Source organism: Lissotriton vulgaris, chromosome 3_1 (genome assembly GCF_964263255.1).
Source record: "Lissotriton vulgaris chromosome 3_1, aLisVul1.2, whole genome shotgun sequence".
NCBI lineage: Eukaryota > Metazoa > Chordata > Amphibia > Caudata > Salamandridae > Lissotriton > Lissotriton vulgaris.
Genome location: NC_141689.1, coordinates 1316164738 through 1316741453, shown reverse-complemented (window position 1 = coordinate 1316741453; position 576716 = coordinate 1316164738).

Sequence of the window (576716 nt, the reverse complement as noted above, 5' to 3'; positions counted from 1 at the left end):
CAGCGCCGGAATCGAGGCACGCGCAGACGGAGACAGCGACACACCTCGAGGACCGGGTCGCCGACCTTGGACACGGAAATCGGCCCAACCCCGGAGCAAATACAGAATGAACAAATGGAAGCCGTCCGCATAACAGCTGTGATCAGCGGGTCGCAATCGCCTCTACTGCTATCCAAAGCCAGCCCGCGTTCACGCGGGAGCGAGGACGACGACTACATGTACGGTCTACCAGACGACTCGAACCCAGGGGGCCTGCCAGACGTCACCCCCCAAACATCAGATCTGATATCGTAGGTGCTCCTCCCCAACCCAGCCCTGGCTGGACCAAAGCGACTAGCACAGAGGAGCGGTCGGCTCCCCCCCATCGATGGCCCGATCGGGGAATTACATAGATGCTTCTGAGGGCCTGACGACCACGGCCGCCGCCTTCTCCGAGACCTGTACTTTGCTGCCGAACCCCGCTTTCCGGCTTGTCACGGAGCTACAGTGGCACCGGGTGGGGGGCCCGGGCTCCTCTGTTGGAACATCTCCGGGACCTTGACTCTGGAGGGGTGGACGGACCCCTAGAGGTGAGTGCCCCTCCTCCGGGGGAATGAAAGATGGGGCCCCGCCGAGGGACCAATGTTCTGGGTCAAGTGACACTGGGAGCCCTAAACTGGCCGCAGACACTATTACTGGCTCTTGGTGCTCTTCCGGCCCACTGCCCGTGGAGGGGAGCCGCTTCGGCTCTTTCGGCATAACGAACTACCCTGTTTACTTTCAGTGCTGTACTTAGTCAACCCCCCATTGAACTCACGGATTGATTGAGCTCGATAGAGCGTTTGGGCGACGACTTGTTTTTGTTGTTGCCCTTTTGGTATTATGTTTATGTTCAAGTTACTTCTTATGAGACTAGTGTTGGTACTGACTTGCTATTGTGTGCATCTTTGGGTCTGTGGGGAGGGGCGTGAGGTAACAATGCTCATTATTCACCGCTATTGTGTGGGTGTGGGCGAGGCGGGTGGGGGCCTGGAGGAGGGGAGGTGGACACTTGGCCGCAATCAACACTGTGATGGCTACGTTTAAATGTTGTACCTGGAATGTCAGAGGCATGCACACACCCTCACGTAGATACCAGGTATATTCCTATCTTAAAAGGCATCAGATCCAGATTGCACTGCTACAGGAGACACACCTAGTTGCCACAGAGGTAGCCACACTTCGCCGTAAATGGAGGGGACAGATATTTGCCACAACCTTCTCGGCGTTTGCGAGGGGGACCCTGATCTGGGTCCGGCCCGGGGTCCCGTTTGCGCTAACACACAGCAACATTGACACTGAGGGACGCTACGTCTTCATACAGGGCAGACTTGACGGGCAGCAGATGGTCATAGCCTCCATATATGCACCTAATGTAGAACAGGGGAAATTCTTCACACGACTGTCGACAGCGATAGCGGCATGGCCAGACGTACCCCTGATGGTGGGCGGGGATTATAACTGCGTGTTGAATGCCTCCCTTGATCGCTCATCTCTCCCAGTGACAATCGCCCCAGTACAGACGACCTCCAAGGCCCTCCTTGACTGGGCAACACAGTGGAACTTACAGGATGCCTGGCGCGTCAGGAACCCCACCGCCCGGGTGTATTCTTACTACTCGGGAGCCCACTCACTGCATGTCAGGCTGGACAGATTCATGCTCTCCCGTGACCTGCTCCCCTCTGTGTCCGACACTGACTACCTCGGTCGCACCCACTCGGACCATAACCCGCACACGCTGGTATATGGATGGAAGCGTCCACACCCGCCCGTACCAACATGGCGCCTGCAACCGGACCTCCTACTCGACACCCCATTCCGTGAGGAAATCTCCGGGAAGATCCTGCAGTACTTCGAGGACAACGCAGACTCGACCTCCTCCCCGAGAATCGAGTGGGACGCCTTTAAGACGGTGGCCCGGGGAAGTTGCCTCAGTGTACAGGCGGGCCTGCGTAGGCAAGTAGAGCGAGACCTGACACAGGCGGAAAGGGCACTGCTGGGTGCAGAGCAAGGGGCAATGGGGGGTGATGACTACCAACTCGTCTCGGCCAGAGCGGACCACGCTGCCTTGATGGAACGCCTCAAGAATATCAACTTCGCTGCGCACTCCGCGCGCACCCACAGCACGGGAGATAAGCCTGGCAGACTCCTGTCGTGGCTGGTGCGACAAGACACACAATCCGCATCGGTCCTCTCTATCCGCACAGCCCAGGGCGTTGAGGTCTATACCCAACAACAAATCCATGATGCGTTCACATCGCATTACAAATCCCTGTACAGCTCGCGACTACGAGCCACGGTAGCGGAGATCACAGACTACCTGGCGACACTGCAGCTCCCGACCGCCACTGCTGCCCAACAAGCAGAGCTGGGAGCCACGCTCACTGGTGAGGAACTGCGAGAGGTGATTTTTTCCCTCTCCAATTGCAAGGCGCCGGGCCCCGATGGGCTCCCGGCGGAGTTCTACAAAGCCTACTCTCTGGTGTTAATACCGGAACTGCTGAAAATGTACAAGGCGGCACTGGAAGACGCTGAACTCCCGTCGTCCCTGAACGAAGCAAACGTGGTTTCCCTGCTGAAACCAGGTAAAGAAGCGAACAAACTCGGCTCGTACCGGCCGTTAGCGCTCCTCAAGACCGATTATAAGATACTTGCAGCAGCCCTGGCCCGGAGGCTTGCACCACTGGTCCCCACTCTGGTACACACTGACCAGAATGGCTTCGTACCCACACGGAGCACGTCCCACAACCTACGCCGGTTTTTCAGGGTCCAACGTTACGCGACCCCGACCTGGCCACGCTCGGGATGTATCGTACTTGACTTAGAGAAGGCATTCGACTCGGTGGAATGGCCGTATCTCCTCCGAGTCCTTGAGAAGTACGAGCTGGGGGACACCTACGTCCAGATGGTGGGGCTCCTCTATCAAACACCTGAGGTCCGGGTCCGGACCGGACGGTTGTTCTCGGACAGGATCCGCATTGGGAGGGGCACCAGACAGGGCTGCCCCCTCTCCCCCATCTTATTCGCCCTGGCGATGGAGCCACTAGCGGAGATGCTTCGCACTTCCGGAGACGCCTGGGGCATTCCGCTGGCGGACGGCATTCACTCGGTGTCTCTGTACGCCGATGACTTGTTATTATTTGTCAGAGACCTCACGCGCATACCGGCGGCGTTCTCGGACACCTTTCGGACGTTTGGAGACATGTCGGGGCTCCATGTCAACTGGGCCAAATCAGGGACCTACGCATTCGATGGCGAGTTGCCACAGTGCGATGTGCGTATGATGGGGGAGACACTCCGATGGCACCCGACGGTATTTAGGTACCTAGGGATCTTGATGTATCGGGACCCTACGGATCTCCTGGAGGGGAACCTAGTGAGGGCCATCTCCTCGCTCACAGCCCAGGTCACATTCTGGAATTCCCTCCCTTTAAATGTGCCAGCCAGAGTGGCCCTGACCAAGATGATAATGCTACCCCGGCTTCTCTATTATTATACTAATTTGCCAGTGTATGTACCGGCGCGCATATTTAGGGAGCTGGACACCCTCACCAGACGCCTCATCTGGAATAAGGGGAGACCCCGGGTTGCGCTAAGGACCCTGTATGCACCCACAGACGCTGGAGGCCTAGCGGTTCCCAATCAGGAGCTTTATTACTTAGCAGCACAGCTACAGTGGGTTGCCTACTGGTTGAGCGGTAAGAACCTGGCGGACACGGCCACGGCCGATACTATCCTATCCCCTGTACAGGCGCTCACACTCTTCCACCCACTGACAATGGGCCGGTCCCCCACGCAGGTCCATGTAGCAGTGGCAAAGCGATGCTTCGCACGGAGCCTTCGGCTCACCAGGCATACGGTGCCCTATGCTCCGAACCTACCCTTGCTAGGGACACCCCTGGGCGCGGGCATACTGTCCGCGGCTGAGCTGCGCAGCTGGACTGCAGCAGACCTGGATGACCTGGGCGGCCTGTACAGCGACGGAGAGCTGATGCCATTCGAGACCTTGGCTGCGGACACTGAGCTACCGGTAGGTCAATTCCTGACACACGCCAGACTCCTTCATGAGCTGGCAAAGGCGTGGGGTGACCTTAGCCACGAGCCGCCCGCTCACCTGCTCATTCAATACCTGCATGTGATGGGAGACGGGTCCCACATTGTGCACTGGCTCGCACAAGCCTTGCACAGCCATACGCAATTTTCTTCCCAGAAATTGAGGGAAAAATGGGCGACCGACCACGGCTCAGACTGGACGGACAAACAATGGAATGCTATCTTGGCAGGCGCAAGGGTCATTCCCCGTAATGCACGTTTCAAGATTATCCAATACTACATCATCCACCGTGCATATCTGTCTCCGGACAAGCTGAACCGCTACTTCGGGCTCACTTCGTCGGCATGTCCCAGATGCGGCCTTCTGGACTCAGACTTCCTGCACGCACTTTGGAGCTGCGCCCATCTTACCTCGTACTGGTCTGCGATCGCGGATATGCTAACAGCGGCGACGGGCGGAACCCTCCCCGCGACGTGGGAAGTATGCCTATTGGGACTCTACAAGAGAACCAAGCAGACCAAGCTACGGGCACGCTTCTGGGACTTGGGCCTAATTACGGCCAAGCGTCTCATTACGCGGCGATGGAAGAGTCCCACCCCGCCACGCCCTGCAGATTGGCGCCGCTCTTTTGCCAACTGGGCCTGTGCGGAGAGTGTGTCGCTCCATAGAGAGGAAACCGCGGGTCTACGGAAATACCCGATCGCCCAGGATTGGGATGCTGCCCTGACTACATATCACCGCGCATGCACCCAAGCCGGCATAGAGTACCGACTCGACACAGAACAGGGAGGGCCCACCTGATTGCTGTCCGCACCTGGCACAGACTCCACCACCCCTCTCCCCCCCCCCCTCTTCCCCCCCCCCGTCCCCCCCGTCCCGCGTGCTTACTTACCTCCCCAACCCCCCTCCCGGTAACAGGGGTCTTGCGCGATGGAGTTGTCCCCTGCCACTTTCGCCCCCCCGCCGCTCAGTACCCCCCCTATTGCCCTACAGTCACGGCGACGCCGCCTCATCCATTATCTCTGCCCCTACACGGCCCACACAGGATACACCACACACAGCTGGAAACCTAGATGCACTACCACACGCACGAATGCTAGTCTAACAGTTATTGCAATGTTCCTCCCCCACCCCTTGTTTTCGGCTACCCAGTTAATTCTTTTGGTTGACACAGAGGCCGTTCATACTATGCTTTTGATAACGCCCGAGTACCCTTCCTTGTCTGCATCTTATGTAAAGCTGCTTAGATGTGCTCAGAACTAGGAAGCGGGCACCCAGCGACCCACTAGACACCGGAGGGTATGATGTGGCCTTTCTCCCCTGCTACAATGACCAGGGAACTCCATTTCAAACAATGACTGTTGGCTTTTCGTTTTGGACACGCTGGTTCCTTGTTGCAGTGCTACGAACCGTAGACACTGCACCACATGACATTTCCTGACACCGTCATTTATGAACTGATGCACTTCCACCAGCAACTGTTTGTTTTCACTCATGTGTACCTGAAATGTCGACATGTACTATCTGCTGGATTAATGTTTGTAACGATACTCCGTGGTTCTGACACTGTATGATTAACTACTGGCTTATTTGTGAAACTGAATAAAGTTTGGGACCGTTGGTCTTAAAAAAAAAAAAAAAATAGTAGAACACGTCCAAATGTACTTTCAGGGATTAATGCTAAGAATGAGAAAGATGTGAAGTAAACTAATAGTGGGAAGGATGAGAGCCAGCTAAGGAGAACACACACCAGAGAAGTATGGTGCAAGATGCATAGATATCGCACTAGGTTACATTTGGCCAACAGCAAATAATAAAAATAGGAAATGGGGGTCACCACATGAAGGAACATCATAGAGGGGGACAACAAAATCAGACAAATTACACAACAATTATAAAACATATCAAAAGGGAACATTAGAGATTAAGATTAAGCATGAGAAAGATATGAATAAGGTTAAGGAGTGAGAGAGATGACTAAAGAGAGTAAACATCAAATGAAATAAGGTGCAGGATGCATAGATAGATAGCTAACTACAGGATAAATAAAAGGTAAGAGCCACCTAATCAGTAAAATACAATAATGATATATAATACAACATTCTGTACAGTGAAATACAAAAAGAGAAGCAAATAAAAGCAGGTTAGAAGGGGGTGTGGTAGAGGGGTGGCAAAATAAGCGCACTAAAAATACAATTGTATAGTGTAGGAATAGAAATGATATTTAAAATAGATGGGGGTAGAGTTGAAAAGAGGTAAAGAAGAGAGCATCTGAAGGACGGGTAGCGAGATCATGAAGAAAACATGGGCAGGATAGTTGGGGGTGAACAAAGATAGGAGAGATAAAATAAAGGAGAAGGATAAGAGGTAAAGAGATGGGGATGATTTAAAGTGAAAAGAGCAACAGGATTGAAATACCAGTGGAGTTGTAGACGGAGCTCCATTCAAAGATGGCCACCAAATTGTGAGAGAGAGGGGCAAGTCCTTTTTCGATCTCCTTTGTTTGTGTTTGGTAGCGTGCTGTGTCTATTAGTGCTATGTCTTTGTCCATGAGGTGATGTGAGGTGAGTGGTCCTTTGTTTAATTAACGTATAAAGTTTGCCATTTTGAAGTTAATCTGTTCAGGCACAAAATGGTGAGGCTTGTACTGATCAATCAGGGTGTGTCCACCCAAATCACCACTGAATTGGGGGACCACAAATGAGGGATTTGTTTCCCAAGGGTCAGAAGTAGTGAGATCAAAAAGATTATTTGCGTGAGAGCCGAGGGTAGAGCTTGCTTGTTTAAAAGTTTAAAAGTGGCGGCTCCTTATCATTGGTCTCTGTGCGTAATCTTCAGAGCCCCTCAGCGTGAGAGCACGGTTGCCGCGAGGAGATATTCAGCGCATGAGCAGGCACCCCTGTTGCAGGGGGGCCAGCGGGCGCATTGATCATGGGCTTGGCCTTCCGTGAAACTATGTGCTGGGCGCGCGGCCAGGTATTGTGAGGGAGGGAGCGTCGGTACCTGATCAAAATCCTATGGCGTAGATCGAACGATGGTCCAAAAAGACTGCCTCATGATGTGCGGAGGGCGGATTGGCAAGCTTGTGGTTTAAACCTCGGCCATGCCCCATTTCGGTTCTGCCCGGTGCTTCAGCCGTTTGATGGGGTCCCGGTCCGCTCCACTCCTCCCGTATACGTGGGCCAGGGCACAAAGCCCCTGCGTGCACTCTCCAGACCCTGGTGCCCTTTCCTTAGCGATCCCTCGGGGGTCAAGTGCCTACCGCGGGCACCGTGCAGGGGATCACCACGGCGGCGCTGCTCCGCTCCGGGCAGTGGTAGTGTCCAGGCCTCGGGCCACTTTTATTTTGAGTTTTTTGGTTCCTGAGCCAAATTGTGATCCGGTGATTGTGCCCGCCGTTTTCGTGCCTCTGTTTCCTTGCTTGTGATCCGGTGATTGTGCCCGCCGTTTTCGTGCCTCTGTTTCCCTGCTTGTGATCCGGTGATTGTGCCCGCCGTTTTCGTGCCTCTGTTTCTCTGCTTGTGATCCGGTGATTGTGCCCTCCATTTTCGTGCCTCTGTTTCCCTGCTTGTTGTATGTTGAGCTCTTCCACTAAATAGCTACGGATTCAGCATCTGTTATGTGCTTGCTCCCCTGGCTGTGCTTGCTCCCCTGCCCCCTGGCTGTGCTTGCGGGTGAGCGATTAAGCTATTGGCATTGTAAATGACAATGGCATTTATTTAACAATTAAGCTATTGGCAATGTAAATGACAATGCCATTTATTTATGATTTAAAAAAAAAAAATCATGAGCAATGCCAATAGCTCTACCTTTAATAATGCCGAGACCATTGCATGGTAAATGCTTGTTATATATGCTGCATTCTGGTGAATTTCTGATTTCGTCTTTCATGTAACGCAGCAAGCAGGGCCGGACTGGCCATAGCGGGCACCGGGCAATCCCCAGGTGCGCCGCACGGGTGGGTGTAGTGTAGCAGTCTAGTCCTTTGCGGGCACGTGATGACGCGGCACGCAAGGAAGAGATCGCATGTGCGAGCGATCGGAGCGTGATTTGTAAGACGCCCGGCACTCCTCCTGTGATCTGCTAAACGCAAATAAATATAAACCTTCCCTAAGAATCCACAGAGTCTGCCTCATCTTTCAGGTGATCTACAAACATCACAGTGGCGACGAGGAGTGGGATCCCCCACGAGAAGCCCTAACTGTTTCATAGGAGACTAAAGGCATACAGAGGAGCAACAGACATTGGGACACCACTGCATTGTACCAGTCAGGGGACAAAAAGGAAAGAAGCACAGTGGCAGAGAGTCGCAGGAGGAGCGTGGCAGAGGCGCAAGGAGACAAGACGCTCCCACCAGGGCCAGGAACTGAGGCGAACAAGGAAAGGAAGCACGGTAGGAGGGTAGATACGCCACCACTGAGGCCCTGGCGGGACGGGGAGAGAGAAGAGAAGGGGGAGAAGGAGAACCCCGACTCAACACGGCACAAGGCGGGAACGCATGCACGCCTGGTAGCCCTAGAAGTCAAGGAGGGGAACCGGAAGATCAGGCCAGGATGAGCACACAAGCATCTTCCCTTACGGCGCAGATTCCTTTTCTACCTAAACCAGGTGAACCCCAGATGAAATGGGAAGACTGGAGGGAATATTTCAAGAACTATTTAGAAGCTTTGGAAGACGAAAATGGAGAACCCTTCCCCAGTGCGAGGAGAAGAAGGATACTCCTACATAATCTAGGTCCGGAAGGGATAAGAGTTTTCACGAACCTAGTGCCCATGACTAGACCAGCGGCTGATGATGACGTTTTCTGGCATGCCTTAGAGATCTAGATAATCATTACCGGCCTGCAGTGTGCGTCTCCATTGATCATTTTAACTTCCAACAGAGGAAGTAAGAAGCGGGAGAATCCATTGACGACTATGTCGCAGCGTTGAGAAGATTGGCGATTACATGCAAGTATGGGACACTACAAGACGTCTTCATAAAGGACCAAATCATGATGCACACCACCAATAAGACGGTGCAGGATAAGTTGTGGGCGCATGGAGAGGCGACGCTAAAAGAAGTAATAGCAATGGTAAAGAAAGCGGAACTGTCGAAGCGATGTGCTGTCGCAGCGAAACGGGAGAACACCCAGAGACCCATGGTGAACAGGATGGACGATGCAGAGCAGTCAGGACGAAACAGAATGACGCCCGGGGATAATAAAGGAACCAACAGATGGTCGGGAAAGTCAAGTCAGACATGGAAACAGTCCACGGATAGCAAAGCCACGTGTTACAGGTGCGGAAGTGCGAACTACGTGGCCCAAGATAAACGTTGCCCAGCATTTCAGGCGAAATGCATGTTCTGTGGCCTAATAGGTCATTATGAGAATGTATGTCACAGGAAGGGGAAGAAGACGGTCGTGAAGTACGTGGCACAGGACCGGCTAGAAGGAGAAGAAGAGGAACAGGAAGAAGAAGACCTGGTGTTGTGCATCGAGGAGCAAGTGCTGGGAATAGAAAACAAGCGCTCGAGTAAACCACAGGCCGACATGCTGATAGGAGGAGTGAAGATCAGGATTGCTATAGACTCAGGATCCCCATACACCATAGTCCAAAGATCTGTATGGGAGGAAGAGTTCAGTCCAAGCCTAGGCCCCTAGTTAGAACCGCCAGACATTCGGTCGGTATCACATACAGACACCCCGATTCCCATGGTGGGCTATAGGGTCCTGAAGTTTGAATTTAGGGGAAGAACGGCAGACTGCAAACTGTATGTAGCAGAGAAGGGCCCATCGGTGTTGGGGTGGAGAGATCAAGGAGATCTAGGGATCAAACTGGACCCAGGAGGCAGTGAGCAAGTGTTGATGACGGATTGTGAGTGCTGGCCGAATCCACAGAAAGTGAAGAGAGAATTTCCAAAGGTATTCGGAGGGAAAGTCGGCAAGCTAGAGACAAAATCTTGCTCAAAGAGAACTCCCACCCAGTGTCCCACAAGTTCCGGAACGTACCCATCACGGCGAGGGAAGCGGTGCAACAAGAGCTACACAGACTGGAAGAACAAGGGATAATTGAGCCCATAGACAGTTCGGAATGGCTATCTCCCTTAGTCGTAGCACGAAAACCCAACGGCAAGGTGCGTTTGTGTGTGGACCTGCGAGAACTGAATAAATGCTTGATAGTGGAGAAATTCCCATTGCCTAGGATTGAAGAAATGCTAGCCAGAACAAGGGGAGTGAAGTGGTTCTCCACCATTGACCTCGCGTCCGCCTATCATCAGATAGACTTGCATCCATCTAGCCGAAAATTCATGTCCTTCATAACACCGTTTGGATGTTATCAATTTCGCAGAATGCCCTTCGGGCTGGCATCGGCCGAAGCGGTGTTCCAAAACCTGATGCACCGCCTGTTCAAGGACGTAGATGGCATACAATATTTCCAAGACGACATCTTGGTGATGGGAATGGACCGAGAAGACCATGACAAGAAACTGTACAAAGTACTGAGCGTGTTGCAGGAGAAGGGACTGACTGCTGAATGGAACAAATGTCGACTGGGAATGACATCTGTCACCTACCTAGGTCATGAAATTGGAGGAAATGGGATCACCACTAAGAGGGAGAACGTGAAGGTGATTTGTGATGCCAGAGCCCCCGTCAGCAAGGAGGAAGTGAGATCCTTCCTAGGGATGGCTGAAAACTATAGTAAATTAGTTTAGCACTTCGCGACTAAAACACATCAATTGAGACAGCTCATAAGAAACAAGACGGCGTTCCATTGGGATGAAGAAGCACAGAGGGAACTCGAAGTGTTAAAGACGGACATTAGCCAGGCGGTGCCTTTGCATGGATATGATCCTCTTGGACAGACCATACTGACCACAGATGCCAGCGAAAAGGGGCTAGGGGTGGTTCTCGCACAGGAGAGAGAAGATGGTACTGTGGAAACCCTCAGCTTAGCATCCAAAGCGTTATCCCCCACAGAACAAAAGTTCAGTGTGATTGAGAAGGAAATGCTGGCGGTGGTATGGGCCATGGGGAATTTCAGGCAGTTCCTGTGGGGCACGAGATTTCATCTGCAAATGGACCACAAACCGCTGGTCAAGGTACTCACCTCGAGTGGACATGCAACTGCAACCCCACGCATAGCCGAGATGACGCTGAAGCTGCTGGAGTATAGGTATGATGTGGAGAACATACCGGTGACACGCAACAAAGTGGCTGACTACCTTAGTCGAGCTTCGGCCATGGAGAAGGCGCCAAATTCGTCATTGGAGAATGAGGAGATGATAGCTGTGATGAAGGATTCAGAAAAAGACATCAGCAAGCAAGAATGGGCACAGGCATATGAGGAGGACGAAGACATGAAGGAGGTCAAAGAATGTGTGCTCGGAGGCTGGCCAGAGAAAAGGAGGTTGAACGAAGTTCTCCGAAAATTCTACGAAGTAAGGGAAGAACTATCGGTGAGCGACTCCGGAATCTTCTTACATCGAGGTGAAAAAGTGGTGCCCCCCACGAGACTAATCCCGCTCCTGCTGCACCAGCTACATGAAGGACATCTCGGTATTGTGTAAACCATACTGTGAGTGAAGCAAATGTATTGGTGGCCGGGACTGGACAATCAAGTAGAAAGGCACGTGAGGGACTGTGACCAGTGCAAAGGAGCCGACAAAATATTGAAGCCATTGAGACCTCTATTGGGAAAGTTCGACCAACCGCGCAACCCGTGGGAGGATGTATCGATTGACATTCTGGGACCAGTGCTGGAGAACTTGACACCCCCCTAGAGTAATGAACTGAGTCCGATGAGGAGCGGAATGTTGAGCCCTATGGGAGATGGTGTCCGAAAAGCTTCTACCCCGGTAAGGCGCACACGTGCAGGGAGAGCGGTGGTCATACCCGCTCGCTTCAGAGACTTTGAATTGGGGGATGTTGAAATAGTGGACTCTTAGCATCTCTTTGTGTGTGCACAAAAAGGGGAGATATGTAGTGTAGAGGTCTAGTCCTTTGCGGGCGCGTGATGACGCGGCACGCAAGGACGAGATCGCGAACAGTGGTGCGCATGCGCGAGCGGCGAAGCGCGCATGTGCGAGCGATCGGAACGCGATTTGTAAGACGCCCGGCGCTCCTCCTATGATCTGCAAAACGCAAATAAATATAAACCTTCCCTAAGGATCCACAGAGTCTGACTCATCTTTCAGGTGATCTACAAACATCACAGTGGAGGCCGGTTTTGGGCCCCTGGGGGTCGATTTTGTTACAGGGCCGTTTTTGCAGCATAGCTGCAAAATCGGCCCTGTAACAAAATCGGCCGAAAACCGGCCCGGCAAAGAGCTCGGCGGCACCTCCAACCCCCCGAGTGGGGAGGGGTAGCGGCCGAGCACTTTGCCAGGGCCTGTTGTGCTTCCCAGTCCGGCCCTGGCAGCAAGTTTGCTGCAACCCTGCATTGTGTGAAATGTACGTAAACATACTTGTGGCACAACACAAATGAACTAAAATGCTCTAATAAAAGCTGGTTCATACAATTTGAGATACTACTATATTATTTTTCCTCTTTAATGCTAAAACTATTCATCAAGAGTCTATAACGAATGCTTACCCTACAGCTATTCTCAGTACGCTCCGTCACTCCGATTCTTGCAGATTATTGATGTTTTATCCTTTGAGAGTTTCACTGAAAGAAAGCAATGTGCACACTTTCGCTCCTGAAGAGAAGGAAGTCCCAATAGCCATCTATAATGCATATATTGTTGGCACAAAATGTCAATGTTCAATTGAAGCAAACAGTATGAAAACATTAAATTGTCATGAATGATGCTTTAGCAACCTTAATTGTTGGTACGTCCTTTCTAACGGAGCTTTGCCTGCGGTGTGCTTCTCTAGCAAAGCTTTGTATTAATATACTTTGATAAAAAGAAGTTCGTCCAAATAATAGCGTGTCGATTTTCACTGAACTTTGTATTCACAGAAAAAGTGAGCAAGCCCACTGATTTCTCTAACGAAAAAATAGCCATAAAATCAAATGAAAGTCGTTTGTAGGATAAATAAAAGCCAACAGAAAATAAAATCATTTTTCTACAGTCTAAAGAGTTACTGATGCAGGTTTTGAACATCTGAGCGAAAGTATTTTACTACTAATAAAAAACCGAATGTGAAATAGAACGTCTACTGAGTATACGTTTCAGAACAGAAGCAATTCACAACAAATTGTACTTTTGCACTGCAATAGTCGTAGTATTCTGCGATAGCAATAGCATACATTTTAACTCTGTCAAGAACAACAGAAACATGGACCAATCCCCCATGGAGGAGGGCATGAATCCCTAGTACCATAAAGACATCACGCACTATTCACTATCACTACCATCACACTCCCCGTCGTTTCATTTATGTTCATCGATCAAAAACGTGCATAATTATTGTTCCCTACCTGCGCTTCATGTCACAATACTAATTTTGCTCTAACCTTTACACAATCCAGCATCTTTTGAACGATTTTCTCTAAACATGGTAAAATGCACAGTATGATATTAGTTTCGTGAAAGAAAAATAGCAATATGATAACAATGGTAATACAGTCACAGAAACAAGAAGAGCCAAACTCTTTCAGGGTGCATGCAAGCAAGACATAGACAATTGTAAAGGTGGCTCAGACTAAATTTATCGAAATATATGCAAATGCTGAGGATAAGGAGGCAAATAATTTTGTGTATGAGATGAAGGTGGGTCATGGTAACTAAATGAAAAATTAAACTTCAAAAAACTAAAAAAAACACTGCCTGAGTAAGAGTGGGTGGTCAAATGAAAATATCTAATCAGAAAACAAATCTAGAACTAAAGATACGATTGTGAGTTTGATGGACGGTATACTTCAGCGTTCAGGATGGTGGAAGACAATACCTGTGCCATGCTAATGGACTACCGGCCATGAGATTTAGAAATGACTACCAGTCCAGCAGTCATCTTTGTAGATTGAAAGGAACAGCAGTTGCTAAAAGTTTGATGGAAGGCCGTTTTAGATTTTTATGGCTGTTCACAAAACTTTTTCAATGTTTTTTGTTTTACCCAAAGTGGATGTTTGTTTATAAAAAAAAAAGGAAAACAACGGATGGTCCCCACAAACTGGGAGATTTCTCCCAGGGTGTAGAGGTCATTATTTTTCCTCTGTTCCTTACCACCATGTTTTATCTGGATGTGACAGACCGAAAAAAAGACATTACTCTGTCTAACTTAAATATGGCAGTTGGTGTAATCTCCTTCTTCTGCCAGCAGGGGGGCTGGCACGGATCATGGGTGGGAGAGGAAGAATGCGAGGGGGGGCTGCATTGAAAAAAAACATTGACCTTGCCGCCTCCGTGTACCGCGTCTTCTCTCCGGCACACCAGTGTCCGACTCCAGGTCAGAACAGGAAGAAGGCAACCAGGTTACAACCCCATAGCAAATCACAATGCTGCAATGCAGCATTGTGATTGGTCTGAGCACCGTGTCATGGCTCTCCACCAGGGGCTGGAGGAGTGGGCATGTTCTCCATGCAAGCTGTAATGTAGGCTAGAAAATGAACATGACTGGTCGGGCAGCGCGAGAGGGCCGACCAAACAGTCATTATGAACAGGAGTGTTCTACCACTCCTCCCCTGCTCTGCAGCTCCGCCCACCCTCTCACACACATTGCCACTGCAGGAGGGCAATATATAATGATAATGACATTCCGTTATTATCATTTTATTTTTTACTTTCTTTTGCTGCTTCCTGGCAGAGGGATGACCCTCCTCTGCCTTAGCAAAGGAGCTGCCACTGTCTGCCAGCCCCTACTGCATCAGGGCATTAGAGGAAGTTTTCTATCAACGGAGCCTACAGGGGCTCCATCCATAGGATACGTAAGGTCTGCCCATCTCTAAATAATATAGGCAGACGAAGGGTTTGGCAGACAGGATGCTCTTTTACTTTTGCGACAGAGCACCCTTGACAATAAATTACATATAGCCTTAAATGTTTATTTAAGAAACTTCACACATTTCTATTCACACATGACATCATAAACTACAAGGCTTATTTTTCTCATAATAATGCTTAGAAATTGTATATAAGGTCAGGTCAATTTCAGATGTATTCCACAGCAGCCTGCACCAAGATCTTGAACTGGGTACACTGGTGCTTGGCGATGCTATCTGCTTCTCGAAAGAACAACATCATAGCATATCCACAGATTGGCCTTGCTTCTTTCAACAAGCACCAGACTGGAAAAACACTCTGTTATGAGCAGGTATCTATGGAGGAACCACTTAGGAAGTTCCTTTTCTTGGGCAAGATTTTGGTGCTATTGAAGATATTATCTAAAGCTAGAAAATAAGGGATTCCATCATATATTTTAGCAGAAGCCATCTACTATTCAACTATGTAGCCATAGTAATCGTTTTTACATGTATTGCCTTTGTAGTATTGACTATGATGCCTCATTTATATATTCAACACTAAAACAGATCCTTAACATATTAATAAAGCCTTTTAATATAACAGAGGGAATTTCTTCTGTGTCCATCCTTCAGTGAAAGGTGTTTCACCACCCTCATTTAAATACACATATTCCTAGCAGTTTCTGGCAGTATTGGTAGTTACCCACTATGCATTATATCCAGGTAACTGATGGTAGATGTGTGGGTTACAACCTGTCTATCCCATTCAAGTTGGTAAACTGGTTCAAACCTCTGCTTGCGGAGGTCTACAAATATAAGGAGGTTGGGTACCACAAACCACTAGAAACTACGCCTTCTTTTTTAAGTCCCTCTGCAGGTTCAGAATGTTGATAAGTGACCTTGAACAACAGAGGAAGGACTAGCATAGCTGAAGTATTCCGTCTTGAGCTTGGGGTGTACATACTCTAGACATGTACAAGTGGGCCTTCAAGGACTTTCTCCTGAGCTCACCACACCACATCCCTAAAGCTGCCCTAAGTCAGATGGTGGATGGACTTTCTTTGAACCCTGAAGGAGGAGGTCTGCTACACATCTGTTGAATTGTTTGGTGGGCTGGTCTAGTTGTGGTACCCTCGGAGTGGGCACTAAAACTCAAGTTGTTGTGCTCAACCACCCTACAAGTGGTGCAAGATGTGGGTGGCTGGAGAGTGCAGGAAAGGATAGTGGTCTGATGTGGACAACCCTAGGTTGCTGTCATGAAACACCCAAGATAAAGACTTCAGTTGGGATGGACAGTAAGATAAGCTCAGGCCCATACAGTTAATTTGTTATTAAAAAGAAGAATGCAGTGGTGTTTGAGGATCTAGAAGACTTCTCAAAATACTTTGGGGATCAGAAGAGCCCTTGAGAGCCAACCTGATGAATGGAGCATACCACCAGGACTCTAACTTTGAAACCCCTGTCCATTTGGTTGCAGACTTCTCGAGGTATCCTTCTGTGAATTCAATGGTCAGGCGCAGACTGAGGTGAGCTGCAACAGGTGCTCCTGATCCAGGGACATCAACTGTAATTGTAAAAACTTTAGTGTGAGTGCCTTTTTCATTGAAAATCCCATATTGTGGGTATGGTAGCCACCGTGAACCAGTATGCGTTCATGCATTCTTGATCAATCTTCCCCTTAGAGGTGGGGGGGAACCCTGTTAAGGCTCACTGTCATCTACAACATTCTGAACATAATTACCCCATCCCATCGGCTCCACCGCTACCAGTACCATGTCTCAATGAAATGGGTTTCCCACTACACCAAGGACATTGCCCACTTCCTGCACCATGAAGAAAAGGTGCACTGGAAGAGCGGCCGCCATCAACTTGCCCACTTGGTATTATAGAGTATTTGGTTCGTGGCAAGGGAGTTTGCATTTAATGAGTGGCCCAGAGAGGCACAGCATGGGCCAGGACATCTTCATGTTGGGATCTCAAAACATCAGAGGAATGTGCATCATAAAGAAACACACTACCAAAATGAAAGCTGCAGGGGAACACCTTAAACCTCCACACAGTGAGAAAAATGTGAAAAATAGTGGGGTTGTCTTAAAAAAAGACAGGGGCACCCACAATAGTGCAGAACAACACTGGGAAGTGCCAAAGCAGTGGCTTCCCTAACTAGTCCCCAATGCATGGAGAAAATCAGGTGCACTAAATATCCAAAGCAGAAGAAGGTGAGTGGGCATAAAGATCAAGGCACCCTGGCAAACAAGGCAATCTGTAATTTAGATTTTCCACAGCCATGGTGTGCTGAAAATCTGGATTTTATTAAGGACATGGGGCCAATATTATGTAGTAAATCCCTTTATTGCCACCACTCAACAGCATCTTTAAAGGTTATAGAACTTGGAATCTTTAAACATTCCAAAACATTATAAAACTCCCCAGAAACTAGTCCTCATCCTACAATTATGAACTGAAAACTTGAACTGTAAAGATATCTGCAAATAAGGCCCACAACTTGAACAAGGATCTTCTTCTTTAACCCCTTCCCTGCGGGAGTTTTTCACCTCCTGTGCGGGGGGAGGGGGCCGCGCATGGTGCTGCCATGCTGGTGACGAGCTCAGCTCGTCATGAGGCACAGCGGAGCTGCACTCATGACGAGCTGAGCTCGTCACGGCCACACACGTTTTTTCAACGTTCCGCACAGCGCGGAAATTATCCCCGCGTGCGAACGTTCCAACGGCCGTGACGAGCTCAGCTCGTCATGAGTGCAGCTCAACCGTGCCTCATGACGAGCTGAACTCGTTATTAGCACGCAACGGGTTAAAAAACAATCTCTTCCGCTGAATTGCAAACTTCTATCCACCATACAAGCCTTTGAAGCAGCTGTACCTTTCACAGAATGTGCACTAGACAGACCTACATCCACACCATATCCTTGCATTATTTCTTACACCCATCTAGCCAGAGTTGGAGGGGAAAACACCTTATGAGGATGTGTGAATGAAATAAGCAAAGTTCCACTCCAGTCAGTCTCAGCAAAACCGTTCTGTCCTTATACGCCTATACACACCACACTACACATACCATCTGTCTATCAAAATGTGGATAAAATATTGATGAAGAATTAGTCTTAGTTTTCTGTCTCAAAAGAAAACATACACCTTCCTGGGGTATATGATCTAAAGGACACCTCCAAAGCACGAACATAAGACACCCTATGAAATGACACTAAGGACAACAGCATTGTCAACTTCAAAGACAAATCCCTCAAATTCAATTCTCCATCATCATTCTATCTCTGTAAAAATCTTAGAACCTTAAAAACATCCCATAGGGCTGTATATCTAGTACTTGGACATTTAACAATTCTAGTGTTCCTTAATAATATCTTTGTCATTACATTGTGTCCTGCAGATAAACCATTCACCAAAACATGTCAGCTGCAATTGCAGATCTATACATATTGACAGTTCTGTATGCCCGGCCCTTAGCTATCAATTCTGTCAAAAAATTAATTACTTGAACTACATCAACTGAAATGGAAACAATATCCTTTTTCACACACCATTAAGCCCATTACCCCAGGCCAATCTATATGACTTCCTTATTCCTGATGACCATGATTCCTCAATGAGTCTAGAAGCCTCTGATAAAAGTCCTGACTTCTTCCATACTCCCGGAAAGACTCCATGCCACCAACATTAGCTGAACTGCACAAACTAGACTGTATTTCTTCCTGAGGACATCTTAAAATCTCTGGAAACATCAGCAGCAATGCAGGGAAATCTACACTCATCTCCAACATGATTGGATACCACACTTAGGAGCTCCACAAAGGAGTGACTACTACCACTGTCTCCTTCCTTCTGTGAATCATCAGAGATGTAGATTTTACAAGGTACAGTAAATAGGCAAGTTTTACTCAACTGTGAATAGGCATTGCCAAATCCAACACATTTGACACACAAACATGTTTTGAGTACACATCATTGGCTAGTTGTAATGTGGTCTTTTAAAGTTACTTTGGGGGGACCGACTCTGACAGGGAGAAAGTCAGGGGGGCCAGTAAGGTCCTCACAAAAAGTTGCCTTAGTAGTTGAAGCAGTATTTAGTCAGTTACAGGCACTTTTGTCATTTGCTGTAGGCTCTTAAAAAAGTGGTCCTGATGCAAGGGATACAGGATGCTAAAGATGCTTAAGGGTGATGTGGGTGTGATGCGATGACAGGAGTCTTCCTGCTGTTATTTATCGGTCTATGGAAAAAGTGGTCCTGGTTAAGGTGGCAATGTCTCTCGAGGTCCACCAACGTCCTTTGTAGAATCCCGGTTGCTATTGGACTACCAGTAGCCCAGTGTTTCAGTCACAGCCAAATCCTTCCTTGGGCAATAACTCATTTCTGGGTGACAAAGCTGTACTCCAACTACTCTTGCAGGTCCAGCAGACTTGGGTGCAACCCGGAGCCTCGCATCCTGATCTCTGGTGCTGCAAAGTAAGGGTTGGTGGCGGTGTGAACTTTCTGGGTTATTAACTTGCTCCAGCAGGTTTCTTCAGTTCTTGCGGCCCTTTGCTGCAAAAAGGAAGTCAGACAACTGACCCTTGGAGTCTGTTTCTTTGGCTGGGCCCTGGAGATAACTTTTCCAGGATCAAGTCACAGCATGTGCAATCCATTCTGCTTTGCTATCCAGCAGGTTTGGCAGGTGCAGTTGATGCTGGTGCAGCTTCATTTTGCCTGCCGTTGGTATAGCATGGCAGTTCTTCTTTGGTCCTTCTTTCAGTCCAGTCAAGATCTGAGTTTTGGGTGCCAGTGGTGCCCTTTTTATGGTCAAAAAGTGCCCTCAGGGTAGAGGTGGTCAGTAGCCAATAAGGTACTAGGTTACCTCCCTCCTGATAGCCACTTCCTGGGAATTGTGACATCTTACTATCCCATCATGCCTACTCCCAACATGGCAGAATCCCTCTCTCTGCATCCAGAGCTACTTAGCCCAACCCAGAGGAGTGGCTACCAAGAGGGCTACAGGCCTCTGGAAAAGCGGTTTAGCAACAGACTTCCCCTTCCCTGTCCCTAGTGTCATCCTATCTGCCTAATCAATAGAGCAGCTCCTCCCCAATTTTTTCCCTTTCTCCATTCATAGGTGGCTTCTCCTTTGAATCTTGCCTATCGGGCTAACACGTGTGTGGCTTCCTGCAGGAGGGAGGTAACACATCTCTCCTGTGCATGCTTTTATTGTTAGCTTTCCTGGGAGCCATAAGTACATCTACCCAGGAGCACAAAAAGCAATCCAAGAGAAAAACAAATTGAAGCCATTAAGTGCACAAGAGACTAAAAACAACAAAGTGGCAACTTTACAAAAGTTGCACACTGCAACAAGTTACATTATTTTCAACTTGAGTATCAAGTGGGGCTTAATGCAATGAGTTGTTTGATACTTTGGAGTATTACATTTAGTCGCGTTGTTCCAGAGTTAGTACAGCTGAGTAGTGAGCATGTAACTCTGTATTTGCCAATGGTGCAACCAAGTCTATCCAGAGTAAAAAAGACAGTTTAACGTTTTTGCTGTGAGAACAAGTCAAATACTTTTTCTGCCTGAGAAATATGCTGCTTCCTGACTTAGGGCACGTTAGGCCTGCCATAAATGGTGCTTACACAAAGGTTAGGGGTAAGTCTGGTTTTGCAATAGCTTTAAATGGCAATGTAGAGTTAGCAGTTCAACGTACTCTTCCACTTTGCAATGTTGGACTAGGAGACTCGTATTACCTGTGTCACACCCAGAGTGGCACAACCAGTAATGCAAACCATGGGGGTGACCTTCCAACATAACTGTCCTGGGTATACTAGGCACCTTATACTAGGATCTTATAGCTATGCCAGTTGGATATAAGCCAATGTAACATGCACATTTTAGGGTCAGTGCACTGGCACTAAGGTCTGGTTAGCAGGCCTCAATGTACAGAGTTAAAAAAAACAGCAGCATCAGTCCAAAATGTTAGGATGACCATGCAAAAAGAGGCATCCTTCCAATCAGCATCAACAGCATTCTTCTGACTGTAAATATGGAAGTGTTGCAGCTCACTCCGGACAGTTCATTGTTTTGGCACACTCTGAGGAGCAAATTTACTGGAATTGTGGTGAACGGCAGCACAGCCAGTTCCCTTGCTACGCTGCCCTGCATTACAGGAAAAGGACATGAATACACTGTATTTATCCAATATGGTTCAGTTCTGTCCTTCACCTTGTGCTGGTGCCATTTTGGCAGCCTAGAGACAACACAGGTACCCTTGCACCATGGGACAAGGGTGCCTGAATTACAGGCAGGATTGTTTTTGTGCAGGACCTGCACAATAACAATCCATGGAGGCAAAAATAATGAGAAATAAAGATATGTTATCTCACTACTCCTCACCTGGGGAGGCATAAGATGTTGATGCATTCTCAGGTTTACAACTCCTTGTGAATCTGGAAACGCGTAAAAACCATGGGAGCTGCATAGGAACACCCACCGCAACGCCCATGGAATGTCTCCCTTGTGCAGAGTAAGGCAATGCAGTGATTTGCACTGCAATGCATTACTCTACATTTGTAAGGCCACTCAAAATCATGCAAAGTGGCTTTGTGTGGTTTAATAGGTATGACTGGACTCATGCATGTACCATGTTGCATGTGTGCAAACATGATGCAAAGCCCTCATAAATATGCCAATAAATGTCTTTGAATTCCGAAATTTGTGAGAAAGAACTTACGGCTCCTTCTGTGAAGTTTAAGTTGCAAAATTCTTCAAAAGCACACTTGCATAGCACTAACAAATATGTATTTGCACTTACTTTTTTGGGGGGTTTCTTATTTAGGATAACCTTTCTCATCTGGTTTCCAGATTCAAGACAACAATGCATGAAGACAGGGCTTAGGTGTTGGGCTGCGTTGTATTATGGAGAACAGATTTCATAGAATTTGGCTTGGCTGTAATCCAGGAGATGGGATCACGTATGCGTGACCTATGGGTGACTTTAGAAATAAAGAACATTGGTTATTAGGTATGTTTCAGAGCTAAAGGGAAATATGGAGGCGTCACAAAAACGTCTTCATAAACGAAAGGTTTTGTCAAAGGTTGTATACATTTCTTGTTTAATGATGAAAGCTGATGTTGAATCACCTTTTACCATTCACCATCGATGTCCTATTTAAATGTGATTATCCTGAAAAGGCCAGCACGTGTGACTTTTGAATAGTAAAAAGCCTTATATGTTTTTATCATAGGTAATTAAAGGGTTATTAGAGTTACATGGAGGTATTGGTGTTTTTATGGCTAAGACCTGGTGATGCAAAATGGCAGCATGTCATGGAAACAGACTAGACTTACAGTATGTTGACTCCGATGGTATTCCTTAAGGGTGGGTGACTTGCGGTCTGTTTATTCTTCCAGATCCCTTAAGAAGGAATTCCCAATTTGAAATTCAACCTGAACTCTTTCCCTTTCTTTTTTTTAAATACAATCAGTGACAAAGCCAATTATTCTGGCTTTAATATGCTGTAATATGCCACTGTGGACATGTACACATACATTTCAGTACATTAAAGCCAGACTTATCAACATTGCAAATACTGGGGAAACAAATTGGAAACATGGGATTGCTTTAAGTGAGTAATGCACTTAGGCGATACCGAACTAAATGTACCGTGCAATGACTAGGTTTACTTTTCAGATGCAAAAAAGAGTATCATGCATTTCAATGAAAGGCAGAACGAACGATACATCAAACAGTCAGTAGCTTGAGGTAATGAGAAATACATTTCTAGCCAGAGCCAAAGTCTACTGTTTGTATACTGTAAGGAACTGGTTATTCTGTCAAGACAGACCTAAAAAGCACTTTCTTAACAAGGATGTATTGAGTTTTCTAAGCTCTGTCTTGAAATTCCGAAATTCATTGCCTTGTTAAACCTTTTAGCTTTAGTATATTACAATCTTTTAAACTTTTGAGCTTATTATGTGTGTGTATGTATGCTTTATTTTAATGATTATATTTGTAATCAAACCAAGTATTGTTGACTGACTGATTTACTGAATGTTATTTTGTTAATTGGTAGGTTCCTCATTTATAGCCTATTTGCATCTCCCTGAATGAGACTTGAATTACTCTAGCTCACGACCTTGGGAGTCAGTTGCTAAAAGGAATACTTTGTCCACAGGGAGGACTCACTGCATAACTTGAGTAATGATGACTCTAAGGGGCATATTATCAAGAAACGCTGTTAACATCTTCGCCGCTTTAGCAGCAGGAAACTGCAGCTAAAGCGGCAATAATGGGCTTGACAATATGCCCTTGTGAGTTCCCATAGAAGCCCATGTTCTGGTGTGAACATGGGCTTCTATTGAAATTCTGAAGGGCATATTATCAAGCCCATTAGCTCCGCTTTAGCAACAGTTTCGTGTGGGTAAAGCGGCAATCATCTTAACACCGTTCTTGATAATATGCCCCTAAATCCCTTATTCAAAAAAATTTCTACAGCTGGCATAGGAAATGGCAGTTGTTTCCCTCTTTTCCTCAGGAAGGATCTAATGGCAAGAAAGTGGATTACAATAATTACTTTGACATGGGCAAGCATCCCATTAAAGCTGAGTGTTGGTGACATTATCGCCTGCTCCCATTGTGCTACCACATATAGTGTCATGTCTGGAGCAAAGCAGCTCCTTCCTATTACCTCTTCATCTGACATGCAAAAGAGTGTGATACTCTGCCTGCATGTCCTCTATCCCCTCCTTTTGTCTCTGGTCGCCAGCTCCATGACAGTCACCACCTCACAGGAACTCTTTTTTTTTTTAATTAAATTTGTTTTTATTGTTGCAGTGAAGTATTGCAGTACAGTATAAACAGACCGCCGACGTGGCCTCAACATTCAGCCACGAACAGCTATGTGTGCAACGTTTTCTTACTATATAGAACTGGTACACATAAACATGACTTCGGTGAATCAGTGCATTGTAATCATGTAAAGGCTCCTGCAGGCTAAAAGGTGATGGGACGGTATCGCCATAGGGGCGATGAATAAGATCAGATGGGTACTTTCATGCCGTTACAGCGCCGGATCTAGATCTGTACTGTGCACACAGCAGTGTTACCAGTGAACAGGGGGGTAACGGAACCGTGGGAGGGAAGCATGTAGGCGCTAGCAGGGTCCAAGTAGGGAGATAATGGCGGCGGGCGTCGAGGGGGGGGGGAGAAACCCATGGGTGGCCGGACATGCGAGTGGTTGCCTAGGATACAGGGGATTATCGGGGTCCGACTCCGGGGTGGCTCACTTCAGGTGAAGGCTACCGGTCTTCTCGGGTGGGGGGAGGGGAAGGGTCAGGTGGGTCTCTAGCCTGCGTGGACTGGCGGAAGCTGTGAAGGAGCATGGCCCATTCCATGGAGATGGGAAGCTTACGCGCGCCCTTGGCTTCTTCTTCCCTTAAAGCGTCTTCCTCCGCTGCTGCCCATTTGTTAACCGCCCCCTGCCAGTGTGCTATGGGGGGACCCTCTGGGGATCGCCAGCGCATGGTTATACATCTATTGGCTAGTAGGAGCGCTAAGGACACGAAGCGCCTATGCACCGGCTCACGTTTAGAGATGTGGAGGATGCCTAATGCACTGGACTCCCAGGTGGCTAGTGTAGTGAGACCCGTGAGTTCCAGTAGTGTGTTGTGCACCCCCTGCCAGAAGGGTTGGAGATCGGGACAGTCCCAAAACATGTGACGGAAGTTCGCAGCTGGGGAACAGCATCTGGGACACAGGAATGGCGTGGAGGGGTAGAACTTCTGTAATCGCGCTGGGGTGAGATATGCCCTGTGTAATATATAATATTGGATATTTTTGAAGCGGGCATTTCTAGAAACACGTTTAGGGGCCTCAAGAGCTTTAGTCCACTCCGAGTCGTGTAGAACACGGCCTATGTCTTCTTCCCAAGTGGCCCGTAGGGTCGTCAGGGGGGTGTATGAGAGTTCCCGGATGGATTTGTATAGCCATGTGACCAGGTGGCGACCCACCCCCATATGCAGGATAGTATGTATTACTGGATGCGTGTCTGGCTCGCCATTTTGGAGATTGAAATGGGGTCGGTATCCGTCGAGCAGTTGCCTATATCTGAGGAATTGGCCTGGGGGGAGCCCGTATTCTGCGACCAGGCGGTCCAGCGGTTTCAGCTGACCCTCCTCGAAGAGTGATTCTAGATCTGTGATGCCACAGCGGGACCAGTCGGCGAGTAGTGGGGCCGCAAAGTAGGAATCCTGTTTGGGGCCGCCTATTAGCGGCAGCAGCGGGGAGTATGGGGGTCTAGCGGGAGACAGCCGGTGAATCCGTAGCATACATCGGCGCGCTATCGTCACCTGGAGGGGGTAAGTGCGCCGTGGCTTGGTGCCCGGGAGGAGCAGACGGGTGAGTTCCGGAGTCATGATTCTACCAGTAGGGGTAACCATCTCCTGAGGATAACGGTCCGCTGTCCAGTAGGACAACCACTGGAGCTGTGCTGCGAGGAAATATGCCTCGAAGGATGGAGCTCCGAGTCCCCCCTGTGTTGTGGGGAGTTGAAGAGTTTTCAGGGCGATTCTGTGGCGGCCTGCTCCCCAGATGAGAGTTCCTAAGAGGGAATCAACGTCGCGAAAGAAGGATCTGGGTGGTATCACCGGCAGGTTTGTGAAATGGTAGAGGAGCCGGGGGAGCATCACCATTTTAGCAAGGGCTATCCGTCCAATCGGGGCCAGTGGTAACTTATTCCAGAAGGCGACCGTCGGGCGCAGACTCTCGAGTACCTTGCGGTGATTGCCCTCAAAGATGTCCGTCGGAGAATGGTATAAGCGGACGCCGAGGTATCGGGGAGCTTCCGTGGACCATGAAAGCCTATGTGGTCCAAGGTCGATGTCTCGGGGGGGTAGGTCCGGGTGTAGGGGGTAGACCGTGGACTTGTCCCAGTTGACTTGTAGACCCGAGGCAGTTGCAAAGTCCGCCAATGTGGCCCCTATGGGGGTTAGGTCCATTTCAATGTCTCGGACATATATGAGGAGATCATCCGCGTACATGGACACACAATGGGTCCCGTCTGCAAGCGGTACTCCCCAGTCCATCCCCTCCCGACGCAGTCGAACCGCCAGCGGTTCGACCGCTAGCGCGAACAGGAGGGGCGACAGGGGGCAACCTTGTCTTGTGCCTCGTCGGACTGCAAACGCCGGTGAGATACGTTTCCCGATACGAACTCGAGTAGTGAGGTCGGTATATAGGAGGCGGGTGTATGCCAGGAGCGTCGGGCCGAGATTAAGGCGCCGCAGGACCGAAAATAGGTAGGGCCAGGTGAGGGTGTCAAACGCCTTCTCTAGGTCCATAATGAGGCAGGCAGCGCGGGGAAATCTGTTGCGTACCTGATCTTGGATATGGAAGACTCGGCGGAGGTTCTGGGAGGTATTCCTCCCGGGGACGAAGCCGCATTGGTCGGGGTGGACCAGCGGGCGTATGACCTGCGCATAACGATCAGCTAGGATCTTCCCCAGGATCTTACAATCAGCCGACAGGAGTGTGATAGGTCGGTATGACCCCATGTGAAGCGGATCTCTGTGGGGCTTAAGAAAGGTGACAATCACGGATTCCCGTAGCGACTGGGGTAGTTTCCCCAAGTGGAGTGACGCCCCGAACACCCGTGACAGACGGGGAACCACCAGGGGAGAGAATGTTGCGTAGTATTCTAGTGGGAAGCCGTCCAGTCCCGGTGCTTTATTTCGGGACATGGCGCGTATCGCTTGGGTAATGTCAGAGGGGATTATCATGGCGTCTAGTGTGCGCTTGTCGGAATCCGATATCGTGGGCAGCGTCAGAGGGTCTAAAAACTGATCTGCGGTGAACGGGGTACAGCATGTCGGGGCTTCGTATACTCGTGTATAATGGCGTTGGAATGCTAGGAGAATCTCCGCTTGTGATTGCACCAGTACACCCTCCGGGTTGAGAATGTCCGTGATCGGCTTGATTTCGGTGTCCTGCTTCGCCATCCAGGCCAGAAGAGCCCCGGTTTTGTCTCTGTCTTTGTGCACCCGAGAGGCGTATGCCCTGAAGTTATACTTACGGAGGTCAGCGCAGGCAGTTTGGTATTCCGTTTTGGCCTCTGCCGTGAGCACGGCGTGTTCCTCCGAGTCATCCGGCCGTTTGGTGAGAGCAGCTAGAGCTTGTTCCGTCTTTAAGAGCGACCGTTCTAAGGTGCGGCGGACCCCCACTATCTGTTTGATGCACCCTCCCCTTGCCACCACTTTATACGCGTCCCACTCCACTAGTACCGATGACGCTGTGTTCTCATTGTGCATAAAGTAGTCGCTTATACTGGTTTTGTGCGCGTCCCTGAAGACTGGGTCCGTTAGGCAGTCTCTGGGGAGGCGCCAGGTGGGGACCGGTGGATGCGGGGGGCGCCAGGTAAGCCGTATTATGTGGGCATCATGATCTGAGAGGATCCGTCCCAGGTAATCTGTAGATGTAACCTTAGGGAGGATCGGAACAGAGCAGAGGAAACGGTCTAGGCGGACCCGAAGGTTGTGTGGAATCGAGTGGAAGGAGTAGATGCGAGCCAGTGGGTGTAGGTGTCGCCATGCATCAGTGAGCGCCCAGTGTGTGGTCCATGCCCTGAAGAGGGCCGCCTGCCGAGGGGCCGGGGAGTGCGTGGGGGGGGATGTGAGCGGTCCAGTGAGGGGTCTAGTGTGCAGTTAAAGTCGCCTCCCAGCACCCATGGGACTGTGGTGAACTGGGCCAGGACTCCCGTAAGGTGATCCCAGAACCGGTCCTGATCCGTATTAGGGGCGTATATGCTGCCAAGTAGTACCCCTTGCCCATCAAGAATTCCCTCTAGAAGCGCGTATCTGCCCTCTCTATCCACTACTCGCCGGAGCGCCCGGAAGGGAGTACCAGGTCTCACCCAGATTAATGCGCCGCGTGCGAACGCCGAGTATTGTGTGGCGCAGATGGTCCCTCGCCATTTGGCTTGTAGGCGAATGAGTTCAGTAGCGTTAATGTGCGTCTCTTGTAAGAACGCTATGTTGCCCGCCATGCGCCGTATGTAGGAGTATACAGAGTAGCGCTTGCTGGGTGTGTGTAGGCCCCGTACATTTAGTGTAAGGATACTAACGTCAGAGTGGGGGACAGCCATTGCTAGGGTGTCGTGGTTGGGGGGGGGCCCCTCTACTGTTCCCGTGTGCCGCCTAGGTGTGCGTGTCGTGTATGTTCCTGCGCGCCAAGCTTCCTTAAACGTGGGGGGGGGGACTGGGGAGGTGAACAGTAACTAGAACTTCGGGTGGGTAACTGTCCCAATACTGAGGATACGTCACTGGGGGTGGCATATCCAAACTAGTGTCCCACTAGGGGAGAAAGTCAACGGTAGTTTGCGGGGGTGGCAGCATGTGTCTACGCTGGGCCTGTGCGCGGGTCGGGCTCTAGTAGGAGAAATATCTATCGCTCGCTGGCGCTTACAATTATCTAGTAGATCAGTCCAGGCTTCTAGGCGTCGCGCATCATCACAGGCATTCAAGAAAAGGATATGTCAGGTGACAGTTCAGGTGTTCACGAGGAAGTGACAGGTTGGCTGATGAGGGCAACGTCCAGAGTTTGTGCCACAGCAAGGGGGGAGGAGATCGGGCCAAATCCCGACATGGTTCCATCACTGTCTCGATCCTTCTCCGGGGTGAATAGGTGTGGCTGACCTTCCAAGTCCGAAGCAGGGGGTGACGAATGTAGTTCAGTGACCGCCCGCAGGGCGTCTCGTCGTTCCTGCATGATTTGGGTGAGATCGGGTGAGCCCGCTGGGGAGGACGTCTGGCTCTTGGGGTGGCCAGATCGCTCATGGTTAGCGCCACGTCTCCTGGATCGTCTGGAGTCATTATTGCGTGCCTTCCGGGGTCCGGGTTTAGGGAGCAGCGGGCAATGAAATTCGGTCCAGTCCTGTGCGTCCGCCGCCGTGTCGAAGAAGAGGGCTTTCCCCTTGTGGATCACCTTGAGGCGGGCAGGGAATAGCAGGGAATATTGAAGTTCGTTTGCGCGGAGGCGCCTCTTGACTTCTAGGAACGTGGATCGACGCTGTTGAATCTCCCTGGCATAGTCTGGGAATACCATAACGTGTTGGTCCTCCACCTGCAGAGGGCCCGCCGTCCGGGCCGCACGAAGCACCGCATCTCGGTCCCGGAAGTGCAGAAACTTGGCCAGCATGGGCCGCGGGGGAAGACCAGGTTTGGGTGCCCGGGCCGGGACCCTATGTGCCCTCTCGATGGAGAAGTAAGGTGACCGGTCACAGTCCAGGGTGAATGATTTAGTCCAGGATTCCATGTAGGTTAGAGGGTCCGAGTTTTCTATCCCCTCCGGCAGGCCCAGGACGCGAATGTTGCAGCGTCTCGAGCGTCCCTCCAAATCCACTGTGCGTTCCTCCAGGGTCGCCACGCGGCGTAGGATCTCCTGCATATCTGCTGCCTGCGATTGCACCGTTGGCTGCAACTCAGTCACGATCCGCTCACCCTCCTTCACTCTGTCCGCCAGTTTACGGTGCTCATCTCGGATCAGGCTAATGTCTGTTGCCAGGGTGCCTAATCTCTCCTCCATCGAGAGGCGAGACATTTCTATTGCTGCCAGCACCTGGTCCAGCTTCGTTGATAGCGTAGGGTCGGCTTGCGACGTGTTGGACTGTGTCCACGCCCTTGTCTGGGGCATCTTCTCGACAGCCGTTTCTGGGACTGCCGACCCCTGGGTGTTCCTCGGCTTCATCAATTACAAAAAAAGTTAAATTGATATAAACTTGAGTGCTCCTCTTTTTTTGTAATTGATTTATCACTCTTTTGGCTCCCAAGAGGTAGCACCACATTTAGTTAAATATTGCATTTATTGACACGAGTATGGCATCATTTGACAACATAACACGCATCACAGAGAATAGAGCCGAAACCTTGACATACTCCAGCGAAGAGGCTACGGGTATCTATGCGCTTATCAAAGAAATTCAGCTAGTTGATACACAGGGAGGATCCACTATTCAAAGACTCAAACAATTAGAATATCTTACACGAAGACAACTCAATCAAAGACTCCATGCCTCAACTTTGGTACAATACCATCGAGCCAAAAGAATCCCACGAGGCCTGAGGATAGCTTTACGACCCATGCTGTTTAGATTTCACTTAAACTCCAAGTTCATGGACAAATGGTTCGCCATTCTCAATAAATGCTCGCTTGATCTCATCTTGTTGATTATAGAAGAGCTGTCCAACACTATCAGAGATCTGGATGAAGAAATCTTTGATCTCAAAAAAGACTTGGAAACATGCATTGATCCACAAATTTGGACAAATACTCTTGAAGACCTCAATACCAAGCTTGATAGATACAACAAAGAATTGCAAGAAGGCAAAATCAGGAAGTATCGACGAGATACGATAGATTACAAACTGAACGAGGTCTATACGTGGGCCGAAATTTACGCTAAAAAAAGATTTTCCAAACCTAGAGTCAACACATCGAGTGAAGAGAGTATCACCACAGACCAAGATATAGCCGCCACCAGACCACCGGTTTCTACCATCACCTCAGACACACGTAGTTTACCATCTACCCATAAATCAGTGAGAGTCACAACAGCACCCGGTCCTTCAACCACCACGATGTCTTTTTTATCCCAGGTTCCACTATTAGGACAACCACCACCACCCTCAGTCAACTTACAAGAACAACTGACAGCAGAACCCGTAAACGACCCACCAGGCGAGGACAGGGGAAAAGTACTAAGAAGTGGGAAGAGTGTAGTCTGATCATTAACATTTCTTCGAAAAATCTCACTAGACAACAACTTATGACTCTCAATAAAGGTATGAGTTTTGTACCCACCAATGATACCACTTTGTTAGACACCAAGGTAGCGCTTTACAAATTGACACGCAAATTAAGACTTCGCCACTACTTCTCCAATGTCCTACAAGTATGCGAAGATGTCAACATGGACACTGATGAAAGAATTTTTCGTCCCAAAAGCATTTTTCAAGCCCCTGTGTCGCACAAGATTATCGATTTTTTCGAGGAAACTGTCAAACGTGACCTTAACAAGATCCGTTACAAATCCACTGGTAAATCCAATTTCAATCAATATGAACAGAGAACGATTCAGGGAATCTCACAAGATGAAACTCTCACCCTTAAACCAGCAGATAAGGGAGGTGCCCTGGTTGTTATGGATACTGACTACTATGAACGCAAAGTTGATGATCATGTTCATGACCCCCATACATACACTATCTTGGTTAATGACCCCACCAACACTCTACAAAGCATTTTGCAAACATACTTGCAGAAAGCCATACAAGATGGCATCATCACCGATGTAGAGAAGTCTTTTCTTACCACACCTAATCCCAAGAGACCGCGTCTCTATATGACGCCCAAGATTCACAAACACCCCACGGATCCTCCCTTCCGCCCCATTGTGGCGGGGTGTGGATCCATTTTTGATCCTGTAGGTAAATATCTGGACTACTATCTCCAAAAATTTGTGCAATCATGGTGTACTTACACCAGAGATACCACACATTTTCTTAACAAAATCGAGACCATCCAAAGCATGTATAGTCGCAAGTGGACATTATGTACCATAGATGTTACCGCACTATACACGTCCATAAATCATCAGGAAGGCATGGATGCTACCGAATGGGCATTGCTCAAACTGGATCTCCCGAAGGACAAAAGCATATTCATCTTGAAATTACTGCATTTCTGCTTAAATAATAGTTATTTCAGATGGAAAGACAATTTCTATGGCCAACTGACAGGGACGAGCATGGGATTTTCTGGGGCTCCAGCCTATGCAAATATATTCATGTCCAAGTTTGAAGACGAATATATTTTGACCAATGAAGAATGGCAAATGGGTCTCGTCCAATACTGTCGATATATCGATGACATTTTTCTAATTTGGAGCAAAGACACCACTGAACTCCATAGACTCATCACTGAACTCAATACCAGGAACTTGAGAATACAATTTACTCACTCTATGAGTGAGATTGAGGTCAATTACTTAGACGTACTGATTAAGAAAGATGACCAGTCACGGAGGTTACATACTGACATTTTTTCAAAGCCCACAGACCGTAACAGCACTCTACTATTTTCCAGTTTCCATCCGAAGAGTCTTATCACCAACTTACCCTATTCGCACTTTCTGAGACTGAAAAGAATTTGTACTGATGACGATGTACTAAACGCACAAATCCCCAAGCATCGCAACAGGTTTGAGAGTAGAGGCTATCCCACAGAAGTGCTTGATCACACAATTGAAAGACTGTCAACGGTAGATAGACAAATACTACTGAATCCTCCACCTAAAGCACAGAAGTCAGGAATTACATTCGTGTCTAAATTTTCCACTGTGTCCAATCAAATCAAGAAAATTATTCTTAGCAGATGGGAACTGCTACAAAACGAAAGTGACTTCAGGAATATTTTTGCCGATAAACCTATTTTTGCTTATACCCGAGGCAAGAACCTAATGGATAAGTTGAGAACTTGCAATACCAAAGCAGCGACACTACCACATTCAGGCACAATGCGCTGTCAAAATTGTGTACATTGCAATAACATTATAACAGGTAACAGCATGACGCACCCCACTACAGGCAAAAAGATTGAGTTACGTCACTCTGGGGACTGTAACACCATGAACATTGTTTACTGCCTAAAATGCCCATGTGGCAAATTATACATAGGCAAAACTGCACGTAAATTCAAGACAAGGCTCACTGAGCACAAAAGCAACTTCAGGTGTAAAAACAGAACTACCTCAGTAGCAACACATTGGATAGAGTTCAAACACAGTATTGCTCAACTGAGAGCGCAAATCATTGAAGTTGTACCTAAACTAGAAGGCCAAGACAACAACGCTAAACTACTGCAAAGGGAGGTATACTGGATTGAATATCTCACCACCTTGATACCCACAGGTCTTAATGACAGGGTTGACTACAGTTGTTTCTTGTGAGTCTTAGTATCCGTTAAGCATTTCAAGTTCGTGTTGCAAACTCATTGGCATATTTATTTCACACATTCATCTCACAGAATATACTGTCCCCAGTTAGGTTCATGTATAGTTCGCTTTCTTCGGTTATGAGCACCACACTTATGGTGTTATTCATGCTGCTTGATGTTTTCATTAATTGCATTCCTTCAGGTGTTTTGGAATCTCGACATGGCGATGTTACCACATTATTATGCATTTACCATGTTATATGTTTATAATTGATTAGCGTATCTAGTTTCACCATTGATAGAAACCAGTAAACACTCGCCACATGAATAGAATGTAACTACGCATGTAGAGGGACATTACACATCACTGAAGTCAGGACAATACACATCGGTATTTTGAGACTGTGGTCTTCTTCTTTTTTTGTGATTAAGTACGCAGTTGTCCCTAATCTGAGGCTATTAATTATTTATTTTGCACAGCACTGTTCAGTTTTGTAAACCATCAACTCATTAATGTGGTTTTTCATTGTGCCTGTAAGTTTTATTACATCTCCAAGTTCTGGTTATCGAGCTTATTTAAAGAGGGTCATTTCATCAGGAGTTGTATTTCTTTGTATAAGCCCCTGTCACTTCAGTCTTTTACGATACCACGTTAGTCTTAGTACTTCATTTCCCAGTAGTCCTGTTAGTCTCACACGTGTTTCACCTAGGAACTATTTAAGATCCTGTATGGTATCCCTCCGCTAATTTCCGCATCAGGATTCCACCGTCGCGTGTGTCGTCGCGTTCTCCAGCTTTTCGGTAAGACCCAGTGCAGCGCTCGCATTCTTCATTTTCCCCGCAGCGGGTTACCGTTTGACTAAGCATTGAACCGTTATGTATTCTCTTTTATAGGCGTCGACCTTAAATTTCACGAGGACAATTCCGAGTTCATGACAGAACCGGTAAGACTCGTTGCAGCGCTCATGCCTTAACAGTCACAGTGCATTAGACATAGCTTCTAGCCCTGTTTTGCATTTCCCTGTAGATTCCCTCTCTATAACGAGAAGAGCTTTTCTACGCATTTCACAGAACGGTCCGGTGTAAAGCATAATTTACTGGATCTGCCTATAGTTACCCAAAACTCCAGGTACTCTTCTTATTTGCTTATTTGTATATTGTCAGTGTTACTTTTAATTCTATTGTAGGGGACATGCTTGTCCTATCTCCATCAGGTCATTTCCAATAGCCGAGTTCTTGCACTTTTGTAAATGTTACCCATGCGCACGTTCTTTGGCTCATGCTGATTATAACACAGTCATTTCTATTTAATACATTGAGATTATCCTTAAAACATCATTGTCTTAAGGAATATCGTTAGTTTATTCGGTGTCCATTTACCTCATGTCTCCACAGTGTTTTAACGTGACATAGACCAGGAAAGACCCAGAGAGCGGATTATCTCCCCAGCTGGTAGGTTTATTATTCTCCCATTCTCCCGATCGTGTGTATTGGAGCTAGCATAAACGCACTGATGGTTATTCAGTCCTTGTGACCTCTACTGAAGGTTATGATATATACTGGCTTAACTTACATGGAATTTGCTCGGTTGTGTATGTTTACCCACAGACCACGCACAAATACTTAGATGTTTTTACATGTTATTGTTCTAGAACAATGAGCGGTGTTTTCTGCTTATGTATATTTACGCAGGCTGACTATTATTCTGTTCTACCACTAGATGGGCAGCACTACAACATAAGATGAATGTTTTTACTGATTCAAACTATGGGATATGTACAATGATTCTTCTGCTTAACACAGTTGATATGCTTCAACGATTGAATGTCTTTTTAATGACAAATTTTGAAAGCGATTTCTTTTTTCCTCCCTGTGTATATTGTTTATTTATCTGCAGTTGAATTTTTTTGACACATACATTTTTCTGTATTACATTTGTTTTAGGTACTCGCCCCTGAAGAAGGGAACAGGGCTTCCCGAAATGCATCGGGCGACAACTTGAAATTACATTGAATGTTATCTCTTCATATGGATTAACTTGAATTATAGTGGCTCATTAAGTCACACATATATTTGTATTTCGCTATTGTTATCAACCATATAGATTTATGTAAAGATAACATTGTACGATCAACAAGATGAGTTGAAAAGGCAGGATTATTACTGAATAATCACTGTGAAAAATAAAATTTATGTTGGCAATATCCAGGTATATATCTTTTGACTTATTAGCAGTTTATTATTTGTGTACTTTGGTGAGAATAGTTTCTCCTAGGAACAGTGCATCCTGCATGTAGGCTCTGCTTGCATTTCCAGTCACTGTTCCTCGGCTTCCCCATGGGTGCTGCTGAGGGGAAGAGGGGGGGGTTTCCCCTCGGTCGTCGTGTGTCCTGCGGGTGGTAGGTCGCCGCCACGTGGTATCGGTGGGTGAGTGGGCCGCCACTCCGGTTCCTCCGGGTCCAAGGCGAGGCTCGTTTCACCCCGGGGGGCCACCACCAAGGGCGTCAAGGGTGGTACGCGGTCACCGGGGTCGGTGGATTCGAACGCGTGGGGGCCTCTGCATCTCACAGGGCGGGGTCCCGTGCTCGCGCTGACCGGCAGGGCAAGGTCGGGTGGCGTGAGCTAAGGAAGGCGCTGACAACGTCTCCAATGCAGGTGGGATGCTCTCGTCCCCAAAGCGGGACTCGTGGCTGTTTCTGGTGTTAGGCCTGCACAGGTGCCACGTTAAGGTCAGGCACTCGGATCCACTGGGCAGTTTGTACATGTGAGTGCGAACTGGGTGTTCTGGCCGGGTGGCAGCGTGCTCTGTGGCTGTCCTCGTGGGTGGACGTGAAGAGGGGGCCACCGGGGTGCCAACCTGAGATCCTCAGGGCGCAGGAGGGGAAATGGCAGCACAGCACTCACCGATGGTAGTGGCGGGGTCTCCAGAGCGCTCAGCTCCGTGTGAGTGGCGGTCCTCCTGTAGACCGCGGTGGCAAGCTGTCCGGGTTTGAGGGCCGATCAGGCTCCCGGCAGGGAAACAGCCTTGAGGCGTCGGAGCTCCGGGGTGGCGGCCGCCATCTTGGGAGCCGGGGCTCCGGGGTGAAAGAGGGCTCCGTTCGGTGTTCTAGCCCTTGCAGGGGTGGCTCCCGGTCGCCGGCTGGCCGAGCTTCCCGGGGCTGCTGTGTAGTTTCGTGATCGGCCAACCCTCACCTCACTGCGCGTCCGGGTAGGTGGTAGCCCGATGCTGGTAGGCCTCTCCAGTCCCGCTCGGGCTCCAAGCGGCCCCGGCCCACTCCAAGGGGGTCTCCCCACCAGCCCGGGGTGTCAGAGGTGGCTCGTCAGGGCCGGCAGCGCCCGGCGCCAGGAGGTCGTGGAAGTGCCCTCTCCCTCGCTAGTGTACAGTGCAGAGTCGGTGCCCGACCGGCTGGGTCAGGTGGTATCGGCCCAGGGGGGGGCGAGGTTCGTGCTGTTCTCGGCGCCTAGGCCTCCGTGGGCGCCATGTTAGGGTCAGGCACTCGGGCTCTCCACCCAGCCCCCAACGCAAAGTTCTTCGGTTCCCTCTGTCCGGTGGCTATGTGGGCTGTGCACCCCTGCAGGGCCTCGAGTAGGTGGGGGGGGCCCCGCCGGGCATCGGTGTCGGGGCTCCGGGGGGGGGGGGGGGGGGGGGGAGCGATTGGCACTCACCGCCCTCGAGGAGAGTTGCGGGTCCCCGGAGGCACAGCCCCGCTCTGGCGGCGCTTCCGCTGGTCCCTCGTGGTCCGCGGTGGCGGGTCGGTCGGTGTCACGGCCTGATCAGGCCTCCGACGAGGTAGAAGCGCCGGGGTTGCGGAGCCTTGGTGCGGCGGCCGCCATCTTGCGCACCGGGGGTGTAGGGGCAGAATCGAGCGCCGTCCAAAGCGTACCTTCGAGGGCCGGACCCACAGCTTCCCCGGGATTCCCCACCGCCGTCAGCTGGCAGTATCTCCTGTGGCCAACGCTGAGGGTGTCGGCTCTTAGCGGGTTCCGCGTCCGGGAGACGGGGCTGCGCCCGCCATTTTCAGCGTCGGCGCTCGGCTCCGGTAGGAGACTCTCCAGGACGCGCCGTCCGTCAGCTGCTTCTGCAGGTCGCTTGGGGGATGCCCCAGGGCAGCCCAGGTGATGTGTGTGGAAGTTGAGGCTCCCGGCGATCACAGGTAATGGGCAGGATGCTAGCCCGATCGCGGAGCCTCAGCAAGACACAGCCGCCATCGTGGCTTGCTTAGCCACGCCCCCACCTCACAGGAACTCTGTTACCATCTCTCTCACTACTCCTGCGCCTTGCGTACAGGTGGACCTGTAACAATGTATCACTGTGACTTCTTTTACCTTCACAGGTGAGAGCATAATATGTGCTGACAGAGGGCCAAGCACCTTCTGAGGGGTGAGTCACAAGGGAGGAAGTCTTTAAGTGGTGGCTTGAGGGAAACTGATAAAGGCAGTGCATGGAATGAATGTGATAGCCTGAGCGAGGATGGACTTGGCAGTCCAGGAAGACAGAGGCAGGTCATGTCAAGATATATCTTAAAATGGCTGCCACCCAGCACTTGCAGAACCATCAGTCAAGCCCTCATCACTGGCAAGCTGGACTACAGCATCATTCTCCATACTGGACTCTATGTTCAACTGACCAGAAAACTCCAGACGATACAAAACTCAGGGGCCAGTCTTACCCTCAATCTTCAACCCCACACTCACATCACCCACACCTCTAAGAGCTCCATTGGCTCCCAATCTGCAAATGAGCATGCTTCAAACTCCTCATGCATCGAATCAAAGCCTTACACAACATTGGCCCCATGTACCTCAGCAACAGCATACATTTTCACAAACCTACCAGACACCTCCACTCAGCTGAACTCTTACTCACATACATCCCACTGCATACGCATAACCAGATTCAGCAGTCCTCCCTCTCCTACCTCACACCGAAAGTCTAGAATGACTGGCCGCTGCATACCAATTCCGAAATATCTGTTTTAGGGAGCGAGCACTGACACAGTGTCCTGGGCAGCAGGCTCCCATGCAATTTTAGAGGCATAACCATCAGCATTGGGGCAAAAAGTGGGGCACCTTCCTGAAGTGTTAAAGAGCAACTCTGTGGGGCTGATTCACAGAACTAATCTGAGACAAAATCCTAAGCTTACTACTTCTGGTATTCACAGAAGGCATTTAGTAGTAGTAAAGTTGGCATTTTGTCTTAAATTAGGATTTTGTCTTCAATTAGGATTTTGTCTTAAGCTTTTCTTAAGTTGTGGTCCTAACACAAATTTCTCACTTAAGACAAAATCCTAACTTAAGACAAATCCTAACTTAAGACAAAATGCTAACTTTACTACTACTAAATACCATCTGTGAAAGTTAAAAGTAGTAAGTTTAGGATTTTGTCTCAGATTAGGTCTGTGAATCGGCCCCTGTGTGTAAATGACAGGTGACGACTTGTGCCCATTATGTTTCACACACGTTTTTTGGTTCTGTTGAACAAGTTTCTAACAGGACAAAGATTCTAAATAGTAGATGCTAAGTATTGTAAGCACCTAGGATTATTAGACAGAATCGTTGTAGCATTACAATTTCTCCATAACATAGAAGACTGTGTGCACCAGGTACTAAACAATGTACATGCGGTTGTGTAGCTTCAAAGGATGACCTACCTGTAAAGTTTTGCCACAGTATGAAGACTACAGAAGTATGCGCGTTAGCACCTTCAGGCCTTGCTTATTTAAAGCAAATAGTGTCTTTTTTGAGTGTACACTGTTCTAAATGGATGCTTTTTTAATACGCTGTAGTGTATTTCTCATGAGAGTTTTACTGTCTTAAAACAGTGTGAAACATAGTAAACTCTCTCTATAAAGTAAACACTGTTTACAGTACCCAATGTTCTACTCATATCAACTTAATTTCTCTATGTAAATTTGGTGACTGTGAGGGGTTCGATACAGATAAATGCTGTATGTAGTACAGCATCAATTTTAGAGCAGTCGTTGAGTATTTTGAGCAGTTGCATAGATATTGGACACCATGTGCAATGAGGGTTTCCCATATATCTGTGGCTGATTGCCAATTTGAACTAGTCTGCCTGTGAAGTTTAAGGTATGGGTTCAATGTTTCACATAACACATGCTTGCTACATCAAAGGAAGCTGTATCTGTGATGTCATTAATGATGCATGAATCAAAAAGAGGGGGACTAGGAGCCAGATTAAGGTCCACTGTCTGTGCTCCTCACTATAAATGACACGTCTAATCAGTATGGGCACTTGTTCCGATATGGAGAGGGTATCGAAAATGTTAAAGAAAAGGTGTGGCTGGAATATATGGTTCCAGGGGATCTTCCTTATTTGGAAGTGTTGCCCTTACACTCCTTTGTGGGTGCCATGCTTCATCATTGGGCATTTTGCTCCTTGTGGGGCTGGCGCTGCAATGCCGCATGGGCACCGCAAGAGGGCTCTTTGTCGGAGATCTTTTCTTGCATCAGCTGTGACGGTGCATGTAGGTGTGTGGGGTATAATGTGTAAGGTGGAGAGTATGATCTTAATATTACCTAAAGGAGATCAAATTCTATTCAGAGACCCTTTGGTAAGGTTAAAAACTAAGATGCGGAAGTGTGCGCAAGGTTATGATACGCCACTACTCAGTGAGTGTGTTGTAGTGAACTACTGTGGTTTCACTATTCAGATCATTAATGATGCTTCATATTATTCTAAGCTATTTTGTAGTTAATTTCAGACCTCTAATGCCTTACTAGTTTATAAAGTAATGTGTATAACAGAAGCTGAATGATGTCATCAGTGACACACATACACTCTCATACAATCAAAAATATGAACTTTCTTACATTAAAAAACACATACATTCATATACATACATACCTACACACTCACTTACAAAACATATAGGACACTACAATAAACATTAAAATATATACACATCCATCACATACAAAGTTAAAAAAATATGATACGAAAATATGAATGTCTCCACATTCACCTGACCTACTTTTTAAAATAAGTATTTTTTGTTTTCCAAACTTTTTCTAATAATGTTGCATTACTTACAATTTATTTTGGGGTTGAACTTTGAAAAAGTAGGGCAGGTGAATGTGGAGACAGTAGAAAATGGAAAGAAATCAAATTCTTCTTGGGATATTTACAGTCCTTTACTAGTTATGTCTCTAAGAGATAAACTGAGTTCCCCAGCAAAGGCAATTTGGCAGCACCGAAGACATCACCATAACTTCATATTCACGCCTTATGCTAGTTGGAAGACTTGAAGTGGTGCTTGATCACCTTCTGCTATAGAAACTGTGGGGGAAAGTAAGCACCAGAAAGAAACTAGAAACTGACCTTATTCGCTTTAGGGAATACTAAACTTCATCCCTATAGGATTTGAAATGATAAATTATCTTTAATATTCGAACAACATGAAGGAATACAGAAAATTGATGGGGTTAAAAACAGAATGAACTCACACAAGATTAATTATGTGATGTTCAAAACATTAACAAAAGAAACAATTGATGGACCGAATGCTGGACAATGCAAACACTCACCCCCAGTCACAAGGATCTGGGTTTAATCCATCATTCTTATGGCATGGTGAGCAAAAAACGATGGATTTCGGCCCAGATCTTTGTACTCGGGTGAATGTATGACATTGTTCTGCATTCTGTCCATCAATTGTTCTTTTTGCATTGTCACCCTGAGTGGGACGGGTATGCCCAGGTGTGGGTCCTGTGCTCTCCATGCCACTGTAGTCAAGCTATCCTGGCTGATGAGGAGTGAAACCCCGGAAACCAGTCCTAGGATGCTTTTTTCCAGTCGAGAGAGGACCTGGCCTGTTCCCATTGGGCGCAGGGTCAAGACTGAGTTGCATATGCCTGGGTTGAAACTGGAATGGCATGGTGAGCAAAAAAACGATGGATTTAGGCCCAGATCTTTGTACTGGGGTGAATGTATGACATTGTTCTCCATTCTGTCCATCATTTGTTCTTTATGCGTTTAAAACATTAAAGTATTTTAACAACATAATGTTCTCTTCCAGGAAGATTGATGATTTTTCAGTAGTATTGAAAATGCATGACACATGCAAGATTTTGTAATCTCATTTCCAAATGATGTTTAATACATTATTCTTCCCAGCTCTGGCATGGTCTAAGGAAAACGAATCCCAAAGGCATGTGGAGAAAAGTCGATTATGTTTTTACCAGACCATTCAAAGTATGTAGAGACTGCAGGGCTCGGTGAGTAATATATATTTTTCTTTCTAAAAATTATATTATTTTCTTTTGTTTCAATTAGCATGCTCTCACTCACAAGTAAGTTAAGTTAAGGTGGAATTTAGCTTTATTTACCTTACTCACAACCACTAGTTCTTGGCACATTTTTTGTTTTTTGTAGGCACACCATTCACTAGAATAAAAAGTGGCTCATCTATATCTGTGTCACATCCACTGTTTCAATGTTACATGTATAATCCAAAAGTAAGTACACAAATCTACCTTTAAGGTCTTTCTGTAGCTCAGTCGTGGTAGTTTCCCAGTCTTTGGATCCAAACGAACTATTACTTGAAAAGGGTGTACAGATTGTATCAGTATTGTTTCGCAAACATTTAGATTTCAAAGTTCCTCTGAAATTTGAACCAACTCTAACTTATTATGTATTGCTCTCACAGGCATTTTGTTTTTCTCTAATTTGTCATAGCAATACTTACATATGACCTGCTGTGTTGACAAATCAAACTGTTCCTACCCAAATAAATGCTCAACAAATTCTAACCACTTATTTCTTTTTTTTGCTCAGTTTTTTAGAACAAATCTACATTTCACAATGTTTTTTTTTATAAATTACATTTCACAAATTTGACTTTCATAGTAAGTGCGTTGACAACATATGCAAACATGGTTTGATTTCACTGTAGAAACTTAATTAAAATTAAACTGCTATTTCTCGTTCTGTTATCAGTACTAACATCTGTGTTCTCTTCCTTTATACCTGAACATGCCAAGCTTCCATTTTGCCTAGACTTCTCTTCAGAATCAAAAAAGCGTAACTGAATATCTTCACAAACATTTTCAACCTCTGATACTGCACACAGAACAGTGCTTTGTTAATTTCTCCTAAAGTCAATGCAGGTCTTTTTTTTACAAAGTAAAGTCTTCTGACTAAATTTCGCATTTTTGAATGATTAACTAAAATTCTTAAAATGATGAACGGTACTTGTGCACACTTTCCTGGATAGGCATGCAAGTGAGTGTCCTTGTAAATTAGGGTAATTCCTAACTTTGCATGGATCTAAACCATGAAAAATAGCAATTTTCCATTTCACACTTCTATCCGGAAATTGACATAGAACATGTCTTAAAAGATCAATTGATTCCTGTCAAACCGTACAAATACTACCTCAGTCCCATGTATACACTGGGGCATATCTACGCCTTCCTTGTACTTCTTCTGCTATCTCTTCCTCTACATTTCTAGGAACCGCCTCCTCTTTTGGAATAGGAGTACCATCTCTTAACCCATAGCATCGTCCAGTTGTTTAAGCTGCATGCACTGATATGTTCTCTTGCAAGTTGCTTTCTTCATAAAAGAGAGCCTCAGTGCTATGATTCCATTCTCCTTTGAAAAGGCTGCAAAAATTACTTTCATGGATAATCCTTTTCTTTTTCTTTTTCCCTTCATCCACAACACTGCTTTATCCAGTATTATCAGTCTGTTTAGTATCAAAGTATATAGTTTTCCTTCAGGGCAAATGCTTTAACAAGTTTCAAAAATGCTGTTTTTGCTTCAATGCAGTCTTTCTTCTCTTACTCTCCCTCATATTTCATAGCAAATTGTGTATTACCTTACTTTTAAATATTCCTACTCGTATTTACTTAAATTGTTTCTGTCTTCTTCTCAAACCAGAATTGTTTTAGAACATTTTCTACTTTCAGTATGACTTACTCCTTCTCAATAGTCACTTGATTGTAAAGCTGTTTTTTTCATTGAAAGCTTTTTTTTCCACATTTTGCATTTCCTAAATACTGTTTTAACAAACTCCTTAGTTCTCTTACCAGCAGCCCTCTTTTTTATGAGTACATTTTCCACATTGTGTGCTTTTTAGTTTCAAGCAGATAGTAGTGTTTCCTCTGTTTTTTTCTCCTTTCTTTCTTGGCATTGCAAATCTTCTTCTTTCAACACATGAAAGAATCTGAAAAGCAAACATTAAATAATGTCACTTTGTATTAAATACTACTATATTGCATACTATAAGTACATTAAATCATATATAAAAGTTTATCTCAGTGCGTAACAGGTGCTCTAACGCCATAACTATAAGTATATTTTTAAGTTTTTCTACAGAAAAGCGTCTTGGTGTGTTACTGGTCCAATGTCTATCTTAGTAATTGTACTGATTATGTTATTTCTACATACATAACTGCTATGTGGGTAAATGAGTGATTGGGCAATTGCTTCTGTAACTATGTCACTGGGTTTGTTAGTAACTGTTTGGTTTTCTAATTAGAAATAAGAGAAAATGTGTGTGCAAGTGTCTGTTTACCTAATTGTCTGAGTGCTGGATATATGAATGGCTCTATAGGTGAATAAGTACATATAGCATTGTCAGTGTGGAACCCTGAATTACTACGTAAGTGGATCTATAGGTAAAAACATTCACATATAAATGCTTTAATTGGTGCATTTGTGAGTGTCTAAGGGACTGTTTACTTATATCAGTAGTGGGTACATGCATGCTTTTCTGCTAAAGTAATGGGATGTACTAGTTACTACATCACTATGTATAAGCAAATGAGTCTTTTCATAACTGGATATGTGAGTGCACAAGAGCCTAATGTAAGTTTCTGACTACACATGTGGAAATTAGTATCCTAGGTCTGCTTCGTTATCATGTTAATCTGTACAGTGTTAGGGCCTGTGTTTTATCTCAAGGTTATAACTTAAATCACTCACCATAATAATAAACATTTTTAATTTGTGCCAAAATACCCTTCTGATTATACATGTACTTTAAAAATACACATATTCTGTTTAGTTATGTTGGTGCTTATTTGGTGGGTGTGTTATAATATGAGTAATGTAGTACATAAATCCAGCCTGGGTGTGTGAGTGGATGTTTAAGTGCCTCTTTCACTCTCTCAATAAGGGCCTTATTATGAAATCGCTCCAGAAAGGCTCCGACCGGTCGGAGCTTTTCTGGGCCACATCTCGGTTTCATTTCCGACTGCAACATTGCAATGCTGGCGGTCGGAAATTAAACCGGACGGTCATTACAGCTGGCTTCCGATAGGCTCAAGGAGTCCGTCGGACAGTTGGTGGCTGGCCCACAATTCCAAAGGGCAGCCTTTCCGCCCTTGAGATTGCATACTCTGTCTCCGACGGGCTTTCCATGTTGGGCTTTCTGACATGGAAAGCCTGTTAGAGAGTGAGTATGGGGGCCTCTAGCAGGGCCCCCTTGCCTCTGGTTGGGGGCTGAGGGGGCACCCTGTGTGTCCCTGCGTGGCAGGCACCCTGTGTGTCCCTGCGTGGCAGGCACCCTGTTGTGCCTGCCATAATGGTGCAGGGATAAACACAGACTCCCATTCCTCTATGGGAGCTTGTGTTATTTCCATTTTAGGGCTGTAACCTGGGCTCTCATAGGTGAATGGGAGTATGCAACTGAACAGTGTTTGGTCCCATAGTGATTAGGCTGTCCTCCGGTCTGCCCACCTGAGGCAGGTCAGTCCCATTTCCGCATCGGTGTTAGGCGGACGTAAGTCCCCCGACATCGTAATCACCCCCTGAGTGAATGGCTCTATGATAGAGTTAATAGGTGTATGAGTGGCTGTGTGGGTGGGTGTCCTCATATATAACTGGGTGTATGGCTGTGTACAACACTATGTAACTGAGTGAGTACTGGGTACATGAAAAGCTTTATATGTCTCTGAGAGGATATCACAATATCTCCATACACGTGTGAATCAGTATGTAAGTTGAAGTATAGGTGAATAAATGGGTGTGTAAATGGTTTTATTGATGTCCCTCTCAATGTGTCAGTGTCTATTGACCTTTATCGCTGGTGGGCACACACATGCTTTCTTGGCAATATAATTGAGTGCTTGAGGGGCTTACCTAAAGGTGTGTGTTGGTGCAAAACATATACTATCAAATTATATAGTGTAATCAATAACTGACGTCATCTTCCAAACACAATCATAAATTGCAGCTTAATAAAATAACTATGGGGCTGATTAGGGTGGCGGGGAGACCGCCACCGACAGGCTGTCAGTGGCAGTCTCCCCGCCTTCCTAAGCAGCTTTTTTGACTGCCAGATTTTGATGGTGAGCGGTGGGCAGGCAGACGAATAGCCTGACTGCCACACATCTGACGGGCTCCTTGAGCCCCCAGGTGCTGTGGAGGGCCTCCCAATCCCTACAATGGTGACGTGCCTATCAGGCACTGCCGTAGGGATTAGGATGGTCCCTCCCCAGCAGCTTTTCCATGGCGGTTCACTTGCCATGGAAAGGCTGGCAGGGATGGACATTGGGGGCCCATAGCGGGCCCCCCTTCTCTCCAGACCCTTTTCTTCGTACGTGTGGGGGCACCTATGGTTCTCCCCAACATATCCATGTACTAAGTGACAGGCACCACATCCCTTTTTTCCACTGCGGCGGGTGCTGCAGCCAGCAACACCTACAGCAATTGAAAACCTGTACAATACGACCGCCACGATGGTGGTTGCATAGTAGTTTGGCCTGTAGGACCCCCAATACTATGTTGGGCCGTCCCCATCTCCATTAGGGTGGCAGGCAGACGTGAGTCCACCCACCATCTTAATCAGGCCCAATATTCTGTCTTCAGATATTTTTATTCCTCCTTTGCAGTTCACTATGGTTGTACTTCAACATTCTTGCACCCTTGACAAAGCTGACTTCCAAGAAGCAGCCAAAGAAAGTGATTTGGATTGACACCTGTCAGAAAGCTTAGAGACCCTGAAAACTGCCATGTGCACGGCGCCCATGCTCCTGGCACCCAACTTCTCCAAAGAGTTCCTTGTGCAGACAGATGCTTCAGAGCATGGCGTAGGGGCAGTTCTCTCACAGATGATTGAGTAGGGCTTTGACCAACCTGTAGCCTTCATCAGTAGGAGGTTACTTCCATGGGAGCAGAGGTGGAGTGAAATTGAGCGTGAGGCATTTGCTGTGGTCTGGGCACTGAAGAAGCTAAGACTCTACCTGTTTGGGACTCACTTCCGGGTTCAGACAGACCTCAGGCCCCTCAGATGGTTGATGCAAATGAGGGGTGAGAATCCAAAGCTGTTGAGGTGGTCCATTTCCCTACAGTGTATGGATTTCACGGTGGAACATCGCCCTGGTTCCGACCACGCCAATGCTGACGGTCTGTCCAGATTTTTCCGCCTTAGTGATGAGAACTCCCTGGGGTAGGGCAGTTCTCCCCACATTTCAGCTGGAGGGGACACTTGTTAGACCTGGCCCCATTGGTGTGGGATCTCCCTTCTATTTTGTTGCTGTTGCCTCATGTGTTTTTGCTGGTGTTAGCTGCTCAGAGCACTGTGCCACTGCCAATCAGTGCCACAGTGCAAGTGGTCCCTGTATAAAATGTATATATTGATTGGATCCCCTGATTGGCTTATTTGGTTTACTGTCAGACCCCAGTAATGTGCACCAGAAGTGCCCAGGGCTTGTAAATCCAAATGCTGCTAGTTGGCTTGCAGCACTAGTTGTGCCACCCACAGAAGCAGCCTGGTAAAATGTGTCTACGGTCTGCCATTGCAGAACCTGCATGCAGTCTGGTACTGTCATGCTGACTGGACAAGTGCACCCACTTGCCAGTCCCTAAACCTTCCCTTGACTTCATATTAGTCACCCCTATGGTAGGCCCAAGGGCAGGGTGCATTGTAAGTATAAGATAGGATAAGCCCTGATGTGTGTGGCATGTCCTAATAGTGAATTACAGCGATTTTCATTTTTCACTATTGCAAGGGTACCTGTTCCCATAGGCCAGAATGGGATGTTGGAATTGTTACATCCTATGATCCCAGCAGACTCAGGGAACATGGTAGAAATTCGAGTTTAGTATGCCTGAACTCAGAATAATAAAATACATCTTTTAGTAAAGTTTATTTTAATATTCTGTGTTTGCAAATAGAAAGTTGGTATTTGCTTGCCTAACCTTTTCAGCCCGTCTCTGCTAGGATGTGTATCTGCTGTCTGGTTTCTGTGAGTGACAGGGCTGGGGAATTCCAGGAGACAGGCTGGGGCAGCCAGGTGGTGAATAGGAAGATTACATCCAGATGGGTGGGAGGAGTGCCCCTGGACCCTGAATAGGGCTGTGCTCTGCCACCACAATGCTGGCTCCACCTCCTGTGGAGCATCTGATGTCTCTACCCTGCACACTGAAAAGACAAGCCAGAGTCCTATAAACAAAGTACTCCGGAACTGGGCTGAACTGGGCAAAGGCCCCCTGGCCTGAAAGAACAAAAAAATTGTGGTATACATATTGGGACCCTGCTCCCAAGAAATCAGATCCTGCTGAAACAAGAAGAACCTCTGCCCGACGGGAAGGAGCTTGGAAAGCTGTAAGGAAGAGTACTGTCCCTGACCTGGGGGATTGGCCTGCAGTGGTTGCCTTGCTGCTGAAGGAGAGGGAGAAAGACTGGAAAATACTTTTGCTCAACTTGTGCTTTTAGAAAGATCTCCAAGGGCTTGTGGGTGAGCTTGACCCATGAACGGAGTCCCAGGACTATTAGACTCCCACCGCCTTAAAAAGAGCTGCTGGAAAACGCTGTTTTCCCCGTAACGCTGGAACCGTGATCTGTGTGCGCCTCAAAGCTGTGAAGCCCTGTGGCCGGCGTGCGCCCCGAATGAAGTGACTCCACTCCCCCACGAGCTGTAGTTCGCACCATAAGAAAAGGGCCCCGCACCGCACACCGCTTCACCCTCCTGTGTCGAACCGCACTGTTCGCTGTGTCCCCTGCCGCTGGCATTCTAGTTACGAGCGCATCGAAGGGCTGAGTACAGCTCGCACAGTTGCAACGTACTGTTAGCCTCGCACCGCGTTATCCGTGATTGAAAGGCGCCCCACTCTCAAAGGCATGACCTCGCATCAACGACTGCACACAAGCCGGGGCTCGCACCGTAAGGATCGACAACGCAGCTGCATCCCCTCCTGTTACCACGCCTCGTCCGTGCCGGACTCCTCGAACCAAAGGTACTGTGAAACGACTTGCACCCCAGTGGTGTACACCTCGGACCGGAGTGTCCGCAGTGCCGGTTAATCCTGTTAGTCACTTTTTCCAACGCTGTGAGAGTCGAACAGAGTGTGCGAAGCGCACAGAACAAGAAATTACGCATTTTAAAAGAACTCTTGATTTCTAAATAGTATTGTGGCCATTTTATTGTCGTTAATGGGTCTTGTGCTACGCCTTTACATAAAAAATAATTATTTTTGATGCAAACCTAGCAGTGGCGGCTGGTGACATTTGAACCTGGTGAGGCAGAAAATGATTTCCGCACTGTAGCTCGCGAGTGCAGCGCGCGTGCCCGAACACCCCCGGCAATTCTAACCCCCCACCCGCCCCCCCGCCTCCCCCACCCCGAGAAAAATGTGAAAATCGAGTGGACAAATGGTGCATTTGCAAGCAATTTTGAGAAGGAAGGAAGGTTAATAAAGAAATTGTGAAAGTGCAGTTATGACAGTAATAAAGAGATGTCATACAACATAGGTAGCTACTTGCTTATCAATATGTGGCTTCATAACAGACTTTGAGATACAATACATTTCTGACTACCTCACAGAGGTTTTTTATTTAAAAACAAGTAAACAGATCGCAAACTAGCAGAATTCACCGTATAGTTCCCTTGAATCTGAATTGAGGCCTGGCAGCATGGCATGGGAGCTTTGACCGATTTCATAGAGTATGGCGTAAGGAGAATCCCCGAAAAACAAAGCCTGCTATGTTTGAAAAGGTACATCTTTCAATCAACCAACCACACGGAAATCAGTGTCAAGAATGCAAGTCATTTTAGCAGCAGCCCCATGCAAACTACAGCTATCCGGTACCGCCATCCATGAGCTTTAATGGGGCAATCTTAGCTTAGATCATCTTTTTGTAGTTTTTCTCTGCCTGATGTTTGTAAATATTTAAGAATTTCATTTTAAGTAGTTAAAAATAACTGATGTCTTAATTATTTTTTTTTTTTATTTAAGTTGTCCTTTGATTTTTATTTTACTGTTACTCATTCTTTACTTACCTCAACCATTTTCCCAATTATCTCATGGAGTTATTTCTGGCAGGAATGTACCAGCAGTGTTAGAGCTCATCCATGAGTGACGCACTCTGAACACGTTTGATAAATATATCAGTTTGCTTGAAAACGACTCCCTTTTAATCGGCCCCTGCTTACATTAAATGTTTTCTTTGATTTCCTTGGCGCCAATAAAAAAGCGGCACCACTTTGTTGCTCCTAGAAGATAACATCTGTCCTGATTACCAAGGTCGAGGACGTCAATGCGTTATTTTACCAAAGGGCAAGGGGGTGAGTGGGAGGTCTGACATCTGTGAGGCTTGTGTGACCGCCTAACTCTGTTAAAAGGCCAAAGCAGATTATTTTATTTGTACGTATTTACAGAGCACAACATGTTAATGTTAATTACAGATGACACTGAATTAAATCAAAAATTAATAGTAAAAGACGGCATTTGAAGGCTACTCGAAGAGAGAAAAATTAGCGGGTTGGAACATGTAACATGTAACAGGCCATAGTTGCTGTTCTACGGGTGAGTGACTGAATGGGGTACACTCGGGAATGTTTTGCTTTCTTGTTAACTTTCCGTGTGACATTTTTTTGGGGTTAATTACTTTGCCGTTAAATCTAATGCGGTGAGTCACCCACCTGCAACCTTCAAAGTGGGGTTTTCAAAATGTAAAAATGTGATTATGCCGCCAACTGCCACGTATTATCTATCAATTGTTGCTCACATTATGCATCACAACTGTTTCGATTACATCTTGTCCTTTTTAGATGTGTGTGTGCTTGTGTAGTTGAGGACAGGTCCTATCAAGGGGCGCAGCCGCATCTGGCTGGAGCAGCCAAATTCCCCGCCCCATTAGGAGGCCGGGGCTGCGGCATGAGGCAACCCCCGGTTTCCCAAGGGGGTGGGCTAGTGCGCATGATCCAGCTGGGCAGGAAAATGGCCTGTCCTCTAGGCGCACTTGCGCCGCGCGTCTGCACAGCCCCAGCCACCCCCCCTATTCCCAGGGCTCGAGTTGGGGTATCACGTGGGTGGACTGCGTCCCCCCACTTATTTTACCGGGGGACGCCATCCCCCCTGCCAAACAGCTAGACTTCACTCTTTGGCCTCTCTGGGATGAGGCGCTCGGCACCTTTCGTGGCGTCACTTTCTGTCGTGATGTCACTTCCGATGACAGCGTCCCCCCACTTATTTTTTCAGGACTTCTGCCCTGCCTATTCCCGATGGTTTCTGGTCCGGCCCGGTGACCGGCCGGCCAGAAACTACATGCTGAATTTGTGCTGAGCACAGAGTGTGGCGGTCGCGGGATGGCGGCAGTGCGCATTGGGAGGGCAACGCCCTAACACCCCAATGGACGCACCGCCGCTGAAACCTAGTGTGGTGTTCATCTGTGGTGTTGTCCCAGAGTTGCTGTGTGTGTGTTCACAAATGCTTAACCTATACCGCCTCTGAGAATAAGTCTTGTCTGCTCGCGCCAAGCTACCTAGAGGGTGAGCAGGGGTTATTTTAAGAATTTAATCCCCTTATCCTGACTAGAGGAGAGGGTCCCTGCTTGTCACAAGTCCTTACCTGTGCCAACCAGAGACCCCCCATTCTAACAACTACTCACAAAATCCCAATGTAGGGCTACGCACTAAATCCCAAATTGGTATGAATTTTAGAAAAGTTTGTGCGCCATTCTCTTGCAGTCATAATGGGGCTGTATGAAACATGGGAAATTATTACTTTGGAGTGATGAGTGCCTGTAGTAAGGCCGAGAGTGGAGAGGGGTGCCACTAATCATCAGGGTAAATACATGCATTTAAAGTACTTCTTGGATATTGCATTTGTAAAAATCAGTGTTAGCGAATGATGTGCATGTGTAAGAAAGTGTGTGTGAGTACCTACATGTATGTGTGTCACAGATGTGCACCATGAGCTGATATGTAAAACAGCTATTCTATTTCAGCAAATGATGCTGATAACATTTCAGTGCAAAGAGTTCAGTGATGCATTGGCTGCTCATCAACACATAATGATTAGGGAATGCCCAATGGAAATATGAATACTACCTTATATATTGGCACAGTGAAGTTATAGTGAGGCTATGCACAGCACTACATAAAACTCGTACATAAATAAATTAATACTTACCGTGAAAATACAACCTTATATCAACTATGCGGCTTATATAATAATTCTTCCAATCCACAACCTAAATAGTTCTTTAATAAAACAATGTAACTACGTATGTTACAGAAGGCACCAGGTGTTAAGGGAGGGTACTTGCACTAGTTGAGCTATGCATGTCAGCCCAGAAGGGATGGGTTTTATGGCTAGGACGTACTTCCTAAGAATGCTTCTCTCGCATGTCAATAACCAGTTTATTGCTCTCTGAAGGCTGTTTCTTAGTGTTGGAATACATTTACTTATAAGCTGCATCTTACTGCTCTTCCTGCTGGTCTTGTTCCACTGATCTCATCCTTGAACACAAAGCCTGCAAGATATGTTTCTTCTGCAGTAAATTTACATTTATAAGTCTGTTGTTCTTCAACTGCACCCCGGTGTGTCTGAAAAGGTGGTAATTTATTGTGTGTCTATTGAAGACTTTCATAATAAATTCACTGAATGCAGTGATGGCAAATATGTATTTTAGGTCTGAGAAAAGAGTCTGTGTGAAAAATTGTGGAAAGTGCTGGGGGATTTAAGCCTCCTGCCCTATTTACTTAATGTCTTGATTAGATTGCATGTTGGAAACTAGGCTCAGGTTAGGTGTGGGAGACATGGGGATCTCTCGGCCCGTCTCCCTGTATCTAGGGGTGTCCGACAGGGGTGCATCCTGGCCCCCACACTTTTTAGCCTTTTCATCAATGGCCTTGTGGACTCCTTAAATGGTGTAAAGGATAATGATGCTCCCTGGTTCGCTACTGGTCGGGTGCCCGCTCTGATGTTCGCAAATGACACCCTGCTGTTATCCAGAACATCAACGGGCATCCAGCGGGTTCTGGACGGGTTTGTAACATTTTGTGCCTCGCGGGAATTGGAGGTTAACCTGGAAAAAAACAAGTTCATGATCTTCAATCCCACGAGGCACACCCGTCCTAACCCTGTCCTGAACAGTATTCCCCTGGAACAGATCAAAACTTTTGTCTACCTTGGCGTCACTCTGCCAGAAGATTTTGATTGGGGTCACCAAATTTCTAAATCTTCCCTTAGACTTTCACAGATGGGGGTATTGGTAAACTTCATAAAACATCGGATTTTAAACCTGTTGCTCCTGTCCTTGAGATCTATCGACTCCACGCCAGGACAGCAGCTATGTATGGCGCTGAACTCTGGGGACATAAGAATACATCGAGTCTCCTAAGGGTTGAGCAGTCCTTTATGAGGAATTTGGTGGGCCTACCACAAAGCACACCGCTCACACCCTTGCGATTAGATCTGGATCTGGAGTACATTAAGGAACTGGTAGCTGTCCGGCCCTTGCTCTACTGGAGAAGGTTCTGGTCTGTACCGGAACTGTCATCCTACAGAGCGGAATTTTTGGAGGTCTGGGGACAAATAAAAAATAAAAATATTCCTTGGTTATCCCACATCAAGGCTCTTACCACCTATGTAGGTTTGCCCCAGCTATGGGAGACTCCTGAGCTGACCTGCCCGAGGACACATAGGTCACAGTTGCTAACCTTGGTGAGGCACCAAAACCTTCTTGCTCTACAACGCTCAACAACCGTGGGCAGGCTGTCCGCAGAGTTTCGCTAGTAAAAATTGATTCTCGGAGGGAGGAATTCCTAGATCTAGTGCAACCCCCTCTCGCGAGGAAACTATATACTCAACTGAGGCTTGGTTGCCTGCCAATCAGGGCATTTACTTCGAAATGGGCCAAAACAGAAAATGGAACTTGCCCAGCTTGTAATTGCACTTGAGAAGATGTTGTTCATGTTATGTTTTTCTGCCCAGCGCATAGTAAAATACGAAAATGTTGGCTGATCCCATTATGTAGAAATTTGGGACTTAGGCAATGTGTGCAGGCGTGTAGAGTTTTAACGTACGACACCTCACCCCCTATTGTCTTCGCTGTTTCCCGTTTCCTACATGGTATGTGGCGTAGAAGGAAAGGTTTTGTTTAAGGTTAATGGAATCAATCTGGATCAATTGTTCTTCTTTTAAAAAAATACTTTTGTCAGATTTGCCTTTGATAACTTACTATCTTAATATTAACTGCTCATATTTATTGCTTTTATTACCATGCTTTGTTTGTATTTTATCTGCACTTTTAATGGTCTATGACCGAAATAAAATTATCAAATGAATGACATTTATAAGTCTGTTGTTTTTCAACTGCACCCCGGTGTGTCTGAAAAGGTGGTAATTTATTGTGTGTCTATTGAAGACTTTCATAATAAATTCACTGAATGCAGTGATGGCAAATATGTATTTTAGGTCTGAGAAAAGAGTCTGTGTAAAAGAGCACATTCATTCAAGGGGTCAGTATTTCAAGTGGTCAGTGTATTGGCAAGGGTTCAAAGACATAATGTCAACCAAGAGTGCCCTTGGAAACGCTGGGATATACGTCCATGCCTGCAGGGCAGGACTGGGAACCACAACCGGCCCTGGCAAAGTGCCCCAAAACCGGCCCCCACCCGTGCGGCGCACCGGGGGATTGCCCGGTGCCCGCTATGGCCAGTCCGGGCCTGCATGCCTGATTCTACAACCAGGGCCTGTAATATCCCCCTTGTGTTTTTTAGTGCCAGTGTCGTTGAAGTAATCTGAACCTACCCACAAGGCGGGCAATCTGCTCGACCCTATTCTATCTAATTTGGATGCAGTATCCTGTAAGCTCCCCTTACCCGTCCCGTGGTCGGACCACTTTGTACTAGAATTTTCCATTTCATTTGCGCACTCCTTTAATGACCTAGCTATCGCCCCTAAACCTAGAATGACCCGCAACTGGAAGAAATTAGATTCCAGTAAATGCAACTCTACTTTGTCTAACTCTATACCACTCACTGAGATCAGTAGCATTAATCAAGTGGACGTCATTCAGCACTGGCTCACATCTGCTGTAGACATCTGTCTCCCACTTCGTAAGCAGACATTTAATATACATCATCCTCCGGCCCCTTGGTTCAATGATCAACTAAAAAAAAGAAAAAACCAGCTGCAAACATCTTGAGCGGAAATGGCGCTCAGATTACGACCCTCAAGCTAAACTACACTATAAAGCTGCTCTAACTAAATACCATTCTCTCTGCAAAACTGCCAGAACAGAATATGTTAATTCATCCATCCTGAACGCTCAAAATCGTCCTAAAGCCTTGTTCAAGGTAGTGCAGGAAATCTCGGGTGCCACCAGTCAACCCAAGGCCCCTTGTTTGGATAAATCACAATGTGATTCCTTAGCAGACTTCTTTGTCTCCAAAATCGAGAGTATATACTCCAACTTTGGTCCATCTAATGCTTGTCCAGTTTCTGAACCTTCTGCTTCTATGGCCGCAGACTTCTCTCAGCTGGAAGGGGCGGAGATTAAGGTCTGGGATCCACTTACTCCTTCCACACTACTTAATTTAGTGAAAAGCATTAAATCTGGTTCCCCTCTTGATCCCTTTCCTCCTCAAATCTTGCTTACCCTTGACCCACCCTCCCTAAAACTCATAGTGGATCTATTAAATACTTCTCTTAGGGAGGCTAAGGTCCCTAGTTCCTGGAAACATGCGATGGTTGTACCATTGCTCAAAAAGGCCAATGCTGATCCTAGTATTTCTGCTAATTTCCGACCAATTTCTCTGCTTCCTGTCTATTCCAAGATCCTGGAAAAACATATAAATATGCAACTTACCAGCCATATTGAATCTCACAGCATTCTACATCCCTCACAATCTGGTTTTCGTTCTGGTTTTTCCACAGAATCCACTTTGCTGGGAGTCTCTGAAACCATTCGTCATCTGGTTGACAGAGGGGAGACCGTGGCACTTATTCTACTAGATTTAAGTGCCGCATTTGATACGGTCTCCCATCCCATTCTGATTAACACTTTAAGAACATCTGGCATCTCTCACTCTGCCCTTGAATGGCTCATTAGTTTTCTGTCCGATCGGACATTTCAAGTCTTTTCAGCTACATCTATGTCAAAAATTCATACATCTGCATATGGTGTCCCACAAGGCTCTATCCTAAGCCCTCTTCTTTTTAATTTATATGTTCGACCCTTAGCGGATATTGCAGAGCAGGCAGGGCTCTCTATATTCTCATATGCAGATGACACACAGATTATTTTTTCCCTCTCCACCAGTCATCTTTCCACCACATCGTCCCTCTGTCTCGGACTCAATAATATTGCGTCTTGGATGTACAATAACAAGTTAAAACTGAATGGAGGGAAAACGGAACTCCTCCTATTTGGCAACAATCCTGCCTTATGGGGACCCTCCCACTGGCCTGTTCAAATGGGCACCTCTCCCAACCCTTCGAAAACTGCTCGTAACCTGGGAATAATATTCGATGATCAGCTGTCCATGAGACAACATGCCGTGAGAGTCTCCTCCATTTGCACAACTATCCTCAAATGGTTGAGGAAAATCACCTGGATGCTTCCTCTTGAAACCCAGAAAACCGTAGTCCAGGCGCTAATAACATCTCGCCTCGACTATGGCAATGTTCTCTTCCTGGGTGCGGGCAAAGAGGTAATTCGAAAACTACAAACGGTTCAGAACATGGCAGTCCGTCTCCTTTGTAACCTACCCTACAATTCCTCCACTTCCTTGCACCGTCGTAGTCTTCACTGGCTAAACATTGACAATCGATGCAAATTCAAGGCTCTTTGTTTTGTACACAAAATTAACACTGGCAAAGCCCCCCAGTATTTGAAATCTCTTATTCATCCGTACCTTCCTTCCCGCACTCTCCGTTCATCTAGCCAACATAAACTTCGGATCCCCAGGACGAAAAGAGCTAGAATGGGAGGTCGATCTTTTGCTTTTCTGGCCCCATCCCTGTGGAATTCTCTTCCTCTTTCCCTTCGGACGGAATCCAACTATCTAAAATTCAGAAGGGATGTCAAAACGTGGCTCTTTGATCTTTAATTTCTGCTACTGTACACTCTCCTTATTGGTTTAGCGCCGGGAAACCTCAGGGTAGCTGTGCGCTCTATAAAATTAAATATAATAATAATAATAATATACACACAATATCTATTTCCCCATCGACATTCCCAGATGTACTCAGAGAACTTCTTGATCTTATTGGATGCTGGCACCTTGCCCCGCCCCCTAACCCCTCCCAAAGTCCCGCCCATGTCCACAATTCAATTTGATGAGTACCTGCACTTATTTTTTCCCATTTAAAGCACTGGAAGTGAATATCCATTTCAGATGTTTTGAAGCAGTTTTAGGATCATTTTAGAGCTTCTTCCTGGTCAAAGGATATAGTTCCTGAAATGGATCTCTTCACATGTACTTCTTTGCTTTATTTTACTCATGAGAAATTGTCACTATAACTGTCACATATTTGGTCACTGAATGACACGTATAACCTCACTGAAACCGCAGAAATGTAACACGCACAAGCCATCTGAAAAGTTTGCAGCTATAGAATTATATTACATGGTGACTTTGGTTTGAGTCTTGGGCAGGCTGTTTACAGAGCAGGAGTTCTCTGTTGACTAGCTGGCTTATATTGTTGTTTGTTTATTCAGTGAAGTGCACTCTAAACACCTAGCTCAGATTTACCAAAAAGTTAAACAATGCAGCTGACAAATTGCTGCACTGCATAACAGGGAGAAAGCAGACATGCGCCATACATACTAAGGTATGAAGTGCTCCTGACCTCTCCCTGTGCTGGTGCACCTAGGGTTAACTCAGACCCCCTTGCACCATGGTGCAAGGGTGCCGGTATTATAGGCAGGATTACATTTGTGCAGGAAGGAACACCTTCCTGCAGAAAAAGGATCTGTAGAGGCATTTTCCTCTTTCTATGTGTGCTTCAGAATGCAGCTAAAGTGTATAAAGAGCAAACAACGATGAGAAATAAAGATATTTCGCTTAATTACGCCTCTGTTGGGAAGGCATACCATTTTGACACATTCTCAGCTTCACAAGTATTTGTAAATCTGATAATGGAGCAAAATCCATGGGTGGATCCATGGCAACGCCTATGTTCTACCCATGGATCGCCTTCACAGCGCAGAGATAACGCAAGGCAGTGATTTGCACTATCTTGTGTTACACCGAATTTCCTAAGCCAGACAGAGCCATGCGAGGTGGCTTTGCACGGCCTAGTAAATCTCACTTTAGCCCTTGCATTGCCTTGTGTCCCCTTACATTACACAAGAACAACACAAGGGCAATGCAAGGGATCAGAAAGCCTGGACCCAGGTCTCTGCCGCAGTTGTGCTCTGTCTGGTGTGTTAGAAGCTGAAAAAGTGGATTTATGTTCTTTTTGCACATTACCACAATCCTCCTTATGTGGTGCGGTGGTAACAGGGGGTTGGTTCAAGCTCTGCCTTAACTTACCAATACGGACATGAAATGGCGTCATCTAACAATATTTTGTGATCCGGAAATAAGGACCCCAATACGATGGTGGGCGGACATCGTAACAGAAAACGGGACCAACTGCCAGAGGTATGGCGGTCCCGCAAGGCCAATTAGGATGCGCCCGGCACACTGGCGGGCGCATTCTTGCCATTAACATTGCAGTAGGCGGTGCTGTACACAGCACCCGCCGCAATGTTAAGGGAACATGTTGTGCATTGCAATGCACAACGTGACAGGCACCTCGTGGTGCCTGCTACCTTGTGCGTGGCAATGAAGTACCCCCCAGTTTAGCCACCCAAAACTCCGGGGGGCCCCAACGGGCCCCCAATGTCATTCACTGCATGCCTTTCCATGTCGGAGTCTCCACCATGGAAAGGCATGCACTCCGCACGCATCATGATATGGATGGCTGTGCCTGCAAGGCACCGCCACCATATTGTGGTGCCTTTTCCGCCCGGCCGGCAGAAAAGCAGTACCCACTGCCATGCTAATGTAGCGTAAATGGGTTTATGATGGTGGCCGGATCGCAACAGCCCGGCCCATTGTGGCAATCCCCCCGTGATCATAATGGGGCCCTATGTCTCTATTTAGCAGCTTTATTTTATATATGTTGTAGTAAAGCCATAAATACCACACATATATTCACTCCAGTTAGTGTGAACACTTCAAGAACACACTTTTATTTCTTCAGTAAGCGTCAGTTCACATTTATACACCATCTTGACCCTAAAGGCATACATTCTTTGTATTATTCCAACCAGGAGTAATTATTAATAGTGTATTTCCTTATGTAAACAAACAACAAAATGTTTATTCGGTGAGAGAGATGGGGTACGGCAAGATTTCTCTAGGTTTGTGTGCTGCTCCTTGTCTTCTTACAACATCGGTATCCCCTCTTCTCCAATTATGATGATTTGTAGCGGAGTCCTATTTCCAGAAAAAATTGTACATTTTTGAAAACGAGGTTGGCGTTCTGTTTGAATAAAGCATTAACCCGCCAGCACCTGTGTTTCATTTGCTCGTGCTTTCATTGCTCCACATCTCCCGGTGCCCCCGACCCTCTAGGTCCCACTGAATGATCTATGTGCACATTTGCAAATTGAACTCTACGCATAGCTGGACCCCCGGCCTGCAGCCACTCATGCAGATAATAATTGCAGCTCGAGTCACTTGCCTAGAACTCCAACCTTCATTAGAGGAATAGATTGCCATGGAAATTGTTTTAGCTGTTTAAGAATTTAATCGCGATTTAAACACAGAATCATAAAATCACGCTTATGTCTGCTGGTCGAAGTACTTGATATGGTTGAAGTCTGGACGCGGCGACTTTAAAGGAGTCTTTTTATAAATGAAACTGCGGTAATTCTAACTGTAAACATTTGAAACATGTTTGCGTGCTATCGATGCTTGTGTGCAACCGTCAGTTCTATAAATATGTCCACGGAAGCATTAGCAATACGTGTGACATCACTCAACTCGCTCGCTCGGTCAGCATAAAAGAAGTGAAGATTAACAGGCCTGTATAAAACAGAAGCTCCATTCTCATTCTTTATTCGGCTGGGAGACGGAAAGGAGGGGGTCTAGAGTACTAAATTGAACTTACATTTACATTAACGACGTACACAATGAGATTCTTCAATTCCACCTTTTTTTAGTCTGTGGTTTCCATGTTTCTAATTCCCATTCGAAATTGCGTCCTAGGTTGATCCTGCCTACGTCGTTTCAAGCAAGCAGCCAGACAAAAGACAATACCTAGACACTGTTACCTGGTGAATATGTACAATCGGGAGCCTTGCCAGCGTCATATGTAGGACAGCTAAAATATTTTATTGATTAGTAGCTTACCCGTCGCGCGTTGCTGCGATCTCAGAAGAAAGGAAATTTAAGGAAACTTGTTATGATAACATTCAATTTACATTGTGTCATTTTTATTGAAACGTATTAATTATAATATGGAAAACATTTTAAAGTGCTGTTTTAATTCTGTTTATTTATTCGAGTGCTTGTGGATACACAGTATTTTTTGTTTTTCCGTCTGGTGCGTACACAAATAAATCCGAATGTTTTCCGACGCGTGAGCTGACCACATACAGTTGTGCATGTGAGAAGCACGGATTCTCCAAATGTAGTCCACACACTTGCAGCGATTGTCCTTGTGCTTTGTTGATGGTCATTGCAAAAGCGAGTCGCACCGTAAACTGTAAACGTTCAGTATTGGAAAGATTACGAGGGGCCTGGGGGGCCAGGGGGCCGATATTTAACAAATTCTTTTTATTTTTATTTTTTGCCAGAAACCTTTGCGGGAGTGTACTCAACAACTTTTAACACATTTTTTATTTATTTATTTTTTTGCCAGAAACCTTCGCGGGAGTGTACTCAACAACTTCCCAAAGTTTCATGGCGATCGGATGAATGGTGTAGTAATGCATAAAGGACAAACAGACATACTTTCGTTTTTATATATATAGATGTGTAATTCTCACCGCTGTCACTTTAGTTATATTTGAAAAATAGAAAAAGTTCAATCAATCCCTGTAGCAGGTACACAAAGACAATGTATGAGTGCAAATCAGAGATCATCACAATAGGTGAGCCTGAGGTGAGCCTGCATTATCTATTTCAAGATGGGGGCGTGTTAATCTAACCCGCGTCCTCCCTTGTCATCAGTACGTAACTTCGGACAGTCAGGTCATGGTTTTCAATTCAAGCCCTCCATATTTTCTGAAATGTTCTGATAGCAGACCCTCTCCCCGCAAACACCACTCTATCATCTTCCAGACAGTGGCGTTTTCCTGTGTAACATTTGTCTCTTGGTGGCATAGATTAGCCCACTCACCTTTCTACACTCCCATTTACGACAATTATACCCAAAGGAGCAAAGGGCCAGTTTCAGCCTCAACAAGTCAATGTCATTCGGTTATGAATATTATGAACAGGTGTGTCCTCGGAATAGCAGTTCCCAGTATCCTAGACATCTTCTCTATCACTTCCATTCTGACCAAGTGATTTGCTTGCAAGCCCTATTTAGCATAGGCATGAACAGACCACCCCATAGATCACCTCTCCCAGCCAGTTGGCGTCGCCAATGGCATAAAGTAACAATGGAGGATCTACAGACAGTATGGAAGAAACCAGTGATTTTAGAAACAGACAATGTGGAATCTGCATTGCTCAAGTTTATTAACTCCCTAGCAGAGGCAATTAACTACCTGGCCCCCCTTAAACTTCATAAACAACACCCCACCTCCAAACAAGAGATCTGGTATTCAGAACAACTTAGAATAGAGAAACGAGGGTGTAGAAAGCTGGAGAAGGTATGGAGGAAAACCCGGACGGAGGAAAGCAAGAAAACATACTTAGAGGCTCAATCCAGTTACTACAAACACATTAGATTAGCCAGAAGGAATTGTATAACCATGCAAATAGCTGAAGCAGGCAATTCCTCTAAAGAATTATATAAAATTCTACAAAACTTTGTTAAACCTGGAGCTTGTGAAAGCCCAGATGACTTCTCCCAACCCCTCTGCGATAACATCTCTATATTTTTTTGAGAACAAAATTGAGATGATATATGGAAAAATAACGTCCTCCAGACCTAGTAATCATATCATCACTGATACTCTGTCTCAATCATTCACTAATGATGATAGCTCGCTAATGATGTTCCCTGAAGTCAATGACTCTGATTTTACCTCTCTAATTAGCCACATTAAAACAGGATCTCCTGATGATTTTATTCCTGCCAAAACGGTTGCCTCCCTGAACCTATTGCTCAGGTCAGAGATGCTATCGATAATGAATCTCTCCCTTAAGGAGGGAAAAGTACCCTTAGAGTGGAAGAAAGCTGTGGTGAACCCCATTCGCAAAAACACAACGCTACCCTGGACAGACCTTTCCAACCTCCGCCCCATCTCCCTTTTGCCATACCTTAGCAAGATGACCGAGAGGCATGTAAACACCCATCTGTCTAAATACATCGAGGCAGCGGGAGGTCTGGACTATTCCCAATCTGGGTTTAGACCTAATCACAGCACCGAATCTGCCCTCCTTTCCGTGACCGATAACATCAGGATGGCACTGGACAGTGGGGGCTCTAGGATTCTGATGCTGTTAGACCTTTCCGCTGCATTTGACACGGTGTCACATGGCATTCTTCTCGGTCGTCTGCGGAAGGTGGGGATAGGAGGTCAGGCTCTGTCATGGCTGGAGAGTTTTCTCTCCAATCGCACACAAAGTGTCATGCTAGGCTCCCTACGTTCCACCTCTAGGGAGCTCACCAAGGGGGTGCCACAAGGCTCATGCCTAAGCCCTACACTCTTCAATGTGTATGTGGCTCCCTTGGCGGACATTGTGAGAGCGTATGGGTTCACCCCGGTATCATACGCTGACAACACCCAGCTTCTGTTCCCGTTTCAAACCCTCACACCCTCAGTCAGGAAATCTTTTGCTGAGGGCATGAGAGCAGTGGCAGACTGGATGGCCTCTAATTGCCTCCAATGCAACGTAGGCAAAACTGAGGTCATGTTGTTCGGGGAGGCACCTCTCCTGTGGTCACCAGACTGGTGGCCTTTAGACCTGGGACCAGCTCCGTGTCCTAAGCAGATAGCAAAGAATCTTGGAGTACGTCTAGACCAGGCCTTGCTACTAAGAGAACATGTTAATCAGGTGACCGGGTCTTGTTTCCAGACTATCGGACTCTTAAGACGAATCTTTCCATTCCTGCCTGATCAATATAGAAAGACCCTAGTTCAGACCCTTGTAATAAGTAAGTTAGACTACTGTAAGGCCTTTATATCTCTGCCAATGAGGAACAACTCAGTAGATTACAAGTGGTCCAGAACACCGCAGCAAGACTGGTCCTTAATGCCCCGGCAAGATCCCCCTCCCGTCTCCTCCTTGATACACTCCACTGGCTACCAGTACGACAACGTATCAAGTTTAAGATTTGCTGTACTATTTTTAAATGTCTCTCTGGCTCTGGACCAAAATACCTGACAGAAATATTTATCCCCTATAGGCCTGAACGTGTTCTACGCTCCAGCAACCAAATGCTCCTCCGGGTACCACGTGTAAGGAAAGTAAGACAGGGAGGTCGAGCTCTGTCCTACAAGGGTCCCATGCTTTGGAACTCGTTCCCCTTTATTTTGAGACAGGGTACCGACTTCCAGAGTTTTAATAAATCCCTCAAAACCCATCTTTTCCGATCCATGTAATCACAGCACACCTTCCTGCGCAAGATTGGGTAACATAGCTTTGGCATAAGCGCGGAGATACCCTCTAGGGGGTCGATTCCTGCGCTATATAAGAAATAAAATAAATACATAAATAGGAAATTACCGATCAACACCCCGCATCTCTGTAATGTCTGATTTGCAGCTAGATCCATCTTAATCAAATCATGTTGTAGTGTCCTTAATTTGTGCCAGTGGTTTCAATTCCCGCACTCTATTGTCAACTCCAGTGCTTGTGAGAGTCTGCCACAAGTTAGCGAGGTCTGGCTAATTTACAGATGACCACAACAGTCAATTATTAATTCAATGTACACTAAAAATTACTATTACCTGCTGCCCAAGACCTTCGTATAGCTTTGGAGTCCTAGAGTAGTCCGAATTGTCACACTTGTGTGGTGGAAAGATACGGGCGTGTACCGCCACACGGAAGACACGGACACAGTGCATTGTTACAAGATTCTTTAATCTCTGAGGGGGGCACATGCATTTCTCATCTCTCTCTGTCTCTACTCCACGATCTGCCGCCTCTCGAGATACCTCAAAGAGGGGCCGCAGATCACGTGGGTGCAGAGGACTAGAACGCAACACCACATATCTCCCTCCTTCACTAACAATGCAACAGGCATATGAACAATTGTCCCAACTACATAAACGTCTTGTCGGTAGCTTTTGCGTGAGCACTAGTGTACCCATTTTGTGCGTGGTGAGCCCTCAGCGGAAGAGTCCTGGGTGTCTGCGTTGTCAGAGATGAAAGGATCTAGTAACAACGCACTGTGTCCGCGTCTTCCTTGTGCCAGTGCACGCCCGTATCTTTCTACCACAGACTGGCGACGAGCTGCGGAGGACCCCGCCGTCATTGCTGTGCCCGCGCCGCACCCTGTGACAGCCGCGGCGTGGCATACAGACTCTCAGAGGGGGGGGGGCGGGCACAGCGATGACGACAGGGTCCTCCGCAGCTCGTCGCCAGTCTGTGGTGAAAAAATACGGGCATGTACTGGCACAACGAAGACCTGGACAAAGTGCATCGTTACAAGATCCTTTAATCTTTGAGGGGGGGCACAGGCATTTCTCATCTCTCTCTGTCTCTGCCCCATGATCTGCCGCCTCTCGCGATACCTCGAGGAGGGGCCGCAGATCACGTGGGTGCAGAGGACTAAAACGCAACACCACAACTTGTAGGACTGTGATGCTTAGTAGTTGTGTTGTTACTATAATTGGCACAGGCAATGTGTGGCACGAGCTGCAGTTGCCTCTGCACTAGAGCCCTGGCACTTATTTGTTTTCAAATTAAGTGTCATGTGAAGAATCTTTAATTCAATTAATCTAACACAGACTTGGATAGCCACCTCTATCGAATGCAGCATAACCACCTCCCAAATCAAATCCTCCATATAGCCTATATCCCTTTCCCATTTGCTCCAAGCTTGACCAAGCAGTTGTGTTATTATCGAGGGATTTATATATGAGAGGCACCACCCATTTCTACAACTGTTCCTGAAGTACTCTTGTTGCAAAATGGGCCCTTTGCAGAGTCACACTCAAACTTTTTGCCTTCCTCCTCCTACTTTTTGCTGAATTTGTTTTTGTTGTCCTTACGACTATGAGCACTTTACCACTGCTATACAGTGCTAAAGTGCATGCACTTTATCCACTAAACATGGTAATATTGGTTCTCACCCAAGTGGCATATTTAATTTACCTAGAAGTCCCTAGTACAGCGCACTACATGTGCCCACTGCCTGTAAATTAAATGCTAATGGTGAACCTTCAGCACTGTTTGTGTCACCCACTTAAGTAGCCCTCTAACCATGTTTGATGTCTGCCATTACAGAGTCTGTGTGTCAAATGTACACTGCCTTTTTGACCTTGCAACATAAACCTTTTGCCAGTCCCAAACCTTCAATTTTTATACATACAAATCACATCTAAGGTTGGTCCTGGACAATCCAGAGGGCGGTGTGCAATGTATTTTAAGGGCAAGTTTGACATCTCTTGGTAGTGAAAATCTCTTAAATTCGTTTTTCACTACTGCAAGGCCTACATCTCCCACAGGATAACATTGGAACTACCCTATTCCATTTTATAAATGTAATTTCAAAATAGGAACTTGTAACAGAAATCTGTAAAGTTAATTGCATATTGTGTGTGGTTAATTGAAACCATACTGTTTTTCAAACATGCATACATGATAAAAAAAAATTGAAATCATAAGAAAATGCACACCCAAATTAAAGCATAAGCGTAAGCCATGGTATATAATAAACACATATGTTTGATAAAGAGTAGGACTATGTGACCTTCAAGCTTATCACAATAGGCTGGACTATGGGCTTTTGTTAACCGTCAAAACAAAATTACGAACCAAAATGCGAGTGAAAAAAACAGATAATGGCAGCAAGTTATCACAATGAAACTGAGTTGTTCAGCTGGACTAGCAAAACAACCCGGTGATTTAAAACAGTCATTGTAACATGAATACTTTTCAAGAGAATAAAACAATCCATTATAAGGTGACAAAGGCAGGAAGGCGTCTGAATCTGCGATAAGGTGCTAGTGCAAAACCAGATATTAGCAGAGGTTCCTCGAATGAAAAGTGCAATCTCACAAATTTACATAACACAGGTATCATTGACATGTATTGGGGAACACACAAAGTCCAGTGAATTGCAACAATTCCTCGAATGAGAGGTACTATCTCGCAGATTTCGATGAAAAAAGTCAGAGCATCGTAATACGGCCATGAATTTGCGGCGGTTGAACCACATCCAGCATGAGGTACAAGGCATGGAGGAGCAGATGGTCTTGGTCTCCATAGATTTGGCCAAGGCATTTGACACTGAGACTTGGGCTACCTCCGGGTGGTGCTTCGTCTATTGGGCTTTGGACCGCACTTCTCCCGCTGCGTGCAGATCCTCTATACCTCCCGGACCGCTCGTGTCCGTCTGGGAGGCGCTAGTTCGGAGGAGTGGAAGTTGGGCAGGGGCAAGCGACAGGGGTGTCCTCTGTCGCCTCTACTCTTTGCTCTTGCTATAGAGCCGTTTGCTGTCAGAGTACGCACGGAGTTGCGACAATGGGGCATTCAGGTGGGGGATAGGTGTAATGTCATCTTCTTATATGCGGACAACGCATTATTTTACCTGGCAGCACCCAGGGAGGCGCTCCCGCAGTTGCTACACCTTCTGGATCGTTTCGGGGAGGTGTCGGGCCTGCGCCTAAACCACAGTAAGTCGCTGATCTTTCCATTGTCGGGCTTCGACGCGGTGCCCTTAGAGGCCCTGCCGGAACTTGGGCTCCGCTGGTAGCAGACTAGCTTCCCATATTTGGGCATTCACGTCACCTCACGGGAGACGCAGTCCCTCGCCCGAAACATGGATAGGGTGCTTGAGTCTCTCCGGTCGTCCGTCACATTCTGGAATACCCTGCCGCTGTCCCTCATGGGGCGTCTGGCAGTCGCAAAAATGGTGATGCTCCCGAGGACATTGTATGTCCTCCAAAACTCGATGTGTCCCCTACCGCCTAGGGTCTTTAGGACTCTCAACACATTGCTCACGTCCCTGCTCTGGGCGGGACGTCGTAGTAGAGTTGCCTTGAGTACAGTGGTGCGCTCTTGTGAGGAGGGGGGTTTGGAGGCCCGCGGTTTGATCTTTATTATTACGCCGCGCAGCTCCTCCCGGCCGCGCGGTGGTTTGTGGGTGTGGAGGTCTGGGAGACTCAGTTGCTAGCAGGTAGGACCACAGTGCAGGAGCTCCAGATAGCTCCGATGCAGGGCTCTGGGGCTAGTCCCAGCCTCCCCTATGTGGTCAGACACACGGCTGCGGTGTGCCAACACTTTGTGGAACGGATCCTCTGCACGACGCCCTTTCATAGGGAATTGCCGGTCTGGATATTGGCACCCATAATCCAATTGGAGCACCATTTATATTTCCGTAAATGGAGAGATGGAGGATGTGAGGTCCTCGCGGATCTATACCCCTCGGAGTTCTTTCTCTCCTACGAACAGGCGGAGGAGGCGTTTGGCTTGAGTGGTGGACATTATTTGCATTACCAGGGCCTGCGTTCCGTGGTCCGTTCGGTCTGGCCGCAGTGCCCGGAGATTCCCCCGATGACCCACACTTTACATATTTTGTTGTCCTGTGGAAGAGGCCGGAGGCTGATCGCCTTGCTCTACGCTGCGATGAAACGCGACTCGGTTCCCCCGGTGCCGCCTTCCTGGGTGGCTTGCGAGGCGGACGTGGGAGTCCCTCTGGATCAAGGACAGCACAGGCGTGTGGGGGTGTTACCGCGCCGGGTGTCTTGCAATGCCCACTTTAAGCTTATTCACTTTAACTTTTTACACAGCACATACCTCACCCCGCTCTCACTTATTCGCTTTTTCGACAATAACAGAGACAATTGCCCCAGGTGTGGTGTGAGGGGAGCCGGGTTCCTGCATCTGGCCTGGGAGTGTCCGCTGGTTGCAAATTTCTGGGCGGACGTGGTGGTCAGTATTCGGACCACTACTGGTCTCCGTGTTGCGCTCTCCCCCTTGCACTGCCTGTTAGGGCTGATGCCCGGGCCCAAGGGGTGGAAGCTCCCGTTTAATTTGTTACAATTAATGCTGGTCCTGGCCAGGCGGAGGGTTGCCATTACGTGGATGGGACAAAGGGCCCCTGAGGTGGATGTGTGGCTTAGGGATGTGAGGGAATGGACACTTGCGGAGGAAACGCATATGCAGCTCTCTAGAAAGGATGAGAAGTTACAGGATGACTGGCTGGCTTGGCGGGTTATGTGTGCGGAGGGTCTGAGCACAGAGGGTCACTCGTCACATAGTGACTCGGAGGGGACTAGTGCCGAGTTATTTTCAACACCCGAGCAGAGGTCCGGGGGGGAGGGGGAGGAGGACAACTGAGGGGGGTATTCTGGGGTATATACCTGATGTGGGGCCTGGCCTGAATCTCACTTACAATGTCTTTGTTAATTGCTTTATGTGATGCTGACCCGTAACTTTTTGTTTTATCCCTCTTATCATTCAGAGACTGTCCTAATCCGAAATGTGCCGTAATGAGTCAGTCGCCCTGTAAGCAACTGTTGTTTTTTAATATGCCTGGGGGGGGGACTTGTTTTTGTATTCTATGAAACTGAAAAAAAATAAAGTTTTGAAAAAAAACAAAAACATTAGCACATTACAAACCATGGCACCACAGAAAATGCCCAAATTTACAGAGAGTGAGTTGTCAGTCATGGTAGATAGGATAATCAAAGTAGAACTGGTTTAAGTGGAGAAGCACTCCTAAATTTTAATGTTTTGATATTTAATGCCACTTCTCTTATAGAATTTATTTGTTTATTCACAAGCGTGCTGCGGAAGTGGCACGTCTGTCCGCATACCGTGCCTCAAGAATGAACTTCCTAACTTGAATGGACTGGCCACTCAACCTCTGCGCACTGTTGCTATATGTCTCAGGACAGTGCCAGAGGTATCGACAGAGAGGGCGGTGCCTCCCTTGACCTGAGTCAGTGCCAGGTGAGGTGAGGCCTGTTACCTCACACAGGATAGGTATGAATAACCATCCATCCTGCATAGAGGTACTGTGATTGGTCACATATAATGATATTGTGATGCTTACTAAGTTTATGTTATTTGGTTTATGTTTTCACCGATTTCAAAAATTGCACTTAATGCAGTAGCTACCACCACTGGGTCCTGAAGAAAGCCGGGGTCCTTGTGCCCACTACGGCTGAAACTAGTTGACCTTTTCTTCTTCGGCAGATTAATTCAAGGCCGATACTGTGTTTTTTAATCAAGGTCATCAGTGGTCACCAATAAATATGTTTTGGACCACTGCTGTATCTTTTATAATTCACCCACACTCACATTTTCTCCCTGTGCTGCATTCTTTCTAGTTTGGTCAGTATACCTTGGAGATACTAAGCCTGTCATTTTCTGTATCATTGGTCTCTTATCACGCCTAGTCCACAAGCTTTTGGCTTGTTGCCAGAGGAGCTGAGGTGACAGGGGCACTCTTGGAGTTCTAAATGATGACACTGGCCACAAAGGGCAGTTGATGGAAATCCTTACTATTTCTTTCGCCTCCTCAGGGTTTCCTCTGTCACGAAGTTGCACTTGTGCCAGAAATTCTTCGCCACCACTAGCCATCATATAGACTAACGGTTTTGTCTTTGGATCTTGCCTCTACCCTTGTTCTGTGACAATTTTACATATTCCTTTTCTAGACCACCAGTTTCGATGTGTTTTTTCATATGTGAAACGTTCACAACAATCTCAACCACTATTTCTCTGCTAAATAATATTTTACACAAGATACTTTGAACTTAGTTTTAAACCTTTACAATCTTGTACAAAAGCATATACTCTGCTTTTACTCTCCAAACGTAGTTTTAATTTGATTTAAGTCATCAACTCAGAAAATCAGTAACATATTTCAATTGATATCACACATTATCTAGGTTTAAGAGATGGTTCCATTAGGTTTTTACTCCAGGTTAAGATGGCGTGAGGTGTTAGACAGTAGGTTGAGAAGTCCGCTTTTCATGTTGTTAGCGGAAGTACCTGTGAGTTGTGTGCAGCGGAGGTTATCAAAAGCGGGGAGACGTTGGAGGAGCTTGTGAGGAGCGTTAGTGAATTTTGGTGGAACGAGAGTGAGCATCAACTTGGCGTACATAAGGTAACATTTTGATGTTATGGGGTAGGGTAAACTTGGGTTTACGAGGAGGATGAGAGGTTGAATAGTGTGTCCCGTTCTTTTAGGTGTCGGAAGATTGTTGTTTGGAGGCAGAGGTTGACGGATTGAGACTCAGTAAAGACCGAGGTAAGACGTGGTGACGTCTTTGAGTACATGTGCCCATTAAGTTTGTAATTGATCGTAGTTTCATTTTCTGTAATTTTTTGCGTTCTTGACAGACGGTATATATATATCTTGTCCGGATTGTGAGTACGTTTATGAATTGTTTTTCACAGACTGTGGTGTGGTGGTGGAATTTGCACACATTTTTCAAATATTTATTTTAACAAAAGTGAATTTTTGTATTGCCTGCTACATTTAGAATGTTGTGAAAATATAGTGTTTTACTTATGCAATGTATATATTCAGTTTCAGGCCCCGGGGGAAGAGTCCTTTGGGACTCGAAATGCATCGGGCATCATCAGCATGTTACACCTTCATGAAATGAAAAGTTGTATTATTTACAAATGTGTGATATCAATTTGAAATATGTTACTGATTTTCTGAGTTGATGACTTAAATCAAATTAAAATTACATTTGGAGAGTAAAATCAGAGTATATGCTTTTGTACAAGATTGTAAAGGTTTAAAACTAAGTTCAAAGTATCTTGTGTAAAATATTATTTAGCAGAGAAATAGTGGTTGAGATTGTTGTGAATGTTTCACATATAGCAAGAGTGCGCAGAGGTTGAGTGGCCAGTCCATTCAAGTTAGGAAGTACATTTTTGAGGCACGGTGTGCCGACAGGCGTGCCACCTCCGCAGCACGCTTGTGAATAAACAAATAAATTCTATAAGAGAAGTGGCATTAAATATCAATACATTAAAATTTATGAGTGCTTCTCCACTTAAACCAGTTCATTTTGTTACATTGTCCGAAGGAGTAGAGCACCCGCACCCAAAAAATATGTCGTTTGATCAGATTTCCAGGGCTAAAACATTAGCTTATACATCAGAACAAGCAGCTGACATTTATTCTTTAATACAAGAAGCAAAATCTTATGATGTGCAAGGCAATACAGTTATACAGCAGTTGAAACAATTAGAATTGTTGGCAAAACGGCAAGTCAGTCAGAAACTTCATGCATCAACCCTGGTGCAGTATCATAGGGTGAAGAGAATTCCTCAAGGGTTGAGAATGTCAATAAAACCGATGTTATACAGATTTCACATGAACAAGGAGTTCATGGATAAATGGTACTGCATTTTGAATAAATGCTCACTAGATTTGATTCTACTGTTGATTGAGGAATTGGCAAGAGTTATCACCGAATTGACCAACGAAATTGATGAAATCAAACAAAATTTGGAGAGCAGGATGGACAAGGATGATTGGGAGAAAGTTTTGAATGATATTAACACCAAATTGGATAAATATTCCTAAGAAATTCAAGAGGGTAAACTAAGGAAATTTAAAAGAGATACGCTTGATTACAAGCTAAACGAAGTCTATACCTGGGCGGAGGTGTACCCCCAAAGAAGAGTGTTTCCTAAAAAGAAAGCACCGACAACATCTGAAGAAAGCCTAGTGTCAGTCACTGTTCTCAGTGCAAATAGACTATCAGCACAAACACAAATTTCTGGAACATATGGATTAGTAGAAACCTTAGAAACTGCTTCAGCTTCTGGAACACCAAAGTCTTCTTTTCCCCAGGCCGGGAAGCTAAATCAACCACCAGGAAAAACCAAAACAAAACAAGGAGAGGCGAAAGAAGGAGCACGAACACGGAGCAACAAATAAATTTGGTAATGAACATATCGAAAACGGAATTAACAGATGAACTAAGAGTTTTAAATCGAGGATTGGGCTTTGTCCCTACCTACGACACGAACATTTTGGAATGTGAAGTAGCTCTCTTCAAATTCATGAGAGTCCTTAGATTAAGGCATTTTTTTACGAATGTGGTTCCAAAACAACCAGAAAAGGAACCGGCAGAACTAATGGAGTTTAAACCTAAGTCCAAATATCAATCTCCAGTTTCACATAAAATTCTGGATGCATTAGAAAAATCAGTGCGTAATGATCTAGACAAATTGAGCTTTCGGAAATCCAAAACCAAAAACCTCTCGGATTATGACAGAAACATCTTGAAAAGTTTACAGAACAAAGAAAAGATATTTATCCAAAAAGCAGACAAAGGAGGTGCTATTATCGTTATGGATAAATAATTTTATCTACAAACAGTCAATGAACATGTCTCTGATGAATTAACCTATTTGAAATTAGATGAAGATCCCACCAATGAATTGGAAGCAACATTAAAAACAATATTGGATCAATCCTATGAATTAGGTTATATTTCAAACGCCACGAAACAATTTCTCACTGTTCAACATCCAAGGCGTCCTTGCCTTTACATGCTCCCTAAGGTCCATAAGGACAAATACAATCCACCTATGAGACCTATTGTAACTGGATGTGGCACTATTTTTGAGCCATTGGGTCAATATATTGATACATTTTTGCAACAGTTTGTGCAGAATTGGCCTTCTTACATTAAAGACACCAATCATTTTCTACTGAAACTCAAGGAAATTCCCATTACTCAAAATCTGCTACTTTGTACAATAGATGTTAAATCTTTATATACATCTATTCCGCACCAATCAGGACTGGACGCTGTGGAATGGGCTTTGTTGAATCAAACAAACATGAGAGCTGAAAAAGTATTTATTTTGGAACTTTTACATTTTTGCCTGTACCACAGCTACTTCCAGTGGGATTCTAAGGTCTTTTTGCAGCAGAATGGAACTTCGATGGGATTTGCTGGGGCACCAGCATACGCCAATACATTTATGGCAAAGTTTGAAACAGATTTTATTTATACAGATGAAGATTGGCGAGATAAAAGCATTCTGTATCAAAGATTCATTGACGATATTTTCGTGTTATGGTCAGGAAGCAGAGAAACCCTGGAACAGAAAATTGATCTACTAAACACACATGTTGAGCAAATTAAGTTCACTCATACCATTAGTGATCGTGAAATCTCATTTTTGGATGTGGGCAATTAATTTAAAGGAAGGAACAATTTGTACTGAAGTATTTCGAAAAGAAACAGATGTGAACAACTCACTCTTGTACCAGAGCTTCCATCCGCAAAATCTCAAAGACAATTACCGATGTCACAATACATGAGGATTAAAAGGATCTGTTCAGAACCTGAGGAATTGGAGAAGCATTTAAATCTACAACATCTCAAATACACTGAAAGGGGTTACCCCCAAGAGGTCTTGGAGAAAACTAAAGAACGGATCAAAGTGTACGACAGAGAGAATCTTCTCAAACAAAAACCTAAGAAAGTTCAAGAAAGGCATGCATTTGTCTCTAAATTCACAACCAGTTCTATGAAGATTAAAAACACTATCACACGGCATTGGGAACTTCTACAACATGAACCTGACTTTGAAGGGATCTTTTCACAAAGACCAATTTTTGCATATACCAGATCAAAAAATTTGAAGGAGGAGGAGCCAAGATGGCGTCCAGGTCGGATGTGTAGTCTCTCGGCTCCGGGGACCATCTCCTCCTTCGAGACTATCCTGCCGGAGATCCTGCACTGAAGTGGCCGATTGTGATAGCGGATGTGCTCCGACGACCTGCTGCGAAATCCTGGGGCTTTCGCTTCCCTGCAAGTGGGAGAAACGCTCGAGCGCAGCTGGCGGCCCGCAGCAGCACTGCAACCGGGACCTCGAGTGGATGTCGAGGCCGGCCGCCAGGCTCACAACATCGGGCTTTGGCGACTAAGGAGCATCGGTCGGGACTTTACCGAGGGGCAGCCGAATTTGCAACCTATGCCCCACTGCATCGCTGACACAGAGACAAGCGAGCCTGGCGACCTGATTGCGGGAATTATGCGACCATAGGAGCCCGGACTGTTGTTTGCCAAAGTTCTGCCTGCGCACTTTCCCGCTAACGGCGGGGGCTCCCGAATTTACCGAGCACTCGACATCTAACAGGACGATATCTTGGGTGGACTATGCTCATGGCCTCATCCCTGCTTTGTCAACCGTTCCCCGCGACGCGGAAACCTGATGCCCTATGGTGCGCAGCCCAATCTGATTCGGAGTGTCTCTGCCTGATACTGTGAAAGGCACAACATAATGCATCCTGAGGGGTCGGGTACAACTTGTGTTCACGGACGTGTTGAGCGGGGAGACATGCATGGAAGGGTACGTGATAATGCTCAGGGCTATGGTGCTCTACTGGCTGCTGTTCTTTCCCTTCACCACGATATGGTACACTCCGTTTGCACCCTGATCAGCAAGATGGACGACATGCTGGGTGTATCGGGTCACGTGAAAATGGCTGACTCGCAGGGTCGCAGCGTCTTTCCTCGCTCCACGACTGCCTGTGACAAGATGGCTGCCTTATGTGATAGTGGCACCTTTGGGATCCCGAGCCTCGTAATGATTCCCGCTGCGGATGGTGATCTCCCGAGACGATGTGCGCCTCCAGGGTTTTTATCGCGCCGGGAGTTTTCTCCCCGCATCGTGCTCGCAGTTCCCCGAGATCCGCCCCAGAAGGAGCTAGACATTGAGATCTTCTTCCCTGACCCGGTTGTGCTCTACAAAGCGAAGATGGTGTACTTTGTACCCTCCCTGGGACCACTGGATTTACTCGTGCTGGACAAGTCTGGGTGCTCACACCACAGGGACACTTTTGGACTACCGAACACGTCTTCCTCAATTGCATTGGTTTGCGGCGGCGATAAGGAGAAAACGGGACAGGGATAAACGCTTCTTCCTACGGACTGGCAGATTCCTCGTTATTGACCGTGGCAGATGGGTGGCGTGCTGTTATTTCTGATGGTGCGGTGTGTTGACTTCGTGCTTTACACTGTTTTGCTGCGAACTGTTTCAGGTCACCGGACTACCTACCTTGTGTTTATATTGTACTTGTGGGAGGGCGCAGCCGAGGGGCGGCTTTCCTTTGGATTTCCATAGTTCGCAGTGGTGGAGTAGAGAGAATGGGTCAGGGGCGTGCACTTGTGCTTATGGTTTGGTGGTTTCCTTGTTGCTGCCCTAGACATGTGGGCTGTGTGTTGCTACCATTGACTACGCTGTGCGCTGCTTCTGTGCTTCCAACTTCTTTTGCTTGTCATGCATACCATCACCGGGCATCATACTTTGTGCTGTCACTGGCCTTACGGGAGGGTGGAGCCGGGGGACGGGTGGTGGGATCCTCCCCGCCTTTCTTTATTTACTGAGAGTTTTAGATTAGGACCCTTTTCTTACTCTCTATATTTCGGGACTCCTTTTATTGGGCGACAGGCACACTGCTAGGGGGGGGTAGGCCGTAGCCAGCTGCAGGGGTGCAGGGTGGGGGGTGGATGGGGGGGGGGGTTGTTTTTATTTTTTGGTTCTATGGGCCTTCTATTCTTTTTCTTTTTCTTTCTTTCTGGGATTAGACGTTTATCTTCTGGGTGGTGCGCAGCGATTCCGGCATTTTATTACATTGTGTGTTTGTCTATCCTGATCGTACGAGGCGGGAACCAACTTGTTGTGCTCCAATATCCTGCTCCTGTCTATCCTCCAGAAAAAACTTTAAAAATTAGGCCTCAGTATTTCTGTAACTGATCCTTTACGCTTTATTATGTTGCAATGTGCTGTATCTGTGAGCCCTTGGGCTCTTTGCTGAGTTGTATTTGCGATTTTCTATCAATAAAGGTCTTCCAAAAATTAAAAAAAAATAAATAAATTTAAGGAACTGTTAAACACACCATTGACACATCAAGAGCGAGTTCAAAAAGGGATGAAACGTTGTAAGAATTGTGTTCATTGTAACAATGTCATTATTGGGGCAAATTTTCATCACCCACACACGGGTAAAACATTATCACTATATTATGACTGTGATTGTAATTCCAATAATTTGATTTATTACATCAAATGCCCATGTGGTAAACTTTACGTTGGAAAAACCGAACGAAAATTAAAACTCCGAATATCGGAACATAAGAGCACTATTAGGAATGCTAACACTAAGAGCAATCTCGCAAAACATTGGCTGGAAAACAAACACAACATCTCCCAGATACAGTTTTCAGTCCTGGAAAAAATTAAACCACGAGAGGGAGTGGATCTGACCAGATCCCTCCTCCAAAGAGAAATATTTTGGATAAAAAGATTAGGGACCCAGGAGCCAAAAGGGCTCAATGAGAAAATTGATCACTCATGTTTCTTGTAATTATAAGGAGGGTGCACCCACAGTGTAGTGCATTTGTAGGTTTCAGACTGACAAAAAAAAGTGTTTGATGCATTGCTGTAATGTATATAATGTGTACTTTAGAAAAAATTTTATTATTATTTTTTCACACTCTATCATTTATTTATTATTATTTTTCACACTCTGTCATTTATTTTTCTTTATTTTTATCACCGTTGCTCTCAGATGTCTGTTTCAGGCATCTACACTGTACTAAGATGGCGTATGGATAGTTGCGAGGTGTCTTGGGCACAGATAGTAGAGTCCAGCGTTGTGTCACGAGCGGTAGGTTCATAAATATTGTTTGGATGGGCGAGGTGTTTGTTAGACATTTACGCTGTGTTGAGAGACAGATTATCTAGGTTTAAGAGATAGTTCCATTAGGTTTTTACTCCAGGTTAAGATGGCGTGAGGTGTTAGACCATAGTTCTTCAATCTGTGGGGCGCGCCCCCCCAGGGGGGCCTGACACCATCCCAGGGGGGGCGCGCACTCCACACTAAAATCTTTCCTTTGTTGGGGTTTTGCTGTCCCAGTCGCAAGTCTTCACCCATTTCAAATGGGATTTTTTTATTTATTGTAGAGCTCCGGTAACAGAGGGCTGGAGGGGGGAGGGCGGGGAAATAGATTAGGCATGAAGAGTGTGTTTTTGTGATGTAAAGAGCTGAGTTAACTAAGTTAACTGTCCCAGGAGGGGGTTAATTCTCAGAGCTGAAATGCTTCAGCTGCAGTGGGAGGCACTGAGTCTCCTGCTAAAAACGAAAGCGAGGAAAAAGACAGTCCTGTTCCTTCAGGTTTGATTTCATAGCTGAGGAGAGTCCTAGCCTCCCACTGAAATGACCGTCTGTTCCTTGCTTTCAGTTTTAGAAGAGGAGACATCCTGCCTCCCACTGCAGCTGAAGCATTTCAACTCTACAAGTTTAACCCTGTCCTGGGAAGGTTAGCTCTTAGCAAAAGGAATCAAAGTTTCTTGTACATTTACACAGGGCTTCAAGTAGCCAAAAGAAAAATGCCAGCCAGCCATGTGTTTAAACAGCCTGCAAATTCATTGTCTGTGCTTGCTGTGCTTGAGAATGTGTGCCTTATGCGTGTGCCGCTTTGATTCTATGGCATGCTATTTTTATTTGTTCCATTCCTGTAACAGTTCTCTCATGTAACGTAACTGGTTCTATTGTACATTGCTCTGACACATTCGGGTAAAGGCCGCGCTTTATAAGAATGCATTAAATAAAATAAATAAATAAATAAAATAAATAAATAAAATAAATATGCTTATATAGAAGTATGTATACATTTGTAATGTCACTTTTCTGTCTTTGTTCAATTTTATTATCAGTCCTGCATCATTCAGGCAGCCCTAGAACACAATTAACAGTGCTTCTATTTATATATGCTGTTCAAGGTATGCACACACAAGTGCTGACAGTACAGCTTTTGGTGACTATTTTTTATTTTTGTACTGCCTGGGACATCAAAATAATGAGCTGGCAACCGTAATCATAAAACTGGAAGTTTGTTGTAAGATCAGCACATTTATTTCCTCCACCCTGATCCCTGGTTAATGCCATAATAGCAATAGTTTAACATATCCTAAACCCTACGCTGTCGTCAGTAGCATGCTGAGTTACTGCAAGTGTCCAGTAATGTACCCTGCATTCGGACAACTTACTCTTCATTCTCGCCCTTCACTTTCACGCTCACCTTGCACTCACAGCAATCACAATGCACACACTGATCACCTTGCACTCACACAATTCACTCGATCAATGCACTTGCGCTGTTCACCCTGAACCTCACCCTGCAGTCACACAAGCAAACTACTCACCCTACACTTATGGGACACTTCATTCACCTCTCCTCCTTACTGCGCAATCTGCAATCTCACGCAAATAAGACCATTATTAACCATACATTCATTCGTCCCACTCTGCACTTACATCCGCACGCAGATTCATATGGTCACCTCACACCCTGCAGTCACTCTTCTTACCCTATCACACTGTTGCATGGCTCACCCTGCACTCACATGGTACTCCTGCCACCCATACATCACAGAGGGTTAATATACCTGCTACAAAGAACGTGTCCTATGCAGATCAAAGAACTGAATGTGAGTAAACAATGAGTAGTGCTATAAAAATAAAAATGTTTTGCCAGAAAGGTGTAAATACCGTTTTGTTTCATTTCTTTTTAATGTGATTGATGTGAGAGTCTATTACTATTTGCAGAGAAATGTTTTTGTTTTATGCAACAACCATAAAAAAGTTTATTTTAGATCAAAAGGAGTCCTCACATATGAGAAATTGGAGGATATCACAGATATTGTTTGCTGCAAAATTTGTGGTCTACTGCTTTGTTACAACAGTGAAAACACTCATCACTATCTCTGAATATTAGATGTAAACACTTTTAGAATTTCGACCATAGCGCCTGTGCACTGTTAGTAGCCTGGCTAAAGATGGTATGGCTGAGCTGAAAGTGAATCATTTAATCTCAAAGCTTCCGAACAGGAGCCCCCAAAATAGTATTGTCCCTGGGCACCCAAAATCCTTAACATGTACCTGCAACCACAAAGGCTGTCAGACAACATTGCTCTGAAGTAAAATAGGCAACATCATTCAATTATTATCAGTTCTATTTTTTTTAAACATAAGCCCGACGTACCCTAAACCCCCCCTGCTTCAGGCAAGCAACTTATCGTACCACTTAGGAATTCCCAATTAGGTGCTCGTTCAGCGCCCTCTCTGCGAACTTTCACCTTTGTCTTCAGGTCCATAACTGATTGGTGGGCAATTATCCCATTATAATGCTGCCTAAAACGTTTGTTAACGGTTTCTAGAGAAGAATTGTTTCTCGTGTGCCCACTCTGAGCTAGGGAGTGCTTGAAAAATCTGATAACACTGTCTCCCTTGCAGTCAATGTTTTGGATGAAAATGTCTGCAGAATATTCAGCTTTGAGAGAAACTGCAATCAAAACTCCCTTGCATTTCAGCTCGTCCTATTTATATGAGATTAGGTTCTCATCACTTGCGGTACTAAAGATTAAGGGCTCCATTATGATGTCGGGCGGATCGCCTCCGCCATGGTGGCGGTGGCGATCCGCCCGACAGAAATGCCCGACCGCCACCCTTTTCCCCCCGCCACATTACAATGGCGGGGGGGACCACAGCAGAGGCAAACACCGCCCGCCACTTTTCCGCCCCGGTCGCCTTGCGGCCGGGGCGGAAAACGAGTAACATGCAGGCGGTGTGTCAGACACCGCCCGCAATATTACAATGGGCATATTTCAATGCCTTTCCGTGGCGGCAATGCCGCCACGGAAAGGCATGCGGTGTTCACTTTGGGGGCCCCCTGTGGGCCCCCGGAGTGAAGGCCAAAGGGGGGTGGCACACGGGGGGTACCTGTGGTACCCCCCTGCATTTACATAATCAAAGCGGTAGGCACCGCGCGGTGCCTGCCGCTTTGATTATGTAAATGCTGCAAAGCATTTTTAGTATTGTGGCGGGGGGAGCACAGAGCTCCGCCCGCCACAATACTATAAATACAGGATGTGCCCGCCACTGTGGCGGGCACATCCTAATGGTGCGTGCGGGACCCCCGCCCTTAGGGCGGGCGGTCCCGATTTCCGATAGGATGGCGGGCGGGCAAAGCCCGCCCGCCATCCTAATGGGGCGCAAAGTGTCCTCCAAGACTGGATGTGGAGCACAACCTGAGGATGGCAGAAGCAAAAATCCATCCACAGATTGACAGTCTATGTGGCTAAAAAACGGCACACCCGTCACATTCATGTTGGTGGTGTTATTAATAATCTATGTCATGTGTAAAACAAAGCATCCTAGTAAAAAGAATTAGCACACATTTTGTCTTGGAAAATTGTGTTTTGAGCTGTGTAAAAAGCCTCTGTCATTTCACCACACCCACTCACAAACCTGCAGTTTACTAAACACTCTTATAGAGTTGAACATTATTTGCTGGATATGGCCCGTGATATGCGTGTGGCGGTCAATTATGAAGTGTACCAGATTCCAGAAATTTTCGTCAGGTGATGAAGCGGGGGCCCAACATCTAAAAAAATTCAGCTGGGGGGGCTCGACCTACAAAAGTTTGAAGACCTCTGTGTTAGACAGTAGGTTGAGAAGTCCGCTTTTCATGTTGTTAGCGGAAGTACCTGTGAGTTGTGTGCAGCGGAGGCTATCAAAAGCGGGGAGACGTTGGAGGAGCTTGTGAGGAGCGTTAGTGAATTTTGGTGGAACGAGAGTGAGCATCAACTTGGCGTACATAAGGTAACATTTTGATGTTACGGGGTAGGGTATACTTGGGTTCACACGGAGGATGAGAGGTTGAATAGTGTGTCCCGTTCTTTTAGGTGTCGGAAGATTGTTGTTTGGAGGCAGAGGTTGACGGATTGAGACTCAGTAAAGACCGAGGTAAGACGTGGTGACGTCTTTGAGTACATGTGCCCATTAAGTTTGTAATTGATCGTAGTTTCATTTTCTGTCATTTTTTGCGTTCTTGACAGATGGTGTATATATTTCTTGTCCGGATTGTGAGTACATTTTGAATTGTTTTTCACAGACTGTGGTGTGGTGGTGGAATTTGCACACATTTTTCAAATATTTATTTTAACAAAAGTGAATTTTCGTATTGCCTGCTACATTTAGAATGTTGTGAAAATATAGTCTTTTACTTATGCTATGTATATATCCAGTTTCAGGCCCCTGAGGAAGAGTCCTTTGGGACTCGAAATGCATCGGGCATCATTAGCATGTTACACCTTCATGAAATGAAAAGTTGTATTATTTACAAATGTGTGATATCAATTTGAAATATGTTACTGATTTTCTGAGTTGATGACTTAAATCAAATTAAAATTACGTTTGGAGAGTAAAAGCAGAGTATATGCTTTTGTACAAGATTGTAAAGGTTTCAAACTAAGTTCAAAGTATCTTGTGTAAAATAATTTTTAGCAGAGAAATAGTGGTTGAGATTGTTATAATCAAAGTAGAGCCACAAGTGTTTGGTAGCCTGGTCCAACAGACACCATTAGCCACAAGAGCACAAATGTGGGCAAGGATAGTTGATAAGCTCCAAAAATAAAATTAGGAAGCAGTGGCAGACCTGAAGACGGTTTTCAAACAGAAGAAGAACAAGAACCGTGAGCTAGCTCAGAGGACAAACAAATGTAAACCATTACACTGCCATGTACTGTTCTGCACACCTAAAAAGCTTCACCTCCTAGGCCCAAGTACAGTCATATGCACTAAAATACCCAAAACAGGTACAACAGATGTAACATCCACTCCATCTAAACATCCCAAAGGTAGCCTGCAATATTCCCAGGGTTTCATGTGTACAGGCAGCTAGCACAACAACTCCCAGCATGCAGCCCTGTCCCACCCCTGAGAAGGATGGAGCACACCCTCCCACCCAGAAGCATGTGGCAGCCATTGCATTGTTCACTTCAAACTAACAGGTAGGTAGCCATTTTCCAAGGGTGTTCTGTTTGTGGGTGGGAGGCCTACACTACCAATCCCACCATGACCCCTTGTTCCCCAGCTCATCAAGGTGGAACACTCCCTCTCACCCAGAAGCCTGTGGTAGCCATTGCATTATTCACTTCAAACCAACAGGTAGGTAGCCATTTTCCTTTTTTAAAAAATATTTATTTAGACATCCGGTACATATAAATAGTTACAATACAGTGTTAAAGTAAAAGCAATACAAAACATATGCACAGGATGTCCCTTATTTTTCTAAGACCCTCCCACCACCCCCAGAGCCGCCCCCCACCCTATTCCCAAAACCATAAGAAATTGAATTTTGCTTAAGATTAATCACTATCTGCCCTGTAGTAGCTATACTTTCTCCACAACAATCAACTTCAACATTGCCTCCCTGTATCAAGTGGTTAGGACGTGAGTTCGTTAATCCAGATACTAATTGGGGACCATATATCGACCCCTTTTTTACTAGCTCTCAACCCTCTACATTTATATATTTCTTTCTCCCAACGATACGTAGCTAGCAATTTTCCCAGCCAGCAATGAACCGAGGGAGGTTCTTTATCCAGCCAAACAGTAGCCAGGCAGAGACTAAAGACTGCCATCATAATGAAAAGCAAAGTCTTCTTAGGGACTGTCATAGCCTGATTGCTTACCCCCAACAGAATTACTTGCGGTGACAGCTCAATCTCACAGTCCAAAATGTGTTTGACGTAGTAGCCCATCTTTCCAACTAATCCTATTAATCGGGGACATGTTGCGAACATATGCACACTGTTTGCAGCAAGACATCCACAATGGGAGCAATGTATACCTGACGAACCTCACCACTTAAAGATCCATGCCGGGGTAATATGCAAGTTCAGCCAAGTTTTAAAGCATTGAACCTGTATGTTTGCAGATATAGCTGCAGTTTAGCTCAACAGTAAAGAGTCCTCACAAACCCCCACCTCTGCTTGGATCTGGTCTTGCCACCGGTCAGTGTGCTTAATAAGATCATCCTCCATACTGTTGCTAAATAATATGTAAAACCTGGAGATTGGTGCACACTGTGCTCCTAAAGCCACCTCCAATAAGGGGGTTTTGTGGCCCTGAATCAACTTCTTAGAAAGAAAATCCCTCACTTGTAAAAATTAGAAAAAATTATTACTTCCCTCCCCAAATGTTTCCTTAATTATATCAAACGTGAGTATTGTATTGTATCTTATCAAGTCTCCAATATGTCTAATACCTTTCTCCCTCCAGGATTCCATATAGCCATTGTGAAAGATTTCTGGCAGGAGTTGGTTATTTTTCAGAGGAGTATATCTGTGTATCCTATTCAATTTAAGTTTTTTCCTAATAGATGTCCATATCTTAAAAGCCCCCAGCAAAACCTTAAACTTAACTCTTTTAAAGTAAGCAAAATCAATATGCCTCATCAAACACCCATGGGCCTCATCCCCGAGCAGCAGGCTATATATAGAGGGATAGGCTACATCTACAGCATTGGACAACCCTTTCCCCCAAAAGATCAGTCATCTGTTGAAGGTTTGCAGCCCAGTAAAAAATCTGGATGTCAGGGACAGACCACCCACCCCGGTCCTTAGGTAGGGTCATATATTTCAGTGCTCTACGTGGATGCTTCCCTGCCCATAAAAATTTTGAAATAACTTGATTGAAGGCAGAAAACCAAGTTTTATTAACCTCAAGTGGGATGGCTCTGAAGACATATAAAATTCTGGGTAAAAACAACATTTTAATAATATTGCACCTTCCCAGCAGTGTCAGATGTAGGCCATTCATTCTATTGAAATCGGTTTTAGTCTTAAGTAGCAAGGGCTCCAATTTAATTTGGACAATTTTATCCACGATGGCGGAGATCTCAACGCCTAGAAATCTATCATTCCCTGCTACCCTAGTGTCAACGAGGTCCGCCTGGGGATTTTTAACAATCATTGTCTTCTCTCTATTCAAGAAATAGCCTGAAACTTCACCAAATCTTTTGGTCTCCCTTTCCACCTCCCTTATTGCATCCGCAGTGCTAGTTGTTGGTATGGCAAGGTCATCTGCGTATGCTAGGATCTTTGACTCATCCCCCAGGGTTTGAACTGCCTGAATCCTGTTTTTCTCCACAATCTTCCTAATCAAAGGGTCTATATACAGTGCGAATAAAAGTGGAGAACAAGGACACCCTTGCAGTGAGCTGCGAGTAATTTTAATTATATTAGAAGAGGCGCCCATCGCAGTGATCCTAGCCACAGGATTCTAGTACATACAGCAAATTGCGCTGATATAACCCTTACCCAAACCCTGCCTTTCCATGATTGCCCATAGAAAGGGCCAGGAGACCCTATCAAAGGCCTTCTCTGCATCAAGAAAAATGGGTGCCAAAGGTATCCTGAAACCCTAACAAGGTCAAACAAGGTAATTATATGTCTTATATGCTCTGTGGTCCCCCTGCCCGGTACAAATCCATGCTGGAACGGAGAGACTAGCTTTCTGATAACTGCAGTCAGCCTGTTTGCCAGAATATTTTAATATATCTTCACATCACTGTTAAGTAGAGTAATTGGCCAGTATGATCCCAGTTCCATAACTGGTTTACCGTTTTTTGGGAACACAATAATATTAGCCCCTTTCCAAGAATCCGGTGTGGCCTGATCAAGTTGTGCCCTTCGGAAAACTTCCAGCATCAATGCCAAAAGCTGTTTTTTAAACTTTTTATAAAACTCCCCGGGAATTAAGTCTGGGCCTGAGGCTTTGCCCGATGGGAGATGATCTATGGCTGTTGACAATTCGTCCATAGTGATTGGCTCATCTAGTCTATCTCTTTCCTCTACTGAGAGCTGACCCTGGGCCACCCCAATAAGTATTCCTGGATTTCCCGGCTCCCAGCCTATGTGTCTTCGGTATACAGATTTTGATAACATTTCTGAAAAGCAGTAAGGATAGCGTTAGTTTCGGTCACTAGGCCAACACCCGGATCCCTGATTTCTCTAATCCAAGATTGCACCGTTTTCTCCCTTGTACGTATTGCTAATAGATGCCCTACTCTCTCGCTGCTCTCATAAGACCGGCTTCTCCACGCCAGAAATTTACCAGCTGCTTTCTTTGATGAGATTTGCGTAATTGCAGATCCGGCAATAGTAACTTTTAACTGACTTGCCTCTGAATCTACTCCAGCTGATAATATCTCTATCAATTGAGCCTCCGCCGCACCTAGGTCCTCATATAATATATGCAACAAAGTTTTCTCTTGTCTCTGTGATTCCCAACCGAACCTGTTTGTTTCTCCTCTAACCCTTGCTTTTAATGTGTCCCACATGATGCATAGGTTTGCGCTTCCGTAATTCTCTTCGATAAACCATGGAATCCAATCCCCTATCTGCTGTGTATACTCTGCATCACTTAATAATGCCCTATTGAATGACCACCGTGACTGCAGGGGTGGGAACTCAATATCCAGCTCGATCGCCAAGGGGTTATGATCTGAAATGACCTTAGGATATTTATGAATAACACTCTGCAAGGCAAGTTCCTGCGATACTAGGAAGTAATCCAGCCTAGCATGTACTTTATGTGGAGCAGAAAAGTATGTAAAGCCTAAGTCGGTTCCCCTTTTCAGAGCCCATACATCCTCTAACCCATGCAGTGACTTGAGTTGTGACAGTGATTTATACACTATGGGTTTCCTGCCCTGATAAGGAGCCTTCTTAGTAGCAACTTGGCAGCTTAAATTAATATTCAAATCTCTGCAAAAGATCAAAGGTAAAGTCCAACCTACAAGTTCAGTTTTTAGCCAATCAAACAAAGCTGGATCATCCAACACAGATCCATATACTGAGCAGAGAGTGAACATTTTATTTTCGATGCAACCTTGAACAATCACCCATCTGCCCATTTTGTCAACCAGGCAGCGAGAAAAACTAAGAAATCTACCCAACCCTTTCCGAGGCAATATAGCCACCCCCTTAGTGCGACTTTCTTGTGTCGTATTTGCTACAGTTTGGTACCCAGACATCTCCACAAGCCATTTCCTACCTCCCTCGATATGAGTTTCCTGGAGGCATAGAATATCAGCCCTTAAAAATTGAACATCCACGCTGACCCGCCTCCTTTATTGGTGATCATTAAAACCACATATATTAACCAAAGCTATTCTTATTTTCCTCATTTACAAAAGAAAAAAAAGAGTCAGAAGCATTCAGCACAACAAAATGAAAAATTGCAAAGACCATTTTTCTGGATAACTTCTTCTTCTCCCCTTGCTCCCATGGTTCCGGCCCCCTTCCCCTCCCCCCAACACATCCCTCCCCCTCCCATCAAAACGGCAGAACAGGTCCCTAGACCCTTGTGATGCCTCCTGCATGTGGTTGCGCCCCTAGCTGCCCCCTACCACGACCCAAAAAAACCAACAAAAAAGAAAAACTATTTTAAGAAATGCTGCCTGAATTCATCTTATAGCTCATCTCCTAACCTAGCTGTTAGTGAGCTCTTGCAAATACTCCTGGGCTTGAATCTCAGAAGTGAACACTCTAGTTGTGCCTTTACAGATAACTTTAAGCATAGCTGGATTCAATAAAAATACTTTACACCCCTGTTCCTGAAAGGGAGTAATTAGAGAGTGGAGTCTCCATCTCCTCTCCACCGTTGAATGATAAAAGTCAGGTTGGACAAAAAAGGAATGTCCTGCAGCAGATCTTCTGGCGTCCGGCCGAGCCTTCTCAAAAATAGCTTGGCGGAGGAGAAAGTTGACGAAAAAAATTAAAATAGCTCTGGGTTTTTCTTCTTGGCCTGGCTTTCTTTTAAGCATCAAGGAGAATCTAATGACCCTTTGTACTTCAGTATCCCAGTTCCAGTGAGCCAGCTCCGGAAAGGCCTCTTGCAAGAGCTTTAAAACAAAGCAGCAAATATCATCTCCTTCCACTTTTTGCGCGATTCCCAATAGATGCAGATTATTCCGTGGTTGTCTATTTTCGAAATCCTCCAGCTTCCAGAGAACGTCAGACATTCTGCTCTCGTTAGAGGTGGACTGTTTATCAGAGTTGTCCACACTTGCCTCTAGTTGTACTATGCGTTCTTCTAGCGCCGTGGTACGTTCATTAATCTCCATGCAAGCTTTGTTAACTTTCCGGACCGTGCCCTGAAATTTCCTGGTTGCCGCTTGAACCCTCTTGTGCTCCTGACGGGCCTCTGACTGTATTTGTTTCAATGTAGCATAAATTAGTTCCATTGAAGGTTGCAGCATCTGAGCACCTGTCGCACTGTTTGTACCATCAGTAGGAAAGCCTTTATCTTTTTCTGACCCCCTAGTGCTTTTCTTTTTGCTGCGAAAAGGGATGCGATTCTGAGTATCAGGCTTCGTGAAAGGGCTGCCACTGTCCAAAGAGTTTCCATCAATGCTGTTTTTCCAACTGTCATCCGATAACTCGGATTCATCTGTCATTGAATAAAAATTATCCCCATCTGGAGTCACTGCAGGGACGCCTTCAGCCTGAGCCGTCAAGCCAAGTATTTCCTTTACTGGAGTGTGTGGAAGATCCGAGCTATTGCAGTCCAAACCTGCTTGTGACATGTCATCCTCTGGAAGCACCTCCTTATCGTGCCCCTGTAGTGCATTTACTGGTCCACTGCTAAAGATATTGGCTAATTCCCCTCGGATAGTTTTGCCTGAACTCACAGGACTTTAATTAGTCTTATTTTGAACCCCCTTATCAGCATTCAACTTTTTTTCACATTGTCTTTAGGCATTTTAACATTCAAGTTACCTGCGCTTTTGCTTTTGGTTTGGAACATTTTTCAGCTTGTAATGTTGAAGTTGAAGTGGAAGATCCTCTCCCGGCAAACAGTACCGGCACCGTTGGCCCCTTAGAGCGAGCACCTTTCTGTCTTTTGTTCGCCGACTCCGCTCACCGCTGTTTTCTCTCTCGGTGAACCTTCCCATCCCAAACCAGGCTGCGGAGCATCCGTGCTGAGATCCAGGATTTTACCTTCCACAGCACAACGACTCATGGATGCTGACTTGGCCCCTCCGATCGTGCTCAGGTCTTTCCCCAAAGGCTTTCCTTTTGGAGGCATTTCCAGAATGAAACAAGCAGCACTGCACCTCCTTACGGAGCCTTCGGTCAAGCTTTTTGAAACAATGTATCGGCGAATTCCACTCCTTTCTGGCCGCCACACACGTCTGGCCGTGGCTGCCGCAGTAGGAAGGGCTCTCAGTGCTCGCGTTGCCAGAATCACTGCATCCAAGAAGAGCCTCATCCGGATCCGCATCAGTCCAGTTTGCAGTCTTAGACTGGGTACGTTTTTTAAAATCCCGTTGTGAAATATGCAATGTTTAGGCAGTCATTCTGTGGCCGTGGTAGGGAGGCAGCTGCCCGCAAAGCTCATGCAGCTGCCATCTTGCCACCCTCTAAAACTGTGGATTGATTGACAGGTAGGTAGCCATTTTCTAAGGTTGTTCTGTTTGTGGGTGGGAGGACTGTACTACCTATCCCACCATGCCCCCTTGTCCCCCAGATCAGCAAAATGGAGCACTCTCCACCCACCACGAAGCATGTGGCAGCCATTGCATTGCTCACTTCAAACTAATAGGTAAGTAGCCATTTTCCAAGGTTGCTCTGTTTGTGGGTGGGAAGCCTACTCTACCAATCCCACCATGCTCCCTTGTCCCTCAGCTTAGCAAGATGGAGCACTCCCCACGCACCATGAAGAATGTGGCAGCCATTGCACTGTTCACTTCAAACTAACAGGTAGGTAGCCATTTTCCAAGGTTGTTCTGTTTGTGGGTAGGGGGCCTGCACTACCAATCCCACCATACTCCCTTGTCCCCCCAGCTCAGCAATATGGAACACTCCCCACCCACATTGAAGTATGTGGCAGCCATTGCATCCCACCATGCCCTCTTGTTTGCCCATCCAGGTGGAGCACTCCCTCCCACCCAGGTGCATGTGTCAGCCATTGCATTGTTCACTTCAAACTAACAGGTAGGTAGCCATTATCCAAGGTTGTTCTGTTTGTGGATGGGAGTCCTGCACTACTACTCCCACCATGCCCCCTTGTTCCCCAGCCCATTAAGGTGGAACACTACCTCCCACCCAGATTCATGTGTCAGCCATTTCATTGTAACCTTCAAACGAACAGGTAGTTAGCCTTCTTATGCTCTCTTGTCCCACCCCTGAGCAAGATGGAGCCCTCCATCCCACACACACAGAGATGTGTCACATATTCCATCCAAATGTGACAACAGAACCGGTAAGTAGACAGTGCATGCACCCAGCCATTCCTCTCAAAAAGTATGGTGAAATATGACAATACCAGCCCTCTCATCCCACAAAAATCCACACAGATCCAGTTGCCACTTACAGTGTGCAGACAGCTAAGCGAATGTAACTGTCACAGCAACCAAAGTGTGACTCACTAATTCACATATTGAAGAAAGTCTGTGCACAATCATGCACAGCACTGAATGCTAGGCTGACTTGGAACACCAATTGCATAATCTTAGAACCACTGAAACTACCCCAGGGCCTATATATGTGTGGGAGAGAACCTCACATTTCCACAGCTCCCAGAGCCTGCGGCCTGACACCCCACACCACCAACTGCTGCTGCTCCTGTCTCCAGAGCCTGCTGCCTGACACCCCTCACCACCAACTGCTCCTGCTGCTGTCTCAGGAGCCTGCTGCCTGACACCCCTCACCACCAACTGCTTCTGCTCATGTCTCCAGAGCCTGCTGCCTGACACCCCTCACCACAAACCACTACTGCTGCTGTCTCTGGAGCCTGCTGCCTGACACCCCTCACCACAAACTGTTGCTGCTGCTGTTTCCAGAGCCTGCTACCTGACATCCCTCACCACCAACTGCTGCTGCTCCTGTCTCCAGAGTCTGCTGTCTGACACCCCTCACCACCAACTGCTGCTGCTCCTGTCTCCAGAGCCTGCTGCCTGATATCCCTCACCACCAACTGCTGCTGCCCCTGTCTCCTGGACACAGTGATGGTGAGAACTGAGAAGATCCGGGCCAGTCCCTTCACCACCGAGGAGCTGGAGGTCCTGGTGAACGAGGTACTCACACAGTATGGGAGGCTATATTGCACACATGACGTTGATCTGCTGCAGTATGTGCCTGAGAGTGTGGGGTTGTGTCATGCACTGCCTAGCATGCTGTCACCAGGGGAAAGGTGTGTGTAGCCTATTTCAGACTTTTCCCTGCCTGCACATCAAAACTGGAGGGACATGTATTGAATTGTTAGCCATACAATGACACAGCAAGTTGGTAATACAGGAGTCAGGACAGTAATTGCTTATGTGAATGGCTGTGTTGGTCCCTGATGTCATTCACATGCTCATCTGTGGCCTTAGCAAGGGTTTAAGTCCAGAGGGTAGTGATGGAATTGTGTCTGACTCAAAATCATGTATAGGTCAGCACTATGCTCAGGATTTTAATACCAGAGGGTGACACTCTTGGTGGGAGTTCACCTATGACATAGCAAATTGTCGTACTTTTGAGGACAGCTCCTTCCATTTCCACCAGCATGTGTACTGACTGGCATGTGTATGCTCTCAAATTGCCCCTTCATGTGACATTTCTGATGCCGCACATTGGACCTCAGTGTGATCCCACCTGGCCTGCACAGTCACTGCCCAGTCTGACAAGGACACATCACTGAATGTACAAAGTGTAACATGTGTGCTGTGCTGTTTGCTGGACTATCCATCAAAGAGCCATCTCAGGCCTGTAGATTGCACACGACAGGCCTTGTGAGAAGGGTGTGGGATTGTAAGATCATGTCCCCCAATGTGACCTCCATGACACAGTGAGCCATCCACAAGGCAAGGACATTGTTGGATGGACAGTGTTTGACACAGTGAGTCTGCCCCTAACATATATTGAAATGTAATGTATGTTTTGCTCACCCTCAAACTGGATAGTAGATGTGGGAAGCCTACACATAGCTTTCTGTGCTGGCATCCTGCATGTGTATGAGATGGGAAGGTATTGTTTCCACCCTCATACCTGCATGCATTTTTGTATGGTTGTATGAGTACACATTAAGCTATGTAGTGTCAAGTGCAGATGAGGAGAAGAATGAAATTGATACTTACAAAGAGATAAAGGAAATTCATGCATTTGCAAGTAAAGAAGAAAGAAAGCAGTGGGTAAAGGAAGGATATTATTTTGACACACATTTTGGGGCTTGTATGAATACACTTGGGAAAAAGAGGGTCTTGCCCGATAGTTTCCTCCTACCCATGCTTCAGATGGTCCGCGGTCCTGCACACCTGGGAGCTGATGGGATGACAAATACTATCGAGAAAATATGGTAGAACAAAAATATAAGAAAGACAGCTGTCAAGCTTTCTAAAAATTGTATGATCTGTGCTCTTCATAATGTGGGAAAAGGTATACAAGTACGACCTGGTCATTTCAGTTTGCCAGAATACCCATTTGAATGTCTTCAGATGGATTACATAGAAATGCCCCCTGCCAATATAAAAAGATATGTTTTAATTGTCATATGCAGTTTTAGCAATTGGGTGGAGGCATTCCCTTTGAAAGAAAATACCGCATTAAGCACAGGGAAAGTGCTGCTGAAAAAATACTTCCCTCGCTACGGCCTGCCCAAAAGTCTGTGGAGTGAGAACGGGGTAAATTTTTTGAATAAAATAATGGAACTAGTATGTCAAGTATTGGGGCTAAAGCAAAAATTTCATTCAGTTCATCATGCAAAATCAGCAGGGCTTGTAGAGCGTTGCAACGCTACATTAAAAAATAAACTGCACAAAATATGTGCATCAAGTACTCTCAGTTGGGTAGATGCTTTGCCAATAGCCTTTTTTCCATGAGAACAACTGTTACATCCAAAAACAGATTCTCCCCATATGAGCTTGTCATGGGGAGACCCGCAAATGTATATGGGTTTGCCTCTCCATCAAAGCTGCAAGAATTGACACATTCTGCTTTATTTGATTATTGTAAAAAACTAACTACTGCTATTCGCCAACAGATCACAGATACTTGGTCCCCGCCTCTGGAAGGAGAAGTACATGACATAAGGTCCAGAGACTGGGTCCTGACCAAGAACGTTGTAAGGAAGAACAGCTTGCAGCCCAGATGGAAGGAGCCATCTAAAGTTTTGGTAGTCACACAGACAGCAGTGCTATGTGAGGGACACAAAAACTGGATTCATTTATCAAATGTGAAGAAAGCACCACAATTCTGGCCAAAATTGCCCCCAGAAGAGGACCATTCTGATCGAAGCACTGTTGACTGCACTCCTACAAACATCGACAATCAACAACCTGTATCAAGATACACTCTACCCCCAAGGAAACTGAAGAGTGCTTAGGACTGAGCAAGCACCAAATGCCATGCACTGAATAGTGCCAACTTTAAAGGACTAACTCGTGCAGTGAGGTTAGTAAAATAAGGACACTGACGACTTTTTCATTGGATGCCTCCAACGATCTGAACGGAGAATAAAGGAATACCTCCCAAGCCCAAAGACAGATAGGAGGAGAGGGCGCAAGGTTGAATTCTGTCAACTTGTACCATATACATATACATATACATATATTCACCGCGCCAGGATACTTGTTAGTAGTAGAGCACGATATAAAAGATAAAAGTTTTTATAACATAACATACAGAGCCTGTAACAGTGAGGCCTATAACGAACACTGTTGAACTGCCCATATGTGAGATCATCCAAAGTCTTAAACATTTTTTTTAACAGTATTGCTATTTTGGAAGAACCACTAAACATATTCCTTTGCTAGATATGGAGATACATATTCCACCCTTAAATTGAACAAGAAATGCCAATGGTACTCAAAACTATGCATAGTATGTGTGTTATTGTGTGTAATGTCTTTGGTAATCGGCTTACTATATCTTCAAGAGCTCTACCATCCTATAGCAAAAACAGCCCCACTTCCCTCTGACTGTGTCCCCTTAGTTACAGTAGCACCCGAGATATGGATCACAGGGAGGAAATGCGTCATGATTCTTTTCTAACCCTACTTCATCAGACCCATCAAATAATAGATAAAAATGACTGCTGGATATGCATTCCATTTCTGGCCTATGTAGACGAAGGAATACCTCTCCTCCAAGTTCCCCTGCCATTCGAAGCGTCTTGTTATGCATTACACATTGTGATGTTGAAGGTTGAGGTAAAAGGGGTCCTCAAAAGCTTGGTCACCTCCCATTCTACCACTAGAACATCAACTGCATCACTGTACAATTGTTATCAGGATAACATCCTCCAGGCAGGGAATTGCACTGAAGTTGTCATGCCTAATGCAACGTTCCCCTTTTCTAACATATTTTTGGGAACAAATGAAAGTATACCTTCGCTTGATACGGACACCACGAAAATACCTTTTTTGAAAATGAGGCAGCGTAGGGTGCTTGGGAGTATATGTATTAGAAGTAACGGTACTGCCAACATGGGAAATAGTACCAATTGCAATATGACTTTTGAGATGGCTTCTCGAGAAATAACTATTCCACTTTATATCGGCGACTCAGTTTATTTCATTTGTGGTTCCAGGGCCTATATTTGGCTGCCAGTGAATTGGGGTGGTTGTTGTCATCTAGGTCTTGTAACACCAGCGATTTCTGTCAAAAGTACAAAGGAAGTAAATCGAGCCTCCAAGACTCTAAGGGGTAGGAAGAGTGTTGATCAAGGAGATACAGTATCTGAGATAGCTGGTGATATACTGAAGGCCTTTTGTTCCTGGCATGCCCCTGCCATAAATTCAAGAAATATACGCAGGTTATCCCGTCTATTGGAAGCAACTGTAGAGGAGACAGCAGGGATCATTGGGAACATCACATTGGACCTCAAGGTTGTCAGATTAGTTTCCCTTCAGAACCGGATGGTTCTAGACATGATATTGCCAGAACGGGGTGGAGTCTGTTGGGTGATCGGGGCCTCCTGCTGCACATATATACCTGACTCCTGGCACATCAGTTAGGGAAGCTGTCAAAAGACTGTATGATATAGGGGCCCAAGCCCATAGTGATGTTGGCTCATGGGATCCTGCAGGTTTCTTTTGGAATGCTCTATCAACATGGGGCTGGAAAGTGGGGATGTTCTTAGTAGCTATCTTTCTTGTAGTGATTGGGTGTTGCGTTCTAATTAATTGCATACCGATGTGCTGTCAGTGTTTAGGACGATTGCTGGAACTACCCCCAATGCCCCCAGTGATACAGGACTAACGTTCTTATAAAGAGGGATATTGTAGCTCAGCAATTGATGGATATTGATATTTCAGATAACGCCCCTCAAATGCAAATACAGCTGATTATGTTAATGAGCGCAATGAGGCCCACTATTGTAACAGCCGAACTATTTATGGACAAGTGCAATAAAGGTGCAACTAAATGTTGGACCTTGCGCCCAAACGGTCGGTTGTGGAAATACAGGTTTTATGAATGGAGGAAAGCTCCTCCATTTCGTATTTTTCAGTCACCATTTTGTTTTAGCCTTTTATTAGCCTGCCTCCTCAGCTCAAATAATGTGTCCACTCCATCTGCATGAGGAAATGTTGATACATCAAATGACCTCTGAGCATATGTTTGTTCTTTACTTGATAGCATGCAAGTAGAGCAGAGTGCATTGACAGAAGGTCAATGACTCATTTGTTTAACTTTCCTATTAACTAAAGTCAAATGTGTCACCACTAACAAAAGACTGCTGATGGTAACAAATTATTGTTAATACAAGATTTGTGACCTTTTGTTCCATATCTGGATGATTAATCAAGTGAGTGCCTGAATCTGTAACCACAGGCGTCTATGTTTATAGCTCTGGAACAAGTTATGCACAGTTCTCCTTTATTTCTGTTGACCACGTGATTACTGATGACTGATGGGATTTAGTGAGTAATCTTTATATTTGTGTTCTGCATGCCATGTATACATTTTTCCAGAGGAACTGGTCCCGACCAGTACGTGATACTGTCCTGGGATCATTAATAATCTTTGGTAGTTGCTAATTTATCATATCCATTCTCACCTGCGTTTGTTCCAGCACAAACATATATGAGGCTGTCTATTACTGTGTAGGTTGTCCACTTCTCTCATAGCCACATGGAGCTGTGAGGCGGTGTACCCGCTTGAGCGCAATAAATCTTTTTATATTACAGTTACCTCCGACTGCTGGTCTTCCTTGTTGTGAACATACCTGTGAGAGGTTGGAAAAGGACCACTTCCACACCTTTCCACAGTTTTGCTGCACAGGTCAGGTCTAGTCTTGTTGTACTTCTGTGTAAGTTGTTATCGAGTTTTGTGTTTGGTTGTTGTTTTTGTGCCAGCATTGGTTCAGGCATCCCTGAGTTTGTGTGTGTTTGTGTGATGTTTGTGGATGCCCCCCATGGAGTGTGATTGTGTGCCAGTGTATTGGCTGGACATAATTGGTACCCTTCTGTGTGTTTGACACTGGGGTTGTGTGCTGCAGGTGTGAGGTTGTGGGAGGGTATGTGTGAAGGATCTAAGTTGGGTTTGACAGTCATGGAGTGTAACAATGGGCCCTGTGTGTTGTGCTGCTGACATACACCTGTCAAATAGTCAGATAAAGATGTGTGGCTGTTCACTGTTTGACTTCAGAGACTTCCTTTCATTCCTGTGCCCATACAAGGGCTGCCTTGCTGTCCCCCTGAGTTTATGCACAGAGGTGACTGTGGTTACATTTCACTCACTGTGCCAGCCATGTGTGATGTGATGGGCTCAGGGTGTTGGTATATGTTCCTTCTCTTGCATGTGATGTACACATGCTTAGTGGTTAGCTCCTTGGTCTTCCATTTGTGTGCACATCACTTTAGCTTTCCTATGTGTTGCCCTCCATTTCTGCTGACATCTGGTCTTAGGCTGTGTGTCCGATTGAGTGAATGTTTTGAATCTGTATGGGTGTTCATTTTGTGCTTGGACTGAGTTTTCCTGCCATGAGTTTGGTGTAGGTGTGGTTTGAGGGTTGCCCTGGCCATGTGCTTCTGTGCTGTGTGTTCCTCTGCAGCCCCACGTGCTGAGATAGTTTCCCTAGTTATTTGGTGTGTGGTGCAGGGTGTTGGTTCACCTGGCTGGTTATTGTGCATGGGGGGGCACAGGAGAGGCACATGGCATGTCCCTTAATTTTTGGGGGGGGCCTAGTGTGTGGAGGTGTGGCCCTATGATCTTTGTGCACTGCCCATGCCTGGTGCTGGCCCTGCCTTCTGCATTGTTTGCATGTTTTCCCATGTCTTCAAAGCTGCGGTGACGTGACCGGGACATTGCATCAATATCGCAGTTGGTGGGTGACCTGGATGCGGAGGGGTGATTTGGTGACAGGTAGGACATGGGTGGGTACACTTGTGGATGTGTTCCTGTCCCTACCAGGGTGTCTGTTGTGGACAGGAACCCTATATAAGCCCATGAATTGTGTGTTGTTGTTGTGTACAGAGTTGTGTTATTGCGTACCTGCGGTGGCATCCACGAAGGTGCATAACTTGCTGGTAGTGTATCGGGTACAGCACCGGGAAGAAGCGTAGAGCTGGGTCCATTGTGGTCGGGACCGGGTGGAAGGGACCGAGAATCTGGTTTAGTGCTCCGCAGTCATGCTTCCGCCATCTCTGGTTGGGCGGTTTCTCCGCTGCTGTGTGACTGGCTGTTTGGAGAATCCTGATTTGTACAGTCGATGGGACGTCCGTACGCACGGCAGTGGGTCTCCATCGGCTCCCACCGCCATGGTGGTGGGCGCATTTTGATGGCGTATTCCGTCACCGCCAGCACCGGGGTGGTGCCTCCACCCACCATCCTAATGGGCCACTAAGTGTTTAATAATATTTAATATTATAATTTCCAATGTCAAAAAACATATGATGTATTTAAACAAATAAGGTACAAATTGTAGTATTTTAATTAAACATAATAGTAAGATTTATATCACCTATGACATTTTTAAAATGAAAATGCATTTATTTTATATGTTTAAAGCTGCCATATTTATTTGGGGCTTGTATTTTGTAACCGCTCGCTTTTGTTTTGGGTTATTTCGAAGGGGAGAAGCTTGCGGTTGGGAGCTGCTTCACATCGGGCAAGGTAAGAATACTTTTCTTTATTTAAACTACATTTTTAATAGAATTTGAAGGTAGTTAGGTTGTAGTTAGTGTGTGTTGAGTTAGGTTTCAGAAGTTATGGCGTTTTTTATGCATTAGTTAGGTATCGATGATTTATGTACTGTTATGTTTCTGAGGCCTAGTTAGAAACCTTAAAGTAGAGTTGTATATGTTTTACTATTGTGTGTATAATGTTTGTAAGATTGCAATTTTGTATATTATGGGCCTGATTCCGATCTTGCTATGAAAGTCCTACGGCTGACTCTCGCACGTAGAGCTTTCTGAGCGACCCAGGCTCCTGTGCTCTGAGCGTCAGAGTACGATGCGCTGCATCTCTGATGGACTCGGGTCGCTCAGAGCCCTATTGAAGTCTATGGGAGCCTGGTGTACGTTGCGTACCTAGGCTCCAAAAGACAATAAACGCACGTCGCGGACAAGGGCGCCCCCTGTTGTTGGGATGCCTTAGTCTCGCCCGCACTGTGCATGCATGTGCCAGTGATCGAGTCATAGGGGCCGGGTGAAGGAGGGCCCGCTACGGATCCCCGAAGTCCGCTTCCCTGAGCTTTTTTGAGTCAGAGGCTCCAACTCGATCAAGCTGCTCAGTGTGTGCACCGTACTTGATCGTCCGGGAATCCGCCCTGTTGCACTGTGCTTGTCGGCCATGGCGTAGTCGTCCAAAGGGGATCGCTGACGCGTATGAGTTGCATGGCACGCGAGGCGATTATCGCATCATTCTTGCTCGCTCGTACAGCTATACGAGTTGCACAGAAATCATGCGTACGACTCGGACTTGCTACTGACGGATGCCATCAGGAGCGCTTCCGAGCGAGATCGGACTCGTGCCCTCAGTCTATATATGTGAGGGTGGTAATGTTTTTACCAGGCGGGTTTTAGAGAAAAAATCAGCACAATTGATCAGGTGTTTAGATTTTTATGGATCAATGACATAATATCGTCGACCACAATATCGAGTTACAAAAATATCGGCGATAAAATATCGACTACAATTATATCGACATCCAATACTTATTTAAGAAACTACAAAAATATCGACTACAAATTATCGACTATAATAATTATCGAAATCAACAATATCGAAAGACAAAATATAGAATAAACAAATATTGAGTATTAAAAAAATAAACAGTACACAACAAAAATATCGAAAGCAAATATATAGATAACACTAATATCAAAAATAATGGTATATCGACACTATAAAAAATACCTAAAACATTTTAAATACAATACAACTATATATTTTAAATATATAATACACTCCAAAAGATATATAATACAGATAATAAACATTTTTTGAAAAACATACAAAAAAAGAAACATTTTAACCACATATCATCCGAACATTGCAGTGAATTTTAAAATAAACATAATGCTTTTAACATATAGTTGCTAAATATCATTACATATATTTTAAATAGAACAAAGAACAAACCAAATTTACTGCAAAAGTCTTAAGTCAATAAAATTTCAACAACACCAAACAAAGCTATTAAATTGAAAATAATTTGAACCAACCAATGAAAATCTCCCACTCTTAAATCATCCAATCAAATGAAGCAACTAATCAAATACACGGTATAAAAGGATTATTTTCCTACTGCTATTTCCTGCTTCTAACTCTAAAGAAAGAAGAAGGTGACATTCTGACCAACTGTTTCCTGAGAAAACTACTTTTCCAGACAAGACTCCTACAGAAATAATTCAAGTAAGTTAAACTAATTTGTAAATAAAACAAAAGTATTAGGCTAAAAGTTCAACTATTTCTCAAAAAAATTTAAATAACATTTCTTTATTACCTTTTACATTTCTTCTACAGACATCTCCAAAACACAGCAATAAACCTTTAACAGATTATTTACTACAAAATTCTAATTATTCTATCTTCTTAACAGAAATTTTGAAGACATCCAAAAATTACTCCATCAAAGCTAAAGATTCCACAAATTAAAAAAAGTAAGTATATATTTTAAAGTATTTAAGAACCCTAAAATGCTAACTACAAGACAGCTTCCCCCTACCAACCTCTCAAAATGTTTTAAAAGAATAGAATAACCAAGTTTTTTAAATTTCTATCAACAGAAATAAAACAACGAAATAGAAGAAAAAGCTTGAAAACACCTTCTGAACATTTCAAATTACAACAAACAATAAATGTAAGTATAATCATTGAAATATGAATGCATTAAAACATGTATAGCAGTATTTTAACTTAAAATGTATTTCTTTCTAATCTTTCCTAGCACAACAAATATAAACATGACTGAAGGTGCAGAGTTTGTTATGTCTCAGAAAAATAAGCTATTACTATGTTATATGGGGTATGTGTATACTCAAGAAAAACAGTCAGGACGTAAAGTATTTTGGAAATGTAATAAATACTACTCTAACAAATGCTATGGTAGAGCTACAACTGAAGAAGCTAATGTACTATCTACCAAGGAACACAATCACCCCCTAACGTAACTGAAATTGAGGTCAGGGAAGCCCTTGAAAGCATAAAAGAAGCTAGTACAGGGACTGACAAACCAACAACTCAAATATTAAAAGAGGAACTTTTATAAGTTCCTCAACATGCTTCTGGGCAACTACCCTCAATTGACTCCCTAAAACGAACAATTACAAGACAAAAAAGAGTCACAACAACAACTAATCCTAAAACGTTTGAAGAAGTTGTCATTCCCCCTGAACTGAATATAACTCACAATAAGGAACCATTCTTACTATTTGACAACAAATGCCCTACAAACCGAATTTTAATGTTTGCTACTGCAAACAATTTAAGAGAATTACAAGACTGCCAACACTGGATGATGGATGGGACTTTTAAAACATGTCCTAAACAATTTTACCAGCTCTACAGCATACATGGACTGTACCACCATTGTAACATCCCATTTATTTACTGTTTGTTGCCCAACAAACAACAAAATACATACACAGAAGTCCTAAATACAATAAAACAGGAAACAAAGAATTATTTTCCACAGAAAATAATTATTGATTTCGAACTAGCAATGATCAATAGTATATTTAAAACTTTTCCACACACAGCAATACAAGGGTGTTATTACCATTTTAATCAAAGCATTTGGAGACACCTCCAAAAATCGACATTACGCATACAGTATGCTACAGACAGCAGTTTTGCACACCAAATCAAAAAATTAATTGCCCTATCCTATGTCCCTGTTACAGACGTAGCAGAAAATTATAACATACTAATCGATAGCCCATATGTTTAAAAAATGAAGAAAAATTAGCACCACTCCTCGACTACTTTGAGGACACATGGGTGAGAAGGCTACATGGATCTGGCCACAGACGCCAATCTAAATTTCACATAGCTTGGTGGAATGTATATTTAAGTACACTCAATCAAGAAGCTAAAACTAACAACAGTGTCGAAGGATGGCACAATGCATTTCAAGCTACCACTAGCAGAGGGAAACCTACCGTCCAAAAACTAATCGAAGCTTTACAAAAAGAACAAAGCTACCAAGAGCTACGCATACAAAAATCAGTAACCCAAATAGGACCTAAACTAACTAAACAGACTAAACAAATGTTTAGACTACTCCAAAGCCAAGTCACCTTATATCCTCCTACACGAGGCCTAGACTACCTATCCCTAATAGCCAAAAGCCTACTGTGAATTATGTACACACAAATAACAGTACTCTACTTTATTTATACAAAATATGCTAAGTAGCATAACATTTTTATATTATAACAAATATTCTACAATTGTCGTACATATTTATGTGTATTTAAAAAAAACAGGATGTAGACAATTAAACAATATTTATTATAATATAAAAAATATCAATAATAATAACAATAACATTTCCCACCCAAATAAAATTAAATTAATAAACTTACAATTCATGTTGCTGAAGAATATGTAATCCAACCACTTGTAATCCATGTCCTCCACTGGTAATCCATTACAATTCCAATGTGTGGAAACCCTCAAAAACCCGAAAACAAGTAAAATTGAAAAAACGCTCCAGGAAATCCCGATAAAAAAAGTGTTGTAACTTTATTAATTAAAGTGACATACACACACTTTTAGTTTTAAAATAACGCATGATCTTCTCCAAAATCCAATTCGATACCCTTAAAAACTCAAAAACTAGTTTAAAAATTGAAGAATCGCTCCAGGAAACCCCGACAAAACAAAGTGTGGAAACTTTATTAATAAAAGTAACATACACACACTTTTAGTAAAAAAGAACGCATGGTCTTCTCCAAATCCAAATCGATACCCTTAAAAACCCGAAAAATTGTTAAAAAGTGTAAAAATCGCTCCATGAAATCACGAGAAAAGGAAAGAGAGTATAAAAACATTAATTTGCTAAACTAATACACTCTTCTCTCCCAAAAAAAAAACGCATCCTTCTCTGGAACGAAACGATGAAATCCCGTAACCTGTAAAAAATATCGAAAACAAAACCACCCACACAAAGCCCCCAAATATTACAAAATAAACATAAACATTAATGTAAAACATTACAATCAACATATGTTTAAATCAAACACAGAAAATACACTAGGCCTCAAACACTCATGACACCTCCGTAAAAAACAACTAACACCTAAAACATACCAAAACCACGACAAATACATAGAGTAATACTACACACCTCTAAAATACACTCAAACACTACTACTCTCTAACATATAATAGTTAAAATTCACCTTACCTTTCCCAACGCGACGCAGCATTCAACCGCGAGCTTCTCCAGTCCTGAATGAAGCAAAATAACCTTACGCTGTAAAAAAAGAGTCCAATTTAGATAATAATAGAAACTTAAACATATTAAATACAATGTTCTAAGTAAAAATATAATATACTACTAAACTTAAAATATTATACATTTATTTCTATCACTTATGAAAATAATTTTAGATTAATTCTCCTTAGTAAATTAATAATAATGAATAACAACGTATTATTAATGATTATTAATACTTCAATTAATATATAAACAGTCTAATAAATACATAGAACAAATTAAACTTGAGTTTATATGTAATTGACATTTATGTATTATTTTTCAAGTTACTATACAATTATGTAACATTTGTAAATTAATAATAATAATAAATAATAACTATAATTATTTATTATTATTAATCATATTTATGTAAATAAATTGTAAATAAATACAGAACCTAATTTACACTTGAGTGAATATTTTTCCAAAAATTTTGCTATTTGTTAAAATATGTAATAATTAAATAACCTATGTAAATTAATAATAATAAATAATATTATACTAATTATTATTAATAATAAATGTATCTATGTATGTAAATAATTTAAAAATACAAATCAAACATTGTACCTCACTGTATAAATTATTTTCTTTTTTCTATTGTATTAGGAATTACTTTTTAATTAAATAACCTTAGTATATACTTAATAATAATTAATTAAAAATATTAATTTTTAAGAACATTGTATTTTATATGTATAAATGTTTTAAAAAATATAATTTGCATTTAAAAGTAGCAAATATGTACTTACCTGTTTATTAATTTTTGTTCATGTAAAAATGCTAAATATTTAATCAATAAAATGAATATGTTATATATTAACATTATTAATTAAATATTAAAAATACAAACAATCTTAGTAAAAATCTTAATAAATGTTAAAATTTGTTTACAATGTTTATAAAAATTCTGAAACAAAACTGTATATATTTTTTGAGAAATACTGCTAAAAAATATATTTTTTGAAATGTAAAATATTTATGACTGTAAATAAATGTAATGTAATACATTTTATTTACCTAACAATGTAACAAAAACAATATATATTTTTTATTCTGTACTGTACATATTATAAATAAAATCTGTTAATAAAAACTTTCAAACACTGCATCTCTACTTATTTTGCTAATAATAATAAAATGTTATTTTTAAAGTGTGATTATTATGATAATATTTATATATCTACATCTATCTTTTTCCATTACAAATATTGAATCTGTAAGTATAATATAAAATCATATATTTTGTAACATTACTTTTATGATTAAATTATAAAACATATATAACTTACTATTCCCACTCCATTCAAATAACAGTTAAAGAATGTGTTGGACACTAACCCCATTTAATTTACTATTCCCACTCCAATGAAGTGAAAATCAGGGAAGGTGCTGGACACAGACCCATTATAAAATACTATTCCCACTCCAGTCAAATAAAAGTCAGGGAAGGCGCTGGACATTAACCCAATTTGATTTACTATTCCCACTCCATTCAGATAAAAGTCATGGAAGGTGCTGGACACTTACACAATTTAATGTACTATTCGAACTCCAGTCAGATAAAAGTCAGGAAAGGTGCTGGACACTAACCCAATGTAATTTACTATTCCCACTCCAATGAGGTGAAAATCAGGGAAGGTGCTGAACACAGACCCATTAAAAATGACTATTCCCACTCCAGTCAGATAAAAGTCAGGGAAGGTGCTGGACGCTAACCCAATTTAATTTACTATTCCCACTCCAGTCAGATAAAAGTCAGGGAAGGTGCTGGACACTAACCCAATGTAATTTACTATTCCCACTCCAATGAGGTGAAAATCAGGGAAGGTGCTGGACACAGACCCATTATAAATTACTATTCCCACTCCAGTCTGATAAAAGTCAGGAAAGGTGCTGGACACTAACCCAATGTAATTTACTATTCCCGATCCAATAAGGTGAAAATCAGGGAAGGTGCTGGACACCGACCCATTAGAAATGACTATTCCCACTCCAGTCAGATAAAAGTCAGGGAAGGTGCTGGACACTAACCCAATTTAATATACTATTCTCACTCCAGTCATATAAAAGTCAGGGAAGGTGCTGGACACTAACCCAATGTAATTTACTATTCCCACTCCAATGAGGTGAAAATCAGGGAAGGTGCTGGACACAGACCCATTATAAATTACTATTCCCACTCCAGTCTGATAAAAGTCAGGAAATGTGCTGGACACTAAACCAATGTAATTTACTATTCCCAATCCAATGAGGTGAAAATCAGGGAAGGTGCTGGACACAGACCCATTAGAAATGACTATTCCCACTCCAGTCAGATAAAAGTGAGGGAAGGTGCTGGACACTAACCCAATTTAATATACTATTCTCACTCCAGTTATATAAAAGTCAGGGAAGGTGCTGGACACTAACCCAATGTAATTTACTATTCCCACTCCAATGAGGTGAAAATCATGGAAGGTGCTGGACACAGACCCATTATAAATTATTATTCCCACTCCAGTCAGATAAAAGTCAGGGAAGGTGCTGGACACTAACTCAATGTAATTTACTATTCCCACTCCAATGAGGTGAAAATCAGGGAAGGTGCTGGACACAGACCCATTATAAATTACTATTCCCACTCCAGTCTGATAAAAGTCAGGAAAGGTGCTGGACACTAACCCAATGTAATTTACTATTCCCGATCCAATAAGGTGAAAATCAGGGAAGGTGCTGGACACCGACCCATTAGAAATGACTATTCCCACTCCAGTCAGATAAAAGTCAGGGAAGGTGCTGGACACTAACCCAATTTAATATACTATTCTCACTCCAGTCATATAAAAGTCAGGGAAGGTGCTGGACACTAACCCAATGTAATTTACTATTCCCACTCCAATGAGGTGAAAATCAGGGAAGGTGCTGGACACAGACCCATTATAAATTACTATTCCCACTCCAGTCTGATAAAAGTCAGGAAATGTGCTGGACACTAACCCAATGTAATTTACTATTCCCAATCCAATGAGGTGAAAATCAGGGAAGGTGCTGGACACAGACCCATTAGAAATGACTATTCCCACTCCAGTCAGATAAAAGTGAGGGAAGGTGCTGGACACTAACCCAATTTAATATACTATTCTCACTCCAGTTATATAAAAGTCAGGGAAGGTGCTGGACACTAACCCAATGTAATTTACTATTCCCACTCCAATGAGGTGAAAATCATGGAAGGTGCTGGACACAGACCCATTATAAATTATTATTCCCACTCCAGTCAGATAAAGATCAGGGAAGGTGCTGGACACTAACCCAATGTAATTTACTATTCCCACTCCAATGAGGTGAAAATCAGGGAAGGAGCTGGACACAGACCCATTAAAAATGACTATTCCCACTCCAGTCAGATAAAAGTCAGGGAAGGTGCTGGACACTAACCCAATTTAATTTACTATTCCCACTCCAGTCAGATAAAAGTCAGGGAAGGTGCTGGACACTAACCCAATGTAATTTAATATTCCCACTCCAATGAGATGAAAATCAGGGCAGGTGCTGGACACGGACCCATTATAAATTACTATTCCCACTCCAGTCAGATAAAAGTCAGGGAAGGTGCTGGACACTAACCCAATGTAATTTACTATTCCCACTCCAATGAGGTGTAAATCAGGGAAGGTGCTGGACACAGACCCATTATAAATTACTATTCCCACTCCAGTCAGATAAAACTCAGGGAAGGTGCTGGACACTAACCCAATTTAATTTACTATTCCCACTCCAATGAGGTGAAAATCAGGGAAGGTGCTGGAAACATACCCATTATAAATTACTATTCCCACTCCAGTCAGATAAAACTCAGGGAATGTGCTGGACACTAACCCAATTTAATTTACTATTCCCACTCCAGTCAGATAAAAGTCAGGGAAGGTGCTGGACACTAACCCAATGTAATTTACTATTCCCACTCCAATGAGGTGAAAATCAGGGAAGGTGCTGGACACAGACCCATTATAAATTACTATTCCCACTCCAGTCAGATAAAACTCAGGGAAGGTGCTGGACACTAACCCAATTTAATTTACTATTCCCACTCCAATGAGGTGAAAATCAGGGAAGGTGCTGGAAACATACCCATTATAAATTACTATTCCCACTCCAGTCAGATAAAACTCAGGGAATGTGCTGGACACTAACCCAATTTAATTTACTATTCCCACTCCAGTCAGATAAAAGTCAGGGAAGGTGCTGGACACTAACCCAATGTAATTTACTATTCCCACTCCAATGAGGTGAAAATCAGGGAAGGTGCTGGACACAGACCCATTAAAAATGACTATTCCCACTCCAGTCAGATAAAAGTCAGAGAAGGTGCTGGACACTAACCCAATTTAATTTACTATTCCCACTCCAGTCAGATAAAAGTCAGGGAAGGTGCTGGAGACTAACCCAATGTAATTTACTATTCCTACTCCAATGAGGTGAAAATTAGGGAAGGTGCTGGACACAGACCCATTATAAATTACTATTCCCACTCCAGTCTGATAAAAGTCAGGAAAGGTGCTGGACACTAACCCAATGTAATTTGCTATTCCCAATCCAATGAGGTGAAAATCAGGGAAGGTGCTGGACACAGACCCATTAAAAATGACTATTCCCACTCCAGTCAGATAAAAGTCAGGGAAGGTGCTGGACACTAACCCAATTTAATTTACTATTCCCACTCCAGTCAGATAAAAGTCAGGGAAGGTGCTGGACACTAACCCAATGTAATTTACTAGTCCTACTCCAATGAGGTGAAAATCATGGAAGGTGCTGGACACAGACCCATTATAAACTACTATTCCCACTCCAGTCAGATAAAACTCAGGGAAGGTGCTGGACACTACCCAAAAATAATTTACTATTACCACTCCTTTCACATAAAAGTCAGGCAAGTCGCTGGATAATAATCATATCAAATTAACTATTCCTATTCCAAAATATTAAAAATCTAACAAATTCATTTAATTTAAACAATATATTCCATATCCCATATAAAACAAACCTCCCATTAATAATGTATATATTTTATTTATAATTTTTTACAACATTTTATATAAAAAATATTTTTAAAATAATAAAATTTTCAAAATGTCAATTTTTTTAACATTTATTTTAAATTACCCAATTTTTTTTTAAGTACATTTTTTTTAAATATCAATACCCACCATTAAACACTATTAACCCAAATTTTGGTTAATAATATATATGTTTTAATTATTTATAAATTTAAAATGTAATATTAAAATTTGCATAAAATTAACTAAAATATAATTTGCATGATATATATTTTTTAACATACGTTCAAACACTCCCCACCCTTATCCCCTATTAACCCTACATCCCACTCCTAAAATTACATTGAAAAATCTGAAATTTTGATAAATATTTTTTTTAATAATTTCAAATATTTAATTTAATTTGCATATTTTAAACTTTTCTTTTAATTTTTTTATAAACACTCCCCACCCTTATCCCCAAATAACCCAAAATCCCGCTCCTAAATTTACATAAATAATTTAGAATTTTTTATTTTTTTTATTTTTAATTTAAACATTTTTATTTTTTAATTTGCATATTTATAAAATTTATAAAGAAAATTAAAAACACTCCCCACCCTTATCCCCTAGTAACCCAACATCCCGCTCCTAAAATTTCTAAAAAATATTTAAAATTTACAAAAATATTTCGAAAATTTATTTAAATTTTTATTTTAATTTGCATATTTTATAAATTTTAAAAAAACATTATTAAAACACTCCCCACCCTTATCCCCTAATAACCCAACATTCCGCTCCTAAAATGTAAAATATTTTTTTTTTATTTATTGTAAAAAAAAATGTTTATACATTTCAATTATTTTAACAAAATGTAAATTTTTTTGAAATGTAAAACTAATTATTTTAAAACACTTCCCTCCCTTATCCCCTAATAACCACACATCCCGTCCCTAAAAAATTAACATAAAATACACAATTACAACATTAGTTACATTTCAAATATTTCCAATTCAGAATAAAATCAACAAGATTAACATATTTTTTATATTTATATTATTAACATTATATATATTTTTTCGATATTTTATACTATCTATATTTTTTTCGATATTTTTTACATTCTATATATGTTCAAACGATATTTTTTACAACAGTAACAAATCGATATTTTTGACTCAATATTATTTACTTCGATATTTACTTAAGTAAAACTAAAACGATATTTTTAACATCGATATAATGACATTCGATATTCCACTACACTCGATATTTTTGCCTCGATATTATGCCCATTCGATATTTTGTGGTCAAAATTATGCTCAGTTACCGATTTTTATGTATCATCTGGAAGTATATTAAAATAAATCGGGCACATTTATATGTGGGTTTTTTTGACCTTAGGGCAGCTTTTGACCTTGTCCCTAGAAACGCACTGTGGTCAAGATTGAGGGACCAGGGTGTCCCTGGGGAAATCTTGAAACAGATTGTCAGGCTGCACGAGGACAACTACGCCCGGGTGAGATGGGGCCCAAATGGTGAACTGACTGACCGTATTAATATAAAGAGAGGTGTCAGGCAAGAATGTGTGCTGGCACCGACATTGTTCTCTTTGTATGTTAATAACATACCAGACACCCTCTTGGGCTGCGAGCATGACTCTCCCAAGTTGGGTGGTGACCATGTGCCTGCATTGTTATTCGCAGACAATACTATTTCAATATCACAGACACCCAAAGGATTGCAAAACTTATTAGATACCTTTTGGTCTTACTGTGACAATAAAGGATTAGAGAATAACTCGTCCAAAACTAAGTATATGGCCATTAATCGCCATAGAACTTTTAGAAAAACACTGACTGTTAATAATGAAATGATAGAATATGTGCAAAATATTTAACTATCTGGGTATTACTCTAGACACTAAACTGAATTGGAAAACTCAAATAGATAAAAGTAAAACAATCCTCAAATGGACATGTAGGGGGGTACCTTAGGAACCCCCGAAGTGCACCCCACACCCCCTCGGGGACCCTCAATGGGCCCCCAAAACAAATTCCTGCCAGCCTTGGAAAGGCCTTGAAATCCCTTCATCCTAATATGGATGGCAATGCCTACTAGGCACCGCAATCATATTTGAGCCCCATCTCCTCCCAGCCAGCAATTGTAACAATTGCAAAATAGCAGAAAAGCAGTAGATGGACTTTCCGGACGCCACGATACCCACTGCCATCGTAATATGGCAGTGGGAAATTCACATTACTATGGCGTAACGGTCGATCAATACACCATCATAATCAGCCCATTAGTGTAGATTTCTGTAGGTGTCTCCATAGACACTGATGAAAATGATAGTAACAGCCTTATATTGATGTATGTAGGTATGATTTTAGAATAACAGTTATCATAGCCTGCCTAAAATCTATAATTATTTTCTATGGAAAGCAATTATTTGTCTCTTGTTTCATTTTATTTAGTATTTCCATATATGTTGAATTCTGTTTATTGGGTAGCAAGGCTTAAATAAAGGGGATGTTGGTGTTCTGATGTAGGCTATGGATAGTGTATAATTGGTAGAATGGCTTGGGGCAGATTTTAAAAGTCCCATCCATCATCCATGTTTCAGATTGTTGAAGCTTTATTAAATTGTTTGCAGTAGCAAACATAATTCTTCGTCTTTCTTTGCATTTGTTATCATAGAAAATAAAGGGTTCCTCATTGTGAGTTATAGCTAGTTCTGGGAAAATGATCACCTCTTCAAAAGTTTTAGGAGTAGGTATGGTAGTTGTTGTAGCTTTCTTTGTGCGAGATATAGTTCTTTTTAATGAAGCAATGGAGGGCATTTGTCCAGTTGCTTCTTTGGGTACTCTAGGCAGCAGCTCTTTAGGTATTACACTGGTAGGTGTTTGTGAGCTAGTGCTAGCTTCTTTAATGTTATCAAGGAATGTTCTAACTTAAATTTCTGTTACATTAGGAGGATGGTTATGTTTCCTTGTATACATAACAGTTGTTTCTCTAGTAGTTGCACAACCATATTCTTTATTTGAATAGTACTTGGTACATTTCCAATTGACTTTTAGTCCACTTTGCTTTTCCTGCGTGTAGACATACCCCATGTAACATAACAAACATTTCCTTTTTGGGATGTTATAAATTGGGCGCCTTTTGTCATTGTGATGTAGTAAGTTCTATTATAAATGTATATGAAAATTATTAAAAAGGATAATATACATGTATACATTTTAATAAATACACATTTTTATTAATATACTCACAAAGTCAGTTTTCAGATGCTTTTAAATGGAGATGTTATTTCTTTGTTTATTGAATCTTGTTAAGTTGTTGGTTTTTCTGTCAAAAAAGAAAAACATATTTTTATTTATTTTATTAAATTTGTACATGGGGTGGGGTGGGTGTTTGAGATGGTGTTGGGGTTTGGATGGATCTTTTAGATATTTTTGAAAGGTGTTTTGTTGAATACTTACTTTATCAGTTAGATGGTTTTAGGAAGCCATCTGTTCTTTTCTGGTTGTTTTGAGAATTAGATGGAAAATAATAGAAAGAAATATATAATTTAATTATTTGGGTAGGAATTTAATTATTTTTTTAACATTAGCTTAATTGTTATTTTTTTAGATGGTAATTTACTTACTTTTAGAAGAGTGCAATAGCTTTTGCTTTGATAAAGTCCTTGCTTGTGGTAGAAATCTGGCAGAGTTTCAGCTTCCTTATTGTTTTTGGGTTAAGTTGTAAAATAAGAGTAAGCTTTCTTTCTTTCTTTATATAGTATTTATTTAATTGTTTGTTTAATCTCATTGGTTAATTTAATATTGTGTATTTTTATTGGTTGCTTTTTATTGTCTTAATTGTTTTGGTAGTTTCAAATTTCTTTCTTTATTCAGCCTTTTACAGAAACACCATAAAAGTACAATTTAAAATAACAATAGTATACATGTTTTAAAAAGTACAAAGATTATTCCTATTACAATTCATTGAGCCCCCGTCCAACCCCCACATATTACTCATGATTTCGGCTGGGCTTCCGTCAACAGATCCCTTTAGTCTCTCTTAATTTGACCGCTAACCTTTAAAAAACTCGTTATAGCGTGCCTACATTTGTGTTTTTTTTTCAGCAGACTGACTAAAAAACGGTGCCTGGGCAATGAATAAAAGGGGCATAGTGGTACAAAATGAAGGTTATCCCGCCCAGATCGTTGATCGCAGACGCAGGGACCCTAGGACTCAACTGGACTAGTAAAACCTACCGGGTCAGCCAGTAGATGATGTAAAAGGTTGAGCCTAAAACGTGTGATTAAAAATCTGTCCTGGGCATTATGTATGAGGGCAAGGTACGGTTCCATTCCTTCACAGGTCCTCACTAAGCCGTGAGCTTTGACTGACTGTTTGCCCCATTCCCTATCTTCTCTAGATGAGGCTTTATAGTTAAAAAACATCTCCTTCACTCTGTCCTGATCCCGACCTATAATTCCGATCAGCATTAAGAAGAGATCCTTACAGCCAATGATTTAAAAAATGACCTTTATATGCTTCAGCCATGGGATATTCATTCCCCTGTCCCTACCCAGGCAGTCCATGATTATATGCCTGGTCAGCATGGCCTCTGGGTTAACACAGATCTTAAGCCATGCTAGCAAGGGCCTAACCTGCACCTTGTCCCCTATAAAAGCTCCACCCAGTTCTTCATGAGCGATGTAAGAGGGAACACACTGTGGGACTTTGAGGAGCCTTCTCAAGTATTTGTTCTCCTCGACCTGGAGTTTGTCGGAGTCGACGAACCCCCAATGTTCTGCCCCATACACAGCTTTAGAGTAGCAGATTGAGTTATATAGCTTCATCATTTGTTCCGGGGACCACCGTCCTAGTCTGCGGCCAAAATTCATAATTGCCCCTGTGCTAGACACTAATTTATTACAACGCTCCTCAATTAATGCTTTAAAATGTAAACCCCCATCAAATAAAATGCCCAGGTACGAGAAGGACTGCACCTTCTCTAGGCTGTTTTGGTAGTTGTTTTCCTTATATGGAAAAAGCTAATTAGGAGTCAGCCCGTTTTTTTCCTCACATGTTGAATTATTTAGATGTGCATTATATTATGTATGATATGCAAACAAAATGTGTTTATATCATGCTAGTCTATATTTTAAATTGTTATTAATAGTGTGTTTATTATTCTAATGATTTAATTATGTTTTACTATTTTCAAAAATTATGTCTTTGGATTTATTTTATATGCAATGTATGTTTATGTATTTAAGTGTATTTATGGTATTTAATTTTGTGTTTTCTCTATTTTTGAGTTGTCGATATTGTTTAAAATACAGGAATAGGGGGGCGTGGCCAAAATGGCGGGGTGAGCGGACGCTTCTTCCCGCAGCTCCCCCGGCCCGACTGAGCCCAAGCCCTTTTTCGTCAGCTTCTCTCCCCCCGCTGAAGCTCGGTGGCCGAGGGAAAGGTGGCGGAGACCCTGGGGCACATTTTGGTGCAATTTTGGTCCCGATCGCTTAGGCGGAGGCACGCTTAGAGACCGATAACCTAACTGCGGAGCGCCACGGAGGCAGAGCGGTGCGGAGCGCTGGCCGTGAGGCTCGAGAGGACCCTGATGCTGGTGTCTGGTGGCCTGGCGCGGAGTTTGCTTGCACACTCGCATCAGATGGTGCCCGGTGTGGTACGCCGGATGGATAACTACAGCGAGCTGTCGAGAAGGGAGAAGCCTATTGTCTGATTGTGGAGGCATTTGGCTTAGCAGCGGTGGCTTCCTACATTGTGTGAGCCCCGGCCTCATCGCCAGTTTATGACAGTGCTCGGGATCTGGGGCCGGGTCAACTATCTCCCTTATTTGGTTCGTCGGCCCTGGAAGAGTCTCATCCAGTGAAACTGACTCTTGGCGTGGCCTTGACGGCGCTACCGGGCTCGACTGGTCTACCCGGCTACGCCCATCCGCCATCTTGTCTTCACAACGACGGTGACAAAGCCCTCCAACAGTGTCACCTGGGCACAGCTCCTACGCCCCTGGCACTGCATAGCCCTGCATAGCTCTTTCTCCAGGAGGGAAGCTGCGGTCTGGGTCCCCCCTGTGGTGGCCAACGTCCGAACTCTGGTTGGGATGCGAGTTGCCCTCTGCGACAGGCCTGGCCCGCCATTTTGTCCTCGGTGGAGCTATCCCTTTGGTGTCCCTACTTCAGCGGGCGTTCCCCCCGACGGCGCTCTTCCAGCCGTTGGAGACTCATCGACGCCAATACCTGCTGCTAGTGGCCTGGGGTCCCATAACTGGTTGTGTGGAGTGTGGCAGCCTACAGGGCACGAATGTCGGGGAACCAAGGATCGAGGAAGGGGGACCGCACCCTGCTGGACATGCTCAGCAGAGCCCAGCAACAGCGAGACAGGGCGCAACCGTCCCCAAACTCATCTAGAGCCGCAGCGGACCCAGCCGGGAGTGAGCCCCCCGTCACGAGGTCCTTCATGGAGGAACTGTTCAGTTCGCTTAAGGCCGACTTTCAGACGCTGAAGCAGGAGGTGGCCAGCGAGGTACGCGAGGTCCGTAGAGAGGTGGAGGGCCTGGGTGAGCGGATGGAGACGGTGGAAGCAGCGGCTCAACGGCGGGACGACGCGATTGTCCATTTGCAGCAAGATGTTCTCCGTCTCAGAGAGCAACATGTCGAACTCCAGGCACACAATGAGGACCTGGAGAACAGGTCGAGAAGGAATAACATTCGGGTCCGAGGTGTGCAGTCCGCGGATGAAGGGACAGACTTGACGGGCTACCTGAAGGACTTGTTCAGGGAGATCCTAGGAGAGCCCGCGGACTTCCCGATCCGCATCGACAGGGCCCACAGAGTCGACAGCGACAGGCGACGGCACCTCCACCGGATATCTTGGCCTACCTCCCGGATTTCCCGGTGAAGGAACGCATCATGGCTGAAGCCCGCAGGAAACAGCCATTGACCTTCCGCGAACGGCCTGTGGCGCTGTTTCAGGACCTGTCTGCTATCACCCTACAGAAGCGCAGGTCCTTCAAAATAGCAACGGATTTCCTGCGAGAGAATGAGACGCCGTACTCATGGGGGCATCCCTTTCGCCTGATATTCCGCTGGAACGGAGTGCTACACCAGCTGCGTTCCTTGCAAGATGTCTGTGGTGTCCTAGGTCTCACGGCCGCGGAAGAGGGCGACACGACGCCGGGTTGGAGGCGTTCTGATCGAAGAGGACGACAGCGGTCAGCGAGGAGGAGATCGACGGCGAGCGCTGGACAGCCGGACTCACCCACTGTCAGGGCGGACATGGCCAGCGCCTTGAGAGAAGCGGCCAGGGACTCGGCCGCCACGAACTGTGTCGCCACGACGGCATAGACCCACTCCCGGGGGAGATGGACATAGCTTCTTCAATGCCAGGTTTGGGGGTTGGAGGGAGGGTCGGGGGAGAGACGGGGAGAACGAGTGGCCGGACGTCCACTTTTTGTACTTTCCACAGACTTGTCCGTTTTGGGACATGACTGGGACAATGGGTTGTTTAAGCGTGGGTGGGGAATTGGCTAGTTGCCATGGGTCCTTTTTGGTTGGGGTTGGGAGTTGTTTGGGGGTTGAAGGGGTACCGTCCAATGTCTCAAATGTTATTGCTTGGTTCTATTTTGCTTGCCCTGCGCGGCTGTCCCGCGCCGCCCCCGCTCATTGACTGCCCGCGGCTTAGCGCTTCCGGTCCCCTGGGGGTATGTCGTCACTGAAGGTAGTGACCCTTAATGTTAAGGGTCTGAATAACCCTGTGAAGCGTAGGGCGATCCTGTCTCTGCTGGAGGGGACACAGGCGGATATATGCCTCCTGCAAGAAACCCATTTGCTATCACGGGATTGTCACAGGATGCGCTCTGCTAAATTCCCAACTCAGTTTTTCTCCTCTGCTGCTTCTAAGACTGCGGGGGTGGCCATTCTGCTAGCGAGTTCCTTCAGGGGGGAGGTGTTATACAAATTTGCGGAACAGAAGGGGAGGCTATTGGCGTACCGCCTCCGGCTGGGGGACACAACGTTCACTATTGGCTCAGTATATAGCCCTAATGACTACCAAGAGCGCTTTCTGGACTCGGTGCTGGTGGACGTGACTGCCTCTCCTGATTGACATGTCATTCTAGGGGGCGATTTGAATATAGTTTTTGATTCTATACTCGATAGGTCAGCGCAGCGATACCCGCAGACTGGGGAACTTTCACAGGCTGGGAGGGCTTGAATCACTGACATGGATCTGCATGATCTTTGGCGCACGCTCCACCCCACGGATAGGGACTATTCCTATTATTCACATGCGCACCGGACCTACGCACGGTTGGACTACTTCTTGGTTGGTGGACCGATGCGTGCTGCTGCTACGGCGGCGGACATTGGTGTCCTGTTGCTGTCTGATCATGCGCCGGTCGTGGGCGCATTTGTGCTGCCGACGGCCTCCCTCTCTCGGGGGGTGTGGCGCCTTAGAGACACCCTCCTGCACAAAAAAACGGTTGTGAAGCATATTGGGGAAGCGATTCGGGACTACCAGGCACATAATGCAAACTCGGACACCTCTCCAGCGACACAGTGGGCGGCGCTGAAGGCGGTTCTTAGGGGGGAGTTCATTTCCATCTCCTCAGCTGAAAACAGGGAGAGGCAGCGCAAGAGGGAAGAGCTGACTTCCCAGGTCCGGGAATTGGAACAGGTCCATCGCCGTACCGGAGCTCCTAGGGTGTGGAGGCAGTTGAAGGCTGCCAGGAAGCTTCTGTCGGCATTGGACATGGATAGGGCGGAATACGCGGCGCTGCGTCTAAAACATGTGTTTTACACGGGAGGGGATAGGTGTGGCAAACTCTTGGCAAATAGGCTCCGTATCGCGCACCAACATAACGTGGTGAAGGAACTGCTCAGCGCTGACGGGGTGGCGGTCTCTGATGACGCCCCGGTGGCAGAAACGTTCTGTAGTTTTTATGAAGCGCTCTACGCGGAGGAACCCCCCTCGCCACAGGATGCCACGGAATATTTGGAGTCAGTAGCCCTTCCGGCGCTGGACCCAGCACAGGCGGAACACCTCGAACGTAACATCCACGTGGAGGAGGTGATATCAGTGATAGCCAAGCTTAAACACAGGAAAGCTCCAGGCCCGGACGGTTACACGTCTTTGTTTTATAAAACTTTTTGCCCGGTCGTGGCCCCTATTCTCACCCGCCTGTTTAACTCCTTTTCCGAGCCGGGAGCCATCCCACCGGACCTGTTAAGGGCAACGGTCTCAGTGATCCCGAAACCTGGGAAAGACCGGGCCCTCTGCGGCTCATACAGGCCTATCTCGCTCCTGAATGTCGACCTTAAGCTGTATACAGGGATTCTAGCATCTAGACTGGCCCTGCATCTGCCGGGTCTGGTTGAGGCTGATCAAGCTGGCTTTGTGCCTGGCAGACAAACCGTCGATAACACTAAGAGAGTAGCACACATTTTGGAGAAAGCTTCGCGGATCCCGGGTGAACGGATGTTGTTGGCGGTGGATGCCGAGAAGGCATTCGACCGGGTTCACTGGCCTTATCTAGAGCAGGACCTCCGGAAACTGGGCGTTGGAGACAAATTCTGTTCGATGGTCTTCAATTGCTACAAGTACCCTTCGGCGACGGTGAGGGTTAATGGGTGCAGCTCCCGCAGTTTTGCGATCGAACGGGGCACTAGGCAGGGATGCCCGCTTTCCCCACTCCTCTTTGCTCTCTACATGGAGCCGTTTGCCCAGAGAATTCGCCAAAACCCGGATGCAATTGGGATCAGGATGGGGCAGTATGTCCACACGGTCAGTCTTTATGCGGACGACGTCCTGTTGACCTTGGACGATCCTAGACGGGCCCTCCCCGCTTGTATTCAGGAACTAGACGCTTTTTCGAAAGTGGCTGGTTTTAAGATGAACATGGCCAAGTCGGTGGCTCTGGATGTGTCCCTGGCCGCGGATACTAGACAAGATCTGCAGCGGCTCTTCCCCATGTAGTGGTCATCTTCCCTGGTGCCGTATCTGGGGATTCTGCTAGCGCCCACGTTGCCAGCAATGGTAACGGCCAACTATGCCTCTCTTAGTAGGAAGATCAAGGAAGAGCTGGGCTGCTGGAGTAAAAGCCTGCTGTCCTGGCTCAGCAGGATTGCGGCGGTCAAGATGACGGTCCTGCCCCAGATTCTATATCTCTTTCGGGCCTTGCCGCTCCAGCCTCCTGTGGGCTGGATTAGACAGACACAGGCCGACATCACTCGCTTCATCTGGCAAGGCCGCAAGCCTAGGATGAAGAGGGTTCTTTCCACGCTGGCCCCGGAGGTGGGGGGCCTTGGTATCCCGGACCTCCGGAAATACATCCAGCCGGCGCAGTTGCGCTACCTTGTGGAGTGGAGCAGGTGGGAGTCCGACAAACACTGGCTCTTTCAGGACCAGGCGGTGGCGGGACGCACCCTCCAGGAGGTTCCATTCTTGCGCCGGATTCACCGCCCCCCAACCTCTACGCTTCTTTTGTCACGCGAGTCCCCTTGAGGGTATGGGACGCAGTTAATGAGGTTCGCGAACTCACCACGTTCCCTTCGCCTTTCACGCCGATAGCGGACAACCCTGATTTCTCCCCCGGGATGGAACCAGGCGCTTTCTCCCACTGGAGGGCGGCGGGCTGCCGAGCGCTCTTCCAGATATATGGACCGGAGGGGGTGGTTCCCTTTCAGCAATTACAACAGGAGTTCCAATTGCCCGAGTCAGATAGGTTGCGATATATGCAGGTTAGGCATTGGGCGCTTCAATCTCAGGTGTGGGGCTCTGCTGACCGCCAGATAACGCCATACGAGCGGTGGTTGGTGACCCGCGCCTCTGATGCCAAGCTAATCACCGATCTTTACAAGTTCCTGCAGCCCCCTCCGTTTCATTTCTATAACCCGGGCAGGGAGCGCTGGAATAGGGAACTGGGACGGACACTTAGTCATAAAGAATGGGATCAAATTGCGCACCGAGCGAGACACTCTGCATATCACACAGGTCTCACAGAAACACTCACCAAAGTGTCCACGTACTGGTATTACACCCCGGAGAGGCTACACGAGATGAATAGGCATATCGAGAAGGAGTGCTGGAGGGGTTGTGGTCGGGTGGGGACCCTTACACATATACTTTGGGACTGTCCCTTGTTAGAGGCTTACTGGCAGGAGGTTCTTGACGAAATTGATGTACATTTTGAAACTGAATTGCCACGCTTCCCGGCGTATGTATTGCTGGGCCTCCCGAATGGCCTGATGTACCCGCTGAAGTCCCGCAGGGGCAGGCAAATTGCGATAGCGCTGGGCTCAGTGATTCAGAACATTTTGATCCATTGGCATACTGCCACGGTCCCCTCCATCACAGGTTGGCTGCACAGGCTTTGGCATGTGCTGGGTATGGAGAAACTATCGCTTATGGTGGCGGGGGACGTGGCCCAATTTGATGAGCTATGGCAACCTTTTCACGCGCTTTTAACTACAGAATTCAGGGAACTCACCTGCCCGAGGTACCTCAGACTTCTGAGATTGACGCCACCGGTGCTTCCACCTGACTAAGGGGACACAAGATCTGGGCTCACGGGGAGGGGGGTGTGGCGGGCGGGCAGGTTGCGTTATAGCCGAGCATTGGACGGGGGGGAGGTGGGTGGGGGTTGGGGCGAGTTGGGGTGTTTGGAGGGAGGGATTCTGGGGGTTGGTGGGGTTGGTTTATTGCATTGTTGCCCTTCCTTTTCTAGTCTGCTGAATGGTATCGACTGTACTCAGCTTTCATCATTTTGCCATTGTTTATCGTTCCTTTGCAGTAGCTTTGTCCACTATCGCACTCGTAGATCTATGCTCAGCTCATCACTTGAATGTATGTAACCCTACTCCCCATGTTTCCTTACCTCCTATGTTTTGTCTTAATAAAAAATGCTTTAAACCTAAAATACAGGAATATTGCTGTCTACATTTTTGTTATCAATATTTTGGACATGTTGTATAATTTTAATGAATCTTCGACAATTATGTGTTCAATATTTGTGTCATCTATAATTTTACCATTTTGGGGTTGATAATAGTGTAGTTTTTAAAATTAAGTGTATAGTATCGGTATTAAGGTTGTCGATTTTTTTGTGTCAATAAAAATGTAGGTCGATAATGTGTGTATTGATATTATGTCCGTGATTTGGTCTGACGTGTGGGGTGAGGAGACAACTGGGAAGGGAGCTTGTGGACAGAGAGGCAGACATGGTGAGATTGCAGGCTGGGAGTTTAAACTCAAAAGAGGGCAGCAGGGAGGAGGCGGTGATGCATTGCTGCATAGCAGTACTCTGGTACAGGCTGAGGAGGTATAATTTTAAGCTGTATAGGCAGCGCCTCCAAAGAGGGCGTAACACGTTTGATGGCAACTAGACTGGATTTTAAATAGGGAAGCAGTGGCAGATATGGTTGTTCACTTGAGGGCCCAGGATGCTACATTGCAGGTCTCATGGTAAGTGGTGGTGGGCCCATTCAAACTACACCTAAAGGTGGTGTATGAAAAAGAGCCAGGGATTATGCAGGTAGGGAGAAAGACCTTCCTTGGAGGGGTTTGCAATCCCCACAATGAAGGACGGGGTGCACCTAGACTTGAAATTTGACTATACCCTAGAGGAGTTGAAGGCAGCCTTACAGCTACTTCCCAAGGAAAAGGCTCCTGGAGGGGATGAGTTTCCACCAGAGTTATATCAGACTTACTCGACTGCTCTCAGAACAAGACCCCTGTAAGTCATTTTTGAGGCTCATGGCGAGGGGATACTGCCCCCGACCATGAGGGAGGGAGAGATATGTTTGATACTCAAGTGCTGAGGGGATGTGATAGTCCCAGTTGCCTGCCAGCCACTTACCACGAGGATTGCAACATGGGTATCAACTTCAGATGGCTTAACCATATACTGCATGAGTAAGGCGATGGCCCTGCTTGCTGCAGATATAGAAAAAGCATTCAACACAGTAGATTAGGGCTACATCTTAGAAGTACTGGAGAGGTTTGGATTTGGTCTGAAATATTGAGCCTAAATCTGTTTGCTACACACAAGCCTGAGAGCCCGGATAAGGTTAGGCCCACTATAATCTGAGAGTTGAGAGTTGGGAAGTTGGGGATGCCTGCTATTGCACATGCTGTTTGCTTTGGCGATGGAGCCCTTAGCAATCAAAATCCTCAGCAATATGCAGCAGTGAGGCATTCATGTGGGGGAGGGGACAGGTCACCTGGTGTCACTATATACAGATGATGCACTGTTTTAGGGGCCCGCATGAGTCCCTGGGAAAGCTACTGCTGCTCGGAATTTTGGAGCAGTAACCAGTCTGCGTTTGAATTGTAGGAAATCATTATTTTTCCCTCTCTCAGCATTGGTTGGAATCCTGGTGGAATGTCTCCCTGATCTGGGCCTTAGTTAAATGCTAGATAAATTATGTTACCTGGGTATTATGGTTGCTCACTCGAGAAAAGCCCACATTCAATATAACATTAATGAAGTCTTGGACTCTCTAAAGGCATCTGTTGCTTTTTAGAACACATGCCATTCTCACTCATGGGCAGGATTGCTGTCTCAAAGATTGTTCTTCTCCCCCGCTGTCTCTACACTGTACAACACTCCCTTTGCATTCTACCATACACTCTTAACATCCTTGATATGGGCGGGGAGGTACAGTAGGGTGGCCAGAAGAACTCTGATGAGGAGCTATTAAGATGGTGGCACTGTGATTAGAACTAGGCATGGGCGATAAACTCCGCTCATGGAGTTGGCAGAATTCAGGCGCTCCGCAGAGGACCGCAGAGTTACTGAATTCCACCTTTCAAGTGCGAAGCAGAGCTTTTTTCTGTTTACACCCTTGAGTTTTATTTTGCCACTCGTGAGCATGCACAAGACTTCTCCCGCTGCTAGTGAGCTCCCGCACATCTTTGCACTCAGTCGCACGGCTTCCGACCATGGCGGTACCAATCAAGACCAGCTTTTCTGCTGGAGATGCAGATGAGAGACTTTTGCAGTGGATTTTCTTCTCAACTGGCTTTTGCAGTTGTTTTTGTTTGTGTTAGAAGCCTTTGAATAAAAAATTTTTTTTCAAACAGCAAGGAAGTACCCCAGAGACTCCAACTTCCTGTTCCTGACCAGCAGGCTCCTCCCTATGCGTTTTCCCTCTCCTGATCACTTTTCATTGGGATTTAGAGTTGGAAGGGTTACTCTTCTAGTCTGCTGCATATATACTATTGGATTTAAGGACTTTGTATTTAATATTTCACAAGTAAGTTAAACAACTGACATATAAGGGTATTGTTTGTTTGATTGGAGGCATGCACCTGGATTTATTTGTGAACGTTTATTTATTGAGATTTTCATGGTACACAGAGGTGCAATGTTAGTATCCAGCGAGAGACCAAGATTCAAACATCTCAGAATATATTAATCAAAGCAAAGCAAATCAAACAATAGACTTGATGCAGAGTTCTTCTTTAATATAAAAAATAGACATCACAACCATACGTCATTCTAAACATCCTGTCTATAGCTATCAATTCTTAATAGTTGTATATCCTGTGTATTATCTCCTAGGACATCCATAGCTCATTAAAGAAGACAATACGGGACGCGCCTTTAACCATCTCCCCTTCTAGAATCCCTTTACAGATCCATTAACATGCCTCAGTCTGTGTGCACAAATCCCCCCTCCTCCCGGTGGCTATCTTACATCTGTGGTACCAAGAGATAGCATTCAATACACATCCTGCCCCCACCCCCCAGGGGAGAGCCCAATAATTAAAAATCCACACATAATTTTTCGTCAATCTCCAGTGGATACGCCTACACGCAAGCCAAATATCCTTCGGATGCACCGTCGGCAGTTGCAATGTGGCATATATGTCACTGGTATTATCACAATATATCAGGTCGTGAATCCAAACCTTCACGGTCAGGACCTGAGATTTACCCCAATGTAGTGAGACCTGCCTTTTCGCAATGAGCAAGGCAATGACAGTGAACTGTCACATTCCTTTCTGCAAGGGCTTAATGCAACCCAGCAATGCTGGTAGCGGTGTGGCTTGTATTGTATGTTCTACCATCAAGGACAGCAGTTGGAAGATCTTCCCCCAGTATGCCAATATGGGTCCACAATTCCAGGCCAAGTGCGAGAAACCTGCTTGATCTACAACACATCTGGTACATGTGTGTGGTATTCTGGGATCCATTTTGGCCGGAAGATATGGTGTGTTGTATGCTCTGTGTAAGTATTTAAAGTGTAATAATTTATGACAGTGGTTATTCGACACCTATTGCTTTTGCACACAACAATATACCCATACCTGGTCTGTCAATGGGAATCCTACGTCTTGTTCCCTGGCCAGACGCGCTTTTGATAGAGTAACTCGGAGGAAGCCTAGAGATGTGTGGTAAAGTTGTGACACTAAAATGCATCCCATCTGATGCTGTAAAGGTCAGTATGAGTGGTGGGAAATCTGCTTGTTCCATCGCTGTGATTGGGAGTCCCCCATTTAGTGAGCAGTGCACCCTGCGCAGGATAAATCTATCCATGTATGACACATCTCTATTTGAGGTTAGTTACTCTGCAGTGCGCAGCTGCAAATCCTTAAAAAGTAACCTACTTTATGTAACCCATATTGAGCCATAGTGTGTTTAGTGAGTGTTTCAGTTGCTGGGGGCACCCAAGGGTTGTAGGCTAGCCCGTAATTGAGGAGAATCACCTCAGGAGCACTTCAGTGTAGGGAGATGCCCCATTATTTGGGCGAGTCAGTGCACCACCGTAACGGAAATTCTATATCAACCTGGATGGTGGCTGTGGTCAACAGAAAGACCTCCAACTTAGTCTAATTGATAGTCAGTCCTGAGTAAAATCCAAATCGTACCACCTCACGCAACAATGGAGAGAGGTTAACATTCGGTTCCCTCACAAATAGCATTACATTGTCCACAAAAAATGAGGCCACAAGTGGCCCACAATGGAGTTTCAACCTGCATTGAATATTTCTCTCCTTGATGTGGCTCACAGGGGATCCATAGCAAGAATGAAGAGCAAGGGCGAGAGTGGGCACCCTTGCCTGGTACGCCACGTGAGAGGGAATTGAGTAGCTATCTCGCCATTCATTTTGAGGCAGGCTATCGGGTTAGAACACAGGAGCCGAATTAGACTGGTGACACCTACCAGGATCCCCAGTTTCTGTAATACTGCGTATAAAAAGGACCATTCCAAAGAATCAAATGGGTTTTCAACATCTAATAAGTTTGCTGCTGCTGGGAGAGTGGGCTCCAGTTGGTAAATGACCACAAAAGTTGTGCGCAAATTAACCGTGGTGGACCGGTTAGGGACGAATCCTGCCTGAAAAGGGCATATGATCTTATGAATTAATAAAGAGACTCTTACCTTTTCTGAATGCTTCCTTGCCACCCTGCCGCTTTGCACAGCCGCCTCCTAACAGTCCCGGAGGACTGCAACGATCACTGCGCGCCAGGGACTCCAGTCCCCAGAGTCCCTTGAGGCGCCAGCAGCCAGCAGCAAGCGTCATTGTTTTGTGCCAGGAGGCACTTAAATCAGGGCCAGGGCTCCCGCAGCGCGGGCCCCTTACCTGTCCCGAACGCTTCCTTGCCGCCCTGCCGCTGTGCACAGCCGCCTCCTAACAGTCCCGGAGGACTGCAACGATCACCGCGCGCCAGGGACTCCAGTTCCCAGAGTCCCTTGAGGCGCCAGCAGCAAGTGTCATTGTTTCGCGCCAGGAGGCGCTTAAATCAGGGCTAGGGCACCCGCAGCGCGGGACGCGTGTGGGCGTGCCCGGGCGCTGCCCGGGCAAAGCCATGTGCCAAGGGCGGGCCCGTCCGCGCCGGTCAAAGCCCAGAAAAGGCCGGGCTGGGCTACACCTGTTGGTTTTACTGCTTTAATCCAGCGTAAGGACTTCATTTATAACTTGCGGTAAGACTGAATAGATACAAGTTCCTCCATAGGGAAGGATATACTTAGACTTTCTATAAACCTCAATGATGATACTGAAAGTGTTTTTTTTAATGTTATGTAAGCATCTGAGATTCACTTTTATATAGTTCTTAATTATACATTTTTTCTTAAAAGTTTATTTGAATTTTGCAGTTCTCTCTATAATTCGACTCTATTGTGGGGGGAGCACTTGTTACTATTATTGTACCTACACAAAAGAAGTAATTTTGATCTGGGTAGCCGTTCCTTGCATGTTGATACCTTAATTGTATCCATATCTGTATCCCATCTTACTCAAATAGCTGAGCCAGTTCTCCTTTCTATAATAGAGAGGGTGAAAATGGGGAAAAGGAAGGCAGCTGAATTGATTACAGGGAGGAAAAAGATTGCAAAAACACTAAAGCCATCAAAATCAGCAGCTGAGAACTGCACCCTTGATGCTATTGATGAATTAATTGAGGAGGTAGAAAGCATGTTAACATCAGGGAAAGCGAACAATGATAAGGGAAAGGGTAAAATCTCCTCTTACTATAATACGAAAGAAAAGGCTGGTAGGTTAAAGCCAACTACTCCTCCAGATATTGTGCATCAATCTCATAGGGAAGAGTTAAGTCAGACTCCAAATGCGTCCCCAATAAAGAATGGCCAGGGTACAGGTACAACTCCATCGCCGGCTATAAGTAATTGTATAAGTAATTGTGGAAGCATGGGAAGGGGTCGGAATAGTTTATCTGGCAATGAGGTAATAACTATAGAGTGTTCTAATAGATACATCCCACTAGAGGTCGACAAGGAGGAAACCCATGTGGACTGCCCAGTAACTAAAGTTGCGACCGGCCACACTGGACTGTCTCTTTCAAAGGAAGACTTGCAGAGTGCTATAAATCCTACCTACAAACTGGTGCAGGCTCTTTTTGAAAGACTCAACACTGTCCAGGATGAGGTCACTGCAATTAAAAGAATGATTGAGGCACTTACGAGCCGTTACTATCCGACCAAGTAATATCTCCTGTTGATTGTGGGGCAAAACGCTTATAGGGAAAAAATCAGATCCCCCTAACATAGGTAAGTGGGTACCTAACCCACCTGTTAGAATCATCGAACAACATCACACAAGCAGGATTGCTGATGGAAGCTCTTATTCAACGCAAAGATTGCATATGAGACCCTTGCAAAATGGGGGGCTCCCTGAAAGATCGAAATTTACTGAATCCCTTCATTCCTCATGTGGATCGACCCTAATGAGACCAATAGCTACTGGGGGACCAAAATAGATATGCAAACAGGTACCTGGACACTCAATACATATTGCCTCTAGGATTGGGGGCATCTAATGTGGGAAGGCAGCCTGGTGCCAGTGAGGGAAATCGAAGAGTAAGTCATACCCGCCACACTTCATATAATGATGAGCAGAAATTGAACAGTGTTTTTTTAACTAACGTATCGAGGCTAGCCCCTAATCATAGAGAAGATAGGCAGTCCCTTGTGAATAAAGTTATACACTGGCTTAGGAAGGAAAGGCAATGTCGGTCAGTCATTAGAACGGATATAAAAAATGTGGCAAGGATCCCTCAGGAATCAGGCAACCTAGATGGCATAAGGGTATCTTTTTGGTCCAAAGATATCCCTGAGAATCTAATTATTATGAATCTAAGATCCCATCTTCTTTTTAATTAAAAAATGAGTATTAGACTGTGTAGAACACGGGGAAACATAGTCAAACCCTCCCCAAAAGCACCACCTATTGATTGTCCAAAAGTGCCTCTACCTTGTGAAGATAATTGGATTGATGGCAATACAATGGCTGGTGGATGGGCTAATAATCCTCATTAGTAATTGCTCTCAAACTGAACAATACAGGGATTTCCTAACTAAACATAACAGCTCTGATCTCCCAGCATATGGCTCATCCCAATGTAGTCTTAAGATGATATCCTGGAATATAGCCGGGCTTGTAAGGAAAATGTACGAACCAGATTGGCAGGCATATACTGACCTTTTTGACATTTGTCTCTTCCAAGAATCATGGGCCAGGGAACCTCTTTTTAAAACTGGCTACAGGACTTTTAGCCTAGAGGTGCGTCAATCCGTTAGAGGGAGACCGTCTGGAGGCTTATTAGTCTGGGTAAAAATTACATCAATGCAATTGTAGACATAGTTCCCACTGGTTCCGATGATATCTTGGGTCTTAGCCTTAAATTCCCAAACAAGTACCGGATGTATTTGTTTAATATATACATAAGACCGAGGGAATCCTCGCAGGAGTCAATAATTGTCACCTTGCTAGAGGATGTTCTTGACACTCTTCATCCTAAAGATCTTGTGATACTTGGAGGTGACTTCAATTGTTGCTATGAGCCATTGCAGGGAGTAAGCATGATTATTGAAGAGCAGGACTCGGCAATGGATATTCCTGTATTGGAGACAGATGAAATGCTGAAACCGCCTGTTTCTGCACTCCAATTGTTCAACTTTACCATTGAGAGGGGATTAAGATCATGCAATGGCTGAAGCCAGTTAGACCCCAAATGCTCGCGCACTTTTTTTAGAGGGTCATCCTCTTCACAAATTGACTATATCATGATAAGTATTGGCCATTGAGACCTTATCCAGGGATTTAAGGTAGATTGTAGCAGGAGAGATAGTGATCATTTCCCTCTGTGTTTGGATCTCACGGGGAACCCATTCATGCTACACTGTCCTCTTCGACTAACTAGGGATCCAGATGTGATCCAACCACACGCTTCCAATAATAGGAGGGCATTAAAGTGGCCATCCATCTTGGGTAATACTGAGCTCTTAACACAAGTGTACAATATTTTTGCCGATTTAGTAACACACTTCATAGAAAGGCGTTCATGTGGCCAAACGATAACTCAAACTTATCAAACTTTGATGGAGGGTATAAAGCCCCATTTAACTAAACCTGTTGTTAAAAACACTAAAATTAAAAACAAACTGGAGCATCCCGACTCTTGGTTTTACTCTGACTGTGCCCTTGCAAAACAAAATTTATCAAAAGCTCTGGACACAAAAAACATTGTCTTGAATAGGGAAGCGAGGGGTGCATACCATAATGCCCAGAAAGTTGCGTGCAGGAGATGGGATGATGATAAGCGGGAGGAATTGCTATTAGCTTCCAAAAGAAACGATCAATTCCTGTTTTGGAAAATCATAGCAAATGGCACTAAGGCAAACATCCCGGCCCAAGATTGTAACCTGGATCCCAAGTCCTGGTATAATCACTTCACCCGTCTTTATGCCGTTCCAGGCCATACAAACGAAGCCCCCTTAGCCACCGTTGATACATCTATGTTATTTACAAAGGCTCCCCCCTCCAATTTAGCATGGCAGAGACATTGAGGGCAATTGCTGCTATAAAACCTTCAAAAGCACCTGGTCCTGATAAGATCCCGGGGGATCTGTTTAAGCATGAGGTAGATGTTTGGGCCCCCTACATAAATCTCCTCTGTAATGGTATTGCCAATGGTCAGCCCATTCCTGACTCATGGAAAGGAGTGGAGATCGTCCCAATTTACAAGAAAGGTTCTAGCAACGATCCCGCAAATTATAGACCTATCAGCTTTTTAGATATAATACAAAAGGTTTATGCAAAACATATTCTAGATAGGCTAAATGATTGGATTATGGATACCAATGTACTCTCTCCCTGCCAAGCTGGCTTCAGAAAGAAAATAAGCACTATAGACCAAGTGCTGAGGCTAATAATCATCTCATGGAAGTATACAAAGCTGCGTGATGGTCATTTGTATGTAGCCTTCATAGATTTGAAGGCAGCATTCAACTCTATTCCTAGAGATCATCTTTGGGCCAGCCTTTTACATCAAGGGGTTAAAAGCAACGTGGTATTTCAGTTAGTCAGGTTACATGAGAACACATATGCAAAAGTGCGATGGGGGAAAGCGGGAGAACTGACAGAAGAGATTCCCGTAAAAAGGGGTGTGCGCCAGGGCTGTGTCCTGGAGCCAACCCTGTTTCTTCTGTACGTTAATGATATGGTTATGACCCTCAAAAAATGTAACCATGATTCCCCGAAATTGGGTGGCGAACACATCTACGCGCTAACTTGTGCGGATGATACCATCCTACTTTCTCAAACTCCCAGGGGCCTCCAAAACCTCCTAAATGCGCTAGATGTGTATTGCAGATAAAAGGGGCTTGAAATCAATCCAATAAAAACAAAGTATATGACCATCAGACCCCATAAATGTTTTAAAAACAAGATGCAATCAAATGGAGTTAGTCTGGAGCGTGTCTCAAATTTCGTAAATTTGGGGGTGACCATTGATTCTAAACTTTCATGGAATCCTCAGATTGCGAAATCAAAATCTATTCTTAGTCAAAAAGCTGCTCTAATTGTAAAAAAACTTTTTTTGACATCATCAAAGGTAATTACTCCTGCATTATTAGTTTATAAATCCGGGGTCCAACCAGCTGCATTATATGGTTCTGAGTTATGGGGAGGGGGGGCACTCTCGCCACTAACTTTAGGGGAGAACAAAATCATGAGGAGACTTACTGCCCTTCCACAAAACACTCTGGTGATTTCTCTGATGTTGGATTTAGGCATTAAGCGGATCGAGCATAGGGCCATATGGATGTCGCTCTCATATTGGATTAGAATATGGACAACCGAAGAGTTACATATATATAAGCAGGCATTAAGTGAATTGATTGCCCTTGATACTTTCACTTTTCCATGGTTGATCCATATCCGTAGGTGATTTCTGAATCTGGGCTTGACTAGGTATTGGGAACACCCGGACCAGCTTACCCCTGATTCAAAACAGGAATTTAAGGCCATATATTGGAATTTTATTGATCAGAGTGTTATCTTTAGCCTTAGACATGGTTCATTGATTAGTCAGTTTCTAAGTTTTAAAACAAGCCCCTCCTTTGAACCATTTCTGGATGAGATTGAGCCCCTACTAGCCAAAATTTAGATATGGCACGTTACAAATTAAGAAATTTACATCTAGGTGGGGTAAAAAGGCTGGCAAGGACACTGATTGTATCTGTACCAAATGTTCCCTTGGAAGAGAAGAAGATATTGTCCATGTCTTATTCTTTTGTACACTTTATGAAACTCCAAGGAAAAGGTGGATACGACCCTTGGCAGGAATCTCGGTATCAGACAGTATATCAAAATGTTGCGCATCTTAAAAACGGATACCTCTAGATTGGTTGCATTTGGAGTAAGTAGTTTTTTACTGTCAGACAACTTTATTAGATTAAAGCGAGGTTTAAAATTCTAATAAGTGAAAGAATATGTCAAAGCATGATGTTAGTGTCTTGGTTAAGAATTGTAATCCTACTTATTCACCTGTACTTGTATATTTCGGAGCCGAATAGCCTATAGTTAAAGGCCAAAACTATAGTTGATGAAACCGGGTAATGCTTATGTACTTTATACATTTATAGTCCTGTCATTTATATTCATCCTTGATGTTGAAGAATATCTTTTTCTGATGATTTGTGAACCTAAAGTGTTATAATCATCAAGAGTTTGCATGACTACATAAACGTTTATTCTTATGCTGCTAAAATTAACGAAGTTGCACTTTTGTTTGTATGTGAATGTCAGGGAATTGCACTTTACCAACCAATGTATACCTTGCTAAATATTGCACTTTATATATATTGTCTTTTATCCTATTTATGTACTTCTTTTAATGGAAACAATGTGTTCTTTTTTACTGCTTTGATGATTCTGTGAATCGAATAAAGATGCTATACACATTAATAAAGAGAGGTGGGTGGCCAGAATTTTGGCTAAGATTTTGTAATCTTGGTTGAGAAGTGATAACAGCCTATACGATGTGCAGTTTTGGGGTGTTTTACCTGTTTTAGGTAGAAGTGTAACAATCACACAGAAGGGGGCCCCTGAACTGATACCTGGGCAAGGGTACAGGGATGTTTGATTATTAAGTAGGAGTGTAATTATAGGTTTCTGCATAGTAGGGGGAGAGAGCCCTCCTTCAGAGCTTCCTCATGCACCTCTAGTAATCGAGGGGCCAATAGGGTCTTGTATGCTTTGTAAAATGTGCATCTTAGGCCAGCCGAGCCGTATCTCAGCTGCCATCCAGTCCATCATTTGCTTGTTTATTTTTGTCCTCACCGATAGGGGCGGCCGGGAATTGGCACTGCCCCTCATCTATCCAGACCATGGCTAATTTTCCAAGTAATCTGAAATGGCATTTCCCAGCAGGGGGTCACATGTGGTATAAAGTTTGGTATAGTAGGATAAGAATTAAGCATGGGCGCATTTTGCGAATTTGCGATTCGCGAATTTGCGTATTCACGAATTCGCAATCCGCAAAATTTGCGAACTTTCAGGAATTTGTAGATTTTTTTTTGTGTTCGCAAGGGTTTCTGCCAGTTCGCAAGGGTTTTTTACCAGTTTGCAAACGCGAACGTACTTGTCGGGTCGCAACGGTCGCGACCATGTTGTTTCTACGTCTGGTTCATCACAGCACCCTCTGTTTCACCACTGCCACCCTCTGGTTCACCCATGCCACCCTCAGGCACATCACTGCCACCCTCTGGTTCATCACTGTAGATTATGGGGGGAAAAGCACACCTGCTCGGCCTCAACTGACATGAATTAATTTGGGGCTGATGAATGTGTCACTGAATTTGAGCTGGCACCTGCTTCCTTAGCTGTAAGTGCTTCCTGATTAATGATGAGATTGAACTTTTGCACCTGCTAAGTGCTTTCAGTTTTGCAAAATTCGTTAGCACACCTGCCCTGCCTCAACTGACATGAATGAATTAGGGGTTGATTAAAGTGTCACTGAATTTGAACTTCCAGTCTGGCACCTGCTTCCTTATCTGTAATTGCTTTCTGTTGCAGTGTAATTTTTTTTAACAGGACCTTTGTGGCATACTTGTAGCTATTCTCTGAGCCTGCTGTGAGGGTCAGAGCAGGGTCATAGCATAGTTGCAAGTAGGCAACTGAACTCTGGAGGGGCCCCTCAGGAAGCACTACAGGGAATGGTTAATAATGATGAGCTTGAACTTTTGCACCTGCTGAGTGCTTTCAGTTTTGCAAAAATAATTTTTCTGCAATTTCGCGGGATTCGCGGGGCGCGAATTTGTGCAAGATCGAATTTGGAAGCCGCAAATTCGTGCAAAAATATGCGATTTGTTTTTTTGCGGCGTGTTAGTTCGTGTGTTTTTTTGCGTTTTTGCAAGCCGCTGGTAGCGCAACGACACGAAGTTACCCTAGCGGTCGTACATGGGCGCGGCCATCTTGTTTGCGTGACATATTTCCGTTTCCGGGCACTATGTGTAATCTCGCAAAGTGTGCGGCTCGCTACTATAAGTTCGTGTGTGATCGCGGGGGAAATCTCCGCGAACTTACCCACGCGGTCGTGAACGGGCGCGGCCATCTAGTTTTTCATTCATTGCTATGGTTCTGGGCATGCTTTCTGTATCCTCTCTCAATCTCTGCCATCCTTTGCTTGTTTGAAGTTTTTTTTGATCTATTTTACTTATTATCTATCCCTCTATTTTTCTAGCTCTATATTTTTGTCTTTTCTGCTACTTTTGGTTAATTTTAAACTACTTTTTTAAACTCTTTTCTTTTCTTCTTCCCTATTCTATTTCTTATTTATTATTTACCTTCCTTTCTGCCCAGACCATGGTAAAAGGAGCCAGGAAGCAGCCCGAGAAGGGGAAGGGTCCCGCACCCCGTGCCCTGCTCCCGTGCGGGTGTTTGAGGGGGGAGCTAGTGATGCCACAGGAGATCAGTGCCGCCTCCCCAGGACCATCATGGCAGGTGGAAAGATCGCAAGCGGCTACGGGCTCCGGGAGCGCCGGAAGCGGTGGGAGAAGGTGTGCCGGGCCATGTATGAACACTCTCGGGTCCGGCGCACCTACAACCAGGCCACCCACCATTGGACAGATCTCCTGGACCGGGAACGCGACCTGCTCGACCTGCTCGGCGTCGAGATCCCCGGGCTTGGTGAGTAGTAGTAGCTATTTCATCACTACTCTGTTTTCTCCTGCTCTGTGTGTTATTATATTGTAGGTAAATTATATTTCAAAATCTTCTGTGCATTTCAGGTGCACTGCTCTCCTTCTCAGTAACGTTGCTACTATGCTTATTTGTTTTCGATTTTGTGTTCATTTCATTGGCCTGAGAAATTATGTATGAGTGTAGTTTACAGAACTGCGTAATGCTAGACACTAAGGGGCAGATTTGCAATTACCGGCGCATCCCTGCAAAGTAGCAGGGATGCGCCAGTAATTGTGGGCCACGCCACCACCACCCATGGTGCGCCGTATTTACAATGCGGCGCACCATGGGCCCAAAACGTCACCGAAGCGTTACGCATCTGTGCCGTAAAGGCGGCGCATTTCTGGAGTTGCGTCGCAACGATGGGGCAGCTCCAGCAATGCTCTGGGGTGCCCTATCTCCCCAATGCTGCTTGAAGCCGTACGTCTGCTTCAAGCAGGCGCAGGGTTTGAGTGACGCATCATTGTCCTAAAAGTGACTGATTTAAATCTTGTAGATTTCCCTCAGCCACTTTTAGGATGCTTTCCTGCACAGGAACACCCTCCCTTGCGCCGGAACGCCCCTGATGGCGCAGGGCTTTACAACGTGATGCATCTCCCATATGCGTCACGTTGTTAATATACGCCGCACCATGGCGCCTCTTTTGTTCTGCCGCTACGTCACAAAAGTCACGCAACAACGGAGCAAAAGAGCCACAAGGGGCTTGTAAATCTGCCCCTACAGACTCAAGTCCAGTCCTTCCTTTGTACACCTGGCAATAAGAAGAAATAGTGGCGGTGGATTGATAGTTTGAGTATTTTAATGACTGGTTAATGTAGTAGGAAACTTTTTAGTGTTGTCACACGATGGCAGTCCTAGGTGAACCTTTTTAGTAGTTCGTTTAGTGAGTTACATAACTTTCCAAGTCAACGGTCCGCAAATCAAGCAATACTAATATTGTAGTAGACCACATGAAATAGGTCAATATATCCCGTGGAATAGTTGTCTATTTGCTATTTTGACAAAATATTTTGCTATTGTTCTTTTGAAATGTTTGATTTGGTTGACAACAATCATCCCTGTTTTCGGGTCTTTCTTTCTTTCATGTTGTACATCAGCTCCCCCAGGGGCAAGAGGACAGAGGAGGAGGTGTTATTGGCTGCTGCTGCTATAGAAGGCCAGGATCGGTCAGGCGAGGGCTCCTTTGCTGGCCCCGGTAAGTTTTCATTTTAATATAGAGTACCTATTTTTTCCTAGCGTTCCTCATTCGATTTTTTCTAAATCGTCTTTGATCTTCTTGTAGACTGTATCTAAATTCTTTCTTTCTTATCCTGCCTCTACTATGACTCCCTGTGGTATTACTAGATTATTCTTAGTAGTCTGTCTGTGTAGCTAACTAAGATTGCACAGTTGGCAAAAGGTGTTAAACTAAACTCCCATTCTAGTCAGCAATAGCTCTATGCACTGAGTGCAGTCCTCTGGGATTGTCCATAATGTCTTTTCAAGTCTTCTAAATGTGTATGCTTTGACAATTCCCAACAATAAATGTGAATGACCACCAAGAAAGAATAAGATACTACTTTACTTTTGGTTTGGATCGGAGGACAATCCATACTACTACTGTCGCAGGGACAAATCTGCACAAACAGAACTATGGACACTAAATAGTGCATTGTTTATCCATTATAATAGGCGCATGTAGACTTTCCACATACCTCAGTGATAACAGACTTTGAAGAACCCCCAATCTCCTTACTGACTAGATAGTGTGGCAGAGTCATTTAGCTCCCGAATTCATCGATGATTGATCCCCAATCATGATTATCCAATGCAGGACAAGAGTACGGAGTCAGAGTCCAGAAGTGTCAGAGGCACGGACTCATGCTTGCAAATTGCAAAACCTTTTGCTCAGTCACTCTTGACCAAAAACCACAGAGTCTATTTAAGTTTTAAAGCTTTATTAAAAGTAAAAACATTTATTAAAATCAAGTTTTTCATAAAACATAAACGGTTGATTAAAAATGGAAAAGTGCTTAGTGATTTAGTTCACACACATTTATTGTGGGCGAGCTGAGCCCTCACCTGGTTTGAACTTTAATTTTTCTTTTTAGTGCTGCATCATTGGTCACTCCGTCCTAGTGATGATGATCTGATCTTGCTCGTGTTCCTAGAAGTCAAGCTTCTGTCTGTTATGAGAAAAATGGTTCGTGTTAAAAAGCAAGCATTCATCAGTTGTGCCAAAAAGTGCAGCAAGACAACACCATTCCCTGGAAAAAGGGACATTTTTACTTTAGAGTAGACAGTCACAAATTATTAGATTGGTTTCTGTATTCACATTTCTTCATTCCTAGACAAAATACTAGTGAGTGGTGTATGTCTATGACATCTAACATTCTTAAATGTATTTTGTAGGTGGAACATCTGGTGCCGGGGCCAGCGCGGAGGTGGAGGAGGACACTTCTGGGGAGGAGGCGGTGCAAGTGCCGGAGGAAACTGTTGTGAGGGTTGCCACAGTAGTGGCGGGCAGTGGTAAGCTCTTATATTCCTTACTTATTGAGATTGCAGACTGCAGAGTGTGCTCTCTGCACGGGTGTAGTATATATGTTGTACAGTTAAGTTACTATGCTGTTAAGAAGACTTTCAAATTTAGAACAAAGTTTTTATCAACCAGGTAGTAGCCTTCTCTAAATTTACTTCAATTTTTTTTCGAGAATCCAAATCAGATCTGAGATGAACTTGATGGATGGGATGAACGAAAAGCGGAAGAAGGGTGTAAGTAAGTGTGGAAGGACGAGCAAGTTAAAAGTAATGATGACTGACAAAGAAGAATGATACGTGTTTGATTGGTGCCCGAGGTGGCTGGGAAGGAATATGATGCATGGCTGGGTGAAGGATGAAGCAAGGATGGGTGGAAGGAGAACAGCCTGGGTGGGTGAAACAGAAACTGTATGTGTGCACAATATATCCTTTGGTTGAAATTCAAATGCAAGTCAAGCACGGATGTATGGCTTGCAGTTTCCCAAATAAAATGAAAAGGTTGTTTTCCCGTGAGAAAACGTAAGGTTTGTCCAGATGAGAGACATGAAGAACAATGATTGACATATAGTTTGAATGGATGGATGCCTGGATCATGGTACTATCTGACTCTTAGATAGCATATGTGTATCTAGAGAGAGTAGACAATCACTGGATGAGCTAAGTGTTACTTTGAAGAGCATGTAACACCGCACCCGCACGTCCGTTCCAGTGTAGGAAAGGCAAGGAAAAGAAGTTTTAATTTTGTCCGAATACTACCATGAATATTAGCAGTAGTTTGTATTGCAGGCACAGCATATATCCGGCTATTACGATGGCCACTCACTACCTCTGTTAATACGTTTAGTAGAACTCGGTCATTCATGTGTGGATGTATCACTGTTCACTCAATAAAAAGCAAAGCACCTAAAGTCATCCCATATGTAAGCAAATACATACCATGTGCATTGATAGATAATCAGATTATTTATCTTCTTCATTTTCCTTTTCTAGTATTCATTGGCACTGTAGGGTGAAAGTTGTATCAATTAAGCAGTAGCCCTTGTAACAGAGTATTCTCAGTACCACCCGTAATAGAAAAGTAAGAGCATCACCACCTGCATGTACTGGACCGGTACAGTACCGCAAGTCTGTCTCACTCATCATGGCGGGCGTCTGTTTTTCTCGGGTGCAAGTTGACTGCGCTGGCATTATGCCGGCTGGCAGAAGTTAACGTACCAATTGTGCTAAACAAGAGAGAAGAAGAAGAAGAAGACTGGTGTACTGTCATAGTCGACTCTAATGGAGTGAGTCCATAGTGCTCGTTGAATTTATTGCTTAAACTCCCACTAAAGTTAGAGCAAGGATGAAGAAGTGGGAGGTTAGATAGATACTGGCCACAATAGTTATGTACTACGCTTGCAAGTTGCTAGTTCTACTGTGACACAACTTTCTGCTGAATCATTTTGTGTTAATCTTAAAGAGCATTGGTTACAGACTATGTCTTTCTTTCTTCATATAGATGCTCCTTCCAAACCGACCGGATGGAGCTGGCTAAAATGGCCCGGCAACGGAGGCTGGAGGCGACTGTCACCGAATAACGGAGGCTGGTGGCCCAGGAGGAGGGGGACACGCAGTCGACCACAACATCAACCGGGACAGCTGCATCCTCCTCCGCACTCCCTGGGTCAGCCAGTCAGCACAGCAGATCTCCAACTGTACAGAGCCGGGGTAACGCAGCCACCCGCCACCGCCGAGCAGCAAAAAAATCAGCTGCTCCCACAGCAGTACCAAAAAAAGGTTGCACCGCCTTTCACTCAGGGTGTCCTACCTCGAGCAGGAGCTGTTGAACACCAAAACCCTGCTCGAGGCCCTCCGCAAGGAGCATGCCAACCTGGCTCGAAAAGTGAACAGCAGCCAGCAGTAGGAGGAGACTGTCCCTTGCCCCTTTTTTAAAGACTTCTGGGGCTGGGAATTGGGAGTTGGGTTTTTTGGACTTTTCACGGACATTCGTTGGGGTTAGGGAGGGGGGGTGGGTTGGGTCTTGCGGGAGAATATTTATGTTAGGGATACAAACGCTACCTGCAACCTCGCGGCCGGGCTCAGCTCCGCCGCAGCACCAACAGCAAAGGGCAGGGCCTTGCTCCGCCTGTCTCCCGGCCGGGCTTGGCTCTGCCGGGGCCCCTCCCACCACCAGTGACGCCCTTACCAGCGCCAGGAGGTGCATAAAGGCAGCGCCAGGACTGTGAACAAACCGGGGGACACAAACGCTACCTGCAACCTCGCGGCCGGGCTCAGCTCTGCCGCAGCACCAACAGCAAAGGGCCGGGCCTTGCTCCGCCTGTCTCCCGGCCGGGCTTGGCTCCGCCGGGGCTCCTCCCACCAACAGTGACACCCTTACCAGCGCCAGGAGGTGCATAAAGGCAACGGCAGTCCTTCGTCCCACGGGACGCGCGCGGGCGCGCCCGGGAGAAGCCTGGGACAAGGGCGGGGCCGTCTGTGGCCGTCCGGGGCCGAAGGAGGCCGGGCTGGGACACCCCGCTAACATCTACCTCAGCAAATGGGTAAGAGGAAGAAAAACCTGACCATGGGGGAGGGGGGCAAAAACGCTAAGGTGCCTAGGCATTCAAATTCTATTATGTCATACCTTTCCTCTGCTGCGGGGGCACTAACAAAGGAGATTGCCAATGCTGAGCAAGAACTGGGCATCGCTCTAAGCTCCCCTCGAACAATAGTATCATCTCAAACAGTGGAGGCTGTAGTACCCATTCCTATTAATACATCCTGTGTTCCTCTGGAACCCCTTGTTACCATTGTTAATCTCTCCCCTCCGGCCCAAACAAGCAACGATACTATGCCTACTCCATCTGTTACACCCCCAAGCGCTCCCCCCCAGCTGGCCCCACAAATAAACAAAAGCAAGAAAGGGAAAAAAATCAACACAACGCCTGCTATTGTTGATAAGTCGGATAGTTTGGAGGACAAACTAGAGGAACTTTTTGTGGCCAGGATTGAACCCCTCCTGGTGGGTATTGCTAAAGACATTGAGGACACTTTAAATCCGTGCCTGGAAGGTCTCTTAAAGAAATGTTCCCTCATTGATAGAATTGTACGCTCGTTACCTTCCAATTTCGTGTTAACAAGCGAGGATCAATCTGAGGAAGTGGGCAGGGGTGTGGAACCAGCAGGCAACTTGCTTAATATTCTCCCCACAAGTGGCACCATGCATAAAGACATCAGGCCCCAGGCTCTAATCACAGTTCCTCCCCGGGTGTCGGTTAACGCTCCTATTCTGGGATCCCAGCCTCTGGCACTGTCCCAGAAATACCTACCGCCTCAGAGGAGGGTCACCCCAAGTTCAAACAAACTTAACCTTCCCCCAGAGGCGTCCCCACTGGTAGCGGTGTTTATTGGGGTAGACCCTCTTAGGGAAGGGGAACGGGAATCAACCAGGGAACTCATGGCCAAAGTGAAGTCTTGGTGTGCTGAGAAATGTTGTGGGGAGAACATTGCAGACATGATCATTCACGCAAGGAGGGTGGGTTGGATTGGTAAACAACCGAAAACTACATATGGTGATTGCGTGGTTATAAATTTTTGCAGGGCAGACGTGGCTGATAGGCTGTTTTGGGAAGGCTCAGCGATATCAACTGGGGACCATCTGAGACCAGTTCCCCTGGGCTTCTTTTATCAACCCCCAGCCTACCCTACACCCATAATTAACTATCAAGCCAGATGGCAGGGTTTGAGGGCAGCAGTGGCACGCAGAAATGCTAACGTTTGCACACGGACACAATCAGCATTAGCCCCAAATGCCCCTTTGATAATGATCCAACAGGAGTCCCAGGATATAACAGAGGAGGGTGGGCTGAGCTTGAGTAACGACTATGCCCCTCTGTCTGGCTTGGATGATATGGATTGACTATCAAATGCAGAGCCAATTCCGATTACTGATGAAAGCAGGGCAAATGTAGTAGTAGGTTGTAAAATTCTTAGTTGGAACATCGCTGGCATTAGTTCGAAAATGAGCGACATTGAATGGGTCAGTTTCATTTCAGATTTTTTTATTTATTTTATTTCCAGTATTTATAAAGCGCGACACTCATCCCATGGGATATCACGGCGCTATAAAACGAGGGAGACTACAGATGGCTATGCTGGGTGATTTAGTTTTTTGGGACAAGGTGAGTTTTTAATTTTTGACGGAATTGAAGGTAGCTAATGGTAAGTCTGAGATCTACAGGTAACTCATTCCACCTTTTGGCTGCCAGGTATGAGAAGGCGCGTCCACCCGTTCTTGTCTTATGGATGCGTTTAGGTTTAGCCAGGGCTAAGTGATTTGATCTTAGGTTCCTGTTGGGGACGTAGAAATCAATTTTCCCTTGGAGGATGGTGGGGCCAGTTTTATAAAGAGCTCTGTGTGCATGACAGAGTATTTTGAAAGTGGCCCTCTGGCGCATCGGTAGCCAGTGAAGTTTCCGGAGACAAGCGGATGCTGAGTCTCGCTTGCCTTTATTGCAGACCAGCTTGGCCGCCTGATTTTGTAAAACCTGTAGGCGGGAGAAAAGTTGTTCGTTCATTCCTTCGAAAAGTGCATTGCCGTAATCAAGGCGGCTGACCAAGAGGGCTTGAGTGACTGTACGTCGACAATCCAGGGGTATCCAGGGAAAGATTTTTGCCAGAAGTTTGAGTATTGCAAAGCCCTTGCCCCAGAGTGATCTATGTGGTCCTTCATGGACAATGCATCGTCCATGATGATACCTAGATTTCTGGCGTGCTGTTTTGGAGTAGGGGCTGATCCCAGTGTGGGTGGCCACCATGTGGCGTTCCATGTCAGTTTTGCTCCTCCAAACAGTAGTATCTCCGATTTGCCGGCATTTAATTTTAAGCAATGGTTATGCATCCATGATGCCATTTCGGTGAGACAGCTGTGTAGCTTTTTCTTTGTTGTCTCCGACCTTTCATCCATTGTCACCATCAGCTGTGTGCCGTCGGCATAGGAACATATGCCGATGCCCCACTTTCTACCAATGTCAGCCAGAGATGAAACATAGACATTGAAGAGAGTGGGGCTCAGCGAGGCCCCTTGTGGGACCCCAAGGCCGATGGGACAGGGTTTCAAGTGAAACTGGCCCATGTGCACTGCCTGGGTACGATTGCTAAGAAACGATCTAATCCAGTTTAGTGCTGTGGATTGCACTCCTTTACTCAATAGAGTGTTTAGTAGACAGTCGTGTGATACGGTGTCAAACGCTGCTGACAGGTCAAGCAGTATCAGAGCCACCGATCCACCTTGATCTGTGGTGCATCTGATACTGTCCGATACTGCCAGCAGCGTTGCCTCGGTGCTATTATTGGCTCTGAAGCCGGTCTGTGAGGGATCCAGGAGTGAATTGTTTTCCAGATATCGAGATAGTTGTATATTGACCAGTTTCTCCTAAGCTTTGGAGAGATACGGGAGCTGAGAAATTGGCCTGTAGTTCTCCGGGTTGGAGATGTCAGATCCGGCTTTTTTCAGAAGGGGAGTCACGGATGCGTGTTTCCAGGCTTCTGGAAAAGACGCGGTGGTGAGTGATTTATTGAAGAGTTTGGTGATGAGAGGGCAGAGTGTCGGTAAAATTTTGGAGAACACGAAATGGGGGCAGGGGTCTGCGGGAGAGCCGGATTTAATTGTTTTCAGAACTGCTGATACCTCATCTTCAGAGAATGGTTGGAAGCAGGTTAGGCAAGGTGTGTTGCCTGAGTCTGGTTGGTTGTTGCATTTGTCTGTTATTGGGGTGAGCTCTTCAGGATTGTCAGGCAGGGTGGGAGTATTTAGACGGGTGAAGGTAGCGTAAATTTTGTTAATTTTATCAACAAAGAAGGTGCTGATGCGTTCACAGGCCTCTGTTGATGGGGTAAGGGTTTGTGAGGTGCTGGACGGGTTGCTGAACTCGTTCACTATTTTGAACAATTCTTTAGCGGAATTGTGGTTCTCATGAATTCGTTGAGTGAAGTATGCTTTTTTTGCGTCTCTAATGGCCAAAAAGTATTGTTTACGTTTGGTGACATAGGCTGCTCTAGTTTCCGAGTCTTTTGTTTGTCTCCATCGATGTTCGTCTTTTTGGCATTCCTTTTTGAGGCTCTTTAGGAGAGGGGTATATCATTTCTCTGTGATAGTCGTTTTTTTCCTTGATTCCCGCATAGGGGCTAGTTTGTCTAGCGCTTGGCGAATTCCAGAATCTAAAAGAGTGACATTGTTACTGATAGAGGGGTCTTCCAGTAATGTGACATCTGTCTCAAGGAAGTGGGTTTGAAAGTTAGAGTCATTAATTAGTCTCCAGGCTCTATTGGTGACGAGAGGGGTAGATCTAAGCTTCAGGGGTTTACCAGGAAGTTTAAATGAAAAGAATAGTATGGAGTGGTCGGACCAGGACAGAGGGAGGATTTCTTTTATGGTAGTTGATTCAATATTGGTAAAAAGAAGATCCAGGGTGTGCCCGGCTAAGTGCGTGGGGCCCTCGACCCACTGTTTGAGTTGTAGGATTTCCATATCGTATTTCAACTGGGCGGATCCGGGGGCGTCTGTTTTTTCGTAATGGACATTGAAGTCGCCGACGAGCCATGTAGTTTTCCTGTTTTAAACATAATGGTAGCAGTTGGTTCAGTAGTTTGGCGCTTACACTGGCTTGCTGCCCTGGAGGGTTGTAAACAACTGCGCCAGCAAGAATGATGAGGCCCTGGGATAAAATTTTGAATGGTAATATCTCATGTTCAGGGTACACAATTGTGTTTTCCGCAAGGCATGTCAGATGATCTCTAAAGATCACGGCAACTCCGCCTCCTTTTTTCTTGCCTTGTCTGTTTTGTGTAATTATTTTGTATTCGGGGGGAAGGGCATTAGCGAGGTCTGGGGTATTAGAGTCCGATAGCCATGTTTCGGTAATAAAAACTATGTCCGGGGTCCTGGATGTCAACATGTCCCAAATATCTAGGGCATGTTTAGGTAAGGATCTGGCATTAAGGTATAGGCATTTCAGTTCTAGCTGATTTTTGGTATAGTTTATGCGGAGGTCAGTTGGGGGTTGGCCCATACTCGACCAGCGACAGGCGAGACAGGAGAAAGGTCCATACGATAGTCCGGGGCCGGTTTGAATACAACGGTGAGATCTAACATCCGTGTTGAGGGCTAGTAGTTCGCTACGTGTATACTGGATAAGTGTCGGCGCGGATGGATTAAGGCCTGTAGGGGGTATAGCCCCTAGTCCCGGTCGGTCGCGGATGGGCGCAGACGGGCTTGCCTTAGGCGCGCCTACGGCGCACAAACGTCGCGCCCGCTGCGCTCGCCCGCTGCGCGACCGAGGATTGCACATATTTTATACTACTCTAGGGTTGTGGGACGGGGGGGCGTGTCCTGAAAGGGGCGTGGCCTCCGCTCGTGGCGCGAGGGGGAGTATGCGTGTAACGTCAGCGCTGGCTCCGCTGCGTGCACGGCTGTATTCCGGTGAGTGAAATTAAAACACAATTAAGTCTGTGACAGTAATTTCTTAAAACATTAGTAATCTGTGACACAAAATTTAAAATACAATGCTGCCTTACTCCCGGCTTCCGCCTCAGGAGTCAACTCTCAGTTTTGCCCGATAGTCTAACACGGCGCTTTTTATGCGCGGGTGTTTGGGGGCGTGTCCTGAAAGGGGCGTGGCCTCCGCTCGTGGCGCGAGGGGGAGTATGCGTGTAACGTCAGCGCTGGCTCCGCTGCGTGCACGGCTGTATTCCGGTGAGTGAAATTAAAACACAATTAAGTCTGTGACAGTAATTTCTTAAAACATTAGTAATCTGTGACACAAAATTTAAAATACAATGCTGCCTTACTCCCGGCTTCCGCCTCAGGAGTCAACTCTCAGTTTTGCTCGATAGTCTAACACAGCGCTTTTTATGCGCGGGTGTTTGGGGGCGTGTCCTGAAAGGGGCGTGGCCTCCGCTCGTGGCGTGAGGGGGAGTATGCGTGTAACGTCAGCGCTGGCTCCGCTGCGTGCACGGCTGTATTCCGGATAGTGAAATTAAAACACAATTAAGTCTGTGACAGTAATTTCTTAAAACATTAGTAATCTGTGACACAAAATTTAAAATACAATGCTGCCTTACTCCCGGCTTCCGCCTCAGGAGTCAACTCTCAGTTTTGCCCGATAGTCTAACACGGCGCTTTTTATGCGCGGGTGTTTTTGATGGCGTGTCCTGAAAGGGGCGTGGCCTCCGCTCGTGGCGCGAGGGGGAGTATGCGTGTAACGTCAGCGCTGGCTCCGCTGCGTGCACGGCTGTATTCCGGTGAGTGAAATTAAAACACAATTAAGTCTGTGACAGTAATTTCTTAAAACATTAGTAATCTGTGACACAAAATTTAAAATACAATGCTGCCTTACTCTCGGCTTCCGCCTCAGGAGTCAACTTTCAGTTTTGCTCGATAGTCTAACACCGCGCTTTTTATGCGCGGGTGTTTGGGGGCGTGTCCTGAAAGAGGCGTGGCCTCTGCTCGTGGCGCGAGGGGGAGTATGCGTGTAACGTCAGCGCTGGCTCCGCTGCGTGCACGGCTGTATTCCGGTGAGTGAAATTAAAACACAATTAAGTCTGTGACAGTAATTTCTTAAAACATTAGTAATCTGTGACACAAAATTTAAAATACAATGCTGCCTTACTCCCGGCTTCCGCCTCAGGAGTCAACTCTCAGTTTTGCCCGATAGTCTAACATGGCGCTTTTAATGCGCGGGTGTTTGGGGGCATGTCCTGAAAGGGGCGTGGCCTCCGCTCGTGGCGCGAGGGGGAGTATGCGTGTAACATCAGCGCTGGCTCCGCTGCGTGCACGGCTGTATTCCGGTGAGTGAAATTAAAACACAATTAAGTCTGTGACAGTAATTTCTTAAAACATTAGTAATCTGTGACACAAAATTTAAAATACAATGCTGCCTTACTCCCGGCTTCCGCCTCAGGAGTCAACTCTCAGTTTTGCTCGATAGTCTAACACGGCGCTTTTTATGCGTGGGTGTTTGGGGGCGTGTCCTGAAAGGGGCGTGGCCTCCGCTCGTGGCGTGAGGGGGAGTATGCGTGTAACGTCAGCGCTGGCTCCACTGCGTGCACGGCTGTATTCCGGTGAGTGAAATTAAAACACAATTAAGTCTGTGACAGTAATTTCTTAAAACATTAGTAATCTGTGACACAAAATTTAAAATACAATGCTGCCTTACTCCCGGCTTCCGCCTCAGGAGTCAACTCTCAGGTCATAATGTCATTGCTTTGCAGGAAACGTGGGACACGACGTCCCGCTTTTGGTTGGACGGTTTCGTAGGTTTTGCTGTAGCGGCAAGCCCCAGTAATGCAGGTAGACCGAGGGGGGGCCTCCTGACTCTTTTTTCACTTGATCTCAGGGGACCACTGAAACAGATTAAATATGACTCCCCGAATTGTCTAATCGTAGAAAGGGAAATTAGTCCCACAAAGAGTACCTTGTTCATTAATTTTTATAACTCTGTTAATAAGGACTATGGTGGGGACAATATTGCTAGATTGGATTCGTTTTTAAACTCTGTCAGTCAAAACATCCATATTAGCTATGACTATGTGTTAATGGGCGATTTTAATATTCATCCCTGTGATTTTAGTTGTGGTCAAATCGATTGCATGGAGACACTGAACCTGGAGGGCCCTCACTTGGAGCACACTAAGGCAGGTGAAGAATTGGAAGACCTCCTGGCCAACTTCAACCTCTTTGAATTTAAGATGAGGGAGGGGGAATCTAGAATACCAACTTTTAAGAGAACAATGCCTGGGACAGTCATTGATTATATTTTTGTGACCCCTGTTATCCTTAATCGAACTATTTCCTATCGTACAGTCCCTTCCCCCTTTAGTGATCACAATCCTGTCCTTTTGGTGGCAGCCTGGGGGGATTCTATGTGCCCCAAGCCGGGACAGGTCAGTCCTGGACCTGCTTTACGTTTAACTGACCAGGGTAGACGGCTGAAGTGGGCGAACATGGTCCCTGGCGAATTTTATGCTGACATTAGTCCGCAGATAAAAGACCAGATCACGATTTGTCAAAACTCATCCTCACAAGGTCATGACATCATGGATGCCTTTCAGTTAATATGCAGTAAAGTTTCTTCTAACCTCACGGTTCAACGGGGGAAGGGAGATTTCAAACACGGTCTATGGTTTGATCCTTCCTGTTCTAAAGCCCTTAAATCCCTAAAATTGTCTCTTAAAGCAAACCCTAGGGACAGGGCTTTGGTTGCAACTATGCGAAAAGATTATAGGAAAGCTATTAAGAGTAGACAGGATTGTATCAAACAGGAGGCTTGGGAAAACCTAATTTCTACCGACATCTTGCGGGATAGCAGGCAATTCTGGGCTGTAATTAACCATCCTTACTTCTCTGAGTCTTCCAACCTCGATACGGACTGTGTCATCCCAGATGACAAGTGGTTGGCACACTTTAGTTCAGTTTATGGAGTTAGCGGTACCACCACCCACCCACTTAACATGTCCCTTTTGGAGGCCATGCCTTTGCACTTTAACAGTGCCGAGGTTGAGAAAGTAATCTGTGCAACCACTAGGAATAAAGCCCCTGGCCCGGACGGGGTACCGGCTGATTTTTATATACACTCGCCGAAATTATGGGCCGGTATCTTGGCGAATGTGTTTATAGCAGCAAACAGTACCCTACCCCCAACCACATGGGCGACCTCCACAATAGTTCCCATATATAAAAAGGGCCAAAGGGATGATCCGGGGTGTTACCGGCCTATATCCCTTTTGGACTCTGCTATAAAGATCTTGGGCAGAGTCCTTTTGGCTAGGCTAAGGGACTGTCTGGAAGGCTGTGGTGGTCTGGCCGACATCCAGAACGGCTTCTGAGAGAAAAGAGGCACGATTGAACAGTGCTCAAACTTACAACTGTTGATCTCCAAGTACACGGTGGCCAAGGAGGGGTCACTGTACCTAGCGTTTATGGACCTCTCCTCGGCCTTCGATCTGGTCAACAGGTCTAAGTTATGGGAAACCCTCCTGAGGATGGGGATTGATGAGGCCCTGGTTGGGTTTATAGCCTCACTCCACCAGGAACTTTTTGCTGTAGTGAGGGTTACAAAAGAAGGCAGATGGAAGTCCCGCTTTAATTCGAAGCGGGGTGTTAGGCAGGGCTGCATATTAGCACCCCTGCTATTCACAATTTACATCAACGGCCTAGGCAACCATTTAGAGGGGGCTGCGAGAGACGTTCCGTGTGTAGGAGAAGTTAAGATCCCTGCTCTCCTATACGCGGCGTCTGTCTCCAACAGCTATTGGATGCATTTGGTTCCTTCATGGACCGGCTTGATTTGAAGGTTAATTCCACTAAATCCCACACTATGGTTGCTGGACGGCAAAAGAAAAGGGCCCTGGTGAAAACATTTTTGTGTAAAGGAGAGGTAGTCTCTAGAGTCCCCGTCTTCCCCTACCTTGGTGTGATTTTTGACAGCAAGGGTACCTGGGGACCTCAGAAACGGGCCAAAAGCTTAGCGGTGATAAGGACATCTACGGCCATCCTGGGTTTCGCCAAAAAATTGGGCCATAGACCGATGGAAGCCATCCTAAAGGTGTACAACAGTAAATCCATCCCTGTGGCACTATATGGTGCTCCTTTATGGGGCTACGTATGCTTGGAAAAAATTCAGAAGGCAGAAAATAGATTCTTATGTTCTCTTTTGTGCCTTCCTCAATCGACACCAACTTTTTCCATTCATGCGGAGGTAGGATTGGACTATGACCAGGATAGGTTGAGACTGGCACCCTTAACATATTGGCTCAAGACATGGTTAAATACAGAATTAACCCTGAACCACCTGATCATGAGGGATGTCATGAGCCTGGAGCACAGTAGTACAATCCCATGGCTGGCCTATTTAAAAAAATCTTTTATGGACCTGGGACGACCAGATTTATTTACTGATCCCTCTGGCATTACAAAACAGGATGTGGTTGATATTAAAAAGCAATTTATGGTAAGGGAAAGATTGATTCGAGAAGAAACAGAATTGTTAAAACCCACAGTTAGACGCCATTATTTGTTAGTACATTCACCTGCACTTGAACCCTATTTATGTTTTGTCACCAATCCATTTCACAGGTTTCTTTTAACGAAATTTAAGTTTAACCTTATCCATTTTTACTTGGGCAGTTTTAATTTCTGGACAAAACCAGAGCTAGCACCACCCTGTACTTGTGACAATTTTTCAGTTCAAGACACCATGCACTTTATTATGTTCTGCGATTTCTTTTCGGATCGGAGAAAAAAACATTAGTTACCTGTTTTAAGGGAAGCGGGCTTCTCCCAGGTGAGACCAGCCTTGCTTTATCTACAATCATTGGAAAATATACGCATTACATTCTCCATGGCAAATTTCCTAGTGGCGGCGGCTAGATCAAGAAGAAGCAAGAACCTTGTAATCCCCTTTGTATAAACTGCTTTTAGTGATTTTTTAAACCCTGTTTTTATTGTAATACCATGTCATATGAATTTGATTGAAATGAAATTGTTTAATTATATTTTACTTGTATATAATGTGTTTTTAATGTCCTTTATATGATTTTTAACTAAATCGAATAAAGTTAATTTGACTGACTGACTGATGTTAGGTATATAAATATACTTTAAACTTTATCTTAGCATACGTGTTTTTTTACTGCTTTTGAGGCTGGTGGGTGGGGGTTTAACAGTAAGTTTGTTTTCCTGAAACTTGAGTGGCATCTTGATTCAAGTTTTGTAAGTAATTGCCCAAATGTTTTCAAAACGAAGTGCCTCTCACAGAGTAAGTGAATTCAATAGTCCTAGGACTTTACTAGTACTACCGTCAGTCTCTCGTCTCTCCTAATACTCCATTATACTACCTCCCCCCAAACGCTTATCTTACCTGTAATTTGTGTTTGGAAATAGGGCTAGGCACAGGGCTGGCTGCACGGGAAATGGTGATTAAGGTTGGCAATCCTGGGTGGATGAAATGTCATCATTGCGGTGGTACTAGTGGTGTTACACAGTGGCAGTTGCAGCATCTGAAAAAAAGAAAATGAAACCTTGTTTGTCCTTACCGTAGCATTAGAACGGTACGATAGAGAATATAGCAGATGACAGTACACTAGAACAGTGCCACAATGTAGCCTAACAAATGGTAAAGTATTGAAAGTATAACTACTACTTGCGTTGAATTTCTTTGACATTGGCTACTACTACAAGAAATAGTACTGAAGGTGAAGGACACAGCAGCTTAATCATTTGCCATGTCTAGGAGGAGGATGTTCTTGATGATCAATCAAGTTGATGGCGCACATGAAAATCTGCTTTCATTTGCCAATAGTCATGGGTCTGTGTCAAGCTGAGTAAGAATATATCCTCGGATTCCTTCACCAGCCTGTTGCTATGACCTTATCCTCCCCAGCAAGTGTGTGGAATTATTGCTGTCATTTAGTCACACATCAATCAAAACAACACAGCCCGGGGTAAGAGGGTTAGAGTTTGGAAAATGGATGGGAATGGGGGTTTTTGGGAAGGTTTTGTTGAGAGAAGAAAAAAAAGCACAGCATGGACAAACAATAATTGAAGATAAACAAATCTTTGGGTACAAAGCTATCCATAAATCTTTTAAGTGACATAAAGGAAGTGCATGCACTACTGCATGCATAGTTACTGAAAAGTAGGTAGTACTTTCGACAACCGTGAATGAAAGAATGCGACAGTACAGGGCTGCAGTAGTTATGCGTTTACTTTTCACTTGCCTATCTCTGCACTCAGAGAAACACTTCGTACATTAAATTAGGTTTGAAAAATAGCAGAAGTAAAACCTATACAATGGCTGTAGGGATGAATTTAGAAGCAGAGATCAAAGAAATGCAGAGTCTTACTCATAGAAGTTCACAGCAATAACATTACTTAAAAGATAATTAGAAAAGAACGGATACTGTCTCTGTATGTTGTTGTAGTTGTCCTGTTGAATTTGGGAAGTTGCATGCATCCAACCATTCCTCTTATTAGCGGGACTCCTCCATTCCATTTGACACTCCGTCCATCAATGTTGGTGACCAGAAGACACCCTGTCCACTGCCTGCCTGGCGGATGCTGAATTGTGGCTCGCTAATGTGAAGCCTGACTTCATACTTTTTTTCCCATTGCACAGGCTGAAACCCGGCCTGTAATTATTGATGGAAAAACAGGAAGTGCTATTAGAACACCACTGACAAATAAATATAAGGTATGTACGCTGTGTAGTGCAAAAAGTCACACTTTGAGTTTCCTAATAGACAGTACCATATTTTTGAAAGTGCGTACAATGTCTGAGTCTCCATTTGAAGGATAAATAAGCATGGGAAAATTAATTTAGCGGATCTTTCCCCTCAAGCTAGGTGTACTGTAAACTGTGGTTTAGAACAAAATTAGACCTTCCCAGCAGTGCTCCCAGACCCTAACTAAACCCAGTCGCAAAAATGTAGAAGACCCCCAATCAGATCTCAAAAAACGTGCGATACTGCTACCTGTCAGAGTCCTAGTAGAAAATGGTGACAAAACGTACTTTGAAAGTAAAGTAGGCCCTAATCCCCCCTTACCCACCATGGATTGTATTCAAACCACTTGCAAGCAAGCAAAAGTATCCATTCCCAGCATTGCTCCAAGACTCGCAAACCCCCCCACAAACACCAGGAACCCCCACAAACAGCCCCCCGAAAACGGTAGAGTGAGCGAAATCTCAGAAAATGCAAAAACTTTTTCTCCAGGGATTGTCTCCAAAACACTTTCTTTCGCGTATTAGACCTTCCCAGCAATGGCCCCAGAACTGTCAACCCGGGCGAAAACAAGTTTAACACCCCCAACAAGCCAAAAGGCAAAACCCGGGAAAAGCCACACTTAGGAAACTTTGGGCCTACCTGTAATTCAGTCCAAATGCGCTCTGCAGCTAGGCCCCAACTCCTCTTTTCCACCATGGATTTCCTGTACAACAAATGCAATCAACATTAGAATGTGCCAGCAGTGCTCACAGACCCCAAAACCCACCCCTAACAACCTAAAAACCCCCCAAACAGCACCCCAAAGACAGGCAAGTGATCAAAAGCACAAAAACGTATTCTCTCCGATTTTCTCCAAACCACTTTTAGCCGGTATTACACCTTCCAAGCAAGGCCCTCAGACCCGTGAACCCGGGCAAAAACAAGTTTCACCCCCCCCCCCCCCAAAAAGCCGAAAAGCAAAACTGGGAAAAGCCACACTTAGGAAACTTTGGGCCTACCTGGAATTCAGTCCAAATGCGCTCTGCGGCTAGGCCCCAACTCCCTTTTTCCACCATGGATTTCCTGTAAAACAAATGCAATCAACATTAGAATGTGCCAGCAGTGCTCACAGACCCCAAAACCCACCCCCAACAACCTAAAAGCCCACCAAACAGCACCCCAAAGACAGGCAAGTGATCAAAAGCGCAAAACCTTTTTCTGCTCCGATTTTCTCCAAACCACTTTTAGCCGGTATTACACCTTCCAAGCAAGGCCCCCAGACCCGTGAACCCGGGCAAAAACAAGTTTCACCCCCCCCAAAAAGCCGAAAAGCAAAACTGGGAAAAGCCACACTTAGGAAACTTTGGGCCTACCTGGAATTCAGTCCAAATACGCTCTGCAGCTAGGCCCCAACTCCCCTTTTCCACCATGGATTTCCTGTAAAACAAATGCAATCAACATTAGAATGTGCCAGCAGTGCTCACAGACCCCCAAACCCACCCCCAACAACCTAAAAGCCCCCCAAACAGCACCCCAAAGACAGGCAAGTGATCAAAAGCGCAAAAACGTTTTCTGCTCCGATTTTCTCCAAACCACTTTTAGCCGGTATTAGACCTTCACAGCATTGCCCCAGACCTGTCAACTCACCCGCAAAGAAGTAGAACACCCCCACAAGTGCAGAGTCTTTCTTCATTGGGCGTAATCCAGCCACCTGCTTTGAGGGAAATAGGAGTCTGGAGGAGGAGGATAGAGGAGCATGTTCTTGTGAACTTGTGAACCTGAGGAATGCAGACTGCGGCACCTTCAAATCAATAAGCAAATAAGTGAAGACAGTTCTGCTGATGGGCTTGTTTTTGTGATTAGGTGATTAAAGTTTTTTTTATATAGATTTTGCAAAACAAAGAAAGACAGACACACAGGAATAAAAGTGAATAAGGACGAAAAAGAAAGTTAGTGATTCATTGACTCATTTTCAGGGCTCGGTGTCAGGGAAGAAGAGCTCGTCCTCAAACTCTGCGAATTCAGACGGGAGTAGGTCAGTTAACAGAGAAGAACTTCCCTCATCTAAGTTGGTGTCCTCCTCGTCTTCTTCCTCCGTGCATTCTCGTATTTTGTAATCTGGTGGTATGAAGTGCTGATTCATCTTGATCATTGTTAACCTCTCCACATTTTCGGGTGAGAGGTGGGTCCTTTTGGAAGTTACAATGCCACCAGCAGCACTGAAAACACGTTCAGAAGACACGCTTGCGAGTGGGCAAGACAAGTAATTCATAGCCAGGTTGGTGATCTCTGGCCACACAACTGTTTTCCCATGCCAATACGCCAATGGGTCATCATGAACATAGACCTCTGTTGAGTCATTCAGATAGGCCTGCACCATCGACTCAAGGTTCTCCAGGGTTCCTCCACTTTGCTTACTTTTTTCTGGGACCTTTTGAGAAGCAAACCCAAGCTGAGTTATCCAATCCTCTTCTTCACACAATATTACTGTTGTGTCTGGTGCAGATGATACGGTTGCTGGTGTCGTTAACGGCTGAGAGGGAAAATCACTCACTTCTGCCACAGCCACAGATGCAGAAGTGGATTTTTTTTACTCCGGATGGCCTGCTGATGCTGATGTACTGCCTTTTCCTTCAATTTCCTGCCGTTCTCTTTCAAACCGAGTGGCTGACACAGCTAGCCAATGTTTGTACTTTGTAACATCTGCGTCATCAAAAGGAAAGAATACTCTGCCTGCCACTGCCTTTTTGTACAGTGGCTCCAGAATAGTAGCAGAAATGTAATGCTGTTCTGTGTGGATCTTTTCAAGACGTTCATCGCGAAGTAGGCGCTGTAATAACTTCTCCGCTAACTCAAATGCTTCTTGCTTTCCATCTTTTTGAAACGTAGAAGACACCGCCTTCAGTTGGTGCTCTAGCATGCGCAACAATGGGATAGCTTTTCCCAAATTACAGTCCTCCCTGCTGACTGCACGCGTGAAGACCTCAAAAGGACAAAGCATGTCTGTCAGGCTTTTAACTAGCTCCCATTGCTCCACCTGTATCCTCAGGTCTATCATAGGTGTACCCAGTTGAAAGAAATACTGATCGACTACCGCATACTGCTCATACAGACGCTCAAGCATGTAGAAGGTTGAGTTCCAACGTGTTACCACCTCCTGAATGAGTGGTTTCACTGGCACTTTACGTTCATGTTGCAGGCACCTCAGCTGCTTCCGGGCCTTAAAAGAATGGTTGAAATGTGTGCACATTCTTCGGCAGGTGTTCAGTAACTCGTAGACTGGACTTTCTTCACTCAAGAATTTTTTAACAACCAGGTTTATACAGTGCGCCAAACACGGCACTCTGAAATAGTTACCCTTATCCATGGCCTTAACTACATTGGCGCTATTATCCATGGAAACATAACCAATCATGTGTTTTCTTGGGGACAGCCATTGAAAGACCTTTGTGTTAAACTCATGCAAAATGTTTTCTCCTGTATGATTTTTCTCCATGGCAAACATGGATAGTGTTGCATGTTTCCGAGCAGCTTTATAAACGTTGTCAGTGTCAACACCTGCGTTTATCTTTGCTTTAACCCCTGAAAAAGAGACCCAGTGTGCAGTAATGCACATGTAATCAAGGGCTCGGCAACTGATCCACGTGTCTGTTGTCAGATGTATAGTGTGAACAGGACTCTTCTGCAAACCTGCCCCAATCACCTCCAGCACATCTTCATGTAGTGCTGGAACAGCAACTCTGGCAAAATAGAACCGGCTAGGAACCTTCCATTTAGGGCAGAGCGTTCCCACCATTTCAAGAAAACCCACCCCTTCCGCAAAAGAAAAAGGGAGAAGGTCCAGCGCTAGCATTTTAGCCAGCTTAGTGTTATACAGACGCGCCATTGGGTGGTTGCGTTCAAATGGCGCATCTGAAAACAACATGCTTCTAATGGTGGGCTGGACCATTTTACGGGATGATGATGACTTCTTCGACCCAGTTACTCTCAGTGATGATGAACTTTTTTGCATTGGTGTCTCACTCTCTCCCACACTCTTTATTATTATTATTATGTTTCTTATATAGCGCCAGAATCGACCCCCGAAGGGGTATCTCCGCGCTTGCCTTGGGAACCCGTCCTGGCTTTTCCCTGTGAGATAGCCCCTACAGGGCATCCCCAAGGTGAAAGCCAGGCATCCCGCCGCGGAGGGCCGTTGTGGAGATTAAGCAAGCTTAATGCCCAGAGTTGCAGAGTGTGAACCCATGATTAGGTCAGGCACCGAAGCGAGAATTATCGAGTCCATGGACATTTGAGCTCAAGACCCTGCTGCGTCGGGAATTGAACCCTGATCCCTGGTCTGACCTCTGCTTCAGGGTCTGCCTGCTCTAACCGGTGAGCCACACTTCTCCTCTTAGTGTGGCTCATATATCTTGCAGGGGGTGTGCTGCTGACAGGGGTACTGGGTGTAACTGAAGAAATGTTTGACGCTTCTTCCTCCTCGTCATCATCAGATGAAACATCAACGGATACAATTTGTTGACTTGCAATTCGGGCTGCCTTGATCTCCCTTAGGTGCGCATGCCATTTGACAGTGTGCTGTCTCTCAAGATGACCTCTCTGGCCTCCGGTACCATAGTTGGTACCAAGCTTACCACGACTAACTCGAACCTTACAAATGGTACAAATGGTTATGTTTTCCCTTGTTGGTCTAACACTAAAGAAGTCCCAAACTGCGGACTTCAAATGTATGTGGGGGGCGGAGGAGGCGATACTGGGAATGCTAATGCCAGATGAAGTGGAGGATGTGTGTTGCCGAAATTTACTACGTTGTGCACTTACAGCACCACTAATTGAGGAAATGGAGGTCGAGGTGGATGGAGGTCCCTTCTGGCGAGAAAATATGGAAGCTGTAGGTGGTGGTGTACTAGTTAACTGCATTGGTGGTGGTCCCATTGACACGTCGCCAACATCACGCTCAGCAGCATTTCGGGATAGGGTAAAAATGTCTGTTTGCTGCATGCCCGCTGAGGCTGGAGTGACGTCTATGATGACTGCGTCGTCGTCGTGAGAGTCTTCATCAGCAGGAGTATACGCCACTTCTTGTTCAGCGTCATCATCACAATCCATAACTATGAGACTTTCGTGGACGTTCCTTTTAAGCTTAGCTACCTTTGTCAGATCATGGTGTGCCTCACTCTCAGACGGCACTGGTGGTTCCCAATTTTCATCCATATCATCAGAAGGAAGGGGGCTTTAAGAAGATGTAGACACCATCCTTGTTCTTTTCCTTGCTGGGGATCTGGAAGACAATGAATCATCAGGAGGAGTGGCTTCCCCATATGATACCTCGGCTTGAATGTCGATTTCCTGATGTGCCCCTACTTCGGGAGGAACAACTATTGTGGGCACTTGTGCCGCCCAATGCACCTCTGCTTGGGCCTCTCCTTGCGCCGCCTCTCCTTCCACATGTACTTGGGCTTGTACTTGCACATGTGGTTGTTATTGCGGCTGTGGCTGTTGAACACTCGTCAGATGAGTTACAACAACCTGTGTTGATTGAGGGAAGCTGCTACTTTCTTGCGATGAGCCAACATCACTGGTCGATGGTGATTGAACAACTATACTGGCTGCCTCTGCAGCACTCAAGGGCTTCCACCTAAGTTGGAGTGGTGGTGGTGGCACTGAGCCCAATGGAGCGGAGGTGCTGCTCCCAGCTTGGTCCCCAGCAGACCCCGCTGCTGCTGCAGGCGTACTTTTTTCCCCAAAAAATGCGGCGGTCGGCACACCAGTCTCCTTTGTAAGTGGCGCCACTTGCTTCTTCTGCTCCTTACTGGGAACTTTCTTGCTAGAGGAGCTACGGGCTACTTTTTTTGGGGCCATCTTCTTCAGATGTCAGAACAGCAGGCCACAGTTGCACAAGTTGTAGAGTTGTCTGTGGCCACACATGATGTTGTGCTGCACACACCGCAGCAGGACTTGGCACTGATGAGGAACGATGAGGCTGATGATCCGTCTTTCTGCATCTAAAAGAAAACGAAGCCAGAGGAACATCAGTTAAATAAATGTTGCATATGTAGCGCTTCAATTAATAGTTTGCAAGTAAGACTTTTTTATTATACCCACCCCCCAAAATGGAAAGACCAATAAAATGCACCACTGACAGAGTACCCCTGGGCATAATGAATGAAAGCATGGCATACTGGGTGCAGGCCTATGGCACAACAAAGCACACTGCCTGGCTTCAAAATGGCCCCTAGACCCCCACCACATGGCCAGGCCCTGCCTGTACCAGTCCTCAAAATGGCCCCCACCCACATGGCCATGCCCCATCAACACTCCAAAAAATCGAAAAACACACAAAAATCACCACAATCCAATGCCATCCATGCCCTCCATGATGTTTACATTAAAGAGACCCCACAGAAAGACTAGGCCCATGCACCACTGAGTAACCCTGGGCATAATGGATGAAAGCAAAGCACATTGGATGCAAGCCTATGGCACAAAGCACACTGCCTGGATTCAAAATGCCCCTTGACCCCCACCACATGGCCAGGCCCTGCCTGTACCAGTCTTCAAAATGGCCCCCACCCACATGGCCATGCCCCATCAACACCCCCAAAAATCGAAAAACACATAAACATCACCACAATCCAATGCCATCCATGCCCTCGATGATGTTTACATTCAAGACACCCCACAGAAAGACTAGGCCCATGCACCACTGAGTACCCCTGGGCAAAAGGCCCCAACAACAGCCAAAAAATCGAAAAACACATAATAATCACCACAATCCAATGCCATCCATGCCCTTCATGATGTTTACATTAAAGAGACCCTACAGAAAGACTAGGCCCATGCACCACTGAGTAACCCTGGGCATAATGGATGAAAGCAAGGCACATTGGATGCAGGCCTATGGCACAAAGCACACTGCCTGGTTTCAAAATGGCCCTTCGACCCCCACCACATGGCCAGGCCATGCCTGTACCAGTCCTCAAAATGGCCCCCACCCACATGGCCATGCCCCATCAACACCCCCAAAAATCGAAAAACACATAAAAATCACCACAATCCAATGCCATCCATGCCCTCATTGATGCTTACATTCAAGACACCCAGCTGAAAGACTAGGCCCATGCACCACCGAGTACCCCTGGGCAAAAGGCCCCAACAACAGCCAAAAAATAGAAAAACACACAAAAATCACCACAATCCAATGCCATCCATGCCCTCCATGATGTTTACATTAAAGAGACCCCACAGAAAGACTAGGCCCATGCACCACTGAGTAACCCTGTGCATAAAGGATGAAAGCAAGGCACATTGGATGCAGGCCTATGGCACAAAGCACACTGCCTGGATTCAAAATGGCCCCTTGACCCCCACCACATGGCCAGGACCTGCCTGTACCAGTCGTCAAAATGGCCCCCACCCACATGGCCATGCCCCATCAACACCCCAAAAAATTGAAAAACACATAAAAGTCACCACAATCCAATGCCATCCATGCCCTCCATGATGTTTACATTCAAGACACCCCACAGAAAGACTAGGCCCATGCACCACTGAATAACACTGGGCATAATGGATGAAAGCAAGGCACATTGGATGCAGGCCTATGGCACAAAGCACACTGCCTGGATTCAAAATTGCCCCTTGACGCCCACCACATGGCCAGGCCCTGCCTGTACCAGTCCTCAAAATGGCCCCCACCCACTTGGCCATGCCCCATCAACACCCCCAAAAAATCGAAAAACACATAAAAATCACACACAATCCAATGCAATCCATGCCCTCAATGATGTTTACATTCAAGACACCCCACAGAAAGACTAGGCCCATGCACCACTGAGTACCCCTGGGCAAAAGGCCCCAACAACAGCCAAAAAATCGAAAAACACACAAAAATCACCACAATCCAATGCCATCCATGCCCTCCATGATGTTTACATTAAAGAGACCCCACAGATAGATTAGGCCCATGCACCACTGAGTAACCCTGGGCATAATGGATGAAAGCAAGGCACATTGGATGCAGGCCTATGGCACAAAGCACACTGCCTGGATTCAAAATGGCCCCTTGACCCCCACCACATGGCCAGGCCCTGCCTGTACCAGTCCTCAAAATGGCCCCCACCCACATGGCCATGCCCCATCAACACCCCAAAAAATCGAAAAACACATAAAAATCACCACAATCCAATGCCATCCATGCCCTCCATGATGTTTACATTCAAGACACCCCACAGAAAGACTTGGCCCATGCACCACTGAGTAACCCTGTGCATAATGGATGAAAGCAAGGCACATTGGATGCAGGCCTATGGCACAAAGCACATTGCCTGGATTCAAAATGACCCCTTGACCCCCACCACATGGCCAGGCCCTGCCTGTACCAGTCCTCAAAATGGCCCCCACCCACATGGCCATGCCCCATCAACACCCCAAAAAATCAAAAAACACATACAAATCACCACAATCCAGTGTCATCCATGCCCTCCATGATGCTTACATTCAAGACACCCCACAGAAACACTAGGCCCATGCACCACTGAGTACCCCTGGGCAAAAGGCCCCAACAACAGCCAAAAAATCGAAAAACACACAAAAATCACCACAATCCAATGCCATCCATGCCCTCCATGATGTTTACATTAAAGAGACCCCACAGAAAGACTAGGCCCATGCACCACTGAGTAACCCTGGGCATAATGGATGAAAGCAAGGCACATTGGAGGCAGGCCTATGGCACAAAGCACACTCCTGGATTCAAAATGGCCCCTTGACCCCCACCACATGGCCAGGCCCTGCCTGTACCAGTCCTCAAAATGGCCCCCACCCAAATGGCCATGCCCCATCAACACCCCAAAAAATCGAAAAACACACAAAAATCACCACAATCCAATCCCATCCATGCCCTCCATGATGTTTACATTCAAGACACCCCACAGAAAGACTAGGCCCATGCACCACTGAGTACCCCTGGGCAAAAGGCCCCAACAACAGCCAAAAAATAAAAAAACACACAAAAATCACCACAATCTAATGCCATCCATGCCCTCCATGATGTTTACATTAAAGAGACCCCACAGAAAGACTCAGTCCATGCACCACTGAGTACCCCAGGGGAAAAGGCCCCAACAACAGCCAAAAAAATCGAAAAACACACAAAAATCACCACAATCCAATGCCATCCATGCCCTAAATCATGTTGAAATTCAACAAAACAGTTGTATCATGCACCCATAACTAACCCTGGTCCTACTGGATACTACTGTGGCTATCCACAATATATTTTATTTAATGTCCTGAAAAAGTTCCAAAATTGTAGTTGCAGCAACTGTAATGCCCCAAAGAAATTTACTTGTGAAATTTCTAATCCAAAAGTGATCCAAAGAAAGTCAAAAAGGCCTCAAATCCAAATATCCAGCAGCATCCACAAATAGTAATCCTTCCAGGTCAAGATCCAAATCAAAGTGACCAGGACATGAAGAAAGTACTGGGAGGAGCCTGCTGGATAGGAACAGGAACTTCTTGCAAAAAAAAGTGCAGGCAAATGTCAACCTGAGGAGTTATTCTGATAAAAATCATCATTTTCAGAAGGTTTATGCTGCCTGCTGGTGGATTTCTTGTGCAGAATTGCAAATTTTGCAATTTCGCAAACGCGAGATTGTCGCTGCCCGCCGCATCTACGTGTTCGCAAGTGTTTACTCCCGCGATGCGTGATCACGGGCCTTGCAAACTCTTGCTGTGTAAGGTGGTAAGCCGCGATGACGTAAACGCGGTCGACAAACTCCCGCGGGATCCCGCAGCAAGATCCAAAATGGCGCAGCACACGCAAACATGGTGAAAAACAACTCTTCAAACGCTGAATGACGGTAAGTGAACGCCGCACGCCGCAATATTGTATTTGTCAAGCGCGACCAAGCAAAAAAATCCACTTCGTGCGAATTTGCGAATTTTCTGCAAATTCACGAGAGTTCGCTGAGTGCAAATTTGCAAAAAATCGTCAAATTCCACGAGCGAAACTGATTTTACGCCCATGCTTAATAAGAATGCCGCAGTGATTTCATTTCCCTTCAGTAAAGTTGTCCCGTCGTCTAAGTCAAGCTGTTTGATATACATCGATTGGTGCTGTGTGCGAAGTAGTCTGGCGAGTGTTCTACCGGGATGTTCACCTTTGCCGTATGCTCCTGCTCCAGCATACTTTCCCAGATAGTTTACCTCACGCACCACTAGTTCATTGAGGTATGTCAGTAGTGTTGCTCGGTCATGCAGCGAGGGGGGTCAGTCGTCCTGGCGGCTGTGTCTATATCCAGGAGCTTTCCCTTCACCATCTCAAGTCCCCTGTGCATGTGTTGCAAGGATCCTGCTCATAAACAGAACTGTGCACAGAGCCCTAGGACGTCAGTGAACTGTGGTGTACCAGAAACTTACCTCCGTACCTAGAAAAACCCCAACCAGCTAGCATCAGTGTCACATTAGCTCTTCGTCCTATAGCAAAGTAACCAATGATTAGACAACCTAGAACATGCGACTTAGGACCATCTCAGGAATGGTGGGAAGTGAGAACACTTTTGTTATTCTCTCATACCAGTCTACAACAGGAGTAAATAAGAGACACGGTAAGGTTAAAATATTTATTTTAACGACGTGATCCCATGTGCAGTATTTTAGCCAACATAAGCAGACATATAATTAGAACTAATATGGTCAGCATGGTTACAATTCTATAAAATACAAAAGGAGGAATCATATTACAATGATGGTGAAAACAGGTCCTATAGCGCCTCGTTTTAACACCCTCCCTATATAGCAACTGTGTATTATAAACTTCAGACGGTCTCTTAGGCTTGTATTGGGGGACCCCATTACCTTTCCGCTCAGTAAGAGTAAATTACATCTGGATCAGTATAGACTCTCTGCATCCCTGGAAACGGAAATCTTCCAAGTGTCTGAAATCATGGCTAGTGTGTGATAATAAGGACGCCAGAATCTTACTTGGCTCACAGCTGCCAAAATGGTGTGTCTAGAAAACGTTACCTGAACATGTCGAAAAACAACGAACATGTTTTGATAACCTTGACAGCTTTAGCACTCACTGTGCAGACTAGGGGCACGATGTAAGTCTAGAGATGTTGAAAACAAACCTTTTCTTATGTGTAGACCTTCGTGAAGGCTAACTTACAAAGACAGCTATGCAGAGTCGCGTGCAAAAGCAGCAAAAGGTAAAATGGCGTTTAAACTTCTAATAAGCCATGCTAACATAACATGCACGCAAAGCAGGCCCTAGGCCATACTACAACCTCCCTTGATCGTGGAGCGCACAATAAAGGGGGCAAGATTCATAGAACGCAGAGTTCAAGTTCGAATGAGACAGAACCAAGTTCAGGAATTTTGCCAAACTTGATAATTGGGAATAAAATCCAAATTAAAAACGAAACCAAGTTAGTGAAAACAATCACGAGTGGCCATGGTGTGAAAAAAGGCTTAAAAAAATTAAGAAAAACATTAAGGCAGTACATGGGGAGAAAAAATTCTTCACAAGTTCAGTACGTGTCTATGAAGCAGAAAAAGTCACACTTCAATCCAACAGCTTATAGGCACCAAACGTTGCAACTGCCTCCAATAGGAAGTAGTTGTCATCATCCATTAACATTTCAGCCATCCAATTAAGTAATGGAAATGAACATACATGCTCTTCGATTGCCGCAGCCTCTAGCACCATCAGAGGACAACTCGGGCTTACTTCAATGTAACTGCGCGCCAGAAAGTCATTGGCAGAAGTCCAAATGTTCCAATTGCCTAGAACTCCATGAGCTGCTGCGCAGGCCATAATCCCGAAACTAGAACAATCTATTTCATGAGCAACTAAGGGACTCATTAGTAGATTAAAATCCAGGTCAGGAGACACCGTGTTGCAGAGACACAAATCCAGGACCCATTCAAATCCAGGCAATGGAAAACAGGCTGCACGCAAGTGAAGAATGAGAACCGGAAAGATAAACCATACGTCACACTCAGAGTTGCCAGAGGCAGCAATCCATAGTATTCTAGCATCCGGTTACGAAGCTGGAGCAGCTGGGGGAGATCTTCGTGGGGCACAGATTGTGCATCCATTCTGGAGTAAACAAATTAACAAGTAGTATGCCCGCTCCTAAAGCGAGAATTAACGGGAAACCGCCGAAGACAGACCAAAAAATCAAATGAAAAAATGCAGGGATCACACCAAATATAGTTTGAAATGAGGTCACAAGGCCAAAACATACAACTTTACAAAAGTGTGCCAGGTCAGTGGTCGACGAGGCATTAAAGATTGTGTGAATCAGAGCACCAAAATGCAGGGGCAGGTCTGTGTTTAATAAGGCATTCATCTCAGTATGAGTATTTGCAACATGAAGGACGAATGTTTCACGTGCAGAGGTAAGGGGGACTTCCTTCTGGGACAAAAGAGCTCTTATTCGACTCATCTTGTTGAACTCTGCTTTCAAGGTCGGGATAAAAGGCCAGATAGAAACATCGAGCCTCCCATGTGGAGGAGGAAACAAGACATTCTTACAGCAAACCACACGCTGGGAAACTGTAACGATATAAGGAATACCGGCAAGCATACCACAACAATCCTCATTATTTACCATTTGCAAGCAATGTGAAAGTCGGTGTAATAGGTGTAATTGGTGCCTGGACATTGTAAGAACCGTGCAATTGCAGATTTCTACAGACTAATGAATGATCTGGTGTGGATGTGCAATCTTTACCTTTCAAATAAACTTCCTTTCCTTCCCTCAAGCACCTATGTGTGAACGGGAGATTCCAAATTTCATGAAGATAAGCACTACCTAAAGATTTAAATCTACCTATGGCATAGTGTTTCATGCAAGATTCAAATTTAAACAGGAGAAAAGGTAGAGTTATCAACCCATGGATGAGGCAAACTGCAGAATTCGACTCGGCCACTGAAAATGGTAACGGCTCCAGTTTTTCAATATGCAACAGTGAAAGTGTGGCATCCTTCATTGACATAAATTGTTGTTTAACAGTCAAATTAAAAGGCAAAAATAACAAACTTGTGTTCATGTAATCCCAAGGCACTTTGCCATTTTTCAATGTTTGAAGAGTCCATGTAAACTGCATAACAGAACACAATTGATTCTGCCCATGGTACAGTACAGCAACGTCTTCTTGCACAATATAAACAACAGATGAAACAGTATTGTCAAATGTGTAAATGCGGAGGAAAGGGTGTTAATGCTATTATCTACAACGGCAAGCTCTTTTTCTTAATTGGCCTGATCTATAGCTCTGAGCCTAGAAGCAGCTTCAATCTGGGACAGTTTCCAAACCTTGTTGTAAGCAGCACATATCCATCTTTTCGATCTGCCCGCTGCAGGACCTTTAACAAAATCATTCAAGTCGACGTTGTGTCAGTCAGCTTGGATAAATGCAGCTTAACAGACGCTAAGGTCGAGTGTCTGAGCCAACTCTGACATAATTTGCCTACAGAATAGGTGGTGACTGAATGTTGAGTCTGAAAACGGGGATCCACTCTAATTGCTGTGTAGCGAGGGGTCAGACCCAGAAAACGGTGCTGGCAGGAATCTGCACTTTTTTTGGCATAGCACCCAGCCTTCGGGATTAATGCTGGAGACATTAAAAGAGGAATTTTTCAACAGGGCGTGTAAATCACTTAGGGAAGTACTGGTGTAATTATTCCAATGGGGAAATTCACCCAAATCAGGAAATGAAGGAGCATTTAATTTTTTAGTAGCCAATCCAAAGCAGGTGGTTTGTGAAATAGTAGCATTCAGAAACAACATATGGTTTGGGATGAGGCATGCACGATGCAAAGCCTCAGTGCCTTGCACTTGCCAACCTTTAGAACCCCAAACAGATTTAAGATCAATTGTATCTTTCCACAGTTCATAGCTCCCAACAGCCAACTGGTCAATAAAGGACTTTGAATACAATAGTTTAGTGTGGGTAAGCCTAACCTTGGAAGAGGACTTCTCAGTCAACTTAAAATAAAATGTATCAGGGTTGGATTGATTAAAATCAGTAAAATAAAATAACTTTTTCAAAAGCGTTTTTGAGCTGCCTTCCACTGGTGCAGGACAATGTTCCCACTGTGTGTAGTTAACCACATTTCTAAATGAATTTGTTTCATGCAGAAAGTTATTGCCAAAATGCTGGTAACAGTACAAATCACCATAGGTTGCAGACTCTAAAAATAAATCTTCAGCATCAAAGGCAGCATAATATTTCAAATCAGAAAACAAAGCCTCTAAGGCCTGGACGTCGCAATCATCAGAGCGAATATTGTGTTTAACCACATCCCCCATAGAAACACAGAGTAATTGGGAACATTAATAACATCTGTGGGACCATGAATCTGAAACTTTAAAGCATCCCATACAATCCCATCTACAACGGGCCAAGCAGTTATATTCACAAATGTCTGGTCCCTCTTCATTTTGTGTGAAGAGGAGTGGGGGACCCAAAGTTCCATCAATTAGTCTAATGGAAGTTCTTTCTTGAACGTAGTGTCCATTAATAAAACGAAAAAAATACACCACAAAACCAATGGACATGAATAAAAAAATTGCAAAAAGTACCAGCCAAATGTAAGTCTGAGGGGGTATCAAAAAATGTTTTTTAAACCAGGCAGCAAAAATCGAAACTTTTGAAGGGGCCTTAGATGTTGTAGAGCCAGTGTCAAATGAAAAACGGGATTGATTAGCCACACGGATCTCCAAATCAGGCATAGACAAGTCACTTGGGTAAGTATAATCAGTATCATTAAGAGGGTCACCAGCAGTTGAATTCAATAGAGGATTTGCAACTGTATGCATTTCAATGACAACATCAGGCCTGATGGCAGGATCCAGGACTAAAACAGAGTGTCGCACCATTGTTGGACATGCGGCCCACATAGGGGACAACAACAGAAGGAGTCATACTATGAAGAATCGGCCACCCTGTGTAGTTTGACATTGTCAATGGATATGTACCAGTTTCCCTTTTGCACAGGAAGAGGAGGTAAAATGACTGTTCTTTTTTTTAAATTATTTTTATTGAACAGTAGGAAGCAAAATCAGAAGGCAAAGTTCAATACATTCTCATTTTGTATAATGACATGGTTCTCATTCTGATAAATGTACACAGTATATTGACCACAAGTGACTCGCTTCATGCCAACAATGAATCATCCTGAGCTGGTACCAATGGCGGAGTGCAAATACTCCCTCTGTACTCATTCCAGTCGTTCCAGATGCTGGACCATTTTTTGGGACATCCCCTTGCTACATATACATACTTTTCATGAAACATACACCAGTCCATGTCCCTTTTCCATGCAGACCGTTGGTGCCCGCATTGCCCCCCATGCCTGAGCAATGTTACGTTTTGTCTATCATTAACCCCAACATGACTCAGGTGATTTGTGTCTTATTTAGGTCTGTGGGCTCCCATACGTTTAGGAGACACTTCTTAGCCTCCAGAGGGAGAGCCTGTTCCAACACTTTGCCCAGCACCTGATGTATCTTCTTCCAGTACCTTTGAACAAAGGCGCACTCCCAGAGTATGTGGAGGAAAGTGCCCTCACCTTCACAGTCCCTTCTACACTTGCCATCCACCGCTTTCCCCATCTGTACCATTCCAGGTCCCGTAATGTAGATCCGGTGCAGACTTTTAAGTTGCACCAGCCTCAGTCTCATTGCAATGGCCACCTCCCGAGGTGAAGCTAACACGGTTACCCAGTCCTCGTCATTTAATATTATACCATCCCGTTCCCACTTTTCCCGCAGCTTCCCCAGGGGGTCCCCAGAGTGATTCACTAACTTCTTGTACGTGAGCGAAATGGCTTTCGTTGGTAAGTGGCCATTGGGGAGTCTGTCTTTAAGAGGCATGGACTTTGCGGGGGTCTCTCCCCTTTGAAGACAGGAGTGTAAGGCATGTCGGGCCTGTAAGTATCTAAAGTACTCTGTGGAAGCCGTAAGCAAGGTCCGATGCACACAACAAGTAAGTGTGATATGAATGATCACAAGCAAGTAACAAGGATGGAGTCGCACAGATGTGTTCTTTTTGTGTCGTTTTATTGGAATACATATATTAGGAACATGAGACCAGCCGACATGTGTTTCGTCAAGAAGGGTGATAACCCGTGACTCTTCAGGGCGGGAGACCGGTGATATTTCCAACCCGGTCCTGGTCAGGTATTTCACAACGGGTGAGCATACTCAATGGTACGTGTTGTGTGTCTCAATTTAGACAATGTCGGAAAAATCTACAAGGCTGTGCTGGCGGCGTATAAAGCCGTCTTTGGTTGCAGCTGTTATTTTTAAAGATGGGGTTCGCAGGAGATACGGGTATCATAGGTAGCGGGTGTCGCCGGGTCTTCTCCGTACCCGGTATCACCGTTCCCCCGCCCTGAAGAGTCACGGGTTATCACCCTTCTTGACGAAACACTTGTCGGCTGGTCTCATGTTCCTAATATATGTATTCCAATAAAACGACACAAAAAGAACACATCTGTGTGACTCCATCCTTGTTACTTGCTTGTGATCATTCATATCACACTTACTTTTTGTGTGCATCGGACCTTGCTTACAATTAACCACAGGGCAGGAATTCCTCCACCCCTGATTTTCAGAGTTTAGGGTTCTCTCTGATCCAGTTGCACCAACCACAAATTAACTTTTCTTTTGACCCAACCACTACCTGTTGTGCGCCAATCTATTTCTGAATACTCACAACCCCCTCGCAGAACTTGAATACTCTGTGGAAGCCAGTTCATATTCCTGCTGCAGGGTGGAAAATGGCTTTACCTCACCTTTGACCCATAGATTGCCTATTTTGGATATGCCTATGAGGTCCCATTTGCCAGAGTTAATTTGTGGTCCCACCCCACACTTCTGGTAGCTGCCTTGCAGACCTGCACCGATTGTTTGTTTGGATTGGTGAGGTTATTTCCCCCAGCATTTGAATAGAGTGCTCTGTTATAGTTCCCTCCGAGTAGTACCCAACGATCCACCGCATAGCCCGGGTCCCCCTCCTGCCTATAGATGCCTTGATTAATGGCCGCTAGGTGAGCTGCCCAATAATATTTTTTAAGATCGGGGAGGGCAATCCCTCCGTCGTACCAGGTAAGATTCAATTTGGATAGTGCAATACGTGGCTTCCCATTCCAAAGCAATCGGCGCAGTAATGTTTTGATCTCTTTGAAATAACTCGCAGGAACAAGATCTAATGAGTTCTGTAGGACTTTGAGGAACCAAGGCAAAGTCATCATCTTGAAAAGGGAGGTTCTACCCAGCAGCGAGAGCAGGAGCTTCATCGATCTTTCTGAGTCTGTCCTAAATCTCCACAAGGGAGGGAGTAGGTTCTGGCCGAAACTGTATGCGGGTTGAGAGGTAATATAGATACCGAGATATTTGAAGCCTTGTGTAGTAGTTTGTTTCGGGCAGTTCCTAGGGAGCCCGGTGAGAGGTTCCTTCAGGATATACAGTACCGATTTGAGCCAATTAATGGAATACCCCAAATATCTGCTAAAGCTGGCAAAAATATTGAATAATGAGGTGAGCCAGAACTTCGGGGACGTCAGCAACAACAATATGTCATCCCCATACAATGAGATGCGGTCCTCCCAGGTCGCAGCCCACTTAAAGCCATGAATCACCGGTTCCCTCCATACCCAGGAAGCCAGGGGCTCCAGAGCCAAAGCGAACAAGAGGGGAGAGAGTGGGCATCCCTGCCTAATACCTCTGCCCAGTTCGAACACCTCAGATTTCTTATTATTTACAACGATTTGGGCTAGTGGTTTCGAGTAGAGTAGTTGCACCCTTTGAATGAATTGGGGCCCAAAACCCATTTTTCCAAGAACTGCAAATAGGTATGGCCATTCAAGCATATCGAATGCCATTGACGCGTCTAGAGAGACCAACACCGCCTCCTCCTGTATAGTGTCTACCCTCCCATCACTCTGTGCACTCTGCGCAAGTTCAAGATCGTATTACGCTTGGGGCATAAATCCGGATTGATCCGGGTGTACCAGGGTATTATTGACTTTGATTAGCCGAGTGGCAAGGAGTTTCACTAATATCTTTGGCTCGGCATTCAAAAGTTAAATTGGCCTATAGGAGGAGCAGTCTGTCCGGCATTTGCCTTCTTTATGGATCGTCACTAGGTTTGCACTTCTTTGATCTCTAGGTAACTCACCCAGCTCCCTACTCTCCTCAAACATTTTACACAGGTGGGGGGCAAGGGTGTCTATCCCTAGTTTATAAAGCTCAATCGGTAGACCATTTGGCCTGATGCTTTCCCCGAGTTAAGCCCCCTAACTGCCTGTGCCACCTCATCTTGTGTGAGTGGCCCCTCCAGGTATTTCAACTCTGGCTCAGAGAGTTTAGGCAGTGATATATCTCGTAAGAGGTCGACAGAGTCTTGTACCGTATATGTGTTCTGGGAGGTATAGATCTGTTTGAAATGGGCAGCGAATGTGTTTGCAATGTCCTGAGGGTCCGTCAATATATGTGTGTCCTTGTCGATTAATTCCGGTACCAGTCTACTTGCTAGTTTTAGTTTATCTAACCATGCAATTAGTTTCCCTGCTTTGTCGCCCTGGTCATATATTCTCCTAGCGTTTCCCTTCCCAGTTCCTTGGCTCTATCTGTCACTAAGGCCCTATAACTATCCCATTTTTACTGCAGGGTGTGTATGGTGTCTGGATGAGGTCGTTCCAATGCTTCCCTTTCCAATTGTAGGATCTCCCTCTAAAGTGCCTCCTCTTCCTAAACCTTTTCCTTTCTTACCCCCACTATTTGGGAGAGTGCTTGGTCCCTAATCACAGTCTTAACTGCCTTCCATAGTGTCTGATACGAGCCCACCGAACCCTCATTTTCTAGGAAATACTGTTCAATCGCAGTATGAAGTGCTTTGGGTACTACCGGATTGCGGAGATACCAAGGGTTGATGGGGGCCACTCTTCCCACTCTATATTGGACCACTACTAGGTGCATCCACAACAGGGAGTGGTCAGATATGTCCCTCACCATGTGCCTAACGTCATGTGTGCATTGTATATGGTCTGGGGGAACCAGCAAGTAATCTATTCTGGATTGGGTGTTGTGGGCACCCGAATGGAAGGTATAATGTGTGGTACTCGGATGAAAGGAGTCCCTTTGGGGTTGTCAACAGGATAGATCCCAAGTCTTTTAGGGCCAATTCTTGGAGAACCAGTAGCACATATACTGACATGAGGGTCAATTCCTTCCCTTTCCATTGCCCTGTAACACCTGCATACCTTCCACCGGCATCCACCCATGTAGATTTAATCATCAGGGGAAAGAAGTTCTTCAGTAAAATGCCCATCCCTCTGGATCCTGAGGTAAAGCCTGAGTGTACCACAAGATTATATCCCCATCTGTTGAGGGCTTTACAAGAGTTACCCTAAGGTGTGTCTCCTGCAGCAGCACTACATCAGGGGCATGCCTCTTCCCATATTGGAGGACCACCGTTCTCTTAGCTTTGTCCCCCTAACCATTCACATTCCAGCTCATCAGTTTAAATCCTTTGTCCCAATGCGTACTCATTGACATTTACGTGTCACCTGCGTGTCTGTGTTGCCGGATTGTGATGCCTTGTCAATTCCTTAAAAACATACAACAATACTGACGCCCCTCCCAACTCCCCCCCTCCCTGCTCCCCCGCACTCTGGGCTAAAAACTGCCCATTCTTACAACTATGCAGAGTGCCTGTCGCCCGCTAACTGGAACTAAGTGAAGAAAATTGGGGGTATACACTCCTCCCGCCCTCCCCTCCCTCTCACCATTTTGCAGGCCCGAGGTGTCCCTATGAGTCCAACCCATATGTAATTAGCAACATTCTTGTCCATTGTGTCCTTTAACGAATGATCACCTCCACTCTGTACGTTACCACCATCCAGATACCGCCTTTCGGTCAGTGGCGTTCCAACCATTCGGCCGCCGCCTCTGGGTGTTCAAAGAACCAGGCCCTGTCGTCTACTTCCACTCGCAGCCTGGCAGGGAAGAGCATGGCATATTTGTACCCTTTGTCTCTAAGTGCCTACTTTATCCCCAGGAAGGAGCGTCTTTGCCTCTGAACCATTTGAGTAAAGTCCAGAAAGAAGGTTATCTCTGAATTTTCATACCGGAGAGGCTGTCCCTTTCTGGCATGCTGAAGAATCACGTCCCGGTCCCTGAAGTTCAAGACCCTGGCTAGGATAGGACGCAGGGTAGGCCCCGGTTTCGGTCTACCTCCTGGGACTCTGTGACCTCTTTCAACGACGAAAAGTCTTCGCAGCCCCTTGGGCTGCAGGTGCTTTAGGATGAGGTCTTCTACAAAGAGATCAGTGGCTTGCCCCTCCGCTTTTTCCGGGACACCTAAAATGCGAACATTGTTACGCCTCATCCTCCCTTCATAGTCGTCCATCTTAGCTTCTGCATATTTCCGGAAGGACTGAAGTTCCTTAATATCCAGTTGCAGGTGCGAAGTGTCCTCCACCAGACTCGCCGTCGTGAGCTCCACTTGTTTGACCCTTTCACTATTCTTGTTGTGGTCTGCCCTGACCAAATTGTTAGTGCGTCCATCTTGTGTTCGAGAGACATTTTGATACCTGCGATTGACGACCATAACGTCCTTGAGTGTGGGTTCTGGGTCTGTGACTGCTGGGACTCCCTCACCCTTACCCCCTGGTAAAGAGTCAGGCAACAAGGTTTTAGGGAGAGTGTAGTGGTCCAGTCTGTTCTGCTGCACCGCCTTATTGCTCCTTGATGACGCCATTTCAGCTCCTTGCACTGGCCCAATTCGATCACCCCATCCATGTCCGCAGAGAGGGGTACCCAGCCATGTTCGGGGTTGGGCCCTCACCGAGCTGCACGGCCACTTCTCAATCTCACAGTAGTGTCTAGGCCAGTTCGATGAGATGAAGCAGTCAATCGCGATGAGCAAGGGCGCGGTCGATGTTGGTAGCCCGTAGTAGCCCGTAGTAGTGATGGCTTTCCGTAGGTCACCATGTGTCACTGGCGTCCACTCCTGCTCCGGCTCACTATTAGGTATTAGCCCAGACGGTCAGCCTACAATGAACATGGTCCCTTGTCCGTGGGACACTATATGACACTATCTCTGTCAGGCTGCCCGCCCCTGAAGTAGCCACGCACAGTGTAGCCGCTGGATTGGAGAGCCGCGGAGGCTGCTGCCCCAAGGATGGATTGTTGTAGTCAGCTGCATCTCGGCCGCTGTCGCTCCACTCTGCCTCCGGGCCCCCACCAGTACAACCAGTCAGTCAGCGCCCACAAACGAGCCCAGCATGGGAGATATGGGTCCCAGATAGTGTGGGGATGACACCAGGCTCGCACCCGCCTCAGGCTTGCTCACGCTGACATTGTCCGACTCGCGGTGAACGGCCCCTGGGTCCTGGATTGGTGTTATGAGGGACTCCACTGGCGCTATAGGGCAACGCTCACTCCCCGGTCTACTTGCACAATGTACTCAGTGTCACTTACTGTGGGCCGCTGTGTTGTCCAAGGGCTAAAGTCTGCCGCTCCCAGTCCCGGGCAGCCCTCAAAAAATGGCAACTCCTTTGCGGCGTCTTCTCTGGCAACCTCGACCCCATCGTCGCTCCGGGCCCTGCCCAGGCAGCTGTGTCTCTGGCCGAGGAGGTTCGCCGACCCCTTTCCCAAGCCTCTCAATCAACTGTGGTTGCTGGGGTGATCTCTGATGGTGACCCGCTCGAACCGGCGTTTGCCCGTCGTTCAACTTTAGTCCCCGGCCTCCCCGGTGCTCGGAGGCCTATATGGGGATATTCAGCCCAGTTGGTGCGGTCGCTATGACTCTGGGCAATGGGGATCACTGGTGCCTTCCCACGGTTCACTGGCCCGGGCCTTGGACCCCCCACGGAGGCACAGGACGCTCGGATTACGGAGTCCGCCGGGCTCGCTGTCTGCTCACCCCACCACTCGAGACCCCGGCTGCTCCTCCAGCTGTAGGCTGGGACTGTCCCTCTGCCTAGAAACTGCGTTTTTGTGGGTCCGGCTGATCGGGGTCAGGTCGCCGGGTCTTCCAATCATGGATGTCCACCTGGGACTGCCGGATAAATGTCACGGATAAGCATGAGGAGAGGGGAAAGGACAAAGCTACACTAAGCCGCCGCTATCTCTCTTCGCGGCTCTGCCCCGCCCCCTCTAAAATGACTGTTCTTGTACCCTGCATGCCAAGCACGCCAACTGGAGCTCGATAGGAAGGACCGAATTCTTTTTTGTTGTCGATCTTCTCGCGGACCAGTTCTCCAACTTGGGGTAGCCAGCCGACTACCGGAATCTGCAGCACAGCTTCTGATATGGAGGACAAGTGTTCATTTGCAAGACTGTCTCTGGTCTTTAGTAGGTTCTGCAAAACATTAGAATGTTCATCTACGTCAAAGGATGCGGCGGCCGCCGCCATGTCTAGACCATCAAGGTCCGTGAAAAGCATTTTGATGCCAAAGAGCATTTTGTATGGGGCCTGCCCACCCAGAGCCCTTCTAGGGAGATTATTTAGTGCACGCTGTACGCTATTGAGGTGGTTAAGCCAGGCTCTGCCAGTACCTAATACCTTAGCTGTCAAGGATTGCTTTAAGTCACGGTTCATCCGCTCCACAACACTATTACCCTCAGGACGGTATGGAGACGAACATTTGACCTGGACCCCCAATGAAACCATGGCATCCTTATACACCTTAGCGGGCGAACGCTGGACCCTGGTCTGAATGGAAGGTACCACACGCAAAAATTCCCACAAAGACACGCAAATCCCTTGCGACAGTCCTGGAATCAATACTCTTTTGAGTCCATAGCCACACAAAGTGCGTGCAAGAGTCAACTGCTACTATGATGTACTTATACGCAGTATCAGATGAGAAAGGATCGCAGTGATCTAAATAAACACACGCAAGTGGTTTATTAGATATGTACAACTGAGTTTGGGGCAGGCGTGCAGCAGAAGAAGGTTTAATTTGCTGCCAAATGCCACATTGAAGGGCATAATCACGCGTTTGTTTGTACAGACCCCGCCACCAATATTGTTGCTGGAGAAGAGATACAGTAGCTGGCACACCGGCATGCGCCAAAACCATCCCGGCGTGGGCTGCTTTAATCAAAGCCTGCCTGCGGTCCACGTTGGGTATTAACCTGTCACCAACATTGTTAATTCTCACATAAGGAACTTTATCAGGGCTTAAATGATAAGATTATTTAGAATGGAAACCTCTTGGGTAATTGCCTCCCTTCTCTGTCGCAGCAATAGCTGCCAAGATGTCATCATCAATCTTACTTTTGGAATGTGTAACTGCTGCCACTGCATATGTTGCAACTGCTGTCTTCGCAGCCTTGTCTGCGAGACAGTTGCCAACAGCGTGAACTCCAACACGCTGGTGACCCAGAGTATGAATTACAAAGACAAGTAACAGCCTCTCTTTAAGTTCAGCCACTCGAACCCAGATCATTTTATGTTTTATTGTGCACCCCTTGGTGTCACGATAATTATTTTGAGTCCAGAAGGTCTGTGTACTCCAATGCAAGCATCAAAGCACGGAGCTCTGCCAATTGGGCGGTACAGTCCCCTAATGTGTGTGTATGCACAACATCAGACTTGAATTCACCATCCACCATAGTACCAACCACAATTGTCCATGCCGAAGAATATGCTTGCTTTGAACCCGTAGAAACCTGCGCGCTTCCGTCTGTGTAAATGATACAACGGAAATCCTCAAGTGGGCGCATAGTCAGAGGAGCAGGATGAACAAATTCATACTGTAAGTACTCTTGAGTCTGCAGTGAGGAATCAAAAATGAACGTAACATCCGGAGATGTCAAAAACGTGGCCCATTGTATCCACCGACGGTGCAAAGCTTTGAAATTTGGTACACTGGCTTTCGTCACTGCCTCTAAGGCAGGTTATGGAGTAACAACCAAAATGCGTTTTCCCTGCGACAGTGCACATTCCTTAAGAATCGCCATTTGCACTGCTGTCAAATTTTTTCCACAGTGGAAAACCGCAACTCAGCCGAAGTGTTCAAGTGTGAATTGTAAGTGATAGGGACTGTGTCACCCTCATTAAAGGTGAGGTACGTGAAACCCAACGCCCCAGGGACGATTCTTATCACCAGGTTGTTGTGGTTATCACGGGTCAACACGAATTTAGATTCAAGTAGATCAGCCTGCAAGGATTGCAAGATGGCTGAATGTTCAGGCAGCCAGCACTATTTGCAAAAAGAAGGTTGTATCAAAGCGTAAAGAGGCTTGATACGCTGGGCATATTCGGGAATATAGGTACGGCCGAAATTCAAAAAGCCCAGTAAAGATTGTACTTTCTTTAGTGCTGTGGGAGCTCACAAAAGTGTGCATTTCTCCAGGAAGTGAGGAGCTAAACCTCTACCTTCATTGTTCATCTCTCAGCCCAGGAACAACAATGTGTACTCTGCAATGTGAGATTTCGCAAAGTTAAATTTGTAGCCAAAATCCGCAAAATTGCAAATTGCAAAATCATTTGATTGTCAAGAATTCCAATCTGATGCTTGCATCAAAGGGGAGATAGTGTACCTACCACCATGTTTGGATTGGACCAGGTAACCATTGCACCAATAAGTGATCAGATTATCAAGTGACTTTGAGTGATGTTTGATGTAGAGGCTGACAGTGAGGGAGGGTGTGTTGAACTGTAATACGGGAACATTCTTGAGATGATTGTTGATTTTCATTGTTTGGAGCCTGAGTGATGGCTTCAGGCGATAATTTTTTCCCTGGAGGTGATCTGCACTTTCACACTTATCCAGATTTGAGCGCAGGGTCCTCTCCTTTTTTTCTGGTTCTTCAGAGACCAGAACAGTCACTTTAGTTAACAAACAAAAACCTATGCAAAATACTGAAATACATATATTTTTATAATATATAACTTGTGTGGTGTCCTTTCATTTGGTATTAAAAGGATTGCATATGGTAAAACAGCTGGCTTCACATGCCCTCTTGAGTTTAGCCTAAGACTGCTTTGTCCACGCTACCATTAGGATAGCTGGTCTATAAGGTTGACTTACAACCAATCACCATAAGGGTCATTTGGACTGGTAAAAGGTGCTCACTAGAATTAGTGGTCATCATATACCAGGCCAACTTCTCACATTGGTGTGCAGCGGTTGGGATTTGAGCTTGCTGTTTGTTTTACCAATTGTAATCTTTGACAATATCATTTGAAAGATCACATCAAGTACCTTAGGTACATATAAACACGGCTTAACATACTTAAGTTCTTCTGAACTTAGTGGTTGTAGACCAAAGGGCTTAGCACACCCTGACTACAACCTCTAGAGAGGTTCCAGTAGGTAAACACCTAGTGTAGGTAAGTGCATCACTTACACCTCACTAGTCATGCCTGGCACAGGTGAACCATCCAGTTCTCTATCTGTGGGTGACCCTCACAAGGCACCAGCCAGTTATGAAAATCTCAGCTTCAAGGACTTGAGTGCCTTGTGCACTGCAAGGGGGCTGAAAAATGGTCACAACCCTACCATCCCTATCCTCATAGCAATCCTAGCGAAAGCTGATCTTCAGAAGGAGCCTGAGACAGGTCCATCGGGTAAGGTAGGAAAAGGGACTCCCAGAGAAGATGAGACCCATACCCCAGAAGTTGATCCTGAAGAGGTAGACGATGATGAGGATGGAGATGAATCAGATGATCAGGGGGATGACCAAGTTCAGGTTAGAAGCTTGAGCAGGGCCAATGTAAGCCTACATGGGGATGGAGAGGTGTCCCACCTCCCCAGGCCCAACAGTAGACTTAACCCTGGCAATAGAAGGGTTAGATCTCCTTCCAGGGAATCTAACCAGTCTAATGCCTCCAGGGGATCTCAAAGGGGAATGACTTCCCCCCAGAGAAAAGAACATGAGGCTAGGATGAGAGCTGTGCACTGCAAGGGGGCTGAAAAAGGGTCACAACCCTACCATCCCTATCCTCATAGCAATCCTAGAGAAAGCTGATCTTCAGAAGGAGCCTGAGACAGGTCCATCAGGTAAGGTGGGAAAAGGGACTCCCAGAGAAGATGAGACCCATACCCCAGAAGTTGGTCCTGAAGAGGTAGACGATGATGAGGATGGAGATGAATCAGATGATCAGGGGGATGACCAAGTTCAGGTTAGAAGCTTGAGCAGGTCCAATGTAAGCCTACATGGGGATGGAGAAGTGTCCCACCTCCCCAGGCCCAACAGTAGACTTAACCCTGGCAATAGAAGGGTTAGATCTCCTTCCAGGGAATCTAACCAGTCTATTGCCTCCAGGGGATCTCAAAGGGGAATGACTTCCCCCCAGAGAAAAGAACATGAGGCTAGGATGAGAACTGTCCAACTCCAGATTGAGAAAGAAGGGATAGCCCTGGCCCAAGCTAAACTTGCTTTAGCAAAGGAGCAAAAGTTAAGTGGATTAGATTCCACTGGTGGCAGCAGTATCCCTAAGGATAAAGACAGGTCCTATGACAATAGACACCTGAGTAAGATTGTGCCCCCCTACAGAGATGGGGATTACATCCACAAATGGATAACTGCTCTTGAGAGAGCCTGCATGGTACAGCAGGTTCCTCAGGATCAGTGGGCTGCAATCTTGTGGCTCTCCTTTTCAGAAAAAGGGAGAGACAAGCTCCTCACTGTTAGACCTGAGGATGCTAAAAACTACTCTATCCTGAAGAGTGCTCTTATTGAGGGGTATGGCCTAACCACTGAGCAATACAGGTTGTTGTTCAGAGATACCCAAAAAGCTCAGACTCAGGACTGGACTGATTTTGTTGATTGTGCCACTAAGGCTCTGGAAGGTTGGTTGCTGGGAAGTAAAGTCACAGACTATACAGGATTGTACAATCTAATAATGAGAGAACGGATGTATGACATTACAACGCATGCTTTTACATCGCATGCTTTTACAACGCGTTTTTTACAACGCATAGTGCTTTGGGGCGCTGGATAGTGAATAGTTTAATTTACTATTCCAACTCCAGGCCCCGTGGATAGTAGGGAAGGTGTTGGACAGTAAAGTAAACCTATTCCCTATCCTAGAGCGCCCCCCAGCGCAATGTGTTGTAATGGTTTGGGTTGTAAAAGTTGCGTCGTAAAGGCACTGCGTGGTAAAAGTTGCGTTGTAAGTGATGTTTCCCGAGAGAACAGATCCTTAAAAATTGCCAGAACCAGTTGTTGCATCAGCACCTGATTGACTCAGATCTGACCTCTCCCCAAGAATTGGGAAAGAAGGCAGACAAATGGGTCAGAACCAGGGTTAAGCAGAAGCCCCAGAACCAAGGTGTTGATCAGAAGAAGGCAAACCAGAAGGGTGGAGATCAGAAACAAAAAGACCAGAAGTCTTCTTCAGGCCCCCAAAATAATACTAAGGAGGGAGGGTCCCAAAATGGAAAGAAAAAGAAGAATGATGGCCAAAAGAAACCTTGGTGTAATTACTGTAAGTCAGTTTCTCACTGGTTTAGTGAGTGCACTAAGAAAGGTGGAGCCCCTGCCACTGCAGCCCCTAAGGCTACTGCACCCCCTAGTACAGTCAGCAGTGTCAGGCCACAAACTAAAGGTATAGTGGGGTTAACCATGGGTACTGAGATGGAGTCTGGCCTTGTCAGAGTTCCTACTCAGGCAGTCTTGATCTGTGAGGGAGACATGGATATGTCCCCTACTATGAGTCCCAGTTCTATGGGCAAGTACAGGCAGACGCCTTTGATTAATGGTAAAGTGGCTCAAGCCTACAGGGACACATGTGCCAGTGTCACTATGGTGACACCTAACTTTGTGGACCCTGGACAACTAATACTGGGTGATAGTTACCTGGTGACCAATGCTAGCAATGTCACTACTCCCCATAGTATGGCAATTGTTAATTTCTCCTGGGGAGGGGTAACTGGTCTCAAGAGAGTTGTGGTAAGTGCAGACCTCCCAGTTGACTGTCTTTTGGGCAATGATCTAGAGGACTCTATGTGGTCAGAAGTGGAGTACAGGACTCATGCAGAGATGCTAGGTATTGCAGCACATGTCCTTGCTGTGACCAGGTCACAGGCCAAACAGTGCTTACCTGAACCTGTGCTGGATCTTGGAACAATAAACCAGACACAACCCAAGAGAAAGAGCAAGAGGGTAAAGGCAGTGCCTTCCCACTTGCCCCAGGTTGAGGATCAGTCCTCACAGGAGGCTGATTCTGTGATCCAAGAGGAGACTGTCCTGGAAGAGCTTTAACTTGACCAGGTTGAGTTTCTGGGGACAGGGGGACCCTCAAGGGCAGATCTGGGGCAGGCTCAATTAACTTGCCCTTCTCTTGAACCCCTCAGACAGCAGGCTGCTGCTGAGGCTGCTGGGAATGCTCCAGGTACCCATAGAGTGTATTGGGATGATGGGCTCCTTTATTCAGAGGCTAGAGACCCCAAGCCTGGTGCTGCCAGGAGGTTGGTCATACCTCTGCAATTTAGGGGCTTCCTTCTAACCTTGGCACATGATATTCCTCTAGCCGGACACTTAGGCCAGAACAAGACTTGGGACAGGCTTGTCCCTCACTTTCACTGGCCTCACATGTCAGAAGATACCAAGGAGTTTTGTCGCTCCTGTGTCACCTGCCAAGCCAGTGGCAAATCAGGTAGCACCACAAAGGCCCCCCTTATACCACTACCTGTGGTGGGGGTACCCTTTGAGAGAGTGGGGATAGACATTGTTGGACCAATGGACCCCCAAACAGCATCTGGGCACAGATTTATACTGGTGGTAGTGGATCATGCCACCAGGTATCCAGAGGCAATTCCCCTGAGGACCACAACAGCTCCTGTTGTGGCAAGGGCCCTACTTGGAGTATTCTCCAGAGTAGGCTTTCCAAAGGAGGTTCTTTCAGACAGAGGTACCAACTTCATGTCTGGATATCTAAAAGCAATGTGGAAAGAGTGTGGTGTTAACTACAAGTTCACTACACCCTACCATCCACAGTGCAATGGGCTTGTTGAAAGATTCAACAAGACCCTAAAAGGGATGATAAAAGGGTTACCTGAAAAGCTTAGGCGAAGATGGGACATCCTTTTACCCTGCCTTCTCTTTGCTTACAGAGAGGTCCCACAAAAGGGGGTTGGCCACAGCCCTTTTGAGCTTTTGTTTGGACATCCTGTAAGGGGTCCCTTGTGTCTTGTGAAGGAAGGATGGGAGTTACCTCTCAAAAAGCCTAAACTTGACATAGTGGACTATGTACTTGGTCTCCGCTCCAGGATGGCTGAATACATGGAGAAAGCTTCCAAAAACCTTGAGGCTAGCCAAGAACTCCAAAAAGCTTGGCATGACCAAAAGGCTGTGCTGACTGAGTACCAGCCAGGTCAGAAGGTGTGGGTGGTGGAGCCAGTGGGCCCAGCAGCTCTCCAAGACAAATGGTCTGGACCCCATACCATAATTGAGAAAAAGGGAGAGGTCACCTACTTGATGGACCTTGGCACCCCTAGGAGCCCCCACAGGGTGCTCCATGTAAACAGATTGAAAGAATTTGTGGACAGGGCAGACATGGGCTTGCTCATGGCTACAGATGGGGAGCAGGAGGAAGAGAGTGACCCTCTCCCAGACCTGTTATCTCATAACCCTGATGATGGTTCAGTTGATGGTGTGGCCTTAGCTGGCAGCCTCACTGACCAGCAGCAGCAGGACTGCAGACAAGTTCTACAGTCTTTCAGACACATGTTTTCATTGACACCTAGTCAGACTAACTGGTGCACCCATGAGGTGGACACTGGTGACAGTCTGCCTGTGAAGAGTAAAATCTACAGGCAACCTGACCCTGTCAGGGATTTTATAAAGACTGAGGTGCAGGAAATGCTTGAGTTTGGAGTGATTGAGCCATCAGAGAGCCCCTGGGCCAGCCCAGTAGTCCTTGTGCCAAAACCCCATACAATCAATCAATCAATCACGGCATTTGTCGAGCGCGCTACTCACCCGGGAGGGTCCTAAGGCGCTGGGGGAGAGGGGTAAGTTACTGCTCGAACAGCCAGGTCTTGAGCTACTTCCTGAAGGAGAGATGGTCTTGGGTTCGCCGTAGGTGGGTGGGGAGGGAGTTCCAAGTCTTGGCTGCCAGGTAGGAGAAGGATCTTCCTCTGGCGGTGGCTCTGCGGATGCGTGGTATGGTGGCGAGGGCGTGGCTGGTCGATCGTAGCTGGCGGGTGGGCGTGTAGAATGTCAGGCGGTCGTTGAGGTACTTGGGTCCCAGGTCGTGGAGAGCCTTGTGTGCGTGGGTGAGGAGTCTGAACGTGATTCTCTTGCTGACTGGGAGCCCGTGCAGATCTCTCAGGTGTCCGGTGATGTGGCTGTGTCGAGGGATGTCCAGGATGAGTCGTGCGGAGGCGTTCTGGATGCGTTGGAGTCTTTTTCGAAGTTTGGCTGTGGTTCCGGCGTAGAGGGTGTTCCCGTAGTCCAATCGGCTGGTGACGAGTGCCTGGGTGACGGTCTTCCTGGTTTCGGTGGGGATCCATCTGAAGATCTTGCGGAGCATGCGCAGGGTGTTGAAGCATGAAGATGAGACGGCGTTGACTTGTCTGGTCATCGACAGGGAGGAGTCAGGATGAAGCCCAGGTTGCGTGCGTGGTCCGTTGGTTTGGGAGCGGTGCCCAGGGCCGGGGGCCACCAGGAGTCGTCCCAGGTGGAGGGTGATGATCCCAGGATGAGGACTTCCGTCTTGTCTGAGTTCAGTTTAAGGCGGCTGTTCTTCATCCAGTCGGCGACGTCTTTCATCCCTTCGTGTAGGTTGGCTCTGGCGGTGGTGGGGTCGTTGGTGAGGGAGAGGATCAGCTGGGTGTCGTCGGCGTAGGAGATGATGTTGAGGTTGTGTTGGCGTGCGATGGCTGCGAGGGGGCTCATGTAGACGTTGAAGAGGGTTGGACTGAGTGAAGATCCTTGTGGTACGCCGCAGATGACTTCGGTGGTCTCGGATCTGAACGGAGGGAGGCGGACTCTCTGGGTTCTTCCGGCGAGGAACGAGATGATCCACTCCAGTGCTTTCTCTCGGATTCCGATGTTGCTGAGGTGTTGAACTAGGGTGCGGTGGCAGTCAGTGTCGAACACAGCAGAGAGGCCAGGAGGATGAGGGCCGCTGTTTCCCCGTTGTCGATCAGGGTTCTGATGTCGTCGGTGGCTGCGATTAGGGCGGTCTTGGTGCTGTGGTTGGCCTGGAACCCGGACTGCGAGGGGTCGAGGGATCCGTTTGTCTCAAGGAAGGCGGCAATCTGTCTGTTGACGGTCTTCTCGATGACTTTGGCCGGAAAAGGAAGGAGCGAGATGGGACGGTAGTTCTTGAGGTCGGTGGGGTCCGCCGTTGGTTTCTTCAGGAGGGTGGTCAGCTCGGCGTGCTTCCAGCTCTCCGGGAAGGTGGCGGTGTGGAAGGAGGAGTTGATGATGTCTCGGAGATGGGGTGCGATGATGGCGTTGGCTTTGTTGAAGACGTGGTGTGGGCATGGGTCGGTTTGTGATCCGGAGTGGATGGAGTTCATCGTGCGGGTGGTGTCTTCGGTGCTGATCGGAGTCCAGTTGCAGAGAGTGGTGGTGGCGGGCATTTGTTCTGTGGTAGGGTGCGTGGTCTGTGCGTCGAAGCTGTTGTGTATGTCGGCGATCTTGCGGTGGAAGAACGAGGCGAGTGAGTTGCAGAGGTCTTGCGAGGGAGTGATGTCGTTATTTCCGGCGCTGGGGTTGGAGAACTCTTTGACGATGCTGAAGAGTTCCTTGCTGTCGTGGGCGTTGTTGTCCAGTCATTCTTTGAGTGCCGTCTTCTCGGTTGCGCGGATCAGCTGGTGGTGTTTGTGGGTGGCGTGCTTGAGGGCGGTCCTGTTGTCTGTGGTCTGGTCGAGCCGCCAGGCTTTCTCGAGGGTGCGGCAGTTCTTCTTGGATTCCTTGAGTTCGTTTGTGAACCAGGGGGTTTTCTTGCTGCCGGGTCTGCTGGGAGGGTTCTTTAGTGGTGCGAGGTTATCGGCGCAGGCGGTCAGCCACTTGGTGAGGTTGCTGGCTGCTTCGTTGGGGTCCGTTGTGCTGGTGGGAGTGTTCTGGTTGAGGGAGGCGGTGAGCTGTTCGGCGGTGATCTCGCTCCAGCTTTGGCGGGGAACCTGTTGCGGGTGGTGGTGGGCAGTAGTTCTTCTGAAGCTGAAGTGGACGCAGCTGTGGTTGGTCCAGTGGAGTCCGGCGGCGTGGCTGACTGAGATGTGCTTGCTGGATGAGAAGACAGGGTCAAGCGTGTGGCCGGCGTAGTGGGTGGGGGTGTTCACCAGTTGCTTGAGTCCAAGGTTGGCGAGGTTGTCCAGCAGGACGGTGGTGTTTCTGTCGTTGTTGTTCTCCAGGTGGAAGTTGAGGTCCCCTAGGAGGATGTAGTCGGCGGAGGGAAGGGCGTGCGGGCTGATGAAGTCTGCGATGTCTTCGCTGAATTGCATGCGTGGTCCTGGTGGTCGGTAGATGAGGGTGCCTCGGAGGGTGGTCTTGGGGTCGGTGTGTATCTGGAAGTGCAGGTGTTCGGCGGCGGTGAAGGTTTCGTCGGAGTTACTCGAGATGCGGATGGTGTTCTTGTGTACGATGGCAATGCCTCCTCCCGTCTGGTTGACGCGGTCCTTCCGGGTGATCTTGTATCCGTCCAGGATGGCTATGGCGATGTCGGGCGCTGAGAAGGTGTTCATCCAGGTTTCGGTGAGGAAGGCGACATCCGGTGCTGTCGTGTCGAGCAGGTCCCAGAGTTCCACGGCGTGCCTGTGGACGGAGCGGGTGTTGAGCAGGATGCACTTCAGGTGGTTGCTGCTGGTGCTCGACTTGGCGGGGGTGGTGCAGGTCCGGTAGCAGGTGAATCGGCAGGCTTGGCAGGCGAAGGGTCCGTGGGTGCGTCTCGGGGTTGCTCGGTAGCAGGCAGGGTTCCGGCCGGTATTGAGTACGTAGAGAGTGGCGGCGTCGTAGGTCTGTCGGGTATTCTTGCATCGGCGGCTGGGGCCAGGGGTTCTGGCGCTGGGCGCGGTTCAGGTGCGGACGTGAACGCTGCGCGTGCGCGGGGGTGACATAAGAGGGCAGCCGGGAGGAGGGTCGGCAGCGGGTCGGCCAATGGGCTGTCGGGGGCGGGGCCGCAGGGAGGCAGCAGCGGGAAACTCTGGTGCTCTGGCGCGGGCGGGCGGCTCAGCGGCGGCTGGGTCGCCCGGGCGAAGGCAGGCAGGCAAAGTGGAAGGCAGCAGGAGGAGCGTGGGGGCGGCCAGGCCACAGGAGTGGCACAGTGGACGCTCCCGAGGGTTGGACGCGGCTCCCTTAAGAGGGCAGCCGGGAGGAGGGTCGGCGGCGGGTCGGCCAATGGGCTGTCGGGGGCAGGGCCGCAGGGAGGCAGCAGCGGGAACCTCTGGTGCTCTGGCACGGGCGGGCGGCTCAGCGGCGGCTGGGTCGCCCAGGCGAAGGCAGGCAGGCAAAGTGGAAGGCAGCAGGAGGAGTGTGGGGGCGACCAGGCCACAGGAGTGGCACAGTGGAAGCACCAAAGATGGAAAGAGAGAAATGAGGTTTTGTGTGGACTATAGAGGTCTCAATGCTGTCACTAGGACAGATGCTCACTCCATTCCAAGAGCAGATGAGCTCATTGATAGATTGGCTTCTGCCAAGTTTCTGAGCACATTTGATTTGACAGCTGGTTATTGGCAAATCAGGTTAGCTGAGGAGTCCTAGGCCAAAACAGCATTCTCAACCCCTGGAGGTCATTATCAATTTGTGGTAATGCCCTTTGGCTTGAAGAATGCATCTGCCACTTTCCAAAGGTTGTTGAACCAAGTTCTTTCTGGGTTGGATGACTTTTGTGCAGCTTATCTTGATGATATTGCTGTCTTCAGCTCTACCTGGGAGGATCACCTGATCCACTTGTAGAAGGTTTTAGAGGCCCTGCAAAAGGCAGGCCTAACTATCAAGGCAACAAAGTGCCAGATAGGGCAGAGCAAGGTTGTGTACCTGGGCCACCTGGTAGGTGGGGGTCAGGTTCAACCACTGGAGAGTAAGATCCCGACCATACAGGACTGGGCTCCTCCAACCACCCACACACAGGTCAGAGCTTTCTTGGGCCTGACTGTGTAATACAGGAAATTTGTAAAGAACCATGGGTCCATTGTGACACCATTAAATGATCTGACATCCAAGAAGATGTCAACGAAGGTTCAGTGGACAGTTAGCTGTCAAAAGGCATTTGAAGACCTGAAGAAGGCCATGTGCTCTGCATCTATCCGAAAGAGTCCTGACTACTCCAAAGAGTTCATTTTCCAAACAGATGCTTCTGAGTTGGGGGTGGGAGCTGTGCTTTCACAACTTAATGTAGATGGTCAAGACCAGCCCATTGCTTTTATTAGCAGAAGGCTGACCCCTAGAGAGAAACCTTGGTCCGCCATTGAGAGGGAGGCCTTTGCTGTGGTTTGTGCCCTGAAGAAGCTGAGGCCATACTTGTTTGGCACTCACTTCAGAATTCAGACAGACCATAAGCCCCTCCTGTGGCTAAATCAGATAAAGGGTGAAAACCCCCAACTGCTCAGGTGTTCCATTTCCCTACAGGGGATGGACTTTACAGTGGGGCACAGACCAGGGACTGACCATGGCAATGCAGATGTTCTCTCCAGGTATTTCAACTTAGAACATGAAGACTTATCTGGTCAAGGTTAAGTTTAATGTCCCTGCGTTTGGGGGGGTGGGTTATGTAAGAGAGTAGGGTCTGCTTTCCTATGGTCACCCCATTTTTTGCTTTTTGCTTCACTGGTTTTCAACTTAATGTGGCTTTGGGCCTGCTAATCAGACCCACAGCCTGCTGTTCCCTCTCTAAATTCACAACCATGTACTTTAGGTACATTATCAATTGGGTATTGGGTCACCTTATCAGCCCCTGTACAGTGTACCATAGGTACCCAGGGCATAGGTGTATCCAAGGCCTACCAGGTGCTGTATGGCTAAGGAACAACAAGGGCACCCAACGAGTCAGCACAGGACCTCGGGGAACGTAGTCTATACTTGGCAACAGTGGTCCTATGCGTAAATAGTTACGACCAAATGAATATAGACACAATGGAGCTATATTAGTTGACGTGATTTGTCCAGCCGGACAGTGATCACAAAGAATTTTTACTATTTGAAAAGTTGGCAGAGAGGGTATCTTACATTCACAAAGAGTGAGACACAAGCCTGTGCCTTCACGCTTACAAATTGGCAAGGTAGAGTGATAGAAAAGGGCAAAGAGAGAGATAAGTTAGGCAGAAAGTGAGCGATTTCTGAGAAATGGAAAAATAGCAGAAATTCAGTTAGACCATTAATCACAATTTAAATATACATTTGCATATATGGCGTAAGAGGTCGACGACGTTTCGATTCCATAAACAAAATACAAGGAATCATCATCAGGACAAAAAGTTTTGTGCCTAAAATTTGCATAACACAATAGCCTAAAGAAGAAGGGAAAAATGGAATATATCAGTGAGGAAAAACATAACAGCCTTCATTTGTGGCATCATGTGAAATGGGTGAATAAAATTCCTTAAGGGAACAACTAGTGGTGGCACGCGTGATAGATCTAAAAAGGTTCACCACCTGCGCAGATGCACGCACTGTGCACTTACGATCGTATTACTAGTGGCACTACTGCAGGCAAAGGCATGTCCACGTGTGATTGCACTCACAGACGTATTCCCAGCGGCACTCTCCATGTTTCGAGACTCTCCCGTTAGGCGAGCTCCTAGTGTTCTGACCCATACTGGCACCAGGCCCATCGTTCTTCTCACTTACACGGTAGACAACACTCGCCGAACCTTTTTAGATCTATCACGCGTGCCACCACTAGTTGTTCCCTTAAGGAATTTTACTCACCCATTTCACATGATGTCACAAATGAAGGCTGTTATGTTTTTCCTCACTGATATATTCCATTTTTTCCTTCTTCTTTAGGCTATTGTGTTATGCAAATTTTAGGCACAAAACTTTTTGTCCTGATGATGATTCCTTGTATTTTGTTTATGGAATCGAAAGGTCGTCAACCTCTTACACCATATATGCAAATGTATATTTAAATTGTGATTAATGGTGTAACTGAATTTCTGCTATTTTTCCATTTCTCAGAAATCGCTCACTTTCTGCCTAACTTATCTCTCTCTTTGCCTTTTTCTATCACTCTACCTTGCCAATTTGTAAGCGTGAAGGCACAGGCTTGTGTCTCACTCTTTGTGAATGTAAGATACCCTCTCTGCCAACTTTTCAAATAGTAAAAATTCTTTGTGATCACTGTCCGGCTGGACAAATCACGTCAACTAATATAGCTCCATTGTGTCTATATTCATTTGGTCGTAACTATTTACGCTTAGGATCACTGTTGCCAAGTATATACCAGGTGCTGCAGCATATCTTTTGCCACCCCTGGCTGGCTATCCAAACTGACACAACTGGCTGATCACTCAGCTGGGGCAAGGGCGTGTAATCACCCCTTGCTTAGATTTAGTATACCTATATCTAACCCTATATCTGGACACATATATACCTATAAGTCACTCCTATGGCAGGCCTTAACAATCCTGGAGGCAGAGTGCTTGGTTTTATGTGAGATGGTGCTCTAGCATGAGCTGAGCCTGTCTGCAGCTTTAGGAACCAAGGCCCTTAGCTGTTCTGGGCATATACTCTTAAGTGCATTATAATCCTCGCGGTTACTTGCTAACTTTGGTTTGGCTTTATCAAAACATGTTGTGTAAGGTGTCATACGCTTTGGAATACTATCCCCTTGCCAGTCCTGGTGACGGGGGTAGCATTCCACCCTTCTAGAGGGAGAAGACATGTTAGTTTGCTTAAACGCAGTTAAATCTAGCCAGAGCCCCAGCATCACAAAATGGATGCTTCTGCCACAGACACGAGTCTGGCCTCCTGCTGCTGACCGAAACTCCGGCAGGGAAGGCCTGGACAATAGATTTCCTGTCACAGGGAGGTGTTACAACACCCCAGACAGGAGATAGTGGATTGCAGCAGGGAGGGTTGAATGAAACTAGACACTGCTTGGGGCACACAAGGTGTCCCATGCAAAGTCCTGTTCAAACCGGTGCTGGGGCAGTCCAGCCCCAGCTCTGGTGCGAACTTGACAAAGGGAAAGGGGTGTAACCACCCCCTTCCTGGGTCCCACCCATAGGAGGGACCTAGCAGGTGATCCAGCCCCTTGATTTGGAATAAAGGTAGGATCTGTGCCAATGCAAACTAGATCATCCTGACTGAAACTTTGAAACAAAACTCTGGACCCTTCGACATCCTACTCAACGTAGAAGACTGAAGAATCTCCCTTGTGGTCAAGGAGTGGCCACCCTGTGCAAACAGGCACCATCAGCACATCAAGACTTTGTTTGCTGTTGCTCCCGCCGGAGCTCGAACAACAGAGACCAACAAGACCTAGACTCCCAGACTTCCAACAGCCCGATCCACTGTCCTAGCACAGCTTCGACCCGTGGAGGCGACGTGAGATGTGGGACTGGTCATCTTGAAAAGTCAACAAAGTGCTTCCTGTGCAGCTCCCAAGGCACCCTAGATGCTGTGCTTTAGGGTTTGAGAAGCCCCAGCCCCGAGCAGCCTGTGCTCCAAAGATTACCTCTCCACACTCACCGAGTGCTGCGAGGGGCCCTTTTGCACTTTTCCTGCTTGACGCGTTGTCCGGTCATTTGCCCGTTGGCTAGTGGCCTCTGTGACGATGATCCATCAAAACTACACTGCTGGTCTGGTTGCTCCAGACTGGCCCCAGCTCCCCTGAAAAGGAGCTACTGATCTGACCTTCCCGGTCCGATCCAGAAGACATCTTCGAGTCCTGCATGGGTTGCATTTGCCAAGGCTTGGTGACTCCGATTTGAGAACCGACACCGCCAACAGCGAGAGCCTTTGTGGGACAGCCCGTGTTCAACTCCTGGTCATCGTCGATACTTCCTGGTCCACGTGGCAGCGGAGACAAACACCTCGACATCACCTGATCGCAACCCGACATCGCCTGGTTCCTTCCTGGTTCTTTGCTGGTCACTGGCTAGTGACCTGAACTCTGTCCCCTCTGCTTTCAGGTACTCTACATCTTTGATCCACCCTTGGATCCAACCGGACTCTTCCCTCCTGACCGCCTGCAGCATCTTCATCTCCAGGCTCCATAGAACTTCACAACGAAACCAGACACACTTTGGCACCTATGCACCCGCTTCCTGTGGGTGAGGTAACGAGTTAACTCCTGTGCTCCTATAGTGGATTACACCTCTAGTGTCCTAGTTTTAAGTGGCTAAGTTCTAGTCCAGTCGGAAGACTCCTAAACCTATAACTTTCTGATTTTTACGCACCATTGACTTGTATGGTAAACGCGGTTGCCTATAGACTCTGAACCCGTATCCTGTGGGCCTCCTAAGTCCTAACCTTTGTTAGTCCAGTGTAGGCCCAGCGATTCCCCAGGCCCTAGGCCTGTTCATTGTTTGTGACGTGGTTCTTATACCACTTTCTTAATATATGGTTTGAGTGGCCACCCGGCCTATCCATAATTGTGCAGCTTATTGTATGTTATACTGTGTTCTTTGTTTAACGCTTGTGCTTCTGTGCTCATAAAGAGTATAGGGGAATATTCTAGTAATAAATACATTTATTTTTGTAATATATAACTTGTGTGGTGTCCTTTCATTTGGTATTAAAAGGATTGCATATGGTAAAACAGCTGGCTTCACATGCCCTCTTGAGTTTAGCCTTAGACTGCTTTGTCCACGCTACCATTAGGATAGCTGGTCTATAAGGTTGACTTACAACCAATCCCCATAAGGGTCGTTTGGACTGGTACAAGGTGCTCACTAGAAGTAGTGGTCATCATATACCAGGCCAACTTCTCACAAACCCAATATAAAAGTGGACGTAGTATAGCAAGGTGGTCTGTGCGTTTTAGGTTTAGGTCTAAAAATAGCTGTAAAAGTGGGGTACGTTTGGGCAATCTCAGAATACTTCTATAAAAGTTGTTTTTGTTTTTCATAAAAAGATTCCCGGCATTCATACCCCAGATTTCTGCACCATATAGAGCACCAGACTGGGCCTTAAATTTAAAAACTTCGAGTGCAAGGTGAGATGGATTTATTTAGACTTGCCCCATGTCGCTTTACAATAGGTAGGGTGTTCTGGGTAAAAATAGTTTTACTTTTTTCAGTTTGTGTTCTCCATGAGTTTTTGGAGTCTAGAGAAACACCCAAGTATGAAAAGTTTGGCACAAGTTCCAGTTTTTGACTGTTCAAGAAAAAATTCCCCTTAAAGGATTTGTGGGGATTAAGGGCCATACATTTGGTCTTTCTTGTGTTTATTTCTAGGCCTTTCTTTTCACAATACAATTGGAAGGAATTTAAAAGGGTTTGCAGACCAATGGGCGTTTGCGAGATCAGGATTGTGTCATCCGCAAATAAAAGTATGGGTACCCTCTCTCCATTCAGCTTAGGTGAGTCGTTATTGCTCTTATCTAAATATGCTGGAATATCATTAACAAATAGTGAGAAAAGCGTGGGAGCCAACACAACACCCTTGACGGACTCCCCGCTTTATTGGGACCTGTTTGGTTAATTCCTCATTTGGACTTCAGCGCACTCTAGCAAAGTTGTTATCATGCAATCTCCTAATCTGCTGGAGTAAACAAACTGGTAATCCCAGCAAAAACAAACAATCCCATAAATGATCGCGCAAAACTAAATCAAAAGCTGCCCTAAGGTCAACAAAAGCTACATAAACGTGTCCCTTTAATAAAAAAACTTACTTCCAACAAATACAACAGAATCTGAAACTTGGTCAACTGTACTGGTATTGCTTCTAAAACCTGCTTGGAATTTAGTAAGGATCTCATTCTCATTAATCCACAAATTCATCCGATTTAAAAGGTGCCTGGAAAATATTTTTTGTAAAATATCTAAAAGACAAATGGGACGATAGTTAGAGGGATCGTTTCTATCTCTCTTTTTGAAGATTAAAATAATTTCTGCACCCCTCCAGCTATCAGGTAAGTAACTAATATATTAAAAAGTGGATTGATGTATTGTGCCCAGACTCTTAACTCATGCTTGTACAAATCCCCAGGTATTTTATCTAATCCTGGGGCTTTACCATTTTTTACTGAGCTAATAGCTTGCTCCGTTTCTTCTAGACTAAAGACCATGGTATTTGTACCTAATGCAAGCCATGGGCAATCTTCTGTAGCTAGCTACATATTTTCCGGGGCTTCATATAAGTTGGTAAAGTGGTTAACCCAAGTTTGTTCGTCGATGAACACATCATGTGTTGTTTTATCACCCAATTTCTCATTTGCAACTAGTTTCCAAAAACCCACATTATCCTTGGCCTTTGCAGCTAGTAACATGTTCTCCCAACAATCCTCATCCCAGTTAATTCTAGCATTTTTCTGAATCCTGCTGTATTCATGCCTTAACGTCCTAATCGTATCCGGTGTTTTATTTTTAATTGCCTCCACAAGTAAACCCTTACATAATCGACACTCTTTGTTATACCAAGGTTTAGTTCCAACAGAACTCTTTTTTTTAACCTCTTTCTTTTAGGCATTTTTGACACATAGGGTACAAGAGATGAAAAAAACCCAGTATGCAGATCAATAAAGGCATTACCCTCTACCGGTTGGGATAAATGACTTGCAAATGTGTCAGCAAAGAGTAAATAAATGCTAGATAGTGCATCCCCATTACCCAATAGGCTAGCCCATTTAAGTGAGCGCCTATTGTTACTCATTAGAGGTGCATCATGAGTATTATTACCCTGAACATAACACTCCTTCCCTGAACTAAAACTTGGCACCAGTCGATAGTCTATGGACAAATGTAGCGGCCGATGGTCACTTTCATACCTGGGCATAATTTCAAAATCTGTCAAGTCAATCAATCAATCAATCAATCAATTTATATAGCGCGCTACTCACCCGCTAGGGTCTCAAGGCGCTGGGGGGGAGGGGTCCGTTACTGCTCGAAAAGCCAGGTCTTGAGTGACTTCCTGAAGGAGAGATGGTCCTGGGTCAGCCGTGGGTGGATGGGGAGGGAGTTCCATGTCTTGGCCGCTAGGTAGGAGAAGGATCTTCCTCCGGCGGTGGCTCTGCCAATGCGTGGTACGGTGGTGAGGGCGAGGCTGGTCGATCGCAGCTGGCGGGTGGGCGTGTAGAAAGTGAGGCGGTTGTTGAGGTACTTGGGGCCCAGGTCGTGGAGAGTCTTGTGTGCGTGGGTGAGGAGTCTGAACGTGGTCCTCTTGCTGACGGGGAGCCGGTGCAGGTCTCTGAAGTGGGCGGAGATGTGGTTGTGGCGGGGGATGTCCAGGACGAGTCGTGCAGAGGCGTTCTGTATGCCCTGGAGTCTTTTCTGTAGTTTGGCTGTGGTTCCCGCGTAGAGGGTGTTCCCATAGTCCAGTCGGCTGGTGACGAGTGCCTCGGTGACCCTCTTCCTGGTTTCGGTGGGGATCCATCGAAAGATCTTTCGGAGCATGCGCAGGGTGTTGAAACAGGATGACGAGACGGCGTTGACTTGTTTGGTCATCGAGAGGGAGGAGTCCAGGATGAAGCCCAGGTTTCGTGCGTGGTCCGTTGGCTTGGGGATGGTGCCCAGGGCAGGGGGCCACCAGGAGTTGTCCCAGGCGGAGGGGATGATCCCAGGATGAGGACTTCCGTCTTGTCTGAGTTCAGTTTCAGGCGGCTGTTCTTCATCCACTCGGCAAGTAGGACCAAATGTCAAAAGATACCAGGATATAATCGATACGGCTTTGCGAGAATCGGATGGGAAGCGGCCATTACAGGCCCTCAGTCCATGTAGTGTTATTAATCTTATTATTTGGACTGCTAGTGTCGTACAACGCACTCCCTCCGTATAAGATAGGGATGGGATATTATTTGCCCTGTCCTCATCTCCAAAGACATCGCCAAGCCCTATAATGGGCTCGAAATTACAATTAAAATCTCCACCCACTATAATACTTGGTGTGTCTACATCGTTAATAAGGAAATTATCTAATTTTTCCAGAATTGCAGACTCTTTCGACAACCCACAAGGTCGGTTGTATACATTAAATACAGAAATACACCTACCATCCTTCAGTTTGACTACTAGCCCCAATATGTCAGCTGAATCAATATTTAATAGCGTAATGCTTACATCCAATGACACTTTAACCCATACTGTAAGCCCCCCAGATGGCCTCCCACTGGCTGATGGTACTGCCCCTATATTAAAAGTCCTAAATCCCACTCTATGTGGTATATCAAGGGCCCAGGTTTCCTGAAGAAGGCAGATATCACTAGAATCTATATAATTAGACCAATCGGGTCACAAAGATTTTTTGACAGACCCGCGATATTCCAGGATATCAGTATTAAGTTAGGGTCAATATTTGGTAGTTTTCCTACTATTAGCATCCCATTGTTTGAAACTTCACGACTACATGTCCCTACAATAGGAGATATTGCTGGGGGGTGATGAACAACATCCTCAATGCCTGTAGTTAAAACACTTCTTACATGGGAATCAGCTCTCACATGGTTAAACCCGGCCAAGGTCAGTTCTTGAGTAGATTGCTTCACGGTAGGTATAAGTGCTGGTGATTCTACCAAAGCCCCAATGATTATAGGAGATACCAGATTTATTTTTTAACTTAATCCTGGAGTCTCCATCAACAACTGTTGAAACTTTACATTGGATTCATAACCACTAGCAATGTTCCCCTTATATGGGCTAACCTTATCCTTAAAATTTAGATCCAGGGGCAAAAGTTTAGGTAGTCAATCAACCATCTCTAAGGATGACAAATCCTGAAATCTGTTCGAAGTAATAATGGGTGCTGGGGAGCCCGCCCTAAAGGCCAAACCTTGAGTTGACGGGTGATAAAAGTAGCCAAGAGAGAGGGCATGTATGTTAGTATGGGCCTTCTGGGTTTCATCACGTACACTCAAGAGATGACGTACTGTGTTGGGGCGTTTGAAATTAACAACAATACAGTCCCCCTCAGTAGCTTTCCTCTGTTCACCCACCCAACCCACTCTCCGAACCATGATGATTTCATTTATTTTTGAGTAACTTAAACCTTTAAACTTTTGCAACCAATCTGCAATCTTATTTCTTAATGTGTACCATGTTTCATATTGGCCTGACCTAAGTGCAGGCACCCCTGACAATATTAAGACATATGGGCATGCTGCTGGTGGCAAACTCAGATTATCATTATTCGGGGTGCTGTTAATTGAACGCTGGTTTGGGTTAGGCATTATTGGTTTACAGGTACTAGTATCTAGCGAGCTCCCTGTTAATTTAGCCTGCTTGTCACTACTTATACCCACTTTATTGCGGACTATGCCCCTCTCAGTCGATGGTTCACAAGTTGCACTTGGGACTGATTTTTCATTGGAAGGAGCAGCTATCACTGGCGATGTTGTACCATTTCGCACACGGGAACCTTCATTGAACACATTAACACACCCAATCGCCCCATCTAAAGCTTTAGAGCATTCTTTAAATACGTCATTCCCCTTTTTTATCATGTTTTCCAGTTCTATAAGGCCCAAGTTTAGACCTTTAATTCTTTCGTCCAAGTCTTTGGATCTAGAGACCAAGAGATCATTCACTTGCTCCTGCATGGAATGTAGTGTGGATTTAAAAATATCCGCTACTATCAGTTCAAGTGAGTCTATCATACTGTCCGACCCAACGCTTGGCACGGCTGAAGCTACTTCTGTTTGAGTGCCAAATGATCTACTTTTGGGGGTAGAGTTGCCCGTTTGAACCATCTGTGAAACTACTTGTTTCGCATTTGCCCCCACCACACCTTTACTTTTGTATGATCTTTTCCTCTGTTGTGAAGGTTTTGCCTTGGAATTTTCCTGGCCCCCTTTACGAGCCCCTCTTTACCTAGTCATCATTGGTGGCGTCAAGGAAACGTCCGAGTCTATCAATGCTATTTGTGATGTTTGGGCAATATGGATATCCGTATCCTCTGGCGTCACAGGGGGTGATGCTGTTACTGGCAGTGATTTACAAACTGGTTGAACTACAGTCAAGAAACCAGGAGAAATGTCTACCAAATGCGACGACAATGTAGATGGATCCATGGACATCCTTTTTTTTACACGCGCAATTTCATTGCTAATGAGCGATTCCGCCCGTAAGAAAAAAACCATCCAGAGTACCACTTAAACATTTCCTTGTATCCTGGGGCCAGGAGTCGTAAAGCCCTCAGGCATATCACTAGCCATCAACAAGTATAAAAAGGACCTACTCTCACCAAGACACCGCTGAGCATTAAATTTCGTTTCTGTCCTTATTACACTTGATAAGAGAATAGACAGTACCTGGATGGTCAGCCAAGGGGAATGGCCCGGCCCGGCCTCGTCCGTCCCTGGACGGCCACAGATGGCCCGCCCTTTGCCCGGGCTTAGCCCGGCGCTGCCCGCGTGCGGACCCGTGACGCGGGTGATGAGTGCAATTTAAAGCGCCTCCAGGCACGCTGTTGTCGCTGACGGCAAGCCGCAAGGCAGCCTGGGGCTTGTGGTCCTCCACACGGTAGCCGCGGACTGCGGCGGCGGGAGGGCAACTGAGGCAGGTTGAGGATCAGAAGTCATCGGGAGCGTGCCAGGAACAAGCGGTAAGGATTTCCAAAGCCCCAGGGTTTGAAGCGCTACACCCCGCTCCACCGGTGATGAGCGCAATTTAAAGCGCCTCCATGCGCGCTGTTGTCGCTGACAGCAAGCCGCATGGCAGCCTGGGGGTTGTGGTCCTCCACACGGCGGCCACGGACTGCGGCGGCGGGAGGGCAACTGAGGCAGGTTCAGGGTCTGAGGTCGTCGGGAGCGTGCCAGGAACAAGCGGTAAGGATTTCCAAAGCCCCAGGGTTTGAAGCGCTACACCGCGAGTCACCCTCTTGTTTCTTTGCTCTGCCTCTTGTGTCTTCTTGATCCACTCCTCATGAAGCTTACCTTGGGAAACATCCACTACAACACAGTCATTGCAACAACCTACCTTTACAACGCAACCATCTTTATATCGCATGCTATTACAATGCTTGCCATTACAATGCATGTCACTACAATGCATGCCATTACAACGCATACCATTACAACGCATGCCATTACATCGCATTATAAGGTAAGTAATGGAGATTATTTTAGTATTAGGGTGGTTATGGGTTTAGGCGTACACGGGAATAGTAAATGTTACCCCTACACTATCTAACACTTTCGCTACTGTTGCACTCACTGAGTCGGAATAGTAATTTTTACCCCTATACTATCCAACACTTACCCTACTGTTGCACTCACTGGAGTGGGAATAGTAATGTTTACCCCTACACTATCCAACACTTACCCTACTGTTTTCCCTAAAAGTATTATGTGTTGTAAGGGTATGTGTTGTATTGGTATGCTTTGTAATGGAATGCGTTGTAATGGTAGTTATTAAAAATGTGTTGTAAAATCATGCAATGTAATGGTAGTTGCGATGTAAAGACTGTGTTGTGAAAGCATGTGTTGTAATTGCATGCACTGTAACGTCATATATTCCTTACCTTCCTTCTGTCCTTCTTCTTGACATTAAAGTACAGTTTCTACTTTATAATCCGCAGGCCTTCTTCTAGTCTCCTGCATGAATGAAAGGCGAAAGCTAGCTGACCTCAACAACACTCCTGCTTACCAACCGGACCAGTCCAGACAGGCACCAATGAGTAGACATTCCTGATGAGAATGCAGGTGCACCACCTAATTTTGCAATACGGTATCACTTTTCTTTTAACAATCATATTTAGAGAACTGAGTGGGTGGGTTCAATCTCCACCATCGAAGACAAAACATTTAGATATATGATAACTTGGGTCTCGGAGGCAAAAGGACCGTTTGCAATGCATTTATCTGTAGTCTGTCATACTCATTCCTTTGTTTCCTTCCACAACAGATTGATGGCTAGTGATGTGCTGCTGCTCTTTGCCCATATGAAAGTTGTACGTGTATTGTAATGTTTGTCTTTGTTAAACCTTTCCCATCCATTCATCAAACCCCTGACCCTCTTCCCTTGGGCTGTGTGATGATTTAGATATAGAATTAAGAACATCAGTCGTCAGCATCACCATTCAGGCCTGGTGTTGTGTAACAGTAAGTGCCTAACCTAAGCTTGTCCACTCCAGACTTTGAGTCAAATTTTTATAACTTAAGGATTTTACAAATAATACTATTAGCTCCACAATAGTCAAAAACTATTAGTATTGCTATTTTTTGTATTTTAGCACTATCAGGCATTCTTGTTGTATCATCATGTAGTACTAAGGTGGTGTCAATTCTTTGTAAAGTGTTGATAAAATGTAACCTACTAACAGAGTCTTTCTATTTCCATTTAGTTGCCTACAATGGATAATCAACCATTCAGATTAATCCTACAGGTGGGACTCACCTGGGTGGAACTGGAAGTGGGACCTCGCTTGTAAGGTTGTGATGCCTTCCCTGTTATTGCTTCATCTATATTTAGGTAAGATAACTAGTATGGATGAAATTGAACTAGTTAACTTAGTAAGTAATTAACTAACTGCTACTATTGTTTATCTAGGTTGTTATAGACAATATAGGTCATCATGGCAGCATTCCACCTAATGGTCAAGATAGTTAGAGAAGAATAACTCTATAACTTAGCGCTACACTCTCTCTTAAGTTATGAGCATATAAACAGGCTGTTCAAAACTAGCTGAATGCATCAGTGCAAAGTAAAAGTAAAACAAGCTACTTAAAGCATACATTTAGATTTAATAAAATAGTTTTCCCCTTAATTTATTTACAAAGAATCCCACCCTCTCAACCCAAACAACATGCCCAGCACTCTTCCTAAACAAAACTGACCCAAGCCTCAAAACTCAAAATGTCCAAGGAAACACTCCAGTCTTAATTTCCTTTCCACTCTCTCCACCCAGCCCCAACAGACAAGTCCCACGCACCCAAAAAATAAAAAAGAGCTAGAAGAGGGCATTATAGATGCTGGTCTGGAGCTGGTCCAGGCTCTGCTCCATTGTGGGGAGCCTGCCCCCAATGGTGTTCAGCCGCTGCAGGATGTGGGGCAGCAATGGCCTGTTGGCAGTGTGGTGGAGGCGGCAGCAGTTGACTGGTGGCAGCACCAGCAATGGGATGGGCGGGAGGCTGGATGCTGAGAGGGACCAACTGCACTGGGGCCCTGCTGAGGTGGGTTTGTATCCTCCCTTCTCTTCCAGGGCCACCTGCCACCGCAAATGGGATACTATCTCCTGCCTGCAGGGTGGTACGGTTGGACCAGCAGGAGCAGCTATATTGAAAAAAACAAAAAAGACAAATTGTAAATCATTTTTTGTGCAAAAAAAATCTAATTACTGTTTGGCACAGTAGGAGTACATTGCTGGTCCCCTAGGGCCATTGGCATTTGATGTGATTATGATTAGGAGTGTCACAAGGCCAATTTTATGTTTTACCCGCACATGCCTTGCATAAACAAGTCGAGAGAGTGAAGGTCCCGGTCCTGGCGTCGGCGGCGAAGAGCGCGATAGGCGAAAGTTAAACTCTGAAGCAAGAGCACGAGCAATGTGCCCACGGGGGCGGGGGAACACAGATCGGCCGTAGAAGTGAGCACAATAGTGGATAGAGAAGGGAGGGAAGCATGGCACACCGCTGGCGGCCTCAACGCTGCATTGCTCTACTAGGGTCTCGTTCCGCACACAAGCGAGGACTGGGGCCCAGACGGTGTAATGTCTAAAGGATCATTCAGATTTAGCAGGATAGGAAAGGTAGGATGGAGGGCGTGGGCAGCCGGTGTGTAACATGGATGTGCTGGGGGAATATGACGGCTTTCTGCAAATGGAACGAAACTCCTTCCGAATTAAAAAAGTACATAAGACAGTTCATTCTATACCCTTCACATGTAGGATGGTATTCAACGCGTGCTGCTCGACACAACTGATACGCTGGCTGCCGTTAGTATTTCGTGTTCGCTTTGGTTACATTATTGCTGCAGATGCTCAGTAACATTGGTTATGGTGTTTTAAGAGTTAATGTTTTGGGTTTGAATGCTCTTTGTAGCATTAGGTACAAGTCTTTTAAATTGAAATGACGTCAAAAGGAACAACACAACAGAGAATGCCTACAAATGTGTTTATTGTTTTTAATGGCAGAGGCGCAAGTCACGGTGGGGTGGGGGCTAATACGAGACAGAAATACGAAAATGCAAAAAGGGCTGTTTAAGGGGGATGCGTATGGCGACAGAACAAGTCGAGAGAGTGAAGGTCCCGGTCCTGGCGTCGGCGGGGAAGAGCGCAATAGGCGAAAGTTAAACTCCGAAGCAAGGGCACGAGCAATGTGCCCACGGGGGCAGGGGAACACAGATCGGCAGTTGAAGTGAGCACAATAGTGGATAGAGAAGGGAGGGAAGCATGGCACACCGCTGGCGGCCTCAACGCTGCATTGTTCTCCTAGGGTCTCGTTCCGCACACAAGCGAGGACTGGGGCCCAGACGGTGTAATGTCTAAAGGATCATTCAGATTTAGCAGGATAGGAAAGGTAGGATGGAGGGCGTGGTCAGCCGGTGTGTAACGTAAATGTGCTGGGGGAATATGACGACTTTGTGCAAATGGAACGAAACTCCTTCCGAATTAAAAAAGTACATAAGACAGTTCACTCTATACCCTTCACATGTAGGATGGTGTTCAACGCGTGCTGCTCGACACAACTGATACGCTGGCTGCCATTAGTATTTCGTGTTTTCTTTGGTTACATTATTGCTGCAGATGCTCAGTAACATTGGTTATGGTGTTTTAAGAGTTAATGTTTTGGGTTTGAATGCTCTTTGTAGCATTAGGTACGAGTCTTTTAAATTGAAATGACGTCAAAAGGAACAACACAACAGAGAATGCCTACAAATGTGTTTATTGTTTTTAATGGCAGAGGCGCAAGTCACGGTGGGGTGGGGGCTAATACGAGACAGAAATGCGAAAATGCAAAAAGGGCTGTTTAAGGGGATCGGGATGAACATGCATGAGATGCGGAGGTATGCCTCGATTTCACATCTGGACTATTATCACTCAAATGGCCTCGCAATGCTGGCAAATGGCTGGAGGGAAGCCAAATGGGGGCGGGGGAGCCTGGTGGGGGGGGCGGGAGAGCCTGGTGGGGGGGGCGGGAATGCGAGCGAGGGGAGGAGAAGTGTGGCAGGCGGATTAGGGAGATGCGCGGAGTGAAGCCGGATGGGGGCGGGAGAGCCTGGTGAGGGGGCGGGAATGCGAGCGAGGGGAGGAAAAGTGTGGCAGGCGGATTAGGGAGATGCGCGTGCTTGTGTGGTCATGTGACCCGCTTTTGTGGTCACGTGACTCACATGCACTGTGGAAAAACCGCAGTGGTTTGACGAGTCGATCGAGCACTTGAATTGTCGCCTATTACATTCGCAAGCGAATGATAATAGGCGAAACCTAAAAAGCACTGACTGTGGGGCAGAAAAGTATTAAAAAGCAGAATAACATCATCAGATAAAAAAACATAATTTGATTATTATTTTCTTCGAAAGGATTTTAAAGTAACCATAAACAGACACTTTGAGTTGAAAAATAAATGACATCTCATTAATGAGAACAGCATTATGCACTATAAGAAGTACAAGTTGTGTGTTGTGCTTAAATAATGAAGCCATGCTCACTGCTAGCTAGTGCATCATGTAGTTTGCTACTGTCTGCAGCTTGGGCAGCTGTAGTTGACAATTATCTATTTTTAATTCCAATGGCCCTGCTTTTCTCTAAATGTATTTCTCTTTCTACACGGACTCCAAAGAGGCAGATGAATAATAAATATGGCACTATGTAACACATATCATTTATGAAATGCAGAGTGTATTATTATCCTGTCTGCCATAAGTAGATGTTGGGGAAAATGAATCTGATTGACTGCACTACATGGAAAGGAACCGGCTATATAAATTATATTTGGCACATTTGTCACTGTGTTTCCATATGCCATACCTGACCTCAAATCATGCACCTACTCCTACTTTACTCTGTGGCCTCGCCAACCACCACATATTTCCAACAAATGTATTCACTGGAAGTAAGCAAGGTAAGGTAACTTGAGGATTTACTCTACTGCAGGGGTAGGGTATAGGGATTAGACAGGTAGGGTAGAGCTTTTTTTTATATAAAATAGAGGGGCCACTACACTGATCATCAATTTGTCATCTTTGGCTTATTCAGTCACTGTACAATTTGAAATGGAAAAATATGAACAAGTGAAAAATAAACCTTTTATGGTAAATCATTAAATACAGTCTGGAATCACTTCACTTCACATGGTTATAAAATGAAAGTGGCACATGCCAAGAATGGATTTTACAATTTGACAGGCTGGGATGGAAGAACTTAGGAAAAAAATAAAGGAAGTAAATACTAAGGGGTGACAGAGTGAGGGAAGGGAAACAACACACCTTGTGTGTTCAGTTTGCAATGCATTGAAAACATTGCAAATACCACATTAACTGAAGCAGACGCACATTGCACAGCCAACACTGCAGTCATGAACTGACCGATACTGCACTTCGGCCATAGGTGGCAAAAATGCCAGTGGCAGTGAGGGGGCAAGGGAGGATGAAGAGTGGTAGGATGGATACACATGGCTCACTTAACAAATACAGCGAGTAGAACAAAGAATAAAAAAAACACTTAGAATCATAGCTTAGAATTATACCCTTAAATAAACCTAGTAAGAAAGTGAGCAGCATGCTCCTCATTAGAAGAGCTGCCTTGCTTAATTATCCAAACAATCCAAAAATGAATGTATCCTTTCATTCTAATTCGCCCATAGCCACCATTATTAAGCTTTACTTTCTCTTATCCAGTCTTTCACCAAAAATTCCAATCCATTATTCATCCATTCAATGAGCACACTTTCTTTAAACATCTTTTTGCACATCCATCTCTTTAGCCACCCACACACCCTTTCACCCAATCACCCTTTCACTCATAACCATTTCCTGTCTTTTAAATTTCCTTTTTTGCATGTCTCCCTCAAGCCATCAACGCTAATTATATGAGCTTATGCTGAGCTGCAGATAGAAGAGGCCATAATAATAACTCACCCACTGATGTGGCTTGCAAAGCTGGGGGGTTCACTTCAAAATCATATGTTGATGACAACGCCCTGGCGGGGGCGTGGCTATGCACTGAACATGGTGGTCGAGCTTCGGACCTGGGCCTCCAACATCCTGATATAGATCCGCCAAATCCACACAACAAAATCTGTACCGGACTATATAACCACCAGTGAGATAGTGGGACCCGACTCTGCCGCTGGCGATACGACAACTCGCCGAGATCCGGAACCCCGAGGTGCGGGCCTGGCGTCTCAACTATCGGGAGGAGCCATCTTGAATCTGCGGTGGGGAGCCTTGGAGATGGCCGCTAGCCGCTGTGGACCTGCGGCAGAGAGGCGCTGCTGTGGTGTGTATGCTGACCAACAATCAGCACCGGGGAGTGGAGGTGGAGCGAACGTCGGCCTGCGGGTGACACGAGAGATGAGGGACGGGCCCCCATGACGGACATCAGAAACAAGTAAGGCCGGGGCTGCGAGGCGGCCTTCCTCTCCCGCCTCCCTCCTCCCCTCTCTGCTGCGACGTGACACTGGGCTGAGGTGCAGAGACACGATTGTGGCGCTTACTGCTTCCCACCCTCTGATCAGCGTGTGCGGGGCGGCAGCTGCGGAGTGACTTTGGATCCCGCACTTACGCCCGGCCCCTGAATATATAGTTGCATCGGGGTGGCGGCTACGCCCTGGACTGCGGCCGCAGAAGGCCCATATTCCACCGCTGGGGTTGTGCTCCCAGCCGAGGTGACAGAGCATCACCTAATACCCGTGTCTGCTCCCCGGGACGGCATCGGCTGTGTCTGTGGTGAGCTCCGGCGCTGTGGATGAACCCTGGCAGACCCCGCTGTGAGTTCGCTCTGTGAAGCACTGGAGCCCATTTCTAGACCCCTGCGTGTTTTAGGGGAGAAGGGGATTCTCAGGACTCATTGAGCGAAGCAGGATCCACGCGGATATACCTCAGGCTGGAGTAGCGGATTTGTCTAGCTGACTGTGGACTTCCTGGGGTGAGGAACCTGGGGCAGGAGAACCTACAGAGACTGGGTTTAGTACTTTACCATCATGGCGGTTAGGTATCTGGACCTGAAATATGCACTATTCTTTCCGGCACGTTTAAAAATAATACACAAGCAGAAATCTTATTTTTTTTAAAGCCCTGGGGACGTCGAAGACTGGCTGGAGGTGATGAAACTGACCAACGCTGTGGAGACTTCCACACAACTCAAGGACAGGAGCAGGCCTTCTGTTGGCATTGCCGAGGGTCATAGGGATGGACGGCTGCACCGTACTCCGGCCCGTAAATATGTTACCTCGCAGCAGATACAGCTGAACAAATCCCAAGCGATTATTGCTACGGCCACCTTCACGAACACCCCATGGCCAGACACTAAATCCTCCTCAGAAGACGACATGCCACGTGAATCAGACTCTGAGGGCAGTGTGGCCCTGTTGCCTTCAGCCACCCCGCAGCTGATTAATGATTTGTTTGGTTAACTGGACTCGTGCAAGTATCTTTTTCTCTTTGTAAATGTAATATGTATTCCTGGTTGACTCACTTGTGGTACTAGCAGATTCATAGTGGAAGGCATAATAGTATTAAGGCCCAGGGTGCCGTAGAAGCTTCAGAGTACTACTAGAAGAATTAATCAATCCCATGCAAAGCACTAGCATGGTCCCCCAAATGGCGAAGGCTCTTCTCATGACCATTATGTTTTTATTGGTTAAGTTATGTTTTATGGTCCGATATAGTTTGGCGACCAGACCGAGTATTGGGAATGTTGGTGGGGGACGGTCTCAACTTGCCTGTCATTTTAGACATGATAACCTACCTGGGTACCATATTGCTAAGTTATTTCATACAGTTATTTGATGTTCTGTCGTATGCCAACCACACCCAAATCCTGGTCTCTCTCACACAGTCTGTGAGTGATTCTGCCCTGAACTTCAGGAACTGTATGGAGGCGGTCTCACACTGGATGATCCAGAACTTCCTGAAGTTAAATGGGGAGAAGAGAGAGGTCTTGATCTTCGGGGGCAATCAGGACATCTGGTCAAGTGACTGCTGGCCAGCTTCCCTTGGGGACTGTCCCCTTCCCTCTCAATTTGCCAGGAATCTGGGGGTACTGATAGACACCTCACTCTCTTTTGACCGTCAAGTCAGCAGGACTATTTCTACCTACTGCGGTATCATCAGGATCCTTAGAAAGATCGCTCACTACCTTTCCCCCGACGCCCGTAAGCAAGCCACCGTTTTCTTTTTTTTTGTATGTTCTTATATAGCGCTCGACTACCCGGAGGCATCTCGGCGCTTGCCTTGGGAACCCGTACTGGCTTTTCCCTGTGAGATAGCCCCTAACGGGCATCCCTAAGGTGAAAGCCAGGCATCCCGCCGCGGGGGCCGTTGTGGAGATTAAGCAAGCTTAATGCCCAGAGTTGCAGAGTGTGAACCCATGATTAGGTCAGGCACCGAAGCGAGAATTATCGAGTCCGTGGACATTTGGGCTCAAGACCCTGCCGCGTCGGGAATTGAACCCTGGTCCCGGGTCTGACCTCTGCTTCAGGGTCTGCCTGCTCTAACCAGTGCGCCACACTTCTCCACTGCACTGCACTTGTTTCTTCAAGACTGGACTACTGCACCGCACTTTATGTGGGTATCAATAAGAACCTTATACATCGCTTGCAGATAGTTCAGAACGTGGCGGCGAAGATGGTCCTCAATCTCCCCAGGCTTTCCTCAGCAACATTGGCCAGAAGAGGCCTGCATTGGCTGCCTATCCAGTCTAGGATTTCTTTTAAGATCCTCTGTCTCGCTCATGGGGCTTTGTACGGTGCTGGCCCCGAGGGTATCAGGTCCCTCCTCCACTCCTATTCCCCCAGTAAAGCTCTCTGTTCATCAAACAAAAATCTTCTCTCAGTTCCCAGACTTACAAAAGCAACATGGGGAGGTAGAGCCTTCTCTACTTTAGCACCTAAGCTATGGAATTAGCTTCCCCCTGAACTTGCAGGGCAACCCTCCCTTGTGCTTTTCCGTAAAGCATTAAAAACTTGTTTTTTTGTTGAGGCATACCCGTAGTGGTGCACTAGGAGAATTACTGACTGGACGACCTGTTTGGCACCTTGACAGCCTTGGGCTAAGTTGCGCGGTATAAATCTCCCTTCATTCATTCATTCATTCAGACCATGTTGCGATGCATACATTGGGCAAATACACTGTCATAACATGGAACATACGGGGTATGGGCACAATACAAAAGCTAATACAAGGCTACCCCTGATGAGAGGTAGACCCCCCAGTGCACAGCGTTGAGGTGACACACAGGTCTAATGATTTGAAACAAATTAATAAATGTTCAATCCAAATGATTTACTAGTTCGTCATGGTTTTAGTATATATACATTAAGTTCCATGTATACAACATCGTGATCCAAAAGCAAATGAAGTTTGACGTCAGCAGAATAATAGTCCGAAAATTAAATATCCCAATGCATTTCGGGCTACAGCAAAGCCCTTCCTCAGGGGATCGCTCTACAAACAAAGGAAATGCCATAATCAAATCAAGTATCATCAACAACCTACACAAGCCACAATAACTGGTATCACATGAAAAACACATGAAAACTAAAAGTGTGTTCAATGGAATAGCCAAGATACCCATGGTGCGTGTGATAAAAGTGCATGGAGAAAATGAATGACAAACTGATCAAGTTCAAAACGGAAGGCCAAGTGAACTCAAAGCCAGGAAAGCTAGAAATACCCTGGTGTCAATCGCGGGAAAAACCCAGAGAATCACCGTGTAAATGTCGAACAGTGACTGGAAATGCGACGCAAATGTGCAAAAGAGCGTGAAAGAACCCGCTCGCCAAAGTGTAAGAGAAAAATGCAGTCAAACAACAATGCGACGCTAATGTGTAAAGGAGCTCACACGTAGGTCTACTGTAGTCCAACTTTTATGTTTACATGCCTTCGCATATATTGACAATGTCCCGGCGCGTCCGCTTCGTGATCCGGGCTGTTGACTGTAACATGCGTTCTCAACGCACACTGTGAGTACCTCGGGTCGGGGGACGCATTTATTGTTTATTAGCATTTTGCCCGCCTGTGATGATGTTAGACTGTATCTTTCTCTTACACTTTGGTGAGCGGGTTCTTTCACGCTCCTTTACACATTAGCGTCGCATTGTTGTTTGACTGCATTTTTCTCTTACACTTTGGCGAGCGGGTTCTTTCACGCTCTTTTGCACATTTGCGTCGCATTTCCAGTCACTGTTCGACATTTACACGGTGATTCTCTGGGTTTTTCCCGCGATTGACACGAGGGTATTTCTAGCTTTCCTGGCTTTGAGTTCACTTGGCCTTCCGTTTTGAACTTGATCAGTTTGTCATTCATTTTCTCCATGCACTTTTATCACACGCACCATGGGTATCTTGGCTATTCCATTGAACACACTTTTAGTTTTCATGTGTTTTTCATGTGATACCAGTTATTGTGGCTTGTGTAGGTTGTTGATGATACTTGATTTGATTATGGCATTTCCTTTGTTTGTAGAGCGATCCCCTGAGGAAGGGCTTTGCTGTAGCCCGAAATGCATTGGGATATTTAATTTTCGGACTATTATTCTGCTGACGTCAAACTTCATTTGCTTTTGGATCACGATGTTGTATACATGGAACTTAATGTATATATACTAAAACCATGACGAACTAGTAAATCATTTGGATTGAACATTTATTAATTTGTTTCAAATCATTAGACCTGTGTGTCACCTCAACGCTGTGCACTGGGGGGTCTACCTCTCATCAGGGGTAGCCTTGTATTAGTCTTTGATCTCGCGCTGACGGTCCAGACAGCGTTTACCCCTGGTTGCACGCTCCACTGCCCAACCTTGTTGAAAAGTTGATCACTAACAGCTGTGCAAATACCTCCCCATCATACTTTGTGAGTCCACAATACAAAAGCGCCACGGGATACATGCACACCTACATCGCTGTAAGGCGCAGATAGTGTACCTTCAGGAGTCGCGTATGGTGTAAAGTGAGGTGGTGAAACTCCGAAAGAAATGGAGGGGTCAAATCTTTTCAACCCTTTATTCTACATATGCGAGGGGGGGCCACAATTTGGATACATCACGGAGTGCCTTTTGTGGCACAGGAACAGAGTATTGACAAACTAGAGAGATATGTATTTGTGAAAGGGACATTAGACGGACAATTGGTAGTACTGGGTGCAATATACGCCCCTAACTTTGATCAAGATAAGTACTGGGATGTAGTGAGCGGGGCACTGGCAGAATGGGAAGCAAATCCATGGATAGTCGGAGGGGTCTGCAACACAGTAATGGATGTATCCTTGGATAGATAGCACTTGCCCTTACATGGCACTGGGGTATTCAAGCAGGCCCAAGCATTGGGAAGGTGGACTGAGGGATGGGGCTATGTGATGTATGGCGGATGAGACATCCTACACATAGGGAATACTCCTTCTGTTCCACAGTACACGATCTCCACACTGGAATTGACAGGATATTTTGCTCTGATAGAATAGCCATGCAAGTGCTTCAGTCTACGTATATCTGCTCAAAACTTTCTCAGATCACAACCGACTGGAGATAGTTATCACATGGGATAGAGTGCCTACCACGGTCCCTACATGGCGTCTCTGGCCTCAGATGCTTGAAGACCCAGTGTTTCGCACTGACTTCTCCGACACTATAGAATGTTATTTTGCTGAAAACAGCAATACGGCCAAGAGCAGACTGGTGGAATGGGATGCCTTTAAGGCAGTAATAAGGGGGAAAGCAATTAGTATGACAGTGGGAGAACGACAGGAACTGCATAGGTCTCTCATGGAAGTGGAAGAGAGAATGGGTAGATTAGAGCAAGAAGCAGTGACTGATATAGAGCGAAAGGGCCCATTGCAAGAGGTGCGAATCAGGCATGCTGAGCTTTTAGAATCGCTAAGGGTCATAGATTACAAGGCATATACACAACGTGCGCATGCTGAAGCAGACAAGGCAGGAGCACTACTCGCTAGACTGATTCAAGACACTCCCCCAACAGTGGTTATACATGAAATTAACACAGGGAATGGGACCACAGTGACCAGTCAGGAAGCTATCAATGCAGCATTCAGGGACCACTATGCCACACTATACGGGGCGTCCGATTATGCCACAAGGGAGCAAACAGAAGCTTTCCTGTCCACCTTAGCATTTCCAGAACTACTGATATCGGCTCAGAAAGAACTCACGGGACACGTCACACAACATGAGATCAAGGTTGCTTTAAAAGGTCTCCCGAGTAATAAAACCCCCGGCATAGATGGACTCCCCATTGAATTCTATGCAACATATGCAGGAGCCCTAGTGCCCCAGCTACTGGAGCTGTTCAAAACAACAGGGGACAAGGGTTCCCTACCCCTCACCACAGCGCAAGAACTTATCATATTGCTTCCAAAGCCGGGAAGAGACCATACCGATATGGATTATTACCGCCCGCTATCGCTATTACCCACTGAATATAAAATATTGAGTAAAGTGCTGGCTAATAAACTACTACCACACTTATCGAAATTGGTTCATATAGATCAAACCAGGTTTCTGCCGGCACGCAGCACCTCACTAAACATTAGGAAACTACATTATCTGATGACAGAGGCTCTGAAACAATACCCTCATGCAGGCTGCATCTCATTAGATCCAAGGCAAGCCTTCGACTCCATTAGTTCGGAATGTATGTTTCAGTCGCTATCGAAATTTGGGATACCGGAAGGGTACATTTCCTGGCTGCGCTTTATATACAATGCCGCAACGACACGCACTAGAACAAGGGGTCACATTTCGGAAAAATACACCATACATAAGGGGACCAGACAGGGTTGCCCTTTGTCGCCTCTCATCTTTATTTTGGCACTGGAGCCTTTAGCCATAAAACTAAGACAAGATTTCCTAGATTGGGGGATATCGATAGGGAACACGACCCACTTATTCTCGGCCTATGCCAATGACATTCTTATGTATATACATGATCTCTGCCTGCCCCTGACTCCAATGTTTGAGACATACCGACACTTTGAATTCTTATCGGGCCTTGCTTTAAACACTACAAAATCGCATGCATTTTTCTTCACAGACCATGCGGACATTACTGACGCAGAATTTGGGGATACCAGAATTCAAGTAACACCGTCCACGTTCAGGTATTTGGGCATCCATATATACAGGACACATGAGGATATGCTACATGGCAATTTAAACAGAGCAATCAGAGCTTTACGATCTAGTGTCACTTTTGGACTACGCTGCCATTGTCTATCATGGGAAGAGCAGCAAAAGGAAAAATGGTCGTCTTGCCAAGATTACTGTATTACTTTACAAATTTACCACTGATGGTGCCACAGCCCACAGGCCACTTTTAAATTGCTAAACACTCTGGTCACAGACCTTATATGGGGAAGGGGCACAAGACGTATTAGTCTGAAAAAACTGCAAGTGGGTACTGGTATGGGGGGTCTGGGTGTACCGGACTATTATTACGCCTGCCAATTACAATGGTTGTCATATTGGACGGCGGAACGTAATTTGCAGGAAATACATTATACAGATACGGACATTGACAATGGGGCGTTACACGCCTTGATGTTGCCTGGTAATAGAATCCCCAGTGATCTCCCCCCTTTATTAAATACAGCGCTCAAGTGCTGAAAAGTGGTGTTACAGTACACGAACACACCTTCTGCATACAGGGGCAACATACCGCTATTAGGTATCCCATTGGCGAGCGGCAGGCTCACTAAACGCATACTAACCCCCTGGATGGAAGTAGGTATTAGCACAGTGGCGGATTTATTCGGCAACAAGACACTGCTTGACCATGATACCTTTATAAATGAAACGGGAGCCCCAGCACAACTGTATTTAACACATGCTGCACTGATTCAATACATAAAAGCACATTGGGCTCCATAGAGGAGAGTACCTCCCGATAACGAGCTGGTCAAAATGGTGCATTATGTGGGCAGGGGCCGTCACTTAATCCAATGGTTATATGCTGATATTTGCTCCCACACGCGAGTCTCCTTGGACACGCGGAAGGCTGTATGGGCAGCGGACATAGGTAGAGACCTGACAGACAAGGAATGGTCGGCAGTAATTAAGCACCCCAGGAAAGTCTCGGGAAATGCCAAATTTAAATTTATCCAGATAATGGTCCTACACCACGCTTACCTGACCCCGAGTAGGCTAGATAAAATGTTTCCCCAGACACAACACTCATGCCCGAGATGCATGTCAGAAGGGGCGGATCTACTTCATATGTTATGGGAGTGCCCGAAGGTAAGGGGATACTGGGATGCAGTTAGAAGAATAACTGGGAAGGCAGCACATCATGTCATCAATAATAAAGTTGAGGAATGCATTTTTGGTCTCCATGTTCATTTATCCAAACATAAGGTACAATACCGGTTCATAGACCTTGCATTAATACTGGCTATCAGAACCGTTACCATGAGATGGAAGTCACAGAAATGTTGCGGAGGAGTTGTGCAGAAGGTGCCGCGCTGCCCAGGGAAGAGATAAGAGAGCTGCGAAAAACGGCAATAGCGCTGGATTGGGAGCTATGTTAGAAGAGATGAGATTACTGGATACAGATCAAGAAGGTTAAAAACATTGTACGCTGTCACAATAAAGGGTGCCCATACCTCAAACAAATTGTATACCAAGAGGAGTTGTGTAGCTATGTATGCATTACTTAAGAGTATATGATAGCAAAGATGGTTCATGTATATTCATTGCAGACAGACTGAGACCGGGAATTAGAGGGTGGGGGGAGTTGGGTAATGTTTTATAAGTAATAAAGATTGTGTGTACAGGTACAACATAAATACACGGCAGATCCATAACGAGTTGCAGAGTTGCGAATAATGATTATGGTTTGAAACACTGATATTATTGTAACTATGAGAAGCGAATATTGTACGCCGATGCATTACGAGAAGGACAATGTATGCCGATTATTTGACATGCTGATGTATGACACACCTTGAAAAAACTCAATAAAATGCGTTTTAAAAAAAATAAAAAAATAAAAAAATAAAATGACAACACCCTGGCACTACCTAATTAGCATAGTAATTACAAGAAAATAGTTGACTTACCAGTGCCCGTCCCTGCTGCCACTTCTCCCTCTCCAACTGATGTGTCTCCTCCTGCAGCAACACTGGAGATGGCATCACCAGTGTTCTGTGTGGCTAGAATACATCTCAATAAATAATTTAGATACTGGATACACAATCCCATTTACAACTACAATACAGCACTGCAGTTCAGTTAGCAATGCTGTATCTTCCTAATATCACTCTGGGCATTTGATTGGTTGGTCCACAAAGTTAGACAAGCCAGGGTGGAATAATGGTCGATGAACAGCATATAGTGTTGGTTGGCAAATGCAAAGGCAGTGGGATGTCATACTTTTTTTTCAGCCATGCTTCACTGTCATTGGTATACTGTAATTATAAATGAACGAGACAGCAGCACACTACATTGGGGGTGGGGTGGTCTATGATGACCATGGCCACTCTCTTGTGAACTCAACTGTGTTAGAGCATGAACAGGAAAAATAAAGCCTTCTCAGCAAATATACATGCTACATTTTATTTATAATACTAGCTTACTTGGGCCTGCAATCTGAATATTCACAATAGACATCATTAACATTCTACTACCCCAAGATTCCACCCTAAGAATTCCACAACAATCATAAAAGGACTTACTGGGATCAGCAGAGCCCTCTGCTGAGGTGCTGGTGGTCAGTGCTGGCTGACCAACTTCTCCCAGACCCTCGACAACATCCCTAATCTTGCCCTTGGGTGCTGATGTAAGAAATTAAGAAGATGACAAAAAAAAGATTTGTGATTCAATTAATAATCACCGCAAACATTTTTATAACAAGCAAACGCAGTAATTTTGTACTTCGCTAAAACAGATCGCCTATAGTACTACTAGTTTCGACTCAAGTCTATCGAATATCTTTGAGTTGCCCATCCCTATTCCTGAAATCCCTATCTAAATTTCTTTAACAAAAACTACATTTGGAACTAACACATTGCAGTGAATGATCTTAGATTCTATTCCAATTTCTCAACCCCCTTGATGGACCAACTTAGTCTCCCTTTTTTGCAATGTATAGATACATACTACAAATTGCTATGAAATAATTAACTTGGAACTGTACTAACTACATAAACAAAGTGACAGAGAGAATGCTGAAGGAGCCGAGTTCCCTGTTCTAGATTTGCTCTAGAACTTCGAGTCGATGGTACTTTTCTCAGCATGAAAGCGTGGGGTGGGAGAAATCGTTAGCAGATCAATTGTTTCAGTTCTCATTTACTATGACTCTTGAGGATCACAGACTACCATAAAGCTAAAGTGCTTGTTCTAAGGTGCTCACTCTCTCATGGCAAGGGAAAAGTCACCAGACACTATCTCTAGTTACGATACATCAATAGTACAGATAGTGTCTCAGGGTCCTTTGCGGATCACGCCATCCAGTCCGGCCACCTCATCATAGGTAATTTTCCAGTAGACAGGGATGCCCCCAAGCCTGATGAGATGACCTTGATTCCCAAGTTTGCTCCAAGGAGAAAGTACAATAGTTCTCCACTATCAGTATCAACGCTCAATGTATCCCCTTCTCTCCATGCCTAGCTCCTAAAACAAAGACATTATTCTAACTAACAAGGATGATTCTTCCACCTGCAACAGAAACGTGAAAAAGAATAAATCCAACATGTACATGAAGTTCAACTATTAAATTCTAATGCAAGAGCTTCCAGGGAAAATGCATTTCAGGCCTACGGTATTCGGCCAACAAATGAAAATGACACCCATGCCTTACGAAATTACAGATAAATGTACACTCTTTACTAAGCACTTTTAAATTAACATGTTACATAAACACAGCAAATACACAAATAATTGTCAGTAGTATACGCAAATTCTGTACGTTGATTTCTTCACATTTACATTGAAATGTCCCTAATCCGTCACGATTCATATTATTACAGTTCACGTTCTAATATCTGACATTAGTATAACAAAGAAATATATCTGCATGCAAACTACTCGTGATTATGAAGCACCCCTACAATTGAGAAATTAATTTTGTGCTACATCAGTCCCCCCTACTTATGGCATGTGTCATCACACTCATCACAACTCCCTGCAGAGAGGATCGATCTACACAGATGTCGTAGCTGATCTCCCCTGTCAAAACTTCTCCAAGTGCTTAAGATTCTCATAGAGACTGTCCTGCAGTTTTTCCATTCTCCTTTCTTTAATGGAATTCTCTGCTTGCCTTGACTGGTGCCACTAGTCGGCCCTCACTATTCCCAACAAGATGACAAAGACCACGATTATCACTATTGGTTTCAAGATATAACCAAGGATGCCTTTCCCAAGATTCGCAAACCAACTTCTAACCTTTCCAAAAACGTTCCCAACCTTATCTCATATTCCCTCAGTTGCCCAATCATGTATCTTATGATGTATCTCAGTGATGTTACTTATGTACTTCCTAAGATCCTTACTGTGGTCTGGCATATAAGTACAAAACTGTTGGTTCTTTAACCTTTCACAGACTCTGCCATCTTTTGCTAACGTCACATCTAAAGCAAGACGGTTTTGCATTAACATAGCTCTTATTGAAACCATCTCTCCATCTAGGAGCAACAATGTCTGAGCTGTATTGACTGACAACGTATCTACTATATTTGACAACCTTCTAATCTTGAAATCATTTAAGACCACTCCCAAACTAGGTATCATTGCTCCAAACACGTCTTGTACAATATCCCTTGTACTCGTTCCACGTGTCTCTCTATAGAAGCAGGATGCCTATTGCACACAACAAAAGAGTAATTTATTTTCTATTAAGTAAGTTTGTGTCTCAATGGACACTTTAACAACAAATTAAACAAGTGTAGCTGTCAGAGAAAGCACAAAATCTTGAACGCAATTGTGAAAGATCATCTTCTTTAATATCTTTAGCAGCCAGACGACACGTGTTTCGTCACATCATAGTGTGACTCCTCAGGGCTGTATACTTCGCTTGAGAGAAGAAAGGTCGCTTGGTCGGTGATACTTCCAACCCGGCTGGGCTCTAGACCATGTGATGCGAGGGGAAACATCACTTACAACGCAACTTTTACAACGACATACCATTACAACGGAACTTTTACAACGCAAAAACTTTTACAACGCATGTATTTACAACGCATGTATTTACAACGCAATGTACCTTTACAACGCATATCATTACAACGTAAGTATTGGTAAGTATATAATTATATTTTAAAAGTTATATGTTTGGGGTAAAGGGGTATTTTTAGGGTTCAGGGTCAGTTTTGGGTTTTTGGGTAAAGGGGTATTTTTGGGGTTCAGGGTCAGTTTTTAGTTTTTGGGTAAAGGGGTATTTTTGGGGTTCAGGGTCAGTTTTTAGTTTTTGGGTAAAGGGGTATTTTTGGGGTTCAGGGTCAGTTTTTAGTTTTTGGGTAAAGGGGTATTTTTGGGGTTCAGGGTCAGTTTTTAGTTTTTGGGTAAAGGGGTATTTTTGGGGTTCAGGGTCAGTTTTTAGTTTTTGGGTAAAGGGGTATTTTTAGGGTTCAGGGTCAGTTTTTAGTTTTTGGGTAAAGGGTATTTTTGGGGTTCAGGGTCAGTTTTTAGTTTTTGGGTAAAGGGGTATTTTTGGGGTTCAGGGTCAGTTTTTAGTTTTTGGGTAAAGGGGTATTTTTGGGGTTCAGGGTCAGTTTTTAGTTTTTGGGTAAAGGGGTATTTTTGGGGTTCAGGGTCAGTTTTTAGTTTTTGGGTAAAGGGGTATTTTTGGGGTTCAGGGTCAGTTTGGGGTTTTTGGGTAAAGGGGTATTTTTGGGGTTCAGGGTCAGTTTGGGGTTTTTGGGTAAAGGGGTATTTTTGGGGTTCAGGGTCAGTTTTTAGTTTTTGGGTAAAGGGGTATTTTTGGGGTTCAGGGTCAGTTTTGGGTTTTTGGGTAAAGGGGTATTTTTGGGGTTGAGGGTCAGTTTTGGGTTTTGGGGTACAGGGGTACAGGGTAAAAATAAATTAAAATTAAATTTAAATTAAATTACATTAAATTATATTTTTTTTAATTAATTTACGATTATAAAATTAATATATATTTACCAATACTTACGTTGTAATGGTATGCGTTGTAAAGGTACCTGCGTTGTAAAAACATTTGTTGTAAATACATGCGTTGTAAAAGTTTTTGCGTTGTAAAAAATGCGATGTAAAAGCATGCGTTGTAATAACATGCGTTGTGTCATCATATATCCAATGCGAGTTGGTTTCAACAGGGAATGCGCCGGGTTCCGATAAACTCGAGTGCAAGTAGATTTTGAATTACTTCCAATGTAGCGTCGCAAAAATTTCTGAAGAGTTGCCTCGTGAAGATAATGATTCTTGAGGCTAATAAGTGATGGATCCGCTGTGTGGATAAAGCTGGCAGCCACGAAAATAACGTGTCTCTCTATGTGATGACTTCCCTTCTAAACTCTTCAAATCTTCTACGTGGTATATCTTGGGAATACAACTGCCACATAACAAGTACCATACCAATAGTTCGGCAGTCAGAAATACTGCTTCTTACAAGAACTTCTTGTAAGAAACATCAATCATAAATGTGTGTTTACATGCACTTTGTCCCACAAAAATAGTGTCATAATGCGTCTGTACTTGTCGAATGCAAAGCTTTCCTTGTTGTTCCCAATCTAGAGCTATTGGACCGTAACTTCCCTTAGACTTGTGGGCTAATTCTTCCTAGTCCATTTGAAAACTTCCTTCCTACTATCAAGTTTAACTCTTAATCCTCTATATCTCTCTTCTACTTGGTCAACATACGTTTCCTCTATCTCAATTACTTTGTACATGTCCAGTTGTGTCTATGTGCATAAGCTGTGTCTAGTGGAATAGCAGCCGCAGAATACTTTCCCATTCTCTCCTCCTGTGTAAAGTAATCATATTTGTTCAGATGTTTGTAAACTGTAACTTCTGAAAGCACCAAATCATAATTTGAAAAACAGTACTTCCATAGAACATACTAAGAAGCAGACTACAACTAATGCCATACGTCAAGGGCAGGTGATGGTACCTGATACCCTCCTCAACTGAGACAGGCAATTGCATGCACACATATCAGTCTCTCACATCCATGGTATCCACATACTCATACAGCAATTTCACATAGGCTTTCAGTGTGTAATCACCTTTAGGCAAGTTTACATGCAGAAACTGACTAGTTTTCTCTATTAAAGCACTATCAGATCCTAATGTTCCCTCTTTTGTGCTACAGGCGATAAGTGTGGATGTCCCATGTACTTCCACTCCAAAAACCTCCGCTTCGGGTGAATTTATAGTGGACATAATGATAACTACAGCTATTACTATAATTACTCCTACAAAAAGTGTACCTATTATACATTTGTGCCTACATTTCAGATTTCCAGACTGTATTTTCAAATTGGTTCGTATTGTGGCTGTAAAAGGAAAAACACAGTGTTTCTTTTTCTTGCCTCTTACTGTTACAAAAGAAAGTTCTTGAAGAGTTTATCAAAATCGTGGAAAACAGTTATCAGTCTCTGGCACAATATTTACACAGCTTGGAAGACTTCCCTAACCCTCTTTCTTCTTCTATGAAAAAGTCACTATTTTTATTTTCTTCCACTAAGGCCTATGTGTTGAAAGTAAATACCTCACAGGAGTCCAGGTAATAATTCCAGGAAGTATCTTTATTCAGGGTGTAGTTACAGAGAAGGTAAGTAGGTAGGTCAGGGTAGTAGGTAGGCCAAGATGTAAGTTTTAGGAAGGCCTCACCAGGAGCTGCTTCCTCCAGCTCAGCCAGGAATCAACTGATTCACATGAGTCACCCCACATTCTGTGAAATCATGCAACATTCTAAATGTCCCCAGACTGAACAAGGAGGGAAGACAGGGTGGAAAGAAGGAAGACATGAAAAGACCTTACAACACTAGGTTATCTTCTTCCTCAAAAGGGTATTTTTTTATAGTTCAAAGTTCAATTTACATTCCTTATGAGATCAGAGCCACATTCATTGATAACTTGCTGCTGATCCAGCGCTGCTCCAAACCAAACCTCCAAACCATCACTATAAATCCTAGGAGCTATCACACTTTATTCGTCGGTGGCGCCCATAACACCGCAAGTCACTCATTCACACAAATCAACCTGCTCCCAAGATCAGTGAAAACCCGAGGATGAGCTGCTGAAATAGTGGAGTGTCCTACTTCATCTATTTAATCTAAATTCTATACATTATATACATCTGCAGTTTATTGGATCTTATCATGGTTTAACTCTTAAGAAAACATTAAGAGACCCCACTGTTTGGTCAATGGATCAGCTAGTAAAAGTTAACTAATGGACAACAAGACCAGCTTAATTCTTCATTTATTTAATTTTTATTTAAGGATTTAATCTCCTAGCATGACCTTATTTTATTTAACCTTTTTATTCGAATACCATTAAACTTTTATAAGTTCACATAAAGAAAAAGAAGATTAAATTCAAACAGTTTACATTTATTAGCGGAATAGTTCAGAAAAATGAGTCAAGGACATATTACCAATCTTATCGGCAATGAGAATCAGGGTTAAAGTAGAAGAGTTCCCAAAAACAGCCTCTCTATTCTTTCTCGATGTTCACCTCCCATCAGGACTCTGTCCTCATCAAAAGTTAAAGTCAGGAAAATGTCAAAGTCTTTGCACCAGGGAAAAATCAATCAGTCCGACAGCATGTCTAGGTGTGAAAAATAATTCAAAAGCACTCTCCTCTCTTTCCTCCAAAGGACCTCTTTTATACCCTTTATCCCTAACTATCTAACTAAATGTGAAACTTTTAGGGTCCACATTCAATCCTCATGTGTCCGTTCAAGGGGAGGATGAGGATAACCTCATCTCTTCACTGACCATATTTCCGCCTAGTCATTGCTTCATACACAATAAGGTTCCGATTGTTCATTATTACACTCCTTCACCCTTGTCCTTTAACTTGTCACTTTCAGATAGATAGAAAATAACAGAAGATTAAACAGAGCTCATCCAATAATTATTAAACATTCAAGACAAGACTTAAATAAAGATTACCACACCAGAGTACCGGGTAGGTCACGCCATAATAAGAAGAAATAATAAATAAAGGTGCAGAGAAAAGATAAGAGATAAATCTTGTAAATATGTTTTGCAGATGTAGCAGATATTCATTACTATAAGAAAATTACATCAGGTACAAGAAGAGAGGCAGGTTACTAAAGTACCTTGGGAGGGTAATTGTAACATTAGCTCCAATGATGACGACCACAGGGAAGAGGTGAAAGGTGTCTTTATTTGGTCCGTAAAGATAATAGACAAAACGACCTCAGCCACAGCTCCGAACATGAGCGGATGACAGCCTGAACACACACAGCGGCGCTCGCCCTGGAATGTTGGTCGTGGTGACATTCTAAGTGATGTCGCCACGAGACGTTCCACTACGCGCAGCGCTATGACAAGGGGGGAGCACAGTGAATGGGAGATACCACACATCCCCCTTCCCTACAAAATGAAACATCAGAAAAACATGGTACACACAAGAGTTACATCGTCACGTATTGCTCCAAATGTCTGGGCGGCCTGATCACTCTCCGGCTCGGTCTGCTAGCCGGGTGTGAGACCTTCCCCTGTTCCCTGGGAGGGGTTTCCTTGCCCACCAATGATTTGTTTTCCCTCCCTTCCTCCACACTGGTATCCTGCTTAGGAGGGCAATACCTCACAACTCTTCCCAGGTTCCAGATCTTACCCTCCTGGTTTTTTACAGCATTCTTAAACAATTTAACAATCTTTGTGGGCCTGCTGTATTCCGACCAACTCGCCCTGCCAGTAGGTGGTCTGATTTTAATGTCATCCCCTACTTTGAACCCCGCCTCTTGTGTGGAGTGTAGTCTATCGAACCTTTCTTTCCTCTCTGCCATGGCTCTGTTTTGTCTCACTAGCCCCCTCGATTCTCTGGAGTGGTCTGACCATCCCTTGTGCCACCCCATCCAGCCTGGTGATAGTTTAGTGTTTGGTACTCTTGCTCTGAGCAATTCAAAAGGGGTTACGCCCGTCGTCTGGTGCGGCGTTAACCTGTATGCATCTAGCCGTTTCCACACTTCTTCATTCCAGTTCAGGCCGCTAGTCTTCGCCAACTGTATGCTCTCTTTGAGAGTCTTGTTGAACCGCTCGACCATCCCATTGGTCTCCGGGTGGTACAGAGCACATCGTTTGTGTATGATTCCCCGCTCCTCAAGGAACTCCTTCATTTCCTTCGAGCACAGTTGCATTCCATTGTCTATGAGTAGAATGCTAGGTAGCCCCTCTCTGATGAACAATTCTTGAAGGAACTCAATGACAGTCTTCGTAGTGACTTCACTTACTATCTTCACCTCCAGCCATCTTGAGTATAGATCCATGAGCACTAGAATGTAGGGTGTGCGCACCTCTCCCGTTAGTGGGCCTACGATGTCTAACGCCACCTCCTCCCACGGCCCTGATGGGGGTGGCCTACACAACATGGGTGGCGTTTGTTGTCTCACAACTTTGTCGCTAACACTGCACGGGATACAGTCTCTTACTTTCCTATCGATTGCATGGTCCATGCATGGCCACCAGTAGTCTTCCCTTATCCTTTGTTTGGTCTTGGTGATGCCCAGGTGACCGTCATGAGCTATGTCTACCAGATCTTCTCTCACCGCTGTTGGTGGGACCAGCCTCGTCCCTCTGAACAGGCAATCGTCGACCACTGACAGTTCATCCTTGACCATCCAAAACGGCCGTAGGGCTTCGTCTCGTTTGTCTTCAGGTCTCCACTTACTTTGTACTCTCTCGCACACTTTAGGGATGATCTCGTCTGTCTTAAGTGCTTCTTTCCATGGTTCTTCACCTATGGCTCTTTGGGTTATCGCGCATACATTTTCTGTTTGGTAGTCCTCCTTTTCTTCATCGTCTTTTCCTTCTGCCTCATCTCCATCTTTTTCCGTCACTAACCGCGACATGCAGTCTGCAGCCAAATTCCGTGTTCCAGGGACATATTCAACGCAGAACGTGTACTCTTGGAGACCTACTACCCAACGCCTAATTCTGCTAGAGATCGCATCAAGCCCCTTCTTGTTGAACACCTCTACCAATGGCTTGTGGTCCGGAAGACGAATGAACCTTGTTCCCCAGAGGAAGTCCCTGAATTTGCTCATGGCCCAGTATACCGCCAAGGCCTCTTTTTCGATCACGGAGTAGTTGCTCTCTGACTTCTGCAGTGATCTCGACGCAAAGGCTATAGTTTCCTCCCCGCGTGCTCCTACTTGAGTGAGGACCGCTCCGAGCCCTTTAGCACTTGCGTCGGTGGTGACTACTGTCATCCGATTGGGTATGAAGGACTTGAGGCTGGGGGCTTCTGCGAGTGCTCTCTTCACATCCTCAAACTCTTTTTGGCTCTCCCCACTCCAGCTGAACACTGCATCCTTTTTTAGCAACTGGCGTATAGCAAACGTCCTTCCAGCAAAGTTCTGTACGAATTTGCTGTAAAATTCCAGCATTTCCATGAAGGACTTGATTTTGTCTTTACTCTTCGGAGGCATCAAGTTCGTAATAGTGTTTTGAAGTTCTGCTTTTGGACGGATTCCCCCTGCTGTCACCTTGTGTCCCAAGAAATCCAGTTCCTTGCAGCCAAACTTGCACTTTTCTCTTCTCACTGTCAGTCCTTGTGACCTAAACCTGGCTAACACTTGTCTCAACCTCTTGTTGTGTTCCTCGTTGTCTCTTGCAAATACCAGCACATCATCTTGGTAGCACAGGACACCCGGGATCTCTCTCAAAATGTTGCCCATGAGTCTCTGGAACACGGCTGCAGCCGATACTAACCCGAAAGGCATCCTCTTAAATGTGAATGCACCCATGGGCGTCACAAACGCCGTAAGTTCCTGCGACTCCTCATGTAGCTTGATCTGGAAATAGGCTGAGGTGAGATCATGTGTTGAAAACACTTTTGCGCCTTCCAGCATGCTCATCATTTGAGTGATGTTGGGCAGTGGGAATCTATCAACCACAACCTCTTTGTTCAAGGGCCTACGGTCAATGCACAAACGAACCGACCCATCCTTTTTCTGAGCTGCTACAATGGGCGCCAACCATTCTGTGGCCTCCACAGGTTCGATGACTCCTGCTTTGCACAGTTTCTCAAGTTCAATCTTCACCGCTTCCTGGATTGCTATGGGTAGTTTCCTTACTTTGGCTACGACTGGTATCGCGTTTTCTTTAAATTTGATCTTGTGGGAGTAATTCTTCAAACATCCAAGTTCTTCTCTAAATACCTCCCTGAACTCTGCCACTATGTCTTCCCACGTTTCTTGCACTTCTTGTATTAGAATTTGAGGGTTTTTGTTTGGGTTTAGATAGACCCCTAACTCTTTCTGTGCCTGCCAGCCCAGGATGTTGTCACCAACTGTAGACACATAGATTTTTGACACTGTTGCTCTATTCTTGTACTCTACTGTGTCTCAGAAATAACCCTTCATGGAAATAGGACGACCTCCATAGCCCCCGGGCCTTACATCCATCCTTTTCAATCTAATCCTCCCCTTGAACACCAGTGAGTTAAAATTCCTTGGTGTTAATGATCGTTATTCTGGAACACGAATCAAACAATGCTTCTACTTCAGTGCATTTAACTTTTATGGTGTCTTTAGGATTGCTGACCTGATCTCTACCTACTTGCAAGACTATTTCGTCACACACTGTGTTAGTCCTGTCCTTACTCTGCTTGCCAAGCCCCTGACCACTCCTGCAGTACTGCCTGAAATGGCCTTTCCTGCCGCACTCGTTGCATGTGAATTTGAGTGCAGGGCACTCCTTGTCATAAGCCATGTGTCCTTGCTTTCCGCATCTTTAGCAGGTACCCTTGAACGACCATCCTGTTTTGCTCTCTTTCTGCTCTTTATGTACTATCTTCTGTCCCTTGACCTCTGACACGCCTTCACATTCAGTCACAACTTCGCTTAATTTGATTTTGTCTTCGCTCACCTTCCCACCACAATCCTGTTTGATTTCGCTAACGCACTGCAACATGTGTTCCACCTGTTTTGAAACTATTAGAACTTCCCTCAGCGGTGGATCATCTTTCAACCACAACTCCTCACGTACGCGTTCCGTCCTACACGCTAGCACAAACTGGTCCCTGATTCTCTCCTTGCATGCGCCCCCAAACTTGCATGTTGCAGCCAGTTTACGTAGATCCGATACAAAATCTTCTACTGATTCCCCTTCTTTCTGTACTCTCTTTCCGAAATGGTACCTTTCCATTATGGTGCTAGTCTTGGGAAGGAAGTGTAGATCTAGTTTCTTTAAGCTAATTTCTAACTCATTCAATCCTCTCGCTTCCTGCACACCTAGATCTGGGAGGTGTTCTAACACCTCTTCCCCCTCTGCTCTTAGGTAGTATGACAGTAAGGCTACTTTCCACTCTAACCCTAGATTGGGGCCCCATACTGTCGCATAATTCAAAAACACCTTTTTCCATTTCTTCCAGTGTATCATAGGCTCCCCAGGTTTAGACAGAAAAAAGGGTGGAGGCGTCACATTCTGCATTTTGATACTTGTACCTAAAAGTCTACTCTGAATCAGAGAAACAACTACCCTAAATATGTAAGAGGGAAGAAATGAGTGCCAACTTATTACACCCTCACAAAGCACAGAATGATTTGCATGTGAATTACCACAAAAATCGCCCTTTACACATGTCTAACTGTCTCTCATATTCTGGTGGATAAAAACAGTAAATTCCTTGTCCACTAGGTGGCACTGTGGCGCCAAAGTCAGCTCTCCTTGTGAGGAAATGCGCTTGAAAGTACGCCGGTGCTTCCCTTCCCCACAGGACACCACTCTGTCCAGCAACCGGAAAAACCGATTCCAGTGTCTCTTCAAAGGAGGTGAGATGCGCTACTAAAGTCCCTATCTTCGGTGGTCACAGAGCAAACAGCCGCAAAGGGGACAACACTTCATTCATCTGCTCGCCGGCAATAAGGTGAGAATCCTCCTCACGTCGCGTTCAGATTCCACTTCTTCTTGTTCCCAAGCCGTCAAGCCTCAGACACCAAAGATTATTCTCCTCACGCTCGCGCTGCTCCCACGCCGTTCATTTCCGCATAACCTTCACGCACCGTTCTTCCTCATTTCTCTTAGTAATGCAATGCTTACGTTCAGGCAGAGTCCACCTGCCACCGCACTTTTTCGGCTACCGTGTTGACACAGTCATTCAACAGCTTCGCCATCAGAGACTCACCGCTGGCTTTCTTATCACTTCGAGACCTTATAGTGCCCTGTGACATGCCGCTCTATTCTTCACCGTCCGATTACTCTTCTTCTCCGCTCCGCACTTCGCTAATGCCACCCCAGTTATCTGCTTACAGCTTCACTCCTTTGGATCGTCAGAGTTTTTTCATCGTCCTCCTTTCGACTTGCGTGTTGAGGTCGTTGTCCAGGGTAGACCCTCGTCGCCAGTGTAACATTAGCTCCAATGATGACTACCACAGGGAAGGGGTGAAAGGTGTCTTTTTTTGGTCCGTAAAGATAATAGACAAAACAACCTCAGCCATAGCTCCGAACATGAGTGGGTGACAGCCTGAACACACACAGCGGCGCTCGCCCTGGAATGTTGGTCGTGGTGACATTCTAAGTGATGTCACCACGAGACGTTCCACTACGCGCAGCGCTGTGACAAGGGGGGAGCACGGTGAATGGGAGATACCACAGTAATCTTACAAAAAATAAAAGATAGAGACAGAGTAGAGTAGAGAAGGGAAAACTTATAATGGTTGTGTGTGCTTAGTTTCCTTAGGTATCTTCGGTAGGCTGATCGATAGCTGACAGAAGTGCCAGACAGAAAACCAGCGGGTTCAGGACCAGTCTCTTCTCTGTTCTTTATTATTTTATCCAATTTCCCCCTTCCCCCTTTCTGATCAGTTAGCGCCAAGATACTAATTTGGCCCTGAGTGATTGGTAGTGAGAGTCGGGAAGCTAGCATCATCTGTTCCTGTGCAAGAATCCAGATATCATTGAATGGTAAGCAAGTGAGGCCTGACAGAGCTGCACCAACTCCCACCAACCACGCACCCAACCTAGGAGTCATCCTGGACTCCGCACTGTCAATGACCCAGGACTCATTCTCGACATCCCCCACCACAGCCACATCACAGCCCACCTGAAAGACCTGCACTGGCTCCCTGTCAACAAGAGGATCACCTTCAAGCGCCTCACCCATGCTCACAAAGCTCTCCACAACACCGGACCAGCATACCTCAATGAACAACTCACCTTCTACACCCTGTACTGCCAGCTTCGCTCCGCTGACCTCGCCCTCGCCACCGTCCCCCACATCCGCCGTGCAACCGCCGGCGGCTGATCGTTCTCTCACCTCGCCGCAAAACCTGGCACGCCCTCCCTATCCGCCTATGACAGACCCAGGACCTGCTGGCCTCCAGGAGACTCCTCAAGACCTGGCTGTTCGAGCAGTAGCAGCTCCCCCGCCCCCCAGCTCCTTGAGACCTTCACGGGTAAGTGGTGCGCTCTACAAATGTACTGATTGATTGATCAGATGCAAGGCACGCACAGGTCAAGGCAATGATTTCAGTCACTTGTGCGGAGTATACTCCCTGTAAACAAGCAGCTTCCGCAACTCCAGAAATGGTACAGACAGCAAAAGCTGCTCTTAGGTAATCCTCATTCTACCTGAAACATGAACCAGTCAGTAATGGTCCTCAGAGTCTTCCCCATCAGGTTTTGGAATAGGCAAAAAGGTAGCAGAATTCAACTCAGATCATCGCTTCAGGTGACGTTTTCAGCCGCAAACAAGATTTGTTCATACCTTGCTAGGCTATTATTCATCAAATGCTGTGTTTTGGTTCTCATCATCAGAAGCTCAACTGAGTGTGGAACATATACAGTAAGTGAATGACCCATTACAATGCTTTCACATCTTTCAATGCTGACACCTGCTGCAGCAACGAATCTGAGACATACGGGCAACCCTGAAGCTACAGGATCTAACGTAGCTGAGAAGTAGGCCATTGGTCTGCGGACACCCCCATGTATCTGGGTGAGTTAAAAAATAGCACAACCCTCCCTCTCACAACGGAATAGCAAAATCACTTTCTTGTAATCAGGCATTCCCAAAGCTGGATTACAACAAAGGCACTTTCTCAGCTCTAGGAAGGCAACCAAGCAATCGTTATCCCATGGTACTGGATCGCTCACATCTTTGTGAGTAAGCCTCTGCAAGGGCTTTGCCTTCAAGGAGAAATTTGGGATCCATTGTCTGCAGTAACCAACCATTCCCAAAAACATCCTGACTTCCTTTTGGGTGGTAGGCGCATTCATTTTTATGATCGCCTCTATGTGGCCTGGTGACACCTTTCTCTTGCCTTTCTCAGTGCAATGACCCAAGTACTGAACTTCTGATAAGTAGTACTGAAGCTTGTTCGGTGACACCTTGTGTCCATTTTTAGCCAAATGGTTCAGTAAGGCAATGGTATCATTCCTGCAAGCCTCTTCTGCCTCCGATGCAATTAGGAGATCATCTATTTACTGCACTGGCACGGAATTCTGGCGCAATATCTAGCTCTCAAGGTTCTTTTTCAGAATTTGGTTAAAGATAGATGGACTTTCAGTATACCCTTGAGGGATACGACACCATGTTGGAACACGATTCTCCAGCCGTAAAGCAAAATAAAATTGGTATTCCTTACACAATGGGGTGGAGAAAAATGCTTGGCACAAATCAATCACTGTAAACGATACAGATTCGCAAGGTATCTGAAACAGGACCACAGATGGATTTGATTCCACGGGACAACATGGTATAACAATTGCATTGATCTTCCTAAGATCCTGAATTATGCAATATTTTCCACTCAGTGAATTGCATGGGCTTCCAAATATCTCCTTCACCTTGCACAATCATAGAATCAATCATAGGTGTAATCCCTGCCACCATCTCCAGGGGCAGGTTGTATTGGGGCAGTGTTGGAAATTCTGCATTCGGCTTGATTTGTATACAGACTGGCTCAATTCCTCAAATCAGCCCTATCTCTTCTCCGGTGAAGTCCCACAACACTGGAGGGAATGTGTCTCTCATATCCAGTGGCATGTCCTCCACTGTCAGTACGGGAAATATGTCTACGCAGTGGTACAGATTTGACAACTTGAACACAATGTCATCATCATTAGTCTGCAGTTCAATACCCTTTGGTGTGCAATAAATTGTACAATTCAGTTTACACAAGAGATCACACCCTAAAAAACAGCCTGGACTCGAATCGCATGCCACAAATTGGTGCCAAACCCGAAAGGTTCCTTTTTTCACTGCTACCTCTTCTGTCAAAGGCTTTGTCATTCTCCTATTGGCAACTCCTACAACTTATATTGATTTTCCTGAGAGGGGTAGGTTTGGGACTACTGCAAATCTTACAGTAGAATGGGTAGCACCAGTATCAATTAAGAATGTAATGGGATGACCGCCTACATCTGCTTCCACATACAGTCTACTCTGGTCTACCTCTAAGACTGCTCCAAGGGTACAGTCTTCCTTCCCACTCAGGCTCTGTCATTGTGATAGGTCCTGATGAAGTCTGTCTAATGCTTTCATAAAGAGCATTTGGTGGTACGCTCAAATATTCTGAGGAACGCTTGGAGGTTGTGGCACTTGCACTAACTGATTTTGACTCCCCGCAAGTGTAGGATCTTGGCCTTGTCACAGGATTTATCACACACTTGGACTCACTCTCCCTCTTGCATCTGATTTGCTGGATTTAATCAGAGCTTCCAATGCCCGATTTTGTGTCAAAAATGGCAAGCAGTCATTTTCTTTAGCATGGCAATGTCTGTTCCTGTTTTGGGGTCCCTGTCCAGAGTGATTCAGAACGTTCTGAAACCCTCCTTGAGTATTCCCCTGATTCTGACCCATTGTTCCTCTATTTGTCTGTGCCTGATCTACGCTTTACGCATTCCACATTTGGATCGACATCAACTTGTCCTTTATCCTCCTGTGCTTAGAATCTACCTCATCAGTGCACTACCTAGCATACCGTAAAATGTCATCCACTGGCTTATTTTACCAGCAGATCAAAGGTTATTGGCTCATAATGCTAATCTCTGGTCTCAATCCCATCACAAATTTGGAAACAAACTGTCCCATGCATTTAGAGTCAAGATTATATAACCCACTGTATTGCTTGAAGGCTTGCAAAAGACGTTTGTAGTAAGCATGTAGTGATTCTTTAAGTTCCTGGATTGTTCGATCTATTATAACCCAATGGATATCTTGTGGGGCTATTTTGGACTGCAACCATACAATCACCTGTCTGGATTGTTTTATAACCAAGGGTGAAGGACCGTAAGTTATGGGATCCCTCTCTAGTTCAGCAGAAGGCCAATCAATAGCAATTTGACAAGCGGACCATAAATCATTGGGAAGCACAATGTCAAACAACATGCTCAGATCTACCTTTGAGATCCTGAAAAAGCAATAAACTTGTACCATTCAGCAGGCTTCTTCCTCAATAGAGGAAAATCATGTGTGAACGCAGCTAGATCACCCATACTCCAAGAAACATTTACATACCCTCCACTAGGCACCTCCCCCAGTGGATAAGCCTCAACTTCTGCTGTTCCCCCTTCTGAAGGTGGCGTTTCTCCCATCAACTTCCTAATGTTCTTTTTCTTCGACCACCTTTCCTCCCATTTGTGAAGCATACTCCAGGCACGTATCCCTATAATCAGCTCTTGAATGTGTGTTTTAAGCCTTTTCTCTTCCAATCCCTGATCACTGTAGTTTAACCTATGGTTTCCTTGCAGCATTTTTGCTTTTTAAAGATCAACATCATATTTCTGAGCCAATACCGTCAATATCTCATGTGCTCACCTTGCCTTACAGGTGATATCGTTCACCACAAATAATAGCTTGTCTTGCTCATCAGTCTCTATCTTCTCCAAAGGCAAGTTCCCACTGATTATTTCATACACCTAAGCCTTCCACCTCACCACATCCAACAACTTTGCCTTTACCGCAGCCTTGAACATGCCCTGACTCGACATGCTATTTTATACCTCTCTATCACTATTTCGATTTCTTAGCCAATTCTCTTAATTTGTAGTCTCTAGGACCTGCTGGTTTCCAGAGGTTCCTGTGTTTGCTTTTGATGTTATCCCCATTGATCCCCTCACTGGAGCTTCCCACATCCTCAAGTCTGAATGTGAGTTTGGTAAGGATACAGATCAAATAATACTAGCCCCAATGGGTATTCTTGAAGGTTCTGCAGTTGCCGGCAAAGGAGTACTAGATTCCACAGGCACCAGAGACCAGAGACGTACTGTTTCCGTTCATGGTATCATTTCCTTCTAAGACGATTCTCTCCTCCAACCCTAACTGCTGCTGACTAGGGTTTCCCCCTAAATTTGGGTCATACACAGAGACTACAGGTCAGATGGAGACCGATACCATAAGGGCTTCTGGTAATCGTAAAGCAGCATTAACTCCACTTGACTCTGTACTTCCCAGAGCAGGTATCCCTGTTCCTTCTACTCCAGTGTCAAAATCCTTCCCACTATGCCCACTCCTGCACTAGGGCATGTCTGGGATGTTAACACTCTTTCTGTATTCCCTGCATTAACCAGTTCTCACATTCCCTCTTCTGAATGTGGGTTGTGAGGTGGAGGATGCTCCGATAATAACCTATCCAACAAGCTATCATCCATATCACTCCCATCATTTTCATTTTCTCTTTCATTCCTATCCTGAGAATTTCCCTCTCTCACCAGCATCAGGTACAACCTATCCCCTCAAATGTGTCTACTCTCCATCTTTTGAGTTGTGCATCCCATCATGCATCCTGATATGCCTTCAATGCTTTCTTCATCTTTCCTTGATATCTCTCCCTGTTCTTTGCATGTGCTGCTTGCTTCCACGCAGCTAATGCCTCAAACTGTGTTGGTCTAGGCAGAAACCGCAGCACAGATACCTCTACACTCAACTGGCACAACACCTCCAATGGAAATGAACCATAACTTGGAAATGCCAAATACCCTTCTTTTTTTCAGTGATTTTATGCCACTTTTGTAGCCAAACTATAGTATGGAGTCCCACATTTGTCGTCAATATAATGTGCTGCAGTATACTCTGGTCGTGCTTCCTCACCCGCTCGAGTAACAACTCCCTGATCTCCCGTGAACAAATCCCGCTACACCCTAAAACATCTCATGATTAGATAAAAAATTTCCCTTCAATAGATAAACTTTCTCAATCACATCTTCCTGATAACTACCAACCAATGCCAGCGCCCCGTTAAACCAACCAACCTATTGAAGTGCGGCACAGTCTGACGTTACCTTCGCTCCTTGCAGTTTCTGTTCACGTTCACTCACACAATCACAATTCTGTAATTGTCTGCCTTTTACAGGATCGATAGAATTCAATCACCCAAGAACATTCACATACAGTGACCCTAACCAGCGCTGGTCACCTGAATCGGTATAGTCCACCCCTATACAGAAAGTTTACCACACAATTTGCATGCTCCCATTCACACAAGGTTCCCTGTCTTAGGTAGAACTGCCGATGACGTCTCACGACAACTCCTGAAATTTGTGGTCAGACAGTCACAATAGCTTGGTGTCTTCTAAACCATTTAATATATCCCAGCATCTTAGGCCACTTCGGGACCTGAAACTCATATTTCATTCCTTGGACCATGTCCGGCCAAAAACCACATTCACCCGACTTTCACACAAACATCGCCTGACATCAATTCACCACCCCATCACTCTTCAATGAAGCACACAAAGCTGTTCTCACCACACCATCAGACTCTATTGGTCTCCGTCAAAGTCAGTCACTCTCCATTCTCAATCATTGGCCTCTATTTTGGGGCTCTAGGGTTTAAAGTCTTTTTTCTAGATTTTTTGGATTCTCTCCCTCTTTATGTGAGAACCATCCTACTCTGCTACCAACTGAAGGAGCTGAGTTCCATGTTCTAGATTCACTCTAGAACCTCAAGTCAATTGTACTTTTTCTCAGCATGAGAAGGTGAGGGGGAGAAATCGTTAGCAGATTAATCATTTCAGTTCCAATTTACTAGGACTCTTAAGGATCAAACCAAATATGATTAGTTGATTTATTACAAAGCCAAGAATAACTGGATGTAGAGGCACCTAAAAGTGAGGGTGAAGAAATACATTGGAACTAATATAAAGACAAATCTACGGATGAAGTTAAGGTGGTGAAACATGCACAAGATGATCAGTTCAAGGATCAGGATACACAAGATTATGGAACAGACATCCGGGTTCCCCTTCATCAGAAGGTCATTGGTATAAAGCATTAATCTGTTCCTACACTAGCACCAACGCGACATCCCTACATAGCATTTCCCAAGGCAAGATCAGTTAAGGTGTCAGAGTTAGAAGCCTTCCTAAGAAGTCTCCCCGCATTAGTTGGGTCAAGCAGCATAAAGCTACAGAGCTATTTCTAAGATGTTCTCTCTCTCTCAAGGCAAGGCAGAAGTCTTCGTACACTTTTCCTAGTTACAACACATTAGTAGTACAGGTAATATCCCAGGGTCCTTTGCGGATCACGTCATCCAGTCAGGCCATCTCCTCATAGAAAATGTTCCAGTAGCCAGCAATGCTCCCAAGCTTAGGTAGATGACCTTGATTCCCAGGCTCCTTCCAATGCGAAAGTACACAGTTCTCCACTATCAGTATCAACACTCAATGTATCCCCTTCCCTCCATGCCTAACTCCTAAAACAAAGAAACGATTCCTACAAACAAGGATGATTTTTCCACCTGCAACAGAAACTTAAGAAAGAACAAATCCAACATGCCATGTGTGAGAAGTTGGCCTGATATATGATGTCTCCAATTCTGGGGGCACCTTGTATCAGGCCAAACAATCCCTTATGGTGATGGTTGTGGTTGTAAGTCATACTATTTCCAACGGCCGCGGGACGCCAGCAGCTATCTTTTGCAGCGCCTGGGCGTTTATATATGCAGCACACGGTTCTTTTCATCGACTCTTGTCGAGTGAATTTTAACTAGGAAGGGGAAGCAGTAACCACCGTATGCGACGTTGTGGCATTGCTGTATGCAACCTCTAATAATCTTATCGGAACCGATTGATGTCTGCTTGAACAGAAAAGTGATGCAGATATTTGAAATATACACGGGAGATCGATATCCGTTTTTATGAACAATTAGTTCCCCCAGCGTTGAGTAGATTGGACTCGGTTGTCAGCTGAGGTTAAAGTAATTACGTTTACATCAACACAGAAATTAATCATGGGAAAAAGAAGGTGCTGTTTTTAGTTTGAATATCATAGTGAATCGATCGCCTTAACGTTAGTACTGGATAGAGATTGTGGCTCCTGAAGAAGGCGTTCTTTGCAACGCCGAAACGCGCGTCGGAAAACATTGATTGCCACTATTTTGTTTTTTAATATTATGTGATTATATTGCATTGAAACTGTATAAATTGCTTTTTTAATTTGTGTCCATATTGTATAAATTGCCTTTTTAATTTTTGTTTTATTCTTTGTTATATTAGTGTTTATGATGGTTGGTTTTATATGAATACTTATTAAATGAAAGAGAGTTTTGTATATTCTATCGATTTTGTGGTTCCTTTATGTATCTATCTTCCCTTTGTCTTGCCAAAATTATGCTATGATATGCACACGATGGTTGTAAGTCAACCTTATAGACAAGCTATCCTAAGGGTAGCATGGACTAAGCAGCCTTAAAGGCTTAACTCAAGAGGGCATGTGAAGCCAGCTGTTTTACCATATGCAATCCTGTAATATCAAATGAAAGGACACCACACAAGTTATATATTATAAAAATATATGTATTTATTCTCAGAAGAATCCTCAGTACTCTTTATGAGTAAAGAAGCACAAGCGTTTGAACAAAAGCACAGTAAAACATATGAAAGTTGCACAATTATGGATGAGGCCGGGTGGCCACTCAAACCATATATTAAAAAAGTGGTATAAGTACCCCTTTTCGAACAGTGGCCAGGCCTAGGGCCTGGGGAATCGCTGGGACTACTCGGGACTAGCAGTGATGAAGTCAGGAGAAGCCCGCGGGACTCGGGTGCAGCGCTAAAAGCACACGCATGCACCAATGCAAAGTCAATGGTGCATAAAAGTTATAAAGTTACTGTTTTAAGAGTCTTCCGACTGGACTAGGATTACCAAACTTTAGACGTAGACACTAGAGGTGTGTACCAGTGTAATACCACCGGCGTTCATAAGTTACCTTACCCACAGGAAGCGGGTGCATAGGTGCCAAAGTTTGTCGGGTTTCGTCACGCAGTTCGATGGTGCCTGGAGATGAATATGCTGCAGGCGTCCAAGAGGGAAGTGTCCGGTGTGATCCAAGGGTGGATCGAAGATGTAGAGTACCTGAAAGCAGAGGGGGCAGAGTCTGGGTCACTAGCCAGTGACCGGGAAGGAACCAGGAAGGAACCAGGCGATGTCGGGCGCAATCAGGTGGTTGTTGAGAAGCTTGTCTCCGCTGCCACGTGGACTCTGGGGCACCGAGGATGTCTTGGAGTGGATCACGAGCTGTCCCACAAAGGTTCTCACTGTCGGCGGTGTCGGCTTTCGGATTGGAGCTAACAAGCCTTGGCAAAGGCAACCCATGCAGGATTTGAAGATCGCTTCTTTCTCGGACTAGAAAAGTCAGAGAGGGTTCTCCTTTTCAGGAGAGCGAGGGCCAGTCTGGAGCAACCAGACTAGTAGTGTAAATTCAAAGGTTCGTCGGTACTGGGGCCACAAGTCAATGGGCAAGCAACCGGACCAACGCATCAAGCAGGAAAATACAGAAGGGCCCCACGCAGCACTCGGAGAGTGTGGAGGGGTAAGCTTTGATGCAAAATCTGCTCGGGGCTAGGGCTTCTCAAACCCTAATGCACAGCTTCAAGGGAGCTTTGGGAGCTGCACGGTCAGCGCTTCGTAGTTTTTCCAAGATGGCCGGCCTCACGCTTCAGGTCGCCTCCATGGGTCTCAGCTCTGCAGGGACTGTGGATCGGGCTGTTAAAAGGCAGGCAAGCTAGGTCTTGTTGATCTGTGTTGCTCGAGTTTCAGCGGAACTGCAACAAAGCAAACGTTGAGGTGCTGGATGGTGCCTGTTTGCACAGGGTGGTCACTCCTTGACCACAAGGGAAATTATTCAGTCTTCTACATCGAGTAGGATGTCGAAGGGTCCAGAGTTTTGTTTCATAAGTTTCAGTCAGGATAATCTGAGTGCTGGGGCACTGCTCCCACCTTTATTCCAAACTGGGGTGCTGGATTACCTGCTAGGTCGCTCCTATGGGTGGGACCCAGGAAGGGGGTGGTTACACCCCTTTCCCTTTGTCCAGAGTCGCGCTGGGACTGGGGCTGGTGTGCCCCAGAACCGGTTTGACCGGATTATGCAAGGGGAAGCCTTGTGCTCCCCAGGCAGTGTCTAGTTTCTTTCAACCCTCCCTGCTACAATCCACTATCTCCTGTCTGGGGTGGTGTGATACCTCCCTGTGACAGGAAACCCTTTGTCCAGGCCTCCTCTGCCAAGTTTCGGTCAGCAGCAGGAGGTCAGACTTGTGTCTGTGGCAGCAGCATCCATTTTGTGATGCTGGGGCTCTGGTTAGGATTAACCGCGTTTTAGTAAAGTAACATGTCTTCTCCCTCTAGAAGGGTGGAATGCTACCCCCGTCGCCAGGAATGATGAGGGGGTAGTATTCCAAGTTGTATGACACCAAACACGACATGTTTTGATAAAGCCAAACCAAAGTTAGCACATAACCGCGAGTACTATAATGTACTTAAGAGTATATGGTATGGCAATATCCCGGAACAGCTAAGGGAGTTGGTCCCGACATCTGCAGACAGGCTCAGCTCATGCTAGAGCACCATCTCACATAAAACCAAGCACTCTGCCTCCAGGATTGATAAGGCCTGCCATAGGAGTGACTGATAGGTATATATGTGTCCAGATAGGTTTAGATATAGGTATACTATATCTAAGCAAGGGGTGATTACACCACATTGCCCCAGCTGAGTGATCAGCCAGTTGTGTCAATTTTGGATAGCCAGCCAGGGGTGGCAAAAGATATGCTGCAGCCCCTGGTAGGCCTTGGATGCACCTATGCCCTGGGCACCTATAGTGCACTGTACAGGGGCTGATAAGGTGACCCAAGCCAATTTAGTTATGCACCTAGGGTACATGGAATCCATTTTAAAGAAAGAGAGCAGATAGCCTGGGGCCCTGATTAGCAGGGAACCAGGCCAACTAAGTTGAAAACCAGCTAAACACAAGGCAAAAATCTAGGGTAACCATAGTCAGGTATCCACCTTCCTACACCATGAAATTCAACAATTACGTTCTAATGCAAGAGCTTCCAGGGAAAATTCATTTCAGGCCTACAGTATTAGGCCAACATAGGAAAATGGCACACAACCCTTACGAAATCACATATAAATGAACACTCTTTACTGAGTTCTTCTAAATTAATGCATTAAATAAGCACATCAAATACACAAATATTTGTCAGAGGTATGAACAAAGTCTGCATGTTAATGTCTTCAGCTAGTTACATTTAGTTTCAACATTGATTTCTTCATGTTTAAATTGAAATGTCCCTTAATACACCACGATTTATATTATTACAGTTCACTTTCTAATATCTCATGTTAGTATAAAAAAGGAATTTATGTGGTTGTGAACTACTCGTGATTATGTGGCACCCTTACAAATGAAAAAATAATTTTGCGCTACATTTTGCTCACTGATTCACTATAGTGATAGGAAACAGTCTGCAATGGTTTCTTAATTAATCAGACAAAGCAAGCGCTAATGATTAGTACGTTTAGGTAGCGCTGAGCACCTGCCTAGCAGAAACTAGTAACTGGAAACTGGATCACACAATAATACGCCAGCATAAACTAAATGTAACATACCTCTGAGCGTGAGTAGCATGATTTTCGGAAAAGAAAATGTTAGCACTAAGAAATACAAACAACAAATAATGAGTAATGAATAATCACCGAGCTCCGGAATTAAGACCTGTAGCAGGTCAGGTCGGACCTGTTACTGTTACAGAATGCCCACCCAGTGGTGCTTCGGCTGCTGGGCAGTACGACAAACGTGGCTGGTGCACCATATGCACCAGCGCTCCAACCCCAGCGCCACCAAAGCTCCCACAGGGGGTATCCACTACCGGGCCTGCCACCTGATGCCATCATAGAGAGGAGGTGGCTCTGCACAAACAAAACCAGTGCTGCCACTTCCTCCTCTCTGAAGATTGCCTGGGGCTGCACACCTGGGTGGCAGTAGCACCCACAAGGAAGCCGTCCCTGTGACATGGCTCTGGGTGGGGCAGAAAAGAAGGGAAAGTAAAGAAGATATAAGGAATTAAGGGAACTTGATAAACAACATTTAAAAAGTCATGAAAAATACAAAAAACTTACCGAAAACATAAAATACACAAAGACACACCCTAATCTAAAAAATAAAAATGAGGGGTAGATATGTTTTAAAGCAGAAAAACAAGATTGGCATGCCCATGCGGACCGTGTGGTGCCTTTTGCATGTGATTTAAAACACAAGAAGGCACTTGAGAACTTCATAGTGCTGTTCATGTGAGATTCGGAGTGCGAGGGTGCACGCTGCGCTCCTATCACAACGCGAACAAGCATGCAAGCAAACTCTGCCTGCTAGCGGAACTCCACGTAATGCAGTGGAGTTTCTTTTCGAATCCACGGATTACCGCATAGCAAAGCTCCGCAAATTTCGCTCAGGCCTAGTTACAACTTTATTACTTTTCTGCAGTGCTGCAGCATGAGGCGCAATGGCTGATGAATGGAGACAATCTGGAGAAACATTTACTGGCAGGTTGCGTAAGCTCAGAAAACCTACTGATACTGTTAATGGAGGGCACCAGAATCTTTAGGGACTGTCCATATGTGGCCTGGCAGACATCCAGAGTGTGGCACCGGATGGTACATATGGTGCTACACAGGGCCCCCTTCCATAGAGTTACTGATGTGGATACTTGCCCCTCTTTGCCGCATGGAGGACAGAATGACATACCAGGCATGGTGGGATGGAGGCTGTTAGGCCTGGGGAGACCTGCACCCGAACGAGCTCTTTATCTCCTTTGTGTATGCCCAGTAGGAGTATGGTGTGGGGCCTGACATTTTCTTTCAGTATGCAGGACTGGCCACGTTTCCCAGGGAGACTGGGAGGACCTGCCTGTTCGCCCCTCCTGTATCTCGCACGCTGGGGGTGACTTGAGGCACACTGTAACACTTGGTATCTCTCTTACATAAATCAATGGGGCAAATGTAGTACATGAGATGCTTCAGGCAAGGAAAGCTTGGGATGCAGACCTGGGGACCCATTGGCAGATGATGACTGGGCCAGGATGTGTGCGTTGACCGTTGAGGTTTCTAGCAATTAGAGGATTACGTTTATTCATCTGAACTTCCTTCATCGCGCTGATATAACACCCATAAGACTGAGCTGAGTATACCCTGCCCACTCCTCTTCTTGTTTTCAATGTAACATTGAAGGGGCTGATATTTTGCATTTGGTGCAGGGTTGCCCATTAGTGCATGACATTTTGAACCACGTTGTGGATAGGCTTACTCACGCAAAAAACCGATGGATTTAGGCCCAGATCTCTGTACTGGGGTGAATGTATGACTTTGTTCTGCATTCTGTCCATCAATTATTGTTTTTGCATTTGTCACCCCGAGTGGGATGGGTATGCTCAGACGTGAGTCCCATGCTCTCCACACCACTGGAGTCAAGCTATCCTGGCTGAAGACGGCTGATAGCCAGAAACCGGTCCTAGGATGCTTGATTCCGGTCCAGGAAGGACATGGCTTGGCAGTTCGGGCTGGACTGTTCCCATGAGGCACAGGGTCAAGGCTGATTTGCATATGGTCATGTCTGAACTGGGGTGGTGTGGAGTGCAAAAAAACGATGGATTTAGGCCCAGATCTCTGTACTGGGATGAATGTATGACATTGTTCTTCATTCTGTCCACCAATTGTTGTTTTTGCATTTGTCACCCCGAGTGGGATGGGTATGCTCAGACGTGAGTCCCATGCTCTCCACACCACTGGAGTCACGCTATCCTGGCTGAAGACGGCTGATAGCCAGAAACCGGTCCTAGGATGCTTGATTCCGGTCCAGGAAGGACATGGCTTGGCAGTTCGGGCTGGACTGTTCCCATGAGGCACAGGGTCAAGGCTGATTTGCATATGACCATGTCTGAACTGGAGTGGTGTGGAGTGCAAAAAAACGATGGATTTAGGCCCAGATCTCTGTACGGGGGTGAATTCATGACATTGTTCTGCATTCTGTCCATCAATTGTTTTTGCATTTGTCACCCCAGTGGGATGGGTATGCTCAGACGTGAGTCCCATGCTCTCCACACCACTGGAGTCAAGCTATCCTGGCTGAAGACGGCTGATAGCCAGAAACCGGTCCTAGGATGCTTGATTCAGGCCCAGGAAGGACATGACTTGGCAGTTCGGGCTGGACTGTTCCCATGAGGCGCAGGGTCAAGGCTGATTTGCATATGGCCATTTCTGAACTGGGGTGGTGTGGAGTGCAAAAAAACGATGGATTTAGGCCCACATCTCTGTACTGGGATGAATGTATGACATTGTTCTGCATTCTGTCCATCAATTGTTGTTTTTGCATTTGTCACCCGAGTGGGATGGGTATGCTCAGACGTGAGTCCCATGCTCTCCACACCACTGGAGTCAAGCTATCCTGGCTGAAGACGGCTGATAGCCAGAAACCGGTCCTAGGATGCTTCATTCCGGTTCAGGAAGGACATGGCTTGGCAGTTCGGGCTGGACTGTTCCCATGAGGCACAGGGTCAAGGCTGATTTGCATATGGCCATGTCTGAACTGGGGTGGTGTGGAGTGCAAAAAAACGATGGATTTAAGCCCAGATCTCTGTACTGGGGTGAATGTATGACATTGTTCTGCATTCTGTCCATCAATTGTTGTTTTTGCGATAGGCTTACTCACACCACAACGCTACAGGGAACCCTACCACTGCAGCTTTGACTGATGGGTAGTATGGCTAGACCCAAGAGGAGAAAGATGTCCTGTAAATACCTGCAATTGGCACTGCCCTTGGCTAGGAGACGAGTGGCTATTACATGGATGGGGCAAAGGGCGCCCTTGATGACCCACTGGGTAGGGATGCCATTGAGTGGTTTCTAGCTGAGGAAATTCATATGAAGACCAGGGTGGTTTGTGTGGTCATTTCCTAGCTCCTGATATTGTACCAAGTGACGAAGAAGGCGACACAGATAGTTAACAATGTATTTGATTGTATTTGACTAATGTAAGTCTTAATCTACTCATTAACTGTATTTCCCTGTTATTCCAATGTCAAGCAATGTGTAACAATTAACTATGATTTTTCCCTGTATCGAGAACTACACTATGTGATGTGGTGAGATTTGTCTGACCGACAACCCTATACACATCTACTCTCTGACTAGTTTGTGCACCCAAGTTTGTATATGTGTTGAAAACAAGTCTGTTTAAGCCCCAAAAAAATGCACAACTCCCATACAATGGTGTATCTGACAAGATGTCGGCAAAATAGCCAGAGATAGTCTGTGCAAGTACAGGAACATCACGGGACAGTATAGAACGGGTAAATAACTCCAAAGGTTGATTATAATAAACAACGTTGTTGTTATTTGTGGCAGCCAAATACTGTGAATTCACATATGGTGTGGGTATGGTGTTGGTGATGTCATGTGTTCCAGTTAGGCCTAGAAGAAACATTGCCATTTTACATGAACACAGGTCTTTTCTAAAGTTGCCTTCACTTTTTCACATTGACTTTTGACACACATTTACATGCATGACACTTTGGGTTAGGTTCCTAGAAATGCCAACCTTGCTTTAGTGACTCAATTTCGCAAGAATACTATTGTATTGCCTTGACACTATGTACAAGGCCTACACTTAAATTGTGCAAATGCGCTTGTTATTTTAGTCCATATGACGACACACCTATCTGTAGCACACAAACAATAGCAGCCTGATCACAATCTCAGCCCAGGGCAAGATGGCTTTTGTAGTAAATGAGCATCTATTTCCAGGTGTAGGCAGAAGAGGCACTTCTGCTGACATCAAGAGGTCTCTGCATGCTGACACTTTTGCCCAGCATCTGACTAACATCACTGTGAGGGGTGTCCAGCCCATGAACAAGACAGGGTCCCACATTCTTATCCACCAGTTAATGAGATTGGATCACCCAGTAAGTGGATTACTTTTGCCCAGCATCTGACTAACATCACTGTGAGGGGTGTCCAGCCCATGAACAAGACAGGGTCCTACATTCTTATCCACCAGGTAATGAGATTGGATCACCCAGTAAGTGGATTCTTGCCAGAACATACACATATACTTTAAACACGCAGGTTAAGGTCCGCATAGTAGAAGTACACCAGATTGTTATATTATTTCATATGCTTGCATATATACGTTGTTTCAGCACATTGGTGGAACTTTGTGAACTGTGAACTGTCTGCTTCTTATAACTTTCACGTGCTTCTGTCTATTGATCATTCCAGCACGTATATTCTGTACAAGAATTACATTGATTAAAAAGCATTGAAAACTGCCCTTTGAATATTTTTTGTATCATTCTCTGGGCAAAAGAGAGCACAAGTGGATGTGCGAAAGGGTATACATCTGTCACCTTAGTTCTACTGGGAACAGGGCTGTCTTGTTTAGTGGTTGCTAGACTTTTTGTTCCCTTTCCAGGTTAGAGGGGCTTATGGTGGCACTGTGAACTAGCTGGTCTACGGGACAACACACACTAAGGGGGTGCACGAGATCAGGTTGATACCATCCCAAAGTTTATGTTGTTCACAAACGTGCAGTGGAAACTACATGACATGGCACGGCCAACGTTGGTTGGGTTTTTATTTTGCATGGATCAATTGAGTACTTCAATCGTGCCTTCTCAGAGAGCCCTACATCTTTTTTAACCAGAGACATCAGTGGTGGTAGAGAATTTCCTCCTCAGCTGAGTAGGTATATCCTATCTATTGGCTATTAGTAGTTCAAGCTTGAAACAATCTAATGCCCACTGTGATAGCCTACTCTGTACTTCATCTCCAAATAATGCCACAAAACATCTCTGAGAACTTCAGATATGCAGTCACACAGAAACTACTACAAAATGGTCTCACACTAACTGGTGGGGACTTTACTCACATGGCAGAGGCACACAAAGCATATTTTATTCTTGGGTTAAATCCTCAGCTGAAGATGCTGTAACATTAGTATTTCACACATACATCATCATCCCAAAGTTTCTGTTGTCCACAAATGTGCAGTTTCTACTGATTAGTGCAACTACACAACAGTAGTTGTAACTGGAAGTAGCAAAACTTCAGTGTTTAATATACCCCACAGGGGTGTAGAAATGTCAATATTATTTAATGCTTGTAAATTAATTTCCTATATGGTAATGAGAGGAGACAGATAACTATCCAGGAGCCCTCATGGCCTACTGTTTAGGACTGGCCATATCATGTGTTTTAATGAGATCTTTGGATACAAATCTCTTGTGTTTATAACTAGCAAGGGTTGACAAAAAGTACCTTTCTGATACCTTCAACTGCCAGGACTAGCACCGAGCTCTCTATGGTGTGCCAAATTCCTTTCTGTCAAAAATCTTCTCTCAAACTAGATCCAAAATCTTTGGAACCCAGACATGATTTGCTGGTTGCACCTTCACGTCTCCATTGACAGAACACTTTGGGGCACGTGCATCAAGGTAGGCTTTTGCAATTCCTTAATTGCGATAATTAGGGAATCACATTTATGGAATCGCAAAAGCCTTTGCATGTAGGAATCGCTAACAAAATAGTGATTCCTACACATTCCTTAATTGCGATTCACGAATTGCGAGTCGTGATTAAAGAATGACTTCCCATTTATTCCTATGGGCCTAGAGGCCCATAAGATTGAATGGGAATTGCATGCGCAATTTGCGAGTACCCAATAGCTACCCCCAAATTGCACATGCAATTTCAAGGGTGCAAGGGTACCAAAAGGACACCCTGTTGCACTCCTGAAATATGCATGTCTGCAGATTTTGCACACACACATGCCCCAAGGGCATGTTTGTTTAAAATGGAACTTTGAAAAATTCACTTTAGTACATTTTTCTAAGTTTTTTCAAATTACCATGAAGTTCAAATTGATGGTAATTTGCAACCCCAGATAGCGAAATCGCTATTTGCGATTTCATCATGCCATTGCATTTAGGGAATCGCAATTTGTGATGCCCTAAATGCAATCGCAATTTAAGTAATCTCTATTTTAGCAATTACTTAAATTGCGATTTTTGCATTTGGTTTGATGCATCCCAAATGCAAAAATACCAGCCGCAAAGAGTCTGCCTGTTTGCAACCGTTTTTTCGGTTGATACGTGGGGCCCTTTGTGTGTTCACTCAAACAGTCATCTAAGTTTCTATGAGACAGCCAAACGTTCATTGATGTGAAAAGGCATATCCATTGCCATTGTACCAGGATTATCAAGATCTGCAACCCATATCTGGATGTCGAATAGGACTTCATAGGGAGTCTGGCTGCCCAAGGATACAGATGATGGATCTAACTGCAGCCTGAACCTAATACTCTATTCGTTCAAGACTGCTTTAAGTCACAGTTTTACCTCTCCAAAATTGAATTTCCATCAGGATAATATGGCGAGGAATAATGCACAACCACACCCAGGGTGCCCATGGAATCCCTGTAAGCCCTAAAGGCAAACACTGGCCCCTGGTCCCGGTGGAATTAATCTACTGCATGTGTCTGGATGAAGACTTACAGATCGAGTTCGAGCAACAGCTGATCACTGTGGCTATACCAATTGGAATCTAGAACACAAATTCACTGCTAACAGGATGTATTTAAAGGAGCCGGTAGAGTTTAATGGCATAGATTAGTTGAGATACACGCAGGCCAATGGCTTGTTAGAAACTAGGAGATGTGTCTGTTGTGAGCATGTTGTGGTGGATGTTTTTATTTGTTGACAAATGCCACTTCTAAGGTCATGTTGCTTGGTCTGTCTATAGAGACCTGGCCACCAATAGCATTGCTGTAGTATTGAAACTGTAGCCACCACAACTGCATGGGCAGAAGCTAACCTATCAGGAGCAGCTATGATCAATTCTAGTCTGTGGTCTGAATTTGGAATCACTCGATTCCTCACTCTGGGAATACAAGCAAACGGTATGTTTTGCACACTCAAGTAATTAGGAGTATTTTGCTAGATTTCATTTGGTAATTGAGTGCCAGTGCATCAAGCCTTGACAGCTACCATGACGTCTCCATCCACTCTTGTATTAGAACGAGTAATTGCAGCTATGAAAGCAGAATGCTGCCTTTGTGGCTTCATCAGCCAATGAATTCCCCGTAACATGCATTCCAGAACGCTGGTGACTCAATGTATGAATTACATGAGCCTGTGTCAAGCATTCTTTCAAATGTGCCACCTTTCCTTAACACAGCATGTACTTGATAGTATTCTTGTCAGAGTCTCTGAATCCATTCAGGCGCCAATAGTGCAAGTGCTCATTGTAAGACTGGGCACAATACCACAAATCACATACTATATGTGTGGGTAATTTAGGAGCTGTATTTTCTAGTGTCAGAATTAGAGCTTTGAGTTCAGTTAACTGTGCAGTGCAATCAGCTAGTGGTTTTGTAGGTGTTTTAATAGGCTGGAAGAATCCAAACCTCATTCCTCTCACTGCTGGTCAAACGACGGAGTATTGATGTTTAGTTCAACTGTAGGCTGGGCAGAACCATCAATATAGACTATGAAGTCGTACTGGTCAAACGGCAAAACGTCAAAGGGCACAGGGTATTCTCATATGTTAGGAATTCTTGTATTTGTTGTGTAGGTTCAAAGAAATAGTCTATGTTAGTAGCTGTTAAAGAGGTGGCCCAGTGTATTCATCTAGGATAAAACGTTTTTGTGTTAGGAATGCTGGCCTTTGTAACAACCTTTAAGGCTTGAATGGGAGTTACGACAGTCATACATTTCCCCTTGAGCCAGCGATCTCTCCTTTATAACAGCCATCTGAACGGAAGTCAGCATTTTTCATTAGGTGCTCATTTATGTATTGGAATATACATGCTATTTATTTGAAATTGGTACTGTATCACCTTTATTGAAAGGGGCATATGTGTAGCCTATGGTGTTAGCACATGTGTGTAAAAGTTTTGATGCAAGCATATCACTTTGCTGTGATCTCAGAATCTATGCATAAGCTGGTGTCCAATGTGTGCTTGAAAAGTCTGGATATATTAAATCATAAAACAGTTTTACCCATTGTGCATAAAATGGTATGTATGTTCTACCAAAGATAAAAAAAAGTCCAAAAGCGAATGTCCCTTTTTTTATTGTGCTTGGTAAATGTAGAAGTGCACATTTCTCTAAGAAATGTGGTGCTAGGCTCTTCATTTGAGAAGTTGTATACCAAGAACAGGACATTGAGGTGGGCAATTTTAGTTTTTGGGAAGTTGAATTTGTAGCAATATTCAGCAAATCCCACAACAATGGTATCTACTCTGGCTAGATGTGTTTTGAAGTCATCGCTAGTAATGTATATGTGATTGAAATAAGTCAATGCTTCTGCATCAATTTCCAGTACAATTGATGTTACTAGCCTGGGGTGTTCTCATACCCCTGATGGAGTAGACAAAATCATTTTTGTGGCCTGTGCACGGTGAATGCTGTTAGATCTCCCTGATACTTTTAGACATATCAGCGGCGTTTGATACCGTCAGCCATACCATACTCCTGGATAGGTTGGCCGGGTTTGGGTTTCGGGGCTCTGCTTACCTCTGGCTGGAATCCTTCCTGTCCGGGCGAACCCAGAGGATTCAGCTGGGAGAGGAGGTATCAGGAGCAGGAGACCTGACATGTGGGGTACCCCAAGGCTCTGCCTTGTCCCCCTTATTGTTCAACTTATACCTGCAACCACTAATAAGCACCTTGGCCGAGATGGGCTGTCGGGTGTTCAACTATGCAGATGACACCCAGTTGTTGCTGAGCATAGATGACACCGTACGGGCCCAGTCATTGGCACAGGAGATTCTTAGGTACACAGTCAACTGGATGTCCAGGAATCTCCTGAAGATTAACCCCGAGAAAACAGAGGTGTTAATTGTATCATCCACTTGTTCCCCCTGGTGTGACCTCTACTGGCCCCAGGAATTAGGGCCCACCCCCAAGCCAGCAATCGTGGTCAAAAGTCTTGGCATTAGAATAGACGGCGCCCTCTCAATGACCAATCAAATCTCTGTGGTAGTAGGTACCTGTAACGGCATCATAAGACAACTGCGCAAACTTGTTCCACTTCTTTCCCAGTCCACGATCCGCACGATAGTTTCTGCCACCATACTGTCGAGGCTGGACTACGGAAATGCGCTCTACCTGGGCTTACTAAAGCCTTAACAAACAGACTGCAGGTAGTCTTAAATGACGCGGCAAGATTAATCTTCAGACTTCCAAGGAGATCACATGCATCCCCGCTGTTACTTAATCTTCACTGGCTACCAGTGACGCAAAGGTCGGCTTTCAAGAGCCTCTGCATAGCCCACAAGGCCATCTATGGGCAAGCCCCTTCCTATATCACGGAAAGACTAGTCATATACAGGCCCGAAAGAAGCCTAAGGTCCTCCGAGGCTCAGTTGCTTGTATGTCCTCGGTTCAGGCTAGCAACAAAAGGAGGGAGATCCTTTTCGGTCCTACTGCCCAAAATGTGGAATGAGCTGCCGGAAGCTCTTCACAAGGAAGGAAACCTGTTTCGCTTTAGGAAAGCCCTAAAGACAACCCTATTTAGAACAGCGTTGAGCTCAGTATAGACCTAGCTCGCCCTCTGTTGCTGCCCGAGCTGTGATGTCATTGCGGTCAAAAGCGCCCTGAGACCTGTCGGTGACTTGTCGCTATATAAACCAACATAAACATAAACATAAACATAAACATCTCTGCTTTCACGCTCTGCATTTTGGCAGAAAAGGTCATTTGAAATGCCTAATGTTGTTTTATATTTTTTGTGCACAATATTGTTCATTACTGTGGTGCTGTGTGAATACTGTACTGCGAATGTGCATGTCTGACTGGTAAAATGTCTGTAGTCTAAGACTATGCAATATGAATGATCTCATTTCGCTACTGGAAAAAAAGTATTGTTTATTGGTGAGGTGCAAGGCTCAATAGCGCCTTGATATTCAAGTTGTGCTAGAAGTTCCATAACATGTCATTTAGCTTCTTGCCTAATGGGATATTGTGGTTGAACTTGTGGGCTGGCCCTTATCGGTATGACTTGATAAGGTGAATCTTCATCCCAGCCTACATGGTTACTGTATAATGTCGGGGCTTGTGCAAGGGCCCACTCCGTGGCATACGCATGTTTAACTCTTTCCGGAACGAGGATGGAGAGGCATGGTATTATCATGTCTTCCCAATGTGGGACTTTTCTAACAAACTCAGGTAGCCAATCTGATTCAGCCAGGAAAATGTCATAGGCTAGGGTCAAATGTTCCCAAAAAAGGACATTAATGGCGACATTGAGATACTGGTTTTTAAAGTTGGTCTCACGCCCCTATCTTATTGGAAGGGAGCATTAGTGTACCGTCCTCCGGGCCCCTACACTGAGGCTTCGTCTATCCTCCTGGAGACTCTAGCCCCCCATATCAAATCTGGAACTAATTTTGTAATCCTAGGGGACTTCAATGTTCACAGCGAATTACCTGACAACGCTGATACTCGCAACTTGCTGACTGATCTATCTGCCCTAGGCTTCAAACAGTGCAACCATGGCCCGACGCATCAGGCCGGTCATACCCTCGATTTAATCCTATCGAACTCTCATTCCTTGACCTGTCACCCCCCTTTACAGGTGGAATGGACCGACCATTTTATAATCCACTTCCTCCTCCCCACGCTCTCGGAGAAACGCCCCAACCCCACTCCCCTGCCGCAATGGCGCAGACAGTGGCATAAGGTGTCCGTTGACTCCTTTAGTAATGCCTTCATCCCTCCTGATTTTCTTCCCTCAGACTCCCCCAACTTGGCCTTGTTCAAATTTAATAATGCTCTGAGCACAGCGGTCAACAAGATCGCCCCCTTAAGACACTGTAATCAGCGGTCGGACCGTAAACAAGAACTATGGTACTCAGACTTATTGCGCGCGGAGAAAAGAGCTTGCAGAAAGCTGGAGAAATCTTGGAGACTTTCGCGAAGCACTGTTGATAGAGATAGGTATAGCTCAGCAATGAGACTCTATCATAAAAACATCAGAGCTGCCCGCAAGTCCCATATCATCTCCCAACTCTCTGGAGCCGGTCACGACCCCAAAATGCTGTATCAGGTGTTATGCACATTTACTAAACCTGCCGCCTGCGACAGTGCAGAAGTGCTAACACAAAAACTGTGCGATGACACGGCCGGTTTTTTCTCGGATAAAATTGATGCCATCTATCAAAAAATTTCTCAATCTAGCACAACCGTGGAGGATAATGTCCCCCCTTCAAGCTCTCAGCCTGGAACAGTCGGGGCTGCCCCAACCTCACTATCATTTATCCCTGAGATCACCTTAGACCAGGTCAACTCTCTGATCGGGACCATTAAGTCAGGTAGCCCAGTAGATCTCGTACCTGCCCGGGTTATGCACCACATTGGGAGTGTCCTCAGCCCCTGTATTCGGACGGTGATCAACCGTTCCCTATCTGAAGGGCTGGTCCCCCGGGTGTGGAAGGAGGCCATAGTTAAGCCCATCAGGAAGAACACCGCCATCCCTTGGTCAGACATGACCAATCTGAGGCCTATATCCCTTCTGCCATTCATCGCCAAATTGACGGAGAAGCATGTCAATCACCATCTCTCCTCCTTCATTGAACAGACTGGCAGCTTAGACCATTCTCAGTCCGGGTTTAGGCCCAGGCACGGTACTGAGACCGCCCTCCTCTCCGTTACGGATGCCATACGCATGTCTCTGGACAGAGGGCTGTCTGTGGTGTTGGTGCTGCTGGACTTGTCCGCAGCATTCGACACCATATCTCATGCCATTCTCCTTACCAGGTTACAGGAGATAGGCATTGACAAAGCTGCCCTGGCATGGTTTACCAGCTTTCTTTCAGAGCGGACACAGACGGTGAACATGGGCTCCTTTAGCTCCTCCTCGGCCAACATCATCAGAGGAGTCCCGCAGGGCTCATGTCTTAGCCCTACGTTGTTTAACGTATATGTCTCCTCTCTGGCCAACATGATCAGGCCCTTTGGGTTCATGCCTATCTCCTACGCTGACGACACGCAGCTGCTGTTTACTTTTAAGACCTTTACTCCTGAGATTAGACAAGCTTTCTCTAACGGCATGACTGCAATCGCCAGCTGGATGGCCAAAAACTTCCTACAGTGTAATGTAGGAAAATCTGAGGTCATGTTATTCGGAGAGGCGAGAATCCTCTGGACCCCAGACTGGTGGCCTCCAAGCTTGGGACAGGCTCCGCTCCCCAAACAGGTAGTCAAGAACCTGGGAGTACGTCTAGACCAGGACCTTACCCTTTCTCACCATGCCAGCACCACTGCAGGGTCTTGTTTCCACACTATTGGCCTCCTTCGGAAGGTGTTCCCTCTTCTACCTGATGACACCCGGAAGACCCTGGTCCAGGCCCTCGTTTTAAGTCGGCTGGACTATTGTAATGGCTTACTCCTAGCTGCCAATGAGGGAGTGCTCAACAAACTGCAGGTGGTGCAGAACACCGCAGCACGGCTGGTGACCAACACCCCCCCCAGAACTCCGTCCCTTCCCCTCCTTAAGGCCCTTCATTGGCTTCCTATCCGGAAACGGATAGAATTTAAGATCAGCTGTGTGATACATAAATGTTTATACAATCTGGGACCACATTACTTGACAGACAAATTTGTTTTTCACCGTCCATCCCGTAGCCTCAGGTCCTCTAATCAACAGCTGCTTCAGGTTCCTAGACATTATAAGACCAGACAGGGAGGCCGTGCGCTATCCATCATGGGTCCTCGTCTATGGAACAGTCTCCCCCTTTCCCTCAGGGAATGCCAGAGCCACACAGCTTTCAGGAAACGTCTAAAGACTGTACTATTCTAGGAGGAGCCTTCCGACCTGTTCATCTCACAGCACCGCGCGGAGATACACCTTCGGGTGTGATGCCGGCGCGTAACAAGCCTATAAATAAATATCACCCTCAATTTGGCTGTCCAAATCATATAATCTACCGCCAATTGGTTCGTGCACCGCTGAAAGCAGAGGAGCCGCGCACATGGTTTTATTTGCAATTCTTTTAATCTACTGACACCAGACGCGGGGGAGAGAGCGCCAGAAGGCGAGATAAATCTGCTGATACCCCGGCAGAGCGGGGGAGAATTACTTACCGCCGCCACCGCCGAGAGTCCACAGAGCAGACAGAACATTGTGCCGCCACCGCCGAGAGTCACTAAGCCCTCAAGCATCGCGCCGCCGCTCCGGGGACTACAACACCCGGCAGGCCTCGCGGCGGCGCGCAACTGACGCCAGACGCGGGGGAGAGAGCACCAGAAGGCGAGATAAATTGGCTGACACCCCGGCAGAGCGGGGGAGAATTACTTACCGCCGCCACCGCCGAGAGTCCACAGAGCAGCCAGAACATTGTGCCGCCACCGCCGAGAGTCACTAAGCCCTCAAGCATCGCGCCACCGCTCCGGGGACTACAACACCCGGCAGGCCTCGCGGCGGCGCACAACTGACGCCAGACGGGGGGGAGAGAGCGCCAGAAGGCGAGATAAATTGGCTGACACCCCAGCGACGCGGGACGCGAGCGGGACGCCCGGGGCTAAGCCCGGGCAAAGGGCGGGCCCTCTACGGCCCTCATCGGCAGGAAGAGACAGGGACAGGGCCTTGACCTCTGTCCAAATCGCTCAAGTAAGTTATATTCTCACAAAAATAACTGTAAGTGTCTGTGACATCATTTTCGACTAACACCCCACGGATCTACATAGACGCTACTTGGAAAAGTTGCCTTTCAAAATGTCAAAAACAAAATCGATTGCCCGCCTCAATACCATAGACAATTATATGGTTCAGAAAGTTGCCAAAATTAATCATGACAGGAGATCATCTTTGGGGTTGAGTTATTCACCAGAATTGCCTACTGACAATACGCCTTTACCTACTCCTGCTCTTGATATTAGCAACGAGGTGTTCCAGACCCCGGAGAACAATTCACTGACCCAGCTCCTAGTAGCCATTGCCGAACCAGCTCCCGAGAGCACACAGGACAAAGAAATTATTCTCTTAGAAGAGGAGGCCCCTGCACCGGTCCCAGCACCGAGAGTAAAGAAGGGGGGGGAGAAGAACATATCCAAACGGGGTGGCCTCCGATCAAGCAAAAAGCGTCTCGATGCATCCCCCCTGGAAAATAGTGGTGATGATACAAGGGATACTATAGGAGGGAAGGTACACTTAAATGAAGATCAATTCAAGAAGTTGCTAAACGCCGTAGATAATAAGATCAAAACTATAACCAAACCGCTCCTAAGTAAAATAGATCAGCTCACAGAAGAGGTGAATAGGCTAGGGGGTCTCCTGCAAAAATCATTAGAAGAAAAAGCGAAAACCCCATTGCCAAAAACACTCATAGTCGAATCAAAAATTACCCAAACTGCCCCCAGGTTAGATCTACTTGCAAATACTCCTTTGACCACCATGGAGAGTACTGATCTAGGGAGGGGGGGCTTGAGGGATTTAGATTTAGATATTAACAAAGGGGACTCTGCAGGGTCGAGCCACAGAGGCGGAAAAGAAGATGCTAATCTAGAGAAGTCAAGTCAAGTCAAGTCAAAGAATTTATATAGCGCGCTACATACCCAGAGGGTCTCAAGGCGCTTGCAGAGGGGTGGGGAATTACTTGTCAAATATCCACGTTTTAAGTTGCTTTCTGAATGCTAAGTGGTTCTGAGTAAGGCGAAGGTAAGTGGGAAGTGAGTTCCAGGTTTTAGCTGCCAGGTACGAGAAGGATCTACCTCCCATGGTGGTTTTGTTGATGCGAGGTACAGTGGCAAGGGCTTGGTTGGATGATCGTAGCTGGCGGGAGGGGGTGTAGAAGGACAGTCGTGTGTTGAGGCATTCGGGTCCGGTTTCGTAGAGTGCTTTGTGTGCGTGGGTTAGGAGCCGGAAAGTGATCCTCTTATTGACGGGGAGCCAGTGGAGGTTTTTCAGGTGATCAGAGATATGTTCTTTACGCGGGATGTCTAATATGAGCCTGGCTGAAGCGTTCTGGATTCGTTGGAGTTTTTTCTGGAGTTTAGCGGTAGTTCCGGCGTAGAGGGTGTTTCCGTAGTCCATTCGGCTCGTGACCAGAGCGTGGGTGACCATTTTCCTAGTTTCGATGGGGATCCAACAAAATGTTTTTTTGAGCATGCGAAGAATGTTGAAGCAGGATGAAGAGACGGCGTTGACTTGTCTGTTCATCGAGAGTGAGGAATCCAGGATGACGCCCAGGTTCCGTGCGTGGTCCGTCGGGATGGGTGCTTTTCCAAGGGCTTCTGGCCACCAAGAGTCGTCCCAGGCAGAGGGGGAGGTACCTAAGATAAGGACTTCTGTTTTATCTGAGTTCAGTTTCAGACGGCTGTGTTTCATCCATTCGGCTACTTCTTTCATTCCTTCGTGTAGGTTAGTTTTGGCGGTGCTTGGGTCATTGGTGAGTGATAGGATCAGTTGAGTGTCATCCGCGTAGGAGATGATGTTGAGGTTGTGTTGGCGTGCGATGGCCGCGAGGGGGCTCATGTATACGTTGAAAAGGGTGGGGCTGAGTGAGGACCCTTGGGGTACGCCGCAGATGACTTCAGTGGCTTCTGAGATGAATGGTGGGAGGCGAACTCTCTGGGTTCTTCCGGTGAGGAACGAGGTGATCCATTCCAGTGCATTTCCTTGTATTCCGATGTTTCTGAGACGCTGTAGAAGGGTGCTATGGCAGACTGTGTCGAAGGCTGCGGAGAGGTCAAGGAGGATGAGGGCAACTGTTTCTCCATTGTCCAGGAGAGTTCGGATGTCGTCTGTTGCAGCGATGAGGGCGGTTTCAGTGCTGTGCTTGGCTCGGAAGCCGGATTGTGAGGAGTCGAGGGATTTGTTTGTTTCAAGGAAGGTGGCGAGCTGGTTGTTGACCGCTTTCTCGATGACTTTGGCCGGGAATGGAAGGAGCGAGATGGGGCGGTAGTTTTTGAGTTCGGTGGGGTCAGCTGTGGGTTTCTTCAAAAGGGCGCTGAGTTCGGCATGTTTCCAGCTTTCCGGGAAGGTTGCGGAGTCGAGGGAGCAGTTGATGACCTCTCGGAGGTGCGGTGCTATGATGGAGTCTGCTTTGTTAAAGATGTGGTGGGGGCATGGGTCTGTGGGGGATCCTGAGTGGATGGAGTTCATCAGACGGATGGTGTCCTCAGTGGAGATTGGCTTCCAATCATTGAGGGTGTTCAAGGGAGGTGGGGGACCTGCAGGGGGATGGGTGGGTTGGTCTTCGGGTTGGTTGTCGAAGCTGTTGTGGATGTCTGCAATTTTGTTGTGGAAGAATGAGGCTAGGGAGTCGCAGAGGGCTTGGGAGGGGGTGATGTCGTTGGAGTTGGCCGAGGGATTGGTGAATTCTTTGACGATGTTGAATAGTTCCTTGCTGTTGTGGGCGTTGTTATCTAGTCGGTCCTTGAAAGCGGCTTTCTTAGCATTTCGGATCAGTTGGTGGTGTATGCGGGTGGCGTTTTTGAAGGCGTCCTTGGTGCTGGTGGTTGGGCCTTTTTTCCAGGCCTTCTCAAGGGAGCGGCAGAGTTTCTTGGATTTCTTAAGATCATCGTTGAACCAGGAGGCCTTCTTGATGCCGTGTTTGATTTGTCGTTTTTTCAGTGGTGCTAGGATGTCGGCGCTGTTGGATAACCATAGGGTGAGGTTGGTTGCGGCTTGGTCGGGGTTTGAGGAGTGGGCTGGGGGGTTTAGAAGAAGCGATGAGGAGATCTGGTCGATGGTGATTTTCTTCCAGTTTCTTTGCAGAGTTGGTTGGGGGTTGTTGTTGGGTTTGGGCTTGTTGTAGGTAAAGTGAACGCAGCTGTGGTCAGTCCAAAGGAGATCCGTGGTGTGGCTGAAGGAGACATGATTGCTGGAGGTGAAGACAGGGTCGAGTGTGTGACCTGCGATGTGGGTGGGGAAAGTGACAAGTTGTTTAAGTCCGAGGTTGGCGAGGTTGTCCAGAAGGGTGGTGGAGTTGCGGTCGTTGTTCTTTTCAAGGTGGAAGTTGAGGTCTCCTAGAAGGATGTAATCTTTGGAGGGGAGCGCGTGTGGAATGATGAAGTCCGTGATGTCCTCACTAAATTGTGCGCGGGGTCCTGGAGGTCTGTAAAGGAGGGTGCCTCTGAGTGTGGTTTTGGGGTCTATGTGGATCTGGAAGTGAAGGTGTTCAGAGTTGGCGAGATTGACGTCTGAGCTGGTTGAGATGTGGATGGATTTCTTATGGACGATAGCGATTCCTCCTCCTGTGTGGCCGATACGGTCCTTGCGTATGATCTTATAATCTTCAGGGATGGCAATGGTGATGTCTGGAGCAGAAGAGGCGTTCATCCATGTTTCTGTTAGGAAGGCGACGTCCGGAGAGATGGTGTCAAGTAGATTCCATAGATCTATGGCGTGTCTGTGGACCGAGCGGGTGTTGAGCAAGATGCATTGTAGGTGGTTGGGGTCGAGTATCAGTGGTGTGATCGTAGCGGAGTTGTTGTCGGAGCCGTTGAATTTGCAGGACTTGCATGAGAAAGGTCCGTGGGTTTGTCCAGGAGCAGCTTGGACGCAGTTGGGGGAGCGGCCGGGGTTGAGGGCTAGGAGGGTGGTGGCATCGTAAGTAATGCGGGAGGGGTGGACATTACGAGGACCAGGGGCTCTGGCGCTGGGCGCGGTCCAGGCGCGGACGGGCATAGACGGGCTTACCTTTGGCGCACCTTCGGCGTGGCCGTAGCGCGTGGACGCTGCGCGTGGGACCATCTGACATAAATGGACAGTGGAGGGGGCGGAGCGTGGGAGGGGCAGCAGGGAGGCGGTAGTGTGGCTGAGGGGCGGGCCTGGGGAGATCAATAACAACAAAATGGAGGGTCCGAGGGGAGGCAGACAGGGGTAACAGTTACAAAGATATAGCGAGTGAGCAGCAAGCACAATCAAAACAAAAGCGCTACACAAATACAGCGGCAATGACACAAATACAGCAGCAATGATCCCAATAGCGCTGACGGAGGCAGATAAACAGCAGAGGCGCTACGCGTGTGAGGCGTCCAAATACAAGCACAGCAACAATGATCCCAATAGCGCTGACGGAGGCAGATAAACAGCAGAGGCGCTACGCGTGTGAGGCGTCCAAATACAAGCACAGCAACAATGATCCCAATAGAAGGGGCCCGTAGAATTAATTGTAGAGGCATCTCCATTAATATTGGTTTTAGTAAACGTCCCCCAGCTGGAACCAGGGCAAGTAGAGAATATTCCTTCCTTGATAAATAAATCACTGCATTGGTTATCAAGGAACATGGCTTTTACTCCGAGAGGCAGGGATCAGTTGGCACAAGAAGTAGTTAAAGCTAGAAGAGTTGAATGGATCGGGGGTGGTACTAAAAAATTCAAGGGGGATTGTGTGGTGCTACATCTTTCTGATCCAGACGTTCTGCCAAATATTCTAGCTAACATATACCCCCCCCCCCCAGCGTAGATCGACTGAAATAGTGTCACTAACTTTGGACTTCTTTTATACAAAAAAAGGTAATACTTTAAATCCAACAGTGTTGAAAACTAAATGGAACCCTGTACTAAAAAAGCCAAAACCCTTGATAATAGAAATAACTGGGGAATCCCGATGGAAAATAGGTTTACGGCCCTTTCTGGTCTAAGTGAATGTGATTGACTGGAAGAATGGACGAGCACAGGAAAGGTCAAGGTTGTAGAGTTTCATGACAGCGGAAATGATGGTATTATAAAGCACCTAGAAACAAATTGTAGTGAGGGTAAGACACCTAACCCCAGGGAACATATTCCCAGTATAGTAGAGCACACCCCACTAAATACCTACACTATTGTATGCAATGAGGAAGGTAGTCCTTCACCCCCCTTGTCCCCCCCTAAACAGGGCATACCATCACAAGAGTGGACTACTCAGATGAAAGGTAGCATTAAATTTATTTCTTGGAATTTAGCGGGAGTTCACCATAAATTAGAAACCCCCGAATGGTGTGAGTTTATTGACTGCCATGATGTTATCATGCTGCAGGAAACTTGGGCAGTGGCACCAGTTTTTCGGCAGGGCTTCTTAAACCTTTATGTACCTGCGAAAAAGAATACTAAAGGGCGGCCCTCAGGGGGTCTAACTATTTGGGTACGACAATCCTTACATTGTACCATCAAGCAGAGACCCATTAGTAATTGTGACCTACTCCCACTAGTGTTCACCTGGGCTGATGGCCATAACTTGGCCTTATATAATATCTATGCCAGGGGAACTCAAGGGGGCATAGCCTCTGATGTGATAGGTGCATTAGATAATGACTTAGAGACTCTACCCACACAGTACACTATCCTAGTGGGGGGAGACCTGAATACAACATTCGAACCACTAGGTTTTGAGGATAACGAACTGACCCTAGAGGAAGATACTAAATGGGGAGTTCCCCAATTGGATCTGCTGTTGGTAAAAAAGTGGACAGAAGTGGCAATACAGGTTAAGAGTCTATGCCTGGCCAGGGGATTGAGGGCAGTAAATGGCCGCACCCCGTCTGACCCACAGGGCAAGCACACCTTTGATAATTTGAGGTCAAGTAGCAGGATAGACTACATCCTTATAGATGTTAGAGACTGGCATAAAGTGGTAGATATGCAAGTGACACCGAGATTGGAGAGTGACCACAACCCGTTGTGCCTGCTCTTTAATCTGGAACTAGGCGAAAATTCAACTAGCCTGAAAAGGGGTGTTACGACACTAGACGTTGTTTCAACTAATAATCTCCACCACATTAAATGGGCAACTTTGGTAGATAAACCCGGGGATATGCAAGCCTTAGAGGAGATAGTCACCGAAGAGGTCACCAGACTACAGATTCATATTAATGAACTAAATTTTAATCAACTGATTGAAGAGTCACAGCCAACGTTTTTTGCTAATTTACAGAGGTTATTCTTCAAAAAAAAAACAGCAGAGGAAGGGTCCTAGACCACCGATAAAGAGAGGGTGGTATGACCACTCCTGCAGAAAAGCGCGACAGAAACTCAGTATAGCGCTGAGGACTAAAATAGGAGTACTAAAGGCCGGTGATGATTGCTGGAAAGTACAAATTAGGGCAAAAAGACTGTGGGATGAGAACATATGGCTAGATCTGAAGAAAGCATGTGCAGCCAAACAACAGAAAGAGTTTTGGGCCATCTTAAAGTGGGGCAGTGGGGGAATAGCAGACTGCCCGAAAACTCATGTAGCAAAGGAAGCATGGGTGGACTTTTTTAAACCACAATACGCAGATAATCTACCTCCCCCAATTGAAACGCCACCAGAAAGGGTATTCTATACTTATGGAATATTCTCATTGAAAGATGTAAACGAGGCAATGGACGGGGTAACTAGAGGAAGGGCGCCAGGAATTGATGGAATACCGGCGGATGTGTTTTTATCCGACAGGGCCAACTGGTGTAAATATTTTGTATGGCTTGGTAACGCCATCGCACAAGGAGCAATGATCCCAGCAACATGGAAGGGTGCGGAGATAATACCAGTTTTCAAAAAAGGGGATAAGGCTTTACCGAGTAACTACAGGCCCATCAGCCTTATCGACTCTGCACAAAAATTGATGGGCAGGATGATACAAAACAAAATACAAGCCTGGATAGATGATAAGGATATCCTTTCCCCGTATCAAGCTGGTTTCCGCCCATTAACTAGCTCTGTTGACCAGGTATTCCACTTCTTAACTATGTTCTGGAAAAATGAACCCTGACAAATGGCCCATTATATGCTGTTTTCGTTGACCTGAAGTCAGCGTTTGACTTAGTACCCGACAAAAACTTTGGAATGTTTTGCGGGATCTCAGAATAAGCCCCGAATTGCTGACTTTGCTCGTGAGGATGCGCGAAAACAACTATGCCCGGATTAGGTGGGGTGCCCAGGGAGATGTCACTGAATCCTTCCCTGTGGAACGAGGGGTAAGACAGGGCTGTGTCCTGGCCCCCACCCTATTCTCCCACTACATCAATGGCATAGTTGACTTTTTAAAGCAATTTCCGACAGATGCCCCGATATTAGATGGGGAGCGAGTTCCAGTACTAATGTTTGCTGATGACACCTTGCTGGTCTCGCGAACCCCTAGTGGCCTACAAAAGACAATCAACGCTTTTGGTGACTTCTGTCGGATTCGGGGTTTGGAACTAAATACAACAAAGACTAAGTTTATGAACCTGAATCCTGCCAAGAAATTCAAGGGGAAAATGCATTTTAATGGATCTTTATTGGAGGAAGTGAATGCCTTCACCTATCTAGGTATTTCCCTACAGGCCAACATGAATTGGAAATCCCATATGGACTCTGTGGTGCTAAAGTTCAATCAATTGGCCGGGGCAATAGCACAAAAACACAAATCTTCATTTACAAAACCCATTCAGCCAATAATGGAGATTTACAGTATGAAAGTGTTGGGCGCTTGCCTTTACGGATCAGAGATATGGGGCTTCACCAACTTGAGTACACTAGTCGTTGCAGAAAACAAATTTCTTCGTCGATTGACTGGTGTCCCACAGAGCACCCCATCGATCCCGCTCCAATATGATCTTGGGAGGAAAAAGATCGAGGACATGGCCAGATTGCGTCCCCTCCTATACTGGAGGCGAATAAAAACTACTCCTGAATTGGGACATTACGCATCTGCCCTCACGGACGTTGTTAGCTCTGATCGGTTTCATAAAATACCATGGCTTAAAGAAATTAGGAACTTGCTCCAAAAATTGCACCTAGATCACTTTTGGACTGCAGTAGACCCACATGCCTTTCCATCTAAGGCATCATTGAAAAAAATGTATTGGGACATGATACATAATACTGTTCTGACCTCCAATCAACCATCCACGTTGACATCCCAGTTCTTGGATTTTAAAATTACCCCTAAATGTGAACAGTACTTGGATTTGATTTCTAAACCCCTAGATAGGAAGCTATATTTCCAGTTTAGAATTGGCTCTCTACCCCTTAATGCCTTCACTGCCAAATGGTCCCCTGACAATGTAAATACTTGCTCTTATTGTAAAGTACATGTAGAGGACATCCCACATTTTCTGTTTGCCTGCCCATTATATGCTGCCCCAAGAAGTAGATGGCTAAAACCGGTTTGTAGGAATTTGGGGACAAGGAAATATCTAGAGGCACTAAGGTTATTAAGATCAAACTGTGCTCCCAATCTTGCAATCGCTGTAGCCAAATACTTGGGGTGGGCCTGGATAATACGCACGCGCACTTTAAAACTGTAATTAATTAAGGGAAATGTAATTACAATGACAATTTAATTCGCCAAGGCCTCGTGCTGTGATTCGGATTTTACAATGTATGAATTTTATAAATTGAAATATTCGCCAGCACTGTATAAATTGATGGTATTTAATATGTATTTTATCTTGTTCTTAAAATCTTAGCGTAGTATTTATTCTGTTTAGTTTAGGGAAATAGGCTTTTATGACAATGCTGTCGAATAAAGTATTTAAACTTGACTTGACTATAATCTACCGTGAGAACTAACTCTCTGATCTGGTGTTTCCACCTGAACAAAATTATCTGTTGCTCTTGCCACCCACCGGAAACTATTTAGAATTCTTGCAAACTATCATGACCTCTGCAACATTATCTAGCAGTGTCTGCACCCACTATTGTTTCAGAAGCAGCGTCCTCAATAAGGGAAATACCTGCCACTTTCATCTTCTTGAATTGCGACTTCTGTTGTGGAAATTTCACTTCCTTCTTTATTATGATGTGAGATGAGTGTTGTGAGCCCTTTTCCACTTTCACAAACTCTTCTGATCTGCACTCTTATCATCCTCATCTCTCCAAGCTTTTTACAGATATTTCCTGAAAGGAAATAAGAGGACGTGTATTAAATTTTTGGTAGTTTGCACTTCTGATCCACTAACGAAACCTGTGTGAGTCGTTGGCGTACTGCCAAAGCTGCTGCTTCCCCTTTGATATTCATTAAAATTATTGGGCCCGATTCACAAAACTAACTTAAGACAAAATCTTAAACTTACTACCATTTTCGTATTCACAGAAGGCACTTACTCCTTTTGGTATTCACAGAAGACACTTACTCATTTTGGTATTCACAGAAGTTAGGAGTCCTAACTTTAGGACTCCTAAATGCCTTCTGTGAATACCAAAAGTCTTATAATTCGGATTTTTCTCAGTTTAGTAGTAGTAAAGTTGAGAAAAATCCTAATTTTAAGACTTTCGGTATTCACAGAAAGCATTTAGGAGTCTGAAAGTTAGGAGTCCTAACTTTACTACTACTAAATTGAGAAAAATCCAAATTTTAAGACTTTCCGTATTCACAGAAGGCATTTAGGAGTCCTAAAGTTAGGAGTCCTAACTTTACTACTACTAAATTGAGAAAAATCCTAGCTTTAAGACTTTCGGTATTCACAGAAGGCATTTAGGAGTCCTAAAGTTAGGACTACTAACTTCTGTGAATACCGAAATGAGTAAGTGCCTTCTGTGAATACCAAAATGAGTAAGTGCCTTCTGTGAATATCAAAATGGTAGTAAGTTTAGGATTTTGTCTTAAGTTAGTTCTGTGAATCGGGCCCCTAGAGGCTAATGTGGCATAATTGCCAACTAAATGTAATCTACAAATGCTGGGCAGGGGCAGCTCCATATTCATTTTGAATCTGCTTTAGCACTTCAGGCAGAATCAATAAGGTTGATTTACCATGAGTGATTGTATACATTTGTAGCAAAAACTGTCCCCCAAGTGGCACATTCATCTACCAGGGGAAATATCCCTAAAGGTAGGCACATTGTGAGAATTCTATGTTTATCTTAGGGTGCCTTATGGGGAAATACTGCTTCAAGCTGATTTGATTTTTGTGCAATTCAGAACTAAATTCCTTCCCGTCTGGTTCGAACCTTTCCCATTATTCCGTTAATAGTAACTGGACTTATTGTAGGCATTGCTAAATGTGGCTGTGCAGTTTGAACAGCCCTCACTGGGTTTGTTGTTATTGTTTGCATAAGGAACTGTTTTAATCATCTGTCTAGTATTATTAGACCTGTGTAGAGTGTATGGAAGCTGTGCTACTGTGAGGGTTTCTATTTGTGGATATGGTGTGTAGCTGGCTAAGACTGGCAATGTTACCCCATCATTGCTGAGGGACCCAGTCATACATTTGCTAGTGGATGTGGTAGGAAGCCTTGGAATCAATTTGTGTGTTCATGAGTTTTTAATGATATTTCTAAATCTTCGTTGGCTCTGTATTGGCCTGGTATTGGTGTTTCTGTGTATGTATGTAATAGTCTAGTGTTGGCATCTGCTGCGGAAAAGTGACCTATGATTAGAATACTTTTTATACCATGAAGGTGATATCTACTCCAGTAAGAGGAAGCCCTTGCATGTCTGAAATGTTGTGGAATAACCACTGGTGCTGCATTCATCACTTTAACGAATGGAATTCAGAGAACGTAAAACTAAAGGCTAGGGAGGTCGTCCTCAAATCTGGAGATGTGGGTTTCAGTCTCAGCAACAACGCTCAATATCCTGTGATTCTGTGCAAATCACTTAGTCTCCCTGTGCCTAACAAAATTGAATGTAACGCAACTGGTGCTCATGTACAGTGCTCGGATACCTTCGGGTCAATTTTCTGCTATATAACACTTTGAAAGAAAATATATAGTAGGGTGATCTTTTTTTAAATGTTGATGCTTGAACAACCTACAGATAAAAATGGGGTTCCCTATTTAGCTGAAGAGGATTATTTCCTTACATCACTGACATCTCCTTATAAGTGGCTATGAGCTTTGGGCACACCTAAGAACTACTCAGGAGACCCATTAAATAAGTACCCGACCTGTTAGGTTGGTGGCGCCATGTCGTACAGTTCCTACTAATCAAGTAAATCAAATATGGACAACATGTGCGTCAAAATAGCGGGATTGAGTACACGCATATATTCAGAATAGCCTAATTCCTGGCTAGCTCACAGTGTGCCATCTGGCCCCCTAAACCTGACACAGTTCCGGATGATGTCTGCAACCTTAGAACATGACCATTCTGACCCCCCGAAGGAAATCGTGGAAACATATCTAACCTTTTGTGGCTACCTTAGGCATGCTCAAAGAGAGATGCAAGAAATACGCAAACTGGCATTCCAAACATTTATTGGATATATTGGATTCTTGTGTAAAAAACATGTGCTGCAATCATTAGTAGAAGGAAACAAAGCATAGTTACCAGCATTACAAGAATGGTGAAGAAGATGAATAATTAATTCATTATAACGTTGCAGTGATTATATAAACTTATGAATATATATCAGAATGATAACCCTACCTAACACCAACTAGAACAGCTTTACTTCCCATCTACCTGTATGTGTGATGCATCCGGAAGCCAGTCTGGTGTAGTCAGCCAGGCTGGCAATCAGTCTCAGGTGAACTTGCTGGATAATTCAAGGAAGTGTTCCTATGACAAGCTAAGTTTCAGAAACAGTTTATTTAATAAAACTGGCTCAGTTTGCACTGTGTCTGCAGTCCTTTGCTAAGTCATTGTTTGTATTTCTGATTCGGAGTTGTCTCCAAACGGGCAACAACATTACTAGGGCAGCATGTGCTGTGTACCTAATCCATGAACATAATGTACTGTGTTGTGATAAAATGCTTACGAAGAAATGGGTATTGCAAGAAGAACACTTTCTGAGTACAATATGATGTACGTGCAAATTAAGTTAAAAGTCACTGTTTAAAAAAGACATTACGTTTAAACATGAATTTGTAAAATGGAAGCCTTTGTGCAATAGCCCTATTGAAACACACATGAAAGGTAAGTCACAACACACTCTAAATTATCATGTTTTCACCCTCTAGTAGTTTGGCACAGAGCAGTCAGGCTTAACTTAAGAGGCAATGTGTACAGTATTTGTGCAACACTTCAAATAGCAACACAGTGAAAACACCACAAACAAGACACCTTACTAGGTGGTAAGACAATTATAGATAACTTTTATAAATAAAACAAGACTAAATGGACAGAAATCCAACAAATAGAAGTTGAGATATGAATTTTCAAAGAATTAATATAAAATAGCACTTAGAATCAATAAGTGCTTAAATGGGTTATCCGGTTGCTCTAGACCGGGGCAAAGTCAAAAGTTCAGGCGGACCACAATGGAATGTAGGCTTGATACAGGGACCCACTTGGGCCCTAGAACCAAAGTTCCTTGATATGGTATGCGTCGATGGAGATGCGAGGTGAAGCTGAAGCAACGCTTTGGTGTCAGATGCGCAGTAGACTGGATATGTGAAGTAATGCATCGTATCCCAGTGTGAAGCCGGTTCCGAATGTGATATGCTGCTGCTGCTCCCACAGCAGGTGATACATCAATTCCAAAGACAGTGCATTGGTCCTGAAGGCGATGTGCTGAGTCTGCTCCACACAGCGACCAGGATGAGCTGGTTCTGACTCATGTAACGTTGAAGATACAGCAGTTCTGTTGAGAATGCCTGGTTTTGGATGTAGAAGCAACGTAGTCCTCACATTCAAGGGTCAAGGACAGGGTTAGCATCACTTGGCAGGGTAGACTCACAGTTTGCAGAGTCCAGATGCAGATGTAGATAGTTGAAGTATTTGGGTTCAAGTTATGCAGGTACAGTCCTTCTCATCCATGCAGGAGAACAGCAGGCATCAGCGCAGCTCAGCACGGCAAGAGTACAGTAAGGCAAGAGGCCAGCAAAGTAGAATTCCGGCAGAGTGGCAATCTTTTCAGTTCCTCAGCAGTTCTTCTCCCTGGCAGAGTGGTCACAGGTCTAGGAGTGTACTGAAGTAGTGGTGCCAGAGGTGCAGTACCTAAATCTAGTTGTGCCTTTGAAGAGGGGGAGACTTCAAAGAAAGCATTGAAGTGCACAGAGGTCCTCCCTTCCTGCCCTGGCTCCAGACTAGCTGCAGGTTTTATGCAGTCCTTTGTTTGGGGACAGAACACTGCCTATTAAGGTGTAAGTGTGAGTCTGTGCCCAGCTCTTCCTTACCATCTCCCAGGGAGGCCCATCAAGACACAGTGAGACACAACATCCTCGGGAAGAGGATGTGGTCTAACGGCTAGGGCAGTCAACCTCAAATCCAGAGATGCAGGTTTGAGCCTCGGCAATTACGCTCAACATCCCCTGATTCTTGGCAAATCACTTAATCTCCCTGTGCCTAACATAAATGAATGTGTCCTTGTGTAACCCAACTGGTGCTCATGTAAAGCATTCTGATACTTTCTGGTCAAGTCACGCTATAATAAACTTCAAAACAAAAACTATGCTCCCTTTGTGTGTAGGTATCTAGAAATTATACATAAAGCCCATCTGTTATTCACCCAGACTGAACAGACAGGCACCATGTAACAAATGGATGAAGTAAGTAAATGCTAACTTTGTAAACGTGGCATTTACTAACCTGTTATTTAAAATCCAACATCACCATAAGTTGTAATTTTAAATTAAAGTCTGGTGACACCAAACCTGAACATTCTATCTCTTCATAATTGGCAATTACACTCAAAAGATGTAATAAGGTAATCCCAATGTTATCCTATGGGAGAGGTAGGCCTTGCAGTAGTGAAAAATAAAATTGGATATGTTTCACTACCAGGATAGGTAAAACCTAAAAGTACATGTCCTGTCTTTAAAATACATTACATCGGGCCCTGTAGCTTAGACAGGGCCAACCTTAGGGGCAACTTCTATATATGTGAATCCTCACATTATCTCTGTGACATTTGGATTTTCTTTCCTATAAATTGTTGGCCCCCAATCTCTGGATAGAACTTCCCCTCTCTGTGATAATTGGTCCTTCCTCAACTATTTTTAAGAAACTGTTGAAGGGGCATCTTTTTTGTCATGCAGTCATCCATTCCATTCTACAATAATTGTGTATTATATTTATGTGTATAAGCTCTTTGTATCAAATCCCTAAAATAAACGTGTAATTGCTTTTCACTTTATTGAAACCCTGGGATCAATGTTTGACCCCTCTCTGTGTTCCTGTCATCTTTTCTCCATTAAACGTTCCTTTCACTGGATCCTTTGCAGGAAGTCCTGGTTAAAATTTGTCCCTAAAGATGTCTTTCTCATAGTAAGTCAGTTGGGTGAGTTTGATTCCCTGCAATGTTATCCTCACTACTTTGAGACTTTGAGAATCATGTGATCTTTTTGATGGTTTTGTGTTTCTTCTTAAATTTTTTCCAGTACATGTCATGAGATATAGACACAATGTTGAATTTATTTCACATGTTGATGGTTGTGCAGATTACTGCCACAGGTTTGTAGAATATAGGTGTAGTTCAGAAATTGGGTGTGACCAGGAAGAGGATTTGTGGGCCCCTGGGCAAAATACATTTTGCTCCCCCCTGTTTATAGCAATGTAAAATGTATTACCTCTTTTGACTCATTCAAGCCATTGTGGTGGCAAGCAAATTAAAACTGTATGTTAAACCTTTAAAAAAGGGTATACACCAAAAAGGGCCAAATCGAAACCTGACTCAAGTCAAATAGTACCAAAAGCAAGCTTGAACTAGCTTCGATAAAGCCATTTTTTTAGTTTGGATCTCTGGGCCTGATTCATCATAATAACTTTATTTCGACTTTTTAAGTCGTTTCGTTTCGTTTCAAAAACTTTATTCGATACATAAAATGAATCATAAAAGTATTGAACATACAATTCATCATGCCTCATAGGATTAAAAAGTTCTGATTTAAAAAGTACGATTTTTCCAGAATTTAAGAAAGACATTAGAAAGACATAATAGTGACCATAAAAGAATATACAAGACATGATTTTTAACAGGAAAAATTCTATACAGATAATACTACCCATAAGTCTTCCTAATCTTTAGTGAGATTCTAATAAAGTTTAACATGGAACAGCAGATTTCTACGGAGGATAATGATGACAGATTTTCGTACCCTTCCTCATAAGTGCAAGGCTGCCTCCCCTTCAGGATTGGTTTGATAAACCGGAGTCTTGGCTCCTTATATAAGGAGCAAAAAAGAACCAGATGTAAAGTGCTTTGTCTATCCCTATTATTACAAGGGCAAGGGGGCAGCCTCTCACACCAACCCCCTTGTTTCGGGAATGCAAACAAGAAGTGCAGAATCTCCAGCCTAAACCTTGTAAGAAGGAATCGCCATTGCACATTAACGGTAAATGTTAAATAAAACTGAGGTTGGGGTTTACAGGCATAGGCAATAGCATTGTCAGTAACATTGACTATAGGCGGTGGGTTCAGTATTTTCCAATACCTTGCTTTTATATCCGCCTTATAGTTTCCTTCAATTCTTTCCGGATTGTCATAATATGACCCCAGTCCAATCTTTTTCAACATATTATAGACATAAGACAACCAGGGAATCTGTTTTGAGTTTTCTAAAGCCATGCAATCGGTAATAATGTCTTTGGTAAGTTGCAGGTCTTCAGATTGCCAATTTTTACCCCATAACAGTAGAGGGGACAAGCGAATTATATCAGAAACACAGGCCATACCGATTTCTTTGTGGCAGAAAATATTTGAGGAACCTTTAGGAACTGATAGGACCCTTTTTATAAAGTTATTTTCCACCACCTGGATCACGGATGGTATTTCGGTCCCCCACACCCCTGCCCCATAAGTGGCTACTGATAAACATTTTGAAGTGTAAACGGTTCTGAGGTGCATAATATGTTTTTGCCCTAGTTTACTACAGAAACGAAAAATACCCTCTATCGCCCTTGTCATGTTCTGGGCTCGAACCTTCATGACCGGTGTCCAACTTAGATTGCTGTCAAACAGGTTACCAAGGTAGTTAAAGTTTCCCACTTTTCCAATTATGCGATTGTTGACCACAAATTTCCTAATAGTTGATCCTTTAGGGCCACAAGACATTACAAAAGATTTCTCAAAATTCACCTTTAGATCAAGATCAAGCATGAATGTATTGAAAGCATCTAGACACACTTGCATGCTATTTCCTGTCAATGTCATGAGGACAGTATCATCTGCATAAGAAAGCATGGGAATACTTTTACCATTGATTTTTGGGAAGTCACAACCCTGGTTTAATAGGTACTGTACTAATCCATTTGTGTAAACCAGAAAAAGAAAAGGCGCCAGGATACACCCTTGACGCACACCTTCAGTTGAAGGTATTGGTTTTGTTATTTCCCCTCCAGAACCAAATCTAATAGATACAGTTGTTACTTCATGTAACCTGCGGAGCAATGTGACTAAAGGTTCCTCAAAGCCCATACCATCCATCATCCGCCACAACTTGTGTCTGAAAACAGTGTCAAAAGCACTCGTCAAGTCCATGAAGGCAATATGGACAGAGGATTTTTTTGCCTTCATGTACTTGCCTAAAATTAGTGCCAAATTAAGGCACTGCTCGTTTGTCCCCTTTCCACGTCTAAAACCATACTGAGAGTTAACTATGAAACCTGTAGAATCTGCCCAACTTTCTAATCTCGCCAAAATTACCCTACCCAGTATTTTACATGAGGCATCTATTAAAGAAATCGGGCGGTAGCAGCGTGGGTCAGACCTATTGCCCTTCTTAAAAATCGGCACTACAGTTGCCTCCTTCCATGTACCAGGAATACGCCCAACCACAATAGCCTTGAAGACATTCAGTAAGATGGGTGCCCACAGACTGACATTGGACTTAAAAAGGTCCAGAGGGACAGCATCTGGGCCTGGGGCTTTTAGTGATGCTCCTTTCCCTAAGGCTTCCTCACTCTCAATCAGTGTAAGTGAAGAGCTGAGGGTCAAAGCCGAGGGAAGTGCCACCAGATCCCCTGTCCCTTCGGTACTTGCCATTATTGAGATAGAATTGGGGTTAAAAATCTTAGTAAAATGTTGAACCCATTGATCAGCGGTAACCTGCATAACTATAGATTCTTTATTGTCGCTCTTAAAGAGAGGACGATTTATGACCTCCCAAAAGAGCCTACTATCTTTTAGTTCTGCAGCCTTTTCGAGATCATCCCAAGCACTGACTTTTAAGTCTTGCTTTCTTTTTGCAATAGCATCCCTATAAGCCTTTCTGCTAGTCCTTACAAGCTCTTTATTTCTTGGCTTTTGGCGCAGGGCTAGTTTTAACGATCGGTGTGTAGCAGAACACACAGAGTCAAACCATCTAAAGGCCTTTTGGCCTCCCTTCCCCTTGGGTTTTCTAAGGTGCTTTGCTGCATGACCACACAACTTCTCGAAGCTTTCAATAACCTGATGGGGGTCAGATCCTGGGGCTAGACATAATTCCATTTCTGTTTCACAATTAACAACAATGTCTTCCTCCAGTTTTGTCACATTTACCTTCCCCCATTTCAATGTGACACCCTGATTCTTATTATACTTAATTGGCTGTTCCCAGATCCTTGGTGATTCTTTTGTTGGCACACACAATAACAGCATTGAGGGGTTATGATCACTTGCAGGATTTGCCACCACCTCCAACTTATCAACATACTTGAAAAAGGTGCTGGATACCAAAATAAAATCAATTGTGCTCATCTCCCCCCTCGTACCCTGAAAGGTTGGTATATGCAGGGTATCTGGGGCAGACCAAGGGTCTACTACACGCAAATCATTTGTGATAATAATATTATTCAAAGCATCCCCCTGAGGTGTATGTCTAAAGTGGGTCAGAGGCTGGGCATTCAAGTCCTCTAGTCCACAAACATTCGAGCCTCCAAAACTGCACAACGTACAGTTGAAGTCGCCGACCCAAATGGAAGACGATGTAGGGTGCCTATTGCGTGCTTTACCCAATGCATCCTCCAGACTTTGGATTATCGAGATGTCATGTTCGTTGAAGATGTTATAATACAAATTAATTAATAGAACGGGATCTGGGAAGAGATGTTCTAATAACAGCACTTGGTACCAGTTTGTCTCCACCAGTTTCGAGGTTTTCAGCTCCTGTAGTTTTGTAGACAATGCTGTCATTATTCCACCTTTTGCCCTCCCCGATGTAGATGGAACAGCCGGAACAGTAAATGACTGAAAACCCTTGATGTCACAAGTGGTCCTAGACCACGTCTCCTGTGAACACAGGATTCCATGAGCTTCCACAAAGACCAGCCATGCCTCATCTTCCAATCTACTCGCTAGTCCGGAAATGTTCCAGGATAGTAAGGATAATAATAATGATGATGATGATGGCCCTTGTATTCCATGGATGCTTCCCAAAGCATCTCTTGTGGCGGAGGTGCTTTGTTCAAGCAATAATGACCTATTCCTCTCATAGCCCATGGAGATGGAGATGTTTCCCACAGGCATGACAGGAGTCCCTGGCTGTGGAGGTCCAGTATTCACATTGTCACATTCAAGAGTCACCAACACTGAATCATCATTGATGCGTGTCCCTAAGTCTTCATTCTTTCCCACATTCAAGATAGTTGGTGCAATGCCTTCAGTCCCGGATGGTAGTCAGTCTACCCCATCCATACCCATTAAAGGGTCAAAACGATTCCTCAGGGGGATATTATTGTTATTATTTGGGAACCAACCAGGATAATCTGCACCCTGAAACCTTGGTCTTCGTGGGTTATAAGGGACTTGTGTGAAGGGGCCCATACTTGGTGACCCCATAAAGCGAGCTGTCTCATGCCAAGGGGTATAATAATTTTGCGGGCCGTGATTCATATTCATGTTGTATGCCCAGCCCATGTGATGTTTGCCATTTGTACTATAACCACGATGATAGGGATTTCGGTTTGGGGTAGTCTGGTAGAGGTTGGGATAAAAATATTCAAGACCCACACACTGAATATCCCCCACCCTACCAAACCTCACCTTACTGCAAATGATATCCTTAACCCAGTTGTCTCTGAAGTTAATCCTTTTTTAATCATAAAAGTACAGAGATTAAAATATAACAATTTAAATTAATACATCCATATCTTAAATTGCGGTTGTGACATTACAAAAAGCAGTAAAAAGCAGCGAAGGCCCTAGTATTCACAGAATTTAGACGGTATCGTTTTGGGTCTCTTTTTTTTTTATATATTCTTTTTTTTATTGAAGTCCTTGATAACATAATTATTCGTACCATACAAAGAAAGTTAGCAAAAAAAAAAACATAGCATAAAACATAGTCTTGTAGCAAAATCAGCGGAGGAGACTGCCAGTCATGACATTCATTTTTGATTTAAAGAAAAGCTTATAAGCAATTAATCGAAAAATAATCCCCACATTTTTTCAAATTTTCTCACCCGCCCAATCCTCTGAGCATACATTTGTTCACTTTTTCTAACTCTTTTTACTTTCTAGAACCAATCCTGAACCGAAGGAATCAGATCTGAGCGCCAATTCTGCAGTAACAATGACCTGGCCACCGCCATTACGATGTACACAAGTTTTGCCAATTGATCTGGAAGTTTAAGGTCCAAATCGAAACCCTAGAGCATTAATTTGACATTCAGGAAAATCATAATCTTATAATAAGTTCGAAGAAAAAAAAGATTTTATCCCAAAATGCCTTAATTTTAGAGCAATGGACCATTATGGAGGTGGAGTGGAGGTGGAGTGGTGTGGCTCACTGGTTAGAGGCGGCAGACCCGGAAGCAGAGGACAGCCCGGGACCAGGGTTCAATTCCCGACGCTGCAGGGTCGTGGACCAGGGTCAGCGGACTCGATAATTCTCGCCTCCGTGCCTACTCTAACCAGGGATCACACTAGGGAACTCTGGGCATTAGCTTGCCTCATCTCCACAACAGCCCCCGACATACGCCGGGGATGCCTGGTTTCACCTTGGAGATACCCAGTAGGGTCCATCTCACAGAGAAAGCCAGGACGGGTTCCCGAGCGGTCTACAGCGCCAAGATACCCCATGTGAGGTGATTCATGCGCTTTACAAGACATCATTACATTATATGAGACCAATTTGCCGGGGCATAATGTAAACAGAAGGAGTATTGGTGTACATTTTGGTGATAGCCGCCGGAGTACGATACAGAAGCCATTTACTGAAAAATAAAATTCTGCGCCAATTGGCTCCCCTTAAAACACTAAAATTAAATGTATTAATGGTCTTCCAAGTACTCAGAGATAGCGCATGGTTTTCTTGTTCCTGCCATTTTCTAATTACTTTTAAGCTTAAATACATCTCCCTACTCTGTGCTAAGCAGCATTTCCACTCCCCAGGCTTCTTTATCAATTGATCAAAAAAACGCTCATTAGTCAATTTAGTAGGAGGGCTAATCTGCATTGGGTCCATTTGCGCCAAAATTTTATGAATCAAAAAGTATGAACCCAACAGCAGGAAATTCCCCTGAGTTAACCGTGCCATCTCTGTCAGGGTTATCCAGAAATCGTTCTTGACAAAATCCATTAGCTTAGTGAACCCTGCTCGCCCCCAGTTTTCCACTACCTCTGATCCTATTTTGATCCCTAAGAATGAGAATGCACTGTTCAGGGGAGATGTTAATTTGAAGAGGGGAAGAGAGTATCTTTTAAGCATAGCAGCACGTCGCTTAAAAAAACAGATCAATATCTTATAACAAACAAATTTGGGTGATTTAAGTACTTGAAGGGGGAAGGATATCTGAATCTCCAAACAAAATAAATCAGAAAAGAAATTTAAGAATAAATTCTGACTATAAATTAGATTTTTAAATCTTGCCAGATACTGTGCGAAATATGCGTTGTAATAGTCCCTAAGATTTGGTAGAGAAAGATCTCCTTTCTCCCTGTCCTCGTACAAAGCCCCTATTACTATTTGTGGTGTCTTTTTTGCCCAAACAAAAGCTGAGAACAAAGATTCTACTTTAGAAAAAAAGCAAGGGATGGTCGAGAACAAAAAATTGAATAGGGGAAGGATGGACATTTTTATGAGTGCGACCCGTCCAAGAATAGACAATGGGAGTAAATTCCACCGTGCCAGCATTGTACAAACCTTTTGAAGAAGAGGATCAAAATAAAGTCTATACAAATCTCTAACTGAAGCAGAAAAAAAACCCTAGATATCTTTTAGGCCTATTATTTACACAACTACCTAAATCAGGATGAAGTTCGGGATCTATACAGCCACAAACCAGAATTTCAGTTTTCTTTTTATTAATCCGATATCCTCCCAAAGCCTCAAAACCTTCAAAAATCTGTAGTGCCTGAACTTGAGATTGCATATCCGGTTTAATTAACAACATAATATCGTCAGCATATAGTTTAATCTTGGCCATAAAGGTGACGGGAGGAGAAATATTTACGGAATTCCGAATTGCAACGGCTAGTGTCTCAATAAAAAATGCAAAAAGAACAGGTGATAGTGGGCATCCCTCCCTTGTGCCCCGCTTGACTAACACTGATCCCACCATGGCTGTATTGATAATAATATTGGCTTTGGCACCCATGTAGAGATTCTGAATTAGATTGATAATTTTTTCTGGGATCCCAAAATGCTGTAAAATAATAAAAAGTGTTGCCCAAACCACCAAATCAAAAGCTTTTTCCGCATCTAGTAACAAAATTAATGCAGGGACCCCCCGTGTCTCAAAATAATCTAATGCCTCAGTCAAATAGTGGGTATTAGTTATCAATTGTCGGCCTGCAATGAAACCATTTTGATCAGGATGGATCAAATCTGCTGAAATAGAATTAAAGCGAGATGATAGTAGTTTTGTAGTAATTTTATAATCAGAATTTAATAATGTGATGGGTCTGTATGAATTTGGATCTTTAGGTTCTTTCCCCTTCTTCAAAAAGCTCACCACAGTTCCTTCCTGAAAAGAGTCTGGAATTAGACCGCCATCCATCAAAGAATTTAATAACTGTAAAAAAAGATTGGAAAAATAACATTCTGCGCCAATTGGCTCCCCTTAAAACACTAAAATTAAATTTATTAATGGTCTTCCAAGTACTCAGAGATAGCGCATGGTTTTCTTGTTCCTGCCATTTTCTAATTACTTTTAAGCTTAAATACATCTCCCTACTCTGTGCTAAGCAGCATTTCCACTCCCCAGGCTTCTTTATCAATTGATCAAAAAAACGCTCATTAGTCAATTTAGTAGGAGGGCTAATCTGCATTGGGTCCATTTGCGCCAAAATTTTATGAATCAAAAAGTATGAACCCAACAGCAGGAAATTCCCCTGAGTTAACCGTGCCATCTCTGTCAGGGTTATCCAGAAATCGTTCTTGACAAAATCCATTAGCTTAGTGAACCCTGCTCGCCCCCAGTTTTCCACTACCTCTGATCCTATTTTGATCCCTAAGAATGAGAATGCACTGTTCAGGGGAGATGTTAATTTGAAGAGGGGAAGAGAGTATCTTTTAAGCATAGCAGCACGTCGCTTAAAAAAACAGATCAATATCTTATAACAAACAAATTTGGGTGATTTAAGTACTTGAAGGGGGAAGGATATCTGAATCTCCAAACAAAATAAATCAGAAAAGAAATTTAAGAATAAATTCTGACTATAAATTAGATTTTTAAATCTTGCCAGATACTGTGCGAAATATGCGTTGTAATAGTCCCTAAGATTTGGTAGAGAAAGATCTCCTTTCTCCCTGTCCTCGTACAAAGCCCCTATTACTATTTGTGGTGTCTTTTTTGCCCAAACAAAAGCTGAGAACAAAGATTCTACTTTAGAAAAAAAGCAAGGGATGGTCGAGAACAAAAAATTGAATAGGGGAAGGATGGACATTTTTATGAGTGCGACCCGTCCAAGAATAGACAATGGGAGTAAATTCCACCGTGCCAGCATTGTACAAACCTTTTGAAGAAGAGGATCAAAATAAAGTCTATACAAATCTCTAACTGAAGCAGAAAAAAAACCCTAGATATCTTTTAGGCCTATTATTTACACAACTACCTAAATCAGGATGAAGTTCGGGATCTATACAGCCACAAACCAGAATTTCAGTTTTCTTTTTATTAATCCGATATCCTCCCAAAGCCTCAAAACCTTCAAAAATCTGTAGTGCCTGAACTTGAGATTGCATATCCGGTTTAATTAACAACATAATATCGTCAGCATATAGTTTAATCTTGGCCATAAAGGTGACGGGAGGAGAAATATTTACGGAATTCCGAATTGCAACGGCTAGTGTCTCAATAAAAAATGCAAAAAGAACAGGTGATAGTGGGCATCCCTCCCTTGTGCCCCGCTTGACTAACACTGATCCCACCATGGCTGTATTGATAATAATATTGGCTTTGGCACCCGTGTAGAGATTCTGAATTAGATTGATAATTTTTTCTGGGATCCCAAAATGCTGTAAAATAATAAAAAGTGTTGCCCAAACCACCAAATCAAAAGCTTTTTCCGCATCTAGTAACAAAATTAATGCAGGGACCCCCCGTGTCTCAAAATAATCTAATGCCTCAGTCAAATAGTGGGTATTAGTTATCAATTGTCGGCCTGCAATGAAACCATTTTGATCAGGATGGATCAAATCTGCTGAAATAGAATTAAAGCGAGATGATAGTAGTTTTGTAGTAATTTTATAATCAGAATTTAATAATGTGATGGGTCTGTATGAATTTGGATCTTTAGGTTCTTTCCCCTTCTTCAAAAAGCTCACCACAGTTCCTTCCTGAAAAGAGTCTGGAATTAGACCGCCATCCATCAAAGAATTTAATAACTGTAAAAAAAGATTGGAAAAATAACATTCTGCGCCAATTGGCTCCCCTTAAAACACTAAAATTAAATTTATTAATGGTCTTCCAAGTACTCAGAGATAGCGCATGGTTTTCTTGTTCCTGCCATTTTCTAATTACTTTTAAGCTTAAATTCATCTCCCTACTCTGTGCTACGCAGCGTTTCCACTCCCCAGGCTTCTTTATCAATTGATAAAAAAAAGCTCATTAGTCAATTTAGTAGGATGGCTAATCTGCATTGGGTCCATTTGCGCCAAAATTTTATGAATCAAATTGTATGAACCCAACAGCAGGAAATTCCCCTGAGTTAACCGTGCCATCTCTGTCAGGGTTATCCAGAAATCGTTCTTGACAAAATCCATTAGCTTAGTGAACCCTGCTAGCCCCCAGTTTTCTACTACCTCTGATCCTATTTTGATCCCTAAGAATGAGAATGCACTGTTCAGGGGAGATGTTAATTTGAAGAGGGGAAGAGAGTATCTTTTAAGCATAGCAGCACGTCGCTTAAAAAAATAGATCAATATCTTATAACAAACACATTTGGGTGATTTAAGTACTTGAAGGGGGGAGGGTATCTGAATCTCCAAACAAATTAAATCAAAAAAGAAATTTAAGAATAAATTCTGACTATGAATTTGATTTTTAAATCTTGGCAGATACTGTGCGAAATATGCGTTGTAATAGTCCCTAAGATTTGGTAGAGAAAGACCTCCTTTCTCCCTGTCCTCGTACAAAGCCCCTATTACTATTCGTGGTGTCTTTTTTTCCCAAACAAAAGCTGAGAACAAAGATTCTACTTTAGAAAAAAAGCAAGGGATGGTCGAGAACAAAAAATTGAATAGGGGAAGGATGGACATTTTTATGAGTGCGACCCGTCCAAGAATAGACAATGGGAGTAAATTCCAACGTGCAAGCATTGTACGAACCTTTTGAAGAAGAGGATCGAAATAAAGTCTATACAAATCTCTAACTGAAGCAGAAAAAAACCCTAGATATCTTTTAGGTCTATTATTTACACAGCTACCTAAATCAGGATGAAGTTCGGGATCTTCAGTTTTCTTTTTATTAATCTGATATCCTCCCAAAGCCTCAAAACCTTCAAAAATCTGTAGTGCCTGAACTTGAGTTTGCATATCCGGTTTAATTAACAACATAATATCGTCAGCATATAGTTTAATCTTGGCCATAAAGGTGACGGGAGGAGAAATATTTACGGAATTCTGAATTGCAACGGCTAGTGGCTCAATAAAAAATGCAAAAAGAACAGGTGATAGTGGGCATCCCTGCCTTGTGCCCCGCTTGACTAACACTGATCCCACCATGGCTGTATTGATAATAATATTGGCTTTGGCACCCGTGTAGAGATTCTGAATTAGATTGATAATTTTTTCTGGGATCCCAAAATGCTGTAAAATAATAAAAAGTGTTGCCCAAACCATCAAATCAAAAGCTTTTTCCGCATCTAGTAACAAAATTAATGCAGGGACCCCCCGTGTCTCAAAATAATCTAATGCCTCAGTCAAATAGTGGGTATTAGTTATCAATTGTCGGCCTGCAATGAAACCATTTTGATCAGGATGGATCAAATCTGCTGAAATAGAAATAAAGCGAGATGATAGTAGTTTTGTAGTAATTTTATAATCAGAATTTAATAATGTGATGGGTCTGTATGAATTTGGATCTTTAGGTTCTTTCCCCATCTTCAAAAAGCTCACCACAGTTCCTTCCCGAAAAGAGTCTGGAATTGGACCGCCATCCAACAAAGAATTTAATAACTGTAAAAAAAGATTGGAAAAATAACCCAAAAAAACCTTAAAAAAATCGGCAGGAAGCCCATCGGGGCCACAAGCCTTCCCATTTGGAAGGTCTTTCACCACCAGCTCTATTTCTTCCCTTGAAAATGATCTCAACATTGACAACTGGTCTACTTGAGAAAGAGTGGGCAATGCGTGTCTGCCTAAAAAGTCAGCTAATTTTTGATGATCTATAATGTGTTGTCTACTATACATCTTCTTGTAATGGGAAAGCATTAGCTGGCCTATCTCAACCGGCTTCGAAGTCTCCTTATGAGTGGCTGGGCATTGTAAGGAACAAATCAAATTTGCGACAGCTTGTTCTCTGGCCTGCCAAGCTAAAAATTTCCCTGTAAAGTTACTTTCTTCATAGACTTTTTGTGAATGCCTGCGAAAGATCTCTTCACTCTGGGCATAAAAATGTGCGCTTAATTCCCGCTTGGCCTCATTCAATTGGTTTTGAACAGTGTCAGAGGGATTCTGCTGTCGCAAATCTGTTAGAACCTGTATTTTCCGTTGTAACAAATGCTTTATATCCCTTGCAGCAGAAAATTCTGCTGCATCTTTCCCTATAACTATACCCCGAATAAAGGCCTTCAGAGAATCCCAGACAATATTAAGAGGAGCCCTATCAATATTAGGGACGATAAAATCTGTGATGTCTAGTTTTAGTGATGCGACCCATGCTTCATCATACAAATATTTTTTATTGAACACCCAGCGTTTAGGGACTCTCGAATTTTCCCCCAAAGCAAATTCGATGACTAACATCGCGTGGTCAGAAAACCCATTGTGCAAAATATTTTGATGAGAGAAGTTAAGTTGTCTCGATACGAGAAAGAAATCGATGCGGGAGGAGGACTTAAACCTCCCTGACCAACAGATAAACACTTTTTTAAATGGGTTTTGCCGACGCCATGGGTCGCAAAGGTCCAGTGTTGTCACGTTATTGGAGATGGATCTAAATGATTTAGGTTCGAACTGCTTCTTTGAAGAAGTAGTAGAATCCCCCTTAAAATTCATGAGAATGTTAAAATCGCCACCTATGACGCTATCCCCTCCGACCATCAGTAGGGATTGAAACAGATCCTCATAGATCACAGAGTCATCATTAACTGGGGCATAAAAACTAACAAAAGTAATAGGTCTTGGGCTGTTTTTAATTTTACATGTAGCCCAGCACCAACGACCCGAACCACACTCTTCTGTCTGTGTAATTTCAACATGTACATGCTTACTTAAGAAGAGCGCCACTCCTCGCTGAGACTCATTACACAAAAAATAGCCAAGGTAAGAAGCCCATGATTTAAACATAGAGAGCTCTTCGATTTTAGTAGCTGGAATGTGAGTCTCTTGTAGCAATATTACAGCAGGGTTTTCAGATTTAACCCATGTTTAAATAGCGCACATTTTTTTTTATTGTTTAGCCCATTAATGTTGAAAGAAAATATTTTGAGACCCATTCTAGTAGATATTCAGAAAGATTTAAAAAAATTGTTTTAGAGGAAACCTTGCGGAAATACTACCCATTTTTTGTCTATCCAGGCCCACTCGTATCCGGCAAAGAAACTCCACAATCAAAAGAAAAAGTAATCTCAAGGACTTCAATTTTTTGCCTTTTTTTTTCCACCCCACCCACCCGGGCCCCCAACCCCTGCACCCCTCCCCTATCCTGTGGCCAATCTCCTGCTCCTACTTCCCTCCCCCACGCAAGCCACACGCCTTAACCCCTACAATTGAGGTGTCGTGTTATTACACGCCTTAACCCCCCGAGCAACCTGCCCCGTGTCCGTCCCCCTCCACAATCTTCTAAGAGCACATTATCAGCAAAAAATTATATAACTTGACAAAGTAGAGTAAAGCCCTTTTAGCCATGAGAAATCTCTGTTAGCAGCTCCTGGGCTTCTGCAACATCTGACAAAATATAAAATTTGCCCTTGACCAAAACTTTCAACTTTGACTGCTGAGCAATCGTGGCTTGAGCTCCCTTGGCTTTAAACAAATGCAAAATTTTTACAAACTCCTTCCTTCTATGGGCCGCGACCGTGTTTTTGGGTCTCAAATATCTAAAAAAATAAATTAATATAAAAAACATAAAAAAATTATTAAACATTATATTAGAAGTGATTAAAAAACACTCCAGAGTGAAACTGCTAAAACTGAAAAGTCATAATGTTTAGACATCAATTTCTAGAAGTCGCCCTCGCTTTATCCACATTTCCTGGAGAAATTTAGAAATTGCAATGACAAACAGTAGTTCCATTTCAGATTTTAAAATTCTGAGTGTGACAGAGTAGTCCCTTATTGCCCAGGTTCCTGCATAATTGTACGATCCATTTTTTCCTAGCCTGCTTATAGGCCGGGCAAAAAAAGACCACATGGGCTTCTGTTTCTTCCTTCACATGGCAACCAGGGCAAAGATAACAAGACTCATCTGTCCACTTGTTTGTTGTTGCAAATAGCGGAAGGGTGCCATATCTGAATTCAAAGAAAAGCCTCCTTATCGATGCTGGATGTATTACATCCAAAGCCAGTTCGAAAAAATAGCCAGATTTGTGGTTCAGAAACACCCAAGTCATGCTTGTGGTGGAATACACTTGACTTAAAAGCAACAGGTTGTAATCTTTCAGCAGTTTGGATAGGGTTTTTTTCGGGGTAATTGCACATGCTTCCTCAGGAGTTGCCCAAAGATCCTCTCTACCAATTGCCTTAAAGGAATCTCTTACAAAAGAGAGCCAAGGTATTTTTCCCACCGCTCCCGGTAGCTGTAAAAACGGCCTGAGCTCCTTCCTGTAGTGACTTAACTTAGCTGTACTCTATTTTCAGTTATCGTTAGTGTTTTGATTTTACTGTGCCCCAAAGTTCCGCCCAGTACAAAGCCGCCGAACGAGCTTGCACTTTGTAAATCTCCAATAGAGGACTAATTGCCTTCAGTGAACAACCATTATTAACTTTCCTTATCCCACCTATTGTCTGAGTAAGCCTCAGATTCGCCTTTTCAATTTGGGGAATCCAGGTCATTTTGTCATTCAGGGTCAATCCCAAATATTCGAAAACATTGACACGTTCCAGCGGAATATCATTCATAACTGGGTGAGGATAGGAAGAAGATTTGGCGCTAAACACCATATATTTTGTTTTGCTGATGTTAACTTGGAGTTTCCTCTTTTTGCAAAATTCAGTAAATTCCCATAGTACTCTCTGCATCCCCACGGGTGACTTTGAAAGGAGCAGGGTATCATCCGCAAACATCAATGTGGGAAATTTACGGGAACCTATTTTTGGGGAATCAAGATCTTTTGCATGATATAGATCTTCCACTAAACCATTGAAGAAAAGTGAAAAGAGGGTTAGTGCCAGTACACAACCCTGACGGACCCCCTTATCAACCGGGAATGGGGCCGTCAGTTGTGCGTCTTTTACATACCTCACTCTGGAATAGGTGCCCTCATGAAGGCATTGCAATTGTAAACAGAGATAAGATGGAGCCCCCATGGTATCCAAGATGTTCCATAACTGGTCTCGGACAACCATATCGAAGGCTGACTTTAGGTCAACAAACGTAAGGTATAAACTCCCCTGTTCGAGTATTACATGCTTCCAGTGGATCAGCTGTAACCTAAATAATTGATCCACCGTGGACATCTTGGCCCTGAAGCCTGCTTGTAATGGGGTCAGTACAGCCTGGTCTTCGATCCATTCCTGCAATCTCCCCAACAGTAACCTCCCATAAAATTTTTGCAGAACATCAATAAGGCTAATAGGCTTATAATTTGATGGTTCCAATGGGGATCCCTTTTTATAAATTGGGACGATCTCAGCACCTGCCCACGTTGGTGGCGCTAGGAGACCATCCTGGATTGCATTAAAGAATGCTAATAGATAAGGGGCCCAGATTAGCTGCTCGCTTTTAAATAAATCACCCGGGATTTTATCCAATCCTGGGGCTTTATTAGGCTGCAATTTAGCCAGGGCAGATGCCACTTCTCCCATTACAAATGGGGGTGCATCAAGTAGGCTTTGGGAATTAAAATTACAAACTGGAGTGTTATTGGGATTTGGTTCCGAAAGGGAGGAAGAATACAATTCCTGAAAATACGAGAATCAAGCGCCCTCATCAATATTAAGGTCAAGTGTGGTTCTGCCTTCCGCTTTCCCATGGTGGACAAGATTCCAAAAACTTTTACTATCTTTGTGATCAAGGGCCATCTTAATTTCTTGCCACCTTGCTGTTTCCCATTCAATTTTCGCATTTAAAATGGTACTCTTGTAGGCCTTCCTAGCTTCCCTAATACGCAAGTGGTCGGACCCTTTCAATTCTGTCAAGAGGGCCCGTTTCACTACCCTAGAAGCTTTCGTGTACCATAAGTTCCTAGAACCGCCAGATTTAAGATTAGTCATGCCACTCCTAAAAAAAAACAGCCAGTGCCTCAGTAAGTCTTTGATGTAGAGTTCCTATTTCACTATCAAAGTCGGGGTATGTTGGTTTACCAGCCAGATCACTAGCTCTCTCTAATACTGGGATGACACTAGCATACAGTTTCGGTAATGATTCCTCGGATTGTTTTACCTTGGTCCATCTTATCCGCCTCCCCCCCTCTACAATGACAAGATTGTTTTGAAACGCCTCTTCACTGATTTTATTACTGCCAGACCACTGGCAGTCCCAAGTCATGACTGAAGGGTTATGGTCGCTCTCACATCTTTCTCCTATAGCAAAATCAGCCACGTTTTGCCATAGCTCCATACTAATCATGATATAGTCAATGACTGAGGACTGTCCAGGCCTCTTAAACGTCGGCCAACCGGGGCTGTCAGTTAGAAAGCTGCTATTGCAGGCCCTTAGTGCAAAGTTCAGGGTCAGAGATGTTATCTGGAGGGCTAACGGAGTCCATCGACTGATGGGATACATATTTAGGGGGGGGATTGACCAAGTGGAATCCTCTTCATCGGTAATTGCAAGTATATCTCCGCTTAGCGGCTCGAAGTGGCAGTTAAAATCAGCGCAAATTACAAGTTTCAAATTTCCTTCCAGTCTGCCTAAAAGGTTTGACAGACTGATAATTGTTGGTGAAATCCCACCATACTTGATCGGGCGGGAGTAGGCATTTATGATTGCAAATTTTTGGAGGTTCTTGTGGATCAGAGTGATGCAGGTTATGTCTGGTGAGTGCGTCTCAATTCGCTTAACCTTACAGCCAAGGTGTAAAGCAACCCATACACAGAGCCCCCCTGATGGTCTCCCCATTGGGCCCTTAACAGCCCCCTCGCAATAGGCCACAAAGCCTCCCCTATATTTTGGTTCTACCGCCCAGGTTTCCTGGAAAACACATATTTCATGGGAGTCAATATATTCCCCCCAATCTGGCTGTTCAAGTTTAGAAGTAAGGCCCGCAATGTTCCAGAACAATATTCTTGAGCCAACAGTAATTGGCTGAACTGATAGCCCTCCCAATCCTTCAGTCAGCGAGCTAGGTATGCCAACACATGGTAAATTACTATCTGTGGTGGGTTCCCAGATTTGCCCGTTTCAAAGGCGGACAACACATTACTGTGCTCGATTGAAATCAACTGTATTCCAGTAGTACAACAGGGAATTATTCCACAAGTAGGGGCACTTTGCTTTATATTGTAATTAGACCGTTCACTATCCAAGGGCTCTCCGATGGTGCTCATATTTAAGTCTATTTTCTCTCCCACACCCTCCTTAGACAGCTTATGTTTCAAATTACAGGTAAGTGAACGCAATTGCTTTGTGTGAAATTTTCTCTTATTCATATCCTTGTCTACTCCTGCAAACGAACCGTTCACCATTAGTGGTTGTCCCATTTCCTGGCCTCTAAGTCAATCGACTCCCTCCATCCTGTATAGCTCTGCAAAACGATTAAAGGTGGGGACAGAAAAATTTGTTTTAAACCCTTCCAACTCCCCCACACTTTGCATTCCCAAGGATTTATACAATGGTTGTGCTATATGGGACGGACGGTAGAAGTAACTCAAATCATAGGCATTAATACCTCTCCAGTCCCTTTGGAAGTATTGATTAGTAATGAAACCAACTACTCGGCTGTCCCTAAAGTTAACTATAATGGAGTCCCCAGATATATCCTTACGTCTATGCCCCACCCAGCTTGCTCTTCTTACAAACAAAACTTCCCCACTGAAGTCTCGGAAACTGCAACGCCATTTGCCAGACTTCACGCCATGGAGTAAGCCATGGGCTCACTTAACGCTGGGGACTGCAAGTCCCACACTCCTTCTGGCCACGACCCCTGACCAGAGCTACATAGTGTCATCACAGCCTAACTGCGTGGGCCACAACTTGGCAAAACCGGAGCCCGAAAGAGCCTGGGCTGATTCTACCCTCTTGGCTTATAGGCATTTAAAGGTATTGTTATTCATGTTCTTTATTCATCGATTGATAACATCTTGAGCTTTTCTTAGTCCCATTAAAACTGTGATCTACAAATGGCCTGACTTTCCCCATTTTGCCTCAGGAGTGCTTGCTGACTTTGTATAACAGGTCGCACTTTATGAGATACTCCTCTTGTAATAAAATCCATTAGTATCAACTGAGGTTCTGGTGTTTGGGTTGCCATTGTATAGAGGGGCTATTTGCATTTTTCTTTGCATTATGCGCAAGTGTAAGTCATCTGAACAAGTTCTTTAGGTACTGCTAAACATCGCAACAGCACTTCCAAGCAAGATGAATGCACCCTTAAAGAGATTGATTTTCTGATAGAGGAAGCTGAGTCTCTTTTGGATCAGATCCCCCAAATCAGGATGCTGCTTGGTCATTTTCAAGTCTGAGGCCACTAAAAAACCTCATGCCAATTCAGCTACCACCGTAAAAAAAATCTGCTCACGTATCTTAGTCTGACGCTGGCTCTAACGTCAAACAGAAAGCAGAAGCCTACCCCATATCGAAATTATTTAAAACTCACTCACCCAAATTGTGCAGGTCTGATATTTTGCAGCCTGTGGCCACTACTCAGTTGGCCCACATGTCTGAAACTCCAACACATCAATTCTCTCACTCCTCGAATCCCTTGCAGCAATCGTTTTTCTTTATTTGCAGATCATCCACAGCCTTTATTGTCTCCTATGGCTAGTTGATGCCCAGATACTCCAAAGTCTCCACCACCTGTTCCCCTTGCTAATATAGCTTTGCTTATACAGCAAATAAATGGCCATAGAGGAGAGGCAGGGGAACGTAAGGCATTGGTGCTAACCCTCACTTCTATAATAAACCAATTAAATGCAAACTCTCTCAACCTCGCAAACAATGGCAATCTCACCACTATACATTGCCTGGACAAACTGCCATTAGATAGCATTAGAGGGCAAGTCGACCCCACTGCAGCGGCTTTCCCTTGTGCCCCCTCCGTTAGTAATAGAAAATAAGAAAAGGGAATTGAGTACCACCAAAGAGCATAGCCCTAGGATGTCCCTATGTTCTTTGCAGTCATCAGCCCAATTTGGCACAATGAAATATGATGAAGCTTGACCTGCTTTGTCCTGCAAGCAGTGTTCCACAAGCCTCACATCTCAGTAGGGCATCCAGGCTTCAACTTGTAGTCACTCATTTAGAACGAAATATGGAGGACCTGGACCTAACCCGCTCCACCCACAATCACAGCAGGCCATTCAGGATCCAAACCGTAGTTGCTTTATTTTTTTGACCAATGTTCCTAAACTACCCTATTCCGTTTACACTGAACGCAAAGATGCTCTCATCAAAAAATCCCACTTGTTGGATTCATAGGATAAGGGGCTGTTGAAAACTCGGGAAGATATCCTAGGAGCCAGAAGAGTCCCTCAAATTGGTACCGACTACGATTGTATTGAGTTAATTCTCCCAAACAGGGGTCTTGCAGACAATCTTGCGGCTTTTGGTGTATGAACTGCAGCCCTTTTCAATACCAATATCTGATTTAAGTACAGGAGGCCTGACCCTATATTGGTTAATGCTACCCATAATCCTTCTATTCATACTTTTTCTGATTCTCCCAACATGGACATAGATTGACAACCATTGACCACCATAGGCACTTTAAACTCTGGTCGGTTAACATGTATTCGTAAATCGTTGGCTTTTAGTACTACTTACAATTCCAGCTTTTTGTGCATAACCAATCTCAACAATACAGCAGAAGCTCCTACCGCTCCTCTAGACTTCCAACCACAATTGGCCCTTTCAATTCCATCTACCCCCAATATAAGAATAGACCAGCCTGAACACATGAAATTAAGTGGCCCTCCTCTTCTATCCACCATTGGGCCACCAATCGCCATGGTAGCAAAGATTGTGTCGAACGCTGCAGTCCTTAAATCAAAGACCGCTCTTCCGGATTGGAATAAGATACATGACAAACACCATATGTTTCAGGAAACCTGGTGCATGAAACCTCTCCATAAACCTGGATATTTAAACGTCTCAATTCCTGCTACAAGTTGCCCAGTTGGCCGTCCATGAGGATGGCTTACAGTTTGGATTAAGCAAGGCTTAGATTGTAAACCCTCACAATCATTTTTTGACAGTCATGATATTTTGGGCATTCGATTTAAGGTGGACTCCAGTACCAGTATTGCTGTCAATAATATGTACTCAAAAGAGGCAAAGGGAGGTTTGAAGTTCAAAACAATTATGCTTTTAGACGACCATCTGGAAAATAATCAGTCATTCACCTCTATTTATAGCAGGGGACTTCAATACAACTTTTGAGCCCCTTAAGTGATGTTGTCAACCTGGCCTGATAGTATACCAACAGACATCTTCTTGGAAGACAGGGAGAATTGGTCCAGGTACTTTGTTGTTTTGGCTGAAGCCTTAGCATCCAGGGCCCCTATTCCTGTAGCTTGGAAGGGAGCAAAACGTATCCATATCCACAAAAATGGAGACAGGGGTTTGCCGGTCAACTAAAGGCCCATTAGCCTAATCGATTGTGCCCAAAAGGGTTTCATACATCTGGTCCTGGCTGAAATCCAGGAGTGGATTTGTAAAAAAGACATTTTAATCCCACTACAAGCAGGGTTCCACGAGAAAATAAGCACTATTGATCAGGCATTTCATTTCCTCTTGCTACATTGGCAGACGGTGGTGATTGGAGGAGGCAGTATGTATGTAGCCGTAGTCGATCTCAGAACGGCTTTGACATTGTTTCCTGTACAAAACTATGGCAGGTATTATTTGAAATGGGCATCCCAACATACTTGCTAACATTGGTAATGAGATTGCATGAGGACAACTTTGTCTAAGTCCCCTGGGGTGCCCAGGGAAACCTTACAGAACGCTTTTCTATTGATAAGGGAGTTCAACTGGGTTGCATCCTGGCCCCCACTCTTTTCTCCCTATTCCTAACTGACATTGTTTATTTTCATTCTGGTATTTCCAAAGACGCTTCTGCACTGGCTGGCTAAAAGATACCCATACTGTTGTTTGCGGGTGACGCTGTTGATCTCTAAGGCACATAGCGGCCTGCAGCAAGCATTGTCATGCTTTGAGGACTTCTGCAGATCGTATGGCCTGGAGATGAATGCTGATCTTTTAGGGATACAATGGTCCTTAATGGTGTTCCACTTGAGAGGGTAGAAGATTTTAAATATCTAGGTGTCACCTTCTCCACAACTATGTGTGAAAACACCATATAGATACAATGTCCTTGAAGCACAAACAAACATCTGGAACAATTATTTAAGAGCAGAATAGCGTATTTAGCACATCAATAGCATCTGCACTCCAGATAAACAACGCAAAAGTATTGGGATCAGCACCATATGCCTCAGAATTATGAAGGGCTCTCAAACATCTTCTCCCTAACTAACTCTGAGAACACTGTTTTCAGAAGTCTGGAGCCCCTCCGCCCTGGTACTCCGGTAAAACACCTGTTGTACCACATGGGTATAAAGAAGGTATCTAGTTAAATAAGGCTGCTCCCATTACTATTCTGGCAAAAGCTACGGGCAACACCTGAACTGGTCCACTACTCAGCTGCCCTAAATGATACAATGGATGCTGACTAAAATACTAATATAGAATGGCTCCAGAAAATTTAAAAATCGTTTATTGGCCATGGAATGAGGGAACTATGGGTAAACCCTTCTCACTTACCAAATCCTTCAGCTGAGTTGTTGAAAAAAGAACTACTTGTCCTGGATCACCCTTAGGTAACTCCCGGAGGCAGAAGGCTACTCATTGACTGGGAGGGTATTTGATTTCAAAAGCTGCAGTCTCCTTGAACCCTATTATAATATTATTACCCTGCCACTTGATAGGAAACCATATTTTCAATTCAGGGTAGGCACACTCACACTAAAACCATTCACTAATAAATGGGCCTCAAATGGGGACCTGTTATGCCCTGCATGCCAAACCTCAACAGATCCAATAGCACATGTACTGTTGGCCTGCCTGGGCTTTGCTAACCTATGCCAAAGATGAATCAAACTGCTTTGCAAGCTACTGGGGACATGATGCAGCTCTAAAGTGCTGCGTACCTTAAGGTCAGATCCCCAACCCCTGTACGCCTGCTCCATTGCCAAGTTTCTTGGTCCATTCTGGCTATTAAGAACTAGGCTTCTCACCCCCAAATATACTGGAGTTTCACTGAGTTGGCTGCAATTTCTATTCTTATGCTTATGCTTATATTCCATGTCTCTGTTTTAGATTCCTTTAGGATGTCTGACTGTTATGGCTCTGTTTGTACAACACATGAATTGCTTCTTATTCTTTCTTTTAATTACAGAGCCACAATGACCTATTTTTATTATGAGCATAATTGAAGTTTGGATTTCTATGTATGCTGCGATGCCTTGGTTCTCAAACAAGAATACATTGATATCTTTTTTGTCAAAACATTTTACAGCTTATCTTATTTTAGCTTTTTAGGTTGTCTATTTTACGGTCTTTGTTTGTACAAAACAAGATTTGAAATAGGATTGCATTTTATAAATCACAGGCCAACAGTGATGTATTTAGACTTTGTCTCATCATCATATTTCTACTGCTTTTATGGCCTAGTGCTGAAATTAAGCTATTTTGATCATGATAATTAACACAGGCATTGTTCTGTTTTAGAGCAACTGCATAGGTTATTGTGCTGCATTGGTTATGTGGAAGAAAGCATTGCACAGTCATATTTATCAAAATAAAAGGGCTTGCTGCTGCCTACTACCTCTGTGCCTGGAGCACAAACAGGCTGTCCAGTGCAAAACATAGCCTTAGTACCATGGTGTGAATGTGTGTGCGTGTCTGCTTTCTAACGCAGGATTTGTACTGGAAGCATACTCTTCCAGTGCAAAATTGTATGCCTAACCTACTTTCAAGCATTGCACACATTGCCTACGTGATGTACAGTTCAGTCCACATGGAATGTGTGGAATATTTGGAGACATGAAGACATTTCTTTATGTTAGCTCCTGCTTCAAGTATCCCAGGTCAAACAGGATTACTTTAGAAGCCATCCCAGAGTCACTGGATGATCATTCAACTACCTTAGAAGTAATTTTCACGTCATCACACATCATCAACCTCCTGAAGTAATCAGCAAAGCTTTGAAACCTTTGCTTGATGACTTGCAGATGACTCGAAAATGAGTACCTGATTACTTTGTAAAACAAGATTGTTCTTGAAGAATTGAGGATGATTATCTGATTACATGACAAAATGAGATTTTTCCTAATGACCTGAGGATGATTTGAGATTGATTTGTTGATTACTTCATGAGCACTAACCTTTTGTTTTTATTTGAAATGTTTGTAAAGAAAAATCTGATGATTACTTTACAAGCATACCAACCATTTTGGATAAGTTTAGATTAGTAAAGAAGAACGTGTGCTGAATGATTTTACAAAGGCTTGCAACACACTTCGTGGTGGGAATTGTTTTGCATTGTATGCAAAAAGAAAGTGCACTATTTAAACTGTGTGAACCTGCAGATTACAGGCTCCAATCATATGAAATAGCTCACTGGGGAGAAGAGAATTCAGCTTCTTCAGATATCTTTGTGTAGCGTACGGGTTACAAATTGCATGCACACCTATATAACTTGCATTCATATGCTCCGACAATAGAAAGGTGATTAGTGACTTACAGTAGCTGCTGTTGAGATCAGTGTTTAGCCTTCAGGTCATGCTCCAACCCACTGGATTATACAGCCGGAGAGGGCCAAATTGTGCGGCAGGGTTGACTAAACCATGCTGCGAGAAAAGACAAATAATGCAGCATAACGTGGCACATGTTCTGATTGTATTTATTCATTAATTTGTCATTTTTAGGTCTCATCTGCCAATGCGCTTGCGCATTGCTGGCGAGAGATATAGAGGGCAAACCAAGGTCTGAAACCATCACGGATTTCGGACAGTTCGTGTGGTGCACTTGTGCGGAAAACGCGTCCACATCAAACCCATCAGCCTCCCTCCCTCGGGCATCTGAAGCTTCCCCAGCGGCCTCAGGCATTCACCCCAGCGCGTGCTCGGCCTCACTTCTCCTCCCCCCTAATTACATCCCTGCTGTTTCACTCAAAGGGATCCGCTCCCCCGCCTCCCTAGTTTTCTCTCTTGTCCAAATTATACCTCAGAGAAGGGCTTTGATCTGGCCCGACCCTCTCCGTCTCTCATTTCCAATTCGCACGCTCTTTCCGTCTACTTTGAATTTATAAAGTGGCGAGACACAGAGGCTGAGATGCATTGCATTATCCTCCCCAGATGAACTAATGAAGCACTCTGTCACGTTACAGAATGCCGCTTTAAATGACAGTGACCGCTGAATGTCTCTTGCTTTCTTTGACTGCCTGTCTCTCTTTTTCTTCCATTGACATTGTCTGCCTGTCTTTTCTACTTCGCTCCTCTTCATGCTTCTATCTCACTCCACTGCCTGTCTGCCTCTCACTAACCACTGCCTTGCTTGCCTCTCTCTGTGACTGCCACTCTTTGACTGCCTGTCTCAGCTTCTCGATCTCTTTGGCTGTCTCTCTCTCCTCTACCCCTCCCGTGCGCGCTCTCTCTCCTCTGAGTCTGCTGCCGGTCTCTCTCTCTTTGACTGTAGGCCCCCCCCTTGCGCGCTCTCTCCCCTCTATAGCCCGCCTTCTGCCTTGCATCCTCCCCAGATGAACTAATGAAGCACTCTGTCACGTTGCAGAGTGCTGCTTTAAATGACAGTGACCGCTGAATGTCTCTTGCTTTCTTTGACTGCCTGTCTCTCTTTTTCTGCCATTGACATTGTCTGCCTGTCTTTTCTACTTGACCTCGCTCCTCTTTATGCTTCTATCTCACTCCACTGCCTGTCTGCCTCTCGCTAACCACTGCCTGGCTTGCCTCTCCCTGTGACTGCCTCTCTTTGACTGCCTGTCTCAGCTTCTCGATCTCTTTGACTGTCTCTCTCTCCTCTACCCCTCCCGTGCGGGCTCTATCTCCTCTGAGTCTGCTGCCGGTCTCTCTCTCTTTGACTGTAGGCCCCCCCCTCGCGCACTCTCTCCCCTCTACATCTCGCCTCTGCCTTGCGCTCCATGCTGCAGTCTTTCCCTTTATCTTTCATTTATGGCCGAGGAGCCGCCAGCCAGAACCAACCTCAGAAATATTTTTGAACGGGGCAAAGGATTCTGCGAGTAAGCTTTCCATGAAACAAAGCCACAGGGAGGGGGAGCTCACACCTCACGGGCGAGTTTATGGCACCCCAAAACATTTGTCCCCCGCTCTCACACCAGAAAACCATGTGGAAGGCTGTAAACGGCCTTCAAAGACCATCTTCACACCTCAGGACATGCTTGGGGGGCTATTACGGGGTGGGAGTGGTAGGGTCAGTCGCCAGTGCCTCCATACCAGCTGTCCTACCAGATTCTGGCGTGGACTCAGCAACCGTACCTATGTTCATAAAGTGCGCGAGTGTGTGTGTGTGTATGCGCCCGGCAGGCGTCTGAATTGTGGAGGTGCAATCTGTATGTATATATCGATGGTGTTGAGCGCTTTCTTCAGCAAAATGTATAACCTACAGGCAGCAGGTCCTGTTTGCTGAAGTGTGGACTCTTACTTTTAACTCTGAAGGTAATATAAAAAGTGACGTAGTGTGGAGAAATAACACCGGCCATTGCTCAAGTACTAGTAGGCAATTCAGTTTGTGATGTGTGCTATAATAAAGACCTGTAGCATTTTTTATGTAACAGTCCTCGCTCGAGCGCCCTCCCCCTCCACTTCTTATCCAGGTCACAATACTAAAACCACATGCAGTGATCCGAGTTTCTCAAATGAAAACAGAATTCAGCACACCCACCCAACCCCCTCGGGTGTTTTTCTTTCCCTCGTGAAACAATCCTTTGCAATGCAATAGGTCTCGCAGTTACACAAGTTTAAGCTATTGGCATTCTAAATGACAATGCCTTTTATTTGTTTTTAAAACAAAAACAAAAATAAAAGGCTGTTATTTGCAATGTCAGTAGCTCAAACTTGTTTTAGATAACTTCGATTGTGACCCGAGCAGATGTGGACAAACACCAATGCCACGACATTCTCACCCTCTTATTCATCAATCAATCAATCAATGACATTTATAGAGCGCGCTACCTACCCGTAGGGTCTCAAGGCGCTAAGGGGGGGGGGGCGTTACTGCTCGAACAGCCAGGTCTTGAGCTTCTTCCTGAATGCGAGGTGGTCTTGGGTCAGACGCAGGTCAGCCGGGAGGGAGTTCCAGGTCTTGGCGGCCAGGTAGGAGAAGGACCTTCCTCCTGTTGTAGCTCTGCGGATGCGTGGGACGGCGGCGAGGGCGTGGCTGGCTGATCGGAGGTGGCGTTTGGGTGCGTAGAAGTTGATTCGGTTGTTGAGGTAGCTCGGGCCTTGATCGTGTAGGGCTTTGTGTGCGTGAGTGAGGAGCCGGAAGGTGATTCTCTTGTTGACGGGGAGCCAGTGCAGGTCTCTCAGGTGTCCGGAGATGTGGTCGTTTCGTGGGATGTCAAGGATGAGTCTGGCCGAGGCGTTCTGGAACCGCTGGAGTCTCTTCTGGAGCTTGATGGTGGTTCCGGCGTAGAGGGCGTTGCCGTAGTCCAGTCGGCTGGTGACGAGGGCCTGGGTGACGGTCTTCCTGGTCTCCGTGGGGATCCACCAGAAGATCTTCCGAAGCATGCGCAGGACGTTGAAGCACGACGAGGAGACGGCGTTGACTTGCCTGGTCATGGAGAGGGAGGAGTCCAGGATGAAGCCCAGGTTGCGTGCGTGGTCTGTCGGTTTGGGTGCGGTGCCCAGGGCGGGGGGCCACCAGGTGTCGTCCCAGGCGGAGGGCGAGGAGCCCAGGATGAGGACTTCCGTCTTGTCTGAGTTCAGTTTCAGACGGCTGGTCGTCATCCACTCGGCTACCTCGTTCATCCCTTCGTGCAGGTTGGCTCTGGCGGCGGCGGGGTCGTTGGTCAGGGAGAGGATCAGCTGGGTGTCGTCGGCGTAGGAGATTATGTTGATGTTGTGTTGGCGAGCTATGGCCGCGAGGGGGCTCATGTAGACGTTGAAGAGGGTAGGGCTCAGCGAGGATCCTTGAGGGACGCCGCAGATGACTTCGGTGGCCTCTGACTTGTACGGTGGTAGGCCGACTCTCTGAGTTCTTCCGTCGAGGAAGGAGATGATCCATTCTAGTGCCTTCTCCTGGATTCCGACGTTGCTGAGGTGCTGCACTAGGGTGCGGTGGCAGACAGTGTCGAAAGCTGCGGAGAGGTCTAGGAGGATGAGGGCCGCTGTTTCTCCGTTGTCCATCAGGGCTCGGATGTCGTCGGTGGCGGCGATGAGGGCGGTCTCGGTGCTGTGGTTGGCTCAGAAGCCGGACTGTGAAGGGTCGAGGGATCCGTTCGTCTCCAGGAAGGCGGCCAGCTGTTTGTTGACGGTCTTCTCGATGACTTTGGCTGGAAACGGGAGTAGCGAGATGGGGCGGTAATTCTTGAGATCGGTGGGGTCTGCTGTGGGTTTCTTGAGTAGAGCGCTGAGTTCGGCGTGCTTCCAACTCTCGGGGAAGGTGGCGGCGTCGAAGGAGGTATTGATGATGTCCCGCAGGTGGGGTGCGATGATAGCGTCGGCTTTGTTGAAGACGTGGTGGGGGCAGGGGTCGGTCGGGGATCCGGAGTGGACGGAGTTCATCATGCGGATGGTGTCTTCTGTGCTGATCGGAGTCCAGGCTCGGAGGATGGTGGTGGGCGGTGTTGCTGTGGTCGTGGCGTGGGTCGGTTGAGTGCTGAAGCTGTTGTGAATGTCTGCGATCTTGTTGTGGAAGTATGAGGCGAGGGAGGTGCAGAGGTCTTGCGATGGGGTGATGTCGTTGTTTCCGCCGTTGGGGTTGGAGAGCTCTTTCACGATGTTGAAGAGTTCCTTGCAGTTGTGTGCGTTGTTGTCCAGTCGGTTCTTGAAAGCCGTTTTCTTGGCGGCGCGGATCAGTTGGTGGTGCTTCCGGGTGGCGATCTTGAGGGTGGTCCTGTTGTCCGGTGTGGGCTCCTTTCTCCAGACTTTCTCGAGGGCTCTGCAGTTCTTCTTGGAGCTCTTGAGTTCGTCGGTGAACCATGGGGCCTTCTTGCTGCCGGGTCTGCTAGGCGGGGTCCTCAGTGGGGCGAGTTCGTCCGCGCAGTTGCTGATCCACTTCGTGAGGTTGTCGGCGCCTGGCTGGGGTTCGCTGAGCTGGCCGGAGGGTGCTGGCTCAGGGATGCGGCGAGTTGGTCGGCTGTGATCTTGGTCCAGCTTCTTCGAGCAACCTGTTGCTGGTGGTGGTGGATCGAGGGTCTCTTGAAGGTGAAGTGGACGCAGCTGTGGTCCGTCCAGTGGAGTCCAGTGGCGTGGCTGAAGACGATGTCCTTGCTGGAGGAGAAGACGGCGTCGAGTGTGTGTCCGGCGAGGTGGGTGGGGGTGGTCACCAGCTGCTTGAGTCCGAGGTTGGCGAGGTTGTCAAGCAGGGAGGTGGTGTTGCGGTCGTTGTTGTTCTCCAGGTGGAAGTTGAGGTCCCCGAGGAGGATGTAGTCAGCAGAGGGGAGGGCGTGCGGGCTGATGAAGTCGGCAATGTCTTCGCTGAATTGAGTGCGTGGCCCCGGGGGTTGGTAGATCAGGGTGCCTCTGAGGGTGGTCTTCGGGTTGGTGTGGATCTGGAAGTGCAGGTGTTCGGCGGTAGTTAGGGTGTTGTCGGTGCTGGTCGTGATGCGGATGGTGTTCCTGTGGATGATGGCGATGCCTCCTCCCACCTGGTTGGCGGTGCGGTCCCTCCGGGTGATCTTGTAGCCCTCTGGGATGGCGATGGCGATGTCGGGTGCTGAAGAGGCGTTCATCCAGGTCTCCGTGAGGAAGGCGACGTCAGGGGCTGTGGTGTCGAGGAGGTTCCAGAGTTGGACGGCGTGTCTGTGGACGGAGCGGGTGTTGAGCAGGATGCACTTGAGGTGGTTGCTGCTGGTGCTCGGCTTGGTGGGTGCGGGTGCAGTGCACGTCCGGGTGCAGGTGAACTTGCAGGAGTGGCAGCTGAAGGGTCCGTGGGTGCGTCTTGGCGTGGCTCGGTAGCATCCCGGGACTCGGCCGGTGTTGAGTGCGTTGAGGGTGGCGGCGGTGTACGTCAGTCGGGTCGGTCGGGGTCCTCGTGGGCCAGGGGTCCTGGCACTGGGCGCGGTCCAGGCGCGGACGGGCGCAGACGGGCTTACCTTTGGCGCGCCTTCGGCGCACAAACGGCGCGCCCGCTGCGCGTGACCGCTGCGCGTTCGCACGGTCGCCATTTAAGGCGAAGTGCGCGGGTGGGCGGAGCAGCTGGGAGGCGGGAGCGGGGAGGGTACAGTAAGAAAAGGGGCGGGGTTAAGGGAGATGGCGGGAAGCGGGGAGCGGGGAGGGATGCGACGAGGGCGGCAAAAACGGCACAAGTGGGGAACAAAAAACCAAAAAATACACAAACAATACCAGGGCAGACAGGAAGCACAGTCAGGGAACACAGGCAGCACTACAGGACGGATCACGCCGCCCGAGGGCAGGGGGCGTGGTCACGTGGCAGAGCCGGGCAGCGAGGCACCAGGAGAGGGGGCACACGCAGCAGCTGGTGGCCGTGCGGCGCGGGGGTGTCCTAGAACTAGGTCATGTGTGCATCGTATCCTCTGGTGTTTCTCCGTTATATTAACAACAACAAGGGACCCCAAATCAGCAGGGGACCTCGGGGAACATATTTTTTAGAACAACAGCGGTCCCATGCATTCAAGAATATATGAGACAATAAATATAGACAGAATCAAATCTATATTTGGAGCGACATGTCCAACCGGACAGAGGTCTTTAAGTTTACTCAATGAACAAATGATCCATACAGAGAAAATACCTTCAACAGTTCACCAGTGTGGTACACAAGCCTGTGCCCAACCACTAACAGATCAAATACAGAAGGTAGATTACGAACATAGAAGGGCTTTTTTAAGGCAAACAAACGTTTTCTGTTTAAAATTCAATTTTACAGAACTATCAGTAAAGCACCATTACATTACATAGAAATCAAGTTTTGTATAGGGTGCTAGACAGGTCGACAGCGTTTCGGTCCCCCTACTTAATCATGGGGACCATCATCAGGACATTCAATGAATGCCTTAACGTTATTTAGCCTCTAATTGCCTAAGGAAGAAATAGGGAGAAAGATATATACATTTAGATACAGCGACAAAAAGTCATCTATATACTTAATCAAGTGACTTAAGGTGAACCTATTCGCTTTATTTACACGTGAATTAGGGTGCTTTTTCTTTTCAAAATCAAGTGAAGGTTTACAGTGGTGGTGTCGCTTTAGAAAGTGGCTTCGATTGTTCCGATATTGTGCAAGGCGGCAGGAGTGTTGCCGATGTGGTGATCGAGCAAGGAATGGATTCAATGCAGGTGCCAGTGTTCAGGCAAAACGAGGACGATCTTCCTCAGTCATTCCTATACAGTGGTGCTGGCTGTTCAAGTGATGCCGAGAACAAGAACTGCTAGTGCGGGCAGTCAAAAGGAGTGAGTTGCGTTGCTGCGAGAAGTGAGAATTACTAGATCGTGCCTATATGGTGGGAGGCGCAACGGGACTGGCTATTCGAGTGATACCATGAGTGTTTAACGAGCGCCAGAGCGACAGGTGCGGGTAGTTTACACGGCGTGATTAACGTCGTAGCAAGGAGTGCTTTGTGACAATTAAAACAGGCTTACCAGGGCAGTGCACTGGTACGTAACCGGCAAGGAAGTGTAGCCTGTATTCGGTTCGGCAGCCCTGTAAATTGGGAAGGTTGTTAGAGGAGGGTGAACCAAAAATGGGGTAGACTGACCGCGGGTGGCCGTGAGAAACTTCTTACCAGAATCAGGTGCGTTTAGACCGCGTTACAATAGCGTAATCCGACGGTGCCAGGATACTACCTGTCGGAAAACACGGTACATCAAAATAATGCGGCTTAAGCAAGAACGATGTAGGAGAGCTATGAGCTGCTTGGAACTTACCGTGTTAGTCGGTAGCTCAGTCTGTTCCCTGGGGTGCTCGAGGTGAGGGAGGAGAGGAGTGAAGAATGAGTGGAGGGAAGCCGATTGGTCGGTGGTCATGGGGCGTGCCTGGGCATAGAAATAAACTACGGCCACATAACTGGGCGGCCATACTAGGTGAGACAGAGTGCACTTAACCTAGGGGGTGGTGCACAGTGCAGGGTGAGAGTGACTCAATATTAAAATTCAAATTTAAAAACACAATAATTAAAGATTGGAGAAAAAGCTACACAGGAAAAACAATGTAAGCGACTATTCAAACCAGGTCAGAATTTTTGGGTTCAAGATTGCGAGTCAGATTTCAAATGAGGGGAATCCATTCCTCTTGAAGGTTCAATCAAGAGTTCAAACTGTCCGTTTTCAATATCCATTTAAGCTCTTCTCTGTTGAGCATTCAAGTCAAGTCACCGCCTCTGGGTGGGATGATGACTTGAGTAATCACAGTCCAGCGGATTTCATTTTCCGTGTGCCCTTTGTTGACAAAATGTTCGACCAAAGGAGCATTAGGTGTTTTGCACCGGATCCGACTTCGATGTTGAGATATTCGCAGCTTGGTTTTCTGCTTGGTCTGGCCCACATAAATTAGGTCGCAGGGACAAAAGATAGCATAGATGATGTTGCAACTATTACAGTTAGTAAAAGTTCTTAACTCATTATTTACTTCTTTGTATACAAACTCTTTGCAGTCTGTTGAAAAATCACACACAACACATGATCCGCACTTAGAGTGACCTCGGAGGGGTGGTAACGACCAATGGTCGTGGAGTATGGTATTTTTTGCATTTACAGAAGGTAGGGCTGCCCTAACCAGCTGATCTTTAAGATTTTTGCTTTTTCTAAACGCAAAGAGGGGAGTTTCCCAGTTAAGTGGACCTGAGTTCAGTATGTGCCAATTCCTTTTTATACTTTGTTTGACACAATTGGAGATGGTAGAAAAGGTAGTGACACATACCATTTTGTCAGCGGTTTGGCTCCAAAAGGGTCTCACGGGGGCAAAACCAGGCCCTTTTCATTGAGTTTTTAATTAGGCGCCTTGGATAGCCTCTAGTTCTGAGTTTGTCAAATAGGGTATTAGCCTCACTGAAATAGTCCTCCTTCTTGAAGCAATTTCTCCTTAATCTGAGGAATTGGGAGTATGGCAGGCTGTCCCTCAGAGCCCTGGGGTGACAACTGCCATAACTAAGCAGGGTGTTCCTTTCCGTCGGTTTGCGGAAAAGGGATGTATACAGTACCCCATCTTGATGTTGGATAGTGAGATCTAGGAAGGAAATGCTAGTCTTGCTATGGGTTAGGGTGAATGTGAGGCCATTGCAATTGTTATTGAGCCAGTGTAGGAGTCCCGGGAAATCATCAGTTGACCCACCCCAAATGAGGAAAATATTGTCTATGTAGCGTTTCCAAGTATGCAACTCCTAATGGAATGGGTTGCTGTTGGAGAGAATCGTGTTACACTCTAGCCAGTCCATATACAGGATTGCCAGGGTTGGGGCAAAAATAGCACCCATAGAAGTGCCTCGCACCTGCTGGTAGTATTGTGAGTTATACATAAAGAAGTTCTGGGTGAGACAGATCTCAAGGAGTTGTACTATAAACAGAGTAGGAACCCTGTGGGGACGTGATCTGGTGTTTAATATGCTTTCCATAACGAGGAGTGAGTCTCTCTGAGGGATATGTGTATAAAGAGACTCCACGTCTAGTGTACATAAAGTCTCGTTTTCATGATTGTAGGGATGATGTTTGATGAGATTAATCATATGCATGCTATCTCGAATGTAGCACTCATCTGCTATCACCACTCTAAAAAATAATACCAATCTGATTATTAAACCAGCAGATAAGGGTGAGGGAATAGTGCTGCAAGATATTGGAAACTACAAAGATCAGCTCCAACGTCAAGTCTCTAATACGGACCATTATTGCAAACTACCTTGCAATCCTACTAAAGATATACAAACCTTAATTAAACTACTGACCACGGAAGCCTTGGATAATGGTTTCTTAAGCAAGCATGAGTGCAACTTTCTTAACATCACTAACCCAAGAACCCCGGTCATTTACACGCTGCCCAAGATCCACAAAAGATTGGATAATCCCCCGGGTAGACCGATCGTGTCTGGGTGTGGTTCTGTTCTAGAACCGTTGGGTCATTATGTCAATTTCTTCTTGAAGGACTTTGTGCCAGTAACCAAATGCTACATTCGAGATAGCATGCATATGATTAATCTCATCGAAAATCATCCCTACAATCATGAAAACGAGACTCTATGTACACTAGACATGGAGTCTCTTTATACAAATATACCTCAGAGAGACTCACTCCTCGTCATGGAAAGCATATTAAACACCAGATCACGTCCCCACAGGGTTCCTACTCTGTTTATAGTACAACTCCTTGAGATCTGTCTCACCCAGAACTTCTTTATGTATGACTCACAATACTACCAGCAGGTGCGAGGCACTTCTATGGGCGCTATTTTTGCCCCAACCCTGACGATCCTGTATATGGACTGGCTAGAGTGTAACACGATTCTCTCCAACAGCAACCCATTCCATCAGGGGTTGCATACTTGGAAACGCTACATAGACGATATTTTCCTCATTTGGGGTGGGTCAACTGATGATTTCCCGGGACTCCTACACTGGCTCAATAACAATTGCAACGGCCTCACATTCACCCTAACCCATAGCAAGACTAGCATTTCCTTCCTAGATCTCACTATCCAACATCAAGATGGGGTACTGTATACATCCCTTTTCCGCAAACCGACGGAAAGGAACACCCTGCTTAGTTATGGCAGTTGTCACGCCAGGGCTCTGAGGGACAGCCTGCCATACTCCCAATTCCTAAGATTAAGGAGAAATTGCTTCAAGAAGGAGGACTATTTCAGTGAAGCTAATACCCTATTTGACAAACTCAGAACTAGAGGCTATCCAAGGCGCCTAATTAAAAACTCAATGAAAAGGGCCTGGTATTGCCCCCGTGAGACCCTTTTGGAGCCAAAACCTAAACAAACCTCTGACATAATGGTATGTGTCACTACCTTTTCTACCATCTCCAATCGTGTCAAACAAAGTATAAAAAGGAATTGGCACATACTGAACTCAGGCCCACTTAACTGGGAAACTCCCTTCTTTGTGTTTAGAAAAAGCAAAAATCTTAAAGATCAGCTGGTTAGGGCAGCCCTACCTTCTGTAAATGCAAAAAATACCACACTCCACGACCATTGGTCGTTACCACCCCTCCGAGGTCGCTCTAAGTGCGGATCATGTGTTGTGTGTGATTTTTCAATAGACTGCAAAGAGTTTGTATACAAAGAAGTAAAGAATGAGTTAAGAACTTTTACTAACTGTAATAGTTGCAACATCATCTATGCTATCTTTTGTCCCTGCGACCTAATTTATGTGGGCCAGACCAAGCAGAAAATCAAGCTGCGAATATCTCAACATCGAAGTCGGATCCGGTGCAAAACACCTAATGCTCCTTTGGTCGAACATTTTGTCAACAAAGGGCACAGGGAAAATGAAATCCGCTGGACTGTGATTACTCAAGTCATCATCCCACCCAGAGGCGGTGACTTGACTCGAATGCTCAACAGAGAAGAGCTTAAATGGATATTGAAAACGCACAGTTTGAACTCTGGATTGAACCTTCAAGAGGAATGGACTGGCCTCATTTGAAATCTGACTCGCAAGCTTGAACCCAAAAATTCTGACCTGGTTTGAATAGTCGCTTACATTGTTTTTCCTGTGTAACTTCTTCTCCAATCTTTAATTATTGTGTTTTTAAACTTGAATTTTAACATTGAGTCACTCTCACCCTGCACTGTGCACCACCCCCTAGGTTAAGTGCACTCTGTCTTACCTAGTATGGCCGCCCAGTTACGTGGCCGTCGTTTATTTCTATGCCCAGGCACGCCCCATGACCACAGACCAATCGGCTTCCCTCGAATCATTCTTCACTCCTCTCCTCCCTCACCTCGAGCACGCCAGGGAACAGACTGAGCTACCGACTAACCCGGTAAGTTCCAAGCAGCTCATAGCTCTCCTACATCGTTCTTGCTTAATCCGCATTATTTTGATGTACTGTGTTTTCCGACAGGTAGTATCCTGGCACCGTCGGATTACGCTATTGTAACGCGGTCTAAACGCGCCTGATTCTCGTAAGAAGTTTCTCACGGCCACCCGCGGTCAGTCTACCCCATTTTTGGTTCACCCTCCTCTAACAACCTTCCCAATTTACTGGGCTGCCGAACCGAATACAGGCTACACTTCCTTGCCGGTTACGTACCAGTGCACTGCCCTGGTAAGCCTGTTTTAATTGTCACAAAGCACTCCTCGCTACGACGTTAATCACGCTGTGTAAACTACCCGCACCTGCCGCTCTGGCGCTCGTTAAACACTCATGGTATCACTCGAATAGCCAGTCCCGTTGCGCCTCCCACCATATAGGCAAGATATAGTAATTCTCACTTCTCGCAGCAACGCAACTCACTCCTTTTGACTGCCCGCACTAGCTGTTCTTGTTCGCAGCATTACTTGAACAGCCAGCACCACTGTATAGGAATGACTGAGGAAGATCGTCCTCGTTTTGCCTGAACACTGGCACCTGCATTGAATCCATTCCTTGCTCTATCACCACATCGGCACCACTCCTGCCGCCTTGCACAATATCGGAACAATCGAAGCCACTTTCTAAAGCGGCACCACCACTGTAAACCTTAACTTGATTTTGAAAAGAAAAAGCGCCCTAATTCACGTGTAAATAAAGCGAATAGGTTCACCTTAAGTCACTTGATTAAGTATATAGACGACTTTTTGTCGCTGTATCTAAATGCATATATCTTTCTCCCTATTTCTTCCTTAGGCAATTAGAGGCTAAATAACGTTAAGGCATTCATTGAATGTCCTGATGATGGTCCCCATGATTAAGTAGGGGGACCGAAACGCTGTCGACCTGTCTAGCACCCTATACAAAACTTGATTTCTATGTAATGTAATGGTGCTTTCCTGATACTTCTGTAAAATTGAATTTTAAACAGAAAATGTTTGTTTGCCTTAAAAAAGCCCTTCTATGTTCGTAACCTACCTTCTGTATTTGATCTGTGAGTGGTTGGGCACAGGCTTGTGTACCATACTGGTGAACTGTTGAAGGTATTCTCTCTGTATGGATCATTTGTTCATTGAGTAAACTTAAAGACCTCTGTCCGACTGGACATGTCGCTCCAAATATAGATTTGATTCTGTCTATATTTATTGTCTCATATATACTTGAATGCATGGGACCGCTGTTGTTCTAAAGAAAAAAAAACCTGGTGTTCCTCCGTTCACATTTCTTTCCGATCCTTCTGGTTCTTGCAAGTGATTAGTGGGTTTTCACGCTTGTTTATTTTCTGCCTGCACTTCAACTTTCCATCCAGTCAACAAGCAGTACTTTCTTTCTGTTCCACCAGTCTATGTATGTTTTTTCCACGTCTGTCGCAAAGCTTTCAGTCTCTCGTGCATGTGTATAGCGTACTTTGTGGCTGTCTCCATAACTGCTCTTTAATCAAATGCTTTTTTTTGTGTGAAATCACCCCATGCCATGCTTGCACTTCAATGGCATCCGTGCCCCTCCCTTTAGTCTCAGCTCATCGGATTCACTTTGTCAGCGCTGCTTGCACAGCTGAGCACCTCCCTTAAACACATCGGCCTGCCCCCCTGCAGCATTCCCCTCCTCCACCCCTCCCTTTCAGTGTGCTTGGAGTGAGGTCTCGCATTTGTGAAAGTTTCAGCCATTGGCATTATAAATGACAATGCTATTTATTTATTTATATATTGGTTTTCAAAACAGATAAATAAAAAGTCATTGTCATTTACAATGCCAATAGCTTAAGTGTAAGCAAATGGTTGTTTTATTTCATTGCACTTAGATCCAGAACTGCTAAACCAGCTTTGGATATTTTGATGGCAACAATATAATATTTGAGTGTATAATTGTAATTCAAGTTATTTTGTAGCTGAGTTGTGCTTTAGTCCGGAATTACTGAACTGGCATGTGTAACTGGTTGGCTGCTTCCATAATCATGGATGGCCCTGGTTACCAAGAGTATAAACACAACAGAGACATTAGTATAGCATAGGTTGGACTTGTTGTGGTACATATCATACACAGACTGCGTGCACACAGTTGCAATTTGGACTTAGTGGTCAACATAAGGCTTGGTTGCATGATTTTGAAAATGGCGGGAATTCAGGTCCCTTAGTTCAATATGTTATGGTGAATACCAGATGGAAAACAGACAACGTGCTTTCTTTACTGTGTAGTGCATTCATTGAAGACACCTCCTTTCTGAAGTGTATCTATTACGGAGTTGGAGGTAGGTCACACACATAGATTTGGCTATTATGCACTAACGAGTGCCCAACAGGCCTTTCTGTAGTCCCTTAGGTACATGAGATAGATGGCACAATTTGCGGCGTGATGAAGCCTCAAAATCTTAGGAAAGGTTTGAAATGTCTCTGAGGCTTTATTACTTAGCATTTAATTCACAAAGAATTAGCATGGATCCATGATTGTGTATACATTTGGGTATCACTTTTGTTCCACACTTGCACTTTTGAACACTGCGCCGTCTTTATTCACAAGACCGTTTTTAACATGTCAAGGAGAATATAATTTTGTAAAACATGACCAGTGAAATTGTTTTTTACTTTTAAGTCATGAACTGTTGTCTTGAGTATTTACAGGTCTACATATGTGGTACTGACCGGGTGTAAAATGGACCCACAGGACCTTCTGTGTTAGTTTTTACCCTAAACCATCTAGTTTTCAGATTGTGAGTGCTGTAAATAGCCATTACTGCTATTACCAGCTTTTAATCATACTTCAAATACCAACCTCAGAAGGATCGAAGACACAGCCCGGCAAGAAAACAAACTACAGGCTGCACATCATGGCAGTGGTGCAAACCAATCTTTTAAGTGACATAGCTAAATTGGCAACTATTGCTAATCTGCAGCCCTCTCCCTCCCAGCCTGCTGTTCTAACTCCCTGCCCTCTTCTCCTGTGCTGATCTGCTGTTCTCTTCCACCTGCTTCCTTCCTTAACTCCCTGTTCTCTTCTCCTGTGCTGATCTGCTGCTCTCTTCCACACTGCCTCCTACTTTAACTCCATGTTCTCTTCACCTGTGTTGATCTGCTGTCTCTTCCACCCCACCTCCTTCTTTAACTCCCTGTTCTCTTCTGCTGTGCTGATCTGGTCCTCTCTTCTACCCACCTCCTTCTCTAACTTCCTGTTCTCTTCTCTTCTCTCGTGCTGATCTGCTGCTCTCTTGAACCCGCCTCCTTCTTTAACTCCCTGTTCTCTTCTTCTGTGCTGATCTGCTGCTCTCTTCCACCCCCTCCTTCTCTAGCTCCCTGTTGTCTTCTCTTCTCCTGTGCCGATCTGCTGTTCTCTTCCACCCGCCTCCTTCTTTAACTCTCTGTTCTCTTCTCCTGTGCTGATCTGCTGCTTTCTTGCACCCGCCTCCTTCTTTAACTACCTGTTCTCTTCTCCTGTGCTAATCTGCTGTTCTCTTCCACCGCCTCTTTCTCTAACTCCCTGTTCTCTTCTCCTGTGCCGAACTATTGTTCTCTTTCACCCGCCTCCTTCTTTCACTCGCTGTTCTCTTCTCCTGTGCTGATCTGCTGCTCTCTTCTACCCTGCCTCCTTCTTTAACTCCGTTCTTTTCTCGCGTGCTGATCTGCTGCTCTCTTCCACCCCGCCCCCTTCTCCAACTCCCTGTTCTCTTCTCCTGTGCTGATCTGCTGTTCCCTTCCACCGCCTCCTTCTCTAACTCCCTGTTTTCTTCTCCCATGCTGATCTGCTGCTCTCTTCCACCCACCTCTTTCTCTAACTCCCTGTTCTCTTCTCCTGTGCTGATCTGCTGCTCTCTTCCACCCACCTCCTTCTTTAACTCCCTGTTCTCGTCTGCTATGCTGATCTCTTCTAACCGCACACACACACATACATACAACCACGCACATAAACACATACAACCACACACACACAACCACACGAGCACACACAAACACACCACACACACAATCGCACACACAACCAAACACATACAACCACTCACACATTCACACCCAACCACACACACAACCACACACACACAACCACACACACACACAACCACACACACACAACACACACACACAATCACACACACAACCACACACACACAACCACACACATCTATCGCCCTCTACCTATCTATCTATCGCCCTCACTCTATCTATCTGTCGCCCTCACTCTATCTATCTGTCGCCCTCACTCTATCTATCTGTCACCCTCACTCTATCTATCTGTTGCCCTCACTCTATCTATCTATCGCCCTCACTCTATCTATCTATTGCTCTCACTCTATCTATCTATCGCCCTCACTCTCTATTTATCGATCTATCTATCTGCCTCACTCTATCTATCTATCTGTCTATCTATCGCCCTCACTCTATCTATCGCCCTCACCCTATCTATCGCCTTCACTCTATCTATCTATCGCCCTCACTCCATCTATCTATCTATCTATTTATCTATCTATCTATCTATCGCTCTCCCTCTATCTATCACCCTCACTCTATCTATCTATGGCCCTCACTCTATCTATATCTATCTATCTATCTATCTATCTATCTATCTATCTATCTATCTATCTATATATCTATCTATCTATCTATCTATCTCCCTCACTCTATCTATCTATCACCCTCACTCTATCTATCTATCTATCTATCTATCTATCTATCTATCTATCTATCTATCTATCTATCTATCTATCTATCTATCTATCTATCTCTCTCTCTATGGCCCTCACTCTATCTATCTATCTATCTATCTTGCTATCTATCTTGCTATCTATCTATCTATCTATCTATCTAGCTATCTATCTATCTATCACCCTCTATCTATCTATCTATCTATCTATCTATCTATCTATCTATCTATCTATCTATCTATCTATCTATCTATCTATCTATCTATCTATCTATCTATCTCCCTCACTCTATCTATCTATCTATCGCCCTCACTCTATCTATCTATCTATCTATCTATCTATCTATCTATCTATCTATCTATCTATCTATCTATCTCTCGACCTCACTCTATCTATCTATCGCCCTCACTCTATCTATCTATCTATCGCCCTCACTCTATCTATCTATCTATCGCCCTCACTCTATCTATCTATCGCACCACCAGAGCATCACTCAGGGGCACCACAGCATCACTCAAGGGCACCACACCATCACTAGGCACTACTAAAGCATCACTGAACGCCACAGCATCATTCGTCGCCACCACAACATCACTCAGCACCACCACAGGATCAATCTGTGCAACTATTCAACAACAACTGGTTCAAATATGTTATCTCAATGTTTCAAGCTTTATTACAAATGTCACAAAAATATGGTAATATTTCACTTCTGTTCTTGGATTTTCGCCACAATAAAATACACTGAACATAATGTTCACAAAAGTTATTTACTAAAGTTTAAGCTATTGCCATTATACATTACAATAACTTTTATTTAATTATTAATTATGTAAAAAAAATAAAAGCCATTGTTATTTGTAATATCAATACATCTAAGTCACGTAAATACAAAACATGTTGCATTACAAATGCTATAGGTGTCACATTTGCAAAAGTTAAAAGTATTGGCATTGTAAATGACAAAGCTATTAATTTCGCTATTTTCAAAACCAACACATAAATAAAAGATTTGTCATTTACAAGACCAATAGCTCAAACTTTCCTAATGCGAGACCTATTGCATTGCAAATGCTTGTTGCACTTGTTAACACAGTCCATGCATAGGTTGCAACTCATCTGTACAAGTTTAGCAACCAAATATAGGAATAAGCAAATTAAAGGTGACCAGTCAACCTTTACAAAGAGCTTTCCAAAGGCAGCCTCACGTTGCTGCATTTTTAGTTTCTTTTGAAACGTTTCGGTTGAAAACAATATTTCTGTTGTTAAAATCTGCAGATTATACGCAGATGATGGATTAAGTGGCATATGCGGCTGATTCATAATTAACGCATCAGCAGCACAATTGTATAATGCACAAATGGCATCCGCCTCAGAGAGTGTGTGAATGTCTGTAAGCTGTTATTTCGCTATTCAGCAATTAGTAAGCGCTCATTACGGGGTCTGCCAGGATGAGATGCCAGAGTTGGGAAGACCCCTCCCCACTTTTCCAAATGGCATGCCATACCTTATGCATCAGCCTTGTCCGGAACATGATTGCTCCCCCCACCCTCTGCGCGCGTGCTTTCTCCCCCCACCCTCTGCGTGCGTGCTTTCTCCCCCCACCCTCTGCGCGCGTGCTTTCTCCCCCCACCCTTTGCGTGCGTGCTTTCTTCCCCCAACCCCTGTGCGCGTGCTTTCTCCCCCCACCCTCTGCATGCGTGCTTTCTCCCCCCACCCTCTGCGTGCGTGCTTTCTCCCCCCACCCTCTGCGCGCGTGCTCTCCCCCCACCCTCTGCGCGCATGCTCTACCCCCACCCTCTGCGAACGCGCTCTCCTCCCACGTGCGCCTGCTCTCCCCCCGTTGCGCTCACTCTAATAACTTTTATTTCCCTTTACTTTTGTTCTGCAGTCTACGCCGCTGCACTCTGCAACATTCTATACTACACCACTCTATGCCAATGCACTCTTTGTGAGTCCACTCTATTCCACTGTAGACTACTGCAAGCGATTCCTCTCTGTCTCACCATCCTACGCCATTCTACACCACTGTGCTCTACTCTGTACCTCTATATGCAACTGTACTGTACCCCACTCTAAGCCTTTCTACTCTGCACCTGCACCACTGCACTCTACGCCACTTCCCTCTATGCTATTGGACTCTCCTGCACAGCACTCTACTTTGCATCACTCAATGCCGTTCTGCGCCACTACTCTACTGTAGGCCCTGCAATGCAACTCTACTTCACACAGTGCCACTCTACCCCACTTCACTCCATACAACTCACTCTACACCATTTCACTCTATTGCAGTCCAAGCCACTACACTCCTATCTACTCTGTGCCACTTTACTCTGCTTCTCTCCACTCTACAGCTCTGTACTCGATACCAGTCTACTCTACTCTATTCCACTCTATGCTACTCCTTGCTACGGCACTCCACACTATGCCACTTTTCTCTACGCCACTCCTTGCTACGGCACTCCACACTATGCCACTTTATGCCACCCCACTCTGCACACTTTACTCCACTCTGTGCAATGTAACTCTACGCCCCACCACTCTGTCACTCTAGGCCCCACCATCACTCTGTCACTCTATGCCCCACCACCACTATGTCACTCTATGCCCCACCACCACTCTGTCACTATGCTCCACCACCACTCTGTCACTCTACACCCCATCACTCCACAACACTCTACGCCCCACCACCACTCTGTCACTCTATGCCCCACCACCACTCTGTCACTCTACGCCCCACCACCACTCTGTCACTCTACGCCACACCACCACTCTGTCACTATGCTCCACCACCACTCTGTCACTCTATGCCCCACCACCACTCTGTCACTCTACGCCCCACCACCACTCTGTCACTCTACACCCCATCACTCCACAACACTCTACGCCCCACCACCACTCTGTCACTCTATGCCCCACCACCACTCTGTCACTCTACGCCCCACCACCACTCTGTCACTCTACGCCACACCACCACTCTGTCACTATGCTCCACCACCACTCTGTCACTCTGCGCTCCACCACCACTCTGTCACTCTACGCCCCACCACCACTCTGTCACTCTACGCCCCACCACCACTCTGTCATTCTATGCCTCACCACCACTTTGTCACTCTACGCCTCACCACCACCATGTCACTCTGCGCCCCACCACCACTCTGTTACTCTATGCCTCACCACTCCACAGCACTCTGCCCCACTACCACTCTCACTCTACGGCCCACCACTCCACAACACTCTATACCCAACCACCACTCTGTCACTCTACGTCCTACCACCACTCTGTCACTCTACGCCTCACCACTCCAGAACTCTATGCCACACCACTGCACGCACCCCCGCTCCACACTACTATCTCATCCACCCTCTATGGTCTGCCTCCATTCTCCATATCTGTTGCACTCAAAATCCATCATCGCACTGTATATTTGCTCTCCATCAAGTTCATCCTCTTTCCACTGTCTGCTATCCCCATATGTTCCCCACCAGCTACATGCAGTGTACACCTATGCTCTTCACTCTGTACATCTGCTTCCCCACCCTCCATTTGTGAATCTTGTGTGTGGTTTTGAAACTGCAGGTGCTTCCTCACCTTCAATGTGCACTCTCCTTGTGCAGGGGCATAGCCGTCGGCAGTGCCTCACAGGTCTAGTGCCAATGCTTACAGGGATATGAGGGGCCCTCTGTACGCTGAATAAAGCTGTATTTCACTACCTAAACATGAGTTAGGGGTCCCTTTTTCACTTGGGGGCCCATGGGACTCTTGCTATGCCACGGTCCCTAGGCATTCTCCACTCTAAAATTCCTTTGACAACTTTTTATTCACCCTCCATATCTTTACTCCACCCTATATATTCAGTCACAGCCCTCCGAATCCACCTTAAGTCCTTCCTCCCATTTCCCATCTTCTACATCCGCTCTGTCCTCTTTTTCCCATTATACGTTTTCTACATCCTCTCTATACCCAGACTGTACATGTGTTCTTCAATTCCCACTTTCACTTTGCACCATGTACATTTTCTCTCCATGTCTATTATGTGCAAACTCTCTTTCCTCTATCTGCAGACATCCCGTCTCAGTGCATTATATCTTCCAGTTGCCCTATACACCCTCTGATCACTTTCGATATTTGCACTCTACAGTGACTGCCCACAAACACTGTCTCTCAAGCTTTCCTTTTCTCTTCACACAGTACTTCCTTCTTCATTCTCCACATCATCTTTCCACTCTGCAAATGCATGATCCACTCTGTACATTCACTGTCCAGCATCCAAACCCTTCCCTCAATATCAGTTCTTCCTATCTCACTGTATCTTGTGTGCATGTTCTGCATCCTCTTTCCACCATAAGCATACCAACTCCACAGCCCACATCCTCTCACCATAATGTTCTAATTGCATTCTTCATATCTACTTTCTATGTTCTCACACCATACTGACAAACCGTTTCCTCTCCCCAACCATCTACATATCTGCGCTCTTCTCTTGATTTCCACACTCACTCTTTCATCCTTCATTTGGGAACTCCACTAACCAACCATCCATTATCCTACCTTTCTATCTGCCTCTTTACATGTACAGGTAATTATCACGTCACTCACTCTTGTCTGCTTTTTCATGGACAGTGGCAACGCCTTTTAACACGCTCTCCTAGGGCTATTGGAACAGTGTGAGACCACTTGGCATAGCTTAACCATGGGCTTTCGCAGTTCCCCAAGAAGCAAATTATAAACCAGTAGTGCTAGAGAAAGTGTTCTAAGATTTAAAAAATTGAGGATGTGAGGTATCACATATTCTGTACTGCCTTAATTATTTAATGGCTTCAATATATATTTTTGTTGCTGAACTGTTCTTTCTCATCATTGAAAACTTGTGAGGGAAATGTTTTGAAACTAAAAACTATTAAGATGGCAGGAAACTACTAGAGAGAATCATTAGTTATTTCTGAGTTCTCTCCCCATTTATAACTCACCTCCCTCCTGCCCCTTTTTCAGCTCTCATTTGACTAAGAGAGTATGGAATTCGTATAATTTTCTTATAAGAAATTACGTGAAATTTCAAAAACATTATGTGAAATGCAAACCTGTCATTCATTTTTTGACACAAGTGTTCAATGTGAATTTTGAAAAATTGCACATGATTTAAATTTCACCCAGGCCTGTTTTTGACCCTCCACTCTCTCGAATGCAAATATAATTTACAATTTCAATTGGAAATGTGTTGTCTTTAAAGGCAGTGTGCTATCACACCATGCATACTCCACACTATGCCACTCCACTTTATAATACTCCTCTATACACCACTTCACTCTGCTCCACTCTATGCCATGCCACTCCATGAAACTCTACTGTAAGACACTTTACAACACAGCTCTCCACTGTACTCCACTCTGCTATCCCACTCCACTATATCCAACTCCACTTCACTAAAATATACCCCACTCCAAACAGCCATACTCTAATCCACTAAATCTTCTCCACTCCAATGTATCCCACTCCAACCTAAACTACCTCAGTCTACTCCAGTCTACCCAAATCTCCCCACCTCTAATCCACCCAACCTACCACACTCCACTCTACTTTACTTCAAACCATTCCATCTACCCCTCTCAAATCTTCTCTACCACACTCCAATCAAACCAGCCCCTCCCCAATCTACCCCACTACAGCAGACTGACTTCAATCTAATCCACCCTACCCCACTACACTCCTGTCTACCCTGCTTCAAACTACCCCACTCCAATCTTTCCCAGTCTACCACAATCTACCTCAACCTACTACAACCTACCCCACTCCATTCCAATCTACCCATCTCGAATCCACCCAATCAACCCCACTCTTCTTGCCTAACTCCGCCCCACCCTGTTCCACTCCACCATACTGAGCCTTAATATTAGAGATCGCTGAGGCCAAGCACTTCCGGTGCATCAGTGGAATATGTGTTAGGGGGCATGAATAACTCTCAGTTCTTCTAACAAGAGGTGAGAGGATGTAGCCTTGCGGCTAGAGAGGTCGACCTCGAAGCAGGAGAACTGGGTTCAAGTCTCAGCAACGACACTCAACATCCTGTGATTCTGGGAAAATCACTTAATCTCCTTGCGCCTAACAAAAATTAATGTGTCCATCTGTAACGAAACTGGTGCTTCTGTAAAGCGCTCTGATAACTGAAATCTTCGGGTCGAGTTTGTGCTTCATAAAACCCTTGAAAAAAAAAAGAAAAGGTAGGTTAATCCTTAACTTCCCTAAAATTCACAAGTTAGTCCTTCCTAACCCATCAATGTCCTTCATTTTGCCTCTTATACATTATTCCTCTTCGTCGGGTACATCTTCCTCATTCCTCTTGCTCCTTCACTTCCAATCAGTTGTTTCTTGCTAGCATTCTTCTGTCTTAGCCTCTCCTTCACTTCCCTTCAGGCTCCCTTCTCCCCACCCCCTTCAACGCTTCTCTCCCCTTCTGCTCAGCTCTGACTCTTCTGCCTGTAGTCCTTTTTAGGTCTCGCCTGACCCAGCGCATGCGCTGGTCTGGCGAGACATTTAGTGAGGGCTCAGAAAATGCTACCATGGCCAGCCTAGAGCTACAGTGCATGTGCACAGTCGCGCGCTTAAGAGCAAACATCGTCATACTCATTAAGCGCCTGCGATCACTTTTAGCAGTGCCCCATTGATGTTCTTGTTCAAAGAACGTCAAACATAAAAGAACATGTTGTTGTGTTACTGCTTTGCTGCGCCCATTTGAATTACAATGTGCTTTCTCTTTCCACAAACTCGATGTTTGTGTTCCTTTATTTTGAGATGCTTTTAGTATTACTGTCACACACACAACCACATGCACACACACAACCACACACACACACACAACCACACACACACACACACAACCACACACACACACAACCTCAACTATTCCAGTGTTGAACTTCTTTGCCTCCTCCTGTCTTTTTCCCACAGAAGATGCCTCACTTCCTTTGAAAACTCAAGAGCACCAGTGTATTAGGGCTTGCCTTCCTTATAGCCTTTGTTTAAGAACTTTTGTATGTATTTTTATTGATGCTTTTCTCCAGTCGCTGCTTCTGCCCATTTTGATTCCCCTTCTGCTTCGCATTACAAAGCCCTCCCCCACCATACAAGCGCACACAGCCCCTACAGCAGTCGTCTTTTCCCCATCATTGCTTAGGTTAATTTTTGACTCTTTCTGCCCTCTTCACGATGCCATGCCTCTTGTTTGGACGGCATTTGCCAATCTGTGTGTAATAAAGTAATGCAGCAGTAGCGCAGACACAGCCTCCTTCTTTCTGAGCCCTTTCTTTCCTCCACAGCAGTCAGCAAACTGCAATGGATGGGTAGGATTGAGACACCACACAGCATGCCACGCCCACCCTGGCTTCTGGGAGAGTCTTTTTCCAGAGACCATGCAGTTCGCAGGCACACTTTAGGTAAACCTAATCAGTGCAACCATTAACACATGCATTTCAGCTGTTGTAGAGTTAAAACTGACATTTTCTGTGGCAGCGCACAGTTAATTATGCTTATAAAGCAAAGGAAAAAAAATTACCTTTTAAATTGCACGAGAGGAGAGGCAAGACAGGGGTGGCCCAAATAATTATTTTTATATTGGAAAAAGTGTGTATAAAAGCAAAACGTTAACCTTTGTATTGTGATGGTGTCCTTCTGTAACTCCACTAGCTCCTACTCCTTGTATCAGGGCTGCTTCACTGAACGCAAACCAAAAAAGTGGCACTATTTATTGTTCTTTTGTCCCCCTAAACGTTACTGTGTAACATATGCTAGTTCTGTGGGTGAAGCCAGAGTATGAAGCACGGACCAGTGACCCCTTATAAATGCGAGCTCTTATGTCTGGCACAGATCAGTTTCCACATCCTTGTATGTAGCATTAATTAAATGTGTTCTATGCTGCTAAGCACTTGTATATTGTATTTGAGCCTATGTTATGCACCTTCGGCCAGGGCCCTGCTTTTTCTTAGCCTGGTTATGCAGCATGGCTGAGAGCCCATTCTGTTTTCCAAATAAGAATACTGTAAGCAGAGTTCAGGCTCAACATGGCTGCCTCCATGATGGTTTTGTAAATGAAATCTGGTATTGATTGCTTTCTGTTTGCAGAGGAAGCTTGACAACGTCTAGTGAACAGCGGCAGTTTCTTCACTTGCAATAGGTGAGTCTTCTTTCTTTACCTCCTGCCCACGTCTTCATCAATGCCTTGCTCTCACCAATACCTCTTTGACCAAGTAACCTAATGTAAAACTTATGAACCCTTGTAACCTTATCTCATCGGCACACTATATGAAATAAAAGGATTGGAACATTTTAAAGGCAGCCCAGTCCCATTAAAAACCTAAAATAGTGGTGTTAATATGATACTGATGTATGTTAATTTCTTTTTCCTCCAGACTCTATGAAGTCTATGTGAAGGGATGAAGGCTGGCCATCACTGGACAACAGAACTATGAGAAGGAAGCTGGCTATAAAGATTTGCAATACTGGAAGAGGACTAACGAAAATTCTGAATCTAAAAACAAACATTGAAGTTGCTGGCTTTCTTTAAGCCTTTTTGTTCTTTTTGTAGTATTCTGGCATTTTTTCCCCTCTTTAACAGTGTCCTGGACTTTCTTAATGTTCTGTTGTTCAGTATCCTGGCTTCTATGGGGCCAAAGGTGTGTTTTAGATCAATAAAATTACATGTTAACATATCCCCTTTGATGCTTTTTTATTTAACCATTACTTTTTTCAGTCTTTTGCCCCCGGTCACCACATTAAACAGCTTCAGATAATGCGCTGTACCTCAAAGTAAGGCAAGTCCCAATGAGTCAGGAGTATGGGAGTAGCTGCACAAGTTGTTAATCTTATCTGACTGCAAAGTATAACCTTGTTGAAGCCACTACTTTTGTATGCATATAGTATTTCTACAGCACAAAGCTAGCCAAAAGGAATGTTTCTGAGATATATTTTGTACAGTGCCTACATCTCAGGGTAGAGTTTAAAAAGTAATCTTTTCAGAGTAGGATAATATTGATCTTCTAATTGGGACCAGATTTATGGAAGTTTTGTTTTTGGTTTGCCTAAGTTTTATAATGCGGACTTGACGCAAAATCTTTTCAGGATTTATAAACTAGAGCAAATTGGTATTTGTTACAACACTCATCCACAGTGAAAACATTTTCAGGTTTTTCAAGGCATAGTATTTTTTGTACTGCAAGGGGGCCCTTCCAGTACAAAACCTAAGCTAGACTCTTGCAGACACCTTTGCACCATAGTGCAAATGCATGTGGATGGTGCTCGACTGCCTAATGGTGCAGGGGTGCAAGGGAGAGGGGTGGACATGGCACTTTCCTGCTCTCACCCTGTGATGCAACGCAGCAAATTTGGTTGTTGTGCTGCGTTAAGTGACACTTTTGTAAATCTAGATCTTACCATAGAACTCGTGGCATTGCAAATAATTCATGGTATTGTATAAAGAAGGCATATTGCATCCAAGAGGCCTGTTTTTGACAGGAAGGTTCATTGAGGAGGCGAGCCTCTAAATATTTTCCTAACAGCAAATCCATATTCTAAAACTAACAGTGGTACCCTGCAAGGAAATACTGGCAATTGGCTAATGTGCTTGTAACATGGGATTTTTAAAGTGTAATCCTAAATAATCTATGCTAATTTTTGAGCTATCATAAATCATCCTGGAGTAATCCACACTCATCCTGCAATTATCATGGGATCATTCCAGAGTAATCAACTTCCATCCTAAAGCGGTAATAGGATCATCCAAGAATAATCCACAATCATCCTTAAACTGTCTGGAGCTCATCCTGGAGTAATTCACACTCATCCCAAAGTTGTCAATTAGTATTCGTGGAGTTGTAAAAGGTAATTACTCCCTGCCAGTGGAAGTCATCAGAACACCATCCTAGAGTAGTTTTTGTGATTACAGTAAGAGTCATCCTATTTAAATATTTTCCCCTATAGGAATGCTTCAGGATGGTTTGGGATGATGTCCCCAGATAATTGCAGGAATAGCTCAGCTGAAGTCATCCGATGGCTTCAGGATGGCTCCAGGATGATCTTCCTTTTTGACCAGGGGTATGCTGTACTTATGCAAAGCCCAATATGACTATTTAAGTAGATTGGGTTTTGCTTCAAAGACTATAAATGCTTTCACTATCTGCTCAAATTACACCCAAATAACGTCCCGAGACGCAAAGTTGTGCAAAGCAGTGGCAACTGCTATTTGCACTGATAGAAGATTATTTTCCAGCACAATACAAAATTTGTGTTAGAATTGAAATACCATTTCAAGAGTTTGTGTGACTTTGCCATAGACCAACCCCTGGTAAATCTGGCCTTAACTTTCTGTTAAGCATGCTTAGCTGTCAAATAAGAAAATAGTTGTTTTTATGTAGAACATTATTATGGCAGCAATTTATTTTCCCATTTACTTACCGGGGGTCCACTTGGAAGGTGGGGGCCCTGAGTGACTGCCCACTCTGCCCATGCCTTAAAACATCTCTGTCCAAAGTACATTTGTGTCATTACATGAAGTATGTCATTTTCCTGGCACACAGCCAGGCTTAACTCTCCCTCTCGCTTCACATTCAGACTCGTCCTACAAGAGGAATGGTGGCCTCCTAGTGAGAGTCTGGTGGGTTTTCTATTCAAGACACTTACAGAACTGCCACCATGGCTGCACTTTCTATCTTTGTTGCAAGTACAGACTTGATGTGGATAGGGAGACTGAGCTGGATCTTGAAAAGAGTGTCTTGGTAAGTGGTCTGGGGTCAGATTGGACAAGTGTGCTGCTTTTCTACTGCAACCTGATGTTTTTATGGGTTTGGTGGTGAACTCTATAGTGATATGTTTTGTTCCTTGATATTGAGATTCTCTCCCATTCTCATCCTAGTAGTTCTCACCGTCTCACCCAGAGTTTCTTTGTCTGAAATCCTGGCACATTGGCTAAGCATGGTCGGAGTAACACAAATATTACAAAGTAATTCAGCTGTTACCAGTAGTACTAGTACTGTTTACCAAGGATAGGTGCTGAATGCCCAACTTCCGCTGCAAAATGCAATCGAACAACCACACCCTCCCAGTATTGCTAGTCAAAAAGCTCTCTCAGTTCCAACCTCTGTGATCATAAAGTAGTAAATACATTCAGGAATACTGGGTCCAATTCACAGAACTAACTTAAGACAAAATCCTAAACTTACTACCATTTTCGTATTCACAGAAGGCACTTACTCATTTTGGTATTCACAGAAGACACTTACTCATTTCGGTATTCACAGAAGTTAGGAGTCCTAACTTTAGGACTCCTAAATGCCTTCTGTGAATACCGAAAGTCTTAAAATTAGGATGTTTCTCAGTTTAGTAGTAGTAAAGTTAGGACTCCAAATTTTAGAACTCCTAAATGCCTTCTGTGAATACCAAAGTCTTAAAATTAGGATTTTTCTATATTTAGTAGTAGTAAAGTTAGGACTCCTAACTTTAGGACTCTTAAATGCCTTCTGTGAATACCCAAAGTCTTAAAATTAGGATTTTCTCAGTTTAGTAGTAGTAAAGTTAGGACTCCTAACTTTAGAACTCCTAAATGCCTTCTGTGAATACCGAAACTCTTAAAATTAGGATTTGTCTATATTTAGTAGTAGTAAAGTTAGGACTCCTAACTTTAGGACTCCTAAATGCCTTCTGTGAATACAGAAAGTCTTAAAATTAGAATTTTTCTCAGTTTAGTAGTAGTAAAGTTGAGAAAAATCCTAATTTTAAGACTTTCGGTATTCACAGAAGGCATTTAGGAGTCCTAAAGTTAGGACTCCTAACTTCTGTGAAAACCGAAATGAGTAAGTGCCTTCTGTGAATACCAAAATGAGTAAGTGCCTTCTGTGAATACCAAAATGGTAGTAAGTTTAGGATTTTGTCTTAAGTTCGTTCTGTGAATCGGGCCCAAAGTATCTGTTGGAATAGTGCTGTGAGTAGTGGTGCTTTTCTCATTTGAGCTCCAGGGCTACCCTCCCCCTTGTTATAGCAAGAGTGAATAATAATATGCAGTATAGCAACAATCTAAGACAGCTCTGCTAGAGAGAATGTTGGTTGTCTGGCTCCTGCACGGCCATCCGAGATTATCCAGGGCTGGTGAAACAACCACTGTTATGAAAGAAACTGAGGCCTTAACATAGGTACTGTCTCAGAGGCACAAATCCTTTGTGTCACAGAGACAAGCAGGCCCGTTCACAGAGACAGGCAGGCCCTTTGACCTAGATTAGCCCTCATTTCACAATAACGACCAACAGAGAGGCTGTCCCCTTATCTGATCACTGTGCGCTCTGTGCACAGAAGACAGTCCATCCTAAATACCTAATCTCCATGTCCAACAGTGACTAACCTACGTCACAACAAATTCTTGGAAACAGACCAAGAACACATCTTCCTCTGACCAACATTACGTCAATCCAAGACACCTATCCAGTATAAGTATACCTCCCTTTGCCCAAGAAAACCAGAGGAGACAGAGACTTCCAGGCCGACACTCTGCCCGAGGCGCTGCAACCTGCGTCATGCCACAGCTCCAGCTGGCAGAGGTACATCACCCATCTGTGGGTGTCTGGCTCAAGATCAGGATGAAGTCCCATTAAGGTAAAGGGGTTAGACTAACTCCTAGGGGGATTCTTGGCTCTCTAAAGACCTACACACATGCTAGGTACACTTAGGTACATCTAGTTAGGCATCATAGGAGTATAGGCTTTATCTTAATGCATTCTGTATTTCATGTATTTGTTCATTACTATTGCAAAATGGTATAACTATACAAAGCCTTTTTATTTGACTGCACTGCTGGCCATAATTCTCTGCTACTGTCCAACAGTTGTCACAGCACATATAACCAGTACTAGAAGAACAACTGTGCAATAAATGTTATTGTAAACACACCGACTGTTTCTTCTATGTACTTCTCTGAGATGAGTGACTGAATGAAAAGTAGTATATTGTTTCCATGATCCTGAGGGATGTGGGTTTTATGTTATGTGGTTGCCATAAGCTATTCCCTTCTTGTCTTCAAGAAGTTTCTAGTGGCCTCTGAGCTAGCTGGTACACAGTAATTAAGTTTAATATACATAATAGGGGCATACAGTCTTCAGTCCTATGCCAAGCCTATCGTGTATGTTATTCCAATGCGCAGAACCTATAAGGGATATAGGAACTACACTACATCACCCCTGGCTTCGGCCCGCTGGTATGCCTCAGTGTATGCCAATCTGTGACGTGGTAAAGCGTCACAGATAAATTTAGCCATGGGTGTTTCAGGTTTAAGCCCTGCAGTGCATGTCAATCAGCCAGTCACCCCAACCTTTCCCAACTAGTCACAGAGTTGAATCTGCGACTGTGCAGGTTTAAGCTTTTAGTTTCAAGTGTCCAAAGCTGGAAGAAGCAATAGAAGTCGAAACAAGACCTGCACAGACAGCAAGGTAAGTAAAAAATGCTTTCAAAGACTGTGGGCCTGAATCACAAGGTAAACTTGTACTAAGATAGGACTTTTTATATGCGGAGACTCCTCACTTGTAAAGCTGCTACTCATAAATCCCTTTGTGAATAACAAACAATTGTAAACTTACACAAAAGTTTACCTTTGTTAATCAGGCCCTTGGTATGTATGTGTCAGAGTGTGTGCCAGTTAGAGAGTGTGTGAATATGTGAGCATGTATGTGTGTCCATGTGTTAGTAAAAGTAAGTGTCAAAGAAGGAGTGAGTCAAAGCGAGGTCAATTTTGTGATAATAAGAGTCAGTGCAAGTGAGAATGAATGAGTAAGAGAGAATGGCAGGGTGTGTTACTGAATGTTATTGTGTGTGAGATTGAGTGAGTAAAGTCTGAGTAAGTCTTAGTAAGTCAGAGAATGAACGAGACAGAGTGAGTCACTGTGAGAGTGAGTGAGACTGATTGAGTCAGACTAAGTAAGAATAATTGTGCCTGAGTCAGAATCAGCGTGACTAGGTGAATATGAGTTAGAGTGAATCAGAATTAGTATGACTGAGTGAATCAGTGAGAATAAGTGAGAATTACTGAGGCTGACTGTGAATGAGTAAGAGTGAGTCACAGTGAGACTTAGTGAGTCAGAATGAGAGAGACTGAGTGGGGTTAAGTGTGAATGAATGAGACTGTACGAGTAAGTCACAGTAATATTGAATCAGAATTAGTAGAACTGAGTGAATAAAGGAAGATGAGTGAGTTATGGGGGAACTAGGTGGGAATGAGTGAGACCGAGTGGGAATGAGAGCGTTTGAGTAAGACAAAGTGAAGCTGAATGACTATTAGCATGACTTTGTGAGTCAGAGTGACATTGTGTGACCTGTTCCAGGACACCCCCCACGCCGCGCGGCTCGCCAGCTGCAGCGCGTCTCCGCCCAGCACTACAGGTTTGTCCCTGGCCTCGGTGCCCCCGCTGCTGCTCGTTCTCTTCTGCCCCGCTGTTGCCCTCATTGTGTGCATTCCCAGCTGCACTCCATGATTCTGTAACTGTCTTTTTTCTGTGCCTTTTTAATTCTTTAATTCTGTAACTGTCTGGAACTGTCTTTTTGTGCCTCTTGACTCTGCAATTGTCTTTTTTGCCTCGTGAATACCGCTACCCCTGGTGTGCCCCCTCCCCGCTCCTCGCTTCCCGCTGCTGCCCCCTCGCGGCCCGCCCCCTTTTTTCTGCTGTTACCCCATTGGTCGCCCCGCTCCCGCCTCCCAGCTGATCCTCCCTCCCAATTCGCCTCATATGGAGCACGCGCGTACGCGCAGCGGTCACACGCTGCGGGAGCGCGGATTGTGCGCTGAAGGCAAGCCCGTCTGCGCTTGTCCGCGCCTGGACCACGCCCAGCGCCAGGACCCCTGACCCCCGACGACGCCAGACCACACGACAGACCTACGACGCCGCCACCCTCCACACACTCAACGCCGGCCGAAACCCCGCCTGCTACCGAGCCACCCCGAAATGCTCCCATGGACCCTTTACCTGCCAAGCCTGCAAATTCACCTGCCTCCGGACCTGCACCGTACCCGACAAGCCGAGCACCAACAACAACCACCTCAAGTGCATCCTGCTCAACACCCTCTCCGTCCACAGACACGCCGTCGAAGTCTGGAACCTGCTCAACAATACGTCACCAGACGTCGCCTTCCTCACAAAAACCTGGATGAACGCCTCCTCAGCGCCTGACATCGCCATAGCCATCCCGGACGGATACAAGATCACCCGGAAGGACTGCGTCAACCAGACTGGAGGAGGCATCACCATCGTACACAAAAACACCATCCGCATCACGACCAGCCCCGACGACACCTTCACCGCCGCTGAACACCTCCACTTCCAGATACACACCGACCCCAAGACCACTCTCAGAGGCACCCTCATCTACAGACCCCCGGGACCACGCCCCCAATTCAGCAAAGACATCGCCGACTTCATCAGCCCGCACACCCTCCCCTCCGCCGACTACATCCTCCTAGGGGACCTCAACTTCCACCTGGAGAACAACAAGGACCGCAACACCGCCACCCTGCTGGATAACCTAGCTAACCTCAGACTCAAGCAACAGGTGAACACCCCCACCCACAACGCCGGCCACACGCTTGACCCCGTTTTCTCCTCCAGCAAGCACATCTCCTTCAGCCACTCCACGGACTCCATTGGACTGACCACAGCTGCATCCACTTCAGCTTCAGAAAAACCACGACCCACCACCACCCGCAACAGGGTCCTCGAAGGAGCTGGAACAAGATCAACGCCGAGCAGCTCACCACCTCCCTCCGCCAGAACCCTCCTGCCAGCACAACGGATCCCAACGAAGCAGCCAGCAACCTCACACAGTGGCTCACCAACTGCGCAGATGACCTCGCACCACTGAAGGACCCTCCCAGCAGACCCGGCAGCAAGAAAGACCCCTGGTTCACCGACGAACTCAAGACTTCCAAGAAGAACTGCAGCACCATCGAGAAAGCCTGGCGCCATGACCAGACCACGGACAACATGACGGCCCTCAAGCACACCACCCGCAAACACCACCAGCTGATCCGCACCACTAAGAAGACAGCATTCAAAGAACGACTGGACAACAGAGCCCACAACAGCAAGGAACTCTTCAGCATCGTCAAAGAGTTCTCCAACCCCAGCGCTGGAAACAACAACATCACTCCCTCGCAAGACCTCTGCGACTCACTCGCCTCGTTCTTCCACCGCAAGTTCGCCGATATACACAACAACTTCGGCGCACCAACCACGCACCCAACCACCGAACCAACGCCCCCCACCACCACTCTCTGCGCCTGGACCCCGATCAGCACCGAAGACACCACCTGCACGATGAACACCATCCACTCCGGATCACCAACCAACCCCTGCCCCCACCACGTCTTCAACAAGGCCGACTCCATCATCGCACCCCAACTCTGGGACATCATCATCACCTCTTTCAACACCGCCACCTTCCCGGAGACCTGGAAGCACGCCGAGCTCAGCGACCTCCTGAAGAAACCAACAGCGAACCCCACCGACCTCAAGAACTACCGCCCCATCTCGCTCCTCCCTTTTCCTGCCAAAGTCATCGAAAAGACTGTCAACAGACAGCTTGCCGCCTTCCTTGAGTCGAACAGATCCCTCGACCCTTTGCAGTCCGGCTTCCGAGCCAACCACAGCACCGAGACCGCCCTCATCGCAGCCACTGACGACATCAGATCCCTGCTCGACAACGGGGAAACAGCGGCCCTCATCCACCTGGACCTCTCTGCAGCGTTCGACACTGTCTGCCACCGCACCCTAGTACAGCGCCTCAGCAACATCGGAATCCAAGAGAAGGCACTGGAGTGGATCATCTTGTTCCTCGCCGGAAGAACACAGAGAGTCCGCCTCCCCCGTTCAGATCTGAGGCCACCGAAGTCATCTGCGGCATACCACAATGGTCATCACTCAGCCCAACCCTCTTCAACGTCTACATGTACCCTCTCGCAGCCATCGCACGCAAGCACAACCTCAACATCATCTCCTACGCCGACGACACCCAGCTGATCCTCTCCCTTACCAACGACCCCACCACCGCCAGAACCAGCCTACACGAAGGAATGAAAGACGTCGCCGAATGGATGAAGAACAGCCGCCTGAAACTGAACTCAGACAAGACGGAAGTCCTCATCCTGCGATCTTCGCCCTCCGCCTGGGACGACTCCTGGTGGCCCCCTGCCCTGGGCACCACCCCCAAACCAACGGACCACGCACGCAACCTGGGCTTCATCCTGGACTCCTCCCTCTCGATGACCAGACAAGTCAACGCCGTCTCGTCATCATGCTTCAACACCCTGCGCATGCTCCGCAAGATCTTCCGATGGATCTCCACCGAAACCAGGAAGACGGTCACCCAGGCACTCGTCTCCAGCCGACTGGACTACAGAAACACACTCTACGACGGAACCACAGCCAAACTTCAGAAAAAACTCCAGCGTATCCAGAACGCCTTCAAACGACTCGTCCAGGACATCCCCCGACACAGCCACATCTCCGGACATCTGAGAGACCTGCACTGGCTCCCCGTCAGCAAGAGGATCACGGTCAGGCTCCTCACCCACGCACACAAGGCACTCCACGACCTGGGCCCCAAGTACCTCAACAACCGCCTGACCTTCTACGCACCCACCCACCAGCTACGATCGACCAGCCTTGCCCTCGCCGCCGTACCACGCATCCGCAAAGCCACCGCCGGGGGAAGATCCTTCTCCTACCTGGCAGCCAAGACAAGGAACTCCCTCCCGTTCCACCTCCTGCTGACCCAGGATCATCTCTCCTTCAGGAAGCTCCTCAAGACCTGGCTCTTCGAGCAGTAGCGGACCCCCCCCCCCCCCCCCTCCCCTGCGCCTTGAGACCCTCCGGGTGAGTAGCGCGCTATACAAATGCCCATGATTGATTGATTGATTGATTGATTGAGTGTGATCCAGAGTGACTGAGACTGGGTGAGAATGAGAGGGACCTATTGAGAATGAGTGAGTCACAGTGAAATTGAGTGAATAGGGATGAGTGGGACTGACTGAATCAGGGAGAATGAGTGAGTCATGGGAAGAATACTTGAGGAAACTAGGAGAGTGTGAGTGAGACTGAGCGAGAATGAGTAAAAGTGATACTGAGGAAGAAACTTAGTGAGAATAAGTGAGTCAGAGTGAGATTGAGTCAATCAGAATGACTTAGAAAGTGAGTGAGACTGAGTGAGTTAAGGTGAAATTGAGTGGGACTGCATAAGTCAGTGAAACTGAGTCAGAGTAAGTAAAGTGACTGCAAGTGCAAATGAGAGTAAATGGCTAAGACCAAGTGAGAACAAATGAGATATTAAAACTGGCTGTAAGTGAGTATGTGCAAACTCCCCGAACCCTCCAAGTAAGTGAGTCAGCCTCATTCACTGGAATTCAAGCCAAGGATTACGCCTTGCCACTTTTAATGGTCACCAGCCACCATTGTCTGTGAGACAAATATTGATGGAGCAAGGATTTGCACGTAATGCGACTTGCTTGTATTCAGTCCTCTCGACATAACGTTAATATACTAATCAACATGTGTTGTCCTATTAATATTGCATTACATGACATCTAAGGGAAGCTTGCATATGTGCTTTTACTAACGATAATCCGCTTGCATTAATATGGCTGCTGCTACGCGGGATTTCTTACTGCGCATGTGTCTGTCACACTCATGTGACATGACGTACTTTCTGCTTTGGAGGGAATCTTTTGCTTCTGCGCACTAGAACTAAGATGGCTGCTCTATGTCCTCACATGCAAGAAGCTTGCTCCGCTGCTTTTGCTGAGCTGTTCGTTCTGCTTAACTCTAACACAATAGTTAAATATAAAGTAATGGGAATAGAGTAGAGATAAGTGGTATACAGTGTATTCATTTAGTCTTGTTCTAAAACTCTTTCTTTTCTATTCTTTCATGTATTCACGCTTCTGAGCATGGAATGTACCCGATACTCAATTTTGAAATCCGCTGCACTCCATATTGAAACCTTTGAGCCTGCGCACCAGAGTCTGAAAACCATTGAGTCATGGCATTGAATGAGTGCCAGGGACAGTCATGACAAAGATGCGCCTGGGAACTTCAACTCCTGACCCCTGTGAAGGAAGCTGATCTAAAATATGAACTAAAATGTAACCAATATTGAAACATTCATTGCTGGGTGGAATAAAACATACATGGGAAAATAAATTGATGGGCGGGAACGCAAACATTAATATTCATTCTAAAAGTTTCATTTTGGTATGGTGTGATGACCTCTCCTCATTCTTTTGTCCAATCAAAATTGGGGATCCTTACACTTGCAACATTGGGGGGTGGTACACTGACCTGGAAAATAGTATAACTAGAGTAGGCTTGGCTAGTTAATTTGTACGACTTGTCCGAATAGGTGACGTGTCACTGACCCAACGCACTCAATAGGTGATCAGGAGCAGAGGTGCTGGTGAAGCCCTCTGTCAGAAGGTTCAAAGCTCAGATCGGGGTTTGAGAGCTGAAGTGCTGGCGAAGCACTTTGTCGGAGAGATCGATAACTCTTACTGGGTTCTGGCTGTTAACTCCAGAGAGAGAGTAACGCAGGCGTTGCAACTTTAACTGCGGGTGTCAGTCTTAGCCTATGGTGGTCCTGTCCTGATCCAATTTGGCTTCACCTGTCCTGATTTTGATCTGCACCTGCTTGCCTTTATGGTGCCTGCACTTTCGGGGTACTGTCCTTTAAACTGACCCGTGGCCAGGGTTAGTTCTTCACATCATTCTAGGTAAATATTCAATGTGGGTATGTCATTGTATTGTTTCCTACTCTCTTTCCCCCCTAATGTCAAATGCGTAAAGACTGCTTTATAAAAACTCGGCATATTTTCATTCTAATCATTATTTTCCTAATTGAGAATTTTTTATTGTTCAATGCTTGGATTATGACATTTTAAAGATTTTAGATAAAGAGTTTAAACCTTTCCCGAGTTGTGGTTATTAGATGAGTGCAAATGTTATTATTCTACCTATTATTCTAACTCCTTTGATCCCTTAGGACTTTAGGTACCGATGACAAGGATTGGTAAATCAATGGTATAGGTCCTAAATGAGATTTATAAATCACTGATTAGAGTAAGTGGACAGGTCACCTGATTAAATATCATCATATGTTGTTTATGGGCCCAGGTGAGTAGGGTAATCTGAGTCGGGTGACCTGCGCGCTCTATCAGTATTTCTTTTGGCAGCAGCAAGATGGTTAGGGTTTAGTTAAAATAGGTAATTAGTTGGTTAATGAAAAATATTTGTGAATATTTGAGAGTGTATTATTGATTGTTTTGATTTATGTATTAACCAAAATTGTTGTTACCTGTTATATGTTTTGTCTGGAATCCCCGGGGGCAGAATAGTGGGTGGTTAATGGAAACCACACTGCAGTGAGGTCACTTACCTGTAGGAAATAAGTGCATGGTTAGGTAAAACCAGAAGCACTATTTAGGGATTTTCTGTATGAATGTGTAAATAAATAAAAGCAAAACTTTTTGTGTGATATCGCCTAGAAAGGGTAACACGGAAGGAGTAACAGGTTCGTCTGAGCTTGATTGATAGCAAAAGGGTTCGCTGGTGAAACTTTGGCCTTAGTATATCTCAAAAGGGATAAGTCTAAAGGAGTAGCAGGTTCTCCAATGCATTCGTGAAGGGTAGACGGAAGGGATCTACTCGTAGTTTATGAAGAGTAAGCGGAAGGGATCTACTCGTAGTGAGTCAAATGTATCATTCCTTTCATTTAGTCACTCAGGTACAGTGGCAAATGTTTTTACGCTGCTGAATAATAAAATCTGCATTAAAAGTGAAAGAAATCAAGTTTTCGTATTACCTTCCAAAGGAGGGAGTCAGTCGCGGAGCTGCACTGACGTCACTCAGAGCCGCGCTGGTATTGGTTGAGACAGCGGGTGTGTAGCTGAGATAAATTGTAAAGGAGGGGTGAGTACAGGAGCTTGAGAACTAGTCTCACGAGAAAAGACACGCAACTATTGGTTGGATTTATTTTGAATTCAAAATTTTGATTGGTCACTGAAAAATAAAAGACGCACTGGTATTGGAAATAATTTTGTAAACAATTTGAGAGATATCCTAAAGATTTGCGTTTAAATTATATGTGGCACATAGGTCCGATTGTAGGAGGTAGACCCAATAGGAAATATCTAGGGTTTGCGCAAGAACAGTATATAAGAGGAAGACCTTATATCATGTACGAGAGAAAAGAAAAATGTAATTCATTAAAAGAATTAAGAATTATTTCAAGAAAGATAAAGCAATTAAAACAAGAGAAGGGATTATTATTCCACCACCAAATACGCCCGAATCATACATGATGGTCGAAAGGGGATATCACACTTGTGTGTGGTTAGAAAATTGGATGTAGTACACACCTCACCACTGAAGGACCCTCCCAGCAGACCCGGCAGCAAGAAAGCCCCCTGGTTCACCGACGAACTCAAGACTTCCAAGAAGAACTGCCGCACCCTCGAGAAAGCCTGGCGCCACGACCAGACCATGGACAACATGACGGCCCTCAAGCACACCACCCGCAAACACCACCAGCTGATCCGCACCACTAAGAAGACAGAATTCAAAGAACGACTGGACAACAGCGCCCACAACATCAAGGAACTCTTCAGCATCGTCAAAGAGTTCTCCAACCCCAGCGCTGGAAACAACAACATCACTCCCTCGCAAGACCTCTGCGACTCACTCGCCTCGTTCTTCCACCGCAAGTTCGCCAATATACACAACGGCTTCGGCGCACCAACCACGCACCCAACCACCGAACCAACGCCCTCCACCACCACCCTCTGCGCCTGGACCCCGATCAGCACCGAAGACACCACCTGCACGATGAACACCATCCACTCCGGATCACCTACCGACCCCTGCCCCCACCACGTCTTCAACAAGGCCGACTCCATCATCGCACCCCAACTCTGGGACATCATCATCACCTCCTTCAACACCGCCACCTTCCCGGAGACCTGGAAGCACGCCGAGTTCAGCGACCTCCTGAAGAAACCAACAGCGGACTACAACCGACCGAAAGAACTACCCCCATCTCGCTCCTCCCTTTTCCTGCCAAAGTCATCGAAAAGACCGTCAACAGACAGCTTGCCGCCTTCCTCGAGTCGAACAGATCCCTCGACCCTTTGCAGTCCGGCTTCCGAGCCAACCACAGCACCGAGACCGCCCTCATCGCAGCCACTGACGACATCAGATCCCGGCTCGACAACAGGGAAACAGCGGCCCTCATCCACCTAGACCTCTCTGCAGCGTTCGACGCTGTCTGCCACCGCACCCTAGTACAGCGCCTCAGCAACATCGGAATCCAAGAGAAGGCACTGGAGTGGATCATCTTGTTCCTCGCCGGAAGAACCCAGAGAATCCGCCTCCCCTGTTCAGATCTGAGGCCACCGAAGTAATCTGCGGCGTACCACAATGGTCATCACTCAGCCCAACCCTCTTCAACGTCTACATGTACCCTCTCGCAGCCATCGCACGCAAACACAACCTCAACATCATCTCCTACGCCGACGACACCCAGCTGATCCTCTCCCTTACCAACGACCCCACCACCGCCAGAACCAGCCTACACGAAGGGATGAAAGACGTCGCCGAATGGATGAAGAACAGCCGCCTGAAACTGAACTCAGACAAGACGGAAGTCCTCATCCTGGGATCATCGCCCTCCGCCTGGGACGACTCCTGGTGGCCCCCTGCCCTGGGCACCACCCCCAAACCAACGGACCACGCACGCAACCTGGGCTTCATCCTGGACTCCTCCCTCTCGATGACCAGACAAGTCAACGCTGTCTCGTCATCATGCTTCAACACCCTGCGCATGCTCCGCAAGATCTTCTGATGGATCCCCACCGAAACCAGGAAGACGGTCACCCAGGCACTCGTCACCAGCCGACTGGACTACAGAAACACACTCTAAGCCGGAACCACAGCCAAACTTCAGAAAAAACTCCAGCGCATCCAGAACGCCTCCAAACGACTCGTCCAGGACATCCCCCGACAGAGCCACATCTCCGGACATCTGAGAGACCTGCACTGGCTCCCCGTCAGCAAGAGGATCACGGTCAGGCTCCTCACCCACGCACACAAGCACTCCTTGACCTGGGCCCCAAGTACCTCAACAACCGCCTGACCTTCTACGCACCCACCCACCAGCTGCGATCGACCAGCCTTGCCCTCGCCGCCGTACCACGCATCCGCAAAGCCACTCCCGGGGGAAGATGCTTCTCCTACCTGGCAGCCAAGACAAGGAACTCCCTCCCGATCCACCTCCTTCTGACCCAGGATCATCTCTCCTTCAGGAAGCTCCTCAAGACCTGGCTCTTCGAGCAGTAGCGGACCCCCCGCCCGACCCCCCCACCCCAGCGCCTTGAGACCCTCCGGGTGAGTAGCACGCTATACAAATGCCCATGATTGATTGATTGATTGATTGATTGAGTGTGATCCAGAATGACTGAGACTGGGTAAGAATGAGAGGGACCTATTGAGAATGAGTGAGTCACAGTGAAATTGAGTGAATAGGGATGAGTGGGACTGACTGAATCAGGGAGAATGAGGGAGTCATGGGAAGAATCCTTGAGGAAACTAGGTGAGTGTGAGTGAGACTGAGCGAGAATGAGTAAAAGTGATACTGAGGAAGAAACTTAGTGAGAATAAGTGAGTCAGAGTGAGTCAATCAGAATGACTTAGAATGAGTGGGATTGAATGAGAGTAACTGAGAGTGAGTGAGACTGAGTGGGTTAAGGTGAAATTGAGTGGGACTGCATAAGTCGGTGAAACTGAGTCAGAGTAAGTAAAGTGACTGCAAGTGCAAAATGAGAGTAAATGGCTAAGACCAAGTGAGAACAAATGAGATATTAAAACTGGCTGCAAGTGAGTATGTGCAAACTCCCCGAACCCTCCAAGTAAGTGAGTCAGCCTCATTCACTGGAATTCAAGCCAAGGATTACGCCTCGCCACTTTTAATGGTCACCAGCCACCATTGTCTGTGAGACAAATATTGATGGAGCAAGGATTTGCACGTAATGCGACTTGCTTGTATTCAGTCCTCTCGACATAACGTTAATATACTAATCAACATGTGTTGTCCTATTAATAATGCATTACATGACATCTAAGGGAAGCTTGCATATGTGCTTTTACTAATGATAATCCGCTTGCATTAATATGGCTGCTGCTACGCGGGATTTCTTACTGCGCATGTGTCTGTCACACTCATGTGACATGACGTACTTTCTGCTTTGGAGGGAATCTTTTGCTTCTGCGCACTAGAACTAAGATGGCTGCTCTATGTCCTCACATACAAGAAGCTTGCTCCGCTGCTTTTGCCAAGCTGTTCGTTCTGCTTAACTTTAACACAATAGTTAAATATAAAGGAATGGGAATATAGTAGAGATAAGTGGTATACAGTGCATTCATTTAGTCTTGTTCTAAAACTGTTTCTTTTCTATTCTTTCATGTATTCACGCTTCTGAGCATGGAATGTACCTGATACTCAATTTTGAAATCCGCTGCACTCCATATTGAAACCTCTGAGCCTGTGCACCAGAGTCTGAAAACCATTGAGTCATGGCATTGAATGAGTGCCAGGGACAGTCATGACAAAGATGCGCCTGGGAACTTCAACTCCTGACCCCTGTGAAGGAAGCTGATCTAAAATATGAACTAAAATGTAACCAATATTGAAACATTCATTGCTGGGTGGAATAAAACATACATGGGAAAATAAATTGATGGGCGGGAACGCAAACATTAATATTCATTCTAAAAGTTTCATTTTGGTATGGTGTGATGACCTCTCCTCATTCTTTTGTCCAATCAAAATTGGGGATCCTTACACTTGCAACATTGGGGGGTGGTACACTGACCTGGAAAATAGTATAACTAGAGTAGGCTTGGCTAGTTAATTTGTACGTCTTGTCCGAATAGCTGACCTGTCACTGACCCAACGCACTCAATAGGTGATCAGGAGCAGAGGTGCTGGCGAAGCCCTCTGTCAGAAGGTTCAAAACTCAGATCGGGGTTTGAGAGCTGAAGTGCTGGCGAAGCACTTTGTCGGAGAGATCGATAACTCTTACTGGGTTCTGGCTGTTAACTGCAGAGAGAGAGTAACGCAGGCGTTGCAACTTTAACTGCGGGTGTCGGTCTTAGCCTATGGTGGTCCTGTCCTGATCCAATTTGGCTTCACCTGTCCTGATTCTGATCTGCACCTGCTTGCCTTTATGGTGCCTGCACTTTCGGGGTACTGTCCTTTAAACTGACCCGTGGCCAAGGTTAGTTCTTCACATCATTCTAGGTAAATATTCAATGTGGGTATGTCATTGTATTGTTTCCTTCTCTCTTTCCCCCCTAATGTCAAATGCTTAAAGACTGCTTTATAAAAACTCGGCATATTTTCATTCTAATTGTTATTTTCCTAATTGAGAATTTTCTATTGTTCAATGCTTGGATTATGACATTTTAAAGATTTTAGATAAAGAGTTTAAACCTTTCCCGAGTTGTGGTTATTAGATGAGTGCAAATGTTATTATTCTACCTATTATTCTAACTCCTTTGATCCCTTAGGACTTTAGGTACCGATGACAAGGATTGGTAAGTCAATGGTATTGGTCCTAAATGAGATTTATAAATCACTGATTAGAGTAAGTGGACAGGTCACCTGATTAAATATCATCATATGTTGTTTATGGGCCCAGGTGAATAGGGTAATCTGAGTCGGGTGACCTGCGCGCTCTATCAGTATTTCTTTTGGCAGCAGCAAGATGGTTAGGGTTTAGTTAAAATAGGTAATTAGTTGGTTAATGAAAAATATTTGTGAATATTTGAGAGTGTATTATTGATTGTATTGATTTATGTATTAACCAAAATTGTTGTTACCTGTTATATGTTTTGTCTGGAATCCCCGGGGGCAGAATAGTGGGTGGTTAATGGAAACCACACTGCAGTGAGGTCACTTACCTGTAGGAAATAAGTGCATGGTTAGGTAAAACCAGAAGCACTATTTAGGGATTTTCTGTATGAATGTGTGAATAAATGATAGCAAAACTTTTTGTGTGATATCGCCTAGAAAGGGTAACACGGAAGGAGTAGCAGGTTCGTCTGAGCTTGATTGATAGCAAAAGGGTTCGCTGGTGAAACTTTGGCCTTAGTATATCTCAAAAGGGATAAGTCTAAAGGAGTAGCAGGTTCTCCAATGCATGCGTGAAGGGTAGACGGAAGGGATCTACTCGTAGTTTATGAAGAGTAAGCGGAAGGGATTTACTCGTAGTGAGTGAAATGTATCATTCCTTTGATTTAGTCACTCAGGTACAGTGGCAAATGTTTTTACGCTGCTGAATAATAAAATCTACATTAAAATTGATAGAAATCAAGTTTTCGTATTACCTTCCAAAGGAGGGAGTCAGTCGCGGAGCTGCACTGACGTCACTCAGAGCCGCGCTGGTATTGGTTGAGACAGCGGGTGTGTAGCTGAGATAAATTGTAAAGGAGGGGTGAGTACAGGAGCTTGAGAACTAGTCTCACGAGAAAAGCCGCGCAACTATTGGTTGGATTTATTTTGAATTCAAAATTTTGATTGGTCACTGAAAAATAAAAGACGCGCTGGTATTGGAAATAATTTTGTAAACAATTTGAGAGATATCCTAAAGATTTGCGTTTAAATTATATGTGGCACATAGGTCTGATTGTAGGAGGTAGACCCTTTAGGAAATATCTAGGGTTTGCGCAAGAACAGTATATAAGAGGAAGACCTTATATCATGTATGAGAGAAAAGAAAAATGCAATTCATTAAAAGAATCAATAATTATTTCAAGAAAGATAAAGCAATTAAAACAAGAGAAGGGATTATTATTCCACCACCAAATACGCCCTAATCATACATGATGGTCGAAAGGGGATATCACACTTGTGTGTGGTTAGAAAATTGGATGGAGTACACAAAAGATGATGGTGTTTTAGCATTTCCAGAAAATGGTATGTTTAACAGCAGAGTTTTGTACAATTTGAGAACTCACATGAATGAATTAGATCCCAGACCTAGATTAACGCAGTATGAGGCATTGGAGGAATGGGAAACTGAGGCTTTTTAGTGAGATAGACCCAGAAGTAACAGGAATTGGAGTAAGTTTTATCCCCGATTTCCAAAAGAGACAAGAGACAACCAAATGAAACAATGGAGACAGTCCATGTTAGTGGAATCATTATATCCTGTATTAACTTTAGAAGAACCCACTGGAAGTAAAAATACTGAGGAAACAAAACATTTAATGACTAGTGGTGAATCGGATGATGATTATTTGGAGGATTTTTGAATAAAAAATCCACCACCTTATAATGAGGAACCAAGCACAGTTAATCCAAATGCTCCGTTCCTGAAACCACCTTTGATTCCGCAAGTGGTACATGAGACTTCATTAGAAAAAGTACTACAAGACAGGGAAAGAGAAGCATTAAATAAACAAAGAAGTGAGTTGATTCAGAAAATGTCCCAAATAAATACAAGTCCAGAAGCCCTAACAAATCCGGTAACTATTGGCCCAGTTGTTCCTTTGTACAGAGATAAGCAGGCTAGTCCTAAAACTCCCGTTCTGACTACACCTGTAGTTCAGCCAAGAAAAGAACCTTTAATAATTGATGATAAAGCAATTGAATGTGTGTCAGTGATTTCCCTGATGGATTTGCCAATTAGAGAACCAGTGAGTGACTCGGTCAGGAAAACCACCCCTATACATTCTAGAGAAGTACAAATGGAGACATCCTCAGGTACAAGAAGTGCCACAGTAGTATCCCCAGAAGAAATAGAGAGATAGACACGAGAAATAGAGAAACCAAAGTCACAGCCAAAAGTATTGGATATATTTAAATTAAGAGTCGAATTAGAAGAAATGATGGCTGGAAATGTGGGATTGGACAGATTAAATACATTCAGTGAAGATGAATTGTTTTTCATATGCAAAAGTATTACTAGAAATACAAGAGTGTTTCATGAAAAGTTAATGGATATGGCAGCTAATATGGGAATTGACATTGGCAAATCTAAAGTGTTGCAGAAACCATATCGAGCTGAATTTTCTGACAAAGATTTGGAAAATATGAATGTGTCAGGTAGAAAGGTACAGATCAGGGAGCTTATGACATTATTGCAAAAATGGGGTGACATAGAAAAATGGAAAAATAGGTGGGCAAACAAAAAAGAAGAGGCCCGATCAAAACAAACTGCATCTGAATATGTAGTAAAAGAAGCAGACAAAGTGGAAAGGTTATGTCCCATGAGAGAGGTACCAGGTGGAGGTTATGTACATGTCCCATGGTCACGACAGGATATTTTGTCATTCACAAATGATTTCCCTAAACTTCGAGAGAAGCCTATAGAATGGTACAGACAAGTCGAGAGATTTGTGAAGGTTTTGAAATGTCTTTTGAAAGATTTAGATGGATTATTTGACATTGTTGTTCCTGTAGAATTGTGGACAGAATGTAAAATTGCTATTCATTGGCCTAGTGATGAGTACCATAGAGATCCAAAGACAGGAGCACCTTCTGATGAAGTTATGAAGAAATACAACCAGGTAACACTCTAACTCAAAGGGATGGTGCCTGCAAAAGAAACTGATTGGACTAGAATAGATAGAACTACTCAGAATAAAGATGAATCTGTGCATGCATATTATGAACGCTTGTTACAAGTATTCAAACATTATAGTGGATTGGATAATATCGATATGAAAGACGTGACGCATTTCATCTATCAGTTTGTGTCATGATTAAGGCCAGAAATTTCACAATGGATTAAAGATCATAAAATTTGCTGGCAGGCAAAGCCGATTGATGAAATTATTAAATATGCAAAGTATTGTGAAGATGAACTTGACAATAAAAGAAAAGAATTAAAAGAAAAGGTAATGTGGGCACAAGTGAAATTAGCAGAGCAACAGGATCTTCAATTGAACCAAATAAACAATAACCAGACTCAAGGTGATGGTAATGGGGGTAAGCCAAGGGGAAATTCAATTGAGAAGAAGCCAAAAAGAAGTTCCCTTGTCACTGGTGCGGCAAGTTGGGGCACTGGAAGAACGAGTGTAAGGCTGTGCAAAACAGTAACGTGCAAACAAATGATTTGAATCCACAGGCGCAGAATGAGGTGCCACGGAAACAACAGCAGCAGGTAATACAAAATCAGTTGCCCTTTGCACCTATGCCACATTTTAGGACCAAAGCACACCAGAGTGTGTATACCACAAATTGGAAGGGAAGTTAAAGGAGAGACACAGCAACATCACAATTTCTTTTGAGTGATACGTTTTTTTGTGAGGACACATATTGACAGTGCCTGAGAGGGGAGGATGAGGAGTGCGTACTTGGTGCCTCCTTGCCGGTAGATCAGTCAGGTCGATACATTGAAGGAAAGGTTGAAGGAAATGATGTCACCTTTCTATTGGACACTGGTGCTATCTGTTCTACTGTGAGAACAGCAGACGTTCCAAACCTACCTCTCTTGGGAGAAGAGATCCAAGTAGTGGGCGTTTCTAATAAACAAATTAGTACCCCAGTCACAGAAACAATGGAAGTTAGAATAGGCAATTTTAAAGAAATGCATAGATTTGTTATGTGTGATTCAAGTCCAGTGAACCTGTTAGGCAGAGACTTGTTGTGCAAAATGAATTGCACCATCTATTACACCCTAAGTGGTGTTGAAATTCAGACCCCAGACGAAGACGGAATCTATAAATTAATGTTAGCAAAACAAGAAATAGAGAATAAAAAGTTAACTGTAGAAGACCTACCAGAATAATTACAACATGATGTAAATCGTAATGTATGGGATTTTACCGGAAAAGATGTAGGATTAATGGCAAATGTCGATCCAATAAAAGTGACATTAAAAGAAGGTGCAGTTTACCCAAATATTCGACAGTACAAAATGAGCCCAGAAATAAAAGCAGGTGTTGCAGCAGAAATTAAGCGTTTGGTTGAAGCAGGCATTTTACAAGAAATAATGAGCAGTCCATGTAATTCGCCCATAATTGGCATAAAGAAGCCAAGTCGGAAGTATAGGGTCATACAAGACCTCCGAAAAATCAATAAAATTGTTGTCCCATACTGTCCAGTTGTGCCAAATCCTGCAGTAATTCTGTATCAGATATCGTGGGAAGCTGGATGGTTCACTGTAATAGATTTGTGTCATGCATTTTTCTCGATTCCATTGCACCCAGATAGCAAATTTCTTTTTTCTTTTGAATTCGACAGTCATGTGTACGTCTGGAACAGCGTTCCTCAGGAGTATACAGAAAGTCCATCGACTTTTAATCAGATTTTGAAAAAGTGCCTTGAGTCTTTGGTGCTGCCTGGACAGTGAGTCCTGGTCCAGTATATAGACGACCTATTGGTGGCGTCTAAAACTTGAAATGACTGTGTTGTTGATACCATTGCTTTACTGAATCATTTAGGTGAAGGAGGACATAAAGTGTCACATGAAAAGTTGCAATTTTGCACCACATCAGTGAAATATCTGGGGCACCAGATAGAAAGAGGTGTCAGAATGGTTACCTCAGAAAGAATCAGAATAATCAAAAACATGAATCTACCTCAAACTCAGAGAGAAATCAGAATGTTTCTCGGAGTTGTAGGTTACTGCAGGCAATGGATTGTGGGATTTGCAGTCCTAGCAAAAACATTGATACAAATGACAAAGAAAAGATCAATGTTTACTGTCCATGGGACAAGGAGGGACTCCAGGCCTGAGTGTCAGTATGTGAATCTGGCTACAGTTACCAGATGACATCATGTAACAGGGATACAGCGTTTCTAATCTTGAACTTTGCTTGTGTAAATCATTGATCCAAAGTGTTAGCACAATTGCCGCAGCTGAAGTGAAAGAATTCTGAATTGGTAAAAGAAAATGCTAATTTGCAACAAAACGGTTGAAATCTCTTGTGGAGTGAAGTTAGCCACGTCTGCTCCACAGGAAACCAGTGAAATGGGTGTTTCACGTCGTTCTCCCTAGCCAGCAAAAAGTGATGCAGGGAAACCACAAGAAATGTCTGTGAACAGGGTGGTTAAACACAATACTATGGGCTGCATTATATCTCCTTTTTCATCTATGGAAGGTAGAACATCAGCAAAGTGTTTTTTGGATTCACACCACGTTCTGCTTATAGCAGAATAAACAGAAAACATTTGGCCTGTCCTAGAACCAAGACTTCAAGTCTCACAATATGTTGATTTGACAGACGAAGGATCAAGACTCGAAATATACTGTCAGCATGACATGAAATTATCTGATGATCCTAATTCTAGGAGAACGAAAAGGTTAGTGTGAGGTATGGTAACAAGCATTTGCAATGCAATAGGTCTCGCATTTACGCGAGTTTAAGCTATTGGCATTGAAAATGAGAATGCCTATAATTTTTGTTTTTTTAAATCATTAATAAAAGGCATTGCTATTTACAATGCCAATAGCTTGAACTCACATAAATGCGAGACCTATTACATTGCATATGCTTGTATTTACATCGATCCAGAGGTGGCTGGTACATAGGGGTGAAAGGGGCGTTGCCCCACTAGCCTCGGGACGAGGATGGGGACGAGGAGACAAGAGAGACACCACACGCAATGCAGCAGCCTCAAATGAAGGGCTCACTGCCCAGTGTCAAACACAAATCAAGTTCTGTTTTCTTTTTTTCTAGGAAGGGGCGACGTCACAGGTCAGAGACCTCCTGCGCATTTGCTGCCAGGACCAGGACTATTGCTTGCCCTCAAAGCACATGCGAGAAGAATGATGTCATCCTGAAGGGAGTGGCCAGAGAAAGCTGAAAATGGCTGGTTTTAAATGGGTCACCTATGCTGCTGCCCAGGTGAGTTCAGCAGAGCGCCAAAAACATAAGATGGAAGGTGCACACAATTAGAGTCCAAAGGAAGAATAGTGTATTGTATATCTTCTTCTTTATTTAACAGTTTTTTTCAAATACAGGCACAGCCAAAGCGTTTCGTTCCATTAGCCTTGTGGAACTTCGTCAGGGCGAATAGGTTCAATATTGAAGTTTGTCAATCTGTTCAGACCCACCGTGTGGATCAGACAGCAAATGGCACTAGTTCATCAAGGCATGTAACCTTCGTATATTCAGAGATGGTGTTCACACTGGATACGAGTGCGTAAGCCCAGTAGATATTCCAATGCTGAATCCAGCAGTGTTCAGAATATTAGAGGACTCGGTATAATGATTATTCAAGGTTGTGCGAGCGTTCGCCAGGGAGTCTAATTTTCACAGGGAGAATTTTTCTTCTCTTTCTAATATCCAACTCCGGGACGCCGCCAGGAGACTGAACACGAAAATCGAGCACCCGACTACAGGTGCTCGGTGGTTATTACCACGAACACCGCGTTATACTACGGACCGGTGTCCTCTGCAGCTTCTACTTATGCCCTTACCGGAGTTGGATATTAGAAAGAGAAGAAAGAATTTCTCCCTGTGAAAATTAGACTCCCTGGCGAACGCTCGCACAACCTTGAATAATCATTATACCGAGCCCTCTAATATTCTGAACACTGCTGGATTCAGCATTGGAATATCTACTGGGCTTACCCACTCGTATCCAGTGTGAACACCATCTCTGAATATACGAAGGTTACATGCCTTGATGAACTAGTGCCATTTGCTGTCTGATCCACACGGTGGGTCTGAACAGATTGACAAACTTCAATATTGAACCTATTCGCCCTGACGAAGTTCCACAAGGCTAATGGAACGAAACGCGTTGGCTGTGCCTGTATTTGAAAAAAACTGTTAAATAAAGAAGAAGATATACAATACACTATTCTTCCTTTGGACTCTAATTGTGTGCACCTTCCATCTTATGTTTTTGTATCTTTGACTCAAACACCTATTGGTAGCAGGTGTAGGAAGAAGTTTGCACCACCCAGAATTTAGAACTATAGAACTAGTAGTGCTTGACCTGGTCTGCTGCCTTGGCCTTTTGGAATTTAATTTGAGTTCAGCAGAGCGCCACTGAAATTTATGGCAAGGGGCAGGGCAGGCCCCCCTCAAGACAAAGCAGTGGGTGGCAACAACCGGAGCACTCCCTTGCTTTTGCGCTAGTCCCAGGCCTGCTGATTGGACAATGGGACCTGAGGGAGTGGGCTGCGGAAGAGCCCGCTAACCGCTGCGCAGCTCTGACTCCGGCACGCAACAGGTGCGCTGCACTCCATGTCCTGCTGGCTGTGCATTGCTCAGGGTGGACACCGGCACCGGCCGCAGTCACAGCACAGCAGAAGACTACCAACAAGCTTGGGTGCAACAACAGGCAAGTGCAATTCAATTTTGGTGTCCGACATGCTCAGGTGGAGCCCATCTACTTTGTGTTTGCCATTCTGACCCCGATGCTGTCCGTGCGTGCATCTGCCCAGCCCACATCAATAGTTTAGTCACCAGAATGAAGTGAAACCGCCATACAATGGGCATAAAACTCTCCACAAGATCACAGGAGCCGCAGCGGTGTCAAATGCAGGCCCAATTGACTTGCGCTCTGCTGCCGCTGTCCGCCAACTGGGCTGGGATGGGGCTCACTGTTGTGCACTTGCTCCCCGTCACCATCGCAAACACTGACCACAAAAGACAAATGCGTGCAGTATACCACTGCAAATTCACAGCCACATCATCACTGCGGGTCTCCGCCGCCAACAAGTTCAAATTTACCCTTACCTGCACGCCATTGTCATCAACCATTTTGGCGGGCCTTTAGCCATTCATCCTCTCTGTTCACCAATATGACCAGGCGACCGCAATGTTCTGCTTGTATCCGGTCCTCCCACCCAACGCTCAGTTGGCATAATGCGTCAAAGTGAAACTGCCCAACAATATCAACCTCAGCCCTGCAAAACCATAGCTAAACCATCACACTGTCCACTCTGTCCCAACAAGTTCAAATTTGCACCCAATCATGTGGGCCGGCCCACTAGCCATCTCGGGGTCAGAGCTGCTTCCATCCCTCTGCTCACATGCTGCAGTGCTGGAGCTCACCTATTCTGTGTTCGCCAGCCTGACCCCGATGCCTTGCAACCGTGTCCCACATCAATGCCTGACTGCCGGAACATGAAGTGTGGCCACCCAAGTGATCAGTGAAACTGGCGAGACCCAGATGGCCACCACCCCCCAAAACCTCCAATGTTTACCATCACACGAAATTTCCCCATTGATGTCACAACCACAATACAACAATTGTTCTCTCAACCTTTCTGCCTTCCCAAATATGCGTTTGAAAACGCACCACCAACCCACTACTTCCGTCAAAACCTTTTCGGGGGAGAACCCTCCCGACCCCCCCCACCACCACCTTCAAATGTCACCAGCTGCCACTACATCGAACCTCTCCTACACGTAAACCCGCACACCAGGCCTCCTTCGTGGTTTGCTAACAACTGCTGGTAGAGAGGTACTCGGCCTGCATGGAAGTCTGGGGTCAGTGCATTGAAAAAGTGTAATAAGGCGGAACTGAGCGTTGGGTGGGAGGACCGGATACAAGCACAACATTGCGGTCGCCTGGTCATATTGGTGAACAGAGAGGATGAATGGCTAAAGGCCGGCCAAAATGGTTGATGACAATGGCGTGCAGGTAAGGGTAAATTTGAACTTGTTGGCGGCGGAGACCCGCAGTGATGATGTGGCTGTGAATTTGCAGTGGTATACTGCACGCATTTGTCTTTTGTGGTCAGTGTTTGCGATGGTGACGGGGAGCAAGTGCACAACAGTGAGCCCCATCCCAGCCCAGTTGGCGTACGGCGGCAGTAGAGCGCAAGTCAATTGGGCCTGCATTTGACGCAGCTGCGGCTCCTGTGATCTTGTGGAGAGTTTTATGCCCATTGTATGGAGGTTTCACTTCATTCCGGTGACCAAAATATTGATGTGGGCTGGGCAGATGCACGCACGGACAGCATCGGGGTCAGAATGGCAAACACAAAGTAGATGGGCTCCACCTGAGCATGTCGGACACCAAAATTGAATTGCACTTGCCTGTTGTTGCACCCAAGCTTGTTGGTAGTCTTCTGCTGTGCTGTGACTGCGGCCGGTGTCCACCCTGAGCAATGCACAGCCAGCAGGACATGGAGTGCAGCGCACCTGTTGCGTGCCAGAGTCAGAGCTGCGCAGCGGTTAGCGGGCTCTTCCGCAGCCCACTCCCTCAGCTCCCATTGTCCAATCAGCAGGTCTGGGACTAGCGCAAAAGCAAGGGAGTGCTCCGGTTGTTGCCACCCACTGCTTTGTCTTGAGGGGGGCCTGCCCTGCCCCTTGCCATACATTTCAGTGGCGCTCTGCTGAACTCACCTGGGCAGCAGCATAGGTGACCCATTTAAAACCAGCCATTTTCAGCTTTCTCTGGCCACTCCCTTCAGGATGACATCATTCTTCTCGCATGTGCTTTGAGGGCAAGCAATAGTCCTTGTCCTGGCAGCAAATGCGCAGGAGGTCTCTGACCTGTGACCTCGCCCCTTCCTAGAAAAAAAGAAAACAGAATTTGATTTGTGTTTGACACTGGGCAGTGAGCCCTTCATTTGAGGCTGCTGCATTGCGTGTGGTGTCTCTCTTGTCTCCTCGTCCCCATCCTCGTCCCGAGGCTAGTGGGGCAACGCCCCTTTCACCCCTATGTACCAGCCACCTCAGGATCGATATAAATACAAGCATATGCAATGCAATAGGTCTCGCATTTATGTGAGTTCAAGCTATTGGCATTGTAAATAGCAATGCCTTTTATTTATGAAAAACAGATCACTGTTACCATCAACACAACAGAGTATTTCGAATTTTTTCAACACTGCCCGAGGTACACTGTGAAATTGTATTTGGACTGAGGCTTCAATTCCCACGTAGTTTCATCTCTCTCTTTAAATGCCTCATTCACAACATGCCCTAGTGACTGATATCTGCAAATTAAGGCACAATTGCACTTGACCACTACAGTGCAGAACAAACAGTCTGAAAGTGCACAAAGACCCAGCAAGGCACATCGGCTGAACCATCAAACCTCAGGCTAGTATTACGCAGGGATTTGGGGGACACTTCCACCACGGCGGTGCAGCAGAAAACAAATACAAAATTCCACGACTGACTATGAATCAGCTGGAGGCCACGTCCTGGCTTTTCCCAGCACAGGCTGAGAACGATACTCTTCAGAAAAGAGTTCTTGGACACGCCCCATATTCCATTGTAAATGTAAATTGATACTTGTATAGCGCACTACTCACCCACAAGGGTCTCAAGGCGCTTGTACAAATACCGCTGTGGAACCCATTGTGGCTTTCCCTGTGAGGCGCCCACTCCTGGGCACCCCCAAGGTGGAGGCCAGGCATCCTTAGCATTGTGGGGGCCGTTGTGGAGATTAAGCAAGCTATTGCCCAGAGTTGCAGAGTGGGACTTCATGATTGGAATAGGCACCGAGGCGAGAATTATCAGGTCCATGGAATTTTTGAGCCCAAGACCCGCCGAGGCAGCGAATTGAACCCTGGTCCTGGGCTAGACCTCTGCATCAGGGTCTGCCGCTCTAACCATTGACCCACACTTCTCTCACTCACCACTCACCATTGAGTTTGGTTACATTAGCTCCTCTCCCGCTGAGAACATTTCAAACCCCACAAATGTTTTTTGATCTCTCGAGTTGCTTCTTTGGTTGCTAGTTGAGAACAGTGCACAGAAATGTCACCCATAGACACTGTTTCTCGCTGCCCGGCCTTCCGTTGCTGCTGTGTTGACCCCGAGAGACGAAAAATCCTAGACAGCATCTGGAGAAGAAATCAAAAGGAGAAAAACAAGCATTTGCAATCAGGGGCGGCTGGTGACATTTGACAGTGGTGGGGGCGTAAACTAATTCACATATTGCACCGCAGCGAGCGTAGCGAACGAGCCCGAACCTCCTTAAAGGGGGTTTGGGGGGGGTTCTCCCCCCGAGAAAATTTTTAAAAAAGAAGAAAAATCGTGCATTTCCAAGCAAATTTGAGAAAGCAGGAAGGTTAATAAAGCAATTGTGAAAGTGCAGTTATTACATTAATAGTTGTCCTAACATAGGTACCTGCTTATTCAGTACAACCACAGAGCTTCATACATTCCGTCCTATTACGCTGCTGAATTCAGACTATAAGACTTTCATGGAAATCTCAGCTCTATGTCAGGATTCTCCCTAACACAAGGTCAGCAGGTGTGCTAAAGTTAAGAACACAGAATTGGAACCCAATCACTTCTTGGTCTAAAGCATGGAATTCACGGAATTCCAAGATAGCAAACGGCACTGGGAAGTTAGCAGTCCAGTGTTCTAGGGCATTCTAGAGCGGAGTTCAGGTGAGGCGCGCGCTCTCTCAGAGTTGCGCACTTCACCGCGTATCTTGCCCGAGTCAGTTGAGGAATCTTAGTGAGCGCCAGAAAACGTTTGTAGAACGTTTAGTCAAGAGTTATTAGAGTTCGTAAGGTTATCAGAGAAAGAAAATTCATATGCTATTCCCCAATAAGTGACAGACGTCGTTTTGGATGAAGAAAGTTCTGACTGGAAAAGCGTGTCAGAGAGACTCAGTTGCAGTATCCGTTAAGGTCGCAGTGTCAGCAGCGAGACCGAAGAACTTCGTTGAGCGAGCCGGCTTGCCGCAGAGACTACAAGAAGGCGTGCGAGTCAGAGAGGAGCAGAACTTCGAGAGCTAAGTGATAATAAATCATAGAACTGTACAGTACAAGTGTTACAAGCAAAAGTAGACTGAGTCAAAGCTAAGACAGTGTTGTCACCGAGTCCTCTATTGCTTATCGTCTACAAGAACTTTTAAAAACCTACTAGAGAAAGTTTGTTGTTAAGAAGCCAAACTGAGAAGCAAGATATCAGAAGAAATAGACTCTTATTTGAAAATAGTGAGAAGTATCACTTCAGCAGAAAAGGCAGCATACCTGAAAGAAATAATAAGAGTTAGAACTGAATTCCATTCTGACCAAAGACAGTAATAAATCTGAGGAGGTTACTGACACGTCACTAATAAGAGAAACATTTAAGGATATGGAGTAGCAAATAGTGGTAGGTTAAAAACACCTCATTCCCTACTAGAGCCAAGAAAGAAAGTAGAGCAGCGTATTAATAATAGCATTGATTTTCTTTACAGTGAGCTTAAGACACTATAGGCTATCCAGATAAGAGAACCTCCCAGAGTAATAAGAAGAGAAGCAGGTCAACGCAGGCCCATGGGTATGTTTAAAAGACATTGGAGGAAAGAGTAGACCAGGGAATAATTATAAGGACTCATAGTATCTTTGTATGTGCTTAGTATTCACAGGAATCTTGATAGGCAGACTAGAAGCCTGAGGAAGATTAGCTGGAGTATCGAGGGACCAGGACCAGTCTCTTCTGTGCTTTTCTTTTCTTATGGTTATTCTCTCCACCTTTCCCCTTCCCTTTTTCTGATTGCTTGGAGTTACGATTACACTCTGACTCCGACCGATTGGAGAGAGGGAGTCAGAAAGTTAGCATCATCTGTTCCTGTGCAAGTCGACAAGAGAGACCCAAGAATTGGAATTCGTGGACTCTGACAGAGTGAGGTACCCACGTTGTAAATTTGCACCCGAACAGAATTGTTGAAGGGGTTAATTTACAGACCTTAGGGGCGGTATTAGATGCCATTCAAAAAGAATTAGTGGCTGTTAGAGAAGAGAATCAAGGTCTGAGGCAAGAGGTGATAAATGCTAGAAAGGAGACAGCAGAGTTAGCGCAGAGAATTAGACAACCACTTCCTAGAAATAGAGAGACTCCCACCACGTCCACAGGAGAATCAAATAGATTAACTACGCAGGTGATACACTCATTGTCTCCAGTTATTCCCTTAGCAGCACCAGAGAGATTTAGTGGGGACCCACAGAAGGCACAAGTGTTTATCTCACAATGCACCTTACACTTCATGTGTCGTCCTTCTGTCTTTCCCGACGCACAATCCAAGGTGGCCTTTGTTTTGTCCTATCTGAGTGGAGACGCTGCCGCTTGGTCAATGCCCATCGTTTCTCGAGACGACCCTCTCCTGCAGAATTATGACGAATTTAAGAAGGAATTTTTGCGTATATTTGACCGAAGGCGAATTTCTCAGGCTGTAGCTAATGAGCTTCTCGAACTAAAGCAGGGAAACAGAGATCTGCTGGCGTACTTGGCCCAATTTAATAAGTTGGTAATGGAAACTGATTGGCCGGAAAATAAAAGGACAGCAATTTTTTATCGAGGTTTACGAGATGAACTAAAGGATGGATTGGCACAAATTCCCAATCGACCGACAGAGATATCAGCCCTTGTAGACTTGGTTCTCGAGTTAGATTTCCGGCAAGGGGAAAGACGAGGTGAGAGAAGAAGAGAATTTCGAAGCACAGTGCCTCGTTATGACAGAGCCAAACCTGAGGTTGGAAAGGTTGCAGAAGGGTCCAACGGCCTAGAACCAATGCAGATAGGAGCAATAAGGGGTCCGCTTACTAAAGAAGAAAAAGAGAAGAGACGAGCCAATAATTTGTGTATGTATTGTGGTTCGAGCGGACATTTTGTGAGGAATTGTCCAAAGAAGCCTAAAGGAACATACAGGCCGAAGGAAAACTAGTTGCACCACCTGTAGAAGGAGTTGTACAGGTGGATGCGAGTCAAGAATCAACTCCACAAGAACATCAACTGGCCAATACACTGCAATCATCGTCTCCTCACCTTGTGTTGTCTATGACAATAAAATTCCGTCAGGAAGTTCGGAAAGGAGTGATGGTGATGGTGGATTCAGGGGCGACAGGAAATTTTTGTGACCAACGATTTGCAGCCAAGATTGGTTTGAGAGCGATACCAAAAGAGAAGAGCGAACCAGTTAGAGCCATCGATGGAACAAACCTATCTTCAGGACCTATAGTTAGCCATACCGAATTGGTGCAGATGGTGAGCGAAGATGGGCATCAAGAAGAAATCCAGTTTAACCTAATAGACACACCTCAATTCCAGCTAATCTTAGGACTACCTTGGCTCACCGAGCATAATCCGACTGTATATTGGGCAGCTAGAACAATAGAAATGTCTTCAGACTATTGTAAGAATTGTTGTTTTGGAGATCAGAAGAAAAATGACCAGGAAAATCCAGCTCAAGCCCTGTGTTCCGCGAATGCAGTAGTGTGCGTAATCAATACACAGTCCATACCATCGCAATATCAAGATTTTGCAGATGTATTTGATGAGCAGGAAGCTGAGCAATTGCCACCTCATCGGGTGTACGATTGTAAAATAGACTTTGAATCAGGAGCAAATATGCCTTGTAGCAGAGTTTATGCCCTAACAGAGAAGGAGCATGATCATTTAAAAGAATATATAAACAAGTACTTGGCTAACGGATTTATCCGTCCTTCCCAATCTCCAGTATCCTCGCCTTTGTTTTCGTGCCAAAAAAGGAAAAGGGCGAGTTACGAACCTGCATTGATTATCGCGCAATTAATCGGATCACTAAGAAGAATAGGTATCCACTTCCCCTCATCTCAGTTTTGCTAGACCAGGTGAAAGGGGCTCAAATATTTACCAAATTGGATTTGAGAGGGGCCTATCACCTCATTCGAGTAAGAGCTGGCAACGAGTGGAAGACAGCCTTTAGGACTCGATTTGGGCTATTTGAATACCAAGTGATGCCCTATGGGCTATGCAACGCCCCAGCTGCGTTCCAGCATTTTATCAATGATGTCCTCAGTGAGTACATAGACCCATGTGCTATCGTTTATATAGACGACATTTTGATCTACTCTGCCAACACAAAAGAACATCAGGGCCAAGTGAGAAGAATTTTACAAAAACTGAGAGAAAATAAGTTGTTCGTCAAGTTGGAGAAATGTGCCTTTGATGTCACCGAAGTGGAATTCCTGGGGTTCGTGATTTCACCAGCCGGGATACTCATGGATAAACAAAAGATTCAAGCAGTACTGGAGTGGAAGTCTCCAACTAGAGTAAAAGAAGTACAAGCATTTATTGGCTTTGCAAATTTTTATCGAAGATTCATCAGCGAATTTTCTCGGCGAATTCTTCCTCTCAGACGGCTATTGAGAAAAGGGGTGCAGTTTCAGTGGACTGGAGAAGCCGAGTCAGCATTCAAGGCTCTGAAGGAAGAATTCACATCAGCTCAAATCCTTCTTCATGCAGATCCATCAGAGCCCTTTTATGTGGAAACGGACGCCTCAGATCTGGCAGTTGGAGGAGTACTTTCTCAGAGAAATAAGGAGACTGGGCAATTACATCCGGTTGCCTATAAATCTAGGAAGTTGTCGCCCGCAGAAATCAATTACACGATCACAGAAAAAGAGCTGTTGGCAATAAAAGACGCCTTCAAGGAATGGAGGCATTATTTGATGGGTGCTAATCACGTTGTTACGGTATTCACGGACCATCGAAATCTAAAGTTTTTAAAGTCCGCTCGGACTTTAACTCCAATACAACTTTGTTGGTCATTGTATTTTGCTGACTATGATTTTGTCATCACGTATCGACCAGGGGCACAGAATGGCAAAGCGGATGCCTTGTCCCGGATGGGAACAGGAGAAGAAAAGAACCAAATTAAGACACAATCGATCATCCCTGAATCCAAGATCATAGGCGTCGTGGAAACTCTGAGTGTGAAGGAACAGATAACTCGAGCCTTGTCCGCAGAGGACATGTTAGAGTGGACTCAGCAGGAAGATGGCAGAGAGATTCTAGATGGCCTACCTTACCACTCGGGAGCTTTGTATGTACCAACATCCACATTGCAGAAACAGGTTATGAAAGAATGTCATGATCATTTACTGGCTGGCCTTAAGGGAGAATTGAAGACTACGGATTTGGTGAAAAGAAGTTACTGGTGGCCCCACATGAGTAAGGACATAGAACAATACGTAAAAACTTGTGAGATATGTGCGCAGGGAAAGTCAGAACGACAGGCACCCAAAGGATTATTATAGCCTTTACCCACTCCTCCTTACCCTTGGCACACAATCACTTTAGACTTAATTACAGAACTTCCTTCCTGTCAAGGTTACAATACCATCCTAGTAGTAGTTGATGCTTACACCAAAATGACGCATTTTGTAGCCATGAAAGGAATCCCAACGTTTTAGTGAACAGGTGGTGCGGTTGCATGGAATTCCTAAGGTAGTCATTTCAGATCGAGAAACCCAGTTTGTGTCTCACTTCTGGAGGGTCTTCATGAGGGCACTTGGAACTGAGACACGATTTTCCACCAGTTTCCATCCGGAAACGGATGGACAGACTGAACGAGTAAACCAAGAAGTTGAACAGTACCTGAGGTTATTCACCTTAAAACAGGGAGGAGAATGGCTGGACTATTTGTGGGCTGCAGAATTTGCTCATAACAACGCCATAAATGTGTCCACGGGTTACTCACCGTTCTATTTGAACTATGGGAAACACCCACATTTCTCCATGCTGGATATTTCACTTCCAGTACCAGCAGTTCAGGATTTGGTGACCCATCTGTGTCAGGTACATGATTCTGCATCAAAAAATTTGGTATAAGGGTTATGCAGACAGGAAAAGGAGAGATTGCCCACAATTGGAAATTGGGAGTGAGGTTTGGTTAAATACCAATCACTTGAGATTAAAAGGGAATAGAAAGTTCCAGCCTCGATTCATTGGTCCTTATCCTATTGAAGAACAGATTAATCCAGTAACCTATAAATTGACACTACCTACGAAACTCAAGATTCACCCAGTTTTCCATGTTTCTTTATTAAAGAAGGCAGCTCCAGGTTTGAGACGAGAGTGCTCCACCACCAGTGCAGTTGGAAACTGGTGTGGAGTTTGAGGTAAAGGAAATTCTTGACTCTAAAATAGCGAGAGGGAACCTGTACTATTTGGTAGATTGGAAGGGCTATGGGCCAGAGGAGTGTTCCTGGGAGTTAGAGTCTGACGTTCATGCACCCAGATTAGTAAGGCTTTTTCACCTGAGGTATCCAACCAAGCCCAGATTGGGAGGGCCTTCCTTGGCGGGGGGTACTGTCAAGATTCTCCCTAACACAAGGTCAGCAGGTGTGCTAAAGTTAAGAACACAGAATTGGAACCCAATCACTTCTTGGTCTAAAGCATGGAATTCACGGAATTCCAAGATGGCAAACGGCACTGGGAAGTTAGCAGTCTAGTATTCTAGGGCATTCTAGAGCGGAGTTCAGGTGAGACGCGCGCTCTCTCAGAGTTGCGCACTTCACCGCGTATCTTGCCCGAGTCAGTTGAGGAATCTTAGTGAGCGCCAGAAAACGTTTGTAGAACGTTTAGTCAAGAGTTATTAGAGTTCGTAAGGTTATCAGAGAAAGAAAATGCATATGCTATTCCCCAATAAGTGACAGACGTCGTTTTGGATGAAGAAAGTTCTGACTGGAAAAGCGTGTCAGAGAGACTCAGTTGCAGTATCCGTTAAGGTCGCAGTGTCAGCAGCGAGACAGAAGAACTTCGTTGAGCGAGCCGGCTTGCCGCAGAGACTACAAGAAGGCGTGCGAGTCGGAGAGGAGCAGAACTTCGAGAGCTAAGTGATAATAAATCATAGAACTGTACAGTACAAGTGTTACAAGCAAAAGTAGACTGAGTCAAAGCTAAGACAGTGTTGTCACCGAGTCCTCTATTGCTTATCGTCTACAAGAACTTTTAAAAACCTACTAGAGAAAGTTTGTTGTTAAGAAGCCAAACTGAGAAGCAAGATATCAGAAGAAATAGACTCTTATTTGAAAATAGTGAGAAGTATCACTTCAGCAGAAAAGGCAGCATACCTGAAAGAAATAATAAGGGTTAGAACTGAATTCCATTCTGACCAAAGACAGTAATAAATCTGAGGAGGTTACTGACACGTCACTAATAAGAGAAACATTTAAGGAGTAGCAAATAGTGGTAGGTTAAAAATACCTCATTCCCTACTAGAGCCAAGAAAGAAAGAAGAGCAGAGTATTAATAATAGCATTGATTTTCTTTACAGTGAGCTTAAGACACTATAGGCTATCCAGATAAGAGAACCTCCCATAGTAATAAGAAGAGAAGCAGGTCAACGCAGTCCCATGGGTATGTTTAAAAGACATTGGAGAAAAGAGTAGACCAGGGAATAATTATAAGGACTCATAGTATCTTTGTATGTGCTTAGTATTCACAGGAATCTTGATAGGCAGACTAGAAGCCTGAGGAAGATTCGCTGGAGTATCGAGGGACCAGGACCAGTCTCTTCTGTGCTTTTCTTTTCTTATGGTTATTTTCTCCACTTTTCCCCTTCCCTTTTTCTGATTGCTTGGAGTTACGATTACACTCTGACTCCGACCGATTGGAGAGAGGGAGTCGGAAAGTTAGCATCATCTGTTCCTGTGCAAGTCGACAAGAGAGACCCAAGAATTGGAATTCGTGGACTCTGACACTCTAAGAGTAGAAGAAGTTGCACTGCAGTTGGGAAACAGCCTTTACAAAGCATTAGGAACCACGCATTACCGTTACCATGTTTCCATTAGAACGGATGTGACTTTATCACGCATGTCTTTCCACACAGTTTATAGTGTTTATAGTGTTTAGGTGCTACAGAATGTACTTAATATGCCATTTGATCAGTAATATCTGTTTAGTCCCCAAGTAGAACAAACATTTAAAAACAGAGATAACAATGCATTTCTGAGTACCTCACTCACAGTATTTTTTTTATTTAACAAACAAGTCAGTATTAACGCAATAGTATTATTTGCGAGCATTTAACTTATATAAGTTAAATGCTCGCAAATAATACTATTGCGTTAATAATGACTATGCATCAATAAATGCATAGAAAAGTTTTCACTTGTTTTATTTGTGTATACTAATGTGAGTTCACTCATGGTGAATGACTCTGCGGTGAGTGCTAGATCAATGTGATAGATACCATATACAGCACATGAGTTACATTTGAACCCGGACCAACGCTTTTTTGTATTGACATTTGGACCCCGGTCCTGGAGTTCCAAGGGTCTACCCCTTTACTACTCCTACTCTTTATTTTTTCCGACAAATACTTCAAGTCTGTGATTCCTTGACGTGTCCAAGAAAAGTCACCACCAAACAGCAAGCAGGGAAGCAGAACAGAGAATTTCTTATACGACACCCTGTAAGCCAATCAGCTTTTGTGTACCAGGCATTTGAGAATGTACGTTTTGACATTTTTCCTCTATCCTGGGAAGTTTTCGCTAGGTTTATGTCAGGCTGATGAGGTCCTAATTGCTTCAAATGTAGTTTTTCTTCAAGTGGCCGTGCCTGGAATGACCTTGTAATCAGCTCCTGTACTGTATTCATGATCGTGTTGCCGGCCATACCAATATGAATTTCAAAGGAACCTGCCAATAATCAAAGTACAACGTATAAGGTGCAGTGCAAAAATATCAAACTTCAGTATAAATACATATATCTTGTGCAGTACCGTAAATACATCTCCAACAGCTCCCCTTTCCACAAAATGACTGCTAATATTACATACTTACTCTGTGACAGACTCTGTGTCATAGTGAAAAGATAACAATTTATTTTTGAAACACTAGGGTAATCAAACAAAGACTGTGGGAAAAAAAACATAACGCTCCAATTTTTTCCTTGCGGTTTGCATGCAGCTCTTAGGTGGCAGTTATTAGCTCGCTGTTCTCGCTGTTGTATGTTACGATTTTAACTTAGAAACTGCAAGTAACAAAAGGATCTCTTTGACAAAAGCTGTGACTCACTGACCTATTTACATCATATGGAGTTTGTGATCTGCATCAGGTACATGTTCTTTGCAGCAGGCACATTAAGCTTCTGCGCTGCCGCCAGCTCGGACCACAAACATTGGCTAGCTCTGCCAGATTTCCAACGCACCTCCATATATAGGACAACAATTGATTTTTCTATTTTTTGTTTTATATAACACAAACTAGACCAGAGACATCAGGTATCATATTGCTTTACATGAGCACCAGTTTCGTTACATTCCCATTAATGGCCAAACCTTAGAATAAAGCTTAAAATCCATGCCGGGGTAATTTGCCCCAACATTGTCAGGGACCTGAAAAACATTTCCACAGACTGACCAGTGCAAAAAGTGTGGAGAAGTGTGGCTCACTGGTTAGAGCAGGCAGACCCTGAAGCAGAGGTCAGACCCGGGACCAGGGTTCAATTCCTGACGCGGCAGGGTCTTGAGCTCAAAGGTCCATGGACTCGATAATTCTCGCTTCGGTGCCTGACCTAATCATGGGTTCACACTCTGCAACTCTGGGCATTAAGCTTGCTTAATCTCCACAACGGCCCCCCGCGGCGGGATGCCTGGCTTTCACCTTGGGGATGCCCTGTAGGGGCTATCTCACAGGGAAAAACCAGGACGGGTTCCCAAGGCAAGCGCGGAGATACCCCTTTGGGGGTCGATTCTGGCGCTATATAAGAATATAATAATAATAATAATAATAATAATAATAATAAAAACAACATTTCTGCTCGTTGGTCAAAATTGATGCAAAGTCAGAACAGGAAGGTATGAAAATGCTGGCATATTTGGAGTTATATTTAAACAACAAGAGAGTGAGGGTATTGAGGGCAGCCCTTTTCCCCTAAGAAATATGTAACAACAACATAAGAGTGACTCAAGGTGCTATAAAAGTAATTACCCACAAGCAACCACAACTATAATCAAAATGAAGAAGGTGAACTAACAAAGTGCTAAAAGTAAAAACCTTAATTTTCAGATATCCTGGGAGAAGAGAACTGGGAGTTAGAGAATGAGTTGGTGGAAGGGAACAGCAAATCAGTACAGGATAAGAAAACAGAGTTAAACAAGCATTTGCAATGCAATAGGTCTCGCATTAGGAAGGTTGGAGCTATTGGTCTTGTAAATGACATTTTATATTTATGTGTTGTCATTTACAATGCCAATACTTTTTAACTTTTGCAAATGTGACACTTATAGCATTTGTAATGCAACATGTTCTGTATTTACGTGACTTAGATGTATTGATATTACTAATAACAAGCATTTGCAATGCAATAGGTCTCGCATTAGGAAAGTTTGAGCTATTGGTATTGTAAATGACAAACTTTATATTTATGTGTTGGTTTTGAAAATAGCTAAATTAATAGCTTGGTCATTTACAATGCCAATAGTTTTAACTTTAGCAAATGTGACACCTATAGCATTTGTAATGCAATATGTGTTGTATTTACGTGACTTAGATGTATTGATATTACAAATAACAATGGCTTTTTATTTTTTTAATAATTAATACATGAATAAAAGTTACTGTAATTTATAATGGCAATAGCGTAAACTTTTGTAAATAACTTTTGTGAAGATTATGTTCAGTGTATTTTATAAGAATAGAAGTGAAATATTAACATCTTTTCCTGACATTTGTAATAAAGCTTTAAACATTGAGAGAACATATTTGAACCAGTTGTTGTTCGATGCTTGCACAGTTTGATGCTGTGGTGGCGCTGAGTGATGTTGCGGTGGCGATGAGTGAAGCTGTGGCGTTCAGTGATGCTGTGGTAGCGCATAGTGATGTTGTGGTGCCCCTGAGTGATGCTGTGGTGGTGCAGAGTGATGCTGTGGTGATGCGATAGATAGAGTGAGGGCAATAGATAGAGTGAGGGCGATAGATAAAATTAGGGCGATAGGTAGATAGAGTGAGATAGAGAGAGAGAGTCGGGCCAAATTTACAACGTGCTCTAGGAGAAATACATTGCAAAAATGGTGCCCCTGCTAAAATATTAAGCGTGGTGCCCGTGTTGTTGTTAATGCTCACAGATTAGAGCGGCGCCTGGGAGCAGTACAGCAATGAGGAGAAGAGAGTGAGTGAGTTCAAGATATCCCCAATTAACACGTTAATCAATTTAACAGAGTAGGAAAATGTTACTTGTTTGTAAATCCCACTCTCAGTAGACCAAAAGTATTACTAGTAAACCAGCCAATGCTTGTCCTGAAACCTGAAAGAAGCGGGCCAAAGTAAATGTTATCCCCCCTGAGTATACAGTGCCTCCTCATAGATTCCAGTTGCTGCAATCTACACTGACACAGAGGAATGCTCGGCTCCCTTCGAGTCCGAGTAAGGAGAGCAGAGGGAGAAGAATGACAAGGCATAGGAAGGCGAAAGACGTGGCTCATTCAAGAGGCGAGGCCACGCTAATTAATAAGCATCATCCAATCTGCAATCTGCTTCTTTCGGGAAAAAGCCATTTTATAAGTAGCAAAAGTACATTTAAACATTGTAAGTACATTTAAAAATAATGTCGATGTTGCCATGTTTTTTAAGCAGCATGGCCGTGCTTTAAATGCAGCCCCCAAAAATTTTCAGCCACTTTAAAATAAATGTATGCAAAGGGAACTTTCTTTTTTAAACATTTTATTTGAGGGGCCAACTACCTTCATTGACATTGTGGATTATATCAAGCCAAACTCATTTTTAGTTACCTGGAAAGACACTAAGCAAACCACACCTTTCAAAAGAAGTTTACATTTGATCCACATGCACATGTTGGCACTGACAACACCAGCTCTTATTACGATTTTTAACTCCGACCTCAGAGGTAGTTTGCAAATCTAGTTAAATAAAAAAAATATATAATGTCAGACATGAGGTCACGTTGAGGGCACCAAAACGAGTCTAAATGAGGGCAGAAGGGCAGCAAAACGAGTCTAAATGAGGGCAGAAGGGCAGCAAAACGAGTCTAAATGAGGGCAGAAGGGCAGCAAAATGAGTCTCAGAAGGGCACCAAAACGAGTCTAAATGAGGGCAGAAGGGCAGCAAAACGAGTCTAAATGAGGGCAGAAGGGCAGCAAAACGAGTCTCAGAAGGGCACTAAAACGAGTCTAAATGAGGGCAGAAGGGCAGCAAAACGAGTCTAAATTAGGGCAGAAGGGCAGCAAAACGAGTCTCAGAAGGGCAGCCAAACGAGTCTAAATGAGGGCAGAAGGGCAGCAAAACGAGTCTAAATGAGGGCAGAAGGGCAGCAAAACGAGTCTTAGAAGGGCACCAAAACGAGTCTAAATGAGGGCAGAAGGGCAGCAAAACGAGTCTAAATGAGGGCAGAAGGGCAGCAAAACGAGTCTCAGAAGGGCAGCAAAATGAGTCTAAATGTGGGCAGAAGGGCAGCAAAACGAGTCTAAATGAGGGCAGAAGGGCAGCAAAACGAGTCTTAGAAGGGCACCAAAACGAGTCTAAATGAGGGCAGAAGGGCAGCAAAACGAGTCTAAATGAGGGCAGAAGGGCAGCAAAACGAGTCTCAGAAGGGCACCAAAACGAGTCATTAGAACACTAAGAACAGTTAGATGGCCGACAAAGCTACACTCATTTGTTAGCAGCGTGCCAAAAACCGCCATTCCAAGCGCCATTCCAAGCGTGTGCATAACGTTACTTCCTATAAGGGGAAGTACATAGTTTCTTTAATGCGTTAATCAGGTATTTAGTTTTGTTTCTCCACATTTCATGAGCAAAGCTGTGCTGCCTAACTGGCGATTGCTACTGCGGCATAATAAATACAAATCACCACTCTTCCCAGCAGTTAAGAGAATTGAGCATCCGTTCAGGAAAGCAGGAATCATTTCAGTCTATTTGATGGATTTCACTTCAGTGCACACTACTACAGTGAACCCGTTTAGTAAACAGTGTTCCTAGCACTCTGATCATACCTGAGTGTGAACGGGTGTCACTGGCCGAGCGGTTCCTTCGGGACTTGACTGTCGCAGTGTCCCCCTCTTAAGGATTCCTGGGTCCCGTCAGGTCAGGTCTTCAATCAAACCCCATAAACAGAGGCCACAGCACGAGGGAGGGAGAGGGCTCTGCCCCCCCCAGACAGGGGGTTATGTACCCGGGCTATAGTATTGACCAGCCAATCCTGGCGCTGTATGCAGCGCCAGGATTGGCTGGGGGGGGGGCACCATGACTACTCGCCCAGTCGCCCTGTGCAACCCCGGGGGCTGCGGCCCGCCCCCTGGTCCTCTCTCTAAGGGGAAATTCACAGGGAAACAATCTGCGCATGCGCAGGCTAGTTTCTGCCCAAAAATCCACTTGCGCAGCTGCAGCAGGCCCATCCTCCCCCCCCCCCCCCCACCCCACCTGCGCACACCGGAATATTCGGGTGTCTCCCGGATTCCCGGCCGGTGGGAAGCACGATTATTTTAATATTTGTATTTGTATTTTAGTGACGACGCAGTGGGTCCATGGGGCTTAGTGGGGCTATGCCCCTACGCCCCAATGGACGCACAGCGCCTGTTTGCAATGCAATAGGACTCACATTTACGCGAGACCTATTGCATTGGAAACGGGAGTGCGGGCGTGCGAGATGGCACGAACGGGAGTACGGTGGGGGGCAGAAGTCACAGACTGCGGGAGGGGGGTCACGAGAAGAAAATAGTGTTTGAAGTAAAGGGGCCAGTAACCATGGAAGGATACTAATGACGACATGGCCGTGAGGGACTAACAGGCCTACTACCAATTGGAAGGCAGCATTTAGGACCACAACCAATTAAAAAGATGAGCGGGGCGTGGGCAGAGCTTCCACTAAGCTTCCACGCCATACTGAATACTACATGCCTCGCAAAGCGAGCAGCGCATGAGCTTTGCCGCTATAGGCTCGACCCAAAAAATGTCTAGTAATTGAGTTACTAGGCAATTTGTTTTCTCCATTGGAACACATCACTGGTATTACTTGAAGATGCAACTGAATTACTGGGAGCTACTCTGATAATATTGTGCACAACTCAGTAATTGTCAAAGATTTCCCTGTCAAGTCATGGCTGACTTGAAAAGTGTTCACCATTACCAACAGAAAAGTCTGCCATTTAACCCTCAAATTATTAGTCAGACTTGTAAATATCTCAGGAAGAGTTACCAATGATTATATTACAGGTCTAGCCATTTCCACTGACATTACCTGCTCAGTTCACACTCATAGTCTTGCTGTCTAGCTAAAGGGCTGGTCCTAGCTACCTAGGGCAGGTTATCTTGGCTGGAATGCCTCCATTGGGCGTGTAGCTGTCTGAGTAGAAGTCATGGACTAGGTTTCTACTTGGTGATTGGAAACACTGAGCCTATGTGTTTTGAGGGTTGAAGTCTCTAGGCCTAGTTTGGATTTGAGGTCTGGAAAACTGGGAGTTTGGGACAGATGACTGGGGCTGTGTATCCTGGCTGGGAATCTGGGCCTAGACATAGAAGTTTAGCCTATTGCCCTGCAATGGGAGTCGGATCCTGAATGACTAAGCACCAGCATCCTGGAAAAAATGCCCTCATACCTACGTACCATCCCTGATCATAGCTGCTTTCGCAAGAAGTTGAAGTCTTGGCTGTTCGATAACTAAGCTAGCATTTTTATCCGAGCCGTCTGCAAGTGCCATGAGACTTTATGAGTGATGTGTGGGCTATACAAATGTCCCTGACTTGACTTGACTACATGGTAGGGTTTAGTATGTTTCACATGAATAAGAGTAGGGACCCCCTCCCAAATGTACTTTGAGGTCAGAGAGTTGAGGGGTGAAATAACCAGAAACAAGAAAGGAACTCCCTCTAGACCTATATCCACTTTATCGTTGGGGAAAGCCTCCAATAACAAGGGCATACACAAACCACATATTCAACTTTTTAAGTTATGTATTCATTTTTATTTTTAGAGTTTTTTTTGAATAACAAAAAAAACTCTAAAAATAAAAATGAATTAATAACTTAAAAAGTTGAATATGTGGTTTGTGTATGCCCTTGTTATTGGATGCTTTCCCCAATGATAAAGTGGATATAGGTCTAGAGGGAGTTCCTTTCTTGTTTAGGGTTTAGTATGTTTGACTGGGCTTTCAGTCTGGGGATGAAAGTCTAAGAATGGGTCAGAGGAGGATCTGTCCGGCCTTACTGACTCTCTCATGACAGGCTCACTGGTCCAGGCACCAGAGTAGCCCCCCGAGACAGGAGGGAGTGGAATTTCCAGATGACCAGCCAAGTTTCAGGCTTCAGGAACCTCAGATTTAGAAGTCATCCCCACTTTGAAGAGATGCTGCACTGTACCCTGCCTGTATATCGAGGGTTTGAAATAGTTGTGACCATGATAGGTGGAGTGATTGCTACCAAAGCCACAGATTTACAGATGCTGAAGTACATCACCCAGGGCCTTATGTTTTTAATTTCTGCAAGCCATGCTTGGCGCCATGTCGAACGACACAAGCAGACCGCAGTGAAAGATGACAGATGGGAGTTGGCCCTAAATTAGAGCAGCAGTGAAGACTGTTGGCCTTCTTCCATCCTCACTCCCGCCTTTCCACACAAGGTACTTGAGTCCTGGTAGACATCTAACTCACATTCACAAAAGGAGTAGTGCAATGTTCCTTCCTTCCTTCTCTCTCTCCAAGAGGAGCCTGGATGGCTGTGATGGTGGGGCCCTAGACTGAGGTCCTAGTGGAATGGGAGATGAACTGAAGGGATGATAGGGCTGCCTCGCATATTGGAGCTATGACGCATAGGTCCTATGAGGCTACAATAGTGAGAACTGCTTAATCTCCTTTATTCCTGGGTCCCTGGACTGCCACATGGCAGTTTTTCCACTACTCCTTTCACCCACACTGTTACTGAGCTGTCCTGTTCAATTTGGTATTACCACTAGATTGGGGTCCCCGCTGGCCAGTCTCACCCTCGCTCTCCTTCAAATGTATGCCCCCCCAACAGAGCAAGATTGACAAATTTACCAAATCAACAGCGGGGCAGCAGCTCCCAGCTGACACGACTGGCCCTAATGAGAAAATTAAAGACACAGATCACTCTGGAGCAAATATTTCAGACTCTATGCGATACTCATGCAACTTTTAAGGCACGGGTTGATGGAGTGCAACAAGATCTTAAAAAGATAGCAGAGTGGGTCATAGAGGCAGAAACCAGAATTTCCACAACAGAAGATTAAGTATGGACATTGTACATAGACGTTACATTCCTGATAGAAGTGATGGGCTGGCTTGAATAAAGAGTTTAGGATGCGACGGTCAGGTTACAAAGCAAAAACCTCTAATTTGTGTGTATGTATAGCTTAAGGCAAAGAGGGGTTGGACACTGGACACCTTTTGACTACCTTTTGACTTTTGACTCCTCCTTCCATTCCCCTTAAGACCTTAGTCTTGGCTATGCAACGCGCTAATAACTTTTTTATTATGTATTCTCATGCCTTTTCCTATGCCTATACTTGTAATTGTAACTGATGTAACTTATGTAACCTGCAACACACTGATCCTCATGTAAAGCTCTCTGATACCTCCGGGTCTAGCCAGCGCTATATAAAACTCTTCAAATAAAAAAATAAAATTGTCTGTCTGCTTTGTCCATCAGAGCGAGGCCTATCATTGCATGCTCCCTGATTTGTGGGGACCGAGACATAATACTTCAACAGTCCTGCTTAACATCTATCTCATCGTCAGCTCCACATAGATCTGCATATACCCAAACTCCATAGCACAAGTGCAGCAATTGAGAAAATCCTTCAAGGCCATCAAACAACAGTTGAAGTCAACACACATACATGCTCCTTTGCCCAGAGAAACTAAAGGTTATTCATGATGAGATGATGCACTTCTTCAAAAAGCTGCAGGAGTTCGGGAATTGGCTGAGTTATAGAAGTCTGGGTGTGGCCCACCCGCCAGAACGATGCAATGATTCCTGTCTATCCCATTACGGAAATAACTGAGTAGGGACGATGTCAAATGCCCCGATCCGAGACTGCAGGGTGTGCAAGCTAGTTGAGTTACTGACAATCACTGATGAAGACAAAAGCAGCAGTGAGAGATCCTCGGCTCTCAAACTTCTACCCAGAAAATACAGCAGGAGAACCCAATCCTGATAGACTTCTGCCATTCTATACTGTGTTTGCAAGCTTTACTTGTTGTATAGGGTTTCTTTCCACAATTAGCATGAAGCAGGGGAGCCCTCACACACTGCTAAACATATGCTAGATCTGCAAAACCTATGCTTTGAAACCCATTGATTAAAGCACTTCCTATTGCAACAATCCTGTGCTACATGGTTCAGAAGTTGGAAGGGGCAACAGATGCTTCAGTTTAGAATGTGTAGGGTTGGGGGAGTTGGGTTTACAGTTCACAGTTGTAGTTGTTCTTTTTCATTCTTCTTGTATTTTACTTAGTACATCAGGACACCATTAACTTAATCTCCTGAAATGTAAACAGTCTTAATGATAAGATCAAGAGGGTGGCTGTCTTTCAATACTTGTCACAGGTGGTCCTCTTAAAAGAGGCTCAGCTATACATACCTGACCTCAGAAGCTACAACAGAAGTTACCACTCTGGGTATACTAAGAAACTCCTTCGGCTCAGTGATTCTTATCCATAAACATTTTGCAATATATCACAAAGTTTCACAATGATGATATGGATAGTTTCACCATGGTCAAAAGCACATCAGGAAAGGTAGGGAGTAGACATTTCTCTTTGTGTACAAATTACCCACCCTTGTAGTCAGCACATTAGAGGCAAGGACAACACTGCTGCTCCAATCCTCACTGGGAATCACCATTGTGGGAGAAGATTTTAACTCGATCATGGACCCCAATGTGCTTTAAGGGTACGTTGGCCTGCATACAGTCAACACCCTAAACACATGGTCCAAATCATTAGCCTTGTCACACACCTGAGGGTTATTCATCCAAATAGCATGGGATTTATTCACCATTCACTTCCACGCCATTCCTCCTCCAGGATAGACGGCTTCTTCCTCCCTGTAATGGATATAGGATATCTGGCTGAAGCCCACATCCTCCCGCATGCCTCCACAGACCACACCCAAATACAGATCTGCATTAGAAAGCCTGGGGGTGCGACATGGACGGTTATAGAGACTGAATGCCTGATGTTTCCAAGATGCTGATGTCAAGGAGCATCTGTGGCAACAGATAGTGAACTATTTTAAATGAAGTACATTTGCATCCACATTCTGGGACGTATGTTAAAGAGAACAGTGGTCCCATACATGTGAAATTAGTACAATACCACAATTTTAACAATCAAAATTGGTGAGGGAGGAGCTACGCTATGACCTAAGATGGCCGCGTAGACTCTCCGCTCCGCCAAATCCGTCCACTGGCCCTAAAATCCTGAACTAGATCATGCTCCCCGTGCCCGGGACGTTGCAGTGGAGAGCGCGTGGAGCTGGTGGGGCCAACTCCAGGAGACAGGAGACAGTGAATGAGGACGCTGTGCCTGATTTGAGTCTGGCCCTGCTGGAGGCGGAGACCGGGGACTAAAGTGCTTGCTGCGCCCAGGTCGGAGTTGAACAACACCGGCGGCCCACGCCGGAAGTTGCCGGTTGGGTTCGCCGGGAGCGCCGCTTGCGGGTGCGGGGCAGATTGGAGGACAACGCACATGTGGGACTGTTTTTGCGCCCCCCCCTCCCCTCCGGTGGCGGATCGAGGGTGGCCCGGTGTGTTTAAGGAGTACTGGGCGCTGTGACCTTGGAGCGCCGGTTCACTCCGGAGGTTGACGGTGGGGTCCGCTGAAAACGCTGCGAGCAGGCTCAGGGGCAGAGAAGAAGGACAGTACATATGTGGGACCGTTTTGACGCTCCCCCCCCCCCTTCCGGCCGTGGATTGAAAGTAGCCTGTAGAGTTGGAGGGGCCCTGGGCGCTTTAGATTTGGAGCGCAGGTACACCGGAGCTTGGGTGTATTGGGAGGTGAGTGGGGGCTGGGGCTTAGTGGGGGGCCCCCCTCCCCTTTGTGAATTTCGCGTTGCCCCGCTGAGTGTTGCCCAGCTTCGGACACCAAGGGAGGCTCGCACATCGGACTCGTGGTACAGCGGGGGCAAAAGTGAGCTGGGCTTGGTGGTGGTTGTCCCCCCCCAGACTTTTAAGTGACGAAGATTGTGTTGCTGGACAGGTAGGGCTGCCATTTTGATGAGTGGGATGCTGGGGAAGTAGGTGTGGGCCCAGCGTCTGCGGACAAGTGTGGACTCCCTGGTATTGGCTGGAACGAGAAGACGACCCGCCCGGAGGCTATGAGATCGCGTTGGCCTTGCCGGGAGCAGGACCCAGGTAGGAGAGGCTGGAGAAGTTGGGGGTCGGGGGCACAGGATTGTTGGACTGCCTGGGCGATAGAGGAGGTGTTGAGGGCCCCCCCGATAGGATCTTTGCACTAGAATTGAAGAGAGGCCCACAGTTTTTAAAAAAGTAGCTGCGTCGGGTGGGAGATGCCGGAGCAGGATACCATACCTGGAACCACTGAGCGGGCACGATGGCGTCCAAGCAAGATGATGAGAAGCAATCATCCAGGGGACAGAGAGCCTTGAAGCCAGTGCAGTCCAACAAATTGGACAGGTATACTCAGCCTAAGGGCTCGCCGCCTGGAGTGGGTTCACCGGCCGTGGCTACTGGGGCACTCACAGACCGAGGGAGTGAAATCACACTTCATGATGTTATGGGAGCCATAGATGGGGTTAAATCCTCTTTGGGACAGCAAATGGTGACGTTGGATGCCAAAGTGTACACTGTGTCGATTGAAGTGAACCTCATACGAGCTGACCTAACAAAAGTGAATGAAAAGGTTAAGTCTCTAGACATTAAAACCTCCAGCCTGGTGGATGACGTGACCCAGCTCCAACAAGATGTGAGGGTGCTTAAATCTTCTCAGGAATTGCCAGAACACAAACTTGAAGAATATGAAAGTAGGGCCCGGCGCAATAACATCCGCATTCTGGGGGTACCTGAGAGGTCAGAGGGGCCTCTTCCTGACTTATTCGTGGAGAATATTATCCTCAAACATCTTCAGCCCAAGGGCCTCAGTAATTTTTTTACCATTGAACGGGTGCACAGGGTGCCCGGTGGAAAGCCGCGGCCTGGGGCCCCACCTCGCCCTATGATTACCAGAATACTGAACTTTAGGGACAGGGATCTTATCCTGCAAACGGCAAGAGTCGGAGGCCCCGTTCAGTTTAAAAACACCGCCCTTTTCTTTTCCCCAGATTTCATGCAGACAGTACAGAAACAGCGTCGTAATTTTCTACCAGTTAAAAAGAACTTGAGGGATAGAGGGTTGAAATATGCTATGATGTTTCCTGCACGGTTGAGAGTGGAGGTACGTGGGAAGGTCTGGTTCCTTTGACAATCCGGATATTGTAGCTGATTGGCTCGACCCTCTCCCTCAGGGTGACACTGACTCACCGGGTCGGACGGAGGAGGAGGCGTGGTGGAACAGGAATGAAAGGGCACCTGATCCTTTCGAAGTAACTTTCATATTGTGGCGTACTGGGGTCCATGTGGATTTTGTATTGCCTTAAGGCCTTCCGTAGAGTTTGGTTACGACAATGGGCACGGGGGGATTTTGTTGTGTATGGGGTTCGGGCGGGGGTGGCGAAGTGGGATCCTCTTCCAGTTTTTCTTTCTTTGAAGTGTTAGGGGTGACAGGTTTTCAGCGGGCAGTTTTGAGCCCAATGGGCAGGGCAGCGGGGTGGAAGGGAAGTGGGGGGAAATGTTGGTTTTTTATGTTATTAGGGTTGTAGAGTTCATCAGCATGGTACCTTTATTGAATACATGGCAAGAAGAGGGAGGCGGGTGGTGTTGAGTGGACGATGGAGGGTAGTGAAATAAAAGTATTGAGTTGGAACGTTAACGAGTTGGGGGATAAAATCAAGCGGAGTGATGTTTTCCAATTTCTCAAAAGGCAGGCGCCAGACATGGTTCTGCTTCAGGAAACTCATTTAGTTGGAAACTTATGCAACACATTACATAGAATGGGATACAAATTGATTGTGCATTTGGGGTTTACAACAGGCTCTAGAGGAGTGGGAGTATTGGTCCGCAAGGCATTCCCTTTGGCAGTTACCTTCATTTGGGAGGATGGTAGAGGCAGGTATCGCGGGGTCACAGGCAGATGGGAGGGCTATCACATCACTTTCTTTTCCATCTATGTCCCACCAGGGCTTCAGGATACAACCTTTGCAGAGCTGGGGTCGGTTCTCCTTTCGCTCCCTGAGGGCCTTTTAATATTGGGAGTCGACTTTAATGCGGTCGTCTCTGGTACGATGGACAGACATCCCCCTCCAGAGATTGGGTGTACGATGCGGTGGTTGCCCGACTTCATGGAAGCAATGGGTTTGGTTGATTGCTGGAGGCTGCTGCATTCTGATAGGAGGCAGTATACCTTTCATTCTGTGGTCCACAGCAGTCTTTCGCAGTTGGACTACTGTCTGGTTCCGGCGGCTCAAGCTTCATATGTGGTGAGGGTCCGGCATCTGGATAGAGGGATTTCTGACCATTCTCCATTATGGATTCATATTGAGGTGAATCGTAACATGGCGGGGCGAGTGGCCCCTATAAACCTGTGGTATCTGCGCAACCCTAAGATTCGGAAGGACCTCCTTGCCAAAATAGAAGAATATTTTGTCACAAATGTGGGATCGGTCTCTTCCTCGCTGTCCCTATTGGAGGCCTTTAAAACTGTTGTCAGGGGTCAGGCTTTGTCATTAATGCTGGAGTGAAGAGGGAGAAACGGAGGGAGGTGGTGGAGTTGGAAACTGAAATCGAAGGGTTGGAAAGGGACTTGGAACTAGAGGTGACGCAATGTAAACTTCACCATTTGCGGTTGAAACAGCACGACTACAAAGCACTGGTAACAGACAGAGCAAAACAGCTTGGCAAAGAGCAGCAGGGTAGGCTTATGTCTTGGGAGACAAAGCGGGAAAGCTCATCGCATGGTTGGACAGGAAGGACAGGGCTAGCTGACTGGTCCCTGAGCTTCTCACGGAGGAGAGGGAGAAGCTTACAGATCCACAGAGTATTGTAGATGAGTTTGCTAAATACTTCCAGACAGTGTATACTTCGATCTCTCCTTTACCGGAGTCTGATTACCGTCTGCTACTTCGAGATATACAACTCCTGCATCTTTCCGCAGAAGACACACGTTTTATGGATAGTGAATTAACGGCTGATGAGATTGCCCTAGCTATCCGTCCTTTGAACTCTGGCAAAGCTTCAGGTCTCCCTATAGAGCTTTACAAGCTTAAGCCAAATCGCCTTGCGCCCTATCTGAAGGAAATGTTTGGAGACTCCAGAGAGAGAGGGGCTTTTCCAAGAGATCAGAGGAGATGCATCAATAGTAGTGATACATAAGGAGGGTAAGGTCAAAACTAATTGTGCCTCATATAGACCTATTTCTTTACTCAATCCAGAGCCCAAGATTGTGGCCAAAGTATTGGCTAACAGGCTGATTAAGGTCATTACTGACTTGGTGCATGCCGACCAGACAGGCTTTATGCCCCACAGAAATACGGCCTTGAATTTGTGTAGATTACATGGAGTTTTGGCCAGGGCCCAGACTCTGCGAGAGCCGGCTATAATTGCGTTGTTGGACGCAACAGTGGCATTCGATACGATTGAGTGGCCATATTTGTGGGCCGTTTTGACTGAGTTAGGGTTTGGCCCTGGATTCATTGACTGGATACATTTACTGTATTTGGAGCCGCTCGCGCCAGTAGTCGTGAATAATAAAGTATCGGCTGCCTTTTTATTGGGAAGGGGTACCCGACAGGGTTGCCCGTTGTCCCCCCTTCTTTTTGCATTGGCTATAGAAACGTTGGCCACCTGGTTGTGCTGGGAGTCTTCAATCGGGGGTCTGCGGTGGTCTCCGGATTGGGAGGACCGCATCTCCCTATACGCAGATGATATTTTACTTTATTTGACCTCCCCCCCTAAATCCCTTAATGTGGTTTTTGATGTTCTGGCCTCCTTTGGGAGGAATTCTGGCCTTTCGATCAACTGGGGTAAATCCATGTTGTTTGTTTTAAAGGGTGACCCTCTTGTACCTCCCAGGAACTGTCCAATACAGATTACTTCGAAAGGCTTTACATATCTGGGGATTTTTGTGTCTCTAGACTCATCAATTAGATACTCGCGGAACCTTCTCCCCTCTTTTTGTCGGCTCAGAAGCGATATATCTAACTGGAAGAAGCTTTCTCTTTCCTTACTGTGTAGAGCGGCATTGTTTAAGATGGTGGCTCTCCTGCGCTCTATTTATGCTCTGCAGAACTCCTTAGATGTCGTGCCCTCTAGTTATTTCTGTGAAATTGAGAGTTTGCAACGTAGTCTACTGTGGGAGGGGAGACCTCGCATTGCTTCACACAAATTGACTATTTCCTGGTATGACGGAGGTATCCTTCTCCCTGATATTAAAAGGTATTACTGGGCTGCCCACCTGGTGACAATTAACCACTGCACTTATGGCCAGGTGGCCGACCTTGGCTACGCCTTGGATAAATTGCTTCTTCCAGGTAATAACTATAACAGGGCCCTATACTCTCGTACCAACAAAGTGCCATTGACAGGTCCTACCAAACACTCCGTGAATGTCTGGCATGCAGCTACGGCCTCCCTGGGATGGAGAAATAAGTTAACTATGGCTACTCCGCTCTGGGACTCTGAAATGCTTGGCAAGCTGTGGAAAACGAAAGGCTTTGATAGGTGGGAACTCATAGGTATCTCTACGGTCAAGGACATTTGGGGGAAGGGGAAGATTAAATCATTCCAAGAATTACAGAATGAATATAAACTTGCTCCGTCGGAATACTTTCGGTATGGACAGGTATGGCATGCCCTTCTGTCATTGTTGCCTGGTGAGGCAGAATCCTCAGAAGCTTCCCCTTTGGAAGATAGAATATTAGACGGCCATCTTCTGGATAAAACAATCTCTCTAATATATAAAAAGTTGATTAATAACAGGACTGACTCCCTAGGTGCTTAGAAATAAGTGGATACAAGACAGAATAGAAGTAGATGAGGAAGATTGGCAGATAGCGGTTTCCTCCCCTAGAGAGGTTGCAATTTCAGCGCACCTCCGACTGGTACGATTTTACATAGGATCTACCTTACAGGTCCCAAGTTAGTACATATGGGACTTTCACATATGGGACATTGTGAAAGAGATAGTGGTTCAATGGGTACCTTCATGCATATTATTTGGGAATCTAAACATGTCACCACATACTGGCGCGACATATATAACATTATATGCAGAGTACTTGGCATTTCCCTCTCTCCGGAGGCAAGAAGATGTTTGCTTAATATATGGGAGCCTACAGACCTAAACAATTCACAGACGCAGTGCGTCACGCTGGGATATATGATTTCCAAACAAAATATTGCCCAGTTGTGGGGCGCAGTACAGCCCCCCACCCTGGAAGAGCGGGAAAATAACATAGACTGGTGTATGTTTAGGGAGAAGACTACATATCTGGCGAGGGGATGCCCTCGGAAATGGTCATTGATTTGGGGGCCCTGGAACAGTTTTAGAGAAGAAATTTGTACGCCACCTGTAAGTGATATCCCTGATGAAAACCCCTCCCCGTGAAAGTCTAACATATTTTTGGATTTGGTTTGTTCTGCTATCTTCTGATGTGTACTCGACTGCCATGTCCTGCCCTCTGCAATGTAACTTATGGCTGATGTTTGTTTCAATAAAAAGAAATAAAAAAAAAATAATCAAAATTGGGATTACGAATGTATCAATGGAAAAATAAAGGTTTATTAACAATTGCGTTCAACGCAAAGATAATATACTAAAAAAGTGAGCGAGCAAGACGTGACAGAGTAATGGAAATCCGCCGATTTCCTTACCACAGGCAAGTGACTTAAAAAGTGACTTTTTAATTTGTGAAAATGTAAGTAAGCAAAAAGTCACAATCAGAGTTACATCTCATACTCCACAATTAGATACAAATCACAGTATAGAGTTGAGGATGTATGTGTTCAAGACGTTTTTATCCCAATTAGGGTATAGGGATCTTATCACGATTAATTGATAAAACAAGGGCTTGGGAAGTTGCCTGAATAAGTACAAGGGAAAAAAGGGGGTTTAGGCAAAGGGTGTGGAGAAAAAGGAAGGAGGAAATTAGTTGGTAAAGTATAGCAAAGAGGCAAGGTCATATGTAGTTAAAGGAGTCAGATAACAATGAGGTAACAAGGGTTAGGGGTACCAAAATGGAGAACAATACTAAGGATTATAAGCCAAAAATAAGAAAAAAAGGCATCACATTGTAATATATTATGCGAAGGGCATAGCAGAAGTCAGAAAAAGGGTCCATGCTAATTAGTAAAAGGAAGGGGCCTAGTTAACCATTACAAATGTATCTGCGCAAACTGTGGAGAAACACTCGAACACTCTTCAGCAAGCAAGCAACTGAAACTGCATTTACCACAATGCCAGGGCGAACCTTGCTGGGAGGTGAAGCAGTGTGCTCCCACCCCTGTTCCTGACAAATGTAGATTGGTACAGGTAATGTAAAGTCGCGGGTTGGGTGCTGTTAAATGGCAACTGTGTTATTTAATTGAAGAAGGTAATATACACAGAATGCTTGCTGAAGCCTTGAGGATAACAAAAAAGGGCCTGTAAAGACAAAGTATAAGGACAGCTGGGGTCAAGTGAGGGGTGGAGTGGGAGTGAGCTAGGTGTGAACGTGCAGGTAGAGAAAGCAGGTCAAAACAGTAATAAGTTATTCTGAAATCAGCTTGCAAACCGGCGATTACGGGTGATTAAGGGAGATGAGGTTAGGTATACCAGTGCAGTGAAACAAGCAAGGAAATTGCAATAGAAGAAGAACAAGCATTTGCAATGCAATAGATCTCGCATTTGAGAGAGTTTAAGTTATTGGCTTTGTAAATGACAATGCCTTTTATTTATGTTTTAAAAACCAATACATAAATAAAAGGCACTGTCATTTAAAATGCCAATAGCTCAAACTCTCACAACTGCGAGACCTATTGCATTGCAAATGCTTGTTTAGCAGGGAGGTGTGTCTGAAGGGAGTTGATTGTGCAGGGATGTTTGCCAAACTATAGGTTTGATTACACGTGGAGTTTGTGTTCAAGTGTTCACGTGGAAATCTATTGGCAAGAACTTGAGCCTGTATAGAGTTATATGAGCAGTGAACTGTGTCTTCATGGGGATGCAGCCGCATGGAGCTGTGCCCACAAACAATTGTGCCTGCAGGACACTGAATGCGCAGAGCAAGCACTTTGTTTAGTCGCCAAAGAACACTTCGTATAATCACAGATAGCTGTGTTGTGTCATCGAATAATAGTTTCCAAAGATATATGCACCAACTTGCCTAAAAAGTAGAGGCCCACAACGCTTAAATTCTGCACACAAAAAATGCCTCTCCATTAGGGCTTAGATTGTACAAGGGTTAATAAATGTAAAGAGCTGCGCCAGCATCTGAACTGTCTATCATAACTCATACTTGTCTGAGATCACATATTTTTCTTAACTCTAAGTACAGTGATTTAATATGCATGATAAATAATGGGCACAAAAGATGAAGGCTGCATGTTTGATTGAGACAGGTCAAAAAACACGAGAGCCCACTCAGTTGTGGCCAGCTGCTAAAAGAGAAAGTGCATTCAAAACAACCCTGTATGCACCCCACACGTGCAGGAGCTCTCTTCATACCTACCCGGTTACGTTCTGCTCACAAGGTGGTACTTCGGGGACCCGGAGCCTCTGCTCCTCCGCAGTCGGTTCTGGGGTCAGAGATATCTGCAGGCTGTTCGCCACATCCAGGACAGACTCAACAGTGTGCGCTTTTTTATTACCCAAGAGTGACAAGTGCGGCTCCATTTCTTCAAGCTGCACGAGAAGGGTTTGCTTGTTCCAGAGGTGACAAAGCCGAGGAATGCAGCAGCACGCCCAGCCTTCGACTACTCATATTTTTAAGAAAACGAACTTTAAGGTTTTCAAAGGTCACTTCCTTCCAAAAAGAAGGCTTAATCACTCTCGTGTGATAGCATTTCTCTGTCCAACCCATTCCTGGTCACGCCTTTTCCTCGGGCACAGGCACAGCACATAAACAATGCCACTTCAGAAAGGAACACTAGTCTAGCAAGCAAAATAAATTGACGGAACTAGTTAAGTGAATTTGGGGGCGACTCGACTCACGAAGGCTGATTGCAGAAATAGTCCTGCACATGCGGTGGAAACGGGAAATACAGTAAGAGAGCAACAAGTCCTGTGGATTCGTGTCAGACTCAGCAGTACCTCCCCGTGGCGCCCAAAAGCGGAGACTGACCTGCCGAAGGCATAATGGCTAGCGCCATTCAACACAACCGACACAGCAGACTTGGGAAACCAGAATGGCAACGCGGCGCCAGAGCCCATATGTGCACTTAACGCAATCATCGTAAAGACAAACACGTGACTTCCCGAAGGCCTCACTTAACATGCGCTGCACTGACTGAAATGTTCCAGAGACCGCGAAAAGCCATGCCGGCAGCCCTATGTTACTAACCAAACATGTGACAAAAGGGTGGGGTCACAGCTGAGACTGCTCTTTTACCCAGTACAGTGCCAGTCAAGTCACTGTGTCACATGAACCGTCTGCTCAAGGGCATGGCAACTGTGGTTGTTCGGCAAAAGAATAAAATAGGGTTATTTTCGCCATTAATAAAAATCATGCTTGAATAATGTAGCACACATTTCTGAAACTAGTTTACATTTTATTACCACATCCTGCAAAACAACAATCTTCAAAACCGATTATGCTGCATAAAAAACACCAGCTTCTGGGTCAAGGCGCCATTTTTAAAAGAGTTGTTCTGTTCTATAAGTAAACGAGAAACAGCCCTCCCTTATGAACATTACAAGTGAACAAATTACAAAAGCAAATGCTACATTACATGAGGCAAAAGTGATCATCGTGAGACAACAAAATACAAGAGGAGCGAACGGTGCATTACAGGAGGAGACGAGAGAACAATCACCGCCGCAGCCCGGAGGAAAACACCGGAAGCAGATGTCCGGCCCGCCGCCTGGTTGTGGGCGGGGCCGGAAAGAGGTGTGTCCACTCCTACTGCCTCGCGGAAGCTTTGCCTCAGCCTGTTGTGACCGGAGATGCCGTGCCAGCCATGGCGGGGGGGGGGGCGTGCAGAAGATGTAGCCCCCGCTGGAGAAGGAGAGACCGGCCCGCCGCCGAGCACCAGCCGACCCGGTGAGTGCTTGCGAGGCAGGAGATGGGAGCCGACCCGGTGAGTGCTTGCGAGGCAGGAGATGGGCACAGCGCCGTGAAGGGAGGGGGAGGGGGGGAGCGTGTGTGTATGCAGTGTGTGTATGCAGTGTGTGTGTGCAGTGTGTGTGTGTCTGCGCGCGTGTGTGTATGCGGGGGTGGGTTCTCTGTATGTATGGGTGCGTGCATGGGCGCTTGTGTGTCTCTGTGTATGCGCATGCGTGTGTGTGGTGCCGTGCGCGCCCTCGCGGAGGAATCTGAGACGGCGACGCTCGTGCGTGAGCTCCGTCTCAGATTCCTTCTAAAACGCCAGCAAAAGATGTCTCGCAGACAGCAGGCTTACGCCTGCTTTTTACGTCTGCGAGACCTAAAAAGGATGAACAAAGACTTACTGGAAGGTAAGTCAAATTCAGCCTCTGGAAAATCCAGAAGGTTTGGAGGCAACAGGGGGTGAGCAGCCTGGGGAAAAAAGGAAGAAGAAATTGTAGAACCAAAGGGGGATCGGATACCCTTGAGGAGGAGCAATTAAAATGCCAAGGTCTTACCGGAGAGGATTCGAAAAATGGGGAGCTTGGTCCGACGGCAAGTTGGAGGCAAAGGAAAATGGGTATGGTCCCGTCCGGGAACCATAGGGCACAAGGCCAGGAGGGCAATTTGATATCCAAGCCTAAAAGGGAAGGGGTTAAGAGTGTTAATAGGCAAGGGTGCCGGTCAAGACCAAAAGGGCCGGAAAATGTATTATATGCGCTTACCTAAATAGGCAGTATTTCAGGGATGAGGGGCAGCCAGCCGAGTAAACCATGTGCTTAGCCCGCAATGAAGGAACCGAGTGCTCTGTGTGCTCTACCAGTAACTGATCGATTGAAGAGCGGAGGTTTCTACGAGCTCTAAATGGGAGCGGCGCCCGGAAATGACGCAGCCGATGGCGCGACCGGGTCTAAAGGGAGAGAATGAAGGGCATGGATCTTGGAGAGGAGTGAAGTGTAATGAAAAAGGGCATGGCGTTAAGGTTGTGTAGTAGACCCCAGGGTGCGAAAGGGAGAATCATTGAATAAAATTAAAATAGATGTAACAAGAGTAACAAGGCTAATGAATGAATTGACGTGATGAGGGGCTACAAAATTGCAGAATGCAAAGTGGATTAACAAAAATAAATATAGATATGAATAAAAATAAATATGAATATAAATAGGATGACGAGAGTCAGCGAAATATAGGGTTAGAAAAGAGTCAGAATAGGAGAAGTGAAAGTAAAAGGAAGAGAGAGAATACAGCAAGGCAAGGATACATAACAATAAATAGACAACTGTCTATAGCAAGAGGGCACCTAGGTTTTAGGGGGTTAAATTGAAACAAGAGGGGTGATCTTCAGGCGTACAGTTATGCAATTGTACAGTAGGTAAAACATTGGCTCAATTTTTTTAATACCCAGGTTACGAGGAAAATGAAATCATGAAGAAGCGCGTCACTGTAGCAGAGATCCATGATTGGATAGTTCAAGTAGTATGATTATAATTAATTGGACCAGCCCTCCAAGCGATTAAGTCCAGAGTGGAGACTTTCCTTTCGTATTATCCATTTCAGTTCTTCTTTGTTGAAGATACTTGCAATGTTTGTACATCTGGGGGGTTGATGAATCACTGTGACCACTTGCCACCTTATGTCATCTTCAGTGTGGTTGAGGGTGGTAAAGTGTTCAACAAGTTGTGCATTCAGTGTTCTGCATCGCACCCAGCTTCTGTGCTGACAAATCTGGATCCTGATCTTTTATGTTGTTTGACAAACATAAATTAAGTTACAAGGGCAAACAATAGCATATATAACATTGACAGTGTTGCAATTAGAAAAATTAGTCACAGTGACATCAATGTTTGCATGCACAGAGACTGAGTGCCTGATGTTTCCAAGATGCTGACATCAAGGAGCATCTGTGGCAACAGATAGTGAACTATTTTAAATGAAGAACTGGTATGGTTGCATTTGCATCCACATTCTGGGAGGCACTTAAAACAGTCTTAAGGGGATGGGTCATCTCTTACCAGACGGTTTCCAAGAAGCAGAAAGACAAGGAACTCTGTGCCTTAAAGGTGAACATTTGTGAGCTGGGGAGAGAGCAGGTTGACCACCTAGATGCACTAAAACTCTGCCATCTTGAACTGGTGAGACTCTCACTTATACAGAAATATTTAGACTCCACCGTTCAAGCACAGGTAGTAACACAATCTGAAATATATAACTTTGGGGTCAAAGCTAAAGAGTTTTTATACTGGATTGGCAATAGAGAACTAGAGCTCAGATTGGTGCCTAATCTTACCACACCCACAAGTGAAGTTCACACAGACCCCAAGCAAATTTCACAAGATATTGGAAGGTACTGTAGTTCTTTATTTATGGAGAAACTCCACTTCCGGTTTAGTATGAAAATACGAATTATGAAGATTAAGTGGTGTCTAGAATCTCCAATTCAGAATCCAAGAGGCAAGATGACCTCTAAGTAACACGCCCCCAGAAAAAACTGCTAGCCCTAATGACTTTCAGCTTAAGGTCTTCAAAAAGTATGCATCCCACCTAACTTCCTCACTCTTTGGTATGTATAAAAAGGCTTATCAACTGAAATCATGCCATATAACTTGAGAGGTGCAATAATATTTGTTGCCCTAAGGCCACGTCAGGAGGCTTTAGTCCACCTCGGCAATGTAGTTCAGACGAGCCTGGTCTCGCGGTGTTGGAGTCTATTTACACAGTTCAGATAGCGGTGCATCTGGAGCGGTGGTGGAATCCACTTTGGAGGTCTTCTTGCAGGTGCTCAGGTTCCGGTGGACGGCAAACCTGCAAATACTGAGGATGGCCTTGATGGATGAGGGCATTCCTTGGAGGCGGAGATGCTTCCCAGTTCCTGCTGGGAGAGCAACTTCAGGCTTGCATCTGCTGCTTGGACTCCCCTCTTAAAGGAGTTCCCTGGAGGGCCTTCCTGCCAGGCTGCAATCCGTCTGTGTGGACTGTCGGGCCTCTCGTATTACGTGCAAAGGCATCGCTGAGAAAATCATCACACAAAGGGTACCTAGAGGTCAAAGCAAATCTGTCATTCAACTGTGGATAACAACCCCAACACCATACAGATAACACAGTGGGAACAGACAGTGCGGACTAGGTGTGATAGTGATTGAGTTAAGACTCAAGGGCATAGGGAAAAATTCCCATTAGAAGCCACACTGTACCGCCCTCTTTCACATCATTTGGGTACTCCTTGCCCAGGAGGCATAACAAAAACAAACCGGCCGGTCAGAGGTTACCATGACCGTTTGTGAATGTAAAAGAAATGTGTCAGTGAAGGGAGGTTTATGTGGAAATTGTCAATGTTGATGTGGCTACTGAAAAAGCAGTGTAAAGTGAATGAAAAGTGAGAAGTGAAAGACTTATAATTGGATAGGCTGGGTAGATGTTAGTGATTTATTTTTATCTACCGGTCTTCCAAATCTAAAAAACAAGTGCAAACACAAATTTAACATAATATCCGTGATCAGTAGGGGTCAACATGTTTCAGAATATCTATGAAATAGTTTCATGCCTTCATCAGGACCCGTTGTTAAATAACTACTGCTTTTTGTGAGAAATAAAAGATATCACCTGCAATGTCCAGGTTGTATATTCAACCACATACTGTTACCGCACCATATTGGAGACGCGACATCCACAGGAACGACATGTAGAACAGACAACATTATGTCACATTCAAAAAGGTGTTCCATATTAATGTAGTACATCCTTACTTTTCACAATGTGTCCAAATCATATGATCTTGGGTTTATATTCATATAAAACAACTCACCCATTAGTTGTGGTTGTTGCGCTTCACCCCACCTGGCTGCAGCTCAGGTTTAGAGGAGCACCGCTCTAAATCAAAAAGTTAAAATATAAAGATGACAATCATGGCTTCCTGTTTTTATCAATAGTTTTGCGCCGGGAATTTTTGTTGTTGTATACAGTTTCCATGCGCACCTTTATAAACCGAATCAGTGTTCTTAAAAATAGGGTTTATAATTATCATGCTTTTGTATTTGTGTTCTCTGAGGACAGTGTTTTAAAGAAGTTGGTCATAAATACTACTGCCCAGCATTGAATGGGAACCATAGCAGTCTGATAATCGGTCATCCCATAAAAATTGCAAAAATATGGCGCGCGGTCATCCCACAAAAATATGGCGCGCCCTCGCCGCTCGGCGCCCCCCCCAGACAGTTTGATGACTGCCGGGAGACACCGACAGAGAGGTGAGTGACGCCGTACAAGAGAGTCTGGCCAATTCTACCGGAAACTAACACGCCGACATAAGCACGTCGTATACGGGTGCTTACATGAACCTTTGGCGAATAATTGCAAACTCGGAGATGCTTGTAAGCATGCGTTAATATCTCAGCACGTATATCATCACAATGAAGTGGTAAATTAGAAATTAGAACTGTAAGTGCATGATTCGGCGCTATTTGGGGATCTACAACCCACGCTGCTACATGAATGTAGAACCATGCTCGATCTCATTAATATATGGTTTCAAATGCACTGCATTCTTTCTGCAATTTTTATGGGTTGACCAATTATCAGGCTGCCACAAGCACGTATATCATCACAAATAAGTGGTAAATTAGGGATTAGAGCTGTAAGTGCGTGATTCGGCGCCACTTGGGGATCTACAACCAACGCTGCTATATGAATGTATAACCAAGTTCGATCTCATTAATATATGGTTTCAAATGTACTGCATTCTTTATGCAATTTTTATGGGTTGACCGATTATCAGGCTGCTATGGTTCCCATTCAATGCTGGACAGTAGTATTTATGACCAACTTCTTTAAAACACTGTCCTCAGAGAACACAAATACAAAAGTGTGATAATTATAAACCCTATTTTTAAGAACACTGATTCGGTTTATAAAGGTGCGCATGGAAACTGTATACAACAACAAAAATTCCCGGCGCAAAACTATTGATAAAAACAGAAAGCCATGATTGTCATCTTTATATTTTAACTTTTTGATTTAGAACGGTGCTCCTCTAAACCTGAGCTGCAGCCAGGTGGGGTGAAGCGCAACAACCACAACTAATGGGTGAGTTGTTTTATATGAATATAAACCCAAGATCATGTGATTTGGACACATTGTGAAAAGTAAGAATGTACTACATTAATATGGAACACCCTTTTGAATGTGACATAATGTTGTCTTTTGTTGTTTGTTCTACATGTCGTTCCTGTGGATGTCGCGTCTCCAATATGGTGCGGTAACAGTATGTGGTTGAATATACAACCTGGACATTGCAGGTGATATCTTTTATTTCTCACAAAAAGCAGTAGTTATTTAACAACGGGTCCTGATGAAGGCATGAAACTATTTCATATATATGCTGAAACATGTTGACCACTACTGATCACGGATATTATGTTAAATCTGTGTTTGCACTTGTTTTTTAGATTTGGAAGACAGGGAGATAAAAATAAATCACTAACATCTACCCAGCCTATCCAATTTTAAGTCTTTCATTTCTCACTTTTCATTCACGTCACACTGCTTTTTCAGTAGCCACATCAACATTGACAATTTCCACATAAACCTCCCTCCACTGATACATTTCTTTTACATTCACAAACGGTCATGGTAACATCTGACCGGCCGGTTTGTTTTTGTTATGCCTCCTGGGCAAGGAGTACCCAAATGATGTGAAAGAGGGCGGTACAGTGTGGCTTCTGATAGGAATTTTTCCCTATGCCCTTGAGTCTTAACTCAATCACTATCACACCTGGTCCGCACTGTCTGTTCCCACTGTGTTATCTGTATGGTGTTGGGGTTGTTATCCACAGTTGAATGACAGGTTTGCTTTGACCTCTAGGTACCCTTTGTGTGATGAGTTATATGGTTTGGGGCATGTACCTAGTGCGGGTCATTAAACTCGCCCTTGGACCCTCCTATTAAATTGTTTGGTTCTTGTTAACAGTACAACTGAGGCTGTGGGTCCTTTTAATAGTTTTTGGGAGATCACAATTGATCAATCCGGACATTTGGCTCTATCTCTACTTGTTGTGAAAGAGAGGACAATCATTGGCACCTGTTTACATTCTTTAAGTTTGTATTAAAAATTACATTGGAAATGGCCACCAACTGGGGTCTAGCGTTTGAAAATGCAGAAGTTCAGAACATTCTAGATGAGAATCCGAGCCTTTTAGAAAGCATTCCTGTGGCAGTTAGTATCAACGATGACGGGTGGGCTAAGGTCTTAGTTCTAAAGAAATCACACTCCAGAACAATAGTCCATGGGATAGTTATGGCAGAATATCTCCACGGCAACTGTGCACCTTCAGGCCTCATTGTGAACAATGCACCTAGACTTTTTCTTGACGACAAAGAATTTGTGAAAGATTGGTCTATGATCGCCTGGAGGTGTACAAGGGACTGGTTAGTCCTCATTATTAAAACTGCAAAGAGAGTGGCAGATAAGATACTCATTGAAACCCAGATACTCGAGGGCCAGATTAAGACCACACTAAAGAGTACCCTGTTTAAGAAAGGTCAGGACGAAAGTGACAAAAATAATAAGGATTTTAAAGAAACAATCCTATTTGCCAAATTAGAAAAATTTAAAAAAGACTTGGCAAAGTTTTCCACAGAAAGAGTCTACCCATACACGAGCGAATCCTACACTGCACCCACATTTAATCGTGGTGGCAGAAAAGGTGGTTCAACGTATGCTACATCAAGCTCGGATGGAGCTTCTAGCGATTCAGACACATCACAAAGTGGATCCACCAATAACATCCAAAGGGGTCATGGCAATCGAAGAAACTGGAGGGGTGGGTATCACACTCAGAACCAGAACCAATACCAACCCTGGTGGCAAGCGAACCCGTAGATGTATGGACCGTCATATCCCCCACAGATGGGTCCCTTCTGTCCTCCAGATGCAACAAGGCCCAGGAACGTTTCCTTTTTTAGGGTTTGGCCCAAGAAGAGGCAGGGGCAGGAGGAGACCAGGAACAACACAACAGGTCCACTGGGGCACTACACCACAACCCACGATGGACCTTCGCAGTGGGAAGAAAGTCCCGCAAGAAACGGCAGGGACGAGCAATGCGACAGCCTTGTGATGAATTTAAGCTCGCATGTGCTGTCGGAAGATGAACAAAGTCTGTTAAATAAAGGCTTAGGATTTGTAGCAACTCAGAAAGGGGACCCTTTTGTGGCACAGGTGGAACTAGCTAAGTTCTTCAGAAAGATCAGGCTACATTACTTTTTTTCTAAACCATCGAACACTGAAATACGGATTGAGGATAAGAACACCGGATTGAAGAAACCCTCGACATTCAATCCACCATGTATTGGATTACCTGCCAAGGTGTTGACGTTTGAAGAGGCAGTAGAGAATGATATACATCATCTCTATCAAACTGAGAACAAGCCCTTCATTAATCTGTCCAGAAAAGAACAGTCGGCTTTACGCTCATTAACATCAAATGAGAAAATAATAATAAAACCAGCCGATAAAGGTGGGGCAACTGTCATACTCGATACCGACACTTACAGAAATGAATGTTTGAGGCAATTGAGTGATCGAAAATCATATCTCCCACTCACGGAGGATCCTACAGAACGACTCAAGACCAAGATCAGACACATGGTGGAAGAAGCAACTTCTGAAGGGTGGATTACATCACAAGAAGGTCAGTACCTTCTCACCACCCACCCGACCATTCCATATTTTTACTGACTTCAAAAAGTCCACAAACCCCAAAGACCACCACCGGGACGGCCTATTATTTCTGGAATTGGTTCCATTTTGGAAACACTTTCCACCTTCGTGGATCATTTTTTGAACCCGATGGTAAAGGCCATGCCAACGTTCCTTCAAGACACCATGGACGTTTTGAGACTTTTACCGGAAATACAATATGACATCAATACCGACATCCTTGTATCCTTTGATGTGGAGTCATTGTATACCTCGATTCCCCAAACAGAGACTCTTGAAGTTGTGGGCCACCTTTTGGAACAAAGTGACCATCAATCTATCACGCCCATCTCATTCATCATGAGCTTGGCGGAAATAGCGCTGAAGGACAACTACTTTCGCTTCGAAGACACTACCTACCTACAAACATCTGGGACTAGTATGGGTAGTGTCTTCGCTCCGAGTCTCGCTAATTTATATGTTCAGAACTTTGAGCAACAGGAGGGATTAACACCTACTAATCCATATCTATTATCGCTTCATATTTGGAAGTGATATATAGATGATATACTGGTCATATGGTGTGGGACTGAAGATGATCTCTTGTTATTCCACCAATGGTTGAACACTCGAAATGCATATTTGAAATTCACTGTAGAGTACAGTAGAACTGGACTAGCATTCCTGGATTTAAAAATCCTAGCAACTGCGAATGGCCTTGAATCTGAGCTTTATCGAAAGCCAATGGCTAAGAATGCCTTACTCAGCTATGAAAGCTGTCATCCGCGGGCCCTGAGAAATAATTTGCTTTTTTGGTCAGTTTCTCAGGGTCTAGAGGAACTGTTCCAACAAAGAAGCATTCAAGGCCCACTCAAAAAATCTGGAGAAACAACTCTGTGAGAAGAAGTATCCGAAGAAGATAATTCGACAATCTAAGAAGAGGGCATCAAATAATAACAGAGAGTCCCTTCTGGAATTACATCCACCAAAGGAAAAGACCAACCGTATCACTTTTGTGAATACCTTCAACACTAGATCCAACAAAGTCCAAAAGATCATCAAAAGACACTGGTCTATACTGAATACAGGGGGTGATGAGATTCCCTTACCCCTATTTGCGTTTAAAAGAGGACAGAGTTTAAAGGACCAATTGGTCCACACACGCCCAAAGAATAAAGAACCCAGACAAGTTGGCACCCTGTGGGATTTACCACCAGTACAAGGCCATCACCCGTGCGGGGCGTGCTCTGTGTGTCCTCAAACATGCAAATCCACAACCGTGGACATAGGTACAAATAGACCTTGGATACAACGTAGGTTTACAAACTGCAATAGCGGAAACCTCATATATTTGATCATTTGTCCATGCCAGAAACAATATGTGGGCATGATGACGAGGAAAATAAGGACAAGAATACAAGAACACAAGAGCACGGTACGTTGTCGCAAACAGGCCACCCGTCTAACTGCTCACTTCTTGGAGGTTGGACATGGTCCAAATGACTTTTATTGGACTGTGCTTGAACAGCCTCTGATACCCGATTCATGTACAGATGTGGCCCGCTTCTTATTCAAAACTGAGCAAAAATGGGTCTACAAGCTCAATAGCGATAAAGATGGGTTAAATGAGCCGATACCGTGGATGTCTCTCTGACAAAGGTTCAACCATCATGTGATTTGATCGCCCTTGGATGATAATACTATACGATTATCCACTCTGAATGCACAACTTTAGGATAATCCTATATTTAATACACATACATTAATATCATCTGAATGAGGTAAAAATCATACTAAGGTTCACTCTCAGTCCATCGGTCCTGTTCTGCTAAGTTAGTGAAACAATAGACACACTATGAGTTGGAATACTGAAACTAATTATATAGAAAAATATACATCCATATGCTGTGTTGCAACACTACTAACTACATATCCACGTCTCAAATATCAAAATATTATTACATGAGGTGTTAATTTAGGCTATTGATATTTCCTGTGTTTGCAGAGAATTACTATTTTAAAGAACTACAAATATGGCGCCTGTAAATCAGGATTGTTCGGAATACATAGGAATGAAGTAAGTGGAGTGACATATAAACAAAGGTTGATGAATATGGTGATAACACCTGTCGCTGATTACATCTGCCGTTGTCGATATAATTTATGTGCACCCTCAATAATTGAACGAATCCCCGGTTTTTGTATTCAACAAACTACGAAAACGGGATAATAAAAACTACAAATCCCGTCATGCACGTAAACCACGTGACTGACGTCACGAGAATGGGACACGTTAGGTTTAAATATGGCGCGCCCTCGCCGCTCGGCGCCCCCCCCCAGACAGTTTGGATGACTGCCGGGAGACACCGACGGAGAGGTGAGTGACACCGTACAAGAGAGTCTGGCCAATTCTACTGGAAACTAACACGCCGATGTAAGCACGTCGTATACGGGTGCTTACATGAACTTTTGGCGAATAATTGCAAACTCGGAGATGCTTGTAAGCATGCGTTAATATCTCAGCACGTATATCATCACAATGAAGTGGTAAATTAGAAATTAGAACTGTAAGTGCGTGATTCGGTGCTATTTGGGGATCTACAACTCACGCTGCTACATGCATGTATAACCATGCTCGATCTCATTAATATATGGTTTCAAATGCACTGCATTCTTTATGCATTTTTTATGGGTTGACCAATTATCAGGCTGCCACGAGCACGTATATCATCAGAAATAAGTGGTAAATTAGGGATTAGAACTGTAAGAGCGTGATTCGGCGCCACTTGGGGATCTACAACCCACGCTGCTATATGAATGTATAACCAAGTTCGATCTCATTATTATATGGTTTCAAATGTACTGCATTCTTTATGCAATTTTTATGGGTTGACCGATTATCAGGCTGCTATGGTTCCCATTCAATGCTGGACAGTAGTATTTATGACCAACTTCTTTAAAACACTGTCCTCAGAGAACACAAATACAAAAGCGTGATAATTATTAACCTTATTTTTAAGAACACTGATTCGGTTTATAAAGGTGCGCATGGAAACTGTATACAACAACAAAAATTCCCGGCGTAAAACTATTGATAAAAACAGGAAGCCATGATTGTCATCTTTATATTTTAACTCTTTGATTTAGAGCGGTGCTCCTCTAAACCTGAGCTGCAGCCAGGTGGGGTGAAGCGCAACAACCACAACTAATGGGTGAGTTGTTTTATATGAATATAAACCCAAGATCATGTGATTTGGACACATTGTGAAAAGTAAGGATGTACTACATTAATATGGAACACCCTTTTGAATGTGACATAATGTTGTCTTTTGTTGTTTGTTCTACATGTCGTTCCTGTGGATGTCGCGTCTCCAATATGGTGCGGTAACAGTATGTGGTTGAATATACAACCTGGACATTGCAGGTGATATCTTTTATTTCTCACAAAAAGCAGTAGTTATTTAACAACGGGTCCTGATGAAGGCATGAAACTATTCCATAGATATGCTGAAACATGTTGACCACTACTGATCACGGATATTATGTTAAATCTGTGTTTGCACTTGTTTTTTAGATTTGGAAGACCGGGAGATAAAAATAATTCACTAACATCTACCCAGCCTATCCAATTTTAAGTCTTTCACTTCTCACTTTTCATTCACTTTACACTGCTTTTTCAGTAGCCACATCAACATTGACAATTTCCACATAAACCTCCCTCCACTGACACATTTCTTTTACATTCACAAACGGTCATGGTAACATCTGACCGGCCGGTTTGTTTTTGTTATGCCTCCTGGGCAAGGAGTACCCAAAAGATGTGAAAGAGGGCGGTACAGTGTGGCTTCTGATGGGAATTTTTCCCTATGCCGTTGAGTCTTAACTCAATCACTATCACACCTAGTCCGCACTGTCTGTTCCCACTGTGTTATCTGTATGGTGTTGGGGTTGTTATCCACAGTTGAATGACAGATTTGCTTTGACCTCTAGGTACCCTTTTGCGTGATGAGTTATATGGTTTGGGGCATGTACCTAGTGCGGGTCATTAAACTCGTCCTTGGACCCTCCTATTAAATTGTTTGGTTCTTATCACTGAGAAAATGCCAACAGGACCACAGTTAAATCGCTTATGCAGCCGCAGAGGGTGCTGTCTCGGACTCTGTGTGTTCTCGCAGCCAGTACTCTGGTTCACATGCCTCCATCACATGCGACCTCTATACTGCCAATGCATTTCTCCGGTTGGGAGTCCCCTCTCATGGGAACTCCATTGAGGCCCTTGCCCCTGGATTACCAAGTGATTGCGTGGGCTGTACAGGCCTCTCGTAGGCCACACTGAGGGATTGCTGCAGAACTCCCAACAGAGCCACAGCCAAGCCTCGTGTAACCCCAAGGGTGTATAGTCCAATGGTCAGGTATTGTCTTCTTCGGCCGGCCTCAGGTTTACAGGGCACACAGTAGGTTCCTGGGTGGCTAGCCTCCAACAGTGCCAGGAGTGTCTAGTTGAACTCCAGATGTCTTAAGTGTTTGGATCCACTATGGTGGTGTGATGCTCCTTAGATGTTCTTGGTGGTGATGCACCTGGATAATAAATACAATAATGTTACTACACTTGGAGCGACAGGGTGCGATCTCTTGCTTTAGATGACATTGTGGAGGGAGGAGGACTGGAAGGACTTTGTGGCTACTTACGATTATATTCTGGCAGGTGCACTTGCTAGACGTGATGCTATTGATGCCAAGCAGCCGGTGACAGGTGAGTGAACACTGTGAAGCGTGGGGCCTGGATGCAGATCACGCTTGCTAGCAGCTTACGTTTGCTCCTCCTGTGGAGCTGTTTCCACTGACGTCTCTGCACCCCGGTGGCTGGCTTGTGTTGATGAACACCTTCTCCAGTGCTGGTATGAGTCCTATCTTATCGCTTGTCTCCTTTTTCCCTTGCACACCTGTGGTGGTTGTTCGCTCTGTGGCATCCTGCCAATCTCCTTCTCCACCAAAGTATTGTGGCATCCTGCCACGCTCTTCTCCTCCTTCCGACCTGGTTCCTCACTCTGATGAGGCATCCTGCCACCTGTCCCTTGTTTGCGCCACATTGACATCTTGCTGGTCGTGTCCTGTGTGAGAAGTTGGCCTGGTATATAATGCTCACTAATTCTTAGTGATCACTTTGTACCATGCCAAGCAACCCTTATGATGATGGTTGTAATTCAACCTTGTAGACCAGTTATCCTAGTGGTAACGTGGACAAAGCAGTCTTAGGCTAAACTCTGAAAGGCATGTGAAGCCAGCTGTTACACCATACACAACCCCCTTGAATACCAAATGAAAGGGACACCACACAGATATATATTGAAAATATATATTGATTTATTAACTATAAAATCCCCTGGACTCTTTATGAGCACAGAAGCACAAGCGTTAAATCACAAGACAGTTTAAAATACACAAAAGTTGCACAATATGGATGAGCCCTAGGGGCCACCTAAACCATATACTAAGAAAGTGGTATAAGAGATACCAATCGGAAAGGGAACAGGCCTAGGGCCTTGGGAATCGCTGGAGCTATTCGAGACTAGCAATGATTAAGTCGGGAAAGGCCCACGGGACTCGGGTGCAGTGTTCAAAGTGCACGCACTTTCCAATGTAAAGTCTATGGTGCGTAAAAAGTACAAAGTTAGAAAGTTAGGAACCTTCCGAGTGACCTACGGAGCTGAAACTTAAGACACAGGCCCTTGAGATGTGTACCAGTGCAGGAGCACCGGCGGAGCTGAGTTACCTCACCCACAGGAAGCGGGTGCACAGGGTCGAAGTAGTGTCGGGTTTCGTCACGCTGGTCGATGGTGCTTGGAGCTGAAGATGCTGCAGGCGGCTCGATGTGAAGAGTTCCGGTGGATCCAAGGGTGGATCTGAAGATGTGAAGACCTGAAAGCAGAGGGGACAGTGTTCAAAGTCACTAGCCAGTGACTACCGTGGAACCAGATTGGAACCAGGCGATGTCGGGTGCAAACAGGCGTTGTTGGGTAGCTTCTTTCTGCAGTCACGTGGATACCCGGGGTCGAGGACGTCCAGGAGTCGGTCACGAGCTGTCCCACGCAGGCTTCTCGCTGTTGGCGGTGTCGGCAACTTGATCGGAGCAAACAGGCCTTGGCAAAGGCAAGCCAGGCAGAAGTTGAAAGATGCTTAACACTCGGGCCAGCAAGGTCAGAGCGGGTGCTCCTTTTTACAGGAGCTTGGGTAGGTCTGGAGCAACCAGACCTGCTGTGTAAATCGTCGGTTTCGTTGCCAAGATGGCCGCTGACCACGTGGCTAGTGGCCGGGATGGCGCGTCGAGTAGCACAATGCAAAAGGGCCCCACGCAGATCGTGGAGATGCTGGAGGGTTGATCTTCGGTGCAAGGGTTGCTCGGTGGTGGGGGTTCTCAGTCCCCAAAGCACAACGTCGAGGATGCCTCAGAAGCTGCGCAGTCAGCTTTTCGAGTGTCTTCCAAGAGGTCCAGTCCCACGTCACTCGGTGCCTCCACGGGTCCCTTCTTTGCAGGGACTGTGGATCGGGCTCTGAGAGGTCTGGGAGTCTGGTTCTTGTTGGGCTCTGGGCTCCGGCGGGAGGCGGGAGGCAGCGGCAAAGCAGACGTCGAGTTGCTGGTTGGTGCCTGTGTTCACAGGGTGGCCACTCCTAGGCCACAAGGGAGATTCTTCTTCAGTCTTCTGTGCAGCAGAATGTCGAAGTCCAGTCGTCTTCTTAGTTTTAAGTTGATTCAGGATGATCTGCTGTGCAATGGCACTGCTCCCACTCTTATTCCCAATCTGAGGGGTGGATCACCTACTAGGTCCCTCCTCTGGGAGGAACCAGGAAGGGGGGCGGTTACACCCCCTTTCCTTTGTCCAGTTCCGCGCCAAGCCTGGGTCTGGAAAGTCCCAGGACCGGTTTGGACTGGCCTATGCACGGGGACACCTTGTGTGCCCCGGGCATGTCTGATTCTATTCAGCCCTGTCCTACCCAATACACAAAACCCTGTCTGGGGTGGTGCTCGCACCTCCCAAGGCAGGAAACCCTTTGTCCAGGCCACCATCTGCCGAGTTTCGGTCAGCAGCAGGAGGCCAGACTCGTGTCTGTGGTGGCAGCATCCATTTTGTGATGCTGAGGCTCTGTTTAACTTTAACCGGGGTTAAGGCTACACACATGTCGTGTCCCTCTAGAAGGGTGGAATGCTATCCCCGTCGCCAGAATTGGCGAGGGGATAGTATTCCAATTCGTATGACACCTTACTCGACATGTTTTGATAAAGCCAAACCAAAGATAGCAAATAACCGTGAGGATTATAATGCACTTAAGAGTATATGGTATGGCAATATCCCGGAACAGCTTAGGGAGTGGTTCCCGACAGCTGCAGACAGGCTCCGCTCATGCTAGAGCACCATCTCACATATTTCCAAGCACTCTGCCTCCAGGATTGATGAGGCCTTCCATAGGAGTGGCTGATAGGAACATATGTGTCCAGTTTAGGGTTAGGCACAGGCATACTGTACCTAAGTAAGAGGTGATTACACCAACTTACCCCAGCTGAGTGATCAGCCAGTTATGTCAAATATGGAGGCCAGGCCAGGGGTGGCACAATACATGCTGCAGCCCCTGGTAGGCCTTGGATACACCTATGCCCTGGGTACCTAGGGTACACTACTACAGGGGCTCATAAGGTGAACCAGTTCCAATTCGTAATGCACCTAAAGTGCATTGGCAGTAATTTAGAGAGAGAACAGCAGGCTGTGGGTCTGATTAGCAGGCCCACAGCCACATTAAGTCAGAAACCAGTGAAGCAAAAAGCAAAAATTTGGGGTGACCATAGGATAGCAGACCCTACTCTCCTACATAACCCCCCCCCCCAAACGCAGGGACATTAGACTAACCTTGACCAGTTGTGTCTTCATGTTCTAAGTGGAAGTACCTGGAGAGACCATCTGCGTTGCCATGGTCAGTCCCTGGGCGGTGCTCCAATATAAAGTCCATCCCCTGTAGGGAAATGGACCACCTGAGTAGTTTGGGCTTTTCACCCTTCATCTGATTAAGCCGTAGGAGGGGCTTATGGTCGGTCTGAATCTTGAAGTGAGTGCCAAACAAGTATGGTCTCAACTTCTTCAGGGCCCACACCACAGCAAAGGCCTCCCTCTCTATAGCTGACCAACGTTTCTCTCTGGGGGTCAGCCTTCTGCTAATGAAAGCAATGGGCTGGTCCTGGCCATCTACATTAAGCTGTGAAAGCACTGCTCCCACTCCCAACTCAGAAGCATCTGTTTGGACAATGAACTCTCTTGAGTAGTCAGGACTCTTCAGGATAGGTGCAGAGCACATGGCCTTCTTCAGGTCATCAAATGCCTTTTGACAGATTTCTGTCCACTGAACCTTTTTGGGCATCTTCTTGGATGTCAGATCATTAAGGGGAGTCACAATGGACCCATAGTTCTTAACAAACTTCCTGTAGTACCCAGTCAGGCCCAAGAAAGCTCTGACCTGAGTCTGGGTAGTTGGAGGGGACCAGTCCTTGATGGTCTGGATCTTACTCTCCAGTGGTTGAACTTGGCCTCCACCTACAAGGTGGCCCAGGTATATAACCTTACTCTGCCCTATCTGGCACTTTGTTGCCTTGATAGTGAGGCCTGCCTTCTGCAGAGCCTAGAGCACTTCCTTCAGGTGGACCAGGTGATCCTCCCAGGTGGCGCTAAAGACAGCAATATCGTCCAGATAAGCTGCACAAAAGTCATCCAACCCAGTAAGGACTTGATTCACCAACCTTTGGAAGGTGGCAGGTGCATTCTTCAAACCAAAGGGCATCACCACAAACTGATAATGCCCACTAGGGGTAGAGAATGCTGTTTTGGCTTTAGACTCCTCAGCTAACCTGATTTGCCAGTAGCCAGCTGTCAAGTCAAATGTGCTCAAATACTTGGCAGAAGCCAACTTGTCAATGAGCTCATCTGCCCTTGGAATAGGGTGTGCATCTGTCCTGGTGACAGCATTGAGTCCTCTGTAATCCACACAGAACCTCATCTCTCTCTTGCCATCTTTGGTGTGAGGTTTGGGGACCAGAACCACTGGGCTAGCCCAGGGGCTCTCTGAAGGCTCAATAACACCTAATTCCAGCATCTTTTGCACCTCAGTCTTTATACAGTCCCTGACGTGGTCATGTTGCCTGTAAATCTTGCTCTTTACAGGAAGACTGTCACCAGTGTCCACCACATGGGTACACCAGTTAGTCTGACTGGGTGTCAAGGAGAACATATGCCTGTATGCCTGCAGAACTTGTCTGCAGTCATGTTGCTGATGCTCAGTGAGGCTGCCACCTAAGGCCACACCATCAACTGAACCATCCTCAGAGTTCTGAGTGAGCAGGTCTGGGAGAGGGTCACTCTCTTCCTCCTGTCCCTCATCTGTAGCAATGAGCAAGCCCATGTCTGCCCTGCTGACATATGCCTTCAATCTGTTTACATGGAGCACCCTGTGGGGGCTCCTGGGAGTTCCTAGGTCCACCAAGTAGGTAACCTCTCCCTTCTTCTCCAGAATTGTATGGGGTCCAGACCACTTGTCTTGGAGTACTGCTGGGGCCACTGGCTCCAACACCCATACCTTCTGTCCAGGCTGAAATTCAACAAGGACAGCCTTTTGGTCATGCCAAGCTTTCTGTAATTCTTGGCTAGCCTCAAGGTTTTTGGATGCCTTTTCCATGTACTCTGCCATCCTGGAGCGGAGACCAAGTACATAGTCCACTATGTCTTGCTTAGGCTTTTTGAGAGGTAACTCCCATCCTTCCTTCACTAGACACAGGGGTCCTCTTACAGGGTTCCCAAACAACAATTCAAAGGGGCTGAAGCCAACCCCCTTTTGAGGGACCTCTCTGTAAGCAAACAAAAGGCAGGGAAGTAGGATGTCCCATCTTCGCCTGAGCTTTTCAGGTAATCCTTTAATCATGCCCTTTAGGGTCTTGTTAAATCTCTCAACAAGCCCATTGCATTGTGGGTGATAAGGAGTGGTGAACTTGTAGTTAACACCACATTCCTTCCACATAGCTGTCAAATATCCTGACATGAAGTTGGCACCTCTATCAGATATTACCTCCTTAGGAAACCCCACTCTGGAGAAAACTCCAAGTAAGGCCCTGGCCACAACAGGAGCTGTTGTGGTCCTAAGTGGAATTGCCTCTGGGTACCTGGTGGCATGATCCACTACCACCAGTATGAATCTGTGCCCAGATGCTGTAGGGGGATCCATTGGACCATCAATATCAATCCCCACTCTTTCAAAGGGAACCCCCACCACAGGTAGTGGTATCAGGGGGGCCTTTGTTGTTCCACCTGCTTTACCACTGGCTTGGCAGGTTTCACAGGAGCGACAAAACTCCTTGGTGTCTTCAGACATGTGAGGCCAGTGAAAGTGAGGGGCAAGCCTGTCCCAGGTCTTGTTCTGGCCTAAGTGTCCTGCTAGAGGAATATCATGGGCTAAGGTGAGAAGGAAACCCCTAAATTGCAGAGGTATAACCAACCTCCTGGTTGCACCAGGCTTGGGGTCTCTACCCTCTGTGTAAAGGAGTCCTTCATCCCAATAAACTTTATGGGCACCTTCAGCATTCCCAGCAGCCTCAGCAGCAGCCTGCTGTCTGAGGGGTTCAAGAGAAGGACAGGTTAACTGAGCCTGCCCCAAGTCTGCCCTAGAAGGCCCCCCTGTCCCCAGAAACTCAACCTGATCAGGTTCAAGTTCTTCAGAGACAGTTCCTTCAGGGGTCTCAAGATCAGTTTCCTGTGAAGCCTGATCCTCACTTGTAGGCAGTTGGGAAGGCGCAGCCTTAACCCTCCTGTTCTTCTTCTTGGAAGGTGCTTGGTCCATTGTTCCAGGATCCAAGACCTGAGGTTCAGAGAGGCACTTTTTGGCCTGTGACCTGGTCACAGCAAGGACATGTGATGATATCCCTAACATCTCTGCATGAGTCCTGTACTCAACTTCTGACCATAGAGAGTTCTCCAGGTCATTGCCCAACAAACATTCTACTGGGAGATCAGCACTAACCACAACTTTCTTTAGGCCAGTTACCCCTCCCCAGGAAAAGTTAACAAGTGCCACACTATGTGTAGTAGTGACATTGCTGGCATTGGTCACCAGGTAATCATCGCCTGGCATGTATTGTCCAGGGTCCACAAAGTTAGGTGTCACCATAGTGACACTGGCACATGTGTCCCTGTAAGCTTGAGCCACTTTATTGTTGATCAAAGGTGTCTGTCTGTATTTGCCCAGATTACTGGGACTTATGTCAGGGGTCAAATCTATGTCCCCTTCACAAATCAGAACAGCCTGTGTAAGGGTTCTGACTAGGTCAGAATCTCCTTCAGTTCCCAAAGTGATACCCACTAATCCCTTGGTTTGAGGACCAGCACTGCTAACTGTACTAGTGGGTGCAGGTGCCTTAGGGGCTGCAGTGCTGGGGGCTCCACCCTTTTTACACTCACTTGTCCAGTGAGAGGTGTTCTTACAAGTTTTACACCAGGGTTTCTTCTGACCTTCTTTCTTCTTCTTCTTGGAAGTTTGGGACCCACCCTCTGTCTCAGTTTGGGGCCCTGTTGAAGACTTCTGGTCTTTAGCTTTCTGCTCCCCACCCTTCTGGTCTGTTTTCTTCTGGTCACCACCCTGGTTCTGGTTCTGGTTCTTTTGCTTAACTCTGGTTCTTACCCATTTATCTGCCCTCTTTCCCAATTCTTGGGGAGAGGTCAAATCTGAGTCAACCAAATGTTGATGCAACTGCTGGTTCTGACAATTATTTAAAATGTGTTCTCTTATCAGCAAATTATACAATCCTTCATAGTCTGTAACCTTGCTTCCCAGCAACCATCCCTCCAGAGCCTTAGTGGCACACTCAACAAATTCAGACCAGTCCTGAGTCTGTGTCTTCTGGGTATCTCTGAACATTAACCTGTACTGTTCAGTGGTTAAGCCTAACCCATCAATCAGAGCACTCTTCAGGACCAGGTAGTTTCTAGAATCCCCATCACTAACTGTGAGGAGTCTGTCTCGGCCTCTACCTTCAAAGGAGAGCCACAAGATTGCTGCCCACTGCTCCTGAGGGATCTGCTGTACTCTGCAGGCTCTCTCCATTGCAGTAATCCATTTATGGATGTCATCCCCAGCTTTGTAGGGGGGCACAATCTTACTCAGGTTTCTGTTATCAAAAGACCTGTCTTTATCCTTGTGGATATTGCTGCCACCAGTGGGTTCTATTACCCCACTCTCTCTAGGCTGTCTTGCTCTAGCAAGTTTCTCTTGGGCCAGGGCAATTTCTAACTCTTGTCTCTGGACTCTCAATTCAGCCTCTCTAATTTGAGATTCTCTCAATTTGGCCTCATGTTCCCTTCTCTGAGGGCTAGTCATCCTCTTTCTGGAGTGACCATGAGAACCTCTAGAAGCATGGGAGTTGTCAGAGTCACCTGAGTGAGTCCTTCTCCTCCTAGGCTTCTGGTTAAGTCCACCTGGGGGTCTGAATGGGTTGTTACCTGATTCATTCCCAAGTAAGCTTAAGTTAGCCTGGTTCAGTCTACTGACCAGCACCTGACTATTTCTGTCATCATCTGACTCACTGCTTTCCACCTCCTCCTCTTCCTCTTCCTCTTCCTCTTCATCTACCTGAGGAGCTCCAATGGTGGAGGCTTCCTCATCTACCAGGATGATAGGGGCTGGGGTGTCTACAGTGTCATCCTCTGAAGGATGGCCTCCTTCAGCATTCCCTGTGGGGTTTGCTTTAGAGGGCTTTAGAGTCTCAGACTGGTCTAAGAGCTCTCTTAGGTGGTCTGTAGTAGGGGAAGGCCCTGTCTTCAGACCCCTTAAGACACAAAGCTGTCTTAATTCCTTAAAGGAAAAAATAGCAAATTCGGATGGTGCCCTTGGAGGGTCACTCTCAACAGGAGTAAGTCCACTGGACCCCTCTGCTCCAGACATTGCTCTAGTGTGGGTGGATGTGTTGCAATCTACCTACACTGGTGTTTACCTACTAAACCTATCTAGTAGTTGTAGCTAGGGTGTGCTACTCCCTTTGCTCTACAACAACTAAGTTCAGTAGAACTTAAGTATACTAGTCTTGTTTTATATGTACCTAGCAGGTACCTGTATGATCTTTCAAATGATAATCTCAAAGATTGTAATGGTAAAACAACAGCAAGCTCAGATCCCAATCCGCTGCTCACCAATGTGAGAAGTTGGCCTGGTATATAATGCTCACTAATTCTTAGTGATCACTTTGTACCATGCCAAGCAACCCTTATGATGATGGTTGTAATTCAACCTTGTAGACCAGTTATCCTAGTGGTAACGTGGACAAAGCAGTCTTAGGCTAAACTCTGAAAGGCATGTGAAGCCAGCTGTTACACCATACACAACCCCCTTGAATACCAAATGAAAGGGACACCACACAGATATATATTGAAAATATATATTGATTTATTAACTATAAAATCCCATGGACTCTTTATGAGCACAGAAGCACAAGCGTTAAATCACAAGACAGTTTAAAATACACAAAAGTTGCACAATATGGATTAGCCCTAGGGGCCACCTAAACCATATACTAAGAAAGTGGTATAAGAGATACCAATCGGAAAGGGAACAGGCCTAGGGCCTTGGGAATCGCTGGAGCTATTCGAGACTAGCAATTATTAAGTCGGGAAAGGCCCACGGGACTCGGGTGCAGTGTTCAAAGTGCACGCACTTTCCAATGTAAAGTCTATGGTGCGTAAAAAGTACAAAGTTAGAAAGTTAGGAACCTTCCGAGTGCCCTACGGAGCTGAAACTTAAGACACAGGCCCTTGAGATGTGTACCAGTGCAGGAGCACCGGCGGAGCTGAGTTACCTCACCCACAGGAAGCGGGTGCACAGGGTCGAAGTAGTGTCGGGTTTCGTCACGCTGGTCGATGGTGCTTGGAGCTGAAGATGCTGCAGGCGGCTCGATGTGAAGAGTTCCGGTGGATCCAAGGGTGGATCTGAAGATGTGAAGACCTGAAAGCAGAGGGGACAGTGTTCAAAGTCACTAGCCAGTGACTACCGTGGAACCAGATTGGAACCAGGCGATGTCGGGTGCAAATAGGCGTTGTTGGGTAGCTTCTTTCTGCAGTCACGTGGATACCCGGGGTCGAGGACGTCCAGGAGTCGGTCACGAGCTGTCCCACGCAGGCTTCTCGCTGTTGGCGGTGTCGGCAACTTGATCGGAGCAAACAGGCCTTGGCAAAGGCAAGCCAGGCAGAAGTTGAAAGATGCTTAACACTCGGACCAGCAAGGTCAGAGGGCGTGCTCCTTTTTACAGGAGCTTGGGTAGGTCTGGAGCAACCAGACTTGCTGTGTAAATTGTCGGTTTCGTCGCCAAGATGGCCGCTGACCACGTGGCTAGTGGCCGGGATGGCGCGTCGAGTGGCACAATGCAAAAGGGCCCCACGCAGATCATGGAGATGCTGGAGGGCTGATCTTCGGTGCAAGGGCTGCTCGGTGGTGGGGGTTCTCAGTCCCCAAAGCACAACGTCGAGGATGCCTCAGAAGCTGCGCAGTCAGCTTTTCAAGTGTCTTCCAAGAGGTCCGGTCGCACGTCACTCGGTGCCTTCACGGGTCCCTTCTTTGCAGGGACTGTGGATCGGGCTCTGAGAGGTCTGGGAGTCTGGTTCTTGTCGGGCTCTGGGCTCGGGCTCCGGCGGGAGGTGGCGGCAAAGCAGACGTCGAGTTGCTGGTTGGTGCCTGTGTTCACAGGGTGGCCACTCCTAGGCCACAAGGGAGATTCTTCTTCAGTCTTCTGTGCAGCAGAATGTCGAAGTCCAGTCGTCTTCTTAGTTTTAAGTTGATTCAGGATGATCTGCTGTGCAATGGCACTGCTCCCACTCTTATTCCCAATCTGAGGGGTGGATCACCTACTAGGTCCCTCCTCTGGGAGGAACCAGGAAGGGGGGCGGTTACACCCCCTTTCCTTTGTCCAGTTCCGCGCCAAGCCTGGGTCTGGAAAGTCCCAGGACCGGTTTGGACTGGCCTATGCACGGGGACACCTTGTGTGCCCCGGGCATGTCTGATTCTATTCAGCCCTGTCCTACCCAATACACAAAACCCTGTCTGGGGTGGTGCTCGCACCTCCCAAGGCAGGAAACCCTTTGTCCAGGCCACCATCTGCCGAGTTTCGGTCAGCAGCAGGAGGCCAGACTCGTGTCTGTGGTGGCAGCATCCATTTTGTGATGCTGAGGCTCTGTTTAACTTTAACCGGGGTTAAGGCTACACACATGTCGTGTCCCTCTAGAAGGGTGGAATGCTATCCCCGTCGCCAGAATTGGCGAGGGGATAGTATTCCAATTCGTATGACACCTTACTCGACATGTTTTGATAAAGCCAAACCAAAGATAGCAAATAACCGTGAGGATTATAATGCACTTAAGAGTATATGGTATGGCAATATCCCGGAACAGCTTAGGGAGTGGTTCCCGACAGCTGCAGACAGGCTCCGCTCATGCTAGAGCACCATCTCACATATTTCCAAGCACTCTGCCTCCAGGATTGATGAGGCCTTCCATAGGAGTGGCTGATAGGAACATATGTGTCCAGTTTAGGGTTAGGCACAGGCATACTGTACCTAAGTAAGAGGTGATTACACCAACTTACCCCAGCTGAGTGATCAGCCAGTTATGTCAAATATGGAGGCCAGGCCAGGGGTGGCACAATACATGCTGCAGCCCCTGGTAGGCCTTGGATACACCTATGCCCTGGGTACCTAGGGTACACTACTACAGGGGCTCATAAGGTGAACCAGTTCCAATTCGTAATGCACCTAAAGTGCATTGGCAGTAATTTAGAGAGAGAACAGCAGGCTGTGGGTCTGATTAGCAGGCCCACAGCCACATTAAGTCAGAAACCAGTGAAGCAAAAAGCAAAAATTTGGGGTGACCATAGGATAGCAGACCCTACTCTCCTACATCCTGTTCTTAGGACTGTGTCTTTCTTTGCTGGGACATGCTTCTACTCCTCGATCCAATCCTCAGCGATTTTCGTGGTGCTCCTCTACCAGGATGCCAGACCACCTTTTTCTGTTGAGTGCATAGTGCTTGCACCTCGAGCCTGCACCATCATAGCACTTGATCCTGCCTCCATTCAGCCATGCTTGGCTGGGTTGACCACTTTATTTGACGTGTTCCTTGCTTGCAGTGTGATGTGGCATCTGTCCATGTGCCGGATGCCTTCTGTGCAGATGTGGTGGCAGCTTGCCACTTGGAGTATGCGACTATCCTCTTGCCTGTCTTGGGCCACTGGTGACTCTTTATTGAGGCAGTGTCAGGGAGGACACTCTGTGCTGTCTTTGGCCCACAGTGAGGCTTAGCTGGTGCTGGTGCGGTTGAGATGTGTAGTCTCTCCTTGCTGCCTTTAGAATTGCTTTTTCTATGTCTCTCTTTCTGGGCACCTGCCCATGTTGTCACACTTCTGGGTACATGCGATATTGGAGCTCTTGGTGAGGCGTGACAGTTCTTCTCCTTCCAAAGGATAGGCAACTCATTGGGGCATGTGGTGCACTCAGCATCAGTCCCGGCTGTGTCTCTGGTGCGGTTCTTGCTGTCAGGGGCAAGAAAGGACTCTGTAGAGCCCCTATAGATCTCCTTTTGAATTTGTTAGGCCCCGCGGGGCGGCAGGCTACTGGACTAACTGAACGGGTGGCAGCATACTTGGGGCCCTTTGCAGGGCACTGCAAGTGTGGGTGCGGGGTTTTCACCTGAACAGCAGCTTATACAGGGCATGAATTTTGTTGGAGCCATTTCTTCGTTCAGGTGCAGCACCACCAAATAGTCCCCTAGGTGGCACTGCAGATAATCCTTTCTTCATGCCCCGCATGGTGCACAGGTAACTGGGGGCATTCAGAATCAGAGCCCTCTCTTCCGTTTGGGCCAGCTTGCTTTAACATGTGCTGTTGAATGAGTCCACTCTTTACAGGTCGCTGCAGTTTGGTGGTCTCCCTGAAGCAGCGGCAGCCACCGGTAGGAAGGCTGTTTAGCGGAGCGCTTCTTGTCGGCCCGCCGTGTCCTTCATGCACTGCAGGTGAGGTAGAGAATGAGGGGGTGAGTGATGGCTGGTGTGCCATTGCTCGTGTTCGTGATTGTCCTCTGATGTGTTTTATGTTGCTTTCCAAAGGCGCTTGGGATGCCGGTGCGGGGTTTACATTTCTTGCAAAGTATAGCAGGTGTTGTGTCGCCAAACCCAGGAAATCACGCAGGACACGATGGTGCTAGAGAGGTATGCCTTTATTCTTGTTTCGTGCAGCATGTATATATCACGACCTCATGCTTCGAGGTCCAGCAGTCGAGTGTGTCTCACCCCGCCCCTTGACCGGATGTGGTGTCCGGTGTCCCCTCGCCCCTGCGCTGTCCCAGGGTCCTAGTGCCCTTGTCCTGGACAGGACATCTCCCCCCTTGTTGCAAAACAAACATTTTTTTTTGAGAAAGGAAAGAGAGAAAGAGAGAGAGAGAGAGAGAGAGAGAAGAGAGAGAGAGAGAGAGAGAGAGAGAGAGAGAGAGAGAGAGAGAGAGAGAGAGAGAGAGAGAGAGAGAGAGATGTTGTGTGATGGCCCATAGGCCTCTTCATTTACACCTCCTCAATTAGTCTCTTTGGTTCCATGTGTTTCCTTCTTGATCGCTGTTTTCTGATATCCGCTTGAGCTTCTTCCTTTTGTGTGTCTTTCTATAGTTCTTGCTTTGACCTTTCCGCTTCTCTTGCTTCTGCCTTGCTGACATGCGAAAGGTGCCCTGTGACGTGATACTGGCCAAACTACCGCCTTTGCCATCCGTTCTTTTGCTTTTGTCATCTTCAACTTGCCTCCCGGGATCTCGTTGCTCCATTTCCTCGCTTGTCCTTCTTTGACCATCGCGATGCCTCCTTTCTTTCTTTTCCGTTTCGTCGCATGTCTTTCTTTCTTTTCCTGAGCCTTTGTTGTTGCGTTTGCCGCATGTCTTCCTTTCTTTTCCTGAGCCTTTGTTGTTGTGTTTGCTGTTTGAGCTCTTGCAGCAGTGTCTTCTTGTTCCACTCTTTTTCCTTTCTTGTGTGTGATAGTCTCACTCTTCTTGATTCCCTCATCGCCATTCCATTTCTGCTTTCTTGTGCCACCACCTGTCTTCGGTGATTTTTTCTTTTGTTGATGTTGTGTCACCTTTGCTACCAGTTCTATTTCGTTGCCATCTGAATTTGGCTCTCTGCGCAGCCTCCGGTCAGCATGTGCTGGGTCGTCCTCGGCCGTCATAGCAAATCTGATCTCTTTCAATTCTTTGTGGTGCTCTTCGGTCCATGTGAAACGTTTTCCTTTGTTTGTTAGCCCCTTCATTCTGCTGCTTGTGGCGGCATCATCTTCTTCCAGTCTTTCAGTTGCCATGAGACCCATCATTTGCGTTGTGACGTTGCTCAACAGGCACGGCGCTGTTTCTTCTGTGAACTTTCCTCGCTCCATTTCTTTTGCATCTGCTGTCGCTCTAGCCTCCGCTCTTGCTAGGGCCAGGATGTTTTCTAGTGATGTTGGCTCTTTTAGTATTTTTGCACGGAAGCTCGTGTCACGGCATCCTTCTATGATTCGCAATCTTATTGCTTGTGTGTTGTCAAATTTGTCAAATTCACAATGTGTTACAAGTTTCCTCAGTCTGGTCGCAAAGTCATCTGGTGTTTCGTCTATTTGTTCAGACGCAGTTGCGAAGGTGTATCGTTCAAGATCAATATTTCTTTGCTGGTCAAATTTCATTGTTAAACATTTCTTTAGTTTTTTATAAGTAGTTGTTTCCTTTGTTGGTAGCGTCACTAGGAGGTCCCCAATGTCATCGCCTGCAGAATTTAGTAATAGACCCAGTTTCTTTGCCTCTGTCACATCAGTCTCTTCCATGTATCTCTCCAGATGTCCGATCCAATTCTCCCACCTTATTCCTACTTGTGGCTCCGACAAGTTGAATGGTGGTGGTTTTCTGTATTGTGCACTTTGTTTTTCTGGCTTGGGGTATGTCATTTCTTCTTTTCTGTGCTCTTCTTGACACTCTTTCGTGTGCTCTTCCTGGTACTCTTTTGTTGTTTCCCGTGCTCTTTCTGGCACTCTTCTGTTTTCTGTGCTCTTCCTGGCACTCTTCTATTCTCTGTGCTCTTCCGGCACTCTTCTATTCTCTGTGCTCTTCCTGGCACTCTTTTGTTATTTCTTCTATTATATTTTTCTTTTGTTGTTTCCCGTGCTCTTTCTGGCACTCTTCTATTCTCCGTGCTCTTCCGGCACTCTTCTATTCTCTGTGCTCTTCCTGGCACTCTTCTGTTTTGTCTTCTATTATCTTTTTCTTTTGTCCTCCTTTCTTTGTCGCCTGTGCTTGTTTCTTTTTCTGGTGCTCAACTCGGCACTCTTTCTTTTTAGTCAGCACTTTGTCGTCTTTATTTTCTCTTATGTGTCTTTATTTTCCTTTCTTTCTTTTTATTTGTTGTCTTTTTCTCTTATTTACTGTTTTTGTCTTCGCTTGTGCTTTATTAGCGCTCAATTCCCTTAGTTCGATTCTCTTATTCGTCCTTGTCACCCTTTGTTCTTTCTTTCTTTTCTTCTTTGTCTGTGCTTTGTTCTCTTGTATCTTCTTTATTTGCACCTGTTCGTTGTGCTGTCACCTTCTTTTCTGTTCTTTGCTCTATTGCTGCTTGTTCAACCCTTATTTTCTTATTTTGCCTCTTTTTGTCTTTGCTTATGCTTGTTTGTGCCTTTTTCTTAATTTCCTTTCTTTTCTTTCTTTTGTCCTTTTATTTGCCCCTTTTCTTCTGGTGTTTCTCTTATGCCCACTTGTTGTCGTTATTTATCCTTCTTTGTGCCTTTTCTCCTCTTTGATCGGCACTTTCTAATGTTTTTCGCCCTTTGCCTGACTTTAAGATGGCCGCCGCGCTGGTTCTCTGTTCCTATTGGCTTGTACAGCCTGATTCTAAGGTGGCCGCCGTCTTCTCGCGGGACTTCGCGGCCAATCGCGATGCAGCCTGACTTCAAAATGGCCGCCGCGCTTGTTCTTCGTCCCTATTGGCCCTCGCGCCTGGCCCCAATATGGCCGCCGAGACTCTCGCGAGAGCTCGCGCTGGCTTTTCCTTTATTTTTTTGAAACTCGCGCTCTTTGGCTGGCGCTTACCGGACTCGTTTCTTCTTCGTTCGCGGCGGTCGGGGTGGGCTCCCACGTCGCTGCTTTCTTCTGGATGGCGCTTCACTCTTCCCTCTTCCTTTTGACCACGACGCAATCCAGGGTGGGCTCCTGGTTTAAATCGCGATGTTCCGATGGGCACAGCATGCAGTCCGTCGAACCTTCGTCGCCAGTTGTCGTGTCGCCAAACCCAGGAAATCACGCAGGACACGATGGTGCTAGAGAGGTATGCCTTTATTCTTGTTTCGTGCAGCATGTATATATCACGACCTCATGCTTCGAGGTCCAGTCGAGTGTGTCTCACCCCGCCCCTTGACCGGATGTGGTGTCCGGTGTCCCCTCGCCCCTGCGCTGTCCCAGAGTCCTAGTGCCCTTGTCCTGGACAGGACAGCAGGGTGGCCAGCAGCAGAGAGGCTTGTCTTTACAAACGTGTTGATGGCGGGGAACTATGGTGCTGCTTCGATACGGGCCTCACTTGAGGATTTCTTTTTTCAAGTTATGTGGCTACTTCCAAAGTCACCTCCTGCACTGCAGGTGGGCTGCTGTTGAAAATGAATATGATCTTCTGTACTGTGCAGCAGTGTCAACCGGCAACCAAAGTGAACGGCTTTTCCTTGATGTAGTGCCAGTCTGCGTCAGCTTCATTAGGCATTGGGACCTAGAGCTCTCATATGGGCGCTGACATTCACGGGGGCTGCGATGGAGGTGTAGTAAGTAGACCGGTCTCTGTGCACAGTTAGTAGTGGCAACGGTGAGGCATCAGAGGGCACTCACGTCTCCTGCTGGAGCTCCGCTATCCCTCCTCTCTGGGGTAATGATATGCAGTGCCAGGCTGGGAGAATGCCGCTAGATGCTTACCGGAATGCTGATGCAGCGCAGTTCTCAGGGAGTCAATGCGGCTTTGTCGTCAGCAGGGCCAAGAAGCGGCAAGCCACTCGCAGGGCTGCAACAGGTCTTGCTCCTTTCCCTTCCTTCTTCACTGGGGGCAAACAGGCATTGCAGGGCTAAGAATGCCAGTGCAGGCTTCTTTAATGTGATGCGGGCTCACTCCGAGTGATGTGCTCCAGGGGATTCCACCGGGCTGGTGTCCGCTCCTCATACCTGTGGGCGCTTGGGCTGGCAGAGGGTGGGCTCCATCTTCTCTCCCCTCTCTGGCGTTTCAGGTGTGGGAGTGGTGATCGGCTTCTTGCAGTCTCGGTCGCCAGTGTCGAAGTGCCTCGAGCACAGCACTGACTGCGAAGCTTTACCCCCTTTTTACTGCTCCAAGGCTGCAGAAGTATTCGCGTGCAGGCAGATGCAGGGTTACTACTGGTGGGTGCTGGTGCATTCATTGGGTGCCGTTCTTGCCTCAGCAGTCTCCGCACAGGCAGCAGGAGCAGGGGTGCCCTAGAAGTGGACTACTTCTCTCCCCACAATAAAGAGCCATTTTACACGCGCGGTCAGACCCGCTCCGCTCATCGCCAATGTGTTGTTGTGGGCTCTAGGCCCACATGCTGGATGAAATTACCCCACTGATACCGTAGTAGGGTACTGGAACTCACCAGCGGTACAAAAGGGGGTGGTGATGGACGGAGCATCTGAATCAATTAAACACTCACACCCAGTCAAAAGATCTGGGTTTAATCCATCACCGTTCTTTAGCCTACTCTGCCACCCCAGTTCAGACATGGCTATATGCAAATCAGTCTGACCCTGTGCCTCATGGGAACAGTTCAGCCCGAACTGCCAAGCCATGTCTTCCCTGGACCGGAAACAAGCTTCCGAGGACCGGTTTCTGGCATTCCAGCCGTCCAGTGTGCCCGGCCCCTTTTATTAGCAGGTTCACCTGAACAGTGACGTATGTGATGGGGGGTGTACAGTGTGGGTGTAACACAAGGCTGAATACTAGAACGTGTCCAGCAGGACACAACATATTCTAGTGGGCAACATTGATGAAGGACAGAATATTGTTGTTTGCAGGTAATATTTGAATCTATGTTTGTGACCCAGAGTCCTCCTTACACAGGCAGAAGCAGAACAAATTTACAGTGAGGCCCTTGGCTTGACCGTTAATTCGACTAAATCGACTCATGTACTAGCATCAGGTGACTATTACAACATAACAGCTGTTACCAATCTGCAAAGGTCAACAACTCAGTTTTAATACCTTGTTATGCAGAATGCGCAGCTGACAAAGGGCCTGGAATCTAGATATAATGCCTTTTTTCTCTCAAATTAAACACGACGTAGCAACATGGCATTTGCCTCCCCCTTAATATAAGTGGAAGAGGAACCATGTTCAAAATCATCTCTCTCTTTTCCCTGGTACATGTACTCCAAAATTTCCCTTATCAAGTGCTGTTATCCTAATTTCAATTAATGCAGTCAGCAATCATAATATTTTTATGGGCCGGAAAGCAACCCCGAGTCGCTTTCAGGAATTGCGTGCTCACTTCAAATGAAGAGTGTCAGGATTGGCAGACATTACATTATTACACTATTGGGCTTGCGAAATGGTGCATGTTAATGACTGGCTTTTCGCCGACTGAGACGACCCTGTGTCATTTCTGAATTAGAACTTAGAGCAAAAATGTGGAGTTCTCAATTTGCTTTTGTGGCCCAACTAAATGTCTCCCCCGGCCACTAAGATAACAGAGTCATGCTGGAAAAAAGCACTCTTTTGCGATTAAATAGGAGGGTGCCATGACTGCCAAAACCCTGGTATGCTGCGGTACTTGGCTTTAACACACAGTGGGATACATGGATTTATGCCCCTAGGACCTTATAGGTATAGCAGAATTAGGAGACATTTGAGGGGGCAACCACATTAGCTCATTTACACATTAAGTTAAGACTTATTGCATGCATAAGTCACAATTCTATCTGTACCTAAAATTGTGTCATGTCCTAGATGCCCATGCCCAGTACCTAAATGCCCTTCCACAGTACAAGCCTCTGGAATCTAAGATTACAACTGAGGGTCGTGAAGAGAAGGGTATTTTTTAAATGATACCGGACATTAGTGGCCAATACCCCAGACACACCAATACAACTATGACATAGATGGGTGAAATCTGTTAGTCTCCTGGATGATGCAACTTGAGCCGAATCAAAGGTCATCATGTTATCCAGGAGGTTGAGATATTTACATGGCGTTCATTATAACCTAACCAGATTAAGTAGAATGGAGGAAGGAATGGACCCCCACTGTCTGTGATCGAGGGTGGAGTTGGTTACATTCAATCGCACAGTTTTGTGAATGTTCAATCTGAAGGAAGTGGCCCCATTAGGGTCACCCGGGTCATTCACAACCACCTCTCAGCCTTCCATACCAAATGAAGGAAGAGTCAGTCAGGCAGTAGAGACTGCAAATCAGTAATTGTTTAATCAAAGTACAAAGTACACTCAGAGTGGAGCCCTGTCTACCCAAACACTAGGAGTGCAGCAGAGGGACTAAATTCCACAAGCATAGAGATACATTTAGTACATTTCGTGACTGGGCTAGAACACAACAATAGTGGAATTTTCCAGGCAGGTGCTGTGAAGCAATACAAACAAGAGAGAAAAGAAAGAAAAACAATCTCAGGACTCATAGCGTGCAAAGTTACAGGATTTAAGGCCACTGCAGGCAGGCACGTCTTCAGACAAGTGGGAGAAGGCCCATATCTATTGAGAAAGGTATGCACTAATAAAAACAGTACAATCCTTAGTGTAACAAAACTCAGCTACGAACTCACATAACTCGGAGAAGGTCATTTCTCAGAACTGGCAAAGGATTGGATTCGATCATAAAACAAAATGGCGCCCTAACACAAAATGGCGCTGTAAATGCTAACTTACACAAAGCAATGGGAAAACATGATTTTTAGTTCATCAGACCTTCCATTTAGCACGAGCAAAGTAATTTTGTGTAATAATGAAAAAGGCACATAAATCAACAAATCATAAATACATATCTAAGAGCACTCCATATTTTCATCTTCGGTAAGAGAAATCGTAACGAGGGAAGGAGTCTCGAAGACACCCTCATCAATCTGCATGAGGTCTTCGATTTCCTTTTGAATCATGATTGCTGCATTGGTATCATGAATTGACATTCTCTTAGGAGCGAGAAGAGTGGTGCAATAAGAGCAACGTAAGAGGAGACACTGGACTAAAATACAACAGATTATCAGCATCATAATGAAATAAATCACCTTTTCAAGAATCTATCCCCACCCACCAAATAGTGACCAATTCCCACTCTCCATTGCTTTAACATTTTCCAGGACATCCAAAATGTTCTGGGTAATGTTCTTTTCCATATTAGTGATCCCGACTACACACTGGGCTCATACTACCGCGCACACACCACCACTCTTAGCTAAAATGAAATCAACAGCATATATAGTCTGCTTGGAATATATCCACATACTTTCCAATTGGGTGGTGATATCACTCAAGGCTTCTACTGTGGAGTTAGACAATATCTGCAACTTGCATGTAATGTAATGTAAAGTATATTTATAGAGCGCACTGCAACCCATCGGGCATCCTGGCGCTAAATAAGAAGACGGTAAAGACGTCTATGACAGAAGCAGTGGGCATTAAACTCTGGGAAAGAGCCAGGTTTTTATTTGTTTACAAAAAGGAAAAAGATCTTTCATCTGTCGCAACTCTATTCCAAAGTCTTGCGGCAGCAACACTGAAAGCTTGCCCCCCCAGCTTAGCTCTTCTAATCAGGGGTACTTTCACCCTATTAGCTGAGGAGGACCGGAGGCAGCGGGGGGCATACCGGCAAAATTTACTCTGCAATGGTATAGGCCCCAAACCGTGCAGTGCCTTAAACACAACACAGAGGGATATGAAGTGAATACTCTGCACTATAGGGAGCCAGTGCAGCTCCGCAAGGGCCTTAGAGGAGGAAGCTTGGCAAAGACGTGTCAAAGCCAGCTTGGCTGCCATATTCCGAATTCTCTGCAGTCTCCCAGTTGAAAACTTGGGAGACTATAGCAGTAGAGAATTACAATAATCCAGCCTGCTCAAAATCACGCTTCAAACTACCAAGGAGCGTGTGTGAGCAGGGAGCTGAAGAGGGATTTTCCTCAAAATCCTGATAAGGGGGAAGCAGCTCCCCACGGTTTTATTAACCTGAGTTTCCAAAGTCAGCTTTTCAATAAAAGAAACTCTCAAATTGCGAACCGACTTGGATGGTACCAATGGGGGGTCAGCAGGAATAGGCCAGAAGTCGGCCGGGAGGGAATAGGGCACTCTCCCACCCTCAACACAGAGGATTTCAGTTTTATCTGCATTAAATTGCAGAGAGTTGTTTCTTGGCCAATGAACTACATTCTGCATACAGACATGGAAGTTTTCCAGTGTGGATGATTGTTCTCCCTTCAGTATATCGATCCATCCAAAATATTCTCTGTCTCTTTCACCCCGGGCCATTGCAGTACCACCAAAGGTGATAATGGAAGAAAGAATATACCCAAAAGTTATACCATTGCTATAATTATTGACTTTTAAATCTGTTACTCCGTCGCAAAATTCTGCTGTCAATGTTCTTGTCACCCATCTTATACTAGGCTTACTGTACTTACAGGGTACACCTAGGGGAAGCACCATTCCTAAGGCAACATCATCTGTACAATTATGAACATTCGAGTTTGTACCATAAGACTAAAAAATATATCCTGATGTGCATATATTGGGCCATGATAATCCACAGGAGCATATCTAGGATTCATTACGGAGGTATTCAGATCCTCCTCCCTCGATAAAGACATTATATTCTTGAACAGTTAACATACAAAAATGTGTCATTAATTATCGGACAACATGTAAGGTAATATCCAGCCTTTTGAAAGGTAATCTATCCACAATGGAAACTCAATATCAGAGAACAGTAGAGGGCGCTGTACGCCCCAGACATTTGCAGGGCGTCCAAACACGACCTCATACGGTGACAATCCTGTCCTAGAATGTGCTGTTGTTCTTGTTGACAAAAAAGCTAATGGTAAAGTGTCTGGCCACTGCAACATTGTAGTCTCTTGAAATGTTGCCAATTTCAGTTTGAGAGTACCAATGTACTTCTCAATCAAACCTGCTGACTGTGGATGATTGGCAGCATGAAACCTTTGCTTAATACTCAAGCCATCACAAATTAACTGGATTACCTTGGCATTGAAATGCCTTCCGTTATCACTCCAGATCAAATGTCGCAAGCCGTTACGGCTGTATTGTCTTTAGTAGGATAAGCCTCAACCCATTTACTAAAGGTAGAAATGACCACCAAGACACACTTCAAATTATTACATCTATTTAACTCAATGTAGTCCATCTGGAGGACCTCAAAAGGGAAAGTGGGTGGTGCAAAATTACCAGGTGGTGTAGGGGTACCCTTTCCAGAATTGTGCATCATGCAAACCATGCAATACTTCACTAAATGTGCAACTGTCTTCGAAATGTTATCATTGTGCCATACAGAGTCTAACAACTTGCAAATACCCTTAGCACTGATATGAGCTGGACCATGAGCCTTCATGACTACAGGAAGAACATATGCATATGGCAACATCCATCTCTGCTTCCCTGAATTATTAATTCAACAACCCTGATGGTTCAATTGTGCTGTATGTTCATGCCAAATTGCTAATTCCTCTATTGTGACCTCACTTTGTATATTTCACATTTTCAAGGTTATCCTCAAATATGGTAACTTCAGGCACACACCTAGCAGGGCCTGCTACATTTTTTCATTTTAGACTGGGCTGTTTTCTTAGTTGTCTGATAGGCAAAAGCATTTCCCCTACTTAAATCGTCAGTGACTTTCCGATGGGCACTACACTTTACTATAGCCAATCTCCTAGGAAGCTTCAAAGTAGAAAAAAGCTTCAATTTGAGGCACCCATGTTGTATCTTGGTGCCATGCGAAGTAAGGAACCCTCTCTCTGCCCAGAGGTGCCCAAAATTATGTGCGACTCCAAAGGTGTACTGGCTGTCAGTATAACCAGTTCTTCACTAAATGCGCAAGCTCGTATTAAGGCACAAGTTTAGCAGCTTGGGGCGATTGATAGGTAACTCGTGATGTCTCCACTATGGTACGCAGCATTGTGGCAGTATACACAGCTGTTTTAGTGCCATATGGTAATTTAAAGCAAGAGCCATCGAAAAATAGTTCCCTTGTGGGTCAGATAAATGAACATCAGTCAAGTCTACCCGTCCTTTTGTCTCTTCCTCTGTCCGGAAGATACAATCATGTTTATCAATTTCATCATTCTCGTAAGGGAGGGGCAGTAACGTGGCTGGATTCAGAGTGGCACATCTTTTAATCGTGATGTGTTTTGCAAACAATGTTAATTCATAGCCAGTCAGATGTACACTGGTGAGGTGCTGTGTCTTTGTTTTGTTCAAAAGCATGTCCACAGCATGGGGTACCATGATTGCGAGATCAGCATCAAGTGCAAATCCAGCTGTCTTCGCCATGGTGATGGAGCCTTTGGTGATCCGTCTCCGCAAAGAGGGCGGGATCTGGGCCATCCCATTCGTAGACACTACCCATGCTGTATCACTGTACACAGGTGATGTGCTCATCTACTTCCGTAATGTCACGTCGGATCTGACCCCCATACCACACACGCTGCAAAAATTCGAGGCGGTGGCCGATCTCAGAGTGAATTGGTACAAGTCAACAATATACCCTCTCGTCAGCGATCTCCCCCTTGCCCAATATGACTGGGCGGTGTAGGTGTATCATGGAGCCCACAAGCAGGCTGGTATTCGGTCTCTGGTCTCCCAGAGGACAATTTCTTCTCCATCAGGCAATTGCTGAAAGCCTGTCTCTCAGACTGTGGCACACAATAGACACAGCCCCCCATACACCCAGTGATACACACACTGCTACAGATAGGCCCAGGGCCCCTTCTGGTCACATGGATATACAAAGCGGTGCGGGCACCACATCCAATCACCCTCGCACCCCTCCGGGAGAAGTGGGAGGCTGAGTTCCAGTGACCACTCCACAACAAAGAGTGGGAACGTACACTAGAGTTTCCTAAAAAAGTGTCCCGCAACTATCGTTTCAAGAACATACAATTCAATATTTTGCACCGCGCATACCTGACTCCCGAGGAACTCCAACATTACTATCCAGACACGTCCTTCACGTGTCCCTGGTACCCCAAACCTAATGCATCCATTCTACAAATGTTCTGGGATTGTCTAATGCTCCGCAAATATTGGGCCCGGATCCACACCACCCTTCTCACAGTCACGGGGCTAACGGGCATTCACACATGGTAGGCCTGTGCGCTAGGCATAAACAAGTGCTGTAAGAGTCAAAAAAGTGGAAACGCAATTTGGGTCCATAGCGCTCCTTTTAGCTAAAAGATGCATAGCAATGCACTTTAGGGCACCAGGGGGGCCCCCACTAGTGGCTTGGGTGAGGGGGGTTAACAAATGGGGCACTGCAGAGGTTAAGGGTATCCGTAAACACCCCATATCCATGCCATGGGCTATCCTACTCCATTCCTTCAAGCACAAGATAGTGAAGGAGACATTGGCACAGAGTAGTTGATGCCCCTCAGCAGAAACGCACCGTGAGGTTGCCCACTGCAGACCATCAGCAGAGTAGGTGTCCGGTGGGGTGGGGCTCGACGTCAAGGATCTACAACATAGATAGGCCCAGGGCACCATCTGGTCACATGGATATGCAAAGCGGTGCAGGCACCACATCCAATCGCCCTCGCGCCCCTCTGGGAGAAGTGGGAGGCTGAGTTCCAGCGACCACTCCACAACAAAGAGTGGGAACGTACACTAAAGTTTCCTAAAAAAGTGTCCCGAAACTATTGCTTCAAAAACATACAACTCCATACAACTCCATATATTGCACTGCGCCTACCTGACTCCAGAGAAACTCCAACATTACTATCCGGACACATCCTTCATGTGTCCCTGGTACCCGAACCTAATGCATCCTTTCTAAAAATGTTAGCCGTAAACACCCCATATCCATGCCATGGGCTATCCTACTCCATTCCTTCAAGCGCGAGATAGCGAAGGAGACTTTGGCACAGAGTTGTTGATGATCCGCAGCAGACGTGCACCGTGAGGTTGCCCGCGGCAGACCATCAGCGGAGTAGGTGTCCGGTGGGGTGGGGCTCGACGCCAAGGATCTACAACACATGTACCACCCAATGTCCTGTGCTTTTGCAAAAGGTGGCGGTCCCCAGAGGATGGGGTTCTTGTGGGCAAGGTCGTGGAGCTGGTGGGACTGATAGAGCTCAGGACCCTGCAGTCTCACAGGGTCGTTCTTCTAATAATTATTTTGATGACCCTCGGGATGGACAGTACTACCATGATGACTATGATATGGATGAAGCAACAGGAATGTCTAACAGCTAGGACAGCCAGGGAGAGGGTGAGGGACCAGTTCTGATAACTGTAGACCAGCGTGTTCCTTATGTAACAGCGGAACTGCAAGGCTCAACTAAGGACGTTTTGGTGGACACAGGTGCGCCGAAAAGTTCTGTTTCTCAAAACATGGTCCCTGGGGCGTCTCTGTCTGGCCATAAAAATGTTTTAGTGCATTTTTCTGGTATACCGGTTGTAACGCCCATTTCAAGGCCCTTTGCATTGACTATTGGTCCTTTTACTGGGGATTTGCAATTTCTGTTCACATCTGATTGTGGTGAAAATTTGATGGGTTTGGATTTATTGAAGAAATTGCATGCTACGATTTATTGTTCCCCGGCAGGTGTCTAAATGACCATGGGTCCAGCTGTAGCACGTGCTAAACAGTGTTTGTCGAAAGATGTGACCCTTCCTGTTGAATTTAAGGATGTGCCACCCACTCTGTGGGCGACAGGTGAAACAGATGTGGAACTGTTGCAGATATCACTAGTTTTAATACAGGTTAAGGACGGCGCTATTTTGCCTGGTATTCCCCAGAATAAAATACCACAGGCAGGTGAGCGAGCCTTATTGCAAATTATACAGAATTTGATTAAGAAAGGAGTGATTGAGGAGATAACAACTAATATTTGTAATAGCCCCATTCTTCCCTCCAATGCCCCTCCTCCTTACAATACGCACACTGATTCAGCCCCACATGCGTAGTATTCGGCTGCCTTCTAGTGCGTGGAAGCTGTCTGCAAGAACCACCACATCCTCTACCATTTCCCGTAAAAGCCTGCTGTAACAACACCTTCATCTTTAAATCCTTGTGCCTTTTCTCCGTCCTCTTTTTTTCCTCATTATCCCTATGTTCATAGTACTGCGCAATATTCAAACTAACAGAAGGAGACAAGGTGAACCAAGTACTTTCAGAGGCCTGTAATCGAGTCGCAATTTAAGGAAGCATATTAGAAACAAATCTATTAACAAACAATCGAACACCTCCCTCAATAGACAAATCCTGCCCACTGTAATCCAAAAACGTGCCTTCAAACTGAGTGAACAAACAATATGCACTCTCATCCTTCCTTCGTTGACAAGCCCATAATTTATCCCAATCCACCTTTCTTGGCGGGATAAGAGAATGTTATAGGTAATAATGCAGCCTGGCAATGCCAACATTTCCGCCCGAAGCTTATCATCTGGCTTTCTCTCCCAGTCCCATGCTTTAATTTGATCCCATGTACCTCCAAATTCCACAACATGATCTTGTGTTGCACTTGCCTCCAAATATCAACCAGAACCAGCAAACCAAAGAACATTTCAATATCAGCAAGAGTCATGACAGTGGAAGAAGCCGCTTCGTTCAATTTTTCATAATATGCAGTAGGATTTTTACTAAGGTCAGGTAATTGAGCCTTAAGAGACAATACTTCACTTCTTTTCCACTGAGTATAATCCCATTGCTCCTGAAACCTAGCCGCCACTGTCGCTCGAGTAACATTCCCGCGACCATCTGTTAATTCTGATATCTCAGGGTGATATACTGGATGAACCTCTCTCATACGAAATTGAAATACGGACCTGGGACTTTTCCCATGTAATCTTCCCCTATAAGCTATTATTGTCGCAACATTAGAAAAACCTGTCCTGGCCCACATTCACTAATATACACCCGATCTCTAATATCATATAAAATATGAGGTGCTTCTGCTTCAAAACACTGCTGCCAAAAGACAATTAAAGTTGCACACATATGTTTAAGGGCATGATGTTGTATAAAGGGCTCAAAATCTCTTGGTTGCCCAGATGTCTTCTACACTATAAATGGGATTACGGACCCATTGGGCAGCCTGATTGGCTATTACCTGTTTCTCATCGTCTCCCACATCAGATCGCACTAACGGTGCCATGCGCTCCTTAAATCTCATCCAATCCCTATCCTCAATTCCGCATACTGGTCTCCCACTATTTACTAATGTTAGAGGATGAAAAACCACAGTAAGTGAAGCAATAGAAATAACAGGCAGTAATGTCGCTGATGATTGTATCACAGGAGAAAGAGCTGGCGAGAGGGACGCTGAGGCAATAGGTGTGGCAGGGTAGTAACAGTCACAGTTGCCACAGACTGCAAAGAAACAGCAGGAAGAGGAGGAGGAGGACCCGAAGCCCTGCCATTGAAATAACAGCAGTAGATACAGGGACAGAGACAGTAGATACTGTACGGACGGCTGTGAGAGCTTCCGAACAGTAGGGTATATTTGTTGCGGAGCGTATGGAGGCGGGGTCGGGTGTCTATCAATTCTTCCACAAAAGTGTCATCTTCTTCCTGAACTACATGCGATTTATCAATGTGTAATCTTAACCTCCTATCTTCATATTCAATACCCTTTTCCTGCTTTTCCCTGTCACATGCCACAGCCTTCTGAGTCAAAGTCTCCATCCATACTTTTCCGGGCTTCTTTTTCTGCCTTTAATCATCTCTGCCTAGCTGCCTTTTGCCATGTTCTGAGGGAATCAAACATAGACTGCCTACTTCGTTTCTCAAACAACTGTTCTTTTAAATACTCAATCTTTAGTTCATCAAAAGTACCTGTCAACGGTCACTGTAACTCGGCATTTTCCCTCATATATTTGTGCCATAATGAACTAAACATAATAGGGCCAAGACCATGCTTCACATCCATATCAAAATTCGGAGTGCCTTCTGGAGGCGCCAACTGACATTCTTCCAATCGAGTATCAGTAAAACAACAACGACAACACAAAGAAAACAGCTTACTTATACTAGGCATTTTGAAAGAAAACACGTTCACTATTTTATGCCCAGCAAAACAATTGCAACTGTTTTTGTCCCAAAGGCGGTCCTTAGTCCGTACAAAATACAAACCAAAATGGTAACATTTCCACAAAGAAACAAAAGAAACTCATGTGATATATGCAGGTTAAACCAAGGTATTCTCCACTCCGGGGCATAGCTTGAGCTTCTGGCGCCCGGGGCTATTCCTTAGATTGCCGCCCATAGCAGTTGGGGGTGGGGGGGAGGGGGGTGCTGAGGAGAAAGGACTGCATTTAGCACAGAATGTACCTATTATAAAGGATTAAAGCTAAAAGGTGCATCATGAAGTTCAGCTGCCCTACAAGTGCAATACAATACAGGCTGTGCTGCATGTGCGCTGCACACTAGGTACATTTTTCATATGTGAGCCCTGGCGCGCTTTTCACTTCAAGGGATTTCAACATACATCCTACATTGTAATTTCTATCGAGTTTTGGCTTAAAAATGATAAAACCATAATCCAAATGATAAGAAAGCAAAATTGACTCCTTGACTATTACTTTACAGTCATTTTGTTTTAGCACATCGACCGGGTTGTTTCTTAGCCTTCACTTTTGTTGGAGGCAATGTTTTTGCTAAAATCAAATTTCTTAAGTGTTTATCTGTATAAAGCCCTGGGTGTTGACCTTTATCTGAGAAGGCAAACCAAAACATCCACTCTCCGTAACTTTATGGACATATGCCACAAAGGGTACTTGTGCCACTGCAAGGCATGCAATGCCTATAGCAGACTGATGGGCAGGGGCACCTATCAGCCACCTGAGATATCACCATATAGAGAAAAGAAGCGTCATAGGAACGGAATTGGTATTTGTAGATCTGAGTTAGCAATTGAAGCTCCCATGGCCTCATGTATTTGCTCCGGAGCCCAATGGATTGGATTCAACCTTGTAGCTTGGCTCTGTTGCGCCATCATTCCAACCCAATATCATGTACAGTATTTTAAACATTTTTTCTAATCTCCACATTCAGTGCTTTTCCCATTTCAACAAAAATGTTCCTGTCTTTTAACTTCCACACTCCCTTCACTCATCTCTCTTTCTTCTCATTGCGACGCCATCACATGCTATTTCATTTACTCGCTCCTCAGGTGTTACTTCCCCCGCCACCAGCAATCACCTCGGCGTGACGGTCTCCAAATATTATGACTACCCTCTGTAACGGGGACTCTACCATACGTGCACGAGGCACTTTGCATCCTCGCTACGCCACTGGAGCGTTCCGGTTTGTTTTTAAATTGCCCCAGTATTAAAGCCAATAGGAGATCGAATGCAGGCATGGGTAACCCTAATCCAGACCCCGCAAGCGTGTAAAAATTATTAATATGCAAGTGATCCCACCAAAAGTGAGTTTGAGCCCACCTGGTAATTCGAGGGGTACAGGGGGGCGGGGGGCTTCATGATGAAGTGTGCAACACATAAGTCTGGGTGAGAGTCCTGTACAAAGAATAAGTGTATTTCCCTTCACTAGTCTGGGAATAGGACTAGAACATAAAGGGAATTAAACAAAAGGAGAATGTGGACGGGGAGTCACAGAAGGAGAAAGGCGGGAGTTTAAAGAATGAGAGTGGGGACTCGGAGCTGAGCGAGCAGACACAGGATGTCAGGCAAGGAGGTGGAGAAAAGACGGGAGGGTGCGAAAAGGGCGAGGATCGAGGAAGAATGCAGCGCTAGCCTGTCCTGCATGGTGTGAGCTGGGGTGCAGACCGTCAGGCCGGCAGCATCCCCGGGGGTCCTCCCCAATCCTTTGAGGATCTCCAGTGCTGGAGCAACTCGGGTCCGTCTCACCCTCTCCGGAAAGGGGCCCTGCCTGAGTGTGTGTGCTCTGTGTAGCGCTCTAGTGCTCCGAGGGTCTCAGGCTTGAGCCCCGGAAGCACTACCCACAATGTATCACTTTCTGGCCAGGCGTGGCCAGAAAGCTTTAAATAAAGGGACGGAGGTGGCACGGCACTTCCGGTCCACACCAGTGCAGTAGTGTGTGTGTGTCCTGTATATTGGCTCTTTAAGCGGCGCAGCGCTTCAGGCCTTGTCAGGCCCTTAGCCCCCCACACTGGCGACGAAGGTGGGATTCGCCTAACTGGAGCGGCGCCAGGCCACGGCACCCCACGCCCGATCGGCAACTGTCCGCACACGCCAGTCGCAGCACTGGAGCGGGGTAAAGACGACAGCAAGAGCGAGGCCACCACCCGAAACAACGACTCTCTTACCGGTAAGCAGCATATGCAAAGAGCTGCGTGTGGCACCGGCGACGACAGCGGCAAATCAGCCCAAGCGGAGAAACACGCCGAGGAAAGCGGCCCAGCAGCGCGCGCATGCGCAGAGGTGAGGCGCTGACGTCGTCGAGAAGGCCCAGAAGAGCGCGAGAGCAGAGGAGCGCTTTGATCCAAACGAGCGCGAGGCCCCGTGAGCACGCAGGTGTCCCAGCGAGGCTGCCGGGCACACATCAACACGCACGAAGGGGCACACCAACAAGCACAAGCACAAGCAAACAGAGAGAGCACGCATATATAACAGACTGGGCAATAAAACACCGAAAAACAGAGGAAACACGCAGGGGAAACACCAATTTGGCATACAACCAACAAGCACAAGCAAGTGCAACCGACAAGACAAAGAAAGACACCTAGTGGGAGAGCGCCAAGCTACCACCCAACTCCAGAATGTCTACAAACCCAGGGGGAGCGACTGGTGGAGTGCAGCAAGCAGCCGCCCCGGCACAGCAGGCAGGACCCCCAGCGCAGGCAGTAAACCCAGGAACACAGCCGCCAGCACCGTCAGTTCACTCACAGATCCAAGCCCTGCCACCCTTCAGTGAACTGATAGATCCAGGCACAGCAGCACCCCGGTGGGCCGTGTGGCTCGGACAGCTGAACACCTACTTCACCGCAACGAGGGAGAAAGACAACGAAGTAAAAAGATCCCTACTATTACACTTTGGTGGCACAGAACTGTACAAGCTATTCAAACACTTACCAAACACGGGGGCGACACCGACTACGACGCAGCAGTTGATGCACTAAATGCACATTTCGACCCCCAGTTAAATCCGCACTATGAACGTTTCAAGTTCCGCCAGTCCAAACAGAGAGAAGGGGAAACCATGGACGCGTTTCATGCACGCTTAAGAGACCTGATAAGCACATGCACAGATGATGACGAAAAGAAGGAAGTTACCGCACAACTCATTCAGGGATGTCGCAACAAGCACCTGAGAACACTAATTCTAAGACAACCACGCATAACACTCGAAGAAATACTAATCCTTGCCAGGTCCCACGAGCTATCAGATGCACGTGCAATGGAAGCAGCCCTGAACCCACGAGCAGATGTGGGAACCACAGTGAAGACAGAAAGAGTAGACGCAGTTCGCAGTACTAATCGGGGAGGCAGAGGAAGATGGCCGACCAGAACACCGCGCCGAACAACATGCGGATACTGTGGCAGAGAGGAGCACAACCAAGATGGCTGCCCAGCACGTGGCAAGACATGCTCGAAGTGCGGAATACCCAACCATTTCGCAAGCGTATGCAGAGGTGGCTCCCGAGGAAGAGGAGCGTCAGGAAGGAAACCAATCACAGGAGCCGTGAGGCAGCTGTCACTAGACGATGCAACGTCGTCTCGAGCAAACAAATCACCGAGGCAAGCGCAATTCGAGGAATCCTCCACAGAGGACGAAGATGAATGTTACTACGTATTATTCGTGAGTGAACTAAAGAGGCGGCGAAGGCCTCAGCCAAAATGCCAAATACACATAGACGGATCTCCAGCGACCGGCGTTATTGACACGGGAGCCACCGTGAATGTCATGGGAATCCAACACTATAAAGCACTGAAGCCAAGACCCAAGCTAGTCCCCTCGAAGGCACGCATACTAACATACGGCAGCCAAGAACCCCTCCCGCTGCGAGGGAAGATGGTAGTCCAAGTGAAAGCGGAAGACAATGAAGTAACGACGACCTTCCATGTAATAGACAAAGAAGCAGATCTGCTCGTAGGAAGCAACACAGCGGAAGACCTCCGCCTCATTGCGTTTGCAAACGCCGTCAAAGCACTCCAAACTGAGGACATCCTGGAAATGTTCCCCACACTCTTTGAGGGCCTCTGCACCATCAAGCGACCGCTGATCAAACTACACATCGACCCCGCCATTCAACCAATGGCGCTGAGACACCGAAGGATACCATTTCACCTGCGCACCGCCGTAGAAAAGGAACTAAACCAACTAGAAGCACAAGGTGTGATTGAGAAAGTATCAGGACCAACTCTGTGGGTATCCCCGATGGTAATAGCCGAGAAGCCACGCCAGCCAGGCAAGATCCGCATCTGCATAGATATGAGGATCCCGAACAAAGCCATACGACGGGAACGACACCTCACTCCAACAGTAGATGACATCCTGACAGACTTGAATGGGGCCCAATGGTTCTCTAAGTTGGACCTTAACGCAGGATATCATCAGCTCAGACTAGCGGAGGAGAGCCGCTACATAACAACATTCTCAACGCACCTGGGGCTGAGACGATACAAGCGACTGAATTTCGGCATATCGTCCGCAGCCGAGATTTTTCAAAATACAATTAAAGAAATCTTATCCGGACTCGAAGGGGTACTGAACGTAAGCGACGATATCTTGATCCATGCCAAAACGAGTGAGGAACATCACCAAAGACTGAAAGCTACCCTACAGAGACTCACACAGTATGGCATTACCTTGCACAAAGATAAATGCCAATTCTTCAGAAAATCAATAGAATTCTTCGGGTACGTGTTTGACGGAGTGAAAGTGGACCCACGCAAATCCCACGCCATCAAGAACGCTCTAGCACCCACAACCGCGTCCGAAGTGAGGAGTTTCTTAGGGATGGCACAGTACTGTGCAAGATTTATACCCAAGCTAGCTACCATCGCGGAGCCCTTAAGAAACCTGACGAAGAAAGACAGTTCATGGAAGTGGACAGACTCTGAAGACAAAGCGTTTCACCGAATCAAGGAGGCACTGCTGGACAGCACAACGATGGCATACTTCAACACTGCGAGACCCACCGAGATATTGGTAGATGCCAGCCCAGTAGGCCTAGGAGCCCTCCTGTCACAAGAAACCGAACCCGGGGTGTGGGCCCCGTTGGCATTTGCAAGCAAGGCCCTGACAGCGACAGAGTCGCGATACTCACAAATTGAAAGAGAGGCACTGGCCGTAAAATGGGCCTGCACCCACTTTCACCTCTACATATCTGGCCACCCGTTCAGAATGGTGATGGACCACCAACCGTTAATTCCTCTGTTCCGAGGCACTGCACCTCACCCACCACCGAGAATTGAACGCTGGGCCATCCAGGTTCAACAGTACCAAATGGATCTTGTGTATAGACCTGGGGCGAAAAACCCGGCAGATTTTCTGTCACGCCACCCCCTCACAGAAGGATCACTCAATGCAGACCAAGAAAGACAGACCGAAGAGTTCATCAATATGCTATCAACGGGAGCATGCCCCTGTGCACTAACCGCGGATACCATCACTTCCCACTATGACAGTGATGCAGTCGTCAAAAGGGTGAAAGAAGCAATACACTCAGGAACGTGGGCAAACTTCCTGAAGGATACCAATGGATGGAACGAAGCAGACAGAACACGCCTACACCAGTTTTGGAAAATTCACAATGACCTCAGCTGCGCTGACAATGGTCTAGTACTGCGAGGAGCTCGCGTAGTCATCCCCAAGGCCCTACAAGAGAGGGCAACCACCCTGGCACACGAGGGACACCAAGGCACCCGCAGGATGAAAGCGAGGATGCGAGAGAAAATATGGTTCCCCAACATGGAAGAGAGCGTTGATTCCCTCGTGCGGGAGTGTCGGGCATGCCAAATTACCAGCAGCCCTGAAGTACCAGCCCCAGTGATCACGGAAGACCATGCCCCATCGCCATGGGCATGGCTAAGCTTGGACTTTGGGAGTTTCCCAGATGGGAAGATCACAGTAGTACTAATGGACAGCTACACCAAGTACCCCATAGTAGAAACAGCAGCATCAACCAGCTTCGCGAACATTCGCCCCATCCTCAGCAAAGCATTCGCGTTATTCGGCATTCCGATTGTCATCAAAACAGACAATGGACCCCCATTCCAGGGGAGCGAATTCAAGGAGTTTCTGAAAAACCTGGGAATAAAACATCACCGAATCACTCCTCAGTGGCCACAGGCCAATGGCGAGGTGGAACGTTTTATGAGGACAATAAACAAAGTGCTGCGAATATCATCCGCAGAAGGGAGTGACCCAGAAGAAACACTGCAAGCCTTCCTAAGGGAATACCGCAGCACACCACACAGTACCACCATGCAATCACCATGGGCGTTGATGCTGGCCGGACCACGGAGAGACCTGTTGCCCATGGCCGACAACTGGACTCCCACTCCCTACTCGCCAGCAGACACACAAGAACGGAGAAGAAGGACCAACGAGAAAGCAAGTTACAAGAGGAGAGCCCAAACAAAGACCCTAAACCCGGGGGAGACCGTGTTGATTCGAACAAGGAGGCCAGGAGGAAAATTCAGGACGCCATTCGAACCGGAACCCTGGGTCATCAAGGAAACCAGAGGAACGGCAATCACAGTCAGCCGAGATGGAGAAGAAGTGACTCGAAACGTATCATGGTTCAAACCGATACCCACACCGAGAGAACAGAACTCCAGCCATGACCCATCTGCAGCAAGGGAGGAAGAAGAAAACGCAACCACAACCAACGCAAGCCTGCCACCAGACACCGCAGAAGAACAATCTCTGCCACCACCAAGACCCGCTCGAGACCAGACACCCCTGAGAGGCAAGTGGCAATACAATCTTAGACCCAATCCACGGCCCAATCACAGACTGGCTGATTTTGCATGTTAAACTGTTTGTTCGGTTCATTTTCAAAATCCAAGTTGGGAAGGGATGTAGCGCTCTAGTGCTCCGAGGGTCTCAGGCTTGAGCCCCGGAAGCACTACCCACAATGTATCACTTTCTGGCCAGGCGTGGCCAGAAAGCTTTAAATAAAGGGACGGAGGTGGCACGGCACTTCCGGTCCACACCAGTGCAGTAGTGTGTGTGTGTCCTGTATATTGGCTCTTCAAGCGGCGCAGCGCTTCAGGCCTTGTCAGGCCCTTAGCCCCCCACACTCTGAACTCATGTGGCTGCCAGCATCAAACACGTTGACACATGTCTGGTGTGTGCTTAAGATATCCCAGTTCGTGGTACGTTAGGCAGCAAATGAAGCCGGAAAGAACGAGCATAGGCTAGGTGTCACCCCCGTAAAGGAGTCTGTCTCTCTTAGACTCTCCATGAACTGACCCTCTCTGGAGCCTTCACTTGTCAGGCGAGGTCAGCTATCTGAATGTAGGATCACTTTCCCCACCACACACGCACACACCCCCCTGAGCTGTCCTATCCTCTTCTCTAAAGCCAGCTTTTCCCTCGGAGGCTCCTGCTGACTCCCACCTGAGACATTGTGGAGTCAGTCACTCCGAAGGGTCCCGAGACCAACGGTAATCATGCTTCACTGCCCCGCCTCGTTGTGCGCTATTTAAAAAAGAAAAATGTCCCTAGGGCCACCACATCAGGGTTGACCTCGAGAAGTTATAAAGCTATGCGCTGTCCCCACCCACCGCCAGGAGCACGGCTCAGACCTATCTTCACCTACTGCTAAGGAGAGGTGGCGGGTGACGGGCCCGATTAAAGAGTATGTTGGTGGCACTGTGTCAATCACAATCGGGCACAAATATTTCTCACAAGGAAGTCGGTCTCCTGTTTAGCTCTTACATTTCCTGTGAAGACTCCACGGTGGGCAGCAGCACCTGCAAACACGTCCCGTTCTTTGTTGGGGTAGGGGTTCTGCAGCAAATCGCCCAGCACTCCCGACACTTCACTCAAGAGAGCGCATGGTGGCGCGGTGGCTGGCCAAAAAGGATGTCCAGGGCCGTCATTGGAAGTGCTTTCGTCGCTACAAGATTGACGGCCCTCGGACCCAGATACACAGTACGCCACACCGCCACTATGCTAGGTGGTGAGTGCAGCATTTGCAAGCAGGTGTGCTTGCACTTCATACATGTGTGCAGGGCTGCTCAGCAACAGCCGCACATGTGGGGGCTGGTGGGTTTACTTCACTGTCAGTGTCCCCAAATAATAAAGGCCACAGGCCACCAATGCTGCGCAACCACCACCGTCCCCAAAATAGTGCCGCCTGGGGTAGCTGCCCCCCTAGCTGCGCCACTGCCACTGCCGCCTCTTCAGACCAAACGGTCAGATCCAAGGGTCTGCCATTCAGAACTCCAGTCTGGATGACCAGTGGGCGAGGCACCGTCCGGCGAGACAGAAGGGGCAGCTGGGAGTACCAGAAACTCTTCGTGCAGGGATCCCTGATCAGTCCGTCCAGCCTGACGATAGCTTTGACCTCTCCCCGTTCACCGAAGGGGATGGGTAACTCACCTGAAGGAGTCACTGTCCGGCCACCAACTGAAGGAAGTGGCCCCATTAGGGTCACCCGGGTCACTCACGACCACCTCTCAGCCTTCCTTTCCAAATTAAGAGTTGGTCAGGCAATAGAGAATACAAACCAGTAATTGTTTATACAAAGTACAAAGTACACTCAGAACGGAGCCCTGTCTGCCTAATCACTAGGAGTGCTGCAGAAGGACAAAAGTCCACAAGCATAGAGATACATTTAGCACATTTCATAACTTGGCTAAAATACGCCCATAGTGGCATTTTTCAGGCAGGTGCTTCGAAGCAATACAAACATGAGAGAAAACAAAACAATCTCAGTACTCATTTCTTACAAAGTTGCAGAGTCCAAGGCCACTACAGGTGGGCCAGTCTTCTGACTAGTGCGAGAAGTCCCATATCTAATGAGAAAGGTATGCGCTAATAAAATCAGTACGTTCATTAGAGTAGCAAAACTCAGCTCCGAAGAAACATAACTCGGAGAAGGTCGTTTCTCGGAAGTGGCAAACAATAGGTTTTGATCATAATACTAAATGACGCTCATACACAAAATGGCGCCGCAAATGCTAACTTACCCAGAGCAATGGGAAAAGGCCCCCTCTCTAGAGTAACAGACTCAGGTCATGAACTATTGTGTGAAAGAAGAGAAATATGCATTGTCTCCACAACTATACCAGAACATGTGGAACTTGTGGTATATTTATCACCAGGGTGTATTTTTTGGGTGACGATCCAATAACAAATGGATATAATTAATGTATTCAAGAAAGACATTGATCAAGAGAGTGCTGTATGATAATTGATTTACTCTGTTTTGTATTGTTAAAATCAATAAAAGTGTGATAAAGTAAAGACAGGCCATTGTCATTGTTTTACCACTGGATTACAATTTTTTCAGCTCCCTTCTTTCCATTGACCATTAACTCTTCTCAGGTGTATTAGTCAAATTGCTTAAACTAACCTGAAACAAGACTATGGTTGTTAGAAAGCACTGCATTAAAAATTCAGAATTAAAAATAAGGGAGCCTATTCATGAGCCGTTTTGCGTCACTCTTGCACCTCGAAACATGGTGCAAGAGTGAAGCAAACCGTACATGTCATTTATGAAGACACAGAAGGCCACTGTGTTGTTTTTGTGGGGCACCTTCCTGCACAAAAAGAATCTGATAGGCATATTACTTTTTCTGTGCGTGCTGCAGAATGCATCAGACATTGAAAACGGTAGTAACAAGGAGAAATGTGTTAAACAAACTTGGGGAGTTGTGTGGGAACACCCATGCATGTCCATAGAGCGCCTCCATTTCACAGAGGATAATTGTAGGAGAGTAGGGTCTGCTATCCTATGGTCACCCCACATTTTTGATTTTTGCTTCAGTGGTTTATGACTTAATGTGGCTGTGGTCCTGCTAATCAGACCCACAGCCTGCTGTTCTCTCTCTAAATTACTGCCAATGCACTCTTGGTGCATTACGAATTGGAACTGGTTCACCTTATAGGCCCCTGTAACAGTGTACTCCAGGTACCCAGGGCATAGGTGTATCCAAGGCCTACCAGGGGCTGCAGCATGTATTGTGCCACCCCTGGCCTGGCCTCCATATTTGACACAACTGGCTGATCAATCAGTTGAGGTAAGTTGGTATAATCACCTGTTACTGAGATATAGTATTCCTATATCTAACCTGGTAACCTATAAGCCACTCCTATGGAAGGCCTCGACAATCCTGGACGATTCAGAAAAGGGGGTGGTGATGAACAGAGTGTCTGAATTAAGCAGACCACTCTTACCCAGTCCAAAGATTAGGGCTTGAACCACCACCGTTATTTAGCTCACTGCAAAATCGCAGCTCGGAACCTGGCTATATGCAAATTAGTCTGTCCCTGGCCCAGTGCATCATGGGAACAAGGCAGACCAAACTACCAAGCCAATTCTTCACCAGAAAGGAGACAAGCTTCCGGGGACCGGTTTCTGGCATTTCAGCCGTCGTCGGCCCGGCTTGCTTGAATCTTGATGGTGCAGTGAGCAAGGGACTCATGTCTGAGTATACCCTGCCACACCTATAGTGGCCAAAAACGATTCAGAAAAGGGGGTGGTGATGAACAGAGTGTCTGAATTAAGCAGACCACTCTTACCCAGTCCAAAGATCAGCGCTTGATCCATCACCGTTATTTAGCTCACTGCACCATCCCAGCTCAGAACCTGGCTATATGCAAATTAGTCTGTCCCTGGCCCAGTGCATCATGGGAACAGGGCAGACCAAACTATCAAGCCAATTCTTCACCAGAAAGGAAAGGAGACAAGCTTCCGGGGACCGGTTTCTGGCATTTCAGACGTCGTCAGCCCGGCTTGCTTGAATCCTGATGGTGCAGTGAGCAAGGGACTCATGTCTGAGTATACCCTGCCACACCTATAGTGGCCAAAAACGATTCAGAAAAGGGGGTGGTGATGAACAGAGTGTCTGAATTAAGCAGATCACTCTTACCCAGTCCAAAGATCAGGGCTTGATCCATCACCGTTATTTAGCTCACTGCACCATCCCAGCTCAGAACCTGGCTATATGCAAATTAGTCTGTCCCTGGCCCAGTGCATCATGGGAACAGGGCAGACCAAACTACCAAGCCAATTCTTCACCAGAAAGGAGACAAGCTTCCGGGGACCGGTTTCTGGCATTTCAGCCATCGCCGGACCGGCTTGCTTGAATCCTGATGGTGCAGTGAGCAAGGGACTCATGTCTGAGTATACCCTGCCACACCTATAGTGGCCAAAAACGATTCAGAAAAGGGGGTGGTGATGAACAGAGTGTCTGAATTAAGCAGACCACTCTTACCCAGTCCAAAGATCAGGGCTTGATCCATCACCGTTATTTAGCTCACTGCACCATCCCAGCTCAGAACCTAGCTATATGCAAATTAGTCTGTCCCTGGCCCAGTGCATCATGGGAACAGGGCAGACCAAACTACCAAGCCAATTCTTCACCAGAAAGGAGACAAGCTTCCGGGGACCGGTTTCTGGCATTTCAGCCGTCGTCGGCCCGGCTTGCTTGAATCCTGATGGTGCAGTGAGCAAGGGACTCATGTCTGAGTATACCCTGCCACACCTATAGTGGCCAAAAACGATTCAGAAAAGGGGGTGGTGATGAACAAAGTGTCTGAATTAAGCAGACCACTCTTACCCAGTCCAAAGATCAGGGCTTGATCCATCACGGTTATTTAGCTCACTGCACCATCCCAGCTCAGAACCTGGCTATATGCAAATTAGTCTGTCCCTGGCCCAGTGCATCATGGGAACAGGGCAGACCAAACTACCAAGCCAATTCTTCACCAGAAAAGAGACAAGCTTCTGGGGACCGGTTTCTGGCATTTCAGCCGTCGTCGGCCCGGCTTGCTTGAATCCTGATGGTGCAGTGAGCAAGGGACTCATGTCTGAGTATACCCTGCCACACCTATAGTGGCCAAAAACGATTCAGAAAAGGGGGTGGTGATGAACAGAGTGTCTGAATTAAGCAGACCACTCATACCCAGTCCAAAGATCAGGGCTTGATCCATCACCGTTATTTAGCTCACTGTACCATCCCAGCTCAGAACCTGGCTATATGCAAATTAGTCTGTCCCCGGCCCAGTGCATCATAGGAACAGGGCAGACCAAACTACCAAGCCAATTCTTCACCAGAAAGGAGACAAGCTTCCGGGGACCGGTTTCTGGCATTTCAGCCGTCGTCGGCCCGGCTTGCTTGAATCCTGATGGTGCAGTGAGCAAGGGACTCATGTCTGAGTATACCCTGCCACACCTATAGTGGCCAAAAAGATTCAGAAAAGTGGTGGTGATGAACAGAGTGTCTGAATTAAGCAGATCACTCTTACCCAGTCCAAAGATCAGGGCTTGATCCATCACCGTTATTTAGCTCACTGCACCATCCCAGCTCAGAACCTGGCTATATGCAAATTAGTCTGTCCCTGGCCCAGTGCATCATGGGAACAGGGCAGACCAAACTACCAAGCCAATTCTTCACCAGAAAGGAGACAAGCTTCCGGGGACCGGTTTCTGGCATTTCAGCCGTCGTCGGCCCGGCTTGCTTGAATCCTGATGGTGCAGTGAGCAAGGGACTCATGTCTGAGTATACCCTGCCACACCTATAGTGGCCAAAAACGATTCAGAAAAGGGGGTGGTGATGAACAGAGTGTCTGAATTAAGCAGACCACTCTTACCCAGTCCAAAGATCAGGGCTTGATCCATCACCGTTATTTAGCTCACTGCACCATCCCAGCTCAGAATCTGGCTATATGCAAATTAGTCTGTCCCTGGCCCAGTGCATCATGGGAACAGGGCAGACCAAACTACCAAGCCAATTCTTCACCAGAAAGGAGACAAGCTTCCGGGGACCGGTTTCTGGCATTTCAGCCATCGTCGGACCGGCTTGCTTGAATCCTGATGGTGCAGTGAGCAAGGGACTCATGTCTGAGTATACCCTGCCACACCTATAGTGGCCAAAAACGATTCAGAAAAGGGGGTGGTGATGAACAGAGTGTCTGAATTAAGCAGACCACTCTTACCCAGTCCAAAGATCAGGGCTTGATCCATCACCATTATTTAGCTCACTGCACCATTCCAGCTCAGAACCTAGCTATATGCAAATTAGTCTGTCCCTGGCCCAGTGCATCATGGGAACAGGGCAGACCAAACTACCAAGCCAATTCTTCACCAGAAAGGAGACACGCTTCCGGGGACCGGTTTCTGGCATTTCAGCCGTCGTCGGCCCGGCTTGCTTGAATCCTGATGGTGCAGTGAGCAAGGGACTCATGTCTGAGTATACCCTGCCACACCTATAGTGGCCAAAAACGATTCAGAAAAGGGGGTGGTGATGAACAGAGTGTCTGAATTAAGCAGACCACTCTTACCCAGTCCAAAGATCAGGGCTTGATCCATCACGGTTATTTAGCTCACTGCACCATCCCAGCTCAGAACCTGGCTATATGCAAATTAGTCTGTCCCTGGCCCAGTGCATCATGGGAACAGGGCAGACCAAACTACCAAGCCAATTCTTCACCAGAAAGGAGACAAGCTTCCGGGGACCGGTTTCTGGCATTTCAGCCGTCGTCGGCCCGGCTTGCTTGAATCCTGATGGTGCAGTGAGCAAGGGACTCATGTCTGAGTATACCCTGCCACACCTATAGTGGCCAAAAACGATTCAGAAAAGGGGGTGGTGATGAACAGAGTGTCTGAATTGAGCAGACCACTCTTACCCAGTCCAAAGATCAGGGCTTGATCCATCACCGTTATTTAGCTCACTGTACCATCCCAGCTCAGAACCTGGCTATATGCAAATTAGTCTGTCCCCGGCCCAGTGCATCATAGGAACAGGGCAGACCAAACTACCAAGCCAATTCTTCACCAGAAAGGAGACAAGCTTCCCGGGACCGGTTTCTGGCATTTCAGCCGTCGTCGGCCCGGCTTGCTTGAATCCTGATGGTGCAGTGAGCAAGGGACTCATGTCTGAGTATACCCTGCCACACCTATAGTGGCCAAAAACGATTCAGAAAAGGGGGTGGTGATGAACAGAGTGTCTGAATTAAGCAGACCACTCTTACCCAGTCCAAAGATCAGGGCTTGATCCATCACCGTTATTTAGCTAACTGCACCATCCCAGCTCAGAACCTGGCTATATGCAAATTAGTCTGTCCCTGGCCCAGTGCATCATGGGAACAGGTCAGACCAAACTACCAAGCCAATTCTTCACCAGAAAGGAGACAAGCTTCCGGGGACCGGTTTCTGGCATTTCAGCCGTCGTCGGCCCGGCTTGCTTGAATCCTGATGGTGCAGTGAGCAAGGGACTCAAGTCTGAGTATACCCTGCCACACCTATAGTGGCCAAAAACGATTCAGAAAAGGGGGTGGTGATGAACAGAGTGTCTGAATTAAGCAGACCACTCTTACGCAGTCCAAAGATCAGGGCTTGATCCATCACCGTTATTTAGCTCACTGCATCATCCCAGCTCAGAACCTGGCTATATGCAAATTAGTCTGTCCCTGGCCCAGTGCATCATGGGAACAGGGCAGACCAAACTACCAAGCCAATTCTTCACCAGAAAGGAGACAAGCTTCCGGGGACCGGTTTCTGGCATTTCAGCCGTCGTCGGCCCGGCTTGCTTGAATCCTGGTGGTGCAGTGAGCAAGGGACTCATGTCTGAGTATACCCTGCCACACCTATAGTGGCCAAAAACGATTCAGAAAAGGGGGTGGTGATGAACAGAGTGTCCAAATTAAGCAGACCACTCTTACCCAGTCCAAAGATCAGGGCTTGATCCATCACCGTTATTTAGCTCACTGCACCATCCCAGCTCAGAACCTGGCTATATGCAAATTAGTCTGTCCCTGGCCCAGTGCATCATGGGAACAAGGCAGACCAAACTACCAAGCCAATTCTTCACCAGAAAGGAGACAAGCTTCCGGGGACCGGTTTCTGGCATTTCAGCCGTCGTCGGCCCGGCTTGCTTGAATCCTGATGGTGCAGTGAGCAAGGGACTCATGTCTGAGTATACCCTGCCACACCTATAGTGGCCAAAAACGATTCAGAAAAGGGGGTGGTGATGAACAGAGTGTCTGAATTAAGCAGACCACTCTTACCCAGTCCAAAGATCAGGGCTTGATCCATCACCGTTATTTAGCTCACTGTACCATCCCAGCTCAGAACCTGGCGATATGCAAATTAGTCTGTCCCCGGCCCAGTGCATCATAGGAACAGGGCAGACCAAACTACCAAGCCAATTCTTCACCAGAAAGGAGACAAGCTTCCGGGGACCGGTTTCTGGCATTTCAGCCGTCGTCGGCCCGGCTTGCTTGAATCCTGATGGTGCAGTGAGCAAGGGACTCATGTCTGAGTATACCCTGCCACACCTATAGTGGCCAAAAACGATTCAGAAAAGGGGGTGGTGATGAACAGAGTGTCTGAATTAAGCAGACCACTCTTACCCAGTCCAAAGATCAGGGCTTGATCCATCACCGTTATTTAGCTAACTGCACCATCCCAGCTCAGAACCTGGCTATATGCAAATTAGTCTGTCCCTGGCCCAGTGCATCATGGGAACAGGGCAGACCAAACTACCAAGCCAATTCTTCACCAGAAAGGAGACAAGCTTCCGGGGACCGGTTTCTGGCATTTCAGCCGTCGTCGGCCCGGCTTGCTTGAATCCTGATGGTGCAGTGAGCAAGGGACTCAAGTCTGAGTATACCCTGCCACACCTATAGTGGCCAAAAACGATTCAGAAAAGGGGGTGGTGATGAACAGAGTGTCTGAATTAAGCAGACCACTCTTACGCAGTCCAAAGATCAGGGCTTGATCCATCACCGTTATTTAGCTCACTGCATCATCCCAGCTCAGAACCTGGCTATATGCAAATTAGTCTGTCCCTGGCCCAGTGCATCATGGGAACAAGGCAGACCAAACTACCAAGCCAATTCTTCACCAGAAAGGAGACAAGCTTCCGGGGACCGGTTTCTGGCATTTCAGCCGTCGTCGGCCCGGCTTGCTTGAATCCTGATGGTGCAGTGAGCAAGGGACTCATGTCTGAGTATACCCTGCCACACCTATAGTGGCCAAAAACGATTCAGGACAGGGGGTGGTGATGAACAGAGTGTCTGAATTAAGCAGACCACTCTTACCCAGTCCAAAGATCAGGGCTTGATCCATCACCGTTATTTAGCTCACTGTACCATCCCAGCTCAGAACCTGGCTATATGCAAATTAGTCTGTCCCCGGCCCAGTGCATCATAGGAACAGGGCAGACCAAACTACCAAGCCAATTCTTCACCAGAAAGGAGACAAGCTTCCGGGGACCGGTTTCTGGCATTTCAGCCGTCGTCGGCCCGGCTTGCTTGAATCCTGGTGGTGCAGTGAGCAAGGGACTCATGTCTGAGTATACCCTGCCACACCTATAGTGGCCAAAAACGATTCAGAAAAGGGGGTGGTGATGAACAGAGTGTCCAAATTAAGCAGACCACTCTTACCCAGTCCAAAGATCAGGGCTTGATCCATCACCGTTATTTAGCTCACTGCACCATCCCAGCTCAGAACCTTGCTATATGCAAATTAGTCTGTCCCTGGCCCAGTGCATCATGGGAACAGGGCAGACCAAACTACCAAGCCAATTCTTCACCAGAAAGGAGACAAGCTTCCGGGGACCGGTTTCTGGCATTTCAGCCGTCGTCGGCCCGGCTTGCTTGAATCCTGATGGTACAGTGAGCAAGGGACTCATGTCTGAGTATACCCTGCCACACCTAAAGTAGCCAAAAACGATTCAGAAAAGGGGGTGGTGATGAACAGAGTGTCTGAATTAAGCAGACCACTCTTACCCAGTCCAAAGATCAGGGCTTGATCCATCACCGTTATTTAGCTCACTGCACCATCCCAGCTCAGAACCTGGCTAAATGCAAATTAGTCTGTCCCTGGCCCAGTGCATCATGGGAACAGGGCAGACCAAACTACCAAACCAATTCTTCACCAGAAAGGAGACAAGCTTCCGGGGACCGGTTTCTGGCATTTCAGCCGTCGTCAGCCCGGCTTGCTTGAATCCTGATGGTGCAATGAGCAAGGGACTCATGTCTGAGTATACCCTGCCACACCTATAGTGGCCAAAAACGATTCAGAAAAGGGGGTGGTGATGAACAGAGTGTCTGAATTACGCAGACCACTCCTACCCAGTCCAAAGATCAGGGCTTGATCCATCACCGTTATTTAGCTCACTGCACCATCCCAGCTCAGAACCTGGCTATATGCAAATTAGTCTGTCCATGGCCCAGTGCATCATGGGAACAGGGAGACCAAACTACCAAGCCAATTCTTCACCAGAAAGGAGACAAGCTTCCGGGGACCGGTTTCTGGCATTTCAGCCGTCGTCGGCCCGGCTTGCTTGAATCCTGATGGTGCAGTGAGCAAGGGACTCATGTCTGAGTATACCCTGCCACACCTATAGTGGCCAAAAACGATTCAGAAAAGGGGGTGGTGATGAACAGAGTGTCTGAATTAAGCAGACCACTCTTACCCAGTCCAAAGATCAGGGCTTGATCCATCACGGTTATTTAGCTCCCTGCACCATCCCAGCTCAGAACCTGGCTATATGCAAATTAGTCTGTCCCTGGCCCAGTGCATCATGGGAACAGGGCAGACCAAACTACCAAGCCAAATCTTCACCAGAAAGGAGACAAGCTTCCGGGGACCGGTTTCTGGCATTTCAGCCGTCGTCGGCCCGGCTTGCTTGAATCCTGATGGTGCAGTGAGCAAGGGACTCATGTCTGAGTATACCCTGCCACACCTATAGTGGCCAAAAACGATTCAGAAAAGGGGGTGGTGATGAACAGAGTGTCTGAATTAGGCAGACCACTCTTACCCAGTCCAAAGATCAGGGCTTGCTCCATCACCGTTATTAGGCTCACTGCACCATCCCAGCTCAGAACCTGGCTATATGCAAATTAGACTGTCCCTGGCCCAGTGCATCATGGGAACAGGGCAGACCAAACTACCAAGCCAATTCTTCACCAGAAAGGAGACAAGCTTCCGGGGACCGGTTTCTGGCATTTCAGCTGTCGTCGGCCCGGCTTGCTAGAATCCTGATATTGCAGTGAGCAAGGGACTCATGTCTGAGTATACCCTGCCACACCTATAGTGGCCAAAAACGATTCAGAAAAGGGGGTGGTGATGAACAGAGTGTCTGAATTAAGCATACCACTCTTACCCAGTCCAAAGATCAGGGCTTGATCCATCACCGTTATTTAGCTCACTGCACCATCCCAGCTCAGAACCTGGCTATATGCAAATTAGTCTGTCCCTGGCCCAGTGTATCATAGGAACAGGGCAGACCAAACTACCAAGCCAATTCTTCACCAGAAAGGAGACAAGCTTCCGGGGACCGGTTTCTGGCATTTCAGCCGTCTTCGGCCCGGCTTGCTTGAATCCTGATGGTACAGTGAGCAAGGGACTCATGTCTGAGTATACCCTGCCACACCTATAGTGGCCAAAAACGATTCAGAAAAGGGGGTGGTGATGAACAGAGTGTCTGAATTAAGCAGACCACTCTTACGCAGTCCAAAGATCAGGGCTTGATCCATCACCGTTATTTAGCTCACTGCACCATACCAGCTCAGAACCTGGCTATATGCAAATTAGTCTGTCCCTGGCCCAGTGCATCATGGGAACAGGGCAGACCAAACTACCAAGCCAATTCTTCACCAGAAAGGAGACAAGCTTCCGGGGACCGGTTTCCGGCATTTCAGCCGTCGTTGGCCCGGCTTGCTTGAATCCTGATGGTGCAGTGAGCAAGGGACTCATGTCTGAGTATACCCTGCCACACCTATAGTGGCCAAAAACGATTCAGAAAAGGGGGTGGTGATGAACAGAGTGTCTGAATTAAGCAGACCACTCTTACCCAGTCCAAAGATCAGGGCTTGATCCATCACCGTTATTTAGCTCACTGCACCATCCCAGCTCAGAACCTGGCTATATGCAAATTAGTCTGTCCCTGGCCCAGTGCATCATGGGAACAGGGCAGACCAAACTACCAAGCCAATTCTTCACCAGAAAGGAGACAAGCTTCCGGGGACCGGTTTCTGGCATTTCAGCCGTCGTCAGCCCGGCTTGCTTGAATCCTGATGGTGCAGTGAGCAAGGGACTCATGTCTGAGTATACCCTGCCACACCTATAGTGGCCAAAAACGATTCAGAAAAGGGGGTGGTGATGAACAGAGTGTCTGAATTAAGCAGACCACTCTTACCCAGTCCAAAGATAAGGGCTTGATCCATCACCGTTATTTAGCTCACTGCACCATCCCAGCTCAGAACCTGGCTATATGCAAATTAGTCTGTCCCTGGCCCAGTGCATCATGGGAACAGGGCAGACCAAACTACCAAGCCAATTCTTCACCAGAAAGGAGACAAGCTTCCGGGGACCGGTTTCTGGCATTTCAGCCGTCGTCGGCCCGGCTTGCTTGAATCCTGATGGTGCAATGAGCAAGGGACTCATGTGTGAGTATACCCTGCCACACCTATAGTGGCCAAAAACGATTCAGAAAAGGGGGTGGTGATAAACAGAGTGTCTGAATTAAGCAGACCACTCTTACCCAGTCCAAACATCAGGGCTTGATCCATCACTGTTATTTAGCTCACTGCACCATCCCAGCTCAGAACCTGGCTATATGCAAATTAGCCTGTCCCTGGCCCAGTGCATCATGGGAACAGGGCAGACCAAACTACCAAGCCAATTCTTCACCAGAAAGGAGACAAGCTTCCGGGGACCGGTTTCTGGCATTTCAGCCGTCGTCGGCCCGGCTTGCTTGAATCCTGATATTGCAGTGAGCAAGGGACTCATGTCTGAGTATACCCTGCCACACCTATAGTGGCCAAAAACGATTCAGAAAAGGGGGTGGTGATGAACAGAGTGTCTGAATTAAGCAGACCACTCTTACCCAGTCCAAAGATCAGGGCTTGATCCATCACCGTTATTTAGCTCACTGCACCATCCCAGCTCAGAACCTGGCTATATGCAAATTAGTCTGTCCCTGGCCCAGTGCATCATAGAAACAGGGCAGACCAAACTACCAAGCCAATTCTTCACCAGAAAGGAGACAAGCTTCCGGGGACCGGTTTCTGGCATTTCAGCCGTCGTTGGCCCGGCTTGCTTGAATCCTGATGGTGCAGTGAGCAAGGGACTCATGTCTGAGTATACCCTGCCACACCTATAGTGGCCAAAAACGATTCAGAAAAGGGGGTGGTGATGAACAGAGTGTCTGAATTAAGCAGACCACTCTTACCCAGTCCAAAGATCAGGGCTTGATCCATCACCGTTATTTAGCTCACTGCACCATCCCAGCTCAGAACCTGGCTATATGCAAATTAGTCTGTCCCTGGCCCAGTGCATCATGGGAACAGGGCAGACCAAACTACCAAGCCAATTCTTCACCAGAAAGGAGACAAGCTTCCGGGGACCGGTTTCTGGCATTTCAGCAGTCGTCGGCCCGGCTTGCTTGAATCCTGATGGTGCAGTGAGCAAGGGACTCATGTCTGAGTATACCCTGCCACACCTAGAGTAGCCAAAAACGATTCAGAAAAGGGGGTGGTGATGAACAGAGTGTCTGAATTAAGCAGACCACTCTTACCCAGTCCAAAGATCAGGGCTTGATCCATCACCGTTATTTAGCTCACTGCACCATCCCAGCTCAGAACCTGGCTATATGCAAATTAGTCTGTCCCTGGCCCAGTGCATCATGGGAACAGGGAGACCAAACTACCAAGCCAATTCTTCACCAGAAAGGAGACAAGCTTCCGGGGACCGGTTTCTGGCATTTCAGCCGTCGTCGGCCCGGCTTGCTTGAATCCTGATGGTGCAGTGAGCAAGGGACTCATGTCTGAGTATACCCTGCCACACCTATAGTGGCCAAAAACGATTCAGAAAAGGGGGTGGTGATAAACAGAGTGTCTGAATTAAGCAGACCACTCTTACCCAGTCCAAACATCAGGGCTTGATCCATCACTGTTATTTAGCTCACTGCACCATCCCAGCTCAGAACCTGGCTATATGCAAATTAGCCTGTCCCTGGCCCAGTGCATCATGGGAACAGGGCAGACCAAACTACCAAGCCAATTCTTCACCAGAAAGGAGACAAGCTTCCGGGGACCGGTTTCTGGCATTTCAGCCGTCGTCGGCCCGGCTTGCTTGAATCCTGATATTGCAGTGAGCAAGGGACTCATGTCTGAGTATACCCTGCCACACCTATAGTGGCCAAAAACGATTCAGAAAAGGGGGTGGTGATGAACAGAGTGTCTGAATTAAGCAGACCACTCTTACCCAGTCCAAAGATCAGGGCTTGATCCATCACCGTTATTTAGCTCACTGCACCATCCCAGCTCAGAACCTGGCTATATGCAAATTAGTCTGTCCCTGGCCCAGTGCATCATAGAAACAGGGCAGACCAAACTACCAAGCCAATTCTTCACCAGAAAGGAGACAAGCTTCCGGGGACCGGTTTCTGGCATTTCAGCCGTCGTTGGCCCGGCTTGCTTGAATCCTGATGGTGCAGTGAGCAAGGGACTCATGTCTGAGTATACCCTGCCACACCTAGAGTAGCCAAAAACGATTCAGAAAAGGGGGTGGTGATGAACAGAGTGTCTGAATTAAGCAGACCACTCTTACCCAGTCCAAAGATCAGGGCTTGATCCATCACCGTTATTTAGCTCACTGCACCATCCCAGCTCAGAACCTGGCTATATGCAAATTAGTCTGTCCCTGGCCCAGTGCATCATGGGAACAGGGAGACCAAACTACCAAGCCAATTCTTCACCAGAAAGGAGACAAGCTTCCGGGGACCGGTTTCTGGCATTTCAGCCGTCGTCGGCCCGGCTTGCTTGAATCCTGATGGTGCAGTGAGCAAGGGACTCATGTCTGAGTATACCCTGCCACACCTATAGTGGCCAAAAACGATTCAGAAAAGGGGGTGGTGATGAACAGAGTGTCTGAATTAAGCAGACCACTCTTACCCAGTCCAAAGATCAGGGCTTGATCCATCACCGTTATTTAGCTCACTGCACCATCCCAGCTCAGAACCTGGCTATATGCAAATTAGTCTGTCCCTGGCCCAGTGCATCATAGAAACAGGGCAGACCAAACTACCAAGCCAATTCTTCACCAGAAAGGAGACAAGCTTCCGGGGACCGGTTTCTGGCATTTCAGCCGTCGTTGGCCCGGCTTGCTTGAATCCTGATGGTGCAGTGAGCAAGGGACTCATGTCTGAGTATACCCTGCCACACCTATAGTGGCCAAAAACGATTCAGAAAAGGGGGTGGTGATGAACAGAGTGTCTGAATTAAGCAGACCACTCTTACCCAGTCCAAAGATCAGGGCTTGATCCATCACCGTTATTTAGCTCACTGCACCATCCCAGCTCAGAACCTGGCTATATGCAAATTAGTCTGTCCCTGGCCCAGTGCATCATGGGAACAGGGCAGACCAAACTACCAAGCCAATTCTTCACCAGAAAGGAGACAAGCTTCCGGGGACCGGTTTCTGGCATTTCAGCAGTCGTCGGCCCGGCTTGCTTGAATCCTGATGGTGCAGTGAGCAAGGGACTCATGTCTGAGTATACCCTGCCACACCTAGAGTAGCCAAAAACGATTCAGAAAAGGGGGTGGTGATGAACAGAGTGTCTGAATTAAGCAGACCACTCTTACCCAGTCCAAAGATCAGGGCTTGATCCATCACCGTTATTTAGCTCACTGCACCATCCCAGCTCAGAACCTGGCTATATGCAAATTAGTCTGTCCCTGGCCCAGTGCATCATGGGAACAGGGAGACCAAACTACCAAGCCAATTCTTCACCAGAAAGGAGACAAGCTTCCGGGGACCGGTTTCTGGCATTTCAGCCGTCGTCGGCCCGGCTTGCTTGAATCCTGATGGTGCAGTGAGCAAGGGACTCATGTCTGAGTATACCCTGCCACACCTATAGTGGCCAAAAACGATTCAGAAAAGGGGGTGGTGATAAACAGAGTGTCTGAATTAAGCAGACCACTCTTACCCAGTCCAAACATCAGGGCTTGATCCATCACTGTTATTTAGCTCACTGCACCATCCCAGCTCAGAACCTGGCTATATGCAAATTAGCCTGTCCCTGGCCCAGTGCATCATGGGAACAGGGCAGACCAAACTACCAAGCCAATTCTTCACCAGAAAGGAGACAAGCTTCCGGGGACCGGTTTCTGGCATTTCAGCCGTCGTCGGCCCGGCTTGCTTGAATCCTGATATTGCAGTGAGCAAGGGACTCATGTCTGAGTATACCCTGCCACACCTATAGTGGCCAAAAACGATTCAGAAAAGGGGGTGGTGATGAACAGAGTGTCTGAATTAAGCAGACCACTCTTACCCAGTCCAAAGATCAGGGCTTGATCCATCACCGTTATTTAGCTCACTGCACCATCCCAGCTCAGAACCTGGCTATATGCAAATTAGTCTGTCCCTGGCCCAGTGCATCATAGAAACAGGGCAGACCAAACTACCAAGCCAATTCTTCACCAGAAAGGAGACAAGCTTCCGGGGACCGGTTTCTGGCATTTCAGCCGTCGTTGGCCCGGCTTGCTTGAATCCTGATGGTGCAGTGAGCAAGGGACTCATGTCTGAGTATACCCTGCCACACCTAGAGTAGCCAAAAACGATTCAGAAAAGGGGGTGGTGATGAACAGAGTGTCTGAATTAAGCAGACCACTCTTACCCAGTCCAAAGATCAGGGCTTGATCCATCACCGTTATTTAGCTCACTGCACCATCCCAGCTCAGAACCTGGCTATATGCAAATTAGTCTGTCCCTGGCCCAGTGCATCATGGGAACAGGGAGACCAAACTACCAAGCCAATTCTTCACCAGAAAGGAGACAAGCTTCCGGGGACCGGTTTCTGGCATTTCAGCCGTCGTCGGCCCGGCTTGCTTGAATCCTGATGGTGCAGTGAGCAAGGGACTCATGTCTGAGTATACCCTGCCACACCTATAGTGGCCAAAAACGATTCAGAAAAGGGGGTGGTGATGAACAGAGTGTCTGAATTAAGCAGACCACTCTTACCCAGTCCAAAGATCAGGGCTTGCTCCATCACCGTTATTAGGCTCACTGCACCATCCCAGCTCAGAACCAGGCTATATGCAAATTAGTCTGTCCCTGGCCCAGTGCATCATGGGAACAGGGCAGACCAAACTACCAAGCCAATTCTTCACCAGAAAGGAGACAAGCTTCCGGGGACCGGTTTCTGGCATTTCAGCCGTTGTCGGCCCGGCTTGCTTGAATCCTGATGGTGCAGTGAGCAAGGGACTCATGTCTGAGTATACCCTGCCACACCTATAGTGGCCAAAAACGATTCAGACAAGGGGGTGGTGATGAACAGAGTGTCTGAATTAGGCAGACCACTCTTACCCAGTCCAAAGATCAGGGCTTGCTCCATCACCGTTATTAGGCTCACTGCACCATCCCAGCTCAGAACCTGGCTATATGCAAATTAGTCTGTCCCTGGCCCAGTGCATCATGGGAACAGGGCAGACCAAACTACCAAGCCAATTCTTCACCAGAAAGGAGACAAGCTTCCGGGGACCGGTTTCTGGCATTTCAGCCGTCGTCGGCCCGGCTTGCTTGAATCCTGATATTGCAGTGAGCAAGGGACTCATGTCTGAGTATACCCTGCCACACCTATAGTGGCCAAAAACGATTCAGAAAAGGGGGTGGTGATGAACAGAGTGTCTGAATTAAGCAGACCACTCTTACCCAGTCCAAAGATCAGGGCTTGATCCATCACCGTTATTTAGCTCACTGCACCATCCCAGCTCAGAACCTGGCTATATGCAAATTAGTCTGTCCCTGGCCCAGTGTATCATAGGAACAGGGCAGACCAAACTACCAAGCCAATTCTTCACCAGAAAGGAGACAAGCTTCCGGGGACCGGTTTCTGGCATTTCAGCCGTCTTCGGCCCGGCTTGCTTGAATCCTGATGGTGCAGTGAGCAAGGGACTCATGTCTGAGTATACCCTGCCACACCTATAGTGGCCAAAAACGATTCAGAAAAGGGGGTGGTGATGAACAGAGTGTCTGAATTAAGCAGACCACTCTTATGCAGTCCAAAGATCAGGGCTTGATCCATCACCGTTATTTAGCTCACTGCACCATACCAGCTCAGAACCTGGCTATATGCAAATTAGTCTGTCCCTGGCCCAGTGCATCATGGGAACAGGGCAGACCAAACTACCAAGCCAATTCTTCACCAGAAAGGAGTCAAGCTTCCGGGGACCGGTTTCTGGCATTTCAGCCGTCGTTGGCCCGGCTTGCTTGAATCCTGATGGTGCACTGAGCAAGGGACTCATGTCTGAGTATACCCTGCCACACCTATAGTGGCCAAAAACGATTCAGAAAAGGGGGTGGTGATGAACAGAGTGTCTGAATTAAGCAGACCACTCTTACCCAGTCCAAAGATCAGGGCTTGATCCATCACCGTTATTTAGCTCACTGCACCATCCCAGCTCAGAACCTGGCTATATGCAAATTAGTCTGTCCCTGGCCCAGTGCATCATGGGAACAGGGCAGACCAAACTACCAAGCCAATTCTTCACCAGAAAGGAGACAAGCTTCCGGGGACCGGTTTCTGGCATTTCAGCAGTCGTCGGCCCGGCTTGCTTGAATCCTGATGGTGCAGTGAGCAAGGGACTCATGTCTGAGTATACCCTGCCACACCTATAGTGGCCAAAAACGATTCAGAAAAGGGGGTGGTGATGAACAGAGTGTCTGAATTAAGCAGACCACTCTTACCCAGTCCAAAGATAAGGGCTTGATTCATCACCGTTATTTAGCTCACTGCACCATCCCAGCTCAGAACCTGGCTATATGCAAATTAGTCTGTCCCTGGCCCAGTGCATCATGGGAACAGGGCAGACCAAACTACCAAGCCAATTCTTCACCAGAAAGGAGACAAGCTTCCGGGGACCGGTTTCTGGCATTTCAGCCGTCGTCGGCCCGGCTTGCTTGAATCCTGATGGTGCAATGAGCAAGGGACTCATGTCTGAGTATACCCTGCCACACCTATAGTGGCCAAAAACGATTCAGAAAAGGGGGTGGTGATAAACAGAGTGTCTGAATTAAGCAGACCACTCTTACCCAGTCCAAACATCAGGGCTTGATCCATCACTGTTATTTAGCTCACTGCACCATCCCAGCTCAGAACCTGGCTATATGCAAATTAGCCTGTCCCTGGCCCAGTGCATCATGGGAACAGGGCAGACCAAACTACCAAGCCAATTCTTCACCAGAAAGGAGACAAGCTTCCGGGGACCGGTTTCTGGCATTTCAGCCGTCGTCGGCCCGGCTTGCTTGAATCCTGATATTGCAGTGAGCAAGGGACTCATGTCTGAGTATACCCTGCCACACCTATAGTGGCCAAAAACGATTCAGAAAAGGGGGTGGTGATGAACAGAGTGTCTGAATTAAGCAGACCACTCTTACCCAGTCCAAAGATCAGGGCTTGATCCATCACCGTTATTTAGCTCACTGCACCATCCCAGCTCAGAACCTGGCTATATGCAAATTAGTCTGTCCCTGGCCCAGTGCATCATAGGAACAGGGCAGACCAAACTACCAAGCCAATTCTTCACCAGAAAGGAGACAAGCTTCCGGGGACCAGTTTCTGGCATTTCAGCCGTCTTCGGCCCGGCTTGCTTGAATCCTGATGGTGCAGTGAGCAAGGGACTCATGTCTGAGTATACCCTGCCACACCTATAGTGGCCAAAAACGATTCAGAAAAGGGGGTGGTGATGAACAGAGTGTCTGAATTAAGCAGACCACTCTTACGCAGTCCAAAGATCAGGGATTGATCCATCACCGTTATTTAGCTCACTGCACCATACCAGCTCAGAACCTGGCTATATGCAAATTAGTCTGTCCCTGGCCCAGTGCATCATGGGAACAGGGCAGACCAAACTACCAAGCCAATTCTTCACCAGAAAGGAGACAAGCTTCCGGGGACCGGTTTCTGGCATTTCAGCCGTCGTTGGCCCGGCTTGCTTGAATCCTGATGGTGCAGTGAGCAAGGGACTCATGTCTGAGTATACCCTGCCACACCTATAGTGGCCAAAAACGATTCAGAAAAGGGGGTGGTGATGAACAGAGTGTCGGAATTAAGCAGACCACTCTTACCCAGTCCAAAGATCAGGGCTTGATCCATCACCGTTATTTAGCTCACTGCACCATCCCAGCTCAGAACCTGGCTATATGCAAATTAGTCTGTCCCTGGCCCAGTGCATCATGGGAACAGGGCAGACCAAACTACCAAGCCTATTCTTCACCAGAAAGGAGACAAGCTTCCGGGGACCGGTTTCTGGCATTTCAGCAGTCGTCGGCCCGGCTTGCTTGAATCCTGATGGTGCAGTGAGCAAGGGACTCATGTCTGAGTATACCCTGCCACACCTATAGTAGCCAAAAACGATTCAGAAAAGGGGGTGGTGATGAACAGAGTGGCTGAATTAAGCAGACCACTCTTACCCAGTCCAAAGATCAATACTTGATCCATCACCGTTATTTAGCTCACTGCACCATCCCAGCTCAGAACCTGGCTATATGCAAATTAGTCTGTCCCTGGCCCAGTGCATCATGGGAACAGGGCAGACCAAACTACCAAGCCAATTCTTCACCAGAAAGGAGACAAGCTTCCGGGGACCGGTTTCTGGCATTTCAGCCGTTGTCGGCCCGGCTTTCTTGAATCCTGATGGTGCAGTGAGCAAGGGACTCATGTCTGAGTATACCCTGCCACACCTATAGTGGCCAAAAACGATTCAGAAAAGGGGGTGGTGATGAACAGAGTGTCTTAATTAAGCAGACCACTCTTACCCAGTCCAAAGATCAGGGCTTGATCCATCACCGTTATTTAGCTCACTGCACCATCCCAGCTCAGAACCTTGCTATATGCAAATTAGTCTGTCCCTGGCCCAGTGCATCATGGGAACAGGGCAGACAAAACTACCAAGCCAATTCTTCACCAGAAAGGAGACAAGCTTCCGGGGACCGGTTTCTGACATTTCAGCCGTCGTCGACCCGGCTTGCTTTAATCCCGATGGTGCAGTGAGCAAGGGACTCATGTCTGAGTATACCCTGCCACACCTATAGTGGCCAAAAACGATTCAGAAAAGGGGGTGGTGATGAACAGAGTGTCTGAATTAAGCAGACCACTCTTACCCAGTCCAAAGATCAGGGCTTGATCCATCACCGTTATTTAGCACACTGCAACATCCCAGCTCAGAACCTGGCTATATGCAAATTAGTCTGTCCCTGGCCCAGTGCATCATGGGAACAGGGCAGACCAAACTACCAAGCCAATTCTTCACCAGAAAGGAGACAAGCTTCCGGGGACCGGTTTCTGGCATTTCAGCTGTCGTCGGCCCGGCTTGCTTGAATCCTGATGGTGCAGTGAGCAAGGGACTCATGTCTGAGCATACCCTGCCACACCTATAGTGGCCAAAAAAGATTCAGAAAAGGGGGTGGTGATGAACAGAGTGTCTGAATTAAGCAGACCACTCTTACCCAGTCCAAAGACCAGGGCTTGATCCATCACCGTTATTTCGCTCACTGCACCATCCCAGCTCAGAACCTGGCTATATGCAAATTAGTCTGTCCCTGGCCCAGTGCATCATGGGAACAGGGCAGACCAAACTACCAAGCCAATTCTTCACCAGAAAGGAGACAAGCTTCCGGGGACCGGTTTCTGAGATTTCAGCCATCGTCGGCCTGGCTTGCTTGAATCCTGATGGTGCAGTGAGCAAGGGACTCATGTCTGAGTATACCCTGCCACACCTATAGTGGCCAAAAACGATTCAAAAAAGGGGGTGGTGATGAACAGAGTGTCTGAATTAAGCAGACCACTCTTAGTCAGTCCAAAGATCAGGGCTTGATCCATCACCGTTATTTAGCTCACTGCACCATCCCAGCTCAGAACCTGGCTATATGCAAATTAGTCTGTCCCTGGCCCAGTGCATCATGGGAACAGGGCAGACCAAACTACCAAGCCAATTCTTCACCAGAAAGGAGACAAGCTTCCGGGGACCAGTTTCTGGCATTTCAGCCGTCGTCGGCCCGGCTTGCTTGAATCCTGATGGTGCAGTGAGCAAGGGACTCATGTCTGAGTATACCCTGCCACACCTATAGTGGCCAAAAACGATTCAGAAAAAGGGGTGGTGATGAACAGAGTGTCTGAATTAAGCAGACCACTCTTTCCCAGTCCAAAGATCAGGGCTTGATCCATCACCGTTATTTAGCTCACTGCACCATCCCAGGTTAGAACCTGGCTATATGCAAATTAGTCTGTCCCTGGCCCAGTGCATCATGGGAACAGGGCAGACCAAACTACCAAGCCAATTCTTCACCAGAAAGGAGACAAGCTTCCGGGGACCGGTTTCTGGCATTTCAGCCGTCGTCGGCCCGGCTTGCTTGAATCCTGATGGTGCAGTGAGCAAGGGACTCATGTCTGAGTATACCCTGCCACACCTATAGTGGCCAAAAACGATTCAGAAAAGGGGGTGGTGATGAACAGAGTGTCTGAATTAAGCAGACCACTCTTAGCCAGTCCAAAGATCAGGGCTTGATCCATCACCGTTATTTAGCTCACTGCACCATCCCAGCTCAGAACCTGGCTATATGCAAATTAGTCTGTCCCTGGCCCAGTGCATCATGGGAACAGGGCAGACCAAACTACCAAGCCAATTCTTCACCAGAAAGGAGACAAGCTTCCGGGGACCAGTTTCGGGCATTTCAGCCGTCGTCGGCCCGGCTTGCTTGAATCCTGATGGTGCAGTGAGCAAGGGACTCATGTCTGAGTATACCCTGCCACACCTATAGTGGCCAAAAACGATTCAGAAAAAGGGGTGGTGATGAACAGAGTGTCTGAATTAAGCAGACCACTCTTTCCCAGTCCAAAGATCAGGGCTTGATCCTTCACCGTTATTTAGCTCACTGCACCATCCCAGGTTAGAACCTGGCTATATGCAAATTAGTCTGTCCCTGGCCCAGTGCATCATGGGAACAGGGCAGACCAAACTACCAAGCCAATTCTTCACCAGAAAGGAGACAAACTTCCGGGGACCGGTTTCTGGCATTTCAGCCATCGTCGGCCCGGCTTGCTTGAATCCTGATGGTGCAGTGAGCAAGGGACTCATGTCTGAGTATACCCTGCCACACCTATAGTGGCCAAAAACGATTCAGAAAAGGGGGTGGTGATGAACAGAGTGTCTGAATTAAGCAGACCACTCTTACCCAGTCCAAAGATCAGGGCTTGATCCATCACCGTTATTTAGCTCACTGCACCATCCCAGCTCAGAACCTGGCTATATGAAAATTAGTCTGTCCCTGGCCCAGTGCATCATGGGAACAGGGCAGACCAAACTACCAAGCCAATTCTTCACCAGAAAGGAGACAAGCTTCCGGGGACCGGTTTCTGGCATTTCAGCCGTCGTCGGCCCGGCTTGCTTGAATCCTGATGGTGCAGTGAGCAAGGGCTCATGTCTGAGTATACCCTGCCACACCTATAGTGGCCAAAAACGATTCAGAAAAGGGGGTGGTGATGAACAGAGTGTCTGAATTAAGCAGACCACTCTTACCCAGTCCAAAGATCAGGGCTTGATCCATCACCGTTATTTAGCTCACTGCACCATCCCAGCTCAGAACCTGGCTATATGCAAATTAGTCTCTCCCTTGCCCAGTGCATCATGGGAACAGGGCAGACCAAACTACCAAGCCAATTCTTCACCAGAAAGGAGACAAGCTTCCGGGGACCGGTTTCTGGCATTTCAGCCGTCGTCGGCCCGGCTTGCTTGAATCCTGATGGTGCAGTGAGCAAGGGACTCATGTCTGAGTATACCCTGCCACACCTATAGTGGCCAAAAACGATTCAGAAAAGGGGGTGGTGATGAACAGAGTGTGTGAATTAGGCAGACCACTCTTAGCCAGTCCAAAGATCAGGGCTTGATCCATCACCGTTATTTAGCTCACTGCACCATCCCAGCTCAGAACCTGGCTATATGCAAATTAGTCTGTCCCTGGCCCAGTGCATCATGGGAACAGAGCAGACCAAACTACCAAGCCAATTCTTCACCAGAAAGGAGACAAGCTTCCGGGGACCGGTTTCTGGCATTTCAGCCGTCGTCGGCCCGGCTTGCTTGAATCCTGATGGTGCAGTGAGCAAGGGACTCATGTCTGAGTATACCCTGCCACACCTATAGTGGCCAAAAACGATTCAGAAAAGGGGGTGGTGATGAACAGAGTGTCTGAATTAAGCAGACCACTCTTACCCAGTCAAAAGATCAGGGCTTGATCCATCACCGTTATTTAGCTCACTGCACCATCCCAGCTCAGAACCTGGCTATATGAAAATTAGTCTGTCCCTGGCCCAGTGCATCATGGGAACGGGGCAGACCAAACTACCAAGCCAATTCTTCACCAGAAAGGAGACAAGCTTCCGGGGACCGGTTTCTGGCATTTCAGCCGTCGTCGGCCCGACTTGCTTGAATCCTGATGGTGCAGTGAGCAAGGGACTCATGTCTGAGTATACCCTGCCACACCTATAGTGGCCAAAAACGATTCAGAAAAGGGGGTGGTGATGAACAGAGTGTCTGAATTAAGCAGACCACTCTTAGCCAGTCCAAAGATCAGGGCTTGATCCATCACCGTTATTTAGCTCACTGCACCATCCCAGCTCAGAACCTGGCTATATGCAAATTAGTCTGTCCCTGGCCCAGTGCATCATGGGAACAGGGCAGACCAAACTACCAAGCCAATTCGTCACCAGAAAGGAGACAAGCTTCCGGGGACCGGTTTCTGGCATTTCAGCCATCGTCGGCCCGGCTTGCTTGAATCCTGATGGTGCAGTGAGCAAGGGACTCATGCCTGAGTATACCCTGCCACACCTATAGTGGCCAAAAACGATTCAGAAAAGGGGGTGGTGATGAACAGAGTGTCTGAATTAAGCAGACCACTCTTAGCCAGTCCAAAGATCAGGGCTTGATCCATCACCGTTATTTAGCTCACTGCACCATCCCAGCTCAGAACCTGGCTATATGCAAATTAGTCTGTCCCTGGCCCAGTGCATCATGGGAACAGGGCAGACCAAACTACCAAGCCAATTCTTCACCAGAAAGGAGACAAGCTTCCGGGGACCGGTTTCTGGCATTTCAGCCGTCGTCGGCCCGGCTTGCTTGAATCCTGATGGTGCAGTGAGCAAGGGCTCATGTCTGAGTATACCCTGCCACACCTATAGTGGCCAAAAACGATTCAGAAAAGGGGGTGGTGATGAACAGAGTGTCTGAATTAAGCAGACCACTCTTACCCAGTCCAAAGATCAGGGCTTGATCCATCACCGTTATTTAGCTCACTGCACCATCCCAGCTCAGAACCTGGCTATATGCAAATTAGTCTCTCCCTTGCCCAGTGCATCATGGGAACAGGGCAGACCAAACTACCAAGCCAATTCTTCACCAGAAAGGAGACAAGCTTCCGGGGACCGGTTTCTGGCATTTCAGCCGTCGTCGGCCCGGCTTGCTTGAATCCTGATGGTGCAGTGAGCAAGGGACTCATGTCTGAGTATACCCTGCCACACCTATAGTGGCCAAAAACGATTCAGAAAAGGGGGTGGTGATGAACAGAGTGTGTGAATTAAGCAGACCACTCTTAGCCAGTCCAAAGATCAGGGCTTGATCCATCACCGTTATTTAGCTCACTGCACCATCCCAGCTCAGAACCTGGCTATATGCAAATTAGTCTGTCCCTGGCCCAGTGCATCATGGGAACAGAGCAGACCAAACTACCAAGCCAATTCTTCACCAGAAAGGAGGCAAGCTTCCGGGGACCGGTTTCTGGCATTTCAGCCGTCGTCGGCCCGGCTTGCTTGAATCCTGATGGTGCAGTGAGCAAGGGACTCATGTCTGAGTATACCCTGCCACACCTATAGTGGCCAAAAACGATTCAGAAAAGGGGGTGGTGATGAACAGAGTGTCTGAATTAAGCAGACCACTCTTACCCAGTCAAAAGATCAGGGCTTGATCCATCACCGTTATTTAGCTCACTGCACCATCCCAGCTCAGAACCTGGCTATATGAAAATTAGTCTGTCCCTGGCCCAGTGCATCATGGGAACGGGGCAGACCAAACTACCAAGCCAATTCTTCACCAGAAAGGAGACAAGCTTCCGGGGACCGGTTTCTGGCATTTCAGCCGTCGTCGGCCCGACTTGCTTGAATCCTGATGGTGCAGTGAGCAAGGGACTCATGTCTGAGTATACCCTGCCACACCTATAGTGGCCAAAAACGATTCAGAAAAGGGGGTGGTGATGAACAGAGTGTCTGAATTAAGCAGACCACTCTTAGCCAGTCCAAAGATCAGGGCTTGATCCATCACCGTTATTTAGCTCACTGCACCATCCCAGCTCAGAACCTGGCTATATGCAAATTAGTCTGTCCCTGGCCCAGTGCATCATGGGAACAGGGCAGACCAAACTACCAAGCCAATTCGTCACCAGAAAGGAGACAAGCTTCCGGGGACCGGTTTCTGGCATTTCAGCCATCGTCGGCCCGGCTTGCTTGAATCCTGATGGTGCAGTGAGCAAGGGACTCATGCCTGAGTATACCCTGCCACACCTATAGTGGCCAAAAACGATTCAGAAAAGGGGGTGGTGATGAACAGAGTGTCTGAATTAAGCAGACCACTCTTAGCCAGTCCAAAGATCAGGGCTTGATCCATCACCGTTATTTAGCTCACTGCACCATCCCAGCTCAGAACCTGGCTATATGCAAATTAGTCTGTCCCTGGCCCAGTGCATCATGGGAACAGGGCAGACCAAACTACCAAGCCAATTCTTCACCAGAAAGGAGACAAGCTTCCGGGGACCGGTTTCTGGCATTTCAGCCGTCGTCGGCCCGGCTTGCTTGAATCCTGATGGTGCAGTGAGCAAGGGACTCATGTCTGAGTATACCCTGCCACACCTATAGTGGCCAAAAACAATTCAGAAAAGGGGGTGGTGATGAACAGAGTGTCTGAATTAAGCAGACCACTCTTACGCAGTCCAAAGATCAGGGATTGATCCATCACCGTTATTTAGCTCACTGCACCATACCAGCTCAGAACCTGGCTATATGCAAATTAGTCTGTCCCTGGCCCAGTGCATCATGGGAACAGGGCAGACCAAACTACCAAGCCAATTCTTCACCAGAAAGGAGACAAGCTTCCGGGGACCGGTTTCTGGCATTTCAGCCGTCGTTGGCCCGGCTTGCTTGAATCCTGATGGTGCAGTGAGCAAGGGACTCATGTCTGAGTATACCCTGCCACACCTATAGTGGCCAAAAACGATTCAGAAAAGGGGGTGGTGATGAACAGAGTGTCTGAATTAAGCAGACCACTCTTACCCAGTCCAAAGATCAGGGCTTGATTCATCACCGTTATTTAGCTCACTGCACCATCCCAGCTCAGAACCTGGCTATATGCAAATTAGTCTGTCCCTGGCCCAGTGCATCATGGGAACAGGGCAGACCAAACTACCAAGCCAATTCTTCACCAGAAAGGAGACAAGCTTCCGGGGACCGGTTTCTGGCATTTCAGCAGTCGTCAGCCCGGCTTGCTTGAATCCTGATGGTGCAGTGAGCAAGGGACTCATGTCTGAGTATACCCTGCCACACCTATAGTAGCCAAAAACGATTCAGAAAAGGGGGTGGTGATGAACAGAGTGTCTGAATTAAGCAGACCACTCTTACCCAGTCCAAAGATCAGGGCTTGATCCATCACCGTTATTTAGCTCACTGCACCATCCCAGCTCAGAACCTGGCTATATGCAAATTAGTCTGTCCCTGGCCCAGTGCATCATGGGAACAGGGCAGACCAAACTACCAAGCCAATTCTTCACCAGAAAGGAGACAAGCTTCTGGGGACCGGTTTCTGGCATTTCAGCCGTCGTCGGCCCGGCTTTCTTGAATCCTGATGGTGCAGTGAGCAAGGGACTCATGTCTGAGTATACCCTGCCACACCTATAGTGGCCAAAAACGATTCAGAAAAGGGGGTGGTGATGAACAGAGTGTCTGAATTAAGCAGACCACTCTTACCCAGTCCAAAGATCAGGGCTTGATCCATCACCGTTATTTAGCTCACTGCACCATCCCAGCTCAGAACCTTGCTATATGCATATTAGTCTGTCCCTGGCCCAGTGCATCATGGGAACAGGGCAGACAAAACTACCAAGCCAATTCTTCACCAGAAAGGAGACAAGCTTCCGGGGACCGGTTTCTGACATTTCAGCCGTCGTCGACCCGGCTTGCTTTAATCCCGATGGTGCAGTGAGCAAGGGACTCATGTCTGAGTATACCCTGCCACACCTATAGTGGCCAAAAACGATTCAGAAAAGGGGGTGGTGATGAACAGAGTGTCTGAATTAAGCAGACCACTCTTACCCAGTCCAAAGATCAGGGCTTGATCCATCACCGTTATTTAGCACACTGCACCATCCCAGCTCAGAACCTGGCTATATGCAAATTAGTCTGTCCCTGGCCCAGTGCATCATGGGAACAGGGCAGACCAAACTACCAAGCCAATTCTTCACCAGAAAGGAGACAAGCTTCCGGGGACCGGTTTCTGGCATTTCAGCTGTCGTCGGCCCGGCTTGCTTGAATCCTGATGGTGCAGTGAGCAAGGGACTCATGTCTGAGTATACCCTGCCACACCTATAGTGGCCAAAAAAGATTCAGAAAAGGGGGTGGTGATGAACAGAGTGTCTGAATTAAGCAGACCACTCTTACCCAGTCCAAAGATCAGGGCTTGATCCATCACCGTTATTTCGCTCACTGCACCATCCCAGCTCAGAACCTGGCTATATGCAAATTAGTCTGTCCCTGGCCCAGTGCATCATGGGAACAGGGCAGACCAAACTACCAAGCCAATTCTTCACCAGAAAGGAGACAAGCTTCCGGGGACCAGTTTCTGGCATTTCAGCCGTCGTCGGCCCGGCTTGCTTGAATCCTGATGGTGCAGTGAGCAAGGGACTCATGTCTGAGTATACCCTGCCACACCTATAGTGGCCAAAAACGATTCAGAAAAGGGGGTGGTGATGAACAGAGTGTCTGAATTAAGCAGACCACTCTTACCCAGTCCAAAGATCAGGGCTTGATCCATCACCGTTATTTAGCTCACTGCACCATCCCAGCTCAGAACCTGGCTATATGCAAATTAGTCTGTCCCTGGCCCAGTGCATCATGGGAACAGGGCAGACCAAACTACCAAGCCAATTCTTCACCAGAAAGGAGACAAGCTTCCGGGGACCGGTTTCTGAGATTTCAGCCATCGTCGGCCCGGCTTGCTTGAATCCTGATGGTGCAGTGAGCAAGGGACTCATGTCTGAGTATACCCTGCCACACCTATAGTGGCCAAAAACGATTCAGAAAAGGAGGTGGTGATGAACAGAGTGTCTGAATTAAGCAGACCACTCTTAGCCAGTCCAAAGATCAGGGCTTGATCCATCACCGTTATTTAGCTCACTGCACCATCCCAGCTCAGAACCTGGCTATATGCAAATTAGTCTGTCCCTGGCCCAGTGCATCATGGGAACAGGGCAGACCAAACTACCAAGCCAATTCTTCACCAGAAAGGAGACAAGCTTCCGGGGACCAGTTTCTGGCATTTCAGCCGTCGTCGGCCCGGCTTGCTTGAATCCTGATGGTGCAGTGAGCAAGGGACTCATGTCTGAGTATACCCTGCCACACCTATAGTGGTCAAAAACGATTCAGAAAAAGGGGTGGTAATGAACAGAGTGTCTGAATTAAGCAGACCACTCTTTCCCAGTCCAAAGATCAGGGCTTGATCCATCACCGTTATTTAGCTCACTGCACCATCCCAGGTTAGAACCTGGCTATATGCAAATTAGTCTGTCCCTGGCCCAGTGCATCATGGGGACAGGGCAGACCAAACTACCAAGCCAAGTCTTCACCAGAAAGGAGACAAGCTTCCGGGGACCGGTTTCTGGCATTTCAGCCGTCGTCGGCCCGGCTTGCTTGAATCCTGATGGTGCAGTGAGCAAGGGACTCATGTCTGAGTATACCCTGCCACACCTATAGTGGCCAAAAACGATTCAGAAAAGGGGGTGGTGATGAACAGAGTGTCTGAATTAAGCAGACCACTCTTAGCCAGTCCAAAGATCAGGGCTTGATCCATCACCTTTATTTAGCTCACTGCACCATCCCAGCTCAGAACCTGGCTATATGCAAATTAGTCTGTCCCTGGCCCAGTGCATCATGGGAACAGGGCAGACCAAACTACCAAGCCAATTCTTCACCAGAAAGGAGACAAGCTTCCGGGGACCAGTTTCTGGCATTTCAGCCGTCGTCGGCCCGGCTTGCTTGAATCCTGATGGTGCAGTGAGCAAGGGACTCATGTCTGAGTATACCCTGCCACACCTATAGTGGCCAAAAACGATTCAGAAAAAGGGGTGGTGATGAACAGAGTGTCTGAATTAAGCAGACCACTCTTACCCAGTCCAAAGATCAGGGCTTGATCCATCACCGTTATTTAGCTCACTGCACCATCCCAGCTCAGAACCTGGCTATATGCAAATTAGTCTGTCCCTGGCCCAGTGCATCATGGGAACAGGGCAGACCAAACTACCAAGCCAATTCTTCACCAGAAAGGAGACAAGCTTCCGGGGACCGGTTTCTGAGATTTCAGCCATCGTCGGCCCGGCTTGCTTGAATCCTGATGGTGCAGTGAGCAAGGGACTCATGTCTGAGTATACCCTGCCACACCTATAGTGGCCAAAAACGATTCAGAAAAGGGGGTGGTGATGAACAGAGTGTCTGAATTAAGCAGACCACTCTTAGCCAGTCCAAAGATCAGGGCTTGATCCATCACCGTTATTTAGCTCACTGCACCATCCCAGCTCAGAACCTGGCTATATGCAAATTAGTCTGTCCCTGGCCCAGTGCATCATGGGAACAGGGCAGACCAAACTACCAAGCCAATTCTTCACCAGAAAGGAGACAAGCTTCCGGGGACCAGTTTCTGGCATTTCAGCCGTCGTCGGCCCGGCTTGCTTGAATCCTGATGGTGCAGTGAGCAAGGGACTCATGTCTGAGTATACCCTGCCACACCTATAGTGGCCAAAAACGATTCAGAAAAAGGGGTGGTGATGAACAGAGTGTCTGAATTAAGCAGACCACTCTTTCCCAGTCCAAAGATCAGGGCTTGATCCATCACCGTTATTTAGCTCACTGCACCATCCCAGGTTAGAACCTGGCTATATGCAAATTAGTCTGTCCCTGGCCCAGTGCATCATGGGAACAGGGCAGACCAAACTACCAAGCCAATTCTTCACCAGAAAGGAGACAAGCTTCCGGGGACCGGTTTCTGGCATTTCAGCCGTCATCGGCCCGGCTTGCTTGAATCCTGATATTGCAGTGAGCAAGGGACTCATGTCTGAGTATACCCTGCCACACCTATAGTGGCCTAAAACGATTCAGAAAAGGGGGTGGTGATGAACAGAGTGTCTGAATTAAGCAGACCACTCTTACCCAGTCCAAAGATCAGGGCTTGATCCATCACCGTTATTTAGCTCACTGCACCATCCCAGCTCAGAACCTGGCTATATGCAAATTAGTCTGTCCCTGACCCAGTGTATCATAGGAACAGGGCAGACCAAACTACCAAGCCAATTCTTCACCAGAAAGGAGACAAGCTTCCGGGGACCGGTTTCTGGCATTTCAGCCGTCTTCGGCCCGGCTTGCTTGAATCCTGATGGTGCAGTGAGCAAGGGACTCATGTCTGAGTATACCCTGCCACACCTATAGTGGCCAAAAACGATTCAGAAAAGGGGGTGGTGATGAACAGAGTGTCTGAATTAAGCAGACCACTCTTACGCAGTCCAAAGATCAGGGCTTGATCCATCACCGTTATTTAGCTCACTGCACCATACCAGCTCAGAACCTGGCTATATGCAAATTAGTCTGTCCCTGGCCCAGTGCATCATGGGAACAGGGCAGACCAAACTACCAAGCCAATTCTTCACCAGAAAGGAGACAAGCTTCCGGGGACCGGTTTCTGGCATTTCAGCCGTCGTTGGCCCGGCTTGCTTGAATCCTGATGGTGCAGTGAGCAAGGGACTCATGTCTGAGTATACCCTGCCACACCTATAGTGGCCAAAAACGATTCAGAAAAGGGGGTGGTGATGAACAGAGTGTCTGAATTAAGCAGACCACTCTTACCCAGTCCAAAGATCAGGGCTTGATCCATCACCGTTATTTAGCTCACTGCACCATCCCAGCTCAGAACCTGGCTATATGCAAATTAGTCTGTCCCTGGCCCAGTGCATCATGGGAACAGGGCAGACCAAACTACCAAGCCAATTCTTCACCAGAAAGGAGACAAGCTTCCGGGGACCGGTTTCTGGCATTTCAGCAGTCGTCGGCCCGGCTTGCTTGAATCCTGATGGTGCAGTGAGCAAGGGACTCATGTCTGAGTATACCCTGCCACACCTATAGTGGCCAAAAACGATTCAGAAAAGGGGGTGGTGATGAACAGAGTGTCTGAATTAAGCAGACCACTCTTACCCAGTCCAAAGATAAGGGCTTGATCCATCACCGTTATTTAGCTCACTGCACCATCCCAGCTCAGAACCTGGCTATATGCAAATTAGTCTGTCCCTGGCCCAGTGCATCATGGGAACAGGGCAGACCAAACTACCAAGCCAATTCTTTACCAGAAAGGAGACAAGCTTCCGGGGACCGGTTTCTGGCATTTCAGCCGTCGTCGGCCCGGCTTGCTTGAATCCTGATGGTGCAATGAGCAAGGGACTCATGTCTGAGTATACCCTGCCACACCTATAGTGGCCAAAAACGATTCAGAAAAGGGGGTGGTGATAAACAGAGTGTCTGAATTAAGCAGACCACTCTTACCCAGTCCAAACATCAGGGCTTGATCCATCACTGTTATTTAGCTCACTGCACCATCCCAGCTCAGAACCTGGCTATATGCAAATTAGCCTGTCCCTGGCCCAGTGCATCATGGGAACAGGGCAGACCAAACTACCAAGCCAATTCTTCACCAGAAAGGAGACAAGCTTCCGGGGACCGGTTTCTGGCATTTCAGCCGTCGTCGGCCCGGCTTGCTTGAATCCTGATATTGCAGTGAGCAAGGGACTCATGTCTGAGTATACCCTGCCACACCTATAGTGGCCAAAAACGATTCAGAAAAGGGGGTGGTGATGAACAGAGTGTCTGAATTAAGCAGACTACTCTTACCCAGTCCAAAGATCAGGGCTTGATCCATCACCGTTATTTAGCTCACTGCACCATCCCAGCTCAGAACCTGGCTATATGCAAATTAGTCTGTCCCTGGCACAGTGCATCATAGGAACAGGGCAGACCAAACTACCAAGCCAATTCTTCACCAGAAAGGAGACAAGCTTCCGGGGACCGGTTTCTGGCATTTCAGCCGTCTTCGGCCCGGCTTGCTTGAATCCTGAGGGTGCAGTGAGCAAGGGACTCATGTCTGAGTATACCCTGCCACACCTATAGTGGCCAAAAACGATTCAGAAAAGGGGGTGGTGATGAACAGAGTGTCTGAATTAAGCAGACCACTCTTACGCAGTCCAAAGATCAGGGATTGATCCATCACCGTTATTTAGCTCACTGCACCATACCAGCTCAGAACCTGGCTATATGCAAATTAGTCTGTCCCTGGCCCAGTGCATCATGGGAACAGGGCAGACCAAACTACCAAGCCAATTCTTCACCAGAAAGGAGACAAGCTTCCGGGGACCGGTTTCTGGCATTTCAGCCGTCGTTGGCCCGGCTTGCTTGAATCCTGATGGTGCAGTGAGCAAGGGACTCATGTCTGAGTATACCCTGCCACACCTATAGTGGCCAAAAACGATTCAGAAAAGGGGGTGGTGATGAACAGAGTGTCTGAATTAAGCAGACCACTCTTACCCAGTCCAAAGATCAGGGCTTGATCCATCACCGTTATTTAGCTCACTGCACCATCCCAGCTCAGAACCTGGCTATATGCAAATTAGTCTGTCCCTGGCCCAGTGCATCATGGGAACAGGGCAGACCAAACTACCAAGCCTATTCTTCACCAGAAAGGAGACAAGCTTCCAGGGACCGGTTTCTGGCATTTCAGCAGTCGTCGGCCCGGCTTGCTTGAATCCTGATGGTGCAGTGAGCAAGGGACTCATGTCTGAGTATACCCTGCCACACCTATAGTAGCCAAAAACGATTCAGAAAAGGGGGTGGTGATGAACAGAGTGTCTGAATTAAGCAGACCACTCTTACCCAGTCCAAAGATCAGGGCTTGATCCATCACCGTTATTTAGCTCACTGCACCATCCCAGCTCAGAACCTGGCTATATGCAAATTAGTCTGTCCCTGGCCCAGTGCATCATGGGAACAGGGCAGACCAAACTACCAAGCCAATTCTTCACCAGAAAGGAGACAAGCTTCCGGGGACCGGTTTCTGGCATTTCAGCCGTCGTCGGCCCGGCTTGCTTTAATCCTGATGGTGCAATGAGCAAGGGACTCATGTCTGAGTATACCCTGCCACACCTATAGTAGCCAAAAACGATTCAGAAAAGGGGGTGGTGATAAACAGAGTGTCTGAATTAAGCAGACCACTCTTACCCAGTCCAAACATCAGGGCTTGATCCATCACTGTTATTTAGCTCACTGCACCATCCCAGCTCAGAACCTGGCTATATGCAAATTAGCCTGTCCCTGGCCCAGTGCATCATGGGAACAGGGCAGACCAAACTACCAAGCCAATTCTTCACCAGAAAGGAGACAAGCTTCCGGGGACCGGTTTCTGGCATTTCAGCCGTCGTCGGCCCGGCTTGCTTGAATCCTGATATTGCAGTGAGCAAGGGACTCATGTCTGAGTATACCCTGCCACACCTATAGTGGCCAAAAACGATTCAGAAAAGGGGGTGGTGATGAACAGAGTGTCTGAATTAAGCAGACCACTCTTACCCAGTCCAAAGATCAGGGCTTGATCCATCACCGTTATTTAGCTCACTGCACCATCCCAGCTCAGAACCTGGCTATATGCAAATTAGTCTGTCCCTGGCCCAGTGCATCATAGGAACAGGGCAGACCAAACTACCAAGCCAATTCTTCACCAGAAAGGAGACAAGCTTCCGGGGACCGGTTTCTGGCATTTCAGCCGTCTTCGGCCCGGCTTGCTTGAATCCTGAGGGTGCAGTGAGCAAGGGACTCATGTCTGAGTATACCCTGCCACACCTATAGTGGCCAAAAACGATTCAGAAAAGGGGGTGGTGATGAACAGAGTGTCTGAATTAAGCAGACCACTCTTACACAGTCCAAAGATCAGGGATTGATCCATCACCGTTATTTAGCTCACTGCACCATACCAGCTCAGAACCTGGCTATATGCAAATTAGTCTGTCCCTGGCCCAGTGCATCATGGGAACAGGGCAGACCAAACTACCAAGCCAATTCTTCACCAGAAAGGAGACAAGCTTCCGGGGACTGGTTTCTGGCATTTCAGCCGTCGTTGGCCCGGCTTGCTTGAATCCTGATGGTGCAGTGAGCAAGGGACTCATGTCTGAGTATACCCTGCCACACCTATAGTGGCCAAAAACGATTCAGAAAAGGGGATGGTGATGAACAGAGTGTCTGAATTAAGCAGACCACTCTTACCCAGTCCAAAGATCAGGGCTTGATCCATCACCGTTATTTAGCTCACTGCACCATCCCAGCTCAGAACCTGGCTATATGCAAATTAGTCTGTCCCTGGCCCAGTGCATCATGGGAACAGGGCAGACCAAACTACCAAGCCAGTTCTTCACCAGAAAGGAGACAAGCTTCCGGGGACCGGTTTCTGGCATTTCAGCCAGTGTCGGCCCGGCTTTCTTGAATCCTGATGGTGCAGTGAGCAAGGGACTCATGTCTGAGTATACCCTGCCACACCTATAGTGGCCAAAAACGATTCAGAAAAGGGGGTGGTGATGAACAGAGTGTCTGAATTAAGCAGACCACTCTTACCCAGTCCAAAGATCAGGGCTTGATCCATCACCGTTATTTAGCTCACTGCACCATCCCAGCTCAGAACCTTGCTATATGCAAATTAGTCTGTCCCTGGCCCAGTGCATCATGGGAACAGGGCAGACAAAACTACCAAGCCAATTCTTCACCAGAAAGGAGACAAGCTTCCGGGGACCGGTTTCTGACATTTCAGCCGTCGTCGACCCGGCTTGCTTTAATCCCGATGGTGCAGTGAGCAAGGGACTCATGTCTGAGTATACCCTGCCACACCTATAGTGGCCAAAAACGATTCAGAAAAGGGGGTGGTGATGAACAGAGTGTCTGAATTAAGCAGACCACTCTTACCCAGTCCAAAGATCAGGGCTTGATCCATCACCGTTATTTAGCACACTGCAACATCCCAGCTCAGAACCTGGCTATATGCAAATTAGTCTGTCCCTGGCCCAGTGCATCATGGGAACAGGGCAGACCAAACTACCAAGCCAATTCTTCACCAGAAAGGAGACAAGCTTCCGGGGACCGGTTTCTGGCATTTCAGCTGTCGTCGGCCCGGCTTGCTTGAATCCTGATGGTGCAGTGAGCAAGGGACTCATGTCTGAGCATACCCTGCCACACCTATAGTGGCCAAAAAAGATTCAGAAAAGGGGGTGGTGATGAACAGAGTGTCTGAATTAAGCAGACCACTCTTACCCAGTCCAAAGATCAGGGCTTGATCCATCACCGTTATTTCGCTCACTGCACCATCCCAGCTCAGAACCTGGCTATATGCAAATTAGTCTGTCCCTGGCCCAGTGCATCATGGGAACAGGGCAGACCAAACTACCAAGCCAATTCTTCACCAGAAAGGAGACAAGCTTCCGGGGACCGGTTTCTGGCATTTCAGCCGTCGTCGGCCCGGCTTGCTTGAATCCTGATGGTGCAGTGAGCAAGGGACTCATGTCTGAGTATACCCTGCCACACCTATAGTGGCCAAAAACGATTCAGAAAAGGGGGTGGTGATGAACAGAGTGTCTGAATTAAGCAGACCACTCTTACCCAGTCCAAAGATCAGGGCTTGATCCATCACCGTTATTTAGCTCACTGCACCATCCCAGCTCACAACCTGGCTATATGCAAATTAGTCTGTCCCTGGCCCAGTGCATCATGGGAACAGGGCAGACCAAACTACCAAGCCAATTCTTCACCAGAAAGGAGACAAGCTTCCGGGGACCGGTTTCTGAGATTTCAGCCATCGTCGGCCCGGCTTGCTTGAATCCTGATGGTGCAGTGAGCAAGGGACTCATGTCTGAGTATACCCTGCCACACCTATAGTGGCCAAAAACGATTCAAAAAAGGGGGTGGTGATGAACAGAGTGTCTGAATTAAGCAGACCACTCTTAGTCAGTCCAAAGATCAGGGCTTGATCCATCACCGTTATTTAGCTCACTGCACCATCCCAGCTCAGAACCTGGCTATATGCAAATTAGTCTGTCCCTGGCCCAGTGCATCATGGGAACAGGGCAGACCAAACTACCAAGCCAATTCTTCACCAGAAAGGAGACAAGCTTCCGGGGACCAGTTTCTGGCATTTCAGCCGTCGTCGGCCCGGCTTGCTTGAATCCTGATGGTGCAGTGAGCAAGGGACTCATGTCTGAGTATACCCTGCCACACCTATAGTGGCCAAAAACGATTCAGAAAAAGGGGTGGTGATGAACAGAGTGTCTGAATTAAGCAGACCACTCTTTCCCAGTCCAAAGATCAGGGCTTGATCCTTCACCGTTATTTAGCTCACTGTACCATCCCAGGTTAGAACCTGGCTATATGCAAATTAGTCTGTCCCTGGCCCAGTGCATCATGGGAACAGGGCAGACCAAACTACCAAGCCAATTCTTCACCAGAAAGGAGACAAACTTCCGGGGACCGGTTTCTGGCATTTCAGCCATCGTCGGCCCGGCTTGCTTGAATCCTGATGGTGCAGTGAGCAAGGGACTCATGTCTGAGTATACCCTGCCACACCTATAGTGGCCAAAAACGATTCAGAAAAGGGGGTGGTGATGAACAGAGTGTCTGAATTAAGCAGACCACTCTTACCCAGTCCAAAGATCAGGGCTTGATCCATCACCGTTATTTAGCTCACTGCACCATCCCAGCTCAGAACCTGGCTATATGAAAATTAGTCTGTCCCTGGCCCAGTGCATCATGGGAACAGGGCAGACCAAACTACCAAGCCAATTCTTCACCAGAAAGGAGACAAGCTTCCGGGGACCGGTTTCTGGCATTTCAGCCGTCGTCGGCCCGGCTTGCTTGAATCCTGATGGTGCAGTGAGCAAGGGCTCATGTCTGAGTATACCCTGCCACACCTATAGTGGCCAAAAACGATTCAGAAAAGGGGGTGGTGATGAACAGAGTATCTGAATTAAGCAGACCACTCTTACCCAGACCAAAGATCAGGGCTTGATCCATCACCGTTATTTAGCTCACTGCACCATCCCAGCTCAGAACCTGGCTATATGCAAATTAGTCTGTCCCTGGCCCAGTGCATCATGGGAACAGGGCAGACCAAACTACCAAGCCAATTCTTCACCAGAAAGGAGACAAGCTTCCGGGGACCGGTTTCTGGCATTTCAGCCGTCGTCGGCCCGACTTGCTTGAATCCTGATGGTGCAGTGAGCAAGGGACTCATGTCTGAGTATACCCTGCCACACCTATAGTGGCCAAAAACGATTCAGAAAAGGGGGTGGTGATGAACAGAGTGTCTGAATTAAGCAGACCACTCTTAGCCAGTCCAAAGATCAGGGCTTGATCCATCACCGTTATTTAGCTCACTGCACCATCCCAGCTCAGAACCTGGCTATATGCAAATTAGTCTGTCCCTGGCCCAGTGCATCATGGGAACAGGGCAGACCAAACTACCAAGCCAATTCTTCACCAGAAAGGAGACAAGCTTCCGGGGACCGGTTTCTGGCATTTCAGCCATCGTCGGCCCGGCTTGCTTGAATCCTGATGGTGCAGTGAGCAAGGGACTCATGCCTGAGTATACCCTGCCACACCTATAGTGGCCAAAAACGATTCAGAAAAGGGGGTGGTGATGAACAGAGTGTCTGAATTAAGCAGACCACTCTTAGCCAGTCCAAAGATCAGGGCTTGATCCATCACCGTTATTTAGCTCACTGCACCATCCCAGCTCAGAACCTGGCTATATGCAAATTAGTCTGTCCCTGGCCCAGTGCATCATGGGAACAGGGCAGACCAAACTACCAAGCCAATTCTTCACCAGAAAGGAGACAAGCTTCCGGGGACCGGTTTCTGGCATTTCAGCCGTCGTCGGCCCGGCTTGCTTGAATCCTGATGGTGCAGTGAGCAAGGGACTCATGTCTGAGTATACCCTGCCACACCTATAGTGGCCAAAAACAATTCAGAAAAGGGGGTGGTGATGAACAGAGTGTCTGAATTAAGCAGACCACTCTTACGCAGTCCAAAGATCAGGGATTGATCCATCACCGTTATTTAGCTCACTGCACCATACCAGCTCAGAACCTGGCTATATGCAAATTAGTCTGTCCCTGGCCCAGTGCATCATGGGAACAGGGCAGACCAAACTACCAAGCCAATTCTTCACCAGAAAGGAGACAAGCTTCCGGGGACCGGTTTCTGGCATTTCAGCCGTCGTTGGCCCGGCTTGCTTGAATCCTGATGGTGCAGTGAGCAAGGGACTCATGTCTGAGTATACCCTGCCACACCTATAGTGGCCAAAAACGATTCAGAAAAGGGGGTGGTGATGAACAGAGTGTCTGAATTAAGCAGACCACTCTTACCCAGTCCAAAGATCAGGGCTTGATTCATCACCGTTATTTAGCTCACTGCACCATCCCAGCTCAGAACCTGGCTATATGCAAATTAGTCTGTCCCTGGCCCAGTGCATCATGGGAACAGGGCAGACCAAACTACCAAGCCAATTCTTCACCAGAAAGGAGACAAGCTTCCAGGGACCGGTTTCTGGCATTTCAGCAGTCGTCAGCCCGGCTTGCTTGAATCCTGATGGTGCAGTGAGCAAGGGACTCATGTCTGAGTATACCCTGCCACACCTATAGTAGCCAAAAACGATTCAGAAAAGGGGGTGGTGATGAACAGAGTGTCTGAATTAAGCAGACCACTCTTACCCAGTCCAAAGATCAGGGCTTGATCCATCACCGTTATTTAGCTCACTGCACCATCCCAGCTCAGAACCTGGCTATATGCAAATTAGTCTGTCCCTGGCCCAGTGCATCATGGGAACAGGGCAGACCAAACTACCAAGCCAATTCTTCACCAGAAAGGAGACAAGCTTCCGGGGACCGGTTTCTGGCATTTCAGCCGTCGTCGGCCCGGCTTGCTTGAATCCTGATGGTGCAATGAGCAAGGGACTCATGTCTGAGTATACCCTGCCACACCTATAGTGGCCAAAAACGACTCAGAAAAGGGGGTGGTAATAAACAGAGTGTCTGAATTAAGCAGACCACTCTTACCCAGTCCAAACATCAGGGCTTGATCCATCACTGTTATTTAGCTCACTGCACCATCCCAGCTCAGAACCTGGCTATATGCAAATTAGTCTGTCCCTGGCCCAGTGCATCATGGGAACAGGGCAGACCAAACTACCAAGCCAATTCTTCACCAGAAAGGAGACAAGCTTCTGGGGACCGGTTTCTGGCATTTCAGCCGTCGTCGGCCCGGCTTTCTTGAATCCTGATGGTGCAGTGAGCAAGGGACTCATGTCTGAGTATACCCTGCCACACCTATAGTGGCCAAAAACGATTCAGAAAAGGGGGTGGTGATGAACAGAGTGTCTGAATTAAGCAGACCACTCTTACCCAGTCCAAAGATCAGGGCTTGATCCATCACCGTTATTTAGCTCACTGCACCATCCCAGCTCAGAACCTTGCTATATGCAAATTAGTCTGTCCCTGGCCCAGTGCATCATGGGAACAGGGCAGACAAAACTACCAAGCCAATTCTTCACCAGAAAGGAGACAAGCTTCCGGGGACCGGTTTCTGACATTTCAGCCGTCGTCGACCCGGCTTGCTTTAATCCCGATGGTGCAGTGAGCAAGGGACTCATGTCTGAGTATACCCTGCCACACCTATAGTGGCCAAAAACGATTCCGAAAAGGGGGTGGTGATGAACAGAGTGTCTGAATTAAGCAGACCACTCTTACCCAGTCCAAAGATCAGGGCTTGATCCATCACCGTTATTTAGCACACTGCACCATTCCAGCTCAGAACCTGGCTATATGCAAATTAGTCTGTCCCTGGCCCAGTGCATCATGGGAACAGGGCAGACCAAACTACCAAGCCAATTCTTCACCAGAAAGGAGACAAGCTTCCGGGGACCGGTTTCTGGCATTTCAGCTGTCGTCGGCCCGGCTTGCTTGAATCCTGATGGTGCAGTGAGCAAGGGACTCATGTCTGAGTATACCCTGCCACACCTATAGTGGCCAAAAAAGATTCAGAAAAGGGGGTGGTGATGAACAGAGTGTCTGAATTAAGCAGACCACTCTTACCCAGTCCAAAGATCAGGGCTTGATCCATCACCGTTATTTCGCTCACTGCACCATCCCAGCTCAGAACCTGGCTATATGCAAATTAGTCTGTCCCTGGCCCAGTGCATCATGGGAACAGGGCAGACCAAACTACCAAGCCAATTCTTCACCAGAAAGGAGACAAGCTTCCGGGGACCAGTTTCTGGCATTTCAGCCGTCGTCGGCCCGGCTTGCTTGAATCCTGATGGTGCAGTGAGCAAGGGACTCATGTCTGAGTATACCCTGCCACACCTATAGTGGCCAAAAACGATTCAGAAAAGGGGGTGGTGATGAACAGAGTGTCTGAATTAAGCAGACCACTCTTACCCAGTCCAAAGATCAGGGCTTGATCCATCACCGTTATTTAGCTCACTGCACCATCCCAGCTCAGAACCTGGCTATATGCAAATTAGTCTGTCCCTGGCCCAGTGCATCATGGGAACAGGGCAGACCAAACTACCAAGCCAATTCTTCACCAGAAAGGAGACAAGCTTCCGGGGACCGGTTTCTGAGATTTCAGCCATCGTCGGCCCGGCTTGCTTGAATCCTGATGGTGCAGTGAGCAAGGGACTCATGTCTGAGTATACCCTGCCACACCTATAGTGGCCAAAAACGATTCAGAAAAGGAGGTGGTGATGAACAGAGTGTCTGAATTAAGCAGACCACTCTTAGCCAGTCCAAAGATCAGGGCTTGATCCATCACTTTATTTAGCTCACTGCACCATCCCAGCTCAGAACCTGGCTATATGCAAATTAGTCTGTCCCTGGCCCAGTGCATCATGGAAACAGGGCAGACCAAACTACCAAGCCAATTCTTCACCAGAAAGGAGACAAGCTTCCGGGGACCAGTTTCTGGCATTTCAGCCGTCGTCGGCCCGGCTTGCTTGAATCCTGATGGTGCAGTGAGCAAGGGACTCATGTCTGAGTATACCCTGCCACACCTATAGTGGCCAAAAACAATTCAGAAAAAGGGGTGGTAATGAACAGAGTGTCTGAATTAAGCAGACCACTCTTTCCCAGTCCAAAGATCAGGGCTTGATCCATCACCGTTATTTAGCTCACTGCACCATCCCAGGTTAGAACCTGGCTATATGCAAATTAGTCTGTCCCTGGCCCAGTGCATCATGGGAACAGGGCAGACCAAACTACCAAGCCAAGTCTTCACCAGAAAGGAGACAAGCTTCCGGGGACCGGTTTCTGGCATTTCAGCCGTCGTCGGCCCGGCTTGCTTGAATCCTGATGGTGCAGTGAGCAAGGGACTCATGTCTGAGTATACCCTGCCACACCTATAGTGGCCAAAAACGATTCAGAAAAGGGGGTGGTGATGAACAGAGTATTTGAATTAAGCAGACCACTCTTAGCCAGTCCAAAGATCAGGGCTTGATCCATCACCGTTATTTAGCTCACTGCACCATCCCAGCTCAGAACCTGGCTATATGCAAATTAGTCTGTCCCTGGCCCAGTGCATCATGGGAACAGGGCAGACCAAACCACCAAGCCAATTCTTCACCAGAAAGGAGACAAGCTTCCGGGGACCAGTTTCTGGCATTTCAGCCGTCGTCGGCCCGGCTTGCTTGAATCCTGATGGTGCAGTGAGCAAGGGACTCATGTCTGAGTATACCCTGCCACACCTATAGTGGCCAAAAACGATTCAGAAAAAGGGGTGGTGATGAACAGAGTGTCTGAATAAAGCAGACCACTCTTACCCAGTCCAAAGATCAGGGCTTGATCCATCACCGTTATTTAGCTCACTGCACCATCCCAGCTCAGAACCTGGCTATATGCAAATTAGTCTGTCCCTGGCCCAGTGCATCATGGGAACAGGGCAGACCAAACTACCAAGCCAATTCTTCACCAGAAAGGAGACAAGCTTCCGGGGACCGGTTTCTGAGATTTCAGCCATCGTCGGCCCGGCTTGCTTGAATCCTGATGGTGTAGTGAGCAAGGGACTCATGTCTGAGTATACCCTGCCACACCTATAGTGGCCAAAAACGATTCAGAAAAGGAGGTGGTGATGAACAGAGTGTCTGAATTAAGCAGACCACTCTTAGCCAGTCCAAAGATCAGGGCTTGATCCATCACTTTATTTAGCTCACTGCACCATCCCAGCTCAGAACCTGGCTATATGCAAATTAGTCTGTCCCTGGCCCAGTGCATCATGGAAACAGGGCAGACCAAACTACCAAGCCAATTCTTCACCAGAAAGGAGACAAGCTTCCGGGGACCAGTTTCTGGCATTTCAGCCGTCGTCGGCCCGGCTTGCTTGAATCCTGATGGTGCAGTGAGCAAGGGACTCATGTCTGAGTATACCCTGCCACACCTATAGTGGCCAAAAACAATTCAGAAAAAGGGGTGGTAATGAACAGAGTGTCTGAATTAAGCAGACCACTCTTTCCCAGTCCAAAGATCAGGGCTTGATCCATCACCGTTATTTAGCTCACTGCACCATCCCAGGTTAGAAACTGGCTATATGCAAATTAGTCTGTCCCTGGCCCAGTGCATCATGGGAACAGGGCAGACCAAACTACCAAGCCAAGTCTTCACCAGAAAGGAGACAAGCTTCCGGGGACCGGTTTCTGGCATTTCAGCCGTCGTCGGCCCGGCTTGCTTGAATCCTGATGGTGCAGTGAGCAAGGGACTCATGTCTGAGTATACCCTGCCACACCTATAGTGGCCAAAAACGATTCAGAAAAGGGGGTGGTGATGAACAGAGTATCTGAATTAAGCAGACCACTCTTAGCCAGTCCAAAGATCAGGGCTTGATCCATCACCGTTATTTAGCTCACTGCACCATCCCAGCTCAGAACCTGGCTATATGCAAATTAGTCTGTCCCTGGCCCAGTGCATCATGGGAACAGGGCAGACCAAACTACCAAGCCAATTCTTCACCAGAAAGGAGACAAGCTTCCGGGGACCAGTTTCTGGCATTTCAGCCGTCGTCGGCCCGGCTTGCTTGAATCCTGATGGTGCAGTGAGCAAGGGACTCATGTCTGAGTATACCCTGCCACACCTATAGTGGCCAAAAACGATTCAGAAAAAGGGGTGGTGATGAACAGAGTGTCTGAATAAAGCAGACCACTCTTACCCAGTCCAAAGATCAGGGCTTGATCCATCACCGTTATTTAGCTCACTGCACCATCCCAGCTCAGAACCTGGCTATATGCAAATTAGTCTGTCCCTGGCCCAGTGCATCATGGGAACAGGGCAGACCAAACTACCAAGCCAATTCTTCACCAGAAAGGAGACAAGCTTCCGGGGACCGGTTTCTGAGATTTCAGCCATCGTCGGCCCGGCTTGCTTGAATCCTGATGGTGTAGTGAGCAAGGGACTCATGTCTGAGTATACCCTGCCACACCTATAGTGGCCAAAAACGATTCAGAAAAAGGGGTGGTGATGAACAGAGTGTCTGAATTAAGCAGACCACTCTTAGCCAGTCCAAAGATCAGGGCTTGATCCATCACCGTTATTTAGCTCACTGCACCATCCCAGCTCAGAACCTGGCTATATGCAAATTAGTCTGTCCCTGGCCCAGTAGATCATCATGGGAACAGGGCAGACCAAACTACCAAGCCAATTCTTCACCAGAAAGGAGACAAGCTTCCGGGGACCAGTTTCTGGCATTTCAGCCGTCGTCGGCCCGGCTTGCTTGAATCCTGATGGTGCAGTGAGCAAGGGACTCATGTCTGAGTATACCCTGCCACACCTATAGTGGCCAAAAACGATTCAGAAAAAGGGGTGGTGATGAACAGAGTGTCTGAATTAAGCAGACCACTCTTTCCCAGTCCAAAGATCAGGGCTTGATCCATCACCGTTATTTAGCTCACTGCACCATCCCAGGTCAGAACCTGACTATATGCAAATTAGTCTGTCCCTGGCCCAGTGCATCATGGGAACAGGGCAGACCAAACTACCAAGCCAATTCTTCACCAGAAAGGAGACAAGCTTCCGGGGACCGGTTTCTGGCATTTCAGCCGTCATCGGTCCGGCTTGCTTGAATCCTGATGGTGCAGTGAGCAAGGGCTCATGTCTGAGTATACCCTGCCACACCTATAGTGGCCAAAAACGATTCAGAAAAGGGGGTGGTGATGAACAGAGTGTCTGAATTAAGCAGACCACTCTTACCCAGTCCAAAGATCAGGGCTTGATCCATCACTGTATTTTAGCTCACTGCACCATCCCTGCTCAGAACCTGGCTACATGCAAATTAGTCTGTTCCTGTCCCAGTGCATGATGGGAACAGGGCAAACCAAACTACCAAGCCAATTATTATACTGGGAAGGAAACAAGCTTCCGGGGACTGGTTTCTGGCATTTCAGCCGTCGTCGGCCCGGCTTGCTTGAATCCTGATGGTGCAATGTGAAGCTTGTCTCCTTTCTGGTGAAGAATTGGCTTGGATGCCAGAAACCGGTCCCCGGAAGCTTGTGTCCTTTCTGGTGAAGAATTGGCTTGGTAGTTTGGTCTGCCCTGTTCCCAACCCCTTTTCTGAATCATTTTGTCCACCATAAGCGTGGAAGGGTATACTCAGATGTGAGTCCCTTGCTCATTGCACCATCAGGATTCAAGCAAGCCGGGCCGACGACGGCTGAAATGCCAGAAACCGGTCCCCGGAAGCTTGTTTCCTTCCCAGTATAAGAATTGGCTTGGTAGTTTGGTTTGCCCTGTTCCCATCAGGCACTGGGACAGGAACAGACTAATTTGCATGTAGCCAGGTTCTGAGCTGGGATGGTGCAGTGAGCTAAAAAACGGTGATGGATCAAGCCTTGATCTTTGGACTGGGTGAGAGTGGTCTGCTTAGTTCAGACACTCTGTTCATCACCACCCCCTTTTCTGAATCATTTTGTCCACCATAAGCGTGGAAGGGTATACTCAGATGTGAGTCCCTTGCTCATTGCACCATCAGGATTCAAGCAAGCCGGGCCGACGACGGCTGAAATGCCAGAAACCGGTCCCCGGAAGCTTGTTTCCTTCCCAGTATAAGAATTGGCTTGGTAGTTTGGTTTGCCCTGTTCCCATCATGCACTGGGACAGGAACAGACTAATTTGCATGTAGCCAGGTTCTGAGCTGGGATGGTGCAGTGAGCTAAAAAACGGTGATGGATCAAGCCCTGATCTTTGGACTGGGTAAGAGTGGTCTGCTTAATTCAGACACTCTGTTCATCACCACCCCCTTTTCTGAATCATTTTGTCCACCATAAGCGTGGAAGGGTATACTCAGATGTGAGTCCCTTCCTCATTGCACCATCAGGATTCAAGCAAGCTGGGCCGACGACGGCTGAAATGCCAGAAACCGGTCCCCGGAAGCTTGTTTCCTTCCCAGTATAAGAATTGGCTTGGTAGTTTGGTTTGCCCTGTTCCCATCATGCACTGGGACAGGAACAGACTAATTTGCATGTAGCCAGGTTCTGAGCTGGGATGGTGCAGTGAGCTAAAAAACGGTGATGGATCAAGCCCTGATCTTTGGACTGAGTAAGAGTGGTCTGCTTAATTCAAATACTCTGTTCATCACCACCCCCTTTTCTGAATCATTTTGTCCACCATAAGCGTGGAAGGGTATACTCAGATGTGAGTCCCTTGCTCATTGCACCATCAGGATTCAAGCAAGCCGCGCCGACGACGGCTGAAATGCCAGAAACCGGTCCCCGGAAGCTTGTTTTCTTCCCAGTATAAGAATTGGCTTGGTAGTTTGGTTTGCCCTGTTCCCATCATGCACTGGGACAGGAACAGACTAATTTGCATGTAGCCAGGTTCTGAGCTGGGATGGTGCAGTGAGCTAAAAAATTGTGATGAATCAAGCCCTGATCTTTGGACTGGGTGAGAGTGGTCTGCTTAATTCAGACACTCTGTTCATCACCACCCCCTTTTCTGAATCATTTTGTCCACCATAAGCGTGGAAGGGTATACTCAGATGTGAGTCCCTTGCTCATTGCACCATCAGGATTCAAGCAAGCCGGGCCGACGACGGCTGAAATGCCAGAAACCAGTCCCCGGAAGCTTGTTTCCTTCACAGTATAAGAATTGGCTTGGTAGTTTGGTTTGCCCTGTTCCCATCATGCACTGGGACAGGAACAGACTAATTTGCATGTAGCCAGGTTCTGAGCTGGGATGGTGCAGTGAGCTAAAAAACGGTGATGGATCAAGCCCTGATCTTTGGACTGGGTAAGAGTGGTCTGCTTAATTCAGACACTCTGTTCATCACCACCCCCTTTTTTGAATCATTTTGTCCACCATAAGCGTGGAAGGGTATACTCAGATGTGAGTCCCTTACTCATTGCACCATCAGGATTCAAGCAAGCTGGGCCGACGACGGCTGAAATGCCAGAAACCGGTCCCCGGAAGCTTGTTTCCTTCCCAGTATAAGAATTGGCTTGGTAGTTTGGTTTGCCCTGTTCCCATCATGCACTGGGACAGGAACAGACTAATTTGCATGTAGCCAGGTTCTGAACTGGGATGGTGCAGTGAGCTAAAAAACGGTGATGGATCAAGCCCTGATCTTTGGACTGAGTAAGAGTGGTCTGCTTAATTCAGATACTCTGTTCATCACCACCCCCTTTTCTGAATCATTTTGTCCACCATAAGCGTGGAAGGGTATACTCAGATGTGAGTCCCTTACTCATTGCACCATCAGGATTCAAGCAAGCTGGGCCGACGACGGCTGAAATGCCAGAAACCGGTACCCGGAAGCTTGTTTTCTTCCCAGTATAAGAATTGGCTTGGTAGTTTGGTTTGCCCTGTTCCCATCATGCACTGGGACAGGAACAGACTAATTTGCATGTAGCCAGGTTCTGAGCTGGGATGGTGCAGTGAGCTAAAAAATGGTGATGGATCAAGCCCTGATCTTTGGACTGGGTGAGAGTGGTCTGCTTAATTCAGACACTCTGTTCATCACCACCCCCTTTTCTGAATCATTTTGTCCACCATAAGCGTGGAAGGGTATACTCAGATGTGAGTCCCTTGCTCATTGCACCATCAGGATTCAAGCAAGCCGGGCCGACGACGGCTGAAATGCCAGAAACCAGTCCCCGGAAGCTTGTTTCCTTCCCAGTATAAGAATTGGCTTGGTAGTTTGGTTTGCCCTGTTCCCATCATGCACTGGGACAGGAACAGACTAATTTGCATGTAGCCAGGTTCTGAGCTGGGATGGTGCAGTGATCTAAAAAACGGTGATGGATCAAGCCCTGATCTTTGGACTGGGTAAGAGTGGTCTGCTTAATTCAGACACACTGTTCATCACCACCCCCTTTTCTGAATCATTTTGTCCACCATAAGCGTGGAAGGGTATACTCAGATGTGAGTCCCTTGCTCATTGCACCATCAGGATTCAAGCAAGCCGGGCCTACGACGGCTGAAATGCCAGAAACCGGTCCCCGGAAGCTTGTTTCCTTCCCAGTATAAGAATTGGCTTGGTAGTTTGGTTTGCCCTGTTCCCATCATGCACTGGGACAGGAACAGACTAATTTGCATGTAGCCAGGTTCTGAGCTGGGATGGTGCAGTGAGCTAAAAAACGGTGATGGATCAAGCCCTGATCTTTGGACTGGTTAAGAGTGGTCTGCTTAATTCAGACACTCTGTTCATCACCACCCCCTTTTCTGAATCATTTTGTCCACCATAAGCGTGGAGGGTATACTCAGATGTGAGTCCCTTGCTCATTGCACCATCAGGATTCAAGCAAGCCGGGCCGACGACGGCTGAAATGCCAGAAACCGGTCCCCGGAAGCTTGTTTCCTTCCCAGTATAAGAATTGGCTTGGTAGTTTGGTTTGCCCTGTTCCCATCATGCACTGGGACACGAACAGACTAATTTGCATGTAGCCAGGTTCTGAGCTGGGATGGTGCAGTGAGCTAAAAAACGGTGATGGATCAAGTGCTTGGTTTCATGTGAGATGGTGCTCTGGCACGAGCTTAGCCCATCTGCAGCTGTCGGGAACAACTCCCTTAGCTATTCCGGGATATTGCCATACCATATACTCTTAAGTGCATCATAATCCTCGCGGTTACTTGCTAACTTTGGTTTGGCTTTATCAAAACATGTTGAGTAAGGTGTCATACGAATTGGGATACTACCCCCTCGCCAGTTCTGGCGATGGGGGTAACATTCCACCCTTCTAGAGGGACACAACATGTACATAACCTGAACCCCGGTTAAAGTTAAACTCGAGCCTCAGCATCACAAAATGGATGCTGCCACCACAGACACAAGTCTGACCTCCTGCTGCTGGGAGTCCTTCCAGCGAGGGAGGCTTGGACAAAGGGTTTCCTGTCTTGGGAGGTGCTAGCACCACCCCAGACAGGATTTTGTGTATTGGGTAGGACAGGGCTGAATAGAATGAGACATGCCTGGGGCACACAAGGTGTCCCTGTGCATAAGCCAGTCCAAACCGGTGCTGGGGCTTTCCAGCCCCAGTCCTGGTGCGGAGCTGGACAAAGGAAAGGGGGTGTAACCACCCCCCTTCCAGGTCCCACCCAATGGAGGGACCTAGCAGGGGATCCGGCCCCCAGATTGAGAATAAGAGTAGTAGCTGTGTCCCAAGACTTCAGATCATCCTGAACTCGACTTGAAACTAAGAAGAAAACTGGACTTCGACATTCTGCTGCACAGAAGACTGAAGAGCATCTCCCTTGCGGCCAACGAGTGACCACCCTGTGAATACAAGCACCATCCAGCAACTCAACATCTGCTTTGCTGCCGCCTCCCGCCGGAGCCCGAGCCCAGAGCCAGACAAGACCCTGATTCCCAGACATCTCAGAGCCCGATCCACAGTCCCTGAAAAGATGAGACCCATGGAGGCACAGAGAGACGTGGGACCGGACCTCTTGAAAGACCCCTGAGAAGCTGACTGCGCAGCACCTGAGGCACCCTCGATGCTGTGCTTTGGGGTTTGAGAAGCCCCACCACCGAGCAGCATTTGCACCGAAGATCAGCCCCCCAGCATCTCCACGATCTGGTGGGGCCCTTTTGCATTTTGCCACTCAACGCGCCATCCCGGCCACTTGCCACGTGGCTAGCGGCCATCTTGGCAACGAAACCTACAAACAACACCACTGGTCTGGTTACTCCAGACTGGCCCTCGCTCCCCTGAGAAGGAGTACCCGCTCTGACCTTGCTGGTCCGAGTGAGAAGCTCGCATCGATTCCTGCATGGCTTGCATTAGCCAAGGCCTGTTTGCTCCGATCAAGAAGCCAACACCGCCATCAGCTAGAGCCTTCATGGGACTGCTCGTGACCAGTGCCTGGACGTCCTCGACCTCTTCGTGTCCACGTGGCTGCAGAGACAATCTTCACCTTTTCACCTGTTTGCGCCCGACATCGCCTGGTTCCTTCCTGGTTCCACGGTAGTCACTGGCTAGTGACTTTGAACATTGTCCCCTCTGCTTTCAGGTCTTCACCTCTTCAGATCCACCCTTGGATCCACCGGAACTCTCCTCGACGACCCGCCTGCAGCATCTTCATCTGCAGGCTCCATAGACCAGCGCGACGAAACCTGATACACTTTGAGACATATGCACCCGCGTCCTGAGCGTGAGGTAAACCTGGCACTCCGGACACCTCTAGTGTCTATGTTCCAGGTTGCTAGGTTCTAGGTCATCCGGAAGGTTCCCTTTTCACTAACTTTGTAACTTTTATGCACCATTGACATTGCATTGGTGTATGCGTGTGCTTTAAGCGCTGCACCCGAGTCCCGCGGGCCTTTCCCGACTTCTTCACTGTTAGTCCTGAACAGCTCCAGAAATTCCCCAGGCCATAGGCCTACTTCCTTTCTGATTGGTGGTACTTATGCCACTATTTTAGTATATGGTTTAGGTGGCCCCTAGGGTTCATCCATATTGTGCAACTTTTGTATATTTAAACTGTGTTTTGTTTTAACGCATTTGCTTCTGTGCTCATAAAGAATATAGGGGATATTTGTAGTAAATATATATATATATATTTTTTTTCAATATAGATCTGTGTGGTGTCCTTTCATTTGATATTCAAGGGGATTGTGTCTGGTAAAACAGCTTGCTTCACATGCCTTTACAGAGTTTAGCCTAAGACTGCTTTGTCCACGCTACTAGGATAGCTGGTCTATAAGGTTGACTTACAACCAATCATCATAAGGGTTGCTTGGCATGGTACAAGGTGATCACTAGAACTAGTGAGCATCATATACCAGGCCAACTTCTCACATTGGTGAGCAGCGGTTGGGATTTGAGCTTGCTGTTGTTTTACCATTACAATCTTTGAGAGTATCATTTGAAAGATCATACAGGTACCTGCTCGGTACATATAAAACAAGACTAGTATACTTAAGTTCTACTGAACTTAGTTGTTGTAGAGGATAGGGAGTAGCACACCCTGACTACAACTACTAGATAGGTTTAGTAGGTAAACACCAGTGTAGGTAGATTGCAACATATCCACCCACACTAGAGCAATGTCTGGAGCAGAGGGGTCCACTTGACCTGTCCCTGTTGAGAGTGACCCTCCAAAGGCACCATCCAAATTTGCTATGTTAAACTTTAAGGAATTAAGGCAGCTTTGTGCCTTAAGAGGTCTTAGGACGGGTCCAACCCCTACCACAGACCACCTTAGAGAGCTTTTAGACCAGTCTGAAGCTCTAAAGACCTCTAAAGCAGACCCCACAGGGATAGCTGAAGGAGGCTCTCCCACTGAAGATGATAATACTGACACCCCTGTCCCTGTTGTCCAAATAGATGAGGAAGACCAAGTCACTGGGGATACTCAGCCTGAGGAAGAGGAGGAGGAAGAAGAGGAGACAGAAGGGGAGAGCAGTGATTCTGATGATGGCAGAAATAGGTAGGTGCCAGCCAAAGGGCTGAGCCAGGCTAACTTAAGCCTATTTGGGACTGAGTCAGGGTTAAACCCATTCAGACCCCCAAGTAGACTTAACCAGGAGCAAAGGAGGAGGAGGAATCACTCAGGTGAATCCAATACCTCCCAAGCTTCTAGAGGTTCTCATGGTCACTCCAGAAGGGGGATGACTAGCCCTCAGAGAAGGGAACATGAGGCCAACTTGAGAGAGGCTGAGCTTAGGATCCAGAAGCGTGAACTAGAAGTTGCCCTGGCCCAAGAGAAACTTGCTAGAGCAAGACAGCCTAGAGAGAGTGGATTAGGATCCACTGGTGGCAGCATTATCCCTAAGGATAAAGACAGGTCCTATGACAATAGAAACCCGAGTAAGATTGTGCCCCCCTACAAAGCTGGGGATGATATCCACAAATGGATGACTGCACTTGAGAGAGCCTGCAGAGTACAGCAGATCCCTCAGGAGCAGTGGGCAGCAATCTTGTGGCTCTCCTTTGAAGGTAGAGGCAGAGACAGACTCCTCACAGTTAGTGATGGGGATTCTAGAAACTACCTGGTCCTGAAGAGTGCTCTGATTGATGGGTTAGGCTTAACCACTGAACAGTACAGGTTAATGTTCAGAGAGACCCAGAAGACACAGACTCAGGGCTGGTCTGAATTTGTTGAAAGTGCCACTAAGGCTCTGGAGGGATGGTTGCTGGGAAGTAAGGTTACAGACTATGAGGGATTGTACAATTTGCTTATGAGCGAACACATTTTAAATAATTGTCAGAACCAGCAGTTGCATCAACTTTTGGTTGACTCAGATCTGACCTCTCCCCAAGAATTGGGAAAGAGGGCAGACAAATAGGTTAGAACCAGAGTTAAGCAAAAGAACCAGAACCAGAGTGGTGATCAAAAGAAAACAGACCAGAAGGGTGGGGAGCAGAAAGCTAAAGACCAGAAGTTTTCAACAGGGCCCCAAACTAATACAGGGGGTGGGTCCCAAACTTCCAAGAAGAAGAAGAAAGAAGGTCAAAGAAAACCCTGGTGTCGTACATGTAAAAACACCTCTCACTGGACCAGTGAGTGTAAAAAGAGTGGAGCCCCCAACACTGCAGCCCCTAAGGCACCTGCACCCACTAGTACAGTTGGCAGTGTTGGTCCACAAACTAAGGGGGTAGTGGGTATCACCTTGGGAACTGAGGGAGATTCTGGCCTAGTCAGAACCCCTACACAGGCTGTTCTGAATTGTGATGGGGACATAGATTTGACCCCTACTATAAGCACCGGTAATCTGGGAAAGTACAGACAGACACCTTTGATTAATGAAAAAGTGGCTCAAGCATACAGGGACACATGCGCCAGTGTCACTATGGTGACACCTAGCTTTGTGGACCCTGGACAATACATACCAGGTGACAATTACTTGGTGACCAATGCCAGCAAAGTCACTACTACACATAGTGTGGCAATTGTTAATTTCTCCTGGGGAGGGGTAACTGGCCTAAAAAGAGTTGTGGTTAGTGCTGATCTCCCAGTTGAATGTTTGTTGGGCAATGACCTGGAGAGCTCTCTATGGTCAGACGTTGAGTACAGGACTCATGCAGAGATGTTAGGGATATCATCACATGTCCTTGCTGTGGCCAGGTCACAGGCCAAAAAGTGCCTCTCTGAATCTCAAGTCTTGGATCCTGGAACAATGGACCAAGCACCTTCCAAGAAGAAGAACAGGAGGGCAACGGCTGTGCCTTCCCAACTGCCTACAAGTGAGGATCAGCCTTCACAGGAAAATGATCTTGAGACCCCTGAAGGAACTGTCCCTGAAGAACTTGAACCTGATCAGGTTGAGTTTCTGGGGACAGGGGGACCTTTTAGGGCAGACTTGGGGCAGGCTCAGTTAACCTGTCCTTCCCTTGAACCTTGAACCCCTCAGACAGCAGGCTGCTGCTGAGGCTGCTGGGAATGCTCAAGGTACCCATAAAGTATATTGGGATGATGGGCTCCTTTATTCAGAGGGTAGAGACCCCAATCCTGGTACAACCAGGAGGTTGGTTATACCTCTGCAATTTAGTAGCTTCCTTCTAACCGTGGCCCGTGATATTCCTTTAGCAGGACACCTAGGCCAGAATAAGACTTGGGACAGGCTTGTCCCTCACTTTCACTGGCCTCACATGTCTGAAGACACCAAGGAGTTTTGTCGCTCCTGTGTAACCTGCCAAGCCAGTGGTAAAGCAGGTGGCACAACAAAGGCCCCCCTGATACCACTACCTGTGGTGGGGGTTCCCTTTGAAAGAGTGGGGATTGATATTGTAGGTCCAATGGATCCCCCTACAGCATCTGGGCACAGATTCATACTGGTGGTGGTGGGCCATGCCACCAGGTACCCAGAGGCAATTCCCCTTAGGACCACAACAGCTCCTGTTGTGGCCAGGGCCTTACTTGGAGTTTTCTCCAGAGTGGGGTTTCCTAAGGAGGTAGTATCTGATAGAGATGCCAACTTCATGTCAGGATACTTAACAGCTATGTGGAAGGAATGTGGGGTCAACTACAAGTTCACCACTCCTTATCATCCACAATGTAATGGGCTTGTTGAAAGATTCAACAAGACCCTAAAGGGTATGATCAAAGGATCACCTGAAAAGCTCAGGCGGATATGGGACATCCTTCTACCCTGCCTTCTGTTTGCTTACAGAGAGGTCCCACAAAAGGGGGTTGGCTTCAGCCCCTTTGAATTGTTGTTTGGGCATCCTGTAAGAGGACCCCTATGTCTGGTGAAGGAAGGATGGGAGTTACCTCTCAAAAAGCCTAAACAAGACATAGTGGACTATGTACTTGGTCTCCTCTCCAGGATGGCTGAGTATATGGAGAAGGCATCCAAAAGCCTTGAGGCTAGCCAAGAATTACAGAAAGCTTGGCATGACCAAAAGGCTGTCTTGACTGAGTACCAGCCTGGACAGAAAGTATGGGTGTTGGAGCCAGTGGCCCCAGCAGCACTCCAAGACAAATGGTCTGGACCCCATACTATTGTTGAAAAGAAGGGAGAGGTCACCTACTTGGTGGACCTAGGCACTCCCAGGAGCCCCCACAGGGTGCTCCATGTCAACAGACTGAAGGCATATGTTGACAGGGCAGACATGGGCTTGCTCATGGCTACAGATGAGGGGCAGGAGGAAGAGAGTGACCTTCTCCCAGACCTGTTAACTCAGAACCCTGAAGATGGCTCAGTTGATGGTGTGGCCTTAGATGGCAGCCTCACTGAACATCAGCAACATGACTGTAGACAGGTTTTGCAGTCATACAGACATATGTTCTCATTGACACCCAGTCAGACTAACTGGTGTACCCATGTGGTGGACACTGGTGACAGTCTTCCTGTGAAAAGCAAGATTTACAGGCAACCTGACCATGTCAGGGACTGTATAAAGACTGGGGTGCAAAAGATGCTGGAATTAGGTGTTATTGAGCCTTCAGAGAGCCCCTGGGCTAGCCCAGTGGTTCTGGTCCCCAAACCACACACCAAAGATGGCAAGAGAGAGATGAGGTTCTGTGTGGATTACAGAGGACTCAATGCTGTCACCAGGACAGATGCACACCCTATTCCAAGGGCAGATGAGCTCCTTGACAAGTTGGCTTCTGCCAAATATTTGAGCACATTTGATCTGACAGCTGGCTATTGGCAAATCAGGTTAGCTGAGGAATCCAAAGCCAAAACTGCATTTTCTACCCCAGGAGGACATTACCAATTTGTGGTGATGCCCTTTGGTTTGAAAAATGCACCTGCCACCTTCCAAAGGTTGGTGAATCAAGTCCTTACTGGGTTGGATGACTTTTGCGCAGCATATCTGGATGATATTGCTGTCTTCAGCTCCACCTGTGAGGATCACCTGGTCCACCTGAAGGAAGTGCTAGAGGCTCTGCAAAAGGCAGGCCTCACTATCAAGGCCACAAAGTGCCAGATAGGGCAGAGTAAGGTTGTGTACTTGGGCCACCTTGTAGATGGAGGCCAAGTTCAACCACTGGCGAGTAAGATCCAGACCATAAAGGACTGGTCCCCTCCAACTACCCAGACTCAGGTCAGAGCTTTCTTGGGCCTGACTGGGTACTACAGGAAGTTTGTTAAGAACTATGGGTCCATTGTGACTCATCTTAATGATCTGACATCGAAAAAGATGCCCAAAAAGGTTCAGTGGACAGTAAACTGTCAAAAGGCATTTGATGCCCTGAAAAAGGCCATGTGCTCTGCACCTATCCTGAAGAGTCCTGACTACTCAAGAGAGTTCATTGTCCAAACAGATGCTTCTGAATTGGGAGTGGGAGCTGTGCTTTCACAACTTAATGTAGATGGTCAAGACCAGCCCATTGCTTTTATTAGCAGAAGGCTGACCCCCAGAGAGAAACGTTGGTCAGCTATTGAGAGGGAGGCCTTTGCTGTGGTGTGGGCCCCGAAGAAGTTGAGACCATACTCATTTGGCACTCACTTCAAGATTCAGAATGACCATAAGCCCCTCTTATGGCTTAATCAGATGAAGGGTGAAAACCCCAAACTACTCAGGTGGTCCATTTCCCGACAGGGGATTGACTTTACAGTGGAGCACCGCCCAGGGACTGACCATGGTAATGCAGATGGTCTCTCCAGGTACTTCCACTTAGAAAATGAAGACACAACTGGTCAAGGTTAGTCTAATGTCCCTGCGTTTGGGGGGGGGGTTGTGTAGGAGAGTAGGGTCTGCTATCCTATGGTCACCCCAAATTTTAGCTTTTTGCTTCACTGGTTTATGACTTAATGTGGCGGTGGGCCTGCTAATCAAACCCACAGCCTGCTGTTCTCTCTCTAAATTACTGCCAATAAACTCTAGGTGCATTACGAATTGGAACTGGTTCACCTTATAGGCCCCTGTAACAGTGTATTCCAGGTACCCAGGGCATAGGTGTATCCAAGGCCTACCAGGGGCTGCAGCATGTATTGTGCCACCCCTGGCCTGGCCTCCATATTTGACACAACTGGCTGATCAATCAGCTGGGGTAAGTTGGTGTAATCACCTCTTACTTAGATATAGTATACCTATATCTAACCTCACTGGACACATGGTAACCTATAAGCCACTCCTATGGAAGGCCTCTACAATCCTGGAGGCTTGGTTTCATGTGAGATGGTGCTCTGGCACGAGCTGAGCCCGTCTGCAGCTGTCGGGAACAACTCCCTTAGCTTGCCATACCATATACTCTTAAGTGCATTATAATCCTCGCGGTTACTTGCTAACTTTGGTTTGGCTTTATCAAAACATGTTGAGTAAGGTGTCATACGAATTGGGATACTACCCCCTCGCCAGTTCTGGTGACGGGGGTAGCATTCCACCCTTCTAGAGGGACACGACATGTACATAACCTGAACCCCGGTTAAAGTTAAACTTGAGCCTCTTCATCACAAAATGGATGCTGCCACCACAGACATAAGTCTGACCTCCTGCTGCTGGGAGTCCTTCCAGCGAGGGAGGCTTGGACAAAGGGTTTCCTGCCTTGGGAGGTGCTAGCACCACCCCAGACAGGATTTTGTGTATTGGGTAGGACAGGGCTGAATAGAATGAGACATGCCTGGGACACACAAGGCGTCCCTGTGCATAAGCCAGTCCAAACCGGTGCTGGGGCTTTCCAGCCCCAGTCCTGGCACGGAGCTGGACAAAAGAAAGGGGGTGTAACCGCCCCCCTTCCTGGTCCCACCCAGAGGAGGGACCTAGCAGGTGATCCGGCCCCCAGATTGAAATAAGAGTAGGAGCTGTGTACCAAGACTTCAGATCATCCTGAACTCGACTTGAAACTAAGAAGAAAGCTGGACTTCGACATTCTGCTGCACAGAAGACTGAAGAGCATCTCCCTTGTGGCCAAGGAGTGACCACCTTGTGAATACAGGGACCATCCAGCAACTCGACATCTGCTTTGCCGCCGCCAGAGCCCAGAGCCCGACAAGACCCTGATTCCCAGACATCTCAGAGCACGATCCACAGTCCCTGAAAAGAAGAGACCCGTGGAGGCACCGAGAGACGTGGGACAGGACCTCTTGAAAGACCCCCGAGAAGCTGACTGCGCAGCACCTGAGGCACCCTCGATGCTATGCTTTGAATTTGAGAAGCCCCACCACCGAGCAGCATTTGCACCGAAGATCAGCCCCCCAGCATCTCCACTATCTGCGTGGGGCCCTTTTGCATTTTGCCACTCGACGTGCCATCCTGGCCACTTACCACGTGGCTAGCGGCCATCTTGGCGATGAAACCTACAAACAACACCACTGGTCTGGTTACTCCAGACTGGCCCTCGCTCCCCTGAAAAGGAGCACCCGCTCTGACCTTGCTGGTCCGAGTGAGAAGCTTGCATCGATTCCTGCGTGGCTTGCATTAGCCAAGGCCTGTTTGCTCCGATCAAGAAGCCGACACCGCCATCAGCTAGAGCCTTTGTGGGACAGCTCGTGACCAGCGCCTGGATGTCCTCGACCTCTTCGTGTTCACTTGGCTGCAGAGACAATCTTCACCTTTTCACCTGTTTGCGCCCGACATCGCCTGGTTCCCTCCTGGTTCCACGGTAGTCACTGGCTAGTGACTTTGAACATTGTCCCCTCTGCTTTCAGGTCTTCACCTCTTCAGATCCACCCTTGGATCCACCGGAACTCTCCTCGACGACCCGCCTGCAGCATCTTCATCTACATGCTCCATAGACCAGCGCGACGAAACCCGACACACTTTGAGACATATGCACCCGCTTCCTGTGGGTGTGGTAAACCTGGCACTCCGGTGCCCCTGTGTAGCAATACACCTCTAGTGTCTATGTTCCAAGTTGCTAGGTTCTAGGTCATCCGGAAGGTTCCCTTTTCACTAACTTTGTAACTTTTACGCACCATTGACATTGCATTGGTGTATGCGTGTGCTTTAAGCGCTACACCCGAGTCCCGCGGGCCTTTCCCGACTTCTTCACTGTTAGTCCCGAACAGCTCCAGCAATTCCCCAGGCCATAGGCCTACTTCCTTTCCGATTGGTGGTACTTATACCACTATTTTAGTATATGGTTTAGGTGGTCCCTAGGGCTCCTCCATATTGTGCAACTTTTGTATATTTAAACTGTGTTTTGTTTTAACGCATTTGCTTCTGTGCTCATAAAGAGTATAGGGGATATTTGTAGTAAATAAATATATATATATTTTCAATATATATCTGTGTGGTGTCCTTTCATTTGATATTCAAAGGGATTGTGTATGGTAAAACAGCTTGCTTCACATGCCTTTACAGAGTTTAGCCTAAGACTGCTTTGTCCACGCTACTAGGATAGCTGATCTATAAGGTTGACTTACAACCAATCATCATAAGGGTTGCTTGGCATGGTACAAGGTGATCACTAGAACTAGTGAGCATCATATACCAGGCCAACTTCTCACAATGACATTGCAGCAATTTGTGCTGCTTTACTCTAGATTTACAGAGCCATTCTGGGTCACACAAAGTGGCCTTCATAAATATCACTTAAGGTTTGTGTCACTCTTGCACTACGTTGTGTGGTGCAAGAGTGATGCAAACAAGCACATAAATGAGCCCCATAGTGCCTTGGCTTGTGGACAATTGTCTGTGAGTCTGGCTTCAGTGTCTGCCTAGGTCAGTGGTGTGGTCATTTTCACTGTTCAAGGTGGTTAAGTACCATGTCATAAGCAGGGCCATTGGTATCATACAAATCTGTACCCACAGCGTTACCACATAATTATGAATTTGGTGCATTTTCCACAAAATCAAACATCTGCATAGTATGCAGATTGAAACAAAAATATACATTTCTATCTCAAACAAATCAAAAGTTACAAAAACGCAATCCCGTGTTTCCAAGCAGTGCCAGACCTTTTGTCACCAAGCGGCAAGTGACCTTTTAATTGAGAATTGTTGTATTTGGGTGTAAAAATTATATTAATAATGTAAAATCTTTGCCCCTAAAGTGTTAATGTGTAAAAATGACAAATTAGTGAATACTGCTTTACAACGTGTACACTATACCACATCATTAGCATTTTCCTACTCCAGAATTGTCAACCTTGCCTCATAATGTGCTCCTTTCCTTCCTGCAGTGGCCATGATGATAGGTTTGTCCAAATGTCTCTGGTGGCTGGACGCAATGTGATCGCTGCATGTAGTGTGAGACATGCCGGTTTCACCAGTACCCACTTGCAGTACAGGCCAAGAAATAGCACCAGGTAAAGTGATTTTTAATTTTTTTTAAACTGGGCTAGTTGTAGTGTTTCATTAAAAGCCCAGACAGGCTGAAGGTGTAGCACATAACATAGGAGACACTTGCAACCATTGAGTAGTGTACCTTCAACAAGCCCTCTTTAGATATTTGGGTTGCACTAGAAACAGCAGGTCTCCCTGCGGACATCTTTACAACAGCGTTTAGCTATGGCTAAAAAGCCGAATTAACCGTTTGGTTCTCTTCAGTGAAAGCTCGCTGCCAGCTGCTCCCCGTGATCTCTTGGAAGACCGGAGCCATTAGAGACTTGTTGGAATTGATTTACTGCAAGTGTCCACTGCTTCGGTAAACATTGAGACATTGGCAGCACAAAGTGTTTGTCTTTGCCTTGTCATCTTTCAGTTTTAGTTGTTGTACACACCAAGCGCATCGGAATATGATCTGACATGAGTGAGAGCTGCGTGGCTTTGCAGGATTACTCTCGAGTCTCAAGTGAGCAGTAGCACCTCACAGGGGCCAGAGGGGAAGATCGAAACGCAGTGTTCAGCTGGGCACAGAAGGTGGATGTCAAGCGGTCTCACGAGAAAGAGGGCGTCTCCACTTTGTTAACTTAGATTCTATAAAAGCTTTTAGGATTAAAGCGGAGCTTCCACCTCACAAAACAATTTGGTGGAGTGCGTGCTAGCTGGCCCTTTTGTTATGAATATAAAACAAGGCGGGGCTTAGGAGCCATAGAACACAAGACCCTCATTTGTGAGGATTTGGTGTGAGGCAGCATAGCTAGTCACCTTGCTTTACTGCCCTGCGCCAAGGTGAAAGGGCAGGAATGCACCCTATTTATGCAATACGGTGCATTCCTGTCCTATCTCCCTGCGCTGGTGCCGTAAGGGCAGCCTAGTGCTAATGCAGGCACCTTTGTACCATGGTGCAAGGGTGCCTGTGTTGTCGGCAGGATTATTTTTGTACAAGAAAATTCCATCCGGTCATTTAACCCAAAAGGCTTGGCAGATTGCAAAAATGTAATCCAATGGTTCTCACGTTGCAAGAGAAAGTTATTATTGTCTCTGCCCTCACGCTTGTCCACCACTTCAACAGCAGCAAATCTGAGTTGGCTTATGTTATGTCTATTGTCCTTGAAGTGTATTGCCAAATTACATTTTGCGCTTTCAGTCCGAATGTTGCTTTTGTGCTCATTGATTCTCATTTTCAATTTACGAGAGGTTTTGCCAGTATAAATAAAACCACATGGACATTTGATAATGTTAATTATAATGAACAGTTTTTCATTTAATTCATTTTAGCTTATCGTTTTCAATCTCATATCTGTTTCACCTTCATGTTGATGTTTCAATGTATACTATGCTTGATTTCATTTTCAAGTTCGCAATTTTGTGGGTTGCTATATGCATTGCATTCCGTTTACTTTAAATCACTGTGTTTACGTTTCGCGTACTATACACCACTCTAACATGGCCGCTATTCATTCTGTCCTCTTTCATTGATTCTTAACTCACACGCGATACCGGCAAACACTTACTCGTAGCGATGGACGCACGATGTTATGGGGTCTCTCCATGCTGAATCTTTAGTAAGTTTTTCTTCAAATGCTGGCGCTTTGTTTCTGTCACTTATCTCACCATATTTCATTAAACTCACCGTGGCTATCTAGTTGGTAGCAATGTTGCTGATGTAATGTTTCTAAGCGCGTTACCTCTCGGTACCTGGGTTTTTCTTTCCATTGACCGCTCACGCACTTACATGCACACAGTTATTGTTAGAGTTCAGTTGCTTAACCATCACAATGGCACCGTCTTGCTTTTGATTTACTCACCCATTTCGTTTACTTTACCCTGACACCCTTTTGCTTTTCCATTTTGTCATGAATGTCGAGTTTGAAGTAATTGAACTTATGAAGTAGACACTTCTGGCATTTCTTACAAGGATTATATTTGTATCATTTGCAGACTTCCCCTGATGAAGGACTTTGTCCGAAATGCATTGGGTGATACTACTGGTTTAAAGATTAATTGAATACATTGTATCTGGGAATGATACTTGGATTAAACTAATCATGATGCAATGAACTTTGAAAACATGTGAAGAATAACATGGAATAAATGGCCGTGATAATCAAGGATATCACTGATTGAACTGTATCTACTGAATCATTTTTTCAAAACGTTTTGTTCGTTTCTATTGGTTGTGCCTGGAGAGTCGACACTTACTTTGGGTGTCGCGGACTGCATAGAGTAACTCGTAATGACATGAGAGCCAAGGGTAGGGTATAAGGCCACTTTAAACCAGTGCTCTCTTGAATTTTTGACATTTTTAGCTTCAATGTACCGTTATATTTCTCCACTAGTCCTGCTGACTGGGGGTGTCGGGCTGCATGGAATTTCTGTCGTATTTGTAGCCCATCACAGATGTGTCTAACAAGGGCCCCATGAAAGTGTCCCCCGTTGTCCGACCAAATCAAACAGGGCAAACCGTATCTTGGCATAAATTCCTTGATAAGAGCCTTTGCTGTAGCCAAGGCAGTGTTCTCTTTAATTGGGGAGGCCTCAACCCCTTTACTAAAGGCACAAACTACCACCAAAACATACTTTAAGTTGTTGAAGCGCTCCATGTGGATATAATCCATCTGGAGTACTTCAAACGGTAAAGTTGGGGGTGCAAAGCTGCCACTCAAAACACTTTCTGCTTTTCCCGGATTGTGTTGTAAACAGACCATACAATATTGAACCAAATGGACAGCCGTCCTTTGTATGTTAGGGTTATTCCATACAGGGTCCAACAGAGTACAAATTCCTTTAGCTCCAATATGGGCTGGACCGTGGGCCATCGTTACGACGGCTTGTACCAAAGCATTGGGTAATAGCCATCTCTGCTTTTCTGTCAGGTCAACCCAACAATTATTCTCATACAATCTCCCAACTTCCTGCTTCCATCGCTCCAATTTGGCTGGAGTTGCTTCTTTCTGTAGCTCCTTCACACTTTCTATGGTATTATCAAACAAATCAGATTCGGGGCGTGGCCAGCAGCCGATGATGGTGGCAGCCTAGAAGGAGAGCTCCGCGGCTGAAGCGGCCTCCAACGAAATCCGACTAGTAATCCGAGACACTTATGTCCCAGGCGGGAAGGTACTGATGCCCAGGACCGGGCGACAGAGGTACGGCCAAGCGGAAAGGAAATCCATGACCTGGGAGCCGAGATATCACTGACCCCGAGTAGGCCCCTGAGGGGATCCCGAGCCGGAGACTGGCCTGGACGAAAGAGCCGGCAGGAAGTGAGCCGATCTGGGCGGAGGGCCGCCGGAAGCACCCGCCCGCGACAACTACGGAGAGGGAGACTCCCCGACATCCTGCAGCAATATCCAGGCATCAAAAGCCCCGAGCGGGACCCCGGGCGCCCCCGCGCTGAGTGGCGGGAGGCGGATCAGGCGACCGGAGGAATCGGGTACAGACGCGCGGAGGGGAAGAACCTGAAACGGTGCCCGCCATCTTGAGGACCCGGCCGGGTCCCCGTGAACAACCGATTTGGTGCTGACATCGCCGAGGGAAAGCAGGTACCGGCACTACACAACAAAGCGCCACCTGATACAGCGACCCACGGCTCCGCCCCCCCCCCGCTGTGTGGGGGCGCACTGCAAACACGAGAGGACACGGGGGCCAATGTGCAACACAACGTGAAGCCCTATCCCCGGACACGGGCCGAGGTGCCTGATAGAGAAGTAAATACGGCAACTGCGGCAGGGGAATAGGGCAAAGGACTAAATACAGGACTGGTGCTGGCAGCGCCGAGGGAACGCAGGTACTGACGTTGCGCAGCGGAGCACCACAGCGATACGCGGCCCCCGGCCCCCCCCCCCCACCCCCCCCCACTGTGTGGGGGCACACTACAACCACGAGAGGGCACAGGGGCCCTTATGCGACACTACGTGGAACTCTATCCCCGGGCAGGGGCCGAGGTGCCTGGCTGAGAAGTAAACACTGCAACAGCGGCAGGGGAATAAGGCAGAGGACTAAAAAGACCAACCTCGGCGCAACAGATATTGAGGGGGGTCTCCACGGCCCGCGACCCGTCGACACCACGCGGTTGGGCAAAGTGCAGTCCAGCGGCCTCACATATAGCTGAACAGAGGGGCCACGCGCCGCCACGTAATAAGGCCGGAGGCGAGCCTGGGGTGCCATACCGGGGCTCTGAGGGCCACGACCGAGGGTGAACAGTGCGCCGTGTGAGACCGGGAAACTGGTGAGGCGAGGGGCTGCCCCGGAGGAGAGTGGGGGGCCGGCTATCATCGACCGGGGGTCAGAGTGCACGGCTCCACGATCAAAATGGCTGGCAAGGGGCCGAAGAACAACGCGACGCAATCCCGCCTTGATCGCTTCGCATACGAGAAACCCGTCACCCCCCCGCCAGACGCCAGGTCGCAGACGGGCAAGACAGTGGAGGCGACGGGGAGCAAGAAGGCTACCCTGGACGATGTCATGCGGGCCCTCACACAGGTGCAGGCCACGGTGGGGTCAATCTCAGCCGAAATCACGCTGATTCGGGCAGACTTCCACAAGATGACGGAGAAAGTGAACACGATGGAAATTGTGACAAAAGCCTTGGTGGAAGATGTGTCGGAGCTACAGATTAATATGGAACGTATCTCAAAAGAGAATAGGGAACTGAGAGACAAGCTCGATGACCAGGAAGGACGCTCGAGACGGAACAACATCCGTATAATAGGTGTGCCAGAATCGGAAGACACGAGGTCGATGGACCTATATGTGGAGAACTTAATCAAACAGCACCTACAACCTAAGGGACTCTCCAATTTTTTCACAGTAGAGAGAGCGCACAGAGTCCCTGGAGGGCGCCGACAAACGGGCACCAACCCCAGGCCGATTATAGCACGACTCTTTAATTTTAGGGATCGAGATGTCATCTTACAGGCGGCAAGAACCTCACCCCCCATTAAGATTCAAAACGCCACGCTAGCGTTTTTTCCAGATTACACGGCGGAGGTCGCGAGGAGAAGGAGAACTTTCTTCGAGGTCAAAAAGGAACTGAGAGCCAGGGAGATCCCTTATTCAATGCTTTTCCCAGCAAAACTTCGGATTGTGGCCGACAATAAGACTTGGTTTTTCGACACCCCGGAGGCGGCACAGGACTGGCTGGAGGGTTGGCGGACGACAGGCCTCCCCCGTCGCTCCGGCAGACAAACCAAAAACCGTAATGGAGGATCCCAGCGGGGCCTGCAATCAAACGGTGACGAGGCGGAGCCACTTTCGCCATTGCAAGAAATTCAGGAGGGGGGCGATGACGGAGAACAGTGATCCCCGGATACTGTCCATTTGAACTGAAAATACCGCGGCCCGAGAATGCCGCCTTGCACACTGGGCTGAGGGCCTCCGCGGCCAAGGAGGGGGCCGCCGACTTCGGAGAATCCTTCACCCCAGCGAGCAAGTACTATGTTATGGGTTGGGATCAAGCACTCTGCTGAGTTGGGGGGGCGGGCAGTTCGAAGTCCGTTGAGCAGGGGGGCAGAGAGGGGGGGAGTTGGGGGTAGGACAGATGTTGGGGTTTTAGAATGTTCACAGGGTCTGGACAGAACACACGGGGCACAAGCGCGCAGAGTAGAGGTACAGTGGCATGGCAGGGATGCTCATTACCTGTCCCAGCATGATGGAAAGAGGTACAGGGCGCAAGCGCGTAGAGTAAAGGTACCAAGACACGGCATGAATGCTCACTACCTGTCCAAGCATGGTGGGAGGAGGTGACGTTGTGGGACAGGCAATCCCGTTGAACATTATGTCCTGGAATGTGAGGGGCCTGGGAGACAAAATAAAGAGAGGGCTAGTGTTACAGGGCATAAAGAGACTGAATCCCGCTCTGGTACTACTGCAGGAAACACATCTAACAGGCGTGGCGACACGGGCCCTGGATAGGAAGGGGTACAGCATGATTGTTCACTCTGAATTTACAAAAGGTTCCCGTGGCACGGGGATCTTAATGCACCGAACATCAAAATTCATAGCCCAATCCACTAAGATCGATACGCAGGGACGCTTTGCAGCGACACATGGGCAGTGGGAGGGGAGACCGCTCAACGTGGTGTCAGTATATATCCCGCCGGCACTGCATGCCACTGCTCTTCCAGAGCTGGGGAACTTTTTATTGGAACTACCGGAAGGAGATCTCATTATAGGGGGCGACTTCAATGCCGTGGCACATAACACGCTGGATCGCTTCCCAGTACGCACACAAACACCGGGGCCCTCCCGATTGCACGACTTCATGGAAGCACAGGGGTTGGTAGATGTATGGAGGCAGTCCCACCCAGAAGACCGTCAGTACACATACTATTCAGCGGTTCATGACAGCCTATCAAGAATTGACTACCTCCTCACACTGGGGGGGGGCCTCCTCACTGTAGCCGAAGTCCAAATCCGTCCACGAGGGATCTCTGATCACTCCCCGCTGACACTGTCTCTTTCCAGCCATGAACGTACACGCAAACGCATTTACCCTATCTACCCATGCTACCTTCGTGAACCATTAGTGGTCAAAGCACTAAAAAGGGGCACTAGGTCTTACTTTGCCGAGAATACAGGGTCAGTGCGCTCCCATACAACCTTGTGGGAAGCCTACAAGACAGTTCTGCGCGGGCAGGCCGTTTCTGCTATAACACACCATAAGCACACAAAGCGTCAGGCACTGCTAGACTTGGAGGAACAAATGGACAGGGCCACGCGAGATCATGAGAGAGACCCGACCGAGCACACAAAACACGTGCTCCGGCTGTGTCAGCAACGTCATGCAGACCATGAGCGCCGCAGGGCGTTGGACAGTTTGGCAGCGACAACAAACAGGGTGTACGACGTGGGCGACAAGGCCGGAAAACTGCTGGCCTGGCTAGAAAAAAAAAGGGGAGGGCAGAAGGCCATTCTGAAATTGAGGGACCCTGACGGTGTGGTACAGACCAGCCCGTCACGAATAGTGGAAGTATTGGCGGATTATTTCCAATCCGTATATTCCCCTGACTTCGTGGTCACCCAGGAAATGGTGGAGGGGTCTCTAGAAGGCGTACCTACCAACACTCTGCCACAGGATAAACGGGACGAGCTGGACTCGGACCTGACAATCGAGGAAGTACAGGCAGCGATTGCGGCATTACACCCAGGGAAGGCGCTCGGCCCCAACGGGGTGCCGATTGAGTGGTACAAGGCCATGGCGGAGACGCTGTCTACGCCCCTACTCCAAATGTACGTAGAGTGTCTGGGGAAAGGGCAACTGCCGCCCGATCAGCGTACGGCCACGGTAATAGCAATACCAAAACCCGGTAAACCCCCGGAAGACTGCGGATCATACCGCCCGATTTCCCTCCTTAACGCAGAGAGTAAAATACTGGCGAAACTGTTGGCCACTAGATTGCTGCCACATCTGGCGCACCTGATACACCCGGATCAGTCAGGGTTTATGCCACACCGGAGTACGGCGATGAACCTTCGTCGGCTTCACGGCGTAATGGCACGCGTTCCACTACTGGAACGCTCGACAACCTCGCCAACCTGGGACTCAAGCAACTGGTGTCCACCCCCACCCACCTCGCCGGACACACACTCGACGCAGTCTTCTCTTCCAGCACAGACATCGACTTCAGCCACGCCACAGAGCTTCAATGGACGGACCACAGCTGCGTCCACTTCACCTTCAAGAGAACGACGACCCACCAACACCAGCAACAGGCCGCCCGCAGAAGCTGGAACAAGATCACAGCAGACCAGCTCGCCACCTCCCTGAGCCAGCACCCTCCTGCCAGCTCAGCGAACCCCAGCCAGGCCGCCGACAACTTCACAAAGTGGATCAGCAACTGCGCGGACGAACTCGCCCCACTGAGGACCCCGCCTAGCAGACCCGGCAGCAAGAAGGCCCCATGGTTCACCGACGAACTCAAGAGCTCCAAGAAGAACTGCCGAGCCCTCGAGAAAGTCTGGAGAAGGGAACCGACACCGGACAACAGGACCGCCTTCAAACTTGCCACCCGGAAACACCACCAGCTGATCCGCGCCGCCAAGAAAACAGCATTCAAGGACCGGTTGGACAACAACGCACACAACTGCAAGGAACTCTTCAACATCGTGAAAGAGCTCTCCAACCCCAGCGCAGGGAACAACGACATCACCCCATCGCAAGACCTCTGCAACTCCCTCGCTTCATACTTCCACAACAAGATCGCGGACATACACAGCAGCTTCGACAACCAACCAACGCACACCATGACCGAACAACCACCCCCCACCACCACCCTCCACGCCTGGACCCCGATCAGCACCGAAGACACCATCCGCACGATGAACTCCATCCACTCCGGATCACCGACCGACCCCTGCTCTCACCACGTCTTCAACAAGGCCGACGCTGTCATCGCACCCCACCTGCGAGACATCATCAACACATCCTTCGACACCACCATCTTCCCTGAGAGCTGGAAACACGCCGAACTCAGCGCTCTACTCAAGAAACCAACAGCGGACCCCACCGACCTCAAGAATTACCGCCCCATCTCGCTCCTCCCGTTTCCAGCCAAAGTCATCGAGAAGACCGTCAACAAGCAGATGGCCGCCTTCCTCGAGACGAACGGATCCCTCGACCCCTCACAGTCCGGATTCCGAGCCAACCACAGCACCGAGACCGCCCTCATCGCCGCCACCGATGACATCCGAGCCCTGATGGACAATGGAGAAACAGCGGCCCTCATCCTCCTAGACCTCTCCGCGGCATTCGACACGGTCTGCCACCGCACCCTAGTACGGCGCCTCAGCAACATCGGAATCCAGGACAAGGCGCTGGAATGGATCATCTCCTTCCTCGACAGAAGAACACAGAGAGTCTGCCTACCACCGTACAAGTCAGAGGCCTCCGAAGTCATCTGCGGCGTCCCCCAAGGATCATCTCTGAGCCCCACCCTCTTCAACGTCTATATGAGCCCCCTCGCGGCCATCGTACGCAAACACAACCTCAGCATAATCTCCTACGCCGACGACACCCAGCTGATCCTCTCCCTGACCAACGACCCCGCCGCCGCCAGAGCCAACCTGCACGAAGGGATGAAAGAGGTAGCCAAGTGGATGACGACCAGCCGCCTGAAACTGAACTCGGACAAGACGGAGGTCCTCATCCTGGGCTACTCACCCTCCGCCTGGGACGACTCCTGGTGGCCTCCCGCCCTGGGCACCGCACCCAAACCGACAGACCATGCACGCAACCTGGGCTTCATCCTGGACTCCTCCCTCTCCATGACCAGGCAAGTCAACAACGTCTCCTCGGCGTGCTTCAACATCCTACGCATGCTACGGAAGATCTTCTGGTGGATCCCCACCGAGACCAGGAAGACCGTCACCCAGGCCCTCGTCACCAGCCGACTGGACTACGGCAACGCCCTCTACGCCGGTACCACCGCCAAGCTCCAGAAGAGACTCCAGCGGATCCAGAACGCCTCAGCCAGACTCATCCTCGACATCCCACGAACCAGCCACATCTCCGGACATCTGAGAGACCTTCACTGGCTCCCCGTCAACAAAAGAATCACCTTCCGCCTCCTCACCCACGCACACAAAGCCCTACACGACCAAGGCCCGAGCTACCTCAACAGCCGAGTCAACTTCTACGCTCCCAAACGCCACCTCCGATCAGCCAACCACGCCCTCGCCGCCGTCCCCCGCATCCGAAGAGCGACTACAGGAGGAAGGTCATTCTCCTACTTTGCCGCCAAGACCTGGAACTCCCTCCCAACCGACCTGCGCCTGACCCAAGACCACCTCTCCTTCAGGAAGAAGTTGAAGACCTGGCTGTTCGAGCAGTAGCGGCACCCCCCCCCCCCCCCCAGCGCCTTGAGACCCTACGGGTATGTAGCGCGCTTTATAAGTGTCACTGATTGATTGATTGATTGATTACTGGAGGAACAAGCGGCGGTGCTCTCCTTGGATGCCAGGATGGCATTCGACATGGTGGAGTGGAACTACCTCTTTGCAGTTCTGGCACACCTGGGTGTTGGCACAAAATTCATATCGTGGGTCAGGCTACTGTACACTGAACCCGTGGCACGAGTGGCGGCCAATGGCCACATATCGAGGGAGTTCCCACTAGCAAGAGGCACGAGACAAGGGTGCCCACTCTCACCGTTGCTATTCGCCTTAGTATTGGAACCCTTGGCGACAGTCATCAGAACCACACAGCTGCTGAAAGGCATTCAATGGGGGGGTGATTGGGAAGACAGAGTCTCCCTATACGCCGACGACATGTTAGTCTACCTCACGGACCTCGAGCATGGGGTACCGGTCCTGTTGGCCTTATGCGAGAGACATGGCACGGCATCGGGGTATAAAATTAACTGGTCGAAATCAGTACTCTACATGCTGAGTGGCACTCCACCGCCCCTGACTGCCGACTGCCCGTTGCGGATAGAATCCCTCTCCTTCAAATACCTGGGGATCCAAATCACCCGAGAACATGCAACCTTTCTAGACCTGAACCTTAAGCCACTGCTGGATAGGTTCAAGGCGGACGTGCGACACTGGAAGACCCTCCCATTGACTCTGCTAGGTAGGGCGGCGCTTTTCAAGATGATGGCACTGCCACGCTTCTTGTATGTCCTAGAAAACACGCCAGCAGTGGTTCCACCATCGTTTTTCAGACAGGTATCGGCGCAAGTGTCAGGCCTACTGTGGGGAGATAAACCGGCCAGGGTCGCACAAGCGAAAATGGTGAGGGACTGGTATAGCGGGGGGATAGCGCTCCCTCACCTTGAATTGTATTACTGGGCAGCACACCTTAAGGTGATTAACCAATGGCTGCATATAGCACAGGATGACCCCGCGTACATGGCTGACAGGAGGCAACTAGGCATGAACACCCTACTGGCCCCGCTATATAACAAAAGTCTGCTAACAAAATTGAGAGGTCCGACCAAACACACGGTGGCTATATGGCATAAAGCTCAAAGGCGACTGGCATGGGAGGGAGTAATCACCAAGCTCACACCGCTATGGGATGCCAAAAGCCTAGGTAACCTACGACGTAGTAAGGGGTTTGACCAGTGGGACGACATTGGGATCTCCACAGTGGGGGACATGTGGACAAGGGATGGGGTGATCACATTCGCGGCCCTCAGGGAACAATACGAGATGGAGATAACTGAAACATATAGATATATACAAATCAGGCATGCACTCCTGTCTGTGCTGGAACCGGGCGCTGCGGTCCCAGAATCAGCTCCGTTAGAGGACCGGCTACTAACAGACTACATGGAAGCGGGTGCTACCTCACTTACCTACCGTAAACTGCTAAATAACCTACCGGACCCGCTGGTAAAACTGAAAGAACGCTGGGAGGACGAGGTTGGGGAAATGGACGAGGCAGAATGGAATGCAGCATTGGCATCACCCAAGGAGGCGGGTATATCTACACGCTTTAGACTAGTACAATTTAAAATCCTACATCGGGTCTACTACACCCGCACGACACTACACCGAATCCAGAGGGCAGATCACCCATACTGTCTGAGAAATTGTGGGGAGGAGGGTACACTGTTCCATACGCTGTGGACCTGCCCAAATACTCAGGATTACTGGAGGAGGGTTACACGCACAATGGGCCAGACCTTGCACACCTCATTTACACCTGAACCCAGAATCTGCCTACTGAATGTATGGGACCCGACAGACCTGACACAGCATGGGAAAGGATGGGTAATTATTGGGATGATGTTGGCAAAACGTGACATAGCACTGAACTGGGGGGCAAGCACTACCCCGACCCTGACTCAATGGAGTAGAAACATGGATATGTTAATGATTACTGAAAGGGCAGTCTACCAACAGAGACTCAACCCACGAAAATGGAATAAAATATGGTCACCGTGGAATGTATATAGGGGAGAGATCTGTGAGCCACTACCCGAGGATGAAGATACTGATAGTGAAGGGGAGGATGAAGAGTTAGCGTGAGAGGGAGGAATGGGGGTTGGGATAGGGACATAAGTTAAGGCGGGATGCTTGAGCCTTGCGAATAGAATTGAAAATGATATCAGTCTGGAGAGGTAACATGTACAACGCTTCGGGAAACCTATACTCTCGCAAAAGTATTCAGTAAATTTATACAAACTAGGAAATGTCAAGACCCTTTTTATGGTTGAGTTATAAAAGAGAAAATTGTTAAATTGAAAAGTTGCATAAGTGACTGCAGTCGGCAGAATGTTGAAGCCGCGCAGTAGTAAAGAATACCAATGTATATTCAAACTGTGACTGCAACAATAAAAACAAATAAAAAAAAAAAAAAAAAAAAATCAGATTCCACAACCCATCTTGCAGAAGACATCACAAACATATTTGATATTGTAGACTGAGCCGTTTTCTTAGCAACTTGATCAGCAAAAGCATTCCCCTCGCCCACTTCGTCCACCACTGCCTTATGGGCACTGCATTTTATTATGGCTAGCTTTTTGGGCAAGGTTAGGGCATCGAGTAATCGTAACACCAGGGGGGCCATTCTGTATTTTCTGACCATGAGAGGTGAGGAAACCCCGCTCCCTCCACAGCCGCCCAAAGCTATGGGCTACACCGAAAGCGTATTGGCTGTTTGTGTAGATGTTAACCTCGAGTCCCTCACTTATTCGCAGGCTCGTAATAATGCCACCAGTTCAGCAGCCTGGGCTGATCGATGGGGAACTCGAGATGTTTCAACTACCGTTTTTAAGGTGGTGATTGCATATGCAGCTGTTGTTGTTCCATCTGCTAACTTGAAACAAGACCCATCCACATATAACTCCCCCTAAGGGTCAGATAGAGGAATGTCTGTAAGGTCAATCCTACCCTTCGTTTCTTCTTCAGTTCCGAATATGCATCGTGTACATCATTTGTAATTTCACTCAAAGGGAGTGGTAACAATGTGGCAGGGTTTAACGTGGCACATTGAGTAATCGCAAAATGTGGAGCAAATAGTGTCAATTCATCGCCAGTGAGGCGTGCACTCGTAAGATGCTGTGTCTTAGTTTTATTTAGCAATGCATCCACAGCATGCAGCACCATCACTGTTAAGCTGGAATTTAGAACGAGTCCCTCCGACTGCCGGATGGCCACTGCGACAGCTGCTGTGGCCCTCAGACAGCTAGGAAGTGCTCTGGCAACATTATCCAATGTGGCCGACAAATAAGCGCAAGGTCTTTGCTTACCACCAAATCCTTGCATTAACACTGAAAGCGAGCAACCGTCGACCTCATGCACGTATAGTACAAAGGGTTCACGGTAATCAGGAGTACCCAAGACAGGTGCAGAGCAAAGAGCAGATTTCAAAGAGTCAAAAGAATGCTGACATTCATCAGTCCAAGGGAGGGGTTCAAGCACATCTTTAGTGGTTAAATGCAACAAAGGTTTAGCAAGAAGAGAAAAATTAGGTATCCATTGGCGACAGTAAGAGGTGATGCCAAGAAAAGCACGAACTTCACGTTGGGTGCAAGGGACAGACATGTTAAAGATAATAGTAATACGTTCAGGAGTCAAATGCCTACCCTCCTTCGACAGTAGATGACCTAAGTAGGTCACCTCCTGTCGACAGTATTGAAACTTAGACAAAGACCTTATTACCTTTTGCCGCCAGATGGTGCAACAATTTAACTGTAGCATCCTTACAGCCTTCCTCAGTGTCGGACGCTATCAGTAAGTCGTCCACATACTGCAAGAGCACGTTGCCGTCGGGCAAGACTAAATCGTCTAACAGAGCCTTAAGGGCCTGACTATAGATGCTCGGGCTCTCAATCTAGCCTTGAGGTGCACGACAGAATCTGAAGCTTCGGCCAGATAACGAGAAGCCGAAGATCTGCCTGCTATCAGGATGAATCGAAATACTGAAGAAGGCGTTCTTCAGATCAATGACCGAAAAATATTGGGCAGTTGGTGTGATCATCCTAAGTATAGTGGTGATATCAGTCACTACAGGGTACTGTGGTACGACAATCTTATTAACCTCCCGCAGGTCTATGACAAAACGGTATGCATCGATATTCCCCTGAGATCCTGACTCTGGTGATTTCTTCAAAATCTGGAGAATCGGGCTGTTACAAACATTGGCAGCTGTTTCCTCAACCACCCCTTTATCAATTAAGTCCTGATTGATTGAGAGCAAGGCTCGCTCGCCAGCTGGCGAAATCTTGTACTGGGGTATACGGGGTAATTTCACACCACTTTTCAACGTAATATGGACAGGCGGGATGTCTAATTTACCGACATCCACATCCCCTGTGGCCCATGGTGTTGCAGGGACAGCGTAAAACTCAGGTGGAAGGGGTTCATTTTTAGCAAAACATTGTTTCATACTGTCAGCGTGGGGTTGTATAGTTAAATAAACACCGTCTGGGGATCAATATATTTTAGCATTCAGCTTTTTCAACATATCCAGACCCAATAAATCCTCACCACAATGCAAAGTCAATAGAAAAGGCGAGTCAATAGTAGCGGGACCAATAGTGAAGGGGAGGGGTTTAGAGATGGGGCTTATGACCGGAACTCCTGAAAATCCCACAGATACATTATTTTGCCTGGACAGAGCCGCTCCGGGAACCAATAATCGAGCAACTGAACTATTCATTGCTCCTGTGTCAATAAGAAAATTCTCAGAAGTCCCCATCAATTCCCCTTTCACACAGGGTCCTTGTTGATTGACTGGGATTGACACTTGGCCCCTACTCTGTGCCTGGTGGTGTCTATGGGTGATCGTACCCATCCTGATCTCCAAATGCGTAATCCTCATTATAGTATTGTCTACCCTGAGGGTTATCAAAATGGTTCAGTTCAGACTTGCCTTGAGCCGCCTCTTCCCTATGCATATCACTCCGGTCTGGGCCACCTCGTCCGCGGCCTCGTACCCGAACCGCTCCGTTCTGGGCAAGTAGTAACGGAAACTGAGCTTTCCAATGTCCTTCCTGTTTACAATAAGCACACTGATTTAACCCTAACGTCTGGGCTGCGCCTGCGCCTCTGCCTGTTCCCACCCCTCTAGATACGGGCCCTCGGACTCCTCTCCCTCCTCCCTGTCCTCTAACGACTTGCTGTAACAATACTCGGGTCTTAAGATCCTTGGCCTTTTTCTCCACTTTATCCTTGCTCTCATTTTCCCTGTGCTCATAATATTGTGCCATGCTTAATATCACGGAGGGAGTAGAGGTAGTCCAGGTACTCTCGGCGGCTTGTAACCGCGCAGAAATTTCGGGTGTCAAATTGGTTATGAATCGATTTACAAACAACCGGACCCCGCCTTCTGTGGCTAGGTCCTGTCCGCTGAAATCAATGAAAACTCCTTCAAACCGAGTGAAGATGTTGGAAACACTCTCGTCTTTCTTCTGCCTACAAGCTGTCAATTTATCCCAGTCATCTTTACGGGTGGAATCAGTGTGTGCAGTAAGCTATTATCTTTGCTGGCAAAGTGGTTATTTCATTTCAAGGCCTATCTCCGGGTTTGCGATCTTGGTCCCAGTCTTTCAGCTCATTCCAGGTTCCCCCTAGTTCTGCTGCGTGATCAGTGTCATGAGCCTGTCGCCATATGTCAACCGGGACCAATAACCCGAAAAACAGTTCAACATCTGCTAACATCATTACAGCCGAGGCTGCAGCTTCAGTTAGCTCTTTGTAATAAGCAGTGGGGTTCTTGCGGGGGTCAGGCAATTGTGATTTTAAAGCAAGAACCTCACTTCGTTTCCATGGAGTATACACCCATTGTTCCTGAAACCGGGCCTCTACTCGAGCTCTTATAACCTGGCCAGCACCATCACGTGCTTCAGGAACTGCGGGATGAAAAATCGGGTGCACTTCTGTAGGAAGGTGGATACCTGACAATGGTTACCCCAGATTTTTTGCCTAGTGTTTAGCTGGTTTTTGACTTAGTTGGCCTGGGATCCTGCTAATCAGGGTCCCAGGCTATCTACTCTCTCTGTAAAATGGACTCCATGTACCCTAGGTACATCTCCAATTGGATATTGGGTCACCTTATCAGCCCCTGTACAGTGTATTACAGGTACCCAGGACATAGGTGCATCCAAGGCCTACCAGGGGCTGCAGCATATCTTTTGCCATCCCTGGCTGGCCATCCAAACTGAAACAACTGGCTGATCACTCAGCTGGGGCAAGGTCGTGTAAACACCCCTTGCTTAGATATAGTATGCCTATATCTAAACCTATATCTGGACGCATATACACCTATAAGTCACTCCTATGGCAGGCCTTATCAATCCTGGAGGCAGAGTGCTTGGTTTTATGTGAGATGGTGCTCTATCATGAGCTGAGCCTGTCTGCAGCTGTCGGGACCAACTCCCTTAGCTGTTCTGGGATATTGCCATACCATATACATTATAATCCTTGCGGTTACTTGCTAACTTTGGTTTGGCTTTATCAAAACATGTCGTGTAAGATGTCATACACTTTGGAATACTACCCCCTCGCCAGTCCTGGCAACGGGGGTAGCATTCCACCCTTCTAGAGGGAGAAGACATGTTACTTTGCTTATATGCAGTTAAATCTAACCAGAGCCCCAGCATCACAAAATGGATGCTGCTGCCACAGACACAAGTCTGGCCTCCTGCTGATGACCGAAACTCCGGCAGGGCAGGCCTGGAAAAATGGTATCCTGTCACAGGGAGGTGTTACACCACCCCAGACAGAAGATAGTGGATTGTAGCAGGGAGGGTTGAATGAAACTAGACACTGCCTGGGGCGTAGCCCAGTTCAAACCGGTGCTGGGGCACTCCAGCCCCAGCTCTGGCCCAAAACTGGACAAAGGGAAAGGGGTGTAACCACCCCCTTCCCAGGTTCCACCCATAGGAGGGACCTAGCAGGTGATCCAGCCCCTAGATTTGGAATAAAGGTAGGAGCTGTGCTAATGCAAGTTAGATCATCCTGACTGAAACTTTGAAACATACATCTGGACCCTTCGACATCCTACTCGACGTAGAAGACTGAAGAATCTCCCTTGTGGTCAGGGAGTGGCCACCCTGTGCAAGCAGGTACCATCAGCGCGATGAGACTTTCTTTGCCATTGCTCCCACCTGAGCTCCAACAACAGAGACTGACAAGACCTGGACTCCCAGACTTCCAACAGCCCGATCCACAGTCCTAGCAAAGCTTAGACCCGTGGAGGCGATGAGAGACGTGGAACCGGCCATCTTGAAAAGTCAACAAAGTGCTTCCTGTGCAGCTCTCGAGACTCCCTCGACGTTGTGCTTCGGGTTACAAGAAGCCCCAGCCCTGAGCTGCTTTTGCACCAAAGATCACCTCTACACACTCGTTGAGTGCTGCGTGGGGCTCTTTTGCAATTTCCTGCTAGACACGTTGTCCAGTCGCTTGCCCATTGGCTAGTGGCCTCTGTGACGACGAAACTATAAAACTACACTGCTGGTTTGGTTGCTCCAGACTGGCCCCAGCTCCCCTGAAAAGGAGCCACCGATCTGACCTTCCCGGTCTGATCAAGAAGACATCTTTGAATCCTGCGTGGGTTACCTTTGCCAAGGCTTGATGACTCCGAATCGAGTACCGACACCGTCGACAGCAAGAGCCTTTGTGAGACAGCTCATGTTCACCAGCTGGTCATCCTCGATCCTTCCTGGTCCATGTGGCAGCGGAGACAAACACCTCAACATCACCTGATTGCAACCCGACATCACCTGGTTCCTTCCTGGTTCCTCGCTGGTCACTGGCTAGTGACCTGAACTCTGTCCCCTCTGCTTTCAGGTACTCTACATCTTCGATCCACCTTTGGATCCAACCGGACTCTTCTCTCCTGGCCGCCTGCAGCATCTTCATCTACAGGCTCCATAGAACTCCACGACGAAACCCAACACACTTTGGCACCTATGCACCCGCTTCCTGTGGGTGAGGTAACGAGTTAACTCCAGTGCTCCCATAGGGGATTACACCTCTAGTGTCCTAGTTTTAAGTGGCTAAGTTCTAGTCCAGTGGGAAGTCTCCGAAACCCATAACTTTCTGATTTTTACGCACCATTGACTTGTATGGTAAACGCGGTGGCCTATAGACTCTGCACCAGTATCCTGTGGGCCTCTCCCGACCTAACCTTCGTTAGTCCAGTGTAGGCCCAGCGATTCCCAAGGCCCTAGGCCTGTTCATTGTTCGTGACGTGGTACTTATACCACTTTCTTAATATATGGTTTGAGTGGCCACCCGGCCTAGCCATAATTGTGCCGCTTATTGTATGTTATACTGTGTCCTTTGTTTAACACTTGTGCTCCTGTGCTCATAAAGAGTTAGGGGGATTATTCTAGAAATAAATACATATATTTTATAATATATAACTTGTGTGGTGTCCTTTCATTTGGTATTAAAAGGGATTGCATATGGTAAAACAGCTGGCTTCACATGCCCTCTTGAGTTTAGCCTAGGACTGCTTTGTCCACGCTACCATTTGGATAGCTGCTCTATAAGGTTGACTTACAACCAATCACCATTAGGGTCGTTTGGACTGGTACAAGGTGCTCACTAGAGTTAGTGGTCATCATATACCAGGCCAATTTCTCACAACTTCCCTCATGGGATGCTGATAATCCCAATTGGGACTTTTTACATACATTCTGCCTCGATATTTTACTAAAGTTTCTACGTTTTTGTACACCTCCACTGGATTAAGATCGAACTTGTGAGCTCGATCCGGATGTCATACAATATTTGGGGTGCCATTCTGTCCTGAAAGCATTATCCCCAGGCATCAATAAGATAGCGGGACATTTGATGCAAAGCATGTTGTTGCATAACTGGTTTGAGAGCCTTGCTGCTACCTGTTTGCCACACGCTGGGTCTCTGCGCTTCAGGATTTACCTTTGTTCACCGAGTTACTTCTCGCAGAACCCGCTTCGCGGGTCCCGCTTCGAGTGGGATTATTAACTTTTGTCAAGGACTTTTGTGGAGGAGTCTTGTGGGAGCCAGTGCCGCGAGCAGGGCTGCGAGCGAGCGCCGGGGCCGGGACTAAAATTCCCAGGAGCCCCCGCCAGCCCAGATTGCCAGCACCTGGGCCGCTCTCCCTGCCTGCTCCTCCCCACCAGCACGCTCTTAAGCACCAGCACTCAGACCTTTCCTTGGGACGCCTTGCTGCTACCTGTTTGCCACACGCTGGGTCTCTGCGCTTCAGGATTTACCTTTGTTCACCGAGTTACTTCTCGCGGAACCCGCTTCGCGGGTCCCGCTTCGAGTGGGATTATTAACTTTTGTCAAGGACTTTTGTGGAGGAGTCTTGTGGGAGCCAGTGCCGCGAGCAGGGCTGCGAGCGAGCGCCGGGGCCGGGACTACAATTCCCAGGAGCCCCCGCCAGCCCAGATTGCCAGCACCTGGGCTGCTCTCCCTGCCTGCTCCTCACCATCAACGTAGTCCCTATAATAGTATCCCAGAAGTCCCGCTACGCGGGAGCGAGCAGGAGCGACCGGGAGAAGCCCGGGACAAGGGCGGGGCCGTCTGAGGCCGTCCGAGGTCGACAGAGGTTGGGTCGGGCCACCCCCCCTTCATTCTCCCCACCGTGTCATCTGGTATTGTACGACTCTGATTTATAGTGTCAGTTGTATTGCATATTGTATTTTCTGGCAACGCGGCTAACGATATACACACAAAATGCCCCTACGCTCTGGTAAAGAAAGACAGGTCCAAGTATCCACTACAAATGGAGTTTTTACTGGTACTATTGACCAATTTTTTAAACGTACAACATGTATCCTAGAAAAAGAAATTGCACTTGCAGAAAAACGCTTATCTCTTGACTTAGTCACGGGTAAGCGTTCATCTTTAGGAAAAATTTGTGAAGCTGTTTCCCCTGCTCCATTAACACAATTGGATTCTGTGGCTAGTAATGTTATAGCTATAGAATCTGCGTCTACTGACCTTGAGTCAGAGCTAGAGGGGGGTGCTGATAAAATCGCTCAGGTTTCCTTATTGGAAGGTAGTTTTTTACAACACAACACAATTAACTCTGAGACTGATACCTCGACTTCCTCTAGTTTTATTATAAGCCCAGAGTCCGAAGCACATCTATCACCTCTGGAGAATACGAATATGCACAAATCTAACAAAAGGAAACGAGAAGATTCGACTCAGAAGGGGGGGGCAATAAAAAGGTTCAGAAAACCAATAGTGAGAAGCCGACCCAAAGAAACACAATAGTGATACCTCCAAATCCTGTGGGGAGTAATAATACTAACACAGATAATAATGTAGAAGGCACTCTATTAGATAAAATTGAGGTGTTGATTAAATCTCTCCTCTTGCCCTTGTTTGAACGAACTAGACTGCTTAATGTTAAAATGGACTCTATGGAAACATTAGTGAGGGAAAATTCCGATATTTTGAAAAATCTCCAACAATCTAGTAGCTCCAAGGGCCCTGTGCAAATGAACGTACAGAAAAAGGTGCTAAGCAATGGAGACAAGGGGAAAATCGCAAAACATGTTCCATCCTCGTTGAAGGTTCCCCAGCAGAAACCTGCCGTTGATACAAATAAGCAGATTGCTGTAGTGACTGTCCCCCATAAAGTTGATTCTGGTACTAAAACACAGTCCACCACAAAAGATTCATCCAAACCATCACGCCCAGCAGTCCAAAACACACTGATTAGGAAAAATATTCCATCCAGGAAACAATGTGTGAATCTTCCCCCGAATCACTGCCATACACCGTAATCTTAACAGGAGTTGCCCCACTGAGAGAGGGCAAGGTGGAAACCCATAGTGACTTACACAATAAAGTGAAATTTTGGCTAAATAAGAATCGTCCACTCCCACCGATGTCAAAGACTGAAATCCTTACCGTTAGGAGAGTAGACTGGGTGGGTTTTAGCAAAAAGACCTCGAAGGGGATTGTGTCGTCATCAGCTTTAGGGAGCCGTGGGTTGCTGAGTTTATTAGCAGGGAACCTAGATTTGGAAGAGTGGGTGATGTTCAAACTTTGTCCCTGCATTATTTTTATCCTAAACTCAACATGGGGAGAGAGCTTGCTCGTCGAAATCATTTCAACCAAAGCGCTAGTTTTAGAGGAAGATATCCCCCAGAAGTGGCTACTTACCCTATGTTCATGCCCCATCTCTCGAATCGCTTTGCACCGTTGTACGGGTTGGATGGCGTTGATTGACATAACGGGGGGACAATGGAACAGGACAATAGGGTGCCCAGGCTCTGCATTGGAAAAATATTCCCTCATCCCCCAAGCACTCAGGTGATGGACACCAGCTCTGAAAATTTACATAACTATGCAGAAAATCCTTTGGGTGATCTAAAATAGCTCCAATGCCACTAATTTGGTAGAGGTTGGCATTGGTAACCCCTTAGTAAATGAGGAAAGTGGGGGGAATGTAGTAATATCTGATGAGCCATTAGTAGCTTTTGTAAATACACTCAGGATATTGTCTTGGAACATTGCGGGGCTAAAGGGGAAAATGGACATGGTGGAATGGGGGAATTTATTGAGCAATTTGATGTTATTGTTTTTCAAGAAAGTTGGTCAATTGAAGCTATTTATCGCCTTGGTTATTTGAATTTTTATAAACCAGCTCATAAAGGGCAAAAGGGTCACCCGTCTGGGGGTCTTGTTATTTGGATAAAACAATCCCTATGCTACAGGACCCACGAGCTATTTGCTCCTAGTGCTGATTTACAGGGCCTTAAACTCAGCAGAGTAAACCAACGGGACTTGTTTTTAATCAATATATATGCTAGGGGACGAGTGGGTGGTAAGAGTCCAGAAGTTATAGAGGACCTTGAACTCCTTTTAAATAGCATTGGCCGAGATAAGTGTATAACAGTGGCAGGGGATTTAAACTGCACGTTTGAACCCCTACCAGTTATGGAAGATAATTGTTGTTATGGCGAGACAGACCAATTTTGGAACATTCCCAGCCTTGCCTTATCGCCTATTAAAAAAGTCACTGATGCTGCTCTGCAATGGCTTGGGCTATGTTTGAAGTGGGATTTTAGGGCAGCAAATGGGAGGTCCATCTCGGACAAAGCAGGAAAAGCCACATTTGATAATGGCTATAGCACCAGCCGCATAGACTATTTCCTGATTAAAATAGAGTTTTGGTGCCTATTAGAGGATATGGAAATAGTGGACAGGCCAGAAAGTGATCATAATCCCTTATTAGTAAACTTGAAAGTGGATGGTGGATTGTCGATAAAGAACGCCTCTAAGTACACTACGGCTGAGACATTTCTTACAAATGATCGCCGTAGGGTACGCTGGGATCAGATTTTGGAAGTTCCTGACACTATTGGAAAAATCGCAATGGAAGTTGTAGCTGCCACTAATCAAGTAAAATCAGTGTTGGATACAATGAGCCATTGGAACAAATCTCTGCAATCCATGAGTCCCTTTTTGTTAAACTTAAATCTTTCTTTACAAAGCAAGGTGGCTCGTCGAAAATTAATAGTAAACCCTTGGGCGCTAAGTGGTACAACAAATCCTGTCGCACAGCACATAGATCCTTGATTGCTGTTATTAAGTCCAGGGTAACAACGGATATTAAAATAGAGAGGGCCAAATATAAGAAAGTGCTAAACCAAGCAAGGACTGCATGGGATGACCAACTCTGGCTGGAACTATATGAGGCCAGTATGTCTACTAACCAACTTAAATTTTGGCAGGTAGTGAAATGGGGAGGGGCATGGGATTCGCAAACCCCAGTTAACTATGTTTCAGCCGAGGATTGTGTTGTATTTTTTTCGGCTCAATTCTGCGGCGATGTAACAGGTATTCTTGATATTGGGGAGAGTAATTTGCCTCCCATTCCCATAGTTACTAGTGAGATCATAACCTTTTCAGAATGTGAAACAGAGATTGCATTAAAACAGATTCAAAATGGCAAAGCACCAGGTATGGACTGCGTCCCGGCTGATCTTTTTAAACTAGATACAATAAACTGGGTCCCTTATATAACTTTCTTAGCCAATGCTATTGCTAGAGGAGCCTGTATACCAGACTCATGGAAAGGGGCCGAAATTCTCCCTATATTCAAAAAAGGTGATAAGACCCTTGCGGGGAATTATCGTCCTATAAGTCTTATCGATGCCCTGCAGAAGGTAATTGCCAGGATGCTGCTGGGTAGAATCCAGTCTTGGATGAGTGAGGGAAATATCCTATCCCCGCTACAAGCTGGTTTTAGGGCCAGTATTAGCACTGTCGACCAAGTGCTTAGGTTTATTATGATCTATTGGAAGACAGTGCATCTAGGTGATGGCACCATATACGCAGCGTCCGTGGACCTCAAATCTGCGTTCGATTTGGTCCCTAGAGGAAAATTATGGGAAGCCCTAAAGAGAATGGGTATGCCACCCGAACTACTTGTGCTTACCATCAGGCCACATGATACTCACCTTCTAGAGTTAGATGGGGACGTCAGGGCCAGGTGACTGACCCCTTCCCAGTGACCCGTGTAGTAAGACAGGGCTGTGTCCTGGCACCAACCCTGTTCTTACTCTTTATCAATCAAGTGGTACAGTTTCCTTCTTCTACCCCGACAGTTGCGCCAGTTTTGGGTGGGACAAGATTCCCCCTCTTAATTTTTGCCGATGATACTCTGATCCTGGCTAAAACACAGGTGGGTCTCCAGACTGCAATTAATAAGTTTGTGGAGTTTTGTACAGATAACGATCTTGAAATTAATGTTTCAAAAACCAAATTCATGGTTCTGACCAAGAATAGATTACAAAGGGGTCATGTTACTATAAATGGTACCAACTTGGAACAAGTAGGGGTGATGACCTACCTAGGGGTGGTTATAGACTATAGACTGCGTTGGAAGGAGCAGATCGAGGCACTTTACCTAAAATTTGCCCGTTTATCGGGTTGCCTTGTCAAAGAACAACGTTGCTCCCAAACCAAAAGAGTCTTGCCAGCCCTAAAAATATTTCATGCCAAAATTAGCTCTGCCATCCTTTACGGTTCCGACTTGTGGGGTTATGTAGATCTTGCCTCACTAGACAAAATTCAGAATAAATTTCTCCGTAGTTTAGTAGGACTCCCGTTATCTACTCCAACTCTCCCCCCTATGTTAGACATGGGCTGCCAATCAATTAAAAATCAAGCTCAATATAGGATGGTAGCCCTTTGGAGACGCATCTGGACCACTCCAGAACTTTGTATGTTCGCAAATGAAGTTCTGGATGTGAGATCAATACCTGGGTCAGGGAACTTATCTTGGTTTAAAAATGTAAAGGCAATTATTCATAGGATGGGTCTTCATATGCTGTGGTCAGATCCGGGAAACCAGGTTTTTCCGCCAAAAAAAGAATTTAAACTAATGTTTTGGTCCACAGTCAAAGAAGATTTGGTTTTGCTTTCACAGAAACAAAACTTGACTGGCTTCTTTTTGCTCTATAAAGTGGTTTCCCACACTGAGATATACTGGGACAAGATCACCAAAAGTGCAGATAGGAAATTATATCATCAATTCTGTGTTGGCGCGTTGCCAATAAAGGGAATTTACCAATAAATGGCACAACCAAATATCTTTGCACTGTCCCTGGTGTAGTGAGCAAAAGGAAACAATGGGTCACTTTCTTTTTGTTTGTCCAGCATATTGTGTGCCGCGTCAGAAATGGATAAAACCCATCTGTAGAAGGATTAATACACGGGAGTGGGAAGAAGCGCTGCTAACCTTGAGATATAACACAGTCGAGTGGATCTCCATAGGTGTAGCGAAATACATTGGATGGGCATGGACCATTAGGGCCAGATACCTCGCAAGAAGATAAATAAGACTACTGTGACAACTGTATAAGAGGGAATATATCCAGTTTAATTTCGAATGTATGAATTGTGATTTGTAAACCCTTTTAAACGATCTATGTATAACGTCTTGTGATACTGTTTAATTGATTTTTTATAAAATTTTTCGATGGTCACTTATAACTGTTTTTTAAACTTGTACTATTCATGATGTATGATGTATGTAAATTTGTATGTATTTTTATATGTGTCTTTTATGAAGAAAACTTCGAAATAAAGACGTTAAAACCTGAAAACCTGATATACCAGGCCAACGTCTCACATTGGTGTGCAGCGGTTGGGATTTGAGCTTGCTGTTGTTTTACCAATTGTAATCTTTGACAATATCATATGAAAGATCACATCAAGTACCTAGGTACATATAAACAAAGCTTAGCATACTTAAGTTCTACTGAACTTAGTGGTTGTAGACCAAAGGGCTTAGCACACCCTGACTACAACCTCTAGAGAGTTTCCAGTAGGAAAACAAATAGTGTAGGTAAGTGCACCACTTACACCTCACTAGTCATGCCTGGCACATGTGAACCCTCCAGTTCTCTACCTGTGGGTGACTCTCACAAAGCACCATCCAGTTATGAAAAACTCAGCCACAAGGACTTGAGTGCCTTATGCACTTCAAGGGGGCTGAAAAGGGGTCACAACCCCACCATCCCTATCCTCATAGCAAACCTAGAGAAAGCTGATCTTGAGAAGGAATCTGCTTCAGGTCCTTCAAGTAAGATAGGAGAGGGAAACCCACCTGATGATACTAATGTCCCAGAAGTTGATCCTGAAGAGGTAGACGAGGCTGTGGATGGAAATGAGTCACATGATCGGGGGGGGGGGTGACCAGGTTCAAGTTAGAACACTGAACCAGACCAACTTAAGCCTACATGGGAATGGAGAAGGTGTCCACCTTTCCAGGCCCAATAGTAGACTTAACCCTGGCTATTGAAGGGTTAGATCTCCCTCAAGGGAATCTGACCAGGCTAATGCCTCTAGGGGATCTCAAAGGGGAATTACTTCACCCCAGAGAGAGGAACATGAGGCTAGTATGAGAGCTGTCCAACTCCAGATAGAGAGGGAAGAGATAGCCCTGGCCCAAGCTAAACTTGCTTTGGCAAGGGAGCAAAAAATGTGTGGATTAGATTCCACTGGTGGCAGCAACATTATCCCCAAGGATAAAGACAGGTCCTATGACAATAGACACCTGAGTAAGATTATGCCCCCCTACAGAGATAGGGACGATATCCACAAATGGATAACTGCTCTTGAGAGAGCCTGCATGGTACAGCAGGTTCCTCAGGAACAGTGGGCAGCAATCTTGTGGCTTTCCTTTTCAGAAAAAGGAAGGGACAAGCTCCTCACTGTTAGACAGGAGGATGCAAAGAACTACACTGTCCTGAAGAGTTCTCTAATTGAGGGGTTTGGCTTAACCACTGAACAATACAGGTTAATGTTCAGAGACACCCAGAAGACACAGACACAGAACTGGACTGATTTTGTAGATTGTGCTACTAAGGTTCTGGAAGGTTGGTTGCATGGTAGCATAGTACATGACTATACAGGATTGTATAATTTGATTATGAGGGAGCAGATCCTTAGTAATTGTCAAAACCAGCTTTTACACCAGCACCTGGTAGACTCAGATCTGACCTCTCCACAAGAATTGGGTAAGAGGGCAGACAAATGGGTCAGAACCAGGATTAGGCCTAGAAATCAGGTTAATGACCAGAAGAAGGAGTCTACCAAACCTCAAGAAAAGGGTGGGGATAAATCTAAAGACAAGACTTCCCCAGAGCCCCAAAACTCCAAGGATGGGGGTGGGTCCCAAGACACTTCCTCTACAGTGAAAAAGCCTTATTGCCATACTTGTAAAAAGCCTGGCCATTGGAAGACTGACAGCAGTTGCCCTAAGGCCAGCAATAAGGAGAATATTCCTCCAGGTAATACTCCAACACCTCCTGTTACTACTAGTAGTAATCACCCAGGTGATGGGAGTGCCCCCAAGAATTTGGCTGGGTTTACCTGGGGAACTCAGGTGGACTCTGGCCTAACCAGGTCCCCTACCACAGCTACTCTTGTCTGTGAAAATGGCATGGGGTTTGCCAACTTCACTGCTTGTCCCAACACTTTGGACAAGTACAGACAGGAGCCCCTCATCAATGGTCTGAAAGGTGAGGCATTCAGAGACACAGGGGCTAGCATCACCATGGTGACTGAGAGTCTAGTCCCCTCAAGGCAACTTTTACATGGAGCCACATACCAGGTGATCAACATTGATGGAGTGCAGAAAGATCATTCCATGGCAGTGGTAAATCTCAGCTGGGGAGGTGTCACTGGCCCCAAGAAAGTGGGAGTGTCATCAAACTTGCCTGTAGATTGTCTACTGGAGAATGATTTAGAGATCTCAGCCTGGGCTGAGGTAGAGCAAGAAACTGATTTTAAAAAGGTAAATCTCCATGGAAAGTTTAGCGGGGCTGTGATGGCCACAGCCCCAATCCAAAATGTCCTCCCTGAACAGGTCAGGAGGGCTGTGCCAGTCTCAGCCCAATCTCAAGCAGATTCCTTCCCTGAACAGGTTGGCGGTAACAGCCCATACCCAAACTGAGTCCCTTCCTAAAAAGGTTGGTGGGGCTGGGTGTACAACTGTTACCACGCATTTTTTACCATGCACTACACTTACAACGCAGGCATTACCACGCATACCATTACAACGCATTGCGCTGGGGGGCGCTCTAGGATAGGGAATAAGTTTAATTTTATATCCAACACCTTCCCTAGTATCCACGGGGACTGGAGTTGGAATATAAAATTATACTTACCACTATCCAGCACCTCAAAGCGCTATGCGTTGTAACGGTATGCGTTGTAAATACCGCGTTGTAATGGTATGCGTGGTAATGGTATGCGTGGTAACGTCATACATCCGTGGGGCTGTGATGGCCACAACCCAAACTCAAACAGATTCATGTGTTGTGAAGCCTGAAACTATGGATCACTCCACACAAACAGAGAGCATTGAGGAGGAAGAGAAATCTCTCTACCACCAGACTTTAGGAAAGGATCAGCCTCCTCAGGGAACTAATCTTACCCCTTGTGAATAAACAGCCCCAGAGGTAGTCAGGCCTAGCCTAGCAGAGCCCCTGATGTCAGAGGACCCTTCCAAGGTGGGACCCAGTCTGGAGCAGGTAACCTGCCCCTCTCTACCCTGCCTCCGCCAGCCCAGGGCTGCAGAGGTCAAGGAGACCAGTGGTAGACCCCAAAGGGCCCCCTGTCCAAAAGAACCACCCCATCAGCCGATTAGGGGCACCAAAGCTATCAGCCCTAGCAAGGTGAAAAAGTTAAAAACTCCTGAGGGAACTCCCTTAAACTTAGTTAGGAGCCTCCCCCAGATGGATTCTGTTGGGCACAGCCAAACCTGGGACCCAAAGGCCCCAAACCTGACCTGTCCCTCCAGTAAGCCAACAAAAGGGACCCAGCCTCCAGCTTTAGGTAGCCAGAGGTTGACCCTGAGAGCACAGTGCAGCTCAGTCATGGAAAGAAAGGCATCCATGGTGGATAGTGATTGGAGGAAGCTGAGCCCTACATTAGTAGAGCCTCACTTCAATACTCCATTCACACACCAGCCTTTTACTTTTCCAAAACACACCACAGGTAGTGATTCCCTATGGTGGAGACCCTCTGATACCCCTAGGGTGAGGGATTGCTTAGTGGACCATGAGACAGGGGGTAACCATGCTAGTGCAGGTACTTCCTTATATGGCCACTTAGGCAATATAGGCTTACCTGGTCAAGGATAGCCTTATCTCCTTTCGTTTGGGGGGAGGTTATGTAGGAAGGTGCATACCTGACTATGGTTACCCCAGATTGTTTGTCTAGTGTTTAGCTGGTTTTCGACTTAGTTGGCCTGGGATCCTGCTTATCAGGGTCCCAGGCTATCTGCTCTCTCTGTAAAATGGACTCCATTTACCCTAGGTACATCTCCAATTGCATATTGGGTCACCTTATCAGCCCCTGTACAGTGTACTACAGGTACCCAGGGCATAGGTGCATCCAAGGCCTACCAGGGGCTGCAGCATATCTTTTGCCACCCCTGGCTGGCCATCCAAACTGACACAACTGGCTGATTACTCAGCTGGGGCAAGGTCGTCTAAACACCCCTTGCTTAGATATAGTATACCTATATCTAAACCTATATCTGGACACATACACACCTATAAGTCACTCCTATGGCAGGCCTTATCAATCCTGGAGCAGAGTGCTTGATTTTATGTGAGATGGTGTTCTAGCATGAGCTGAGCCTGTCTGCAGCTGTCGGGACCAACTCCCTTAGCTGTTCTGGGATATTGCCATACCCTATACTCTTAAGTGCATTATAATCCTCGCGGTTACTTGTTAACTTTGGTTTGGCTTTATCAAAACATGTCGCTTTGGAATACTACCCCCTCGCCAGTCCTGGCGACGGGGGTAGCATTCCACCCTTCTAGAGGGAGAAGACATGTTACTTTGCTTAAACATGGTTAAATCTAACCAGAGCCCCATCATCACAAAATGGATGCTGCTGCCACAGACACAAGTCTGGCCTCCTGCTGCTGACTGAAACTCCTTAGAAAAGGGGGTGGTGATGAACAGAGTGTCTGAGTTAAACAGACCACTCTTACCCAGTCCAAAGATCAGGGCTTGATCCATCACCGTTATTTATCTCACTGCCCCATCCCAGCTCAGAACCTGGCTATATGCAAATCAGTCTGTCCCTGGCCCAGTGCATCATGGGAACAGGGCAGACTAAACTACCAAGCCAATTCTTCACCAGAAAGGAGACAAGCTACCGGGGACCGGTTTCTGGCATTTCAGCCTTCTTCGGCCCGGCTTGCTTGAATCCTGATGGAGCAGTGAGAAAGGGACTCATGTCTGAGTATACCCTGCCACACCTATAGTTGCCAAAAACGATTTAGAAAAGGGGGTGGTGATGAACAGAGTGTCTGAGTTAAACAGACCACTCTTACCCAGTCCAAAGATCAGGGCTTGATCCATCACCGTTATTTATCTCACTGCCCCATCCCAGCTCAGAACCTGGCTATATGCAAATCAGTCTGTCCCTGGCCCAGTGCATCATGGGAACAGGGCAGACTAAACTACCAAGCCAATTCTTCACCAGAAAGGAGATAAGCTACCGGGGACCGGTTTCTGGCATTTCAGCCTTCTTCGGCCCGGCTTGCTTGAATCCTGATGGAGCAGTGAGAAAGGGACTCATGTCTGAGTATACCCTGCCACACCTATAGTGGCCAAAAACGATTTAGAAAAGGGGGTGGTGATGAACAGAGTGTCTGAGTTAAACAGACCACTCTTACCCAGTCCAAAGATCAGGGCTTGATCCATCACCGTTATTTATCTCACTGCCCCATCCCAGCTCAGAACCTGGCTATATGCAAATCAGTCTGTCCCTGGCCCAGTGCATCATGGGAACAGGGCAGACTAAACTACCAAGCCAATTCTTTCAACCAGAAAGGAGACAAGCTACCGGGGACCGGTTTCTGGCATTTCAGCCTTCTTCGGCCCGGCTTGCTTGAATCCTGATGGAGCAGTGAGAAAGGGACTCATGTCTGAGTATACCCTGCCACACCTATAGTGGCCAAAAACGATTTAGAAAAGGGGGTGGTGATGAACAGAGTGTCTGAGTTAAACAGACCACTCTTACCCAGTCCAAAGATCAGGGCTTGATCCATCACCGTTATTTATCTCACTGCCCCATCCCAGCTCAGAACCTGGCTATATGCAAATCAGTCTGTCCCTGGCCCAGTGCATCATGGGAACAGGGCAGACTAAACTACCAAGCCAATTCTTCACCAGAAAGAAGACAAGCTACCGGGGACCGGTTTCTGGCATTTCAGCCTTCTTCGGCCCGGCTTGCTTGAATCCTGATGGAGCAGTGAGAAAGGGACTCATGTCTGAGTATACCCTGCCACACCTATAGTGGCCAAAAACGATTTAGAAAAGGGGGTGGTGATGAACAGAGTGTCTGAGTTAAACAGACCACTCTTACCCAGTCCAAAGATCAGGGCTTGATCCATCACCGTTATTTATCTCACTGCCCCATCCCAGCTCAGAACCTGGCTATATGCAAATCAGTCTGTCCCTGGCCCAGTGCATCATGGGAACAGGGCAGACTAAACTACCAAGCCAATTCTTCACCAGAAAGGAGACAAGCTACCGGGGACCGGTTTCTGGCATTTCAGCCTTCTTCGGCCCGGCTTGCTTGAATCCTGATGGAGCAGTGAGAAAGGGAGTCATGTCTGAGTATACCCTGCCACACCTATAGTGGCCAAAAACGATTTAGAAAAGGGGGTGGTGATGAACAGAGTGTCTGAGTTAAACAGACCACTCTTACCCAGTCCAAAGATCAGGGCTTGATCCATCACCGTTATTTATCTCACTGCCCCATCCCAGCTCAGAACCTGGCTATATGCAAATCAGTCTGTCCCTGGCCCAGTGCATCATGGGAACAGGGCAGACTAAACTACCAAGCCAATTCTTCACCAGAAAGGAGACAAGCTACCGGGGACGGGTTTCTGGCATTTCAGCCTTCTTCGGCCCGGCTTGCTTGAATCCTGATGGAGCAGTGAGAAAGGGACTCATGTCTGAGTATACCCTGCCACACCTATAGTGGCCAAAAACGATTTAGAAAAGGGGGTGGTGATGAACAGAGTGTCTGAGTTAAACAGACCACTCTTACCCAGTCCAAAGATCAGGGCTTGATCCATCACCGTTATTTATCTCACTGCCCCATCCCAGCTCAGAACCTGGCTATATGCAAATCAGTCTGTCCCTGGCCCAGTGCATCATGGGAACAGGGCAGACTAAACTACCAAGCCAATTCTTCACCAGAAAGGAGACAAGCTACCGGGGACCGGTTTCTGGCATTTCAGCCTTCTTCGGCCCGGCTTGCTTGAATCCTGATGGAGCAGTGAGAAAGGGAGTCATGTCTGAGTATACCCTGCCACACCTATAGTGGCCAAAAACGATTTAGAAAAGGGGGTGGTGATGAACAGAGTGTCTGAGTTAAACAGACCACTCTTACCCAGTCCAAAGATCAGGGCTTGATCCATCACCGTTATTTATCTCACTGCCCCATCCCAGCTCAGAACCTGGCTATATGCAAATCAGTCTGTCCCTGGCCCAGTGCATCATGGGAACAGGGCAGACTAAACTACCAAGCCAATTCTTCACCAGAAAGGAGACAAGCTACCGGGGACCGGTTTCTGGCATTTCAGCCTTCTTCGGCCCAGCTTGCTTGAATCCTGATGGAGCAGTGAGAAAGGGACTCATGTCTGAGTATACCCTGCCACACCTATAGTGGCCAAAAACGATTTAGAAAAGGGGGTGGTGATGAACAGAGTGTCTGAGTTAAACAGACCACTCTTACCCAGTCCAAAGATCAGGGCTTGATCCATCACCGTTATTTATCTCACTGCCCCATCCCAGCTCAGAACCTGGCTATATGCAAATCAGTCTGTCCCTGGCCCAGTGCATCATGGGAACAGGGCAGACTAAACTACCAAGCCAATTCTTCACCAGAAAGAAGACAAGCTACCGGGGACCGGTTTCTGGCATTTCAGCCTTCTTCGGCCCGGCTTGCTTGAATCCTGATGGAGCAGTGAGAAAGGGACTCATGTCTGAGTATACCCTGCCACACCTATAGTGGCCAAAAACGATTTAGAAAAGGGGGTGGTGATGAACAGAGTGTCTGAGTTAAACAGACCACTCTTACCCAGTCCAAAGATCAGGGCTTGATCCATCACCGTTATTTATCTCACTGCCCCATCCCAGCTCAGAACCTGGCTATATGCAAATCAGTCTGTCCCTGGCCCAGTGCATCATGGGAACAGGGCAGACTAAACTACCAAGCCAATTCTTCACCAGAAAGGAGACAAGCTACCGGGGACCGGTTTCTGGCATTTCAGCCTTCTTCGGCCCGGCTTGCTTGAATCCTGATGGAGCAGTGAGAAAGGGACTCATGTCTGAGTATACCCTGCCACACCTATAGTGGCCAAAAACGATTTAGAAAAGGGGGTGGTGATGAACAGAGTGTCTGAGTTAAACAGACCACTCTTACCCAGTCCAAAGATCAGGGCTTGATCCATCACCGTTATTTATCTCACTGCCCCATCCCAGCTCAGAACCTGGCTATATGCAAATCAGTCTGTCCCTGGCCCAGTGCATCATGGGAACAGGGCAGACTAAACTACCAAGCCAATTCTTCACCAGAAAGGAGACAAGCTACCGGGGACCGGTTTCTGGCATTTCAGCCTTCTTCGGCCCGGCTTGCTTGAATCCTGATGGAGCAGTGAGAAAGGGACTCATGTCTGAGTATACCCTGCCACACCTATAGTGGCCAAAAACGATTTAGAAAAGGGGGTGGTGATGAACAGAGTGTCTGAGTTAAACAGACCACTCTTACCCAGTCCAAAGATCAGGGCTTGATCCATCACCGTTATTTATATCACTGCCCCATCCCAGCTCAGAACCTGGCTATATGCAAATCAGTCTGTCCCTGGCCCAGTGCATCATGGGAACAGGGCAGACTAAACTACCAAGCCAATTCTTCACCAGAAAGGAGACAAGCTACCGGGGACCGGTTTCTGGCATTTCAGCCTTCTTCGGCCCGGCTTGCTTGAATCCTGATGGAGCAGTGAGAAAGGGACTCATGTCTGAGTATACCCTGCCACACCTATAGTGGCCAAAAACGATTTAGAAAAGGGGGTGGTGATGAACAGAGTGTCTGAGTTAAACAGACCACTCTTACCCAGTCCAAAGATCAGGGCTTGATCCATCACCGTTATTTATCTCACTGCCCCATCCCAGCTCAGAACCTGGCTATATGCAAATCAGTCTGTCCCTGGCCCAGTGCATCATGGGAACAGGGCAGACTAAACTACCAAGCCAATTCTTCACCAGAAAGGAGACAAGCTACCGGGGACCGGTTTCTGGCATTTCAGCCTTCTTCGGCCCGGCTTGCTTGAATCCTGATGGAGCAGTGAGAAAGGGACTCATGTCTGAGTATACCCTGCCACACCTATAGTGGCCAAAAACGATTTAGAAAAGGGGGTGGTGATGAACAGAGTGTCTGAGTTAAACAAACCACTCTTACCCAGTCCAAAGATCAGGGCTTGATCCATCACCGTTATTTATCTCACTGCCCCATCCCAACTCAGAACCTGGCTATATGCAAATCAGTCTGTCCCTGGCCCAGTGCATCATGGGAACAGGGCAGACTAAACTACCAAGCCAATTCTTCACCAGAAAGGAGACAAGCTACCGAAGACCGGTTTCTGGCATTTCAGCCTTCTTCGGCCCGGCTTGCTTGAATCCTGATGGAGCAGTGAGAAAGGGACTCATGTCTGAGTATACCCTGCCACACTTATAGTGCCCAAAAACGATTTAGAAAAGGGGGTGGTGATGAACAGAGTGTCTGAGTTAAACAGACCACTCTTACCCAGTCCAAAGATCAGGGCTTGATCCATCACCGTTATTTATCTCACTGCCCCATCCCAGCTCAGAACCTGGCTATATGCAAATCAGTCTGTCCCTGGCCCAGTGCATCATGGGAACAGGGCAGACTAAACTACCAAGCCAATTCTTCACCAGAAAGGAGACAAGCTACCGGGGACCGGTTTCTGGCATTTCAGCCTTCTTCGGCCCGGCTTGCTTGAATCCTGATGGAGCAGTGAGAAAGGGACTCATGTCTGAGTATACCCTGCCACACCTATAGTGGCCAAAAACGATTTAGAAAAGGGGGTGGTGATGAACAGAGTGTCTGAGTTAAACAGACCACTCTTACCCAGTCCAAAGATCAGGGCTTGATCCATCACCGTTATTTATCTCACTGCCCCATCCCAGCTCAGAACCTGGCTATATGCAAATCAGTCTGTCCCTGGCCCAGTGCATCATGGGAACAGGGCAGACTAAACTACCAAGCCAATTCTTCACCAGAAAGGAGACAAGCTACCGGGGACCGGTTTCTGGCATTTCAGCCTTCTTCGGCCCGGCTTGCTTGAATCCTGATGGAGCATTGAGAAAGGGAGTCATGTCTGAGTATACCCTGCCACACCTATAGTGGCCAAAAACGATTTAGAAAAGGGGGTGGTGATGAATGAGTGTCTGAGTTAAACAGACCACTCTTACCCAGTCCAAAGATCAGGGCTTGATCCATCACCGTTATTTATCTCACTGCCCCATCCCAGCTCAGAACCTGGCTATATGCAAATCAGTCTGTCCCTGGCCCAGTGCATCATGGGAACAGGGCAGACTAAACTACCAAGCCAATTCTTCACCAGAAAGGAGACAAGCTACCGGGGACCGGTTTCTGGCATTTCAGCCTTCTTCGGCCCGGCTTGCTTGAATCCTGATGGAGCAGTGAGAAAGGGACTCATGTCTGAGTATACCCTGCCACACCTATAGTGGCCAAAAACGATTTAGAAAAGGGGGTGGTGATGAACAGAGTGTCTGAGTTAAACAGACCACTCTTACCCAGTCCAAAGATCAGGGCTTGATCCATCACCGTTATTTATCTCACTGCCCCATCCCAGCTCAGAACCTGGCTATATGCAAATCAGTCTGTCCCTGGCCCAGTGCATCATGGGAACAGGGCAGACTAAACTACCAAGCCAATTCTTCACCAGAAAGGAGACAAGCTACCGGGGACCGGTTTCTGGCATTTCAGCCTTCTTCGGCCCGGCTTGCTTGAATCCTGATGGAGCAGTGAGAAAGGGACTCATGTCTGAGTATACCCTGCCACACCTATAGTGGCCAAAAACGATTTAGAAAAGGGGGTGGTGATGAACAGAGTGTCTGAGTTAAACAGACCACTCTTACCCAGTCCAAAGATCAGGGCTTGATCCATCACCGTTATTTATCTCACTGCCCCATCCCAGCTCAGAACCTGGCTATATGCAAATCAGTCTGTCCCTTGCCCAGTGCATCATGGGAACAGGGCAGACTAAACTACCAAGCCAATTCTTCACCAGAAAGAAGACAAGCTACCGGGGACCGGTTTCTGGCATTTCAGCCTTCTTTGGCCCGGCTTGCTTGAATCCTGATGGAGCAGTGAGAAAGGGACTCATGTCTGAGTATACCCTGCCACACCTATAGTGGCCAAAAACGATTTAGAAAAGGGGGTGGTGATGAACAGAGTGTCTGAGTTAAACAGACCACTCTTACCCAGTCCAAAGATCAGGGCTTGATCCATCACCGTTATTTATCTCACTGCCCCATCCCAGCTCAGAACCTGGCTATATGCAAATCAGTCTGTCCCTGGCCCAGTGCATCATGGGAACAGGGCAGACTAAACTACCAAGCCAATTCTTCACCAGAAAGGAGACAAGCTACCGGGGACCGGTTTCTGGCATTTCAGCCTTTTTCGGCCCGGCTTGCTTGAATCCTGATGGAGCAGTGAGAAAGGGAGTCATGTCTGAGTATACCCTGCCACACCTATAGTGGCCAAAAACGATTCAGAAAAGGGGGTGGTGATGAACAGAGTGTCTGAGTTAAACAGACCACTCTTACCCAGTCCAAAGATCAGGGCTTGATCCATCACCGTTATTTATCTCACTGCCCCATCCCAGCTCAGAACCTGGCTATATGCAAATCAGTCTGTCCCTGGCCCAGTGCATCATGGGAACAGGGCAGACTAAACTACCGAGCCAATTCTTCACCAGAAAGGGGACAAGCTACCGGGGACCGGTTTCTGGCATTTCAGCCTTCTTCGGCCCGGCTTGCTTGAATCCTGATGGAGCAGTGAGAAAGGGACTCATGTCTGAGTATACCCTGCCACACCTATAGTGGCCAAAAACGATTTAGAAAAGGGGGTGGTGATGAACAGAGTGTCTGAGTTAAACAGACCACTCTTACCCAGTCCAAAGATCAGGGCTTGATCCATCACCGTTATTTATCTCACTGCCCCATCCCAGCTCAGAACCTGGCTATATGCAAATCAGTCTGTCCCTGGCCCAGTGCATCATGGGAACAGGGCAGACTAAACTACCAAGCCAATTCTTCACCAGAAAGGACACAAGCTACCGGGGACCGGTTTCTGGCATTTCAGCCTTCTTCGGCCCGGCTTGCTTGAATCCTGATGGAGCAGTGAGAAAGGGACTCATGTCTGAGTATACCCTGCCACACCTATAGTGGCCAAAAACGATTTAGAAAAGGGGGTGGTGATGAACAGAGTGTCTGAGTTAAACAGACCACTCTTACCCAGTCCAAAGATCAGGGCTTGATCCATCACCGTTATTTATCTCACTGCCCCATCCCAGCTCAGAACCTGGCTATATGCAAATCAGTCTGTCCCTGGCCCAGTGCATCATGGGAACAGGGCAGACTAAACTACCAAGCCAATTCTTCACCAGAAAGGAGACAAGCTACCGGGGACGGGTTTCTGGCATTTCAGCCTTCTTCGGCCCGGCTTGCTTGAATCCTGATGGAGCAGTGAGAAAGGGACTCATGTCTGAGTATACCCTGCCACACCTATAGTGGCCAAAAACGATTTAGAAAAGGGGGTGGTGATGAACAGAGTGTCTGAGTTAAACAGACCACTCTTACCCAGTCCAAAGATCAGGGCTTGATCCATCACCGTTATTTATATCACTGCCCCATCCCAGCTCAGAACCTGGCTATATGCAAATCAGTCTGTCCCTGGCCCAGTGCATCATGGGAACAGGGCAGACTAAACTACCAAGCCAATTCTTCACCAGAAAGGAGACAAGCTACCGGGGACCGGTTTCTGGCATTTCAGCCTTCTTCGGCCCGGCTTGCTTGAATCCTGATGGAGCAGTGAGAAAGGGACTCATGTCTGAGTATACCCTGCCACACCTATAGTGGCCAAAAATGATTTAGAAAAGGGGGTGGTGATGAACAGAGTGTCTGAGTTAAACAGACCACTCTTACCCAGTCCAAAGATCAGGGCTTGATCCATCACCGTTATTTATCTCACTGCCCCATCCCAGCTCAGAACCTGGCTATATGCAAATCAGTCTGTCCCTGGCCCAGTGCATCATGGGAACAGGGCAGACTAAACTACCAAGCCAATTCTTCACCAGAAAGGAGACAAGCTACCGGGGACCGGTTTCTGGCATTTCAGCCTTCTTCGGCCCGGCTTGCTTGAATCCTGATGGAGCAGTGAGAAAGGGACTCATGTCTGAGTATACCCTGCCACACCTATAGTGGCCAAAAACGATTTAGAAAAGGGGGTGGTGATGAACAGAGTGTCTGAGTTAAACAGACCACTCTTACCCAGTCCAAAGATCAGGGCTTGATCCATCACCGTTATTTATCTCACTGCCCCATCCCAGCTCAGAACCTGGCTATATGCAAATCAGTCTGTCCCTGGCCCAGTGCATCATGGGAACAGGGCAGACTAAACTACCAAGCCAATTCTTCACCAGAAAGGAGACAAGCTACCGGGGACGGGTTTCTGGCATTTCAGCCTTCTTCGGCCCGGCTTGCTTGAATCCTGATGGAGCAGTGAGAAAGGGACTCATGTCTGAGTATACCCTGCCACACCTATAGTGGCCAAAAACGATTTAGAAAAGGGAGTGGTGATGAACAGAGTGTCTGAGTTAAACAGACCACTCTTACCCAGTCCAAAGATCAGGGCTTGATCCATCACCGTTATTTATATCACTGCCCCATCCCAGCGCAGAACCTGGCTATATGCAAATCAGTCTGTCCCTGGCCCAGTGCATCATGGGAACAGGGCAGACTAAACTACCAAGCCAATTCTTCACCAGAAAGGAGACAAGCTACCGGGGACCGGTTTCTGGCATTTCAGCCTTCTTCGGCCCGGCTTGCTTGAATCCTGATGGAGCAGTGAGAAAGGGACTCATGTCTGAGTATACCCTGCCACACCTATAGTGGCCAAAAATGATTTAGAAAAGGGGGTGGTGATGAACAGAGTGTCTGAGTTAAACAGACCACTCTTACCCAGTCCAAAGATCAGGGCTTGATCCATCACCGTTATTTATCTCACTGCCCCATCCCAGCTCAGAACCTGGCTATATGCAAATCAGTCTGTCCCTGGCCCAGTGCATCATGGGAACAGGGCAGACTAAACTACCAAGCCAATTCTTCACCAGAAAGGAGACAAGCTACCGGGGACCGGTTTCTGGCATTTCAGCCTTCTTCGGCCCGGCTTGCTTGAATCCTGATGGAGCAGTGAGAAAGGGACTCATGTCTGAGTATACCCTGCCACACCTATAGTGGCCAAAAACGATTTAGAAAAGGGGGTGGTGATGAACAGAGTGTCTGAGTTAAACAGACCACTCTTACCCAGTCCAAAGATCAGGGCTTGATCCATCACCGTTATTTATCTCACTGCCCCATCCCAGCTCAGAACCTGGCTATATGCAAATCAGTCTGTCCCTGGCCCAGTGCATCATGGGAACAGGGCAGACTAAACTACCAAGCCAATTCTTCACCAGAAAGGAGACAAGCTACCGGGGAGCCGAAGACGGCTGTAATGCCAGAAACCGGTCCCCGGGAGCTTGTTTCCTTCCCAGTGTAAGAATTGGCTTTTGTAGTTTGGTTTGCCCTGTTCCCATCACGCACTGGGACAGGAACGGACTAATTTGCATACAGCCAGGTTCTGAAACTGGGATGGTGCAGTGAGCTAAAAAACGGTGTTGGATCTAGCCCTGATCTCTTGACTGGGTGAGAGCTTTCTGCTTAATTCAGAGACTCTGTCCCTCACCACCCCTTGTTGTAAATATTTTTGTCCACCCTAAGCGTTGAAGGGTATTCTCAGATGTGAGACCCTTGCTCATTGCACCATCAGGATTCAAGCAAACCGGGCCGAAGACGGCTGTAATGCCAGAAACCGGTCCCCGGGAGCTTGTTTCCTTCCCAGTGTAAGAATTGGCTTTTGTAGTTTGGTTTGCCCTGTTCCCATCACGCACTGGGACAGGAACGGACTAATTTGCATACAGCCAGGTTCTGAAACTGGGATGGTGCAGTGAGCTAAAAAACGGTGCTGGATCTAGCCCTGATCTCTTGACTGGGTGAGAGCTTTCTGCTTAATTCAGAGACTCTGTCCCTCACCACCCCTTGTTGTAAATATTTTTGTCCACCCTAAGCGTGGAAGGGTATTCTCAGATGTGAGACCCTTGCTCATTGCACCATCAGGATTCAAGCAAACCGGGCCGAAGACGGCTGTAATGCCAGAAACCGGTCCCCGTGAGCTTGTTTCCTTCCCAGTGTAAGAATTGGCTTTTGTAGTTTGGTTTGCCCTGTTCCCATCACGCACTGGGACAGGAACGGACTAATTTGCATACAGCCAGGTTCTGAAACTGGGATGGTGCAGTGAGCTAAAAAACGGTGTTGGATCTAGCCCTGATCTCTTGACTGGGTGAGAGCTTTCTGCTTAATTCAGAGACTCTGTCCCTCACCACCCCTTGTTGTAAATATTTTTGTCCACCCTAAGCGTGGAAGGGTATTCTCAGATGTGAGACCCTTGCTCATTGCACCATCAGGATTCAAGCAAACCGGGCCGAAGACGGCTGTAATGCCAGAAACCGGTCCCCGGGAGCTTGTTTCCTTCCCAGTGTAAGAATTGGCTTTTGTAGTTTGGTTTGCCCTGTTCCCATCACGCACTGGGACAGGAACGGACTAATTTGCATACAGCCAGGTTCTGAAACTGGGATGGTGCAGTGAGCTAAAAAACGGTGTTGGATCTAGCCCTGATCTCTTGACTGGGTGAGAGCTTTCTGCTTAATTCAGAGACTCTGTCCCTCACCACCCCTTGTTGTAAATATTTTTGTCCACCCTAAGCGTGGAAGGGTATTCTCAGATGTGAGACCCTTGCTCATTGCACCATCAGGATTCAAGCAAACCGGGCCGAAGACGGCTGTAATGCCAGAAACCGGTCCCCGGGAGCTTGTTTCCTTCCCAGTGTAAGAATTGGCTTTTGTAGTTTGGTTTGCCCTGTTCCCATCACGCACTGGGACAGGAACGGACTAATTTGCATACAGCCAGGTTCTGAAACTGGGATGGTGCAGTGAGCTAAAAAACGGTGTTGGATCTAGCCCTGATCTCTTGACTGGGTGAGAGCTTTCTGCTTAATTCAGAGACTCTGTCCATCACCACCCCTTGTTGTAAATATTTTTGTCCACCCTAAGCGTGGAAGGGTATTCTCAGATGTGAGACCCTTGCTCATTGCACCATCAGGATTCAAGCAAACCGGGCCGAAGACGGCTGTAATGCCAGAAACCGGTCCCCGGGAGCTTGTTTCCTTCCCAGTGTAAGAATTGGCTTTTGTAGTTTGGTTTGCCCTGTTCCCATCACGCACTGGGACAGGAACGGACTAATTTGCATACAGCCAGGTTCTGAAACTGGGATGGTGCAGTGAGCTAAAAAACGGTGTTGGATCTAGCCCTGATCTCTTGACTGGGTGAGAGCTTTCTGCTTAATTCAGAGACTCTGTCCCTCACCACCCCTTGTTGTAAATATTGCTGACCGAAACTCCGGCAGGGGAGGCCCGGCAAATGGTATCCTGTCACAGGGAGGTGTTTACACCACCCCAGACAGGAGATAGTGGATTGTAGCAGGGAGGGTTGAATGAAACTAGACACTGCCTGGGGCGCACAAGGCGTCCCATGCATAGCCCAGTTCAAACCGGTGCTGGGGCACTCCAGCCCTAGCTCTGGCTCGAAACTGGACAAAGGGAAAGGGGTGTAACCACCCCCTTCCCAGGTTCCACCCATAGGAGGGACCTAGCAGGTGATACAGCCCCTTGATTTGGAATAAAGGTAGGAGCTGTGCTAATGCAAGTTAGATCATCCTGACTGAAACTTTGAAACATACATCTGGACCCTTTGACATCCTACTCGACGTAGAAGACTAAAGAATCTCCCTTGTGGTCAAGGAGTGGCCACCCTGTGCAAGCAGGCACCATCAGCGCGACAAGACTTTTTTTGCTGTTGCTCCTGCCAAAGCTCGAACAACAGAGACCAACAAGGCCTGGACTCTCAGACTTCCACCCGCCCGATCCACAGTTCTAGTAAAGCTTAGACCCGTGGAGGAGACGAGAGACGTGGGACTGGCCATCTTGAAAAATCAACAAAGTGCTTCCTGTGCAGCTCTCGAGGCTCCCTCAATGCTGTGCTTCAGGTTACAAGAAGCCCCAGCCCTGAGCTGCTTATGCACCAAAGATCACCTCTCCACACTTGCTGAGTGCTGCGTGGGGCCCTTTTGCATTTTCTGCTCGACGTAATGTCCTGTCGCTTGCCCGTTGGCTAGTGGCCTCTGTGACGACGAAACTACAATACTACACTGCTGGTCTGGATGCTCCAGACTGGCCCCAGCTCTTCTGAAAAGGAGCCATCGATCTGACCTTCCCGGTCCGATAAAGAAGACATCTTTGAATCCTGCGTGGTTTGCCTTTGCCAAGTCTTGGTGACTCCGAATCGAGTACCGACACCGCCGACAGCAAGAGCCTTTGTGGGACAGCTTGTGTTCACCAGCTGGTCATCCTCGATCCTTCCTGGTCCACGTGGCAGCGGAGACAAACACCTCAATATCACCTGATTGCAACCCGACATCGCCTGGTTCCTTCCTGGTTCCTCGCTAGTCACTGGCTATTGACCTGAACTCTGTCCCCTCTGCTTTCAGGTACTCTACATCTTCGATCCACCCTTGGATCCAACCGGACTCTTCTCTCCTGGCCGCCTGCAGCATCTTTATCTACAGGCTGCATAGAACTCCACGACGAAACCCGACACACTTTGGCACCTATGCACCCGCTTCCTGTGGGTGAGGTAACGAGCTAACTCCGCTGCTCCCATAGGGGATTACACCTCTAGTGTCCTAGTTTTAAGTGGCTAAGTTCTAGTCCAGTCGGAAGTCTCAGAAACCTATAACTTTCTGATTTTTACGCACCATTGACTTGTATGGTAAACGCGGTTGCCTATAGACTCTGCACCCATATCCTGTGGGCCTCTCCCGACCTAACCTTCATTAGTCCAGTGTAGGCCCAGCGATTCCCAAGGCCCTAGGCCTGTTCATTGCTCGTGACGTGGTACTTATACCACTTTCTTAATATATGGTTTGAGTGGCCACCCGGCCTATCCATAATTGTGCAGCTTATTGTATGTTATACTGTGTCCTTTGTTTAACGCTTGTGCTCCTGTGCTCATAAAGAGTTAAGGGGATTATTCCAGAAATAAATACATATATTTTATAATATATAACTTGTGTGGTGTCCTTTCATTTGGTATTAAAAGGGATTGCATATGGCTTCACATGCCCTCTTGAGTTTAGCCTAAGACTGCTTTGTCCACGCTACCATTAGGAGAGCTGGTCTATAAGGTTGACTAACAACAGATCACCATAAGGGTCATTTGGACTGGTACAAGGTGCTCACTAGAGTTAGTGGTCATCATATACCAGGCCAACTTCTCACAACTTCCCTCATGGGATGCTGATAATCCCAATCGGGACTTTTTACAAACATTCCGTCTCGCATTCATACCACCGGGTTCCCCCAATGGTGTGCGCTCTCTATCTCCGGGGGTCGTGCTAGCTGATTGAGAGGTCTATATGGGACTCGGGCTGTCAAAACCATACGGGAAGTTCCCGGGGGTTGCCGTTTGTCAGGGATAAGGGTAGCCGTGTCTCTCGATGAGGTAGGAGTGGCACGAGTGGTACCTAGAGAAATGAGAGACACGTCTAGCCTCCGGGGCGGAGGCTAGGGAAGCGGTGGCTGGTTGGAGAGGCACAGCGGGATATATGCGTTTAGGCGCATACTGTGGGGGAGGTCGCACATTCAATAGATCTTCTATCTCATCTTCTGCTTCATTTTGAGTCACGTAACTTTTATCTACTTGTAACATAAACTGCCTGTCTGCATACTCAATGTTTTGCTCAGTCTGATTTTTATCATGAGCAATGGCTTTCTGAGTTATAGTCTGTCCTTGCTGTATCTTCATTAATTTCTCGGACCGTATGCGTCTCTGCTTTGCCTCCTTCTGCCATTTATTAAGAGTATCGAACATAGATTGTCTGCTGCGTTTAGCGAACAGACGATCCTGCAGATACTGGATCTTCTTCTCGTCTAAAGATCCTGTCTTCGGCCACTGTAGTTCTACATTATCTTTAGTGTACTTATTCCATAAAGTATTAAACAGGAGTGGGCCAATACCATGTATGTTTACAATACATATCATGTTTGGGGGTTCCCTCTGGAGGGGCTGGTTGGCTTTCATCCAGTCTTGTACCTCCTTGGTCAATACAGCCAAAACATAACTTACTAAAACACGGCATTGCCCCCTTTCTAGAATTTAACTACTTCTAGCTGAAAGGAAAAGAAAATTATTTACAACATTCTCATACACATGGCCATGTTTACAATCATATTCAATCTCACACAAACAAATCGACCACAAATTCTCATTGACAGAAAGGACAAACAGACTTATTGCGAGCAAAAGGTGGAGCCCGTCGACTCCCACCTATGGAGAACTCTTTTCGACCCCCTTTTCGAGTTCTCCGTGACCAGAAATCACCAAATTCCAAGTTCCAAATTCAAATTCCAAGGATATCCAACACACGAAAAGACAAATCACTCACCTGGTGCACTCAGGTCCGATTGAACGTTCTCAACTGCCACTTCCTGTGGACCAACGTGGTCCGTTCTCGGGTTACACCCGAAGTAGCAGCTGGGGCTCTCTCGATCGGGAGAGCGGAGCAGACCCCAAACTTTTCGGTTGACCCCCCCCCGATCAAGATCACCCTTTCCAATGTCCTGTTTCTTTCTGATTACAGAGGGACGACCCCAACGCGGAGTCCCAGCGGAGTCGCCAACTGAAGTACCGAAAAAATAATTACAACCCAATAGAGCTATACTTACAGATAGCCCCGATACCAATTACCAATAATCAGTCAGTTGGCAGTGTAGAAGGTCCAATCGTTTATTACAACAAACAAACTTTGGCAAAGGAGCTCCTTGCGACCTCACCCCACGAGGTCCGCCAAGAAGACTGCTGGCACATTATCAACAGATCACATATATACCGTTACATTTCAAAACCGTTACCTAAGAAGGAAAAATACAAGTTGGCACAGGTTGGTGCAGGGGAAAGACCATGTATGGAAGACAAAGTCTCCTTAGTTTAGCCCAGCTCATTATAGCAAGGTCGAAAGGGTGACTCCCTTCTGCTAGCTCAGAGAGAGTCCGCACAGCGCCTACTGGAATGTGCTTATCCCGCCTACCCCCACCTACAACCTTGACAGGCCTAACAAGCAGAAGCAGCAGGTTGCTACAGTTATACTATTTCTCAGGAGAACGGCTTTCGCTAAAATGCAATGATAGGTTTTCTCTAAGGCTGTAAGCAGACTAGGCCATAAAATGGCGCGGTTCGAGTCAAGATGTATTGCTTGTGGTTGGATGCAAAAACGTGTAATATGGCGTATACTAATCCCTAAGTCGGTATATGTATATATTGCGTGCTGATTAGTGGTAAAATCTCTATATTGGCCTGGTAGGTGCATCACGCTAATTACAAAAGGAAAGGGACTTCGTATTTACTAGGCCTAAAACAAATTCTGGTTCCTCAGGCTCAACCATAGACCATGGGGAACAAATCATAACAGGGCACCCAGGCCAGGCCGGGCAACATCATAGTCCCAGGCCCCCTGGACCCAGCGTCTGGGTGCAATCACTAGCAGGCTCCACACATCCACAGTCTCCTTCACCCCGTCCACAAACCACATCAATTGCCCTGCCCCCTCTGTCCGCAAACCACATCAATGTCAGGGTAGCACTGCCAGCAGACAGGAGAGACAAGTGCCCAATCTCATACCAGGTAATACAAGGAAGCTTCATTCTTCCAACCTCCGTGCAGGAGCACTCCTCATAGGCACAGCTGGCGGGAGGAGGAAAACGTGCCCCCACCCCCAGTCCAGTTGCCCGATCTTTGTGTGCCTACCTTCAGCATGGAGCTGCCACCAATGTCCGACCTGGTGTCTTCTAGGCAGGCGGCTGCACAAAAATCACCACACACTTGCTGGTCCTGATGGCGGCCTGCAGAGCAGAAGGCCAGGACTCAGCCACAGCACCCAAGAGGCTTTTTCTCAGGGCCCCTTCCAAGCGCCGTCCACCATCATGAATTTCCCTGCTGCAGTGTGCGGCATCAATGAGCCCTGCTGCCATTCAAACCAGGTGTCAGGCGCATCTTCCAGGGCTTAGGGCAATCCAGGGCCAATGTCGCAGCATCAACCAAAGGGCAACATCAGCAGGAGGATTAGCAGGGTGGGCCTGGATGGCAGTGCGCGGACAGGAGCTCCGAGAAATGCCGCTCACTCCATCGGCTTTAGGGCACTCCTCCGAAAAAAACAAGGGAGAGATGCAGCCAAAAACAAACCGGTCAGATTGGGCCAGGAACTGCGAACTCAATGTTACAGCTGAGACACCGGCATCCCCTAGCAAAACAAACTCGCGCAGCAGCAGGGGGAGGCGCCTACGTGCATGCCTCGCGCGGCAGCAGGGTGGAGGAGGGGGGCCTGCGCGTTTCACTTGTCAGAGCGCTAATTGTTACCATATGGTTGCGCTCGCTCCCGCTAGTGAATCTCCACAAATGCACATGCTGCCATTGAAGGCTATGGAATGCGTGCACGGTTGTGGATGAAAAAGGGGACCGATGGGTAAAGGTCTCCTCCTATGCAGCGCACGTGCTTAGGCGAGACCTAAAAAGGAGGAGAAATAAAGTTATTTCTCCTCATAATTTCCTCTTTCTATGTGTGCTGCACACAGAAAGAGGAAAACATGAGGTGAAATAAAGTTATTTCTCCTCTTTACGTCTAACCTCAGGACGCGTTGGGTTTTTGGGCAAGTGTATAAATCCATGGGTGTTCAGTAGGAAAACACTCTCACCCACATGCATCAAGGTATTTTGGAGTCGTAAACGGTGCGAATCGGTAAATTCGGCCGTTTGCGATTCCTAAATATCTTTTTTGGATGCATCAAACATTTTTGGGAAAATCGCTATTGCTTTTAAGGAATCGCAAATTTGCGATTCCTTAAAAGCAATGCATGATTGCTTTTTAAATTGCGAATTCGCAATTAGGGGGTGCAAATTACCATGGGATGAACCTCGTGGTAATTTGCGAAAAAGTTTTAAAATGCTAAAAATTGCATTTTAAACACTGTAATGTTACAGACACACATGTCCTTAGGACATGTGTGTGTGTAACATGCACTTAAAAATGCATTTCAGGGGTGCAGGGGGGGGTCATTTGGAACCCCCCCTGCACCCATGGAATGCATTAACATTTTTTCGAATCGCTAATAGAAATTCGCAAAATGTCAATGCCTTCCCATTGATTCCTATGGGCCCATAGGAATCAATGGGAATTGCGAAATCGCAATTTAAAATTCGCATAATCCTTGCGATTCGGTAAAAATTGCGATTTTCACCGAATCGCAAAAATTATGCGATTAAATTGATGCATCCCATTTTGCGATTCCTTATTTGCGATTCCCTATTTTTCGCAAATAAGGAATCGCAAAATGTCCCGATGATGCATGTGGCCGTTAGTGACACAGAAGGAATGTCTCCCGAACGCAGAGTAAGGCAACTGAGCAATTTCCACTGCCTTGCATCACTCCATATCTATGAGGCCATGCAAAGCCAACCACACAGAGTGGCTCTGGGTTGCCTCATAGATATGATGTGATGTGTTCTGCCGGAGGGTCACCAAAACTGAGGCTCCGGTGGTGCAAGCTGCTTCTAAATACGGCCCCAAGTGCCATGAAGACGCGTTCAGAGGTTTTCTGAATGCTCTAAGAACTATCTTAAACATGATTTCAGTGTCACGGTACCGACAGCTGTCCGTCCGAGCTTTTCGTAAAACCAAACGTGCGAATGAGGAGCACGTTTTGCCTCTATCAACAAGTTTAGCTACTAGAATAATGGCATCTTTTTATTACGAGTGCTCGAAAAACTGAAGCTCACTCCTTCCTGGTGAAAGATCAACGCATTCTTGTTATAGCACACGCCTTTGGATCTATTATTCTGAAAACGGTAATACCTGTTCTCTGCATAAATATCAGTGAGATGTATTTTCGTTCTCTGTCTTTTGTTCTCGAGCTCCCGATAGGAGCCTGAGAAGAGTTAACAGAGAAGGTCATCCTCAATTTCGGTGCAGAAATGATCTGTCTCCGGTACATAATAAAAATGTATCCAGCTCTTTATTAGCTATATTGCATCTGACAGTTCCTCTAAACCATTTTCTTTCATTCTGCTGGGTCATGACGGTCAATACTGCTGAAGAATCTCATCGCTGTCTTTGATCACCCCATTGTCTTTCCTACTCTGCAAGAATTTTGTAAAATTAAGCACTGGCACAATCTACTTATTGTAGTTGTAGCAGATTGATTTTATTTTTTGTGTTCTCGTGCAGTGATAAGGTACCTTGATTGTAGAAGGCATAGACTCAAGTACGCGATCGAGCATTTCCGAGCAGAAATCACACTTGTAAGTCAATTTTATATTTGTTTTATTTCATCCTTTGTTCGCTTCATGAATCTAAAATTATGCACATAAAATACACTCAATTATGCAGAAAAAATGAGCCTGTCATTACCGCCTTATCAGCCTGCCCTATCACAGTCCATACAAAAGGATTTGAGTCCTTACCCAGTAGATGACAATACACTTGCCCCTGCAGAAAAAGAAACGAGCAGTGCAAAGCTGTTGTCGTTGTGACCTGTTGGCTTTACTAATGGTTTTTAGCCAGGCTGTACAGCATCCACAGTGATGTGATAGGCGAATGCATCATACATGTGCACTTCTTCAAAATACACTTTTTTTAGGTCTGGTCTAAATGCAGCTGCCAGTTTCATGGTTTCCAAACAAATCATACAAAAATACATACATGTAGGGGCTTTTTACTAACACTCTTTCACCATTGGTCCAATGACAGGTCACACAAGTTATACTCTCTCCCACCCCTCACAGAAGGTATATGTCAGACCGGCCCACTCCAGCCATAGGATGCTTACACTTTGAGTGACTGCATTTGTGCCCTCGTACATGTACACATACACCCAAAAAAATGCTTTCTGAAAAAACAGAACTTGCTCGACACTTGCACATCCCAATGACTGAAAAACTCTATGTATGACAGTGCTCCATCAACTATTTCCATGACTCTCAGGAAACTGAACGTAAATTACATTGCTGATTCCTCATTATAAGCCAGCTTTGGTATATTTATTGATCCTAGAGAAAATTAGTTAGAGAAGAAAGAGTATATTTTCAGATTTATAAGTTGAAGCCAACCCAGCCAGGTTTGTAAATGACATTTCTAACACTTGTATTTGACTTGAGAGAGAAGTCTAGTTGCTACTTGCAGACGCGCAGTTTTTCAAAAAATGTATCTTCCCTTATTTAAGTGTTGGGGGTTGCTGACTGCATAAAAAAAACTACACCACATCTTAACTCACTGGGAGCCGCTCCAGGCAAAGACTCTCTAGTGTATGCATACAATAACACCCACCTAAAAATAAACAGCCAACTCAAGAAATGTATTGAAATTTGTAATTTTGCATCATTATTATGAGCCAACTTTGCAAATGTTTAAAGCTATGGAAAAAAAGCACTGATGATTAAAATAGCAAACGTGTGTATGCAAATTTATATATTAAAGCCACACGCCCTCATCTTGGTGAAGGTCTTTTAAAGCAGCAGCATTTGACTTGAACAGAACCTCCATTAACAAGTGAAACTGCGGCCTCATGTAAGAATGCCACTGCTTTTGCATTTGACTTCAGAGGGATGCCTAATAAAGTCTTGAGGAACTGCGGCTGCATGTAAGAATTTCAACAATTCTGCATTTGACTTCAGAGAGACACCTTGTAACAGCTAACAGAACGTCATCTTCATGAAAAAGTTTCAGGGCTTCGGCATTTGACTTGCGAAGAACACCTTGTATCGACTAATGGAACTGTGGTTTCAAGGAATAATGTCAACTCCTTTGCATTAAACTTGTGAGGGACATTTAGTAATGAGTAGGGGCACTGTGGCTTCATGTAAGAAATCTAGTGCGTTTGCATTTGACTCAGTTCAGTTCAGTTCAAAAGCTTTATTCGATCATTTAAAAAACAATCATAAAAGCACACAAGAAATTACATCAAAATTTCATAACAGCTATAAAATTTTAAAAAAAGAGGATTCAGTGCAATCACAAGGAAGGAGAGGTAACAAGTCGGCAATAGCAGCTAAATTTACAGGAAACAGTACATTCACAGTTGGGTTATAAATTCCATACTTTTCCTGGCGGACACGGATTTCAGAATAAAAGTCGCTGTAAAAAAACGCACGTCCGGTACATCAAGTGCGAATAAGAACCTCATGGCAGTTTTAACAGTAGACACAGAATGTTTTTTAAAAAGGGGTTTAAGGTAAGCAATACGGAGATGTAAATACAAAGGGCAAATAAGCAAGAAGTGCACAGTGCTCTGCTTAGACGTTCCGTCGCATGGACAGGGGATTGACGTATGCTTTTTTATCAGGGGGAAGGCCACCAGGTTATGAACAATGCCTAATCTCAATCTTGTAAGGACATACTGGTGAGATTGCTTAGTGACCACTTTTAAATACTTCGAAAAGCCATAGCCTACTAAATTATTTGAATGGTAAAATTCATGTGTTACAAACTGGCGGCTCACTTCACTACGCAATTTTGCTTTAACTCCCAGATAGACATGTTTGAGCTCCTGTTTGGAAATATTAATGGCACTAGCTGGATCCGCAAAAACATCCAAATCAAACACGACTCTATATGATGTTAAAACATATTTAAGCCATGGGATCAGACTATATTTATCCAAACGGAGGCAGTCATTAATGATTCTCTTAATGAAACCAACTTCATCCTTGGCCCAGATAGATCTCCAGGCCATTAAAGGTCTCAATCCTATTAGATCAGTCAAAAATTCCAACCCACCTTCTTGATGAACCAGCTCATTAGAGGCTGAGGTTGGGAGGCAAAGAAGCCTCTTTAAAAAGTCATTTTCCGCCACTTGCAGATCTCCATGGTGACAGTGCCCCCCAACACCCGAACCATAGAGTGCCACCGGGGCACATCTATGTCGGTATACATTTAACATGTCATATATACGACGACTTCCTATTTTAGAAGCAAATTTTAAAACCCCTGAAGCACCCTTACCCATCTTAGCCTTAATATTAAGTATCTCCGGTGCCCATGTGCCACTGCTACTAAGAGTAATCCCTAGGTAGCAGAATTTATCCACCACTTCAATTTTTTGATCCTTGAACTGAAATGATCTTAACTTCTTTACCTTCTTCCCACAAGCCATAATAAAAGTTTTCGAGTTATTGATTTTTAGTTTCCTCCCCTTTATAAAATAAAAAAAACTGTCCATTAGTCTCTGCAGGCCGACAGGTGTTCTAGATAATAGAACTGTGTCGTCTGCATAGAGCAGTACGGGGATCGCTTGACCCTCAACAAGTGGTGCATCAGCATTAACCAATTTCAACTCGGAATCCATGGCATTAATAAAAAGGGAGAAAAGGAGTGGGGCAAGGACACAGCCTTGCCTAATACCTGATTTGACCTTAATCTTATTGGTACATTCCCCCGCTTGGCCAAATCGAATCTGGGCCGACAACTAATTGTATAATCTGGCCAAAAAATAAATAATTGCAGCAGGGGCGCCCAGATCAAGTAATGTGGACCACAATAAAGCATGATCCTCCAGGTCAAATGCGCTAGTAAGGTCCGCGAAACAGAGGAATAATGAGCCCTGCTTGGCTCGGGTGTATTTACCAATAATTAAATCTAAGTTAATACACTGCTCGATGGTACCAAGGCCCTTGCGGAACCCAAATTGGGAATCCGCAAGGATACCATTAGCCTCTGCCCACTCTTCCAATCGCAGCAAGAGCACCCTGCTCATTATTTTCAGGGATGAATCTAGAAGGGAGATAGGGCGATAGTTCTTAGCCTCGCCTCTATCTCCCTTCTTATACATTGGTATAATTATGGACTCACCCCATGTGGATGAAGTGCTTTCCTTGACTGTCGCATTAAAAACCTGGGTCAAAAGAGGGCCTCATAACAATAAATCCGCTTTATACAGGTCGACCGGCACCCCGTCGGGTCCTGGGGCCTTCCCTCCCTTACTATTCCGAATAGCGTTATCTACCTCTAGCGTTGTTATATTAAGAGGTAAATTTGGGCCAGGGACTGCAGCCCTAGGGCATGTAGAATCTTCCTCGCCCGGGTCAAAGATACCAGTGAAGTATGAAACCCAGCTTTCCTCACTGACCTGGGCAGATAATACAGGGAATTCCTCTTTCTGGAGGAAAGGACTATTTACAGTATTCCAAAAAAGCTTACTGTCCCGGAGCTCTGCCGCTTTTGAGAGATTGTCCCAAGCCTCCTCCTTTAACTCCTGCTTCCTACGGTTCAGATGGTGTTTGTAGGTTGCTCTAAGAGATTTAACAACTTCCCTATCTTTCGGACAGTTTGAGAGAGCTTTCTTTAATTCTTGTAAGGACTTCGTACAAGCCCTGTCGAACCAGCCTACGGTCACCCTCTTAAAAATCATAAATCATACGCTCTTATATAGCGCCTTATCACCGTAAGGTCTCAAGGCGCTTGCTTTGGGAACCTGTCCTGGTCTTTCCCTGCGAGATTACCCCTACTGGGCATCCCCAAGGTGAAGACCAGGCATCCCATCACGGTGGGGCCGTAGTGGAGATTAAGCAAGCTATTGCCCAGAGTTGCAGAGTGTGAACCCACGATTCGAGTAGGCTCCGAGGCGAGAATTATCAAGTCCGTGGACATTATGAGCTCAAGACCCTGCCACGTCGGGAATTGAACCCTGGTCCCGGGTCTGACCTCTGCATCAGGGTCTGCCTCCTCTAACCGGTGAGCCACACTTCTCTTACTATTGGCATTGGTGATAGTTAAAGTCCTTTTAATAATGTCATTTAATTTCTCAAATTCAGCAACAATACATAATGCACCTGTATTAACGTCTAGACAGCGTTGCAACTCTTGAAAGCTAGCTACCACAATTTTGCTCAGTAACTTTTCAGAATTATCCCCGCACCATTTAATCCTGATGCCATTCTGTCTACAGGGATTTATTTCAGCAACGGTCCCTCGAGTTGGTAGAACCTTCCTCCCCCAAATTGACGTCAACATAGTAATGCCATTGTGCTCACTAAGGCCCAAATCGACTATTTCCGGTATGGCACAGAGAGCACTGATATTGGTTGAGAACAACAGATCGTCAATGACAGAAGCTGAGTTCCTCCCTTCATAAGTGGGGACAGTATTGCCCTCACTATCATCTGCAGGCTGATGGATTAACAGATCTAATTTGAGCATAAGTGTATCGAGAGACTCTCCATATGGGGTGTGAACAAAGTGGGCCCGGTCCTCTCCACTTACCCCATCAAAGCCGTAGGCATTCCTAACGAGAAGGGGCATGTACGGATATTGAAATCCCCCCCCCAAATAATATCAAAGGGGGCATGAATAGCCCTACCAATTTTCTCAACTGCAGTCTCCAGTTCGTTAACTACAGTGGAGCAAGAGGAATCAAACACATTATTATAACGGTTAATTAACAGAATATTTCGACCCCCACTTTGCTGCAACCAGAGCACTTGTGAATGGAATCCAATGGTGGTGTGGGATCTTACTCGAACCGGGAAATTTACAGACAATAAAATCACCATCCCGCCTTTTGCCCTACCCATGGTTGATTCTTGCGCTAAACAATTATAGGACACATATCCATCAAAGTGTATCTCTACCGTGGACCACGTCTCTTGGAGGCAGAGTATGTCATAATTAATAACAGATTCCCGCCAATCAAGAGCCTCTTCCTTTTTTCGCCAGCCGGCGATAATCCAGCTCACTAGTTTATACCCAGTACCACAAAGGACATCCTCTGTACCTAGAAACTCTCCTAAGGGCACAGGAGGGGGTGCCCTCTGTGATACTATGGTCGTTGGCGAGTGCTCCACAAGGTTATCACACGAGGAGGTGATGGAGACCAACTGGTAATTTATCCCCGGTAGTACTATAACCGCTGGCAAATGCTCCATATGGTCATACTCTGAAAGGTCGACACTTCCCACCAATATTTCTTTACTCAGATCTGGGATTCCCCCCATTAATGACAACTGGGCAGCAGGGGGTAGTCAGTCTACTGCATCAAGACAGCTAAAGCGATTATAATCGCAAAAGGGAGCGCGGGTGGTATAGGGGCTGGTCTACCATCAAATCTTCTATTTCTTCCCCTCCGCTCGACCCTTATCCAATAATCCATTCCTCTTCCATAAGCCATACAGTTAGGTGGAAAAAAGAAGGACAATGGCAATGTCTGGATGGTGGAGTCAAATGATCTATTAAAACCAGCACAAATATAGGAGACAGTTCTGGGGTCTCTAAAATTAACTGTTATACAGTCCCCATTTATAGTCTTAGCTGTCTTACCCAACCAGGACAACCTTCTTACCATGATAATTTTATTATGTAGATGGGCCGGCATGGGTCTTTTCCAATTTAGCCATCTGACTACCTTATTTTTTAGCGAGCTGAAAGATTCTTCTTCCCCCTCTTCTAAAACAGGGGCTCCCGCCAAAACCACCATAAAACGGTTTGCTTCGGGTGGGAGGTCTGGTAAACGTGGTCTATTAACTCTACACTCTTTTACTGATGCCGGTGGTGCAAGGTAACAATCATCAACATTCCCCTGATTATCACTACCACTAGGCAGAGGGGCAGGAGTCTGTTTAGGGGGTGCCTGGTATACAGAGTTCGAGCCTGGTGGACCAGGCGGGCTACTATTAAGGATAGGTGCTCCACCATCTACTGAAGAAGGTATCACCCCAGTCTGGCATGCAGGGATTAGGGCTACGCGTGACTTGTTGGTCATACTTGAGTTTGCTAATAGAGCAGATGTAACTTTCTCAATATTTGCCAATCTAAGTTCGATTTGCTCCATTTTGGCTTCTAAGGGGAATAAAATAGATTTAAATAGTGCTCCCAGACTTTCAATAGACAAGTCGTTGCCGGGCTGAATAACAGAGGGGGGTATAGTTAAAACAACGGACCCTTTTGTAGAAACTTTTTGCCCCACCGTTGGCCTAGCTGGTGAATTGCTATCATGCTGTAACTTTGCTAATTTAGCTTTACTCCCATCTTTCTTGTTATAAGCCCGTTTCCTTTTAGGGATAGCCCCTTCTTTGGTCCCTTGAGACTGGGTACTATTAATGGTGACCCCAGGGTCAGAGGCTGTAATTACATGATTATCAAGAATTAAATTTATTTCAGGCAAAATTTCATTAACTAAAATGTCCAAGTCCTGCGAAACAAGCTCCTCCCCTTCTGAAATAATGTCTTGCTCAGCTATATTAGGTACTGTAGTTACGATATCCAGATTCCTATCTGGCGTTTTAGCGTTGGCAATAGTTCCCAGGGAGGATCTTTTATTTACTGTGATTTCCTGTGACAAACGTTTTTCCAAAACTGAGATTTCAGTGTCAATTAAGGTGTTAGCTCTGATTAAAAAATTTTCCATACCTCCCACAGTGGACCCTCCAGCTGTCGATGACTTACTCCTCAATTCGCGTCCAGACATAGTTCACCAAGTTGATAATGAGAATCCAATGTCTAAATCAAGAGGGGGGGCCCGGTCCGGTCTTGACCGGTCAGGAACGGGCAGAAACGGGCCCGCCCTTGGCCCGGGCTTGGCCCAGCTCCGTCCCGCGTGCGCGGTATTGGGAGGGGTTATGTAGGAGGCGGGGGCGGGAAGAGTCTGCAGGTGCGGCCAGTTGGACGCCGCAATCGCCACTGGGACTCGCAGTCCCGCTCTGTGCAAACACCGCTGAAATCACCCCCAAGGCGCTGGTCTGGGCTCAGGTACTGTAGGAAACACTGGACCACCTCTATTCACAGTCCTCGACTACGAGCGGCTCCCGCGAAGCAGGGGCCACGAGTCGTGATGAGGACCAGGGAGGCGGGGCGGGAAGAGTCTGCAGGTGCGGCCAGTAGGACGCCACAATCGCCACTGGGACTCGCAGTCCCGCTGTGTGCAAACGCCGCTGAAATCACCCCCAAGGCGCTGGTCCGGGCTCAGGTACTGTAGGAAACACTCGACCACCTCTATTCACAGTCCTCGACTACGAGCGGCACGAGCATTTGACTTATAGGAACACCTAGTAGCTACTTCAGGAACTGCTGCTTCCTGAAAAAGAATTCTATGCTTTTACATTTGGCTTCTGAAGCACGCCTAGTAACAACTAGCGTAACTGCAGCTTCCGGAAAGAGTTTTAATACTTTTCCTTTTCACACAAGGGCATCACCTAGCAACAACTGGTGAAACTGCAGCTTAATGTAAGAATTTCAATGCTTTTGCATTTGATTTCAGTGGGATGCCCAATAGCAGTTAGTGGGACTGAAGTTTCATTTAAGAATTTCAATACTTGTACATTTAACTCAAGAGGGACAACCACTAACAGCTAGAGGAAGGAACACCTAGCAAAACTAGCAAAACTGGTGGAACTTTAGCTTCATGTATGAATTTCAATGTTTTTGTGTTTGATTTGTGGGGGACACCTAGTAACGGCTAGTGGAGCTGCGGCTTCATGTAAAATGTCAATGCTTTTGCATTTGACTTCAGAGGGACACATAGTAACTTGTGGCACTACAGCTTCCTGAAAAACATGTCTATGCTTTTACATTTCATTTGTGAGGGACACCTAGTAACGACTAGTGGAACTAAAACTTCATGTAAGAATTGTAATCTTTTTACATTTGACTCGAGGGGGGCACATAGTAACGATGACTTGAGGAACTGCAGCTTCCTAAAATAATTGCAATGCTTTGCTTTTGATTTGAGTGGGACACCTAGGAAAAACTAGTTGAACTGCAGCTTCATGTAATAATTTCAATTCTTTTGCATTTGACTTCAGAGGGACACATAGAAACTACTAATGGGACTGCAGCTTCTTGTAAGACTGTCAGTGTTTTTGCATATGACTTGAGAAGATATCTAATAAAAGCTTGTGGAACTGTGGCTTCCTGTATGAATTTCACTGATTTTCCAATTGACTTGTGATGAACAACCAGAAATGACAAGTGGAAGTGCAACTTCACGTGAGTTTTCAATTCTTTTGCAGTTGATTCCAGACGGAGACCTAGTAATGAGTTGAGAACTGTAAATTTATTACAGAACAACAATGCTGGGGGGCATGCCCGAACAAGATGGCCAAGTGGCTGTAATCCATGAAGGCTCTGCTACAAGTCAAGTGCAAAGTCTTGGCATGGCTGTGTGATTCGACTTCTCTCACAGTGACGCAAGTGGCACATGAGACCCAAAGTTTAGGGACATAACCCGGGAAGCGTGATTGCCCCCTGGGGCAGCTAAATGGCATCGGATTGTGTTTGACCCAGGACCTTAGAGGTGGCGGAGAGGAGGCCGAGCGGGGTTCTGCCAGGATCTAGTGCCAGTGGCGGTGCCCCCTCCATGTAAGTGACCGGTCCAGGGACCCCCTATCACACCGAAGTGGAGGAATGAGGTTGGGGGGTCAAAGAGAACAGGACTCCAGAAGCAAACCCCATTGGCCAGGTGCTGATGAGTCGGCAGAACAATATCACCTTACCGTTGGGGGTCTGAAGAGAGGCCCGGGCCCCAGAGGGGTGGCCATGTGATGAACTGGAGCACAACGAGCACCGGTAAAGGCTGGTGGGCTGGTGATGCTGACCTATTTTAACAGGGAGCTGAGAAAAGAAGCGACCGCCTGTCCCTAAGATAGCAGACTCACGTAGCAGGGCTGAGATGAGCCGGCCCAGACTTCGACGGGTGAGGAGTTAAACCCCGGGCCCAACTATCAGCATCTGAGTGAAGAGGAACAGGAGGGGGCCACGGCTGGAAGGGAGGCAGGCCCCAGAATAAGTACATTTGAGAGCCCCTGGCACCCCTGACAATGCCTGACTCTAATATGGTGGCACATCACAACAAAATGAAAACAGGAGATGAAGGGTGGAAGAACACCACATGAGAGAACCCTGGGCCCAGTGAGTTCAGCTTAGGGGCAGGCACAGTCTCAAACTGGCAACAAGTGCTGACCTGCTCGCCGAGGTCCAGCCTCTTTGGGTATGCATCTGAAGGGTTCTGAGAGTGGGGTCCCCTAGCACCCAATTTAACATAACTACCTCCTGAGTGGTAAATACCCGGGTCATCAAGACATTTCCACGAGCAATGCCAAGTGCATGACCCCAGGGGAGTAAAAATGGGAGGAGAAAGGTGAGTGGTTGGAGTGGTTGGTGGTGCTTGAAGTTAGAGAGATCCTTCCCCAGATTACACTTGCTGGGGGAAGTCCGCAGATCCCTGGGTGGGAGCACCCTTGTGCCACTACTGAACTCTACAACACAGGAGCGGAGCCGTGCAACGAGATACCATTGTGCTTTGAACTTACCTTGTGGTGAGAAACTTCGTCCACGGACACATGCTGTTTGAACAAAGTCCAACATTAGCATATTGCTGCAACTCAAAACTGTGTATGCTGACTTTTTGCCACCTAAAAAATCTCAAGCAAACAGTCTACAGCCACTTTATCGTGCAGCAGCATGAGAGGCTGCCCCTGTGGGAGGTTCTGAAGGCAAAATGGCGCTCACAAAGGAAGACCTCCTCGCTTCTTTGTGGGACTTCAAGTGGGAGTTACCGGAGGAACTAAAATCTGACCTGAGAACTTCCCTAGAAGCGCTTTAATTGGATAGCCAAGGCAAACTAACGTCGATCCAGCAAGATGTTGATGCAGTGGGCACAGGCACACTGGATTTTGAAACTAAGATACAGGAGCTTGATCATCACGCTGGCCAGGTGGAGGACACCACAAAACTCCTCCATACACAACTCTAAGCTTCCATTCTGAAACCTGAAGACCTTGAAAATATAGCACAGAGGGATAATATTAGCCTTCGCAACCTGGAGGAGGGATCGTAAGGTCCAGACATGGAAGTATTAGTTACAGATCTGTTCTCGGAGCTGCAGGCATCCATTGGTATGAAAATCAAAATTGACAAAGTTAATAGAGTGGGCCTTCCAACTCTTGAAGGAAGCAAACAACCACAGGACATCTTGGCTAAGCTTCACTCCTTTTAAATGAAAGAGATGATTTTCCAGGCTGCACGGAGGAAGAAGGATTTATCCTCTGAAGGTGCCACTTGTTCTCTTTTTCAAGATATTGCTTCTACACTTTAGCACGCCACCTAGAGTTCGGTCCCATCACAGAAAAATTGAGGCAAGGCAATATGAAATACATTTGGACTCATCCCTTCAGCTTTGCCCTTCACAGCAAAAATTATTATGTCACCACACTCTGAATCGGCAAATCTGCTATGGTTCCGACTTCCCAAAGACCCTGTTTCTCATGGGAGCAGTCCAACCCGACTGCCAAGCCAGGTCTTCCCTTGACTCGAAACAAGCATCCTGGGACTGGTTACAGGGTAAAACCCCCTTATCAGCCAGGCAAGCTTGAATTCAGTGTCAAAGAGAGCAAGGGTGCCACATCTGGGCATACCCTGCCAATGTAGGACAAACAAAGCAAACACAGGAAGATGGTGGACAGAGTACTGAAACTTTTCAGACACTCATCCCCAGTCACTATTAGATCTTGTTGAATCCATCCTCGTTCTTTAGCTCACTTCGCCACCCCAGTTCAGACCCATGCGCACTCCACCACTGGATTCAAGCTAGGCTGGCTGATGAGAAATGATGCCCCAAAACCTGTCCCTGGATGCTTGTTTCCTGTCCCGGAAGGATCTGGCTTGGCAGTTTGGGCTGGACTGTTCCCATGAGGAACAGGGTCAAGACTGAATTGCATATGACTGGTCCAAACTGGGATGGCGTGGTGAGCAAAAGAACAATGGATTAAACCCAGATCTTTGTGACTGGGGTGAATGTTTGCATTGTCCAGCATTCCATCCATCATTTGTTCCTTTTGCTTTTGTCACCCTATGTGGGAAGGATATGCCCAGATGTGGGTACTGGACTCACTGCGCCTCTGGATTAAAGCTACCCTAGCTGATATGGGGTGATGCTCCAAAACCGGTCCCAGGATGCTTGTTTCTGGTCCAGGGAGTACCTGGCTTGGCAGTTCGTAATGTACTAATTCCATGAGGAACAGGGTCAAAACTGGGATGGCGTGATGAGCAAAAGAACGAAGGATTAAACTCAGATCTTTGTGACTAGGGGTGAATGTTTGCATTGTTCATCATTCTGTTCATAATTTGTTCCTTTTGCATTTACAATAACAGAGCCGAACTCACGCTCACACAAAATGTACAACATATGAGCAGGATAACAAGGTGGGTACACATCTAGCTAGGCAATTGCGGATCAAAAGGGAGGCGGAATACATAGGGGACATTAAACAGGATTCAGGGAAAGGGCTGTCACAGAACCAAAAATTGACCAGGCCTTTGGTAATTTTAATGAGAACCTCTGTACCACTGAGGGTCATGGTGAGACACCACAGCTTAAATATTTAGATGAGGTGGAGCTCCCAAAAGTGACAGCTGCTTAGAATGAGCTCTTGGGAGGCCCGTTAGATGAGGATGACGTTCGTATGCAATAGCGGGTCTTAAGCTTCATAAAGCTCTTGGCCCGATGGGCTCACAGCACCATTTTATAGGACCTTTAGCTCAGAACTCATTCCATATCTAGTGAGCTTTTTAATTCTGTGGCAGACTCAAAAGCGGTTACTGCATCTATGAGGATCATCTCGATCCTCCCCAAGCCAGGGAACCACCTCCATTATTGTGGCTCCTACCGCCTAATAGTTCTTCTCAACCTCAGTGCCAAGAAGATATGCCCAAAAATTATAGACTCTGAACTCGAAAGTCTCATGCCAGACTTGATACATCAGGACCAGCCGGCTTTATCAAAGGCAAACAGACACATAATAACGGAGGGTGTCCCACCTGGTCGAAAAAGCAACTAAGAAAACCAATTCTGGTAGTCTTATTAGCATTGGATGTGAGGAAGACTTTCAACTTGGTGGATTGGCCATTCTTATTCCACACTTTGAGGAGATTTGGCTTTTGTGACAGTTTCAATGCTATGATTAAAGCTAATTATGCCTAGTGCTACTGTCCTGGTAAATGGAGTGAGCTCTGATCATGTTCACTTGGGGAGGGGAATGCAACAGGGGTGTCCCATCTCACCCTTACTGTTCTTCCTTATTATTGAACTCCTATCTGCTAAGATACGTATGACACCCTCCATTTGCGGCATACCTTTTGGCACAGAGGAGCATAAGATTCCCTTAGGTCTACCCAAGAAGCATTGCAGTTAGAGCTACAAAACTTCAAACGTGTCGGGCTTTCATATCAATTTAACCAAATCGTTCCCGCTCAATCTAACCCTGCAGCAGCATGAAATTGTGTCCATGTGGCGTCTACCCCCTTTCAATGGCCTATAAAAGATATTACATATCTTGGCATAAATATTACCCCCAGAATCTTGGAACAAAGCTTGTGCAACAATTAAAGGCAGAGCTATGAAGATGGGTGCCCATGTACATTTCGTGGCTGGGCATATACATACCATTAAAATGAGCATCTCACCTAGGCTCCTTGCCCTTTTGCAGAGCTCGGCAATTGACCTGGATCGGGGGTTCCTGTCCACATTTAGATACATGCTCACACGTTTCATTTGGCAAGATTGCAGGGCCTGCCTTCCAAACAAACAACTCCGACTCCTGAGGAGCCCTGGAGGGTTGGCACTACCAGATTTCCATCTTTATTATAAGGCATCCCAACTGTGAGTGATCTCTGAATGGTCTGCATGGGAGTCTGGCAAACAATGGCTCCATATGGACAGGGCAGTGGCGGGAAGATACATCCCCTTGAGAAGCCTAAAGTGGAACACTGGCTCAATATTTCCTTATTACTCCCACGAAGACTATACTTAAAGTGTGGGATGAAGTCAACTGGGGGTCTGCTTGGACCGCTTTCCCCTTTCTATTTACGCCAATTCATTATAATCCTGCATTCCTCCAGCCCTACAACAGGGACCCTTTGATGTATGAACGGAGGGAGGATGTCTCACTGTTTCAGATCTCTTCCACAAAGGGGTTATCCTTACTTTCGAGCATTGTCACCAACCACCAACTGAACACTATCATTATACCCATCTTCAACAAGTGTTACGCAGCAATTAGATGAGAGATGCCACAGCCAGGAACCCCACCCCCATTGAATAATATGTCAAAAGCAGGAGGGGTTCCAAGGGTAGTATGTCCTTTCTTTCCTCCTCCTTACTTTCCACCCTCATGATCCCCCAGCCACGGTTTAGGGCCTTCTGGGAGTGGACAATGGGTAACAAAATCTTAGATAAACAGTGGGATGGACTCGCAGAGACATACTCAAATTCAATCACTTGATGGGGATGCAAGTGGCCCATTATAAGCAACTATGGGATTCGTACACGTATCCTACCAAATTGATAAAAATCTTCCCACTATTTCAGACCAGGGTTGGTGGGGTTGTGCCTTGTTGGGTGACTTTAGACACATCTGTAGGACTGCCAGACGAAACACCCATTTTGGTCATAAATCTTGGCACTGATTAAAGACATATACCGGAGGATCTGGGCTTTGCACTCTTGGGATTGCTCGACAATACCCTCAAACACCAAACTATAGGCAATCGGTCAATACTTTGACAATGTTTAGGTGCTACAAAAATGGTGGTGACATAGAACAAATGGCCCTAGTGGACACAATGTTTAAGACAAATCTTTAACATCCCCTGTAGAATTAATTCAGAACAATTTCGAGATAAATTCAGTACATTTATTCATATGAAACACGGATTATCATGTTCACCGAGAATGCAACAAAAGGACATATCCAAAAAATTCACAGAATTCAAAAGAGGTGCCCCACTGGGAAAGGGAAGGTAAGTGCAACGTAGTGCAAAAGTGAGGGTAAGTAGTTAGAGGGAGGGCAGTGAGCAATATATACATCTAAATCATATAAAGTGCCAATCCGGCCTATAGTACATGGCCAATCTATTTACAACACTATAGTATGTGGACACATGGGGAACCTATCACTGTTGTCCATAACGGTTAATACAATGTATAGCCATCGATGTTTGGACCCTGGGGGATGAATGTAGCTAACTGGAGTTCTTATATTAGAGTCTTCATCAGGACCAAGTAGGGGGCACCTAGGAATTGTTAAGGGACCTTCATTAGGTACATGTGATGAAACATTAAATGAAATTAATCATTGCTAGAGGTATGGGTATGGAAAAATTACCCTGGAACCACCAGAGGCATATGGTGGTAAGTAGAGAGAAGATGGGTCCTCACGCCCCGATGTCAGGAAAGGACGTTGAATTGTGGCTGAAAAAACATATCGGTACGAATCAGCACACTTAACGTTTGGGGCTACAAAAAGTCAACACTCATCTGAATATCCGAGGTCCCCAGACACAGAGAAAATTCACTTACCTGTTAAAACAGTGTATTAAAGATCATGGGCTTGAATGTATCTATATCCCAAGTATCTAAAATGAGAAAAAGAGACAACGAATTGTTAGTCTCCACCACCGAAAGGAGGATGTGGTCATTCTTAAAAAGTTAATAAATGCGTCCCTTGGACTCTGCGTGGAGCACATACCTTAAAGAAATACTTTCATCCGTCTCACTGTATTGGAGACGGAGCAATGTGCTGGCAGTTTCTTAAGTACAGGCTCACAAGGCCAGACTGTGTGCAGGCGTTACGCTCCAGCGAGCAGCAGCAGAGTGCTATTCGCACGGAGCCAACACGTCAGAGATTTGGTCAGAGCCGGTAGCTGCTCGGCAGAAGCAGCTAAACCCGGTATGTTTGGAAGAGGGAATCCCTCACTTCTAGAGTCACCACCCTGATTATAGTGGCATAATGAACATACGCTGCGCACATTCCAGTTAAAGTGAGCAGTGTACACAATGTATCTCAAACGTGTTTGCTGGGCTTGATAAAACCAAAACAAAATTAAATTAAACCATTGGGTACTTTACACTGGTGTCTGTCTGATTACCTTTATAATTGCTGCAGTGCAGTACATATAACAAATATAGGTAAGAGAAATGCACTGACGTAATTATGCGTAGTTGTTAGCTTTAAGACATCCTGTATCAGATAAACGTATGATAATTAGTTCATAGTACGCGCACAAGGAAACACTCGCTCTCTCACCCTTCTTACACTTCCCAGCTTCGCTGGGTCCAAGAATATCCGGAATCGGTTGTGTTGTCAAGGCGTAGACTTTTATTCACATTAATCATATAAATCTACACAACCACTACGGGAGAAAACGAGTAAATCAGTATTTGGATAAATATCAATTTGCAGCAACATACTTTGCAATCTCCACATGTCAAATGGAGTAAGGAAATTAGACACATCATCGTAATTGATTTCAGCTTAGCCATGCACATGTACTTAAATTTGTTGGCCGACTCGGCCGATCCACTCAGCTGCGCACCTCGTGCCGGCAGGCCCCAACGTGCTACAGCCAACATTGCATTCCTTGAATATAGGGCACCGCATAGCTCTCTAGCCCACCGAGGTACCTGACCACAGGCCTCCTCCCAAATAGTCCACACAGTCCATATGTTGTGGGATAAGGCAGTAGCAGGACCACCGACAGGTCCGTCCTAACCCTGCGCCTATCCTTGGCAGTAGAGTCCAGGACCACCAGCAGGTCAGTCCCCTCCCCGCTTATCCAATGTACAGTTCCATTATACCCCCTCATGGGGTCCCTCCAGTCGCTGAGCCTTCATTGCTGTGCATGCCCCCTTTGTGTTAACTGTCAGCGCTCCGCCACAGGGTGAGAAGGTCCCTGGCGCACTCGGCTTCCCCCCTCAACCTGGTACTGATTATGTTCGGCAATAGCTCCCAGTACAGTGTGGATAAAAATCGCTATTCCTTTGGCAGACAGATGCACCCCATCCTCATGGAACAACTCTCTCATCCCAAGGTGTAGCAATTTATGCCTAATAGCGCCCATGGATGACCTTGCCAAAATGCTACTAATGGACTGGTTCAACTTCTTCACCGATTCGTTCATGGCTTTCACCGAAACCCCACCTGCCCAGGTCGTTCGCGGAATAACTTCCGACCACAATATTGTTGCCTTTGGTATGCAGTGTCGAAATTTAGCCATGACCGAAAACAAGGCCCCGCGCACCCCGCGCCTTCCATTGGATGCTATATCCTCCCCGCCCGCGTGTTTGACTACTATGTGCGGTCGAGGAAATACTCCAGATCGCAATGCCTGATCAAAATGGCCAAACACCTCTTGCAATTTTTGGCCCCCCACCCCCAACCAATGGTGCGTGAACCCTGCAGCCTTTTGTGATTCCTCCAGACTGGACCCCCGGAATTGCTGCTCCACTCTGCAAATCAAGGAATGCCCACACCAACATATGTGCACCGAGCTACTGGCATCAACTGAAAGAAAGAGAGAATTGCTGTTACCCACCAATTGTTGTGCCCGTGGCCATTCTCGCTTTCCCTACACGAGGTCAGGCCTCACGTACCGCTGAAACCATGCTGACTGCCATCGACCCAGCCTTTTAATTGTTTCTGACTGTAGGCCGAGTGCCGCCGCTGTGGTGGCCGCCCCTATCCGAAAGGAATGGGAAGAAAACTGGGAAGCATCCTCCCCCAGGCAGGCTAATGTCCGCCTGCACACTTTAGTGAACTGATATCTCGTCATTGGTGTCCCATCCTGGTGTACCAGGAACTGGGCCGAGGCCACCATTGGCCGCCCTTTGAAGTAATCTTGTGCCAGTGCCAGAGGACATACCGCCTTATTATGCGCTGCAAAAAATTTAACCCAGATGCCTCTCCGCAACTGATTGGTTTTTGACCTCCGAATCCTGATATAGAGCGCCTCTTCTTCAAAGCGAACATCCATTACACTTAGCCCCCCTTCACCCTTTGCTGACTGTGGCCAGCACGTAAGCAATACTAAATAACTCAGTCTCAGGGCGACAATAATGGGAAACAATTCTAGAAAGGTAACGTTGCGTGTGAGCTCAGACGCAATCCAGTCCCCAGGCCAATGTTGCATGCACCACCGAGAGCCCAGCACTGACCCGAAACCAATGCCACCAGCTGCATCTGTGTAAAGGGCTATCTCTTCTTTATTGCTCTGAGCTGGTCGCTGCCATAATAGTGTCCCATTGAAATTTTTCAAAAAATCCTGCCTCGTTTTTAAGTCCTCTCTTACCTCCTCAGACAATTTGGTATGGTGGTGCTTCGCCCGTAATCCTGACATTGCTCGTGCTATGTTTTTTGAAAAAACTCTCCCCATCGGAATCACTCTTAAAGCAAAATTCAATTGTCCCACCAACACTTGCAGTTGGTGAAGTGTGACCTTCCTAGCTGTTAAACAGGCAGTTATTGCCTCCCTGAATGCCCTCACCTTTGCCTGCGGCAGCCGACACTGGCCGATCAGGGAATCTATCTCAATGCCTAGGAAGCATAACCAGGTGGTGGGGCCCTCAGTCTTGTCTTCAGCTAAGGGGACCCCTAATGCCCCCGCTAACTGTTGGAAACCTTGTAGGGCCCTTCCACATGCCTGGTCACCAGGAGGACCCATGAACAAGAAATCACCAAGGTAATGCACAACATCATCCGATGACACCAGGTCCCTCACAGCCCATTCTAAAAATCTGCTGAACGTCTCAAACACTGAGCACGCTATGGAACACCCCATGGGCATTCATCGATCCACAAAGTAGTTACCCTCAAAAGTGAAACCGAGCAAATGAGTGTCTTCTGGGTGAATGGGCAAGAGGCGGAAAGCAGACTGTATATCCGACTTCGCCATCAAGCCCCCCCTGCCTAATCTCTGTAGTTTTGCCACTGTGTCATCGAAGGTAGTGTATCGGACTGCGCACAGAACTGGGTCCAACCCATCATTGAAAGACAAGCCAGCAGGATAAGAAAGGTTGTGAAATAATCGGAACTTGCCAGGTTCTTTCTTGGGCACCAAACCCAATGGTGAACATACTAGGGAAGCCCATGGCGGGGAACTAAAAGGGCCCGCCACGATCCCGGCATGCACCTCCTTCATGATTTTGTCTCGCACCAACTCCTGATGACGTAAAACTGACAACTGATTTTTTGGAGGTACTGATGTGGGGGACGTGTGTGAAGGAATGCGGAAGCCATCCCTGAAACCATAGTACAACATATGAGCATCCCTGCTGTTTGCATAACGGCTTAGGAGATGAGTGAGAACATGCAGGCGAATTGGCGTAGGGAGCGTTGCACCATTAGTTGGGCGGGAGTCACCCTTTGGGGGTTGTTTGTTCCCGGCGTTTGCCAATCTTCTTGAAACATTTGAACTCTGGGTGTCCTTGCACTCCGCAGAAAGCGCAAAGGTGCTTAAACCTACATGCTGTCCCTTTGCTACACTCCTTCCTGTTGTAGTGCCAGCAGGCCAGTTTTTTGTCTCCCAAGGTTTTGTCGAATCGAAAGGACTGAATCGCCCTCCCTGGTGACTGTGACATCTGAAACTCTGCATGCCAAATATTGATCTCTCTCTGGTCCCACGCTATATCTTGCCTAACCGCTTTCATCTGACGAAACTTAGTGTCGTACTGCATCCAGGCTGAACCTGTAAACTCAGAGGCTGCCCCATGTATGAGAGACATGTACCCAAATAATTGTGGGGCCAGTGAGGGAGTTTTCTCTGTAAGTTTTCTCTGTTTTCTCTAGCGCCGAGACACCCTTATGGGTATTTGTTTGCACTTTAAAAATTGCTAAAATAAATAAATAAGAATGGCTGCATAAATGGCAAACCCCGTCACCCAGTTTCGCAGGGACCACTCTGCCCAAACAGTTTTCGGTTTTGAATCAATCCCCTTGCCTGTTCTAGGCCTATTCGGAACCACCCCTGCATTGATCAAATCAAAGACATTCACAAATTCCCCTTTGTGGATTTTCTCCCGCGTCTCCGCTGGAACGTACCATGAAATCTAAACTGAGCTATAAGCTCTTCATAGCTACGCCCGGCCTCCTGAACCCACCTTGCCACACACCTCGCTTCCGACTTTAAAAGTTCTTGTGGCTTCCCCGGGGTCCCAGGAGACAAAGAGGAGGAGACCCCAGGGGAGCCACCTTATACAACCGATACTCTTAGGTTTCGGTTTCCAGACGTGGCTCCTACGTCATCCTCAGAAAAAGGTCGATGGTCGCAACCAGCCCTTCAACTAAGCTTGGTTTCCTGGCGCGACTAAGGGCGCCCCTCCTCTAGGTGAGGGGAGTGCCTGATCAGAAGATTGAGCGGCTGATTGACAAAAACAACCTAGTGAGTGCATCTGAGTGATGCAAGAGGTACAGACAACAGCCAAGTGGTCTTGTATATTAACAATTGGAGACAAAATGTTACGATTAAACTACATGGTGTGCATATTACAGTAACATTTGACATTCTCATTTAGAGAAAATCTTAATTTGAATCATGTAAAGACATAAGAGTAATATGTTAACTGCTGCAGATGATAGAAGAATCTTCCTGTATCATAGTCATGCATCAACATGAAATCAAGCAGTTATACACTGTGAGACACCAATGTAACATATGACCAATATATGTTAAGTGTACAAGCAACCACTTTTACTGAGCAATGTGCACCGACTCAGTACATTCATGAAATAGGGACACTTGATTGTGGCAGGACCAATTTCCAAAAATAAAAACATGGAGACATCTTGGAATGTATTTTCGTCCACAGGGGGACATTTATATAGGGGCACCTACATGTTCTGATGGGGTATATGTGAGTTATGTGAGTAGATGTTCCTAAACAAAAGTGGTGGGCCACAGTTGTATGATGTGAATTCATCTCACTTCTCATTCCCTCACCAGACATGATAGCTGGGCACTACTGGCGTCCAGCTCATTAAGCCCATTCCGGATTGTGTCAAAGGTGTACATCCATTTGCATTCTTGTATGTTCAGAACCTGCTGGATGTCGCCACCCCTGATGCCCAAACTAATCTTCTTAAGGACAACCCATCTAATGCTGTCAGGTGAGTGATTTGCTGCCTGAAAATGTTCTACCAAAGGTGCCCCCACTACGCCACATCTTACCCTACTGCAGTGTTTCAATACACGTGCCTTCACTTTTTGATGTGTCTGGCCAAAGTACATCAGATCACATGGGCACAGGACAGCATAGATAGCATCAGCTGTATTACAATTGGTATGGGTTACAAACTCAATTGTATGATGTTTGTATGTCAATTGTTTTGTCTGAATGGTAAGGCTGCAGGCCTTACAGCTCCGCATTTGTAATGTCCAACTATCTCTGGAAGATCCCAAAGGGATTGGATGGTTGGTGCTGGCGGTGTTGCTAGGAGAAGGTGCACCACATGTTCTCGTCTTCCCTTTCCGCTCTTGAAAGAGTGCATGGGTGGTTCAAATAATCCCAAATCATCAGAGATAAATTCCCAGTAGTGATTAATAATACGTTTGATGGCATTACTGGGAGTCCAAAAAGTAGTGATGCATGTCAGTCTCTTGTCCAGGTTATCTTGCTGTGCTTTGGCTACCAATAGATGTTCCCTGAGGTTGAACCAGAATCTTTTTCTTGCTTGCTTCACTAACCTCTGCGGGTACCCCCTCTCAATGAGTCGATTAGTGAGATTCTCAGACTGTGATAGATAGTCATCCTTGCGAGATCAATTTATGCGTATCCTCAGGAACTGCCCAAAGGGTAAATTATCACGCAGCCCTCTGGGATTGTGGCTGTTATATCTAAGCAGTGAATTACACTTCAACGGGTTTCTGAATAGGGTGGTGTACAGCAAGTTGTTGTCTGCTCTGATGGAAATATCCAGAAATTCAATTTTGCTACCATCTGAGTGGATGGTTTATTTGATGTCTGTGGACTGTTGGTTAAGCCACTCAAAAAAGTTATCTTGTTCGGTAGATGTTCCCGTCCAAATTAGCAGGACATAGTCGATTTACCATTTCCATAACTTCAGATGTTCCTGGTATGGGTTTCTTTTACTGAGTACAAAGGTCTCCTCAAAGTGGTCCATATATATTGGCCAGATCTGGAACGAAGCTAGCCCCCATTGTGACATCTTTAGTTTGGAGATAGTATTCTCCCTTAAGGAAGAAACATTTTTGCATCATGGCAATTGCCAACAACTTGATGATGAAGTCTGTTGGCACCAAGGTAGGCGCCGGTCTCTTGTTAAGGGCTGCACAAATGACCTCCAAGGCTGGTTTCTGTAGGATAGTAGTATGTAGAGATACTATGTCCAAAGTCACAAGTAGTTTTTGCGGGGTTAACGGGTAGGTTATCCACCATTCTAATTGTCTGCATGGTGTTCCTTAGGTAGGTGCTGGTTGCTTCCTCGATTGGTTTAAAAAAGAAGTCAACATACTTGCAAAGTAGTTCAACTAGGGAGCCACAGCCAGAGACTATCGGTCATCCAGGAGGATGTTCCAAACTCTTGTGCACCTTCGGTAAGATAGAAATTGTAGGAAGTCGAGGTTGTTTCTGATTAAGGAAGTTAAATTCTAAATCTGATAAGAAACCCATTTTGCGACCTTCTTCTGTCACTTTTAGAATGTTCTTGGCCACCTCCTTGGTGGGGTCAGTACTCAGGTGGGTGTAACTAATGCCATCCTCGAGCTGGTTAAGGACCTCCGTTTTGTAGTCAGTTGTGTTCTAGAAAATGGTGGTGGCTGCAGCTTGGAAGCAAAAGGAGGCTCCCTCACTGACACAATAGCATTCTTGAATATGGCAGGCCCTTACAAAGGAGCGCATGGCAGACATTTTCTCAGACACCTTCCAAAGTGTTGAGTTTTTTTGGGGTCTACTAGTGAATTACCTTTATAGAGGTCTCTCTCTATGTGCCGTCCAATGCGAACACGAGCCCTTCATCTTTTCCAATAAATACATCCACTCAGGTCGGATCACAGACATCTCTCTACAGACACACCTTTGGCAAACCAAACAGGTGATACAATTTGCATAGACCAATCTCTCCTATGAACAAGAGGTCATTTCCTTGTGTCCTTTTGTTATTGGGTAGTTTGGTGGAGAGATGGGGTATGGGAGAAGAGTAGTTTAGTATTATGTACACCACCATGACTACATACCAACAAACCATTCTGCAAAGGACAATTCTTAGTGAGTGGCAACGTATCTTTCCAATGGAGTATATGTATTGTGATGCAAGGATTGTGATAACAAGCACTGTACTGTTGTGAATAGTGAAAAATTCAACAAAGAAAGTTTTGACAAAAATAATATCAATGCTGTTCCATTTGGCTCCAGAGGGACACCTAGTAATGACTAGTGGAACTACAGTTTCATGAAAGCATTTCAATGCTTTATATTTGACTTATGAGGGACACCCAGTAACGATTTGTGGAACTGCAAACTCGTTGAAGAATTTTCATCAAGATGTCTTTTGAGATGGCATGAGTAATGCAATAAATGCTGTCATGCAGCATGTCATGAGTGATGTAATATGTGTGGTCCGAATCAGTGCATGGCAGGGGCATAATGTATAGTCAGCTGTACTAACTGTAACTGGTGAATGTTTTTTTTTTTAGCACAAAACGTTAATGTTGTCACTGACATGTTCACCTAATTATAACGTTACTTTAACTTTTGGTTTTTTAAATTACTTACTTGCTGGTAGTCGCCAGTAGGTACTTATTGCTAGGACTTATTGTCCATAGGAAAAGCATTTTTCAACTTGCCTATACCTTTAATGCTGTTTGACGAACCTTCACGAGAGTTTCCAAAAAAGTGACCCAGTGATTCTTGGTGTAGATTGAAAGTTTCAGCTGATCCATCGAAAGGGACCAAGAAAAAGAGTGGAGACACGCAGAGCCCCTCTCCTGAAACTCCTATAGGCCCTGGGGACCACAAACTTCCCAGGGCTTTTATAATAGAATGGAGGGCAGCTGCGTGGACCCCACTCCATTGGCTGTTTTGTGCCTGGGATCACAATCTCTCTGAGGCTTTTTTTTAAATTTGTAGGAGGGCCGTATGGACCCACCAACTAGGGTTTGTTCAAGCCCCGGGGACCACCACCTAGCCGGGGTAAAATACAAAGAAATGGGGGGCTTCACTGACCCCCCCTAGAGCCCCAGGGACAACCACCTCCCTGCCGCTATGTTAAATATTGAGCAAGGTAGGGCCGTACAGACCCCCCAATGCCCCAGGGACCACCACATGCCGGTGCTTTTTTTAGAAGGAGGGGGGCAGTGTGGCCCACTTCCTGGACTGTTCTCAGCCTCAGGGACCACCAACTTACCTGTGCAGGCCCAATAAAATTAAAGGGGGGCTATACAGCTCCACTCCTGTGATCCATACCTGGCCCCGGGGACCGCCAACCCCCAGGGCCCGGCTCCTGCTGTGTCCCAGTGCTCCTACCCCAGGACATAACTGTTTGCTTCAGAAGCTCACAGCTGCTGCCAAGCCAAAACAATCGCCTGCGGGCAGGGAAAGAGAAGAAATGATTGCTCTAGTTTGGAGGGAGTGCCTTTCCAGCAGCTCCGTCCATGCAGCAGCAATGCCGGCTTCCTCAGGAGGCGGGTAATCAGCTGTGATTATGGGGGTCTTGATGCTCTCCCTAAGGTCCAGGAGAAAAGAGAAGAAAGACACAAAATAAAGGTCAGAAATGAACAGAAAGAGGCAGAATAAAGGTCGGAAATGAGTAGAAAGAGGCACAATAAAGGTGAAAAACAAATAGAAAGAGGCAAAATTAATTTTAGAAACTAGCAGAAAGAGGCAAAATAGTGGTCAGAAACAAGCAGCAAGAGGAAAAATAAAGGTGATAAACAAGCAGAAAGAGACAAAATAAATGTCAGAAATGAGGAGAAAGAGGCAAAATAAAGTTGAGAAAAAGGTTCAGAAAGAGGCAGAATAAAGGTCAGAAACGAGAAGCAAGAGGCAAAATAAAGGTGAGAAATGAGCAGAAAGAGACAACATAAATGTCAGCAAAGATCTGAAAGAGACAAAATAAAGGTGCTAAATGAGCAGAAAGAGGCAAAATAGAGGTCAGAAACCAGCAGCAGGAGGCAAAAAAAGGTCAGCAACGAGCAGAAAAATGCAGAATAAAGGACAGAAGGGAGAAAAAAGAGGCAGAATAAAAGGTCAGAAATGAGCAGACAGAGTACAAAAATAGAGGTTGAAAACCAGCAGCAGAAGACAAATTAAAGGCGAGAAATGAAACAAACAGAAAGATGCAAAATACAGGTCAGCAATAAACAGAAAGAGGCAAAACAGGGGGCAGAAAAACAAGCAGAAACCTACAACAGAGCAGAAAAGGCCAAAACAGAGAGTACTCGGACACTCAACACCCACTCAGGCCCTCTCATACACTCTCACACCAACTCAAAGACCCACTCACAGACTCACACACCCACCTACTGACTCACTGAGACACTCATGCACTCCGTCACAAACTCACTATAAAAGGTTAGTGGTTACATTTAGAAAATAGAATTTAAAAACCTTTGAAATTCACGTAAAAACCAAAGGTAACAGGTACATTATAGTGAGGGAAAAACATCCAAAAAAGCTTTAGAAGTTCACTGAAAAAAGCAATGGTTACAGGGGCATTATACTTAGAAAATAGATTTTTTTAAACCTACAAATTTGCTGAAAAAACCAAAGGTTACAGGGATGTTGTAGTTAGACTCAGATTTCACTTGTACAAAATCAGTGAAATTCCACAGTTATGTTTAGCTTAGCTAACTATGACTTATGCCCCCGCAATGCACTGCTTATGACCTCATATATTACATCACTTATGACATCACTAAATTACATCTCAAATGACATCACTGATGACATCACTGATGAGATAATCCTTATAGGAAAGTAGTATCTGCTTCTTATGGTTACCCCACTTTTGCTTGATGTTTCACTGTTTTTGACTATTCTGACTGGGATTCTGCAAATCAGGACCCCAGTCTATCGGCTTTCTCCCTTAAATTGTCATGCATGTACTTTGGTACACTCCAGATTGAATACTGGGGTACCCTTATCCGTCCCTAGTATATGGTACACGTGCCCAGGGCATAGATACCCCAGGGGCCTCTCCTTGGGCTGAAGCATGTATAATGCCACCAATGAGAGGCCATGCAAAATGGAACTCGAGGTCTGCTACTGCAACCTGTGTAAGCTGGTGCTTGCACCACTTACTTTAGATATAGGTTCACTATATCTAATTGGCACTACACTTACAACTTATAAGTCACCCCTATAGCAGGCCTTAACCATCCTGAAGGCAGGGTGCTGGGTTTTATGTGAGAAGGTGCCCCTGCATGTGCAGAACCCGGGTTTTCTGTGACCCAGCCGGACATATAGGTAGAGGTGCATTATAACCCATTGGTAAATGCTGTCTCCAAAATGGCTGCATAACAAACTTATCGAGTTTGGTATCAAACACCTTGGAATTATACCTCCACACCAGAAGTGTGGGAGGTATGATTCCACACTTCTGAAGCGAGCTTCGTGGGGTCACTGGTCTACCCGGTGCCATCTTTCCCGACCCGGACAGCACAAAATGGATGCTGCCGACCACATTTCTGCCCTCCTGCTGCTGAGCCAAGCACGAGAGGCGTCCTGTCACAGGGAGGTGTGACCACCTGCCAGACAGGATTTAGTGCATTGGGGCTGGGTGGGTGCACTCTGAGATTGCCTAAAAGTCTGCTCTTGGGCCACATTTGGTATCCCTGTGCATAGCCCAGCTCAAACCAGTTCTGGGAGCCATTGGCTTCTGCTCTGGCATGAAACTGGAGAAAGGATATGGGTGTAGCCACACCTCTGTCCTGCCCCTCCCCTAGGAGGGTCCCCTGAATCTGTCCAACCCTCTCCCGTGGGTACAAAAGGGCTTACCTCGCTGTAAGACTTTAGATTTTATGTGGACAAGATTCTACAAAAATAAACCACTGACCTTCGACTGTGTGGACACCTTGGACTTCGCTGGACCTCAACTGGGCTCGACTTTGTCCCCCTTTCCGTCCGAATCTTAGTTTGTGCCTTTGCTCCATACAGGCTCTGTGCAGGACCTGTGGGGCACTTAAGACAACAGAAGATTCTCCCTTGGAGTGAAGGAGTCACTTCCCTGCTTCGCAGGCACCTAACCGCAACTGACCGGTCTGCTGCTTGAGCTCCTACGGACTCCGAAGTTTTCAGCAACACAGGAGGTGGGTTTCTGAAGGTACATGAGGTCGATCTGTCCTCTCACTGAGTTTGAGGCCGGTATCCCTCGTGGGGACTGCAAACCTGAATTGCATGTTTGTTGGCAAATCCCGAGCTTGTGCATTGAACTCCGTGTAATCCTGAGCCTGAACAATATTTGCACCAAAGAACTCTGGCCTTCTCGCAGCATGTGCTTCGTGGGCTGATACTTTGCAATCTTGCCCAAGGTCCCCTCACAACTCTTGGTCATTCAGCTCCTGAGGGTCATCTTGATTTCTCGTGGACTTTCCTGGTTGCTCCAGATGTGCCGTGACTCCCCACTGCTTGGTGAGTCTCCTGGACCTTGCTGGTCCACACTATAACCTGCTTGACCTTGCTCCCGCTGAACACCGACCCCTCAGCACTCAACATCCTTCATGGGACAGTTTACCTCCAGCTCCTGGCCATCCACACTAGCTCCTGGTCCTCGTGGCTGCAGAGTTAAGCACCTGTGATAGGTGGGCATTCATCTCCTGAGCCCCTGGCCACTCTGACATGACCCAGACCCTGTCCCCTCTGCTTTCAGGTTCCTTCCTTCCAGAATCCAGGCTTGGATTCCACCGGACCCTTTTCACCTTCACGGCAGCAGTACTTCTTCACAGCCTTCCATTGAGAACGACGAGAGTTTCAGACTACACTTCAGACCTATGCACCCTGGTCCTCTGGGATAGGTAACTTGGGCACTATGGTATACACGGGTGGGGTGGCTCTTCAAACTCTTAAGTACCAAAGGGTTCACTCGGAGTCCTCCTAGAAGGGTCCTTAAACATTAAAAGTGTAACTGCGACTTCCCCATAGAACTGTACGGTGCCCGCGGTCATGTTCCCACACTGCACCGGCCTCCGTGGGGTCCCAGTCTAATCACCAAGGGTCGTTCCTTGGGGTCCCAGCGATTCTACGTGCTCTAGACCTTATCCTGATCTCAATCATGACTGTTATACCACTATTTTAGTATATGGTTTGGTCTCCTCCTGGAGCCCACTGTGTATTGTGCTACTTACAACTGTTCTATTGAATTCGTATTGTGTGCTTTGTGTTCTATCCTCATCTAGAGGGTAGTAGAGAGTGTTATATTAATAAATACACATTTGTATAGAACTACTGTGTGGTTCTCCTTCATTTAGTCATTCTGGAGGTGATAGTCTGGTAAAACAAGCTGCTTTACATTCCTTCAAGATTAAGCCTGAAGGTTATCTTTGACCTCTTACATCATAAGGGTTGTGTTGACTGGTACAAGGTGCCCACTTTAATTAGTGGATATCATGTACCAAGCCACCTTCTCACAGTCCTCAGAAGTACTCATATACTCACTCACACCCCTATTCTACTTCTCATATACCCACTCATGCGCCCACACAACCACTCACATACCCATTCAAAGATATATACCAATACTCACACAGCCACTCACTCATTCATAAAGTTACTCATACAACCATTCTCTTACCCATACAGCCACACACACAGCTATATACTCACCCATACAGCTACTCACACACCGAGTTATTAACCTATGCAGCCACTCACACGCCCATTCACTCACCCTTACAGCCTCAACACTGTCACTCACTCATTCATACAAATACTCACACACTCACTCACACAACCACATAACTACTTACATATCCATTCACACATTCATACAAGCGCTCACACATACATTCACTAATGCATATATCCATTTACCCACTTAATCTACAGTACAGCCACTCACATACCAAATCACTTAACCAAACACCCACTCAAACAGCCACTCACTCACCTATACAGCCACTTACACAGCTCGTCACTCATTCAAACACCCACTCACTCACCAATACAGTCACTTTCCTACCCACTCACCCACCCATACAGCCACTCACACAGCCACTCACTCACCCATACTGCTACTGGCACACCAATTTACTTACCAATGCACTCACTCGCAGAGCTACCCACTCACCCACACAGCTACTCACACACCGAGTTATACATCCATACAGCCACTTGCACTCTTATTCACATACCCATACAGGCGCTCAGACACCCACTCACACACAGATAATCACAGTCACACAGCCACTCACATATATATGTTAGAAATAGTATTGTTCGTTAGTAATACACAAAGTATACTATTTTAACTTTTCTAGTACCTTGGTAGAGATGTTTAACACTCACAATCACTAATTGATGTCATCAGTAATGTCATTTGAGATGTCATCAGTGTTGTCACTGACCATACAATGAGTGATGTAATATGTGCGGTCATGATCAGTGCATTGCTTGAGCATTAGTTATAGTTAGTGTTAGGAATTGATCCCGGTTGCGCGCTGGCTGTACTGATGGAGCAAATCCGGAAGTGTAAGACCTAGCGAACTACAAGTCCCATCATTCAAAGCGGGCCACACCTCACCTGACCGCGAGACGACGCTGGAAACAGGGTAAATGGTGGTGGTCAAGGAAGAGACGCTGCCGATTATTTATGATCGCCTGTGCTGAAGCGGACTTCTCCTACGGATTACCAAGGCGGTAAGAGTGCTTTATGCACATCTCTGGTACTGCGTCTTTCCCGAGCAAGAGCCGAAGGGTTTGTGCCTCGTTGCTCCCTACAACTCTCCTCCTCTGTTGGATGAGTCCGGTATTGAGGGCTCTTGCAGGGAAGGTTACCGGTTTCTTTGGATTGCTTAGCTTAGCTTGTATCAGCGTTTTTTGAATAGTCTATGAGTAGGTTTTTAAGTGTTCAGAAATTTTGGCGCTCAACTTCTCACGGTAAAGTGTTAGCTTGTCTTAGTGTCTTGGTAGGTGCTTCTTGGCCAGAGGAAAACCTTAACCTCTGCAAAGAGAAGAGGTACAGGAACCTCCCTCTTATTCTAATTGGGTAGGGATCCAGAGCACACTATATTTAGAAATGATATTTTCATATTGACGTATTCCTTCATTCGGGATAGATCACACCAAACGTAAATTTTCAATAGTTTTATTCATAGCAGTGTTCACCTCTTGGGAATCACTGTACCTGTCACTCAAGCCTACACGTGTTTCATCACAGCATGTGGCTGTGACTCTTCAGGGCTGATCTTAGTGATCAAGGCGCGTGGTCGGGGAACCGGTGATAATTCCAACCCGGTCCTAATCGGGTGGTTTATTATTTTTCAAAAACGCGGCACCAGATGGTAGCTCCGGTTGCCGGAAAATAGCTTCTGCTGTATATCGGTTTTACACGAACAATTTTTAGTGGAATGGGGCCGTGTTCAGCCCGTATGTGCACCTCGTTAGGCGTCGGTCTCCAAGTGCGGGAACCCATTCCACTAAAAATTGTTCGTGTAAAACCGATATACAGCAGAAGCTATTTTCCGGCAACCGGAGCTACCATCTGGTGCCGCGTTTTTGTATCAGCGTTTTCCTCTGTTGGCTGGGACAAGCATCTAAGGTCCCTTGCAGAGGTACGCTTTCAGTCAGAGTATTATTGTGGCTAACATTTTGTTCGTCTCCTGGAAGAAGCCAGTCCGGTTTTACCCAGGAAAGAAACCAAGGTATTCACATTGGAAAACCTATCATTTGTTTCTGATATAGAAAAGTGTCCTCGTGAGGTAGAACGTCTGCTCACGACCCTGCTGTGACTTTGGTGCAACTATTGATTATTATATACTAAAGGGGTCACTTTGTTGCATTGTATTCATTTCCCTTATTCCAAGGATTTTGTGGAGTATTAACGTACCTGGGATTCTTTCTGTTGTTTGGATAAACATGCAAGACTGTGATTGAGCCTTCTCTCATCTTGTACCCAGCAACTTGGTTGTTCCTAGTTTTCTCTTATTTCTTTTCTTTCTCCAGAAGAGAGTGCTGCATAAAAGGGGTGCAGTTCTAAGTGTTCTCCTATGGCCATCTTGTCATTTACATGGTGGTACGTTATATAAGGTGTTTTCTTTCACATGCTTAACCAATGATATCGATTTAGCTAGTAAGTGAGTACGTTACATGTTCTTCTTTATGTCTTGTAGTTCAGGTGGAGGAACATGGTATACAGTCAAAATATCGAGTAAAAAATATATAATTACATTAATATTGAGTTAAAAATATAGAATGGACAGAATATCGAATGGACAGACTATTGACAACAAAAATAGCGAATGTAATGGACAAAATATCGAATGGACAGAATATAGACAACAAAAATATCGGATTTGAGGTAAGTAAGTTAATATCGATTTACATAAATATAGAAAGTCAAAATATCGAAGTACATAACATAGATGTTAAATATATAGTTTTTTAATAATATCAAATTTTTTAAAGTGTTTTTATGTCAGTATATGTGTGAAAACTGTATATTTTATAATTTATTTTAAGTAATGAATTTTATGGTATTTAATTTTTGCGTAATTTAATTCTGTTGCGGGTTGTGGGTTTATAGGCGAATAGGGTGGGAAGTATTTAATTATAATTGATTAAATGTTTTAATTTATTTATTGGTATTTATCTTGAATTAATTGTTAATTAATTTTTAATTGGTGATTAATTAAATTATAATTGGTAGTTAATTTTTATTAATTGATTAATTGATAATTATGTTAATTTTATTAATTTATTTTCTTTAGCGGGTTGTGGGTTTATAGGGGAATAGGGTGGGAAGTAATTTAATTATAATTGATTAAATGTTTTTATTTATTGGTTTTTATCTTGAATTAATTGTTAATTAATTTTTAATTGGTAATTAATTATATTATAATTGATAATTAATTTGTATTAATTGATAATTATGTTAATTGTATTAATTTATTTACTGTAGCAGGTTGTGGGTTTATAGGACAATAGGGTGGGAAGTAAATTAATTGTTATTAATTAAATTTTTTAATTTATTTATTGGTATTTATTGTTAATTAATTGTTAATTATTTTTCATTTGCTAATTAATTAATTGTAAATTGGTAATTATTTTGCATAATTAGGTGATGATTTTTAATAAATAATTTTTATTTGTATTTTTATTTGATTAATTATTATATTATATTACATTTGTAATTAATTTGTAATTGGTATTAATATTGATTTTTTTTTAAATTAATATATGAAGTATTTACTTCCCTAGTTGCACTCACTGGAGTGGGAATAGTCATTTTTATCCCTACGCTATCCTACGCTTTCTCTACTGTTGCACTCTCTGGAGTGGGAATAGTAATTTTTACCCCTACGCTATCCAACGCTTTCCCTACTGTTGCACTCTCTGGAGTTGGAATAATCATTTTTACCCCTACGCTATCCAACGCTTTCCCTACTGTTGCACTCACTGGAGTGGGAACAGTCATTTTTACCCTCCCACTATCCAACGCCTTCCCTACTGTTGCACTCTCTGGAGTGGGAATAGTAATTTTTACCCCTACGCTATCCAACGCTTTCCCTACTGTTGCACTCACTGGAGTGGGAATAGTTATTTTTACCCTCCCACTATCCAACCCCTTCCCCACTGTTGCACTCTCTGGAGTGAGAATAGTAATTGTTACCTCTACGCTATCCAACGCTTTCCCTACTGTTGCACTCTCTGGAGTGGGAATAGTAATGTTTACCCCTACGCTATCAAACGCTTTCCCTACTGTTGCACTCTCTGGAGTGGGAATAGTAATTTTGACTCCTACGCTATCCAACGCTTTCCCTACTGTTGCACTCTCTGGAGTGGGAATAGTAATTTTTACCCCTACGGTATCCAACCCTTTCCCTACTGTTGCACTCTCTGGAGTGGGAATAGTAATTTTTACCCCTACGCTATCCAACGTTTTCCCTACTGTAGCACTCTCTGGAGTGGGAATAGTAATTTTTACCCTCCCGCTATCCAATGTTTTCCCTACTGTTGCACTCTCTGGAGTGGGAATAGTAATGTTTACCCCTACGCTATCAAACGCTTTCCCTACTGTTGCACTCTCTGGAGTGGGAATAGTAATTTTTACCCCTACGCTATCCAACGCTTTCCCTATTGTTGCACTCACTGGAGTGGGAATTGTAATTTTTACCTCTTTTCCTACAGTTGCACTCTTTGGAGTGGGAATAGTAATTTTTACCCTCCCGCTACATTAGCGCAGTGCCACAGTATGAGCAAAAACGTTGCAACCTCTCCACAGCCTCTCTTGCATTCGCCTTTCGTACTCCATCCCATCCTCACCAGACCCGGACCCGTAACATACGATCTATGTAGAATCTTTAATTGCACCAGACGCAACCTCATCTGTATCGCCACTACCGTAGGGGAGGACACAGCCTCAACCCAATCCTCATCATCTATCTCCAAACCATCAGCAACCCACGCCACCCTGAGAGACCCCAACGGGTCTTCCATGTGATTAATCAACTTTCGATAAATCAATGAAATAGTTTTCTCTGGTACATGCCCATCCAATACATGATCTTCAAGAGGGGAGGCCTCGGGGAGGGTGTCTCCCGGTAACACATGGGAGAGGAGGGCATGCCTGACCTGTAGGTAACGAAACCGCTCATTACTATGGAGGTGATGTCTCTGCTGGAGCGCCTCGAAGGACAGTATTTCCCCTTTCCCCCAGACATCCTTAATCTGACCAATGCCAATCAACTGCCACTTGTCAAATCCTTTGGTGGTCCACAGATTGCCCAATTTGGCGGAGCTAAAGAGAGGGGTCGCGAGAGTCAATCTCCCTTCCCATCCCAGACTCCTGTTAGCCGCATGCCAGATCTTCACCGCATGTACGGTGGGACCCGCAAGCGAAAATCATCCCGGCCGATTATACAAGGCCCGAAGGAAGTCTCCCCCGGGCGACTGACTACGATCCATAGAGTACCCAGGGTCTCCTGGCAAGCCATACACTATCTGATTAATAGCCGCCAACTGGGAGGCCCAATAATATTTCTTCAGATCGGGGAGCCCGATACCTCCATCATACCAGGCCACGGTGAGTTTGGCATAGGCGATGCGGGGTCTACCATCCCATAGAAGCAGCCTCTGAAGCGCCTCTATCTCCCTAAAGTATTTAGAGGGCACAGGGTCCATAGCATTTTGGAGAGCATATAAAAACCGAGGAAGCGCCAACACTTTAAACAATACCGCTCTGCCCAGGAGAGACAGAGGCAATGCCCTCCAACGTTCAACCTCAGTACGTAGTCTAACCAGTGGCGGCAACAAGTTCTCCACGTATCTTGTCTTGGCGTCCAAGGCAATATAAATTCCCAAATACACAAAGCCCGTAGTAGCAATTTGGAGGGGGCAGGTCTGTGGAATCACCGGCGGGTCTCCCGACAATACTAACAATACAGACTTCGCCCAAATATTAGCAAAGCCCGAGTACTCACCAAACACTCTGAGAATGTCAAGAAAGACAAGCAACGAGGATCTAGGCGAAGTGAGATAAAGAAGCACATCATCGGCATAAAGCGAAATCTTGTCTTCCCAATCCGGGGACCACCGCAGTCCACGTACAGACCTATCCCATCTGACCCCAAGCCGCCAACGGCTCCAGCGCCAACGCAAACAGAAGGGGCGACAGAGGACATCCCTGTCACGTCCCTCTCTCCAATGCAAAATCACCAGATTGACAATTGTTCACAACGACGCGAGCCAAAGGGGCAGTGTATAGCAGGCGCACCCATCCAATAAACTTAGGCCCGAAACCCAGCTTCTCCAACACCGCGAATAGGTACGACCACTCGACCCGATCAAAGGCCATGGTGGCATTTAGGGACACCAACACAGCGGGTTGCAACAAATCACGGGCCCTACCCAGCACTCCGAATAAACGCCGAAGATTCAACGCAGTGTTGCGGCGTGGCATAAAGCCCGACTGGTCTGGGTGTACCAAAGTGGAGGTCACCTTGACCAACCTGATCGCCAATATTTTGGCCAAAATCTTGGGTTCCGCGTTAAGCAAAGAAATAGGTCTATAGGAAGAGGGGGAGGTTCAGGGCTTACCTGGCTTGTGGATAACGACGATATTCGCAATCCGCTGATCATAGGGGAGGCTACCAGACTCTATACTCTCAATAAACATGGCTTTAATATGCGGCGCAATTTTGTAAACATTCAATTTATAGAGCTCAATCGGAATACCATTGGGACCTGTCGCCTTCCCCGAGTTAATGCTCTGGATGGCTCCCACTATTTCGTCATCCGTAATAGCGGAATCCGTATATTTCCGATCTTCTTCAGACAAACTAAGCATAATAATATCCCTAATCATCTCAGCCTGTTCAGCGCCAGTATATGCGTTCGAGGAAGCATAGACACTCTTATAGTGGCGGCTAAATAGAAGCACAAGGAATACCCTGCCAGAGTTAGTTTATAGGTCCCCACAGGAGATCCAACTGATAAAGAGAGCGGTGACAAAGTTCATCGTATCAGAGCCAACAATACATCACACAAAGTCAATACACCTGATTAAGAAAATAGAAATAATGTATTTGTTGAATTATAATTCATATAGTGAATTCATATAAAGGCTTTAGATCCAATATATAAACATTGATTTAGCATTAGATATAACAAGTTTCATGATTAAAGTTCAAAATCAGAAGAAGTATTCATTTACGTCCCACACACTCCCGCAGTTTTTCACTAAACATACACTCACTTTTAATCTCACTCTCTACACTAATAATGCAATCACACACATAAAATCATAAAGGTACATTGGGGCCTGCAGATATCAAGTTTTGTGACTGCTAGGACTGAAATAACGACATGGAGGCAAGACAATGTGAACAAGGTAATTTAGCAGAGACTACACATGAAGCCATCCATGTGGGTCACGCCAACGCGCGTTTCAATGCAGAGCCTATTTATCTTATAGTGGTGGCCAAAGGAATCCGCGATCATTTGAGGATCTGTGAGAGCCTCAGGACCGTCACTCTCAAGCTCCGGTACCAACCGAGAGGCGCGCTCTCCACGCTCCAGCCATGCTATAAGCTTGCCAGCCTTATCGCCATGCTCATAAATCCTACTCTGGACATCATTATGTTGCGTCACCGCCGATTCCCTAGACAGCCTATGGTACTCGTCCGGCTTGAGGTGTAACTGATGCTGATTCTCGACAGACGCACCACTGGCAACCTGCTCTTCCAAGTCGACAACCTCCGCCTCAACAGTATTAATCTCCGCCAGACGTCTCTTTTTCTTACCCGCAATGAGAGACAAAGCCTCCCCGCGTAGAACAACTTTATAGGCCTCCCACAGCGTCTGCGCAGAATCCACTGTATCCTGGTTATGCTGAAAATACTGTTCCGAAGCCCTACATATCTCTTTCTAATGACAGGGTCTCGAAGGTGCCAGGCGTTAATAGGCGCAACTCTACCCACTGTAGGCTGTTCCATCTCAACTCAGACCCAAACTGGGGAGTGATCGGAGATGCCCCTACCCAAATGACGCGCCTCCCTGACAGTGTCTGCCATAGCCGCAGGCAACAGAATATAGTCAAGTCGCGACATAGAGCCATGCGCCGCCGAGAGATGTGTATAACTCCGCAGTACAGGATTCAAGAGACGCCACACATCAACTAGACCCAAAGAATCCAAAAATTCGGGGAGCCACTGACGCGATGGAGGGAGCGATCTCGGCGGGGTATGGTCTAAACTACCATCTACAACAGTGTTAAAGTCTCCACCAAGAACTAGAAGACCAAGTGGGAGCGAGAGAAAAACATTGGCAAGATCCTTAAAGGTGTCAGATTGGAGGCCCGGAGGAACATAGATAGAGAGAAAGGTGACAGCTTTACCCCCGATCCTCCCAGAGACACCCACATATCTGCCCCGCTGATCGGACCACGTAGCCTGAATCTCAAATGGGAAGGCCCTCTTCACCAAGATTCCAACTCCCCTAGAGCCTGTCGTGAACCCCGCATGTGCGATCAGTTTATAGTCCCCTCTATGAAGGGCCATACAACGGTTACCTACAAGATGCGTCTCCTGCAGAAGTACCACATCTGGTGAATGACGCCTGATAAGCTGATTAACCATACCTCTCTTAATTTTGTCCCCCAAACCATTCACGTTCCAACTCAACAACCGGATCCCCGATCCATGATTAGAGCAAGACATTACCCCCACTCAACATGCGCACATTCGGGGGGGCGCTAGAGGGCGCCGGGCAAGATGGCCGCACTTGTGTGAGGCTCTGCCACAACCATCGAAAATCCGATTATTTATCCTGCCCTACCCGGCGCCTTTGCCCTGCACCCCGGCTGAGCCTGCCCTGCTGGCATCGGGGGCTTCCTGGGGCGCTCCGTGCCTGGATTGCAGTTGTCCTGCGGGCGCCTGCGGCTGGATTGTCCCGGGCCGGGACGTCGGAGATTGCGGCCTCGGCGGAGAGGGTGCGGAGGCCCGCTGCGGTCCGGGCCCTTGTTGCCGCTGCTGCCTGTGATAGCGGAGAGTCGGAGGCGGCGCTTTGATCCTGCGGAGGCGGTGTGGCGGAGGCGGCGCTGGAATCCTTCTGCAGCGGCGTCGGTGCATCGGTCGGCCTGGACTTGGCCCTGCTGGTCTCGGTGAGTGGGGCGGGGCGCTACGCAAGCCCGGGGCTGCGGAGGTGGCGCCGGGCCGCGATAGCCCGCGCTGCGCGAGCTGGGGCCGGGGGGGCTGGGGAAAGGATCGGCAGAGGAGCGCTGTAAATTGACCGGACCAGCGCTACAGCGGGACCACGATCTGGGGCACTGAGGGGCAGTCTCTACATCTCGCACATTTGCTGGGAGGCCTACTGCACTGTGAGTTGCGGACCTGCGGGGCGCTCGCCATTTTGGGCTCTCCTGGCTGCTGAACATTGTGCTTCGGCGCTCGGCGCATATTTAGCACGGCCTCTCCTGCTCATCGGTGATCCTGGAGAGAGGATCCGGACTATAAGGCTGAATTAAGTCGCCCACTCTGTTACTTTGGGGACTGTGCAATCCGGTGTCTGCTTAAACTGTGTGGCTGCGCAGGGACTCAATTGGCGCGCATTGCCCACCGGTGTGGCTGAGCCGCTGGTGATAGTCTGAAGTGGCGGTGGGGCCTGGACCTGGGCCTACTCTACGCAGTGCTGCGACTGGTGGGACCTCTGCTACGGACTTGATAGCCTTCTCTGGTGACCGCACCCCACGTGGCTGAGCCTGGGACCGTGCCGGGATAGATCGCAGACATGGGCAGGCCCGAGAGAAGTCAGCCTAAACTCAATTTCGAGGCGAAAAAGACTGCGCCTACATCCTCACAGGTGCCCGCGGACTCTGACCAGGCTGGGGCCGTAGGGGGTACGCCTAATCTGGAATCCACGCTGGTGGCTATGCAGAAGACTCTGCAGTCCATTGAAGGCACAATGGAGTCAGTGAATCACCGGCTAGACCAAATGGCGACGCAATTTGACCGACAAAATGAGCGGATGGGAGAGGTGGAACAACGAGTATCCGCCACGGAAGATGGCCTGGCCACGGTATCGTCCAAAGTGTTCAGTATGGAGAGAGTGCTGGCGGTCATACAAGCGAAGAATGAGGAGTTAGAAGGGAGGTCCAGGAGGAACAATGTTCGCGTCACGGGCTTGCCAGAGTCCACAAACGTGGGGCGCATGGAGGACTACATGGAACGCATGATTGTCGACATATTTGGGGCGGACCAGCTGTCTCGTGTCTTTATTGTGGAACGTGCACACCGGTCCCTGGCTAAGAAGCCCCCGCCCGGGGCGCCACCGCGACCTATCGTGGCTAGGATCCTGAACTACAGGGACCGGGACACTATTCTCCGGCTCGCCAGGGAAAAGGGCTCCATAGAATACCAGGGTAACAAACTGGAGTTTTATCCCGACTTCACCATGGCGGTGCAGACTGCTCGCAAGGAGTTCGCTGCGGTGAAACAGTTACTGAGGGCCGAGACCATAGCTTATGCCATGTTGTACCCAGCGCGCCTTCGGATTGGGCCTCCTTCGGATAACAAGATATTCTCTTCACCAAAAGCAGCCATGGACTACGCTAAAAGGCTGAAAAAACGTGCTAAAGAACCGCCTGGAGATGATGAAAGACTGGACGAGGAGGCCTGAACTGCATTACACTGCTAGCCGCGGTGATGAGGAAACTGCGGAGGCCCTTCCTGGGACGCCTCTGATATTGCGCGCAATTTCTGAATGAGAGCCGTCCAGGCGATTTAGCAACGGATCTGCTCTGTACTTTTGCTCCACAAGATGCGGCTGGGGTTTGCACTGGCTGACGCTGCTTTGCCACTGCTGATATGTTGCTCCGTTGGGGCTTTCCCCCGGCTGACCCTGATTGAACATGGCCTGATTGTGTTCTATGTGAATAGCCGCTGGATGTAATGGCCTTTCTTGGATTCGGGTGCCGCTCTCTGGGGTGTGGGCGCCTCCGGGGGCACTCGGTGCAATGTACTGATATATGCTTACCAACATGTTTCATGCTTTGGCTGTGGGTGTGGGTGGAGGGGTTGGGGTAGTTGTTCACGGCGATGGTTTGCGCTCTCGTCAGTTCTGGCGAGAGTGGTGCGCCACTACGCCCCCGGATATGGGAGATCCCCGAATATGGCTGTTTGCATTGTTGGGGGTTGCAAAGGGGGGGGAAACGGGGAGGCTTTGGCAAATTGGGAGTGCTGAAGTGGGTGGTGGGTTGGGGGCAGGGGTGTTGGGATCTGTTGGGATGTTGCTGTTTTTCCTGGTCAAGGGGTGCAAGTCTAGAGATACTACGGGCTGTGGGATGGGCATCGGGCGGGGTTTTGTGACCTTACAGTGTGCCAGAGGTGTTATCTCCGGGTTGGTGAGCGCTGAGGGCTGGTCTAGCAGATGGGGGCTGCTGAGGAACGACCTCCTGTCAGGGTGCTTATATTTTTTGCGATATGGATAGGGGGGGTACTGTCACGTGCGTTACATGGAATGTCCGAGGTCTCAATAAGCCGCAGAAAACTCGACAAATGCTTACCTTTCTAAATAGACATGGTGTGCAGGTGGCGTTTCTTCAGGAGACACATCTCAAGGGCAGAGCGGCCGAGGTGGTGGGCAAACAATGGGCGGGGGCGAGGTGGGCCACGGCATACTCTTCCTATGCCCGTGGGGTGATGATTTTGATAAAAAAGAATATCCCGTTTGAGGTGCTGTACGAGGAGGTAGACCAGGATGGTAGATATATTGTCGTGCAGGGTAAATTGTGTGGCACGCTAATCACTCTGTTGAATGTGTATGGACCTAATGTAGATGACCCTGATTTCTTCACGGCACTCTGGAACAAGCTATATAGTCTACCACCATCGGCTATTCTCTGTGGGGGGGACTGGAATGTCACGTTGGATTCAGAGTTAGATAGGAGGCGTGATCGGCCATGTGAGCGTAAGAGAGCGGCGGATGCAGTGTGCGAGGGTATGACTGGGCTGCATCTGCTAGATGTTTGGCGATTGCGAAATCCTGGCAGGCGGGAGGGGACTTGCTACACATCAGCGCATGGTACGTGGTCGAGACTGGATTATTGGTTGCTGACCCGGGATGTGAGTGGATGGGTGCTGAATGCAGAACACCTCCCCCGTACGCTTTCCGACCATGCCCCTGTTACAGTGAAGCTGCAGATACCTACGCATGCCCCTGCTCCGTTTACTTGGCGACTCTCCCCTGGTGTGTTAACAGATCAAGTGTTGTGTGAACGTCTGAGGCAAATAGTTGAGGAGTTCTTTGTGAACAATGTGGGTTCCGTCGACAGTATGTTTACGGTGTGGGAGGCCTTCAAGGTCTCAGTGCGGGGTGCGTGTATTGGGTTGCGGTCCGGGGTTCTCACGTCCATCAGGGACGCTATGTCTAAACTAGAAAGGGAGTTGCTGGTTCTAGAACGCCGACTGGAGGAGGGGGCGGAAGTCACGTTATTAGCGGATGTTAGGGCGAAGGTTACAGAATATAATGATCTGGCAGACCAGGAGGTGAAATTTCTTTCCAAACGTGCTACGGCCAGATATTACGGTGAAGGGGGCAGGCCGGGTAAGGGACTTGCTGATCGCATTAGAGAACCTTGGGCGAAACACTGCACGGTATTAGAAATTGAAGATCAGGGGAGCGTGGTGACTACGACGGAAGGTATATTAGCTTGCTTCTCGAGACACTATGCGCAGCTCTATGAGCACAGGGTCACGGCGGAGGAGGACGAAATAACGCGATACTTGGAGGATGTTGCTCTGGTGTGGCTCTCCAGGGGTCAACAGGAATTCCTACTGCATCACGTAACTGAGGCGGAGTTTAGAGATGCAATAGCAGCGCTCCCGAACGGGAAGGCGGCTGGCACTGATGGGCTACCCGCCGAATTTTATAAAACGTATGCAGATTTGTTAATTCCGCAGTTGGCACTGGTCCTGGAAGAGGCATTTGAATGCGGACGGCTACCCGGGACTATGCGGGAGGCGCTCTTAGTGGCGCTCCCTAAGCCGGGGAAACCTATGAATAGATGCGATTCGTACCGCCCCCTTTCACTCATGAACACTGATGTTAAAATAATTGCCAAAGTGTTAGCCACTAGGCTGCGTCTCCTCCTGCCGGTTATGGTATTGCCGGATCAGTCCGGATTCATCCCTCTCCGATCCACCACTCACAATCTGAGAACCCTATTCGCTGTCCTACATCTCCTTAAGCCAGAGCTAGCCGCGGTGGCGGTCATGCTTGATGCCGCCAAGGCCTTTGATTCAGTGGCATGGAAGTATATGCTGGCCGTTTTGCATCGGATGGGGGTGCCTTTCTTTTTCACGTCCCTTATTGCCCTGTTGTATACTGCACCCACGGCGAGAGTTAGGGTCAATGGACATGTCTCTTCCTCCTTCCCGATTCAGCGGGGGACGAGGCAGGGTTGCCCTCTCTCGCCCCTGCTTTTTGCCATCATGATGGAGCCGTTGGCCTGTGTCTTACGGCAAAGATATGCGGAGGCAGCTTTAAGGTTCCCTCTCAGATCGTTGGCTGTGTCCATGTATGCTGATGACATGGTCCTATATGTCAGGGACCCAGCTATCCACCTGGAACGCATACTTCGAGAGTTCATTAAATTCGGCCGTCACTCGGGCCTGACCATAAATTGGGACAAGTCAGTTGTGCTGCCACTCACGGACGGCACTTGTCAGGTTCCACTGGAGTTCCCGCTGGAATGGGCGTCGGAGTCGGTTAGGTACCTGGGCGTTTGGGTGCATAGGGATTGTCATGAAGTCATACGGGCCAACTACGGTGTAGCTATTTCTAACCTAGAGGATCAAGTGGCGAGATGGACTCGTCTCCCACTGACCCTGGCGGATCGCGTGTCTTTGATCAAAATGGTGGTACTACCGAAATTTCTTTATCTATTTACGAACATTCCGGTTCCTCTGCGGTCCCCTTTCTTTGCGAGGCTAAGGTCCCTCTTGATATCGCTCACGTGGGCTGGCAAGAAACCGCGGGTGGCTTGGGAGGTGCTGATCAAGCCATACGGTCTGGGGGGGTTCGCCCTGCCGGACATGAGACTTTACTATCTGTGTGCACAGGCACACTTTGCGAGTTACTGGATAAATGCCCCGCCATACACACCGCACGTGGCGCTGGAAGCTAGCGCGGTTCTGCCGTATCCGCTGAGGACTATGATCGTGAATAAGCACTCGGTGTTTGAGAAGGGGGAGATTGATACTGTGCGGCTCACGGCGACTGCATGGGTCAGCCTGGCTGCACGTGCTGGTAGACTCCCGCTATACGCCCCGGCTATGCCACTGCTTTATCACTCAGATATCTCTGTGTCGGGCGAACCTGGCGGGCTGCAGATCCTGCGGGAGGCTGGACTACAGACTATGGGGGACCTATTTCCGGGAGCGTCGTTTCTCTCCTCTCGGGAGCTGACAACTCGCTCGACGAATGCTACAATGTCCACCTTTGTGTATGTCAGACTTCGGGCCGCTGTACGTGACTTATACCCAACGTATCCTGAGGAGCCACCGGCCCTGGGGGCCTTGCAGTTGCTGTATACGGCCAGGGACAGGACTAAACTGCTATCTAAACTATACAAGGCTGCGCAGGAGGACGAAGGTGGGGGGGCGACACTGGCTAGAGCGAGGTGGGATAGGAGTCTCCCGGAACCGCTGAGTGATGAGGAATGGAATGAATGCTGTGCTATGACTGGGGGGTATGTGATCAATGGCAATTTCCGCCTTCTGCATTATAAATTTCTACAACAGTGGTACTATACGCCTGCTCAACTGGTGCGGTATGGGCTTCGGGCCACTGCTCACTGTGTGCGGTGTGGAGCTGAGGACGCTGACTTTGTACACCTGGCCTGGGGGTGCTCGCGCGTCTACGACTTTTGGAAGGAGGTGACTGAGAGGCTGACTGTCATGGCTTCGACTGAGGTGCGACTGGATGTGCGCTTGTGTCTCTTGGGCATGGCTTCTGGCGTGGCTGCGTCCTCGCGGCGGCTGGTGGTACTGGCGCTTCAACTGGCTAGAAGGAGGGTTGCTATGGTGTGGGGAGGGAGGAGAGCACCTGAGGTGCAACTGTGGCTGAAGGATATGGCCTATTGCAGGGACCAATTGAGCTGTTACTATGACGAGTTACCTACGGCGTCGCGCCCGAGGGATGTGTGGGCTCCATTTACACTCTATATATTGTCCTTAACTGCCACCGACAGCGACGAGAGTGTGCATGATGCTCTGTCGGACGGGGAGGCTGGCGCTGCCTAAGATGTTACTATGAGAGATCTGTATCTGGCACAGGGTGATTGGACGGGGGACATGTCGGGGGAATGTCGTGGTTTGCTGAGACTGGCACGGTGTGAAGTATTTCCCGAGCCGCACTACGGCCTCTGGTTGATTACAAGACGGGGGTGAGGGTTCCCTACCTTGGGGATGCACTGTTGGACATCTGCTACATTGGCTGCCCTATGGCACTATGCCTACTGGACTTGGGTTACTCGCTGCAACCAGGAGAAAGATGGGGGGGGAGGGTTTGGGAGTTGTTGGTGTTACCTTTCTTTATGCAAAACTGAAAATTAGACCAAGATCACATGGGGGCGATACGGCCGCACTCTGAAGGTGTGCTGTCAATATTTTATCTGGTTCAACTGTAGTGCCTTCGTGAGCTATGACTTCTGGAATCCTGCACCTTTGTCACTGGCGTGTGCTATTAAGCTCGTGTGATTTATGTGGTACACGGATTGCGGCCGGCCCCAGCAGTGGGTTGTAGGCACACCGCTGTGTATATGTATAATGTGCAATAAAGGTCTTCCAAAAAAAAAAAAAGAAAAAAAAAAAAAACATGCGCACATTCACATCCGCCAACACCCAATGCAATTCAAAATGAAACCGAAACAAAAAAGAAACAAACAACAAACCCCCTCCCTCGCTCAAAGCTCTTCCTCCCTCCCTGCACCCCTGCATTAGGACAACGCCCCAACCCCAACTCGCAGTGTGCCTGTCGCCCCGCCCAACAATGGTAACTAAAAGTAGGAAGAGGAGGCGCCTGCCGCATAGCCCCAAACCCATTCCCCCACAGGAATCATGCCTAAGGAACAAACGTATTAGCCCAAAGCAGTACTGTTACACAATAAGAGAAGGTTATATCCCGCCCCCGTGTCCAAAGACCAATTGAATCGTTCATTGCAGAAGTCTCTCATTCCGGGCCCTGCCCTGCCGCTCATCCTCAGCCTCTTGTCGCCGGTCTTCAGCACCATCAGCCATCACAGTGTCCAACCAATCCGATGCCACCTCCGCATTGTCAAAAAACCAAGTCTTCCCGTTTGCTTCGACTCGTAGCTTAGCAGGATAAAGCATCGAGTATTTCACGTCTTTGTCTCTCATCCTCCGTTTGACTTGGAGGAAGCTCTGACGCATCCTCTGTACGGCTTCGTAAAGTCCGGAAAGAAGGACACAGTAGTATTTTCGTACCGTAGCGGGCTATCCGTCCGTGAGGCCTTGAGTATGACATCACGGTCCCGAAAATTCAGGACCCTCGTAATCATGGGTCTAGGTGGCACCCCCACTTTCGGTGGCCCGCCAGGAACCCTATGCGCCCTCTCCACTGTAAAAAACTTGCTGAGTCCCTTAGGTTTCAGATGTTTAAGAATCAAGTCTTCCACAAAAAGATCAGGTGTACGATCTTCTGCCTTTTCCGGTACACCTAGGATGCGAACGTTGTTGCGCCGATTACGGCCCTCATAGTCATCAAGCAGCTGTCGGGTCTCCTCCCGTGCTGCTTGCAAGGCCCGGACCTCTCTCTGCACTTCAGCGACGTCGTCCACTAGTCTTAGCCTGATCCGTGCGCAGATGGGTAGCATCAATCTTAACCGAGTCCCGTTTGGTATCAAGCGCATTCATCCTAGTCCCCATAGACGCCTCAATCCTAGTGACGACATCCATTATGTCTTTCAGAGAAGGCTCAGACCTGCCACTTGGGGAGGCGGCTCCGGTCGCGGGGTGTTGCCTCTGGTCGCTCGGAGATCCCTTAGGAAGCGTATACCTGTCCAGTTTATTAGACTGGACAGCTCTCTGTCCTCTCCCACCTTTGGGGGGAGGTTTCTCAATCTCCGACATCGTCGCCATGGAGGGTGATCGAGGAGGCCTCAATCAACCGGCCGATGTCGCACAAGTTCACACCTCCGACAACACTTCACACCTCCTCCGCGCTCCAAGAGCCGAACCAAAAGCAGTCAATTAGTGCAGAGAAGGCTCCCTCAGAACGCCCAGCCGTTAGGGATAATTCCTGGTGACGGTTCCAGGAAGAGGCACCACTTCCGGTCGACACATTAGTGCTCGGCAAAAACTGTCACCACAGTCCGCGGCTCAGGCGACGGAAAGGCCCAAAACTTCAGACGACGATCCGGGAAGGTAGAATTGCACCTTTCGAGCTGCAATTTCACCAGGGCGCAGCAATGCTATTCTCCCATCGAATGCGGTCCTCAGGTCACAGGATAACTGGCAGGATAGACAAACGGAGGAACGGGTCTTACGGAGCTACACGATCACGCGGCCATCTTGGTCCCGTGCTAGGCTCCTCCCTCCATTTCATTAATTTTTAATTACTTTAAAGCATTTTAAAAAAATCGATATTTTGACTAACTATATTTTTTACAACGATATTTTTGATTCAATATTTTTGTACTTACCTGTTTGGAGATAGGAAGTCGATATTTTTGCATTCTATATTTTGTACTCGATATTTTGGTAGTTCTATATTTGTGTCCTCGATATTGTTTCAGTGATCCGAGGAACATACATCACCCTAATTTTCTTCTGGCATTATTCGTGCACGTTCTTATTATTTCAGGTAGGGTGTAAAAAAGACCCCAGAATTGAATGTTGAAATGTGTTAGCTTATAACTGAGTAGAAGTGTTGCGGTACACATCCTAACTGTGTTTTCTCCCGGATCGTCGTCTGAAGTTTTGGGCCTTTCCGTCGCCTGAGCCGCGGACTGTGGTGACAATTGTTGCCGAGCACTAATGCGACAACAGCGGCTGTGTCGACCAGAAGTGGTGCCTCCTCCTGGAACCGTCACCAGGAATTATCCCTAACGGCTGGGCGTTCTGAGGGGGCCTTCTCTGCACTAATTGACTGCTTTTGGTTCGGCTCTTGGAGCACGGAGGAGGTGTGAAGTGTTGTCGGAAGTGTGAACTTGTGCGACATCGGCCGGTGTCATTCCCAGGTCTCCCTCCCAGCTGTTCCTACCCTTTCCTTCCCCAGCTTAATAGATCCAACTGTCTGTGAGTATCACATTCCAGACTTGCTGTTATCGGGAGGTGGGCCCCCATAGAGCATCAATACCACCCTGAGGATTCAAGGAGGAGCCTGACAGAATAATCGGCCCACGTATTCTACATCCTCCTGGTCGTATTGAAACTAGAGATGGCCACACTAGACGACGTGAGGGATGCTCTTGTGTTAGTCCAACCCGAGCTTGCTGCCTCCGCCAAGAAACGGCAGCATTATAGAGCATAGTAGACAGTATGCAAAGGAATGCGTTTGACGCTGGATGCCCCTCACACCCAACATCCGTAGTAGTGGAAGTACCAGCACAAACACCCTTAGCCCTCCCTGAGAGGTTCCATAGGGACATAAAAAAGGTCCAAGTGTTTTTGACTCAGGTACTTTTACATTTCACTTGCAAGCCCAAAATGTTTGTGTCCAACGAGGTTCGGGTGGCTTTTCTAATTTCTTATCTGGGGGTGAAGCAGCACAATGGGCAGTTCCCATAGTACAAATAGACGATCCCTTGCTCTACGACTGGGATGAATTCAGAGTTCAATTCGAAATAACATTTGATCATCGGGCCGAGACTTTTCTCCGCTGACAGAGATCTTCTTGAACTACGGCAAGGCTCTTCGGATCTGGTCAGCTACCTTAACAATTTTCGCAGACTAGTAGCGGAAACTGACTGGCCGGAGGCCAAACAGTCGGCTATCTTTTATCAGGGTCTCACATAAGAATTAAAGGATGTCGTTGCCGAAATAGACCCCCAACCTCGCACCTGTGTCGCTCTGATTGAACTCCCTTTACGTCTTGATCACAGACTGAGAGAAAGAAAAGAAGACCACAAACGTAGGAAGAGACACATCCCGTGCAGGATCGTGTGTTTACCCCAGAGAAGACTCCAATGAAGACAGAACCTATGGAGATCGGGGCTGTAAGAGCATCATTGACGCTCAGCATGAGAGACCATCGGCGCAAACAAGGGTTATGCTTGTACTGTGGAAAGAAGAGACATTACCTTCGGGATTGCCCTGTAAAACCCAAATACAGTCATGCTCGCGTAGTGGCGATAACTGCTGAACAGGGGGCGGAAAACCACAATGCTTGAGGAAACAAAAAGGAATACCCTCAAGCACGTGTCCTATCCCTTCAGTAAATTTTGTCACTGTCTCTGAATCTGGCCACTTCTTTATTTCCTTAAATCCATTTGTTAATCAAGAACAAAGAGATATAAGGGCCATGGTGGATTCGGGAGCCACAGTATGTTTCATGGACAGAGATGAAGCAGCACGACTGGGGGTACAGATGGTCAACAAGCCAAACCCCGAGCCGGTATATGCGGTTGATGGCAAAGAGTTAGAAGCAGGACTCATTACTCACAGCACGACAGAGTACGAGGTTACTTATGAAGGATATCACTAGGAATGGCTCTCCTTCAACATCATTCAGGCTCAGCAGTATAGGGAATACTGGCTCTCCCGTGGTTGCAAAAACACGAACCGACCATTAACTGGGCGGATAAGACTGTGCATCTGAATTCCCCCTACTGCCAAGACCATTGTCATCACCCTCTCCAGAGACCCTCTGAAACCTTAACAGCTAGACATCACATCGCAACAGCCGTGGAAAAAAACATAGCACTACCCACATGCTATGAGATGTATAGCGATGTATTAAGTGACACCCATGCGGAGGTGCTCCTGCCACATAGAGAATATGATTGTCGGATTGACCTTGTACCAGGATCTGTGCTTCCATGCGGCCGACTGTATGCTCTTATCCTGCCCGAGAATGAATACCTCTGCAGTTACTTGGATAAACACTTGGGATTCATATGTCCTTCCAGATCTCCGGCAGCATCTCCTCTCTTTTTCGTACCGAAGGCCAATGGGGAGTTGCGATGCTGCATCGACTATAGAGCGTTGAATGCCATAACCGCCAAGAACCAGTACCTGCTACCATTGATCCCAGTTCTTTTGAAGCAGGTGAGAGCTGCGGGCATATATACGAAGCTGGACCTCAGAGGAGCGTATCATCTGGTGCGGATGCGCCAGAGTGATGAATGGAAGGCCGCCTTCTGGTTTCATGCTGTCCCCTTTTTTACAAATGGGGAAAAGAATGGACCCTTTCCACAAGGATGGAATTGTTGAAGTTGCGTAAGCATACTTGAAGAGTGGTGTAAGCTGTCTTGCCCAGTATGCATGTGATACTTTAAACACTGATGCAGGGACCCCATTAGGTCCTGGGGCACCATCTGTCCTCACTTTTTTGATTAGGTTAGTTACCTCGGCCTATAATGTTAGGTATTTTAAGGCCCTGGCATATTACTGGGGAAGATTGTGGAAGGTTGGTATATGATGTATTCTGATGGTTAAAGTATAACTGCTTTGCGTGTTTGACCCACTCAGAGGCTGCCACCCCTTTCCCTTTTGTCTGACCGGTGTTACAGTGTTGGTTGATGTATTTCCAAAGTTGGATGTGTCCCCTTTCTTTAAGGAGGGTGAATATTTTCAGCCATTCTGCTTCAATCTTCTTAGATTGTATCTGCCAGACTTTCTTTCTGTGCTCTGCACGAAGAACTGGTCTTTGCTGTTTCCCACTTTTTAAATTCCATGTGGCACACTCGGCGGACCTTCTTAAACTAGTAATCATGTTTCTATTATTCTGCACATATTTTTACTGTTTTAACTTAGGATAGTTGCCGAATTTTATTTGTTTTAATTGTTAATTGACCTTTTTTGCTTCTGCACTTTAATAACGAATCATGTCTGGGTTGGTGGAGAATCCCAACATGTATTTCAAATCAGGTTCATTTGTTTTCAAATGTCCAGTTTTCTCTCCATACACTGGCATACGTAGTAGTTCTATGATGGTGTACTACCTATGATATAAATGTATATACTGTCTTTTGTATATTGTTATGATCTGTACTTTTATAGTCCTCGAGACCGAAATAAAGTTATTGAATGGAATGGTATTGTCTGTGTTTGCAGATTTTTTTTTTTATAAATTTTTTTTATTACAAAATTAAAATTAACAATACAACACTAAACAACAACAACAAAGAAAAGGGAAGCAATCGTCAAAAAGGGTACATTATTGAAACTAAATGTCTCATACATGCGATCAATAAAAATGAAAATAGACAGTAACAATGACACACACGCAAATCATAATCTGTAATCTCTAAAGGGATTCCACATCTACATTATAAGTAGCATCGTCTGCAAAGGGGGTACATGGAAGTCCTCTGTATTTGTTTCATGGACCCCATATTCTAGTCCATTTACCCGGGCAGCCTCTGCCTTCATAAATCACCCTCTCAGCTTGCATGCACCAGTCCATATCTGCAGCCCAGCCCATACTTCAGGGCACGACTCCCCCTTCCATGTTCTGGGAATATTCCTCTTTGCTGCAATACAACCCAGCGAGACCCACAGTTGTTCGGTACGATTCAGGTCAGTAGCGTCCCGTATGTTTAAGAGACATAGCCTTGGGGAGGATTGCATTGGTTTCCGACATATGTGGGACATCAGTAGTGTTGAAGGATTGGACAGTCCTACCACTGATGCAGAAAAGTACAGATGGCACCACATTCCGGGGGGAAAGTGGGGAAGCTAGGAATCCCATATTGACCAGAGCCAGGAAGTGTAATAAGCTCTGTGGAGTAATTTTAGTTGAATAAGTTTAATAGGACCTGATGGCCACCTCCCTGGGAGATGCCAGTGCCTCCTTCCAATCCTCATCCGCTATATCCCCTAAATCGGCCACCCATTTCATACGAATTTTACAAATGGGTTCTGGTAGGTTGTTGAGTATCTTACGGTATGTCAAGGAAATGGCCTTATCTGGCAGACAGTTGTCTAGGAGCCTACCTTCTAAAGGCGACAAGGCGGGGAGATCAGAGTCCCTAGGAATGGCCTTGGTAAGTGCACTAGGTGCTTCTAGGTATCGGAATGCTTCTCCCTCGTGGAGCTGGTATTTGACCTGTAGCTTAGCAAATGGAACCACTGCGCCCTTCGCCCACATGTCTCCAACTTCAGTGAGACCAATCAGGTCCCATTTATCAAAACTGGGCTGCTTTGACAACATCCCTAAGTGGCAGGATTCTAACAATGGAGTAACTTGTGTGATTTTACCCTTCCAACCCAGCGCGGCTGTAGCTGCATGCCAGATTGAAATTGTAGTGGAGGTGGGTGGGAACAGAGGTACATGGTTGGGCCCGCCATATAGTGCCCTCATATAATTACCCGCTGTCATATTAAAGCTGTCCATTCTGTACGTCGGATCCGCCATAGGGCAATGGGCCCAGTGATTGAAGACCACCAGTTGAGAGGCCCAGTAATACATTCTAAGTGCAGGAAGTGCAATACCGCCATCATACCAACTACGTTGGAGTTTGTCCAACGCTATCCGGGGGTTGCCACCATTCCATAACACGGAACGAACCTCAGAATCAATTAATGAAAAATGTTGTGTCGAAATTGGGGAGGGTGGGGTGTATTTTGCAGGGTGTACAGGAAGTGGGGGAAGGCCATCATTTTAAAAAGGGCAGCCCTTCCGAGTAAGGTGAGGGGCAGCCCTTTCCAATGCTGAACATCCGCATGGAGGCGATATAGGGGTGGAAGGAGATTCCTCCTATGGAAGACATCTTGATCCTTCGTCACATATATACCTAGATAACGGAAGCCCCCCGTAACTACATCAGCCGTACAATCTTGGGGGAGTCGTGGAGGATTCCAACTAAGGACATATACCAAGGATTTGTCCCAATTCATAATGTAGTCCGAGTATTTCCAAAAAAGGGCCAGGATATGGAGCACAGAATGCAGTGAGGACCAGGGTTTAGCTCAATATAAAAGAATGTCATCTGCATATAGGGATATTCTATCTGACCAATCTGGAGCCCAATCTAATCCACGGATAGAAGGATCCCCTCTAATCCAGACTGCAAAGGGCTCCAGTGCTAACGCAAAGAGCAACGGTGACAAGGAACAGACCTGCCTTGTGCCTTTCCCTAATTCAAAAACTGCCGATCTGCCACTGTTGACTGAAACACGGGTCAGGGGCTTGGTATACAATAAACATATCCAGGCCCTAAATTGTGGGCCAAATCCGTATCTTTCCAAGGAGGCAAACAAAAAAGGCCATTCCATCATATCAAATGCCATTTTGGCATTCAAGGACACAATTATCGCGTCCTCTCGTATGGTGGAGGCCCTACCCAGCACCCCGTAAAGGCGACGGAGATTGAGTGCCGTGTTTTTTGTTGGCATGAAACTGGATTGGTCTGGGTGGAAGCTTAGCTAGGATTTTAACCCCTGGGTCAAGAAGGGAGATCGGTCGATAGGAGCCGAATTGGTCTCAGGACTTTCCTTCTTTATGTATAACTGCAATGTTAGCCAGACGTTGTGTTGTGGGCAAACCCTCATGCTCTACACTTTCATTATACATGCGTAAGAGATATGGAGCTATGACCTTCGAGGTTGCTTTATATAATTTGATTGGGAGGCCACTGGGCCCCATGGCCTTTCCAGACCACAGTGCTCAAATTGCGTTAGACACCTATTCAGGATCAAGAGGGGCATCCAGATCAGACACATCTTGGGGGTCGAAGCGCGGTACAGGGAGATTGGAAAGTAAATCTGCAACCTCCTCCTGAGTAGAAGTGGACGTAGGGAGATGGAGACGTTTAAAATAATTGGCAAAAATCTCAGCAATTATGTCCCGGTCAGAGACCCTGCCCTTTTTAGCATCGCTAGTAGGCACACCTATAACCGATTAGAGTTGATTTTTCTTAGGCCCCCTCCTTGCCCGTTCCCGCCCATCCTGACTCTCAGAAACACCAAGGTAGAATACACATGCTCGCATTGTGGGTTCTCCTTAAATACGGCTAGTCCTCATAGATGTAATGTACCTTGTTTCTTACAACCCTCCCCTTCCCCTTTGAAAGTGACCGTAAAGCCGGGCTGATAATTTGCAGGCCTCTAGTCAAACATGCTTTGGATATTTTCCAGTCTACTACAGATAAAAACTAGGATCTGTTATTTTTGACGAAGACATGGCTTCGTGAGGACACCAATATTGCTCTGTCTCTAGCTATCTCGGATGGCTATGGCATAGTGTGTGCCAACAGGCAGGATGGGAAACTGGGAGGGGGTGTGGCCATTATTTATAAAACAATATGGGGGATCACAGCGTCTCCCTTTGAGCAGGTTGACTCTATTGAGGGGCTGTCTTTTTGTATCAGGCTCTCTGCGTCTACCTCTTGCTCTGGTATTTTGCTCTATAGACCTCCGAGCTCCAGTTTTAATGATATCTCGACTCTTGCCGATTTCATCGCCTAGCTAGTATACGTTACGCCAATTTTACAATGTTAGGGGACCTGAATTTAAATGTGTATGATATCTCATGCTCACACAGCTCTAATTTTATCGCCACCTTAACAGGGTGTAATCTGACACAATATGTCTCCCCTCCAACTCACAAAGCAGGCCCCACCCTGGACCTGATCTGCTCTAATCTTCCTGACATCACAGTACACGTACCCCTACCTGTAATATGGTCAGATCACTTCTTGATCCCTTTTCAACTTCTGCTGACCAGCCCAGAGAAAGCCATCTCTATTCCTAAAGGAGTTAGAAGGAATTGGAGTAATATCACCTTGGACTCAATAACGCAACATACAAAGGACTCCAAACCAGCCCCCTCCAACGATCTTGAGGTCAGCATCTTGAACTTGAATAAGTGGGTCGGAGGTGCGCTTGAGGCCCTGGCTCCTTTGAAAGTAGTAAAATTGCCTATATCCTCTCCTTCCGCACCATGGTTTTCGGAGGAGATTAGACTAGAAAAATCAGAATGCAAAATACTTGAACGCAGTTGGAGACTCATGCATTCTGCGGAAAGCAAGTCAGGTTATCGGGCAGCTCTTAAAGAATACCGTAGAATGCTTACTAAATATAATAGAGATTTTTTTAGCGGATAGAATTAATAATGCTAAAAACGCTTCCAGGGTGATTTTAAAAATTGTTAACTCTTCACTGATCCTCTAGCCCTTACCCACACTCACCCCCCTTCACAGACCTTATGCAACAAACTCTCTGAGTTCTTTGAGGACAAAATCACTGTGATCTATGCTTCCTTCCTGAGCCATGGGAAGAACCCCAGATTTCTGTTGACCAGGACCTGGGGTATACCCCCAGTTCAGCACTCTCAGAGTTTGCGGAAATATCAGAGAAAGCTACTCTCCAGGAACTGCAGAAGTGCAAATCTGGCTCCCCGAGTAAACCTTGGCCAGCTAAACAATATAAAGCCCTTGCGGGATTCCTCAACCCTCACCTTTATTCCATCTGGAATCTATCACTCAGATTGGGAACCTATCCGATGGCCTGGAAACATGCCTTTCTCCAGCCTATCCTAAAAAAAGTCAACGCAGATCCGGAAGTCCCTGGTAACTACAGACCCATCTCTCTACTGCTCCCACAAAGGTCTTAGAGAAGCTAGCTTATCAGCAACTGGCTTGCTTCATTGAGTCTAACGAACTTCTTCATGAATCTCAATCCGGCTTTCGGTCTGGCTATAGCACGGAATCAGCATTAATCGAAATGACCGGTTCGATACGCTGGGTGGTAGATGGAGGTTCAAAGGCGGTGTTAATGCTGTTAGACTTGTCTGCAGCATTTGACACCATCTCACATCCTATCCTTCTAAATCGTCTAAAGGCCATAGGAATTCAGGGCACGGTATTGACCTGGATAACATCCTTTCTCTCTGACCGTAAACAACAGGTCCGGACCCACCCTTTTACGTCTCCTGTTAAACCTCTTAAATAGGATGTGCCACAGGGCTCTGCTGTGAGCCCGCTTCTTTTTAATGTTTACTTAACCCGACTAGCGGAAATGATCTCTAAAACCCGGATCAAAATTATATCCTACGCTGATGATACCCAGCTATTGTTCACCTTTAATGCGGTATCTGTCACCACTTTCCCCTCAAAGTGTGTCTTAAGAACATTGCGGCCTGGATGGACCGCAACTTCTTGAAACTTAACGCAGATAAGACTGAGATCTTATTTTTTAATCAACCCTCTCCTCTAATCTGTGGTGGCCTGAGGAACTGGGCACGGCCCCACTCCCCAAAGAATCGGTCAAGAATTTGGGTGTTAGATGGGACAAACAGCTATCCCTTGGAGTGCAGGTGCAAACAGTTGCAGCCACCAGTTTTGGTAAAATCAAAACAATTAGAAAATGTATTAACTACCTGCCCAATCCTACTCGTAAAACTGTAGTCCATGCTCTGATAACCTCTCATCTGGACTACGCAAATGGATTATACATGGGTCTCTCCTTAGGATTGCTCCACAGACTCCAAACAGTACAAAATGCTGCAGCCCGTCTTGTCTGCGGCGTTCCGCTCAGACAACACATCTCCACCTTTCTGCGACAACTACAGTGGCTTCCCATGGCTAAGAAAATTGAATTCAAGGCCCTGACACTAGCCTTTCGAGAAGGCAAAGGTCTAGGGCCGGTTTATCTCAGAAGGAGACTTCGCCCATATGGTCAGCCTAGAACTCTACGGTCCAACACTCAACGCCTGCTTGTCACCCCCAGATTCCAAAAAGCCAGATCTGGAGGTAAATCATCCAAGGTGGGCGCCACTCAATGTTGGAACAAACATCCCATGCAACTGCGCCTCATTCAGTCGGGAACCCGTGTTTCGCAAATCCCTCAAAACCTGCTATTTAGTCACCAGGACTGGTTTCAGCTTTGCTGTGGCCCTGCTCTCTGTCTGTGATAGCGCCGGGACACCCCGTTGGGGTAGCTGCGCGCTTAAGAAATGCCATATTATTAATATTATTATTACGTCTCTCACCGTCCGTAGCAACAATTTCAGCAATCCATCGATTGGCCGCCTCTCGTTTATTCAACCATGCCAGTATTTTACTGGCTTTATCTCCTATTTCATAAACCCTATACTGAGTAAAGCGATAATGCGCCCGGGCTGCCTCACTAGCAATACCATGGTATTCCTTCTGCTTCACTGCAAGCCTATGAGAAGTGTCATGTGGGGTAGATGTGATAAGATTACGTTCAAGATTAGCCACCTCTAATTCAATATCTTCTAGCCATTTACGTTTTTACTT